General features: G+C 37.7%; 5 protein-coding genes and 1 long non-coding RNA gene across 26 annotated transcripts in view; 2 read left to right on the top strand and 4 right to left on the bottom strand.

Moving 5' to 3' along the window:
* Positions 1 to 28,094, bottom strand: part of ASPH (aspartate beta-hydroxylase) — a 117,953-nt gene extending 89,859 nt beyond the window's left edge. For 6 of the 11 annotated variants that reach the window (XM_064507481.1, XM_064507486.1, XM_064507482.1 and 3 more), the window contains exons 1-4: positions 27,840 to 28,093; positions 10,240 to 10,389; positions 9,346 to 9,390; positions 7,931 to 7,999 (exon numbers count right to left, since the gene is read on the bottom strand). In XM_064507481.1, the coding sequence (XP_064363551.1) occupies positions 7,931 to 7,999; positions 9,346 to 9,390; positions 10,240 to 10,389; positions 27,840 to 27,900 (325 nt within the window). In that variant the 5' untranslated portion in view covers positions 27,901 to 28,093. Of the gene's footprint in view, positions 1 to 7,930; positions 8,000 to 9,345; positions 9,391 to 10,239; positions 10,390 to 14,079; positions 14,368 to 27,839 lie in introns of those variants that run through there. The other 5 variants (XM_064507490.1, XM_064507483.1, XM_064507485.1 and 2 more) reach the window with 5 other exon arrangements.
* A 50,148-nt stretch (positions 28,095 to 78,242) lies between these two features.
* On the bottom strand, positions 78,243 to 94,342 carry LOC112986700 (uncharacterized). Of its 2 annotated transcripts, XR_010387957.1 has the most exons (4): positions 94,251 to 94,315; positions 93,207 to 93,356; positions 88,585 to 89,365; positions 78,243 to 88,185 (listed from the first exon to the last, which is right to left on the bottom strand). It is a non-coding gene; the product is annotated as an uncharacterized LOC112986700 (long non-coding RNA). The 2 variants fall into 2 exon arrangements; XR_010387956.1 differs by having other exon boundaries at positions 78,243 to 89,365; positions 94,251 to 94,342.
* Positions 94,343 to 94,387: 45 nt separating this feature from the next.
* NKAIN3 (sodium/potassium transporting ATPase interacting 3) lies at positions 94,388 to 455,294 on the top strand. 8 transcript variants are annotated; one of them, XM_064507474.1, is made up of 9 exons: positions 94,408 to 94,512; positions 140,761 to 140,815; positions 267,710 to 267,847; positions 277,513 to 277,593; positions 282,115 to 282,198; positions 364,139 to 364,336; positions 429,758 to 429,818; positions 448,827 to 448,910; positions 452,393 to 455,294. In XM_064507474.1, the coding sequence occupies exons 2-9, from the start codon at positions 140,801 to 140,803 to the stop codon at positions 452,404 to 452,406; spliced, it is 675 nt and encodes a 224-aa protein (XP_064363544.1). In that variant the 5' UTR covers positions 94,408 to 94,512; positions 140,761 to 140,800; the 3' UTR covers positions 452,407 to 455,294. The 8 variants fall into 8 exon arrangements, with proteins under 8 accessions (XP_064363543.1, XP_064363545.1, XP_064363546.1 ...); XM_064507473.1 differs by lacking the exon at positions 140,761 to 140,815 and having other exon boundaries at positions 94,388 to 94,512; XM_064507475.1 differs by lacking the exons at positions 140,761 to 140,815; positions 282,115 to 282,198 and having other exon boundaries at positions 94,388 to 94,512.
* Positions 455,295 to 474,129: 18,835 nt separating this feature from the next.
* On the bottom strand, positions 474,130 to 490,981 carry GGH (gamma-glutamyl hydrolase). The gene is made up of 9 exons (XM_026106098.2): positions 490,772 to 490,981; positions 489,796 to 489,910; positions 487,524 to 487,574; positions 484,191 to 484,275; positions 480,855 to 480,993; positions 479,855 to 479,961; positions 479,661 to 479,751; positions 478,359 to 478,496; positions 474,130 to 476,234 (listed from the first exon to the last, which is right to left on the bottom strand). Exons 1-9 carry the CDS (start codon positions 490,896 to 490,898, stop codon positions 476,113 to 476,115), a joined length of 975 nt encoding a protein of 324 aa, XP_025961883.1. The 5' UTR covers positions 490,899 to 490,981; the 3' UTR covers positions 474,130 to 476,112.
* TTPA (alpha tocopherol transfer protein) lies at positions 490,335 to 508,571 on the bottom strand. 3 transcript variants are annotated; one of them, XR_010387955.1, is made up of 5 exons: positions 508,305 to 508,571; positions 500,788 to 500,941; positions 499,281 to 499,474; positions 491,305 to 491,416; positions 490,335 to 490,529 (listed from the first exon to the last, which is right to left on the bottom strand). XR_010387955.1 is itself a non-coding variant. In XM_026106090.2 (5 exons), exons 1-5 carry the CDS (start codon positions 508,497 to 508,499, stop codon positions 494,813 to 494,815), a joined length of 831 nt encoding a protein of 276 aa, XP_025961875.2. In that variant the 5' UTR covers positions 508,500 to 508,571; the 3' UTR covers positions 492,167 to 494,812. The 3 variants fall into 3 exon arrangements, 2 of the variants coding, with proteins under 2 accessions (XP_025961875.2, XP_064363542.1); XM_026106090.2 differs by lacking the exons at positions 490,335 to 490,529; positions 491,305 to 491,416 and adding exons at positions 492,167 to 494,989; positions 496,519 to 496,629; XM_064507472.1 differs by lacking the exons at positions 490,335 to 490,529; positions 491,305 to 491,416 and adding an exon at positions 492,167 to 494,989.
* A 26,582-nt stretch (positions 508,572 to 535,153) lies between these two features.
* YTHDF3 (YTH N6-methyladenosine RNA binding protein F3) lies at positions 535,154 to 557,387 on the top strand. The gene is made up of 5 exons (XM_026106093.2): positions 535,154 to 535,555; positions 537,582 to 537,606; positions 542,924 to 543,009; positions 544,332 to 545,924; positions 556,408 to 557,387. Exons 1-5 carry the CDS (start codon positions 535,532 to 535,534, stop codon positions 556,429 to 556,431), a joined length of 1,752 nt encoding a protein of 583 aa, XP_025961878.1. The 5' UTR covers positions 535,154 to 535,531; the 3' UTR covers positions 556,432 to 557,387.
* Positions 557,388 to 563,346: the final 5,959 nt, after the last annotated feature.

Raw genomic sequence — 563,346 nt, 5'->3', positions numbered from 1 at the left:
TTCTCAATTATGTTCCACAAACCTACTAGCACACGCACACACACACACACACACACACATATATATATATTTTACAATATATGTATTTTTTTTCTTTATCTTCTGCCTCATATCTCCCAGACTAAGAAACATGCAAGGTATGTGTTATTAACTTTGTTGTATCATAATCATCAAATAGTTGAAAGAAAATGTGACTGATGTTGCTGTGGCTCAAATATTAATCTTAAGAAGCACTTCTGATACACATATACCATAACAGTTTGGGGTTTTTGTTTTCTGGGTTTTTTTTTTAAGATTGGGTAGGACCATCTTCTATTTGAATTAATTTTTTTTGAACATGCATGTTAAATTGCTTTAAAATTGCCATGCCAAAACAAGTAAAAAAAATTTAATTTAAAACAGATTAAAATATCAGCCTGCATCCAATAGCATTAAAACTTAAAATAAGCCTTATATGGGAAACAGATACAAACCTAAGCAAAATTAGCAGGCATCATTATAAAAGATTTTGTATAATTTTAAATAATGAACAGTTTGAATACAGTATTCATGCATTAAAATGACAGCTCAGAGCTTTTGGGACTCAAAACAAATTGAAGCACACAATTATAAACTACCCTTTCTATGACAGTAACTTTATGATAGCAGACAAAAAACACCAAAATATTTTTGGAACAACTTTTCCAAAACAGTTTTACAGAAAAAGAATTAAACCTTGCAAAACTGCATTAAGTTTTTGAATTTAGGAAGAAATAGACAACATTAAATTCTAATTTCTATTTAATCTTTAATATTCAGCATTACATAAGAAACACATAATCACAGCTTCTCACTTTCATAAAAGGCCCATCTTAAAAATTGAAACAAAATCAGAACAGCCCTTGTGGTGTGTGTTTTTTTATATAAAAAGATATGACTGAAAACTTATTCTGAAAACAGACAAATCAGTGGGAATAAACCATATAATGACATACTATCTTCTGAATACAACGAATGTTGGCTAACTTAAAAATATTTTTTTTTGTAAAATTTTCAAGCACTTTTCAATGAAGTGCTTTTATTTGAACTGGTAAAAAGCATCTATCTGAGAAATCAGTGAATCACAAAATAAGTTATTTATTAAAATTATATATCATAGGAGAATTATCATTATCATGTCTATAATTAAGGATTAACATATAAATATATATTTACATAATGCAGTCATGCCAGAATACTTTACAATCAAGGCGGTTACAAAATGCTTCAGTTAATGTTTGCTAGAAAGACAAAGGTTACGTTGTTAACAGTAGAGGTTATTACACTTAGTTTTGTAAGTTTTGTGCACCAAATGCACAAATTGAAGCAAAAACATACAGAAACCAACTACACAACTGCAGATACACTTTTTATTCTACATATTTACACAACTGTGTGGTATTTGTCTTCCTGTCACTAAAATGGAAGAGTCACTGAAAGGCTTTCAACTAGTGATACTACATTACATGGCTGATTTTAGTTCAATGTTTAAAGCATCCGTTTAGAAGTTTCCTCTCAACGCCATAAATTCCTGCCATATTAAGACTGATGACTTCATGGACATTTTTAAAAGCCAATCGAATTAGTCTCTCAGTCATTGGTTCTGTAAATCCAAAATAACACAAGTCTTTTTTCCCTGAACCCCTTCATTCTGTGACGTACCATCAACATCATCTGCAGCTTCGCTCTCTTCTTCTTCTAGTATTTCAAAAGGAGTCAATACATCATAGAGAAATGAGAGAAAGCCATAAAACCAATCAGAGCTTTCCTCTGCTAAAATATTAAGGACTTCCTCAAGGGAATCAATATTTTCGTTACTGCCATCTTTGGTCAGGCCTACACAAGAATAGAGAGGAAAGAGAAAGAGAAAAAAAAAAAAAAGGACAGCAGTTAGGTGGAAAGAGAAAACTGTAAAAGGAGGATCTGTGAAAGACATTTCATGTCACAGACAGCAGTCTTTACAGGAAAGCTAATTAAGAAATAGAGAGATGTTAAAAAAGTTTCATTCTGCAAAGTACAGACTATAATTTGGACAATAAACATGCACAATATTTTGCTGGTATTTTAAAGAAGGCAGTTTTGGTTTCTCTTTTATTCTTTCTAATCCTAAAACAATTTCATTTATATTCAGTTATCTTCTTGTGGCATTTACTTATTAAAAAACTCTGTTTTAAAGTAAGACTTTAAAATCCTCCACTACTTAAAATTATCCAATTTGACTCTTTTTTTTAAACCATCATGTTCAAATTTGAGAGCTTGTAATTAACAGCTGAGAATAACATTTAAAAGGAAACCGTTTTTAAACAAAACATGGCACGGACATACTATTAATGGTAATATATCTTTTATCATGCAGAATTTTGATTTTGCTTAGAAGTGAGGACTCTGTTGTCTTTGTTTTGGGGTTTGCTTGCCTGTTTGTTTTTTTGAACATGCTTACAAGTCATCATTTCTATGATATATATTCTACATGATGTACTTGATGCTCAGGAGTTAATTCCAAAGTAAAAAGAGATAAGCATTTATTTTTATTATCCTTATGTACGGCTACATAGAAAATCTTAAACAGAGATGGCCGAGGCAGAGATGGCCAGAACAGTGAAGAAAGAGCTTATCACATCCGAACTCTTTGAGACCAGGACTTAGTATCTGGGCTAAGAGATACACTGATCTCACTGTTGTTTAAAATACAAACAAGCCATTGTTAATGATCTCTCTTATCTTTTTTGGTAGTAAAATCCACAATTTTACAGTTATTACTAAATAACTAACACTTCAGCTTTTCCATTCTGCACAAGGTATAACAGAATGATCAAGCAATGACAAACGAGCTTTAAAGAGGAAGAGGGAGGAATATCCCCCACTTCTAACCAGAACAAACCTGTGTTTATATTGGAAGAAGAAGCAGAAAAGTGGGCTAAGGGTGAAGACAGGTTGTTGAGACAAAAAATCAAGTGAACGTGTTGCACATGCAGACTACAAAACAATATTAGGTGCAGGTTAATGAAACATTCAAGATAGGAGTCTACAGCAGAGACACTTAACACATTTCACCACATTTTTCTTACAGCACATAGTGAAAGTATCAATGACAATTCTGAGGAAACTTCCAAGTCCATGATGTTCCACATCCTTGTACCTGGATGTCCAGAACCTCTACTTGAGTGACCAGCCATTCTCTTTAATTTTTCACTGGATAGCCCAAAGGTTTAAAAATGACAGACTGAATCCAGGAGGCAATCAAGGTATTTTAAATATCCCTCTCCAACTTCTTCCATGGCTTAGTTCTATAAAAATTAAATTTTACAGACTTAACTTTTTGCAGGGTCGTGAATCATCATTCTAATTGCTTTACAAACTCTGGACCAAATAAGATGGAAAGACAGAAACCAAAATAAGTACATTTACTGAAGAATGAAATCTGAATTTAAGAATGAAAACCTGAATCTAAGAGAAAGCTCAAAGAGTTATAAACACAGAATTATAAATATTTGTATAATTCTCTTCTATCTGAACTTGGCTTTAAAAAGAGAATGCATCTACACAGCCTTTAGACAGCATTTCTGTAAACATGTGAAGCGCACAGAGGCTCCTATCCCCATACTAACTCAAGAATTGGACTCCTAGGCAATTATTTCTACAAAATGTAACATGGAATATAACAGCATATTTTCCTTGCAAAGGTTAGGACACCAAAGAGAACTGTAGAAACTGGAGAATATGTCTTACAGTCTTTACCAAAAAAAAAAAAAAGCAACAACAAATCTTCCTAACAATTCTTTACAAGAACTATCTAAGATGAATCCTACACTTTTTAAATCTAAGAGTAAAAGAAGTTTTAGCCTTAGCAACAGAAAGCTAAAGTAACACATAGTTTTACAAATTCATCTGACTTTTTTTAGAAAGAGCTAAACTAGGAAAAAAAACAGGAATAAAGCACAAATAAACACTGAACATTTTTTGTCTTCAATCAAGACAGCAAACTTCTGTCAGATAGGCTAGACACTGTCCACATTTTTCATCACCATCATCCAGAAGAACTGCTTTTCAAAGTCAAACTCATGTACTGGCAAATGTACACAAGCATGGTAAGAAGTAAAAGTACCTAAAATTGTCTGGTGACAAAAAGGGAACTGCCTCAGCAGGCAGCCACATTATGCCAAATCAGTGACTTCACAGAAATACCTGCTTTATTTCAGGAGAAGTCTAAAAATTGCCACTTGTCTCAAACACAGACCTAAGGAGCCACAGTCCTTACCTACACAAGTGTTACTGCAGCCATGGTGGAGTGGGGGTGATCTTATAACTAATTAAAAAAAGAAAAAAGCCTTTCTTTTCTTGCAAACACCTCTGAAGAAAATCAGCTTATGTGAGCCTTTAATACTTGGAGATGCTACCGTAGAATATGAAAAAAATGGAAAACAAATATCCTAAACAGCTGAGCTGTGCATAATCACTTTTAATTTCTACTAATAGCTGAGCTGCAAAGAGAAAAAATTGTTGATTTAGAGAGTTCGGATTCTACTGTTTACTGCTTTTTGAGTGTTCACTAAATATATCATGGTTTGGGGTCTTTTTTTTCATTTTTTATTAGAAAAGACTGGAGTGTACAAATGGCTCCAAGGGCTCTATTGCAACAGACATTGGTGCTTACTCTATAAGCATTTTTTGAAATGCTGCTAAAGCCACTGCTTCTCTGTCCTTAGCTAAAAGGAGCACAGATGTTTGACACTCCCACTGCCTGGAGAATTTAACTTTTTTGAAGTGTGAAAGACAGCACTGTCTTCTCTAGTTAAGATAATAATTTATTTCAAAGAACAATCAAAATGAGGTGGAAAGAAAGTGGGAAAGGAAACGACTGGCTACAGAAGCTTTTGGAGGAGCAGATTAAGATGCCTCTGGTCCAATCATCAAAAAGAGTTTGGTAAACAGAAAGAACTAGCAAGGAATAAAAACTGGCACAAGAAGAGCTCTTAGTAACTGTCTTCCAACAACTGCAATGAGAATGTCAGTCAGGCAGCCAGAGTAATAAATTAAAGAAACAAGAAGCAAATGTAAAAGCTTCCTTCTGTTAAAGCGGCACAGGAGTGTAGAAAAAGAAAAGGATGAGAAGCAGCATACATTTTCTACCACTGATAATTTTGTTCAAAAGATAGTTTGTCAATGTTTAACCAACTTGATGAAAAAAAACAAATAAAATAAAGAAATAAAAGCAATACAACATGGAGGCCCAAATTCTCACATATACCCATGAAAAACACAATCTGTGAGACAACCCTATACTAGCTTCAATAAACTTTTACCATAACACCTGTAGGTATTGCTGACATAAGTATATGCGGTATATGCACATCCATAATGGTATATGCACAGTATATGCACTTCCATAACGGATAATTTTAAAAAAAAAGATATAAAACTAATCCAACACATGTTCAGGCTTGGCTGGCTAGCTAGGCTTTTCTTTCTTCTTCCTCTCTCTTGCATCTTTTTGGTGGGGTGTGGAGGAGGGAGGATTTCTTCATAAATGCTTACCTCAAAATTACACAAATGTCTAAAGAGAACTTAAACATCAAACCTCCTCTGATTTCAGCAAATAAAAAGAACACATCCTATAATATCTGATACAATAAATAAATACATTAAATTTAAATCCTTCTGTTTTGAGTTATTAGCTACTATACCAACTTTTGAAATGAAATATAAAGTCATGTTGGTAAAAGTATTTCTCACAATGAACTTTAGAATACATTTATTATTAAAATACAAATCAAATATTTAAATTCTTAGTGAAAACTAAAGCTTATGGAAGTAGACATTAAACCACTGGAGATGCCAGAGATTTTAATGTACATCGGTTTAATAATAGTAAAGAAGGGAAAAGAATGAAGTATATAACTTACTAGCATATACACCAAACTGTAATAACTCTTTTTTAAGTCAATCTTAAATCAGCAGAGAAACCACTTGTAATGGTAGTCTCACTCACAGAAAAATTCCAGAAGGTAACAAGTTTTCAAACATAGCATATATACTAACAAAAACTCCACAAACGAAAATCATAAAGGAGCTATGCATTCAATTACTTAGAAAGTTATCCTCATGCAGCTGAATACAGGCTTACTACAATACATGTTTTTCTTTATTAACTTCAAAGACTTAATATTGGAATACGACTCCCTCAAGTGAGAATCTAGTCTTTTAATTTCTGTATACATAAAATAATTTTACTGTGCATAAATAATACAACTTTATAAATTCATTTTTAAATAGGAACCAGCACAATAAATTGCTGTGAACTTCAACTAAATGGATTATAGACTTGTTACTAGAAAAAAATTGTGAATATTAAAATACAATTTATCAATGTCCAGTAACTTTCTTAAACTGACCATTTCCATTATACCGCAGAAAATATTCTTGAATTTAAATGAGAAAAAAATCACATTTCTAAGCAATTTTTCAAAAATAAAAAATAACTTTTGATCTGCGACCTTTTAATGTCACGTTTAAAGTATCATGCTTAAATACACGATAAGATGAGCTTATAATAGAAACACTGTCATGCACTGGCAGAATCACCAGCTATATCATGTTCCATAAAACAGAGATATAACACAGCAGCAGCGTGTTTCTGGCTATCAGCTTGGCAGTCTGAGTGAGACTAATATGAACCACAAGAGAGTATAATATCCACTTTCCATATACTATGTAATTATTTGGGAGAAATAGATTGAAAGATTAGGATTATAACCACACAAAATATTATCTTATTCAAGATTTATCATTAGTGCCCAATTTGTAGCTCTGAAATCATTCAGAGCACTGGAGATTCTTTGGAGTGCCTCCCTCATTCACATCACTGGAAACTGGTTGAGTAAGTTTGATTGCAGGGGTTTTTGTTAACCATGAGTGGACTAAATAAATGACCCTCCCCACCACAAAAGACTTGCTCATTTCTGCAAATATAAATGGGGAAAAATAAACTGCCAATAAATTGATTTTTAAGGAGTACAAGTCTTAAATAGCATGTAATAATGTCCTAATTTACTGTGGATAACTTCTACCAGCTTGAGACATTCCACTCTGCCCTCAACTCAAGCTATTTACTATGTTAGGAGTTTTTGTTTGTTTTGTTTTTACTTACTAGGTTTGTGTATTCAGAATAGGTTTACATTTGAAAAAATCAATTAAAAAAGAATAAACTTTCTAACATCAGTTATGTAAGAAGTATCTGTCCAAAGCTTGATCATTTCCTCGTAAACTTCATGGTAGTGCTTAACTGTTAGAGGATGTAGGTAGAAGGGCACTGTTATGAACTATGCCTACTGTTTAGATTTCTCTGAGGAATCACAGCGAGCAGAAAGACATATTCCGTAGTAATACAGGGAACAATATGCCTAAGATCAGCTTTTCAATGTCAAAGAAGAAAAATTCACATTATGTAGGATTTCTGAAGGGCAGAGAAATTGAACAAACTTGTGGAGAATTCAGAATAGAGGCAAAATACAATTAAAAAATGCTAAACAAATACAGTTATATAAGAAGAAACGCCTGTTACAACACATGTTAAAATGGGCGTGACTTAACATGTTTGCATGAACAATGTTTCAACTTGAAGCATCTTAAGTCCTGTCTCCGATTAATTTACTAATAATCACAATGATCTTGCAATAGTTGATACAGTAACATCAATCACCAAACTTCAAGATCAACCTGTAAGTACTGCATACTTTCCACTTACATTGGCATATTAAGGAAAAAAAAAGAGTTCCTACAACTTGCATTAAGAAAAGAATTGATTTAAATTATTCAATTAGAAAAAAATACATTGTTGTAACATTAAATGAAACCCCAAAATGAACTATCACAACTAAAATATACAGATTATTCCACCTGTGTTTGTACTTGCCTAGCAAAACTTTAGCATCTTCTACATCAAAATCTCCATCTCCATCAGCATCATAAATACCAAGCTTGCCTAAAAATGCAGAGAGAGGAGGAGGAGGGAATTAGGAATTCAAAAAAATTCAAAAACCTGTTTGCAATACAGTGTTTTGATATGCAATCATTGACTATCAATGCTATGCTTTTTCCTTTTTTTTTTTTTTTTTGATGATTTAGATTTTCTTGCTTAACCACAGTTTAAATTTCCTGGAAAAAATTAGAAAATATTTTAAGTTCCTTTCTGCACTTCCTAGACTTTAAACCGAATACAGGTTAATATTTTTCAGCACATTTCTTCTGGTGCTTGCAGACTGTAAAACAAATACATAATTCAATGATGCACTTTATCTGAATGTGCTTAGCTCAGAATAAAATTTAACTTTACAAGAAACATTCCACAAGTTCAAGCAGGGAAAAAATAATTAAAAGAAGAATCAATCAAATTATCATCACTTGTTTGCAGTTTATATGCTGCTTGACATTCCACACTCTCAGAAAAAAATTATAGCTATATTGTTTCAGTTTCAGTGCTATGCTAATAGAATAGAAGCAACCTACTTCTTGGACAAAGAAATAATATTCCTAATTTTGTCAGCGACTATATGACATTTAATGCAGCCAAAAAAGTTATCCCTTTAAACCTGTGCCTTTAAAGTATAATCAAAAGAAGATTTTTATAAGTGACTGAGACATCAGATGCCTCATTTTTCTTCTGTTTTTGAAACTGCAGCTCTACCAGCCTTGGATGTAAGCAAAAGGAGAACCCAGTTTCTCGCCAAAAAGAAATTTTAGCATAGGATTGTGATATCGAGCATTAGGTGTATCTTGGGATCAGCAAGTGAGTAGCAGTCTAATTAGCGTTGATAAAATTCAAGCTTAACTTTTAATAGGACTGTAACTCCGCATACTGCTTGCAGAAGGACTCTGTAGGACCTTCCAGTTCGTCAGTTAGTTATTAAATTTCTCATCATCTTTAAATGGAGGCAGAACCTGACTTCTATTAAAATACATGAAAAATAAATAAAATAATAATATGGTACTTATAGAATTTAGAAATCAGTTTTGTGGGAAAAAAAAAATCAGACTTGGGTCTAGAATAGACAAAAGTAAGGTCATCACCATCGTAATGAAGCAATCAATTAAAAAGGACCTTTATTGGTCCGCGATTAAACACTATAGACAGAATAAATGTAATACTCTAGGAATAAGAATTGTATCAAGATAGGAAGAACAACTAGAAAGAAAAGAAATGGCTGAGTTTTTCACGTCATTGTAGAAGAACAGTAACTTTTCTTTTTTTTTTCAAAATAAAAACATGAAAAGCAAAACAAAGTTTCTAGCCACAGACAGTAAAGCAAGTTTATTTCTCCAGTATCCTACCTTGTAGTACCTCTGACAAGTTATAACGGAAATCCTTTGCTTTGGCTGCATGCATGGTAGAAATACAGAAACCATTATTCACACCACTAGACCCAACTAAGTTTCCAACCAGAAGCTTTTCTTAAAATTAGTACAGATCAAAAATCATGTACCAACATGTACTAAAACCGTAAAGCTTGTTGAAGCCTGCAAGATCAGAGATAGCAGTTCTACCTATGGACATACATCTTCATATCTGAGACATGAAACCTACTGTTATTTTCGCCCTTGGATATTAACAACAGTATCTTAATACAGTCATGTCATGATATAAGAGTCAGTGTTCTATGTTATACTCAGCTGAAAAATGAGGTCATTCTACTGCTGATTCACAAGAAGATGCCTGACCAGTCATCTTTAACATATAGTAAACACTGTCCATCAAAGGGGCAGTAATGTTAGCTACCCAGTTTTAACCCACTGCAGCATGTTTCTCAGAGCTTAAACTGAAACAAAGCATCTGTATCAAAAATTTCAAACGAACTACTGCATACATTTTACAAACAGATGAAAAATCTATCCTTGGAAGATTTCTTAATTCTTTAGTAAATGCAGTATTTCAATAGAGTGGGTTTTCCATTTTTATTAGAGCTCCATTTTAACATCAACTTAGAGTCCAGCACTAAAATGCACCTTTTGAAGCAGCTTGCCTATTCTTAATTTTATCCTGTAGGTCATCTCCAAACATGGCAGTAGTCAATTGACCTAGCCAGTCATGTGCTGCTCTGCAGCATCTAAACTAAAGTTTGATATTTCTGTTTGTTTTTTGAAATGTAAAATGGCCTCTACTGAATGCATATCATTCAAATTATTGGAAGGATCTTAGTATATTGTATTAAGATATAAAATTCTTACCTAGAACTTCTTCATAATCTACAAGTTCAAACCAAACAACTGCTACTGACGTCCAAACTCCCAGCAAAGCAATTACCATAAACCAGGTGAAAAATGAGCTTCCAGAGAGACCTTCTTTCTTTCCATTCTTGCTTCCTCCATGCTTAGTCTCTGTCAAAATAAGATTCACAAATACAGAAAATGGATTTGGATAAGAAGTTATAAAATTGTTACGATTGAGCATATAATTAGAATTTGGTCTTTGAGTAACTTCTTTACATCACCTCTGCTACTTGCTTTTTATATTACTGTAAATTACAGTGGAGAGCTCAATGATTATTTAAGTGGTAAAAGTCCTTATAATGAACCAAACACGCCCCCAAAATTAATTTGTTTTAATTACTTTATTGGAAATCCCTTCTTCTCCCCTATTACCAAATATTTATAAAAGTTTAACACTTCTGACATATTTTGCATTTGTGTGAACACTGCTCAGACTGCCACCAGAGGGCAATACAACCAGCACAGTTCTTAAGAATAGCATTTCTTCACAAGCAATGAAGAGTTTCAAAGCCAGTTATTGCAGCGAGTTAGCTCATGAAATCCACACGAAAATTCCAATAGCCTAAAAAGACTCTAAAATTTAAACTATATTAATGGTAAGACCCCAAATTCAGATGCTCTACCAAATAAAAGTATCTTCTCTGGTGTTTCGAATCAAGCAAAGAGATCCACTACATGCTGAGTACTTTTAGACTTTTGTTCCTTGACTTGGAATGAACAGATAAAAGGATGATATATACACTGAATGCAAACCACAACTTCATTTACAATAGCACATGTGGAAAGTAAGTATATATAAAAACACAGTAGTTATAAACAAAATGCTTAGGGGAAAAAAAAAAAAAAAAAAAAAGGCCTCAACCTAGCATGTGGGTTGGGGGTTTCAGATCTGTACCACCACTAGAGGAGGTGTAAATTGCTTCAGATGGTTTAGATTCATTTGAAGTAAAGATGGGTACACCTAGTAAATGTATATCCAAAAATGACATCCATGGCCTTTCTCAGTCTATTCTGCTGCCTCCAGATACTTACCACTGCAAGGCAGGCACTTGGCCACATTTCAGGTCTACCAGCCTATTCCATTTCATTCCTTCTAAGCATTGGCCTTTGCCCAACCAGCCACATTCAATCCTACTGCTAGGGCAAACTGGATCCACCAATCCATTTTTAAGTTGCAAACAGACTGCAAAAAATAACCATAACGATTTACTTACTCTCCAAAGAAAGCAAAAGAAATCCCCTGACCTATGCCATTTTGACCACAGAGGAAATTTTATTTTTCACTCTGTAAATGATGATCAGATATCCTGTTATAGGTAGAAAAATAAATGCCCTCAAATAAACATTAGTAAAAGTGGGAAATGTTAAAAGAAGCTGCGCATAAGTAAGAAAATAGAAATGCCAGTATTAAGTAGAAAGACAGAAGACCATGCCAGCATGTCTCAAACCCAGAGATACAATTATTTGAAGTAGCATTTATCATCAACACCTTTAAAACAATCTATAATCCATCCAAAGCTCAAAATTCACTATTACTCTTAATGTTTTACAGATAATTTCTTAAACCTTCAGAAGATCGCTTAGCCCTCCCAAAATTAAAACAATGTAATTAGAAGCAACTAATAACTATTCTGATCTGAATCACATGCATATGCTTCAAAATCACTGCAGAGTAAAAATACATTTATATATGGTTACTATAGTAATTATGAATAATTATCTAACACATCTTGTTTGAGTGTTGCCTCATTTCCTCAAAGGGGCCAGAAAACAGCTGAAAACCAATAATTCAGGCTAGCTTGGAATAAATAATGGAGACTATTTTCTTACCTATGTTGAAATATTTGAGAAAAATCTAATTGTTGTGAGTATTTTGACACGATAATAAGAGAGCTGATTTTACCATACTAATTGCAGATAATAATATATTTATCAACACCGATCATAGAAAAAGAAATTCCCTGAACATCTAAGAATCAACACGATTGTACTTTAGAATAAAATGGAGTAACTCTACAAGAAGAGTAGTGTAGAGATTGATGACTTAATTTGCCAATTTCTGTAACAGAAATTATAGAGAAGGGCTTTCAGACTCTGCTTTTCAACAGAATTGCAGCTGTTCTAAACTAACCTTTTATTACATTCATTGTGCTATATATTGAGTTCAGACCAAAACAAAAAATAAGGCTTAGCTCAGCCCTTAATGATATAATGTATTAGTGAAAACATATTTCTTCATTAAGATTACTCATCACTAAGACTGCATATCAAACATTTAGTTTCTTTTCTCTTTTAAACACAATGTTTCCTTGGTACAGACCTTCCAATAGCATTTAAAGAGAAACCAAGACACCTTAAGCTTTCATCAGCATATATGTATCACTACTGCACAATACCCGAGTCATATGTTTGTGCAAAGTTATAATGAGATGTGGGAAAGATGTGCAAGTAACTTGAAAATATGGGCAAAGGAAAGCAGTGTGTGATAACACCTTCAGAAATATGATCAACTGTATACAGAAAGCATTTAAAACACTATTGAATTGAAAATTTTAGTATTCAGAAATACATAACTATGCTATATAACAGCAGAACTTCACTGCACCTGTGTTCCAGTGCAGTCTATAGTCAATGAAAACTTTACACATACATATAATATTTAACAAGAAATTTTTAGGCTAAAGATTCTAGGATACAACTTTGTTCTAGAGCAAATTATGTATTAAAAGAGGCAAATAGGAAAGAGAATCTTATTGGATTTCATACGTCTTCATTTACCTTACTGTTGTTGCTTTATTACTATTTGTCTCTGGAGGAAAGGCTTTACATAGGAGAACAACAGAACAGGAAAATGAAAAAAAAATACAATTATTTAAGTAATCAAGCATAACTGCTCTGTATTTTTTCCAATCTAGAAGACTGCTCCAGGCAATTCCTTCAAAAGCAGATTCTGCTATAAAGATATCCTTCACGGCAGTTGCAAAGTTACATTTTTATGCTGTGGCTTCCTAGCTTACAGGAAAAACTGTTTCAAAATTCTTGAAAAATTCTACTAAGAATTTAACCACAGCAGCTTTATCAGGTAACACTTCAGTATAAACAGAAGTTATGTAATGCAGACTTCATCTATGATCTGAACAGACAACCATACACACAGAGTCAGGACAAAAAACTGCAAGCCATTATGGAATACTGACTCTGGATTTGAACTCATTCCAGATAGTTAATTCTAAATTCAAGTCCTTTCTCTGCACATACTGCCAGCTATGTCAAAAGTAGGTCACCTTCCATATCTGGTAAGCCTCTGCTTACACCACCAGATGTCTTTATGCAGACATCACAAAGTCTTAAATTGTGCTACATTCCTCAATGGCAATTTTTTTTTAAGTCCTATATCTCACCCTCCCCCAAATTAAGAATCATGCACAAATGAAAAATGTATGAAAAAGTTTTTCCATTTACTTTAGTTTACCTTAAAAATTCTCAGTAACTTGGTATACTTCAAAAATAACTTTTAAGTCAGATATTTGAAGGCAAAATAAAAATGCCTCTTATTTTAATGCGTGCTACTCAGTTGCAATTCACCACCTGCCATAGACTCATGAAATACCCCTACTTCAGAAATCATTTAATCAAAGAAAACAGAGGCAGCCTGTGATGCAGACTAAAACAGTTAACTAGCTAGAAAACAACAACATATCACAGTAAGCTAGTTGTTTTGCCAATTACAAAGACAGACATAGCCAATATATGCAACTATGTGCTTTTCATTTGTTCCCCAAAAGGTTAGAATTATACCTGTGTCGTCAGCCATAACATTAATGCTTGATTTCCATAGGTAAAATAAGTGTACTGGTATCCAAAAATCAATGTCGAAGGTGGAAGAAGAAATGATTTATCTTCTCTCTAGTCTTGCAACAGGAGCAAAAGTTTCCTAAAGCTAGCTCAGCTGGAACCTGAAACTGGACCTAACCGAAAACTCTCCTCCTAATCTATTTTTAGAGCAATCATTCCCATGAGCCAAATGCTTTTCAGAACTCATATGGCAATCTGGTGACGCTCACATTCACTCGCTCCTCTTAACAGAGCATGCTGGGTAGTGGACTCTTTCTCCTCCCCTTTATGCTCAAACGTTAAACATAGCAGCGAAATGGAACTGAACGAATTGTAGTACAGAATTTTTGCTGCAATATATGCCTCAGTGCTCAAGTTCTAAAACCCAAACAGCCTGAGTTACACTGACACTAAACCTGTCAGCATAAACTGAATCACGAGTCTGGACACAAAGCTTGTCTGACTGCATTTGTTAAGTTGGCCCTTATCCAGGAAACTTTCTCCATGTTGGCACTCCCCTACCAAGCTTCTCTAGTATGCTGTACAGACTGCTTGTCTGAAATTTGTTAACTACATTTGCAATAAAAGACAGCTAATTTCAAGGAATGTAGTTTTGAGTCTTCCAAGAGATACTTGAAATTGATTACATGCATTCTTACCACAGATTTTTCAGGTCAGAACCATTCCCCTAGTATACCTCAAGTTTGCCCCAGCAGACCCAAAAGAGAGCTACCGGCAATTTTGTCAAAGGACATCAGAATACAGCCTGCTTCCCGACAGTGCTGTATACCACAAGCCATAAGGGTAGAACAAGCAAAAATTCTATTCTTTATTTGTTAAAGGGAGCAGTGGGGTTTATTTTGCTTTGTTTCCTTCCTTTCCAAAGATGGTTTTAACACTAATTCATATCACCCCTGCTTTAAATTCTGACAATATGCATGCTACCTTTACCATTTAAAGCTAAAACAAATGATCAATGATCAATATACTCTCTTTTTCTTAAGAGAAAGAAAAGGAGGGAAAAAAACACACAGTAATACACTATGCGACATTTTTACATCTTATATTTCAGCAAACTATTTTCTTCCACTGCCTTTCAATCAAAAGCCAACTGTTTTTTTTTCCTTTAAAAACATGAACTCATTAGCAGTAGTCCCACGGAAAGCTTTAGTACCTAGCACTCAACCCTTCCCCCCACAAACACATACCCTTTTTTAAATAACATAGCCATCAGGGAGATGGAGAAAACAGCAACCTGTTACAACTACTTTGGAAAACAACATAGACCTCATATAATTTTAAGAATCTAGGAACTTGTCCCAAAATACAATTCCCAATAGCTCAGGGAAGAATAAAAGAAAGAATCCTCAAAAGAGTTTCAAGACTTGTCTAATGGATGTAAAGAAACTAAGGGTAATTGATTCTGTAATCAGTGAATCTTTTAACTATTCTTTAAAGCCATGTGAATACGGAACAAAACAGATGTTTTGAGAAAGGGTTTGTAACCAGCACGTTTCAGCAACGTATGCAAGGCACAACTGATTTATAATAAAATAGATGGAAAATTTGAACAGTGGGGAAAAGCCACCAAATACATGGAAAAAGCAACAGCTTGTTAAGGGGAACCACTTAAAGTGCAGTAACATGTAGTCTATTGCATATAAAACCAATAATGTTTTGACAGATATTACATTAGATGATTTGTTACAACTTCATTTTGGCTACATCTACATTTGCAGATACTGCATCTTAGTACAAGTGGACTCCTAGAGCAAGCACACAATGCTGAGAACCTATTTCTGGGGATTTGCTTCAAACTAACTTTAGTCTGGCTGAATGTCCACGAACAGTTGAAGCATATCTTTCCACTTCATTTCATTTCATTCAAAACTAACTCAATATATGCCGAGCCCACTCCACAATGAACAAAAGCAGAGTTAGTGGAGACAGTCAAGAAATTCATTTCAAATACGCACTCCTGATCTGAACACACACTAACACATATATAGACCTTTAACCAAGTGCCCACAGCTTTAGCTTGTGCTATTTAGAGTGAACTGATTACAAGAACATGTATTTCCAAGAAGTTTTGTGAAAGATGCGAGTTTAAATTGAATACATAGGTATTTAAAATAAAATTCAAGATTAGGATTGCCTAGGAGGACAGATGTCTCATGAGGTCTTCCACAGTGTTCAAATGCTTTGACTAATGATCTGTTTGTTGGTTCTTCTTTGTATAACTTCAACTCAAATTGCTCCAATGACATTCAAAATTAGTATTATTCACATTACTTGTGTAGATGTTTTGAGTTTGAAAATTATTTTCAAGTTGATTTTGCTATAAAAATGAACTTCATGCTACTTGATTTTATTTCAAAAAAGCATAATTGACAGTTAAGATTTCAAAAACAGCAGTAGTCAATTCTACCCGTGTATCACTAGTAAAGTACAAGTAAAGACGCTCAGACAAAAACATGTCAGCTATGAACACAAAAATAAAGGCAGGCTTCAAAGCACCAAGCTAAGCTGTTCTAATGTACATAATTATTTCTCAGAAAGGTGTATTAGGAAGTGATATACAAGCAAGAATGGATTATCACATAAAGAGAAGGCTGCATACCAGCATGGAGTTACCAGAAATTAGAAAAACATAGTAAAAGGAAAAATAACAAAGCACTAATCTAAGTAGAAAAATATCTAAAAATAGCACTTCAGCAATAAAAACTATACAGCAGCTAGCTGAGAGGGAAACTATAGAATAAGTTTGTTTTAAAAGCAAAATTCAGAATTATATAAAACAGATATGGGAAAGAAATTAAAAGAACTAAAATAAGTTTCAATAAAACTGTCCTACCCTTAATAATGCTGAATTAGTAGTAATGGAAAGGTAGAAAACACTCTCTCATGTGAACATGGCCTAACACTGCTTGTCATTTGTGTCAAATGATCTTTTTAAATATTATGAACAGATAAAACAACTGTAGCAAACAACTTCCAGTAATAAAACTGCAGCCAAGTATCTTGCTCATTTTTTTCATGAGGGGGTTCTTGGGGAGGTCAGTAAAAAATATTTTGAGTAAAATAGCTACTAAAGAGAAGTTGAGAACAGTCTCTGCTGAGACTGTTCTCTGTCTTTGTAGAGACTGTCTCTATTTTCCCCTGTCTTATTAAAAGAAGAGCTATTTTTTTCCTTAGTAACACAGCCTTGCTGTTGTTTTTAATCTCATGATTGGAGAAGGCCTCTGAAACATGACAAAATGATAATCCTTGCTACTGTGAGAAAAGCTTTACATAAAAAAAAAGATACACATACTTTTTTGTAAATATTTTTATTTTAAAGCTTATACTGCATAAAGTGGTATTTGGGATGGTTCCACTCAGAACTCTGCACATAACACTGATTGTAAGTGCCAGGCTGAGGTAAAACAGACTTTCACCTTTAATTTTGGCTCAGTGCATCAAAGGTGAAATAAAACACTTTTAATGGTAAAATCTGAGTTTTTATGTCCTTTTACAAAACGTATTTCAGCAAATTGGGGAAGGGGTGGTGTTTTGTCTCCAGTTACTTTACAGATAGAAGGCAGATATTTATTAAAATGCTGATGGTATCACTTAGAAAATATACCGATCTTCAATTTCCACAAATATCCACACTCAGAGTTCAGTTTTAATATGTTGAAAGTTTTACAAAAAATTACAGTAAGGTCTTTACAGATAAGCTCCAACATTTATGATAAAAGTTTATTTTTAATAAATGAAATACAAATTCTTTGTGATATAAGATTTATTTTTCTTCAAGGTATTTAAGAAATCTTCCTCAGCATTGCAACCTTAAAAAGAAATTAGAAAAAAAAGAAGTTGTGTTTTACAGGTTTCTCATAAAAAACCTAGATTTCTATGCTGCACTTCATATAATCTAGCCTATATGGTTAGAAAGATATCTGTGCAAATTATCCAAGGACTTTAATATGCTAAATTAAAAATTAGTTAAGAACAGAGAAATGTATTGAAAAGAAAGAGGTATGGTTCAGAGAAAACAGAGACCAAGATCTAAAGCTGAAATACCAAATTAGCCAACTGGATTGCAATTTTACCCCTCCTACTCCCAGACTTTTCCTGACGTGGAATAATGAAAAGTTCCTCAAACAATTATAATCAATGCTCATATAAATCTTGAGGGACCTTAATTTGCAATCCCTGCAACACTTTCAATTATAAAATATCCTACTATAACAAGTCAAAGAAAAACACAAATAAATACTGAAAAAGGAGCAAAGTCATAAATTCAGGATTCAACGAATCAGCAGGCTGATCAGGCCCAGGGTGGCCAATAAAAAATAAATAAATAAATAAATAAGAGGTATCACAAAGTACGTAAAAGACTCTAGGATCCTAAGTGCCCTGCTGAACTGCAGGGAAGCTCCTCCCTTCACTTGGAAGTGACCTCACTGAACTGTCTCCTATAATTCAGCACTTAACCAGGATGTAAAAGATTGAAGATTCAGTTCTCTCTTCCGCATTGCGGAACAGTGTTCAAATTTCTTCAGAGGTTGTCCTAAAACAGGTTATTAAGTATACCTCAGGATATAAGAACAAAGTTGCCCTACTCCTTCCTGATGAAGCTGTCTGTTCTTGCACAGCTAAATATCAGCTGACCTGAGTGACAGTTTGTAAGAGAGGAGCTCTGTAGAACAGGGACTAAAACCTGGGTGGTTCCCTCCTTTCTAATCAAGAGAGGGGACTCTAGACATAACTGGCCTAGCATCATGCTCACATTGGACTGGAACATATTCAACAACAAGAATTAAGAGGTATACACTCTCACTCAAGTATATCCCATAAATAGCAGCTGTAACACTGAGAGTCAACCAAAATTTCTTCAAGAAGAAAACGGAATTAAATCTTTTTCTCCCCTACCATGGGTGAGAGCTCCTATCGCACAGAAGGAAGAAACCACTCTCTCTAGCCCTGTTCTATGCAGAATCAGATCTGTAATCCTATTATCAGAAAATATGCTTCAAGTAAAATAGAGATGCATCTGATATTTTTCTTTTCCTTTTCATATTGAGTGTAGGTATGAAGAGGGCCAATTGGCTCAGCATTGTCTAAACTAACACTTCTCTTTATGTGAAAAACAAAATTTCAGGCAGGTAAACTATACATCCAATCACCTCCAGGATCAGATAGCACTGGATGCATGTTTGGGATGCTAAACATACACACTTTCACCTCTTTCTGCACATGAGTACCTTACTCCTGTAAAAGTTTTAAATCACATTCATCTATTATTTTGCATGCTTTATTTCTGCCCTGTATACAAGTGAAGTAGTAGAGATAGCTGGAGACAGACAGGGCATCAAGACTAGGATAAACTGGAAGGATAGAAGAAGGAAGAGAGACAAGAAACAACAGTGGGCATTATTCCAGAAAAATTTCAAATACAAAACAAGACTCTGATTATCTTCTGGTTGACTGAAGTCAAGCCTCATTCCTAGCTTTTTTTTTTTTTAATTATTTATTTACATTTATCCTGACTATAGATAGCAAGCAAATCCTGATTGTTTTCCATTTAAGTGATTTCTTCTAAAATATAGAACTCAAAAATCAGAAAATTCACTCAGAAAGAAATCTAATAATTAGAGAAACATCACGAGAAAGATTAGCTTATCTTTTGCTTTTTCAATAACAGAAGATTTTTGTCAAGAGGCAAGTAGTCATTAAAGACAAAAAGTAACTTAGTGGGAAATTATATCATATGATGTTGTACAGTTTTGTAAGACTTGTTGTAGAGACTTTATTTAAATTTTGCACAACAGTGAATTCTACTTCCACTACTAGCTCCGTACTTTTCAACATGGTTTGGGGAGACCAGTTGCCTGCCACCATGAGAGCATCTGCTGTTAACATTTTCCTTTAGAGTTCTATTCATCCAAGCATAACTGCTGAAGTCAGAGGAGGTAAAAGTGAGTGCAGAGATGTATGTTAATAAGAAAAAAAGACGGATTCTGCATCTGCTTCCTTTCTAAAAGTGCTAGAAAGATTAACACTTTTAAAGGCTAGACAAATTTTGTCCAAGCCATGTGACATTTTTTTTGGTATTCAGACAACCAACATTTTTTTTGGAACAGTTCTTCAGTCAAGGTATAGCGTAAAGAAAAATACATACACATGTACACATACTTTAAGTGACCGACAATGACACTGCTTACCACTTTAAAGATTTTATTAGTAGCTACCAACAAGGAGCCATTTAAAGAAATATTAAACGTGTCCATCACCTACCATGTGAGCAATTTGGATTACTTATTCTTTTAAACCTTTTCTTCAGAATTATGACAAGTTATAGATAGTACAATAACAGGCTTAGAGAGTTAACACTTCAGGAAAAAAACTGTATTGTAAAGACAGAACAAAAATATTTTGTATTATCTCTTTACATAACCTAGACAGATTTCAATGAAAAAATAAACCTTCCTACATGCTATGGTATTTTCTATAAAGACATCAGTGATTTTCTTAAATTTTGTTTTTATACATGTACACACACACACACCTCTAATATAACTAATATCCAAAATTGAAGTTATAACTTTCCTCTTCTAATCTTGCTGGATTCAAGCTAAGTTTTCAGACCCCTTCCTACTCTCTCCCCCTCTTTCCAGCCCCACCACTCCCCCCATTCTAACTTTTAGATCATAAAGGTCAAGCCAAAAAATTGAAAGTTAAGGCTATGAGCTTAAGAAGAAATTTTAGCTAGTCTCTTGATACAAGGCCAACATATCTGAGCTTTATTTATACCATTGATAAGGAGATAAAATTAAGTAATCTTCAAAATTAAAAACAGATTTAAAGATTTTTAATGTCTGCTATTTTGCCTATTCAGCTCTCTTCCACAGAAAAATTAAAATTAAGAAAATTTAAAATTACACAGTCTACCTATCTTGTATTTGAATGATTTAACCTAGTCAATAGTCCCACATAATTATTATGTTAATTAAATATCTGGTTGTATTAAGACCATAGCAGAGTGCAGGAAAGGTAATGCGTAGAGGAAATAAAAGAAATATTTAAGCATAGAATATACAAACCCTGCTGGTGGTGACCTTTAAAAAAAGTTTCTATTATATAAAGTTTGAAATTCTCAATTTTGCGTATAGCATGCTGGCATTAATTTTAGGGTATTTTTTCCTTGCTCCATTTTCCTATTCTGTAACGTGGGTCACATCAATACTTTTCAACAGCAAGTCCCAATTACAACACAGAGAAAAGAAACCAGATGATGCAGTTTCACTTCTTTCAATTTCTCCCATGGTTTGAAGGAGTTTCATATATAACCGAATGCAACTCTAGTTGACAAACAAGTACATACAACTCTGCTATTCATTGATTTCTGCTGACAGAAAAATATAGAACATCTTAGAATTCTTTTTTAATGGCTAAATCTTGTCAAGTTTTAATTCGGATATTAAATCAGTTTAATTTGTTTCTTGGAAGTGCTATGCATCTGCAGTTCCTACAGAGTTCAAAAGAACTTGTAGGTGTCTCATAAATGTTATTCATCATGTAGTTTTGGATCTATATATAGTTTTAAAAGTATGTTGTTAGAAGATCTCAACTGCAAAAGTATCACTCTTTTCACAACTTACTTGTTCCAAGAAAAGATATTGTTTCCTCCAGTTACTATGGGCAGAAGTACTTCCACATTTACAAACTCATGTCTAAAACATTTTTTATAATATTAAAAAAAAAACTAAAAATCTACTAAAAAAAGGATGAATTGAGATATGGTACATTAGTAATTAACTGTTGATTATCAGTTAACCAGAAAATTTGTTAAACAGGAAAACTTCTGTTCAATAGTTATAAAAACCTTAGCTATAAATTATTTTTTAAAAAAACCTGTCAAACAACTTTGCAGCATTTGTTACACTGGGTAAGTACATTCATGGTAACAGTGCAGCTGCATATGAAGGAAAGACAAAGATTTGTTTCACTGAAAAAGTTTTGGCAAAACTGAACGATACACATACTACAGTCTGCTTAAACTCAATATATACATATCCACATACTTCATTTCCAGTGTTTTTTAAAGAAGTTTAATAGAGTTATGATTTTTCACTTCAAAGCACATCCCAAAAATCTTTTCCATGCAAAGAGTTATAGCCTATAGGATGCAGTTAGGAAAAAGATTGCTGCAGGCTATCACACAGGTTACCAGTTTGTCATCTTCATCAGGAAAGAACCACTTGGGGTGAATCAGAACTTCATTGCACAAGTTTTCTACAATGAAGAATTAACATAAAAATTAGCACAGGAACAGTTTTTACATGTTTCAAAGTGATTCAGAAAGGTTCAGCTGAAAATGATTTTTTTTCCTTTTCATACAGATGACCAATAAAAGTGTTATCAGTTTAAAGAAACAGCAATATTTAAATCTCACTCCTTTATGCACTTTGTGATTAGAAATATGCTTAACAGATATGCCTTTTAGTGCAAATAATTTTGTTGCCTTTACTGCAGCACTTAAATATTCAGCAATCACTTTAGCAGATCCAACCAAACTCTTCACCTTTCACATTCACGCCACTGCTCCACAATGACGTAATTGAATATAAAACTGCAGATTCAACTTTGCCCTCTCCCAGTGCCCAGCCATTCATTATCATCTCTCCCCTTCTGCCCAAACTACTTTTCATAAAGCTGTGCACTGAACCAGACTGGGAAAAGATGGAAAGTCAACTTGCAGCTTGATCAGTTCCCTTATTGGGTTCATCTAGCATCTCTGTAGCTGGTAGTGCAAGCATAAAGAAGGGGAATCGAAAAGAGGAAGACTGCAGAGCAACCTCACGCTAGACTGAGCTGGATGTGTAACTATAGCACTCAACTCTCAAGAGATTCAACTCCATCATCCCAATATGATATGCATCTGATATCTGAGCTGAGTCTAGCTACCAGCCTCAACAGGGAATTTATTCTGAATTTTTAAAAACTAAAATCTGAAAGTTGCCAATGTGCTTCACCCTGATTAGACACCCATTGCCTGACTAACGGCAAAATGAATAGAAAACTTATACACAGACAGTCTTTGCTGCTTTTCATAGTTACAGTATCAACAAGATTTCAGAAGTTATACAGATGCATATTCCACATTCACAAGCAGATTTTAATTCCACTGTAAGATTAAATCCATTTTTGCCAGGACAGGGTAGATGAGGAAAAAATACCCTGTAGTTTTTTACTTTACACAAAGAAATAGGCACAACTACTCTACAAATTCAAAGTACAACCCACATATTTTAATTAAAGTATTATGCATATGATTCAAAACAAGCAGGTTCTAAACAAGAAGTCCAAGATGCTACACACTACAATGCAGAAAACACTAGTAATCTGTATACTAGATAGTACAACTCAGATTAACAACCATCTGCTTTCCCATGCCTCCTTTTCTACTAAGGACGGCTTTTTGCCTACAAACTTGTAATTTTGACTCGCTTTGTCCTGGTACGCTTAGGAATCAATCCTTAAGACTCAAAGCAATACCTTCTTGAGAGAAGGAGAATGAGAGAAATCCAAATATCAAACACTATGAAAGAGCATGTCATAGGAGCATATACTGTGTTCAAATTGATTCTTTTTCCTTGAGGAGTTCTTACTGGCCCTGGCAGTCAGTTACTGTACCATTCAGCAGCTAATAGCATATAGCAAATTTCATACAGATAGACCTAAAAGTTGTCTTTTCAGCATTTACTGCTCATTTTATTCAAGTTCCAGACAAATGAATGAAGAGGTATACCAAGGACTCACTATTCCAATGCAAATCTGCTTCTCCATGCACAGACCTTATACAGAAAGCAATAATTAAAACAGAATTTCTTGGAAATACCTAACTGTTTAAGCAATCTTAAGAATTTTATTGACATCACTTTCATTTAACCCAAGATAAGAAAACTGATCTGTATGAAAAGAATTACTGCCTCAAGTTCTGTTTTAGTTCAAAAACTAAAGAGGCTAAAGATCAGGAAATGACTGAAAAGGGATTAGATTAAGGGACCTTCGAAAGTCTAAAGGATGAGTTAAATTAAATGCTTGGCAATACATGTACTTTTTGGAGATATAAGGAAATTACACAGTTAAAATATGAAAAAGTGAAATCAAATGTGTTCTGGGAGCTTACAAAAAAAAAAAGAAAGAAAGAAAGAAAGAAAGAAAGAATTGGGTATGTCAGAAGATAATCTCAATCACTATTATGGAGATCAAGGAAAAATTATCCAAGCACCAGCGGAATCATTTAACTTCAAGCTGTGTAATGCATAGCTTCAGAAGTAACAGAGGTAGGTAAAATAATTTTATACAAAATACACTTGTCTGTAAAAAACATTTTCACTCTATTAGCTAGAGGAATTTAAACAATTTGGACCAGTGATGCCTTGTGTCAGAAATGAGATTTCATACAGGGCCTAGATTAGTGGAGAACTAGTCTCTCAACTGGGATTTCTAGTTGTTATCACAATAAACTCCTACAGGTCTTGTAGACCTTCTACAAAGAATATAAACTCTCCATGCTTCAGAACTTAAATAGCATGAGCCAGAAGGATGTTTCTCAGTTGATAACAAAACTGCCATAAGGAACTTTTTCTCACCTTTTTCTTGAGACACCTCTAAACAGTCACTATAGAAACTTGATACTAAAACTATGGTAAAGGAACTAAGTTTAGGAAGCATCTGGAAGATATTTGAAAAGGATTCAAGGACTTCTGTTTGCATGCACATATATGGTGCATGTTTCTGTTCAAACATTCAGCAGGCCTGTTACACGTAAATACATTCTACAAACTGTTTAAAGAGAAAAGCGTAAAACTCTTAATAAGCCATTATCTAAACTAGTATCACAGAAGCAAGATATCAGACACCTGAAATTGCTTTTTCAGTTTTAAAGTCAAACAAACCTCCCTCCATTCCAGTGCATCATTAGAACTACTAAGAAAACAGACAGAAAGTATTGCACAATCATACAATCACTGAGAATTGTTTGATTTTAAGTCCTCACTTGGGTAGTATAAAATGAATGACATTCACACAGAAACATGAAGATAGATGCCTAACCATCAGCACTCTTACTGCTGCAAGCTATCATGTCTTATAAACTCATTTATATTTTTTAATCCATCTGCATTTTATAAGCAGTTAGGCTGCTAACCCTCACTCTTACTGGAGAGCTTCTCCAGAGCCACCTGTGAATGCTCCAGACATTTCCAGATTTCCTGCCCCATGGAAGTTATTCATGACCAGCTTACACACACTTTTTCCTATACCAAAACTGTCCTTCATCTCATGAAGTTTTAAGTAATATCCAATGCAAGTATCCAATCCAAGCTTCATTTAGCTGTCTGAAACTCATTTTCTTCCTTTTGAGAAGCCACAGTTTTTATAATGGGTTCTGTAGGCTAGTGACAGGAAGCCAGACTTTCTGGTAAAGATACTAATGAACACAGGCTTTCCTGCTCTAAGTACTCCAAAACTGTCAAATTTTCACCTGTTTTTTTGCTTCTGTACTCCAGATTAAATCACTGGCACATACATACAATTTTGTAAATGCCACTTTCAAAGAAAATTCCACTACTAGCAGTAAAAAGCTCAAATGCAAAAAGAAATTTTTGTACTAGGACTGTCTTATATTAGGACAGTTTTTAATATATGACTTTTTAAAGTAAGAGGTAGAGTTCCATTTCTAAAGGATGTTCAATTCCACTTATGTCATTTCAATGAATCTAAAAACAGTTATATAAACACTATAATTAGTACTAGTTCAGATTTATTCTATATTTGTAAGATTAACATCAACATTTTCTAATATGGATACCTAAAAGCAGATTACTAAATTCACATTCAGGCACTTCCTTAGGTGCTGAGATTTTCAGATGCACTGTCATCTTCATTGGTTTCACAGTCATGAGCAATGCTTTGGCAAGAACCCAAGTCCTCTCCAATGAACTGCTGTAAAAGTGAATACTACAATACTATCAGGAACTGCCTCGAACTTGAGGTTTGCATGCTTCACAATCTTAATTACTAGACATCTCAAAATTATTTCCTCATTTTATGTTCACATCTCTCAACTGTGGAGTGCTTACTGGCTGCTGTGAAGACTCACTGCTCCTCTAGCTGTTCTTTATTCACACAGGACTCATCATCCATTACCTCTTTCTGCAGCTGCATGGTATTCTTAAGCAACTATGAAAACACCATCAGCTTCATCTCATAATTTCTACAGCTGTCCAAGGGATTTTAACTAGGAGTAGCTGAAACCAACAAAATAATGGTCTTAATTTACTAGGTTACATCTTGGGATTGTGCCCAACACCGAGACACACACTGCTTTATACCTCTATATATAACAACAAATAATGCACCTCCTGTGCAACTACGCAAACTAGGTATCTTAATACAAAGAGATATGATTTTACTCATGCTGAATATAAAAAGCTACATAATGCTTTTACACTTAGTCAGAGACTTAGATTCCTGATAAATTTGTTTTTCAAACGCTGACTAAGCTTTGAAGTGATACTTAAAATATTACTAACAGTACAATGTTTGAATCATCTGCAGTATTCAAAATTGTACAAGGGATACATGTTCTTAATACATTCTTATTGGAAATCTGTATTTGGCATAGTGCTTAATACTGGATGATGATCATTTGCCTCATGAATGTCAAAGAGTACCCTCAGTCTAGAAAAAAAGTGTAATATATACTCTACAGCATAAGTTGAAAAGAAGGACATACTAGTTTATTAGTAGTCAGATTGGCTAACCTGTTCTTTATTCAGGTGGGGGGGGCGGGGAAAACTATCACAAAATCCCTTTTCTTTGCATTTTTCCAAGATTACTCCTACATGCTTTTGCACCGAAGTGAACCATCAGGTTAGATGCTACATCTACGACAGATCCAATAAGCTTAGACTAGAGTATGTCCCGCATCCGAGTTTAAACACAAAAATAACGACTGCTTCACTAGTATCGGAGATACTGGGCATCCAGGTTCTATTCCAGGCCTCTGGAAGAAAAGATCGGAGTGCCCTTCCCTGCAGACCTGGGACACCTACAGCTGCTGAGGCACTCTCAGGGGGACGACCCCGCCCATGACTCATCCTGACCGTTCTGGGGGGAGTTTTCGAGCGGTGCGCCTCCACCCCCTCGGCCAGACCAAGCAAGTTTCTGCTCCACTTAAATTCCCGAGAAGGGGGACGGCCGAAATCCGAGTAACAGATCTAAACCATCTGTCCCCGCTCCGTGCTGCCCCCAGGAGCTGACACGCAGCGCGCAAGGAAGACCGAGGGCGCGCGGGGCCGGCGTAGCCCCCCGGCCCGGCCCCTCCTCCTCCTCCCGGGCGGCCGTCCCCTCGCAGGCCCGGCCGAGCAGCCGCGGCCCGCAGCATCCCGCGGGCAAGGCCGGCGAGCGCTGCCGGAGGGCAGGGGTGGGGAAGGCTCCACCGCTTGGAGAGGGCAAGCGAAGGCGGGTACGGGCGGCATCAGCCCCGCTCGCCGTACAGCCCCCCCCCGCCCGGCGCGCTGCAGCCGTCGCCTCGGCCCGGCGCCGCCCTTCCCCGAGGCACTGCCCTACTTCTCGGCGGAAACCCGCTCCCCGTCCCGGCTCGGCCCGTCCCGGGAAGCTCCCCGCGATGCTACGGCCCCGCTTCTCTTCCCCGCGGCGCCGCTCACCTCTCTTGGAGCCGGGGCTGGCGTTGCCACCAGCGCCTTTGGAGCCCTTACGCGAGGCCATGGCACCTCCTGTCAGGTAGCGAGAGGCGGCGGTTGCGGTTGCGCGCGCGCGGCGGGGGCGGGGCGAGCGGGGCCACAGCGAAAATGAGTCAGTAACCACCGCCGCTACCTGAGCGCTGCGTGCGGGAAACCCTGCGACCGCCGCCAGCACCGCCCCGTCCTCCCGCCCTCCGCCGGCCGCCGCAGCGCGCCACCCAATCGCTGAGCGCCCGCGGGAAGGAGGCGGGGCGCTGCTCGCCTCCGATTGGCGGCGGCAGCGGGCGGGGGCGGTGCTCGGCCCCGGGTGCGCGTGTCCGCCACGCTCCCCTCGCCGGCGGCTTTGAACGTGGCAAAATGGAAGCGAGCGGCGGCCTCTCGCGAGCGTTGGGGCGCGCGGCCGGGCCGCGCCGCGGGGGCGCGCGCGTTCCGCGCCGCGGGCGGATCAGCCCGTGCCGCTGGGGTCCGGTGCCGCCCTCTGCAGCGGCCTGGTTCCCCGCGCCGGGGGGGAGTCGTGCTGACCCGCTGCCTTTCAGAAGGGGCCTGGCGCCTCCCGTGTGCCGCCTACGCACGCCCTGGGGGGCCCAGATGGGCGGGCAGAGCGCGGCGGCGGCTCGTGGCCGTTAGTCCCCGCCGCGTGTGGGCTCGCGGGCAACCGTTACAGGCGCGCCGTTGCGGCCTCGGTGTCTTGTGGCTCTGAGGGAAGGGGAAAATCGGCGGTGCTGAGGGGGGGAGGCTTTTTCGCTGATCGCGTATTCGGTATATGGGAGCCTGTGGGCCTGCGTGGGCCACAGCCCGTCTCCGCGGGGCGGCACAGCGGCTTTGCGGTGCCGGGAATAGGAGACTTGCAAAAAAACAAAGCTGACTAAATAGGGGTCTATTACTTATGTGCTTGAGACTCTGCTTAAAACATCTTGTCCTGTTTCTTAAACTTCCGCTTTATTCAAATGTTAGTAATTCATCCGTGCCCGGTTTATGTGAAATAGCTCAACTCTTTCAAGTAGCACTTTTTCAACCAACATGGTAGAACAGTGTAAAGTATGTTACATTAACAGATAAACTCTCAAAAATGCTTTTCACATCTAAAAATATTTCAAATAACCTGTGACAAAATCAGTGGCTTCTTTGTTTTGGGTTTTTCTTTTTAACAGAAATTCTGAATTCTTGTTACTTAGTGACCTGGGATGCAAGCTTGCTTTGATAGCAGTGTGGCATAACAGCAAAATACTTTCTAAACAATAACAACAACTAAAAAGCTCACTTTTGAGTCCTGAACATAACTACAGTGTTTCAGATAAAAAGAAACAATTTGACACTGAAAAAATTGAGAATTAGAGCTTTTGAAAACATGTTGTGAGAGAATGCTTTCCCCAAAACAATTGGTTTTGAACTGAGGAACACAATGGATCTGATTGAAAATAATCATTTACTGAAGAGCATTAGTTTTTAAGGAGATTTGAACTCAAATAAGTAACAGGATGGCAATGCTGGTACTATAACCAGAAGAGATGAAAGCAACTAGTTCTATGAACATCAAAACTAACAAAGCTTACTTCTTGGTATCTGTTTCTCATGTGAATTAATTATGTCCAATATAGGCGAGTATCTGAACTTTTCATTTGCTTATGGTCCTCTGCCAAAACCTTTTGTTCATGCTGTGTTTAAGGACTTCATATCTTTGAGTCCTTTTGTATAGCAAGGCAAAAACTGGCCAACAAGTTCCAGAGTTGTTAGGGAGGAGCAGACGTGCTTGTAAACATACGAAATTTGTCACAGGAATGCTGATAGAATGAATTATTAGCATTTGAGCAGATTGGGAGATACAATTTAAGAAACACAGTGTTTTAAGAATGCAATTCAAAATAGTCTAATTCAGATAATTTGTACCTGGATTTATTGAAAATACATAATTAATAGAAAATAAGTGTGTGGCCATTTTCTATGAATACTTCATACGAGTAAGATTACAATGTTTTTTGGTTAATGAGGGGTACAGTTTCCTGAAGCTGTACAATGAGAAGGGGCTGTTTGAAAGAAAAGAGACATTAAGAGCATTTAAGCAACCGGGTGAAGAGTGACACTTAGAAAAAGAAGGCTATTGTTAATGATTTACTGTGTACCAAACTTGTGACCGTAAACAGACTGTAAAATTACTTGTTCTGTTTTCATTGGCACTCAACTGCCAGCATTCCATATTTGGTGTATTCTATGCTTTCTTGTACACTCTTCCATCAAAGTAGATGCTCTTGCAAGAGTAGAGCATGTACACAGATACAAGCGCTTATAACAATATTGAATGTTTGTTTATTACTACCTTTCTGCGTGAAGGCAATGAATATAATGAAATCTTATGGTTCAGTCGTCTGTAGATAGGAATAGGTCTTTTCTTCCTCCCAGTGCACAGATAACTCCAGACAACTGGAGAAGAATATTAGATATGATGAGCTACTGTCTTATGGTAGTTAGAGAATCTTTTTCCTATATTCCTGCCTCATATCTCTGCTCATGTACTCAAAACCTGATCATCAGATATGGTTTTGGAATAAACAGCCTTTCAGATTAAGTTAACAAAGTTTTAGGCCTGGTTTATCTACTGGGATTGTCTGAAGACGACTCAGGTACAGGCTATGTGACCCATTTTGTGACACTGAAGGACCTTGGGATGGCTAGGTGTGTCTTATTCTTGAGAATTCTTAGTTTAGTTAAATTTGCTGGGCTACTCTTGAGACAGCGAGAAGCAACTTAATAGTGTAACATGTAGCAAGCAATCTGATGATCCCTTCTGATCTGAAATTTAATGAAAATTGAAGACAACTTTAAAAGTGTCATTTTGGAAAAGAATGGCGAGAAAAGAGAACAGAATGTGGGTAGGTGTGTATTATGGGAAAGCTTATTTCTTTTTTTTAATCAGCTGAATTCTTTTACTAATAAATATTTGCTACATTGTAACCATAAGCAATAAGCCACAAGAAGATAAAAATCATTGTGTTTATAGGAGGAAAAGGAGCAAGGCAGGAAAAGGAATGTAACAATGAGGAACAAGCAAAACTGCAGAGCAAAGGTAAAGCAGATAGCAATAGGAAAAAAAAACAGAAAAACTAGAAAGAATAAAAAATGTTACATAATGATGGCAGGGAGTGAGACAGAGCCCACTGCAGTCAGTTGGAGCCTCACCACTTACTTAGATTAGGTTCATTTAAAACAAAAGATTAAAAAGTTCTCCCTGTTGGCCAAAACCCCATTTGCCCCTACACCAGAATATCCTAATTGCTAGTTGACACTACAGATAAGTTTAATTTAAATCATACTGCATTATGTAAACCATATATTAGAAGACTGTCACCAAATAATGAGCCTTGCTTGGAAAATAGATGCTTTGTTTTTACTGCGCAATACTTTTTTCCATAAATACTTCTGCATTACTGCAGTTGCAGCTGTTTGGCTGGCCTGATTCATTCAATAGCACAGTGACTCTGCTGTCTGACAGAAAGAATCACATCCAAGGTGATAAGCAGAAGCAGCATTGAAATAATTATACAAGAAGAGGATTCTATCTGTAGTCTCTTAATTTCCAAAGCAAACATAAATATATGACCTGCCTGTAGCAGGGTGAAAAGATGGTGAATATGAGAAGGAATGTTAATATAGAGAGAGACAGGAAGAAAAAAAAAAAAAGAGTGACACCTACTTAAAGCAACTATGAATTTAGCCCTGTTTTGTACTTCTTATATGGCAGTTGAATAAGCTATTTGAATTTTTTTTGTCTTTGCTAAATTCAGTGCTATGATTTTATGTTGTGTGTTCTATTGATGGATTTATTTTCATTCATGATTTATATCTGAATTTGTCATAAAGTCATCCATTATACTTCCACTAGGCCATAATGTGTCTTCTGTGAAGGTGTAAACAAGTCTAATCAAAGGCGTAGGAGCTAATCTTTATTCTGTTGGTGTTCCTGAGCAATTTTTTTCAGACATTTATTATTCTAGCTGAATTACAGTTGTCCATTAGATTATGCACATTTCTTATGAATAAATAAGTTTCAACTGATCATTAAGGGAAAGTCAGTCCTCAAACTAGAAGGTGGTTTTATGACTTAATGCATTGCAATGAAAAGAATTTGGGAATCTTCAGGATATGTTAAAAATTAATGTGTTAAAGATTGTCTGATAGTCTAAAATTTTCAATAGAAAACTTTGGCATTTATAATTTTAAGTTTTTGAGTGTCCAGATGATACTACTTCTGGGATGTTTATCCAGGAGGTGAGTGAATTAAGCACCTTGCTAACCAATTGAAAAATGTGTTGTCACCAGCAGACTTTGTTAAAAATATGTCTTGGGTTTGGAACTTAGGGCAGAGAGGATTGTGCAGATTGTGGTGTTCTCTGGATTACCAAGTTGGGACTTGAACTGCTGAGCAGCTTTCTGGTTTCTAATGGCGGACTACTGAGAATCAGCATCCAGACATCTGCATTCAACTACCAGAATTCACTAACTGCTTACAGAAAACCAGAGTTAGATATTTGGGGAAGACAGGGGAAGAGCGAGAAGGTAAAGAGTATCTCAGTTCCCCAAACCTAAATAACTATATTAAAGTTAACTGTATTATGTAGTTCCACTTAAAGCTAGTATTATTTGATGATGCTAGTTGGTAGAAAATAGATACAAAAACCTGCAGGCAAAGGAAGATATGTTTGAAATCAGTTACTCTCAAGGAAGAATTCTCTCTCACTTTTGATTTTTGTTTGTTTTACAATATTTTCATAGTCGTAAACACCTGTTCTTAGATTTGTATGCTGTAATATAATCTTAGAACATTTTCTAAATAGTTGATGATAGTAACAAATAGAAAGTGGCCATCTGTTGGAGGGGAATTGAGAAGGATGTACTTACCTGGAATGTAAGGGGGAAAAAAGCACTTGAGTGAGATGAAGCAATTCTAGTTCAGGCAAAGGTAAAGTTGAAGGAAGTTTGATTTAAAATTGGTAGGGTAAAACAGAGGCTATCTCTTATAAAGTCTAGGTCAAAAGCCTATTCTTGCTCTCAGCTGATTTGTCTTGACCTCTCAGATGAGTAAGTCGATTAGACTTTGACCTTTGAGCCAGTAGAATGGCCTAGTAGTTTAGAATATGTTATGGCATTGCTTGGCTTCTGAGTGTCTTACTGCAGATTTTGCCAGGCATGATTCAGTTCAGCTAAATTGATCCCTGTGAGTATAATTACAGCTGAGAATGTAGCAAACTTCTCAGAACAAGATTTTGCAGCTGGTGATTGGATTTTGCATAAACTGTGAAGATTGAGATTTAAGTGAGGCCTTCTGTCATGTCACTATGCACCAGCACAGGAATGTGTGAATTTATCTCCTATAGCACAAGAGATTCAAGCAAAGAGGGCAAAAGGTTCTTTGTGCACTTACAACGGTTACTTGTAACATGTATTCTCGCAAGAACAATTAGAAGCTAGCCTTGAAAGATCTTTAAACTAGAAGTATTACCTTTCAGATGGATTGTGCTCAACTGATGGAGCTAAAATAGTGCGAAATACAGGTTGGCTACAGATAAAGACTAAGACAAACCAGGTTCAGTATTTCAACAATCCTGGATAAAATCCTCATTAGAATGGCAATAAGGGAATGAGGCTTAGCTATTCCCAGCGCTTGCTATAGAACCTAGTAATGAAATCAGCAAGAAAAACAAGCAGAGGAAGATATTTTGCTACCCGTGTACTGCCTACTCTTGTCCCAAGGCTTAACATTTTAGTAGTATGGGGGAAAGCATTAAAGTGTATAACTGCATTTGGTAAAATTGCTGTACAGACTGCAGCAAAAGCAGTTGTATTAAATGGGTTATCTGAACTGAAAGAACTGCTGATCAGAAGCTTTAGACCTCTAGAGAAGTCAAAAAAAAAAAAAAAAAAAAAAAAAAGCCTGCATTGATCATAAATTAGGATGTTCTAAAGCTGAGAGGATGTGCAGATATGAACAAAAATAGTGGTGAGTTAGGTTGTCCTGCTTGATCGTCCTTTGCTGGGAGTGACTTAGCAGCTTTTCAGAATGAACCTGGAGTGTTCTTATCAAATCAGCTTAGCCAGCATCCATAGCTACCTACCCCAATACCACATGTGAACTAGCCTTGCTTTACATTCACACTTTCTAATATGATTCTGTTCTGAATATGCCAGGTTAGAAAAGAGAACAAATTGTCCCAGGAGCAGCAGAATATATAATGCCTAATTTCCTAAAGATTTTTTTCTTTTGTCTTCCAAACCCCTCTTTCACCTCTGCTACAATAGCCTCCCATTTTCCTCTGAATACTGTAATATGCCTGTGGGAGGAGAACCTGTACAGTCTGGTTAGTGCAAAGCTGTAAGGCTGGCATGTTCTGGCATGGCTGGCCAGCACATGCTTGCTGATTAGTCAATCTGTTGGCAAACAAAAGATATGAGTCCTCCCTAATGATCTTTGTATCTTCAGCTATAAATAAATAGCTCAACTAACATGTGAAAAACACTGCAGCCTTCAGAAGCTTTTACATACTCCATGATTTCAGGAATAGAGAAGCTTCATTAACTGTGTTTAAGATAATAACTGAAAGCATGTACAGGAAATAGCTAAACAATAGCTAGTACTGTTAACAAGCTATAAATACTACAGCTTTCCCTGTAGGAGTTCTTTTCAGTATAGAGAACTTGCTCATGTATCCCTAACAGCCAGTTTCAGGCTGGCTGTTCTACAGCCAGAGCAAGGCAGCAAATAAGATGAGTAGGATTCTCATCAGAATTACACGTTTTGTGACACCAGAACTGATCAGATGCCACAATTCACTCATGCTCATGTCTTTGCAAGTTTTCCTGGGGTCACAGCCTACAATACTAACTCTCACACCTCCAGAGACATTTTCCCAACATCTGAAGTCTATTTCTGCCAATGACAAGAGGAAACATGAAAAAGATGAAGACCTCTTAGTATGGAAACAAATTCTTGGATACACCAGATAATGCTAGCCTTTCCACACCAGTTCTTCATTTCACAGGTGAGAGAGTATCACTTAATCTTACTGTTTGCATTACTTAAAACTTTATTTCTATTTTCTCTAAGCCTGTTTCATTTTTCGTTGATATATGTAGCAGTTGAAGAAACTAACTTAATCATAGGATCTTGTCACAGCTACTGCCCTATATTCATTAGGCAAGTGAATTTCAGAGTAGAATTATTTGTGATGCTTCATCCATTAGTCTCTCTGAAGCTTCATGCTACAAGTAGGACATGGACAGATCTGAGTGGAGTTGGCCTAAAATTCTCTGTATGCCTCTTTCGAGATCTGGTTGTAGGTAATGAATGCTTTCCAGTGTTTTCTTCTGTCTGGTTAGGTCTTTTTGGTAAAAAATATCATCGTAAATAGTACATTTGAATACTTCTTTTTTAAGTTATGGATTTCTAAAATGTTCTGTAATAGGTATTTTCCACAAGGCATATCCTTTCCTTAGATCTCCCCAATTTCCCACAGGTATGTCTTTCCCTCCTATTAGAGCAAAACACTTTCAAGACTGGTTCATTTTACTGCATGTTTAAATAACCCTTAGGGTTTATGATGATGATGTGTAATTCATTGTAATAGTCTCAGAAATTTTGATTAAAAAACCAATACTGAATGGATAAGATTTATAGCTGGTTGTACTTATCAAAAAGTAAAGCCTGATTTCTTGCCAAACTTTTCAAACTGAAAGAGCAATTGCTTCACTTATTTCAAGTAGTTAAGCAAGCTAACTCTTGTTTAGGTGGAGACAAACTCATATAAACACAGGACTTTACTGAAGTTTCAGTGCAATATCATACGTGTATAGACCTACTGTACTGTAATCTTGCTCCCTCAATGAGGGGGCAGGAGTACATGTTTGGCAATCAGAAGAATAAAATCTGTGAAATAGGATTGTGTGATATCTTTTGTTGGGCATGACACAGCAAAAGCAAGTGCAGCTGACAGATTTTCCCCAGAAATACAGATGCTTTATTTATCTGTTATTCTTTGTAATAATGTTTCCAGAGAAGGCAGTTATTGCCCTGTCAAAACCTGAAAAAAAACTGGATGGTTTTGGCAAAATGCATACAATTAATATTTGCTGTGATGAAGTATGTAGGTATGAGAGGTATTACTGGAGTGTGTATTAGGAGGTCTGAGCTGGGAAGGAGGAAGGGTGAAGGCCAAAACACAGCAGAGGTGGGGAATGGAAGCCAGAGATGTTTGATCTGAATGGAATGAAATCAGGAAGCCAGAATATGTATGTTTGATAAGAGCTTCTTTGCACAAAGTCTTTCTGGAGCATTGAGTTGCCAGCTGTCAGGTCCATCTGGCAGATATAAGTAAGTACCCTCCTCCAGGGAGCAGGTAGTAGTAATTCACCTTACAATTTGGGTATCCTGTAGGTGTGGCAGCCATGATAGTGTTTCCTGTGAATTATAAGGAGAGATTTTGCTTTGCGGTGGAAGTGTACCATCATCTTCAATGAAAAGTTTTCTGTTTTGTGGATAAAGATTGTATTGAAGGTTTTTCATTCACTCTTAATAATGAACTTCAACAGTGCTCCTTTTCTATCATATTAGTCAAGCTGGTCAAGTTTAAAAGTAAGTCCAGAAAGACTGAAATTTAAAATGGCAAGTTAAAAAAAAGAGAGAGAGTGAGAGAGAGAGACTTCAGGCAGAATCTGCTAACACTGCTCGTGCTAAAGTTAGTTCATTTTCAAACACCTTCAGATTCCCTCCCCTTGCTTTGTGTGGGATGGAGGCAGGCTGCCCAATTATGTATACTACACAGTTAAGAATAGAAGAATGGTATTCTGAGCACAAGAGGGCCCTGGCTCCACAAACTGACATATGCCTATCTTCTATCTGATATCTGACTTTCCATGTCAGGATTGCTTCTCATCAGTGAAGATGTTGACTTTCTTTTCCTTTATGTTAAAATTTAAAATAAGCAGCAGTGTGCTTTCTTCCATACTCTCCTTCCTTCTTCACATTCCACCTTAAAAATCTGTGTGCCTGAAAAAAACTGAAGCCATGGTTAGAGGATTGATACAGTGCGACTAATAAGATTAATACTGTTTCCTTATACTCCCATGATGATCTGTATGTGGTCCCGAATGTTGTCTTATTGCTTGCTCCTTTGGGCTGGAGACCATATTTTTTTTGCGGCTATGTATAGTTACTGTTTTTCTTAGCTGCTACAGCAGCACAGTAAAAGGTAAATCTGAATGGAATAACGCCAGTGAGTGGCAAAATCTGGCCTCTGGTTTTGATCTTTTTTATATATGAGATTTGTAAGTGTAGTTCCTGTAGTGACTCTAAGATTGTTCAAAGAATGGCATGTACAACTGGATCATATGAACTGTTCTAACTTTCTTGATTTCAGTAAACTTTACTCATTTACATCTGTAAAGTGTCTGTTTTTTACTCTTCAGATTATATTAGTTAATTTGGAATGTACTGTCCTGTGGAGTCTAAGAGAAAACTATCATTAAAGCTTCCTTTAGAGTAAAGACATACAATTCTTATGCTCTTTCCTCAGAGTTCTTATTGTGCATTTAATGCAAACTGTGGTGTGTGTTTGTGGTAAAATCTCCTATGACTTCAATTTGCGAAGTCATGCTTTATAATTCTGATTTTCTCAGATCATTACTTTCTTTGTGGTGTTTTACAAAATGTGCCTTTATCTACTGCCCATAGTTGGAGAGTGATTTTGTGAAGACCCAATTATACTGCACTGTGAGACTGTTAAATGCAGATGTACAGAAAAGATGGTAATATGAACCTACAACACCTATCACAACATATTAACTGAACTAGCCAAGTGTTAAACCTGATGCTGAAAAGAAGATATCTTATTTCAAGAACCTGTTTGCTTTACTCATGAATGGGTAATAAAATGGCATGAATGTTAATTTAAAAAAACAGCCTGTGAACCCTAAATACTGTACATGCTGGTACAGTCGGAACAAAATATTTTATTAATGTAATGGTATTTGGACTTCGGGATGGAGCAGAGGAGGATGGGGATGCAGGGAAAGAACAGGCAAAGAAAGGCAAAAAGGATAGAATTAGGGAGTTTTATGTGCTTATGTGGATGAACATGATCCAAATAAAATTTTATTTGCTCAAAATTAAATCAAACCCCAAGATATGTTACTAAAGAGTTTTAATTGTTATTAGTTACATTTACAAAATCTAAGGGTAACTTGGAATGTGGGCATCATGTGGAAGACGCCAGAAGACACAGTCAGAAACAGTTCCAAACTCCAAGAACTTAGTCTGTGTAGGGAGGACATATGATAACGAAGAAGAGGTAAAACATACCCACACCCAAGATGAATGTGATGCCAGCAAATGTGTGTACTACAGAATATTGGGGAGAGTTGGTTGTTGTTTGAAAGGGGAAAAATTGATACATTAAAGGGAGTATGGGGGTCATTGAAAGAAATGGCTTGTGACAAGTCTGTATGCAATGAGGCTGAGGAGAAAGTTAGATTGATGGCACTTTGCTTAGGCACTTTGCAGGGTATTAATAGGCAGTTATTGTTCTATTAGACAAATAGGCCCATCAATCCTGTCAGTGACCTGTCTAGCAAACAATGACCTGTTTGCTATGACAAAACAGTAAGACAGGTATTTTTCTGCCTATTCCAGAAGTCTGTGGTGGTTTCCATCATATTTACACCTCACAAATTAGGGCAAGTTACAGGTGGTGGTTAACCCCAGAAATAGAGCTGAGTTCATGTTTTGAATGCCTGCTTATGTACGTCTTCAACCTGCAATATCTGATTATAGGAGACTTGAGGCTGTTTCTCTTCATAGTAGGCTGCCATTTTCATTTGGATTAGCTAAGAACAAAAGAAAAGGGCAGAGCAGCATGGTGATAATGCTGCGATGGGAATGGGCTAAGAGATGCTACAGAGGAGGATGTGGGGTCTCACTCTCTATGAAGGCAGATAAATCTTTGAAGTTTTATTTCTGAGACAAGAAAAGTGATGTTTGCCTCTCCATCTGGAAGACCATTCATGTTAAACTACAGCCAACGTTCCGGTCTTGCCCTATGGGGAGAAACTGCCCAGAGGTCATGCCAAACTAAAAAAAAACTCCTTTCCATGTCTACTGTGTCTTCTTTCAGTGAGTCTGTCCACTTTTAGCTTTGTTTTATCCCAGGATCCTGTGGTGAAGCAGAGAGATCTTAAAGCACAGTAAACCTCACCTTCAGGGATCAAGCACTTAATGATTCCCAGCATTTTGAAAGTGAGTCTTTTCTGCTGCCACCTCCACATCTTCCCACACTCCAGCACACTCGGCTCCCACTTGTCTTTCACCACTTTCTTGCCTGAGTTTTATAAAATCTTTGTTATTACAAGATGTAGCTACTCTTCTGCTAAATAGGCAAACAGAAGGTGGCTGACACAGTTTAAATGAATCAGCTTATTTGTCACTTAACCTGTGTGGCTGATACCTGTCTGAGCCAAGTTAATTGTTAAAGAAACTGATATATTTAAACTGTATCAACTGTCTTTTGTTTGCCTGCTTAGTGAATGAAAGCTTGCCTTTGTAGAGCCCCTGTCTTGTTACTCGTAAGTAATGTTGCCTTCCCAAGCAAGTGATTAACTTTTAGCCCTGTTACAAGAGTAACAATATACCTGCTGGGAGGACTCTGTGATAGTGCCTTGTCCTTTCTCTTCCTTCCTCTAATTTTAATGTTTTTCTGTTTGTAAGAATCTTCCTTTTCCACTACCAAAATTGATACATCTATTAGTGCTGGTCACTTATCTCTTCCCAGAACAGGGTTTGTGTATGTTTTTTTTACTGAGGGAAATGCTAGCCTATACCAGCAAAGGAGGAACTTGATTTAAAGCATTATTGGAATAAAAAGAGAAAGTGATAGGTAAGGTCCATGAGCATCTTTGGATTTTTTTTTCTTCATTTTGAGATCAGTAAAATGTCTCAATATTCGTCACTGAATGCAAGGCTTGACTTTCTCCTCTCTCTTGCCTCAAGACTGAGAGAAGCTGGGTTTTTCATAGAAGTTGGCAGTGGTGGTACAGAAGCTATGGGGCATAGGACGGACTGTTTAATTCATGTTGTCAGCGAATAATCCAATTTGGTCTAAGGAGGGCTTATCATCTTGTTTATATATTATGGGTAGTTTTAAAAAGTGCCTACAGCACTGAAGGGTGCCCTTTAAATCATGCTATCTAGTAGGTAAAATGCAATTAAATTACATAACAAATATATACATAGCAAGTTGTAATTGAGAAAGTCTTTCTTTTTTTATATATTTGACTAACTTTATGATGCTAAGCTTATTTGCATGACTGTAGAGCTATGCGTTTTTATTTTGTATAATGTACTCATTTATAGTGTGCGGTAGACCATGAAAATAAATTGGAGGCAAAAAATATAATGTAAATGTAATAACCTTGAAATGTATTCGTATATGTAAGTGTATAATAAGAGTGTTTTATTTTCTCAAGGACACCAAATAAGGATATAATAGTAAGAAGATAACAGAATAGGGTTCAAGATACAGAATCAGATCTATTGTGTACCTAATCTAGAAGTGCCGATAAACTTCTACTCAAGGAAAAGGTTGAAGAGCAAGTATTAAGATCTGAGATACACAGAGCTGGTTGCTCAGGGCTACACATGTGAGGAACATTCCTTCCTAATCATTGTATGTAATCAGTTTATGCCCTGACATGGGACCCTGCAATGCTCATATTACCTTATGCTGGCTCAGCAGTGAATGTTCTTGAGTGGCTGTCTAATCATCCAGCCCATTTAAAAAATCTTGCAATCATAGGGGGTATAAATTCATGTTGTAGGGAATGTAATGTTAGTATTATAAAATAAATCTGTCTGTGGTAAATTGGATGGCCTTTAAAAATGTGATCCATTACTTTTCTATTTCCACAAAATAGAAGAAAGCTTTCATTAGGAACTTCAGAAATTTCTGGAAACATGTAACTTTTTTTTTCCGCTCCCAGCTAAAGAATTTGAAGGATCATTATTCTTTATCATAGGAAAATCTTGGTATTCCACTGGCTTTATTTTTGGTCTTTGTTCCTTTCAAATATTTGCTTACATTAAGCTGAAATAACCAGAAGAACACTAAATGTTTTCAATAAGCTTATATATTAATATGTTTAATCCTTCTAGACAGAAACATCAGAGCTGTAAGGGAAGATTAGCTATTTGGCACCAAAGGCAATGAGAAGAAATCTACTGCGTCTAACAGTTTACATAAATTATTGTGTTATTTATTCCTAGTTCCACACAGTACTGTTGTTTTTATTTTTATTTTATCTTGCTGTACATGATCTGTCTAGGTTAATATTTTGTACTAAGGAGAGGTGATTGTTTGCTATGTTTAAGGGTTAGAGAGTCATCATAACTTAGTAGGGAGGGAATTCTGAAATAAGAATGGTGTTTAAGTTGAACAGGGTGACCTCCAAAGCTCACAGAATCAGAATCACAGAATGGTTGAGGTTGGAAGGAACCTCTGGAGATCATCTAGTCCAACCCCCCTGCTCAAGCAGAGTCACCTAGAGCACGTTGCCCAGGATTGTGTCCAGACGGTTTTTGAATATCTCCAAGGAAGGAGATTCCATAACCTCTCTGGGCAACCTGTTCCAGTGCTCAGTAACCCTCACAGTAAAGAAGTTTTGCCTTATGTTCAGATGAAGCTTTCCTGTGATTCAGTCCTATCGCTGGGCACCACTGAAAATAGTCTGGCCCCATCCTCTTTACACCCTCCCTTCTAGATACTTATATACATTGATAAGATCCCTCCTCAGTCTTCTCCTCTCCAGGCTGAACAGTCCCAGCTCTCTCGGCCTTTCCTCACAAGAGAAATGCTCCAGTCCCTTCATCATCTTCGTAGTCCTTTGCTGGACTTGCTCCGGTAGCTCCATGTCTCTCTTGTTTCGGGGAGCCCAGAACGGTACATAGTACTCCAGATGTGACCTCACCAGAGTAGAGAGGGAGGATCACCTCCCTTGACCTGCTGGCAATGCTCTGCCTAATGCAACCCAGAATACCATTAGCCTTCTTTGCCACAAGGGCACATTGCTGGCTCATGATCAAGTTGTTGTCCACCAGGACTCCCTAGTCCTTCTCCACAGAGCTGCTTTCCAGCAGGTCATCCCCCAACCTGTACTGGTGCATGGGGTTATTCCTCCCTAGGTGCAGGACCCTGCATCTGCCCTTGTTGAACTTCATGAGGTTCATCTCCACCCAACTCTCCAGCCTGTCTGGATCTCTCTGAATGGCAACACCACTACCTGGTGTATCAGCCACTTCTCCCAGTTTTGTATCATCAGCAAACTTGCTGAGGAGGCACTCTGTCCCTCCATCCAGGTCATTCATGAAGAGGTTGAACATGACTGGACCCAGTATTGACCCCTGGGGCACACTGCTAGCTACAGACCTCCAACTAGACTCCACACAGCTGATCACAACCCTCTGAGCTCTGCCTTTCAGGCAGTTCTGAATCCACCTCACTGTCCGCTCATCTAGCCCACACTTCCTGAGCTTACCTATGAGAATATTACAGGAGATAGTGTCAAAAACCTCGCCGAAGTCAAGGTAGACAACATCCACCCTCATCTACCCAGTGAGTCATTCAATCATAGAAGGCTATCAGGTTTGTTAAGCATGATTTCCCCTTTGTGAATCCACACTGCCTACTCCTGATCACCTTCTTATCCTTTGTATGCTTGGAGATGGTGTCCAGGATGAGCTGCTCCACCACCTTTGCAGGGATCAAGGTGAGGCTGACTGGCCTGTAGCTCCCTGGGTCCTCCTTCTTGCCCTTTTTGAAGACCGGAGTGATATTTGCTTTCTTCCAGTCCTTAGGCACCTCTTCATGTCCTTTCAAAGATGATTGAGAGTGGGCTAGCAATGACATCAGCCAGCTCTCAGCATTCATGGGTGCTTTCCATCAGGGCCCATGAACTTGTGCATGTCGAGTTTGCTTATGTGCTCCCAGACCCGATCCTCCTCTACCAAAAGAAAGTCTTCCTTTATCCAGACCCGGATAAAGGAAGACTATCTAGGGCTATGGGATTCCTGAGGGCCGATCTTAGCAGTAAAGACTGAAGCAAAGCAGCCATTCAGTATCTCGACCTTTTCTGTATGTTTTGTCACCAGTGCCCTTGCCCCATTCAGCAGTACTCCAACATACATTCTTCTATGATTTTGAGAGAAGGATAAGGAATCATGTCCAAGAAACCATGGAAGCCTCTCTGAATAAGTAAGAGCAATTGAGTGGTAGCAGTCTAGCAGTCCTCTTGTTATGGATCCTTCATCTGCAAGGTAGAGATGATGGTCTATGGACCTGTAGGATCTGTGTTTGTCCATGGGTCCAAATGTGATTGGACTGGCACAGGGCCAAAGCAAACTAGTGGTAGCTATTGCAGCACTGAAGAGACTTTTATAGACAGGCTCAAAAAGGTGAATTGCAGTTGCCCAGTAATAATACAAAGCTGATTTGCAGAAAGGGTAGTCTAAAGTGTAGCTGTGCAGCAGTGCAAACAGAGTGATTTTCTTGACCCAGAGTGGCAGTACCAAGCTGAACAGACCAGATGGCAATGGCAGAGTTTGTGTCACAGAAATTAATCACGTCAGAGCACATTGGAGTAGAACTTTGTGATACATTTTTTTGCTGAACTGGAGCAGATGTGCAAAAAAGAGCCAACTTGAGCTAACAACTCAGTGGACCCCTGGGTGCAACTCTCTTGAATTGTAGCTCAGTAAACCAGGTAACATTAGAAAGGTGTTATGGCTATACTTATGTTACACAGTCAGATTTGCTCCTTTTATTGAGTGTATGGCTCATAAATGTGCACATTTAATAGAAATGTGATTGTGTGTCTTCTTTTCTCCTCTTTTTCCCACGTGCTGCCAACTCTCAATTTTCTGAGGGATGGATAAGGCAAAAGCATGTTAGATGTGAATAATACATAAGCTAACCCAGCAAAACGTAATGCAAGATATGACTGGGAAAAGGAGGAAAATTCATTGCTGTGGAGTGCAGAGATTCTCCAGCTGACCTAAATTGGTATGTTTAAAAAGTGCTAGACAATGAAAATATGGTTGTATTGCTTTTAGACCAAAGCTGGCTCACCTAAGACAGTTCAGATGACTGCATCCAGAACATGATTAATCTGCAACCTAGATAAAGTCACCAGAGGCATTATTAACAGCTGATTATCAAGCAAATCCATGTTCCCAAAGATTCTCAGGGTTTATAAGTAAGGAAGAGGTGAACAGGGTGATGTTTTAATTCCTCTAATCCAGAAGCACAGTTCTGAATGGGGACTCCAGTCATTTTTCTTTTGGAAAAGGACCTCTAGCAGATTGTACCACATCCTTATTGTGCTAATAAACACTTGTATTAACTATATTTATATTCTATATCTTTGATTGACATAAGTATCTTGTTTGCATTTTTAATTGCTGTTGTGCTATTGCTATAGATGGAGGAGTTTCTGGAAGAAGCTTTTAATATATATTGCATGTGGATTAAAGTAGTATTGTGATAACATTTATGATCTTTTGGGTGCAGACTTTCAGTGAGCTTCAGGTATATTCTGTTTCTTCCCCTGAAAGATAGAGAGCAGATCACTGTGTAAGATGTGATATAAGGAACATGTAATCCAAATAGCCAAGCAAGACAGACTTCTCTTTCTTAAGTAACATGTGACCATAGGACCTATAAAAACAGAGAGTTATTCCAGAGAGAGAGTTATTGCAGCAGCACAGGGATTTGGGCAGCATTGGGGCTGCTCAGTGCTGTAAAAGCAGCCTATAGGTGATACTCAGAAGGCTGTCCTAAATGAGAACAGTTCTTAGCTGACTGTCAGTGTAACTAGGTACCAAATAACGATCTATGGTTTTGTGTCAGAATAAAGCAGATACAGACTCTGATCACACAAATGTATGTGAAATGTCTATGAAAGATACCAATTTCACAGAAGATCAACAAAATCATGCCAGCAAATATCTCTGCACACTCAGCCATGGCATTTAAAATGTCTCATCTCTTCCGAGAACCTATACCAGTAATAGGTACTATCCTAGTCACACATTTTGTATTGGTAGAAAGGTTTTAAGCTGGAGCCTTATACGTACATGTACAGGTATATATACATATAGGGATAAAAGGTCAGATTCTTTTCTGAAGTATATCTATTGATGCTTAGCTCTGAAGTATTTTGCACTTCCTCAGAACTTGGCTGAGATCAGAGAGGACACGCCATACCAGGAAATGGCATAAAGTGCAGAGATATAGAGTCCGACCTAGTAGGTCCACAAGCATAATTCAGCATTTCAGAGACTTAGCCACTCAGTTTTGAAGATGGTGTACATATAAACAAGCTTTGCACAGTTCCTGAGCTAATAACCTCTGATTCTTGCTGCTGCACAATAGCTTGGGCACTGAACTGCATTAATGCAGCTTTGTTGCTATGTGGACTGGAGCTGGCTCATCGTTCTCAGATTTCTATGCAGAATGCTTGCCTGCCCCCCACTTTTAACACAGTCAGAGCAAGTTTAGGTCTGTCTGCACCCATCAGTGCAGTATGATTCAGGAGTTTGTTTTTGGTGTGCTTTGCATCAGCCCCAGATGAGGTCCGATTGTTCTATTCTTTAGAACTCCTTTAGTAATTTTTGGACAATAACTGGAGTGTTCTTCAGGCTTCTGATTTATTAGGGTTTGATAAAGAATAAAATTGCTTTGTTCTTCAGTAATTTTGAGTTGAAGAAACCTTGCTGGATTCTAAAACAGTGACAAAAGCTAGTTTAAACTAGTTAATTAGTTTATTTTTTCTTTCATCTCTATTATCAGGTGTGTGAATGTGCCATTTTGGCAAGGTATCATTTTCCAGTTCATTGCTTTGGAATGCTATGTAAGAAATGTGCCTTTGCACTGCAACCTGCTTTTATGGGTAACTGGTAAGTGCAATTTAATAAGAGAAATGATTTTTTTTTAAATCAATGTTTATGTAATTCATCTGTCAAGAAATTGCCCAATGCTATAGCATAACATTAAGGGAGAAAAATAAAATAATGGGATGAATAAATTATCAAATACTGAACTTTTATATTAAATATTCTTTTTCTTCTTTCTGGTCATGGCTGTCAGCAACGCTTTTGCAAGGAAAGGAAATTATGATGGAACAAATGATTGTTTAACAGATTGAATTTCATTTGCTTTTAGTCTAGATTTTGACAATGGCTAGTTTGTTAGGAATGGCTAAGTTATCTCTTCTCTATGATTCAGAGCTCTGGATACTCAGATACACAACTCCTGCTGTACACAGCTTGATCCAAAACAAAGAGTCCTGAAGAGTTCTCTTGTGGCTACAAGGTGTTCGCGGTGAGCTGGTAAGTTCAGGTTTCTGCTAAAGAATGATCCTGACAGTTCTCCAAAGAAGCATGGAAAATATTCTTGGACTTCTGGAGGTTAGAAAAAGGAGGAGCTTGGATTCATTTGGGTGATCTAACTGTGGTGATCTGGGTTGCTTACACTCAACTGTCAGAAGGCAGAAAATTTTATATGAGATGATGATGACTGGAGCTGCCTGTCTCCACAGACTGGCAATGGAGAGAGCTTACAGGAGGGTAATTGTCAGTCTATGTGATTATTTCTGGTTCTAAAAGTTAGAAGATATCTTACATTTTCATTTGATCCTAAGATCAAATTGACTACTGTTAACTCACCTCTTTTCCTAAAGCAATGTTTCTAGAATTGTTTCTGGCTTTGTAATGGCTCTCCTGGCCACTGCATTGGGATTTGAAGCAGGAATATCTAAATGGAAGAGTGTGAACCAAGTAGCCAGCTTTCATACCTTACAAATGGTATCAGACCTGTATCTATTGCTGGCTGAAAGCAGAGGGAGTTCTGCAGTGACTGATGTGCTACCCCACTATACAGGAGACTGTTTAAAGCGCACAGATTGCATCCTAGAACTCTAATCTAGGGTGAAACTGTCCTTTGTGTGACTACTGATGCTAAGGTAGCATTTCCCAAAGCTAATACCATGAATTTTTATTCTGAGCTTAGATAAGGTCTAAGTAGCTAAGAGCTCTAACAGATTGCATGTATTCTTTACATAGTAGGCACTGAGATCCATAAGTTGGGTTTGCATTCACAGAAGATGCATAATGCTTGTATTTTAAGAAATCTTAAAGCACTTAATTAGATATTCTTAACAAAACTGTTAATTTGATTAATTTAAGAGAGAAAATATTGCAATATAGACTGCAAAGAATGTATGTGTGTTTACATTTCAGGACACCTACATAGCCGTGCTTACTTCTTTAATAAGGGTAGGCTCCAAATGTTATTTATTTTAGATAAAGAAAAATATTTCATTCAAAAATATTAATCAAGAGCATATTTAATATATTAATATAAATGTCTTTAGAACTGAATAGCAAACTGGATAACTTTTACTGCTCACAAAATGTGGAGCTTTAGAGAAATACATTAAAACATTACATTGCTATTGAACAGTCTCTGAAAACAAAAGGGAAATTAACTATTTTGTTTTTCACAGTCTATTTGGAGAAATGACAAAACACCCTAATACAATTTCTTTCTCTGTTCAAAGCTATTATTTGTAGCAAAGGCAGAACTGTTTTTTGCTATTTTCAAAAATATATTAGAAGTTATTATCCTATTTGCATCCTAATTATTAGGTATGTTATACATAGCCAACATTTCTGTTGTGTTAATTTGTGTAGTTTATACCAGTTACTTGACTTGGAAGTTTTTGAAAGTAATTATAACCATGGAGTTTTCTGTAATGAGTATATTCTTTTGCCTCTAAGGAAGAGAAAAAAAATAATTCGATTTGAATAAGTTGTACATTTGCAACTATAATTTTATAAAACCACTCCTGCATTTCCCTTCCAAGCTATTCCAGAGTAGGGGATAGAAAACTTTTTGAAGTTTCTCTGAAAAGGTTTTTACATAATGCTGATATTAAATTTGAGGTTGAGGAGAGGCCTGATTCTGTTTTCATCAGTTTAAGCTCCTGCTGAGCACAGCTGGGTTGCAGGTTTGCTAGCTCCCAAAGTCTGACTCCAGAGGCATAAACTTGATTCAGATCCTGCCCAGGTTCAGTGACTACGTGCAGGAAGGTTCCTGCCACCGTAGGGAAGGAAGCAAACCCTACAACTAAGTTTTGCTGATGTCTGGCTGTTAAAGTACAGAGACCATAACACAAAAAGGACTGCTGCTAAGGAAAGCATTAATCTTAGTGATCAGTTCTGATAGAAATCTCCAGGTCTTCCTGCCTTTCCCAAGCAAAGGCAGGGAAAAAGGGTGCCTCTATCTCCTGCTGAGTGATTCAGCTTTTTTTCAGTATCTGTCCTCAGTCCTATGGTAGGCAGAGAGCTTCTTAACACTTGTTTTTGTGGTGGTGTTTTCACAGTAGTATAAGACAGGTGCTTCTTCCTCCATGACTTTTGTCAATCCTCAGTCTATGCTAAGGCCCCATCAATAGGGGAAATTATTATGCAGTGACATAGCAAAATTAAAACTCAACAGTAACTCTGGACTAATACTACTGTTAGGACTGTTTACTTCAGAATACAAATACATTCTCCAATTCAGTGTAATTTTCTTAAAAAGAGAGCATATGGAGCTATTCTAGACTAGCTGTTGTGAAATGGCTTTTAACACAGCATCTGGTTTTGGTCAAGTCCAGAGGGACTGTGGCCATAGTAGTGCTCACATTTCCAGGCCTCTGTGACGAGGTGCAGCTTTACCTTTGTTGCACAATATTTTCTGTGGAAGTTCATAGCACTCAACTGACCTTGCCATTCATTTGTGCCATTACTTCTCTATCCCTTCTTAAAAGCAATGTCTTGTTTTACTAACTATTCTCCATATATTTTGAAAAATATAATGTCCTCCATTGAATTTCTGATGGAAGTTGAAACTGTTAAAGCTTTTTTTTCTTTCCTTTTTTTTTAATACTATGTATGTCATTATTGTCACACATGAAGACAGCAATTTAGGAAATAGCTTGTAGTAATTTTCAGGTATATTGTATTCTTCCTGGGGATCGAATTGCTCAGATTTGAGAAAGAGAGATTTTGTATAAGTCCCAGTCTACAAAGGATTAGACCTAGTGAAATTCTCCTTACTGCTAGCACTCTGGATGAAAGGATTTGGGAGTCCTGGGGGGATGCCCACAATAAGACAAACATTGTCAGTCATTGGATATAGGAACTTGTTTGGGACATGAAAACATCTCTGCTTTATTCTCACTCTTACATGGAGGTTCTCTCAGTATCACGTAAGGATAATTGCACAGTGTAGAAATATGATAACCTTAATAGACTGCTTGAAGGTGGGAGGACTATAATTAGGAGGCCTGTTCATCTAGACATTTTTATAAGACTGGCAAATAATACAATAATAACTATGTTGTAAACTAGGATGAGAGATAAACAGCTAAAACATTAATACAATTGAAATGTGTTTAAAATAAATGAATATTAAAATTGAAAACATATGAACCATCTGACATCTTTTTAAAATGTAATATTTTGAAAATGTAATACTGTTTTTAATGTCATGTGCTCGACACATTACACAGTATTCCCCAGGAGTGAAATTCATAAAGAGTCAAGCACATACCAAGGGAGATGTGTGAGAGACTATTTTAACACTGTGCTATTTTTATAATATACTGTAAAGCTTCTTTACAAACACATATATTTAATTATATTAGCATGAGGTTTACAAGTCTGATTCTGGGAGCACTCTGGACTTTGAGTGTCATATCCTATATCTGTAAATTTGGCCCTAATCTACTGGTATCTTAGAAATTTTATCAATTCACAGATGTTAAATATCATCTCCCAATTGTATTATATGTTCCCCTGGAAAGGAGCTTCTTAGGAAGATTATATCTAATGCACTGACAGGAGAAGAGCTCTGTAGTAAGAATAACCTAGGAATCCAACCAGCAAATCTTGCAAGCATTCCTACCGACTGAAAGGATAAACATATACAAGGAAGAGTTTGTATTAATACCATATTTCTCCATAAAAAGGTGAAGAGGAAAAGAAATGTATTCAGGCAATATACTTACTGCTCATTAGAGGTCAGTATTGAAGCATGACACAAAGAAATAGTTGAGCATTTCTTTAGAGAACTCAGTTCTCTTGTGTTCAAGTGCTTCTGTTGTATTTGAGACAAGATTATATTGAACACAAACCTAGTCTCCAAAAGTGGAATTTAAATACTTTCTCTTAAAAGGGGCTTACAGTTAAAATGCAGTAAGATATAGTTTCTGAACATTGTATTCAATATAAAAACAATTAATTCCTTGCTAATTATTTTATGTTATAGAAATAGTCATTGCTTGAATATAAGACAGATGATTTTGCAGGCAGTGTAAAACAATTAAGCAAAACCAACATTTAAATTACAAATTAAAAGTGTAATAATTATCTCAGTATACACACAGAGGTAAACTGCATGAGAGGAAGTCACGCTACTGCCTTAAGGATGGGGCTTAAGGACCATCATCTTCAGTTCTGTCAGATCAGTGCTACAGCCAGAGGTATGGTAAATACAATATGTTTTTAAGTTTTAGATTTTATAATTGCTGTTGTTTTTTAATGTGAATGTCAAAAGAACAGATATGTGCAGTATGGAGCTAACTCTCTTGGTCATCAGTGTCCCAAACTGCACATCTGATCTTTCTGTTTCAAAATATATTGTCAAGATCTATCTTCTTTAAGGCATATTATGGCCCCAGTCCAAACCTCACCATCATTAAGACTAAACTGACTCTTACTAGCTTTTAATCAAGACCCTAAAATAATAGTCCACAAGGGATGAACAGTTCATGTGAGTGGAAATGTTGAAGCACTTTAACAATTTAAAAATAGTGCTTTTCAATGTTCTTGAATAATTTACATAATCTGAAAAAATGAATTCCTCTATAGACATCTAATTCTAAAGTGAAGAATCACTGCAGTTTTCATTTATGTCTTAGGAACAGAATTATTAATGTACTAAATCAAGTAAATTAGGTATCATGCAAAACTGGGTTATTTTTCAGGATTTAATAATGCAAAATCAGTAGAAGCATTTACTATTTTCTGGCACTTTCTGGACCTGGGCTGAAACAGTTTTTTAGCACACAGAATACTGTGAACTACTGCCAAGAAGGTTCCTCCTAGGCAGGAAATGCTCTCGAAGTCCTGAATTGTTTAGCATCCTCTCCACCTTACTTTGGGTTTTGTCTGAGGTTCTAACTGAACATTTCAGCCTTTCTATATAAGAGTAAAAATGACATTCAGTTAGTAAAAACACATGCCTCTCTCTTACGAAGGTTCAGTACCTCATTTTATTTTTTAAAAGTTTCTATTAATTTTGAAGGAAAGAAAGAGATGGTGCCCTTAAGAATCCAAAACTCTAGTCCTTGCCTTCTCCACCCTGTTCTATAAGCTTTACAAGGAGCTGGGCTCCATCGTACTGAAATCAAATAAAGCCTTTTACTGGCTTTGCTGGAAATTAGAATAACCTCTAAAAATGGAATAGCCCTTAAATCAGTATCAGGGACGTGTACTCATCTCCACTGTCATGCTCATTGTCTGGCTGCCATCATGTTACTCTCAAGAGCTAGTAAAATTAATAGAATACCTTATTGTTATTTTTATTTTAAGTATGGCGTATGGCTTATGTTAAATATGTTACATGAAGTATATAAAGAAATTAACCACTGAGAATCAAATCTTGCTCTGACAGGCAGAATAAGGTTAACTGCTTGCTTATATTCAAGTACCAGAAAACCTATTAGCAAATTCTGCTTACCATTCTGACAGGAGATGGTTTTGTTTAGCAGTCTCAAGGACATCAACCTTTTTAAGGTGAGGTGGTAAATGTAAATGGGGCGAGTTGATATGAATCATATTCTTGAAAGAATCGCAAGGAGTGTTTGGGTATATTAATATCCTAGAGCTGATACTGTCCAGTGGAAGAAAAATAAGATTGAAGATCTTATTGTGTAAGCATTCTGGCAGGTAGCTAGCTAAATAAAACAGAGAAAAATATTTGGGACTTGATCCAAAGTTTAGTTAGCTCTGAGCACTGCTTTTAAAAATGTCTAATGCCTCTCTTAAACTGTGAAAGTAAGTTAAACTACTGAAACAAAATCCTAGAAAAGATAGAACAGTTTGTAATTTTCACAAGTATGAGTGGGCTGAATTAGACTGTGAAGGGACAAGCACTCCAACCCAGCCTGCTGGCTTCTGTGGAAGCTACAAACCGTTGTATCTTCCTTAGCAAATTGTGTCAACTTAGCTGTCTTGACTTAGGAATTGTGAAAAATTAGAATTGTGAACATTCAGAATTGTGAAAATATCTAAAATCAATTTGACAGATTTTCTGAAATCACCTACATAGGTTTAAAACTCTCTTTTTAGTTATTTAACACATTAGCGTTGCATAAGATACCTGTTCCTTTCAAGTTTCCACAAACACATTACTTCATCTTGACCATCCCTTCTAGATGGAATGAACCAAAAATTACTTTTTGTCCTCACTAATGTATTCTAAATCCTCACATTTGTTTTCAGAGAGAAAAAGACCAGGTTGGTCTTTCATGCCAAATGCCCCTGACTCTGCACTGTTGTACAAACAATGCTTTGTCTCTTACACATTGAATCATAGACAGTGCTTCTGAGCAAATGTATCTTCTGGGGCTTCCTCTCTCTAAATGGATCCTTTTGATGATATGAAAGGTCTCTACTCCTCTTTAGCAGAAATGAAGTATGAACTGGCAGAAAAGAGTGCTTTTGCTAGTAAGGTTTTCAACAGTGAAACAGGTTGTAGTGTCAAAGTAATTATTTTCACAGTACAACTGTGTTTGCTTTGGGACTTATGCCAGCATAGCTGTATCAGGAATTTAAGATTTCTGAAAACAGGCTTGCTTTTCTTAGACTGTGGCTGCAGAGCAGCTTTACCTAATCTAAATTATGGCTATTATGTTCACATCCTTCCTACCATCCTGGCTTTGCCCTCTTAGCCACTTTGTCTTAGCACCAGATTCTACAACCATATCCAGATCTGGGCCTGACAGTTCTCTTCTATTGACTTCAGCGAAGTTGTCTTAATCTGCAACAACTTCAAAGAAGATCCAGATCTTAGGCGCACAATGTCAAACAGTTGCACTGGTACTACACATGAAGACTGAGTACATTAGCACAACAAATACATTACTTGAAAGTTACTACTTGAAAAACATTATCTTGAAAATTACAGGTATGTTTCCTGATCTGAAGATAATGAATGCCCTCTCAGCCTTTAGCATCAAAGTGCTTAGTCTTGAATGATAAAAAACTTCTTGGCCAGTAGAAGCAAAAGGAATTCTTGCTGTTAACACTGAGAGAATTACAAAGTGTTAGTCCAATCAGTTCAAACCTCAAAGGTACTGTATGACAGACAGAAAGTTAAAAGAAGTACTCTGCACAAGATGGACCTGAAAATCCTCATGTCCATGGAATGCAACTGGGAAACATTATCCAAATATGAATGTGAAAATAGGGTGCAGAAGGAGAAATAGTAAAGTTATTTTCAAGGGGGAGGAGGTCTGATTTTGTAAGCATCCCAAACTCAGTTGGGAATTTTGTATGCAGAATGGTTGAAAGATTGGGACTGAAAGAAAATAAGCTGGAGAGGGGGCAGCAGCTGCTACTCTGAGAAGAAAACAGAAGAAGGGCAAATGTCTTCAGTTTCCAATACATATAAGACCAAGTTTTCTGTGCTTTTGTAGAATTTAATCTGTTCTTAAAAGTCCTTTGGGCTGATTGTTCTGTTTCAGTTAATCAACATTCAATTAAAAGCAGTGAAATAGCAGAGGTATTCAGAGTTGGGAAGTGTACTTTGGTTACAAAACAAAGCAGAAGTTGGAAATGTTGTCTTACAAAGTGATGCACCAGCCAAATCCCTCTAAGTGATTCCTTTCCTGATTCTGTTTTTAGTGTTGTTACTAGGAAAGCCTTGAGAGATACTCCATCCTCCCCAACAATATAACTACTGCTTATTGTCTTTTGCATCACTTTAATCTGAACTAATGAAAAATAGTTGCCCCTTTTGTTCCATTGGTCTCTACCAGCAGTGGTCAGAGTGGTCACTGTTGGCAACTTGGTGACCTAAATGGAATGGGAAGATAGTCATAGGTGGTAGCATCTCCAATATCCCTGCCACATTTGCTTGTCGGGGAGTGAACTGATTAGGAAATGAGGGACAGATGCCTTTATCCAGCCAGGGATGCTATTCTATCCCAAGTTGTCTTAATATGTACAGCTGGATGGAGCAGCTTGTTCCTATCATTCCCCTGAAGTCCTCTCGGTGATCTCCCTCTGCTCTTCAGGCTGCTGTCTAGAAAAGTGGTAGAACATGTTCTTCAACTCCAAGTTATTCGAAAGGAAGTAGAGTGGGGCACATGTGGAGAGATCAGTTTTTATGCAAATACATAAATGGATTAGCAACGCTGTAGGTTAGAAGTGATACACAAATATGATTAGAATTACAATAATGGGTCTCAGAGGTAGGAAATAGCTGTGCATATATGATTTTACTGTAAGTACAGACTCCTCAGGAAAAGCTTCTAGAATAAAATGCCTTACTTTTCTACTGTATATAATGCAGTTATAATATATATTCTGAGGCAGGAGGAAAGAAACACTACCCTTTTAGTTATCATGTCACTTTTTCTTCCCTCCTCTCATTCTCTCTTCCTTTCAGATGGATACAGGCACAGTTGCTAGACTTCGGTGGACTTTGCCTAACTAGGTCATTCCTGAACTGTATAATATGGTTGAAATGCACTTAGATATTGAAAGGACTTAATATGTACTTGTGAAAACAGCCTCCCCGTACATTTGGACACAAATGATGTCATATAGGTATCTAAATACCTGATTGTCAACAGCCTGCCTCTGATTTTGTGGGCAGAACCTTTACGCAGGACCTGAGAGGAATGACCAGGCATGACCTTCTGATTCAAGGCTGCTTTAGTTACACATCAAACCTTTGCAGGTTAGTTGAGCAAATATAGGGCCAGATTACCTGATTCACTAAATGCAATTTGCATAGCCAGCTATATTTTGAATGTTTTGAATTAGCATTTGGAGTCCCCATGTCCAGGGGAAGAGAACAGATAACAGCAGGCATAGCAGGGGAGGTGTTTCTTTCTGTTCACCAGTGGCCTTGAATGGCTCCTTTTTTTTTTTTCCTTTTTCTTTTTTCTTTTTTTTTTTAATTAAAACTTAGAAGAAAGAGCAGAAAGGCACAATGATGGTTGAATACAATTCTCCAGCCCTTTATCATGTCATGTTTCTATTGCACACACAAGTGACTACAGCATACTGTAAAGTTTTCTGATATATCTTTAATCTAGCTAATAAGGGCACTCTTAGCGATTAGCTGTAGCAGCATGGAGTCATATTCATTTAAATAGTGTTCAATATCCACCTTCATTTCCTAGTTTGAAGCATGGGGAAAAAATTCTTCTACACTAGATTTCGACATTCAGCATTTACAATATTGTTTGCTCTTTTATCCTTATTTCTCTTTAGCAAAGCAGCAGGGAAAACATGCCAGTCTGCCAGAAAATTTTAACTGTCTTTCAGGTACTGCAGGTTGCACTAAAAATCACTCTGGCTTCACTGGCCAGCTGTGTTAGACTCAGTGCCAGTGTGCTGCCATTCTCTCTATGAAATGTTCCAGTCATGGTCTAACACAGTAAGCATCTAACAGACCTAACTCTTCCTTGCCTTGTACTTTGCAAGCACTTTCATTTATGCAAAATGATGTAAAACATGCCAGTGTGTTGAAAATCCTAATGTGAAAACAGTCTATACCTATGACAGGTTAACTTTATCCTGAATGATTGCACAATGTATGAACCAGGTGCAAACCAAACCTCACGCAGAAGAGAGAGAAGGAAACCAGAAAGTCTATTTAGGTATTTCCTTATTTGCATTATCATATAAATGTCTGTCATGAGATAAAACATCTGAATGAAAGATTGTTCAACTTTTTTTCCTCTTTCCATATTCTTGCCTGAATACTTTTTTTAATATTTTCAGCACCACATTCTGCATATCTTACAGGAAAACTAGAATCCTCAGTGGTTGAGGCTTTGGAAAACACTAAAAGTTTAACTATTGTTTTGGTTACTCGTTATACTTCTATAAACCTTTTGCCACTTCTCCATCTGTATTCAGGGAGGAAGAGAATCAGGATTGTAATACAACTGAATATATCCACATAGGTAAAATATTTATTGCATGAACACTTTCATCTTGAAGTAACTCTACTGAACACAAAGGGAACATTTCCCTTGTGTAGTAGCCAGACAATATAGCAGGCTCATAGCACACTCAGCAAGTGCATGTTGGGGAATAAGACACCTTTGCCAAATTATAGTAGAATTTGTTCCACCAATTATTTCAATAACTTCAAAAAAAAAAATCACTATTTTTTGAATGTGCCTGATGTTTCACTTCTGAAGAGTGACAGTTTGGTCAAATGATACTAAATTAACACTGTTACTTGTCAATTATCTTCATAGTAACCCCTAAAGAGTTTTTCTTTAGGCATCTATTATGTAATCTGTGAAGCAGAACATTTACCTTAGTCACCAAGATTTGCCTTAGGATCAGCATCAGCATCTTACAGCATAATGACTGCTGAATGGTCAGACCCTAGATGTAGGCCAAATTTCCTTGCTCTAAATCTCTGAAAAAGAGTTCTGCTCCTGGAGTCTTTACTGTGGGATTAGGGGACAAAGGCCTTTTGAAAGTGAAACTTTGGAGTGTTGAGAACACATACGTTAGCCAGAAATACAGAGCAGTGAAAGGCAAGCAGTAGTTTTGGTTCAAAATCCTTTTTTTAGAAAACAAGCAGGACAATGTTAAAAAGAAAAGTCAGATGGTATGTCATAACCTGGAATGGAACAACATTGCAGGTTTTCTTTTGCAAAATTTAGAACGGATAATAATTGTGAAGGATTTTTGGGCATAGTTATTTTTAGTTAACAAGCTAATGAAAAAAAGTTTTATGTTCAGACGGACTTTTGTGAATGAAGATTGCCATATCAGGCTTTTGTTTCAAGTGAATGCAGCATAAAGCACAAACCTTGAGAAGTTTATAACTGATTACTTGCATTCTAAACAGCCAAGGTGATTGTAAGTGTACCTTCGTGTCCTAGCACAGGCACAGTAATAACCCCACCCTCCATAGTTTCAAAATGGATCATATTTTTCATTTGTTGTTTAATTCAAAGATTAATTCCAGAAAGATCAGAAAAGTGATTCTCAGCCATCTTACTGGTTTCTGCAAAGCCAAAGCAGCTGGAGCACTATTACCACATAATTCATCAAGAGTGCCATTACCATTAGTCACACTAATGTCCAATCGCACCATTAGCTTCAGCGAACTCTCTATCAGCATCCGTTTAATTTTTCTTTCATGAATGATTGTTTCTGTGAAACAGAAACAGCCAGGTGACGGGCTCTAGCCCTGACACAAGTCCAAGAGGGTTCTCCTTCCCCATTTATGATTGTTACAGTATTAGAAGACATTCAGCATATTGTGATTAGTAGAAGAGACAGGTTTTACAAAAGTGGGGGAGAAAACTAGCATCTTCAATAATAGCTTGAAAATTACAAGTAATCAACAAGAAATTACTGTGGGCTATACTGTGTGTATGCCCCATTTAGCAGCAGGCCCATATTTTCCCCTAGCATTACTTTTTCTGCTGGTATACCTGTAGAAGCCTTTCAATCCCTCACCAGATTCTACTCCAGATGGGCTTTAGCTTTCCTAACCCTACCCCTGCATGCTCAAACAGCTTTTCTATATTCCTCCTGGGTCATTTGTCCCTACTTCCACCTCTTGAATGATTCTTTTTTGTGTCCGACTTTAGTCAGGAGCTTCTTTTTCATCCATGTAGACTTCCTGACACCTTTGCAGGATTCCCTGCTTGTTGAAAAGGAGCATTCTTGAGCTCAGAAGAGGTGATCCTTGAATATCTCACAGGATTCTTTCAACCAGATCCCTGAAGTCCTGTTTTCCTGAAGCCCAGGTTTGTGATCCTGCTATTCACCCTTCTCCCTCCTCCCAGGATCCTGAACTACACCATCCTGTAGTCACTGCAGTCAAGGCTGCCCCTGACCAGCCGTTCCTTGTTTGTAAGTATGAGGTCCAGCAGAGCATCTCCCCCTGTCAGCTCCTTGATCACCTGTGTCAGCAAGTTGTCATCAATGCACTCCAGAAAGTTCCTGGGTTGCTGGAGCCCTACTGTGTTATTCCTCCAGTAGATATTGGGGTGGTCAGAGTCCTCCATGAAGACCAGGGCCTGCAAATGTGAAGCTTCTCCCAGTTATCTGAAGAAGGCCTAATCTACTTCTTCCTGATCAGGCAGCCTATAGCAGACAAGCACTACAACATCATCCATGTTGGTCTGCGCACTTAGCCTGATCAGTAAGCTCTCAGCTGGCTCCTCCCCCATCTCCAGGCAGAGCTGCTGGCATTCCAGCTGCTCTTTCACATAAAGGGCAACGCTCCGTCCTCACCTTTTGGCCTGTCTTTCCCCAAAAGCCAGGATCCATCCACCACAGCACTTCAGTCATGTGGGCTATCCCACCATGTCTCCATGATCCCAGTGAGATTGTAGCCCTGTAACTATACACAGACTAATTCCTCATGTTTGGTCCCCATGCTGCATTAGTGTACAGGCCCTTGAGAGGTACTCAGGCATGCAGATTTCCCAGAAAGGACATGAAAGCTTCCCCCATAATACTGACCCATGGGCACTTCCTTATTCACACGCATGTGCTTAGGGTTGTGCCACTTCAGCCCTGTTTTGTTGATTACCGTGTCTCTTCTGTTTATATCACCACAGACCCTTTGCTTATCAACTCTGTCTGCTACTTCCTCACTTGATTGTTGGTCATCATGTCTCTCCCCCATCTTCCCTCATTTAAAGCTCTACAGGTTGGCCAAACTATCGCCAAAGATACTTCTGCCCCAATTAGTCAAGTGGATCCCATGTCATCCAAGCAGTTGTTGATCCTCAAAGAGGGACTCATGGTCACAGAAATTAAAACTCCATTGCCAACACCAGATATGCAAACACTTGTTGACCCACAGGATCTGTCCAATCCTCCACAGACCCTTCCCCCACACTGGCAGGATTAATATCACCACCTCAGTCTCCATGCCCTTCCCCATCATCCCCAGAGCCATGTAGTTATTCTTGATATTTTCCATGCCTCCTCCAGCCCTCTCATTAGGGTCCATATGGAAGAGCAGCAGGGGGTAATAATCCAAATGCTGGATGAGCCTCAGAAGTGCCTCCACATTGTCCCAAATGCGAGCCTCCAGTGAGCAGCAAACCTCCCTAGATGACAGATCAGGTCAGCAAATAGAAGTCTCTGTCCCCCACGCCAGTGTGTCTCGCACTACCGACAATTACTGCTTCTTTCTAATGCTCCTGCATAGCTCAGGCTAAGCCAGCACTGTTGCTCCATTTGACAGTGCTCTCAGCTCCTCATCAACTAAGAGGGCAGTGAACCTATTCCATGCTTGCAAGTCTTCAGGTAGGATAGGAGCCCTCCACCTGGTGCCAAGAGTCACCAGCTTCCAATCTTCACCATCATATGAGTTTGTACTTACCAACTCAATATACGTAGACTCTGCCTCTCTGCTACAGCTGAGGGTTCAGGCTCTTGGAGCTGCAAGGTCTCAAAAAAAAATCTAGTCAACTGTTTTCTCATCCTCCCTGATACTGTGCAGTATGCTGACTTTCTCCCACAGCTCCTTCTCTTGGTGGCACAGCTCCTTAGCAAACACATACTGCCTGCAGCCTAGAACCACACCTACCCCAATCTCGGCAAGAGGCCCCAGGTACTTCCCTGCAGCCAAAGACCTGCATAATCCTTCTGAAGTTCCATCAGAGTCAAATGCTCCTATGTTGTGGGGACAGTTGCTCCAGCAGCAGTTAGGGACTGTGCCCTGCAGCACATCACCACCGTAACTAAGGACAAATATACTGCTCTGAGAAGATTTGCTGGCATCTCCACTGTACCCTGCCATACAAGCTGCTTTATCTGTTAACTGTACTCTAGGGCTGCCTCTTATATAGGCCTCTCCCAAGCATCAGCTAAAAGAGTGTTTGACCCTCCCTAATCAGGAATCAGCTGGAGCAAAGGCCCCAGGCACTGTTCAATCAAAGACAGTTGACAGCCTTTTTAGAGGCTGCTAGAGCTCGCTAGCAGCTTGCCAGAGGTCAAAGCCTCCTGTGGCTATCCTTACCTGGCAGCAGCAGGCACCCTCAGGTTCCTCAGAGAGTTCCCAGGAGTGCCCTGATGGTCCCAAAAGTTCCCCAAAGGTCTAGACAATCTTAAAGCAGAACCAGAAAACTGCTGTGGAAACTGATGCATCAGTTGGCTACATCTGTTAACTGTGCTCTCTGAATCCTCGCACAGATCAAAAATTGTCATGTATATCTAAGTGAATTTTTTTAAATAGTTTGTTTGGGGATGCACAACCAAACTGTTAACCAGCAAGCCAGATAGGGTCAACTCCTGACACGTTCTGGGTGGAGGTAGTTGTTGGGTAATGTGGTAGTTTCCACAATGTAAATAAAAACAGCATTTGACTCATCAAGCAGGGATAACTGAAATGATATTACCACCAAGCTGTGATGGTGCCACAACCCAGATGTATTGGAACATCCAACAACAGCCCATGTATGAGGTGCAGCAGTTGGAAATCTTCTGAGCTGCCCCTCTTGAAGAACTTTATTTTCCTCTGGAAAAGGATTTTTCTGTGGTTGCATAAGAATGAAGTGGTGTTAACATTTCCAAATGCAAAATTGCACCCTTGGAGGGAGATTATTTTGGATCTTGGAGGATCACAATGTCTTAGGATCATAAATAGAAAGTTTAAACACATTATAGCAGTACTAAGGTGACTTAAATACTGTCATGTGAACAAGATCATTCTATTAAGACAAGTTATACATGAATGTAGAATGACTCATAGAAGGCAGAGTTGGAACAGGCCTTTAGAAGTCATTTAGTCCTTTTTTTTCCCTCAAGGCAGAATCACCTATTATACTTAGCCCAATTCTGAGAGACATTTGTCCAGCCTCTTCCAAAAGTCTTTCAGTGACAGTAATATCACAAATCCATCAATAAATCTGCTTTGGTTCTTACCTATCCTGACCATTGTGTATATACACAAAAATTTGGAAAACTAGTTAAGAAAGTTATCAGCCACACCAAGATAAAGAAAGTATGTATATCGCCTTCGGTTATGTGAGGGCATTAGATGCCAGTTTGTGAGGTTCAATCTCCCTTAAACCAAGTTTCCTTCAATGGTCCTGGCAAAGTTTTAGTTCTCAGCTCTGCAGTATAGTTTTCTGCATCTGTCAGTTGTACTCTAAACTTTTTTGAAAACAAGGATAACTGATGCAGCATCCTTAAAGTCACTTAGAGCTTTTACCTTGATTACTGATACTGATATTTCTGTGAATGTGACCTAACCCTTTCCTTTGGGAATCCTTTACCCCTCCCACAATAAGGAGCCCTCTTAAAAGAAATTTTCTATGTTAAAATAATATCTGTTGTGAAGTAGATCTTGAAACAAAATTTGGAATGTTTTTTCTTGTTTGGGCTCTGGGCTTGCATCCAAGTAGTCAAAAACTGGATTGGCTCTGCTTCTTGTTAAGAGATGCTTATTAAAACAGTTAAGAGGGAAAAAATTTTCAAGTCAGAATTAATTTACCTTTCATAATCTTCATAATAAATTTCTAGAAAAAAGACAAGCTTTTTTTTTCAATCTCATTTTTATGCTCTGTGATTTCATTACTGGCTATAGAACTCTTTCAAGTTCAGGAAGGTAACAGATGACTGGTTACTCAATGATGCAGCAGAATAAATCTGTCGTAACCATAATTAAAGAGCAAATGTGTTTCATGCTGCCCATGCAGTGGGTGTTAAATGTGTTACACATGGGAAACGGACACCTTATTGATTACTAACAGTTCCCTGATAAATTGAGGTAATTAATTTCAGCTGAACATCTCATATAAATGTAAGTTTAAACTTGTTAAAAAAATTTTTAGAGTTCAACAGAAATTGCTAATTTCTGTCATTAACTTCTTCAAGTTAACAAGTACTCCCAGAACTTGTTTTTCTCTCCAGCTCTTGGAAATAAAGTTACTGGGCTGTGCTACTAGGACAGCTTGCTTAGCCCCTGCAGTTCCTACACAGGGAATGCATGACTTCATGCTGAGGTAGACTATAGACTCTGCGGTTGTTCTATTATTTTGGTGGACTCCTGCTGCTGGCAGCAGTGGATAATATGAGCATTTTTCATCCTGATTTTAATTTGTTTTTCCTCTTAGCTATAGGAACCCAGATCCATGGAGGAGAATCTGTGTTCAGTGGTAAAGGGCCCTGGGGAGAGAGGTACTGTGACCGCGTGAGGTAGCTGTTTACCTTTGTGCAAGAGAGATGAGCTCCATACAGCTCCAGAACATAAGACTTTCTTCTCCTCTCATCGTTTTTAGTATTATCACCATTAAACATCTGGCAGATAGATTTTATGTCCCCAAGCTTCTTTGCACTGGGATATTTTAATAGCTGCTTTGACTTTTGTGTCTAGAACAGCTTCTTTGAACTTAGTGCAACTATCCTTTCCAACACTGTTCCTCCAACCATATTTAAATCATGATCCCTACAGTAAATTAGACAGCTAATTAATAAAATAAGTTTATTTCGAATAAATATTGTCAAGTCAGCCGAAAATAAATATTTACATATATATGTGTACATACATATATATGTATTCAAAGCATATAACTTACAAATTTAATAGTATATTTGGCTCCTTTATTTTCCCTATATATTTGTTGCAATATTCTACAGGTTTGCCGTTTGTGCTGCACACTATGTTTGATCATAAAATATGCTCAAATCAGTAAAACCACAGCAGTGAGAATGTGTGTATAGAAGTACGTTTATCTATAGAACTTTTATTGATGGGAATGAATTCACTGCTATAAAACTTTCTATACCTTTGTTTAGCAATATAGCTGTTACGTGCAAGCACTCAGGGATTTGTCATTGCATCATCTTCTGAGAAAGTTTCTTTGGTAAAAATGAAATTGAAAAATTCCCATGTTGGAAGAAAGTTTTGGTTCTGAAGGAGAACTGATGTCAGGTCCATATGGCCTCTGCTCTTTTGGCACTTTACCAAATTACTGACAGTGCTCTAAACATCTCTGGAGCATCTCAGAGGGATATCCAAGAGATCATAGTGAATGCCACTGGGCTTGTTCAAAACTTAACTCCAGTCTGCAGAAAAATTTATAATTTTGCCCCTTAGAATGAATGTTTGTAGTTTTCTAAGTCAAGAAATCCAGCCTTCAGTCATCTTCCAGAAAGCTAACTTTCAGATTATCATTCAGTTTGTGGAAAATTTGGTATTTGGCCTGCACTTACTAAAAATTGTCCATTGCTGGACATAAAACACCATCAGTCATGAAGTCCATTTTGAGACACTTTTTTATTCTCTGAGGCTGAACACCAGTAGAGCAGAGGACCTTGAAGATGAAGCAGAGAGAGTAAGATAAAACCATGAGCTTTTAGTGTAATTACAGTAACAAAGCATATCTATAGAATATGTAGAACTAAAAGCGCCAGACTTTGGTTAACCATCAGTTGCAATTACTGCTTGGAATTATTTGCTTTCCTAACTTGCTGACCTGAAAAATGATTCAGAGAGATTTTCCCACACCCTTCTGGAGATACTACTGACTTGGCTTTGAAGAGAATTTAACACCTTCTGAGCATCATCTCAGAATTCTTGTATGATCTTTACTTCCCTTTTTGAATTTACTTCTTGGGAAAGTATAAACATGCAAACACTGCAACAGGATAAGCTAGTGCGTTGACTTTTAAAAGTCTACTTCACATTAGTTTCTTTTGTGTACTTTGAAGCCAGAAGGATTGGGTTGTTTGCATCCAGCAGTGGCACCTGAGATACTCCATAAAACTGGGCCTTGTTGTGGTAGGTACTATATCGACACAGTACAGTCCCATCTCAGAGCTCAGAGAACAAGATGCACTGAGTGGACCAGACAGATAACCAGGTCAGAGTTGGGTTTAAAGAGAAAGGATGACCAGTAAGTATTTTAATGTATTTGAATAAATTTATTTATACAAATAAACTTTATTTCCTGATTTTTCTGTATTTGAGATATTAGTTTGTATTAAAAATGTTTTGCTGTATTTTTTGTTACTTGAATTTTCTTGGTCTGTTGCATTTTGCGGGGCTATAAGATACTTGTTGCTAACACTAGGTGTCACACTAAGAATGGTTTTCTTTCCGGACAGAACCGAAAAACTTTGCCACTGGATTAGGATATGCTCTTCCCAGAATGTCCTTCTCTCAGTCCTGACTTTTGAAGTGCGCAGGAGTTTTTCCACTGATTTAAGCGCAGATGGATTTGTGCCCTTGATACTTGTTTTGTTTCACTCTTTGTAGAATTACAAGGAATGGACACAAATTGCCAAGTTGGCAGCCATTTGAATTTGGTGTCCTCATTCAGATATCGAGGAAATGACATTTGCTTCCAAATGTTGCCCAGACTTTTGGAAGATTTCGATATGGGGTTTGTCAGGTTTTCAAATATGACATTCCAGCTACATAAATAAAAATACAATTGAGCTGATCTCAAAATAATATTCTACAGTATATATTCTGTCCAGATTAGCGTGGTGTAAAAACTAAAGTCAATAAATGGCTTCCCTGAATTTGGCTAAAGAGTTTGCATTATTCCAGTCTTCATTCAGATCCTCCAAATCCCACTGTAAACCTACAGTCACTGCCTTTTACTTTGCAGTGGCTTTCTTGAGGGCATATCTACAGCAGTGCTCATTTGCAGGTGTGCATGTATGTGTCTGTAGGAGGGTGGTGGAAGAAGTAGCTCGGTGGTAGGAGGATGGATTACTGTACAATACAGCAGAGCTTTCCTCAAAGTTCAGAGAATAACAGAGTTTAAAGCTTTGAAATGTTTTGCCCAGAGCTTCTCTGTATATAGCTATCTAATTTAAAGCCTGTTGAAGTTAAAAAAACCTCTACATTGATGGCACTGGACTTTGTTTTAGGCACTTGGTGCACACATGAAAAGAGACAAGTCTGTGTCTGAAATGTCTGTAATTATGAACAGAGGAAGTAGACAGAAAGATGGATGCAACAGAGAACTTTAAATCTTTGTATTTATTTTTCATTTGAGCTTGTCCTATTTTAGTGAGCAATTTGTTCACCAGGTATCTCGTGCCAGCTCATACTGATAAATGCAAGAACTTTGTTTTAGAAGGCTCTGAAAGCTTTTAGAAATAAAACCTTTATTTGTTCTTTCAGCCCAATATTCTGAGAAAAGCGTTTAAATCCTGAACACTTGCAGCAACATGCAGTAGACTCAAGTTGAAAGCTCTATAAAACTTGTTTACAAGGACTCACAGAGTGAAAAATTGTTGTGTTTTAAATAGTGCAGAGGAAGTAGGAGCTGACAACTCTAGAGCCTGATGTTTTGCTCCCTTATAGCTGGAATAATGCACCAACATGGAAATTCCTACCGCCTCAGAAAGCCCTTAAACTAGCTGTGCGCCTGTGGGATAGATAATGTAAGTGAGATACATGGCAATGTAGAATACTAATTCCTTTCTATTTACCTTCTTCTTCCTGAGTTTTATGATTTGACACATTACAATGAAAGGTCTGCACTAGTTCTTTTCCCCTTACTACTTATATCAATGACAGTAAGAACAAGAGCAGAACAGACCAGGCTATGTTCTGTATTTCTCCTCCCAAGATAAGATGGGAAGGGATGGGCCTCATAGGTCTTTTAGTATTGTGGGGCTGAGATAAGTGTTTGCTTTGTTTTTCCTCCCTGATATAAGAAGAAACTGGAAAAGCTCTTGTATGGGAAAGTGCGGAAGAATGTCGAGGAGATAGACGATGGAAGCTAGCCAGACCATTCTGTGGGAAAAGGAGCATCAACAGGGCGTGTTGACCCATAGTCACGTAGTTGAGCCTGTGCCAGGGTGGCGCTGCACCTGGGCTTTGAATCGGGAATAACAATGAGCTCAACATGCTTACTGCGCATGTGTATGGTACATAAAAACTTCATCTAGTGCCCCGCCCCGGTGTTCCTCACCCTGGACCGACACTCAGTGGTGCCAGGGATCCCCCGCTCCATTATTGCCTCGGTCAGGAAAAGGCCGGGGAACCCCCATTCAGACACAGAGGTAATAAATTCTCCGTATCGACTATCGTATGCCTTGTGTTTGTGTATCTGTCCCTGCTGGGAGTCCAGGCGGTGCCCCCGCCTCACCCTTACAGGTCTTGATGGTGGAAAATGTTCAAGAGCAGGTTGAAGATTTTGTGTTCCAGAGAAACCTGAATCATACTTGCAATACACAGTACCTGTTCTTAAAATAGTCTTCAGAATATTTTTGAGTCTAATGTAATGAACCATCTAGCTCTGTCAGTAAATGTTTTAGATGGGACTGCATTTAAATGAAATTAAAATCTAAGATGCCCTCAGATATGATGGCATAGATTCATTCCTTGTATGTATTCCTTATACAACTTAATTTAAGGGGAGATTTTGAAAATATTTAGTATAGACCTAACTCTCAATCTTCCTTTTTCTTAAATGATCAAGATATTAGAACAATAAAAAAATATGTCGGAAATTCTTGATGCTTTTCTGCCCTAGGGTTAGTGGGCATAAATTTGGTCTGTGAACTGTGTTAACACCAGCACAGAATAGATAAATAGGTTCTACAGAGCAAAGCCTTCACAGCAACAGGTACAACACGGTGGCAGTTCTCATGTTCTGGGATCAAGGTTTGCTGTCACACCCATTAGGCCAAACTTTGGTTGCATGTATAATAAAAACTAGAATAATTCAGACTAATGTTCTGAAGCCTGGCTCTGCCCTTGTGTATTAGCATTCTGCCACTGCCTTACACAGAATCAGACCTAATTTGCATTCTGGTTACAGAATCAGTAAACATTAGTTTCAGTGTTTTGCATCCCAAGCATTGCAGGATAATGCCGAAGTGTGAGAGTTAGAATCTCACAAATACTGAAGTGAAAAGAAAACCTTTCACTGTCAAGTTTTGGCCTGCTCCACGTGTGACACAAAATGAATGTATACAACAGACTTACTTGCATACTTGCAAGTAATGCAGATATCGTAAACTTTAGCATGGTCAACATACTCTGTTTCAAATAATGTAGGAGAAATGCAGGGTGCTGCATAAAACTTAACAACTGCAAGCTGAAGTGAGGAAGGATAAGAAGTCTTTAAGAGAGTCTGAGGACAGTATTGGTAACAATTCTCTCTACTGTTTTTGGTTTTTTAAGTTTGGGGGGGAGTGGGAGTGCATGTTTTTCTTGCCAGCGCAGACTCAAAAGCAGTGAGATGGGAAGCAGAAAAGTGATGTGGTTTTCTCCTCAGCAGATAACACTATACTTGGTAAGTGAGCACAGCAATTCCCATGGGCCATTTGGAGGTTTAAGATCATGATTCAGCTGGAGGGACTGTGACAGAGTTGCCAGTGCGTAATATAAGATGGGATATCTGATGCCTGGTAGTCTTGTGAACTGACTATGCTGTGTCCTACTCTGAATGAAGAATAAAAAAATAAACACACAGAGTAGTATTACGCATTTAAAACTGTTTTAATTTAAGTTCTGCAGTTTTAATAACTGTGCAGACCTTATTTTGCTTTAGGATATGTTAGATGTATTCTCTGCTCCATTACACCTTCTGTGTCCTATGCTAGCTTCACTGACCAACACAATTATGGTTCATGCCATTCATCAGTTGTCCTCCCCATCCCAAATTTCTAAGCCTCTGAAATCCACTGATGTCATACTGTGATGAAGTGGAGGATCATTATTATAAACATGATCATATGCCTTTGGAAAAGGAGGAACCTCATTAAAGAAAACAATGCTTTGTGTATGTCTGAGAACTTGCTTCCTTGTTCAGTTCACTTCTTCCACATGTATGAGCACTGCATACCCCCTGGACAGTTGTACAAAATGCATCACAGACCAGTTTCTTCCTGATGATTTGGTTTTCTTCTAGTAGTCGTCCAGGGGCAAGTGCTTCCCAAACTACTGAGTCTGAACAAAAACCCTACAACATCGGAGCAATTTGGATTCAAAATGTTTGGCCTGGATCCACTCCTGTATTTCACTTTAGTGCCCTGCGTCTTCATTAATACAGAATTAGCTGTAATGTTTTCCCTGTGCTGCTTCTCGTACCTACTCTCTCCTACACCAAAGCTCTAAGAAATTGAATGATACACTCATGATTGAATGAACATCACTATTGCAACTAGTTCAGAGTGAAATCCCTAGCAGGGCTGGTAAACACAGACAGACTCTTTCTGCTGATCAACTCTCTCTGCTTTTAGTCTGTGTTCTGAGGTGTTGAAATTTCCTCATTTTAGGAGGGAAGCAGCAAAATTAAATGTTATCTAAGGTGCATTGCCTGGGAGCAGCTCTGAGTTCCTGAAAACAATCTTTACCAACAGTTTAAATCATCAGTGCAGTGGGTGATGAAAGCCAAACATGGTATGCTCTGCTGTGGCTCTCAGCAGAACTGACTCAGAACTGGGTTTCTCTGTTTTTTAATCTACTGGCATGATTCCAGTATTAATTATTTTGTTAGTGGCCAACGCTGCAGGTCCTTGTTACTTATATCACTTAGTATGCTTTGGACTTAATGTAAGCATTGTAAAACTATTCAAACTCATGAATTTAAGTGTCTCCACAGAACACTTAAAAGCAATAAACAGAGTTCATGATCGTCATATAGTGGATTGAGACAACTAGGCTTCTGTTTTCTATCACACTTCCAGATTATTTCCATTATATGAAGAAAAGAGAGTAATCTGATAATAAATACAATTCTGTCATGTCTGTTTCCTTGGATGGCTCTACAGGACAGACCTATAAATCTTACTTACCTACTACTGTGTTGTTTTACTGCAGACTGATCTGCACTGCCAAGTGAAGGACTGTTTGGCAAAATTAGTACATCAACTTCATTCCATCTGCTTCATATTCTGTAACATGTCTGTTAAGTCCTGTAAAGTGTGTGGTGGTTTTACATGGACATATCCATGTTCCACGAAGGTGAGGACTCTATCGGATATCTGTATGTATAGGACAATAGATAATGCTGAGGGACCACAACTTTAAGTTTTATACTGGATGTAAAAAATAAAAGGAGAGGTAAGGGAACATTTTCAGAACGTATTAAATTTTAATTTACTGCTAACTATGAAACCACAACTGTTATCTCCCTAAGAAAATGTTTGGGTGAGATACACCTCAACACAGAGCATAATAAGCAACTTATGACAGATGGATCAGGCACAATATTCCAAATACATAAAAATCTGATGGTTGGTAAGCATCCAACCCTGGATTGCTGTATAAACATTCAAATTAATTTGGGGGTTAATTTTCTGGTTAGAATGCAAGGGCAAAAAGCAGAGAAAATGATCCTGACATAAACATTTTTCCCAAAGATCACTTAATTCCATCTGCAGATGCCTTGCAATGCCTTGAGTTTAAAACAACAACAAAACAACAACAAAAATAATCTCTGGTGGATTGTTATTTTATCCTCTCTGACTCTTTCTTCTCTTTTTTTTTAGCTATATGGCTCTGTTTCTTACCATAACTCTTCTTTTCCAGCAGGACTTCCTTTCTGCTGCTTATAGCCCCAGTAATTTCCCCATCCACTATTTCCTTCTGCTCTCTGCCCCAATGAGAACCCTTTTTGCTCCTCATTTAGCTGTAAAGTCATCCTTCAATATAGTCATGCTTCAAGATAGTTCAATATAGTTTGGCCAGACAGTTTTGTGGTGACCTACTGCCTGTTATATTGTAAGCAGCATATTAGAAATGCACTTGTGTTTTGATCACCTGAGAAATGTTCAGAACTATGCTTGGTCTTTAGAAACACGTTGATGTGTGGGTACGTGAATATTTTCCCTTCTGTCTTGGAATGTTTCCAGACTGCCAGTTTTTAAAATACTCAACAAACCAGTTGGAAGAAACAGATGATCTTTTTTACCATTAACTTTCTTCTGTGATTTGGCAGTGTTACCATCAATAAAATGGAAATGTAGGAACGAGAGGACAGATTGCATCCATTTGAGAGTCCCAGGATTGTGGCTTAAGAAAACATCAACTGCAATCTTCTTGTCTCTTTTATTATTTCTCCTCCCTCTACTTAAGAGTTCCTGGAAGAGTGTTCCCATTTTGGTGTCTTTCACAATCTTTTCTAATTAGTCACATAAGTGCCCATAAAACCCCTCTACAAAACCCAAAGCACAGAGCAGCACTTTTATGTAACCCTACTGCTGGATGGCAAGCTGCCACCTCCTGCCCCCACTCATCTCCACTGACTGATCATCTTGGCACTGCCTTACTTTGACATAAGACTTACTTACTCAAAACACATTTTGGTTTTTGGAGTTAAATTTTCTCTGATTATAGCTCTTCTACAGATGCTTCATTAGACATTGCTTAAGATGCTTAGGATGTATGCTATTAATGTGTGTATCTGTTATTTATTGGTTGGCATAATGCTGTTTCTTTTACTGGCAGTGCGTGTTGTGTGTAGTTGTTCAGCTGCTTTGACCTTGAAGTTTGGCATTTCAGAGGCTTGCAGATGCCACTTCACTGCATACTAAATAGAAATCTGTGGATGCCTCACAGCATTTTTGTGTCCAGTTCTGCTATGGCAAGATTTATGCAAACAAATCCTATTGCATAGGTGCAGGAATACAGCCATTTCAAAGACCTAGCCCTGAATTACATGTTGTTGTAATCTTATGCTATTCTTGAAAGAAAAGAGAAGAAAGGTTTTGCAGGTGGCAGCACTCTAGAATACTTCTTTGATACCCAAGATCATTGGAAGCTGCACCTAATCTGTAAGCATGCCTACTTTGGTGTCCTTGAGGCCACACTATCTGGCCATCCATACTGATGTATCCGGAATGCCAGAAGAGAAGCCAGAGGACTACCTTGTCTTCAGAGGATCCACTGCTGTCTCCATTCAGGCACTCTGGATGTCCATCCTTTGGGAGTGCCCATACTCAGAGTATCCCCAGGAAACATGGCAAAGTCAGCATCAGTGCACTTCTTCCTCTGTGACATGACTTGGTGTACACAGCTTTCTTCAGTATTAGTTTACTGCATAGCCACACAGAAATGGTGTGCCAGGCAGGAGATTTTTTCTCTGTCTCCCAAAACAATCGTACGTGAAACTCTTGCTAAAGAGCCTGCCTCATTTCCTCTGCCTCTTCCTCTGTAGGTCAGCATGGAACCAATACCCCTCCAGACCTTTGACTTTCCAAGGCAACATAACACCCTTTCCTATATTTGCATCCACTCCTATATTTACATCTTTGACCTCATCTACACTATAAAAATCATTCAGAGAAGATACTCCATTTCTGAGCTGGAGGGTACACATATATATGAATTTTGTTATTGACAGATATGAAGACTGATATTACATATTTATTTGTCTAATGGGTGCAGCATAAACATGCATGTTTAGTAGTGTTTGAAATGTCGTGCAGCTGGAGGGACCATCTCTAGACTTGATAAGGTAGTTTACTCACAGCATCTTTGCAATTGCCTGTTAATGGATTAGCACAATGCAGTTTTGTGTTTTCAGCTACTAATTAGATTTAGTTCTGTGTCTAGTATAGGAGCAATGGATGTTGTTACAGGTGAAGCAAAACTAAACACATATCCAGGCCTTAGTTGTCTAAGTATATAGGTTTACATGCAATACTCTAGTGTCTGCCTGATTTGTTTTTACTTTGAGTGATACCGGATGCTTAAGTTTTCAATGAAAGCAGTTCTTGCCACTGTACATTGAAATTGTGGAGCTATTTTTTCTAATGTACTTAGAAAATGACTGTAAGTCCAACTCCAGTTTTCATACTGTTAAATACCTACCTATTCCCCAGATACTTTAGCTTCAATTAGTTGTATTGATTCCAGTTTTTTATTTTACATGAACACAATACTCTGTTAGATGCAACTCAAAATCTAAAGTTGGCTTGTTGAAATTATATTTGTTTTAATGAGGATTTCAACAAGTAGATTCCTATGCTATCAGTTTATATGCATGGGTGAATCCAATAGATTTATATATGGCTTGAGATAACAATAAATGAAGTTTGTATTTATTTTCTTTTGAACCTTCCAGTTTATGAGTGTGATGAATATTGTATATATTGCTTCCATCTCCAAAGTGTGTGTTAGGATCTCGAACATCACATATTTCAAGCGCATTTAGTTCTTTAATCCTTCAGATGATAAGGTTTTTGTATTTTACCTTTACAGAGGTAAGTTACACCTCTGAAAATTTAGCAGGTTATGCTACCTTTCATTGCATTTTTCCACAAATTCAGCTGATGCTTAAATAGTTGCCTGATTTTAGTCACCTTGGCTTTTCCAGCAGTATTAATTGGTTAAATATTATAAAGTGCCTTGCTGAATCAAAATCTTTCTTTAGAGGGTTCATATTTACAGCTCATAATGCCTTTGCCAGTACCATATTAGGAAGGAATCACCCAACATTACTAAGTCCAAGGCCAGTAGCAAGAAGAATAATAATGGAATGCTCAAGAAAGGACCTACAAGAAGGTAAGCTCATAGGAACATAATATGAGGATGTGACCAAAAAGCAGAGGAGTCAGACAAGAAGTCCAGCTAGCCTCATGTCCTGCTTCCAACAGTAAGCAGTAGCAGAAGCCAAGAGTGTAAGAACAGGGTAAGTGTGTTCTTTCCTTATATGACCTCCCAGCCTCCAATATGGATCATGGAAATGTACTGACTCAGAGGTGTATCTTTGTGTTTAATAGCTTTCACATATTTTTCCTCCATGAACTAGCCTAATCTTTTTGAGCCCGTGGAAATTTTTGGTATCCATGATGTCCTATAACAAGAATTTGAACTATACATAATGTCCAAAAGTCTCTCCCTTGGGTTTTGTGGGTTTTTTTTTTAATTCTCCTTGTCTATGCCTCTTAGGATTTTATAGAGCTCTGTCATAGTTCCCTCAGTTTTCTTCTTTCCAGTTTGAAGAATACAGGTTGATTTAATTGTTCCTTGCCCGAGAGCCATTGCATAATTCTTGTCATCCATGTTGCCAATGATCCCTCTTTTTCAGTTCTATTATACTCTCTTTGGGATTAGGATTACTTGCAGACACACAGGTGCCAGGCAGTGCATCATGACATCTTTTTGTTTTGTTCTCTATCCTTTCCTAACAATTGATAATTTTGTTTTATTTTTGTTTTTTACGACTACCAACCACTGAGTTGACATTTTCATAGAACTGTTTATTATAACTCTGAGATTCCATTCCTAAGTAGTAATAGCTAGCTGAGGGCTTCTCATTCTCTTAATAAAGTTAGAATTGTTCTTTTTTTGCTTGTATTACTACACATTTGTCTTTATTGAATTTCATTTGGCATTTTATTGCACAATACAGTGAAGTCCTTCTGGAACTCCTCTTACTCAGCTTTCATTTTTACTACTCTGAATGATTTAAAACTGTTAACAAATTTTGTCACATAGATATTCATAATCATTTAGGAATATGTCAACTGACATAGGCCTGAGCATATATCCCTTATGGGGATGCCACTGGTGACTCCTCTCTTTTGTAAAAACTGACCATTTACTGCTCCCTTTACTCAGTCAGTCGGCCATGTGAAGACTTTCCCCCTTATGCAAAAGCAGCTTAGTTTCTCGAAGAGCTCTTCAGGGGGCTCTTCTGAACGTCTTCTGGAGATCCAAATAGTTATATCCACCAGATTCACACATCTGTCTTTGACTCCTTCCCGGGACTGGAAGAGATTCGTGAAGCATTACTTCCCTTCATGAAACTCCCATTGACTCTTCCCAAATACATCATAGTATTGGCTCCCAAGCATGATCAGTACATCGGGTCCTGAGTACCAAAGAACTCCAAAGAATTGATTTTAAAAGAATTCTACAGAAATAAAACAAAAGTACTGAAAGTAATATAATGCAAATATCCTGACAATATATAAATAATATAATGTTTATAGCATTAACATAAAGGAAGGAATGTTATTACTAATTTAAAATGTTAAGAAATCATAAAGTGTGGCCAGTGCTAAATCTTACTCAGGAATCAGAGGTAAAGTTGCAAAGAAATGAGGCTTTCTTTTCTGCAGATGGGAACCTCAGCATGAATAGAAGTTCAGAGCTAGAGGAATGCTGCCTGGGGCCAGAGACCCTCTTTTATTATATCTAATCAGCAGTATAAGACTAGTAGCTCTATCCCGTAGTGTGACAATCTGCCAAGCAGTAATAGATGTCCAAGCCTCTTATTCAGTTTCCCAGTGAAGAGAGAATCCATGATGCAAATATACAGTTACTTACATGTGTAATTCATACCTGAAAGCTGGCCAAGTGACTTGGAAGCTGATCGCTCTTTCTAGACACTGCTAAAAATTTGTATCTCATCTGCATGAAGGAACTCAGCAACAAGCATTTGCCATTTTACTTCAGGTGCAAATGCACTGGAAGAGGGATTTACTTTGACTGTATATGTGTACAGCAGCTATCATAGCAGGCTCCTGATTTATGGCTGACATGATTAGGTACTGTCGTAGGCTAAATAATAACATAAATAGTGTATTGTATCAGGAACCATGGCAGGAGGCATTCACAGCTGCTTGTATAATTTCCTCCACTTATGACCATGCATAACTAAAAAGAACAAGCAAGAACAGTAAGATAGAAGGCTTGCTCACAAGTTAAAGAAAATAAGTTGGAATACTGTATACCTTCTGGTCACAGCTGCTTCACCACTAACTCATGACATTTCTCTTTTCCATATCTGTACTTACTTTCATTTTTTAGTCCACCTTGAAACGCGCCAACGATTATGTACAGCAAATTCTACTAGCTCTCTAGACTGACAGATGTAATACTAGTAAACTAGTACTTTCATAGCTCCATGTTGCTGCCAACAACAAAAATCCATGTTCTGGTTTCCAGAGATCTTTTGCATTCCAACAATATGGTAGAGCAAACTATAGCCTGATCTGATTTTTAGTCTCTACACCTGCTTTTTTTTTCCTGACAGCTAGCAAGGGATAGAAGTGAGAAATGATCCTGATTTGAAAACAGATCCCATCAACAGAATTTTTTGCTGGTTAAATACTGGTACATTTACCTAAATGAGAAAATGTTCCCATCAGTTGCCAATTTCAGAGCCAATATGTACTGAGATTCTACAATCTAACATAGAAGAATAACTATTTTATAGTTACCGCAGCTTGTCATGATTTTCACTGTTCTCGTAATCTATAGAAGGATTTTGTTACCTGCCCAAGAGAAAATGGTGAGCCATTACTCAAGATGCTGCATGTGCAATGGGGAAAGGGAGTTGAATAAGTAAATAATCAGCTTTTAAGGAAGCTGCTGAAACCAAAGAGAAGAAAGAATTGAGGATGTTGTATAGAAAATCATTTTGCTGAGACTAAAAGTAGTTTGTCCCTTAAAAAAGGGCAATGGGGACAAGATAAGAACCTAATTATGCAAAGATTAAATTTGCTACTCTGCAAAACAACTCATATAAATATGATTTTTCAGGTATCATATAGAAGTGTTTTGAATGTTTTAAATTCACGCAACTTAGATTGCTGCATTAATTTAGTAAATATTGACCTGTTTTCTATGTCATCTTGGCATTCTTTATTAGAGAAACCACTCATTTTTATCAGGAAATATTTTTTGTTTCTCCACTGCCCCCTAATACTGACTCTTTTTCTAGCTGAATGCAAGTATCAGCTTGGCAAATTTGAACAGTTATGGCTCAAGGAATTCCCCCTCGTTTGTCCATACAAATCTTGACAACTTTTAATTAAATGTGTTTGTGTATCAGCTAGCATAGTGGACCTCTGATACATGATTGGAGCCCCTTGGTACTGTCATAATAAACTAAGGAGTATTTGACAGGGTTTAATGATTTCAGGAGATACAATATAACAATTGCTAGAGTGCACTGTGGCCTGTCCCCTGCCTTGCCCATGCTTAGCATGGCTTGAAGATCTGTTGGCTTTCTCTACCTCCTTCCTACAAATATGGGAGAATGCTGTATCTTGTACTGGCTCCCAGCACAGTTTATGAAAGATTAAGATGCTGTAGTATGGACCAGTGAAACCTTTAGGAACTGATGCACCCATTAAGCAGGAGTGTGTGCTCATCTTTTCCTGACAGTAGTGGAAGCAGAGCTACACAGCCAGTTTCACATCTCCTCAGCTATCCCTGTACACTGAGTTGTGACCAGTTTGGATACTCCTAGAGTGTCAATGGCTCTACAAGAACGCAGGCTCTCACTCAGTGTAGTTATGTCACTGTCAAAAATCCGTCACTTTATCTACTTCTGCTAACGGGGCAATTGGGCACTGATTCAAGGAATTGCCATTTTGCACAAGTTCTATGTTCTTTATTTAGAATGAAACTCTAATCACGAATTGCAGGTAGAGGCTCTGGTCTGGCAGTGGAGCTGCTACTTACCTCCTTGCTGAAAAAGAAAAGAGTATAACAGTGCTGTGCAACTTTTATGCTTGCAATTTTATCATATGCAATTTATGTGTGAAGCAAACCCATAGTGCAGTCACTGATACACATCCTCCATGTTGCAGTCCTATGGCCCTAGGCTTGCACGCAGCTTAGTTTGCAGATGTAATGGCCAAGCACAAACCATTATGAATACTGATACCCCTGGTAAATGTACCAGGGAAAGTTCTGTAAAGAATAGAAAAGGTAGGACTAAATGTATTCATTCATATTTAAGAGGGGGCAGTAGTACCAAGTTCATTGAATGTACCAAGCAGAGAGCACTTGCAGGTAAATAGAAAGCTATGGGGGACATAAAAATTGCCTTTTTACTTCAAATACTTTATTTTCATTGCTATACAAAGTGATATTGTCATTGTTATTTATCATTATTCAAGTCTGTCAGTGAAAGAGAACAAGAATCATATCAAATTTAAAAGGACCAAAATGACACTTTAAAGATTTGAAAATATGCATGTTAGGAAGTGAAGATGGAGGTATGGAAACACAGATAATGCATACGCTTTTAATCATCAAAAAGAGGAACACAATATTAGAAATTACAGTCTAGGTGCAACTTGCAGCTCAAAAATCCCTCAATTAGTTGATGATTATCTGGAATAGTCCCAGGGGATGCAATGCTCTCTATGTTCCCTGTTCCTTACAGACTGCTGAATCAGCTAATCAGTGATCCAGAGATGGATCACTGGGTTAACATGGACCTTTGGCATGGTCCAGTATGGTAGTTCTCAGGCTCTTATTTTTCATAAGAAAGGGAACACAAATACGAGCTGAAATATATGTGCTCCTAAGAGCCCTAGCAGCTCTTAAATGAAAAAGAAAGGAGATATAGTAATGAAATTACTGAGGACACATGGATTCTTTATATTAAAATGTGAACAGCGATTTTACCATTTCAGTAATTTCAGTAGAACTGGTATGAATGAATGAGATCTGCTCTTCCTTGCTGCTGCTTGTCTGTTTTGTGTTATCATTCACTATATTACTATGCCACTATGTGATGTTTCTGGTTATGACTTACATGTCTTAAGACAAGAAGGAAAAAAGAAGAGAGATGGAGTAGCCATAGAGCTATTCTAATTTGTTGCTCTTTGAAAGCAGATTATATATGCAGGGCTTTATGGAAAAATCCCACTTTTTAGTATGATACTCTAGTGTTCTGAGAAATATTTTAAGAGATATTTTGTGTGTCAAAATGCACTTCCAGGAAATGTTTGTGCCCACGTTACAGTTGTAATGTAGCAGATGTCCGCTTTTAGCTAGGCAAAGTTCAAGTCTAAAGCTTAGTGTAATTTATCATCCCAGCACTGCAACAACCTAATAACCCAGTTGAATCACTACAGTTCCTTCTCCAGACCCTTCATTCTTCTCTGTGTGCCTTTTGTTTTGTATCTTTTTGTTTTTAAATTAGTCTCCCATTTCTTGTTGCAGCAGTACCTTTTTCCTCATTCATATATATATTTCTTCCTTCTGTCAAACCTACTTCTTCCATGAATAACTCCTCTCCTCAACTGTCATCTCTCTTCATCCATCTACACCAGATCCAGTCTGTCTTGTGCAGGGACTTATCCATCTTAGATCATGAAGTGATCCGTTAGTGATGGAAAGATCTCACTTAGTTCAGAGTTAGTTAAGGTCCCTCTCACACAAGTGATTCTGTATAAATTGATAATAATACATGACTGTTGATCATATAGTAAACTCAAGTATACAAAAAAGAGATAAACTTGATGATCAATAGGCTTTTTATATCTCTAACTTTCATTAATGAACCCTAAAAAAATGCACTGCTCATTTATGTCATTTCTTAATCATGCCAGTGTCACTAAACAGAAAACGTATATGCTCCATCTGGATTATTACAGAATGCAAGGGAAGGCTAAATAAATTCTACATTTAATTCACTCTTTTCTTTAACACAGTAAAGCAAATTAAAATCAATGATTGATTGTCTTTGGGAACATTATCATCAGGGCTGAATACATAAACAATGCACCAAATGAAAAGCTATTTAATCACATTCTTTCCTGTGTGTGTCTCAGTCAATACATCATGAGCCAACAAAGCCATTTATTTTATTCAAAAGAGGAAAAGAAATGCATTTTATGCAGATAATTGACTGTTTCTCCCACATCAGAAACCCTTGATTTTCTTTGAAGTTCTGTATTTAAGAAAATGTACAACAAATATTTAAAAATCTTTAAAAACATCTGGCATTATATGCAACTTTTAGCAGTATCTTAACAAGGCTTAGGTGCAGTCTGGGGCACCTGTCTTCACACAATAAAACATAAGAGTCCTGATGAATCTGAAATACTCTTCCTCAATGCATAACAATGTGCAACTAATTAATCCTTCCATCAGATGCTTGGGACTGTTTTGTGTTCTTTTCAGCTGCAATAGGAATTCCCTTTGACTGTTGTTTCAAAATGTTTTAGACTACTTTGTCTTTTATTAATGCTGTGTGTTAGTCCCTTTATAGTAGTTATGCCAAGGCTCTCTGGTCACGTGTGTCTTATGCTATTCTTCATTAAACTGTCTTCACACTGCATAGGTTTACATGCCTATCAGTGGCTCACAGTAGTGCAAAATTGAGGAGTGGGGTATAACTGGCATGAAATGCTATCACCCCTGTGTTCTTTAGGAAATTTGATATATTGATTTTTGTATGCCTACTTCAGAGTGTAATTCAAATAAAAATCATATCTGCATTACAAAATTGTACAGAAGAGATGATTTACTGTCAAAGTGATTTGGGAAAGGAGAAGTAAATTTCGTGGGGGTAATCTTGGTCAAGTTGATTTTAACTTTATTGATTTAGGAAAAATACCTTTCATAAAGCAGACATTTACTGGTATGAAGGTCAGAGTTTTAAGCATTTATCCTTAGCCACAAACTAGTACTGAATCCACTCCTAAATTTGATAGTAGGATGCATCCATCAATGTTCAGTTTGTTTCTTTTCATATCTAGCAGTAGAAAGGTAACTGTATGTTAACTTTGAGTAGTATGGGAAAGGGACTCCAAGGGCTTAAATGGCATTCACAAAGCTCTGGTCATTCATCTTTATTGTCTCTCCAAACATAAACAGAGAGGATTTGGAACCACTGAAATTTCCACAGTTCGGTGCCATTTGTGCATTTGAGATTTCAATGATTACTAACTGACCAACCACCACTTTTCCCCCTTTAATCACATTGCTTCTTCTCTGTGTGAGGAGGCAAGTTGAGTCTTCTCTGGTTAAAAACCTGTTAGGCTAACTTTCTTTTCCTGACATCTCTTAAGTGGCACACAGACTGTACAGTCAGGTCAGGTTGCAGATCCAGTTGAGGATTTGGTCCACTGTGGCTGCCTCTACATAGAATCCTGGTTTGCAGAAAGAACCTTTTTTTTTTTTTTTTTTTTTTTTTTTTTTTTTTTTTAATTTTACCATTGGCCATGTTACATAATATCCAATTGAATTCCTGTGGTTCTCTTCTCCCCATGCTTCTTAGCCAAATATAATCTCCCATAGAGACCACAAATTTGGCATACTGTCTGTTACTAGAGAATTCTTAACAGTTAGTTATCAGTCTGAACAGTACTCCATCATGCTATCAGCTCAGTGAGGTGAAAGGCTTTGGCAGTTAAAAGGCATGGAAACTAAACTTTTGATATCTCTAGAAGTGCATAGAGCTGAGAATTCCCCCACCCTTCCTTTTTACAAATACAGACTATGGAAAAAGTAAGATAACTGACTGATGGGTGTCGTGGCACAAAATGACTTGAAAGGACTGGAAGCTAAATGTCATTCAGTACGAAGTGTTTCTAGGGAAAAAAAAAAATCAGATAGATAGTAGGCAAGTGGGAATACTGTCTTTATTAACTCAAAACCAACTAGAATTTATCTTCGATGGAGTGTTTGGACCTGTATGAAATGAACTGTTCTTACTTTTTTTGAGTTGCTTGATGCTTTTGGGGGCAGTACAAGGGACATACTCCAACACGATTTCAGAGGCTGATCTGGACCTGCAGCTGTGTCTTTACTGAAGCTGGAAAATTTGCCTGGTTCTTTTCAGTTGGGATATATTATGGCAAATGAATATATTGTGGAAGAGGTGATACATAAGGAAAGGAGGGATAGGAAGGAGATGGAGTCAGGCACTGGAACTAGCGTAAGTTTAACTAATAAGCAATGTTTTAACTAAGTAAGTTTTGACTAATTGTCCTATGTTTGACATGTGGTGGTTTTGCAGAACTTTAATATCCTATATTGCAGCTTACATTACAGAATCTCAAAACATTTTCCACTGTGATGTTATATATGATGAATGGTTATCCGCAACAGCCCTTCAATGCAAATAAGAGCAGTCTAAAATGTTCTCTTTTGCTCTGCAGTCGCATCTGACTTCAGTTCTCTCAAGATACGGGGTGGAAGGAAGCAGAAAAGTGGTTTAAATTGTTCTTCCTTTCCAACTGTTCATCTCACAGCTGACAATACATTTTTGAGCATGTTGTCTCCTAGTACTGTGCACATAAAGTTGGGTTCCTGGGATTTCAAACATCCGTAATTATGCACTTAAAATGTATTGTTTCCAGATGGTAATGCAACCAGTTATTTCAAACAATGAAAAATCCAGTGATTTAATTGTTTTTGACAGATAGTGTAGGAAAGCTGAAGGAACAGAAACATGTAAAAAGAATACCGTATAAGGCCACTGGTAAATTTTAAATACAAAGAATGTATTTGGTCAGAAATGTGGATCCCTAGCCTTAGAAAAGCCTTGCCTGCAAATATAGGTTTGAGAAAATCAAGAGGTAAACATCTGGAATATTTTAAAAGACCTGTCATGTGCACAGATATGATTAAAAGTCGTCTAAGCAAATGGAAACTGCACGTTTTTTGCCTTGAGTGCAGAATTTGATTCTAAGGCTGGAAAAGGAAATGAGCAGAAGTTTTTCAGTTTCGTTATTACCTGCAGCACGTTGATTACAGCGAGAGCACCTTGAACTTCCTATGTATCTCATGAACCCAGGATCACCATCAGTATTAACAAATATATAGAGAGCACATCTCTTTATCAGTTCCTGTCAGTAAATTCTTTTGACAAAGTGTGACAGTTCAGTAATATGATTTTACCAATGTAAAGAATGCTGCTTAGCTCTACAGATCAATGGCTGACTGCATCCTTATGATCAAAGTGTTTAGATGCTCCATGTACAAGAAATATCTTTATTTTAACATCTGGGACCTAGATGCAAGCAATGGTAATTAAAATAATAAAGTCATCCTGCATTTTGTATTTTTGTCCATGCTCTTCACTTGGGAAGCATTTGCAAGCACCTTTATAAATTCTTACTTTTCCCTAATGCTGGTCACCCACAGCTGCCCTGGCAGTCAGAACAGTTCACCAGTCTCAGTCCTTCTCTCTTCTTCTCCCTTTCCACTGGTGAATCCTGAAGGTCACATCTTCTTGCAAGCCTGAGACCCTTCACGCATGTCACCACAGTGGTGTTATTCCCTTTGCAATGGTATGGCCCCTGCCAGGGCCCTGGTTCACATGACCCTCCCTCACAGGTGAATGCAAATCCAGCACCATGACTGAGCGCACAACATACTCTCCATCACGCGATCACTGTACTCTTGGCTGAAAGAGAATCTGCCACCTAATAGGGATGGACTGGTTTTTGATTGCGTCATATATACATTCTATTCCTGGAAATGGACAGGGTAATTGTGTGTTTTAAATGTCTCCATAATAAGCTATGTGGCCTCACCTGCCCACAGAGCTCTACACAAACCAGCTGTAGGAAGTGAACTTTTTATACATTGTAATATTATCAGATAGCTATCAAGTGCTTTGTATATTCCAAATTACAGGTCATTTTTCATTTCCATCAAAGACATGTTTTAACTGATCACTTAGTGAGTGTTCCAATAGCCATAAGGAATGAAGAGGATCTTTTTCATGCATTGAAAAGTATTTATTTTCCTTAGTTTTCTTTGTTAGTGGGCATGTCTGTGAAACAGGAAAAATCATACAGCCAAACAGTGTACAGCTCACTTTGAGGAGCAGCAGCCTGGAGGTGTGTGCATTTACTCCTATTCTGTTCTTATGGTAATTTTAAATGAGATATACTGATTCCGGCTTGTACCAACAACTAATGGCTCCTGGGACAGTTTAGACAGTCACAGATCAGGAATGATCTGGCCACACTCCCTTCCCAGGCAGACATATACCAGCTGCCAGGAGAGCAATGGCATAAGAGATGCTATGCCAGTCCCCTGCATTCATCGTCTAGCCCAGCTTTAGAGCTGCTTTGTGTCAGCAATGTAGCGCTAACCAGCTGCAGCACAAATCTGGATTTGGTCTCAACATCTCTTCACAAAAGCTGTGCTACTGATTGCAATACTGTTGGCTTTTAAACTGTCTTTAACTACTTGAGACCTCATTACCAGTGAACACTCCAGCCACTGTAACAGCACAGTTTTTGATTGTCTTGTCCAAATCTCTCACTCCATGTAGCTTTATCTACATTGGTTCTGTCAGTATAAGCAGAAATAGCCTAATACAGCTGGGGTGGGATGTTTTAACACTGCAATTCCATAAGCAGTATAGCACTGCTGCCAGAAAGAGTGGCCTTGCCCTTTCTCTGTTGCAAGCTGCTTGTTCTTGTCCCCTTGTTGCTGCCAGCCTGCTGCCAGTACAAGTATTTGCATGGCCAAACAGTGAACCAAATGGAGGAATGGGACCAGTTCACAGCTAACTTGAGAGAAAAATAGTAATGATTAATTTTACTCCAGATTTGTTCAAACTGGTTTGCTGTTCAGCTATGAGAATGCTTGTGTTAGTCTAATTAAAGGAGCAGCTGAGAGGGCAACAGCTTGTATTTAGAGGCAGAGGAAGGACAAGACTGCTATTCTTGGCTTACACTTTTCATAGAGCTATATAGTATAAATGTGCTCCTTTTCTCAAAAGCCCTTAAAAAGACACTGTTATTCTTTTCTTCCTCATTTGAGATCTTTTTGAAAGTGTTCATTAAAAAGTGATTTTCTTCGCTCTTGTCATCTGAAGTTTAGCCTGGACTATGAAGCCAGGTTCTTCCTGACTTGATCATACCAATATCCAACAGCTGGAACAAGTTTACTGATAATACATAACCAGAAAACACACTTTTCATGGGACTGGCTTTTCAGTGGAATAAATACAGCATAAACTCCTTTGGATCCTTAAGAACAGTTTTTGCATATGCACAATGATACTGGTTTCCCGGCAAGTGTGTACTCGCCAAAATGCAAGGACCACTCCTTCTATTTTGGCTCCCAGAGATGCATCGAGTCAAAAAGGACATTGTATTACTGGAATGAGGAAGAAGGGAGATATGCAGACATGAAAAAAAACTGCACAATTCTACTACCAGATTTTAGGTATTCTACCTCAAAACCCCATCCAACAAGAAGACTAATGAGCATAATCCCACATCCAGAGGAATGGAACGTGTTGAATGAAAAGATGCTATCTTTGCACAGCTGCTTCTCTCCTACCACTTTCTTAATAATGCTTCTTTTTCTGCTACAAAAGAGCTGATCAAACATGGTAACATGTCTGCATAACAGCAAACATTTCATCTTAAATTATTCATTTCTTTCAAGTTTCAATATTTACCATAACATTTGAACCAAAAGAGTTCCCTCACAGCCAGAGAGCGGCGCAACTGCTTGTTCCTATGTCACTATGTGTCCCCAGCCTAGCTCAAATTACCTTTCTGCTCCTTGGGGCTAACAAAACTCTTCATAGGTATGAAGAATGAACCACAGGTAGGTCAAATTCATATCTACAAGTTCACTGCAGTTTCATTATGATATTGTTAAGTTCCTTGTTCCTGCTGAAAAGATGACATTTTCTATCGAATAGTGACATTTGAAAATATAAAACGAACATATTACACTTCTGAATTAGTTGATTCAGCAAAGAGGTGACAGACACTAGAAAACAAGTGACTGACACAGATATTTCTGGTTTCATTCGCTTTTGTGGAAACATTATACAGGTTGTTATTTGCTCCCAAGTTTTAACCCCATTTTTCCTTTGCATAAGCAAGTGGATAAAAAACAGAATTATGAACTGTTTAAGATGAAAGTACAAAACCTTTTTTATATATACCCTGGCAACATTCTTAGGCTGTGACATTAATTGAGCGCCACACAGAGAAGAGTTAGCAAAACACACAGTCTCTGCTGTAAAGGTTTATATAAATACATCAAGACATATTAGAAAACTTTGTTAAGGATAAATAGATATGACCTCTGATACTAGAAATGTAAATGCTAACATAGTCCTTATTTCATAGTACCAACATTTTAAAACATTATATGAATTCACTGCCAAAAGCAATCTCAGACAAAAGCACTTGTACATTTTAATATCCACAGCAAGCACTGCAGTATCTGTGTACAGCTGTGTTAACCATAGTATTAAAAATGAGCCGGAGTTAAAAGTCACAGCACTGTAAATTGTTGTAGTGCGTTAGAGAATCTGGCCCAGTGTGTGTCATAGTTGTTTAATTCATCTAAGGTTGGCAGGGTTGCTTTTTTACATAAATGTATTCACACCCATGCAAGCTGTCAAATTGGAGTTACACTTAAGGGCTTAGGGAGGGGAGCTGCAGCTGCAGCAGTGAAGGGGGCAGGGCGAGGGAGGGCTTGCACCACTCCCTCTCATGCTGCCCAGGTCCAGAAAGGAGGCCCCCTTACCTGTTAGCCTGGTCCTGCCTTCCCTGAAGGCTGGTTCAAGGTCTGCTTCACCTGGCTTTGGCTAGGACACTACATTTTATGTAATCTTAAAGGACTTACAGACATCATTTTCATTTTGCAATGGGTAAAGATCATATACTGAAGAGTATACTTAGAACATGACAAAGATCTCATCCATCATTACAGCCCTATTCTGTCTGCTGCTGGAGCAAACTCTGTTCATTAGAGCTAGGAAAATTATTTGCAATAAAGAATTTATTCAGGGAATTTAACCTATTCTTTTTGGCTTTTTTTCCTATTGAAATTTACCAGCAAACAATCCAATTTTTATGTGCTGGTCCATTATTCAGTTATTCAATGAGTTCTTTATGCAGTTGTATTGGAGTTTATGGACTACTCCTGAATTACTCACTCTGGCCGTTATTTTCAAGTACGAGCCAGTCATAAATTTGCTATTTGTTCAAGGGAACATTCAAATAAGTCTCCTCACGTTGCTTTCACTGTCTTCTCGGCATCCTGGAGAAATGTCTAACTCAGGACAGGACCTGTTGCCCAGAGGCATCCACGCTGTCCCAAATCTTTGTAAAACTATCCCTGATGACACAATGGCTTTCTTCTCTTCAGTCCTCATACTATCGTTATGTTAGAATTTTTGATGGCTTTCTATAATTCAAAGGGACTTTCTGGTATCCTATAGAGTCCTGGTATTGCAGGTATGTTTCTTGTTCCTTTCATTAATTTGTCAACTCTACCTCAAAATTAATTAGCTTTATTTTTTTTCTCCCAGTAGCTCCTACGGAAAGATGTTCTAGAATCTCATTCCTTTGTTGGCTAGAATCCTCCTAATTCCCAGCACAAATTCATCATCAAAATACTGTCTGCTACATTCATTTCTGAACCCTGAGCAGAGGAATTTTTTTCTTTAAGAGCCCCTTTAAAGTGTATATGGAGCTTGACATGGTAACAGAAATCTCCAACAATGTATTTAACTTTAAGCATAGCTGTATAACTTTTATGAATGTCAGATGAATGCAAAAATACACCTACATTATTTATTTTAAAATTATTAGCTGTTATCCAACTTCTCAGACATCATTGTTCAATCGAACTGAAAATTCACCAGTGCTACGTTCTTGATCAGCATATAAGAAGAAGAATTATGTTTAACAACAGGAGTGTGTGCTGTCAGACTCTGGAACTGATTCAACTTCCATTCAATTGACATTTATTATTGCCAGCCTTACACATTTCACAGCTCTATTTTGTCATGGAGAGGACTTGATTTATTTCTCTTAATGCAAACTAAGTTCCCTGTGTAACCACTTGACTCCTGGAGTTGAGCTTATACAACTAACAAATATTAGCAAACATAATGAAATCATTGTAATGTGCGTTGCCAATATGTACGGAGATTGAACAGCAGGCTTACCACTGGCAATTCTGAGCCCATGACAGAATTATTAGATTAGGGAAATATGTCTACCGTGAGTTGGAACCTGACAGAGAAAACAAAAAAGGAGTGTATTCACTTCGCTAGGCCTGGATCATTATCGTATAATCTCATGAATTCTGAACGGTCTGTGAAGAACTGTTAAAATCCCTAGTCAATAACGTCATAGGCTAGTCTCAAACTAACAGTGAGTCCAAAAAAGGAGGTTCATCTTGGAGGCTGGGGGATACTTATATTGCACACTTTAGGTTACTCCAGGCATCGAATTTGGATATAATTCACAGAACCAAGGTTAGTAGTTTAAGTTCTCCACATGAGAAGGGGAAAAATCTTCATAGGAACAAGTCTCCTATGTTAATTGTTTAATAGACTAAACAACTAGACTGGAGAGTGATTCTTACCTTCCTCCCTCCCCCAAGCTTCTAGAGAAAGATCATTTTTCAATGCTCTCAAGGCTTGCTCTCCCTGAAGGTAATCCAGCAAGTATAACAAAGAAGATCCTGTCTGCAAATTCCACGTAAATTTCCATATATGAAAGTAGAATACTGTCTTTTTGTTATTAATTCAGATATTCAGAGGCTAAATTATGTTCCAATGAACTCAGTTATGGAAACTGAAAGCTGAAAATGTATTTATTTCAGAGTGACACATAATTATATACTTCTAGTTTGCCCTGTCTACTTTAAATTACTTTATGCAAATCTCATTTTCAAGGATTATGTATAGAGTGAAATTAGATGAGCCTTTAAACAGCTAATATAATATAATTGTGGAATTATTGTATATGTGCATAGTGTGCACATATGATCCAGATGTTAATTAGTAAATCAGGTTGATTTAGCAAACAGAAATTTGTTCTGTTTAAGAAAAATTGAATGGAGAGACAATTACTTCCTGGAAAGTTATTGTTTGTACTATGAGCTCCTCGAAAGGGAAAAATTAACATAAAAAAAACTTTCATAAAAAAAGAAAACACTAATGAAATTGTATAAGCAGGAATTCATTGCTCCCAGCATCTAGTCTGATGGCACTTTGGAAAACGGCATGAGATTGTTTACAATGAGTGTCATTGCATTTCAGCTGGAAACAAAGGAGTTAGGGCAGTTTGCATCAGGTGCAGATCTAGTTCCTTAGCCCTTCTTTTGAGGGATACAACTGGTTTCACGTGGCTATTGCTCACATTCTGCAAAGGGGGCTAAAACTTCATTCAGAGGGTGCACACTGCTTCCCTGAACCAGGATTCTTCCTGTGTGCATCTCCGGGGATGGATGCTGTTCATCAGCTTTATCCAAATGGCAACCTTGCACATTGTGGAAAAAGAAAACTGAAGTTAAAATATTTCAGCTCTGTAAACATAACAAAAGAAGAATTTTTAAACTACAAATATAATAACTGTAATTTAGGTCAATTTTGTTATTTGGCATCAAGCAGACAAGTCAGTATTGCCTTTCCTATGAAAAGCTGACATTTCATGTCTGAAAATAGCCGGAAAATGAGTGTGAATTACTCTGAGAAAAACATTACCTCTACTAAAGCTGACAACAGAAATTTTAAAACAAGCGTGTGCAACAACCTGCCAACTCAGCCTCCAAGTCCTATCCAGGCCTAGCGCTGTGTTCTTTCCTTGCCCAAACTTTCATTGCTTTCACTGGGAGTCGCAAATGTATCCAGAATAGGAGATATTGCCCACATTTCTTACTGTGGCAAAATGGGTGCTGTGCTCTGTGATGGTTTATCACTGGCATCTGGATCCAAAGTCTCATTCACCAGGTCACAAAAGCTGAGCAGACCATAAGTGCAGCAAGTGCCATAAGAACATCTCAGACCATGTTTGCTTCTAAAATCCTTTGCCTGTTAATAACACAGCTGGTATCAGTGCCATGTTTTAAAAATGTAATGCAAGAGCAACACCAAGCAAAGGAAAACAATCCATTCTGTGCTCTTTTTCGGATTATATAAATTCAGCTTTGCCTTTTGAAGAAAAATCCTCCAAGTTTTGCTACATAAACATGTACCTAGTGAGAGAGCACAAATACTTCTAAACAATAATGAATAAATCATTGAGAGTGTTTGCCATCACACATTTGCAGTTGGACACCTAATAATATTTTTATGGTTTTAGTGGGAAAAAAATGCATGTTCTATTAGGGGTTAAGGAGTTTCCATTTAGTCTGGCAAAGAAAATTTCAGTCAAAAAACATTCAAAGTGTATATTCTGCATTCATCTAAGAAATACTTCATCAGAGAAGTATCTTCTTTTCGCCAAAAGAGCACTCTGAGGGTAGCCAAGCTTGGCTTATTGTGTAAATATCCTTTATCTTTTGTGTACTTAACTATCTTTCAGTGGTTGCTGGTTTACAACAAGCTTTGTTACTGTACCTCCACTCAAGCTTCTCCATGTTGAGAAATCTCCCACAAAAAAGGGGGATTGCAGCAACGTTTACTTACACTGAATCATCCAAAATGAATCATTTATTGACCTGCAAACAAGAAAAAAAGCCATGTTACTTGTCAGCTGGCCCTGGTTATTATGACATGGTAGCCTGCATTATACAAAAAAGGAAAAAAAAAGAAAAGAAAAGGGTAAAGACAGAAAATACCAAGACAAAAGCTGGATAGTCTACCGTTGGCAAGCAGGAAAGCATTGCAGGGAGTTAGGCTGTGTACTTAAAGCAGTCCCGTATTTCAAAGCTTGTTTCACACCGGCAGGGCCTTGAGTGTGCTGTTGTCCCTGCCCACCCCCCAGGCCTCCCCCAGCCCCAGCCCCAGCCCCAGCCCATCTCAGCCCAGCCGCTGAGGGCTGGGGCTGCCCCCGGGGCTGCCCTGGGGCAGGGGGACGGGCCCTGGTGGCAAGACCCGGCCCGGCCCGGCCGGGAGCCCCCTGACACCGGCACTGGGGAGCCCCCGGCCGCATGGGGCTCAGGCACACTTCTCGTCTTAGATTTCAAGTGAAAATAAGTTTGTGGGCTCATCCCAGTGTGTTGGTCAAATCACACCGCTTGGCCCAAGGAACTTGTGAGCTAGGGAAGCCAAGAATAAAAGGGGTTACAGATCAAGCTTAGAAGGTAAAGGCAGAAAATCAGCACAACTGACAACTCATGCCATTTCTTGCTCCAGTCAGTAACATCACTAGCATGAAATTCACTCGTAATATCACTTAAAACAGTGTTTTTAAAAACTAATAAAAAAAAATCTTTCATAATGAACATATATTTCCATTCCAGAAAGTACTCACATTTTAATGAAGAATATAGTTTCCTAGCAGCAGAGGTTAACATCAAAATGAAAAATTAGATTGTTATACTGTATATTTACCTTCAGAAGGATAAATTGAAAATAGGATTTACTAAAAACACTGATAATATCTTCAAACACTCATTTGTCTTAAAAAGGATATTAAATTTCATGGGGTTTCTTGTCTGCTTGAGGTATTTCAAGACCGCTTGGAGAGTCCACAGCGGAATGTTTTCCTCAGCTACTACAATTGTACGTCTGCTAAAGTGCGACCTATTGATAGATAGCAGGAGAAGTATTTTCATCCCTGTAACCCCTTTCGTTCTGGGACAGTTTAGAAATTAATTACAAAGCTTCCGGTTTCCAGCTTTTTTTTTTTTTTTTGCATTATATGCCTAAAAGTCTATTTTTAAGCTCTGCATGAATATGCTGCCGAATCTTGAATATGCTTACCTAACTTTCTGCACAGTACCTAGGGCTACCCTCAAAGCTTGAAATTAAGTGCACAAATCTTTGTAGGATTAGGGTTACCTTCTGACACTCTTACTCATTGTTATCAGTAAGTTCCTCTAAAGTATATTAATGACTAAAGATGGCAAAACCAATCTATAAAGGAAGGATTTCTTCCATCTTCTGTCATTATTGTTGCTGTCCAATGGATGTAGTTAACAAAATGCATCTCCTTAAGTCTGAGTAGATGATGAGATAAATCTGAAGCAGGTTGAGGAAAAGCTCCAGTGCAGGCAGATGATTAAATAAACAGGTTATTAGATGAATGATATACATGGTTAAAGAGGTACAAGGATAACCAGATATTATGCATTTTATTTTGATCTGTTAATATGACTTTTCTACTGATTTAGTTATTGAAAAATAAAATTTTCACATCTTTGTTTCTGAAGAATATAATCCATCAGTGAATAAAACTATTGGAAACAGAAGTTTCTACTGTATGCTATACAGTTGTCATGTTTCTTATAGATAAGTTTGATGATATTTTTCTATACCTGTAAACAGTCTAGGTTTTCTGTTTTGAATGAGGGGGAGATTAAAAGCACAGGCTCTAAAGGACTATAATTATAGTTCTAGCATAAAGAATCATATAATTATGTCAGAGTATGGCCATGGCCACATGAACATATCATAAAGCTTTTTAGTACACTCTTTCTTTTCAAACACACTTCAATTTGCATCCATGCAGTGCAGCTTGTTAGGCATTAAGCTAGTCCACCGGGCTTTTCAGTGCTTACACCAATTTCTTACCTACTTGGCATGCACAGTGCTATATTAGGACTGTCTTCATTGTGAAACCAGAAATGAGTTTCTATGGTTATTTGACTATCAGCTTCTCAACCCAATTCATGAGTACAGAATAGTACAAAATACAGACCTTCCTATTTATTCTTTTCTTTGTACACTACATTGTTTTTATATTGAATTCTCTGATGTGTTCTAGAAATCCTATGCCTGCTAGGAATTGCACTTGATTTTTAACAACCTCCTGACACAGGTTATCTCTCCTGTTTATGCCTATTAGCTTTCAGCTGTACAGCAATTGCATCCTAACAGCTCAGTTACTTGTGCTCATGTGGGATTCATGTTTTACAGCATTCTCATGTTATTTAACATTTTTTTTTTACTCCTTGACTAACCAGGTAAGATTTTTTTGTTTGTGGAACCTTATACTCCAGAAAAATCTGCTTTACAAAACTCTCCTTTTCAATTTAGGATCAGTTTTGAATAGTTAGATGCCAGAAATTGCAAAATATTTCAGGAATATGAGCAGACAAACAGCAAAATGCTAAGAGATTAGTAGAGCTCTATAAAACTTCTCAAAGTGAAGTTGAGAATTGCATCATTTATAAAGATGAGCAAGGATGGAGATGGTTTAGAGAAGAGATTTTCTTTTTCTTTAGATTTCACTTCTGAGACTTTTACATGCCCTGAAAGTCATCAGCTCTGGAATTCAAGTTTAGTATCAGAGACTTGAAATTGTAAAGGTGGGTGAGTTAAACTGTCTATGCAGAAATAACCACCAACAGCTTGAAAATAAACACTGATTATCTCTAAAACAGCAATATCCATTTGGTTCTGGAGGCTGCTAAAAAAAGTAGCTTGGAGAGGTGAGTACTGCCCTGTGTAGATGTGTCCTTATATTCACATCTTCAGACAGTTCTGCCTTAACCAAGAGCACATGGGTTAATGCCGGCTCCTATCCTAGTACCAGGAGGTATCTGCTTTCTTCTGAGAAGGAAAAATAAGTATTTAGCTACTTCCAAGAAGAGCACTACCCCTGGAGAAGAGACCGGGGAAGAAGAGTTATGGTCCTCACCTCACTGATGTATAAACAGAGGCTGAATATGGTGAGTACAAATAATATCTTTTCAACACTAGCTTTTGTCACTTCCTTTATCTGGTTCCCTACTCCTTGTAATTCTTATCATTAATCTCTGTATTATTAGGTTTAACTAAAAACATCTGGTAGTGTATTAAACACTTGACCAAAGTCCAGACACTTAGTCTAACCCCTTTGGATAGAAAATCAATCATCCATAAAATTCATCAATTTAGGCTAGCACAATATATTTTTGGCATTCAAGGCTGTATTATCACCTTTTCAATTTACTTCCATATCTTAAGTATTCGTCCTCCAAAATATACTTGTTCTCCGAATACATACACTTTCGTATAGTTTAGGCCTAGGTAGAATTATGTCTTAAAAGCCCATACATAAGAAATAAAAAACCTCTGAAGCTATTTTATTGAGGTTTTGTACTTGCAAAATGAGAGTTATGCTTTGAACTCCTCACACACATAACCACTCAAATACATACTCTGGATGAGCAGAATCTGCTTCCTGCTTGTCTTTGTTTTGTTCCTTCAGTTTGGTATATAAAACTATTTTAATGCTTTCCCACTTAAAATGAAAGGGACAAAGAAAGCAGCTCTCCACATCTGAGACAATACTATTTTGGGGTAATCCTGTGATTACTGACTCTCATCACTATCATTTAATGCATAAATTAAAAACTATCAGTGATTTGGGGATATAATACTGTGTATTTCACAGACACATTGGTCAGATACCTCGCTAAAACGTGTCACAGAAGATAGGTTTCTCACAGTGCAAGCTTCAGTCTTGTTTGGGGGAACTTTGTGTATCACAGGGCAGCAGCTAGTAACGGAGCGTAGGAAAGCAGCATTTGGGAGTGGAACATGGCACTTTTGTGTTACCGCCTATAAAAAAACCGTTTGATTTATGCATACTCTGTTGGAGAAAAAGCATGGGGTAGCTGACACTCTATCCACGTGTAAAAATACTTTTAAAAGACAGAGGGCATATGTATTCTCACTTCCTTCCCATTACTAACCCAAGACCCAAGTGTGTAGATGTAGGGACTGTAATACTACCTCCACCGGTCCTGTGTCTCTCGGCTGCCCGTAACAAGGCTCTCGCAGAGAAGCGGTCACTCGTCTTTCCCCTTTCACGCAGGGACTCCGCAGCCCCCCGCGCCCGCACGCCCCGCCCGGCCCGGCCCGGCCCGGCCCGCACCGCGGAGCGCGCCTCGACGCCCCCGCTGCCCCGCGCAGCCCGGCTCCCTCCGCGGCCGCGCAACGCCGGGGAGCGAAGAAACGCGCCCTCCGAAGCAGTGCCCGGCGCCAGCCCGACGTCCCCCAACGGACACCCGGGGACGCGATGCCTCCGGAGGCGCCGGGCACCGGCCGTGTGCTGGGCGCGCTGGCGGAGGGGGGCTCCCCCGCGGCCCTCTCCCGGGCCCGGGCGCCGCTGCCGCCCGCCCCTCGGCCCGTGCCCGCCACGGCCGCCCAAGCGCCGTGAACTTTCGCCGGGCGCCGCCGCCCCCTCCAGCGCCTTCCCCCGCGGAGCCGCCAGTGCCCCGCGCCCCGGCACGGCCTCCTGGGGGGCGCCCTCGCCCCGCTCCCCACCCTACCGCAGCCCCTCGCCCGCCCGCCGCTCCCCGCTAGCACGCCCCCCCCGCCCGACCCAGGCACACGCCCACCCGGCCCCGGCCCCGACCCCGGCCCCGGCCCCAGCCCCGGCCCCGGAGCCAGACCGCGCCGCGCAGCCCCCCGCCGCCGCCGGCTCCGCTCCCCGCGCGGGGCTGCGCTGACCTCGGCCCGCTGCCTCCCGCGGCCCGGGAAAACCCTCCAACAAAGGAGAGGGAGCCGCCGAAGCCGGGGGAAGGGGCGGCGGCGGCGGAGGGAGGGACGGGCGGGCTGTCCGGATGCGGTGAGCCCCCCGCTTCGCCGCCGGGGCTGCGCTAGCGCGGGCGGGAAGAAGACGAGGAGCGGCGGCTCTCCGGCGGGGCCAGCCGCCACCATGGGCTGCTGCACGGGGCGCTGCACGCTCATCTTCCTCTGCGCGCTGCAGCTGGTGAGTGCCGCCCGCCCGCCCCGGGCCGCGGCCGCGCTTGGGGGGAAGGGGCGACCGGCCGGCCCCAGCGGGCGGGGGGACGGGGCTGCCCTGCCGCCGGGCTGCCCGCGCCTCGGCACCCCGCGCCCGCCTCCCCCCGCGCCGCCCCGCGGCCCGTAAGTTTTGCGGTGCGACGTGAAGAGGATTTTGCGCGGGGGGTTGCGGGGGGAGAAGGCGCCGCCGCCGTCGGGCCGGGCTGGGGCAGCGGCGCCCCGGCCCCCGCCGCCGCGCCCGCGGGGAGGCTCCCGGCCCGGGAGCCGCTCCGAGGCGATGCCGCTGCCCGCCGGGGCGAAGCGTAGCCTTCCGCAGCGGTGCCGAGCGGACGGGGGGGAGAGGGGAGAGCAAACCCGCCGGGGTCCCCCGCGGCTGCCGGGCGCGGCGGGGCGCTGCGCCCCGTCGGGGCCGCGGGTCGGAGGGCGCGGAGCTCCCTTGCGGGGTCCTTGCGGAGACCGTCGGCGCCACCCTGCCCCTTCCCCGTTCTTTTTCCGAAAGGCAAAATCTGCCCATCCTCTTCTGTGAGTTTTCTTGGGGTTTCTTTTCTCTGATTAAATATTCCTGAGCGTGTAACTGAAACAACAGGAAAAAAATCATTTTCGTTTCTTTGCTTACTGAAGTTGGCACATTTCTTTCGGAGGAAAGAGTTGCACAGACAAAACAACAGCAAACAGTAATAATTCTTCCTCTGGCTCATTAGCAGGATGATAAAATAATGCTCTTCTTTTAACAGTTAGTCCTGATCCCAAGAGTATTTTAAAAGATTTTCTCTTTTCTACTGACTCAGAGTCATCATTTTGCCACATGATCTTTCTTTAGATGAGTGCTATTCCTTGTGTATGTCTGCAAAGAAAAAAAGTGGGATGCAGCTACTGTGTTTTTAATCCTTTGCTAATCTTTCTAGTTTTCTCTTGCAGCAATCTGAAATGGCTTCTGTTTAAGGGGTGATATTAATATATGCTTAAATGTGATAAATATAATTACGTATTTGAAGCACCTTAGTCTTTTTGAAGGCTTTATGTCAGACACACCGGCTTACACAGGCTGAGAATCTCCATTGTTTTCAGTGTGGGTCTGGACCTTGTTTAGACCTGCCTGAATGTGATGGAGCTAACAGTGGTATAAAAACTTGAAACAGTCTTACCAAAAAGCAAAGAATACATCACTTGTGCTTTTAGTTTTAGGAAAGCTTTTTTAACACATTTCTGGCCTGGTTTTTCTTCTTTTGCACCAGTTTTGCAGATACTGTGCTATTGACTGCAGGAGAATTACTCCTGATTCACTTCAATGCATGTGGGAGGAGAGAGAAACCAGTCTTCAGAAATCTCTCTGTCCCACAGCTATGAAGGTTGTAATAACTGTGTTTACTATCCTGTAGAATTACCTGGAGGCTATAGAAATTGAAGTAAAGTGTGAGTAGCCACCATAACCTATAGGGAAATGCATATAAAATCTTTGAGAAAAAAGATCATGTTTTATAAAAGACTTACTAGATGATCTAACAACTTTCAAAAAATGACTGTAATATGTAGTCTTTTTTTGCTGTGCTTACCTGTTTGATAATAACAGTCCACTGTCATATCCTTATCTTTTAGGCACTGCTAAATGACTATATGGCAAAATGCTTTCTCTTCAGTTTATTTTCGTTTAAAAAACAAAAGCCATGTTTTAGATATAAGATATAATCTAGCAGATATGAACTCAAAGCTCAGGTACTTGCCGTGATCTCAGTGGTGGTAGCGTTGAATTTATGTCTGCAGAGGTTGTCACCACAGGCGGTTTTAGATCTTTTTCTAACATCTCAGAGGTCATGAGTATAAAACATGCCCAGCAAAACTGCATCCCCAGACATTACTGTCATTAAGCAAGATTTATTTTACCTTGCATCCATTTATGGAGAGGTGAAAGACATATTACTAACTGTGGACAACATTTAGACTAAATACTACAAAAGCCAAAGCACTTGTAGTGCTAATTTGTAGCATTTCAAAAGTACAGATGATTTATATGGCTTGAGAAAAACTTTCAAAAAGGAGAAAGATGGCCATGTATTTAAAAAAAAAGCCAGGAAGTTGTTCACCTTGGTCATATTCTAGTCATGTCAGAAAAGGGTTCTGTGAACAGTTCAGGCTTAACCTTTAGACTAACCTTTAGATATCACCTAAGGTTAAGCATATATTATACAATACAGTTGGCAACACCTTTTATAGTAGACATGTGCCATGTAGCTTCTCTTCGTTATAAAATGATATGAAATAGTCAATTCCCTGGAAGCATGTTCATATCAAAGTTTTGGTTCTCAGTAGTTCTAAAGATATAAGCAATATTTAGTGGCCTCATAGTGCTGCTTCTTGGTTTCTTCAGAACAGTCTTCTCTAACTTTTGCCTGTTGTGCATGTTTATGGAAATATGTTGTCAGGATGAAGATCACAATTACTAGGTAAAGAGAGCAACAGTTACTGTGTGACAGTCTATAAAGTTTCCTTTCTCTAGTGATGATGCAGTAAGCATATTAACTTCAAGAAGATTTGTTCATGTCTGTTGGGGGGATTTCAACATAGCTGAAAAGTGATATTACTGTTGTTTTAATGTTTTGATCCATGAAAATGTTTATTACTGAGTTACTACTTTTATCCTTTATAATAAATACATTTTACCGCTGAATTCATTAATCTCAAGCACATTCTGTAGTTAATGTTACATAGCTTAATTATAATCTCATTCTTAAATGTCAGTCCCTATCATCATGTGTGATACAGATTTCTGGAAACAGTCACAGAGAGAGTGTGCTGGGGGCACCTGTTTGGCAAAAGCTGTTGAACACATGGGTTCCTGAGTGGTTAGCTTACATCGCTGCAGGCTGAGGGCTGGGTCTGCCTCTGAAAACCAAGGGAGTTCTGCTCAAGGAAGGAAAACAATATTGTGTCCCCCCTCCACACACACCTTTTTTAATCCTATGATCTCTTTGACTGTTTTGTTCTTACTGATTAAGCATTGCAATATACCTTTTGCAAAGTTGCCAAGCTAAGATCTTAAAGGTATGTGTGTATCTTTCTGTGCATAAATCTGTCATTAACACTATTAGGGGCTATGTATACATCAGCAAAATACATCTTAAGGATCTATGAATCCTTCGGATTATAGCCATAATTCTTACTAGTGCCATCAGGAGTCACAGATGTTGGCCTTGTCTGTACTAGAAAATTAAAGCAGCTGCCAGAGATGGTGCCTGTGCTGGAGTAGCCACCATGCCATAAAATATTGCAGCATGAAAATGTTTGGAAAATAAAGCAATTGCAAAAAATATTAAATTCTGGAAGGGGTAAATCGACAAAGAATTGCACAGAGATTTAGCTGTGTGAATCCAATTGTTGTTAATATGTGTCACACAGTGAAAACCTTCACGCTGCTTTGAAAATGTATTTCTGAGTAACTACCATTGCAGGATAATTTTGTTTTAACATTTACATTAAGTGGAAGTTTTTGGTACCAAGAAGTATACAGATATGCAAGCACAAAGAACTGTAAATAATAGAGATCACACATGAGATTTTCAAACCAGTGAATGGAAGATTAATCAAAGTTACATAGCTGAGTTCCTGTCATAACTTTGAAAATCTTATAGCATATTTTTATCTTTGGACTTTGCTGCACTCTTTTCATTGTATAGACCTTGATTTAGAAGTATAATCTTTTGTGGTATAGTTAGTATAAAATGATCTGTTCCCTCTTTACCCTGTTACTTTCCAAATAATTTGTCAGCAGACCACAAGGAGAAATAATTCTCATGGAAATCCAGCTTCTGCGTATTGATATTTTGACTAAGAGATTGTTTAGTGAGTGATGTTGGTCATTTTAACAAACTAATTCTTCTCTTGATATTCAGAAGATTTATGTTTGTTATTCCCATTAACATTAATTATACCAGTGTATGTAAATCCATACACTTGGAGATAAGACTGTATCCGTTAGACTAAAAGATAAGATTTCACTATTTATTACTATACATAATGCGATTCCAGTAGTTATGTCAGGAAGCGATATATACCATGCATAGATTTTCATCTCGTTTTAAAATGCTTTATAAAGCTGGAAACTATAACTTCTGCTAAAATGCACTTTATGAAATCTTCTGATTTTGGCTATCTGTGCTTATATGTTAGAAATGACATATTGCAGTTGCTCAGTTAACAGCTTAAGGATTCAAGAGATTTGATAAATTTGAGAAAGTAAAATCTTTCAACTGATAAATCACTGCATCTTTTTATGTTGGTAAAAGAATCACCGGCCCATTGATCTGGAGATGAAGCATCTGTCCACTGGTAGAGGAGGAGGAGGAAGGAAGAGGGGGTGCGTATTGTACTAACTTGGGTTTTAGTGCTGAACAACATACTGACTACGGTATGTTTTCCTTTTTGTTAAGGAAACTCATGTGAGATTGGTAATTTGCTCAGGTAACTCAAGTGGCATCCCCAAAACATACAACTGGTTCTAGGGACTGTGCCTAACAGGTTGATATTCTTGTTCTGCAGATGTATGAGTGCGCTTAAAGTTAAGGATTGGAATAATACACTGCATTCAGTAGAACAAGTTGAGTTAAATCTTTGCAAGCTGACATTCAAAAAATGCATGAGATTATAGCATTTGCAAGATCTCTATCATCAAGAATACAAGAGTAACAGCTAGCACTAAGGGATTTTTCACTATGTGTCTTTTGTTTATTTTACAAAACTGCTGGGAGATGTCTGTTATTAAAATACACATTTCCGATGTAGCGTTTAACCACTCCATACACCCGCAATTCAACCTCAATAGTGAAATACCCTCCTCCTAAAACTCCACATAATGTTTTTTTCAGTTCAGTGATTCAAAATTGGGAATTCAAGACCTGAGGAACCTTTTAGAGAGCAGAGGTCCCTAAAGGTACTGAACTAGGTGAATTTCTTAAAGAAGCAATACAACTGTTTTTTTTAGTTTTAGGCTCTGTTCACTTCAACATGCTATCCTTCTGCAATTCCTTCCTCTTCTGTCACTGGCAGTCAGTGGTCATATAGAAACATAATTAGTTTTTTTTTTTATATATAATGATGAAGTGCAAGAGTTAAGATTTTAACAGTCATAATAGGAATTAATTCATTGAGAAGTGTGAGTTATATAGACATCCTTTCTGTGTATAAGATCAGTAGTTTTGGGGAGTCAATTATTTTAGGAGTACTGGAATCTGTTGATGATTTGCTCCTGTTCCAAGATGTGCTACATTCTGCCAAAACAAAATTCTTGGGACAGTTTGCTTTTTTGAAAATCGTTGAAATTCAGTAGGAAGACCCTGTTGGATCCAAGCGGAGTTTGGCTAGGACTTGCCGCACTTGAATGTGGAGTAAGGTTTATGCTTAGAGATTGAATGAGAGCAGCACTGGCAGTTGATTAGATGCTGTTTAAACCTTGCTGATTTTGTGAGGTTTGGATCTAAAGTAAAAGAGAAATTTGTAAGATTAGATCGTCTTACATCATGTCTTTCAATATGTTTGTATCTTACGTGCATGTTAAAGGCATAAAGTAGACCCTTTTAGTTTTGTAGCCAGTCTGACAAGTTTAGAAATAAGGAATGATATCATAATTCTTTATTTTTTTAAGTAAAAGCTTTACATTTTGGCTCATCTATGCAAATTACTTTCACACATAAATTAATAAATTTAATTGATTAAATGAGCAAAGAGAGTCAAACAAGTCACACAGATCCTTGGTCTTGATCTTGCACGGACAAATCAGTGGAGGTTTTGTCCTTCACTTGAATAGGAGCACAATCAAGTCACACGCTCAGTCCAGATATTGGTAAGACAGTCTCTTCTTAGATGATCTCAGGGAAAGAAGGAGAGGCAATGGACACAAGATACAACAAGGGGGAAATTCAGGTTAAATATTTAGAACAAAAAAAAAAAATCACTGTGAGAGTAGTCAAACAGTGGAGCAGGTTTTCTGGAGGGGTTGTGAAATCTCCATCCTTGAAATTCAAAACCCAGCTGAATATGGCTCTCAGCAACCTGGTCTAACTTTGAAGTGTATCTGACTTTGTGTTTGGCCCGGCTTTCAGTGAGGGTTTTACCAGATGGCCTGCAGAGGTCCTTTTCAGCTTAGATTATGGTTCATGATGATCTCATGATTCTATGGTCTCACCTAAGTTTGAAGAAAAAGGTCTTTCGAGTTCTGTCTCAGGAGGGTATTTAAAATGCACAGTAATATAGGTTGTTTTGAGAGAATTAATTTCTTAATGTTTTTTGGCATAATGCTGTGGAAATGAGCTTTAAATGGCCATAACAATTCTAGTATCCAGTTTCATCTCTTGCTCTCAAACTTCAGGGTTAAATTAAATGAGAACAAGGAACTACGGGGAACTTGTCATTTATTATTTCACAAACAATATTTTTGTGATACAGTATGGTATGTCAGATCTTTTAGGTTTGTTAGTGTTAGAGCAAAATAGATTTTATTCATTCAGTCTAGTAATTAATTGTTAAACAAACTGCAGTCATTTTGGGGCTGAGAGCCTGTTTTTTTGTCTGCACATTTTTGGTTCTAGATGAGTAGTATAAAAGAACAGTAATAAGGAACTGCATAGTTGAGAAGACTGATAATATGACACAGAGCTTTTCACCTCTAGGTCACTGTTCAAAATTTACTGCAAGTTAGGTGAGGGCGAAAGTTGTCATGGTCCGTAAGAAGTAAGGTGGTGTCTTGATGTAGTGTCCATATAGAAATGTTATTTCCATATTTGTCCTCATTCCACCCTTTATGTTATACTAGAAGGATCAGGAGATGGCCAAGGTAGTATGAAAACCAAAACAATCATTTATGCCCATTTTTCCTCAGGTCAGCTTTTGAGCAGTGTTGGCAGGACAGTGTTATGAAGTTTTCACTGCATTTGCTGAAAGTGGACATGGCATCCTTGCTAGGAACGTCAGTGTAGGGAGGTGCTCGTAAGACTTAGAATCACATCAAAATAAAAAATAATGTTAGAAAGAAATTGCATGGGTCTTGTATAGATTTCAGTTTTGTCATAGGTCAGGAAGAAGGTTATTTTTATTTCTGCTTTTTATTTAGAACATTTGGACTGGAAAATATAATTCGGGTATTAGCAAATGGAAGATGCCTCAGTTTGAATCTTGAAGTAGCTCTGAATCACATCAGATGAAACAGTATCTCCTCATCTATCAAGAGAAGTTAATGCATATCTTCCTACTGCTACGTTCAGTGTGAATTGCAACTCCCTGACAGAGAGGTGCCAGCAACACTATCACAGGTTTTGGTATATCATAAGCTTTTTTCTCTGTGTGTGACCAGTGAAATCTTTGTGATCTCAGTAAGGATCTGTGCCTTTGGCAGGTCTGTAAAAGACAGCGGTAAGCTGGGCTTAATCATTGCTCTCTGATCTCAGGAACATACAGAGCACTTAAGACCTGGTAATAAAAGGTAGTAAAAGATTTTATTTTAGTCTTTTTATTTTTTACTATACTTTCTTATCATCTTGTCTTTCTTAACACACAGCCATACTTTGCATGTTACCGCAGCTCAGATCTTTTTTTTTTTAATGCTGCAGTGATTTGGGACTTGTTCTTACAAGTGGCTGAATGCCCTCCAGCTCTTATTAAAGTCCCTGAAAGTCATTCTTTTCCATGTAGGCTCTTTACAGTGATACGTTGAAACAAAAGTGGCAACGAGCTCCTTCCAGCTAATGAAGGTCAGCATTACAGTAAAAGGAAAGGAAAACAAAAGTTTTCGACTTAAGGCAACAACCAATTCCTGGCAGACAAATATACCTTACAGAAATTAATGTCAAGAAGAAATACAGTGGAAAATCATGTGGAATACAAGAGATAACTGAAAAACAATTATTTGTGTTGAGGATGACTCTCTTCTTGAACCATCCTTGTTTCTTCCACAGGTGTCTCCAAAGGGAGACACCTGCATTTCTGCTGCAAAGTACATATGATGAACAGGAAAAGGAGACATTGGAGGACAGAAATATGTTTTTTGGTTTCATCAATACAAAAGTTTTAGCTGAAAGTAATGTGAGGGTACTCTGATCAAAAGTAGAAATATATATAAAGAACATATGGCTGAGAATTGGGCCAAATGGAACTTCCCTGTGGAGAATTTTGTCATACACCAAAGAATCTGCAACTAAAGGAAGAGGAATAATTAAGAGATGAACCATGAACAGAAAGATCCTGATATGCTTTTATAGTGAGGGCAATGACGCAGGCGAATGGAAGGAAAAGTGCAGAGAAGGGCATTTAGATCAAGATGAACAGGAAGAGACATGGAACAGTCCATTTTTCAGTGGAAAATGAAAGGTAACTGTGCATGGGAGGAATGCACAGTTCCTGTGGAAGCTTGTGTGTGCAGTGTACCTACAAATGCAGAAGACAATTACACACAATTTTTTAGATGGATTCTGTGCTGGAGAAAGGAGCTCATAATATGTCTAAACATGTTTTTAAAATGGGATTCTGTTAAAATGGAATGATAGAGAAAATCTTTTAGGAAGCTTAGTCTCCACCACTCAGAGAATAAAAAGCTGAAGAAATCTAAAGCTGGAAAACATAATGCATTATAGTGCAGAAATAACATCACAGGTTATCCATCTCAGTTCTGCCTCTGCTTATGAGCTATTTATTCTTCCTGCTAAAAGCTTACTGTATCTTTCTACTCCACAGTGAATAGTGTTTCACTTCACTAATGTGTATTTTTTTCGTGAATTAGGTAGACATCATCAAGGTAAGTGTGTTTAGAAGATTTTAGCTGTAAAAGAAACCTTGCTGTTCCTACAGATTGTCTGAATTATTTACATCTTAGAAACCTCAAAGCCTCTCTGCCTTCTGATCCAGAAGGAGCTACTGTACTCAGAACACTGAAGAGAGATGGTGTCCTCCTGAAAATCCCCTGAGCTATTCAAGATTATTTAATCAGTCCATAGCCAGCCAACCATGCATTTGTAAAGTACCCATTTGAGTGTACCCCACTGACATACACATCCAAGAAACTTTAAAATGTCCACATGTGGAAGATAGCTTAGCCATTTCCCACTGTCTCCTGTTATGTCTTCTGTTCGTGACAGTTGCTGGTTGGTGCTTAGCCTCAGCTTTCTTCTGATTAAACAATTTCTGTTCTGATCAACAGAAAATTCTTGGCTGTAATGCTTAACTGTGCAATGATATTGTGCTATTTCCATTCTTTCTCAGAGCCTGCTCCTATTTTTTCTTGAGCCAAGCAACTGCTTCTCAACTGTCCTCTCAACTATTTCAGAACAAGTTCCAGATTCTGATATTCATCTATTTTATTAAAGTAGGATTCAGACCTGTACCCCCAACCGCAAACAATTCAAGGATATTAATATGTACTTGTAGCTGGTTATTGGCCTGATGAACGTCTGGTTTCAGGTTCTCCCCATCCTGAAAATCTCTTCCATGCTTGTGGCTGAGTTGTTTCATAAAGACACCTTTGGCTACCAATATTGTTGCCTTCTAGAGAATTGGCAGAAATGGCAAAGGTGTTTGTAGTTGCAAATCAGACATAGAATTCCTTGGTTAAAACAGGAAAGTGAATAATGCTGCTTAGGAGAGCACTTTCAAACACCAGGGTGAAACTCCAGTCTCGAAGATCCATACCTGTATTTCTCTAACTTCACTTCCAGTGTTATAAAGAAAAAGCAAAGATATGCAGAAACACAATAACGGTACTGTGACCTGTTTTCCTTCACTTGTAGAAAAACCAAGTATGTTGTTATCTGTTCGATTTTACAGATGTGCAACATGAATGGGATTTCATTCAGTCTAATCCACAGTTAGCTGTGATTCTTCACATCGTGTTGGTTGCACTGCATTATAAAAAGGGCTGATTAGTTTAGAAAAGAAGGCAATGTGAACAATGGCTAATGAGTGATGCGTGATGAATGAGTTAGTTATGTCATTTACTGTAATGCTGTTGTCAGAGGATTTTCAACAGGAGTGTTAGAATGAAATAGGAAAAGTTCTCCCAAGTCAGAATTTATGATAAAAAATTAGAAATGCAAATGACAGTAACCTAAATCCAAATTTCATTCAAATGTCATCAATGAGTTTAAGTATATTGAAGTGTTTTAAATTTAGTCATGGATGTCATGAATGGCTTTAAGTTGTATTACTAATGTATAGTTTAATCATAGCAGTTTGATGAAAGCCAAACCTGACTGTGTTGTACCAGAAGTAACCACAAAGTGCCAAACTTGATTTAAATTGGTTTAACGTGATCAAGCCCTAAGTTTGGATCAGCTGAATGTACTGATGACTCTCAAAATGTAGCTGGTGCAGCTGAGAAGCAGTGTGTCTTCTTGCACAGCAGTAATTCAGGGTACCTGGAGCGTTGTCTTTAACTGCAGTGTGGAGCAGCCACACTGAGATGTTATTGCATCACTAACCATAGGATTGTGCACCTTGCTGCTTGTTGTTCTGTTGTGGGACAAGAGGTGGGACAGGGACTAAACCTATCAGGGTCAGGAAGAGATGCCCTGATCTGCTGAAATTTTCTACATACCCAGGCTTTTGAAAAAGTGCATCGCGTTACCACTGGAGAACAATACTACCTATATCCTTTTTTGGTCATATTTAACAGACTTGGATCATCTAGAAAGAGTATGGGGAGAAACTGGAATGAAATAATTTGATTGCATTTCTGTACCTATGAAAGGTTCCAGGCTCTAGTGGTGAACAAGTGAAATTTATTTACATTAAAAGCTGAAGAGCTGTTTATGCATAGACTTGTGGCTGAAAGAATATCAAGGTTAATCCGAGATTTTACTGAGCAGCAGAGATTCTGGTCTTTCCTTTTTACAGATAACTATTTCAGCATTTGTTATTCACCTTTCCTGAATACTTGACCTTTCTTGGCCTTTATGACCTGTGAAATTCTGGGCCATGTGGATCTCTTAGTTTCCTATGAGATTTATACACTGAGCTGTAGTTGGTATAGCATGTGCCAGAGTGCTCCAATGCTGCTAGGGTTTCACTCTGCTTATTCATCTGTTGAGGAGCCTTGCCTCAAATCTGGTGCTGGGTTTGCACTTTTAAGATCATTTGAAGTACATTACAGCTAAAGTTGGCCATGTACTAGAATGTGTACCTGAGGTACATGTTGCCTCAAATGCTTGCAAACCAAAACAGGCAATGCAGTCAGAAAAGGGAGCATGCAAATCTTAAATGACTTATGTTACGCCCCACAGAAAGTCTCTGAAGTCCTAGATTACTTTTTTGCTTGGCGTCTGCTCATGTTTCTGCATACAGTTACCATAATTCCTTTGTTATATTGGCCACATGTGACTATGAGTACATTTCCATTTTGATAAGCAAATTTTCCATATTTGAGTGGGCTCATAATTTGAAAAACAATTCTTTTTAATTGTGTGCTGTTTGCAGAATGTATAGAGGTGCAAGAAGTTCATTGCAAGGACAGAAATGTCTTTCTGTTTGAGTAGGAATGTGGTAACTACAAATTATCTTTTGGAAAGATTATTTTCAGGTGTTGACAGATTTGAGTAGATCTTGACATGATCAGCTGGAATTTTCTGCTGCAGAATGACACTTGCAAACATTTAGACAGCCTCTACTGACTGTATGGTTAGTTGGGGATTTCCCCTCAGATTGTCACCTCTGGACACAAATTATTAAAGAAGACAGGAACCAGTTTCTTAACGGTGTCCTGGAGAATGAGAAAATAAGCAAGTGTCCCCAAAATGCTGAAACTGGCCATCTGTATACAGGAAAGGGAAAATCTTGAGGGGGGGGGGGGGAAGAATTCTTTCTCCTGATAGATAGAAGCACTGATTAATTTGCATTCAAAGAACTGGGAATTCATGATTTTCTTGGTATGTTACCTTCATTGGTCCATCTGTTCAATTCAGTTTTTGATAACTGGACTTGGCTAAGATATTATAGCATATTCATTGCAATAGGAAGAAGAAATTCTAATCTCTTGGGAAGCAAAGCTTTATTTTTTTGTATGTAGCTCTTTTTATCTGAATTACAGCAGCACATCTGACAGTGGATCCCAAATATCTAGACAGAAGAATAATTTCCAAAGCAGCCCATTCACAATAAATTCTCTTCTGCTAAAAATGAGGCAATAAAAGATCATGGTGTGTAAGGATAATCTCTGGGCCTTTAAAGAATATAAACTGTCAGAGGCCTAGCAACCTGATTGTGCTAAGTGTGGAGCACCTCTTTTACGGGAGAGGGTAACCTTATCTCGCACTGAGAGCAGCGGGAGTTACGGACACCCACTGCCTTCCGCTCAGGCGTTCAGTACCTTGAGGGATCAAGCTGTAACCGAGGCAGCTGTGCCACTGACTGGGCTCTGTAAGTGCAGGCACTATTAGAGGGTGCAATTAGATGAAATCATTGAACCATTAGGAAGGCTGCAAAAATTAGTACCCGTTTTCTGATCTAAAAAGTGTTGTGGTTAAGAATATACCCATAGGACATCCTCAAGGGAAGATATCTTTCACACATACTGACTCTCTCAGTGTTACCAGCCAGCACTTCACTAGCATGAGACTTAGCTTTGTAACATTTCACGGATTCGTACATCACACAGAGTAGTGCTTGTCATCTATTATTTACATGCTGGCATTTTTTGCTTGACTAAAAGTATCTTCTTGTTATACATTTTCTTATTAAATCTTCCATTACTTTAAGATGCCTTCAGGATCCACTCTACTCTCATTTTATTAGTTGGGAACAAAGGCTTTTCAACTGTCAGAAGTTTATATGTGCTGATTTCTGGATAAGTAAAGAAATACCTCAGATTTTGAGGTCATTTTATTATATAATGAAGTCTTCAAGCCTCATACACAGTTATTATAAAAATATTTGCCTTTGTTGTATTTCAGTGCATATCTGTACACAATTTTACTTGGTCATTAGAAATACCAGCCATACGGCAAGATGAGACTTTCTCCTGTTGTCATTGCTGGTTAGTATTTTGTACATATACAGTATTGCATCCTAAGAACTTTGAGTTAAGGAAGTGACATTGTTTGTCTATGCAAACTGATGGGAACAGTTGCATGTTTGATCTGCTTTAAGATGGCCAGAGGCGAGCCAGTTCCCATCTGGGAACCATGGAGCTCCCGTCTTTGCACAGTGCTGTGCCTTGGTTAATAAACCTGCTGAGGGCATCTTAGCTAAGGCATGGTACTGTGCTAATGCATCGACAAGGCTTCTGGACAGAAGCTAGCCTCCATTTGGACAGGCTGGAGTACAGGCAACACAGTCATGCCTTTCTGGAAGATATATGCATGTCAGTTAAATTAATACTTTTGGATTAATACTTATTCTTTAAAGAGGTGTTATTATCTGAGTTTGTCAGCATGGACATTGTGACATCTCATGTTAATTCCAATGAAGGAAATGTTGCCAGAGAGCCAAAGGTGTTGAGATGATCCTGTCACTGAACAGCATCGAATAAAGTGTGGACTCCAGTGATCTGTCTTCTGAGTCCCCTGTCAAGGTGACTAACCAATCAAGTCAGAGATTGGAAAGTTACTGATTATGAAATAGAAGAGAAAAAAAAAGAGTAAGCAAGAAATTTTAAGCATTTTGAAACCGAGTGGTTACACCACAGGTAATTATTTGACCTATTGTAAATGTCCTGTGAGCACAAAAAGCTTGCTTGATTCTCTCAGAATTTGCCCAAAGTAAGGGGTGGCTGTATTCTGTAGTATAGGCTGGATTCCAGCCCAGCCTGTTGACCAGATCAGAAATGTATGTAATGTATACACACCATATGTCCCTTCTTGGCCTACATGCTTCATTCCTTTCTGATGGGGGAAGGGAGAGGTGATGGGTAACAGAGCCTTTGTCCTTGCATGGGTCTGGGTAATAATCAGGATGTTCACCTGAACATGGGAGCTGGGTCAGCTGTCTTCTGTCAACCAGCCTGATTAAGATTTTTGCACTGATGAAGATAATAATAATGGTTACTTACCCTATTTGAGATAAACTGGCATAGAAAGAGGAGACTTAGAAAAATGTGAGGAAACAAAGTTCATTGACATACTCAGGATGTAAGGCAGCTATTGCAAATAGATGCTTTATGTGGGAAGGCTGGGTCCGACAGTTATTACTTTGCTGGATGCCAGCTCGTCCCCTTGGTAAGAACACCATTTGTTCAGCCCAGTGAGGTTTTTCTCTTTCGTTGGTTATTCTTGGGCTTAGCGGAGTGGAATGGACCATCTCAATCCATAATACTGTTGTGATGTGTTTAGGATTAGGTGAAAGGTAAGAATTAAGAGCAGTATTATCATAGAAGAGAAGTATAACAGCAAGATCTCAGAAGTGTTGGATTAATATCCTGCTGATGATGGTCAGATTCATCTTAAGCGTTTTTGTCTCTGTCCTTTGGCTCAGCAGAGAGGGCAGAATCTCTGAACCAAGTCTGAAATCTTATTATGCTTTCCAGAGTTCCCCTGGAAATTTCTTTTGCTATTTTGATTTCTGAAGTTTTATTTTCTAAAACTCCACCACGGAGTTGGTGAAAAAAAACTTTACTTTCATTATTTTGTAGAATTGATGAATTTTAAGTGCATCAGTTTTGCTCTGTTAATTTCTAGATTCATTCTCACTTTCCTGGTCATAACCCCAACGCAAACATTGAATTATATCAATAACCCTCCCTATTTAGTTGATCTAGTCTCTCCATCCTCTTTGCAGGTTATTTTTAATCTTTTGGGAATCTATTCCCAAAATGCTATTGAGTTAATCTATTTCCCACAGCTATCCTCAAAATCAAGACTCGATCTGTAATCTTTTATTGCCATTGCCCCTAATAGGAGACCCTGCTTGGTGCCATAGGAAAGTTGTGAGAAAGCCAGGAAAAAAACCCAGACCTTATGACTCCCAGGCTCATGTCTTAGGCACAAGATTGTCATTTGTCTTTTCTAAGCCTTTCTTGTCTAGTGCTTTCAGATTCTCAGAAAAATTAGCCTTGAGGTTGAAGTGTTCGTGCTTTTTCATCACACAAAAATAGATTTTCCTTGGGAAAGTTTGGTCATGTCATGCTTGTCTGTTTATGAGCAACAGGGTTGCAGTGATGATATGACTGAGATCATTATCACCTGCTTTTTCTGTTATTAGATCACTCAAAACTCACTTTCCCTGGCTCTCTAGCCACTGTAAATCTATTGTCAGTTGGAGCTCTGGTCATTTATATTTGCTTAGTATATGTTTTTAAGAGATGACAGATGAATACAGCCCTTGATGGTAAGCATTCTTCACATATTTGAAAAACTTGCTTTGACAATAAATTTATGTATTCAAATTTCCTTCCACTAAATTTTAACAAAATGCTAAATAGATTTTGAGAGTATAGTGGTGTCACTGTGGTTTGAAATATATGTATTCCAGTAATTGCTCATTTCAGTACCTTCATAAGGTACTGTTTTGGAAAGCATAAAGATTGTAAATGCATCAGGACCCCCACGGTTTTTAGCAGAAAGCTGTTTTTACAGAGAAGACTCAGAATGGTCCTGTAACTTCTGTCCTTTCTAGCACAGATTTTTATGTCTGTTTAGAAGTAGCATGGTGGGATGATCATGGTAAGGAAGTTGAAGACATGGCCGGCAGAAGCACAGATATGTTCATCACCATTTATATTTGTGTGTGTGAGAGAAGTGCCTATAGTTAATGCTTCTAGCCATGGGCAAGTAGATCTGTCGTGGAGCAGGTGACCATTGAACGCCTGTGTCCCTGTCAAATTCTTTCAGGGCAAGCCCCATTTACAATGCTTGGGTGTTGACATGGGGTGGTCTTAAGACCAGAGTGACTCAGTTAACTAGTATTTCTGAATAAACTTGTATTTATGTACCGCTAAGTATTTATGTACCACTGGGAGTGGCCTGTGGCTGAATATGATTGGTCAAGATTGAAGGCAAAGTGCAACATCGGCTTTGTCAAGAGTACAAGTCTGTATTTACAGATGTCCACAATTTGGCCTATTTTAATTACAAGGTTGTTATTATATGAGAAATGAAGAAATTATACACAATGTAACAGCTACAACTTTATAACCATCTAACATACAGCTGGCATCCACAGAAAACTGATTTAGCTATTTATAAGTTCTTTCTAATATTTTTACCTATTCCGTCTGCATGCAGCAATCCCTCCAGGACATGTGGCAGAGTTCTCAGAGAGCAGGTTCAATTTATAATAATCCCCTCAATTCACTTCCAGGGCACATTTGCACTCAGTGTGTGAAGATGCTGTAGCAAAAAAATGGGGAAGTGTAAAGGGGAGGGAGCAAATTTTGCCATTTACTTGTATCACAATGCTTTGCTTTGAACAAGTTAGGATGTGACCCAAAACCTCATGAAAATCAGTGGAACAAATCTCACTGATTTCAGTAGGTTTTGGATTTTTCCCTGAACGTAGTTTTCTGCAAAGTTTTTTTGTGAGGGTTTTTTTTTTTTATTTTTTTCAGAAGCTTAAGTGCACTTCATTAGAATCGCTGTGAGAGACATAATTTAGGACTCTCTCACTGTGGCTTATTGAAAATCTCAACCATAACGTGTATTAACAGAATTCTTCACATTTACCACTCTTATTTGACAGGCTAGAAACTCACTGTTGTCTGGACTCGTTATCTAAAGACCTTTCCAGAAGTGTCAGGAGAGGCATTATAAATGCATTCTTAACCTTTCAGGAGAAAGCAAGAGCTATGAGCCAAATCTGCAGCTCAGGGCCGGAACCAATACGTTCCACAGCAATATGATCAAATATTGGAAGAAACTGAGAAACCATAGTAAATAGGCACTTTTCTAAAAATATAAGACAAGATTTTTGAGATACACCTCATCTCAGTTCTTTCCTCAAGGTGTGGTAAGAACTGAGGCGGGGGAATATCAAAAAGGAAGGCAAAATCTGCTCAGTTTTAGTGGTCTTTTCAGATAAAGCTGAACTTTTCTGTTCATGCAAGTAAAAAAAAGTGCTGCTTTCCTTGTCCTCCTTTGGAAAATAGGAGAGATATTCTCATTGAATTTCATGGGAGAAGGGTTATGATTCTGGATCGGACAGCGCACATTGTGAGTGCTGTCCTGCCCCATTCAAGAATTATTTTTGTTTGTGAAATATATTATATGGGTTAAACACTTCTCCATCTTTATTTTTCATGAAAACAGTTAGTTTTGCAGGGTTTAGGGGTTCCCTTAAAGGGATGTTTGATCAAGAACAAGTTGTTTGTACAGCTGATTTTGTCTTCAGGCAGATGACCTCTTGTGGCTGCCTCTGACCCTGATTTCAGAAACAGCTAACAGGAGCAGACAAAAACACTTAACCTCTTCTAATATTATTTTAGGTACAAAGATCACATAATAAAGACTCTGGAACATGTAGCTATTGCAGTAATAGCTGTTGCTTATGTTTTGGCTGTATTACAGGCTGCAGTCTTAGCAATACTGGCCTAGCTTCTTTAGAAGAGCCTTTTAGTGCAGAAGTGTCGTATGCCAACAGGATTTTTTTTTCCCTGCAGGCTGTTATACCACCTCTTCAAATGTATAAGCTAAGCTGAGACAGCTCTTCTCTGCTAATGCAGCATTGTTCGTATCAAGGGTTTTGCCATCCTAGACTAGCTAGCTAGCTGTGGTAGCGAAAGTTTTCATACCCTGAGCTAATAAATGTACAGGGCAGTTATGCACAACTTTGTGATAGACAATACATGCCTATGCAGAAGTCAGGTACATATTCAGCTGCTCTCAGTTGCACCAATGAATATGGAAGATGTCTGTGCTACTCCTGTTCCATGCAAGGTTAAGAGGCAAAACTTTTTCCTTTTAAAATAATGAATGAAATGGTATGTTTTGAAGAGTGAGAACCTCTATAATGGTAAGCAGAAAATTGTGCATACCATTTGGACATTGATAATCAGAAGGACATTTTGTTAGTTATGAATTAGATCAGATATGTTTGTCATATACATGTTTTGCGTTGCTTTAAAAAGTAATTATCAAGAGTTTCAATGATAACAGAAAATCAACAACCAAACGGATGGGAGGGAGGAGGGGAAAAGGAGGTAAAAGGAATATAAGGTATGCTTTTGCATGTGAGAGTCTTTTCTGTTAATATTCTATACCATTTCATTAAAGCCTTATTCTTCTAAAGTATTATCTGACCTCTTGTAGTGCGATTGATTCCAGTGGCACTCCTTGTAGCACAGAATTCTAAATAAAGCAAGTAAGTCTGCTGGGTTCAGGTTCTCTGCTTCTGTATTTCTGTTTCTTTAGTCTGAAGAACCCACAGTTTCTCACAGATGTGTCAAAAGATGTCTGGCAGTGACTTAGAAACCCGTTTTCTGAGTCTTGGATGTTATAGTAGCTTTCTTCCACATACATGTTGTTGTGTTGTTATCTACTGAACGTACAAGGATAGCCATGCTTTATGCTACCCAAAGCCAATTATTGAGTGCATATTTTTCATAAGGAATCATGAAAACTCTTTCGAGGAACTGTCAAGATTTAAGTAAGCCATTCCTGTTATCACAAGGTAGTATCGACCATAGTTTTGTCTAACCTAGTCATAAAAAACACCCAGTTAGAAAAATCCTGTCATTCTACTGCTTAAGTTTCCTTACTACTAGACTCATTCAGTTTGTAAACCGCAATCTGTTTCTTCAGAGCTGCCAAGTAGCCAGCTGTTTCAAATCTGGTATTTATGAATATACTTATTTATACTGTATTCTTACCTACTTACCATACTGCATTGCATTCTTCACAGAATCACAGAATGGCTGGGGCTGGAAGGGACCTCTGGAGATCATCTAGTCCAACCCCTCTGTGCAAGCAGGTTCACCTAGAGCACGCTGCCCAGGATTGTGTCCAGACAGCTTTTGAATATCTCCAAGGAAGGAACTTCCACAACCTCTCTGGGCAACCTGTTCCAGTGCTCAGTAACCCTCAGTAAAGAAGTTTTTCCTCATGTTCAGATGGAGCTTCCTATGTTTCAGTTTGTGCTTGTTGCCTCATGTCCTATCACTGGGCATTGTTGAAAAGAGTCTTGCCCCTTCTTCTTTACACTGTCCCTTCAGATACTTATACACACTGATAAGATGCCCCCTGAGCCTTCTCTTCCCCAGGTTGAACAGTCCCAGCTCTCTCAGCTTTTCCTCGTATGAGAGATGGCTGAGAAAGCCAGCACTGTTCAGGTTGGAGAAACCTTCCTCTTAGACCATTTCCCCATTTCATTAAAATCATTTTGAATAATATCTTGACTTCTAACTTGACCAGAATGGCTCCTGCCTTCACATTTTCCACTAACTTAGTAAGGATATATTTTATTCCATCCTCCAAATGATTAATGACTCTGTGAGATGATTTGCTCTATGGAACCAGGACAAACCCTCCAGCAAAAGTTCAGTTATTTCAACTGTTGTTGAACCATTAGTCAGGGTTCTCAGAATACAGATATTTAGCCAGTTTTGCATCTCATGACTCTTGCACTTACACCATAGTTTCCTAGCTTACCTTAAGCTAATAAAATGGGAAATAGTGTCAAAAATCTCTTTGAAGTCAAAATGCATGGCACATCTTATTCCCTCTACGCTAGTTCCCCAGCTGCAGTAAGAACTTAGACTGGTTTCACAAGGTTTGTTTGTGATGAATCCATGTAGGCTGATAATCATTTATTTTTTATCCTCTAGGCGCTTAGACATTTTTTCTTTGATAACTTGAATTTCCAGGAATTACAGGTACAAATAAAGCTGGACCTACTTTTTCTTTGGTCAAAAAAAATGTAACACAAATATCAGATGTACTCTTGGTGCTCTGATATCCCATGTAGTCAATACATTTGTTGCATAGTTAATCATTTTGTACTTTTGCTTTTCTGAATTTCGTCTCTACAAATTTATGATATTCTTTTGTACTTGTGTAATTTGATCCTCTTGTCTGTTTTTTTAATGGAAAAGAGGGTTTTGAGGGTTTAATTTTACAGCCTGATCCATCGCTCTTTGCGTACTCCCCAAATGATTCATTTTTTGCCTCAGACTTCCTTGTTTCTTCCTTTTGAACATAATTTGGTCAACCAGTTTGGCAGCTCAGATGGTATCTTAGTTAACCTTCCCACAGTAAAGTTCCATTTCACCTTATGGCCAGGATTTCGAAGTCCAGTGAATGTCAGGTACTGTTGAGTGCTGTGGCTGATGTGTAGACAAAGCAGCAGTTTCTCATTTATCACAGCAGCACTGGAACTACCTTCAACTTGAAATGTGCATCAAGACAGCACTATGGTATTGCTAAAATGGCTGCCCCTAGCATGTTGAAGGCTTTGACCCACTTTGGCACAGATGGAGTATCAGCGGGAAGACACGACCATCCAGGTCTTGGGCTACAGGGATTTTGTGCTGCCAGTCCCTGCAGCTGGAGGCAACAGCAGCATCAGTAGTGGGAAGCATGCTTTGTTCAGAGTGCTGAGTCTGTAGCTAAAGGAGTTGCGAGAGAAAATGAGCAGACTGCTTAACATCAGAAAGGGCAAAAAGGTGATTGACAGGGCTTTTGCAGAGACTTTACAGAGGCAAGAACACAAAGCTGTCATTGCATGGAAACAGGGACAGCTAGAGAGTATGCTAAAGTGATTGGTGGGTGGAGATTCTCAAGGTGGGGATGATGGATGCTAATGTCTGTTGGCAACAGGAGAAAGGCTCTTTCTCTGCCTCTAGATGCACAGTTACAGAACAGGTGTAAAGCCCAAGTTCTTTCAGAGGAAGCATTAGAGCCAGCTGAACTGGAACCATGAGCCAGTACCAAGGTACCAAAGTACCAAAGGAACCAGTACCAAGGAACCAGTACCAAAGGGTAATAAATGGTTGAAGAAGCCCTTCTGTGGGGGATGGTGGTACGCCTCTGCTTACCTGACTTGCTTTTCTTGGGAGGTTTGTTACTGCTCAGATCTATGATATGAGTCATTGTAGGGAGCCTGCTGAGGCTCCTCTGACCCTCAGGCTCCTTACTGCTTGTCCACACAGGCACCAATAAGGGAGAATGGCTGTGGTCTCTGGGGACTAGGGCAGAAAATATGGAAGTTCAGGCCATGGTCTCCTTGATATTGCTGGTGAAGGAGAAAGGCTCAAATAGGTGCAGAGACAGCCAGCAGGTCAATATGTGGTTGTGCAGCTATTACTACAGATAAGGCTTTGGCTTTTACAACTTCTTTAAGGAAACATTCTGCTGATGTATCCTGAGACACAATCCAGCTGACAAAATGTGGCAAAAACATCTTTGCCAACATCTTAGCTAACCTAGCAAGTGAGGCTTTAGATTAGATTCACTGGGAGGCTGTGGTGAAAGACTGGAGAGAAGTACAGATGTGGGGGACTGTAAGGAAGTGCCTGGTGGACAGCATGACATTTCAGGTGCCTGTAAGGGAAGGCAGTCTTTGCACCAGTGGCCATGAGACTGGAGTTTAAAGTCCAAAGAGAAGTGAACAAGATTTGCAGATTTAAATAGAGCAGATTCTGGCTTGTTCAGGGATCTGCTTGGCGGGATTCTATGGGAGCTAGCTCTGAAAAGCAAAGTGCCTGGCAGAGCTTGTTGATCTTCAAGGACAACGAAAGCGGGGAGAGGTCATTATGCTGGAGGGCAAGGCTGCCATTCAGAGGCACCTCAACAGGCTGAAGAAATGGGATGACAGAAACCTCTTGACAGTCAGTAAAAGTAAATGCAAAATGTTTTGCCTGTGACAGAATAACCTCATGCAACAGTACAGGCTGAGGACCAGCTAACTGGAAAGCAGCTTTGCAGAGAAGGACCTTGGTACTCTTGGACAAGTCAGCAGTGTGCCCTTGCAGCAAAGAAGGCAAACCACATGCTAGTCTTCACTGGCAATGCTGTAGCCAGTAGATCTAGAGAAGTCATCATTCCCCTCAATTTGGCATTTGTGAAACTGACTCTAGAGTGCTGTTTCCTTTTTGAGCTCTCTGCTACGAGACAGACATTGATGTACTGGAGCGAGTCCAGTGGAGGGCCACTGTGATGGTCAGGGGGTTGGAGCAGATGATGTGCAAGGGGAGACTGAGAGAACACAATCTCTCCCACTCGGAGAAGAGAAGCCTAAGATATCTTAATGCTGTCTGCAGCTGTGAGAAGATGTAGAGAAGACAGAGCCAGACTCCTGGGTTCACAGCGAAGGGACAAAAAGCAAGAGATACAAGTTAAAACAAATTATATTACAATCAGATGTTGGGAAAAATTTTCATCCTGAGGATACTGAAATACTGGAACAGGCTGTCCAGATAGGTGGCGGAATCTCCATCATTGGAGATGTTCAGAACTGAATATGACCGTGAACAACTTGATTTAACTTTGAAGTTGACCCTGCTGTAAGTGTGTGTGTGGGTGGAGGGATCAGACTAGATGACCTCCACAGGCCCATTCCTACCTAAATTATTCTGTGATTCTATGATTAACCCCAAGTGTAAATGTTATGTACAGTGTAAAACTTGGCAAACCACTAGCTTTTATTCCAACTCAGGCATATGTGGAAAAAAATCACTTTCACAATAAAAACATAAAATGTCATAGTCCTGCCATAAACACCATGTGAGTAATAAGCCATGTAGATTTAATTACATAAGTAAAAATTATTTTTTGATTAAAGCTACTGACTTCTTTCACAACTTCTGCCTAATTTTCAGAAAGAAAGAAACTGTTTCTTCTCCCTTTTTTATTTTTTAGGCTGATGAAGGCAGGTTTATGACTACAAGTACATTTTATAGGAAAGAAGTTATTTAGCAGCTCTGCTTCTGCGGTCCACAAGTAATTTGGTACATAAGAAGGCTGGAAGATGTTTTAGAAGAACAGTGAAGTGCTCAGTATGGATATTGCCAGTGGAAAAGCTTGTGTATTTGAAGTTGCAATTTAGACTTTATTATCTGCAGTGTCATTCATTTCCTTCCTTTAGACTGTTAACTAAATATTTCTGTTATCTCACAATTAATAACAAATGTCTTTTCTTGATGGCTATGTGAATGTCTGCTAAGGAAATCCTCAAGGAACTCAGTTATAAAGTAATTTTGAGGCGAGAGCTTTCCCTTGGATGGAATTTGGCCACGAACATTAGTGGTGAGATACCACATTAATATGGGGCGCAAATATGGTAAGACTTGTCCTTGCTTAGTATAAGTTTCTAGAGGAAAATCTTGGCACTAGTGGACTTAAAGAACATTTTCCTAGATGTTTTTTTTCCCTAACTCCCCATTCTAATTTTTGAGAATTTTACTTACACAGTTTACTCAGTTTGAAAACTGTTGTATCTGCCACATGGCGATCTTCGGGGTGCACTAGGTTTATCTTCTACATATTGAGCATAGCATTTTGATATTGCTTTCTACTGTTTGTGGTTCTTTGAAGGCTTAAAGCTCAGTTAAGTTTCAAAATAAATTTCTGGTAAGGACTTATTTTTAATTATCATGATTATTTCTTTTCTTCAGGTTGTGTTTGGTATTTTTCAAACAAATAAAGAGAGCAGCATCTTGTTAATGACTTCAAGGTCAGCACGTCACCCAGAATCCACTCCCTGTGTGCCTGACAAAGCAAACAGCGATGTTGTTTCAAAGAATGTCACAAGCACCAAGTTAAATAGACTTGGAACTTGAGGTTCATTGGGATCAAAGGTTCGTACATGATCCTATTTCTTTCCTGACTGGTGGAAAAAGAATCATGAAGACAAATGATCAAAGGGACAAATGAATACAGATACTGTTTTTATTATCCCAGTTATTTAGATCATTCTGTTCGATCACTGGAGTTCAAAGACCTCAGTTTCAGATAACTGGCAGTTTACTGCTTACATGCTAATCTCTTTACAAGAAGGATGACCTCTAGGTTTGTAAAGCATCATGAGGCTAGAGCACTGAGACACATCCATTATCAAATTTGTAATATTTTCTACACTGTGTAGAGTATAATATATGAAATATATAAATATATAATGCATGCAATATTATACTATGTTCAGTATTAGCAAAAGTAAAGTGGAAGGATCAAACTCTATACATTGACTTATGGAGTATCTCCATTAAAACATTGTTTTAAGTAAAAACTACCCTAGTAGTTGCCTATCTCTAACAGTCAGTAAGATCTATTCCCTGTGGGAGAGATTCCATATTAATGATAGTTGATTACTCTGCCAGTTGTTTTAACAGCTAGAAAAGCAGCATGATTTTTGGTAGCGGCTGTTAACAGATCCATCGATATTTTTTTTTTCATCTTCTTTTCAATGCACACTCTAAGACTTTTGATACGGTTGCCATATGGAATGAAGCATTACATATTCCTCGACAATATAATCATATTGTTTTCTTAAAAAGATCAGAACTAGTAAAGAAACAGAAGAAAAGAAAAACATGTTTTTAATATGGAAAAACACTTCCAGTGAGAAATTTTTGGCTGAAAACCGTATCTTTATATTCATGAATTCTACCTTTGTGCCTCTCTGTGAGAACGGACACTTCTTGACCTACTCACTTTCTGTCTTCTCTGTGGATATCTAGATGACTTCTGCTTTGCGTGAAGTAACATACTTTCTTCTGTTGTTATATGGTAAGAATCTCCAGCCTTAATGTGTCATGAAGGGTACAACACAGGTGAAGAGTGCATAGAAGAAAGGAGAAAGAAAGAGCTGTGCAAAAATTGCCAAGAGGCATCAAAAAGCACTGCCAAATTCAGTTTGTTTGGACTGTAAATAGAGTATTTTTAACTGAAAACTCAGAAAGCACATATCTAATATGAAAATTGTAAGTTATTTTAAAGTGGGTCTGTGGTCTAACAGCTACTACAGAAAAACTTCAGTGAGCCCTGTAAAAAATATTGGTATATGCAGAACAGGAGAATGGAAAGAAATGTATCAGAAAAACATCACTGAAGTTGAATAAGCTACAGTGTATGTGCACTTGTGTGTATGTATGTGTAAACACAGTTTTCCCCTTGCTCTTTGCTGCCTCTTGGGACTGCCGATTTCTAAGGGAAGTGGTCCTTGAGGAGCTGCTCAGTCAATCCAGACAAGCAACTGCCTGAGAAACTGGGGGCAGTGGGGGTGTCTGGACTTGTAGGATTCCTACTTGTTTTGCTTCTGACAAGATTTAAACAATTAAGGAATTTCGTGAAATAATTTTATTACCGTTGAATCAATATTTTCAGATAAAGTCTTCCACTGTAAGATTTTTTGATCAGTTTATTATTCATGTGCAACGTTTAGATTGCCTTACTGCAACTCCTCCCTGATAATTCCTTAACAATCAGCATATACTTAAGCAGAAGCCTGTGAACAGTCTTTTAATAATAATGAATTAAAAGTTCAAATATGAATTTCACCTATCATTGCATAGGCTATTCTTAATTTCAAATCAGTTCAGACATTTGGAAAGAGTGTATAGGGATAAGATTCCTGTCCTGAAAACCAAACTATTTTTTGTTATTTCGTGTAGATTGACAGACACCAAATTCAATAGATTCCTGTAGCTGTAGTTAAATGAATGCATGAGTATATCTAATGCTGGACCTTCAGCTACAAATAATTGTGCCATGCCAATTTCTTTTTTTTTTTTTTTGGTATAAAATTGTATTTTTCCTGAAAGGGATTGATAAGCGAATTGGGAATGTGACATAAGGGCTAAATAGTGAAACCTCTTCATACTTAATGTATCAATCTTATCATAAATTGTCTGGAGACTCTAGTGTCTGGAGGAAAATTGCAGTAGGCTCCAAAAAAGCTGGCAATTGCATTTTCAAATTTATTGATAGAAATAAAAAATAAGTAATTGTTGGAATTCTGTGTTGTGTAAAATATACTTGCATAGGCTTCCTTTTCTTTGTGCAAAGGGATTTATTTATAAGTATATGAAAAAAGACAATTTTTGTGCGTTTGAGCTCATAGACATTTTTTCATACACCACTTATTCCTTAATGTTTTCTTTAGGGCTTGCAAATATTTACTTTTAAGAGGTTTCATAGATTATTCTCAACTATATGTGGCTCTTATTCCTTCTGTCTCCTGTTAAATGCAATATGGAAGGTCAGACTCTCAGGTTATAGCAATAGCGAGTAGATGTGTTTCAGTCAGTGTTGGATGTAGTTTCTTTCTGATGCGAATGTGATTTACTAGGTTTCAGATATCGCATAAAATAACTCATGACAGCTAAATGCTAAACCAGATAGCTTTTCTTCCTTCCATAAACCTTTGACTTGGCTGTTCTGTCTACTGCCTTTCAGTAAATAGAAAATTTGTGCCAGCTCTCGCCAAATAGATGTTCAGAAACTATGTTTTAAATATGGCAGAGACTTGTGAAAACATTTTCAGGAATCAGTTGACTCCAAGAGGTGTTCATTCTGGCAGAGATGAAGATTATTTATCAGAGGTTTTGTTCCATCTGGGGGCAGGACCAGTAGTGTTTCAGTACAGCTGGTCCAAAGTGTTTCCCCACCTTTTCTTTTTTTTTTTAAATCAGAGGACTGTGCATCCTTTCTGAAGAGGCCTGAAGGTGTAGAGTGTAACTGCAATCGGTGGAGATTTGCATGTAATTCAAAACTATTCTGAATATGGAGTATTTTTGTTAAAAAAAATCCTCTTTCTCCCAGTTTTGCTCGTTTGTGTGCTTTTTTTGTTGTTTGCCTATAGGAACCTGTGTATATGATTATATATATATTTCTTTTCTTTTCTTTTCTTAGTTATTTCCTAGATAATTTTCTGATGCCTTTTTAGAACCACCAGCTACCTAATACATCTGTGGATCACGTCAGGGTTCTAACAGAGCAAAAATGTTCACACTGGACAGAAAAAAAATGGTGAACTCTACTAGCAATAACAGGGTTTAAACATAGCTGATTTTAACTGTACACTACATTACAATGAAGTTTCCAGAGTAGCCAGGTATAAGCATATTAGGAGATTAGAGTTAGTTAGATTAGAGGAGTGTTAGGAGATTACAGGCTAGGAACTGTGAATAAGGTAAAAACAGAGATTGGAAAGTATATACTGAGTACATTTATGAAGCTGGAACTATTCAGAAAATCCCAAACAAATTGGATTTCCCTTGCTATGAAGTGTGATGGAATCTCAGCTTGCATTTTCATTTGTGGGAACTGTGGAAACATGGAGACTACAAATGCAACATATATCCTGTTTAGTGAGAGAAGAATTGAATGAACAATGCATGACTTAGTCGAACATGAGGACAAAGTGGAGACAGCACATATGGGTTTGCCTTGCAAACCTGCCTTCTCTGTAATACTTTGTTCTAAAGCACCCTCCAGAAATTATTAGTTAATGCCTTGTTCTTTCTGGTTTAGTTATGGACAGGCAAAGGGACAATTTTTCGGGGAACATTTGTGATAGGCATAAAACTGCAGATGTTTCTGGTCCTGATTGTTTCACAATAAATCGGGTTTATCCACGATTACACCGATAGTTTGGATACTGCTGGTTTAATAGCTTCCTCCTGAAGACAAGACAAGTTACTTGTGCAGTAGTGTAGGAAAGGCATGTGTTGTGTGTTGTACTTTGGTAAGTAGCTTCACTGCAGTAGAACCAGAAGAATTCAGAAATATATTAATTAGAACTAACAGGCAAAGATTTACTGTAATGGTTAAAAATTTGAAGATATGAAAGGGGCTAGAGCTGAATTCAGGCCTCATAATGTTTTGTCAGTGTGTGAATTCAGTCTTCACTAGTGTTACCTCTGATTTACAGCTGTGTCATGGGACCAATGCTGCGTGCATGATGACCTAACTGTGCAACATAAAGGCCAAATTCTGTTCACTTGCAAAAGAATTTAAATGAGTGATCTTTATAGTGACAAGTGTTATCTTTTCCCACTAATTTCAGTAATATGCATCTGCTGTTTGCCTATTAATTATGCATTTCTGATCTACTGGCATAGTCCATTAGTTTAAGCTTGTTTCTTGGTAATTTGAAGTTATTTGTACAGTCCAGGTAATGCTAAAATGGATTACATATTTTTTGACAAAGCACATATTCTTGCTTTTGCTGAAACTTTTCTTTAAAAATATTTTTTAAAATTGAAAGATCAAAAGCTGATTTTCCCTGTTTTCCATTTTTTTCAAACTGAGAACAGCAGAGTTAGTAATTGGCTATCATTCTGATATTGTGCTGGAGTTCTGTTCGTCAGGCAGAAATACTGTATCTTTGTGAAAGTGGGATGATAGAATATGAATTACTTCATAAACACATTTTTCTTAATTAATAACAATTCTAAGTGCATTTCTTACCTAAGTTGATTTTACTCAAGTGAATAAGATAGATATGCTTTTTTCTCTTTAGTTATTTCCTACTCTTTTCTGACAAATATATATGTATACACACACACACACACACACAAATACTCAAACATATATACTCAAACATATATATGCATATGTATTTATTTACTTTCTGGCTCATAGTGTTATTTGCTGGTATGTAGATGTTAGGTAGTATATTCAGAATTGCTTGTTAATTTGTTCCTGTTAGTTTGGTAGTGCCTAACTAATTGGGAACATGTGGACAATGTAGAAAGTTAATGTACCCTCTCTAAATGCCAGCCTATTTGGAGTTATAATTTTTGGTAGTATACTTATTTTGAAAGGGTATTAATTTTTGTGTCTGGATCAAGCTCATAGGATCAGATCCTGAAACAGTTACAGTATGCTTATTATCATGAAAAATACTGATAATGCTAATTGGACAGCACTGCGCAGTCGGCATCACACTTGACAGTAAGTGCTTCAATTAATAGGTGAATGGTGGTATTTTGTTGTCCTTGTCGTAGTGTCTGTTGGTTTGTTTGTTTGAGGTTTGTATGCCCTTTCTGAAACTCTGGCTCTGAGATTCTATGCAATGACTCGTGAGATATCCTCACTCTCCAGAGCTTAAGTGGCAACTTCTTAAAACAACAGAAAAGTGCAAGTGAACCATTTTTTTTTCATTTGCATGATAAATGACATGTTCCATTGCTTTCTGTCCTTAGGCATGTCTGCATTTTTCCATGACATAGTGTTAGATCTGGAATATTTTAAAAGTTTGGAAAGTAAGACAAATATTCTGAAATAATAACAATCACAACATGTTTATTCTCTTGTATAACATGCTTCACTGACTCACTGTGTTTTGCTTTCACATGTCAAATATTGGTGGGATGTACTTCCTTAAAGGGTTTGAAACTTCTCCTTATCATGAAGTGATGAGTATTTGAAGATCTGAGTGCACTGGATAGAGATATTCATGAATATACCTCTCTATTATTCCCCCACATTAGTCTGCTGTAAACTTTTTAGGAAATTCAGTATACCAATGGACTGTAGTCTGGCAGGCCAACCTGCAGGCTCTGGAACATGTGCAAATATTGCTGAACTCCCAGGCTGCTGAAGTTAGGAATGTTTTGGGCTGAACATCCAGGCATTCACTTAAAAGAGCATAAATATGGATGCTTAGTCAAGGGGATCTCCAAAATATGGAAAAGGAGATGGAAAAGGGGAGTGTTTATATGAATAAGAACTTTTTATTTTTTGGCAAGGGTATGAAGGTACCTGTCTGTAATCTTCTGTGGCTCTCCAACTGCGACTTTCTGTTGCTTCTTACCACCTTAATGTGACTTAGGCAGAAAGTAGTTGAGTTATAGGGTGATGCATAAGCGAAAATGTTATCTATTAGATTTTGTTTCTTTTTAAAGCATTGCATATGAATATCTTCAGTGTCTCCTTTTATGCATTTATAGTGTCAATGCAGAGAAGTGGAACAAATGTGAGCAAGAACAGATTTCATTTGATATTTCTCTCAATTATCCTGTTAGTACTTTATTAATACTTACTGAAAACCTATCTTAAACTAATGGTATGGTTCTGATTAAGAGCAAAGATGTGATTAATGGCAGGGTTTTGATCTTTTTTCTGTTGTAATGGGGGAATGGTAACTTAAAGCAGAAGTTATGTCATTTGCCTTGCTTGCTGGGATTGTAACCTAAGTAGCGTGGAAAATGCCTGCTGTTTGCAGTAGAGCTGATGATATTACTTATTAGATATATTTTCTTCCAGTGGATGGAAGCAAATTCTACACACAGAGATCTCAGTTTTTACATATGTATGCATTATTTAGGATTAGTGATTAAACAGTTTATGTGGATGTATTTCAGGCTCTTGGCTGATTGAAAACCAGCCCTGTTTATTCTGATAGGTATCAGAACTAGATGTTTAGTTTTCTAAATCAGGCAAGATTATCTCTATTCATTTCCCAAGTGGAGGATTACTTGCTGATCATGTAACAGTGATAAGCTGACATGATATGGACAACATTGTCCTTTCCTTTTCCTGTCAACCACTCTCTGAACTTTACAATTTCCTGTGGCAGTGAACAGCTCTGGCTAGGGCAGCATTGCTGTAGGTGCTTTGGGAAGTTTCTCCTTAAGCCTGCTGAAGAAGTCACTCTGAATTGAGCCATTCACTGTGCTGGAGAGTTGCCAAGAAGTGCATAAAGGTACATGATCCTGTCATTTGTAAATGAGGCTATTAACACTGGAAAGGATTTTGAAAGTGTTTTCAGGCCTGCTTACGCATTTCAGTAATTGCTCAAATACAGCAGTCATCTTGGAGCAGAGCCTAAGCCCCAGGTGATCTGACTAAGCTCTGAACCATGGATTTATGTTCTTCTCTGTCCTCTGCAAACTATGAATGAAACAGATATTCCTACTTCCCTATTCTCTTCTAATCATTCTTTTCCTCACCATTCATATGAACGAACTCATAAACCCACAGTCACACTGGACCACAGCCTAGTGTATAAGAGTTATGGGTTTGAATTGCCTTACTCTGATGAATTTGAGCCTATCTCCCATAACCTGGCCAAGTGCTCTCACTATTTTGAAGAGGAGCCAGGGAGCAGGGCATTCCTCAAGATGTTTTTTAAAAGCTGGTTATTGATGCCACTTGAACTCCCACTATATTTAAGTAATGTTGGAACATAAAAGAGACCATACCAGATCAGACTGGAGGTTCTTTCAGCCCACTATCGTGTTTTTGACAATTGCCAGGATAAGAATATAAGAACATGAGAAGATGACAAGCATCCTTCCAATCTCTAGCCACCTGCAGCTCAGAGACTTCCATTTTGCAGGGAATTTGATTCTACTGGTAAAATTAATGGTACCGTGAGAACATCTGCTGAACTACATCCCACAAGGAGTATATGAGGAGAGTGCCTAAGGCAGGATTCTTCTTAGCTACTGTTAGGCACCCAAAAACTAGAAGTCTAAATCTCAGCTAGTCACCTTAGGTTCCCTTTGTAGCCAGTGGAGAGAAATGGGCATCTCCAGAGGAGAATTATTCTGACTTGTCTTAAACACTTACTTACGTTTTGTCTAGTTATGCCTGTTGTCTTTACTGACTAGTCAATGACCATACTCATTGACTCTGGAAAGTGTGTATGCTCCAGTGTGAACACTCAACTTCAAAGTGCCTAATTTGGGATGTTCAGAGCCCCTTCTTAGTTTCTGGATACAAACTGGTTTAGGCATGAACTGGATGCCAAACACTTCATCCCTCTTTAAGAAAATTTGATATGAAGCAAGAAGGTGTGTTTAGAAAGCCTAGGCAGATCTTAGGAAGCAACTGTGGCTCACACTGAGGTTAGATGCCTCCCAGAGTAGTTAATGGCCATGCAGGAGTTATCAGATTCAGAGTTAGTTAGGCATCAGCATCCCCCTGACACTTTTAGACTGTAATCTTAGAATTGCTGATCCAGCTGGTTTCTTATTCTTAAGATGTTTTCTTTGAAGTCAGCGAGTGTATCTTTGGTTTCATAATGCAGGGCCTATACAAGATTAACAATTCATGAAATTAGTTTATTTAAATCAGTTGTCACATTAAATATTTTCACAATGCTCACAGAAGGGGGGGGGAAAGCTTATCAACAGAAATATCACAAGAGCAATGAAAAGGCAGTGCAAACATGACAGAATGGAAAGGTAGTTCAGAATGTGAGGAAAGAACTGTGGGTGTTTTTGCTTCTCGGTCTATGCAAGCTTATCTTGGGATCCCCTCCAGTACTTTTAACTTGTGCTCTCTGATATATATGTGCCTTTCCCCATCCTTCACCTGTCGTTTCTGGAGTGCCTTTTCATAACGTATCCAACATCCTTACATCATCCCATCAGAAACTCCAGTTGGCTTAAGAAAACCCAATATGAGCCTTAACTTACTTATTACCTACTAGGATGTAGTGCATGTATAGTGTAAGCAGTTCAGAAATTATGTCTTTCCCTTCCTTTCTTGATGCTCATCATAGGCCTACTTGTCCAATGGACCCACTGCTTAATTCTTGATCCTTAAAAAGCATGTAAACTATTTTACTAAAGTCCATGGTACACTTATATGTGCAATTACTTATATGCCTTATATGCATAAGCAATATCCATGTCCAGCTGCTTACATGCCAAAGTGTTTACAAAGAACAGGGCCAGCAATTCTTTGCTCCTTTACAGCTGTTTCCTGTGGTATGCCTGCTACGTTTATGGGCTGGATAAAATAATATGGAAATATAATATCAAAGCAGAATTAAATGCCCCAGTTTTCTGCTGCAGCTCCTAGATTATCTGCTTGGTTGTTCACAATGTCTTTGTGGTCCATACATGCCATCAGGTAAAAATGTACATATAGGCTGAGGGTAAGAATTTTTCTTCTTCTTTGCTACATGATTTAACATATTTACATGTGGATCTCTATATATTTTAGATATTCTAAGAAGGGCAGAAAAGAATAAAGGAAGTTTTTTTCATGGTTTTTAAATAACCAGTGCATAGACCTCCAGCCATCCCAAGTTGGTATTACTGTCTGGCTTAATCCCTGTGGTCTATCTGAAGTATATTAGTGATGCTTTTCAAGACAAAGGTTATTGATTATCATGGTGCTCTCAGAGCACCATTACTGTCTTTCCAGCACAGGTGTCTGTAACCTTTTGAGGACTGACTTCTGTTTAGATGAATTGTCATCTATCTGATCTCCAAAGAGCTGCGAGAGGATTAGAGGTGACATGGAGATTGCACTTTTTTGACATACTGCTTTTCACTGAGCTGAAATGCATGTTGTTGTGCCATTAATTATTCAAGATACACTTAAAAAATGGAAAAGCAAAAAGAGATGAGGGAAATCTGAACAAGCTATTAATCACCCCAAAGCAAGAACAAAACCAGAGCAAATAGAAGAGACAAAGTCTCCTGATAAACATTGTAACAAAGACAGCACAGTTAAACAAGTGCTGTAAATTGTAACTGTTATTTGTTCTCAGAGAGCTATAGGAAGCCTAGTTTGATATAAAATACTCAAACAATTTAGACGACAATTTATTTGCCTAATAGCATGGATTGCGTAAGTGATGCTATTTAGGAAGCATTGCAGTGTGAAAGCTCCACCTCAGGCCACCTGGATATCCCTGCACAAGTTTTCTGCACCCTCACTTAGTGTCCTAATTATTAAGCTTTAGTACATGAGACATTATGAATTCCAGTCCTCTGTGAAGGGTGTCTAAAGCCACTTAACTGAGCCCTTTGTTTCCATATTGTCTTTGATTTTATTAACAAACAAATTAAAAAGGGCCAAAATTTAACCTATGTATTTTTTCATTCACTAAAGAACTGGAGCAATTTTGTTTTTATATTGATCTGCAATAATAATTAGCATATGTGTTTATCAGTTTATTAGTAAGGTAAAGTAATATTTTTTCTCATTTGTCATCACAACTCCTTTCTGAAGTGTAAATAGAATAATTTCAATTTAGAAATAGAGAAGGTTAGGGAGAAGTAAATTTTGTAAAGATGAAGAACTCAAGTTTGTAATATAAACTTGAATTATAAAAGTTTGATTAAAAACAGGTTAATGTAAATTTCACTGACAGCATACAATACTGAAAGCTTTAGCATTATCTGTTTTATATCTACATTAGGTAAAAGTACCAAAGCCAAACAATAGCAAGTGCTTTTTGTTTTTTCAAGGATAAAATACTTTAGAATTATTTGTAAGCATAGTTGATACTAAGACTTCAGTTTTAAAAACAGTAAATATCTAACAAATGTTTTTGCAACAAAGACGATACCATCTCTTGTTTTAAAATCCACTGTTTTCAGAGGTTAAGTTCCTTCTTTGAGTCTACAGTAAAGCACCATTTATTGAAAATGTCTTGAAAACACACATACACACAGGCACACGCGCACACATGCACACACACGCGCACACACACACACACACACACACACACATATACACACAAGAATATTAATAAATTTGCAGCTTTGGGACATGGTTAAAAGCTTTTTTTGCATCACTCTGTCCTTTGATCTCAGTATCTGAAATGCACACAGAGTGTATCCAAGTACCATGGTAAGAACAAACCCTGTCACAAAAATGTGTTTATGCCACTCTCTTGGGAGACAGCGGTTATGTTAGATAGAGTCAAGGTGTTTTTTGTAGTTTGGCAGAAGTTTACTTCTTCCTGTTACAAACACAAATTTATTGCTTGGAACACAACGTGTGAGAAGCCTGTAAAGAAAATAATTTGATTTTTTCCATTTTTATTTTTGCATGTTTGCAACTGTTACTAAGCTCTTTTTTTCTAGCTTTGTGGAAAGTTAATAGCCATTTAATGTCCTGAACATTATCTATGAATAGAAACTTCATCTTAAATGTGTAGTAAATGATGCATGTCAGGTTTTAAACTACATAAAGAGAATTAGCTCTCCATGTTGGAAGAATGTTTTCTATAAATAAGAAATCCATGTAACCTTCAGAAAAGACACCACTTCAGTTTTCTGAAGTATAAAGAAACTATCTTTATTTTTGTGCCCTGTTTCAAGCACTCATTGAAATCAATCAGAATTTGCATGCAGAAGAAATACAGAGCACTTACATACTGATTTAAGTATATAGGACACATGTATTACTTCCTCATATGTGTTTAAGAACTCCAGTTAAGTAGCTTAAATGAATTTAGTTGAGTTGTTATGGAAGCAAAACTGATGCTATTGAATGCACATGATCTGTATGACATGGAGGGTGTTTTTTCAGGGTTATGAGCAGGTCATTTGCATTTTGCGATATTTTTAAAAGAAAAGACTTCTGACCAGGAACACACATCCTTGCTGTTCACTTTGGTGCAGGTGTCATTTTCTGAGCATTGAAAAGTAATATGGACAGTTATCTTCTGAAAACAGGATAATGGAGACTTTCAGAAGTCTGGGCTGGACTGTAGCCCAGATGACAAGAAACCAAACTCAGTATTACATGATTTTGTTATCTTCCTGGTAATCAAAAGAGTCCCTGGTCTTGGTTGAATTTTTAGGATATCCAAATAATACAGTGGTGTGATGAAGAGCACCCTAGATCATTACGAGTGAAGGTGTGTAAATGTGATCAAGAACTGATCTCAGTTTGAGTCAGTTGTTGGGATCTCAGCACTTCTGAGAAATGGAAAATTTACCTATAGGGGTCTAAGGATTTAGGAACCTCGTTCCAGTCACATGCTTGTGAAGCCTGTGAATGTAATATAGCTTCTAAAGAATAGTGAAGCTATGAATCAACCCCAAGAAAGAAAAGGGCTGAAGCATAATGCCTATATGCAATAGAATCAAATTAAGATTGTTTAGGTGACCACAAATCTAAAATTTCCTGTTTAAGTGCAGTATTCAACAGCTGAAATTGAATGTATTTGAGTATTACATTACATTAAATTTTTAACTTTTTAAAATAGATTAAATTTATTTTTCATTTTATTTCCATTTGTCTTTTAAGGAAAATATAAAAGCAAATTCCGTAATCCAGGATGTCTTATCATTTGTGTTTGAAATATGGTGTATGCAGCAGTACAGCACAACATTTGTACATGTGCTACTAATGTTTGATTTATGAGGCTAAGTAAAATAGTTGCTTCCAGCAGAAAGCTCCCCCTAAATAACCTGCACTTTGCTCAGTGCTTGATTGAAAGGGACCTACTCACTTTTCCAACTCCTAAATACACTGAAAAATCTTTTGATGCTTGTGGTGAGGGGATACTGGGGCTACATGGAAAGTCAGAGGTTCAGATGGCCAGAGATGAATCAGTGGGCACTCTCTTTTGTCTCCTTCTACCTCTTTTGTCCTTCCACTCTTTGGTTGAATCAGAAATGTGTGCAAGAGTAGAGGAATATAAGGTATGAATTTCCTGAGACAGCATCCGTCTGCCACCCACCCCAGCTTGCTTCTGCAATTTAATGACAGCAGTGAATGAAAGAGGTTTACAGCTTCTAAACAAAGTCTATAGGAATAATTTATATTAGGAGAAATAGGTACTATAAATAAAGTTATTAAGAAAGTTTAAATTTTCCCAAGTCTGACTCTCTTGTCGTTGCTTTGGTAGGTGCAAATAGTCATTTTATCCATAAGGAGAATGCATCTACCTCCTTTGAATTTACATTCAGGTTTGACTTTATTTGGGTTTGAATCTGAGTAGGACCATGCATTTTAAAACTGAGCAATTTGCAGTGTAATTCATTACCAAATGAATTTAGTCTATCAGTTCAGAAAATTTCAAAAAAGTTCATGTTTATTCCATATTCCATGTTCCTCATTTTTCACATTCCACGATTTCTCTCCATTTACTTCTTTTGCATGTATGCACAGTTCAATATTATCTTTTTTATGGCGTTGATTTTTATTTCAAGTAAGTTGGAGAACACTCTATGTAGTACCTAAATGAATAGGACATGTAAGCACTTGTACGGCTAATATGTGGGCGTGTCAATTTAAAGTGCTGTTTGTACAAATGCAATGGAAATTCTCATAATAAAACCTGATCTCACAAATATTTATAGAAATTATACACAAGAAAGTGGGAGCATTACATAAAGACTTGATATATAAAACTGAGCAAACTTTTTCAGGATATCTCTTATTACTTTTCTTCCTGTGAATTCTCTTAAATTTAAAATTACTCTCCTTTAATTTAAAGAGAACCAAATAGAAACATAGCCCTGGTTAATACAGAAAAATGTATTGTGGAATTTTAGTGGGCATAGCAAAAATAATTAAAATATTACTTAGCAAAGCAGCTCCAAGTATATTTTGTATTTTATACTTTATAAAACACCATTACATATGCATCTTGACGTAGCCACATTTTTTTATGGTATACAAGACAAGACATTTAATGTCTAAGCACAATTAAACACAAAGCTGTTTTGGAGGTTCGAACCCAAGAGCCAGACTTGTCTCCTAAATGATCTAAGGGCAATTCCCTTTTACAAACAAAAATGGTTGCAACTGCTGTGGTAAGTGACTCTTGGGAAGGCCTGTACCTTCTGCCGCGCTGTCATCTGCTTTGAGTTTTTGTAGTTAGGACGCAATGGAGAGGGAGCTCTTTGTTAGGAAAAAAGAAAAAAAAATCCATTCTTAGCAGGCCATCTCCCTTAATTGACTCGACATTTCTGTCAAGCGGAGGTTTTTAGTGTGATGGGGTGATGAGGCTGAGGAGCTGTCAAACATTGTGTTTTACAGTAAATGGATTCATGATAGATTAGCTCCGTGTTTCTCACATGGAGGCTAAGACAGGCCCAGATACCATGAACTGAGGTAGCCTGCCCCTCTTCAAGCAGTTCAGAGTCCCAATGAGGCTGACTGTGATATGATCGACATATATTGCTCTTCAAGGCATGAATTCAGAATTGAAAACCTAGTCCCCTGGACAATATTGTCCTTTACAGTATACTTCAACACAAATGAACTTTATTTTATCATTAGTGCTCACAAATGAGGATGACTTGGCCTGAAGACTTTGTTTCCCCTCTAGACAGATATCAGTATTTCTCTGAACTTGCTTACTGCTGGCAAATTTTAAAATCCCAGTCATATTGCTGTCTGTCTTCCAATATGTCTGCATCTTTTATTCAGCAGAGCCATTTGATACTGCTAATTTGTGGTACATTAACTGTGGGCTCTTTTATTGTAATGATACTCAGAAGAACAATAACCTCATAACATTTTACAGGAACCCAGTATGATGTGCTGAAGTGGTTTCGTTGCAAAACTCATGCTTTTTCATATGATTTTGCCTTTGTTTGTATTTAAATATGTATAAACGGTATAGTAGTTTATAAGTGTTATATCCTACAAATCAAGTAACAAAATTACCTTATCTGTCTAGTGTATGGAACACTATTTAGTGAAGAAGAACACATTTTAACTGCTCTGGCCTTGACATTAGCATGCCGTATAGTTAGAAGCTCTCGTTTTCGTATTCTGTCTTTTTTTATTTTTAAACAAAGATTTTAAAATTAAGTCTTTCAGTCTCTTAATACAGCCTTTTGAGCTTCATCTTCATGAGGTTTCATACACCTATCTCATTAATTGTTTCTGTGTGGCACAGGAAGCAGCTTTGGTTTCTAAGCAGACCCTTTGTCAACTCTCTTATTCTTATAAGGGGCTGGTATTGGTGTTGCTTTTAAAGTTAGGCTGTCTAGGCACAATTCTCCATAAGCTTCTACTACCAAAACAGAGGTGAATATCCCTTCAGGTCAGCCATTATTTTATTGTTGATGCTGATGCTCCATGCTGATCCTTTCCAAGAAGCTATGTCAGGTTTCTTGGCATGATGTGAAGGTCTTCCGTTATGTGAATCTGCACAAGTCTAACATTTGTGAGTTTTTTGTTTTTCACAAGTTAAACACAGATTGACATCTCCCTATGTTTTGGACCATGGAAGTTAAACTTTTCTCATCCAGGTCCAAAGGAAGGGCATCCAATGAGCACTTGTATGCTAGAGCAAACCACTCTGTGAGGTGATTTAAATGGACGGGCTACTTTCTGACGTGAGGCACTCACATCAGCTGTGTAAAATATCATTTTCCAGCTCAGTGTGAAGAAAGCCCTTCCAATACTACTTATAAGACCTTGTCTATTGTTTTACAAAGTGCTGGGTTAGACTACTAGTGTTGCCCAGATTTTGTGTCCCTCAAAGAAAAACACTTCCATTCAGGATGCCAGGAGATTCTAACTGTATTTGTATCATGGATATAAAGTATTTACACATTAAATTTTTTTTTTGTTGTTGTTGTTTGTCGTGTGTTATATTCATACATTTCTACAAAATATTTAGATTTATGATATTTTTATTTTTTGCCTTCATCTGGATTTATTAAGATGTGTTATGTTTTAGGTAACCTATTCTTTGTGCCATAACATTAAAATCAGTTAGGACAAAATAGTTACTATTAATACTATTATTTGGGAGGCAAAGAATTGCTTTTCAGCATCTGCAAGACATTTGAGAAAGCAAAATGGTAACGGTGGATTCCTTTTTTGGATGAGATACTGCTAAAACTTTTGCCAATAGTTTGGTAGTAAGGGGATACTAGCTGCCATCAGAACACTGACAGATATCAAGTCATTAATTAAGGCTTATTAATTCAAGCTCTGGGAAGAATGAATGGAAGTCAGTGTCATGAAAGTTTAACAGATTCATTATAATACATGCAGAGTAATGCACAGTGAAAGGAATAATTTGATATGCCTTGGATCCAAGTTCTTTGTATGCATACAATTAGATATTTCTAACAACCTGACTTCTTTTTATCTCAAGGATACTCTGTGTCCCTTGGTTTTCTAGAACTAATACCATCACACTGTCTCCTTCCAGCTTCTGCTTAGACTACTCAGCAAATCTTGGCCTGGTCCCTTATCAAAAAGGCAGCCTCTCAGAGGAGACACTTCATAGGCAGGATTATTTGGGAGCTCGGATGGGAGGGATGGCCCTTTAGGAAGCACAGCGGAGCCTGTGATTCTTACACAGTAAATACCCTCAGTGCAAAGTCTGTAGCAGTGGACTCAGGACCCCTAATTTAATTCCTTCACTTACCAGCTATTTCTTTAAAAAATACTGGCCAAATCTGGAGACACACTGAGCCAGCTACCAGAAACTTAGGAGCTGTGATCGACAAGGCTCGTTATCTTAACATTAGTAGCTCTGTTGCATAACTAGGTTACTGTGTCGCTAAAACAGACAGGATGGCCACAAGTCAGCATCCGTCAGCTGCATTAAAGGGAATTTAATAGTGAACTATTATACAAAAGAAACAGAAGTTCCCAGAGAAAGCATCTCTGGACAAAGGCTGGCAGCAATATTTACCCAGGGAGATCAGTACTCAGGTGGTCAGGAACAGGGATGGCTGGTTTTAATTAGTCCTCTGAGACATGAGAAACATGTGGCAAGCGACTTATTGTTCATTTTGGATAAGCAGACAATAGTGAATGCCCAGCAGTACACTTGAGGCTGTAATTAAGGGTTACCATTTTTCATGTTGCTGTTTACTTAGCCACTAATTGGCACGGCCATGTGTTTTGATCTGAGTGAGGTTCCTTTATCTAGCTATTATTAAAGTTTCTGGTTTTCAGTTTAGACAGCAATAAATTAAAACCATGGAAAAATCAGAGAGGTTTTACATTTTTTTTTTTTTTTTTTTTTTTTTACCTTCCTCAGTCATTCTGGTACTACTAGAGAGCAATTCAGGGCTGGTGACCTGAAGCATTCCCTTATGATTAGTTAAAAATCTGTGTCCAAATGGAGTTTTACAGCCCCACATTAAGTTGCTTCCATCTTCCTCCTCACTCCCCTTTCATCATCAACAGAACCCTAGGAATTATTTTTTAAAAATAGCCAAGATTATGTTGATGGCTTTCTCTTATGTGTGCTTGTCCAATATTAACCAGGTTATTCTAACTTTGAGACCAGCTCCTATCTAAAATAAAGTTTTGCTATGTAGGGAGTTTTACTCTCAAGACCCAGAGGCAGAATGTTCAGAACTGAAGTGGGATAAAATCATGATATCTGATGTGGTGACTAATTTAATATCATGCCACCTATGAGTTTTTCTCACTGTAAATTCCATGTTTCCTCAGAATTCTCTAGCAAGAAAAAAGTGTAGCATGGCTATATGAGTTTATTCTTGGAAAAATGATCATTGTTGAAATGTGAAATAATCTGCTACAGATTTACTATAGATTTTGTTTTAGAAATCCGTGTATTGCTTCCTCATGAGACGGTATGTAATCTTCAGTACAGCTATTGTATCTTTAATATTGCATCCTTATAACGTGTATAATAACTAAGGAATGGATTTGTATGAACTAAAAGATGTTAATGTTAATAGATGCACTGCCAGGGAAACCACAAGTGTGCTGGAGTATGCTGTCGGAAATTAATGACGTGGAAACTTACTCCTGTGACCTGTGCAATGTCTCATGGTACTGTCTCATTGGCAGCTAGATTGCAACTGATCTTGTACTGGGTGCAAAGAAGCCTAGACATCCTTTGTTCATGTGCTGCAAAAAGGGGTACGTCTCTCTTTCTTGAGCCCTCAGGGAAACATTAGCAATGCAGAAAGGAAGCAAGCATAATACATCCTCTTTATCAAAGCTGGTATAGGTTTGTTTCCCCAGTCTACATATGGAATCGGTAACCTGAGGAGGGATGACAGCACACTGAGGTGCAGTTCCTTTTTTGATACTACTTAATTAGACGACCGTACTCACATCTAATGTGATACTAAAATGCCTTTAAACTTTTGTTTTCATTTTCTCTTGGAGAAAGTCCTGAAGTTCTCTTCTCCATCCATCCCTTTTCTCCATCAGAGAAATGGCTCTTCCCTGAGAAATGTTGCTTTTGTCATCCATTAGACATTTTAGTTACCTGTTCTGGATTTTCTGCTCTTAGGTCTTCAAGTGCCTAACTTGGGAGAAAATTAGACATAGATCTATCCCTCCTTAATCCCTAGAAGATTCCTAAATTGCTCACAGCAGGAATAACCACTGCAGATGCACTCTTGATTCCAATATTGGTGAAGTATGTATAGGAAAGTATATGGAGATGCTGTTCTTTGAAGTAAAATCAGTCATTCTAAAAAGTCTAAAACTAGTTTGCATGAATTTGCAATAGCTCCACAGTCGGGATGTTGCCGTATTTGCCTTATATTTCTATCAAATGAAATCTGAGGAGGTAGGTAGGTCAGGTCAAGAAAGACATAAGTTGTTATTTGGTTGGAGACTCAGAGGAAAGAATGTCTAGGAGAAGCTTAAAAGACATAGCGTATGCAGAACTTTGGCCCTTTCTGTAGCTATTTGCTAGTTGTAATATGACCATGGTGTAAATATATATATTTTTTCAAACATAACAGTAATAACAATTTTTTATTTCAGCATCAATATTTCCCTGAAATTTATTTGCCATTGTGGATTAAATGTTAAAGTTGATTCTTTTCCTTCAAGATTATGTCAGAAACTGTTTGAGTTTCTTCACTGACAAGGAACAAAAAATCCTTTTTTTTTTTTTGCCCTTTCTGCAATTGTATCTACTACCAACTATAGCTGGTAAGAAAATAGACAGATTTCCTGATAGAGAAAAATGCTTCAGAGTAGCTGGGACATTATTGCTGTTTTTTTTTTTTTCTTAATTTTCACTTGAATTCTTTTCACAAGGTCTAGGAGCTTTTAGAAACTAGAAAAAATAATAAAGTTTAATTTTAAGGAGGACACTGAGGAACTTGAAATGAAGCGTTGTCCATTTACAGTTTATACTCAGTCCTTTATACATCTATTTCCTTTGCTTGTGTAAATCTGACGTTTTGGAATTCTGCTTTGTCTGTATTGATACCTGTGCTACTGAAGAAGATTTGTGTATGCATCCAATTTCTCTATTACAGTTTCCATTCCAGCCACTTGTCCCCCAGTATGTCCTGCCAGCAGAATTGCAGAAGAGCACTCGTGGCACAACAATGACGTCTCCCACTACAACCTTCTGCACCTGCTGTTGTATAAGGCAAGACAGCTACCAGCAGGTGTTGGAAAGCTACCAAATTTACATATGTGCAGAAGCACAAATTGAGGAATGGATTTTGTCATTTCCTCCTTCCATAGTAGTTTCCTATGTTTTCCTGGTCCTGGTGTGGTGCCATTCAACAAGCAAGCATAGATGAGTTGACTATATGGATTTTTTTTTTTTTTTTTTTGAGTTAATGGAGCTTTTCATGTGTACATGAACAAGGTCACAGATTATGACAATATTTATGCACTTGACTCAGAGGCACAACATAGAGTCTGTCAGGACAGGAACCTATAAAATAAAACTATGATGGAATCATGTCTCTACACACTTTTTTTGCCAGGCTGTTTTTTTCTTCCTGTGTATTTGTTATGTATTGTAGTCTTACTTGTAATTGTTGTTTCCACTGTGGTGCCATACAGTGCTTCTCTCTTTAAGAATACATTACAATCTGTCACGTTTACATTGCATTTTACTTTCTCAGAGAACTGTGAGAATGTGTATGAGATTATTTCTGGAAGAAATAAGGTAAGATAAGAAATAAGATCTGGAAGATCATTGTAAAACCTTTGTTTCCGTCATATCCCTGGTTGTTCTCTGCCTGTGGATGCTCACCAGGCTGTTTTATTGGACCTGGACCATGACTTTTAAGATTACTGAATGTGAGGGGTATTCAGAAACTGTCCTCATATATGGACTTTGGGATACTGAACTTTCTTGAGGTGTGGAGCTGTGAGATCTGAGTGCCTTATGACCTAAGATCAATGCTGAAATGTCAGTTCCTCTTTGGTGATCATACACCTAACCCCTCCAAAACTCTGTGCTCTGGAACATGCTGCATTACTATTTCACCTTGGAAGGATCTTATGACGGTGTAAACCATATACACTCTATCATACATAAAGAACAAGAGATATCGAAAAATCATAGGTGTCTACCCACAAAGTCTTCTTCATTTGGCTTCCTGAGTGCCTGTTCAGGGTTACTCAGTGTATTCTACAAAGACCATTCCCCTCTTCCCTGCTCAGCCTTGCTTTTGGTTCCAGGCAGATGCTGTTTTTCGGTACTTCTTTATGGTATTTTTGCATTCTCCAGTCTTTAGTGAATTAGAGTGATTAGAAAAGCAATAGCCCAGGGCTGGTAGTGTCAGTTGTGCTACTAGGACAAGGTTGTGCTACTAGGACAAGATCAGTCAACTGCTGATGGTTCTTTCAGGGACAGGCAAAGTGAAAGACATAGTAAGTATGTAAGGCAAGCCATTCCAGGGAGATCATAAACTGGAATTCATAATTTAAGTAGATGGATTTCTACGTAGTCATAGTTGTGATGCATTTTTAAGATGCCATAGGCTAAAGTTGTATTATAAATGTGTTATAAATGTATTATAAAATAATTTGTTGGAAAAATATATTCAAATATATTTTATCCAGTTGTTGATTTAATGTTTCCCTTGAAAGAAGCTATAGTCTTTGGTGACTAATTCTCTGATAATTAAAATGAAATGTGTAAAAGCTCTGAATTATCTCTGTGTCAGCACAATAAAACTGGACATACTTGCTAGTGTGAGTAGATCTTTTCCTCCTCATTTGCTAAGGTTATCACAAGCATCTTGAAATATAGCCTATTTGTGCAGGTCCAATTTCTAACCTACTGAACCCCTGCTTCATGTTTTTTTAATATGTTTTTCACAAAAAAATAAATTAGGTATTTGGAAGGAACTCACTATATTTCAAAATACCCAAGCGAGCCTTTTGCTGCAGGGATCATGCTATTTAATTGCAGATAATATTGCTTCAAAACTGTGGCTTTTTTCAGTATTTATAGTTTAATGTGTTCAGAAGGCATGGGCCCATAACTTAATAAAACAAAATGGATGGCTGCAGATAACTAACCTTTCAGTGCCATGTTTTACTGATTCTCTCTAGTTTGGATGGGAATTAAACAAATGCAATGGCATTTTGCTGTTCCACATACTGCATGTAGATGGTAGAGAAGACAGGGATGATTTAAAATCTACAGGCAAATTCTGTTTTCAGTGACTTGTGGCCATGCTTGAACACTTCAGTGTTTCTTTTGCATCTTCCCTTTCCCACCTGTTGGTTAAATATAGATGTTGTATGTTGGTTAAATATAGATGTTGTATATTGTCTTAGTAAGCTTGTTGGTAAAGGTACGGTGTCATTGCTGATTGTTTGGATAATGCCTACTGTGAGGGAACCCCTGTTTTCCAGGAGCTTCTTCAGTAAAGTACTAAATTTACACCGTATATGGACAGTAACCTCTATTTACAAGAAAACTGAAAAATGGTTTCTGAAGAAGAGTGTTGATAATGTATATTTTAATTGGCTTCCGATTTGTAAAGTATAAACCAAATAAAATGAAGTCCAGTTTCCAAATGTGAATTCTACTTCAAATTAGGTAATCTGGATCTGCAGACTATGCTGCTTTGGGCTTGGATATTCACAGGCTGGGATAAACAAAAGATAACACAAAAGCATATAATACATTTAACTTTTGGGGTTTTTTTTTGATACCAGAAGACTACTGCTCTAGAATAAGGAAATTTAAAAACAAAAGGGAATGGAGAATACTATGACACGATGTCTTTTGCCTCTCCTTTATTACTGAGCCAGGCCCATTTTTTAAAGATAATTCTATTAACAGTGTTGGCAATCACATCGCAAAATCTGCAACTTATTGGCTTCAAGATGGTTTTTAAAGTGCAAAATTAGATTTGAAAATAGGGTGACCAGGTGAAAATAAGCATATCGGGGAAGAGAGAAAACTGAGTGCTGAAATCTGCTTTTCAAAACTAACTGAAGTAATGCAGTTGTATGGATGTCATCAAAGACAATGTTCGGTCACTGCTGAAGGTGTTAGCAGGGACAATTATTGGAAAGTTATCAAGATGCATTTCACTTTAAATTTGTTTTCTGGTAAAGTAACAGTAGAACTTAGTCATTCGTGACATTAACTAAAACCTAGAATTTGTGGAGCTTGCATAGATGGGGTGGTATTGACTTTGTTAAGGTGTAGCAAGAGCTGAGGCTGATGTTGACATGTCAAAATTCAGGGTAGATGAGTAGTCTTAAGAGTTAAGCGTCGTGTAACATAGCACATATTTGATTCTGCCAAAGCAGTGGTCACTTCGCACAAGAAAAATAGTCTCTGTTTTTTCTGAAAGACAATTAACTGGAACAGACATTTTCATACTTAAATGTGCATAAGTAAAATAAAGTGCAAACCTATTTTATAAATACTTAAGCAGTCATCTGAATATGTGAGGAAGTTTTCCTGATGGCAATTAAACACTTATTTGCAGGGGCTGTGTGCTTATTTGCAACAGGAGATGAATACAATGTATGTTCAGCAGCTGGGTAAGTATAGCAGCCAACTGTCATTAAAGTGGAGATAAATGGAAATTGGGAGAATATGCAACCCAGGTTTAACAGAGATAGATTGTGGCAGATATATTTCTTTAATAGGAAAACTGATTTCTAGACCAGGAACCTATGTTAGCTTAATCTGCTAGGACTGCATTTGATATGACCCCGCATAGGAAATTTTTTATTAAAATGTAGATTATGGTGATTAGTCTGAACAGTGTGAGTTCACTAGGAACTAATGAAAGAGGAGATGGCAACTTCTTTTCAGTATGGAACTGCTGATCTAGAGTGAGGATGCTAGTCCGGTGCCTTAAAGACTAGTTTGGGAACTAATCTTTCTTAGCATTTGCAAGCTGCAGATACATCACTGCATGATGACCTTGCACAAGAAGTGGAGCTTGTGAGATTTGCTGATGAATGAAGCTAGGGAGCTTTGCCAAAATGAAGGCAGAGTGACTGGGTGTAGAGAAACAGATTGAAATTAAACATTACAAAATACAAGACATTGCATTTAGAGAGTAATATTGGCATTTACTGCTTTTAGCCCAGAGCTACTCAGTTACAAATAGCTGAGGAACAGAAAGACATTGTTTTATCAATTGCTAAAAAGTGTCTATGAGCAGTAAGGAAAAACATATACAGTAGCAGCAGGCTGCATCTGATGACCTAAGAAGTCCCTTCATATGTCCCTATGCATATTGCCAATTTAACAAATACTCATATTGTTTGAAAACAACAGTAAATACAGAAACATTTATTGAATACCCAATGTCTTTTATATGATGTGTATACTATTATAAGCAGTATTTTGAATAAACTAGCATGTACTTCATGATGGAATATATTGGCACTTATAATTTGTTATTTCTTTTAACTTAATTCAGTATTTCAAAATAGAGTATTATCATGATAATATTCAGATGATTAATTTTTTTTGCATACTTGCATGCTAGAAAATGCAGGTAAAACTTAAAAACTGCTTTGGAGATGACTGCAGCTTGTAATTGAGAGACATCAAGCTTCAGGGAAGTTAACATAAAAAAAAGAAAAAAACCATGCAAACAGACACTCACACACAAAACCATACAACTTTGGATTAGCAAGTGGAATGTGATAGGCTACCCTCCTGCCTGGAGCTTATTGTCTATGCTTCTATATTGACAGAAGTACCTTAATTTTGTATTCTGTCTCAGTAGCACAACTGTGCATTATAAAATCCAGTACGGCAACTCAGAGAAAGAGAGATATTCTAATTAAATGATTTTTTTTAAGCAAGTGTTTAATGATACATGTTTGTGTGATTACTTGGGCCTATAACTTAGTTTGGACCTGCAGCAAATGGAGCACAAGATAATTTATATCATATAGTGGTTTCATACAGAGTATCGCAAAATGATTCAGAAGGAAGTGAATTTTAAACAACAACAAACAAAAAGCTTTTAAGGTGTGATTTAAGGAGAGAAACTTTGTGGCTGAGAACGGAGGAGAGGATTGAATTACAAACAAATGAGAGAGAGGAAGCAAAAGCATGACTTTCCCAGCTGGGGAGAGGGGCAAGGACACCAAAATGGATGAGTGGGATGCCAAGACACAGGGAGGTAAGTGAATATGAGATCAGAGAGTTCAGGGAAGAAAGTCAGTGTGGAGTTTTATAGTAAAGAAATATGCTTTTGAAAACAAAGAATATAGCCCTTTTTTCTTTTGGATTCAGAGACAGCTAAGTTGAAAGTGGGAGATGCATCCTCTTGCTTTACAGAGCAAGACATTTAGCTAAGGCATTTTTGGTGTTTTTAAAGTCGGGGGTAGAGAGGCAGGAAGAAAATAAAAAAAGAATAGTGGTCAGTCTGGGTTGTGTTAAGCAAGACAGTCCTACAAACCACTGCTTCCTTCCATGTGTAGTCTCTAAAGTAAGACACATCCCATCTCCGGGTATTATATGTAGGTTTTTTTTGTTGTTGTTTTAATCTCAGGGAGCAAAAGATGTAATACACCTCTGCTGTTTTGCCATGCTTATGTTTATTGCATAAGTATTGAATTGTGTGGATCTGGAAATATGTCCCATAGCTATGTCTTAGATTTAGATGCATTTGCACTTTTGCCACCAGTTTGAAAGGAGATCCTTGTGAGAACCTGGTGGCTGCTATAATTTAGTCTTTAATACATACCATATAACCTCCTTTTTCCTTAATCATCTATAGAACATTATTTTTCAATAGTTATTTTTCAAAGCAATTATATTTCTGAAGAATTTATAATTCCACATGTTGCAATATGCTTTGGAAATCAGATAATGTCATTATCAGAGGATTATTTTGACATGACACATTTTAAATGATGCAATTTTACATCTGTTCACCTTAAATAGTGAACAGCATTTTCTGTAATATCTGTAATTTTTTTATGTGATAGTCATCTTTGTGTTGTCTGCTTTAAGCAAGTTATAGCTCTCGGAACGGTGGAATTTAATGAAGTAGAATGCTGTGCTTCTTCCTTACTTTTATAATGATCTCTCTTGAAACAGTGTCATCATGAAGAGCCTGGCACGTAAGTATATACTTTCTGTATCTTGTGGAATTTATAATTTGCCTAGGAAACATGTATTGTTGTGGTTTTAATATAATTTAAATAACAATCAAGCATATATAGAGGATAAACTATACATCTGTAAATTCTGTCACCTGATCTAGCCCACTGAATAACAATTCAATTTAGATTTACTATTCAGGGGAGCTCATATAACTTTTACTGCTGTAAGAAGATCCCTTGAGTTAACTTCCTTACATTCTTTGGGAGTGTGGGCTATTCAACAAAAAAATATTTAGGATCCTTTTGTGTGACCAAGTGTTACAGCTAATGGTAAAATATCTATGTATGAATTTGTTTTGAAATCTAGAATACTCCAACCCTTGAATAGAAACATAAACAGGTATCCTAAGGTCCACCAGTGTCTGTACTGGATGCTGAAAAAGAATTTTATTATTAAAATAATTCATCAGTTAACTTTTGTTCTCTGAACTCAGAGTTTCAGGTTGTGTGGGCAGTATAGTAAATCATGCTGGTTAAATCATTTTATTCAAGTCAAATTGCAGATTTATAAATACAGAATAATTTTTGTTTAATACTGAGCTTTATATGCCTCTCCTGAAAAGTTCAGAAAAATTTTGCTGTTCAGCTATATTGCTGTTGAAACTCAGCTGACACTTAAGCAGTATTGTGTAGTTTTATTCACAACTGTGTTGTAAGACAAGAGTTTCTTTCTAGTTAGGAAAGTATGTGCTCAAGGGCATGTGTAGCAGCAATTTCACGAGAATTCTTATTAATTACTAGCAGCTCAAGGGTGAAAAAATAGATCTCAGTGGGAATCATAGATAGGAAAAGCTGAAAAAAGATGTTTTCTACCTATATTCCTTCTAATAAGAAGAACAACAGACTTTATACAGTGGTATCTGAGCTACAGTCTTTTTGTCCGTTGTCTTTGTCAAGTATAGCAAAAGCTCTGGTCGCTGCAAATGTATTTGAGTTCTTCTATGAAAATGCACAAAATCATTCAGTTGTTTCAGACCTGTTAAAAACCCAGGGTTTTATTCTAATGCCCTCTTAGCTTTTTAAGACAGTGAAGAAAAGCAAGTGTAGAACATGCTGTGATGGAACTTGAATTTTCTGTGCTGTCTCTGCATGACAAATAAAGACGAGTCTGTCTGTTTCATGTGATTTATATCAAAAAAATAAAAATGAAATGCTACTGGCCATCAGTTTTGCAAAACTGTAGATATCTGCAGGTAAACAAAATAGCTGGCGGAATTTAACAAAAAAGGTGAACTTGTGTTTGACTGAAGACTCCAAATGTCTTTGAAACCGTGAAACTTTGGAAACTTTCCCTGAGCTAACTTAGGCTCTTTCCTATATAATTCCATCTTACTTTCTTGTCATTCATTTTTGTCTTTTTGCTCACGCCCTCGGTTGCACATGGGAAGTTTTGTAGTGAATGTGACATACCGTTGCAGTTCCAGTGCGACTCCTGTGTGGGCTGGGCAACAAGCAGTGTTCTGCGCTTTAGCTGCTATTTACAGCCAGGAGACTTGCTTCATTGGTCATTGATGGATTTTTCCATTGTTCGTTTTCAGTCTTCTGTTAGAAGAATCGAAAGGTGGAGCAAAATGTTAAATTGCAGGGATGATGCTTCCAGAGAGAGGTGTAACAGATCACTGTGGATCACAAAATGGATAGTATAGCCTAGTCAAATAGTACAGGCTGACGGAACTGTAATCACATTATTGAATGAATTTACATGAACATTGCTTTGCTACCTCCAGTAGTTTTTCTTGAGACAAAAGACAAGCAGTTTGTAGAAAGGCTTATGGAAGGAAAGGACCAGAAGAAGGATTCAAACCCAGTGTCCTAGAACTAGTCAAACCATATCTGGGAAAAATGGAAATTTCAAGTTTGGCTCTAGAACTAGGCCATTTAGTGGGTCTGATTACATTTTCAAACTAATTTGGTGTAGCATATGCTGACTCTTATGAAAAGGGCTGCATGGGCAGTGTATGTGCAGGGTTTTAGAGATGAGAAGCTGCATCTGCTGGCCTGTTTACAAAGGCTAATAGGAATGAAACCAACCATGTGTGCTTGCCATTTCCATGTACAGCCATATTCAACTTTCTCTTCCTGTGTTGAAAAGTACAATGAGAAACACTGAGAAAAAAAGATTTAATGAAGGTAGTGATTCTGTGGATGTCAGAGAGCTGTTAGGTATATTCCCTCTGCCACAACAAAGGACAAATCCAGGGAAGGACTTCTGCCCAGTTGTGTCTCATTCCTTTCTTGTATGCCAACTTCGCGCATAGCTCAACTTTTTTGTTTAAAAAAATCTAGATGGTGAGCTATATTGCATACTTTTGGTGACCCTGGATAGTACATTCAGATCACAAATCCTCAAAGCAGTTAATAAAATCACTGCAACAGACCCCCCACTGAATCCTGCTGGGGCTCCTGAGAAAAATAATTAATCTCAAACCTACTTATTTCAACATTGTTCACTCACTGAGCAAACGGGTGGAAAAAAAAGACCTTCCTGAAATAATTACCTAGTTCACAGATTGTGGTTCTCACTGAGAAAAGTACTTAACCATAATGGAGACACCAGGCCACTTTTCTTATCATTTTCTCAGTGGAAATTCCCTGAAGAGTTAATTTTTATGCTGATGTCACTAAAGAAATATATTATTATTGGTATTGGTATTTTTTAATTATTATTGGTACTAGTATTTTTTATAGTGATATTTAGGAGCTTTTAGAAATCAGGCTCCCACTTTGCTAAGCATTATATATGCAAATTGTGAATAGATTGGTTCTTCTCTCATAGGGCTTACATCATAAATAATGAGATGAGGAGTCCAACAAACTAATGAGCAGCTGGGTTCTCTTTTCAAAAAGATAAACATTGTTGTAGTACTTTGTCTGGATTGTTTTTCCTAATTTTGAAATCTGCAATTTTTCAGTTGTTTTTGCAAAACTTTGGGAAGTAGAGTTCGGTCTTCTCTTGCAAATTTGCAGGAGAATATGAAAATCTTGGCTTGTGAAGGGTTGAAATTATGTGGAAAGGATCTTTCATGGCCCTAGCAATTCCTTTTCCTACAATAAAGATGGCATGATTAGAAAAAGGAACATGAGACCAGCTCTGGTTTTGGGCAAGCTGTGGGCTAGTTTGTGGCCAACCCTGTAAATCTCTGGGGAAGGATGTCGAGCAACCTCTGCAAAGTGGTTGTATTTCTGGTCTGCACATGTGAACAAAAGCTGGAAAAAAGGAGAAAACAGGCAGAACCTTGGCTTTATGGTTGTCACTGTAGGAAGTGCATAAGAAACACCTTGCACAAAGATTTTCGGAATGCATAACTCTTGTCTCATTGTGCAAGATAACCCGGTAACCTGGTCTTGCATCAACTGTAAGATGATAAGGTATTGCTTTCCTTACATGTGGTCATGTCAAATCCAGTATTAAGCATTTGGTACTTGGAGGCTGTTGTTCATTTTTAGTTTCTTATCATTCTGTTCTCATTTCTTGCTATACTGCCTTTTAAAAACAAAGCAGCAGTAATGGCCTGGGTTCTCAGCATGCCCATGTGTATTATTTCTCTTTAATATCTACCTTTTCTGTGGCTTGTGGTTTGATTTTTGAGTTGGAGCATCTATTTCAAGAGCAATGCCTCTGTAGTGAAGGGCTGTACACCCTGTTCTGAAGGAGCCGTACACCCTGCTCTGAAGGAGCCAGTTGGATGGTTTACTTCACTTTAAATTTCTCTAGGATTTGATTTTGCTCTGATCTAAAGAATGGCAGGTAATTCTTACTGTGCCAGGGAAGTCTGTAAGGAGGCTTAAAATCCCAGACTAGACAACAGCGTAGCAGAGCAGATTTAAAACCATCATGAAGTGCTTATTCACTCAGCAGCAGGAGCTTTGAAGATTAACAGTGTGATAAGTGACAGTACCGCACTGGTACAAGTACAGTGCCACACTGCTGTGCTGATGTACAGAGCAGCAAAGTGACTCTAGTGGTTGCAGTCTTAGGTGCTTTGGCCTGTATTTGTGTCCTTAGTTTGGCTACAAACATCATAACTGAAGGTAATTCTTCTTTTAACAGGTTTAGCTATTCTATAAGCAAACTGGACAATGCCATGGAAAACATTTCATTTGGAAATACTTATTTGCAGGCAACTGATGTGTGAAAATATGAATCTCTTGACAAACCCTCTGCTGTTGTAAAAAAGCTGATGTTACACCAGGCAATTTCTTTCTGGGTTCTGTTCTTTCATGAGAATGGAAAAAAGCAGGAAACATTCAGTCCGTCTCTAAAGCACTGCACTAATGATCTTTTTGCAAGTTTACATCTGATCCAGGAGCAACTTCATTTATGTTTGCAAATGTTTTCTTCCTCTTGCTAAATAAGCCCTAGCAGTAAATCATCAGAAGTTTAACAGGAGACTTGTAGCGGCATACAAAAAAAAATAGCTATTAATTCAGAGAATCATTTTCTGAATCTTATAATTCAAAACAATTTACTTAATAATGATTTTTCATATTTGTTCCATCCTCAACACATGAACTGTTCATTACATCCTTGCATTGTGCATTGATCCATCTACTATACCAGTTTATTCCTTTCTTATGCTTATCAATTGTACCCATGAGCCTGAATTTATTGGAACAGTTAAATGACATTTAATGCACTGTAGCTGGGAAACAGAGCCAGTAGACAAACCTTTTGTTATGCTGATGGAGTTTCTTGAATTACATCTCAGTAAGCTCAGCATTATCTTCCATGATGTTTTCAAACCCAGCAACAGGTAGGATGGTTTAATATCTTCTGAACTGTGTACAGTTCTGATGTGTTTGCTTAATGAGCCCACAGTTTCAGACATTGTTTTCCTTTATTTCTAAATAAGCTTAAATGTTTAAAACAGTCATAAAGCAATCAAGCAGCAAAATACTTCTGGAATCTGGAGGTAGTTTTCCTCTCAGAAATCTGAGGAAGCAGCACTGTAGTGTTCCTATTCCTAAATTAGAATAAAATTAGGAGGAAAAATCCTTCTAGAAACATAAAACAATACAGGTATAAAAGAGAGTGACTCACCCCATTTCTGTGGAATTGAGCAGTTAAAAATCAGACTCCTAAATAATTTTCCAGGTGGAAATACAGTCTGTAGGCCACATCATTATTTTTCAAAAGGACTCAAAGTCTCGAGATCAGTTATAATCTATGATAGCTCTGAGACCTAATCATAGCTCTAATACCACCCTTCAGTATATGATGTGCAAACAGTGCTATTGCAGCTAACCATGGTCTAACAATACATGCAAGAAAAGTCTGTGAGAAGAGGTAAGTTTTCTTACTACATCAATTGATGTATTTTGAAAAAATAATCAAGCTTTCAGACACATAGATCATCCTTCAAAAATACTAAAGAAATCCACAGTATGATCTGGAGAACTTGGGCCCCGAGCCATGGGGGGTAAGTGTCAGTAGAGAAACTTTGCCATCTGAGAATCTAAGACAATCATGGTTATTACAGTCTGTGTTTCAGACAGGGGATCCAAAACGTCAGTAAACCTCTCCAAAAAAATTATATGCTGATACTTGACCTACAGTTAAAATAAGGAGAAATGTAATGTTAATCTAGGGGAAGATAACAAATCCTATGTAAAGTTTGCCTGCCTTCTTACTACTAGAACAGAAGTTTGCTTGTTTGTTTTGGTTTGGTTGTGGTGCTAACAGGGCTAAACTCAGCAGAAGGCAAGGGGGTATGAAATAACAGTGCGATGCATCACAGCTGGAGCATGCCCGCGTGCCCAGCCCAGTGTCCATGCAGTGTCGCTTGGTCGGTAGTGGTTCCATCTCAAAGCTAAGCCCAGAGCTCCCAGTATGAGTCCTTTACCCATCTGAACATTAAACAGGGCACCTAAAAGTAGAGAATGGTGGCTCTGACCTTCTGCACGGAGGAGCCTGTGCCTGGGAAGAGGGCTGGTGTAGCCCCTACACGTGAGGGGATGCTGCATCCACTGCATGCCTAGATTGCCAAGAGAGTAGCCTTGAAAGTAAATGAACTCTTATCAGAGAGAAAAGTAGCAAAGAGAAGAGGCGGTATTAAACAATCTCGTCTCTCTGCAAAGCACAGCTTGACTTCTCTTGAAGATGTCCTGGATTTATGTTGTTTGGGGGGTTGGAGAATTAGGTTTGAAATTTGTAAAGGAAAGCAAGAACAAAACCCACAGCCTCTAAATCATCACCTTAGAAATTATTCATGTAAAGAAATAAACAGCAGTTCCCTTATTTATGTATACATATTTTTTGTAGTACCAAAGCTAAAAATAAGGTCTTAAATCACACAAGTAACAAGGGATTTTAGAAGGGATGTAGGAAATCATAACTACTTCAGTAATGAGAAAAAAGACAGCCACTCAATTCAGAGTTAAACTAACTTCTTCTAGGTATAATGTGGGTGGACTTAGTAACATGGAAAGTAGAAAGGATTTGTATTTGTTACATGAAACTCTACCTCTAACTTTACATAATATAAGTATATGATAAGGTTTTAAGAAACTATTTATTTCCAAATTTCAGCACACATCTTTATCAGGGTTTTTTTTCCTTCTTTCAAAAGACATGAAAAAAGGTTCTAGGAAAATCTGGGCAATTAAACAACTTTATTGGGAGCATTGCCACACTAAATTTACGTTGAGGTCAAGAAATAGTTTTTATCCAAAAAGTGGAAAAAAAGAAAGAGGAAAATTAAATCAATATTTATTATGCATATTCATTATTCCATTAGGCCAGTTACAAGGGGTTGGGGAATTAAGACAGAAATTATTTGTGGATCATTTATGATATGGGACTGACAAATCTCTCTTTGTAGTATATCAGGGAAAAATGAAGATACTCATCCTAGCTGAGAATAATTGATGAATACTGCACCTACACATTAGCACTATTTTTTGTGAACACCAGTCTTATAGTGCTGTACACTGTTTGGTTTGTAGAATGTACCTCCAGAAGAACTGCATATATTTTATAGTCTACAATAATGTATATATAATGTATATATAAAGCTATAATTTATAGTGCTTCTATATGGATGAGCAATCTGTATCTCCTAGATGTAGGTAGAATAATTTGAAGGAAAACTTCACAGAAAGATAAATTTTTGGGACCACTCTACAATAAAATTGCATTCATTTATTCAAAAAGTTTTATTCAAAAAAGAGAAAAAATAGGAAGATACTTTATAAGTGTTTCATTTCAAGTTTTCATTGGTTTTGTTTCAAAACTGAATTAGTTTTGAAAAAGTCTGAAAAAATCTTCGTAAGTTTTGAAAATGTTAACAAGCCCTGCAACTTAAAAATACTGTTATTCAATTTTTTAATAGGAGAAGGGGTTTAGTTTATTACATTCGAGTCACATGCTAAGTCTTACAGCAGTGATGAGGGCTGAAAACTTATTTTTCTTAAGTTCTAAGTTGAGATTCTCACCCTTTTTCACTGGATTCCAGGAACTAGTGCTTGAAGAGAAGTATCAAACATCATCTGAATTTCCTCTCAATGGCTAAACTATCATCCCAGTCAATTTTTGTGGTGCTGTTTCAAAATTTCTTTTACCATCCATCAATTAATGAATATTTGTACTCTTACTTTCACAATCAAGAATAAATTTCATAATAGAAGAAAAGTGAGGGATTTTTTTTTTTGATAGTTAGCAAGGAAATTGATATCAGAAGTTTATGTCTTTTTTTTTTCCCTGCCATGTACCAGATATCCCTGATTGTCCTCCTAAAGGACGTTAAGCTGTGACAGACAGGACAGAGCAAAACCATGATTTGATACTATTGCTCAGACACTTTGCATGAGACTTTGAGCTGGTGGTACTATGTAGGGCAGTCAAAGTAATTTTGACACAATAGCTTTGGTTTATTTATCATAAAATCTAGATAAGATTGATAAGTATCTATCATGATACTTAATTTATATTTTTTTGTAGTTAATATTATGAAGTTCTTTAGCTTATACACAAGTAAATCAGAAACAACCCTACTGAAGACAGCAAAGTGACTTCCAGGAGAAGACTCAGACACACTGCCTTTGTATTTATTCAAATTGTCAAAGTCTGCGCTGTAGCCAGCAGGGTTTTTGAGAGCTGCAGCACAGTTTTGTTTGGGATTCACATTACAAATAGCTTGTGGTCCTTGTTATCCAATCCAATTTTACATATGAAGGGCAACAGAGAGAATGGTAGTTCATATGTGGGAAGAACTTTTATTTTTATCTGGTACAGAATAGCGTATATCACCTATTTTCACGTTAAATGCTCATAAAACAAAATTGTTCTGAGAACCATATAAATATTGTCTTAAATTTACAAGACTACAGATGTTGCAGGTGGGAACACCCCCCCCCCCCCATCCTGGAGGTCCTTCTTGTATATTTGTTGATGAATAAAAATAAATCCTTTAATGTGAATTACAGGTTGAGCCGCAATATCTGATCACAGATATTCCTGAATTAAATTGCTGACAATTACCTTCAGCTAGGACTTCTTACAAAATTGAAAGAGATTAAACAAACCCCAGTCCAGCAAGTCTTTTCCACTTCAGATAATTCCTTTTCTTTTCTTCTCATGGAATTTGACTGGCATTCCTAATCAAGAATTTCTTGCCACTCCACCTCCTGAGGGGTGCAAGGCAATATTCATGCTTTTCCACTGATTCTCCTGTAGATAAACAAATATACAGTGACCGACCTTGTTTTGTCCAACAAACAAACACGCAAAAGCTGCCAGTCAGCAGAAGATGAGGAAAACTAATTCCTTTGCGGTTGTGTAACTCATTTCGTGTTCTCTGGGCCCGTGAGTGGTATGGTACCTTGTAAGCCTTGTTTTTTAGCTATTGGAATAGATGATGGACTGTTTTTAATGCCCACCTTATTCTTGGCAATATCGATAAGAAAATAAATCACAGCTTTTTGGGGACAACAGGAATTCTACTTGTAAATATAGTAGATATAATATTGGCTTAATTATCGCTGGTCAGACTGAGGTAGTCATGCAATCAGTGTCTGCTTCTGAGGCCTGACCTATCACACTGTTGTTAGTGAAGTCCAGAGCAGAAGTGACAAAAGCTCTCCTGAACATGAGATATCCACGCAGCCTTGATGCTCTTCCTCTGTAAAAAGCTTTTTCTTCTCTTCCTCTCCACATTCATTAAAACAGTTTGAATATCTCTGTCTCACATGTGGCCTGGCACACGGCTGCCTCACTGGTGTTCGAGTGGGGAGACTTCTGGACCAAGGAACTCCCAGAGCTTTTGATTTTCATGGTCTCGTGGCGCAGGGTTACTCGGCTCCCCTTGCCTTGATGAGCTGAATAATGAAAGAGGGGTTATTGCAACAGCCACAGCCTGTGTGGCACAGCCTGCCTCCATCCTTCGTCACAGGCCCTGAAAAGAATCTGTTACTGGAGTCAACAGTTGTCTTAGGCTGTCAATCTGCAGCCTGTTTCCAGCGAGTTCAGGCTGGAGATTCCCCTTTTCCATCCCCCCCTCCCCCCAGACTTTGCTCACTAGGAGTATTCTACAGAGGTGTCGGGGGAGCCACAAGCAATGTTAGAAAACAAACAGGAGACCCCACTTAAGATTCAGCATTGAGCTGAGTGAGACTACAGAGCTTTGATCAGTACCTTTCTGAAAATCAGATCAATGTACTCCATGTATCATATGTCATTCGGAAAGAGAATACACCTGTCCATGACAGAAATAGTGGTTTTTGTCTTTCAAAAAATCTGTTATTTTTACTTCTGCAATTGTTTCCATTCCTGTCACATACTTTTTGCTGAAATATCACATCTGCCCTCCCGGTAATAATTCCCATGAAGGCATTCAACAAGCCCTTAATATCTGAGTCCTTAGTATGAATTGTCAAGGATCTTTTAAGGAATTTACTCATATGGGGCTTAGAAGTGACCATCCAAAAGAGGTTTTACAGGAATAGAGAAAGCCATTCTTTGTATAAGCTATCTCAAATTATCATTATTGGTAACTTGACAGATATTAATAATGTATTATCTTTCCCATCATCACCTATGCTAACTGCATTTGAATGTGCAAAGCTGCTTTTCCTTAATGGAAAGCTAAGTATCATCTGTGTGGATACGTTTTGGGTTTGCATTCACTATTACTTTCAGTTCAGGTATCACCAAATGGGTTTACAAGAGCAAATATCCTTTCCATAGTCTGTCAAGAGCAGTATCACTTAATGTCAGGAGTATTTAGATATGTTTATCGATGGTATGATTCTGATTTTTATTTAAGTAAGAAAATCCCACTGGAATTTACATAGAATTCCAATGTAGTCCAGGACTGGAGGACATCTAATATCAGATGACTTACCTAGTAAGGACCTTATACAGCTATCTCAGCTTTGTAAAAGAACAGAGCAGATTTTAATAGGAGGAAAAGCCGCTTTATGTTTTTTTTTTCCCACTTTAAATTGTTGTCATTCCTGGTCTCCATTTTTTTTTACAACTTTAATTTCTATACAGTTAATGCCACTGGGAACTATTGGTGAGTCAAAAAAATCAGAATGGTTTATCTGTGATGTTGAAGGTGGCTTTTTTAAAAAAAAGTTGAAAAACTATCTGGCGATCAGCGTAAATCTGTGTAAAATTAGAAAATAATTTTCAATACAAGGAACTTGGCAGGAGTTTGACCTAAATTATTCGAATGCAGCCTTGATGATAACAAACACAAATATTAATCCATGAGTTGGCTGAATTATTTGTTATGAAGTGTTTTAAACATATTTTTTTCTTTTAATGGACAGTTTACCAGCAGACCAAGCACAGCTTATCTATTCTATTTGCTTTTCACACCTGTTTGATGTATACTTCATTCCTTTCAATGTATAGACTTTTTTCAAACTGTCTTTGATGACAGTGCATTTCTCCAGTTTGCTCTAAAGTACCCGGCACAGTTTCCCTTCCCAGGTTAGATGGCTCCTGATTTAAGAAAAATAAGAAAAAATCGCCAATAGGAACAACAGAAAGAACAGACTTGGGGTGTTTATGGTATTTGTTGTTCATGACGGCATTGATTCCACAGTTTGTGGGTATCATCTAAGTAGTATTGAGGAAACTGTTTTTACTGACTTCATTATTAATACTCATTGTTTTTTGGTGAAATCAGTGAATGCTTAAGGTAATGCTTGGCCATAACTGAGAGAGAATGAGATGTCAGACATTTGTTGGCTGTTCAGTAGATGCTATAATTGGCGTTCTCTTTTCACATTAGCACAAAGTAATTGTGTTTGGATTTGCATATATAGTGCCATTTGTGAATGGTGAATAGGGTCATTTGTCTTTGTCTTTGTTTTTTGATTAATTGCCTGAGCACCAGGGCTGTGCCCAGGACTTTTCAGGTAGTTCTTGTGTATTCCCTGATTGGCATATCTGCCAAATTCAGAAATTAAATTAAATTGCATGGTGCTACCTGTGTGATCACTTGTTATTGTTTGTCTTATTTGCTTAACTATCTTTCTTTCAAAGCTCAAAATGTGGACTAGAGAGCTGCTAAGTGTTTCATAAGGTGATATTTATGTATCTGCCTATGAAGCTTACTAAACTGTCAGTCTTTCACTGCCATCGTTACTCACTGCTTCCTTCACCCCCATCATGAACCCATCCACCATACTCTGAATGTGGAAAGTGTGATTCACACTTTCCAAATGAGGCTCTTTCTGCTATAGATTTATGCCTTTCATCAGATAACTCTGTGTTTCCCTTTCTGCCCTCCTGCTGAAGTGGCATTTAGACTTTTTTTTTCTGAGAAAGCTATTGATTTTGTAAAACTCTCTCTAACTTTTTATCGCCATCACTTCCACACATAAATGGGCCAGTCAGTGTAGGATAGTCAATGATTACTTAAATTACATATATAAGAAAAGCCATGTGAGCAATTCTTCATCTTTATTCTGCAGTTTTACCCTTAAAAAAGCAAAGGTGGTCAAGGGTATGCCCTGGGGAATGACTTAAAGTAATATGAGATGTCATAGTGTAAGTCTCATTAGTTTATTTGTTGTAGTTGGATCCTCTATTTCAGCCCTATGATCTGTACAAACTTCAGCTAATTTTTCAGAATAGGAAAGGTGTTATTACTTATGTCTCATTCATATCTGAAAGTGATCCTAGATATATGTTTAACAGGGACATGCCTGAGGTTAATAAGTACTTCAGAATAAGGCAGGTTGAGTTCCCACGTTAGGGCAAATTTTCCCATTCCCATATTATGGAAATTTTCCCATTGGGGAAAATAACTAGAGAGTGCAAGGCAGTTGAACATGAAGATTTTGTTTTTGCTTGCTTTTTTTAATTTAAATTTTGATTTTACATTTTTGGAAACAGACACGCAAATTTGGAATAAATAATTCTGTAAAGCAGATATAGATACATCTCCATTTCAAAAGGACTATATTGCTTTTGGTGACATTAGCTTTGTTTTTTTTTTAACTGCTGTGCTTCAGGTTTGACTTGCCTATCTGTTTTCACACCTTCTGTGCAGTACCCATTCTGTGTTTCTAGCTTGTGCTGAATGCTGTATGGATGTCATCCCATACTAGTTGTAAAACACTATAGTTTTAGCTTGGTCTCAGGCTAAGGTCCAGGACTTTCTTGTTGTCTTTTATTCCAGCTGTAAGGAGTCAATGGGATGCCAAACATCACATTGTTCACATCAAATCATCAAATAAGCTAGCTTTTTCATAGTTTTGGTATGATCTTGGTCTACAATATAGCAAAAGAATTTTAACAGATTTATGAAAATACCAGAGACAATAGTAGAACCACTCTGTTGCAATGTCCCCCCGCTACCGTCCTTACGTGGCACTGCTATTGCTGCTTTGCAAAGCACCAGGCTATGTGACTACTTAATTGTATTACTGTATTAATGTCCATGAGGAATATGGCACTCTGTGCTTTGAGCATGCTGCACGTTAAGAATGGTGGTGACTCTCACTTCTTACAAGTTAAGATGTAACAGGAGAGGGATCATGGGGGTCTCACCCAGATTCCAGAGGCTGAAGGGAGATGCATCAAAAATTACCACAGGTAATAACAGGAACTCCATAATTTGCAGTTATGGTGCTGAGTTTTGCCCTTAGTGTTTCTGATGAAACAGATTGTATTTGCTTGGAAAAATTATAGCTTTGTGTGGATGCAACAGAAGAGAAATACATGATGCAGATAAAACAAAACTGTGTGGATGCACAGTTTGTAGAACAGCTATTCCTGATTAATCTAAATAGAAGATTATAATGCAAAATATATTTCAAGTAACATATGCTCCAATGTTAATATCAGTCTGAATGTCCTAAAGTGTGCTGTTGGAATGCATTAATATGCTTCTGGGCTTTTTTAGTACTCCAAAGATATGAAGTTAGTACTTTGACAATTAGAGTGTTCTTCATATTTAGAAAAAAGTGGAGGTGGTTAGAAACACTGAGGCATCATGCAGGTCAATTGTGCATCATTATTTAAGGCATTATTTACTGCATTTTAATGGTAGGTGATTAGATACAAAGTATGTTGTAAGCCAAAAGTAGTGATTCTCTTCCATTATCCATTAAATCTGTCCATTAAATAAATAGATTTACTTTTTTTATTTTGGTTAAAAGAAGCTGAAACCCTTCATATGGTGCTAAAATGTGTTACTGTGTGAGACATGACTACTGCTGGTAGCAGCATCTCCTAATGTCTAGGTGCTTTAGGTCTTTCATGAATGAATTGTCATTTTGTACTTCATAACAGGGAGAAAAGGAAAGGTGATGCTTAACAACTCATTCATGTGAAGGTTTCATGTTGTTGTCATACCCTGTGGACCTGCCTCTGCAAGTATTAGTCACCTTTGCTCATATTTGCTTGAATTTTCTGAAAAGGGACCACTTCTGTGGATTTAACTGTGGATCACGTTCTGGCCACTTTGTGTCATTCCAGCAGAATAAAATAGTTACAGGCCTAGCAGGAAAAGCCCTAAGAAGGATTTTCTTGCAAAAAAAGTGAAAAGCAGCCATGTTCTGGCAACCAATCTAGGGAGAACAAATAGTTAAGTCAGGGTGTTCAGTGCATCCTTGGTTGTCCATAGTTAAAGTGGACAGTTTTCCAGCATTGATGTAAGCTGTGTAATCTTGGATTTTTGGCTGAAAAGAAAGTAGTGCTACACAGTGGTGACCAGCATTACAGAAAGCTGAGTTCCTTAATTTAATAGGCATAAGTTGAGCTGCCTTTGTCATTTGCTGTCTACTCCCTGTTCCATCTTCATTGCCGCCAAAGAAGTATTCAGCTCTCTGAGGTATTTGTCAAGTAGAGCTTTGATACAATCTTCCGTTAAATATATCTTATAGGATAGTCAAGTTCTACCAACAAAGTTTCAGAAATTTCAAAATTTCAACAACAAAAAATTCAGAATGGTTTGTGTGTTTCTTGTTCCGGACTTGAGTTTTTGGAAGTGTTGGATGCTAACCCCCTGAAAATCAAACCTTTTAAGTATCTCAAGAAAGGAAAACATTAGAAACCTTAGAAATGGATGCAGTAAGAATAACCCAGTCTTTTGGAAAATGTTGACAAAGATTTTTATGCCAGTGTCTTGTACCTCCCTGCCTCCCACCAATTTTAGCAATTTTTCCTTAGTATCAGCCTGTCTCCAAGTTCTTAGAGCTTATAATGTGTGTCTCTCAAAAATGCTATGTTGCAAATCATTATGGGAAGTGGAAAGGATAACAAATTCTCCTTGGTTGCTCTGGTGTTTTTGCTGTTTTTGAGGAGGAATGAAAACTGATTCTGACCTATTCTGAAAACAGCAGCTTGCTAAGGAGAGAGAGACCTCCAGCCCTAGGGATATCATGATGCAGAAGCAAAGAAGAATTGCTTCCAATGTCAAATTGTTCAGCCTTTAGAAGCAGGTCCCCTTTGGGTAGGTTTTTAATTTAAACTGCTGCACAGGAACCTCCACACACTGGGGAAATAGGACATGCATAGACTGTCTTTGAGCAGAATTCATTCCTCCAAGGGCCTTTTTGGTGCATGTAACAAGGAGAAGCTCTTACAGGCTAGTGACAAAGATGAGAGAAAAGGAATGAAAAGATTCTGGTCCTGATCCGAGTGCCCTCTATACTTGCGGAGGGTACTTAATGGAAAAGATTGTGTTGTTTGGACCTACAATATAAGACTTGTGTGCATTGTACATTCACAGTCAAGTTTCCAGGCTGTGTGCTAGTGATCTTTTATCTTCCTACAGGTGTTTATTTGTTGGCATCATACTTAAGTGTTGTGAGAAGATTTGCGGTTCACTTCCTCATCCAGGTTCGGTTACGTGTGAATGGAATAAGAAATTTCTCACTTATATCTTTGACAGTTTGGTTAATGCAAGAAACAAATTGTTCTCTGCATAGAACAAATGAGAACATATGATCCCAGAATATCTGTGAAGACTAGAAACAGAAGCAGTCTGAACGGCATTTATTTCCCTCCTTTGCATCACATGCAGACATTCTTTGCACTATGTTGTAGCTAGGGCTGCATTTGTATTGTGGTTGAATGAAGAAAGGATGGGTAATGGGGAAACAGTTGACAGATATGTCTCGAAGGGAAGTCAGTGAATTGGAGCTAATGCAAACCCTTCTACCACCACATCTGATCAATTTTTGTTGTGTGGATACTAACCCTTTCTGATGGTATGCAGCTGAGACCAAGCTATCAATGGGAATGTAGTGTTCGGTAACTATTTAGCTTGAGGGGAGAAATAACTGGAAGTCCAAAAATGGTGACAGTAGAACAGAAAGTGCTCATTTTCAGTAGCTGAAAGTGAATATGTTTCTTGAGATTGGCGTCTTATGTAAAACCAATATGGAGTCCCAGGTCAATATCATATAAACACAGATTTCAGTTTTCAGTTGTGTTGTCTTACACCTATCATAAGCAACTTCTAGTAAAATAAAGAAACATTCCTAAGAGCATTTATAAGTGGATTTTTTTTTCTTTTTTCCTGAAATGGAAGACTTCTGCTATTTTTCAAAAAATGAAAAAATGACTAAAAGCTTTCACCTTTATCCCCCTGTTTGCAGCTGCAATGAAGGGAAAGACCATGGAGCGGTGCTGGATGTTGTAACATTTTTCCCTCTTTTCTCCTTCCTCCTTGATTTTTTTGAGGATTCTTAGCTTTTTAAATTTTATTTATTCATATATTTATCTATTTTTTGGTGAAACATGTTGACTTAATGGTCAACCTAGAGCATCATGCTTAGGCTTGTGTTGAGTAGTTTACAAGTCATGGAACAATAAACCTGTGATTTTTAAAATATTTTCACTGCGATATTTATTGTTGAAATTATTTGCTAATTAATTTTGGGGAACAGCTTAGGATCACTGGTTAGTTTGGAAATAGCTTATGTTGACATTACAGAAATTTGGCAGATTTTATGAGTTTATATCTATAACTATTTGCATATCTATCTTTATGTCTGTCAATAAGTATTTCCATTTTGACTGAAAAAAATTAAATCAAAAGTACAAGTGGTACTTGTGATATGTCAATAAGAGATGGTATCTGGCATCTCTAGTTATGCTGAAAATAATTATTATAAGCAGAGAGCTCAACAGAAGTTGCCAGTACCCACAATGCTTAATTTCAGGCCATTCTTTTCAATATACCTGGTTTGAAATAATTATGGTAAACTTTGTGCTAGTTATCTGGTTTAAGGATTTTAAAATCGTGATCCTGCAATGAGCTTTGCATAAAGAAAGCCAGGGAGATCGCTGTAGTTTTTTGGACTAAAATATTAATTGTAATGTTGGATTAGTCTAAAGGAAAAAGGTAGCAATGGAGATGGTCAAGAATATACTAAACTTGGTACTACTGCTTGCAAAATGTTTTGTATGTCATAAGATCTGTACAGATGTTTAAATATGCAAATTTAGAATAAATTCATAGATCTCGTTCAGTTATTTTTACCTTTATAACCTATCTCAGTACTTCTGTATTATTTTTGTGTTCTCAGTGCTATGCGCAATTCTCTTAAAATTTAATGTCATAACTGTGTGAGTAACTATGTTGGTGCAGCAATAAAAGTCTAATCAGACCATGAAAAGATGTTATCTCTTCTTTCAAAGACAAAGACCAACAAGAGCCAACAAGCTTCAAAGAGCCACCAACAAGAATACAAACTGCTGTGAGTTCAGCTTGTGCTCTTCGATTTCCAGTCATTAATATGCTTTAGTATGCAGGAGGAGGGTATATAAGGACAAATATTCTTGTTCTTACAGTGTTTATAGGGGAGGTGTTAAATATGAAGGCCTGAGCTGATGGGTTTTTTTGGAAAATGTATACAGAAAAAGTTCCTGGCCAAGCCTGTGAGGTTTTTACAAGACACTTTGAATATTGATTACATGGCTGCTTTAGTGCTTTTCTATTTTAACTTATGGTTTAATGGAACCACACCTGGAGTCAAATCCCCACAAACACAAGAGAAATGTATGAGGGAGAGAGTACCCTCTTCTTCTGTGCGGTGTGCATTTCACATAGGACAGCTCCACAGACAGAGATGCTGTACAGCATAGGGAAGTAGCTGTGACTATTTCTTTTCTGTCATTCCAGATTCTTTACTACTAGCACACGTAAACTAAAGATGATTCCCTTGTCTAAATAGAAAGAAACACATTCATTGAATCTGTCATCTCTAGTATATTCAGTCATGTGTTTAATCAGGTTCTAACCTTCTATCTTGCTTTTTTCAGCCCGACTGAAGCAGCAGAAAGCATTCAGTGATGTACATAATGTAGAATTGATGCCTGTTGGATTGGTGTCTCACCTTCATTCTTCTCAGTTTGACAGTTCATTTCATTTCTTTTCTCATTCTTTCCTGCATGTATGTACCATCCATCTTTCTCTCTTCCATATACATGCCCTTCTTACCTAAACCCAGAAGAAGAGCATGTACAGTGAATATGTAGATGAATTAATAATTCCTATATGTGCTGTATTTTGTGCTCATTAAGTGAGAGCATTAAAACAAATTAGAGCATTACTTAATGTGGTGTAAAATGATTACCATATGAACAGTCAATTAACAAGATAAAATTTGCAATAATGCCTTAAAGGTGAAATGTGAGAGCTTTTAATAAAAAAAGAAAATGAAAAAAAAATCCTTCCTGGCACTCAAATCATTATTAAAGTATACAGACAAACAACCATGACAAGTACATTTTGTTCTAGATGCCTTAAAGATCGTTTCCTTCATTACTGCTGTATCAAGGCCCCATTGTATGTCCATCCTCACTGGCGCTGTTAAAGCTCATGCAGCAAAGACAGCTTGGGGGGGAGAGGGGGCGAAGGTTTAGGAGGGCCCGGTTCCATCAATTGGTGCGCTTTGAAAACCCACCTTGAAACCTACCTTGTGTATTTGGGCACTGGTAATGCTCAATGTAAGGTATTGAATGCCAGGTAATCCAGCTAGTAAGCCTGAAGTCATGCCAGCAGTGGTCCTCTCCTTATTTACTTGTTTATAGTTTACTGTAAATATAGCTGATACCATAGTTCCAAAGGTTGTTTTCACAGACTGCTTTGCTACAAAATGCTGCGTAGTAGATAGAATTGAATATAATCTGAACAATCTAGCAGTTTATATCTAAACAATGTGCACAACACACCAAATGTACACACAGACTATGCTGTCTTGATTTTTACTCTGCCTGACTTATGATAGAATTTAGCAGAAGCCCAGCCAGGAAAAAGACCAGGTAGAGAATTCATTATTTTTATTTTATCTTGACATCCTGTAGTATTTAATATGATCTCAGTAAAAACTGTTCTTGAGTCATTTGGTAGTGTATATATAAACTTGACATATATAAACTTGACTGTTTTTTCCAAAACTCACAGTTTTTAATGCTGCTGCCACAGAATGTCCCACATACAGAAGCCACAGGATTTCAATGAATTAATTCTTTTTTTCTAAGTCCAGTAGGTTTGACTAAATCAGAGCATGTTTCTTAGAATATCATTTGAGGAGCTGTAAAGAAAAGTGTTTTGTTCTATGTACTTTGTTGTTGTATATGTATGAAGTCCTTTATTCCTATATATGTTCTGTACACCAACGTGCACACAAGCTTTTGTTCTAAGTTGACTACTGTTGCCTTTCTGATGCAGGCTTCTAGTATTCGGTGAAGATTTTGTTCCTTATGAATAAATTCAAGTCATAAAGACAGAGTGCCTGTTTAAGTGTACACTTAACTTAAAAACAGCAACTTCTTTCCCTTGGACGGAATAATCTTGCCAAATTTTTATTGTAAAATAGGTGTACAGAGGTAGGGGTAAGCCCAAACCTTTGCTAATATCTTGTCTGCTCAGTTTACTGTTTATTCCAAGCACAAGTCCAAAATGTGCTAGAATGTGCTTGAAGAAGCTTAAAACCTAAATAGAAGACATACAGATAAGACATGGATCTCAACAAATGCAAAGTAAATCAACAATATAGTTTAGTTTGTGTCTCACTGGACTTAAAAATGAGAGAAGAACTTTCTGATGTTTTTGTCACAGGTTCAGTGAAGGGAAAAAGCTGAGGTATTGCAGTGGTAGCAAATGTGTGTGTGTATTTAAAGGAATAGTTGTACAAATACTCTCCTACAAAACCAATAGATTTCTTTTGACATTGATAATAATTTTCTGAACATCTGGCACGTTGCCTTTCCTTTGCAAATGAGGTTTCAAATTAAAAATGTATTACCTAGATTGACAGGAAAAGTGCTTCCTGATCATAAGACCTACAGGCCAGTAATGTATGATTGCTGTACTGCTTCGACCTGTACAGGAAATCAACAGAATCTGCCCTACGAGGAAAAAGGTTTGGACTACAAGGCACTAGGTATGCATATTTATTTAATATCTGACATTTTTATAATGACTCCTCTTGTGGCAGCATCTGCTGTAGAGGTGCATGCTGGTAAGCCTATTTGCAGATGTCACTGTATGCATTATGCGGGATGCCCTATTTGATGTAGTATGCTTTGTGGTACCACTTCTCTTCACAGACATCTTTGTCTGAAGGGTTTGATTGAATGAGTTGTCATATCAGGAAACTCAGTAAGTCAATTTGTTATGCTGATCTTCCTGTAAAATACATGAGGACTGAGCCAAGAGCTCCTGTGTTCCAAGAGTTGTTTCAACAGTCCTGTCTGATAAATCAGATTGAATCACATTCAGTAAATGCTGTAGCTTGAATTTCCTTCCACTCTGAATTTAGCTAAACTATGACAGCAGAGGCATACAAAATCCAATCACAAACAGCATGCCTTGAGCTGTGAGGAAGAGACTGAGTAAGAAAATGAAAAGGAAAGAGACAGAAGAAGAGGTGGATTTATTTGATAGTTATCACTTATGCAGTCCTTGGTCCCATGTATCTTTGAAGAGTGTATGTGACCAAGAAAACTGCTTAGTGAGTAGCAGGAATTATGTACAAAATTCTGTACAAATTCTGAATGGAAACAGCAGTACCTACTGAGATATGCTTAATTATTGCCAGATACCTAAAAGTTTCATTCCTTTCCACCATGAAGAAGTACCACACCACAAGTAGAAGAAACAGGTTGCTGTACCATGTGAGGTTATTTTAAAAATAACAGACCATACCTCATAAGGATATCATTAAATGGACTTTCTACATCATCTTCATCATCTACATCTTTCTACATCAGTCTACATTATCCTGTACTCTTAGGGTCTGGAACACAGAACAGCACCAAAAGATGTGCTTTATTCCATCTCCAACTCAGAATCGTAGGTCAGAATTTTGTGAATAAGATGAGCCCATTTGCAAATTCCTGAGCAACAGATAGTTTTAAAGTTTGCTGACCCAAGAGAAAGCCCCTGAGTCTTGGCCTAGAAATAGGAAGAGGCTTAGTTTACAAACCCTCTGAATAGCATGAAACCTCTTTCTATGTCTGCATTGGGCCCTTCCTTTCTTCCCAGTGCTCATTAGAGAAAGATCATCTTAACGAGGGAAAATGTAGTTATGCAGAGGATTCTGTATCCATTTAATTCCTGTCTTCTCCAATGACAATTCCAACACTGCTGCCAAGTGTGAGTTAGATTTCCTTCCATTATCAAGAATAAAGCAATCATCATTACATCAGTATCAGGTCATCAAACGGCTGCCAGATAGAAAGTACACTGGGCTTTACCATCCAGGCTTGTTGCAGTATAGTGACCCAAAAGCAAAATGGTTTGTTTTACTATAAAACCACTCAGCTTCTCCTGTTTGCTTTTCAATTCTAGTGAATAAAATTCATGGACAGCACTTAGAGCTCATCTCTATTGATCACATCATTGTCCCCAGGCAGCCACTGTTTGTAAAACTATAGTGCAGTAAATTGTTCCTCAGCTTTAAAGCTGCAACCAAGAGCTTCTGTGTTAGAGGGAGTTCTGTTATAGTCTGAATAGGGAGGCAGGCAGGAGCAGGTAAGGGAGTTGCTGTGGTCCCTTGACCCTGCTCTCCAGGTGTGCGTTGAAGAAGAAGGATTCCTAAGAATTCTCTCAAAAAAAGAGAAGGCGTTAGAATAAATATAGACTACTGAATGGTTGTCAGAGAGGCAGGAATGCAGCAAGGAGTGTGAGTGGGCCCCAAACAGCAAGTCACAAATGTCTCTCCAGTGGATCACTTAGATCATTTCTGCCTAAATCATCGGGGTAATGGATTTTTTTGTTAATCCTTGCCTGTGGAATTGCTTTCAAGTGAAGTATAAGGAAGGTATGTGGGCACAGGTAATACCTTCTCCTTTCAATTTCTTATTCTTGTTTCTTACAACATAGCGTCTGGAGGAGATCAGAGAAAAATATGACTTCCTATGCCATTAGTTTTCACTGGAACCTCTAACCTGTAGAGACACAATATATTGCAGTCCTCCAGCGCTTGACGCTAGTATAAACTTTTACTGTTTCCTTTCTCTTTTCTACCCTATCTTTCTGGTTTCTGCTGGAGATATATAGACAGTATTTCTAAGGACTGTCAGATACCCACTGAAGAAGTAATGTGAATGAAAATGCTTTATTGGTGATCATTCCATTACTTTCAGTGGGCTTTGAAAAGATATACGGTATTTTTATTTTACTAATGTGTCCTTTCTTCATTCTTTTAGCTGGGCCTCCCTGTGAGTTTTCTTCTGCTTTTCAGCATTATCCCTTTACCTTCACCCTTTCCCTACTCTGGGTTCTTTAGTACTTTTCAGAATTTGTCCCGCCTTCTCCTCCCCTGCCACCCCCACAGCCTTCTATAGTAACTCACTGGAGTTATTTCTTTGAAAACAGATAATTCAGAAAAGTAGCTATTAGCGATTGTTTGAAGAGGCAGGTAGTTGCCTCTGACTTTGCTCTGCCGCATGATAACTTTGGGTTGGGAAATCTCTCTCCCAGACCCTGAATTGGGGCAAGAGATGTCCTTTCATCATAAGCAGACAATAGAAGGATTGGTTGCTTCTACCGCTCTTGCATCTCCTCTGGGAGTTGCTTGCAGTGCTACAGGAATAGGAGAAAGAGAAACCTTTGTAGCAGAAACCTTTGTTTAGTGATAGCTGTTAGTGCTGGTTTGGAAAACCAATATATTCTGCTTTCTTTTAGGTTTTTGGTTTGGAGCATCCTCTCTCTTCCTTAGTCTGCCCAACCACTTGGCCTTTAAAACACCTTTCTTCTATCTACATATTGAAAATTGTTTCCCTTATTCTTGGTACTGCCTCTGAAGATTTTTTCATGTATGATGGCCTCTTATTTCCTGTCTTTTTAATCTGTACTATAAAATTCTAGGTGAGTGTTGAGTTTGTCCTCCCTGGTACTAGAATAAGATGAGAGGAGCTTTTTTTTTTTTTTTTAATTGATCTTTTAAATAACACTTTTTCTCCTGACCATGCAGCTCAGCTGATCAATGATATGGCACAACAGCTATAACGTGTGAGTTTGTAAGAAGAACGTGTGCTATAAATGGTTTGTCTATCTTATTCACAAGACTATTATGCATAATCTCTTATGAGATAATCCACAAAATACCAGTAAAGTATGAATGTAATTGACTTTAATTCTTCTGCACCTTAACAGGTTAAACACACAGCTATTTATTTAGCTCACACAACATATTTTATTACAAAATAGTGATACCCTCTAAATAGCAATGACAAAAGTCTTGCAGAAAATATATGGATTCCCCCATCATTTGCAGGATGAAATTCTAATCTGTACTGAAGTCGGGGAAGGGCCTGGTCTCATCTTCAGTATCATGAAGGGTTTGCTTGCAAGGTATATTTTCAGTGCAGTGCTAAGGCATGCATAGTCATTATAGCCCTGAAGGCTGAACTCCTGATCTTAATTTTGAAAATACAGCCTTCATTTAAGAGTGTATTAGTGATCAGCTTTTTAAGAAGTAATGCCATAAGATAAAGGACCCTTTTCAGGCAAATGCCATCCCTGAAAATTACCTCTAGTACAGTTTTATATTCAAGGTGAGAGTCTTCCAAAAGACTGAATCAAACTAATTAGCTCTAGCTATGTAGCACTGCTTCTGTCTTGCTGAACTGACAGCTGAAGTGAAAGGTGCACTCAGACTCCACAGCACTGCTACATTATTCTGCACCTCTGGAGAAGTCTCAAGGGTCTAAACCAAAGAAGTCTGTCTCAGCTGTCTTAGTAAAAAAATGGGCAGAATTTGCTGCTTTCTTAAAGTTCATAATGTCATTTTGCCCTCTGACCCATGAGAGAGGCAAGTTGTTAAGGGATACAGGCTTAGATATATTCTGCTGCAGTTTTAACATTATTGCTGCCCTTATACAGAGAATAATCAAAGTCATGGTGAATAGGAAGGACAGTGTGGAAACTGGCTTCTTGGGCACTGGCTTCTGAAAAATGCCGCTATCAGCTTCAATGAATAGCTCCTTTCTACCCACTGTCAATTTAATTGCTGCATACTGTCTTCAGAGCTACCCTAGTGTTGAGTGTGTGGGAATATATTTCACTCACAAATACCAAATATATGGGTGGTGCACTTGCTAATGCCAGGTCGCAGACTGAAGTGCTTGCTCAGCCAGGGCTCTCAATATGTGTTGGAACAGGCAAGAAATGACGCAGAGGGCATTGGAAATTCCTTCATGAGTGATGGGACAGCCTGTGTGATGTTGTGTTGTTGTGTTTTTGTCTAACTCAGGATAGGATGTCTTTAGCGTGACAGGAATTTCTCTTTAAGCTTAAAGCACGTGGGGAAGAAAAGTCTCTTCATATGGAAGGGACATAGCTAAGAGTGAAGGATTCCAAACTTCCTTAGTTTTGTAGAATCAAGGTATCAATTTCAAATGAATTTGCCTGTTGTAATACTCTAAATAGATATATTTATATATATTATAGGTATTACAGATGTATCTCTCCACATACAGATACAGAGAAATTATAGAAGTTCTAATTTCAAAATTGCTTAATTTTAGACAGCCTGTGATCTTTTCAGTGTTTAAAAAAGGAAAAAAAAGAGGAAAAAAAGAAAAAAAAAACCCAACGCCTTAAAACCCCAAACCCAACCTAGATTAGAAAAGTTTATTCATTGCTTTCCTTTTAGTAATGGTGCCGCATGTTAAATCCTGGCAGTATCTAAACAACACATGACAGTATTCACTATTGCTGATTCTTACAGTCCACATAATAGACCTGTGTCTTTATCAAAAAGTCTTGATTCCTAGCTCAAAGATGGGTGGCCTCTGAGAAACACTGTGAAAAGAAAAAAAATTATGAGGTGTCAGTCACATAGGATGCAAAGTTTTCTAGTGGCAGAAAGCAGGAAACAGAGAATGTTGCAAAATTAAAATAAAAGTTGAAAAATTACTTATGGTTCAGTTTTGAAAGATACACACACATTTTCCACTTTCTGCATGCTTTTATGTATGGACACCTCAATATCAATGCATTCAGAGATTATATGGTGTCAGTGATCTTAGCCATTATGCAAGTCCCATAAGACAAATAAAGTTTTTCTGTGACAGTCACTTCTGCACTCAGATCTCACACAGAATGCATTTTAAATGCCCTTTCTGTACTTCTTGAATGGTTACAACACAGAACAGAAAAGGTTAGGAGAAAAAGGGAACTAGAAAATGTCTAGACTGATATAATGATCCCATTCAGGAAGATGCGGTATAGTTCTGAGGTGACCTATTTTGGATACGGTTATGTGGTTTAGTTTTTTTTTTTAACCATTGATAAGCCTTCAGATTTTTGTCATTTATTTTTAAATAAATAAGAACAGAATAGCTCTAGAAAAGTCGTATTCAAAATTTCTTCATCAAGTGCAAAAGCCAAACAATAAACAGGGCAAATGTCTGCATTGCGAAGTACAGCACAGGATGGATCATGAACAGAGCAGTGAAAACACAGAGATAATACAGAGAAAGGCATGGTTCCCTTTCCTTTGGCCAGAGCAGCTTCTGAATGGCAGAATACCAGTCCTTCATTTCATCAGGGGCACTGAAGGAAAGGGAAGAATGACTTAGACAAACAGAGTTCTGGGGCAATATATTGCTTCCTCACAACACCTTGATAGTCAAGGGTAATATTAATCAGAATATTAAGCTATGCATCGCAAACGTATAGCTTAAACACTTAATAAGATTTGACTCGCTCTTTACCTGCTGAGCACAACTGTGGAATTATTGGACTTGGATAGGAACTGAGCACTTAATTAATTAATTTTTCAAGTCAAAAGGAAGAGAGTTAATGGCAGATTAGAGCTGATAACACTTCTCAAAATTTATTCCAGTGGGACTTATTTTTGAGTAAAACCTAGGAATCATTTTTTTCCCCCCAAGCATCATGTAATAATAAAGGCTTGGCAAGAATAACCTGAAGAAATCACCTGATATTCACATTTATCTGGCCCTTACATAGCGTTTTGGAATTCTGCAACACACAAAGGCAGCCCTGTTAATAGACTGATAATTCCTATATTACTTTTGGAGTCTTTTAAATAATACATGGCTGTCTTACTGGCAGACACCTTAAGCCCCATTTGCCAGGAAACCTTTAAAATACCTTCAAAAGACAAGCCTGAAATTCATGGACTCTGTACAAAGTTTGCTTTTTGGCACAGACAATTTTCCCATGGCCTTCTCACACAGAAGCTGAAGTGCTTTTGTGTTCCACACTTGATAATTACCTTTCTCTTTCTTCTAAGACAAACTTCTTATCTGTCTCCTTGCTAGATTTTCTCTGCTCCGTAGATGCCATCCATACTCTTCTCTCAGTCAGTTGTCCAAATGATTAACAAAACCAAGTTAAACTCAACCCAACCTGTGTTCCCAGCCTGTGTTTAGCTTGAGGGTTATTTTGGGTTGGAAGGGGTGATGCTCTTTCCAAAATCCTTTTTGTTTGTTTGTTTGTTTTAAATTTAGTTATAACTATATCCATTGCTTTCCTTTGGTTGTATTTTTTTATTTTTGTTTTTCTTTTTTTTTTAAATAGCTTTATATCACTATTCCTCATTTCACGGCCTGTAAAGATGTAAGATTAGAGGTAGTGATGTGCCTTGAAAGCATAAGATCCTCTTCCTCTGAGCACTGCTTGGAGTTATTGTTGAGGTTGTTAAGAGTTTATAATGACTAATTAGCAGTACAGCAACTCAGCCATTACAAAGAATCACTGTTGTGGTCTTTAGAGCTACAAATATACTTATTGAGTGAGGTCTTGTATTTCTTCTGGGCAAAGAACAGGGAGAACAGTTTTTAAATGTCTGTGGTTGAAAAAAAATTATCACTTCTCCCAGCCAAACTGTCTGCTTATGTGAAGATGAGCAAACAACAAGAGTTTTAGAACAGTCACATCAGTAATTAACCTCCTTTTTGCCTCTCCTATTGACACAGATTAAAACTAGTCTTCTTGTCCCTATTTTTTCATAATTACTTGTCTTTCAAATATGTTTCTGTTACAGTAGTATCGCAATACAGTAAGACCACAGTCCTATTGTATTAAAAGCAGCACAAAGTAGTACTGGGACAGTCCCTGACCCGAAGTTCTGATAATTTAAATGGAAACTGTATCAAAGTCTACTAATTGTACTAGTGGAATGTAAACTGATATAGAAAAAATCTTTTTGGTTAGAGTAGTGATTTCAATTAGAAACAGATGAAGTGGACTGATAGAGCTTCATTTACGCATGCTTAAGTTCTGTACAGATAGATGACTTTTTGCACTGATGGAGCAATATATCTTAAATTGCAGATTTAATTAGAAGAACACAGTGTTGTATTTAATCAAGTCCTGTGATGCTTATGTAATATGTGACATTGGTAAGAATGAGTAACCCCAAGGAAGAATATAGAAGAGGAGGGAAAAGAGAGACTGGAGCAAAAATGTAGTGGCTGGTTGAACTTGCTTTCTACAAGCTAGTGGTTATTTCCAAATCCATTTTTTTGACATATACACATACAAATGATGCTTCTAATTGTGTTAGCTGCCTGCTCAGTCAGTCTGTGTTTGTCTTCCCAAGTGCTTCTCTTTGGTGTTACTGCGATGAACTAGCATTCAGTTATTTGTGCTAATTTGGGGCACAACTCATCTTCTAGATGATTCTTCGTGCCACAGGGGTTGAAGTGGTTCCTTTTGTTTAGCAAAATAAAACTGAATTCTAATGAGAAAGTTAATGTATTGGAAAATGACTCCAAATGGAATAAAATCACATTTTACTAACTAATTAAATTTATTTTTTATCCTTTAACATAAGAAAATATGGTCATTTCCAGAGTCTGGTATTTCTGTGCTTTCAAGGCCTTCAGGGGATGCATTGGCATTCTCTCTGTCTTGCTACTTGTCCATTCAAAAGAATGTTTCAAATACAGATCCATTTTCTCTGTCCTAAGGATTCCTGTACTTCCCTTTCTATTGCCTGGTTTGGTTTTTTTGAAGACTTTTGCTGTCCTTTGTGATCTTTAGTGCTTGTGTGTTACAGATCTTCGTTCCTTCATCACAGTTAGCGAATATAATTTCAGTTGAATCAGTCACTATTAAACATTTAACTCCAGTTTTCTGTGATTTTGTTTGAGTTGCTGTGTCAGTTGGAATCCTGAAGATTTCAACATTTTTCTTAAATTTATTCTAACTTACCATGAGTTTTGATTTCATGTATGTGTCCCGATCCAATATCGGGGGGGTTTCGTTACAATCCCAAGGACGAAATTAAGATGCTAAAACCAGTCAAATATCGTACAACCTTTTAACTATATTTTCCATGGAGTGGGGAGAAAAGGTGGGGAAAGGCGAAGGGGAGGAGAGAGAGAAAAAGAGAGAGAGAGAGAGAGAGAGAGAGAGAGAAAGGGATATCACTACCCGTGGATCCAGCGGCGTCTTGTTGGTCCTCTTCACCCTGGGTGTAAATTTTAGCGAAGCGCGTGCAGTAATTACAACTCGAGCAGGGTCCGACCCTAGGTTCCCGCTGAAAAGTTCGAAGCCAAATCAAGGCAAATTAAATAAATAAATTGTAATGACACGCGTGCAGTAGTTACAGCTCAAGTTGGGTGCCTCCAAAGAGGGACCCCGAACAAAGAAATCCCTGGGCAATTATACTTTCCAATCTTAAACTCTCCACCCTTCACGCAGTAGTTTGGACCAATAGTAATATTTAGGTCTAGGGTCTCCTGCTCCTTATTGGGTCCCTAGGTAGGTTGTTTACTGTTGTGGTTTCTGCTGACAGATGCGTTTTCATTCTTCGGGTCCTGCCCTTATCTCTCAAGGCCCTGACAAATTATTACTTCCCCAGCAGTGACGGTAGGTGTTAGCTATTTCCCAAGGTCCAGACAAAGGGAATATGATCTGGACCCCAAGATAGCCCAGACCCCCCCCTAATCGGCACTGTTTCAGCAGCGAGAGGAGTCCCTGCTCCCCAGGGTCCCGGTGCCCAAGCAGGCCTCACTTCAATGCCTTGACATCCTTCCTCCCAGAGTGTGAAGCATGGGAATGCAAACTGCTGGTAACCCCCTTGTCTTCCCTGCCTGCACCAGCTCTGGGGCCCTTTCTCACTGAACTAGGGAGTGCGGCCTAAGGCTTCAGCAAATTTAGCTACTCATGCTAAGCAAGTTTTATAGAAGTTGTGCTAAGCAGCAATAATTTACAGTCCAGGTCCCAAAGTCTCTGCCCGATCGTGGTCTGGTTCAGCGCAGGCTCAGTGTGTCCTGAATCGTCACAGGGAGACCATTTCAGGGGTCGCAGCAGCTCAGTCCTGTTCCTGCCGGGAACAGATGGCTTGTTCGGGGTTATGGTTTGCTTGCACCTTATGTACCAAGAAATGTTTAAGGCAAAAGTTCACTCATCTGTCCGCCACAGTATGTCACCTTCTAGTCTAAAGGTAAGTGAGATTTGGCAGTGCTCTTGCTGGGCCAGAAAGGTAGCCAGTAAAACTCAGAAATATGCCTACTTTTTCCTTACTACATTGCAGAGCAGTCATGAGAAAGTGTCTGAAAAAATTCAGTGCTTTGATTCACCTTAACATCCTGAAATTTGGATACCTACTCAGTCACTGGGGTGAAAACTTACCTGGCAGTCTTGTAAACACAGGCTTTCTGTAAAATACTCCTTGTCTCACCTTTGTTACAAGTGTTGCAGTAAACAAATAAGTTCTTTTCATTGTATTTCATTTTCTGATAGCCTTCAAATTTGTTCAGGGGTTGGAATATCAGAGAGAGTTTTTTTTTTTTTTTTTTAAACCAACCAAAACTATAAAAACAAAAAGAAATATAGGTCAGTGGTGCTTTGAACATAGGCTACTATTTGAGCAGGTGACATAATGTTGCTGAATGCTAATGCATCAGTGTTTGGAGATGTCTGAGTTGAAGGCATCTTTGACCATCTGCTATTCAGAGCATGGGGTTCTTGTTATCTGTAAATCCAAATAAAAAATAGGAGCTAGAGTCAAGATTTATCTGTAGGTACCGTGCTAATATATTTCTATTAATAGCTTAGAAAACCGGGCTCTGGCAGATGAAAATTAAAGGAAGTCTGCATCTAGTGTCAAGGACACTAGTGCTGAAGTCCTAATCTTTGGAAATTCCTTGGTGTTCTCACTTAGCTTGATGAATATGTAGCTTGACAGTCAGAAGTGCTGAACTATTGACTCATGACTTGCCCTCAAGGGGAGCTGTGAAGCACCCTGAACACCCATGTGTGTGCCTACATCAGTTAGGAATCTTTTCATGCTTTTTCCTGTTTTATGCTCTGGCACTGTGAAGTTAAGGAATGCAAACTATTGTGAGTCAACACAAGGCAGTTTGGGGCCTCCAGGCTGGTTTCATGGGCTTTCTGACATATGAGAGCAGATGGGACCCAAATCCTAGAACCTGGCAGGGCTGAAGTCTTCCAGGTTCCCATCAAGAATGACATCACGGAAGGACTTTCCTTGAGCTGCGATTCCAAGGCCTCCATATGGTTGGCCTTGTACAGTTTCATGACAGAGGGGCCTGTCAGAAACTGCTAATTTGGTTCCAGCATTTCAACCTCCTGGCTCTTTGCAGGCAGGCCTAGAAGTCATGGGAGCCTCCAGGACAGTAAGGTTACCAGCTCCAGAGCAGGGATGATAAAAGTTGAAAGTATTGAACTGGGATTCTCAGCACTTCCAGGCTCCCTTCTGATCTCCCCGGGAAATCCAGGTTAAGATGAACATCTCTGCGCTTTGCAAATCTGTCAAAAAATTTCAGGACTTCCTAACACTTGAGTTGGTCATGTATGTCAGTGGAAGAGCCACTGACAGGATTTCTGCCTCTGCTTTCCTTTCCTTTCTCCGAACACCTTTCTTATTTTTCAGATTATACCACCTAAAGCAAAATGAACAGTGCTGTCAATCCCGGCAAAAGTCAGTATTCTGTAGTGGGAGTAGAGAAAAGAGAAAGGATTGTCTCTTACTTAAGCTCTAGGGGTGGTAATGTGGTATTATAGGCTGACATCTGTAGGTTGTTTTACTTATAGTGACATGGGACAGGTATCAATTAGAGAAAATTTCCATAACATAATTAAAAGATAACACTTTGCTGCCCTCATTTTTTTCTTTCACTTTAAAATTCTCCATTGATTTTAATTAAGCTTGTCTTGGACTCATGACCATAATCAATGTGATTTTTTTCCCATTTAACAGCTAGCTTTGCTCATCAAGGAACTTTTCCCAGGTGTAACATGCTCTAGTTATGAAGCTTCCTTCTGTGCTAATTCAACTACTAATTCCTAGAATGACTTATAAATACCCTTAGAATATAAAGCTACAGCTAATTTTCCAAATTAGTAAGTGCATTTCATTTAAATGACATATTCTCTCATTTCAGTGTGAAAGCTTTGTCTTTCCACCAAAGGCAGATACTTTATATACTATATACCTATTGGAAAACACCTTAAAATACCTTTTTCCTGTATCATCTTATTAACAGAAAAGGAGAGAGAGACACTTCCTAAAATCTTACTTGTAAATTTGAATAATCATGGCAATTTTTGTCAAAGCAATTTGAATGATTTACTTGACTGTTTTTGGAATCGTCATACAGATTTCTAATCTACCATATTATTTGCGATAACCCTGTCAAAGGAACCATTCTGGAAAGTTAAACCAAATTGCACATGCTTGAATGCTGAGAAAAGTATTTCCTTTATAAGGGATTTTTGAGTTCTCGGTGGATGAATTTACTAAGACTCAGAACCTGATGCCTACTTCTGTAGTATCAGTTCTATAGTAGGATGTAACACCTACTACCACTGACTTTCAATAGTTTCCTTTTCTTAGTTGCTCGGGGAATTTAAAGCAGTGACCTGTAATATGGGCTCATGTCCTTCATGTCTGATTAAGTTTAGCTAAGAGACAAAGGATCCACTAAATGTGCAGATAGTCAACAACTTTGTAATGGAGGGCAGCATGCTAATAATGTCCTCACACAAGTACTGTTCCTCAGTTCCTTTGAATATGTGGTTATTAATTTCCTCATGGAAGTACTCAGGAGCACTTAGCTGCTTAATTAGTGCCCCACAAACATTAACTAATTTATTTCACAAAACTTTGGTCGGAGTTATTTTTCCAAGTAACTCAACTTTCTAATGTTTTATTTTTTCAGAGTAGATTTTTCATCACTTTGGAACTTTTTAATCATTTTAAAAAATTAGTTCCTGGGAGTCTCTGATCTGAGTATCAAACACAGGGAGTATAGCATAAGTGGTTACCTTGAAACGTTTAGATGAAGTTGCTTCCAAGAATATCCTTTAATTCAAGCACTTTTAAACTTCTGAATATTTGCAACATTCATTCATAATATCTAGTGACTGAAAGTTCCTTATTTTCATGGACTGAATATTAGCATAATTTTTACGGTATATAGTTTAATAGCACTGTGAAATAAGGAAGTAAATCTACACCCATTTTACAGACTGTGATGTATGAGATGCTCATCTAATGGAGTTATGTGCCTTTGGGACCTGAGCTCCTAGCTCTGCTTGGTACTCTGTTGAGCCATACCCTAAATCTAGTCCAGTCTAACTTTAAGCACCTTGTTGAAGTGAGAAAAGCCTAATCTTACTCTATGCTCAGTGTGATAATAATTAGAGATCTCTATATGGAACAATTTATTATATTTAAGGTGTGAGGTAAATTTAAAGTACTGTAATGTAAATGTAAGTACTTACTTTTTGCCATTGATTGCAGAGGGAGACTATGCTCTTCCATTAGATTTAGCTAAGTTTAATACCTGAACTGCCTCAGCAAGTAATCTAAAGGCAGTAAGGGAAGACTGTGAGGAGCAGAGACTGAGTTTCTACACTAGCATTCAAAAAGAGATCTATCTATTTACACAAGGTAGAAGATAAATCCCTGTGACCCTGACATACTTTGTACAGGCCCCGGAGACCCTTAGATGAAGTAAAACTGTCACCTACTGGTGTTATCTTTTCACTTTCATTTTACTCATTAATCTTTGGTACTGCTAGCAATAAGACATATTTAATGAGTATGGTACATACTTGCAGCCCTTTATCTGTAGATTGCTGGCTCCTCTCCAGCTGCTGTAAAAGTGGTTAAAACATGTTATCATCTTACAGCCTCTCAGTGGCCAAGATGGTCCCAGTCATACACCAGTGTATAAATGCCCACATCAGCTAGGCTTGAATGAGTCTTTATCCAGATTCTCCTGAATTCTGAGTCTGGCCCAGAAATATATGGCAAAAGCCAGTGACGCTGTGTGCATCAGCTTATATTCCCATGCCTGTTCTGTATCTACTCTGTGGCTGAGTGGAGCTCTCTGGTCTTCAAGCCTTCCAGTCAAGGAACTTTTATGGACTGAATGATGCCTAATAATAATTATTGCAAATAAGGTAAACTTGACTTTTACCTTTTAACAGCTAGGGATGATATCTCAGAAAGTTAAATTTCATCTTGGTCCTGCAGCTCTGGAGGTTTTGTTCACAGTGTAGGGTGCAAAGAGCTGCCTCATGGAGCTTTCACAAGGACGTGTCCCTTGTGCAGTCATTTCTGTGGGAGCTACTGTGAGATCAGAGATTTGAGGCTTCTACTGCAAAGCTAGATGTTCATGTATTGGCTGTATCCTGGTTGCTGGCTCTTAGAAGGATACCACTTGAATCAAAGCTTTGCAACAGGAAGGCTAGAGGCACAATGAGCCTCTAGTTAAATTGATGTTTTTAGAGTTTCCAGGTTGCCTACCATGGATTTCAGAGCACAGTCTAGGGAGCTTTCAAAAAGGCCTGGCTACCTTAACAAACAGGCTTGACACACTAGGCTTGAGTTAAGAACTCTGAATTTTTAAATTTCTTGATGTGAACCTGGGGGTCTGGATGCTTATTTTTGTAGAGAAAAAACATTGAAATTTCCATTTTGATGTTAATAGGAAAGAAACATTCTCTGAAATGTCAGAATTTTGTGTGAAGAGGAGATACCAACTTTTGAATAGCTGTAATTACCTATTCATCAGCTTCTCAGCCAGTTGTAAACTGACCAAGGTATGGCCTTTTTCATCAAGGTTTAGATGTTAAAGTTACTTTTGCTTCATTTTATTCTGTCTTGGTTCTTAAAAGTGTAGTAGTAGTCTAGTTTTGACTTTAAGTTTTTAAATTTCTCTTTTGGTTTCACCTAAGGGAGGATGTGCCTCTGCACATATCATAGTAGTTCAGGTAGAAGGAAACTGAATATGAACTGTCTGAATGCAGAAAGTATTAATTAAGAATATATATTATAAATACACTTTATTCCAGAATGCCACAAAAGTGGTTGGCTGAAGCAAATGGTTGTGAAGATACAAGGAATGTAGAGTTTAATCCTCAAAGTGGTGCAGTATTAACTGTAATCCCAAAACTATCAGAGTCATGAAATGAAGAATCCGTTCTTTGAAGAGAATGAATGGCTCCTGGAAAGAGGGAGTGCAATTTGAGTATGCCAGTAAGAGGCTGAAAAAGAATGGCTTCATCATCTCTTAAGAAAGACTTTGCATCTCCCAGGATTAGACTCCTTATTCTTATTAAGAATATACATCTTCAAGAGTGAATTTGAATTCAGATATGGCATGGCTGGGAGCAGGTAATATATTCATAGGTCTGTTGAAAGTCATAAAACTTTGTTTAAAATAATTTAGATAAGGTTTTATTAATAAAGAAAAAGTTGAAATGTTTATAAGGTTTACAGAAACCTTTTGTATATTAAGTTAAATAAGTGACTTTGCTTACTGAACCTCTTGATTATGCAAAGAAAAGGACCGATGTATTATATTCATTGAACCATTAAATGGGAGTCCAGCAAGTGATTAAAATTAATAGGTCAGCATGAAACTTTGGTGGATGCAGAGGAAAAAGCTCAGGGTGATTAGCTGTCAAATTTTTGCATCTGTTTGTCAAGATGAATGGCATAGTCAAAATTTTTTATAGCACTCTTCCTATTTAATCTTTATTATAACTCATTTGTGCTTGTTATCTTTGAAGTCTTAGATTAGAACTAAATGAGAACTGTATAACCATCCTTGGTAACAATATACAATGGAATATATTTCTAGTTAACTTCTGAAAAATTGATTTTATATTCAGTGCTGTTAGTACCTTCGACTACAGCATAATAGCTAAGTTACCATTGCATTACCGTTGCATGAGACCTACGCAGATGTTTGTTGTAGGTTTGCTAGCTTGAAAGCTGTAGAATAGATTGTAGAGCAAAAGGAAACATATAGAAGAGAAGAAAAGGGCATAGCTGAATGTATGCTGCACCTGGCAGAAATGAATGAAATGAAATTGTGATCACAGTTCCCAATGCTATTTGAATAGACTTTTTTTGATGAATTAAAACAATTGTTAAAATTAACAACTTTAATTTTGAAAAATTAACACCAGACAAGAGGATGTAGTGGGTTGCTGCTCATTTTATACTTTTTTTTCTGAGAAGAATGGCGGAGCTTCTGAGTAGAAAGAGGTTTTAACCCATTTGCTGCTGAATAATGACAAATGTGTCTATTAGATAGCACTGTGCTGCGTCACTGATTCCTAGCAGCCCACTCACTGCTTTTGATGGGACACTAAGGGAACATCTGCAGCACAGCAGGGAGTGTGCTGGATCTGCAGTGAAAAGATGAGACTTTGCTGCAAGTCCTAATACTTATTAATTTTTGGAGCCTTAGCTCATTTACTTTTCTCATTTATGATAGCAGACAGCTTTCCCATTTCTATTATACCTTGTTGTGGCTGAGTCTTACACATATGATGTTGCTAACTCTCTCTGTATCTCTTCAGTGTCCAGAGGGCCTCAATTAAACTTTTATTTTGAATAATAAGTATATTTTGAATTAAATTGAAAGAACACTATATAGACACTGAGCATTTTTATATCATGTTCGAAGTTGGCAATCTGAAACAGACACTAAATTGTGAAATGCCTGACATAGTTTAATCCTCTGATTAAGAAAAAAAAAAAAAAAAAAAGAGAGAGAGACCTTGCACAGTTGCATGCCCAGTTTTGACCAAATTCAAACCACAGGATTGGCTTCTCATCACAGTTAAGGAAGTACGAATCTGAAATAACTTTGCTGACAATGTTACTGTGGATTTACAGTAGTGTAGGAGAACTGAATATAGATTTTCAACTTAAATCCTTCTCAACTATCACTTAAAGTGTAATTTACCTGAGCCTTTTGAGATATGCTGGACCAGTTCTTAAGTCTGGACAGCTAACACTGAGTCCAAGATTCATTTGAGTGACAGCAGTAATACTAACTGCAAAATGAGCAATAGTACCAGCATGTTTACAGATATGGTTAGTACTAATTTAACTCATGTTTAAGCATTTTTTGAACACATCTGCAGTATGCCTTGACTGCTTTGAGCCACCATAGCATTTATTTCTAGTGCAGTGAGCTGCCTGCCATTTAAATCGTGTAAATTCTCTCCGATAGCAAACCACAAAATGTTGGTGTTTGTTAACAGGGTAGACGGTGATGCATTGATTATTGGTTTGACCTAATTAAGTTCATGATGTTAAAGAATAATCAATCAGTGGCAGAAATAGCTCAAAAGTCTGCCTTTATTAATGAAAGTCATCAGCTCCAGCAACTTTAAAATGGTATTTTCCTCCTGATGTGTATTTTGCACTACATTTTTATAGGAATTATATTTTTAAGTGGAGAAGTACAGCCACGAAATGAAACTGGTTCTTTAGCTGCGATAACGTATTGTATAGAAAGGCAGATATGCATGCTAAAGCACAGAAATTAAAAGGAAAACCAATAATTTCTATCATCATAGACTTCCTCTATACACATATTGAAATGAAGGGGCTGCATAAGTACAGCTGGAGCAATTGTAGTAAGGACTTGACCCAGAACACCAGAAAATTGTGAGATTTTCCCATTTGTTTAAATGAGAACTCAATAAAATCCACAGAGATGAATTTTCTTCCTGGAATTGGATTTGCCATAACAAGCTCCATATTTCTTGATGGTTCATGTTTGTCAAAAATAGAATCAATGGCTACTTCAGGTTACAATTTCAACTGAAAAATCCTAATATCAACACACAGCCATCACTAAAAAAGAGCCAATATTTCAGTGGGCTCCATAGCAAATAAAGAACTATTTACTAAATACTGGCTACTTTAAAAGCAATTTGATCAAGGCTAGGAATAGAACTGGGAGGTCCCTTCACCACTGCTATATAATTCCTTGTCACGCTGAATTTGTCTAGCTGATGCAGTCCTCAGAGTCCAGATCCGATTCCCTCCTATCTGTCTCTTCCTTAGTCAGCTGCTTGCATTTCACAAACCAAAACTCTGTCATCTTTGCCACTCCTTTCCATTTTCCCTGACTCTCTTCACTGTCCTATATTAGAAGCTATCATCTTTTTTCTGTGCAATAGTTTCTGCATCTTCGCTACATTGAGCATGATTCCTTGCATATTATAGCTTTTCATGCAAGTGCATCTCTGAACCTGAGATACCACATTGCACTGCTGATAGGAACTGGATAGTCCTCCCTTGAAGCAAAAGTCCTGAAGCTTTCCCTTTGCCCTAGACAGGTGTTGTAATGGCAGAAATGGTGTTCTAGCGTACAAGAAGAAAGGCCGTGTGGTGCTTTGGGGTGAACAGCTGTACCTGATCTAATCTTGCACACCACTTCATGCAAGCCCATTGCAAAACCCTGCAGCCATGCAGGAGTAAGAAGGCAGAATTTATTTCAGGAAATTCAGCCCTTTTATTGGTCAGAGTATTTCCCTCCTGGGAAAAGGGAGAGATTTCAGTGCAGCTGTGGAGCTGCCTCAGCTGAAGTAATCTTTGCAGGATGATTTTATGGTCAGAGCTACTTTTGTCAAAATACTTGGCATGGGAATTGGGAATGAAGAATTTGGCCCTTTGTGGCATGGGAATTGGGAATGAAGAATTTGGCCCTTTGTCAATATTTAGGTTGCATGTGATATTGTCTAGTTGATTCATGCATGCATATATGTATATATATAAAATATATATTTATACGCATACACACACACACACACACACACACACAAATGTTAATGAGCTCATTAAAAGGCCAGCTTTCCCCCACCTTTTTGAGTTAGTGTGCGGTTTATTTTTGGAAATATCTTCTCTTCTGTACAATTGCTCCTTTCTTTCCCACCTTTGTAAATTCCAGCTTTGTAAGTCAACTGGGAAGGTACAATATTATCACTTTATCAATTTAGCTCAGTTGAAGTCCAGTGTACTATAGATGGGCACAAAAATCTATCCGAGCTGAGCCTTTCAGGTGTGCATCAGCCTCAGAGGAGACTTAACAAAGTAAGGGTTTGTTGGGAAGAGGTAAAGGAAATAGGAAGAAGAGAATTATCTGTGACTTGCAAAGGAAGCTGCATAACTTTCTCACCTTTCTACAGATTCAGAACTGCAAAATAAAATGTGGCTTTTGAAATAGAATAATTTTCTCACTGGGAACATTATGCTTCTCTCAAAAATAATAAACATGTAGATTATGTTTCCATACAGTCTGGGATTTATTAATGGTAAAAATAATACTGTGTAATTGTGTAGTGCATTTTGAATAGAAACCACAAAATGTTTTGCAAAAGTGACTTTTTACATTTTTCAAAATGGAAAATTACAGGACAGAGAGGTTAAAGACCTGAATTTTTAAACTGTGGAGCATTTATAATTCCACTTGAGGTCATAGTGAATTGTAAATGCTCAGCATCTCTGAATACCAACCGAGTCTGAATAGTTATTTAACCACTGATAAAATTGGGATTAGAATTCAGATGTCTTCAATCTCTCATCTATACTTAATCCCTTGGACCATGTGTATTTTCTAATACATATTTAATTAACAAAATAATATTTACAAATCCATATGGTAATTGGTTTTAGTTCTCTTTGATGTGAATTGCACAGAATTATGGGTAGGTGCCAAGTGTCTTGGGAGGTCATGGATGGTCTCACAGAGGGGGTGTCACCATGGCAACTGATGGATGCAAAATTTCCAAGCAATGGATTTACAAAGGAGAGGGAAAAAGAGGGCTCTCATGTGTTATGCAGACTGTCAATATCTATTCAAACACAGGGAATACAGATGGAATCCTTCTTAAAAAAGTTATCATTACCGTATTGCCTCAACATAATAATGACACACTAAAAACTATTGATTAGCAGCTGAAAGCTAAAAGTAAAGTAAAAACTGTGGCTGTGTAACTCTCAGCAATATCCTAATTTTCTTTATAAATGTCATTCCATCTGTCTTGTGACTGCTGTAGTGTGCCTGTGCAGCTAGAGAGAAACATGATATTAGAAAAGTCTTCAGGTGGCAGGACCGTACCTTCTATTGTGATGGTTAACCGTGTTTAGAGATGGGCAGGAACTTTCTGACAGAGTCTTAGTCTTCAAAGATTATTACAGCTGGTTTATTGAAGCCCAAATATTTACATGTTTTTTATGGCTTTCCAGCAAGATGCAAGCCTGAGAACCCTCTGGGCTTTCTCATTTCCAGGAGCTGTGCTATACTCAGTGCCTCAGAGGTCGGTGACTTCAAGACTTCTAGTCTGCCCAGTGTGAGCTGGGAAGGTGGTGCTGAGGGAGCCTAAGCTCCAAGGAGGGCTTGGAGATTCAGCTCTGGCTTTGAGGCTGGAAGCTCCAAATTCCCTCCCTGACAAGGGTCTCAGGTTACTGATCTGCAGCGCTGCAGCTCCATGACAGAGGAGCCACAGTAATCCAGCCTGTGTAGTTTCCAGACCTGCTTGATTTTTGCTCTTTGCTGCAGGGTGCTGCAAAAGCTGGGAGTCCTCCCTGTTATTTAGATATTGTGGCTTGACTAGAATAAATGATATTTTTTGTTCTCCCCTAAGAAGTTTCAAAAAGGCTAGATTTCCTTTTGTTTTGAAATGAAGTTGTCACAGTTCTACATGCAGATGTCTCATTTTGCACTGAGCGAGGTTTCTTTGTTCTCTCTTGCACATTGTCTGCTCTGAGGCAGAGAGAGAAGGGGAGGAAACAAGGAGAACAACAGTTTCATGTTTGTAGGTGGGCAAATCCCACATCGCAGTGAACGGCAGTTCGGAAAAAGAAATTAAACACTGAAACGGACAAGTATGGTAGGAAGCAGATCCACCATTTGCTGCTTTCGAATTTGGAGTTTCCCTGTGCTGAAGAGCAAGTGTAAGCTCCAGCCGTAAAGCACAAGAAAAAACTCCACTGTCACTGCAGAACATGTGCTGAGCTTTCCCTTTCCTTAATATATTCACTCATCCAAAGCTACACTTGTCAATCTGCAATGCGTAGTTTTTGTTATTCTTAATCTAAATGGTGGCTATAATGTTTCCTGTGTTGTCGTTTTGTTTCTGCTGCTTTAGCTTTCATTGCTTTTATACTGAGTTCTCTTTATATCTCTATAGCCCCAGCAAAGAACTGTTTATTTGACATCCACTATTATAATGTACAATTTTAAAAAGCACATTATATTTAGAGATATTTGGACCAGTGATTATCTGCACATTAAAATCATAAAGGAAGAAAATGAAGAGAGAAACACTGCAGGAGGTATATAAATGGAAACTTAAAACCTTTAAAATGGTCTTTCTTTCTTTCATATTCATATTTGTATTTCTTAGCACTTTGAAACTTACACCTGTCAAAACATTTTGTGACAATTGTTTTGCCAAGAAATTAAACCCATCTTACCCTCTGACCAGGACTCTGAATCTAGCAAAGATAAGTCCTTAGAAAGCATATATGCCAGAGCAAAGATTTTGTTGTTTCTTTTTGCTTCTGTGTACAAAGCTAGCCTTTCCACTCCTTGTGTGTTCTTTAAAATCCAATTGCAAAAGTACTATTGGTACAGGGTTATTTTTTTTTTCCAGTAAAATCTTACGGTATCACATATAATTGAATGTTCTAATCCTGTCATCCTCTGAATCTGTGCATTGGTTAGAAATAGTGTTATTGTTAGTCTCATGTCCTTTGTGGAACAGTGAACTGTAGGTCTTTGACATAGCTGCTATAGATACTTGGGTTTTGAAAAAAACTCCACATGAATTCATGGAATCAGGAAAAAGAAGACAGAAAGGGATGTGAGAGATCCTCCAGTTTCTCTCTTGGGCCTGAAACAGGACCAGATAGGCTTACCCCACTCTTGATAGATATTTGACTAACGTGCTCTGACAATGTCCTCATACAGTCTGCCTTAGCACCTGACTCTCCTTGCTATAAGAAAACTGGCTTTCCCCCTCTCGTGCCTTTTCTGCTATTTAAGCCATTACCTCTTCCATTCTCAGAGTGGTTATGGAGAATAAAATATTGTCTTTCTTTTTACAAGAAAGACTTCCTTATTTGTTTGCCTTTAAAAATAAATAAAAGGCAGAATTCTTTGTCTCTTATACATTTGAAGGCTGTTGTCCTGTCTCCTGTCAGTCTTCTCTAAGCTAAACATTCCTTATTTTGCTTCGGGTCAGGTTTTGTAGATCAGATCATTCTTGCTGTTTGCTTTCAAACTCCTTTTGGTTGGTTCACATCTTTCCTGAAGTACAATGCTCAAAACTGCACAATGCTCCTGGCCAGATTTTACCCACGGACAGATAAGCAGAAGTTAACTTTGTGTATCTCACAGGTGCTATGCCTGTTTTGTACATTCTAGGTACTATGAAACTCTTGGTGGCAGGAGACAGGAAAGAGAAGTCTTTAAAGGCCAAATGTCTTTCACCTTGCTGAAATGAATGGTCCATCAGACAGCGTTGGACTATAATCACATAAGTAGGACATGGAGGATTCTGACTTCAATAAATGCTATCATTTTATGTCATCTTGACATTTTAAAATACATTGAAGGAGTTTTAGTGCATTTTCCTATCTGATTTTAATTTAATATAGTTTCACATCTGTCTAAGTTGAGATAAGTTTGCTGCTTACTTCAAAGTTTACAAAGTTGCTAGGTCAGTATTTCGCAACCAAGATTTTAATAGTCAACATAACATCAGAACTCTAGCAAAATGGAATTTGTTACTATCGTCCATGGAGATCCATATTAGCATTTCTGCATTGCTAATTCTGACAATGGTAACATACCTCAATTTGATAAGGATTTCATTAATGCAACACAAGCCCCTGTCCTAGTTTCACATTGCTTTAATATTAATGACAACATGCCTGAGACTAGATCACATATAAATGTCAGTAGAATTGGTGGGTGGACCAAGATGAGAATAAATTATTCACATACAAACAAGTGCATTAATGATTTTCTGTAAGGCTTTTAACTTTTGGGAATGGCACTTGTATACCTGACGAGAAGCACTAAATATTTCTGGCAGGAGAAAACTGCAGTATGGCTGAATTTTTTTGCCAGTCCACAGGAGTAACAGATGTCTATTTAGCTTTCTTATATAAAGGAATAAGTTAAATGTAACCTCAGACTGTAAATATCAAAGACATTTAAAACAAAACAGGCTTTTTTAAATCAATTCAGGGAAAGGTCACCTATAAATATTGCATTAGCCAAATTCATTAATTTCAATTACCCATAGACTGAATCTAATACAATTGCTCTTCATCTCAACTACAATTAAAATATAAGATGGGCTGAATCCACTCTGGGATATTTGAAGCTGACAATTAATAAAATAATATTTCAAATGAATTTTACTGTGAAGTGTTGCTGTTTATATGAACTACATTGAAATTAATAAGGACAGGCCAATTTATTTCCTACTCAAGCTTGTTAGTCTTGAAAAGTAAAGATAGGTTTGGCCTGAATACAAAGTTTGGCCCAGTTTCTTCACAGGTCCTTTTGATGTAATCATGTACAATATGCAAAGAGAAAAGCAAAAGAATGACAAAAAGTTTTCTGCACTAGAAAATCTAACACAGGAGATGAAATACCAAAGATGTGTGAATGAAAGACATGACAGGCTTCTTTCTTGTACTCCTTCCAGCCCCCTCTTCCTCTATTTTTTGTCTGAATGAGTTATTAGTTTCTCCCTGAGCTCCCTTCATGTGAGTGACATGCTATATGTGTAAGATATCAGGAATGTGAAGCAAAATGTAGAATTAGCCTCTAGAAATTATGTATCTGTGTTGGGTTTTTTTTCCATGTTCAGATTTCATGTTTAGATTTTTGTATATATAGCTGGCACTGATATAGCTGGCAACTGAATTTTCATTTATCATTGTCTGGATAAGTGTTTTATTAAATCTCTATACTCAAGAGAGTGGAAATTTCAAATATAGTTTTGAGAGGACCAGATCTATAGTGTAGATACTTCCCAAAAATGCTCAAGTGAGGGCTGCAGTGACAATGTGCTAGAAATCATCTATTTTAAAAAGAAAGAGATCATTCCTTTTCAAGCATATTAAATGTAATACATATTTTCCTCATATATTGCTCAAAACAGTATTGCACAGCTGGTGGGCTTATGAAAAGCCTGATACAGAATGCATTGAAATCAATGGGAGTCTTTCTGTTGGTTTCAGATCAGACCTTCAATAAGAATGTTCTTTTCTGTCATGTAGCAAATCTCAGCCTGTCACTGAAGAGCCAGTTATGGTGGGACTGATACTCTGGTGGCTGGAGATGATGTGCAGCTGCATCAGAAGACCAGATTTTATAAAACCTTCCTGCTCCACAAATATGTTGTGGCTCTCGTGATTCCTTACAGGGATAATACACACATAATTATATAACAAATGTATGTGAATGACATCAGTCATCCACTTACAAGACAAAAGTAGTGCTGAATTTCATATAGTATGTACAGATGTATTTCTTGGACAAGATGCACCTCTGTTTTCAGTGCCTGCATTGTAACTGATGAAGTGGGAGACACCAGTTGCGTCACGTGTTTCCAGTCTCTCTGGGACCAGTAGGGCACTCCAGACAAGGCTTACGGGCTGCCTGGAAATGAGGTGGGTGGAGGATGGTCAGGGTGTGCTCTGCACTGAGATGGTTGGATTTGCATATTTCTTTCAGGGCTCCAGCTGGAATTAAGACTCCTCATACAGTTGTTAGGGAGCTCCTCTATCACTGTTACTCTCACCTTTATTCAGATGTTTGTCTGTTGCTTGTAAAATGAAGCCTCCATTGTCTTTTCAGACATCGGCTTTGACAGAAGCACGTAAGTCTGATAGGAAAGTGGTGCTGTAAAGACAACTTCAATGGGGCTTCTTTTATTTATGAGGTCTGAGTGGCAAATGTGTTCTTGTACTCAATTACTTTTCTTGCTAGATTCCAAAATATCTGTAGAGAATGAAACCAATTCTCTTCTATCTTAATGTATTGATTAGTTATGCACGCATAAAAGTAGCAAGATATTCATTAAACACATGTTGGTTGTGACATTAATTTGTCATTAAAATGTTGATTATTCAATCTTTCACAGAGGAAAAAAGCCTCAAAACATTCAGTTCAGCCACAAAAAGACTTCAGTAGCTCTATATTAGTGTTGCACTAGTCTTGCTTCAGCCAGCAAGGTATAAAAAGTAAATGTGCTATGCTATAAGAAGTAAATTAAATTATAAAAACCAGTTTAAATATTCCAGAATGAGATTAGTACAGGGAAGAAGTCTTTTAAATATGATTATAATCTAGCTGCAATGAGTTATTTACTTGATTTGGGATGTTGAGGAGAGGAGAAGGTGATATTAATCTTTAATGTAATTTAAATGTTGGGGGAGGAGGTGAATTAGTTACAGCACTATTGGTTGTTCTGAAGAGTGTAGAAAAGGCCTTTATCCAATACGTAAGTCTAAAAACATGCTTAGCATAGGTTACCACCTCTGCAATTATTTTTATAAAATACTGCATGAAAGAAAGCTGAGTGAAAGACTCTCAGTCATTAGCCTAATGCTGCAGTAGTGGATTCCCTCATGACAGTTATTTTTCCATAGCTAAAGTTTTTCAATGTTTGTTCTTATTGGTTTAAAAAATCTGCTTTTTTTAAAAGCTTACTGATGTAGTGAAAGGTGTAAGATCTCAATTACATGTCTTAAGTGTAGAAGAAGACTGGTATCTGCATAGTGTCTTTGTCTACAAACATAAGCTAACATTGTGTTTGCCTTTAGTCTAGAGATATCAACACTTGAGATGACTGAAGATGTTAATTGTTTCAGTTAGAAGTCTAGATTTAAGACTAAGGAAACATAATTTTCTTATCATGGATGATCATGGTAAGAAAATTATATGTCCTTAACTGTGTTGTTGACTTTGTTACTTGCATAATTGAAGATTCCAGCTCCAGAAAAGGAAAAGCTCTACCCTGGCATAGATATCATAGATAAATATTTGCTGATAACCCAGCCTGGTTCATGAGTTCATGAACCACATGAATATAACTTGAAAGACAGGGTGTTTTGGACACAGTCTGAAATCAAGAATGGCCTGAGCTGTCTCAGGTGACAGAACTAAGATGTAACAAGGTCATCTGCAGTTATAGGATTTCTTTTCTTCTGAATGAAACTTCTGTCTGCATAGATCACATTTAATGGACAATTATTCTTTAGAAATTACTTAATGATCAAAAATTGCAGACAAACTGACAGTAAATATCCTTTGGGCTGAGTTCTTGACTGACTGAGATGCCATGTCCAGCTCAGTAGATTTCGGAATCCAGCTTATTATGGAAATCTAGCATATTTTAGTCTTTAATCTTAGGTACATCTTCAACTGAGCACAGAAAGTTCTGAGAACTTTACTGATGTTTTGCTAAAACACCAGCATATTAAATAAACATGCCTCCTTCTTCCCCCTCCGTTCAAACTTAAGTCACTCTTTAATAGAAATATTTCAGTTAAATGAGCCAGTGAGAAACATCAAGATGAGAATAATGAATCCAATAACGGACACTGATTTTCAGAAGTTGCTGACACTGTCCATCTAAGAGATCCACCTATTTTTTAAGGTGATAGTCTTTGTTATAAAGTGGTTAAGCTTGAATATTTCCATATAGTGTAAATAATGACTAGCATAAAAAGTTAGTGATTTTGAAACTGTAGTTCCTCTAAAAGTGTCTAAAAGACAGTATTGAGGGCTAAATAAACTAATCTATCTGGTCAGGGATGCTCATTTAATTAGGTATTGACTTGAACTGCAATGTTGAGCTTGTTCCCAATACTGAGTATCACTTTTATGTATAAGGGGCTATTATTGCTTCATTATGGCACGGTTTCTAGCCTGCTGGTTAAAGTACTCTTGGGGGAACAATGTGACTGGGATTTGTGTAAATTGAATAGCTTTTCCTGTTCTGGACACCGTTTTGAATCAAATGATGCCCACTGGTGTGTTTTTGTGTGCAGAACCTAATGAAGAATCTGCAGAATGTGTGGTAGAACAGTCTGTGCATTCAGTAAGCACATTCTTTTAAGTGGGACATATGGGATATATGCAAGGAAGATCCCTTGTGCACAGTTCATGTTCAAGGACTGACAAAAGACTGGGGCACATTTATGCCAGAAGAGAGCTTTAGCCATCTGAGGAATTTTACTAGCAAAAACTTAGACAGTAAGTATTTGGGGAATCTAACACTTGGATCTCATCACCAAAGTTTTGTAAAAGAACAGAAAAGTTGTTTATGCTATTCACTCATCAGGTTTTTATTCCTAGTTTTGATCAAACTGTGCCTAATGAAGCAGCCAAGGTAGAATAAAGTGAGAGATATGGATCCTAGCAGCCTGAAGAGGTTTCAAATGACATTTCAGGTGAGTAACCAACTATTGGTTCTGGGGTATTATTTAACCAGATGATATCTGTGCTGGTAATGGTCTTTTGAAGGTAGACAGAAGGAAGACTGAAGAATACCCTTCTCCTGTTCAAGCTGCATCATTGTGCATCAAGTAATTTGTTAGTGGATCAGAAGGAAAGCATTGATGCTTGCTCAGGACGGGGGAGAGCTGGAGCTGTAGACCTGATTCTCTGATGTACATGTGTGTTGCGGCTAATAGCCGAAATAGCCTGGGGAGAGAGATGATGTTTTCATAGCCTTGATCAGCACAATTTCTTTCGGCCTACACTACAAAATTTTGCTGGTATAAGAAGCTGGCGAGTTAGATCATTATACATAATACATAATAAAAAATACATATACATAAGAGCAGCCAATAGATTTTGACTCTTGTCAATGATGAAGTGTCCCCCAGCTTATCTTATGGCAGTTCCAGTGCACAAAGTAATTTTAGGGATATTACTTCAACGCAAAGTGTGTGACTGGATGATGCCACATGTTTCTTGTAGGACTGTCTGAAGAGACAGCGTTATCCTGCTCCCACATTTTCGTATGAATTACATTTCACTAGAGCATCATTTCCCTGCTTGCATAAAGTGGCTGGTGGATTTATAACCTCTGCCTTGTGACTGCAGTACAGTCGTTGAAATCGGATGATAGAGGACTGGCCTGGCTCTGAATAAAGGCAAAGTAGGCATGCTGCTTGTGGAGGAGAAAACAAGCAGAGTGCTCTGCTTAGTCTGGATCCCTGGAAAGTCAGGTTGGCAGCTATTGCCACTATTACTTTCAAGTAATGTATGAGTGAGGTCTTAGCTTCTGCTGAAGCAGGGAGAAAGGTCCTCACAGAGGCTGCTTCAGATACCTTTTGTGTGTATCCTGTGGTATCTCTGCCTCTTCTCCCTCCTATCCTTTCCCTACAACAATTTACCAGAAAGGAGTGGTCCAGTCCTTGCCTGGCTCCTCAGGCTTCTTCCCCTGGCATGGCAAAGTTCATGTTGCTTATGTATCTGGGAAGCCTTGAGCTGGCTTGAGGTAAAAAGAAAGTAGCACGCTTTTGTATCCCAGGCTTACCACGTGTGACAGTTTCACTATTTATTATATTAATAGCAATGACAAATCATTCCTGCTTCAGAGTCACTTTGTCTTTAATTTGGTATAACCTGGTTGAAAATATCACTTGGATTATAGGGACCAGATTTACAGATGCTGGTCTCAAATAGTCCAGGAAAAAACATTGTCTTTTCACTATTCACAATACACTACTCACAACCTAAGTCATTATGCCTGCCACTAGATCTCAAAGGTGATCAAGGAAGGGATTTATATGGGTGCAGAGATATATGGTGGCATAATTAATGTGCACAACCAATTTCTAACATAAGTTTGTACTCACACGTTTGCACTTTTGATTTTGCAAAAGGCTGATTAATCTTCTAAATTTGTCACAACAGATTCCTTTTTCCTCAGATCCACTACTGTAGCAGAAGTCTCTTGTCAGTATATCACTTATTCTACGATCACTATTAGCCCCAGATTTAGGTATCACTGGAGCTATGATTGTCTCTTCGTAGCTAGTAATGAACCACTTGGATGTTTCTCCCTGTCAATTTATATGCTGGTGCAGAATGATTCTCAGTACATAGAGTTATGTGCTGATGGCTGAACACTGCCCTACCAGTCAGTCAGGTAAATGCTTTGTTTATTAGTTGCGTTAAGGACTGGGGAAGTCATTAGCATGTTCTGTTTATGGTCTGGCCAGGAGATGGCTCTGCCTAGCCATGCCCAAGAGATATTTATATTTCTAAAGTTGGGTAGGGGTCAACTGATTGTCCTGGGAGAGGAATATGAAAACTTGACATTGTGATTAATTATCAAGTTTATGAATCGTAGGAAGTCTTTGGGAAAGTGTGAATATGAGAAGAAATCCCTGGGTGAAAATGGGTATGTGCCTATACATCTCTTCTAGGATCTGGATCCATACTCAGTTAAAGTGATGCATGGGATAAAGATCATAGCTGAGAATCCAACTACCCAAGCGTCCCTGCAGTTCATTTCCTTGACAAAGGAAAAACAAGGACCGTGAGAAGTACTCAGTGGGAGTACTCATGTAAAAGGAAGTGCATATGCAAATATTCTTGGGATCAGGATCCTTCTTAGCACGAAAGCTGTCAAAGACAGCAGCAACAGAAATGGATGCGAGGAGAATTGACAGTCTCTTTTGCTATGCATCTCTGAGTTTGAAGGTATTGGCAACACAACTTACACCGAATGACAGTTAACTTTTTAACAACAACTCCTTTTTGTGAAATGACTGTATCCTTCAAACACAGTGTTGATCGCTCACTCACTCAAAGAATGGATAATGAAGACAATTTATTTTTCTCATTTTGATAATAAAGTTCTAATTTCTGACATGCCTACAGCCTTTTTCATATTTTACAAATATCTGAAAGGAAAATTTGATGGATATGTCTACAGGCTAATATAAATATATTTTTATGATCAGTTGTCCATTTTAAGAACACTTTGACATAAAAGGAGCAGGTAGAGAATACAGAGGAACAAAACAGAATGGCGAAAGAATCCATGACTTTAATATAAACTGTCTCAAGTTCTCAAAATAGCATCACAGTTATATAAACATTTTAATAACACTGCTCTTTTTCTGTCATCACTTTATTCTTTTTGATGTCTCAGGCTCATTCAGAGCAAATTTCAGTACAAACTCTTGATCACTTAGCAGTAACACACATGTCATACTGGAGATCATGAGTTTGCATTTGTGCCTGTGGCAGGGGCAGGAATCCAATGGCTGAATGCAAGTACAAATTCTTTTTTCAGACACTTTCAAGATTTTGAAAGATATCTCATGACATTGTCTGTGTTTTTCCTCACTGTAGTCTTCTATTTGAAATCATTATTTGCTTGTGTTACATGGTTCAATTTTCCTGTATTTTCTATCAGCCATAATATTTTATGTATTCAGGTTACTTGACAGTAGGATCTGGTTTATTTTCTGCTAACTGTTGTTGGTGATTACTACGGAGACTGATGGTAGCGGTGGTTTAAAGATCTAATTATCTCACTTTTTAGAGATTCAAAAAATATTTGAAACAACTGCTAATAAAAAGGAGTGAATTAACTTTTTATGCAAAATAAAAGTTTTCCAATAAAGGTATAGTTAATACATAATTTGCTTAGATGATAGGAGAAACTCTAATACTATTGTGTGACTGTAGTAACAAATAGAAGCAGATAAATTCAATACTGGAGGAAGTACAAAAGGTTTTCTTAATGGCAAACACCACATGATGATAGATTTATTTCAACTCTTTGACTATATCTTGGTTGGACAGGCTATTTGTCAAAATTGGTGCTTGGAATAGAGTGCTGTTTGGAGGGAAAAATTAATCATTCTTGAAAGACCACAGATATTATTCACATGATAAATCAGAGGTACAGTAGCTTCAGCAGCCCACAGAAAGATGAACACTTATTGTCTGTACATGATATGTCAGGAACTTATGCATTCACAGAGAGTGTACATCACTCTCTAAGAACAAAGTCCAGTTGAGAACTTTCATCTAGTTCAAGTTTTCTAGTATGACCTCTTCTTCCCAGAAGACCTTGTCTCTGTAAGAGTCTCTACTCAAGCCAGCAAAACTTGAAGAGGAATTTTCAAAGCATAAGTCTTACCAGGATTACTTTCCTATATCTGTACAAATAATTTTAATGAACTGCTTCTATGTCAAAAGAAAATGATGCCATGCCTTTTAATTTAGTGACCCAGAAAACTCTGTGATGTTGATGTGACCTAGGGGCTTGTGCATTAAAATTAATCTGTGATGGACACTGCATATTAACATGATATTTGATGCCTTGTCACACTAGCTTTAGACTTTATATATTTCATGCTGTCTCTGATCCTTTCTAGAGGGCAGAGTTCATGACTGGAACTAGCACCCTTAAAGAAAATGCAAGTGTGCAGCATGCATGTTGCAGACCTAGACAAAATTGCTTTTATTTCTTTAAAATTGCATACTTCCTTGGCTGGAATTACAGAATGGCTGACCCTAAAGATGGATGAGTGTCAGCTCCAGATGATTGACCTGTACCTGGAGTTCAGAGTGTTTAATGAGACACAGATAAGCAGGATGCTGTTGCTTACAAGTTTACCTCCTCTTGTAATCATCTATCTGTTTGTTCTTAAATTAGGCTTTCCTGTATCCTTCAGTTAAACTGGCCTCCATTTGCATTGCTGTGTTTGGTTTCCTACCTCCACCTGACTCAACATCTACATTTAGGCATAGGTGCCTTTCCCTCCATTAATGTATCATTGGCCTATGAGATGGATGAACTAAACAAAGGTGAACAGAATTTACCGTCTTCTAGTTAGGCCAACACAGAATTTTGCCTGCTTCTCATCTGGTAGTCTGTGCTATGTGAATGTGATTGCCATTGCCCCAACTGCATGATCCAGTTCCCTTCTTTTTTTTTTGCCTTATGCTGGCAGTTTTCTCATCCAACAGTAAACTAGTTCAGCTCACTGATATGGTGGAAAATTAACTGCACAGAACACAAAATGCTAGTTTTATGCCAGCTCATGGGGCTGAATGGGCTCATAATGAGCCAAATCACTATCAGTCAGTAACACAGGAAAAGGACTTAGTGCATCTTAGATTCCTGTGCAACCACAGCCTAAAGCTAGTCCTACATGATAACCCCATAATCATAGTCATTATTATTGTGGCATTAGTTGTGATTCTGCAGATCTCAGCAGTTGTGTAAGTATTGGCTTGATTATTCAAGATGCAGGAAGTTTCATGGTGCCATCACGTGAAAGAAAATTAAAATGGTAGTGGAGACCATTTTGATACTAAACCTTATAATCTTTTCATGCCTCTTTCTTATGTGTAGGGGCTCCAAATATTGTAAAACTATATGCCTGCCCTCTTTATGTTCTGACTCTGTCTACACAGACAATGTATTTGCATGCTGTACTCACATGGACCAAAGAAAATTGTTGCAACAGGTCCCACATGAAGCAGCAAGCTCCCTTTACCTGTGAAGACAACTTGGATACTGGTTTCTGACCTTTGGTAACACCTTATGCTTTGGGAAAGAACCCAGTTCCTCATGTTCTACTAGGATTTGTGGTGGCCATGTCAAAGGTTGAAGTTAGAGGGCATACTGCCATGCTGTTGTGTGGTGTATTATTCTATATGAAATTTGAGCTTAACCATTATCGGCATTGTCAAAGTTACTCCCAACACTGCTTGATATTTATGCTGTTTTTTCATTAAGTGACACACAAAAATGCCACCATATTAACTAATAGTAGCAGAATAGGGATTTCACTTGGGAGTATTAGCTTTATTTATTTTATCACCAGTTTTCTTTTCTGCTTTTGAAAAATCCTCTCATGAAAGAATTTAAGGATCTTTGTTTATTTTTATCATCACAGGGGGCCTTTGGAAGTGGTTTCCAGATGAAAGCTTATAGTGGCCTCAGCTGTGGTATTAAAGTCAAAATACAGCTGAGTAACCATATTTTTACGTGGTTGTCATGTGTAAAGTCCTTCTGAGAAATGGTGGTTTGGGGGATATATGATATTAGAAAAACAGTGGTGTCTTACCTGTGTGTTATTTGTGTGTGGAAAGGGATGATTGCTTAAAATGATGGAAACAGCATTCTGATTACTCAAATTACTCTGTAGATCTTATAATATAGCATTGTCACCTGTGAAGATGATCTTCATGGTGAACAAAGTTACAATACGGACTTTGCCCTTAGGGAAGTACTATGAAACAGAATACAGGATTGCCTGTTTTCATTAGTGAATTAAAAACAAAAACGCTAGTTATGGGACAGAAAATTTGTTTTGCTTTTTAGATTAAATTTCCCCAGGCCAGGAAAATGTATAACAGATATTAAATTTAGTACTTAGTGGATTTTTTTGTACACAGTCTTTATTTACTTTTGTTAAAATGATGAGATTGGAACACTGAACTTTCATCAGTAGATTCTGTGTCTGTTAGCTGCATCTCCAGAATTGGATGTCAGAAGAAATTTTGTGCACGAAAGGCCTAGGACTTGATGAATTAGTTAGATGAATTGATGAGTTCTGTGTCCAAATGGAGACATGGAGACTCTGGAGAAGCATGTAGAGTCATGTTTTAATGCAAAAAAGAATAGATAAGGATGACTTTTTTCAAAGTTTCTATACAATCCAAGTCCAAGACTTAAATTACAGGATGGAATTTCCCTGGATCCAAACTAAAGGAACAGTTCACAAAAACCTCTAGAAAGTAAGCCATATTCATTCACATATTGGTGCGTTGTGTTTCCATCTTTAACTATAAATACGTGAGATCATATACCTAAGATCTAGTGTAGGAAAAGGGGTGAATCAGGTATCAGCAGTAAAACATATCTAAACATCATAATTAATCAGTATTAATCAGTCCAGCAAGCTGCTGAAAGTGCTCCTTTGGCTATGTTCTGACAATTGTAATTCAGGAGAGTGGTTTTCTCTAAGTTATATTTGATCTAATTTAATTTTATTAATTATTATACAATTAGTACATGAAGAAATACTAAGTTCTTGCCCCAAGCATCTTCCATTCAAAAAGCCTGACCTGTTCCTACTCAGATTAATAGAAAGGCTACGACTGGTTTTGATTTAATTTATTTGAGATTTGAAGACACTATTTCTAGCATTATCAGAAAGAAAAGATGGTAAAATGGAGAGCTGGCAAGTTTTTCAGGCTTCTTAAGAGGCAGGAGGATGGGAATGCCAACAGCAAGCAAATGGAGTGGGTGAGACAGTTCTTCAGTGCCAGGTTCAGTAATGCCTCTGATTATATTTGTCAATACATTAATATGCAATACATACGTTAACATTTTCTTCCTTAACCTTTGAAACATGCTCAGACTGATATTTTATATTAGAGAAGAACAATTTTCATTATATGACTGCACGTAATTAGCTACAAGAAAACTACACTTAACTTGGTACATTCTTCCTTATGATTCTCCTGTTTCTGTGTTTCACCTTCCTTTTGTCTGTTATTACCTATGATTGTGTCCGAAAATATTGCAATAAGAATGTGCTTTTTCAGATCCTACCTTTTCCCAATGAGACCTGAAGATGATAAGAATATCCAGAACATTATCCATGAATATTTTTATAAATAGAAACAGTAAAATCCATTCAATGAGTTTCCAAATGCTGCATTTAGTCAATGTTCATAAATGTTTGAATGGATGAAGAGTCATTTGAATTTATTAAAATATTTATGAACCTTGACTAAGTTAACATGAAAGTATGGGGTTCCTTTCATAAATGAAGAGGCACTTGTTTATATGTGAATACTAATTTGCTTGTCCAGTAATGTGTCCATGCTGAAATATGTAACAGATACAATTAGTCATCCTGTCAGGAAACACAATGCTATTACTTTAATGAATAATCCAAAAGCACAAATAGGAAATATAAAGAGGAAGAACATTGTAAGGAATAAGATTTAAATGTAACCATAAGATGTAAATATCTGTAATATTTTCACATAAAGGGTACACTGCACTAATTCAGTTTAGGAATTAATTTGTAAAATTATATGTATTCTCCACAAACAGAAAAAAAATCTGAATTTAATGAATAAATTGATATTTGTTAATAAACTTCTTTACTATCCAGATATTTGTAAAAGATGTAGCATTACCATGACTATATAGGTAAATGGATCCTACACTGAAATGTTTAAGGAGATCTTATTTTTAAAAAACTTTTAAACGTTGCTGTCTCCATACTAAAAATTAGGACTAGTGACACACCATTACACAGAGAAAATGTCGCCTGGAATGTCTGGCACACTTATGGTAGACCTGATTCTTCAATTATTATTTGTCTGATGAAGCAAAAGATTCAAATAATATTGTTGCCTCCACATTTTATACTCCATGTGCTTATAGTGATTACTTCAGATTAAAAGTTTCCATTTTCACACACCTTTATGTTCCTCCATCCATATAAACTCAAAGATCTTTTTTCAAATTTATATGTTGGTAACGGCAATCTCTTGTTTGTTTGTTTGTTTGTTTTCCTCACCTGTTATATCTTCCTGATTAGATGCTGAATTAGATCTCTAGAGTGGATAAGAATGGGAAGCAGGGTGGCAAACTATCCTTTTCTCAAAGGTGTGTAAGATCTTAAGAATTTCCAAGGTTGAGCTTTTCTTGATTTGGGAAAACATAATTACCCTTTAATTGATTTACTGGAGCATTTTTATGTACCTCCTTTACTGAATACCAAAAGGGCTCAGAAAATCATATTAATTAATTATTTTTTCTGATTGTATGACTTATTTTAGTTGAATAAAAGCATTTAATATTCTTCAGGTTATTATTAAAACAGACATACAAACAAAGAATCAAAGAGCCAGGCAAAACAAAACTGATCTTCATACGTTTCAGCATTTGGAAGAAAACTTAAAGCCTAGTGACCTCATCTTCATTTCAAGTCCACTTCTTACTGATGTGCATGGGAGATGAAACTGCTGAGTACTTCTGAAAATTAGTCCACATGTTAGTAGTTGTAGAAATGGGATTGGCTTGACAGACACTTTTTGTGTGTTGAGTATTCTCTAACAAATCTTCAAGCTTTTCTTTCAAGTGTTTCTTCTACCTTGAGTGAGTCATCACAGCTCTTCAGGGAAAGGAGCACATCCGTCCTGCTTACAACTAGCAGCGTAGCTGCATAAGCACCTACTGGAGATAGGGGACTCAAAAAAATACCTGCCCATTGGAATATTACCCAGTCGGAAGCATCTCTTTTGGGTTCTACCACACAAAGTTCTTTATTTTTGTATCAATAATCAAATATTGAATAAAACAAGGAACTAAGACACAGATTTCTCCCATAAATACCCAGACCTGCATTTTTTTCTCATCTCTATCTTTAGCTGGAACATTTTGATTTTACTCTTAAAGTATGTTAAGACAGGCACCATGGTCCAGGCGGTATCACACTTAGCAGGGATGTGGGTACATTAAGCTACATTTCTACCCTAGTGAATAGCTAATTAATTATACAAACTGGAACAGGTCAGCCCACCTAGAATAACCACTAACCAGATGGTAAATACATTCCCTAGGGTCTTGAAAACTGGTTGAAAAATCTGTGACCTATATCAGGCAAATTTTCATTTTCAGGAGGAGTAATTCTAATGTTGATTATAATGGCTGTATGGGGTTATTTGTCTCTGACCAAAACTTCTGCTGTGGACAAGAACACAAATACTCCTTAACAAAACTGAATTGAATATGAATATGAAAATTTGTATTTCTGCAGACAGTTTTATTTTCATCAGATTGGCTTCTTTCTGGAAAAATGTCTCCCTGGAAATCTTTCAGAAAGCAAGTACTTGTTGACGTGAACCAGTGAATTCGGTTTTATTTATGAAGGGAAATAGACCTGTGCAATAGACTGGGCTTTACATGCATCTCGCCAGCCAAAGGAGAGAGGCTTACACCTTCTGAGGGGTGTGTGCAGATCACTGAGCAATAATAGATGGAATTTTGAGAGAGAAGTGCTCTGCAAAGGCTTAGCAGGTGGTGAGATGTGAACCCAGCCAGTGACACTAACTATAATTGTTTCACATGCACCTTGTGCTGCCCCACAGGTTTTTGTATACCTCCATCTGTTACTCCCCCCACTACATGTAGATTGCTCTCTCCTTGGGGAAGTGATTACCTTTTCACAATATGTACACAGTGTTTCATACTGAAGGGCTGAGACCCTGATGGTGACTTTTACATGCATCTGGAAAATAAATAATTCAACTCTAACAGTAAAAAGTATTTTCTGCTGGGACTATTTGCTGGTGATACAAGAAATCTTGTTAGAGAAAGAGCTGAAAGAGCTCTTCTATTTATGTCTCTATTTTCTGTCTATACATCTTTCCTTCCACACGTTCTTTTGGAATATGGTTCTCATCTCAAATGCACGGGATGGTGAAGTGACTTGTTGCTATTTGTACAAGCCAAAGAGAAAACATGAGAAGTAAAAAGCAGGTTTCTTGGTTCCCAAGGAAATGCCTTCATTTTACATATCGCTCTTCATGACTTCTCTTCTTTTCCCTTCTTTAGATACTCTTTCTCTCATGCAGCTTAGCTCAACTGACCTTTCTTCTCTCCTATTTCATAGGGTTAGGACACCTATTAAAACTGAAAAGGGGGCACAGAATTACCTGAACTCCTCTTTTGGCAACATGGTTCTGGTTACAGGATTTTTAGAAGTGAATAGACTGTTCTTTTTCTGTATAAAAGGTATAGTAATTTGCCACTTTAAAGTATGACTCACATTGTAGAGTAAGGCTGCTTTACTATTTAGAGTGATTTGTGATTCTCTGATAAGATTTTATTGTTTCCCTGCTTCCTTCTTCAAATTTTGTTTTGTATTTTGCCTTAAGCCCTAACTTTATTTTGCTTCTTACTCCACGTTTCACTGTCAAATAAAAATAATAAGAATATTCATCCCTCTGTACCTTAGTTGCTATTAGGGCTTTCAGGTGGGTTGGGCAGATAAATCAAGAGAGTCTGTATTTGTTTTAACATATCTGTTATTGAACAAAGTGATCGCAGAAGAAGCATAGACAAGCCATCCCTTTACAAATTTTATCTTACTTGCACATGATCATTAGTAAAACCCAACTCTGTTCTAAATTAACTCAAATCAGTGCAGAGAACAAATTCTCTTGTGATTTGTTATATCCTCTTTCTTCTAAAACTCCGTCCCAAAACAGGCAGAGGATTTCACACTGCTTAGAAGCTAAGAGGGAGAACCCGTAAGACTATGTGCAACACCGTCGAGTGGGAAATTGCATGTGAATTTTAACTTCAGAGTTTTGATTAGAATCATTTTTAAGTTCTCTTAGCTTGCCTCTCCTTTTCCAGACTAGCTAAACATGACTTTGTTATGTCTTGCTAACAAATGGCTTCAAGATGTTCAAATCAAATTGATATAAAAAATCAAAGACATTGTTTAACACTTGTCCTGAGAGGCTTTATGTTGTAGGCCTTTGCCATGCGTTGCCTGTGGTTTGTATTATAGGCCGACTTTTAGAACAATGAAATATAAATAGGAGCTTGAAAAATCAGCTTGACAATATTGTGTGAAAACAAAACAGATGTAGCCCAGTATTCAGTCAGGATAATAGACCTGGATGAGCAGTGATATCATATGGGTTGTATCAAATGAAATCTAGTTCTGCAAGGGTTCGGTTGTTCATTTTAATAACCATGTGCAAAGTCAGGTACTGTGGTGACAACACGGTCAAAATAGCTAATACTGTGCTATTCTGGGACAGAGTACTTCTTGGCAACAGTGTTCTTGTATAGCTTTCCTTTAAATAGTGGGAATTTCCAAATAGTGCAAGTATACTTAGAGAAGTGGGAAAGTGCATTTCCCATTTGTACCTGGTGCATTTTAGAGTTTATTATGCAAGAGATGACATTGTGTTCATAATCACAACTGTGAAGCAATGCTCATTTGTTATGTGAAGTCAGGTTTATTTTTGTTCTATCATTATGAATGATAGATGTAAATTGGATGCAGTCTGATGTCTTGATTTTTCTTTCTACATGAAAAAGAAAATTAAATTTTTAATATAATTTCCACAATAAGATGAGTAATAAAGTGACATGGGAAGCAGAGACCAAAGAACTGCCATATGAAAGGAAATTTTATTTAGTCAAGTTATGATCTAATTTTACATCTAATCAATGATGACAAAATCTCTGAGGAGAGGCAAAAAGCTAGAGTGAAAGAAGAAATTTCTTATATACTAAACTCTCTTTCAACTGGCAGACAGCTGGAAGAGTGCCAAGTCATACGAATGCCCAGTCGTATGAACAAAACCAGACAGTTCTGCATTTGTAAAAGGTACAGTGCAGGTATGGAAAATCAAAACAAATTACTTCTAGCATTGCAGAGAAAATGCTTGGGGATGGATGGATGAGCACGCTGGACAAGGCCACTACTGCTAGGGACCATGCTGTATGAAGGGTAGCTGGAAGCCGCTGCGACAGTGTCTGGGTGCATTCTGCCTGCAGATGACATACAGCAGGCAGGATGTCTCCGGGACTAAAGAGGGGATGCACAGACAGAGCATCACAGCTACTCACGCTGCAGAAGATAGTCTTCCTGACTTCATGATCGGTTCAGTAAGGCAAGTGGGTGGGGAAGATACAAGGGAAAGAGATGATCATGTTTCTGCCCCCTTGGACATCCAAGCCTCCTGTAGCAAGATTTACTCTCTCTGCCTCTTCTGGTTTCTTCTACCTTTTTCCCTTCATGGGAGTGATTTCGACAAGAGTCTAGACAAAAGCACAGGGGAAGAGGGTTCTCTTGTACCCATGTTTAAGTCCTGGAGAGCAGCAGGTACACAGCAGGGTCATCACATAGCATTCAGCATGTGGGCTAGCATTCTGGCTGCTCTGGCCGTGCCATAGATACCCCATGCTTCTTTTTGCTTTTTACTCTGCAAACTATTTAGGACTGCCCTTGTCTCTTAATGACTATATATATGAATTCTCTATATGAGCTCATGGTAAATGCCATTGTTTGTGTTAACTCTGGACAAGCTGACAAATTAAATTCTTAACCTGAACTATTGAAAATCTAAATGAAGACAGAAAGGCAGGGTGCACTGAGAAGCCTGAGAAAGGATTTCTCTTGGAATTTAGTATGTGTTATGGTTTTCTTCTTTGGAGTATCACAGAAAAATTAATCTTCAGGAGGGACTTGAGTATGAAGAGATTGGCAAATAAGGACAACAAGAACATTTGACATGTAAGGTAGAATGAATAAGAGGAAATGACAAAAAAGGAGAAGAACTTATTGAAGCTTAGCTCATTGGCAGGGTAAAGGTTGCTTGTGAAGGGGAGGTAGAGAAGGAAATATGATGGACTCTGATGCTCAACATGTATTACTGTGTGTATGTGAACTTACATGTTTTCTTCTTCCCAACATAATGCATAATTCAGATATTCCATTTTATGCTGATAAGGATTCAAATTTATGATAGTTTTAATTTCTAATCTGTTGTGCCTGTTATTCCTATTATGCCCATTATGTCTATCTTAGAGAAAAGCCCTTTCTTGCCAAGCAGATGACCATACGCTGTTCATGGCTTGCAGGCAGAATATCTATTGATATGATTAGGAAATACAGTTTCCAGCACCAAACTAAAAACCTCTGGATCATTCTGATGCTTAATGCCTGAAAGTTCAGCACTCAGACTGATGCAGCATATGACCCTGAAAGCTTTAAATGACCTAGTAAGTATTCAATGCAACACCATCAAGTAATGGATGGAAATTGGCTGAATGGCCTTTTTCACCATTTGCTAGTAAAATTAGCTCTTTTTAACATTGGGAGCAAAAGTAAAACAATATTCTAGTATTGCTATTCAGTTTATCAAATATTATTGTACAATTTAGATTCTTTCTATCTCCCCAGTACTACCTTTTGGAGCCATAGGGTCCCAGTTTTCTTGTATATTTGGGCAGTAGGGAGTCTTTCCTATGGCTTTATTCAGGGACCCATTTAAGATGGCATAAAGTTAAAAGGGAATCCTGCATGTGTAATAAGAATGAAGGACCTTTGGATAGGTGCACATTTTTGTGAGTATACATGTTGCACTCCCCTCTGAGTGACTAGCTTCAAATATTGAAAGAGAAATAATTATGCACAATTTTTCATGATCTCATGATCTCTTGGTCTGTACCCGGCTTAAAAAGATAAGAGATAAGGCTTTTAAACGTGACTATTGTAAATGAAATGATGTATGGAGTTCAAAAACTCAAACATATTACTCTGACATTCTGGAATTCTAATGGAATTCAATACAGCTATGTGCAATTTAAGGAATTTAAAATTTTGAGCATAAAACTGCATAGACATAAAGGAATAATTTGTATAAGCTGTCAGTCAGAGTGGAAATACATGTTTCACAAATTTTTCCATTTGTCATGACCAAAGAAAAAGAGGAGAGACATCAAAGCATGCTTTTGGAAATGTGGTTTATTTTAAGGGCAGGATAAATGAGTTATGACTCACAGGTTTGGTAATGAAGAAAAGAGTCTTTCACCTCAAAGTTCTTGATTTAAATCCCAAACCAGGTTACTATAGCTTAAGTCTGCAGTGGATCTTTGTGATTTGGCACTTGGACACTGGTACGTAATGATAGGATGCCCTGGTGTTCAGTGTGAGGTAGCTAATATAGGAAGATAGGCAAGTGGCTAGATGTAGAGACTTTGTTACTTTCTGATGTTCTGTAGTAAACTAAAACTCTTTGGGTATCACGGTGATAGTTCTCCAATATCTATTTTGCTTGTCCAGTCTTTATCTAGACTTCTGCGTCATAATCTTTGCCATAATAATTGTGAGCCTGGAGGTCATCCAAAAGTGTATATGTTTAATACCATGAGAGAGAGTATATACCCAGTACCTGCTGCAGATCATTTAGAGCCAAACACTGTAATACAGACTGGCTTCTTTCGCTTTCTTGGGCATGGTATAAAGAAGATTGTCACAAGCAAACATCATGTTTCTTTTCTGCTATCTAAGATTTGGATTCATGGGTTTGAGGCTGCCCAAAAGGCCAGCTGAGTCCCAAAGCTCTGTTTATTTAAGATACAGCTGAAAATTGCAGTTTGCTAGGCATGTTTCTGTCTTTATGAACTGCTTCTCCAGTCAGCTTGCTATATTCTGATTTCTTTCTATGTTTGACTGGAAGCATTAACAAATGGTGAAGACATAAAATATTTAAAGCCTATAAGGCAATACAAAGATCAAAATGATCTATTTCACATGTGTGACATTACACTGGGTCTTTTAGGGCAATGCTTGCAGTTTGTTAGCTATAACCAGAACTGCTGTTCTCTTATATTTCACTAAAACCCATCGTTGAAGTAATAGTAAACTTTGGGATATACTTTAAAATCCTAATCTTTCTTTCTCACTTGCTTTTGGATTTTGCATATTGGATTCCGAAAGAGCGAGAGAATAAGAGATTTACTGCATTGCTTAGTGAGTGACTGAATGTGGTTGTACTGGAAGTGGAAAAGCTCTAAATCCCTCCACTCATTTGGATCTTGCTGTTTCAGTATCTTGTTCAGCTGTCTGCATGAGCTGAAATATTTTTATTTGACTTAAGAAGAGAGTATGTCACCTTAAAGTTATGAAACTTGCATTAGGGCCTGAAGGAAACTCATTAATGTCCACAGCGTGTGGTCTTCTCATGCTAAGCCTGCTGGACTGCCATCTGTCATCAGCTGAGCCTGAAAGCTTTGACTAAAAACAACGTGTGGGAGGGTACATATATAAATTACCGACTCAAAGAATATCACTGTCTCTCTGGGAGGTATGGAGAACATTTGAATCAAAATGTCATTTAGGCTTCCCCTACCCACTGCCTAGTTAAAGCATATTTAGTATTTTGTAGCTTTTTTTTCCCTTATCTGCACACTCTTCAGAGTTCAGAGAACAGAAAAAAGTAGTGGCTTAAAGTGCAGAAGAACCTAATAATGAAAAGTGAAGAAGAATTAAACAGGATTGTAATAAGACCCACTAAACTGGTGAAGTCCCCTCTTAATAAATCAGAAGAGCAAAGGATTCAATAATGAATCAAAATACATGTCTGTGTCATTACTAATAACACTTGCTTGAAGGAAGGCTTTTTGTAGTAGAAAGCATTGTTAATAAAGAAGGCTCGTTGTGGCTATTGGGATTTTTTTGTTAATAACAGTGGTGTCAGTTGGCAATGGGTTTCCTAGGTAATTTTCTACATTTCTAATTAAGTAATATTTTGAAGCTACTGCAGGGACATATACACTCAGGTTTTTGTTGCTGTTGTTTTTCCAATTACCCTCTTCAATGCAAGAGGTCAAAGGATAAATATTTGACTTAATAGAATCTCTTGTGGGTCCACAGTGGAAGTTCCAGCTCGTTTTGTACCGGAAATTTGTCAAGGAAGGCTCTTAGCACAGTTGCCAGAATGCATGTGGGTGCAGTGCACAGGCAGGATTTTGTGGCTACTTCAGCACAGGAGTTTGCATGGGAGAGGTTTCTTCCACCCATTTCACAGATCATTCTACAGCCTATAGGTCAGCTGCTAGATCAGGCTTTCAGCAGGTGTAAAACAGCATTACTCCAGTGATACTGTGGAGATACAATGACAGGTGCTAGCTGAGACTCTTGCACCCTTAACATCAATATATATGTGTGAGCAGGAAAACAGAGAGTGCAGGGCTGATAGACCCACAGGCTCCAGCTGACATGTCTGTTATTGCTGAGAGCTTTATCATACTACACCTATTCTTACAGATATCTTATAGCTTCAGTCCTTGCATTTCTGCTCTGTACTGTGAGGTATTTTGCCTCCTTTCTGTTCCACAAAGAAATTTATGCTATCACAGTTACAGGTGTAACCTGATGTGTCCTTGTTTTCCTCTAACATAGGTCCTGACTGTAGGTATCAGAAAACTCTGCTGAAACTTTGTTGTAATGGCCAGTAGCTGGTTTGTCAAAATTCAGACTGTTCTGACTGCAGGTTATCTAATTTCCTTTCAATTTGCTCAGCGGGTCCAGAGCACTTCACTCAAAGTCTACCTTTAAGTTGAAAGTTTCAGTGCTTCCAGGCTGTTTGGCCCATGCCAGTCCACTAGACAGGCAGTCTCATAGTCGAGAGTGCAAGGGATTATGTTGGTAAATATATACATAAGCTAAACGTGGAATTATAGAATTATAGAAAAAATAGTTTGGAAGAGATCTGCAGAGGTCTGCTTTGAGCTTTCTGCTCAAAGCAGGGCCAATTTCAAAGTTAGATCAGGTTGCTCATGGCCTTTTCCAGTCAAGATGGAGATTTCACAACATTTCTGTCTAACCTGTTCCAGTATTTGGTCACCTTCATGGTGAAAATTCTCCATATGTCCAATCAGAATTTTCCTTTCTGAAACTTGTGTCCATTCCTTGTCACAGTGCACCTCCAGGAACTGTCTGGCTCCATCTTCTTTATACACCCATTAGGTAGTGGAAGACAGCAATTATATGCCTACTATCTTTTTCTTCCCCTGATGAAACAAACCCAGCTCTCTCAGCCTCTCTACCTCATGCTCTGGACTCCCCATCTTCTTGGCTGCTCTACCCTGAGACTGAACTTTCTCCAGTTTGCCAATATATTCCTTGGAGCGAAGGAGGCCCAGGACTGGATGCAGAATGGCAGATACGGCCTCACGAGTGCCAAGTGGTGGGGAGCACCTCCCCTTTTCTGTGTCCTTTGTCTTTAGATCCCCTGCCCCACTCAATGGCTGGCTCACATTTTGCTTGGTCTTCATTTTGCTGCTGACATATCTATAGAGGCCCTTCTTGTTGCTCTTCACATCCATCACCAATTTCAACCCCATCTCAGCTTTCACTTTCCTAACTCCATACCTGCCCAGTAGGCAGCATGTCTGAACCCACCACTCTGTTGTTCAGGAGAAGAGAATTTGTGCATGGATGCTATACTATCTTTCCTCAGGCCAGAAAAAAAGGCTTGCACTTTTTTTTCTCGTACAGTTGTAGCCTTAAGATCTGATCTTCTAGTCCTTTTGTGCAAATCATCAAAATGAGAGGGAGTGAGAATTATTCCAAATGGAATGGAAACCAAAATTCAAAATATAAAAATCTTCTGAGATTGACTTTTCTCTGTAATTAATTTTCTCCAGTCTTACCTAATACTATACCTACAGACATAAGGGTTCACTTCAATCAAAGGTTATTAATCTATTACTTCAGTTGTGTTGAATCCTAACACTACTTTCTGAAAGAAAATAAACAGTTGTTCTGCATGTCGTGGCTGCACTAATTTATACAACTATCAGCAGACTTTTCTACTTACAGCAGTAGAATCTGAAGTGAAAGTAAACTGAGATTGAAGATCTTTTATTTCATGTTAAAATTAGTATTCATCCCTATAAGGAAGTGTACAGGGATAGATATTTCTAGCAGCTTGACCCTTTCTACTGTTAAAGAGAATACTGTCTTTTTATTTCCTAACTACCTGAGAAGATGAGGACTAACCAAACACGAGAAGTGAAAGGAAGAGAGCACGAGCCAGTCCTTTTGTCTGCAAAAAAGCTTGTTCTCAGAATTTCTAGTTCACTGGAAATTTTAGAAAAGAATGCTTCAATTTGGATTGAAAACAAATTTTGAAAAAATACAAATGTTCTCGGCTGAGAACATAAAATCCTGCTTCTTAGCTAGCTTTGTTGTGAGTAATACCAGTCTTTCAAGACATAATCATTTGAATCATAATTTTTATGTGTTGCAGGTAAAAGCTAAATCATCTATTGAGTTACACCTTCTATAATTGAGTTAATTGACTTCAGTGATATTGCAGAGGGCACAAATCAAAGCATGTTGTGAGCACTTCAAAACTACTGTTTAAATTGTTCATTCACTCTACTGAATAGTGCAGTTCAAGCAGAAAAGCAGGAACAAGCTTCTGTTTTCTTCTACATGCTATACATTTGGACGTTGATCTCTGGCACAGAAACATCTGAATATTTAAACATCAGAAGAGGATGTTTAATATCTTTTCTGATGAAACTTTTTTGCTTTTATATTTCTGTCCTGTTTAATTGCATTTCTTCTTGCAAGGAAATTTTCTTTTCAGCATGCTTCATAGGGTGAGGAAGAAGAAGAGGCATGACAGTTTATTCACTTTACAACATTTCCTGGCGTGATTTTCAAATATGAAGAATAAACATTTTTGATTGTATAATTTAATTGCCAGTATCTTTAGACTTATCTGAGTATGAGGTACAATATGCCTAGTTACCTACCTTCATATTTCAACACTGTATAATCTCTACGTGATAATTATTTAAGCCTAGATTCTTCAATGGTAATAAATTGTATCTTACTCTAAAAGTAGCCCCATTCAGCGGAATACCTTATTGTATGGGAAAGGGATCTGTAACATGACCCAAAATGATTGTGGAGTGAGTCAGGACAGAACCACGGTCTTATTATGCCAAATGGCTTGTCAGGAAGACGTCAGGAAGACAAATTATGATTTACAGTTATTCCTCTTGAAAAATAACTAAAGAAAATTTACTATGCATAGAAATAGTTGGGATCCAGCTACATTTTGGGTAATCCCGTTTATGCAACATTTATTGAATAGTCTTACCAATGCTCATATTTCATAGTCAGATCCATTTTTGGCTAAAAATAATACCTATATATAGTATGCATGACTCTGTATATACAAAGATGGACCGGAGTGCAAGACTTCTTTCATCTGCCTAGGTATAAGACTTAAATAGTGCATTCTTTCTCATAAAAATCTCATTCTCCTTATTGCTATCAATTCATTGTTCCCTATACTATGTGTAATTAATATGACAACTGCAAGAGGAATTTATCAGATTGTTACTTTTACCAAGGAATTGCAGTGTATTTAAGACAAAGAAATATTTAAAACATAGCGGATTACCTTGTATTTCAAGTTGATTTGTCTCACTATTAGCATCAAAATTTGTCCTTTGCTCATCTAGGTAGCACTTACTAGTGTCTTGTTATTTCTGTATGTTAGACAAATGTCCAGAAATCACCCAAGCAGCTACAGTTTTTTCTCTATTGATTACATAATGATTTTCTGTCTCCTTTGTTTGGGTTGTAACTCTACAAGAGCTTCAGAAATAAACAGCATATCATTTAGTCCATGTCTAGCCATAAGAAACAAAAATACTGGCAGTACAGTGGGTAAAAAGGATTAGATGATTAAATGTCAGTCTATCTGTGCATTTGAATTTGTCTGTTATCATTAATCTTTGCTGTTCTGCCCATTAAATGTTGCCAGTGGAAAAACACATTTTTATCTTTTCTGCTCATTAGTGCCATTTTTATATGTCATTCACTAAATTTAGATTTCAGAGAAAAAAATGGAAAACCAGAAAAATTAGAGGGTGCTGATGTCAGGGAACTGATAAATATCAGTATTTGTAAGGTGCAAGGGTGCAGAGATATGGAATTCTGCTGTGTATCTGGATGTCTCTCTTCAATTTTCTGTTGATATCTCCTCACATGCTTTTTCACCAGCCATGATCATCTTGTAGAAGTGGACAAAAGCAAGTTTCACATGGCACCCTGATCTGAGAAAACAGCTGATATGGGTATTACTGATGTTTTCATTTTCTGTACTATTTGTTTTGTCTAAATGTTCTTTATACATTTGATTACAGATTCAAACTTACTCTGTGTAAAATGTGTATGTTTATGTGTAAAATCCTTACTGAACAATGGGTTTCTTGTAGAATTACATCAGCCCTCATTATTAGGTGGCTCGGCATCTCTATTGATAGAAGGAACACAACTATTGTTGTAAGAACTTTATCGCATTTTATATCTTCAGTATTTTGACTTATTTTGACTTATTTAAAAGGAGTCTGAACATGTTAATAGTGACATGCTACATTTTTACTATTTAACATGGTTCCTTGAAAAAGGTTTGAAAATACTCAAAAAATATACATTAGGGCATGTCTTTGTGGGTACATACATGAACACGTATCTTTGGAATTTCCCATTTTTAAAATTATCTGCTGAAAAGAAATGCTCTGTTATGACAAGAAAAAAAGTGATTGGTTAACTTCCCATCTTCATATTACTTAATTGCAAAATACACCAAGGTCCTCTAAACTTAGAAACAATACATTAGTTCTGGGAAATGTTATTTTCACAGGGTTTTTGCTTACCTCTTTTATATATTTTTTTTTATTTCATCAACTGCTCACCAAGTCTTTTATCCCAATCATGTTGAAGTGTTCTTTATAAGTAGTCATTTTTACTGCTTCTCTACTAAGAAACTATACCCAGTGTGACGGATGATGAGAGAAGATGGTGCTACAAAAACAGAAAAGAAGATTTAACAGGATAGAGGGAGGAATAAGGGTATCTTTGAAGGCTGTAGGCCCAATCTAAATCTTGCTAATGACTGAAATCTCTTTCCATTAGTTGTGTGATGGGTAGTCAGCATGAGAAATGAGTTAACAATCCACCCTTGATAACAAGTCTATTTATGTCACTTTGCCAAAAAACCAAAAACTTCATGATTGCTTGAAAACACACTAGGATGGCTACATAAGAAGAGGCAATATGCAAAAAGTTCTGCATATCTGTTGCTTATGCTATATCTTGTCATTAATAGTAAGAAGTGATAGAACTCATTTGTTGCTCATTTGACTGCTTCTATTTTTAAAAAGATGTTCATTTTTTTTTTTCAGAATTCCCCTCATAGAGTATTCTACGAGGAAAGTCTTTGATGTTTTCTGGATATTATAATTTATTGCTACCCTGTGCACTGTCTCTGAAGGATACCTCCTCTATTTTCTTGGGATTATTTGTGAAAGAATGTGTTACCCTTTCTGAGCAAGGATGATAGATAAGGATATATGTAGCAGAGAGAGAAATGCAGATGAAACCTTTTCTCCCAAATATTTTTAGTCTGAATTTAACTTAAGTCAGACCAATCAGACATGTACTGAAGACCCAAATTAAAGTGATATTGTCTGGAGCTGCAATCAAGTTACCAGTATGCGGGGAGAATCCATGAAAATCAGGGTGGGACATTACAGAGAGCTGAGAAGGAGTAGGATAAGCAGCAGAGATGGGTGATAAGGAAAGCTCATGGAATGAAGAGAGATGTTTCTCAAAGCCAGGATGAGAACTGTAAGCAAGCAAGGCGTAGATTAGAAAAGAAGCTAAAGGAGATATGCAGAAAGTGGACTGGCTTGTTGGTTATGAATATACTAAAATCAATTTAAAAAAAGCAAACAAATTACTTATAAATCATAGAATCATAGGTTAGTTGAGTTTGGAAGGGACCTCTAGAAACTGTCTAGTGCAACCCCCCTGCTCAAAACAGGGTCTGCCAGAGCAGGTTCCCCAGGACTGTGTCCAACAGTTGGGTTTTGAATATCTCCAGGGATGGAGACTCCACAACCTCTTTGGCAACCTGTGTTTATTGATAAGATCCCCTCTGAACCTCCAGCCTAAAAAAATCCCAGCTCTCTCAGCCTCTCCCTATACGAGGGAAGGTCCAGTCTCTTAAGCATGTTCGTGGCCCTTTGCTGGACTCACTCTAGTATGTCCATGTCCCTGGGAGACCCAGAGTCACACCCAGCACTCCAGATGTGTCTCAGTAGTGTTGAGAATAGGGGAAGGATCACCTTATGGCAATACTCTGCCTAATTCAGCCCAGGATTAGCCTTCTGTTATCATCCATGCACTCCAGAAAGCTCTTGGATTGCTTGTGTCCTTCTGTGTTGTCCATTTAGCAGATATTGAGATGGTAAAGCATCATTATTTACTTTTTATCATTAAGTATTGTGGCAGACCTTGTGGCTATACTGAATATTGGATAAGCACGTATCACAGAGTTGATTTGTGTCTAAAGGATAAGGGAAAGTTTATGGACATGGAGAGAAAACTTGCAAGGAGAACTCTTTGAGCTGACTATTTATTGAAGCAAGGCTGGAACCATCAACAAAATATTGCCTACTGTTGAATTCAGAGAAACAAGTCTTTGTATAGCCTTTGTCAGGAAGCAGGAACACATTTAACACACTAGACCCACTATTAATGTCTACTCAAAATGGAAACATTTTATAGAGCTCTGAAATTTGACTAACATCCAAAGGCAAAAAAGGGATAAGAATACCCTTTGCTATATTCTTTGGTGTTTCTCTTCAAAACTGCTAATTGGTATTTTGACTGTTACTAAGCAATACACTGGATAAGTAACACATGGGGCAAATTTATCTTTGATGTAACTCTATTAGAATAGCCTGATTACAGTGAAGTAGTTTAAGGGGTACACTTGGCTAATAGAATTTAAATGCTGTCTCACAAGGATTTGATGTTTTTCAGGCTATGTAGTTGGAAATCAAATGATTACTACAACAGGTAAACAACTGTCTATTCCATGAAGCGCAAATCATATTGTTAGAGAAACTATAGGTGATTTTCCACAGTGCTTCTGAGATTAAGCAAGATCACAGAATATGAAAAGCTAGAAAAGCTTGTGGTGTCTTCCTTATCTTTGCAAATGTAATTTCACCATGTATTTTAGCACAGTAATTTTAAATGTATTTTTTCTTGCTAGTTTCATTTTCAAAGTATATTAGAGAATCTGTTCTTGCAAGGTTGGTTGCTGCTGAAACAGAATATATGGCTCTCCTAGTGAAAGGAGAATCTTATGAGATGTTTTTAAATCTTCTAACTGCACATTTTCAGCAGTGCATTCAGTGCATTCTCATACCTTAGTAGTCTTATCCCACTCCAGGCTATAGGAAAATCCCAGGTAGGAGGACAGACTTCTCATGAACCTGGAAGAATTCTCTTCTTTTCAATCTGTCCTCTCAAAAATAGGATAAATTCACTCATGACAAAACTCAGTATATGTCAATAGACTGCCACCAGGGAGAAATGTTTCTATACATTTTCATTCTGAGGGAATTTCTTCAAGATAAGCAAGTATTTTATACTTCTGTAGCTATATTATTGAAAAGTGAAAAATCAAGGATTTTTGTAACAACTGTAAACGATAAATTAAAATAGGAAGAATCAGGAAATAAATGGTAAGAAAAAAGGAATATATTAGAATGGCACAAATATTTATTGTTTTTCTACAGAAAAATACACAGATATCTAACAAACAGCAGGAAGGATAATGCTTTAATTGACTACTGAGTTTCACTGTTCAACTGTCATTTCAGGCCCTTATTTCTGACTAAGAAATGCAAGGTAGTAAATTACATCCAAGGTTTGAAACTGAAGCTGAAAGACCTGTCTGGGGTGTAGCTTAGATTTTCAGAAAGGCAATTTTCCAAAAAAATTTGCCAAATCAGCTCTTACCTTGTTTTAAAAATACCTGGTCTCCTGTTACTTTTCTTATCTTGACTTCCCACCCATTTCTGAATTTTGTTCTGAAAAATTGGGGGTTTTTTTGTACAGAAATGTAGCATGATTTTTGATTAACAGGAGGAGTTTTACATGTGAAGGTGTTAAGTTGAAATTGGGTTACCTATGATGCATGAAATCCTGAAGTTGTGTATTTTGGTTACGCAGGAAATAAACAGCATTTTTTTTTCATTTCTAACATAAGAAACTAAAGCCTAGAGATCAGAGGGTAGGTAACAAGAGCAGATGGCTATAAAGATTATACTATCAGTGTGAAAGCAAAAGATCAGTGTGTGGTAATAAAAGTGATTATTATTTAACAGTATATAATGATTTTAATAAAAAGTTCTATGTACTTTCTTGTGATTATCCAAACACAACAGAAAATATTTTCCAAAAACCTCCTCAAAAGTACATAAATATATTCCTATCAGCCAGATGATACCTAGTTTAACCTGCTGAATAGTTCTAAGTTAATTCTTGCTGAATCCGTTCTTCACATGAAAAACTTTAAATTTGAATGGTCCAAAGCTGATGCTGTTATTTCCTAGAGACACATACCAGCTAAACAGGTGAGTCAGGGTAAATTTTGGGTAAATGAGTATCTCCCAAAAAAGTAGGTAACTATTTCTCATATTGATCATGTCACAAAGAGTCCTGTTGGAGAATAATCAAGGTAAATTCACCTCATGCTAATAATTGTTGTGGATTTTGTTTCACAATGTAGAGTAACATTTGTTGGTGTGGCACTACTGTAACGCACCATACAGACCCCAACAATTAAACACCCAACACAGAATTTAAACAATGTTTCCTACATGATTTGCATAGGAACTAGCATGCAAAATACTTGCCCAGTTAGAGCATAGTGTTCTGGCAAGAGCAGATACGTAATAATACTTCTCATCTAATTTATTATACACACAAATTTGCACTTGCCTTTTCTAAAGTGTAACCATTTTTAGGTGAGCAGATAACACACACACACAAAAAAGGATTGCCTGACTCTTCCATTTAAGATAAATTTCAATGGTCCCAGATACTTATTTAATGAAAATTTTTACATGTGTAAAAATACATGAGTCCATTTTCCCTGAACAATCGAAGACATTAATCAGTAGTCCCTGTACTAGGGGCAGTCCAGGATAAGGAGTAATGTGAATCCATAACCAGAGAGCGATGCCTGAAGTAGAATGTCAAGAAAACTCTAATTCACACTGTGTCAGTATTTCTGGACATTGTGATATCCAGCTCATAACTATATTCTCTTTTGCAAAATTCCTGTGGAGTAAGTTTATTCTTATATTTTTATAATAAAAGGAAGGAATAATATTTTCCCAGTAGCATATTGGATCTCTTGTTGGTATTTTAAAAGACACAGTAAAAGCTTATTTAAACTAAACATGAAAACATTGTGGATGTAAGATGATAACACTGATGATTACCAAATAAGAGTCTATATCAGTTGGATCAATTTTTGAGTTGTGCCAACATTTGCTCAAATTCTGATAAGTTCATTGCAGTACACATTATCTCAAAAACTGGGATTCACAACACTGAAAAGGTCTTTTCTATCAGTATTACACTGTAGAAGATGAATCCTCCATTAAACATTCAACATTTTGCATACAAAGACCCTTATATTTTACTTAATCACGGAATTGATTCAAAACTTGCTCTTTACACATGGCTGATTGCCTCAATAGATTGTAAGATATTAAATGTGTGAAACAGTCTATAAAACAGCTCCAGCCAATTAATCCTAATTTCACAGTGGAGTTTGGAAAGTAGCTACATCTACTTTAGTAGCAACCTTTCAGATATATGTACTCTACCTGCCAATACCATTTAATGCTACTGCTATTTAATTCCTCTTTTATTCAAATTGAATACTTTCCAGTCATTCAAAAACTGAATTATGTTGCTTCTTTTTGCAGTTGCCACACTAGTTAATTAGTTCTTGGCATGCCTGAGTGTCTGAAGAAATTGGGAAAATGATTTGTAATTGTTCACCGAAGTGCAGAGGCACTTAAAATAAATAAAGCCACACAAGTGCAGAAGAATAAATGTGTATTTCAACCTAATTTAGGCAGACATTCTATTTCGTCAGCAAAAAGATAGTAAGGCTCATTTATTTTATATACAAGCTATGTGCTCACCACCTCTGCCTTTACCTGAGCTTAGCAAGGTTATAAAACATGACAAAAACAATGAAAAAGAAAAAAATGGGATTTTATAGAAGCAAACTGGCAAATAAAATTTTAAAAGGTTCCTCCTGCCTAACCTCTATTAAAAACTCCATCTATTAAATTGTTTCTTATTGCGAGTTTACCTTGTAAGTGTGTTAATCTGGATGTATTTAAATATTAGCAGCTGATATGTCAAGATCTGTGAAACCCTAAGGTGCTAGCGCAAGTCTGTGGGTCCTTTTGAGGTAACTTTATGAGTCTTCTTTGGCACTAATCAGCATTAAAACTAACCAAGTTATCAGAAGAGAATTTCCCTATAACCTTCCCTCTGCTAGTTATAGGATTTGAGAAATAGGAATATATAGGCAAATGTCTTATCTTTTCTCAGTCTTCCTATGAGTGAGTGCACAGGGAAGACCCAGCAAGCTTTCAGTGAATCTCGGTGAGGGATTTTGCTCTTCCTGTTGCCCAGGGGAGGACAAGGCTTATGTTATCACTGCAAACAGTGTCATGTTTGTGAGGCCTGTGTCTTCTTGTCAGCTGATACACAACCAAAGTTGATTTAGCTAAATCAGGAGGATTATGTTGGTGCAGACATGGTTCAGTTCAGTGTGATGACTTTCCTCTGCAGGAAATCTCAAAGCGCATCAGTTTTGAAGGGTGGTTTACTCCAGCTGCTTATTAGGCAGCTTGTTTTTCCTTTCATGTGCAGCAGGCACCATGTGCATGGGGAGAAGGGTAGCGTGTATGCGCCAAGAGAGGAATAGAGCTGAGGTTCTAGGAACTTCAGAAGTGCTGCTGTTTGGTAGCTTGTTTTCTACCAAATGTTCAGTCTCCCAAGGAGTCACATAACTACAGGCGAGGTTGCCAAGTGCCTTGTTAATGCAGAATTTGACATACTGCGACAATGGTGTCAGATAATCAGCTTGACAGACCAGTAGATTTTCCAATAAAACTGATAGTTTAAGTCATTTTTTTTTATTATTTAGATCACGCATTGCAGCCTTTCAATGAAATTAAAATCAATCCAGAAAGAAAGCCTCATAGTTTGAAGGTGTGCTTGTAATTTTGGTCACCTTGTCTAAGAATTGTCTCCGTCTCATTTCCTGTCAGTGGTCCCCCCTCACTGCAATTCAAATTTCTTTGAGAAAAATAAGCTATTAATCATTCATTAATACTCTTAATTTGATCAAGAAAGGCAATGCAGTATGGAAAATGAATTTTCAAAAACAGTAGTGATTTCAAATACCTTTGCAGTATTTTACAGTTTAAATTTTTCAGCTAACGAACTGTCTTGTCTCTTCTAACTCCCTAAGTTTTATTCACTCCTACTCTATTTACCACTCTTTCCTGAACAGAATGTATGAAAGTATGGCAAAAATACTTATAATTTGCACTGTCTATGCTTCAAAGTGTATTACATCTCACTAAAGCATGTATTGAAGTTGTTGGAGATCCATTGTACTGCAGTTGGACTGCAGTGCTCTAGTCCAGATGCACAGGGAGCCATGGTCTCTGCAGGGCTTTCTGTGCAAGGCCTGGATTCTCTGTGCTTTCTGCCCTTCTGAGGTACATCTCAAGAGCCAACTCATTTTAGTCAAGTGATAGGAAAAAGCCAGTTATATTAAAAATATATATATAAACTGAGTATTTAGCATTGACAGGTACATAATTAAGTAGAGATACAAATGGCAACAAGTGACATTTGTTCCCCATTATCTCATCAGCATTCTTTTTTCTTCTCGATGGCATACTGCATCTTCTGTAGTAGAATACTGTAGTGAGTTGCTTTTCTAGAGGCATGTTTGTATGGTTTGTGCAGAGACACCAGTGGTCCAGCTGGCTAAACACCAGGACCCAGGACTGGAAGTTTGGCGGGGTGTTATTGCAGAGCATGGTTTTGCAGAAGCTATGGCAAGTCCGGAAGTATTGCTCCATTCAATGGTACTAAGAAGTGTTACCAAGAGGCTATGGAAATGCCAGTACCTTGGCATTGAAGCTGATGGTGTGTACTTAACCAACTTACAGTGGAGGTAGTCCAAAATCTGTGCACCACTCTCTGTATGCAGTATGGACATGCCCCAAGTTGCTTGTAAAAAGCTCTAAGGTTCTTTAGCTCATACAAGAGCTTCTTACACAAGGAGGAGGGAAGTAATGAGGCTCAGTAAGCAAAGAAGGCAGAGAAAGCTGATACCGGAAGCAGAAACAAAACTCAAAACTTTGTCATGTTTGATCCATCTTATTCCAAGAAAAAGTTTTTTCTGTTGACTTGAATGGATGAAATCATATGCATTTAAACTTTTACTCTGCTTCTGGTACCTGTAGGCACAATGCATTAGTAAGTGGTTGTATGACAGTGAGCTAGTAATAACCCCAGACCACTTTTAAGTTGTTATTTTGACATAAAATTGTTGTGAATTAACTAGAGTTTAGGCTGGATGTTTAAATAATTGAAATATATTATGTGGAACTTTTCAATCAAATAGATTTAAGATACAAATGGAGTGGGACAAAGTGCTTTGGAAAGAAATGTGGGCAGATCACCATGTGGCTAGTGAAAATGAAGACATCCCTTTAGAATACCTGCTGGAGCTGGTGGGAGGAGAGTGGAGGGAGCATGGTAACAGGTGTCCTTAGTAGAACTGGCTTAGAGAAAAATAACCTGCAGACAATTTTTATTTGAATTACATCTCCCAGAACAGCTTTACTCTGTGTTTCCTCTCAGCATTATTTCTGGGGCTAAGCAGTTTTTGGTAGCATGTCTGCACCACCACTGTGACTTGAAGCATGGTGCAGAAAGGGGAATAATTCTCTAAGAAGGAAGCGCTGGCTTCCTCTCCCTGGCAGACTTTCTGTGCAGTTGGTGCGAACTTTGCCTAACTAGATAAAGCAGAGGCTCTGCAGAACTTATCTCTCAAACTTATTGCTCTCCTTGCTTTGTCTCCTCATCTTTCTTTTTCCTATCTATTTCTTTCTCTGAGATTGCACATCATGTACTTTTTTCCCTGTTGCATTCTAACAGGGTCGCAGACACTTTAAAATGCATTGCCACACCAATACAGGAGAATATGAGAGACAAGGGAGCACACTATGACTGAAGGATGAAATGAAATGTAGTTTGGCTACCACTGCAGAGACAGCTTTGATTGAAGTGAAATACAGGAAAGGCATAAGAGCAATCACAGGAAACTATTATAGATCTCCAAGGGCAGAATGAAAAGGCAGACAAGGAAATGTTTATGCAGATTGAGGAAGCAGCTTGTGGAAAGACTAGGACACCAGTCATGGAGGATATATTCAGCACTCCTTTGAGTCAGAATTGTAGTGTCCCTTGTAGGATTTCAGTGGGAACAATTTCAGCAAGGTTCTTCATGGACTGCAGGAGAGCTTTAAGGCATTACTGATATAAATGAGTTGGCATTACTGATATAAATGAGTTAGATGTGTTATTCTTCCATTAATAGTCAAAGAAGTTTGTTAGCAGGGGTGATAAGCAAGGCTAGAACAAAGCAAATAGCTTTTCTGATGAGTACAAATGGACCAGTATATGCCCATCAGGGCATAACCATGAAAGCTGCTTTTGCTAGATACAGCTGCTTCATTATTCTGCCCTTGCTGCAAGTCCTTAAGTATTGCCAGTACCTTTGGCAGGGTCATGGAGCCTTGAACCCAACAACCTCCTCTTTTAAGCAAGTAATTCCAGCCCGCAACTCCTTTACAGCTGCTGTACATTCATATAACTGCATTTGTAAAATCTACTTCTGCTAAGAATCCACCCCATTTACTACAAAATATCTGACGAGCAATTTCTTATGCCGTTAATATTGCAAGGGACAGTAGTTAATGCCTGGAGCAAGTATATGAGGGAAAGAAGAGAAATAAATGTTAAAATGTCTGAGGCAGTAGTGTGTTTATAAAGAATGTTTGTGGAAGAAATAAAGATGGATAAGAAGTCAGCCTTGCTGAAGCTTCTTCATATGTTTTCAATAATCCAGAATGAACTGTTATGTTTGGCAGAGAGCCATAGAAATCAGAGGGTATAATCTTATAACTAGGAAATTAGGAACTATAAAATGTTTTAAGTACACCAGAGGGAATAAACATATGTAATAGATTACTGTTCAGATGAGGAAAATTAGCAAGACAGTTGATGGGCAGAGGGTGAGAAGGAGGAGGAAAATGGAAACTAACTGAATCTCTGCATTTCACATAGAATTTTCTGAACCACACTCTTCTGAGTATTTTGAAAACCAGGGCTTGGACAGCTTAAAAAAATATCACCTATCTAAATTGTTTCTCAGCTATTTACATGATCTGTTTCACTGCAGTCTCTGTTGAACCAGTCCAGATTAAAAAAAATAACAGTTTATGGAGATTTAAGGATAGAGTCTATATTTATCATCTCATTGATGTAATTGAGATGAGATACAACATAACTGCAGTGCAGATGGCAGGGTTACATGTATATCTTTTATGACAGAGGATGCCATGACCATGGAAAATCTTCTTATTTCTTGTACAAAGGTGATTAGCAAGTGAACACTTCCAGTGCATGAATGCGTAGTTTAGTCTGATGGATACTGAAAATAATGTAAAATGGGAAATGGAAATATTCTGAGGATGCCTGTTAATGCATGCACCAATCTAGGCAGGGTGGAATATAGGCTTAATGTCTCTGCATTTCTTCTGCCACCCAGGCCCTTCAGTGAGCTGTTCCTCTGTGTGTGACTGAGGTCAAATACGTCAGATCTACCCATTTTTAGGAGGAACTCATCAGAGTGGTATTATCAACCACAGTTTGACTAAGGCTTTTTGAAATGCTGAAGTCAGAACAGAACAGCATCGTCATTATTTTAAAATGAAAAGTGGCATAACAACCGAAAAAAATTACAGTATGGTCATTGTCTATCTCTTTCTAGTAGACCAGATTCCTAAATTGTATTAGCTTTCATATTAAATCTTAAGTTAGGTTTGGAATGAGATGGTTAAAGATACTCGATGTAAATTTTTCTGAAACAGAGCTATTTCCATCTTGATAATTGAAGGCAAAAAATTCTTAAAGTCCTCTTTTTTTTCTCTCTCTGAGATTTGAGATTATCACTATTTCCACCTATTTCTTTTTATCACTTCTGGTCTAATGACTTCTCTAAGTTGTGCAGCTCAAGAAGTACTTTCCCTTTTTGTGATGCATGTGAGAGTTGAAATAATGTTTTAAAGCACTGATTTCAGTGTAAATCTAGGTGAATAAGATTTATTGGGAATTACTGACTGTGTGAACACTATTTTATGTTTAAATACAATCAAAGGAGAAGAAGAAAATTTGAGTTCATCTATACTTTTCACATGCTTTACGTTAAGCATCTGGTTAATGCTTGGCTAAATCAAGGCTAGAGCATCCAAGTGTGTTGGGCATCCCTCTGTTTATTATATGCTTATTGGTTAAATAAATATGTGGACTAGATACAATTACATTTTAAGGGGAAGCTAACTTCCGTAAAACCGTATGATAACCATTATCACAAATATAAATGCCCATTTCAGTGATAAACAAGATGTACTTTTTAAAAATTGTCCAATACTGTGAATTCTGAGAGCCTGATAATATTAGCCTTATAATAAAGATGATGCTATTAAGCTGTGTTGATGTTGCATCTTGTGAACTTGTCCTTTACTTTTTTAACCAGCTTCTGTGTTAAACCCAAGAGTTTCATCTAAGCATTTTATAGTGTTTAATATGTTCCAAATTATGTATGGAGTAGGAGGGAGGAAGTAAGACAGTAAATCAGAGATGACTGGTGTCTTACATAAGAAAACTTTATAGTGAGAGCGTTAGCAGGATGGATTAAGTAGTTAAAGAATAACTCGCTGCCTAGAAAAGCACACTTTAATTTTTTTGACTAACGGACCATGGTCAGCCTTCATAATTTTTCAACACATTGCTCATAGTCATGTGAAGTTGATAAGTTTATGAATGATGGTGTTTAATATAGTTCTACAAACTCACAGTGAACTACTTACTCATGAGCTGGGACCACAGTCTGGAAATCATTGGTCTTTTCTGTTCTATGTTAATAATTCAGTCTACAAGTTCAAGAACTGATGCTATTTAAATTGAAACTGAAATTGAAAATGCCCCAAAGCCATGAATTTGGAGTAGAAGATGATAGTAGAACTTTACTGAAGTGTTTATTTTTCTTATAAATTAGAAGTATTCTATATAAGGGGATTTTTTTCCTTAAATTTGTATAACATGAAATCATGTCTATTTCTGGATTTATCTAAATGAGTGTATCACTAGAGTGTCAAAAGCCATCTAAACACAAAAAAGCGTGTACTATTTTAGCAATATAATATTTCTTTAAAGCTGGGAAAATATACCTTAATGAAATTTGTCCTGATGCTTAGGAAGATATACATGGTTTTTTTTATAACACTTTAGTGGTTTTTTTACCCCTTACTAGACTAAAAACAAAATATATCAAAGTACTCAGTTCAACAAAACAGCATATTTTGGATTTGCATATGCATGTTTTTACATTAAAAGATCTTTCTATGCAACTTCTGTCCAGTTTTCAGAGTATATTATATGTGACCGCTCTGATCAATTGCAGCATAACTCAGTCAGTGAGTAATAACTATGAAATATTAGCACATAACTGTTCCAATCAACTTACTCATTAAACAACTTCATGCATAAACACTGAATACTCTATACATTTAAGAAAATAACAATATCCTGGCATATGTGCCAGGTTAAACTTCTCTAATAATGTAATCACTCTGAATTATTTGCTCCATTCTTCTCATTGTACAATGGTTCTGATTGAATTTTCTGTTGCATAATACATGTTCCATCTTTCTTTATATATTATGGCAGTTAGTTTAGCTCTCTTGAGAGAAACAAAAATTGATATTTATTTATATTCTGACTTCTAAAGAGGCAGAAAGAAGCTGCCTAAGCCAGCTTCTAAACTAATTCTCTCTGATGAATTGAAATGTAAGTAGACTTGCAGAAAATGAAGATTTAGCTCAGCTCAATGCAGTGACTTGTACTGTTGTACTCCAGTGGCAACCACGGGGGAGTAGGGTGTCAAAATCCTTCTTGAAAGGTTTAGGTTAAAAAATCACGATTTAAAAAAATGAGACCTCCCCAAAGAGACTTGAAATATTCTACAGCTGCAGCAAATGCAAGTGGGGCAAGACAGAAACTTGATTAAAAAAATTGCAGAAAATGAAGGATGAAATGGTGAAATTTACATATAAAAGAGGGGAGGCAAAACACATGTGCTGAGTGATGGTGTTGTAGCCAAAGCTCAGACCTCCCCATTTGGTCAGAAATACTATCATTACCATGTGTTAGGAGAGTTTCAGCAGCAGAGAGAGTCCAAGAAGTAAAAATGTATAGTAGAGGCATCACATTACATTGAGAGAGGAAATCAAAATAGATATTCATAGTTTCAAGGCATGAGCACTGTCTTGAAACTTTTGATCAATCGCGTTGTGTTGTTCATCACAGCTTGGCTTCAGAAGCCATCAGATGCGTCTGTTCCGAGTGAATTCATGAATTACATTTGAGCTGAGAAAGAGAGACAGAAAATCAGACTTTATAGGGCATTTGGCAGAGCAAAATCTAATATCCTTCGCTGCAGTTTTAAACCAGTGTATAGTCCATGAAATAATTCTTAGCTACTGTACAGTGATAAAATTAAGCACCAGTTCATGCAGAAAATACCAGCTTGTCTTGATTGCAGGAAGGAGACAAAGAGGGATGGATCAGCCTAATCAGCACCTACAACTCCTGAAATATATTTTTCCCAGGGTGTTTATTTAACCCCTTACTCCGAGGCAGAAATGGCTTAGAGATCAAAGGGTTGCAGCAGTGCCACAAACTATCCGGTGCCTGTCTTTGGTAGTAACCTAGCAGCTGTTTCCCTGGTTCTCTATGCCACCCTCCCTACAGCTTCCCTCTTTATTTCCCCCATCCCTTGCAGCCAACATGGCATGCTCGTGCTGTGCACATCTGGCTGAAGTAGCAACCCCTCCGCATCAGACTGGCACAGCTGCTGCTTCTAAAGGGGAGCTGGCCAGGCAACTGCTCCCAATGATTCCCCTGACAGCTCTTTTCCACTTACTGCTCCAGCTTTTCGTGCTCACTACCTGCTTGATTTCCCTTCCCCAAACACCCTGTCTGCTCATACCCACACTCCGAATCCTCTGTTCCCAGGAGCCTGCACGCTGAAACACTGCTAATGCCCTTCTCCCCTTGCTGGTTTCCTACCTCTCCAGCTCAACAGCTACCACTGCTATCATCCTTGAATTTAAAATAGCGCACCAAGAAAGATTAGTTCTCTTGCTCCCTATTTTGCTATATTTTGCTATCTGATTCAGATCATATGTCTGCAGATTAATACTAGAAACTGGCCAACCCGGTGCTGAAGTTCTGAGCTACCTAAAACAGCTTGGGAAATGGGGCTTTGAGCTGATTCTTAGGCAACCACTATCTCTTATCTAATGAAAAAGATAATTCTCGTAGTTGTGCCCTTTCACTTGTGTTGTGATGGCGGCTCTCAGATAGGTACAGTTGGTCTTGTTATAGTTCATTTGCATAGTAATGAACTTGGGCAGCAAAACTATTAAACACTGCATCAACTACCTTCCCACTTTCTGAGACTTAAATGTGATGCAGGATTTGCTTTGGAAATTCTTCTCCAGTTACTATCTAACTGCAGATCATGACTAGTCAGGAATTTTATGACAATTGTTTTCCATTTTGGTGGGAATTGCTTTCCCTTTTGATTTCATTTTGACATGAAATTGTGTTCCAGACTGAAGTTTTTCTCAAAACCAGAGAAACACAAAAAGTACCTGGAGGTTGGAAAATTCACCCAGAATATAGGGAAACCTGAGTTCAGTGATAAATTCTGAGTCAGGCTAGGAAAGTGAGCATCAGTATTCTGTATGAAGTCCATATCACTCCAGATTGAAAAAAATTAGGCTTACCTTTTGAATCTTTTTCACTTTAAAGTAGTAAGAAAATAATTACTGGGCTAGAGCAAGAATGTGATGGATAACATCACTGTTAGGACAACTCCCTGGGATGCAGGGAAGGTCTAGGCACAGCAAAGAAAGGTTTAGTGAAGTACAGCAAGGTCTAATTCTTCAGTCTGAATTGGACCATATTCAAATACCCTTTCAACTAGATTTTTCTGTTACCCAAGCAAACCCCATGATTACTACAGGGCGGCCACTAGTGTGGCATATGCCTTCGCTGGGTTTTTCCACAATGTTGGGGTGATCATAAGTCCTTCCAATACAGATAATGAGCATTTTTTTGAAATGTCAAAAGAAAAAAAAATTGGATGAAAAATAAACACTTTCTTAACACTACGGCATATGGTCTTTCTGCCTGTGCTTTTTGTGTACCCATTCAAAACCCTGAATGGCCAATAACCTTTTCTAACTGCACTAGTTGACTTAAACTGACTAGAATTCAGATTAATATAGGCTAGCTTGTATAGCTCATTCTCCAAAATATAACATAATGTAACATTATAGCCTGTTAAAGCCATCTTGGTGCAGTGAAGTAGGAACTCCAATACGGTTGAAGGGATCAATCACTGGTTCAGAAATCATTATAGAGGATAAAGTAGGGACACAGAAGCTCTGGCAGAAGAACATTTGGCTTTTTCCTGGTTGCCTGCCTGGGGACTTGTTTTCATTTCCCGCAATACAATACTTCAAGCTTTCTTTGATCAGGTTGCATTTCACAGAAGACCCCAAAGTTTTAGGCCTGAAGTACTGCATGTACCACTCCTTGCTAACTGATGTCTTTACTGTTATCTGTAGAATATCATATTTTATATATTTAATAACATTGCACTTTAAGCAAGCCAAGAAGGAGAGAGGTACACGGAAGATGGGATATGAATTCCATTTTCCTATTGGGTTTTAAAAACTGCTATAGCCAATAATAGGAGAACCAAATACAAAAAAAGTTGGATACAATCTCTGTGAATGCTGTCAATGTAATCAAAGAGCAGGTAGAGTGTTACAGCCTCCTATGCTTCTTAAAACTGATTTTGAGCATGTTGGTGTTAGTAGAAAAACTCTTTGAATGGGCCTTGGTTTGGGTAGAGGAAAAGTTTTGCTGAGCAGTCCCTTGGAATATCATGTGGATTTCCCAGCTCCCCAAAACAGTTGCCTTCAGAACAGTATAACTGAGTTCGGAAAAGCATGTTGCTTACGTTTACTTTAGGCTGTGACTGTGATGTGGATCCTTTTGAGGGCAAGAAACGGTAGAAAGAATAGGGAGTACTGTGTGGAAATATACAGAGAGCAGAAGGACTGGTATGATTTTCTTCAAAGCAACCTTTGTTGATACCATGAAATGTGACTCAAATGAGTAGACTTAATTCTCACATCTCCTGATTTTCAGTTCCACTGTTTTCCCATCATTTTAGTGAAATTAGTTTCTTAGCAGGGAATGTTTCAATTTTCTTTCCCTCATTCCCACCACTGTAATGATTCTTTAGCATCTTAATAAGTACAATGAATGTGCTCCATTAATGGACAGGGGCATTAGAGAATAATGTCATTTCTGAAAACGCTTAATACATTTCACAATTAAGAAGGCATTGATTCAAGGTCTTTCTCAAAGAGGAAAACCCAAATCATTTCCCTAGAGACATTTATTGCCCTATGAGAAGTGGATGTTCTAGTAAGAATGTTTCTTTGATTTTTCAGCTGTTGGTTCATTTGGATAAATTGGCTTTGCCTGATCTAAGAACCTGTCTGAGATGCTCTTCTACAAATAGCAAATGGTTGTTCAAATTGGTTTTTTTTCCCCAAATTGTGAATGCCAACCCAAGAGGTATAGAGAAAAAATGTAAATGCAACTGATTGTGTTTTTACATATGTGAAAAATAGACCTAATGCTATTAAGTTTTTGAAGCAGTAATTATTCTGTGTCAAAAACTTGCTCTTTGTTCCGTAGCTTCCCCTGCTTTTTATCTTAGTAGATGGATTGCTTGTAGATCCTCAGCTGTGCTTAAGGTAAGAACATAAAAACATCCATTCAATGAAGCATTGTCCCTTTGACAGTGAAGGACATGTTTATCCAGTCGAGTTCAGACAGTCACGGATGGCATAGGAAGCCAGTGAAACATGAACCAGTTGTAGTGCTAAATTCATGTAAACACATCAGCATGTGATTTGGCATTGTGTTATAAGCTCTGCCTTTCAGGAGGCTTCATGCTCAGGGAACTCAGCTTGGCTAGACATACCCCAAAGGCTTTGCTGAAATGACAACAAGAAATAGTCCCACTGAAGTCAATCTGTGGGGACTTGCATGCATAAAAATAAACATTTTAATACTTGCAGTACTGGAGCCTAAAAGTTTCAGGTTCCATTTTTAGGACCTAATTCAATCTTAATGGGAATACAAAGCTTCTGATCAAATACGTATTATGCTTCTTTATTTTTTTCATTGAAAATAAAATGTGTGGGTGCATTTATATTAGAATTAGCATTAGTTTGGATCAGGAGTGTGCTTCGGAAGGGAATCTCCTGATTGTCACCACTTACTGAGCTTTGATTTGCATCATAGAGTAGTCTCAGAGTGCATGAACTAGTCTTCCTTCAAATGAAAATAGAACAGAATGTGCTCTTCAGGAGCATTAAATACCTATGACCAGATGAGTTCAGAGTAAGCACCTCCAAATGATTATATGCTGGATTTTTTTTTTATCTGCTTCTATTACGCAACATTGTTTGCAGTATTGCTTCGCTTGCACACACTAGCTTATGTGGTCTAGTGATGAGTTTGAATGGACAAGATGATAAATGGATTTTTTTCAAATATTCCTCTTTACAAGGAACAAAAGTCATTCATTTCTAGTCTCGACTAGAGACTAGCTCCATGTGATTTTCAGACCATTTGATGTCTCTAAGTAGCTTTGGTTATATTTCTTGTGATACTGCCAGCTGCGGCTGATTGATAGTTTATTCCTGGGAAATGTGGCATGGGCTAGAAACTTATTAGATGCCCACAGGACTGCCTTTAACTTACCTAAAATTGTCAGCACGTGCACCTCCTAATATGGTGGTTCATAATACGCATAATCTATAGTCAAGCAGGCTAAATCCCTTCTTATAAACTATGATAATTCCTGTAAATTCTGTACATTCTGCACTGTAATGGGCTGCGTGCTGAGCACTTGTTCTCCAAGGTACGGTGTACTGGCAGTGTTCTCTATGAACGGCTGTCTTTCCCTCTCTTTTACTTTAGCTAATACTACAGCAGAGGTTAACAGTTTAATTAATCTCTCATTATTTCTTGTCACAGTTGAAGCATCATCAGAGGACTGATAGCATCAGGAAGATAGATAACTGTTGATTTATGTGATGAGAAAGACCAACATTTACTAATGTGGGACATCACTCACAGCAACAGACCATTTAACTCTGTGAATAGTTAAGATAAAAACTAGCCATCTGGAATATTCTTTGGCCAATTTCCTTCAAACTCATTAGCAAGACAAACCCTGTGCTGGTGGTTTTCCCCACCTCCTTTCCATATGATTTAGGCTGATGATATGCAATGGGTCAGGATACATTGCGCATGTGTGCACTTCATTTGTTTTGTCATTGTGTAAAATGAGAAGGTAACAAGAAAGTATTCCATATAGTCCTGTTTTTGTTCTTCATGGTTAGTATGGATTAAATTAGTTATTTATCTAGAATTGTAGAGTGTTAAATTCATAACTCATTACACACGAGAAACTGGAGCTTTCTATACTGAAAGCTAATGAGAATAACTGTTTCATTTAACCATGGGAGACCCTCAGAAGATTTTTCTGTTCTAGAAGATGGCCTCATGGATGAATTAAAAACATATTCCCTAAGTGGAAAAGCATTGGTGTTAGGTGGATATTTAATACAATTCAGAAAAAAATGACATTTATCATAATTTGAAATAATAAGTAGATTGATTTAAAGTTTTATTTTCACATATCAGAATTTGCTGTGGATTCTGCTTAGATCTGTATGCTTTATATTGCTTTGATTTTCCTCTGCTGTTAGGTTTTAGTAGTCCACCCATAAATGATCTTCGGATTCAGGGCCCATACGTGATGGTCTTTGGGATCAGAGTTCTTCTGAGTGTCTAGGTAATGTCTGAGAGTCATATGAACATTATTGTCAGTTATTCTGACAATATTGCTATGGGGTAGTTAGGAAAGTGTAGTGGTCCCCATGTAATGTGTCTAGAGTTGAGATACAGGGTGGTTAAATGACTCAAGGTTATGGAAGAACACAGTAGCAGAGCTCAGGGAAAAACATGGTTTTTTTTGAGTTTAGGTCAAGCTGAACTAAAATATTATCGGTAGGACTGGCATTTTTCACTTCTGGATAATATCTCTGGATTACAGATTTCCTCTGTTTCCCTCTCTGTCTCCTTTTATATCATTTCTGGTCTATTATGCCCTGCTTTTAAACTTTGAGTTAAGGTTTCCCCCGATACTAATTACTTTGCTCTGCTGATTTCATCTACTAATAGGAAGAGAAAAGAAAAGTGTATCTTGTCTCTTTCAGCTTGCTATACCCTATTCCAGCTGTACTTATTCCTAAAATTTTGGATCTTTTTTCATATGTCCAGTTTCATAAAAATTGGCACATGAAATCTGAATTCATGTGAACATGTGCAAAAGTCCTTTAACAGATGTGAAAAACTCTTCCAGCTGAATGGTTTATTCTGCAGTACACTATGTGGCACTGCGTACTGTTAAAACAGATGTACCATCAAAATAGTTTAGTGCTCCAGTGATTTATCATCTGCAGCTCTCCCACAGAAAGTCACTTTCTATTAGAATGTTATCTAACAGCAGAAGTGCTCAAAATTCTCTTCTGAAATGCCTATTATGTTCAATGACTAAACTACTCAGAGGAGGCAGATCCCTTGTAAGATATCATTGAGAAGCTTAATTATTATAGACTGTATGTAAATGAGCATACTCCCAAGAAGTCCCAAGAAGTGCACAACCCTTGTTAGAGAATCATCAAAATACAGTGTTTTAAAGATTTGAGCCTTTTGTCAGGTGATAGTGAGATCTCTCGTCCCATCTCTCATTGAATGAATTTCTCCTAAATTGTGCAGAGGTCTTGTAAAATAGCTTAGACCTTTTACCTAAGCATTTTTATCTCCTTTACATCTCATAGTCTCACTCTCCCTACATAGGCATCTTGCAAAATGACTTCGACTTCCTGGATGCTGTCAATAAATATTCTGTTCCCTCAACGCTTTATTGCCTTTCCTCAAACTTCCCTGAAGTTTCTGGGGTAAGAGAGGGAGACGGTGTGAGACCCCTGCATTATGCCTATCTCTAACTGAGAGAAGTACGGATGAGATCTTGAACCCCACATGAATCTCAGGATGTAAATTTCACCAAGGAGTTTGCATGCACCTATGCAAAGATAGTACATCACATTGCTACAATTTCATTTCAGACCTGCACCAGCTTAAGTCAATTGGAGCTCCCTGGATTCTAAGTTTTATGTTCACAGTATCCAAGTTAACACAGTCAACCTGTAGACAAGGACATGCCCTTTGGCTATGTTGATAAATATTTATTTGATCTCACTAGGCCTAATTGGTCCCAGGTAGAGCTGGTCTGAGTGCTTTGCCTTCTGCTGGATGATTATGTAGTATTTCGTTTCCTTCTTTTCCTTTTTCCTGATGCCGACGAAAGTTTTGAGTTTGGGGTTATCTTTGAAGAGTGGGGGTTGGACTTGGCATTGAAGCCTATGTATCTTCTTATGTATACTAATACATTCAGCTTTGGGTGAGTTTTCTGTGGACATCATCTTATGTTCACTAGTTTGGTTCCAGGAAGTTAAAGTTACATTCTTCCCTCAGTGGGGGACAACAAAGCTGAAATTGCTTTTATTCTGATTTTTATGGGTGAGGACTTGTGGAAGACATCAAAAAGATGGGCCTCTCACTTCTTTGTCCCTTCTGGTGCTAAAGTGCTGCTGCTTTCCCCACAGATGGTCCAAATGTGTCAGCAGATTAAAAGCCTTTTCTTGGTGAGATTTGTGAGAAAGCAGACATCTGACTTGAGGCAGCCCATTGCAAATGCCAGCAAGAGAGCAGCAAGCCTGTAGAAAAGATACACACACACACACACATACACAAGAAAAAGTGAGAGAGAGAGAGATGGAAAGGGAGAAGGAGGAGGAGAAAGAATGAGGAATGAGTGTTATGGGACCTCTGGAGAGACACTGGCTGGCGACTGTTGGTGACTGTTACTGCCAGATTTTTTCTTTTTCTTTAATGGCATAAACATTGCAAAAGAAGATTCTTCTAATGTCTGAAAGAAACTGTCATAGATGACAGGTCTGACAGTTACAATGTCTGAGAACTGGTCTTATGAAGAGCACAGTTATGAACTGGCATTGCAGAGAAGTAATTCCTTCTCCTTCTTCCTTGGATGATCATTTGAAGATCTAGATCAGGAACTGAGTTGAAACTGCTTGTATTAAAATTTCAGAAAACTCACAGGAGGCTCAGGAATGCTTTGAGCCCTCTTTTCTCTATAAAGCAGTTGTATTTTCCCCTTTACTTTCTTTCATTCCGTTTCTGTCACCTTCCTGCCCTTGTCATTATTAAGAAGTAGCTCTTATGATGAGCAGTGGTTTTGCCTTCTTTCTCCAAGTGAAACTGCTAGTTCTGATAATGAACTGGACTTGGAGTCTCCCATTGGACTTCAAATAGAGATCTATACCCTTTTAAACCTGTCCTTATGTGTCTCTATTCTGGTCAATATGAAATATTTGGTTCTTCTACTAGATCTACTGAGCACATATGTGATACCGACTTCCACATAGCGTTTTGACCCAGCACCTATGAAGCTCTTAAGTAGGGCTCAGCCACCTGCTCCCAAACAACCTTTTCTGGCACTAATTGGCTAAAGAGGAGAGAAAGCATGGAAGAAAAAATGGTTTCTTTCCTCTGCTAACTTGAACTTCTCTAAGTAGGGCTGCTCCCTCCTCACACCTCTTTAAAATCAGGGTTCACAGGGTGTGGGGAAGATGTGGTCAAAGGGCTGAAGAGGAGGGGGGGAGTAATAAGAGGAAGAAAGAAAGAAGACAACACAGCAAGAGATTCAGGCAAGGGGGATTATTTTAAGGGTCAAGTTTTAGAAAGAAAGGATGCTAATTTCTGAGAAAAAGTGAATGCTTTAATGCATTTGGTACTCTCACATTTATGGTCATCTTCACACCTCCTGCAACCTATGGTTATGTCTGCCCTCACAAGACTGTTGAGTATTTTAGACTGGTATTCAAGGATGCCAGACCTTGGCTCCCTGCTGTGGTCAATGGAGAGAAGTAGTCATAATACCTTAGATCAGGCACCTGCAATAAAAAAGTTTTTTATTTGTCTTGATCAGCTAGTTATATACCTTGCTGATCATTGTAACTGAACTTTTATTACACCATACACTGCTACAGTAACCATTGATACATTCACCATGAAAGTGGTGCTCTAATTTAAAAAAAATAATGACTTCAGTGTTCACTATCGTTACATTTCTCACTGCTGATAATTTTAGGAGATACTCAGGGACTATTGTGGGAGTTTCACTGAAGTACTATCAGAACATTTCTTCCTTCAAGTATATCTGTGTCCTGCATAGCCAAATACCATAAAACTGGTGCTTTACTGTATTGATATGTACATCACAATATATCAAGGACATACATTCTGAAGAAGGTTACTCTTCAGAAGGTATATGTCCTTAACAAGGGCATATTTTCTCCTTTCATTCCAACTTCAGAGTCACACTGCCTGAAGTAGATGAATCACTTGTTGCATTTTTGCCCTGGAGTGGACTATTGAACCAGCACATATATATTAGAGCTCCTTCTTCAACTACCTAACAGAGTGTTTATATTTGAGCAGCCGCAGAGCCCCTTGGCTGCTACTTGTGCTGAGTGGTCTCTGGATACATTTTACAATCCTAAACCGATGGACAAAGATGGGAGCAAAAGAAATTGTACTACCCATATTTCATGTATAAGGGAGACAGAGAAGTGAATGTCCAGATGTTTAGAGGTGGCTGGGCTGCTTAGTAAGTGGAGTTTGGGCTGCTTAGTAAGTGGAGTTTAAGCGACTGCCTGAAGTCACATAGGAAGTCTGTGACAAGGATAGAAATGAGCCACAGTTTATTCTGATGTTTATAATAAAATTTCATTCTAGCCTAAATGTTTGAAAAAGAATTAAAAAAAAATTGCCTCGTATCCTTCTGCTTTTTACTCCTGTTGGTGTCTTTTGGATCTATTGGCCATATTTAAGAGAAGAGGGAGACAGACTCAGCTGGGGTTGCCAGGTGAGGGGCTTTCTGTCAGATCTGTCACTTCTCTAGGCATTATAGAATCCAGCCACAAGCTACACCCAGGTTTCCTTCTTTCCTTACTCAGAGAACTGGTATCTATTGTGCTTTGCTTTACTGACCTCATAGGTATTCCAGTAATCAATAGCCTTCTTGCTGTGCTGCATATATACATTATCGCAATTTTACAACTGAGTCAGCTCATGCTGCCAGTGTTCCTAACCTGCTTTCTGCAGATTCTCCTGTTTATGTCTTTAGTACATCACCATTCAAAATTTTTGGTCTGTTTTGCAGACAGAATGTGTTAAGTCTCCCCAGAAATACCTTTGCACAGTAAAAACACTCAAATTTAATTCCCATTCATCCAGTGCTGATGATGGCTGTTGTGCTGATGTCCCAGTCCACTCTGTGCTGCAGGGAGAGCTGGCTGGAGTGTGCTCTGACTCTCCTGGTCCTAGGAAAATGTACACACTAGAGGAGGCAGGGAGTGAGAAGGGAAAGGCAGGGTATGCTAGTGCATGCCTGGGTTTCAGCCCAGCATAGAGTCAGATATCAGTCAGAGTATGCATTGAACCTGGGAGCTCAGAAATGTCCTCATGTTTAGACATAAGCCTGAAGTTTAGATATAGCCAGTACAAGCTGATGAAAATGCAAATGAAGAGCTCATTCCTCTTGATCTCTTACCCCCAAGATATCAGCCTAGGAGTATGCTGCTGTATATCACTCTTCTTTTGCCATTTTAAAAGTTCTTGGTCTAATGACCAAGATTTACCATATTTTAAATACTAAATGTCTGTAATACAAGGAAAAAATGTTTGTGTTGCAAGGACACTATCTGGTATTAGCAAACTCCTTTCTGTTAATCAGCAGATATGATGTGTGAGCATGACATATTCTGTTGATTTATATAGAATTGCCTTACACTGTTTTCCTGAACTTCTGTGTAACACTTTATAGAATAAACATATGACAGATTTCTGTCTTTTGAGGATTTTATAGAAAACATTAAATAGACTAAACATTACAACTGAGGTAAAGTCCTGAATATAGCTCTTCATATAGTTCTTCACCAGCTGTAAGTAAAGCATGCCTTGCATTTCCTTGTGAATTTTGTGAATAAAAAAATTTGCAAATGATATTTAGAATTCACTTAAATCACTTTAAACAAAAGATATTAGTAAGTCAAATGGTGTGCCTTCAGTTCCAAATTGTTGCTGTTACAATATTCTGTTTCATTTTAATATGTATATTTCAGTATGTTAGTACTCATAAACACATTATCCTCTAATCTTCTTTCAGAGATAATTGTTCAGTATATGTAGTAATGTAGCATGATCATAATGTACAATATCTGCTACTTGATTTTTTTTAGAGCTGGAAATAATGCAGGCATCTCAATCTCTTTCCTGACTCTCCAACTTCTTTTCAGTAAAACTCTGAGCATACTGAAAGGGGAATTTTTGTCCACACACTGGCGTGTACTGATAACTTTCTAATGAAATATGAAATTTGTAGCCCACAGAGATATTGAAACTAGCAAATAAAATATCAATACCCTCTCTCTGTTTTGCACATGTGAAGATCCAATTTTCTCTGTGATTGAAGTTAAATAAGGATCTTAAAATCCACACCTCATTAGTTCACTATGATAAAATTTCACCTTATTATTCCTAATCGCTGTTCAGCTGATGTTAATTAAAGTGGTTAGCATTTCCTTAAGTTTTTTTCTAAAGACCTTTTAGCCTATGGGAAGGAGAAAGGTTCCACTGTTGGTATTTTTGCTGTAGAGGTACCATAACGTAGACTATACATTAGACCAGCGGAGGTATGTGTTAAAGCTAGAAAAATACCCACTTCCATTCAAAGAGGTCCAGAGAGTGGAGCCCAACAAAGAAAGAACCATCATCTCTTGGGCTGGAGCCAGGCGGTGCTTCAGCTCGCAAACTTGTCTTTAGCCCGCAGGACTTTCATCCTTCTCCCTGCACACAGATTCAGTTCTGACTGTCCTAGGTCGGAGACAGCGGTATTTGGTGTACGTTCAAGCAATGGACTAAACTTAGTGACCACAGCTCCCTGCAGGCTGAGCTAGCGGAGCTGCCTTGCCTTTTCTGCACAGACTCTGGGGCACAGTTTGTGGCTTTCTCTTTCTCCAGACTTCGTAAAGAGTTTTATGGGCTCTGGAGAGAGAGATACCTACTTTTCTGCAGATATTTCTTCTGGTTAATTGACTTTGGTGTAAGCTTCCATGTAAGCTCTGGCTGGTGTCTTACCAAATGTGACCGTCTGTTGTAACCTCCCCTGTAAGACATCTCTTTTCTCCTGTCTTCTTGAAATGAGTAAAAAATGCCATCTTTGAGATGTCTGCTCCTTTGTCAACTGTGTCCAGTTGAAATAGGCCAAAGAAAGGGGGAACAGCGTTAGCAGACAGACACAGAAACACACTCACGGATAAGGTTATTATATATGTCTCATGTTTCTAGTAAGCCATGCTAAAAATTAGAAGCTAAAGTGTAGAGTTTATTTATGCAAAGTGTTACAGTTGTGCTTTTCTTATAACAGTGTCCATTTATGGTATTTTTTAGCCTAGAAGCTTAGTACATTTTTTTAACTTAAAATAATACCTTAAATTTTATTTTGAATAGCATTTGTTTAGGGGAAACCATGGACTGTTTGGCCAATATGTGTACATATATATTGTCTGTGTTCTTGAAGCAGACTTGAACATAGTTTCTAGTTTTGTTTGTATGCATGAGAGGCATTCTTGGCAAAACAAAACAGGTCATGTGAATAGCAAGGATGGCTGCTGGTCTGCTCCATCAGAATGATTTCTAATCATTTTCTGTGTATATACGTGTACTAGATTTTTATGCCACTGGAATAGTAATAGCAATTCTTAACACAGAGTACCTTATTTGAGTGTTTAGGCTGGTTTCAGAAATAATTTTCTTGTCAGACTCATCACTGTAAACCTCTCCGATATGTCTGTACTGCCGTATGTTGCTTTATATAAAGCATTTCCCATTCGTGGTGAAAATAACCCAAATGGAGAGGCCTTAGCAATAAGCCTCACTTAAGATCCTAAAATAGAACTTAAGTGCTACACAGATGCTTCCACAATTTGTCTGCACTGAAATGGATTTCAGCTACAATCGAAATAGTAATAAAGATCTCTTCTGCAACTTCTTAGGCAAATAGACGGGATATATGCCTACTCTGTATCTGGTCCCATCTGATTATACTGACATTTTGACATCGCAGTTTTTCGGCATGTGTCTTTCTTTGAAAAGCATAACCATTTCTTTTAAGACTATGCTATCATGGCTGTGAAAAATGCTTGTTTCATGGGACACACACAATATATGGTGATGACTCTTTCAACAGGCTGGCATTTCTTTCTAATCATACCATAAAAGAATATGTGTCAATGCAAGAAAAATCAAAGGAGCGGAGGAATAAAAAGTAAACACACTGTTACAGTCAGCTAGAATTATGGATTTTACAATATTCTTTGATATTTTTTCTTGTTATGTTAATGATTCCTTCTCTATTTTTCACTTGCTATTAAAAAGTTGAATGTAAGTAAATATTGATCCAGATAGAGAATCTGTGTCTTTCAGACATTACTAAAAGGAAAAAAAAAAAAAAAAGGGTCTATTACTTTTTCATTTTCAGTGGAATAATTTAATATATGTTTTCTTGTAGTTTGTCAGTAGAATTAGTCAAATTATGTTGTTGCAGCAGTCTTTAGTTAAAACGTTATGAAGTGGCAGAACTCAGAGCTGCTGTTATTTTTATACTTTGTTGCAAATAGATAAGTGCACTTTGTATGAAACCATTAATGTAATAGGAAAAGATATTATCAAGTTCATTACAGTTGTAAGAGTCTTAAATTCTTTATTAAACAGCAAAAAGAAATGACCTCTTGTATCAAGTTATTATTAAAAAGAAGAAAAAATTGTTTAGCAACATTGTCTAGAGACCTCTACTTGGAATGATGTTTCCATTGGTCAAAGAGTTTTAGAGGTATGCAATAAAAAATAATCATAGTTGAATGAAATTCACTCCTAAAAAGAGGGCTAGAACAAAGTTGCGCTTCAGTACATACTTAAGCCTTCTTTTGAAGGGTTAAATTGAAGAGTTAAATTGGAATTTAATGATGCAGAAGCTGTTCCCACTGGCTTGTTGTGGAGGAAAGGATTTGAGCTCCCCAGGGAATATCACAGAACCACCACGGCTGATTATTTCATCTGGGAAAGGGCCACAGACCACAAATGAGGCACTGACAAATAGTCCATAAATATGAAACATAACTGGTATATTGAATGAGACGCCAACAAGTGAATGCACAGAAGATTTGAAATTAGCTGAAACCAGGCATTTTCTATGTGTTGATTAAATCCTGTAATTAATGAAGACAAATCAAACCCAGCACAGTTTATAATACAACAGTAGTATACAATACTTGTGACTTTTTTCCAAAGTCTAGTCCAAGGCAGACTTCACAATAAAAGATTTAAGAAGGGTCCAGGATACTAAATATGGGATGAGTTCCCTGGCGTCAGTGACATCACTGAACCTTCACAGTGCCATGGGGGAGGGGAAACAGCCTCAGGTCCTAATATTCTTATTATAGCTGGGAAACCTAATCTAAATCAAGGGAAGGGAATCTCTTCACTTTTTGGCCATATTATGTTATCTAGTTAGCAAAAATTCAAGTTTCAGAATTGCCTCTAGAAATTTACAGTTATTGTGCAAAGCCACTTGAAGTGATGTCCTATAAAGGTGTGCAGATTCTTAAACATGCAGACAGCTGCTTTTGGAAATCCTGCAGGATGCCTGAATGCATGCTCGGGCATTAAATCATTATGAACCACTGCTGAAACACCAAACCTAGATTTTTATGATCACCTTTATGCCCTTCTGCTACTCAGCTATGGTGGGCAGAGTCATGACAATCATTTTTAAACTCTATCCAGTGCTTTAGTACAGCTGTGGATGTGCTCACATCCTGCTTCTGTTCTAGAGTATGAAGAACAGAGTTTACAAGAAAATTTTGGCCATGTTATCAGCCAGTGTTCAAGATCTAGCAAGCAATAAATGTGAAGTGTTTTAAGATCACAGAGTAGTGCTGCCCTTTAGATTCCTTCAGTAAATAACTTTTACTGATTAGCTTTCATGGGAAACAAGCCGATCAATCGTGTACTTGTATGATAAACAGTGTTCTAGTATTTGAATGGTATGTTTTGCTGAAATATTGTCCGGCCTTAGACTGAAACAAATATTCTGAAACTTCCCTTGGCTTGAAACAGTTATCTAGTGTTTGCAATGCACATGTTTCTGGACATTATTCAGATAAAATTTCCTTGACTTGGGACTTAACACTCAAGATGGCCTACAAGATAACAACCCTGAGAAACTGAAATGAGACTGAATTCAGTTTGAATCCTAATTAGCTGAAATGGCCAGTCTGTCAGCAAAGCCTGTGTTGAGGAGCTGCACTGTCAAAACAAGTTCCATGTAATGCCCATGGAATTTAAAGCAAATCAGACATGCTGATAATAAAATAAACAAAGAATGAACAAAAATATGTGGTTTTAACTCAGGCATGGTTCATGCAAGATTCATTGTGAGAGTCAGAAGAGGGAAAAGATTATTTTCTGACAGATGATGAACCTGTGTAGGCAATCTAATTTCACTTGAAAGGCTAAACTTACAGAAGCATCCTTTATATGTTTCAAAGAATGAGACAAAGAAGTCTTTTCTGAGATTGTTTCCTGACAGGAAGAAATAATTTCAAAAATATACCTGAACTCTGAACAGATCAGGAATAGAGTTTGAGCTGTAGGGAGCAATAGAAAGGATGCTGGAGAGAGACTATTTCTGAATCTTCCTTCCCCCTCTTACTCTTTTGCCCTCCACATATCTTCCTTTAGAGCATCTAATTCCCTAAATCAAATGTTAGTAAAAGAGCAGAATATTTTAAAAGGTTTTTTTTAGTAGTAATTACCCTCAAAAAATGAAATGCATAAGATATGATTTGTTTATATTATGGGGGAAAAGAAACATAGAAGCAAATCCTCATTCGTAGTGGATTATCATAACACAATTGACTTAACAGAGCTATGATATTTACACCAGGCGAGGATCTGTCTCCTGGGATTTAATTCTTCTCTCATTTATGTTGTTTTAAGCATGCCTAACTACTTTGCATTTCAAGGAGTTATTAAGAATTTGCCACAGTGTTAGAGTAAAATCAGGGTGACCTTTTCATTGCTGCAGTGGAAAGACGTTTGTTTTCTAATACTGCCACCGAATAATCACAGGAAATGGAAGACTTACTATTCAGCTTTTCCAAAGTTAAAAATGTAGGCTATCTTTAAAGTAAGACTTGTGCAGTATGTAACACTTCTGTGAGAGACAAATGAGCCTGATATTTCTGAGCCCTAGAAGAGTGTTCACTTTTAATGTCTTGTACAGCTGGCCCTATATAAATCTCAGACCAGCTGTTCTCCTTTATTTTAGCTTGTTTCTGTGACTCAGATTTTGCTTACAAACCTTTCTTTCTAAAGTTATGCAGTTCCCTAAATAGTACACTTAACTCACAGTAGTCTTATAATCTCCAAAGGGAAATGTACATTAAAGTTTATAAAAGAAGTCTTCCTGCCTTACATATGCCATCCTTCCCATAGTTTCCAGCTATTGATCCATCTTTATATAGATAGATATTTATATATATACAAACCCTCCCACCCTCAGTTTTTCATTTATCACAGGCATTTCAAAGAGCAACATTAACACATTAACACATTCCCTACACACACATCCAACTACAGATTTTAGTTCAACTGCCTATTATTATGTAGATGCCATCAAAATTTGGATTTTCAAAGACTGGTTGGAAATTTTCTGATGTTGCTGAAACAAAAATGAAAAAGAACTGTTGAATGGGTCAGTTTGGAGAGATTCCCACAGAACTCTAAGAAGTTTCCATTAGAAACATGAGATAACTGCTGCCTACCTGCCTCTGTGCCCATCCAGTCCCTTTCCTGCCTTTTCAGAGTGTCAGTTGTTGAGGAATTGGGGAGCCAGAACAGCTTCCAACTTGGAAGGAACAGGGGAGCAGATTTATGGAGACTCTTACGGTGTTTCAAAAAGAAAGAAAGAAAAAAAAGAAAGTCATACTTCAGAAATAAGATTCAACTTTGTATTTTTCTCTGTCTCTAGACTCATACATGGAAATCAGATGCTTGCTCCATTCCTTCCCTTACTAATTTTCGGCAACAGTCAGACATGCATGCTTCGTTTTGTCTTCCACTGACACTCTAGAAACCATTCAGCTAATATTTTAGTCTGAAGGAGAGGATCACCCGTTTTCCCTAGCAAAGGTGCAGAACGACTCTGAAAGCTGAGACTAACGAGACTATGGGACAGGAAACCTTGTTCAATTTCAAACCCGACCACTTGTGCGCCTCAGGATTACCTTCGAAAAACTGTGTTTTTTAAGCGCGGTCTTGAGCAAACACTGGTATGTAAATTGCATCAACCTCCGAACAGCCCTGGGAGGCACTGTGCCTCCTACCACTAGTCACATAATTGCTTATCAGCTTCCTCTTGCTCTCAGGGCATAATAATCAGCTGCTTATCTCTGTCTGTAGTAAACTATGAAACATCAGTATAGAAAACCTAACATAAATGCACACTTGCTCATTTGCTTTGTTTAGCTGTTAAATCTTTCACGTCACTCACTCCTTATTTGATCCATAGCATGCAAGTCCTCACTTGCTTGTGGTGTGTTTGGACTCATTATCTCCCAAAGGCATGCAAAGATTTAATTTTTATCTCCTTGCACAAATATGAAATTCAAGTAAAAATATAGCTCATAATTGTTGTCTGCCTGATTGTTTTCTCACATTTGTGGAATGGGGATAGTAAAGCTTACTCACATTTCTAAAACACTTAAGAATCACTGATTCTAAACTGTATGTGTAGAAAATGTCTGTATTTATGCATTGTGTTTATATTATAATGCTGTAAAAGTTTAAAGCATCCTCTATTGTACATGATACTCAATAAGAATAATGTTCAGTGATTTTTTCATGTGAAAAGGATAGAACTCCCTAATGCACTATTGGAAGATAAGATGCTAAGAACTCAATGTAGGTAAAAGCTTGTGTCACTCCATGACATAAAATTGGATATTTTATCCATGAAACATTACAGGCATATACAAAACCCTTTTCTAATTTTGCATGGAAACATACCTACTGTGTTAGTAACTCGTTTTGAAATTTCTGGTGTCAGTTAAGAGGCATTTCCTTTTTGGATTCCTACCCCCATTTGATTCAATTTGGAGTTAATTATTGGTTGACTGAAGAAGTAATTCACTAATAATACTGGCATAATAGGGTTTACTAATTTCTTGAATGTGACCCAGTAGGAGTCATTTAAGAAGCAGGACCAAAAAAAAAAAAAAAAAAGAAAAAGAAAAAAAAAGAAAGAAAACATGATTAACCTTCAACTTCAGTGGTTCTTTTTTTTTTTACCTCTGAAGATTTTAGTTAACCCATGCAGCATTAGGTAATTGTAACAGTGTTAAATCTCCCTGTAGCATGTGGCATTTCCACAGCTTGCCAAAATAGGCCTTGAGGATTTCTCAGGTTGTTTTGCTTTCCTTTTAAAGGCTTTCAGCATAACAACTGTGATATTTATACTCTTTTATTCTAAAGAGCATTTTTCACATTCTGTATGAAGCTCAGAATGCTACATGCTTGCTCCCAAGCACATCTTGACATTTTGAAAATGAACACAGGTCCCTTGAGGACACACACTGTACTCAGATTTAACAGCTGTTCAAGTTAACGATGTATACAGTCATATTAAAATGCATTAATTGCACATCAGGATTAATATAGACTTAAAGTTCTCTGAAATCAGAGCCCACACAATAGCAATTCTTTACCCTGTCACCTCCACCTTCACTGAGACCATTACATGAAAAAGATAAACGAGCCCATATTAATTTCTTCAACCAGTACCGGCTTTGTAATTCTGGCTACAAGCTGAAAAACAGTTAGCTATAATGAAGAGCAGTATGCTGAGAATTATGCCACAGATCCTTGTAATGAATGTTGGTTATTTTAAAAGTTGCTTATTGATGAAAGCGTTCTTACATGTGAATTATAGATATGCCAAAGTTGGTATGAATAAATACTGAGGCAAAAAAGGGGCAAAACCCAACAATTCACAACACTTGGGTAGCGAATACAAAATGTGTATTTCATTTTCCAGACGGATCCTGTGCAGCGTCTGTAAATTCCCTTTTCTTCATCACATTCATCATCACTCCACATACTTATTTCTACACATGAGAAATATTGCTAAGGGTAGTGTTGACTTACTTGTGAGTGGGGAGGGGACTTAGTTCATTTTGGTTGATATTGCTGTCTGAGAATGGTTTTACTCTGAGGTTTCGCTCTTCCCAGCTGACAAAACTTTCTTATTTGGGTCAAAGTAAGTTATGAAAAAAAAAATAATTTGTTTATCGTTAACCATAATTATCCTATTTGAAAACCAGTGGATTCAATCTGAGTTTGGTGAGTGCAAACAGATTATCGTACAGCTAGTTAGTAGTGGAGCCTGCTGGAATTTAATTTCTTATTGCTTATGCAGTTTATATCTTTCTACAAAAGCAAGTCTTTCACTAACTGAAATACACTGTGCCTTAACCTTTGGATAAATAGGTTTTGCCACTTCCTGATGAAAAATGAGCTGGGTCCGAATGCAGACCTTTGCATAGTCTGGGTCTCTGGAATAAATGTTTTACCTTGATCTCATCACTAGCCTTGGTTTCACTCATAACATAGTGACAGGACTACTCATTTGCATATATTTTTACAGATACTAGACCAAATGCAAAGTCCTGCAACTTTTTCGTAATTCATTTAAGGTGAAGAATAATACCTCTGAAATGCAGGCCTTTGACTGTAACATATTTCTTTCAGCTCATGTGTTCTCTTTCTAAAATATGGGCATCTTGATTCAGATAGTTGATTAGTAAATATCACCTGACATTTTAAGGCATTTCCAAGGAAATAGTAGCAAAAAATTGAAGCAGTAACATTTAGAAATATGGCCCTGAAACCTGTCATTTTACATCTTGTTGTATTAAATATGTTTTTCTTAACAGCAGCTATTTATTATTCACCCTGTCTGTCCTTTTCTACATTCACATACCTATATTCCACAGAGATTTTGTAGTAGTTGTAGTTTTTCCCCATGGCTATGTAATGAGGACCATAAGAAAAATATAAGACCAGATTTATTTCTGGCTTAAAGCAGTTTGGATCAACCAAAATCCCGGTTCACGACTGATTAGTAATTGGTATACTGATGTAGCCATTTCATTTATATGGAAATAAAGGAAACTATCAGCAAGGAAGAGGAAACAATATCTGTGTATAAGGCGATATTTTCAGTCCATCTTTTCCTTTTTTACTTAGCTCAAAAGGCACAATAGGATAATAATGAGGAAAGATCAAAGCATGGCAACTCATGGTTGCTCTTAGGGCTATTTTGTAAAAGCATAGAGTAGAATAATTTTTTTAAGAATTCTACAAACATTAGTCATTTATGTAAAATAGTCCAGAAACTGAATTTATGATATACTGCAATGAACAAGACTCTGGGTCTAGAAATGACCAAAGTTTTCTTTTTCATCCTTTTTTTGTACTTGTGCACCATATAAAAGTATCAGCTATATAGTGGCCACATTATACAGCTTACTGGGATTTCAGCTAAACCACAGAACAAGAATTTCTTTTCCCTTTAATTTTCCATAAAGCATAGGAAATGAAGATCATTTAGTAAGACAAAACCCACTTCATTTAGCTTTAGGCTAGTACAGAAAATATTAAATCTAATGTAATAAATGATAGCATTTAAGTATACGTCCTTGAAAAGAAAGTGCAAGTACATCAGGAAAAAGGGATATCAGTATTAAGGAATATAAATCTGAAGCTAGGACTGTCAAGCAAATTGGTAAGATCGTCAAAAGAGCACAAGGAATGGATCAGTGGCAATGGAAACAGTCACATGAAAATGATTATTAACATGTATTTGGAGCAAAAAGAATGATAACAGTGGTGTGGGTCTCTTGACCAGTGATAGAATTGTCAAATTGCTTAAAAATGTAGAAGTGACAGAATTGGTCAGTCAATATTTCTTCTGTGTTCTTAGGGAAAAAAATCCAAACAAGTAGATGATAGAGGTGTTTGAAATGGTGCTGATGATAAAACATCCTGCAATGATTTGAGAGGATATCTAGAAGTAAATATTAAAATGATAGACATTTTGAAATGTGCATGTCCATGTATCTTTAGATACATGCATTCAGAAGTTTTGAAAGAATTAGCCAAAGAATTCTCTGATTTGATGTTTCATCTGAATTTGATGATTCATCTGTTTGATGTTCTCAGGATTTCATGTTGCTTTTCACCACATTTTGGAATACCAAGGACGTTCCAGAAGAGAGCTAATGTTATGTAATATTTCTAAAGGTCTCATAAGTAAATTATATACTAATATACTCCGTGTTTAGTAATGCTTATTACTAAACACTAAGTGTTTAGTAGTAGTTTCATTTGGTACCTTATGACATTTTGAGCAAGAAATTAAAGTGTTATGAAAGTAATGTTACATAAATTAATTGGTCTAAATATTGATTAACTCTATTTCTCAAAATATAACTATTTTCTCAGGGTTTTTTTCAAGAATATTTTTTTTAAAGGCCATACTCCTAACTGCTTTATAGGTGTTTTGGGAACTATGCTACTAAACATGTAAGGAATGATCAAATAAAAAACATAAAATCCTAATGTATAAGATTTGCAGGGGTTACAAAAGTAGGGAAGCGGTAAATAATGAAGATAAATGATTCTTTCCTGCAATCTCTCCACCACAAATTTTTTAGAATTCTATAAGTATTAGATGAGGATTGTTCTGTTATTTTGGAGTCCCTTATTTTTTTTTTTTAACAACCTGAGTCTGATCCAAGACTTTTTCTTGTCTCTTAAGAAAGCAGAAGCAGTAGCTTTTAAAACAGGTAAATCTGGGGAAAGAACTCTAACATATTATGTCTGGCATACTTTTGGCCAAAATGAGCTTTATTTTGTAACATGAGGCTACTTGCAATGTTTTAGTCATTCAGATAAAACATTCTTGGAGAAAAGTTACATGGCAGAGTAGTACTTGCCTTGTGTTCTCAGGATATCATTGTGTCTGAAGAATCAAAAGAACTTCCCATTTAACTAAATATTTCCTCACACCAAAGTAGATGGGTAAGTTCTTTGAAAACACTATGTTAACAATAAAATATCTTGTTCCCTGAATAGTCAACACTGCATCCTAATTTAATCACTGAATGATAACTTTTCCTTTGGAGGAGAGAGATCATATAAAGTTTCTGACTTTCAGAATAATTTTTTATTTCTAATACAGGATTTTGAATTGAGAGCTTTCTTCAGTCAGACAATATTGAACTTTACCAAATATGAGTCAAAATGCAATTTATACAATGTCTCTAAGCATGTAGATATAAGATAAAAGCAGACACACAAACCTAAAATATACTGAAGAAAGAAAATTATCAGATACCTACAGAGTTGCATTTTATGTAACATGGTTTAAGAATTTTGGTGTATAGACAGGACTCTGGCCACTTCTTACTGATTACACTAACAATCTCAGAGCAACTGAAATACGAATCTCCACAGGGTTCAAATATGCAATACCAACCCACATATAAACTGTTTCTTTCACTAGCAAGGGTCTATTTTTATGTCTGATTTCTTGGAAAGTTTTGGCTAGTTCTGCTAAGGCGCTTGGAGCTTAGTTATTGAAATGTGAGCTGAGTGATATTATTTGTTAAACCAAACAGCTCAAGCCAGCATCTTCAGAACCTACTGGACAGGTACCCATATCAAAGTTCAATCTAAATGTAGTATTTTTTTTCTGAATTCTGAGAAGGATTTTAGTAGATGAATGAATTTGGATAAATAACCCTTTTCTACTTTTAGCAGGGATATAACTGCTTACCCAATAACCAGAAAGTTTCTTTCTTGAGCATGTTCTAGCCATTCTTTTTCATGAATATTTATTCCTATGCAAAAATAAAATAAAATAAAATCTGTTTGTATTACTTCATTGCATCAGTGCTTAAGTGTTAGAGTTTACAACAGTATTATTGTAATGACAGTAATGTCACATGACAGTTGTTAATATTATATTTTGATGAAATGGCTAACATGAAGGGAACAGGAAAGTAGGAGAGAAGACCACTGAAAGAAACAGTTTTGTGCGGTCTGCTTTCTTCTTTCTAGTGTTGCCTAAAGATCAAAATTGTTCCTTTTGGGTTGCACTCGAGCAGAGCAGATGCACATGGCACAGTCAGAGAGTTCTTGTCCTTCAGCTGTTCAGCCCGAGGACCTGGCAGGTGCAGCCTGTGGCTCCCTCAGGCCTTCACACCTGTTTTTTCCTCACATGGAACCAAGAAACAGAGGAGGATGGCATAGGAAATTGCTCGGAGTTGCGAGTAGCTGTGATCAGCCCTTATCTTGGTGTTTGCTTGGTCTGTTTTTGGGGAGGTGGTGACGGTCTGAACAACCAGAATGGGCTGCCCCAACAGCTGATCTCCACCTCCCTCCCATGCCAATTCCCTGTCCTGCTGCTAGGGCGAGCTCCAAGGATCCCATGGGATGCCAGCTTTTCTTCCTTGTGAATGAGAAGCCACAAGCCATTTCTCCCAGAGGAACAGGAATTTCACAACCGGTGACTCGATTCAGTGCTGGATGTGGGACCAGTGTAGATTAGCTGTGTGACATAGGATACCGCAAGTGCTGGCATGGTACAGGGTCTGGTACCTCAGACCTAGTCCTGCAATTCTCACACATGCCATTTTCCATTGTATCTAGCAGTTTTCCTTGGGGAAGAGCTTTGTGATGTGCCACCAGAGGATCCTTTCAGATTCTGGGGTTAGTTGTACTGAACTCAAGAGATCACCATTTGTTAGGTGTGAGACTTTATTAGAGCTAAGAGCTTGTAACAAAGCTAACAGTATAGCAAAGCTAGAAATATAACACAACTGAGATTATATGTCCATATCAGAGCGCTACAGTTCAATCACAGGTGCACGATACAACGACCACTTTCGCCCTTTCCTCCAGGGTCACCCCTCCAGGATAATTTTCCCTGGATTCTCAAGCAACGGGTGCACAGCGCAGTGACTGCTCTTGCCCTTTATGGGCCACCCCTCCAGTATAGTTTTCCCTGTTTTTTCCTCACAACACTGTTGATGTGAGGGGCATCCCTGCTGACAGGTGGGTCCTTGGGTCTGCAGGCCAGCTGACCATGGGTCCAAGTCCACAACAAACATATGTGGCTTACTCCCTTTTATACCCAGTCAGAACAACGCCAGCTCACAGCCATACCAAGGCCACATGGCTGTAGTCAATACCAGTGTGCACGACCTCGTGCTCAGCCCACAGCCCTGCTTCATGGCTAACAACACCCCCATTAGCAGGTTCTGTGAGGAATGGCTCCACAGCCCGAGATGTCTATGGTGTGGGTCTGTGGAGTCACTTCTCCTTTGTCTGGACTTGTCAGTCACGGGGTCATTAGAGAGTGCACCCCCAGGCTACAGCAACCCCACAGCGTGGTGGCGCTGGCTGTGATGCACCCGGGGTTTGTTAGCTCTGGGGGAGCACCCTAGAGCAAACCCCTCTTCCACGGGCTGCACCATTCAGAGTCCCGTGCTTGCCTGTGTGGTGCCTGTCAATTTTAGGATCAGATTACTTCCCTATTAATTCAATATTAAAATTTTCTTACTCATACTATTGATAAAGTTTCCATTGTTCAGGAATGTTAACAATTCTGAATCTAGACATACTGTGTGCATGATAAGGTCAGATTTTCAGAATGAGTCTTATGCAATTATTTATATATATACATAATCCAAAGAATTAGGGATCCTGAGTGAATTTTATATACATATATATGCTTATGAACTAGCTCCTAAGACCCTGTATATCTGGATATTTGTATGCACACATATGACTTGCCTTCATGTCTCATGCTAACTTTCTCAAACAAATCACACACAAATTTATGGGGAGAATAGGCCTATTGTAAGCCTCTCCTTTGTTTTAAAAAGACTATTCCTTAATCAGAAAAAAACAGGTTTGGATACTTTGAGCTATAGCATAAGGAAAATTTAGAATTATAAATCAAAGAACTCTTCTGATTCCAGCTCTGCAATAGACTTTATTGAATGACTTTAGTGAAACATGTTCTGATAAGTAATATATTCCTATTTCCCTAGCTTCTATTCTGTATAAGACCCCCAACAAGCTTTGGATGGGAAATGCAAAATGATAATTTATAATACCATGGAAAAATGAGAATAAATACTGAACATGGCTAAGAATGTAATGCAGCAACATTAACTACTTGCATATACTTTGCAAACAGTAAAAAATTACATTCATGAGTTAGTGTTCCCAGTAGACAGACTCAGCATTTTTCATTGACTTTTTTGATTAAAATCTTGGCCCTGTAATACTATGTTTGTGTAATGGGACTAAATCCTCACTAAAAACAGACTCAAAGAGCTTTATTCCCTGAGAGATCCATAAAAGGGACAGAAACATGGTATGTGAAGAGAAAAGGAAGACAGAAAGGTGATGGTTCCATGTATGTTCCTGGAGCCATATAACAACTCCAGGGTTTCAGTACAAAGACACTACTTTAATTTACGGTTGAGCTTGGAGACATCTTTATAGCTCTAAATCCTTTTTTGTGAGAAATACAAAGAACTTATCTGAACAAATACATTTTTTAAACCACAGGGCACTTTAGGGTATATACTCTGAATTCAGAAGTAGGAACTGAATTTACATGAAGTAGGAACTGAATTTACATTTAGGGAATATATACCTTAAGTTGGATCATTATGAGTCAGAATAGAGATAAGTTTAAAGGTATACTTGAGGATATATATATCTTGCACATTATCCCTGCCTCAAATTCCTACCCATTCTTCACTTGAAGAAAAGAAATTGCCACGGCAGTGGAGGAAGATAAAAAGAAGATGGGTATCTTAACTGATTAGAAAGGTGTTTGTTGAAGAATACACATAATTTCCTTTCCCCTTTGAAAACTGGTAAGAACCTGATAAGAATAAGATAAAGACTAAGTTCATATCTTGTAAGTTCTGATAAGAACTTGACACATTATGAACATCACTGAAAACAAAGAACAATGTTAGTAATAAAACTACAATCAATGCTTATGTATCTGGTATTAGAAACTTAGAATTTGAAAGTAGAAAACATAGCAAAAGGCCCTGCAAGTGCCAAATGAAATAAAACACAGGATGCCAAATAAAGAAGGTGAAGGGGTCCAGTGGGGTTCTCTGTGGTACCTCTGTGCTGCTAAGGTGTAACTGCTGTTATTGTGCGTGAGTTTCTTCTGTTCCAAGAGTCTGAATAAAAGGTGAAATCTATGTTGCAGCCCATCAGAGCCATTTGTACAATGAAAAACAAAGGGAATATGTATATGTTGCCCACCAGTGCTGGGGGGAAAGACATGAGGGTGTGTGAAAGTGCTTGAAAATGGAAAGCCTCCTGGGATAATGCTTGGAGGACTGTGCAGAGCAGGGGGAGGCAAGCAGGGGAAGGAAATCCAGTCTTGTGCATGTTGTTTTTCACATAGGGCCTGGAAGGTAGCTGTCATTTGTATCTTGTCAGGTACTCTCCTGGAGAGAATAGCTGAGGCTGCCAAAAGCAGCCACGCAGTGTGGACAGTCAGGGCACCAGTGCTGTATGCACTCCCTGGCCCTTTTATGTTTAACAATGTAGTGTTCACACAACTAATGAAGCAATCCAAAAGCAAGATAAACTCCATTTGAGAAAGTGAACTCAGATACTGTCTTTATCCTATTGATATAGGGAAAGCTGCTTATTTTCCGGATAAATATTTTTTTGTGCTTCCAGGCTTTCATCTGAGGGTAAAAGGTATTGCACCTGGAAGAGCAGTCTCCTGACTTTTATAGAAGGACACATTATAATAAAGAAAGTAAATGGGTTTAGGGTAGAGAGTGAAAGTGGTGATGACAGGCCTTCCCACTGTGTTCTGTAGGTAGTCATAAAATGGAGATAAAGGTTTGTACTTCATTCATCTCACTGAGTTGCAATAGCCTTGAAAGCACTAATAAATTGCAATAAACTACTCTGAAGAATTCAAGACCTTTTAAAAAACATAAGAGTGGCCATATTGGATCAGAGCAAATAGTTAGGTAGTCCACTTTCCTGTATCTAACAGTGGTCATATTTTTAGGAAGAGGATGTAAGAACAAGGCAAACATACAGGGAACTTTTGCAGATTCTGACAGTCAGGGACTTCATGAAAAAGTAGTGTAAAGTAATCACAAATGACTATTAACTCATTTGACCAAAGAATTACAGTAGGAAAAATTTCATCCCCCCCTCGCACACTGTGCAGACTACTGAGCTCTTCAGCATGAGAGAGCTTCTTGTTCTCCAGCTTCTCTCCTGTAAGGAATAAGGAATGAAGAGGTGGCAGAGTGCAAAGCAGGCACAAAGAGCAATGTAAACTGCATCTCTCACCAATGTGCTATGGTTCTTCAGGGAAAGCAGAGCATGCCATTAAGTACATTATTTGTCAACAACAATTATTCATTGCTGTTTGTCCACAAAGTAGCCCCTAGAGCAGAAGAGGTAGACATCAACCCTTGATTAAGACCAAGCATAAAGGCTTTGTAAGATATAAATTTAATGGTGAAGCTATCTGTGTAGTGACATACTTCTGACTAAATATTCTGTCACCTTTTTGAACGTTCAGAATTTACATGATGTATTTTCTGTGTGTTTTGTAATCTAAGCCAGTGCACAAACATAAAGCAACCAACAGTTTAAGGTACATACTTAAAAGCTGCAGATATAGTGGGCAGCATGTCCCAGAAAAGAAGTGGGAGTGCGCAGAGAAGAAAAGTAAGAGGTCATTATGGCAGACTGAGCAAAGTTACATGACCACTCAGAAGGAGGCAGGAGTAAACATATTTGAAGCCTCTCCAACTCTAAAGTGATAAAGGATGAAACAACAGATGTATGTGGGGAAGCCCCATATAGAGAACTATGGTAGGTTTATCCTTGTATCTGCTTTCTGCATATTACCCCCATCTGTTGAATCACTGGATTAAAGAGGCTCCTCTTCTGATGGTGGAGATTTCTGGGAGCTCCTGCCAGATAATGAATGTTTATCATTTCTTGACATGGCATCAGATAAAGTGGGCTCGATGACAGTGCCTTGTCTTTATGCCTGTTCCAGCAATGATAAGAATAGAGATTACAGTGTGCCTTCCCTGGAGTCTGAAAACTCTGTGTCACTGACTGATTACTTATCCCTGCTGGAAACAGGTGTCTCTCACCAGGGAAATGAAGCTGGAGTAAATATCCCTACAGTGGCTGAAACCCACTGGATGTATAAACATGTGATCACTTAACGTGGTTACTGGTACATAGTGATACTTAGCATTGCATTTTCTCTCCAGAGTCTTCCCTTTCTGAACTTGCACAGTAAAATTAAATGAGGCAGAAGGTCTGAAGCAGGTCTTTTTCTTGGGATTAAAGGCTTCCCTTTGCATTTAGTCCTAATCCAGCTATTTTTGGTGGATAAAATGTGAGTAAGAAAGGAAGGCAAATAACGTACTTATCAGCTCAGTCCTTTGAAAAATTCTTTTTACTAGATTTCAAGAATGATTTTCATACCAGTAAGACCTTCAAACAAATATTACACTAAAGATGAAACTTGCCTACTTGATGGTCATAATTTTCCTCATCACATTATCTCATCATTGATAGTATTACTTTTCAAATAAGAGTTTGGAATCTCTGATTCATCTCTTTTTCTTTCTTTTTTTTTTTTTTTTTTCTGAATCCTGAAATCAAGTCATAACACTGAAATTTAAAGACCACAACCCTCCTGCCACCAGGAAGCAGATTACTGTACCACAGTCACCAAAATCTGCTCTCAGATAAATGGTAAAAGTTCTTGAAAGTGTTGAAGTACATGGAGTTTATTAAAGTTCGGTTTGGTACATATATTGTCTCCAGCCTTCCAGTTGTTGGGCTGGGCAGAATATTTTCTAGAACTGCGAACAGGCAAACTGTCTCTTTTATAGAAAACTAGGCCAAGTAAACATTCTAAGGCATGCCTAATTTTCTATTCATAGATATTGCTACGTTACAATGCCCTTGAGGACTTGAGCAACATGACAGTATTTCAACCACATGCTATCATTAACATGAACTTCAACAGTTAAGCACAGTAAATATCTCTAGGTGATATCATCCCAAAGTCCCATTGTAGCCTAAAGTCTGAATAGTAGCCTTCTGGCATAGTGAATACTAGATATTTCTGGTAGGAACTGCTTTTCCCAAGTGTAATTTTTTTAAAATCATGGAGCCAGAAATACTTTCTGCTTCTACAGATCCTTTAGGGATATTTACTTCTCAATTCTTGTGTTCAGTTCACTGATCAGTTGATTGGTTGGTCTTGCACATTTCTTCATTGCAAGTATCTCTAATCAGATTCTGATTCACCTGGCATTCATTTCAGTTAAGCTAACACCATGATTTTATAAAAAAAATTACATAAGGCTGCAATGAACTAGTGAGATTATCAAAAAGGTCTTCTTTTGCCTAGTTCACCTCTTAGGAGCGAGCTTGGCAATTCTTCCCTTTTAGCACACTTACTATTAATTTATGTGATCCTGTACCTCATATGTGTCTGAACCTCATTAACCTCACTGGGATTGCTCCTGAGAACGAGGATGTCAGATTCTGGCCCTGATGTGACTTCCCTTAGTTTTTCCAGGCTTTTGCTATAAATTCGTCCTAGCTTTTTATTCAAAAGAAAACATTGTTTTGTCCCCTTTTCCCTATATGAAATACTAACTAGCTCAAGTTCATAGCTTTGATCCTGATTTAGTCCTATCAGCTCTGCCACAGTAATAATAATGACATGCTTTGATGGCAGAAAAATGCCTTGGAGCCTCTTGTATTTGCAGTTACCCCTTTTCCACAGCTACTTTCACAGTTCATCTTCTGAATTCACTAGAAATCATATACTGAGGGTTGCTGAAAATATCTGAATGGAAGAACTCAACTTTACCATGTATATCTGAAAGTATGGATGTGTAATTCCAGAAGACTTTGAAATTGCTGGCATCTGTGAACAGACACATTTCCCCTTCTAGCTCTCAAGTGGGATCTATGCACTGACTTTGGCACTAGTCTTCTGTAAAATCATCTCATCTCTTTATGTTTCTGTGGAGCAGTGTGTACAGTTTCAGATGATATCCAAGAGGTTTTTGCACAGCATCTGTCACAGTAAGGATCATGTCTGAAGGTGACTGTACGGTGTCTTTTACATAGCACCCTGGCTCTAGTATTGTTTGCTATCTGTAAATGGCCTGTGCAATGCATATCATCTGCACAACACAGTATTTTACTCCAGCTCAGAAAAGAGGCTGCACAGAAGTGACAAGTTTTACAGCTAATTAAGGCCATTGCATTCTTACCTCAGGTATATACGAGCACAACGCATGTAGTGTTTACACAGACATCCCCTTCTGGTGATGCACTGACAAGTGTTTGGGGAATTCTGCAAATGTTTGAGGTCTGTACCCCGAAATCCAAGGAAGAACCCTTGTACCATGGACATCTATCATATTGCCTGTCTTCAGAACAGTCTCTTCCTGTTGGCCTGTGGTAATTAGGTATACTTACCTCTAGCCTTTGAACAGTGTTGGTGTATTTCATGAAATTATGGTAGGCCCCCTGCTTTCCTTAACTAGCTTGTGATGTTCCAATCCTTTTGAGAGACAATTGACACGTTTGGTTATTTCTATTTGCTGGCTGAGCTTAGAAATGGACAAAAGAGCTGCTGGATAAGATTTGACTGATGGGATAAATAGAGAGAACACTGCTGAGATAAATTAAGAGCTCCCCTAAATCTCACTAGCTATCTTCTTTTTGTACTGTATACTAATGGAGAGCAGCTGGAATTGTGAGGGTAAAGGGAGATAATTGCTACATCTGTGGCTTGCAGAGACAAGGCTAGATAAACTTTTTAGAAATACCACAGTCCCACTGATAAATCTGTGGTGATTGTCAAGGAGAGGTCATTCGAGGGAGAAAAAGCAGAAGCTGGAGGATTAGATGAAAATAACAAAACAAATGGCCATAAGTCATTGAGAGATGAATTAAGACCTGTTAAACGTAGGCTAGAAAAATTAAGATTAAACAATTAGAACATTTATACTTATTTTATGAAACAGTTTCAAATGTGCCACATATGAAGAACTTTTGCATGTCTTTATATATACTCTGAGTTTCAAAATGGCCCGAAAAGGTGACATCACTATTTCTAAATGCTAGTTTTTAGTTAGGTCATTATTCAGCCCTCTCTCTTTTATGAACTATGGATTATCAGTTAATGCCAAACAAATATTGAGATATTTTTATTTGATATTAAATGAAAATAGACTGGAAAAAATGCAAGTAAGAATTATCTGGACAGCAAGAACTGTTTTTTTCAAAAATGTTCAAGAAAGATGAATTCAAGCTGAAGCAGATGCAGTGTATCATTATTTGAAAGATATGTTATTTTGGAATGATATATCCAGAAAGCTTAGTGGGAGCAAGCTAGTTTAAATATAACCTGAAAAATTCTTAAAAGGAGTAGTAGAGCAAGGTTGCTCTTGATATCAGTGAACTGGATTAGATGACCATAAGGTATCCCTCAGTCACTGTAGCTCTATCACAGTCAATCCTGCAGTGTTTTTGGGAAAGAGTCAACTTTAACAAAGTCCCGCACTCAACACAGGATGCCATCCTTGTGGCAGGACACTCTTGTATTCAGGACCTAGTTCTGTGTGATATACATAGTGCTCCATGCTCCTATCAGTGACTTTCTAGTAAAACCATATCCATCATTTATATATACTTCCAAAATCTCAGAATTCTCCATTCAGTGAGGATGCTACAAAATCACAGAATTGAATGGGAATTTAGGGTTTTACTTCTACAAGAGAATGGCCAGTCTTAGAATGTATGTCAGAGAGTAGGACTTTACAGTAGGATATTGCTGCTTTGTTCCTCACCTCTAATTCTAGTTTTGTTCTTCCATGTTTGAGAACAGCCTCAGACCCCCCGTTATTTTTAAAAAGAATGCTCATACGAGCCATAAATGCCCTTTTAGCATATCTATATGCTAGGTACATCCCACTCCCTATTTGGAGGAAACTGGTTCTGTTCATAGGTAATTGTGCTTACTTCCCCACCTTATGAATACATCGAATTGGCCCACTGAACAGCACCTTTACAGCCAGATTTTATAAAACCCTGCTTTTTACATTCACTTTAAGTGCTCTTTAGCATTATTATTTCTAAAGTAGCAAAGTAACAGGATTAAAATGTCGGACACAGGCACTAATTTGGTCATTAACACAGTACCTTTCTCTTACCACTTCTCCAGTAAACTTATAATTGATATTTCAGTGAAATCAGTACTCATCCTCACCTTTCTCATTCTTTTCCTCACAGAATTATCTGCAGAAGGCTTTATAAAATATAGCCCTATATTTTCTTATAGCCCTTCCCTATAGGAAGGCATTCATATGATAAACTTTGATGATAAATGATTTTAGATAAAATACTCAGTCAAAATAATTTGTTGTGCTGCTATTCAGTCCTATCCTTTTCTTTCACATAGTAGAAGAGGTTAAAAAAAGAAAAGAAAACACTTGTCCTACTTTTTGTTGATAGCAGCTGGTATGAGGATGCCCATGGGATGCTGTATATGTGTCCAAGCTGCAAGATCAGATATTTTATATTAAAAAATGGTACTTGGAAAGAAGGAAAAAAAAAAAAGATATAGTGCAAAGGACATGCCACAAAGAATCACTGATGTCTCACATGCAGACTGTTGCCTGGATCCATAAAGATTAGGAGATGCAACTTGATGCAAACCGGTCCAAATCCTGCATTATGCTTTGGGAGTTTACGGGATTTCAACAGATGGCAGGCTAAACTGCTGGAAGCATTAAATATTCTTGATTATACAGAAGAATGAACAAAGAGCAGTTTCATGTTTGCTATTTTTCAAACAATGGGCCTGGGCAGCTGCTCTGAATGCTGCTGCCTTAGGTCCAGTTATTTCAGTTTACCTTTTAAAAAACTGTAAATTGACTTGGTCAACTATACTGTCATGAACAATCTCATTTGACTTGTTCTTTCCTGGTGCGAGCTGGAGTGCCGTATTATTTCAAAGGGGTGAGCTGGGCTGCCTATGAAGGTGAGACAGCTCTAGAGGAAGAAAAAAGGCAATGATAAAGAATGCTATTGAAGAGACTCATGTGAATCTGCTACTCCCTTCATCTTTTCCTCTCATCCAAGAAAAGAAAAGGCAACAGCCTCTTCAGCATGTGGAAGCGGGTGGTGCATCTTCTGCCCTTACTACATCTCCTGTTGGCCAAATAATTCATGAGGTTGAAGATTATTGTTGCTGTACTGTAAATAGGAAGGACTTTTGTCTATTTTATGCGGCAACATGAAATGATCTAGTGTCAGAGAGTTTTGAATGAATGAATGAACTGCAATGAGGGCACTGAAATCTTTAGACACATCTTTTGACTTCTGAGCCTGTACTAATCAGCTCTTCTTTCGCTTGTGCATCTGGAGAACCTAAGCAGCTGCAATCTCTATTTCTGCATAGCTGGAACTCCAGAGAGGCACTAGAAAGAAGTTTCTGGGGAAGAAAAGGAAAGTTATTCATGCAGGAGTGAGAACTCCTCACTGCTGTGGGAGGAGGCTCTATTCTATGGCTCAGATTAGGGATAACAGGGAGGACATGATTTTTATTACTTTGCTACCTGGTTTAATTCTTTGGTTTTGCCTGAAGAGAGCTTGTTGATTTAAAATGGAATATACAGTCTCTTTGGAACCACAGACCTAAATCATAGCAGAAGATTCACTATCCTGTGGGAAACCATATGTTTCACAAGACCTGTCACGAGCCATTCTGTGCCATTTGATGTTTTATGCCAAAGCTCATATCAAACAATTTGGATCAGTTAAACTCAGACCTTGAATGAACTGACCTCTGTCAGACTCCTACTGAATTCTGAACACACGTCTTCCTTAGTCATGTAAATAGAGCTCCATCTGGTTTAATTTGTGTCTTCTTTAGGAGAATACGTTAAAACCCAAGGGTTTATAGGACATTAAAGACTCCTTGATGTATTTCATAAGACTAGAGGTTTGTTCTTTGGCCAAAAGGAGCATGATTCATTCTCTGTTCATCTCCTAACAGCTCTAAATACAGTTTTATCCACCTTACACAGATTTCAATTTGGCTTACGCATTGCAGTCTGGGTGCCCTTCCCACAGCCTCTGTCTTTGCACACTCACAATCTGCCTGTCTGTTCATGTCAGGAGTGTGTTGGGTACTGATCCTGCAGTAAGCATTCTCAGCTTTTAGTTTTTCTTTTTGTTTTTCTTTTCTTCTTTTTTTGGCTGGGTACCATCATCATTAGAATCTAGGCTGGATCTAGGACTGAAGGCATCACTGCTATCCAGTGCCATCATCACCAGTTACATCCTCCATGCCTTACTACCTCAAAGTAACAGTAAACATTTCAGTTTCTCACCAATGTTAGTTCCTCAGTAACTGCTTTGCCTCACCATTCCTTAAGTACTGATTGAGGAAGCCTGTAAAGCTTAAAAGTTTTCCTGAATGTGTTAGAATGTGCAAATAAATGACTAAAATTATTATTATAAGAGATTAGGAGTAAAGATATGAAGGGGTACAATGGTACAAGAGATAAAAGCATTCTTTTGGATTAAAGTCATGGCATGTGTAACTTGTTATAACAACAAACAAGACATATCTTAAATTGCTTTCCCCCTTTTTCTGGTATCTTTTCACGTAAACTTTATTATTCATAATAAGATAGAAATCTTTAAAGGTCTTTAACCTATAACCATCTCTTATGCTGTCTTTTGTTGTACATGTGCTGGCATTTGAATAAAACAACCAAGGGAGTCCTAAATGCCATTATAAGCATGTTCATTCCACCTGTTTGTAGGATTGTACAGGTCGACCAGCCAAGGGACTTGACTTTATTTAGTGTTTTGGGATTGGTTACAGCTTCATTGGAGGATGGAAATTCAATCTTAAATCACTGTGCTGTAACGAATTGGTGCTACGGGGTTTTATTACAATAGTTGGCCTCTTCCCTATCTTGGCTACCCATGGACTATAACTGCATTTTTATAGCGTCTGTTTGATACAGATGTAGCAGTTAGCCTGGGGTATAGCGTACTGGCATCCGTAGTGTTCTGGGAAGCGGGAATATTTGATGCAGCCTTTTATATCACTGAAGTCAGGGGACCCTGCAGAAAAAATATTAACAGATTCTCCCTTCCATGCTGATGAGATTCCTAAATAATTCACTCTCTCCATTCTGAGCCAGGTCCTGCAGTCTTGCCTCAATCACAGCTGTTGTTGATTTCACTGGGACTCTTGTCCGAGCCGAGACTGGAGGCTCAGGCCCAATTTGCTGAATGCACATAACACCCTTGTATCAGACCCATCACTCTAAAGCTTCCTGCACATCACTGGTGTAGCTACAAGGCTTTTGTAGTACACATGATTTGGAGAACATTTAACCTTTAATAATTAACTTCGTTTTGTGCCTGTCTGATAATATGTTAAATAGTGCTATTAAAAACAAATTAATATGTGTTAAGATGTGGAGAAAAATGTGTGCTAAGGAAGAGAATCCTTTCAGTATCTTATACTTACTTTTATTGATTTCTAAGATTTGGCATTTACTAGCTCCCCTTACTACACTCTGGACCAAATTCTCAGGTGAGATCATTTTATGCTAGTCATTTAGTAATGCGTGATTCTAAGACACTAATACAGTGTGTTGACTTTCAAAAACAACTGAATATATACTGCTCGCTACTCACACGTCTTTTTCCTTAAGATATCTTTTTCTCAAAGAACTGATAATAGGGCATATATGAGTGACATTTTTTTTTCCTCCAGAAAAGTATTTGAAACTCTTTTGCCCAAATGATGTCTTCAGTAATATTGGATGCTATCACTGCCATCCTCCTTAAATGAACTCATTCACTAAAGCACTTACAAGAATAGTGGAAGGACCACTACCTAGTACTTAATATTTTCAATTGAATAGTTGATAAATAAGAATAATGTTTGTTGATGAAAGGCAATACAAACTCCCTTAAAAAGGACTGTTCTTGTTTCATATCTGCCCTTCTTTTCTTTGTTTCTATTCTCTGGCCTTCACTTACCTTTGCTACAACTCTTCGTACTGAGCTCTTTCAGCAATGATGCCATATATTTCCTTTGCATTATATTTCATCCAGTTTCGCAGCTACCCAACTGACAGCCAATTACCTGTCTGACCAATACTGCAAAGGCACTTTTGATATTACACCATCACTTTTTTTCTTTGACAATTACTTGTCAGAAAGCTAGCAGTTTCTCTTTTGTCCCATGAAACTGAACTTACTATAAACATTAGTGATTTACTCAGAACCTTCTTTGAAATTCAATAACCTTCATGCCACATAATCTTATAAATGTATTTAGTGAGCTATTATAAGGGATTACCATCTTAAAATCACCCCAGAGCTAGTATTTCACATAGACAAGTGAATTCAGATGATTAAAATTCTAATGGGAATCTCCTCTGTGCTAAGATGAATGCTTTAACTGTCACTGAAGGTGTAAAGAAGTGATTTGAGTAAAATTTTAACATTGCATTGGAACATAGACTGCACTTATCTTCAGTTATGAAGCTTCTGTTGGAAGATGGTAACTCACAGGTAAGGAAGCTATAACCTTTAGCAGAGGGACAGTAACTTCCTAAATAGCGTAATTCAATCAAGAGTGATCATCTGACACTACCCTTCCACTCCTCTGTTATAAACCTGACATTTCTTTCATGTTACATCTTATGTTCCTTCTTACTGAAGTCAAGCACGTCAGTAAAATTCTGAAGCTATACTGAAAGTATGGAATCCTTATAAAAGCATTTTATGCTTTATTGCTCAATCTTTGACTCAAGTAATTATTTTTTCCCTACTTTTTGCTTCAGCTGTTAGTCCTTTGTTAGAAATTCTGGATTTCAGCATTTGATAAGTCAATATTTTACTTTACAATAGTGGGTTTTTAGCCAGACTAGTTTGGGAGATTTTTGATGATTTTGTTTCGCTTGAATTAGAAAGTGCTTATTCTCCAAAATAATTCAAAAGAAGGATCTGAACATTGTGGATTTTCCCAAAGGTTTTACAAAAATGTTTTCTTAATGAAACATCCATCAAGAAAAAGCAAATCTTATCCTCAGAACCATTAGTTAGTATATATGGTGAGCTGGGCCTTAGACCTTCTCCTCTGATAGTTTTTAGTATTATCAGCCAAAATGGAGTCTTACATGGATAATTCAATTGTTTTAGATAATTCCTGATCTGAACTTAAAATATGAGTCCTCTAGACTATAATATTTGGATTTACCATTTTTTGTATACAACTTCCTTCCTTTTTGAAAGTTGGGAAAACACATAGTTGATGTAGGAATTCCTATTAATTGTGGGGGAGTTTAATAGATCTCAAAGTTGTTTTTATTTCAAAAAAAATTTTCAAAGCTATGCAGTTACACAACTAGGAAGCTGTAAATGTTTAATTTGTTACTGTTATTATTTATTACTGTTGATTACTGTTAGAATAGTTGAATAGAATTTTGCTAGATACAGAATGGACATTTTACCAGTTGTTATAATTGCTTATACTTATTACTTATAATTACTTAATATAATTACTATTACTTAATGTCTTGCTTGACAAACTGAAGCAAAATTTTAAAATGAAATGTAGAGGAGATTATGCTTTCCCAGTCTTGTAAAATCAGTAACTTATACGGTATCAGATTTACAGATATTTCTATATGCCATTAACCTTTTATTTTTATATGAAGCCATTTTATATTTTTATATTTATTTTAAGCCTTTTAAAAGTATTTCCTTGTATAAAATAATCTTTTACATACATAAACTTTTTTTGTGATCTGGTAGCTCTTTCTCCTATGAAGGATGTAGATCTACTTATTCCTCTAAAACTAATGTCTCCTTTACACAAAAGCTTTTCTATTAAAACATAAAACTGAATGTTTTCTGTGAGGTTTCTGACAGGAGAGGGAATTAAGTTTTTACACTCATTTTGAAAGGTTGACTTCCTAACTCTGCCATGGTGGCACATCACCCAGACAGCTTCTAATATGTATTGCAAAAGTATAATAGCACCTGAGCATTTATAAGAGGGTTTTGTTCCCTAGGGGCTATTGGTTGGAACTTGCCCTTAATAATATCTTTGATCTCTCTGTTCACTATTCTATTCACCAGGAATATCTTGACAATTTCTTTCTGCAGAGCATTGCTGTCTGCTGCCTCACCCTTTATTTTGTTACTACTTCACCATTAGCAGTATATGGGGCAATAAGGCTTCAGCAGTCATATTTCTGTTCAAGATTTCCCAGATGTGCAGTACAGATGATCTGGTTATCTACCTAAAGTGAAGAAGCTCAAAATTCAGACAGGTTAGCTGACCTCAACTTCTTGCTCTTAACACAAAAAGGTTTGGCTGTGGCCAGATGAGAAAGTTCAGTCTAGATGTGCAACTTTAAGGCAGCCCAGTGTTGCTGTTTCTCAGTACCCTTTCCTTGTACTCTACTGAACGAGGGACACAGGGAATGTCTGATAGACTCAGTGAACCAAAGAGGTAAAATAACATGAAAAATGCAGCACATCTTCATTAAGTGGTCTGACACAGTGCCACTAGAGCATTTCACTGCTAGTACCAGTCTCCTGCGTTGTGCTCTTTACAATGTAGGATTGCTGACGCTGATGATGACTAACAAGGCACTGTATAACTTCCTTGGCAGCACTGATAAGAAATATTATTTCTCCTTTTCCAAGCATTGTTATGATATGAAAATGTTATTTCCTATCAATCAACTTTGACTTTTTTTATAAGCTTTCATGCTGACAGCGTTTTCACTAAAAACAAACTCCAATATTTAGTTTTCAGACACGAGACCCTCTTATTTGCAAGAGAGGTCTGGGTACTTTTTCCCCTTTTATGTTAATCATTAAATAACAACATCAAACAACAATTTATGAGAGAAATTCCTAACATTTCTTGGCTTGGATGCCACTGGCACTGGAGCTTTTACCAGCACATGTGCCTGCTAAGAAAGGCAAGTGGCTTCTTTGCCTCCTTCTGCCAAACAGTAAACCCTCCACAGTACCTCAGTTGCCTCAGACATTCCCCATCTCACCAACCTCGTGCTCCTTCTGCCCTACTAACTTGTAGTGTGCCTCTTATATCCATGGAGTGAGCCAGCTAATTTTGGAAACTTCTACCTTGCCTGCAGGTTTAGTTATTCTGGCTTTTCTCACAAGAATCTAAAAATGGCGAAGAAAAGAGAAATTCTTTTGGGAAAAAATTGTATTTGGGAAAAACAGTCTCTTTATTATCAAAATGTTTTTGGAAAACATTTCAAAGCACTCACAGACACATAGCTCCAAGTTCTTTCTTGAAACTATTTTTATCATGATGTCTGCTCCTTTCCAATTGCACCACATGGCATAAGCTCCTCTAATAGCTGCTTGTGGCTATGGAGATTCTGGATCTATGCAAAAACAGGTTACGGGCTCTTCATGTCTGTGTAAAGACAGTCTGTTACTGTGCACAGCAGCCTATGTCCATCCCATTCTGTTTATTTCTGTGCAATAAAGTATCTAAATGATAGACTGGGTTAGAGACTGCTTTTATTCACTTGCACAAAGCTAAAAGGTCTGTGGCTTTGACCTCTGTTTGGGGATTCCTTTGGGTAAAACAACAGAAATAAGAACAGAAGCACTTATATTATCTCTATTTAGTGCATATTCCTCATGGTATAAAGAACCCAGAACTAAATACGTTTCCTTTGTAATTATCATGAATTATTCGTTTTTTAACTTCTATCTGCAGTGTCTGCAAGAAGGTTGTATAATTTAGAATAGAACAGGAATTTGAGCAGGATAGACATGCCTCCTACCTCTCTCTTTTCTTTAAGTTTTTTTCTCCACTAATGTATTCTATGGGCTTCAGGGATGAAACAAATTACTCTGTGTTGGCGACAAGAACAAAATAAATGAGACTTAGCTTCATAAGAAAGTCTTACTGCATAGCCCAATGGTGAAAGCACTTGTCAGTGGGAAAGGAATGGTGCTATCTGTTTGGCTTCCCAGGAATCTTTCTGTATTTTACATGCTGTCACTGTATATAAAAATAAAAAAAGAGCCCTGCAGGCAAGAAATAGTAGCAGCTCTCTGAATCCCAGATAAGACCCCTAAGGAATAGGCTATAGACTCACTTTTTTGCTTGTACTCTCTTTTTTCTTTTTTTTTCTTAGTGGCACAGCTTCAAGTAGAAGCTGTCCCCTTTGGTGCCCTAGGGTACTTCCTCAGTAGGTAGCAGTAGACGAAATTGAACCTCATTCCTCTGTGTTTGAAATGGGTGCCTTTGCCACAGTAACCCATAAAAGGGCTAGTTTTTGTTTTATATGTGTATGTATACATATGGAGTATATACACATTTGTATATTTGGGAAGAAACTTGCGGCCACCTTTTTATTTTGTGGGAGTACAGTCCTGTTTGGTGTTCTCTGAGCTTGCTTGGCAGAAGTCAGGGAGATGCACATGAAAGCAAACCTTGTTTCTGATCCAAGTTAGTCATGAGCTGAGTACTAGGCCCATTAACATTGGTCTGTTGGAAAAGTGCAGTGGCTGTTTGTTGGCATTGCAGTAATATGTCTTTCAGGCGTTAAAGCACTTTAAAGTCATACAGGTCAAGCCAGATCTACATAGCTCTGAGAGATGGTTCCTAAGGACCAGATTAAGGAGGGATGCACACTACATAGCTTCACTCATATCTGTACTGCAGACTTTTGTCTTTCAGACTGCTGTAGGTGTTTCAACACTGCATAAAATGTCTAAGAGCAGCCATCTCTTGCAGCAAACCATCTGTGTGAAATGACTTTCCTCAACTCCCGCTCTGGCAGAGCCATATGCTCTCTACTCAAGCAAATTCAAGTGTGCCTGGGGAAGCAGTCAAGCAGTGGCATGCTATTGTGCGTGCTTAGGATGTTCCCTCATGTTAACTGGGCACATTCTAACCAGCAGTCTCCTGAAATGGTTCCCCAAGGTCCAGGGACGATTTTGAGCAGGTAGTTTGCACACAGCCACCCTGTTTCAGAGGCAAGAACACTTCACTAGAGGGCAGGGTGGCAACTCCAAGCCAGCTGGCTCCAGTGTCTGGGAGTATTCCAGGGCACACTCAATTTATTGGTGTGGGAGAAGACATAGTGTTGGCTACATGGGAGTCTCAGTGAATGACAGGGCAGAGGGGGCTGATAAGCAGATTCTAGGCTGATTTGGCAACTCCATCCTCAGCTCATTTGATAATGTCAGGGCTGCAGGAAGGAAAGGAGGAGACACATTTTCTCTAAAAGATGGTGGCCCATGGATGATGTAGTGCTGTCCTGACCCCAGAAGATCTCCACTTGCAGTTGTAGGAATGAAACAGGCTCTGGCCCTGGCCATGGATGTGATAAATGAGCTTCCTAGGTGATATAGGACATAGGAATCTTAGTACCTTGAGTATCTGAAACTCTCTGCCATATCATGCATGGGATATGGGGCACCGTTGTACCACACTGTGTGATGTATCCTGTGTTTTAGGGAAGCTACACAGGTATTTGCAAATGTTAGATCATCTAAATTGTCTGAGGGATCCCATTTGGAGGGTGATTCTGAGGGTTCCCTGGTGAAGTCCCAACTAGGCCATTACTGTGGTGCTCCTGAACCTGCTGTAAGGTGAAGACAGCATGAAAATGACACTAGAGTCATTGCTTTTGTGTACCAGTTAGGAAGCCCATGTACTTTTAGATGAGGTAATGACTGAGTGTGGTTCCCAGGAGAGCACCATTAGGCACTGAAATTCCACAGAGGCCCATGTAAATATGTCACTTTCTGATTTTGGCTGTTAACGTCTGTATTTCTTTTCTGTCTGACTAAGGAAAACAATTAATTGTTGACTGAGATGGTACAGGGCCATGAGTTAAGGAGAAGAGAGGGCAGAGTATGAAGTAAACAAATGCAGGATAGAAAGCTAATGCCACATGAGTCAACAACTTCACTCACGTGGGAATGCTGTTCCCTTTGAGATTCTCCTTCACCTACAGCATCAAAAAGATTAAGATTGTTTCTCTTAAGAAAGTAGAATCTTTTATGGCCAAAAGGCTAACATCCTTTTAATATTAATAGTCTACTGTGTGATGATTCATTTAGTAGTTTAGATTTATCGTATTTATTAGCCTCAGCATAGAGACTAAGATTTTCATTACAGATGTATGGAATGACTTTTGTACAGAAAGGATGGATTCTGCTGTCGGCTACAGCTAGCCACATCTTGTAAGTGAGGAATGAATCTGGCCATTATGTGTAAAATGAAATGTTTTCTGAAATACCCGCATGTGATAATAGTTTGGTTGGTATTCATAGAGCCATGCATACTCCATCTGTCTTGGTTATAAATATTTTAAGTGCATATTTCAGTAAAGTTTAAAGTCTGTAACAATGTAGTAAAATCAAGTAGAAGTGTAATAAATTCTGGCAGGAATAGAAACTCAGTTGTTGCTCAGTAGGATTCTGTTTAGCTGCTCAAAAACGTCTTGCCAGAGAAAGAAAAATATTGAACCAAGTTTAAACTTCAACAGGTGTGCTGCAAGGAAAGCTGATCCCAGTGTTTTTAGAGCAATAGGCTGGATGATCAAAAATGAGTAGAAAATGGGTTTGCAGAAAAATCATAATGCTGCCATTGATGCGGAGGTGTTTAGAAACTGTCCTAAGGGATGGGCAAGAGGAGAATTTTAATTGCAGAACCACCTGCTGATGCAATGGGGAGGCTGCTGCCTCTTACCTCCCTCCCCTTCAACACCCAAATAAATCCACCTCCAAAGTACAAAGGTAGGGAGCAGGAGGGAGCAAGCCATTAAACCACCACTGTGTCTTTCTGATGTGCAGTACCCTAACCACCTCTTGGCAGCCTGCAGATACCTCTCAGGCTGGCAGTTTTGGAGCACCTTACTTCAACTTTCTTCCAACTTTCTACAGCATTGTGCACCTTTCATTCTCTGATCCTGCTTCCATGCCTAAATTAGTGAGGAGTTTCCAGCAGTCTTCCTCAATTCCTGTAGTAGGGAATTCCCGCAAACATACCCACATAGCTAGATCTGGGATTCTGCTGAGCTTTCTCTGCTCTTTTTTGGCCAAAATATCTGCCTTCTAGGAAGAGAAATTGCAGTCAGTCTGACTGAGACTTAATATAAGAAAATGAAGACATGGAGAAGGAAGGAGCATGATGATAATTCAGTAACTATAGCAAGGTTCACATGAATTTGCTCTAACTAAGCGAGTCTCTGTTTTAGGCACATTTTGTATTTAAATGAATATTTTTAAGCCTCGCAGTTTCCAACATACCAGGATAAAAGAAAACCTGCCAATGTTTGTTTTTGAGGTGGTTTTATATTACTTGAAGGTTTTACAAATATTTTCTTGAATTAAAGTTTCTCTCAGTGCTTTATCACAATGTACTTGAAACACTGACAAAGAATACACCCAACAACCATAGTTTCCAGAATTTTGCCATACTCCAGTCCGGTGAAGCCTGGTGCAGATAATAAAAAGACTGACTAGTATTCTGACTTACCCATAATTAAAAAGTGGATGTTCTGTTTATGTGTTTTCTTACAGCTGGCAGCATTAGAGAGACAGATCTTTGACTTCCTTGGTTTCCAGTGGGCTCCTATCCTTGGCAATTTCCTACAAATAATAGTTGTCATTTTGGGTTTGTTTGGAACCATCCAGTTTAGGCCTCGGTATATAGTCGTGGTAAGTCTCCTTCATTATCTATTATATTTATAATTGGTTTTAAAGCCTGTCACATTGCAAAGCAGAATTTTCTTAGGCTTGAAGACACCCACTGGTCCTTTCTGTAAAAACTTTTGAGGTCTCTACATCTTTTTGCAAATTTAGGAATACTGAGTGACATTTCTGAGATCTTGGAAGCTATCAAGAATGGGTGATCTAGAGGAAGTTCTGCCAAGCGTTTAACTGTGATACAAGTTCTTTTGTTCTTATTTGTGATACCATTAAGATTACTAAAAGAGACGGATCATGGGAACATCTACAATTAGACTAAACATAAATTAAATGAAGAAAAGAGATACAAATTGTTGTTCTTTTTTCTACAGAAAAATCCAGAATCCATGGCCATTTGAAAAAATTTTTTATTATGATTACGTCAAGTCTAGTTACATCTTCATCAATTTGAGAGAAGCAATTATTGTAGAAATTCCTATGGTCCTGGGACCAAAGAGTTCCAAAAAAATCTCCCTCTTACTTATGTCTAACTTCACTAAGACCTATATTTATAGCCTTGACCCTGTAAATTGTCTCTGATGTTTGCAACTTGAAGCTCCACAGATTTCTTCCTGTTTTCAAAATAGCCAAGAAAAAAAATCTTTCAAAGCTATAAGGAGAGCTGCCATCAGAAATATCCATGTTCCTCCCCTACTATCTCTCCTTAATATATGATTATTACATCTTTACCTGGCAGTGCCTGTATTTGGACATTTCAGTTATGTTGTTAGTAATGGATTTTAAGTGGCTAAAGTATTTTTTTCCTCACAGAAGAGTGAAATAAATGTCTCCTAGGGAAAACTCATTAAACAAACGCTTAAAAAGCTTCATCTTTTCTGTTCAAACCTGGAATCCTGTAATTTTTTGTCATGTCTTAAAAGAAAAAGTGAACAAAAAGTGCATCCAAGGTAATACTGAGGTTCTCAATACTCATATTATCTAAGCTTCACAAGCGGACTATAAATAATTGAAAATAGATTGATGAAAATAATAGCATTTTTATCTAATACCTATCATTGGAGACCTGGGCAGCAGGGTACCTACATCCATATATTGATGACTCACCCTTCTGCTTCATGTTTTCCATTTTATATAAAAGACAGTTCAGGCAAATGAGGGTAAGTACCTGTAAAATTACATTAGAAATTGGTGTCTGAAGTGCAACAACCCAAAACTTCTTGCCCATCAGGTGCAGCTCTGCCATTCAGCAGTGGAAGCTCTATTTTTGTTTTCCGTAAGAAATGCAACGGATGTTGACTGTTTCTATGTCTTTTCCAATATAAATGATCGTTTTAGAATATATTAAGGTAGTTTTAGAATAAAGGCACAGAACACTATAATTAAAGAAACACGCCAACATGACATTCTATTCTTGTATTTAACGGAACTCACAATCTGATCTTAACTTTAAACATATATGTAGGTGCTAAATGCTATACTAGGTGTGAATACTCACTACTCAACTACTTTAGAGCAGCTTGTATCCTGACTAATGTAAGGCTCCCAGTGAAGTAGCGATAGATTGAGCCAAACCTGAAATCTGAAGAGTGAACATACACAAGTTATCTGGAACGAGTCTCATGGCTTAGCACCAGCAGAAGGGATATCTTCCACGCTTCCTTGTGCTTCCCCAATCTTCCTCTCTCTGGCTAAATATTTCTTCAAATCCCTCTCTAGCAATTCTGGTGGTAGTCTACTCGACCCTTTGGTAAGTCAGTTCAGGTCCTAAGCTGTCAGAAAACCAACCTAGCAAAAAGTGGAGAATTTTTTGCTAGGCTGGTGAGTTGAATCCAGTCTGGGGGGTTTCAGATGAGTACCTGGGCCAGCATAAGGCAGGGGCTGGGATGGCACGGTGTCACAGACAGCAATGTGGAGGCAGAGGGGAAAGGAGGAGATGCAAGAAGGCCCATGTCAGTGGCTACAAACCTGGCAGTGCAGCCTTGTGTTTAGATTTACCCTCAGGCTGAATTCAGTGAATACCTCATGGCAGCCTAACAATTTTACTCAGCTGCTGCTTTCAGTCTCTCTACTGTTCCTTCTTTTGCACCAGCACAAGTGTTCATGCAGCCACTTGATAAATTGGCAAACAAGGAACAGATCCAGCTGAAAAGCAGCTGTTTTCTTTTGCTTTGTTAATTTGCGTGCAGGTCGGCTCCCTGACATTTTTTACTACATGGTTTGTTCCAGCATAAGGGGGGAAGTGAGAGAGGGGAAATGGGAACAAGCAGCCAGAGGAAGGGGGAAAGTGCACTGATTCTTTCTGCAGCGGTGCAGGCTTATGCCAGCTTAAAGTGCTCATTGAGCTATAGCCTGAGGATCCTCCAATAACACATGCTCCCCCAGAAGCTGTGCTTCCTAGGGCTCTGCCAGCTGCATCTGGGCTCTGCCAGCAGCAACTGTCCTCAGAAGCCCTAAGGAAGTCTGTGGTACAAACAGCAAAGACCCCTTTCCAGTGGCAGCTCCAGGCTCTCTTCATCAAGGGAAAAGGGAATCTGGAGGTGTTTCTCCCAAGGAAGGACAGAGTGCCTCCCTGATTCCAAAATCATATTCTACTTGTTATAGAGGTAAATTTTTACTAATGGTTTCAAACATAAAATTTGTTTAATGCAAATTTTAGTAGAGTCCTGAATTTCAATATTACTTAGAGACAATAGGCAGAGAGATTTTCTGCCTGGGCTCTCAGTAATGAATTAGGCTCCAAATTATTTGAGAAGCTTCGTGGCTTTCCAAGTCCATATCTTCATCTTCAGTCACATCTAATAGTCTGCTTCTGGTTCCTGTTCCATATTTGAGTGAGAAATCAGTTTGCTTTGGCAAAAGAAATGTGTTGAAGCATGCTTTTATGTAGTCCAATTGCTACAGCTTCTGTCTTAGATTTACTTAAATCCAGTTTAATTGGAAGAGTAACCAAATACTTCAGGAAAAGTATGCTAAGTATCCCTTATATTTTCCTTAAGACTTCCCCTGAAATTAGCTTTGCTAGTGCATATGATCCTGTCTGAATGCAAAAGAAATGAACTAATGAAAGAATCATGTCATATACGATGGTTTACTTTGATAGGTCAGTGCCTACAGACAAGTGATCTTTTGTGTGTGTGTGTAATTTGTCCCTATGATATTTTAGCCTACTGTGGTGGAGACCTTGACTAGGGCTGGTCAGCTCCAGAGGCCTGCTTTGACCTCAACAGACCTTTAATGTATTGTATAGGTGAGGAAAGCTGTGACTGGAGGTTTCTTTCACTAGAAACAGAAGCTTTCACTCTGCCATCCTATGCTGCCATGTCACTTTAACATGCAGCAGGGATGGGAAGGAAATGAATAAATATGTTACATGTGTGGCCTCAGCTCAAGGTAGTTCAGAGTTAACAATGAATCTGTTAAAACCCTCAAGGTAAATGTGATTGCATGTTACTCAGCTTTTTTTATGTAGCAATGTTGTTGCCACTACATGCATAGCTCTCCTCTCTCCTTTCCTGTGTCAGAACTGATGCTCATACAAGATTGGCTTCATGTAGTGCCATAACGTGAAGCATATGTACACTGCAGTCAGATATGAGGCTGTAGTTCTGCAGAAAGGACTGAGCATGCTTTTGGTGCAGGTACCTGGAGCCATGGAGCACAGGGTGGTCAGTGTGATAGAAGGTGGATAAAGATGGTTCTGAACTCCTTCATTGTCATTAAACCCAAGCTAGCTAGTTTACACCAGCATTTAATGTCTACATAAGTTGCAGTCATTTATTTGAGTGCAGCACAAGCATAACCATTGTAAAAGAAAAATCTGAGGAAAGAAACGAGTTTTGCTTCATGGCTTAAGTGATACAAAATTCAGACTGAGAACTTTCTGCCAAATAAATGCCCCAGTCCCTAAAAGCTGCAACGCAATGGCTGACTCAGGAAGCATCTCTGTCAACTACAACCATCATTCCAGGTAGTGTCATTCAAAGGTAGTGTCTGAGGTTCTCAGTCTACAGTCCTACAGATCTAGGAGTATGAGGATGGTGATTCTGAAATCCATCTGGAACTGTACTTGTACAATTTACAAACATAAAATTCTGAGTCCTCAGAGAAGCTTAGAAAACACAGAGAGAGAGAGAAAGAGCAAGAGTCTTAACCCCAAATGTCCTGATTAGTTAAATCCAATAATTATTTTAAGTTTTTGTATTTATTTCTAATTTAAATCAATTTTCTTGAACAATTTGTCCTGTCACTACGCAGATGTGTTATTTTCAATACCTGAGTATTTTGTGGCTGAATTAAATCAGTCCAAAGTTCCCAGGGGACATTGAAGTGCAAAGCTGATTCCTAATTTTCTGTTATTAGCTCATTTGAAGCTTACACAAACATTTGCAAAGAAGAAAGAACAGCTAAACCTGAGTTCTAATTGCGGTGTAACATACCAGTCACACAGCTCCAGAGTTATACTGTGATCCATTTCTTCCCTGTGCATGCTTTTCCTTTCTTGGCAGAACTTGCCATCAATGGCAAGATTTTCAGGCTGTTAAAATTGATTAAAGATGATGACAGAATACTTTTTAAAGTGTTTTTTTGTTTTTTTTCCCCCTTCTCCTACTTCTGATGTAGAACTTCAAAAGCCTTCTGAATGATGAGTCATAAAACTAAGATTACACAAACCTGTCCCAAAGCTGAACATAAATGTATTAATGAACAGTGAGAAACGAAAATAAGATGATTAAGTAGGGGGGATCTAAAGTGGAGATCTCTGCTTTGCTTAGCTTAATTTATTCCATTAAATAATATGATATATAGGCTGTTTCATACTGTGGCAATGTGTACACCTGAAATGCCAGAAGGCAATTTCTTAAAAAAAAGAAAAAAAAAAAAAAGAAAACAGGACTACTTTATACAGTATTCACGCAAATGCTGTGCAAACATTCTTGCCATTTGAAAACACACATGAAATATTTAAGCATCCAAAACTACTCCTTGAATATCCTTCCTGGTAAGTCCTGAACTGTTACTGTTCCATCATGTTATTTCATGCTACTTTCCTTGTCATCTTTCACAAATGGGATGAAGTAGGTCTCTGTAAGTACTGATGCCTCTAAGGCACACCCAGGTGTTACAGGAAGAAGTTGTGAGGACTCACTAGTTGCTGGTTTTCCCTTGAAGTATTACTGAGACCACATTTGTCCTAATGCCAAGACACCGTTTAAGAGGAGGTGCTGAATTTCCAACTAAATATACAGTTGAGATAGTTTAGTTATTAAAGCTAAACTTATACCACAATCCTTGTAATGCAACTTCCTTTTTTCCTTCAAACTTCCTTTTTTCTCAAACTTTTCTCTTACCTTTCAATTCAACAGAATAACCTTGTGACATTGTGCCCATCCAACAGCAATCATTTCATTCTACAAGTGGCTGTATTCCACTGGTACACAAAAAGTATTTCTGTGGCAGTTTCAATATGCAAATGAACTGCAGAGTCAAAAGAATTATAAAAACGTCATTATTGTAGAGAGGCCGAAATTAAGAAAGGGGATCTGAAAGTGACGTCCTGGTTTATGCAATAATTTAATAGACATTTTACCTGTAATGTCTAGGGAGTATCCTCTTCACATACCAAGGCACCAAATGCTTCTTCAACCCATTCAATATGCAATCCTTAGTACAAAAGACCAAAGGCTGGAAATTCTGCAGTACATCATGGGGAGAAAGCAGCAAATATTATCACCAGTGTCATAGGTTCTTTCAGTAGAAGGAATTTGTTAGGTGAAAATATCCAGATGATTTTTGAGAAGTAGTGCATGATGTGTGCTATGGAAAAAAAAAAAAAAAAAAAAAAAGTCTTGGACCTGTGTGGAAAATTCCTTCTTCATGCCAGATCTGGGGTTTCAATGCTGAGCATGAGACTAGATGAGCCAGGGAGGGACGGAACATAGCTGACCAAAGAACTAGGGCTGCAGTCACTGAAAGCAGGTGGGATAAAAGTGTGCAGGTACAGCAGGACCACCAAGGTAGTGTTCAGGACATGGCACAGAGGTTGAATTACCCAGGAATGGGGTTGGGACAGAGAGGTGCTGATGGAGGTCAGATCACAAAACGGATTAGGTGAGGACCCTTGGGAGGGAAATGAACACTGCGAATCAGTGTGGACCTGACATTCCTGACTATAAATATTCCTCCATTGACAGCAGACATCTGACAGCATGTATAACATGTTCTCCTTCCTCTTGTCTCCTCACTTGGAGGACAACAGGCCAGTACTGCAGTCCATTACTTTGCTTGCCCAAACGAGACTCTTTGTGATGGATGTAAAATCTATGCCTCTCTTAGCGACCCAAGCAAATGTTAATGTGATGCCACAAAATGAAATATTGTTACAATTTGTTTTTTAAACTAGTAAATTATATGAATATAAATTTACACATATACACATGATGTTCAAAAAGCATTATCAATTTTCAGGAACAAGCACTCAAAAATTAGGAAAATATAATATTAAAGATTGCCTGTGCAATCTTAATTTGAGCCTTTTCTATATTTGCAGCTTTGAATTGCGTGGATGCATGCCAATATTTTTTATAGAGGATACCTCGCTTAGAATTGGCAGAATAGACATTCATTGGTTTTTTTGGTGATAGAAGCTATAGAATCCAAAGTTGATTTGGCAAAAATCAAAAAGAATGAGGCATGTGACTACAGGATAGGAGGATATAAGAGGAAATAAAAGGATTGCTTTTTTTGTGCAGACAGTCAAAGGCTGTGCTAGGTAGCTGAATTTGATCTCTGCTCTCAGCCACTGAAACCTGTTTGGTTTAAACTTAAACCAAACTTCTCACCTGCTTTCAGTAACTGTTTCTTCCTTGTGTTCTGGGTTCTTGACTTGAGAGCTTGTAATCTGATTTGCACAAGCACTGAATGCTCAGCCACTGGGTACTGAACTGAGCTGATAAAGTGCTATATAAGCCTGAGCATTCTGAAAAATGAAGCCTTAAGCATCTCAAGTTGGGTGCCCATAATGTATGAATACTTCTGAATGCAATCTCTGCAAGTATCAGAACATCATTTGCATTCTGAAGGCTGTATCATTACCTTATAACATAAAATAAATTAGTTAATGTTTGTGGTGGTCTCACACATTACAGTGATGAGCATCTTAGAAAATCTCATAAGGAAATTAATATTCTGTCTTCAGAGCAGGATCTGATTGACAAAGAGAAATGAACTAGTGAATTAACTGCTCATAAAGTGTACTGAGTGAACTGCCGTCCTTTAGAATAAAAATTTACTTATGATGATTTAATTAAATATTGTACTATATTGCATATCCGCAAAGGGGGAAATTAAGATCACATATATAACCAGAATTCTGACATTTCCTAATTTTGATTTCTTGCTTTTGCTGTCTTATTTATTTTTTTTAATGCAGTCTTCTGTAAGTACCTATGATGCTATACAAGGGGAAAAGATGCTACTTGTGTAATCAAAAAGGCATGTTTCCAAATGTGGAGAATAACACTCACTTTCAAAATTCATGTAGTGCTAATTGCTAAATATGTAATTATTATGTTCTTAAATAAAATGGAGCCTATTTATAGTCCTACAGTTCAGTGAGACAGTAGGAAGATCCTCTCTCTTGTGCAATAGCTGGGATTCAAGATGCCTTTCTGCTTCACATCTGCACTTCTGCTTCAGTAGCTGTCACAATGGATAAGTAACTGAACTAACTGATCCTGACTTTGTAAAACATAGTGACTCGGCCTGGAAAAGCACTCTGGGATGGTTTTTGCCCACATGGGTCAGAGGTGTCTTTGGTACCCGTGGAACAGAATGAAGCCCTTAAGGATTTGGCTTGGCCTGGCAGATCAAGTACGTTTGCCTTTATTGCAATGCAAAATTTCATTTGAGGACAGATGAATGAAAATTTCCTTTTTAAAAGGTGGAATTCTCCCAAGCTTTCTGAAATCTGATTTTTATGAACAGCTATGTCTAACTATGCCTAAAGTCCTAGCAGCTGGCGTGTGTGTTACGCATTCATTAGTTTTGGACACTGCACCTGAGGTTCTTTGGACATATATTGGAAAATCTAGGGCTTATGATGAGTTACTACAAAGTCAGCAAATGTAATAAAAATGTGATATCCTCTTATATGGTAATCATATTAATAGTACAGACCTTATACAGCTCTCAGACCACAGTAGCTTTGTCTATTTTATAATAACCCAGCCTTCATTTGCCACACAGCCCTTCTCTGTAAACCAGAAGAAATGGACCAGGACTGTTACTCTTATTTTGTGTATTAATTACCTGCTTCTTATGCAATGGACACCTCCAAGCATCCTAAGTACCTCATAAGAAATTAAATTAAACCAGCTAACCCATTTTGCGTGCAGAAACTGCTGAAGTGCAAGGGCACATAGCATGTGGGGGTAATCAAAGTGTGCAAAAGATCAACCCTCTTCAACTGAACCTTTTCATTATAAACTATAGGGAGGGCAAGGAAGAGGGAAAAATAATTGAAAGCTGCACAACAAAGTCAAACTGACAGCACCCGTGGAATGGAAATGGGATCTGGCATATTGTAGATTAGGGTGTTGAGTTTTACTGGGTATATTGAAGCAAAACAATAGCATATTAGTCTGACCTGTTCACAGCTAATTAGACTTGCAAAGCCACTTAGCAGCAGTTCTCCACTGTGAAGGTTATAAGCATATAAATGTAAAGTGGCACCACCATAGTAGCCTCTCATTACATCTTTTAGGTGGGTGTAGCTCCAGCATTGCTGAGCATGCACTTAGCTAGTCAGACATAAATGATCCTGATCTGTTATTTGAACAGCTAATTGTGCATAGTTTTACAGTCATATACAGGTAAAGAGTGCATCAATAAGGAAGTAGTACCAGTTAGTTATGCTGACAATTAAAATATAAACGATGATTTATAGTAGACCAATTAATCTCCCATTCACACAGCCGGTGGAATATGAGTCCATTCTTGCACTCATGTAAAACACTGAAGATCCCAGAAGAGATTTGGACACGTCTGTCTGTTAAGGGTGCCTTTTAGGATCATGCTCATGGCCGCAAGGGGTGGAGAACTAATGAGCCAGACACAGTCAGCTGAAATAATAATCTAATTAAAATACCTTTTACAGAAAGACCCTTAAGAGACCAGACTTGACTTTAATTTTATCTGTTCATTGTCAGACAAGTTCCAGATATCAGATCAATAGGGCTTCTCTTTAACTTGGTGTTTTTTTCATATGCCTTTCTTCATAATATTTTGTAGGATATAGTGCATTTGAATTAGAATATCCATTACCAGAGCTAAATTGTGATTTACAAATGACTTACAGTTGTCCCCAAAACTATGTTTAGGTCAGCATTCTGGAATTAATTATTATCAGTAGAATAGTATAAAACTGTAAAGAATAAATCTACTTTATTGGTATGTATTTAGAGCAGCAAAGCATATTGGATTTGTAATTTCCTATGGTTCTCAGGGGACTTCTGCAGGGAGAACTCCTTTTCTGAACTCTCTCTGCTTGACTGTTCCCAGAAGAAAAATACTTATTGATATCAGTTTTTTTATTATTGATTTGCTCAGTATAAAGTCCTTTCATCTTCACATTTTATTTTTCTGTCTTTTTTGCTTTCATCCGGCTTTGTGTTTAGTACACGGTGTGGACTGCCCTGTGGGTCACCTGGAATGTTTTCATTATCTGCTTCTATTTGGAAGTAGGCGGACTTTCTAAGGTAGGTCACTTATCGTTCTTTAGGTTTATGGGAGGGTGTTTTAATATCAGAACTCTTAGATTTTAAAAGCCCAGAACCACAGAGGAAAAATGTGGTTGTTTGAATATATAATCTAAACTTCGGAGCTCCCCTCCAAAGAGAACTTCAGTATTTGAACTTCTCTATAATAGTAAATAGCCGTATTTCTGAAGTACATAAATGCAATGAATCTGAATAACAGTTGCTTTCTGAAGTACCATCTGAAGGAAAAAGGTGTTCAGAGGAAAATTTAAGGTGCTTTTTGATTGTTGAAAAACAGACTGTGTCATTTTGGGTGAAGTTTCAAGTGTGTATGAAAAATACATCTGAATTTGTCAGACTGCTTTGAAAGCAGCTAAAGAAAATTACTAAGAAGGTTAATGTAATAAATTGTTGAATAATTTGGTCTCATAGTGAGAACGTTAATTCTTTATAAAAAAGAACAAATGGCAAAGGATGACTTTTTTCACATCTGAATAAAGCTTTTCATTACTTAGCACTCAATGCTTTAGGTCCCTGATTCCTTATTCAAACTCCTGATTAGAGCAGAAGTGCTTGCTGGAAGTATCAAGTTACATGTTACAATCATCCAAGGTAGCACTTATGTTTAGCATAGGTTATATTTAGCATTGTATCCACAGTGAGTTCCATACAATAGCTGCTGATTTTCATCCTACTGTCAGAAATACGTGTTATTGATCTTTGTTTACTATGATCACATTTAAATAATTTCAGGCACAGTATGCCAGTAGCACAAGCAGATACCAGTATTATTACTAGAATAAATGTTGTAGAATTACTAGAATTAATAGTCATAGACTTAGCAATATTAATTACATTAATGTTGATTCATGTAATGCTTTTAGAGAGTTGTTAGCGTGACTTAATTAAGATGGCAAAATTTGTGATGTACATCCTTTATTGAGATCACCATTAAACCTCCTAGCTTTTGGATAACAACCAACAAAAATCTGGTGAAACCCATTTAATGAGATATAAAACTTAATTTGCTCAGATGGTAAATATTTCATTAAAATTAAAGCTTTTAGTGATAGCTTCCTTTGGTTATAAAAATTCCTAATGAAAAAATACAACTGTTTATTTTTTCTCAAAGTATGATGTTGCTCACCAGAAGTCATGGGCTTGATGAGAAAATTAGTGCACTTCATAGATCAGAGTAAATGATAATGCTGACATGTTCTTATTTGAAAATCTATTAGATGAACAGAAGGGCAACACACAAAAGTGATGAATGCCCAAAGCAATTGTTCTTTTTTTTCAATTTACGTTAAACATTGAGTTTGTTTTTTAACTCCGTTACATGATGACCTTCCCTACTATTTTTATCCAATTGCCTGGTAAGTGAAACTTGCAGTCTGACCCTTAAGTTAGTGAAAACCGGAGTAGAAAATCAAACCCTTTCCATTGATAAGCAGGTTATAAAACAACATATATGACCTGAAATCCTCCAACTTCCAGCTCCACCACTGTGTTTCACTTTTAGGTCTTTTTATTTATCACAAATGACAAGTCATAAGGCAAACAAACAGTATCACAGGTATAAGTCAACAGTTAAGAAAAATCCCTGTTTTTATTATTTATTTATGTTGACCCTAGAATTTTGGTGGAACTTGCATCTTGTGGTCTATAGTTACAACATTTTGAAAAGCAGTTTCTCTACCAGCTGATACACACAAAATTATCTCCATGGAAGTTAACTGGTCTTGTACAGTGGACTTCAAAGGCATCCGTATCAGGGCCAAACTAGCAATAGCAGAATCAAGAATTTTGTTAAGTGAACTACAGAATTTGGAATCCATTTAATGCCATCTGTGAAAATTATTCTAGAGATTATGTGGCCATTAACAGATAGCAGTCTTTTAGTGCTGTATTCATAAAAACCTGGCTATTTACAAGTTTATGGGTATTTGACACTCACTTAATTGGGACTCACATTTTACCAAGCATGTTAGCTTAAACATTTCCTCATTGCTTCCCATGAATATGTTCCTGTGTTGTTAGATGTGTCAGAAATGTTGCTATTAGCAAGACATGTTAATGTAGTTCATAAAACAAACCCTATCAAAGGCTTTTCAAAGATGGCTATTTACTCGCTTTGGTAATCTCAGCAGGCAATGTTCACCTCTTCTCATGTGATTATTCTATATTTCCATTAAAAAAAGGGTTTTGTTTCTGCAATTAATGCACATTGATTATAAATTTTTACTTCTGTTGACATACTTTCAGGAAAAATAATAACAGTGTCTGGCGGCTGACTGAATTTTTGTTTTTTAAGCACTATTATGTGTATTTGCCCTGAATAGAATTAAAGTTAGCTTTACCTGGAGTTCAGTGAATTTATTAGGTCTTCCATCATTAATACCATCAGAAAATATAACTTGTCACAATAATAAATGGTAATTTTAATAAAATGTCTTCATGTGGAGTAGACATACAATACAGACAGACTACACTTTTCAGACGTGCTAATAGATACCCCCCAGCAGCTGAAATTTTTCTCAGATCTTATTCTTGCAGCTGAAAGGAAGATCTTGCAGCTGAAAGGAAGATTTTTTTGAATACTCTCTGTTTGAATTATGCCAAGAAGTCCCATTAAAATTGGTGGAAAATTTGAATGAGAATAAGAACAACATGGGTAATTTAGGTCTTTCTTTGTTGTGAGGGTCTGAAGGAAACATTTTTCCTTTGACTATAATGCATAATGCCCAGATTTGCCTGGTAAATTGATTTTTTTAAGGTACTCCTTGACTTCTATTTTAAGGCTTATGAGTTTAGTACACCAAAGTCTTTAAGCTTTTCTTGATGAGGAACAAAGAAGAGCAAAGAAAACTGATGCCACCCACCCTCACAGGGTCAAACATAGCATATGTGACTTGATCCTTTACATCCTTTCAGAAAAGTATGGCCTTTTTTTGGTAAGAGTGACATGAAAAACCTTTATACTTTCAGTTGAAAACACATTTCATGTTTTAAAATCCTTTGCCAAAAACAGTTTCATACATTCTCAAATATTCTGACTCAAATGCCCACCAAAGTTTCTATTTTTAATAATCTGGAGGACTGAACTGATAAAACTGAGGGGAGGAAGTCAGTGGGAAGTGGTTGGCTGGGAACAGAAAGAATATAAATATGGCTGTAGGCTTGTGGTGAGGAAATTCTCTTAGGTTGCTGTTCCTGCTCCAATTAAGATCATATTATTTCATGTAATGTGGAATAGTTTCACAGAAGAAACTGAAAACAGCCCACCCCAGAGTAACTATAGTATGTTAATTCAGGCAGGCTCCTGAGAAATGGGTGATATAGATTCAAGTCTTTTCAGGCAGGCAAGGAAATAAACCTGGCCCTCCCACAACCTGGGTGTTATAAGCAAAAGGCTGAGTAAAAGATTCTTCCTTACTTATTTTATAGACAATGTTTAAGGCAAGCTGCTTTTTAACTTTCATTATAAATGTGAAAATATAATTTTACTGCTTTTTCAGGACTAAAGAAATTGTATCTCTTCAGAAATTTTTTAAAATACCCTTTTTTTGGTTAACTTAGTTTTTTCAATTCTTTTTTTTCTTTTTCTTTTCTTTTAGCAGTACAACTCCACGAGATCACTATTTGTCTAGTACTAGAAAAAGTGCCTGTATGAGGAAGGAAATTTGCCTATATTTTTCATTTTCTACTGTCATAAAACTGAAAGTGTAATTTCAAGTGTTAACTACCCTGTGGGACAGAGATGAAACTATAATTACATGTCCTTTTAATCCTCCACTGCAGAATGACAGATTGCAACATCTGTATACCTTTTAGCTGTTGGGCTCGTTAGTTGTTTGGATCTTACTCTGTGTCTCAAAAGGAAAATGTGTTCTAATTGCCACTTTCAAGAGTATGGACAAAATTTAGGTGTATAAACATAAGCACAAATCTCAAGGACTAAGAGATGATAAAGAAAATGTTAAGAATTCTATGAAACATGTTTGAAAATATTGTTTGACTAGATCCTATCTGAAACAATACCAGAAACTTTGCCAGAGGCTGTCATTCTTAAGGTTTGGATAGTCTTCTTAAATGTCACTCACAGAACTTCTAACCTGCATAAGCCAGTCCTCCATCCCCAGCAATACACTATTTACTGTACTTTTTACTTTACAAAAGGGATTTCATTCATATAGTGTGTGCAGTTAGTATTTCTACCACTTATGTCGCTATTTCACATCTACATTGAAAATAGTCATGTGTATTTGTATTATAATTTGCTCTGCCCATTGATACTTTTTGATAGATCATTTTTCTATTAATTGTTTTATTGTGAGTTACTGTCACATTGGCTTTTGTGCTTTATTGCCCTTTATCTAAGTAAATGTATATTGGCATATTTTCCTGCAGAATATTACATCAGAGTCAAGTGCTATTGAGACACAAGGATTTTTGGAGGTTTTCCACTTCCTCCTGTTAAACAGAAAATAACTATTCTCTGTACCATTTTCTCTCCCAAAGTACCTCATCACCTTGGGTAGTTCAGTAGTCTGCACTCCTTCTCTACTGTTTTACATAACATACTTAAACAGCTGTGCAAGATTGGTGAGTTCATTTCCTATTCTGTGATGTTTCTGTTTGCTTTGCCCATTTTTCTCTGTGGCATGCTTCTTGAGTACGAACTTTTGCATTTTGTATATGTTAATTAGCAAAAAGAATCTTTTTTACATATTATTTCTTGTAAAATTTACTTTTATCAATGGAAGTTCGAAGTCTCTGAGACTCCTGGCCAGCTTTAAAAAGCTGGAGACAGAACTATAGACTAAATTGTGATCCAGGTCTGTAGTTGGTGCATTGAAATTTATTCCATTGGAAGACAAAAACAGATTAATAAATTACTTACCACAAAATCTGTGGGAATGGAGAAATAATAGTTTTTTTCTAAACACTATATTATACATTAGAATGGGGAGTGATCATGTGGACTATGCCCTGGCTACTTCTGGAATCCAATTCATTCCATGTGGTGCACGTTATTCTGTCCTTAATTATTGTGCAATTTTATCTAATCATCTCAGATGGAGTAAGTTAAGCTCAAAACCCATGCTATTTTGTAATTAGAAAAGATGCAAAAGGTATATTCTTGGATTCATGTCCTTTTTTTTTAATGTGTAATGAGGATATGAACATTGCTTGAATTTAGGATAACAATGTGAAAGAAAAGGTGATTGTCATTCTGACTGGCGCTGATATAATTGAGAAAATGGAGACAATTGTTTTGGCATAATTAGCATCAGAGTTCTCCTCACTGGGGTAGCCCACTGAAGGAAACAAACTTGGCGGCATTCGTAGGAGAGGGACAAAAAGTAATAAGCTTAGAAAATAAAACCTATAAGGAAAATGGAGAGGAGAAAAAGGATTTCTACAGTCCAAACAGAAGTCTGGAGGTGAGGCGTAATAGATTACCCATATTCAAGCACTTCATATGTGGATGAAAGTGCTCAGCTTTTTTCATATCCATGGGGGAGAAGGGCAAGAAATAATTTGATGAGCACATGGCAAAGAAATTTTGGTTGGATTTTTAGGAGAAGCTTTCTAATAATAAAGGCACTAAATAGGATCTGTAGCTGTTAAAAAAAACTCATAACTGGATATTTTGAAGAACAAAGTAAATAAATATCTATATGGTATGATCTCAGTAACTCTTCTTTGCTGCTATTTTTAATCTATACCAATAAGCTGCAGTCAGGGTAAAATCCCAAGTTACTGTCCATGAATAGCTTAGGGTAGAAGTGTTTAAAATGAAAAAACTCAACGGCTTAAATCTTATTAACTCCAGGAGGCTGACATTCTGCCTTGGGATCTTAGGATAGCCCTACCTTTTCTCTTCATGCAGTGAATAGCGACACAGAAAAACAGGAGGCTCTGAGAAGGCTGATAGCTGCTGTTGAGTGTGCGCAAGTGGTGGCTGGTGTTCAGGCCCAGGACACCAAGGATGAGGCAACGTGGACATTTCTATTCATTCTTGGTACAGATTAGGCATCTCTTACAGATAAGATTCGTCTTATTTCTTTTCTGTTGGTGGATTATTAAGTGAATACATTTGTATTCCCACGTACAGCAACACATCTGTCACAGAGGAGAATGTGACAGTGATAATAGTGTATTTCTTTGCTATTAGACAGGGTACACATATTCATGTCCAGCTTAGCAGAGAATTTCTTCCCACACACCTCTGAATAATATTAGTTGCTTTTGGCTGGCATGTCTCTTGGGCCTTGAGAGACTACATAAGCATTATCTTCTTATTCTCCACACCTCTTCTCTATGTCCGTGTGCTTTGGCTGATGCTATCAACTGCTGCTGACTGTGATATGCACAATAACAAATCACACCAAAGCAACGGATGTAGCTCTAGGCATTCGGCAGTTTCTAGACATTACAAATGACTAGTTTTATAGCAGTAGTTAAATATACTCTCTTCCTAGTATGCTCTAATAAAGCTCAATTTGCAGAAAATAAAATGGATGAGAGGATAGTGTTTATTTTCTTGAAGTTTGGACCCTCTTGCTTTCTCCCCTTCCTGACTTTGTTATTCCAGGAGGGTTTAAAGAATTGTTGTTTTAAGAGTAATGTTCCAGAGTCTTCTTTGACATGGAGAAATGAGCAATATTAATTAAAAGCTGCTTAATTAAAGAGAGTTAAAATAGTGTAAAAAATAAAGAGAACCAGGCCCAGTATAAGTTTCATTACATTCCTGATGCAATCCATTTCATCCCTTGGCCTTCATTCTTTCTTTGAATCAGCTCTCATAAGGACAAATTAAAAAAAAAAAAGTTTAGAACCATTGTCTCTTCTTTATTCTTTTACCTTTTCCTACAGGAGAGGTTCCACTGAGTGTTTTTCCTAAAATATAAAGCTCTAATATGACCTTCCTTATGCAAGTTACTCCTCCCATCCTGCTGCTCTCTCACAATAAAGAGAAATAATATTCAGGTTCACTTGTATTTAATATTCTTCCATAATGTTCTGTTCAAACAACAACCTTTTGAATTTTTAACTACACTGGCAATAAACCTAGAATCCAATTTACTGCTAGGTTATGCAGTGCAATGTTGAACAGCAACAACATTTCAGAGCTTCAAAATAATAACTCTGGCCTTGACTGGTATTAGGTACTGTTAATCATAAATTCAGTGTGTTGGCGGTGTGCCTTTCAATGGTATTTACAACAGTATTTTCTGATGTTGTGTTAGACCATCATTAGTAAATGTATCAAGAGAAGCTGCATGCAGTAGTTTCTGTTCAGAATACAATGCCTGTTTCCATTAAAAGTTAGAAAACTATTAGCCAAGAATTGTGAATTCATAACTGTGATGCTATGGAAAAGTGCATTGCCTTTTTATTTTTTTATTTTTTTATTTTTTATTTTTTGCCAAAAAAGGGAATAACTACACAATGAGGAATTAGAGAATGGAAGAATATGAATCACTTAGAACTCTTGTATTGAAATCAGTGAAGATTCCTTCAATTCAAAATTTTGAACTGTGAACTGGCCTCAAAGACTTCTAGGTGAAGTGACTTCGTGGAAGTTTTTATTTGTTTGCTTTCTTGATGTTCCAGATTTCACATAATGAGTCATTTGTTATTCAGACTGTTTCACCCTACTGTGTAGAGTTGTTACACCATGTAAGTTATAATGAAATATACGCTTCTTGTTGTAAGGAGAGTTAACATGCAGCTAGCTTGGTGGTACGACTTGAACATAAGGTCATTCTGGGGAAAAAAAAAATCATGTGGAACAAATGGGACACCGATAAATGCTGCCAAAACTGCAAAATGTGTCATTCTGATGTTAATTAGTTTGTTTAGGAGATATGATCACATTGCTGAACAACTTAATCAGGAGTACATTCCAGATGGTGCAAAAAATTGAAGTCCGTATCTTTTCAGGTGACATTTACCATGGTTCATAAAATTATGTACAATCATAGTTCTCTAAGGAGAATTAATGTCCTTTTATACTCCTTCAGGTTAAGTTTTAAGACTGATATTTCCAGTAGGCCGCCATCATTGTCATTGGTTTACATGGAGATGATGCATCTCTGTGGCTTCTTTATTTAATAAGCTGTTGAACATGCATGGTTGGTTGGCTTTAGAAATGATGGGTCTGATATATATATGATACGGTTGGTTAACTGGCTACAAAGATAAATTTATTAATACAAGCATCACACTCATATTTGTTTGATTTCATTAGCTTAACTTCCCAGATACTTCTAGGATCTTGATTTTTTTTTTAATTTTTCAGATCCTAAAAAAAGAAAGCTAAAATATATACAGTCTCACATGGAGGCAGTAAATAGGTAAAGTAGCTTGCAAAATCTCTCCAAAAACACCTTGGATATGAAAAAGAAAGAAGGATGCAGTCCCAGTCCGATGTGATTCAGGAGTGCATGCAGCACCAGCTTGTGATGCTGGAGAATTTAAAGCACTGAGTACCTGTATTATATCTGCCTGAAGACCATAGCAAGCTTTGAAAAGTGTATTTAGATGTAGAATGAGAACATGCAGAATTAGGAGTCAAAGCATATAAGGGTAGAGAGGGCCATCCAGTCATCTACTCTAACCTCTTGTGTATGAAAAATCATTGCATTCTTTTTCATTTTCTCTGTGTTCAGATTAATTTTAATCTGTGTTTAGTTAAAACATATTTTTCAGAAACATGACAAATCCATGATGTTGCTTGATAATTCATTTGTGTGACTAATCAGCTTTACACTTAAAAGTATTGTATTTATTATTTGTAAACATTTTTTCCTGCTCTTAGATATACAACACTTACCTTATGAAAGGATTTAAACACTATGGTGAAATCATATTTCAATCAATAATTATTCATTAGATGAGAAACTTGAACTTTAGTATCCCAAATCTCTAGCACATGCTGTAATTTTTGCATTATTAAGTGTCTGTCTGTCACTTTTTCACTCCTCTTCTCCCAGTTCACTCATAAGGGGAGTGATGAATAGCTGTTTCTGAGTACCTACCATGGAAGAAGGTGGATATTTCTTTTCAGTAAAAGATGCACAACGATGACAGATTGATTTCATTACTTTATTCATTGAGAGAGAAAGAGAAATTTTTCTGAGCCGTGGTTCAGTTGTAAGCAAGTATGGCAAATCTGTCTGCAGACAAGGGTGAACTTAGGTTCAGTTGCTCAGGGTGTTATTTCATGTACTTACTGACAATTTGATCTAGTTTGCATTGATTTTTATGCTTAATTGTAGGAAAAGGGAAGACTGTTGTAGGGATTTTTTTATTCATTTTCTAAATGCAGCATCCTTCTGGCAAAACTGCAATGGAAGATATTTTGATTATTTCTTTAATCATGTTCTTGATTAGACATTGGATCGACCACATCTGCTGTCTGTCCAACAACTTCACTACTGGACATAACTGACTGGTGCTTACAGATTTTAAACCCTAAGTAAGCCAGTATACTTAGTGTGATGCTCATGCTGGCTCTATTTATAGCCTGCTTAGTTCAATTTTATGGATTTTGCTAATATTTTCATAAGCTATTTTTCAGTTGTATTATATGTTTTGCAATTTCAATTTGGAGTTCTTCCTCTTCACCGGAGAGCCTGTCATTTCACCTGTCTTCTTGTAAATATTTTCATTCAATCAATGTCCAGTTTTAAGACAGTTTTATTGTTTTGAAGTGATTTTTGCACTACTTCAGCAGTTTGGTTTTTTTTTTTTCAGTTGGAGATAATGCTTGTTTGGCAAAAAATATAATTTTTTTTTTTTTAATAATTTATATATAAGACAGTCTTAGACCTTGATGAACCGCTGAGGAGCTATTGGTCATAGTAGAAACTGAAAAAGGTTTTCTTGGAAGTGCTGATAGTGAAACATATGGGAGTTTTAAGCATGCCAAATAGGTCTTAGGACTTGATAATAGTGAAACTTCAGGGTATTGCTTAGGTAGATGTGTTGACATGGGCTTATTTTTGGACTGGAAAAGAAATATAGGAAGCAGGACATTGTTCATCATCTCCAGATACTGTCCAGTGGACTGCCCTTGCATCCTTTGGGGTTCAGGAACTTTGCTTAGTTTAGGGGAAGGGCAAAGGATGGTTCAAGTTTGTTTTATTTTCCTTGGATCTGCATTCAACAACCTAATTGTAGTTCATTTAATAGTGTACCTTGGGTAAACCTCAAACGTATTTCTAAGGTGTCTGTTTTGACAGCCTTTTCTTTTGTTGAATGCTTAATGTTTATGTTATGTTTATCTGTCTGAATTAGAAGAAGGCTTTTTGTTCATGTAGGTCATAGGAAGTAGTGTCTTAATCTTTGCGGTTTTAATCTTGGACCAAATTTATCTCCTGCATTTTATTATGATGTAATAATTTATTTAGTCTCTGTAAGCGGGTTTTTAGAACCCACTTTCCAGGCACAAGGGAGCTGGAGGCATTGTTCCTTGCCTAGATTATTATAGTCTCTTTCTACTGCAGAATCACCTTTCTGGCTTTTCTTTTCATTTTCAGCTGTCCTTCAGGGAAATTCTTCACACATATTGATGATGTGACTTAGTTTATTATTCATGAGAATAATGACTGAATATCATACTCCTTTGAGCAGACTTATTCAGCTTGGATTAATGGGGAAAGAGCGATAGAATCCTGTTGAGGATTTGGCCGATCTCCTGCCCTTTGCTTTGCAAGGAGGTTTATTGTCAGAGTGGCTTTAGTGCACTAGGAATAATGCTGGATCTGTTTGACCTATTCAGTCAAATGGGCAAGGCAGAAACGTTGGAGGAGAGGTTACAGCATTGGAAACAGTGCTTGCCTTAGGCTGTCTTCCAAGGGCAACTGCTATTTATGAATAATTTGATTGTCTCTGTATTATAGCAGCATTGCATTCTGTATATTTACATTCCCTCTCCGTAAATATCATTACAGAGCATGTAGAAGCCCTTTTAAGATGTTGTTTTGGAAGTGCTTTTCCTTTGCAGGGGAAAAATATATTATACCTGCTTATTGAGAACAGTCAGGCTTTTGCTGTTCTGTTACTGCTATGGATCTTATTTCTGCATGCTTGGAAGCAGCTGTTTTGTTTTTTGGTGTGTTTTTTTGGCTTTGGAAGATCAAGAGATTCAGTTTTGATTTGTGAGTGTTTGCTGAAGAATTTCCTTGTTTATCTCAAAGTTGTTTGAAGGGTTGGACATCTTTTTATACTGAGACTGCTCAAATTTTCTGAGCTGCCTACTGAACCCTCTATCTAGCTCTGCTGCAAGGGGCATAGATATTATTTCTAAGATGCAGTTTACCTCCCTGCAGCAGATATAACATAATCAATTGATTTTACCTCTGTTTTCTATGAATTATGGGGGATATCTTCTCTTTTCTCCTGTATTTTCACTACATTCTCTAGGTTTCCCAGGCTTGATCAGAAGTGATCGACCTACTGGCCAGCTTTCTCATGATATTGCCAGGGCAGAGAGTTCTCTTTCTGAGCCATCCTACTCTGACTAAATTAACATTTCTTTTTCTTTACCTGTCGCTGAGGCATTCACAAGTGCCTCTTGGTTGTTCCACCTCAAAGATGGGCTATTGGATAAACTACTACAACCAACGAGGAAAAAAACTATATATGTGTTCAACTGTGAAGAAACTGATTTCCACTAGATATTCGCCCCAAATATACTTGTACATTTTTTTACTTCAGAGCTGTTCCTGCTGTATTGGGGCATTTTTCATATGGTTTGTGTCTGCCCTGAGTTGGAGCTGTGTTTTGCTTCAGAGTGTCTTCCATTCTCATGTCTTTTCTCATGAGATAGTATTTTTATTGTTAAATGTTGTATGCTTGTAGACATTGTGTAAATCCTGCAAGCATTAGCACAGCCATGACAATAGTTATTTTGAAAAAAAACAGTGATATAAATTTCTAATAATTGCTTTTTAATTTTTATTTATTGTTTTTTAGCTATTTTATGTTTACCATGTATATATTTTATGGATCAATTCATCTGATAATTAGTTAAAAATATACTTTAGAATCATATATTTAAAACTATAAAAATTTAAAATCAAAGTAAATTTCTTTTTTTCTCTGTGTGTTTCCTCTAGTGTTACCAATTTTTTTGAAAACTTCTCTTTCCACTCCAATGCAATACAGGAATATTTGTGGAAATACTTACCTCATAAAATATATGTGGGACACTAATTTACATAGTTTTCAGATATCAAATGACCAAATGGTTTTAAAAGATTGTTAGAGAGTTTTTAAATGTTCTTAGATGTTAGGAATGCCATCGGTGTCATAGGACTTCTCCAATCCTAACTATCTAGGTAAAATCACTTTTTATATCTGTAAGTAGGCAACTGGCTTCAGCATTCTAGCATTATATTAACTTTTTTTCCAAACATTTTCTTTTCTAGGTTGCAATTTCCAGTTCTGTTGCATGTCTTATATTTCCTGCCTCTAGGCTCTATTACTTTGTACTTATCTATACTTTAATAAATTTTGTTTCACTGAATCCAGCTTACCAAGTAGTCCAGATGGCCTTGTACAGCTGCCTGCCTTTTCATTATTTACCATTCTCTCTCTCTCTTTGTGTCTTTTGCAAGTATACCCACTATCAGCAGAGATTTTTTATTTACTTCTAGATCACTGATGAAAATGTTGAATAACATCAGGGCTTACATGAATCACAGTGGAGTCCCACTAGAAACAGTCCCATTCAGCTACGATTTTCCATTGAAAACCATGTTAATTAGCCAGTTTTCAATCTGTTTAATTTTAAATCTACTAAAAGTGTTCTGCCATTCTATTTTTTGTGATAATAATGTTTTGTGAATGCCCTATAGAAGTCTAAGTAAACTATATTCTTGCAGCTGCTAATATCAACTAAACATTTAACCTCTTGAAGTAAAGAAATCAAGTTTGATTTAACAAGTCCTAATGTATCATGAAATCTTATTGACTGGCATCAGTTCCTTAGCATCGGTTTTTATGTTGTCTTTCCCTCAGTTTCACTGGGATTGGTGCTAGACTAACTATCCTTGAACTATTGCCTGGGCATGTTTGAAACCTTGCCACAGCTTTAAAATTCTCCAATCTCCTGAAGTTCCCAACATTTTTTTTTAAATTAACTTATCTACATTCCACATCCAACACTTGTAAGACACATTTTAAGTATGGTTGCAAGCTGTCCAGGCCTGAAGATATAAAATCATTTATGAATTAGTAGATCATTTATTAATGGTTTGGAAATTACTTCTGCTACTTCTTCTCATTCTACTCTTTACTAAATAAAGAACATCATAAATATTTATTAAAGACATCTGCCTTTTCTGCCTCATAAAAAAATTTAGTCTTCATCTACCAATAGGTCTGTATCATCTCTATAATTTTTGTTCCTAATCAGCTTAATGAACTCCCTCTTAGTGCCTTTAACCTTGCTAGCATGGATTTTACCTGACATATTTTTCTTCCACAATTAATTTTCTCCACTGTATATCCTCTAATATATATTGACTGAAATCTTTTCTCCATTTTTATTCTGGTTTCTTGAGGAACAGGCCAATGCACTCATAGTGTGTGTGCATGTAGCTACATGTAACTGTGTGTGTGTGTTCGCGGGTTGATGAATGCTTTTGAACCCATTGTTAACAAATTTTCACAGAACAGATCTTTATGGTTGAATTCTTGTATATGTGTGCTATTACAAATGAGAAAAGGTAGCCAGAAGAGGGAAGAGAGGAGATTGTGTGGTGCCCCTACAGGAAGAAAAGTTGCTGCAACCTCCTGTTAGAAACTTAGTGCTTCGTTGCTTTTATCCAACTGGCAAGTATGGAGCTAAATAAGACTTCCTTAGTTCCACTTTTCAGAAAATGAATGCTATTTTTGCTATATATTGCCCTGTTTCAAAATTCTGCCTTCAGTTTACACTAAACCAGAGAGCCACCACAGTGGAGGAGAAGGGAAAGAGATCCTTCTAGATTTCTTCCCACCTTGTCTCCTTCTCTCCAAAGTACTCCAGCTCTGAACCTAGAATCCCTACCTAATTAACCCTTGAAATGCTATATGCCAGTCACCTAAAGCCCCTCCAACCCTTTTACTCACTTACTCAACATCTTGGAATTTTACCGAGTCTTGACTTTTTCTGACACCCTCAAAACAGTGTTGAAAAAATCCTTTTTTCCCTTGTTGAGATGTGTTTTCTGTGTTCTTAGTGTGCATAACCTCTACATCTATTTCAGAAAAGTGAAAAGAGTAACACACACCAAAGGGCTGCTATAACCAAAAATGCCGGAGTCCTGGGTGCAAATTACAGTGATTGTTGTCCTACAAAATGCATGGATTAATGGGTCTGTACAAACAGAATCTATCAAAGCTGTTGTAATTGAAACAAGTCTGCTGTTAAAAAAATAAAAGAAAATTGGATGAGATGTTTAATCAAATTAAAAAATCAGTATATTAAAAACCCTTCCACCTTTGACAAATTATCTCCTAAGTATTTAGTGGATGGTCTGTTTTCTAATCTTTTTGATGCCATTAAATGTAAAATTTTTCAATGTGCAGACTTAGGAGAAAATACCTCTCTATAACACTGTTTTCCAGCTGCTTAGAAGTTTTCTATATGTTTTTTCTGCAGCTCTAGTTCAGTGGTAAACGTGATTTACTTTAAATGCCCAAGTAGTCTCATTAAACTCAATAAAATTACTCACTTTATTATGTGTTTAAGTTGTTTACTGAAACAGAACTAAAATAAGGGGCATAGTCATCTCCATTTGTCATATATTAAGTTTTAGAAGGGGAGGAAGCTTTAATATAAAAGCTAGAAAGCTAATTATTTTTCAGGTACAAAATTCTTCTTTTATGCAATAAAATTGAAATGCAAAGATTTGATATGTTATATAAAAACATATTAAATAAATGCTGATGTATGGATTTATCCATAATATTCTATGTTTTTATACAAAGCTCATTGCAATAGTACCTAATAGTATCTCTTAACTGCATTTTCAAGTCATCTGCATTGCATTTACTTGTATTGACCTTGTATATATTACTGTGGCACCTATTCTTATGTTCTTGTGCTTTATAAATTCCTCCAATAGATAATATTAGGTGAAAGAAATTCAATGAATTGGAGTCAAAAAGAAAGGTGGGGAAGGATGTGTTGAGGTATGAAATTTGTGTTAATGTTTCCTTTTTTAAGCAATCATCTACCTTAGCTTGCTATTTTAGTGTATCTTTGAAACATTCAATGCTTTAAAAACCACAGAGTTATGGTCCTTATAAAGAAAAAAACAGTCACTCAAAATTAAAGCCACTCTTAGGACCCAGATAGGATTCAGAGCCAAAAAAAAAGCATTAAGTCTGTGTGTAAAAGACGGCACAATCTGTGCATCGCCAAGACTCTGAATAGTGTAATAAATAACCTGTCTGATATTGCTTGTCTTTTAATTTAGTGTTTGCATTTTTAGTTCCTATATTTGCATGGAAATATAGATGTGATCCTGTATTTAAGTGTTTTGCCATCAGTAACACAAGTCTGTGCATCAAATAAGTATGATTTAATAGTTCATGGGATTCTGCTCTGCCTTTCTTGCAGAATTATCACTCCTTTTTACTTGTAATTGCACTTGCCTTAATAGATCATTTTGTCAGTCCATTGAGTGGGTACTTAATTCAGGTTGTACTGTAGATGAAAAGAAGAAACACAGAAGCTTATGAGTTACACTGTGAACAAGAGAAGGCATTACGTAGTAACTATACACAGTACTGAAAACAGTATAGTATTTCAACAGCTGCAGCATTTTCTGTTCCATATGTATGGACAAATGCCATTTTTGGGAGGAGATTTAGGATTTCCTGTTTGGAACATTTCATTTTGTGAAATTTTGTGAGAATTTCAAAGTTGTTTGCTTTCTGTTGAGCTGGTGTAAACTGACATAACTACAACAAAAGGTATTGAAGCTCTAATCATACAGATTAGATAAAATTTTAACCTTGTTGGTTCAGGTATCCCTTTAAAGAAAACGAAGACACTTGTGTGCAAAATAAACTAAACTTAAAGGAGAGGTGGAGTTTTGGAAAGCTACTGGTCAGTCTCTTTGATCATCTAGGGGGGTGTAGAAGGATGCTGAAATTTATGAAAAAGTGTGCCTTGATTGGCTTTGCTCCTTTGCCGCTCAGGCAGAAGCTTCAGCAACCTCTTCTGTCCACTCCAACAAAAGTTGTTTCCTTTTCTGAGAAGGAAGAAAGCCTGGACAGTGGTAATGTAAAGCTAACTTAACAGCCATGATGCATTTTTAGGGATGCAGTCAAAGGTTCACACAGGGCTCTCATAGGCTGAGATGGAATTTCTGCCTTGAAGGCTCATCCTCAGTGGCATTGTTGGGAAAGAAAGAATTGCTCTGTGAAGTCTTGCTACAAGTTGACCATACCAATCAATACCCATCAGTGAAGGAAGGACTCTGCAGTCCCACCTCGTTCAGCTACCAGGCTAAAAGGAACTTTGCTGCCATATCCTTTTTGCATAAAACACTGTCCACCAGCTCATGCCATTCTTCTTTTTGGCCCTGAGGTGTATAGCTGTCTTTTATGTATTTCCTTCATCCTTTGCTTTCCAGGCAGCTGTTGTTTAGGTATTTGAATCATAGAAGACAACCATAGTTTTTTTCCCTCAACCTCACTGTGTTTTATATGTGACGTGGGTGCTGTAGCATTCTGGAATACCGGAATGGTATCTCTTCTGTTGTGAAGACCAGTAGCCCTGAGGTATTGTTCCTGAAGTACTAAACAAAGACAGCCTAAAACATTGCTTGTAGTTGCTGGGTGTTTGATCAAATTGGCCACTTAACAATTGATGAGTGAGTCCTAAAATGTATTATAGATCTTTGGTAACTGGATACACTTTCAATCTTACATTTGAGAAGTAAAAGTCAAGTAAAAGATGCATATTTATCTAGTTAAAAAAAGCAGACTACAGGTTCCCGAAATCAATGACTCTCAGAATTGCCAAAACATTGAATGATATGCATGAATAATTTAAGACTGTTTTGTTAAATGTGCAAAAGTCAAGTTATTCTTGCAGTGAGACTCATTGTAAATCGCCAGCAATTTACTGTGTTTCTGAAAATCACTGCAGCAATTTACGGAAAAGATTAGACCTGTTACTATACACATGTGACATTTTCTTGATTTAAACTGTCATTCTGAAAAGCTGTTAAATGACAGCCAGAGTTTAGGATGAGGTTATAAAGTTTAGTGAAGGACTCCTTTCAACTGAGTTTGAGCAATATTTCTGCTTGGGTAGAGAAAGAACACGTAGACCTCCTACCGCAACTGAAGTATGCATGCATGCAAATTAGCATTTTCAAGGGAAATTGCATGATCTTTTTAGACATTCATGTTCTGCAGTGGTATATGGTGCTGTGCTGACATTTTACATCTCATAAACACAGTAATATATTTCTGAAATACCTTCTTTCTCCTGAGGTATGTCAGAAATTTTGACTATAAATGCTACAGATGGCTGGCAGTATAGCAATATGCATCAATTTCATCCTTTCGTCTAGTCTCTATAACTGAAGTTTATCAGAGTTGTTCCTGAAGATGATCTGTTGGGTTCCAGAATATCATGGTGAGGTGAAGGGGGAAATATTAATGTCTTAATTTACATTTTTTAAAATATCAACTAAACTGGAAGTCTTCATACCTCAGTTTCCATTGTATTTTCATGCCATGTAGTTGTGCAAATCTTGCCCTAAGGAATACATCACTCTCTTAACTACCTTCTCTTTGACAACATGGGAGCTATTTCAGTATAAGTGACAAGAGCAATCACCTTCTCTGTCTTTCGCTAGTGACCTTCAGAAATGAGAATGCATTCACACTTGCAATTACTCAGAAATCCTGTGTTCTCCAGAACTTATTTTTGACATACAATAACTCCTGCTCAGATTCCTTGTCTTTTCAAATAGTCGCAAAACACTTTCTTGTAATTTCTCATTCAAAAACTGCCCAGTTCTGCAGGCTGGGTATATCTTTGGTATAAACAAATCATCGTACTTAGGGAATGATCCAGGAGTCAACAAAATACAAAAAGAGAACTTTTAGTTTTCTTTTGCTAAAAGCCTATCTTGCAAGGTATGCTCCACAGCTACTACAATTCTTTTCCAAATTTTTCAATCTGAAACTCCCTTGTTTGTTTTGAGGAAATATCAGGGATAAGACATCACTAGAACTTGCATAAAAGATTTTGCATAAAAGCTTAAGAAAAGCATAAGAGCTTAAGAAAGCTCTGCTTTCAATAACTCTCTGAGAAGGGAGAAAGACAGCCAGCCTAAAATTGCAGTGCCTGGCATATTGTGCATGCGTGCCAAGTGAGTAAAATAAGAGAGAGAATCTGCTTCCCCATTACCCTGTTAGTACACCAGATTCTTAGCAGATAGGCATGAAGAGGAATGATTCATAGTGCTGCTCATCTGTAAAACTGTTCGACCAGTATTGCTTAAGGAGGGGAAACTGCTGAAGTATAATGTGACCATAAACACTGGAGAACCTTTTAAAAGGCCACTGTGAGGAGATGCGCTTCAGAGCTCGACGTTTCATGAAGAAGTTTTTGGGAAAAGAGTCTGAGACAGTACCATGCATAAAAGAAGACAAAGCAAAAGACCCAGGCCACCAGGATCTGAATTATGTACAAGAACACTTTGGAAGAAAAGGTTGTCTCAGGAAGGCTGGAAGCAGTCATGTTCAGCTGCATAAGCCAAGGATACTGTGAGCTGAAGAGCATTTGTGTTAGAGCCATTGGGAATAAGAGACAACGAAAATGTGTGGCAGTCCTAATGCAGGTTGGAATGAAGTAAGAATGGACTACTGTAAATTAGGCAAGCTACAATTGCCGTGAACAGGTTCAGTCTTCTGGGAACTAGGTGAACTTTCAGCCATTGCCACACTTAGAATAGCCAAATTGGTGAAAAGTTTCAGCCAGCATGCATCTCAACTAGCAAATCTCAGCATCAGACAACAGATCCAAGTTTGTTTATGTATGTGGAGTGAATGGACACAGTCACTGTATTAAAGCAGTGAATTAAATGTATTCACAGTACTAAACATGTGGGTTAGGTGCTAGCCTGGGATATCTGTACTTTGTTCAGTCATACCAGGTAGAGCTGCCTTTGGAAAATTCTGCTTTCAGGAAGTACTTGATGAGAAAAAAACAAGTAAAAGAAAAGAGACAGACGGCAGAGAGGCAAACCAGCAAGTGTCAAGGAAGAAATCAGTTCTCTTTCCTCTTACAATTGAGCTTCTGCTCAGGAAGAATACACTAAACCTGTAAGGTTGTGAACAGAGTAGCAGATACTAGGATATTTTGTTACAAATAGCCTCTTAAGAGTATTCAGTAAAAAAAAAAGAAAACAACAGAATGAACTGAATTATCCTTCAGTCTGGCTTCAGAAAAACCTGGATTATTCATCATATTGGACTATTCAGAGTGCTTAAAAATAATATTAGTTAAAATTTCCTTTCGGATCTAGGTATCCATGGCAGAATGATATTTTAGTCACTTTCCTACTAGTATATAGTCCCTAATCTCTGATTCATTTAAAAGACAAAACCTTATAGCAAAACATCTTACTGTGACATTTTACTATGTATCTTTGATTTACAATTCAGTCCCTGTGCCCAAATATTGGAGCCAAATAATAAAGGATTGCAAGGATCTTCCAAACAGGTAAATACATACATGCATGCACACACAAAGGTTCCTTTTGCAAACTCTCTTTATTAAAAGCTCCCCTTTTAGTTCCTGTAAGGTGAATTTATTGTCCAAAAAGTTCTGTTTCCTTTGACAGAACATTAGTTTGTCTTACTCCACAAAATCTTGCGGCAATGTGAAGTGGTATAGGCCATGATACTAATGATCTGGCCAGTGCTGCTGTTACGAGATCTCATGCCTGGAATGCAAGTGCATCAATGTAAGTCGCCCAGCGGAGTGCTAATACGAGTTATGCAGTCTCCCAGGGAACCCAGCAATGCTGTTTTGTGCATAAGCCCCAAAATAAGCAAGTCAAAAGGAAACTCTGACCTAAAGCTTTTCTAGAATCAATTTTTCTTCCTTATGTTTCAAATTAGCCTTCTCCAAATTACTCTCTGCTTTCATCTTTGATGCTTTATTTTAATCCCAACTCTCACACATTTTTTCTCAAAAAGGAAAGCTGTGACAGTTCTTTAATAAATTATGAGTTTTCTTTCCCCTTTCAACTTTCATGGACAAAAATAGAAAATGTTGGAACTTCATCACAGGAGTTAAAAACTGAGGTGGTCAGTGAATACAGATTAATTAGTCTAGTCTAGCCCATTAGTCTAGCGTTTTCTGAGTTATTTAATAAGTAGGATAAATAGCACACAAGCTAGTTCCAAGTGGCCTGTGAAATCTTTTCTCAGTTTTTGATTCTCCAAAAGTGCAAAAGTCAGCTCTAAATTGGGGCAGCAATAGAAATTATTTTGCCAGCCAGACCTCAAGCATGAAAGAAATGGGGTGCATGTTGTTCACAAGCTCATATGATCTGACCTGATAACAAGAGCATTACTTTGAAATCTGTGGAAGAAATACAGTGCCTTCTCTGATAGTCTCTTCTTTTAAAAACAATTCTTTATAAGGCTAAAAATGCAATGTGCTAAATGGCTAAATGCAAGTTTCTAGTTCTTTTGCACCATGATAAACAAGCTCTGTTTCCAGGGTTAAACCTAAATAAAGTATGCTGCCAAATTCATTATCCAAATTATTTTTAAAATTAGTATTAAATACTTTTTTTCCATGTGCATGCTCATTTACTTCCTCTCTCTCTCTGATGCCCTCCAGCTACAGAACCATCCCGGGGCTATTTGCTGCTTGTCTCCCTCTGATCTTACACCTGGTGTTGTTCTTGGCCACCTGACCTCAAACAAACAAAAGGCCTTTAAATAGATATGTGAAAGTACCAAATAGCACCACAAAAGAACAATGAGCAGGAAACAATCTTAAATTACTACCACACATATTGCCCTGACTCAAATATAAATATTTGGTTTATCAGAACAGTCTGATTAATACCTGTTGGTTTAAAAGACTTGGTTTTAAAAAAACCAGCTGATTCTAGCATTGTTGTGAAATATATCTTAACAATACAGCTGGTGATTCTTTCATAACGCTCAGTCTGTGCATGAACTGTATCTGATTTTGCTCTGAGGAAGATGCTGTTAACTTCTAACATACATTTAATCAGCTTTTAAAATAACTCGGATCTCCCAGCCCCAAAGTGTTCTGTAAGAAAAATAATCCTGCAAAGAAACCTCATGTTGCTATTAGTTTCAGTACCATTTTAAATCAAATTATGATGATAATAAATCCAGATAGTGAAAGTTTAATAATTAGTGAGTAGTTTGAGGATCCCTGCCTTGCTGGATGCAATTAAGAAACCAAGTAACATTTCATGGTATTCTCTATCAGCAGAATGTCTAAATCATGTTTCAAGATGATCTGGAGCACATAGTTTGTAATTTGTTGTTACTGTCAGTTTCTGACTCTTTGGAGTTGCTTCATCTCTGTTTTTTCCATTTTTTTCCACAAAAAGAGCAGTAATGGAACAAGGGACCTTACAGCAAATTCAGCTTAGCAGAAAAACACCTGTTGCTATCTGTGGATTAGTGTTTGAGTGTGTCACACAACATCTTCTCATAAAATCCCTGTGTGCTCTCAGTGCTGTTATTTTATCATCATTTTTTATATTGGAAAATGTAAGCTTCTTTGATATCTACCTGTCATGAATTTTTGAGAGCCATGAATCATCAGGGTTCAATTTGCTCGGGGAAAATGTACTCTGATGAACAATGAAGATATAAAACTGATGAAAAAGATACACGCATATTCTTAATCTAACTTCTTTGGGATTACCAGAAGATCTTGAAGAGAACAACCAAAGTAGTTTGTGGTGAATTTATTGAGTATGTCGTAACGAACTAGTTAGGTGGTGTGAAGTAGTGAACTCCACAGGGAGTTCAGTGTACAAGCAGTCCCTGTACAGATGTCTGCTTTGGAGAGTTGTCCCTTTTGTGCCTTTCAAAGAGGGATAAAGAAAATGGTTGGGGGTTTTGCTGTTGTTTTTGCTTTTATATCTGTAATTATCTCCAAGTACTTAAACTCCCTCCTCTCAATGGGGAAATAACTTCAGTTTCAGAATTCCAAGTGCTAGTATCTAATATGTGATTATTTTCTTTACCAAAAGCTTTAATAACTTTACTTTCCTGATCCACACATCTCAATTTGAATTATGGCTTTAACATTAGTTGCCATTCAGTCCAGCTATATGTATCCTTTGTATTAGGAAGTGTATAAACCATGTAAAGTCTTTCCTAGGGCATACTGAGAAGCAGCCCTACTGCTGCTGTGGCTGGAAGAGGTTGAAAAATATCGTTTTAATTTTCTCCATTTGTATCTCAGAACTCATAAAGCCTGCTCACTTCCCAGCCTTCAAGCTGCCAACACACCTTTCCATAATGAGGGAGGATGTTAATAGTCCCATTAATATATCAAACACTGGTATTAGAAAGGCTGACATTTCCATACGTTTTTTGGTCATTGATTAAAGTAATGAGACGTGCCAGTTAGTCATTTGAGAACCACAAGGTACATCAAAAACTGAAAGGTCAGGTAAATTAAGGGAAAATGTAGGGCTGGCTCAGAATGCGGTGAGGCTGGGCATTAATTCCAGCTAGTTTCCTAGTATTGATCACTCAGATTGTGAGTGCTCATTTGTGGGCCAGAAGGCAGCTACATCTTTTTGCAGGCCATTTGTCTCCTCCTGTTTCTTAATTAATATAACAGGTTTGAAAACTTGTGGTAATGAAATTAGCCTGTTAATTAGACTAGTCTTTAGCAGTAAGGTTTTGATATCTTCTTTTTTTTTTCCTTGTGCAGTTAACTACGGTTTTGTTAAAATTATGTCCGTTTTCCTTTGCAAAGTTGTCCATAATTGACATAATTATACTGATGTGAGAAATAAACACATTTTCAGTTTGGGAACTATTTTAGCATCAAGTTTAAGAGAAAACCACTGATTTTAAAATCTCAGTTTTTCTTTGGCCATCTTTACACTGCTTTTTACAATTATATTACTCTTTTTTAATATCTTGCATGGTAAAATGTTGGCAGAATATTTTCTTTATCTGGAACATCTAACAATATTTTATTTGATGCATAATATTATATCTGAATATTTTAATGTGGCTTTCTTTGGTACAGTCAGTTTTCTCTAATGATTGTACAAGTATTTTCCAGAACAATAGAATAGATGTTTTCTTTATTTTTAAAAGTAAGAAAAACTTTAGCTAAATCATAAAAATGAGAAGATGAGGGTACTGAAGAAATATATAGTCAGACTTCTTACTGAAGTGCTTCATGCTGTTGATGGTCCCTTTGGTGTAAATTAATTTTCTGATTTGATTTTTACTTGCAATTTGAAGAGAGTATTTTTTTTTATTTCTGATGGATTTCAACTTCATGTTAAAAAGTAAATAGTATGCATTTCCTCAATGTTTTTCCATGTTAAACCATGAAGTAATTATCAATAGAAATCAATAATGAAATTCCATCTGTGTTGACACCTCACTGTGTCCTGCATGAAACCCTTGCATTTCACAGGTCTACTCCCATAAGCTTTCATAACCTACTTATATTTTTAACATTTAGGTCACTCAAATGAATATTGTTTTATTATAGCACATTGTTATCAGAGTAAAATATACTTATGTTCAACAGATGAGAAAGAAGTGCAAAAGTCAGAAAACAGGCATGGACTTGTTAGGAGGGTAAGTGATCCCTTCTTACTATTAACATCAGGACATATGATGCATTTTCATATCATGAAATATAATTGCTCATTTCAGAGTTCCCCTGGAAGATGGATATAGAGAGGTGCAGTAAGCAGAAGTGTTCATAATGCACACAAGAGAAGCATCTTTAAAATGAATACTTACATTGTCCCAGTTTTTCCTCTGTGTTCCATTATGACCTTCCTTTAGGGTAGGAAGCACTTTTCTACTCATTTAGGAAATGTCCAAGACACTGTGTTGTTTTATGGTAATCAAAAGAGGTAGAAAATAATGTTGGAACCTGAACACCTTCTAAAGAAATTAGACAAAGGAATTTGTTAGAAAATTCTTCTGTGCATTTTGTGAATAATTTATCAGAACATAAGACCTTATGTATCCCAAAAGGTAAATCTTACATATATCAGCTAGAGTCATGAAATAAGCTACTTAATCTTTTCTTTAATAACTAAAGAATAGATTGATGTGCTTTGCTCATATTTTCCAAAAAACTTCACAAGTAAGAAGAAAGACTGAAAATATCAGTTCTCACAAACCTGCGATTTAAATTGTTTTTAAAATGCTATAGTAGAAATTGCACACTAGTTTTAACTACAGTGATATCTGCTTCTCTACTGTATGTTTTACCTAACTTTTTCCATGTGTTGAAACCAAACAGCAGAAATCAGAAAACTTTAATAATATCTTATACTTGGCTGCTGAAGTAACTTTGCTAATTGAAAATTTCATCTCAGTGCATTTCTCTTGCCATTTTTAATAAATCTTGGCAGATATCACAGTTCCTGCTTTTGCTTTACTATCTTTTCCTCAGGGTTTCCTGAAGATGTTCTTTCCCTTTTCAAACTGACTATAATATAACAGGGCTGTTGGATAAATCCAGCAAATCAATCGCTTGCAGCCCACACCACATGAGTTTGTATTTCCCAGACCAACCAAGTGAAGCAAATATCTCAAAGCAGAAAAGTCCAGGAGGAATTAGTGTCTAGGTCTGCATCCTGTTAAGCGTAGTTCCATTTTCTGAGCTGACAGAGTAAAATGGGGCAGGATTAAGAAAAATGGAAGAAACTTACTTAGTCGCCATGTGCTGTCCTTTGTATAACCAATAGTCCTGTAATATAATCTTTATCATAAGCTAATCAAGTTCCACCTATCATTTATTACAGATCATATGATTATATGATCCATAGCATTGTTTTATTTTGCAATATCACATTGGATTTTGTGTTCCACATACCACATAAACATTTGCAGTTGTAAATTCAGGATTTGCTGGAGAACATGGTGGACTTCTCTTGACATTAAACATTCTGTATAATCTTAAGAAAACCCTTTATCTATCTTTCTCTTTTTTTTTTCTCTTTCTCTCTACCTATCAGCTTTGTAGCTGCATTCCTTAGGTAGAGACTCTCCCCTAAGACTGCTGCTTTATAAAAAGTCAGGACACCATCTCATCTAGCATAGGAGAAAAGTAAGGGTGGTTTTGAACTATTTCTCTTATACTGAGAATTTCTATTTTCAGAGAAGAACCAACAGAAAACCACCTTAAACAGTTGAATCCTTGTTTTTTCCAAAAAGCAATTGGTCGCACCATGAGAAAAGCACCTGTAATGGCTGCCTGTCGTTCTTGTTTTTATATTTAGCTGCACAGAGGGTCTGTAGATAGATCTGATACAGTTTCAGCAGATTGGGAGTTATTATATACTTTTACAGACTGTTATAGTGTTATATTGCTGTAAAGTAAAACACTTCTATATTCAAAGGTAACCTAAAAAATAGGAAAAACGAAATTTATTTAGCACTTTCCATATGAAGTTAAAGCTGTTAATTAAAAGCAGTATCTTTGCTTGAATTGCACCAAATACATAACTTTTCTTCTTTTCCCTGATTTTTAGCCTTCTTTCATACTAAAACTATGGAAAGTTATGGCTGATCATTTTGGGTGTGAAAAATGAAAAACAAGTGGAATTGGCAAGTCAAAACATAGCATAAGTGATCTTCTGATGTCTGTTGAGGAAATATTAAATGTACTGTTCTCTGTCCTGTACTGTTGTTTGAAGTTCACAGGCAATGTGCTGCCTACAAGACTTTCCAGTTTCGCTTGCAGGCATAAGAAATTAAAAACATAAAAATGAAACTTAGACTTTCAGAGAAAGAAAAATATGATGGTGCCTACAGCACATTATGTGTCACTACTGTTGCCTATGGTCAAAGATGATTGGGACTGATGTTTCAAGCTATACCTCAAAGCGAAGTTGTGATTCATCTAGCACATTCTAGGTTACAGCTCTATCTATGACCTCGTTGAAAAAAGGGTAAATGTAGAAAATGAGAATAGTGTTTCCTACTATTTCACCATTTTTATCATCAAAATGACTGTTTCACATTGATTTGAGGCAGTATTTGTAGAAGTTTAGTGGTCCAGTATGGGTAGCTCACACAACATTTTTAAAGCGCAGTATTTGTTATCATAGGTGCATCTCTCTATGCTGGTGCGAAGCTCTGCAGACAGACACAGCCAGTAAGAATATTATTCAGAAAGCATTTAAAATTTTCATGAAAAATAAAAAGACTGAACATTTTTACCTGAAATCAGACTGTTCTGACCAGAACTGCTGCTGCAGCATTTCACAGTAGTTACAGCCTCATGTCTCTAATTCTGACTACATTTCCCACAGTGAACTGTGTTCTCCATTCTTGCTGAACCACCATGGAGTTATGATCTGCAGTGTGTTGAAAGGGGTATGAGCAAGAAACAGGTAAATTATATTTCCCCTTAACATCGAGATGACATTTGAGAATCGTTTCTTTTCCACTCCAAGCACAAAGCTCTCAGTTTTGGAGGGCTGATTGTGTTTCATTGCATAAATTACACCTAAGACATCAGTAACAGCAGGTATTTTTCACTCCCCAAGAGCACTGAACAGAGATGAAAATAATTTTAGCAAAATAATTTTAGAAAAATAATTTTGACAGCAGCACATCTGAGCGGTTCTGTAGTTTGATCTAGTTTTAGGTTTCTCAGCTTCAACGTATTTTTACCCAAACTGCTAGATAAAGATGAAGTATTAAACAATCTATTTATTTAAGTTCTATTGACCAGCATCAGCTTATAGAGGTAGAACTAGGTACAGAGAATCACTGTTGCTGGAACAGAGCCCAGCCATTAGGAAGTGATTTTTACTCCTGGCCAAGAACTCACAGACTGCATTTTAAAGTGTCCTTTTTCAAACGCAGTAACTGGCACCATTCCCACTGCTGACACTAGAAAAAAAATCTTTAAAAATGTACGCAAAACCTGTCCTCTATCCACACACACAGACTGCCAAGACACTAATATAGCAGCATTGTGTTAATACTCTTTGTTAGGTGGGGTGAGGGGGCTGATGCAAGAATAAGATGTGATAAGGATTTTAGCAGCATTTTCTGCTATATAGTGCCACTTCTCAGGAAATAAAGGCAGTGCTTGTGCACTACTCTCATCAGGAAAGGTCTGAAGTGCATTAGGAAGGTGTGGGCTGTGCATTGTGCAGCCAGATAAGACTGGCTTAGTGTCAGAAAGGGTATATTCTGCACCCTAAAGGGAGGTTGAAAAGACAAGTACTGTAGGGAATCCTGAGGCCTCATTTTTCCCCCAACATACAACTGAAGAAAACCATCAAGTAGCAAGAGTGACCCAAACACCCCAAATAGTTTCAGTGTTCTGTTTTGGAGAGATTTTTTTTCCCCCATTCTAGATTAGCTGAGTGAAAATGGTGATGGTACTGTCTGCTTTTTCCCAGCGACTGGGGTTAGAGCATTTGGCCATGATGTGGGAGAGATTGGTTCACTTTCGAAACAGCTCGTGCATAGACAGCACTGACTAAGGCACCGGGGGGGTTGTCTGCAGCAAGGCAAAACATGAGAAGAAATACCTGAAAATTTGTGACATTTACTAGTCACTGCTGCTAGTGAAGAGGCTCTGAGCAAAAAATCAGATTCAGTGTGAGCAAGAGGCTGTTCTAGGCAAATTGGTCTGGGAACTAATGGCATAGCGACTTCACTTTCCCAATGTTACTGCTGAGGAGACACTCCTGTGCTATCTTTTTAAGTTTTAGGCCTGCTCTGGACAGGATACATTTAAGTGCTAATATTTTCTCTGTTTTGGAGCCCAGATGCTCTCTTCTGCTAAGCAAAATAAAGATGTAGTTTCTTTCTCCAGAGCGCTTAAAATCTGGTTTTAACCTCTTGTATCCATTTTCATACCAAAGTTATTCTCTCCAACTTTTTAGTATATTCCTGTTTTAAGATTGATTTTGCTGCTCAAAGTGAAAAAAGAGAAGGAGAATTATTTTCAATAGTTTTTTGAATTTATTTTCCCTAAATGAAAATTGTCAACAAAGGTCTCTCTTAAATACCTGACTCCACATTTTCTATAAAAAGTTAATAAAAGTCATCCGGGTTTCCATATTTAAGCTGTTTATATAGGCTTTTAATGGATGTTGCAACTAAACAGCTGTTATTGACAGACACTTAATAGTGTCTTGTAATCTACCCTATGTTTTCTCTGAACGGTGTCCCAGTACTTTTGGACACCAGCATAGCCTTAAATTTGTATGTGATTTTTCTGGTAGGGAGGTGCTATATACAGAACTGAGACACAAGAATATGGTTTAGAAAGGGGAAGGTATTTGTACTTGCTTGTTTCTAAATTAGGCACTGTTTGCAGCTGTAACCGAACCATCCTCTTGTCGTGATATGTACGACAGGCACATGTAAATAGAAAGTGGATTATCTGGGAAAAAATTAAGTTAAGTTGCTCTTTTCCTGTAAATCAGGCCTGAACCAGCCAGTGTTTGGCATGATGCCAGGAGGCACAGTGCTGCTAAAGCTGCCATCTTTTAAAACTCTAGCTTTGGCCATTTGTAGTCATTAAAGATACTCTGGCACAGTTAGCTGGTGTAAAAGTAGAGCACTCCGGTTCCTAAATCTGCATCCACCACAGTGCTTCAATATGATGAGGTGGTTTTTACCAGCGTTAAATAAAAGCGCTGTGTTGCTACGCAAGAGATTGCTGAAATAATTCTAATACAGATGTTCCAGTTACTTGCTGGGTTATATTTTAGTAACAATATCTATAAAGAGTCTGAAAGCACTAATTAAAAAGGCAGCAGTTAAATACAAACCATTGTTGCTTTCCTACTCCAGAGAATTTATACCCACTTGCAAAAAAATATTCCAGGCTTTAACATACACAAATGCTATGTAACAACTTGCACAGAGAGCTGCCCTCTTCCTAGAAGCTGATACATATGCAGGATTTCTGAAGAAAAGAATTGCTGCTGCAGTGGACTGCTTGCTTTAGTATGCTTTGAAAAGGATATATTAGATGTCAAGCACCCTAGACATTGAGCAGCCATTTAGTGGTCTGGCAACAGCGGATTATGTTGTGCCATACCTGCACTATATGTCAGAAGAAGATGGTCTCGTGTATTATCCAGTCAGTAAGATCTGTCTCCGAGGGAGCAGAGGGTGAGGGCACTATCTTTCCACTCTCATGAATGAGAGGAGAGAGAAGAGAAGATTGTAGGAGATCACATCTTTCATTCTTGTTATAGATTAAGTGCCACCGGTCATATGCCTTGCAGGCTCCTTTCTCAAGCTCAGTTCAACAATTGTTTTGTTCTTTGCTAGCTGTATTATATCCTTTCACAACTGCAGCACTAAATAAATAGATAAGGATGCCAATTGCATTTAGTACCTCATTTTTAAGAGCAAGCCGAAAGGGAAGGAAAAAAGATTTTCCACATTGCTCCTGAATATCCATGTGGGATAATGAATTAAAAAAGAGGAAAGCAGACTGGGTATGAGAAAGAAGACTAATGCAGTTGGTGCAACATAGTTTTGTCTTTTGACAAAAAGGCTAGGCTTCAGCTGCCTCCTTATGAGAACAAGAGAATCTTTCGTACTTTGACAGCTCCTGCGAAACATAGCTTTCCCTTACAGTTAATATGAGTTTTATCGAATATTGACATCATTACGCTATTATATTTTTAAAAGAAGGTGAGGGTTGTTGCAATAACGCTGTGCTAACTATATGGGTCATTTGCCTTAAGTAGCTACAAGCCAGGAGCTATATTTTTCTTAGGCTGTAGATGTGAAGAACTCAGAAATGCCTATACTTATCAGTTAAAATCTATAGAAACCCAAGTGTAGGATGGAGATATCAATAGTGTTTAATTAAACAGAGATCTTTCAAACTTGGAGGAAATGTTTACTTTTTACTTCAGTTTGGAAGACAGTGGCCAGCACGCATGACAACGTGCTTACCACATCTCAACAAACATATTGGCAAGGGGAAGCTAATGCCATCTACTAGAAATATGGAGGAAGGGAAGCCAGTTAGTGATTTCTCATTAATCATAAGTCAATAACACTGCAGTACCAAGTTCCAAATCTTGAATTCCCTTTGATCTATGTTCAACACAGGCTTGTTTATATATAATATAAATTTACACTTGTGAACTTGTATAGATAAAGTGTTTCTGACCCCATGGGAGTGGTTCACACAGTCGTGCAAAAAGCACACCTCAGGTCAAGTTTTCTCTGTAAATGATCGCAGCTCTAGAAGGTGAGCTTTCAAACTCCCCGCGAACCAGCTGCAGCATCTTACACCTACTGTGGCACTCCTGGGCACATAAAATGTGTGAATTAGTTCAGGTCATGTAACTACATGCTGATACTCACACCAATAGTTAAACAAAACTAGCTAGTATGCCACCGTCTACCTTGTTTTGGAGCACTTTGGAGCCTAAAATAGGCATGTAGTCCAAGTCCTTCAGCTTTTGCTAAATAGGTGAATTAGAAGAAACATTTCTCTGTGTTCAACAACTTTGCCTTGAGACTGAGTTATTAAGTAGTCCTAAAGCTCAGGTCTGCTTTCCTGAATATCAGTTTCCTGCAGAGCCACTACAAACCAACACAGAAGTAAATGCACTATTAGGCATTAGTGGGTTGCTGATGAATTTTTGTTAACATGAGCTAGCATTTTTCAGTTAATCTCTCAGCTGCAAAGATATGTTAAAGAGGATGAGTGCAGTTTGCATTCTACAATACTAAGCTTACTCACCAGCTCTTGTTAAAGAAATCTGACTTCCTGGGGATGGCTTTATGTTAGAAAAATCAAAGCCATTATAAACATTAACACCTTTAGTTCCTACAGAACAGTTTCTGTGAATGTCTTGGTTTCTGGAACCTTTTCTATTGCAAGTGACCAAACTAAACACTGTGGTAGCCTAGGTCTGTGTAAAAACTTTTGCCTTTATCCCAGAGAAATTAAGTGTTGAAGAAAGAGAAACTGGCATAGTTGAAAGGGCTCTGAATACTGTTCTTCCTATTCTCCCGCCTGTCTTCCATCTCTTCTAGATATTGTGAGGACATGGCAGGCATCTGTCATGCATGATATTTACTCCTATGATGGAGGTAATGATTTTCTGTCAAATGATCTATATGGAGTCCCAGTTTGAACTGGAAGTAGTAGAAGACTCTGAGATTATTCCAGACTTTTGACAGACTTTTTCCAGACCCGGATGAAAAACGCCCTGATCAAGCCGGTCTGATCTCATAGCTGATCCTGGTTGGAGCAGGAGGTTGGACTACAGACACCATAAGGTCCTCTCAATCTGAATTATCCTATGATCCTAAGACTAATCTGATATTAGGGTTTCTCTTCTTGCATTGTGGTTATTAAACTTTGTAAGTTGTTCATCTATGGGGCTTCATATTGTCCCTGCTTTTTCAATAATTTGGAGCTAGGGAACAGTATTAATTACCAAATTTAGGTGGATGCCTTCTGCAGATCCATTTTTATCAGCTGGACTTTCTGGGACTCTGTTGTGCAAATTTTTCTGTAGCATGGGGGAATGGATCCATCTGTGGTTTTAAGCTTTCTCTTGCTAGGCTAAAAATGCTCCCAGGAAAAAGAAAGCAAGCAAGGCCTGCAAGATTTCTCTTACAGCAATGTGAAATTATAGGAAAATCATCTCCCAATGGTATAGACACATCTATGTGAAGCCTTTTTTCATTTCTTTTGATTAAAGCTTCAAATCAATTTCTTGGTTTGTGGGTTGGTTTGTCTCTCAGCAATTGAGAATGAAATGTGTTCTTCAGTTTCTCATTAGGCTAGTTCTCACAAAATTGTAACAACTCAGCTGCTACACTTTCTGTTGTGACTGAGCAGGCAGAAATGATGCAGGATAATGTGCAAGTGTCTCCTGCCCGGATTGAACAATTATTGTACAAAAACTCTTCTTGGCCCAAGGACTAAAATCTTTCCACTAAAGAATATGGGTTAGAATGTGGCATCAGACCTTCCTGCTTCTCACAAATTGACATGCCAACTTAGCAAGGCCATCCTCATAGCTGAATGTCAAGAGCCACTTGTTAGTCAGACCATGGGAAACTGCTTGTGTCTTTCCTTTAAAATGGCATGAAACAGCTTATCCATAACCCTTTATCCTAACAACTGTGGTTCAGCAGAAACAAGCCTCAGCAAGGACATCCCCCCAAACATGTATAGGTTTGGCTGTGGCTTACACGTGAGCCAGTTCCCAGTGGTCATTGAGGTGGTGCTGTCCCGTTCCCATGAACGTCCTAGTTCTGCTGATTTTTTCAAAAGCAGAAAATAGTCCAGATACCCTAAACAGTATTGGTCTTAATCTTTCTGAGCTGCTCTTGCTTCTGCAAAATGGGGACAATAATGCCTCTTCATCTCACAGGGAAGGTGTGGAGGCAAATTTAGAGACTGTTCCACCCCAAGCAATAACCAGTATAATTAAGCAGATCATTTGCAATAAAGATTTAGGATTATGCATTGAAGAACAGAAGTAAAAAGAAATAGTAATAATTAAGCAAATACTTATTATAATTACCAGTAATTCTAACAGAAAAAAAAACCAACTACAACAACAACGTGTTCATGAAACTAAAGCCTCTATCAAATTGTAAACGTACAAAGGAGCCAAGTTAAGACTTCATGGACGGTTTTAATTCTTGCACTTAATAACTTTTGAGTGCTTTATTTTGTGAAATTCACATGTTTTCTTTGGACTTCCATAGAGGAGTTTGCTAAAATGACTTTGTAAATTAGGTTTCTCACCAGTGAAAATCAGAAGGAACTAGTCTCTTTAAAAAATAACACCAGTAAATAATACACTTTGATATTTTGGGGCTTATGAAGCATTAATGAGATTTGTAGGAGCAATTGTTATTTTTAAAAAAATCACAGCAATTTATTGTTGCTAATTACTCTCTTGGCACTGCATGAATTTAAGATTAATTGGAATGTCTGTACTCAGTAATGAGGTCTCATGTAGTTTACACTGACTGACAACATCTTCCTTTATCTGAAAAATTACCATACTGGAAAATGTGTAAACAAGTGGTAGCTATTGGCTATCAGATTTTGAAAAGTTCTACATGGTACTGTAGCTATTGCGTTACAATAAAATGATCAGACAAGTCCAGTGAAGTTAATAATAAAAAAGACCTACTGGAATTTTGTCATGAAGGTGTAACTTACACACACAGAAATGGATGTTTGATTCCTAAGTAGTCAGACTTAGCATTCAGACAGGGACCCCATTTCTCATTATGATACAGCATCATGAATTAAGAACTGAGCCATTTCTCAAAGATATATTTTTATCATTACTTTGCTACTGTAAATTTAGTCATCTAAGCATGGACATCGGAAGAGCAATCCTTTCATCTCCATCTTGAAAAGCTGTGAATAAATAATAGCAGGTGTTGATGACAGAGAGGATAATGTGTGCTACAGGATTTTTTTTCTGAAATGCTTTGTTTGTGTATACATTATATGCATGTTTGTGCATTTAAATAGCTCTTTGTCAGCTGGCCTGTTTCTGTAGCCCATTTAAAAATGGGAACTTTGTGTTACTCTTTCTTGTGTGCATTTATCAGATGGGGCTGTTGATAAAGAATCACATTTTGCCGACTTCCTCATCAAACAGTAAGAAATCACTGCAAGTGATAGAATTCATTATTAATGGAACGGGAAACTTAGTATTCCCAGCCACAGGCACATTTTTGGTGTTGGAGACAAACTAATAAAAAATAAAATAAAACAAAACCCATAACCATGTTCACTCTTGCATCACGAAGTTGCATCCACACTGAGCAACCCTGTCATAAAAATAACTGGTTTTTGTGAGCTCCTGATCTTCATATAAAATTCCTGAGGTATCAAAAAGGTCTTTTTGCAGAAGCTACAGGGATGAAAATTTTCAAACAGGCTTTGGAAAATTCATACATCAACCATTTATTCTGGGCATTTTCAATTTCCAGATATTGCATATTGAAAATACTGTGTAAGATTTCAGTTAGAATTGTCCAATCAATTGGAATTATCTTGAACATTTCTTAGGTGAGCTGTCAAAGGAAGATAACAAAGTTGTAACATCAGTTACCAACAGAGGAAAATGCTTTGTTGTCTGAATCTTTTTTTTTCAGTGTTTAACTTGATAATTTGTCATAGGCTCACTTCTACTCAATGGGTGATAAGATGAATTGTTAGCATGAAAGTTATAGCAAAATTAGCAGATATATTGCAAGCTGTATCTGCTTAGAGCCCTGTGTATCCAAATATTATTTCTGATGCTTGTATTAATTTGGAATTGCTTTTAAAATGGGAAAAGCCCAGGTACCTACACTGGTGTTTAATGAGACTGAATTAGTCTCAGCCTATGATACTTCTGTATTGATTTTTTTAAGGGAATGAAGAAGAGATGAGGTCTTGACTCTTCTGGTGATTAGTTACACATCTTCAAAGCATTTCATAACTAAACTGTGCATAGAGCAATCTGTGCTGGTATGCATTAATTCTGAGTGATTCTGCCCAAAAGAGGTAGCAGCACTCATGCTCCTTTTCCGTTGGCCAATGCTCCAACATCAGTCTGGAGAATGCTGAAATCACAGTTCTCATTTCCAGGGCACTTCTAGGGGAATCTGCACCTCAGGGGTTGGTAAAAGGAAGAGTCTTTTCCTTCTCCAAAGCTTGTCTTTGTCCAGAGGGTTCAAAAAGAGCAAAACTCCTCATATGCTTCCTTATAGCCCTGTGCATCTGGGCAATGACCAGGGAAAGTCTGTTTCTTGATTAACGGCATTGATTATTATATGCCAGAAGTTTCTTTTCTCTTTGGTAGCAATGCTCTGACCTTGCTAAGTGACTCAGAAGGAATGAAACTGGAGGGGCTTTGTGACTTTGCGCACAGTGACTAGGCATGGTCAGGTGCTTATCCATGCTGGCAGCTCCCAGTATGGGCAGCCAGAGGAATCAATGAGAGGAACAGCTTCCACATAGGTCACTCTTGTCACTGATTTTGTCACTATGTAATCTCAAAAGCTGGCTGCAGGCACCAGATCTGTAGAAGACCAAGATCTCTCTATATCCATGTTTTAATTTTGCATATAGATTTTTAAAACAATAAAATACAATGGCAAAAATGGAGATAATAACTAGATGAAAACACTGCTTGATCCTTCTGTATTTCTAATGCATCTAGGTCAAAGCTGGCACCACATTTCTTTTTAGCTGTATGTGTCTCCTACAGGCTTTTTCAGTGACTGTTGAGTGCTGCACAGGACTGTTGCAGACCCTGAAATACTTCATTTAAAATGAGCTATTCAAACTCAGAGATTTCACTCCAGGAAAAATTTGGAAATGCTTGAGTTCCTTAGCCCAGAGGTCTTTTAGGGATCTGGCTCAGTAGCCAGAAATTTTAAAAGCTGCCCAGTGGCTTGTGAAAAAAATGGTCAGAAAACCCAAAAAGTTCTTAGCAGAGACCTCTGTGTTTTATCAAAACAAGTACATTATGGTAAGTAATATCTTTTGTTTCAACCATTTTGTAAGATAATTCCTGACCTGGTCCACTCTGTCATTGTGCAATGTGAAACAGCTGTGCAGCTGTGAAACAAGTGGAGCCTGACAGTACTGCCATTATTTTATATTGCAAAGAACGCAATGATATTTAGAGAGCGGCAATTTATTTAGATATTTTTTGTACACATTTGAAAAGAATTGAGTCCAGCACTATCTCATAATTATTGGTAAGTTCAAGTATTGTTAACCCAGACAATCAAAAATAATGAATCAAGGCCAGAAAAATAATGAGATTTCAAAATAAAAAATGATTATTTTTAATTTGCCTTCAGATGTCTCAGATCTCTAGGGTATTTTCAAAATGTCCTCCATAATAATAAAGGCTAAAACCTTACATTTTGAACAAGGTGCAATTCTTCAATAACCACTCTTTTGCTGGAATGGTAGCTTAGCATATTAACTCAATAAATATTGCAAATCTTGATTAAAATTATGGTAAATGGCTACAGAGTGGGTTAGAATAAGTAGATCTATGAAAGCTAAAATGAAGAAGAGATTCAAGTTATCTAGCAGAGGGTATGTTATGACTGCTCAATCTCAAGGTGCATGGGAAGTGAGTCAGGTGATGTCTCATATTTGATTTGGCAGTAGAGCTCTGTCTACATTAACCATTGACAGAGACAGATCACCAGGGAAAGACCATAGATCAGCCATCAAACATTTTTACCCCACAGATAGCTCAAAGGCTCCAATGATCTGTAACACAGCACTAAATTTAAAGGTATAGAAGCATTACTGTCAGCTGTGAAATCTATAGGAAACTATCCAGCTACAGAAGCCTTCTTTGTAAATGTCAAAATCTATTAACAGAGCTGCCTGTCAGGCCTTTTTAGTAGAGAAGGTGTTCCCAGATTAATAGATGAGCAATATCAGGTTTATTGAAGTTGCAATAAGGAAGTTTCTGGTTTGTAGTAATGAAATAAATGCATCATTAACTTAGGTGTGCATGCTTCCACTGAGAGATATTAGAAAACCATTGGCAAGCTGCACTTCTGGAGCTTTAAATTTTAGAATTTCTTGTCAACACCTTGATTTTAATATCACCTCACAGAAATGTCCAGTTTTTAACTCAGAGGAAAATCAAAGCAAGTGTAGCAACACCTTTAAGGGGAGCTAATAACACAGCACATGCTTAATCCTGCATCCTTTGAGATATATAAAGATTGCCTCCTAGTGGCTTTTAGTAATAGGATTTGAAAAAAAAATCATACTAGAAATGTCTGGTTTTCAGGTCCAAACTTGTGCCAGTGATTCATGTTTTATGAATTCTTAATTCTTTTTGCTTCTTTCCCAGTATCTAATCTCCTGATTAGATTTTTAACTACATTTGCATTTGACTGATACGTTGTGTGCTTGTGTATTCAAAATTATCAAATCTAGAGAACTGAATTTTTGAGTTAATTTTGCAATGTAGAGAAATCTGTGACTGGTTTACACTCTTAAATGAACATCATCTTAATTGCTTAAGGGGCTTATTAGCCCCTTTCAAAGTTTTCATCTGAAAATTTTCCCACTGTAGGCTGACAGCTTCATTAGTACCAGTCCCCAAACCAATCAAGCTGAGCTAGGTTACTCAAAAATAGTGAGATTGTCTCTTTATTTATCTGAAGTATTCCTTCTCCTTTCCACGTTATATTAGTCTTTCCTACAATTAGCACCTCTTTTTATGCAGGGTGATTTTGAAAGCTGAAAAGGTAATGTTATTAACATTATTTAAAGGAGATTCAGATTTGGGCATTTTATGTAAAATGGTGATACTTCACCCATTGTTGCCTCCTTGAGGTCTCCCAGTAGTTCAATTTAACCCATGGAGGATAATTTGAATCATGTGAAACTCTATATGTGGCTACATTATAAAAGAAGGTAATGTTGCCCTTTCAGGCATTTCTTTTGAGAGCTCCTTAAAAATGAGGAAATCACTGAAAGATGTGTTCATTACTATTATGATCTTAAATTAACAAGTCTACTCTTTTTATAGGCCAGAAAAGTAGATAAAGTGATGTTTGATAAATATGCCTGTAGCTGTTCAGTTGCTTGTTTTCTTTATGTTATTTTACAATTCTTCAGCCTTGTAGAAGTGTTTTATGTTATTCCAAATAGGAAGGAAAATACCACCTATATGCCATAGACTTCTCCTATAACTCAATCTCTTTTTGACCATCACAGATTAGCAGGTCCCATAGCTGCTTACCAAAAATCTGCTGTTATGAGAAAGAGTGGATGCCCTAATAGCCGGAGGGGGGGAGGGAAGGGGGCAACTTTTTAGTCCAAAAGAATGAATACTTTATTGCTATTCCATGAACATCTTGTAGAAATCAGGAGGATTCTTTTTTCCTGTGCTTGGAGTTAAAAATAAAAACAAAACAAAGCAAGCAGCCCCAAAAGACCATTTCCTTCTTAAAGCAATCATCTGAGAAAAGACTCATTGTCTGCTTTGTCTCCCCCAACATTTGAAATAAAATAGGTAGCCTTGCAGCAGTTCTACCTTCTTATACTTCTAAAACAGATTTTGCACCATTTGCAGCTCTTGCACTTGTATTAATACTACCTTGTTCCTTACATTTTATCTGGCCATTTTGTTCTGTAGTGGAACTAGCAGCTGTAAAATGCATCAATTATCTGACGTAGGTTGGGTGCTCTCTTGATGAGGCAGCCAGTTGTGTAAATGAAAGCTGCAGCTTGTTCACATCTCCGCAGCTGTGTTCAGTCACCCCATTCCTCATAATTCACTTGGGGATATGGATTCCACTGTTATGCTTTTCTTTTATAAACTTGTTATGGTGTTTGCACCTTTACTCTCTGGAACCAAATAAAGTGCCTCTGAAGTGAGACATTGTTAATGCTGTGGGGATCTCCTGTTTCAGGAAACATTTGTCTTTCACTTTTTTGTTTAACACACAAGTTGCAAATTAAGCTGGAAAGCCTTCTGTAAAAGTGGCTTTAGGGCCATCTTTCTGTATATTTGCCATGAGGATGAAGCACAGTCTTTGTGAACAGACATAACAGTTCAGAAGCATCTATACATAAGCTTTAGGATTAGAAGGGAACTTTACTCCATCTGCCCTATTATACAACAAGGTAAGTGTAATTGGGAATCTTTTAGTCTCTAAAATTTCAAATGCAGGCCACTCTTGGAAACAGGAGGATACTGGAACTGACCAGTACATACCCAGACTTTGAATATCAGATCTTCCATACCTCATAATGTAGAAGGTGGCAAGAGCTCAGTGATATGATCCATCAGGTGATCATCCTTGGATGATCAATCTATCACAGTTTAATACATCACTGTACATCCTCTGAGTTGCAGTAGCTGACTGTTTAGCTGCTCTTACTCATCTGTCTTGCAGATTAGGTAAATTGTGTTAGTTCAAGTCACCTGCCTCCCTCGTTTCTGTGGAAATTTAATTTTATTTCCAGTGGAAAATTGAAAAGGAAAACTAGCTAGGCTTCTTTTAATGCACAAGACTCAAAATTTTTGAAGCTGCTAAACTTGCTTATGTTTTTTTGTTTTAATTGGTGAATGACACCAAAGAGTATACTACACACATTGAGCAAAAGCTCACAGTTGGATTACACTTGTACATTAATTTATTCTTTCCTCTTGAAATAAGGTATCAACATTCCCATTTTAACATTCTATTTTTATATATTAATATGTATTTCTTCAAGAAAATCTGCTTTAATTCTTGTTTTCCCCCAGTTAAATTGCTAACGAGTTCACTCAGTGATCATTTAAGTAACCATTTAAAGAATCAGAGATTCCATGATGAAGCTCAAATTCATGTTTCTCATCCCCTTAAACATGTTTTATGTAGATAACTAGTACCTCTATGTAGATTCCACTGTTATACTTCTCCTTTCTAAATTTGTTATGGTATTTGTACCTTAGTTCTCTGGAACCAAATTCTACTTTACGTGTAGTCCATTTTGACTCTCTGCTGAGAAACTAGGAAGATATCCACAAAGACAAAATTTTTGCTCCTACATCTTTAGTGTTATTTTCTGGCACATGGACTGTATCGTGGCAAAAGAAGGGCAAAGCATAGGAATGTATGTGTGAATGGCCACTTTGCCAACTCTTGTATGGTATATATTTATGCCAGAACCGGTGCACCAGTGCACCTCTGCAGAGGAAAAAAAATCCAGATATTTAATGCCATGGGTCATCTCAGCTGAAACTCACTGCCTAGTATTGCTAGTTTCAATACTTTGTTGACTCTGACTGCCATGTAAATGGCAATATAAGTATCAAGTTGGATAGGCAGTAAACCAGAAAATAGATGTAAGGGCAGATATTTTATTATTTCTCACAGTACGAACCTTCTTTCAGGCAGATGCTTAAATGTATTTCTGACTTTGAGTTATTCCCTGCAAAATCCAGCATATCCCTAAATGCCTTGATGAATGATGACCTCAGCAATGCACAGTACCAGAATATACCACAGGCAAGTGAGATGACAAAGCATTTGACCCACAGGGGCATATCCTAAAGTAGTGGTCCCTAACTGTTATGGAAATTAGGCTTGTCGGCCACCATAACAGGGCCCAACCCTAGGTTCCCGCAGAAAAGTTCAGAGCCAAATCAAAGCAAATTAAATAATTAAATTTTAATGACAAGCGTGCAGTAATTACAGCTCGAGCAGGGTGCCTCCGAAGAGGGACCCTGAACAAAAAAATCCCTGGGCAATTATAGCTTTTTCAAATTACATTTCCTACCCCTCACACAGTAGTTCAGACCAATAGCCATTTTAGGTCTGGGGTGTCCTGCTCCTTATTGGGTCTCATCGTTGTTCCTAGGCAGACTTTTTCTCCCTTAACTTTATCCTTGCGGTTTCTGCTAATGGTTGTACCTTTGTTTCTTGTTGGGTCTTTCTGCTGTCTCTCAAGGTCCTGAGGAGGAGGAGGAGGTGATTCTAAATCATAACAATTAACACCGTCCCAGCAGTGAGCTGAGGCTTTGTCCCTCAAGGTCCTAATGACCTGCACTGGTCTTATTTCAAAGCCTTGACGTCCTCCCTTTCGGAGTGTGAGACGCAGGAATGCAGACCGCTTGTAACTTCGTTATCTTCCCAGCTTGAACCAGTTCTGAGGCCCTTTTCTTATTGGACTAAGTAAAAGTTCATTATTTTATCTAAGTGCTGCCTAAGGCTTCAGCAAATTTAGCTACTCATGCTAAGAAAGTTTTGTATAAGTTGTGCTAAGCAGCTACCTCTAGACAGTTTCAGTTCGCTATTCTTTAACACTAACTTTTGCTGGCCCATAACCAGTAAGACCAGTAAAGTAGTGCAGCAAGCATCATGTTTTCCTCTTTCTGTGGGACTCGGTTTTCATTTTTTAATCTCCTCACTCATGAAATACATCAGAGGGTTTCCCAGGCAACATACTCTGTGCAATCCCTAAACTGAGAACCACCACCAGAAGGCTTATTTTTGCTAGAAAGATTATACTTCGCTCAATGAGTGAATATAATTTCACTCTTACTGTAGATCAGGACAAACGGTCTTCACCTGCAATCTTTTTTTCACTGGCGCCAAATACTGCTTTTCCCTATCTACCTTTGCAAGTAAGTTCTGAGCTTTGCCGATTTAACTGTAACTGTTGCTGGGGCCTGTTTTGGGGAGCAGTCATTTTCGTTTCCAAGATAAGCGCTTATTCCTCCTGGCATTTACTATTTTGTATATATGTGCACAGGCAGTGTAGCTCAAGGTCATTGAATTTTACCGAGTATATTGTTTCACTCCTCCTGTTCTTGCAGAAGTGGTAATTATCACATGCCATTTCACCATAGCAGGAGGCCTCCGAGTCATGAAGCACAGATGAGCACAGCCAGTTTACATTAAACCTAGGTTTGAGCAATTAAAAATTACCCAGTCTTTCCTCCCTAGTTGAAAACACACTGTAGGAGTGCTGCTGGAGTGTATTAAACCAATGTATTAAAGTAAGTCCAAATATCTCCACTCTGGGATAGCTTTACTTTTCACAGACACCACACTGAGTGTTTCACAGGAATTTGTATGTAATCTACCTACTAAAACACAAGCTATTCATCATCATAGGGACGGATGCACTAGCTATGCTCCATAACAAGTTCAGTAATGCAAATTTTTAATTTAAAGCCCAAAAGCAAGGTATAAAATCTATACTTTTTGGCTGCTTTTAATTTATGTTGGTGTCCAGGATGCATCTACGATTCTATGGTGTTATCAGGAATAAGTAATCATAACAGTAAAAAGTAAAGGTTAAACTAATAGTAATGGTAAGTGAAAGGAATTCAAGTATAAATTAAAGCATTCTATGGGAATAGTAGAAGTCCATAAATGATTTAACAAACAAGCCAACAATGATAACTGATAAAACCTTTAAAGAGAGAAAGCAGTGAGTTTAAGTCTCTGCTCACATTTGTCACTTCTGGCTTCTTCTTTTAGATATTCATTATAAACCTCTTTGAAAACATTTTACATGTAGCAGTCACTAAAGTGACTTTTTCAGCAAATACTCCTGTTTTTTTGCAATGCACTAGCATTTTTTGTCATCAATGCAGCATTTGGGTCATATGCATAATAGTATTTTGACTCCCGTATACATACATGCACATATAGATATGTATGTGCACGTGCATCTCTCTATCTATAAAAAGATATACATGTATAGATATACATATAGATATATTTGTATATGTTTTTATAAGCACACACCATAAAATCTGTGAACAGAAGAAGAAGAAAAGGAAAATATCTGCCCTGATTCAGGTACCCTCAAAATGTACAGAGAAGCTACTTTGCAGGTTCAGAAGCTTAAATATGGAAGCTGTAGTGATGAGTACTACTGAAAAACAGATCAGTCAGGAGCTACAGATGGCCATTCAAAAGCCAGCATTTAAGACATGTAGCATTCATATTTGTGTTTCTTGTTTTTCCAGTTCACATAAAGTATGGCTTAATACATATAACCTCTATGAATTATTTTTGCTACACTTAGGAGTAATAACCACTGGACTTTGTGAAAGAAAGATGGTCAGTCCTGCTAGTGGTAATGGTGCTGATAAAAAAATGTTGAAGTTGTTTATGCAAGTAAAATTTTTTTCCCATAATTCTCCAGTTATTCTTAATTCAAATCAGCAAGTAAGAACTGACAATTGGAGAATCCAAATCAGTTGAAAAATATTTTAGTCAGATATAGCTCAGCAGAAAATAAATCTTCAAACAGAGTAACAACTGTGCCTGAATGGAGAGCAATGACATTGCTCCTTAATTAATCTATTCTAGTGCCCAAGCAAATAGCACATCAAACAAATCTCATAACTCCATAAACAGTGACACTAATAGAAAAATAACTTGCTCCAGGAGCAAAAACAAATATTTTAAGAACAATAATAAACAAAACACATCAGAGTGATAAACGTGAATGAAAACAGAAGTAAAATTCTAAATACATCATTCTTAAAATTCTTTTCCTGCGATAAATCAGTTTAAGCATCATCTAATGTAAGAGCTAAAAATATAAATACAATTGAAAGAAATAAATTCAAAACATTTAGTACTGGAGATACAGCATAGAGTCCCAGAAGACTTGACTTTCGCTTACATTAGCTTGTCTTATGGTTTTTGTCAGCACACAAGAGACCTTGGGAAGCGAATGGAAATTTTAATGAAGTTCCAACGTGTTAGCTAAAAGGATACTCAGGGCGGCATTTGTTTCAGCGCAGTGCAGGAGATCACTAAGTGGTCCCTCAGGCTGGACCTCCTGCCGTAGCTTCCCTGTAAAGGCAGCGCATGCTCTGCTGTAGGTCACCATGGCACAGGAAGATACTCTAGTGAACGTTGCTGCTCGGTGCTCTTGCACTATTCAGCTCTGCTTAGTGACAACAGATGAGGAGCCCTCAGCTCACCACTCCCTGAGCATTTTCCTCATGGTCAAAATTTAAATTTCCCCAAGGAAAACCAGGGGCCTGAAATGTGGCTCATATGCCACATTTCAGGGGCTTCTGTTTCAGGAAGGTTTTGATAAAGAGCAGTCTCTTAGATGGAGATGGTGGCTGAAAGGCACGGGAGAAAGGGAACACTGTTGCTGAATGGGCAGAGTTGCTCTCATTCCCTTATTTGACAGAAAAGGTTTTTATCTTTGGGGATTTTTTTTTACATGGGAGTTGTTCATTATCCTGACTGACAGGAGGCCATACCCTCTACTGTCCCCTGCCATCCTTTGCTTTTTTATGGCTATGGCATTACTTTGAGTAATCCACTGCCCCGTAAATGCCTTAACACAAACACTTACAGGATGCTGAGGGCACCGGTGTAAGCGCTGGGCTCTGTGATGTGCCAGAGTAGGTGCTGGAAGACTTAGGATGCTTCAGGAGAGGCGTCTTCCAGATATGATCACCACACAGGCTCGATTTGCCTGACAGCGACTCTTTCAGGTGAGGCTGCGTCTGTGCTCAGCTGCAGCAGCCGGGTGCAGTGGAAACACTAGGGAGCTTGCACACCCAGCTGACCCAAGGTGGGCTCCAGCGAGACAGGAGAGATACAGGCAGTGATCATGGCAAAAGGGTGCGGATGGGGAAAAAGTGCCTTGTCCGTATTGTTTCAAGAGTTCTTAATTGTTTCAGGATTTTTTTTCTTCTTTGTTAATAGAATGGTTGATCTCGTGCCTCCTCCTCTCTCCTGCCCAGTGCCAGGCATTCTCAGTGAAGAAAAATAGTCTGGTATCTGTGTGACTGATCTTTTTGGATAGTCACCAATGCTTGTAATCACTTGGTGCCAGAATTTTATTGATTTCTCATATCTAGGGCAGTAGTTTGAGTGGCATGTTTGCAGTACATATAGTTTCAAATATTGGATGTGCAATGTGTGCCCAGGACATGTTGATGATTATTTCTGTCTCTGTGTACATTTGTTTATTCATCATTCATGGAAGAGTGTTTGAAAATAAAGATTTCTCTGGCTTAGCTATAGGAATGATGTCAGCTGTACTAGACCTTTCTTTTAAATTGACAGTCTTTGCTCTCCATAGAAAGAAAAGGCTTCTATTAGAAGAGCCTTTTCTTAGTCTCTTCTCTTTGTCTTAATTGAGTCTTTGAACTGCAGTCAGTAAAGGCTCACAGTAAATAGGGTATCCAATCAGATGTATATTTTTAAATTAATCTACATTTGAATACCTTCCCTGATTTCCCACCAGCACCTGCAAAAGAAAAAAAAAAGGGGGAAAAAAAAAGGAAAAATGTTTGAAAAGAAAGGGAATACATTTGCAAGTTTAATTTCCCTAGGGAGCAGCGGCTTTTCAGAGCAACTTTGATATGTTTCTTTCTTCTTTGTGTAACCTGTAGTCTAATTTTTATTCACATTTTTGCATTCATATTTGTATGATAAAAGAGGCTGCACTTTTTTCTTAAGACTTTTGTGGAAAGTCAAAATTATTCATAAGAGAAAACTAGGAATAAAATAAAAAAATTTAAATTGTCTCCCTTTTCAGTAATTTGTATAATCCTCTAAGATTTACCATGCTTTATCTGATATCAGAAGACTGCTGTGCTTTTCAGAAGGGTGCATGAAATATTGTCTTACTGTTTTCATGGTGATTCTGTAACTTGAGACTGCATTTTTTCATGAAAGGAATCACCCTAAAGACGAACTTTTTGGTTTTCAGTGTTGAAGGGATTTTCAGCGAATTTTCTGCAGACCCAAGCAGATGTTTGGACTGCTTAGCCTCTCTTCTAAAAGCCTCTTTCATGCCATCCATCCTGCTGCTGAGGTGACTGTGAAGCTGTGAGTAAAAAGTTCTGAAAGGATATAGAAAGTCTTTGAAGCAGAGCAGGAAATTTCTCCTATCTGTATTTCCTTAAGAAAAGAGCTGGACACTTCTGGCTTATTTCCCTTTCAGGCATGTTTTTATGCAGGAATTCCGTAATTTGCTCTTGACCAATGACGAAGCAAAAGCAGCACTACATAGTAACACATACATGTGAGTTGAGATGCTTATTGAACATACAGGATTTGCATTTCACTTTCCTATGGTATACCTGCCATGTGGTGGTAAGTGTAACTTAGTCTGGGGACCTCTGCTTTAATATTGTCTTTTCATATGATATCTACCCCTCCTGCTAGGTTCCTCAACCTTTTCAGGTGCAACAGAATTGTCAGGCAGGCAGCACAGCAAGCTATGAAGCAAAAACTACAATTTATGTTATAGCTCAGGAGTCAACAGCACAAAGAAATGCAAAAACACAGTTTATACTGTAGCTCAGAAAGCTGTAGCACAAAGAAACACAGCTGTTCAGAGCTAGAAATCCAACATTTACTGATTAAATCTTCTCTGTACAGTGTTCCAGTACTCTGTTCCAGTGCATTATGTAACTATCTTCAAAACATAGTTACATACTTCATGTGCACAGATACGTGTGCATGTCTTCTGCCCCTGAATTTGGCCTGCATATTCCTGCCATGTTTGGAGTAGCTCCAGCTTGCAAGTGTCCTTTTGAAGAAGGTGGCATATATACGGGTACTCGCAAGCCCAGCTCCATCTGAAATATGGGCCCCTTGCATCCTTTAGCCTGCCAGCGCAAGTATTACCCAACATTATTCAGCATTACACAGCCCCACACTGGGTCCTGCAGTAGCTGCCAGCTTCTATCCTAATTATCAACTAAAACATTATAGTTATCCAAACCTGCATCATAAATTTGTTAACATCCTCATCTACAGTAATATAGTTTTTATAGAGCATAATTATTTGCATATTACCTGTCAGGATGGTGATGCAAATAATCTGAATCCTGTTTAGATTCTTATGTGGTATAAAAACAAGACAGTACCTAGGCAGCTCGTGGGTATTTCATGAGTAATAAGTGGAGAGACCCTTTTCTCTTTCCTTTCTCAGTCTGGCTGAAAGAGAAATAACTTGGATAACGCAGACATTTTGCTTGCTTATACTTTTTACTGAGTAAAGGTAGAGGGATAGGTGAGTGAGTGAGTGTGTGTGTGAGTGTGTGTGTGTGTGTGTGTGTGTAGAAGCTGTCCAGGGAGACTTGTGGAAGTGGCAAGTTCTGCAAATGTTCTTATTTTTGGAGCTATCTCATTTCCTGCTTGGTCCAGATCATACGCAGGTTTTAGGCTTTCTCTTTAGAGAGTGGTTTTGTTTGTTTGTTTGTTTGTTTTTTACTCCCCCAGTTTAAACTTTTAAGCTACTCTTCAATTTAACAATTTCTAAGTGTACATCACAATTGGCTCTGGATATCATCAGAGAGATCTTGATCAGGGGTCAAAGAGTAAAGAGTAGGTTCGAAGGGACCGGTTATATCCAGCAGAGAATCTAATGTGTTTACTGTCTGATGATACTACTTAATCCATACAATTTTTTTACCAGTAGCAGTCAAGCCCAGATGTCACATGTGCAAGAATCTTTTGTTTCTGCTCTGCATCTAATTGTGTCACGTGAATTCTTCTCTCTGTGTTTTTCTGATTTTGGACATTCAAGAACATTGGCTACTTGACATTCAAAAGCAGCTCACAGGGGTCTCAGTGCTTCAGACACATGTAGATGGAGGTCCTGTCCCTGATGGGGGTTGTTGTAAAGGAATCACACTCTTCAAAGAAGTTTTTTATTTCAGGCAACCCTTCACTTCACTATATTGCTAAAAAACAATATCCCTTCAGGAGTTTTCTTTGGTCATAAAGAAAACTAAGAGATATGTAGTTTGCTTTTATAGAAGAGTCCTGACATGTGTGGGGGTTTTTGTTTTTCAGTTTTACAAACCAGCCTGTGTTATATCAGAGTGCCTTGACAGCTGCATGAAATAACAGAGGAAAAAGATGATCCATTTGGCTCTTGCAGAAAAGTGTTTGATGTAGACAAAGAATTGCCAGTAGGGATTCAGTTTGAGTGATATGAGCCATTTAAAGGTTGTTCTCAAACATCCTTGCAGCTTCTTCAAGAGAGGACAGATATACTTGGTGTCTGTCAGTAGTTAATAACAGAGTTCCGGAGACTAAAGTGAATATTGTTTCCTTAGTGGTCTGTAACACAGGATTTGGATCAAGCCTTAAACATGACCCAGAAAATGAAATGCCAACATACACTCCTAGTTTGCAAATAAGCTTGAGGGTAAGCCAGAGAACATATACTGCATGTGACTTATGACATTGCTTGAAGCATGAGACTTTCACAGCCCCTGTTAACAAGGGCCCGAAATGTTCTTTCTCTTTGAGAAGGTCAGGGTCAGAGCTACAGGTGATGGCCCTGATTGCATCAAATGCTACCACTGTGCTGCTTTGAGAGAAGATGGGGTCTTTTTTGGTCCTGTTTTGGATGGGGGAAGGGTTGTTTTTGTTTTGTTTCATTTTTTTCCTGATGGCTGTTAGGCCATTAAGGATGATGATTTTGTGTTGCTCTTCAGTCACTCCTTTTGTGCTACTATAGTGTGCAACAGCAATTTACCTTGGGCCAAGAACCTTGCTTCTTTTTCAATAGGCTTTGTCCTTGAACAGCACTGATCACAGTCACCCTTCCCACTGTAAATTTCACACACATCTTGCAGACAGTGAATCTTACAGGCTTACACCAGGTATGCACAAAATATTTAAATGTGGAAAATGTATAAACTTTTTTATGGCCTAGTGTGTCCCTGGAAGAAGAAGATTTTTGCATTAATTATTTTCCACCTCAAGTCTTATATCCTATTTTATTAAATCAATGGTTCTATCCTCTCTGAAAGTGAGATTGAAAGTCTATTTTTTGTTCCGGAAGTTGAAAAATAAAATAATTATTGTTCACACATTTCTTCACTTTCTGTTTGTTGGATGGTTGTTTCCAACATGTCCTCATTAGTTATAAATTTTAGAAAGTCAGGATTTTCAGCATATTTATATTGTCCCATATTTTAAATTCAAAATTTACTGCATGAATAACTGTTACAAAATAGCAAGACTGACCGGGATGTGAGAAAAGGTGATCTGGGATAGAAACCCTCATACATAACTTTAAATAATTTTTCTAGCTGCTATTTTTTTTCTTAATTTTCTTACTGATATATGTACATTTGCCCTCAGAACGAAAACCAAGGCTTCATAATAAGATCACAAGAAACATCTCTTTTCATAAGAAACAATTCGTATATTCTGATATTATCTTTAATATTTTCCTTCTTTTAAATTATTGTTCTACCTAAAGCCTTCCTCTTCATTCATTACTATAATAAATACAGTAAATACACTTCTTCCAATTTTTCTATCCACAGCCCTTCAAATGCCAGAAGCCATTAAAATCAGGTCAGCTGCAGTCATTCCCTATTTCCTTTTGCTTTTCCTGTTTCCATTGTAAAAGCATTGTCCACTTTGCCTTAATAAATAAGAAGGTTCAAATATTTATTTAAATCCAAATATCACTTAGTTTGGTGATTTAGTTTAGTACAATTAATAATAGGAAAATGGCCTGTAATTTTTCCCATATTAGACAATCTATCATGACCTTTCTCCTGTCTACCCTCCTCTTAAACATCCTCCAAAAGCATTTTTGTTAATCTGTTCTGGAACTGGATAGTTTTATTATTCATATAAACATCTCTTGCTTCAGTATTCAGTATTGCATCAATAGTACACAGTTTCCTTATCTAGTGGAAAAGTATTTTATTAACAAAAAAGTGAGGTCTAGTTTAAGTATGATGCTTCAATTTGTAAAATAATCTGCACCTAGTGGGACTAGGATTAAATTCTAATCACTGGTGGTTTATCGTTTAATAAGGGTCCTGTTGCAATTTCACACAGCTTACTTTGTAGTTCCACTTCTTACCAGTTTTACAGGGAAAAAAAATGGGATAGGTTAATTCTTTTGTTTTCATGGTGCTATGTTTGGTAAGAAAGAAGAGCAAATTGGTCTGCACTCTCAACCAGCAAAGGTTGCAAGTTCCAGGTTCATCCTGTCAAAGAGGAGGTACAGAAAGAAAAACATACTGTTAGGTAGAAATCCGAGCCAAAATGGGGTGGGGACATGACACAAGCAAACCATAGTGATATCTTCAATATTAAACATTTCTTCTTTGGAGATCTTTTCTCCCAAGAGAAACACATCCCAATTCCCATGAAAATAGACTCAACTGTTCCCAGGAAATATATACGTTTTTTCTGTTAAAATCAGGTTTGACAAGAAATTTATGTTTGGCTGTAATAAATCTGCTGAAATATTAGAAGCAAAGTACATTACTTGGGTAGAAAAGAAATGAAAGTTAGCTAATGACATTAAGCACTACTGGCATTTTGTAGCTATTCTCTGATGATTGTGTGCAAGGAAACTTGCTGGGGGGGCAAGTTTTCCTTCATTTTATTTTCTTAACAGCGGGATGATTGGGTTAATTTGACTAAATGATCCATTGCAACACAGATTTCTTTCCTTACAGTCATAAACAGCTTCACTATATGAAAGGGATATTGTGGTATGGTCTGCTGGAGAAAATGAGGAACAGTGCCCTCCCAAAGCCATCACAAATGATTTATTCAGTGCTTAGTACTTTCTGATCCAGATTTAACAGTACGTTTTGATCACATATAGGTAGGATTCTTTCTGGTTGATTAAGTGAAAGTTTTTGTTCTTAGGTGCATTCAAGCAAAAGTCTATGCTTTCACCGAGTGATTGCACTGTGTGCAAAAACTCCTTTTCTGTCCATGGGGTGTGATTGGGAAATGTCAGTTCAATGCAGCAAGGGCTTAATGCATAAGTTAACATTTGGCTAAGGGTTTTTAAATGACTGAAAATACCAGCTATGTGACAGCGTGGAAATGTGTTAATGGTAATTGGTTTCAAGGTGTTGATCATTCCGGTCCAGCCTGGGAAAGCAACTCATTAGTCCCACTAAAACTGAATTTAGTACATTTGAGCCCTTTGTCTGTGATTCACAGTTATTTTAAATAAAAGTGCTGATTTGTTTTTTAGCTATTTATGCTGATCATTTCCAGCATTGTTTGAATTATCTTTAATTTGAATTATTTCTGGAAAGTTCTAGATAGGTGATTCAGACACAAATAAAGGTGTTTAAGAAACATAGGCTGTTTTGGAATATTGAAAAAGCCTTCTCAAGAACTTCTAAAGTTCTTTGGAAAAAGAAATTTAAAACTTGATGTGGCCTGTGGAAAGAGAGAGAAAGCATGGTTATTTCTATGTTGGACATGTTTCTTTTGCTATACTGATGAACTCTTTAAAAAAAAAAAAAAAAAAAAAAAAAAGCAAAGATCTAAGACTTCCAAAAAAAAGGTCATTTTTCACTTATTTAGTAGAAACTTGTTTGAATTGGATAGGTATTTACATGAAAAATTCTGCTCTGCTGGGTGTGCTTTATCTCAGGGTTTTTGCAACTTGTCCATTCTGTCACTGCTAAATGCAAGAACTGAGCTCAGAGGGTTTCTGTAATCTGTGTATTTTCCTACTACTGGCACTTGGAGAATATAGCAGAGAACACTACCTGCTTGCATTAAAAAGGACTTTCAGGGTGAAAACAATAAAATGGGTTATGGAGCCTATACTGGGATAGTCTGACTAAATTGTGAAGGAGACTAAAGCTGCAAGGAAACTGAGACAGAAATTAGTGGAAGCATGCAAACATGGATTGACTCAGGAGCTAGGGAAATGACAAGAGATAATGGCTGGTCTGTGGTGGTGAGACCGTGAAGAGAAAGCTAGGGCTGGACTGAAGGTTTGGGCTTCAGACAAAAAGCTCGGAGGAGGAAACGAGGACCACTGTGAGTAGAGGAAGGCTGAGGATCACACTGAGTGCAGATGGACATAGTGAAAGGAGGGGGACTGAGATGCAGGGACTGGGGAGCAGTGTCCTACTAAGCAGAGAAATCAGGGAAAAACATCAGGCTGCAGGAAAGGCAGGCAGGGTGGGATAAGGGAAAAAAACTTGAGGAGGAAATAAAGGTCTGTCTTCTCCAGAGTTTGCAAAAGAACTTAAAAAGACTTTCCCCTTCTTGCAATCAGTAGTCCTGTTCCTTATCGACCTTCCAACAGCTACAGCAAATAACACGAGATACCTCCAGGGCTCCCATGGGAGCAGGTGGAGAAATATTGTGAGAAATATTCATCCCTGGTTCAGAATCAGAAGAGACTGGAGCTCCTTCTTTACTCCACTACTTTGATTTTCCCCTCAGTGAGGCTGTAAAGAATATAGGCCCAAATTTGAGTAGGTCTGGAGGAAACTTCAGTCATAAGCAAAATTATTCCAATAAAATGTTAAGTCATCTTCGGTCAAAAGCCATTAGCACAGGTTATGCAGTTTTCTTACTAATCTCCCAATTCTTTGTTTGGAAGAAATTTTAAGCAGTATGGAGAACACTTAAGTACTTGCAAGGAAGATAATAGTGTTTAGAACGTGCTAATTAGTTATTTTATATAGAAATGACTTTTCTCAAGTGCATTTCTAATATCAAGAGTTGAATGAACATACTGAATGAACATACTGTGTTGTTGGGACATGGGGTGGGGAGTGAAAGGAACAAGAGGGAGAAGACACAACTGTACAACCCCTCTTGTACAAGGTGCAACTAATGTGGCTGTAATGCCTCCAGTCGTTCTTGTCCTTTTGTCATTTTTACCTTCACCTTTCAATTCTGAAAGCCAAATTTTCCTCATAAACCCTGCTTCACATGTCTCTGAAAGAATATCTGAGCTAACCTTGTGAAAACAAGATCATTTTGTTATGTTACTTCTCTCCATGATTATTCCAGCCCAGTCCAGTAAAGTGTTTTTGTATATGCTTAACTTTTCAGAGTAAATAGTTCTGGAATACCCTTGTGCTCTTTATCTATCATACATGAAGAAACCTAAGGTTTTTCCACTGCAAAAGGAACAACTCAGCACTGACTTTCAAAAATTTTTAAGTTTCTCCAACTGAGCTATCCACTGCAAAATTGTAAAGAGTACGCAGGAGGCATAAAGCTGGGACTGAGTAATACAGTTGTGGTTATCCTTCCCTGAGTACCACACAGCAAAGGTAGAAGTGCTGTAGTGGCACATTTAATCTTAGTGCAAAATAGATTCTGCGGATGTTAACCTTCCACTTTGTTCACTTATTTTATTCATTTGTAAGTTGTGTTAATTTTTTGTCTAAACCTGAAGAAATACTGATTTAGTCTGAGCCTCGCCTTCAAGCTGACCATTGCTTTGTTCTGTTTTAATAAATATATCAATATTACAGTGAATTTGCTCATTATATACATGTTAATATGTGTATTTGCTTGCTTAGACTTTTAAATGGAATTCATTAAAAGTACACAGAGCTAGTGTATTCCATTATCTTTAATACAGCGTATGATCGCAAAAGCCACAGGTGACATCAGATTATAACTTTACAAGTTACTTTCCTATGCTTCTAGATATATTTTCAAGTCCTTCACAGGGGCCACGTGCCTTGGTTGTATAAAACTTCTGCATGCTTTCAACAAAACAGATCTTTAACATGACAAAGTTCTGTCATGCTTTTTCTGAGACCTAATAGAAGATTATGTTCCCTGGCACTCTCCTGCAGTCGTTCTTTCATGTTTCTCCTGTATCCTATCTGAACTAAAGTGAACTTCCTCATTTCCTTTGCTTTCGTGAATGGTATCTAAATCTAATACTTCACTTCTATTGCTTGCTTTTTTAAAGATTTCTGAAAAGCAATGGAAATATTTTCTTTAGGGTCAAATGAAAAAATCAAAACATTGTTATTGTTACTTTTAAGTGAAAAAAACTCTACAAAAATGATTTTGGCTTGGCCTGACATTTTTTTTTTCTAGGTCATCTACTGAACAAAAACAAAATAATTATGCATGCAGCCCTCTGCATCCAACTGTTGGGCCAGAGACCAAAATCTAGCTGCTTGTATTCATTTAGTTTTCTGTCAGTCCTGCTTAACCCTATTTTTTTTATTGTTATCTCTTTTTGGATGAGAAAGTCAATGCAATGTTCACCTTAATGTCTCTACTATAGAAATAAAAACTGCAAGAATAGAAAATAAATTAACTGGAAGCAGAATGAGAAATAGAAAGGTTTCCAAGAAATGCCAGAGCATCCAGAGATTTTATATTATGCTTTCACTGCCTTCTTTCATTTGACTGCTTAGAGCAACCATTATTTTGCATCCATTTGGTTGGTACAGTTATATGGAAGGAGCGGTGCTATGATGGATGGAGCTGTCTTACATCCTGCCAAGCTGGGTATTTAACTATTGGGCCAGTACATTACATTTGCTAACTGCTGTACCGTGGGGAGTCATGGCTGCCCTCCCCTCCTGTTTCCAAACTAAGGAAACAGAATATAGGGGAAAAACCTATATAGATTCAAAAGTAATTTAAGATGGTATTTTTTGTTCCTGTGCAGGCTAAGCATATCAGAGAGATGATTTCACAAAGGTTCTGTCCTCAGAGATTTTCACTCAAAAGTGAATAGTGCCCTTCTAACCTAAGCACAGATCGAAGGTGCGCACGTCCATGACAGTATCACATATTTACTGGATGAAATTCAGAGACCAAGTCTTAAGACTGTGAATACTTTAATAGAAAGCAAAAAGGAGTGTCCTGAAAGGACAAAACAATAATACTTCCTGTTTTATGGATTCTCTCCTACTTCCTCCTCCTAAATCATATCACTTTGACATTTCAAATTAAAATACTAGGTGCTTTACCTTTAAATAACTTCTCTCAGTCTTTCATTGTTTCTCTATTCAGGGAAAGCTGCAATTGCATATTCTGTATGACTTCTGAGTGAAATATTTTAACTTTATTTGAAATATCATGAGTCTTTCTTCCACAATGAAGAGCAGGAACTTCTGTAGATTTGTTTCTGGAACTGATTGCCTTCAAGAAATTCATATTGACCATCTACCTCCAAAATGACATTTAAAGTCTATTATTCAAAATATGTAGATCATTAAAATAATTACTTTTAATATAGAATTAAGCAATTAGAAATAAAAAATAATAACCTACCCTTCTTTCACTGATCTTCTGATAATCTTTGGAACCTGGGATGTATATAACTTACAAACAAGTCTTCAAAGCTGCGTTCAGTTGTAATGGCCTCATTCTATTGATGGTGAGGATTAAAATTAATTTCCTATAGCTGGCTGTTTGAGGAAGGCACAAAAGAAGTGATGTAGTTGCCAGAGACACTGAATACCCACAGCTTGCACTTATTCCAGTGAGCTTCATGTGCATCTCCCATAGATCCTAGATTTTTGGCTTCTGAACCTAATTCTGATCCTAATAAATATTAACAAAAGGCCACACATTGGTTGGTGTCAAAGATAGGAATGAATTCCTGCTCGTATGATTCCAGGACTAATCAGAGTCACGCATAACACACAAAGCTTCTCTACATTTATTTAAAAAAGAGAAAACAAAGGAAGGTCTGCATCTGGCTTAAGAAATTTTAAGCAGACTTAGTAGAAACACAGGAGGAAGAAGAGGAGGAACTTCCTTGCTCATTGATAGTTCATCTGGCATCAAATTCCTTTTAAAATGAGTTCTGTTCTGTTGCCCCCATGCTCCCAGTTATGGCCTTTTATGAACTACATAGCCTAATGATTAGTTTCCAGTTGTTAAATGTGTTCAAGCTCAGTTGTATCCACCAGTGTGTGTCCCGGGTGCCAGGGCCTGGAGTGCCCCACCAGGCTCTGCAGCCCCCTGCCTCCTTCTAGGGGCCCAGCTGCCCGGTGCAAAGGCAGCTCTGGCACGGCAGGGCTCCTCTCACTGTATAATTCCAGATTCCCCTGAGCAGTCCTGCAAATCTTCTTTGCAACTGTTCCAGCTTCGGTCCATGTTTTCTGAACTTAGGTGATCCAAACTGCACATAGGTTAGTTGATCCAGCAGAGGTCTCACCAGGGCTTTGTGAAGGAACCTTCTTTCTCCAGGAGCTATCTCCTGTGGAGCGTATTTGCCTTTTCTTTTGCTACAGTGGCATTGCTCAGCCTTTCCAAGATATCCTAGCATGTCTAATCCTGGTTAAACTCAACCGTTCCTAACTGATCATTTTATAATATTTTATCAATCTTTAAGTGAAAGACCTTTGAACTATTGAATTTCATCTGCTAATAACTCTTCAAATTCATTTGGTAAATACCCTTTATTATTATTCTGATTCTCTCTCTCTTTTCTCTCTCTCTCTCTCTTTTTTAATTGGTGATACCTTCTACTTTTTGTGTGTCCCAGAGAGTATATTTTAGCAGAACCATCCTACTTTTTCTACCGGATGTCTATGTATCCATAAACATCTATTAATAGTGTGACACTTGTTTTCATAAACTTTGCTATCCTGGTTATGCTTCTATACGATGTTATTTTGTTGCAACAGCATAAAAATTTTACATACAAAATGGTCAGCAGAAAGAGTATTCTCTTTCATGATACTTTCACTTCATGAAACAGAAATGAATTATGGGAACCTTCTTGAGTCTTACCCATACCTGGTAGAAAGGAAGGTCATGCAGTTTCTTGGCATCCACTTTGAAAGTTGTGTGCGGTAGGACTAGTCTTACATCAGGATCACATAGAAGACTCACTCCAGCACTACCATACACATCTTCTGGTTGTCACCATTGAAATGTGACAGGTCAGGTGTCCTGGGCATGCATTGATAATAACCAGAGAGCGTTAACACCAGTTGAAAACTTTTTAGCCAGAATCCATAGACTCCAGAAGTGAAGTACTCACCTATTGTTTCTCTAAACTTGTCCTTTTGTTTCCATTAGGAAATAATGATCAGTGTATCAGTGAAAATAGTGCTAACTGCCTTGTTCTTTATCAATAGCTATTTTACACCCAACTTCTGCCTTTTTTTTTTCTTTTTTTGCTTTTTGCTAAATCAAATATCTGCCTGGGAATCAGCTTCCTGTGTTCTTGTGGTAAGGATAATTTTTATGAAGTTCCTTCCTTTCTCTGAGAACAAATCTTGGGAGGCAGTCAATATCTAAAGTGATATTAACTGTCCAAACTTTCAAAGTTATAAAAATTTCACCTACGAAAACCCAGGAACCCCCAAGAAAGCAAGCTGTCTACGTGTATATGCATATGTGTACATCTGTATATGTATATGCTCATACAAATGTATCATCTGCAGTTTGCCTAGAGATGAATGTGTGTATGTCAATAGTTAGTGACAATCAAAACACAGAGCTTTAAAACACCTCTGCATTAAATAATGTGCAGCTGACACAGCCAAGGCTTAAAGAAACAGTGTAAGCAATAGTCCTCAAAATATCATACAACAAAGATATTATTTTGTCTGAAAATGTAGTTTATTACTTTTGAAACTTTTAGTTTAAGAGAGGATCTTATTTCCCTTGGATCCAATTAAACTTTGTTCTCCGAATTAGAAACAAGAATTGGATCTCTGAAACAGTTGCTATTGTGGCAGCCACAAATTACATTGTGGTGCTGCTAATTCCTTGCGGAATATAGTCCATTTGCAGCCTCCTTTTTTTATTGATTCTTTCTGTTAGTCTGTACTGAGCCCTACCATAGAGCTACAATATTTACAATATAATTTCCAGCGGTATTATCATTATCAATATTACTATTTTAATAGACTTTATAATGTGACATTTGAAGATGCAATATTGCCAGATAAAACTGAAATAAATATATTTTTCAGCTATCAGTAATGCTCTGTTTTCCTCAGTTATTTTTCTGTGAGGTTTAAAGCAGCAATCGGTGACCAAGCAATTCCCGGTGTTCCCTCCACCTTTGTTGTGAGGGCCTTTAGTTCCATATGATTTAAAATATTGTCTTGCATGCCCTTCTGTCATCTTTGATCCTATGGAAGTAATATGGTTCTTGGCCATAGAGTTATGGAAGAACAAAATATGTGAAATCTCAAAGCTTACAATGAAAAAGTCAAACTGTAATTTGTGAAGGATCATCAACTCAGCCTCCGCATTTAGACCTACAGGTCTTCCTGAATCAACGATTACACCACAAAAGCTCCCAAGTGCATGTAGATACGTTCATAGCAATGGAATAGATTCCTTCCTTCCAATTTTTAACATGCAAATGAAATTTCTACATACAACTTTTTTTTTTTTTTTTTAATATAGATTGTGGACCCAAAACTGCAGGAGTAGGAAGTCACAAAAATTATACAGGGAGTGAAGAACCCTATTAGCAAAAGCGACTTTAGTTCTCTTAGTCTACCTTAATCTTTAATAGTGTATTTTCTAGTGATTTGTCCTCTTCTTTTATAAGGTATCTTAAGCAACAGGGGTTTCTCAGTTTTCCTTAAGAGTCTGCAAGGCTTTTTACAAGAAGCATTTCACTCCTTTACTTCTGTTTTACTCCTTTTCCTCAGCCAGTCATTGTATAAATTTTTTTTAAGGTCTGTAAATTATTATTCTCTCTCTATGCGCTTAGACTGTGTAAGTGCATATGGGAAGAGAAACTCTTTGCTTCAAATTCATATAAGATATTAAATCTTATTATACATATCTGGTCTTTGCTTTCTGCTTTTTTTTTTCACTTTCTCTCCTTTCTATACTATATAATGTAGTTTCCTTTTAATAATTATTTTCCAGAGTTTTCTATTTATACCACATCATTCTCCATTTTTAATGTCCATGATGGTATTTTTCTCTAGTCTCTTCCTTTTTGAGAGGGAATTCTTGTTCTCAGCTTTGTATTCAGCATCTTCCTCCCTCGCCCAATTGGATTTTCCCATGGGAGATTGGGTTTTTTTGAGGTATTTAGTCTTGCATTTCTTTTCTTACCTCTCTGTTGTATTCCTCCCTTTACTGTTAAGTCTTTGTCCTTATCTTTTTCTTCCCCTTCCCCCCTTTATTTTTACTACTACTCTAGCTGGTAGAGTAAAGGAAACTGCTAGAAATTGTCACCAAGCTCCAGCAGGTGACAATGGAACGATGGTGGACACTGTCTTCTGGTTTTCCTTCTTTTGGAGATCGGCTTCTCACAACGTTACATGGACTTTCTGCCTAGTGCTTGGGGTCAAGGAGGAGAGGGAGAAGGGCTGGCTTACATCTGCAGGAGGTGAGCAGAGGCGCTCCGTCAGCCTGGACCAGAAATGGCACTAACTGGAGACTAGGTCTGAGGCACAAGCAGTGGGAAGGATGGAAACCAAATTAGTTTTTTGGTTTTTGTTTTTACTTTCTCCTCTTAACTATTGGTAGTGTGGAGTGGGAAGCAGGGTGCTGATCTAATACTGAATATATTTACGTTTATTTTATTACATGGTGGGTGCAAAGGCTGCAGTGGGGACCCCCTGCAGTTACAAGGATGAAGGGGGGAAGTGAGTGGTCATTTTATTGTCATGTCATCAGGTCTGGGAGGAGACCACAGACTCTTTGCTCTCACTCCTGAACAGTAAATCCCACTCTGGTACTGTCAGCATGAAATGGCAATCTCCGCACTACTCATGTACAGCCTCCCCCCATCCCTCCCGAAATAGAAAAAACAAAACAAAACAGAAACAAGAACAAAAACAGAAACATCCTGAAAAATTGGAATGGTATCTGCTGCATGCAACCTGCTGTGTAACTGCAGAGGGCTCCTTTATGGGAGCCACCACAACAGCCCTGTTCCCCCCTTGACTCGACTTTGGGTGCCCAAGGGAGTAGCTTGGCAATGAATCCGAATTGTGCAGCTGACTAACAGCTGGCCAAAAATTTCTGACAAAGCACTTTTCTACCAGAAAATATTCAATCCAAAGAATTAAATTTCAGGAGTGTATGGTTTTCAACTTTCATTTAAGTGAGATTCTTCTAAAAACATTATATTTTGGTTCAATCAGGAAGTCTCACTTCCACTTTATTCAGGTTTTATATTACTCTTATATGACACTGTTTTGCATAAATAAAGAAATGGAAAGAAATGCTTAAAGCTAATCCAGGTTGTTTTGAGGTTACTAAATGCAAACTATTTAAAATGTCATTATATGTTTTGAAATGTAGGTTGTTGTTTGTTCCACTTGAGAGAAAAGGAAATTTTGGGGTGCCAATTTTTTTAATAAAACAGAAAATAGAAATTTTATATTTGGTTAATGGACTTTGTTGTATTTCTGAGGCATGTTTTTGTGTGTGTAATAATATTAATGTGAGGGTCATTACTTAGATTGGAGCTTTCAGGTCCATGTCATAGACCCCTGTCACTGCAACTGATAGAACATGACTAGAAAAAGTGGTTTGTCCTCTTCGTGAATCAAACTAGGGTGGCACTTTGCCCATGGATTTTGTGGGAGAATAGCAGATTTTGGACTCTGTAAGAGATGGATGTGCTTCAGGAAGCACAGACCTTTGGGGAGGTGAAGTGCTAGCCACTTTCTGCTCTGTCCTCCCCAACCTGTGTCAGTGCCTCCTCCTTCCTCCTTTGTGATCTCTCCTCCTTTGTGATCCCTCCTCCTCACTTGTAAGTCCCACTCCAGCACTCTCGAACATTATCCTCCACTTACTTTGTATTCCTCACTCTAAACACCTTTTCTGATGCCTCTGTCTTTTCCTGATTCCTTTCTTCTTTCCTCCTTCCTGCATTTCTATCAAGACTGATAGTCCCACCCCACCCTCCCTCCCATTTACTGTACCCTTCCCAGCTGTTTCCAGCCCTCCAGCTGCACATTCATGCATTTCCTACGCTACTGTTTGAAACATCTTCTAGTTTGGCATCTTACATGAACTTTATCGTTGTTAACAAACTCTCTCTTCCAGATCATCAATGAACACACGAAGTACTACAGAGACAGATTACATTACATGTGATTGGCAAGAAAGGTATTTTGAGGGTTTTCCCTTATATGCTTCTTGGCTTTAGAAGATCTGGAAAAAATAAAATTAAATATAATTTTACAATATCTCAGCAGTGAGTCAAGAAGATAGTATTAAAAGCTCAAGTTTGGATCAATCTGACCTTAACAATTGCAATTCCATATTATTTCCAAAAATACTAAGAAGTGACAGTAAAATTTTTATGGGCATTGGCAAATAAAGGTTTGCACAAAATGTCACAGAAGAGTCTGCAGCACAGTCAGGAAATGGAGAGACTAGAACAGAGGAGAAAGAAATGAATGTGCTAGCAAATGAATTTTAAGTACCTTTTTGCTAATGGCTCATCTAAGTAATGTAATTTCATAAAGAGATGAGCATGTATCAGAGAACATAGAAAAGTGATTCTGTGGTTGGCAGGATGCATGGTTGTCAAGGTCTGTGTAGCTTCAAGGGGATGTTTTTCATCAGTGTGAGCATGGCAAGTAAGTGAGCTTTTTTATAATTGGACCTGCTTTCCCAGATCTATTTTTGCCTGCAGCGTTCTCTCTCCTCTGTCCACCTCTTTCTGTCTTCAAATACCTTTTATCTTTTTCTTCCTTTGGCTTTTTTCTGTTCTTTTTTGCTACTACTACTTTCTTATATTTGCTACTCCCCTCTCTTTCTGCTCTGGTCTACTTTCTGTCCTTTCCTCCTCTGTATCTGACTTTTCTCCTGTCCCATATGCCTTCTACTAGCTTCCTTCTTCTTCTCCCCCACTATTTCAACTTATTTATTTCACTCCAGATCTAATCTGATTCTGTTACTATGCAGTGAGAAGAGGAGAGGCAGACATTGGTGTTCTTCTCTTTTACAGTTAACTTTTCCCATTCCTCCTCCCTTTCTTTCTGACTTAGCTGTGCTTTTAGAACAGCTTTAGCTTTTTTTATTGGAGCTATTAAAAATACTTTTTTCCACACCCAGCACCAAACATTAGCGATGTCTATTTGTTATTCCATCTATCTTTTGTAGTGCACGCAGAGAAGACTTTAGGATTTGGAGGAAGGCCAGAGTGAGAAGCCTTTGTAATACTCCCAGATTATTTGACTCAATTCACATGAAAGGGAATTGGAATGTCTTCATGCTGTTTCCAAAGCAGAATTATACTGAGATCCACAGTTGTCTGAATGAGGTAAAGAAACAATTTCAGATCTTGATACTTCAGCAGCAAACATGAATGGCTAAAAGAGGAAAGTGAAAATAATCTCTTCCCTTGTTCTACCAACCATCTGAAAGAGTGGCATTTCAGGAAGGGTCAGAGCCAGGGGGACAAGTATGTGACCATGACATTTGGCAGGTATGAATATACATAAATGAGATAAAGCTGAGATGCTCAAAATCTTTCCCAGATGAGGTTCACACTGTCAGCCTGCCAGGAGCCCAGCTGGAAGTTCATAATATATAAAATAAAATAGATTGCCCTTGGCCTTGTAGTTTATCCTTCCCAAACGGAGTCCTACGCACTGGATTTGAGACCTCAGCTATGTTTTAGAGATGGGAGGCATGGTAGAGACACAGCTTTGATCCCTTCTTTGTTTGTGCAAACCTAGATGCAAACTGTTTTCCCCAAAGAAGTGTAAGAAAAGAAAAAGGAATAACTGAGCTGGAAAAATGTTGACTGTGTCATCTATTGCACCATAAAGGATGCTCTGATAATGCAGTACTGGGTTAGTTGCGGGGGGGAGGGGACTTCTAGAGAAAAAAGAGCATCAGATGGCATTGTAGAACTCGTAATTTTGATTTAAGAAATCATCCATGAAAACAGAAGATGTAGAGGGCTGAACACAAGCAAACTTCTTGAAGCAGATCTATACGATCAATCAGTCTGGTGTCTTGATGAACATAGAGTGACTAAGTTAACTTTTTTGCAGTTTTTGATATTTTGTACTGCAGGTCTTAGAAGGGTGTGAGAAGGGTTTTATGGATAGATATGGGCATAGGTGGAATGATTATTCTATGGACTTTTCTGAACTAAAAAACTATTAGATAGCAGCCCATGGTTGTAGAGAACTGGTCTGGACAGCTCCAGTGTCCCCTCCAAAAGTCCTTTCTGGGTTCTTTTGGAAGTGGAGTACAAGATTAAACAGTTTGGGAAGCTCTCCTCTGTGATTTTTCTTGTGTGGAACATATGCTTTATCATCCTGACCCTGGTAGCAATCTCTGTAACTAAAATTGCTGAAGTAACTCTTCGCTCATATTAAAGGGATTTTCCTCAGAATATTGTTTGGTGAACCTGTAGCATGTCTTTGTAATTCGGAGGGTTGGTTTGGGAGAATTTTTAGAACATCGATTATGACTCTTTTCTTAATTTGGAAAGAACATCAGGGATATAGGGAGGGAATTCGAATGACTTAAAAATAATGTTTTCTTCAGCTGGTCAGCCAAATATTTTAGTGTTTCAGAATGCGAAAAAAGGAGTTATTTAGTCTTCAGAGAGAGTTAGTGGTGAAAGCCTGTGAAAAATTTTTAAATTTTTGCTTCCCACCTATTTCCCTGTGTCTATAAGACATTTCACATATAGCTCCATCATAATATTCTTAGGTGGTCACAATGATAGTAAACGTCGTAGCCTGGCAGTAACACCTGAATCTGATTTCCCTCATTGTGCATAAATGTTATTTCATGTTAGCAGTAGCACTGTGGGACTGCACTCCTTACTTGCTCTTTGTGGGAGATTAAATGATTTACTCTTTGGCCTTACATCTGACATCACCACTGAGGTGATTTTCTAATTATGCAGTCTCATTCTCTGTCAACTCTCATTTTTCTATACAATGATGTAACATCTTAGTAATTATACTGTAAAAACTGATGACACAGTACCTTGAGTAGTTCATAATTATCTTTTTTTTTTTGATAATTGATCACTAAAGAACTGGGTCATTTCAAATGTGGTTGACAAATGTTCTGTAGAAACAGTTAATTAGTTAGGATGTATATAGCATTTCTTACAGAATTATTAAAGTTTTCATTTTATGTTTATGCATGCTTTAAAAAATAAAGTGGACAAGGAAAATACCTTCAACATTTTAAATTACAGCCATAATTCCTCTGAAATTTAGTTCTGCAGTTACTTACTGTGATATCCCATATAGAAACTGAAGTCACATAAATGTCATTTTTGCCAGTGCAGATTATACAAAGATACTCTGTGAACTCCAAAGTATGCCTGACAGTTTTGAATATAATATCCTCCATCATCTTACATTTATGGATATAAAAACACAAATCTGCTGGCAGAACACTACAGGCAGGGTACGCCTACAGTCCTTTATCATCCACAAGCAAGCGACCATTACTTATATGGAGATAAAGGACATGTCAGTTGAGGTTTGATGTTTGAGTTTCTTTTTCCTTATATGAAGTTTTCTGCTGGTGCAAGAAAAGTCATACAAAATCTTTTGTTCAAAATAGGCATTTTCCTTTTCCAGTTAACTAGCAATAATCATTCTGTTATCATCTGCAAGGCAAAGAGACGATGTTCTTTATGGATTTTGTACAAAGTTAAATGTGATGCCTGGCAACAGAGTGCAAGTTTTGCAGATTTTTTAAAATGTAGCCAGTTGGTCAAATTCTCACCCTAAGCATAATCATAGAAAAGCTCCAGCCGGCCTTCCTGAAAGAGGATTTCCTGTTTTGTTTTTTGCTTCATCTACAGTCAGTCAAGAAAGAGGTAATATATAAGAGCACCTAAAGTACAACTTATTGTTCTTCTATTTTCACCGTAAACTCATTGAAGAATTTAGTTTTCATAGAGGTACTAGGTTGATTAGTGCCTCTTTATCAAACATAACATGGGATGAACACATGACATTGCTGCCAGGAAAGGCCAGTTACCTGGAATGTATTATACACAACAGACTAGAGTGTGTCTACTATTATGAACCAGGAATGCTTTTTTATTTTTATTTTTTATTTTAAAAAAATTAATTGGCAAAATTGTTAGGATTTTGATGTATTTAAATTAACCCTAGGAGGAAGGCACCAAATTTGCTTCTGCTTTTGTCCTGTGTCTGGATTCCAGTGTAGTGCAGAAATCGAATACCATGTTGCTCTGTGCCTATGTCATTTAATCTTAGCAATTTCATAGCTGTTACATTTCAATTTCATACCTATGAGCTGGATTCAATAGACTAAACATAACTTTTCATCACACTTTTCTCTTCAGATATGCATAAGTAGGAAAACTTTTTTCAGAACTTTCTTGAAACTTGCATCTTTGAAAGAATAAATCAGTTGCCTTAGTGTAACTTCTTTTAACATTTACTCTCCTTTGGCAACTATTTCCATGAGGAAAAATGTTGGTGGTAGCCTCTTTTTTCTAGGAGAAAGTGGCTACGTACTGCAAGAGAGGAGCCATTCTGCAAGATTCATGTCTATATCTTTTCCTGTACAGATAAGGCTGGATGCTGTTCAGAGAACACTGAAACAAGTTTGACTTGGTTTTGCAGATATTTGAGTATTTTTAAATACACTGGTGTCCATGTTTGATTATTGGACAACCTAGCTTTGCTAGACCATTTTGTTTTTAAATTACATTGGATAGAAAGAAATACTTTTCTTTAAAAAAATACTATTTTCCTTAATTGTATTGGATTTAAGAAATCTTAAATGAGAAATGGATGAAAAGCTAGTGAAGAAATGTAGGGGATTATTGAATCACTTACTTTCTTGCTATTTTTAAAGGAGTATTTGAATTTTTTCCCTGTCATGTACTCATCTCTTGTGTCTAATACTATGAAGTCAAATTTCTCTGTGGACTTGAAGTCAACAGTCATTGATATTCCTTAGCTGAACTCTGTTCATTAAGAAAAATGCCGACACTTAGATATAACGTATTATTTAGTTTTGGATCTTCATGTTTAACACAATTCTATAACCAGCACTAAGTGTAGAATTCAGCCACTGAACTTGTTGCAAGAGTAACTGCAGCTATTAAAAAAGACCCACTCACAAAATATTGTCTGGGGGAGACTTTAGTTCTTTTCACTCTTATGGAGATTAATGGTATGATTTCTATGCCTGGGAACCAAACAAGAAGGAAATGTAGGAAATAACTTCTTTAAAGTGGTCAGATTGTTTTTCTGGAGAAAATTGGAAAGCAATATTTTTGCAGATTTGGCTTAAACCCTACATATTGTGGTCTGCAGAATTTTACACAGAGGTAAGGTTACGGCTAAATCTAGTTCATTATAATGCAAGGAGCAGGAAGGATTATGCACCCCTGAGGAAAGGATCTTTTCACTTTGATAAATGCAGTGTAAGTTACTCACTACAAAATGCCAAGTCATTCTAACACTATAGCAATTTTTGTGCTCCTGTCTTCTTTAAAAGTGCAAATTACTTAAAGATATCATTTTTATTTTTGGAAGAAATCAAATAATTATGAAATAGATATTTCATAGATATTGATAAATTATGAATACACAAAATCTGCTTTTTTTCCTCAAGTGTAGTGCATATATAAATGTATCAAGTTATGAAGTAAGTATTCGTCCATTTCCAGAAAGTTTTTCTGGGAAGAGTGGAAATTGTGTATTATATAATGTCTCTTACATCAGGAAAAGTAAAGCCTCTACCTAAAGTAACAGAGATCGAGTTAGACAGAAGTGGTGGTCTGATGGAGCAGTCTGAAAGCAACAGGACTTTTAGTGTTGGACCAAATCTAATCTGCAAGCCAGAGATTTGTGGAAAATCCACACAGAAGGAAGACAAAGCCACAATACCATGTATTTTAGGGCCTCCGAGTCTTAATTGCCCTTTCTGTGCAAGTGTGGATTATAAAGTTTGTTTTAGAAAGAAGGCCTGAAGAACAGGACATTTCCATGTTTATTTCAGATTTTAGTCCTCTGAGAATGAGATAATCCCGTCACCAGGGATTTTTGTTCAGAGCAATGTGGCTAGAGTGGTTGCAGCCTTTGGGAGCTGCAAGTGGGCAGTCCTTAGCCATGACCCCAGACATCTGGCAGTTTTCTTGATACCCCATTATACCCTTGCAAAATGTCCAAATCCAGTTTATTCACTTGAAGATACTGTCATGGTTTGGAGTACATCCTGCAGTCCCATCCCAAGCTCTTCCCCACTCCCCTCCTCTGCCTTGTGGAGCCGCAGCAGCTGCTTCCTGGAGAAGGGGAGTCACATGGTGAAGACCGTGATGAGGTTGTCTGTTTGTGTTGGGGGAGGAAGAGAAAAAGTTTGCCTGGAAGAGAGGACAGCGAGGAGCAACTATGTACTGGGAGTAAGGAGAGGGGTATCGCTGCGCATTGGAGTGTGCGGTGGGTGCCCACCCAGCAGGCTCAGGAGAGGTGGCCACCAGCATGGCCCTTTAAGAGGTCTGGAGCTCATGGGGTGATGGACAGAGGCGGTGTGTGAGGGAGGGAGTGAATCTATTCCAAGCTCTATCCAGCCTCATTATTCAGGAGCTGTAATCCTTTTTCAGACTGAACTGAGAAGAGGAAAGTACAGATCATTTTTTCCTAGTAATTCTCCAGACAGCTTTCTTTCTCACTGGCGTTTACACCTTTCAACATACTTATAGATGGTTATGATATCTTTCCTGTAGTCATTGTCTGGCAAAGTTAAAGATCATTAATCCTGTTGACCTTTCCTCATAAATCAGCCTTTTCAGTTTCTTAATCATTTTATTTCACTTCTGCTTTAGCCCTTATTTGTCAACATCTTTCAAAAACTGAGGAGCTCAGAATAATGTTATTTATAGCTGGAAACTGGATTAGATTTTCACCATTGAAATGAAAAGATAGAAATGTCAGTCTGGAGCTGAGTATTTTATTCACGGAAAAACTTATTACTAATAATTACTAATATGATTTATTAGTATGATTACTACATTTAAAGAAAACCAAGCTGCTGTCTGGTAAGTTACATGTGTTCTGAATACAAAATGCTCCATAGAGAGAAACAACATTGCACTTAAGGTATTTTTTAAAGACAAATAATTCCTGAGAAAACCATTGGGCTTAAGGGTAATAGTACTATAAATACTATTTGCTAATGCTTTGTTTATAGAAAACAAATTAATATTTTTTTCTCTCTTAAATCATTATATTTTAACAATCATGTGTACTATTTAGAGATGTGAAGTAGTTACATGATTATATACCATCCTCCAGGATATGAATTAACTTACACATATAAATATATTAGCCTCATCAGTACTTCTAAATGATGAAAAAAAATCATTTATTAAATAGATGCATCTAGCAGGGGTCTTGCCTGCTAGATTTAAAGTCTTGATTTACACTTTGAAAATGGAGAATTAATCATCTCAGACTAGTTTAGGATGGTTATATGGACTCTCTCTGCCCTCAGTGGAAAAAGGGAGAAACCTCTCTCAGAGGTATCATGTCCATTTTAGATACCTATTGTAGGAACAGCTGCCCATTATAGGTCCAGCTCTCTATTGACTGGAAGGAGGGATAGACAATTAGGTAAAGATGAGGTACTTAACTTTTAGACTTTTCAGACCTACTGAAGACAGATGAGATTGATTACCTTCTCTTGAGATTCCTATCATTAGTTTCCTTTTGATATGTTGAAAAGCATTCCTAGAAATTTCTATTCCATTCCTAAAATTTCAAATTCCATTGAAATACTTCCATGTGGTCCGATAAATTAGATTCATGTAATGAGTAGTAGGAATTGGTAAAGTTAGACATAAGCTTTAACTAATTAACTGATAGAGAGAGCTAGAACTCTCTTTTTATTGTTCTTGTCTGTCAGATTCCTAAGATTCTTTCTTTATTCTTCTCCTTACTATTGATACAGAAATTATTATTCTCCATATAAATCTCCCTCTGTTTTCCTTATTTAAAGAAAAAGGTTATTATCAAGGGAAAATATTGGAACACTATATCAGTTCACCCTTCCACTTAAATATTAATTGGGTTCTTAAAAATGACTATTTGTTTGATATATGGTAATTGAAGAGTCAAAGTTTCAGTCAGAGCTGGACTGTTAAAGAGTAACGCTAGATATCACTTGCCTGCTGTCACTAGCTTTGGTACCCTGGGGAGACCTTCTAATTGCAGAAGGCTAACTTATTATACCAGCTGATTATTTTTGTGACAAGTCATATTAAGAAAAGTGCACACCGTACTCCCAGGTCACTGACTGGAATAGCACTTTCTGTTTTATTCATTTTCATTATCTTTATAGTCCTCTGAACTAAGTGAAACAGCTTTAACAATCAGTAATTTTTTTTCCTCAGGTCCACTGCCATAATCCAGTCTTTGGCAGTTAACAAACAATAATCTTTTAGTCCCAGCCAATATCAACACCACTTTTATTTTCCTTCAGATAAGTGAGTTAAACGATGCTGATATATTTTTTTTCCTTTCTTGCACTTTCAACTGATGGTAGCTTTTGTTTGTCTTTGCTTTTTGCTTTTTGTGTTTTTTCCTATAAAGAATGGATTTTATCTGTATTTATGGTCACATAGATATTCAAGCCTCTCCTGTAAGATTTTAAGGAAATGATAGTGTAACCTAAGAAAAATAACAGCTGATTGAGAGGCCACAGGGATCACAAAACTAGCGTAAGAGAAAGATGTCAAATCTATAAGAAAAAATATGTGCATGCACTGTGTGCACATGCTGGACTTTCACCAGGACAAAAGGTATATGAATAAAGACACTGAATGCCTTTGAGCTGCCCTGAACAGCCTTGTTAGCAAACCTGAGCCCATGAAGATTCTCTAGAGATGTACTCTGGTACAGCTTGCTGTCAGGACACTCCTGACTTTTAAGCCATGCATGGGGCTGGTGGGCCCAGGTTCAGGCCACCCGAGAGGTTAGGGTTAGGGTTAGGGTTAAGAGACAGATAAAGGTGAAAGTGCCAGGTGGAGTGGGGCTGCAAAGGGCATGCCACAGGAAATGTGAGGCTGCACCAAGTCTGCACCTTTGCAAATAAAAGAGCTCTTTCACTGATATTGAAGCATTAGCCACGTTCTGGAATACTGAATGTTCAAGCTTTTCCTATGGCATCAAAGTGATGCAGCAGGAGTAATACACTTGATTGTTGATGCTACTGATGATATCTTCCTGCCTCTTACTACTTCACCAATCTATCTTACAACATCTTATGCTTCAGGGGAAAAAGTCCTGCCTAAACTGAGGAGGGAATTGTTAATGATGACAGCCTCCAGCATTTTGTTTATGACAACATGCTTCTGGTGGTCCGATCATTACAGATGGTGTCTATCCAGTTTCACTTTTAGATATTTCTGATGAATTGGAGGAGGAACAGACAGAGGGTGGGACAGATACCACCCTGCATAGCACTCCTTTGGAAGACTCTTGAAAAGAAAGTGCAAATAATTCTGCTTTACATAAGTGGGTGTGAATTTCCTTCAAGTTTAGAGAATCTTTTATCATACATCTATACCACCTGTTTGCAACACTGAGCCTGTAGAAAAAAATAACTGAGAGGAAACTCATTATGTACAGCTGATCCCATTGACAGGGATCATTTAACTGGTGCAATATGGAGGAAAAAAAATGCTGCTCTGATTTAGCCTGAAGCCAAGACTTAGCAGAGGCATAGGGGTGACTTGGAGCTATTTTTCCCCTTTCTTAGACAGGCAAGGGTGGAGGTAAAAACTGAGCATAAGAAATTCATAATAAGAATGGATGAAGAAGGCCCACAATGACCTTGGACTAACTAATCAACATTCTGAAGGAAGTACAATGCCAACTTTGATACACTATGCAGTTTATAAAATTAAGTATTGAAATAGAATAACTACTTAAGATATTTGCAATTTCATAATTTCAACTAATTTTAACTGCAAATATTAGTGAAAATACTTCTCTAAATCCACGCCAAATATCTTAACAGCAAGAAAATATAGGAAAACAGACTACCATGAAAAATGACAGGAATGAAGTACTAACAAGTTAATGTTAGCACCGCAGTATCTTTCCAGTCAGAACTCTGGTATTATTCAAGGGAATAGACAATGTTATAAAATATGATGGTGGTAGTTATATCATTGTAAGTCTAATGTGCAACAATAAACCTCGGTCACAGGAGGTTTTAAAACCTTTAATAATTACTCTCTGGCTGTAAATGATGATGGCATTAATATCTAGAATGTTGCTGTCGCAGAAAGTCTAATCATCCAAGTAATGCTGTCAGTATTCAGGACTGTTGGTGTCTCTTACTTAATATGGGCTTTTCCATGCTAGAATCTAATGCTTAATTTCTGTTGTCCCATGACTACCACTTTCCTAAGACCAAATTCTTTAGTAGGCTGAGTATTCTTAGCTGCATTGGCTTTAGTGCAGGTACACCAATCTGTTTCATTACCCATTTTCATCTGTGGAGGATCTTAACTTTGGTTGGAAAGACAGGAAGTAAGAATTTGTGTAAGAATTTGTTTTATACCTCCATATTTCTTTTATTTCCCCTACTTATGAAATGTTTGTACTTTGTCATCTCAAATTTAAGTCATATACTCTTTAGTCTAGCAACTGCTGTTTACTGGTTTTAGAGAGAGGCTCTGGCTACTTACCTTTCCCTCCTTCCCCACCTCATTTCAATTTTGTGAGGGGTTGCAGTCAACTTTTTTCAGTTTCCTATTCTCTCTTCCTTAGATCACCAGTTTCTATCTGGTTGCTTATTTACCACCTTTATTTCTTCTGTTTTTTTAAGCTTCCATATAAACTGCAGGTCGGACACTTGTTTCTCCCACATCGCTTCAGGGATTAATAAGGGAATGAAAAACTACACATCTGACACCTGTTTCCTTTAAAACCTCCCTCATCTTTTTTTCATGACACCTTCCTTCACTCTTTTTGGGAGCATTCCTCAACCTAGTCTTCAAACATCCTTCTCTGCCAATAAAACTCAATGACAACAGGCTTTTTTGCTGCTTGTCCTTATTGCAACAACCAAGACTGGCCAAGAGGTCAGACTTCCTTTCATGGCCTTCACTCAATCTATAGCCATTTCTATGCTTTTAAACCTCTTGCCTCATGCGAGATGGCTGTCTTGTTTCCACTTATGTACCTCTTCCAGGAACTTCTTGCATGTCCTGCCTTTCTTTCTGCCTGAATATAGCGGTCAAGAAAAAAATCAGTTTTTGCCTCTTGGCTTTTTTTTTTTTTTTTTAAACAGGTACCCAACATATCCTGACACTCTGAAAATAGGTCACAATTTCTGATGGCTATTTTTCCAAAAATGTAGAAATTTCATTGTTATCAACATTCAGACATAGCATTGCTGAAATGCTAGTAAATATGCTCTATAGAATTAGGTGGCTCTGTGAGCAGTAGAAGTAATGAAGCCTCATTTTCTATTTGTGTTATGACATTGAACTCCCTTATGGATTCTCTGATTTCAAAAAAGGCAATCATTCCCGAGGGTCCTTCTCCTTTTCCTGATTTCTTATTTTAATGAAATCTTTAGGAGCATTAATATCCTTGAGACCTTTCCTCATTTGCAAATGTGTTAAAATATGCTGAGGGGATTGAGAGACAGACATATATACATGCTGAGGTGCTATTAGCTTCCTTTATTTAGGAAACAAAGCTAAAATCAGACAGCATCAGGCTAAAAAAGTTATCTGATAAATTATACACCTGAGCACCGGACAGTCAAGACTGGTAGGTCCAACGTTTCTCACCGGAATGTGTTGCAGACACTCAACTGAGCTACACACATGCCGCACAGCAGATGCTCCGCATGAGTTGCTCCCTGCATGAACTGTGATCGTTTGCTCAGGATTTCCAGAAGCGTGGTAGCGCACTATCAAAACTTAGCAGATTAACACTCAAAGCAATAGTTTATCCATCCATACTGGTGAAGTTGTTAGGTACAGGCCAAATAGGCTTTCTCCCTTCCTGAAAAGTGTCTCTAAGGCTCTTACACAAGAACATTTTTCTGCGGACGTTGAGTCACACCAGCAGGGAACGGCCAGTTGCCAACTGTAATTTTATTAGGGCCCTTTGTATGACATATTCAGGGTAATTTAATCCTCTATAGACCATTTTACAGTTTAAAGGAAGCAGGGGCTAAACAGCAATACTACTACAGGAGTTAAGGGTGAAATTTTAGTTTTAATTAAGTTATTAAAATGGTATAGTCACCACTGCGGTCATTATTATGCTTTATATTATAAAAGTGCCCTATACCATTACAGTTTATTTTCCATCCTGTACCACAATAAGATATACTTTTAAAATGCCTTTATAACATTATAATTGTTTTTATGATGTGGTAGAAGTCATGCCAATTTAATTATATCAATTTAGTTGAAATACTACCACTCTGTGACCAGGCTTTGGATATGGCAGTCTGTGTGATTTACCTTATTCATGTCATGTTAATACAAATTTTGTTTGTTTGTTTGTTCTGTCTGGGGTAGGGGGGTGATTTGGGTTTTTTTGTTTGTTTGTTTGTTTTGGCTTTTCATTTCCTGTGTTAGCACAATCTACAGCTTTTAAAAATTAAAGAATGTCCAAAAAGTCTGCTCATTTTAAGTGAGCAGGAACAAATCTACCTTATTTTAGGGAATGATTTTCTCTGTCTTTCTTTTGTTTTTCAACAAAAAGAGGATTTCAAAGAAGTCATTCTACAGAGAGGATTCATATATAAATTTTGTCCATTTTTTATGATTTTTATTTCAAAGAAAATATAAATTATTTGCTTTTGTAGAAATTAGGTGCTTTATGGAAGGCTGTCTTTTTCTCTTTTCTCACTTTCTTTGCAGGTCTTTGAGATGTATACCTTGGAATTCAAAATATTGTGAGTCTAAATTGTGTATGGGAGGTGCTTGTTCTAGTTTTAAAAGTACCTTCCACAGAGGTAATCAATTAAGCTAGTCATAGCTATTGAAACATGCTTTTGCCGACAAGTCCATTTGTATTACCTTATCGATATAATCATAATAACTTTCTTATCTTATCACAGTATTATGGACTGAAAGGTCAGGCTAACACAAATTTTGAAAAGCATAGATATTTTGCAGTAATCATAGGAATTGAATTTTAATGAAGCCATGCACTAATATAGGGGGAAAAAAGATAGTATTATACCTCCAAGAATCATAATGTCAGCATTAACAGTTGCCCTCATTTGTACCAGTATTTCGAATATTTTCTTCTCATTGTATAGCATCATTAGAATTTGCTGCACTCAAAAAAAATTTGAGGATATTTATGCCTTTTTTTGGGTCATATGGGGGTATTGTTCCATGACAGCACCTTTCAGGTTAACAGCTTCCTTTCTGCCAGACATGACTTAAAAGTATTTAAGTGAAAAAATACCCGTTAATGCCATAATCTATTTATAACATTCTTCAGACATTGTTTTCTACATGTGTCATCTCTTGCCACAGAATTTTTAAAGTTGAATCTGGAATAGTAACCTACATTTTAAAAAATAGTTAGTTCAAATAACTATGAAGTCTCACTTTTGACTTGGGAAGTTAATGGAGACCTTAGAAGACAGTTCTGTCTCTCAGCCACTTCTACTGTTCCACATCCTGCTGTCAAAAAGGAAAAGTAGTGCTGCCCTATGTGGTTATATAAAATGTGTTTTGGAGAACTTAAATCAGCAGAATTATTTCTGTTTAGGCCAACAAAATATAAAATCAGCTGTCCTGTTTCTGAAGAGGAAAGCTGAGTTGTGTGGTTGATTATGGGATTAGGATTTCTTTTCGCAGGTTTCTTTGTTTAGTTACTTCTAGCACTCAGCAGCCCATAGTATCTCCTAGACTGAATATTTGTTGGAAAGTGCTGGGCAACTGCAGAGTTACAAATCTGTACTGCCTCCCACAGATTTTACCCCTCTAAATACAGTGTAGCCAAGTTAGCGTTATTTTACCCTTTCTGAATTAAACCAGTAAAAATAATTAAAACATATTTATTTCTCCCATATAAAAGCTGGATTTGATCAAGTATAACAAGTTGATTGTAAAGTTTTTGGAGTCGCCTGAAAACCAGTAGCTTTCATTGATGAGATTTTTTTTTAAAATGAACTGTAACTAAACAACCAAATTTAGTCTAGAGAATTCAGTAAAATTATGTGAAGAGGCATTCTTGAAGGTGACATTTTGAACATTTCCTTTTGTTTCAGATTTGGATCCACTTGAGTTTAACATTACAATCATGAAACAATTGTCATGTATCTATTATTCTTTAAGAAATAGACCAATAGCAGAATTGTACAGTAACATATTCTAGATGATGTTTAAAGCTGTGGAATTAGATGAGAAATCTCATTAGAAATCCTCATTTTCATGAGCTGCTAACTAGGCCACATTCTTTGTTCAGAGATAAACCTTGAGACATATGGTCTTTTTATTACTGGTTTTTACTATTCTTACTACGGAAGTATGTTTTCAGCTGAAAAATTGCTTCCTTCCCAAGATATTTAAAATGAAACATAATGTGAATATTCAATTTTTTCCCCCCATTAGTATATTTTAAAGGACCATATTTGGGTCATGAGTCTTTACTGTGAAATATTCACTTTTCCTGTTGACAAGAGAAAAAAAAATCAGAAAAAGTAATTTCCATTTTAAAAAGGATTGCCAGCTTCAGATGACTGCAAACGTTCACGTTATTTTCTAACTTGCAAAATTAAGTACTCCAGTACCTCAACGCAATGTAAAATCCACAAGCGCTGTGCAAAATATATACCTGATTATGTCACTGAATGTCCCATTTTTGTTTCCACAAGTAATTATATTTTAAAAGACAGAATATAAAGTAAGCAAAATCTAGTTTGATTCCAAATGGGTAAGCAAAGTTCAGTGGAGAGCAGTGAAGGCATATCTATCTTCTTAAGTAGGCTTGTCTATGTATCCTTATAGCTATTCATCTACAGCCATCCTGTCATCTCAAATTCTTCTATTTTAGAAAGAAGTGGTGTGTCCTTCTCTACCATAGAGTTAGGTTTTAAGAGATCTAGTTCAAAGCTGATTAAAGTTCATGAGTGTCTTTCTAATGCCAAAGGCCTGTAGATCATATCCCTACTGGACAACTTAGATTTAAAACTGAATCAATGAACCTGTAGATGTTAAGACTTGCAAAGCTGCGCATGTAAAGAGATAAGAATTATCTAGAAATACCTAGGGCAGTGGTTTGATGAGATTTTTCATACCGTATTTCCTGGATCACAGTCCTATTAGGTAACATCCAAATGCACTACACTGAGGTTGGACACCCACTTTTTTAGGCAGGGCTAGTTCCTGTTCTTCACCATCATTGCTGTCACTTAAGTTAATGCTGCTTTGATGACCACAGAAATGCATCCTGTGCCCAGGCAGCAAGCAAAGCTGAACCATATCATCCAGCCAACTCTCAATAGTCTTTTAAGCAGCAGAGTTGTCATTCAGTCTTTGGTACTGAGTGCCAGTTACTGAAACAATGGGAGTGGGGAATCCTGCCAGGGCCAGTGGAAGAAATTTCGTCCCATCCTGCTTAACATCTCCACATCTCGAAATTTCCCTGCTTTATCTCTCCAGATATACTTAACTCTGATCATGTCCATGTCTTTGCTAATTAGCACACAGACATTAACTGACCACGAGTGACATGAACATCCACTATAGTTATCTGTGGAGTTTCCGCAGGCTGAACTAGAATTTTAGAGCAAAATTTGCTATGTGCTTGTTCAAGGAAATCTTCTTCTTTGTGCATCATTGTGCCGCAGAAATCTATGTAGGATATGCCAAAATAAATTCTGCATTACCTCTAAGACGTATACAGTTAGGCTAGTAAGAATATACTCGTGTGTTCTTATCTTTTTCACCCTTTCTTCTCATATTCCCTGTTTCTTCTTTTTCCTGTAGACAGTAATCCAGCAGATGTATGTAGATCTCTCATGTCAATGGGATGCTTGTTGAAATTAAGTAATATGCATACATATTTGTCAGTTCAATAGCTTTGTAGGCTTTTCAGACTTTCAGCTGCATTCTGAAGTCACACTGACATTTTCATACCTATGATTTTAAATACAGTAGTAAAAATAACAATACTTACAAAGTGAAAATGATAGTGGTAATAATTATTATTATTATTTATAATAAAGATGAATGATCTTTAAACTGGAATTTGTAGTTATTTATCAGTTTACAGCAACAGACCTCATACTGGCAATGTCATCTTTCTCAGACAAAATGAAAATTCCTTTTCTGTCTCTTAGGTCTCAGGAGGCTGTTTACGTAATAGTCGTGATTTTTTACTTTCAGTAAATATACAAAACAATGTTAATACTACTTGTCCTTTTACACTTGGGTCATGATGCCATTCACAACTCCCCTCTCTGCCTATCTAATATCTCATTATTGTTTTTCCCTTTGTTAATATTATTTCAGGCTTGACAGTGAAATGAAACTATCATTTCAAACATCAATATGCTCTTATATCTTTGCAGTAGTCTCATTTCATTTTTATTTATTAGACCAGGGTATATTAAAAATGGCCTGATAATGCGTTACAGATAAGTTTGTGATGTTAGAGAGTGTATGCATCATTAGGCTTCTCTGCAGCTTTATTACTTCATTAAAGTGACCAGATTTATATAACAGCTGTTAACAGGACCATTAAGTAATCAGCCTAGATTTGAAGTTTGTAATAGAGCTTTATAAATTTTCTTCTTGGACTGAAAATATTAAAAATGCATTCCTTGAGGACATATTAGACCACATTTTATTAGAATTTTTGTGAGAAATTTCTTTGCAGTGAAAAAAAAGAGTAAAAAAAATCTCACTTACCATCTTTGGTGTGATAATCATGAAATTACCCAAAAGTTTCTGGACACCATGAAATCTTCCAGATTAATCTCATGAAATGAATTTTTGAAGGTTTGATTATGAGTGTAACCCTGTTGTAGAGGGCATATGTTAGAGGAAAAGGCGCCATTGTTCCTGAAATAATCTCCTGAAAATCTGAAAACGGCTGGACAGCACAAACAAAAACTGTCTTCTGTATGAATGTCTGTGAGAATTACTGAGATTTGGAAGTGGATTAGGCTGCAAACTGGAGTCATCTGACCAAGGCCAGGGTACAATGCACTGTTGAAGGAGATTGTTAATGCTGCCTTCTTTGACCACAGTTGCCATATCTTCTCTGGCATTGGTAGGTCATTAATTTATGGAGGTAAGTGTAAATATATGTATATTCATATACATAAATTTATATATTTACATAAGTATATAAAATGTTTCAAGGAACCTAAAACTTGGACTGGCTTATAGTCAATTTGAAATGAATTATTACATGAAGCATATTAACTGAGCTCTGCTACTGAAGATTCTGTTTTCCATAATCATTGTCAGTGCTTCACTTCATCTGTTGGCAAAAAGAGGACTTTAAATTTGATCCTCTGCACTTAAAGTTCCCATACGGACTCTCTTTGCTTTTTTAAAAATATGTATCAAAATCATTTCGGAGATTGTCATTGCTCCAGTAGAGCGCAAGTGAGGCCTCTGATAAAAGGATTGCTGTATTAAAGCCAAGGTCACTGGCAAGTATCACTGCAAGATTTGGGAGACTAGTAAAAATATGAAAGGCTAATATCACAGACAAGGAAGAGAAAAGTGTCATGAGGACACTCACAGGTGTGTTTCCTAGAGCAGAAAAAAATATTACATCTTATGCTTCATTTAAATAATAATATGAAGAAAACAGACTCCCTGTAGTTCAACGTGCTTCTGCTGCTTATTTCTTATCTCATTTTGTATCTTGACTCTTTCGGAGACCTTCAGCCGTGCAGGTGCTCACCTCTTGAGAATCTGTTAGTGGCAGACAGTTTTATTCAATGAGCGGTGTACTAGTCTGCTCAAAAGATGCAGTGAATTAATACGTCTTCTGGTTGCCCTTTGCATGCGCTTGCATGCCTTGCCTCTTATGCGCATGCATAAGAAGTAGGCATCTGTGAAGCAGAAAGCAGCCCTGTACATCTCATAAACATGCTTCAGACTGCTTGGAATTATGAAAATGGCTTAAAACTAATGATTTTTTTTTAAAGGCATTTTACTTCTTAACTATTAGGATTCTGATAAAGTATTCCAGCATCCTGACGGAATTTCAATAAATCATGCAGTTTGATTAAAATATGAATAAAAGTGAGTGTTTCTTATGACTTTTTACTCTTAGGCTTTAGGGCACTTGAGTCACCGAGTCATTCTCTTTAATCAAGCAGTAAAAAGCAGTTGGTTCCTCTCCTGCACAGTAAAGGAGAAGGGACTCCATAGTTGTCCAAGGTGGAGGACTGTAGCGCATGGTGATCTACATAGCGGTGATCTGAAATGAGTGATGCAGTCCTTCATATCTGGATTCCAGGAGCTAGCTTTAAGAAAAGCAGCAAATAATCTCAGTTACAGCACAGACTCCAAGTGCCTTAGCAGTAGGGCTCATGGTTTTTGAAGCTTTTGCTCGTATACGCGCTTTCTTACAACAAGCCAAACCTCTTATGTAATCTCATGTCCTTGTGAATGGAGGCTTTAACATAAGTGCTGAACATAACCAGACTTGCCATAAAATAACAAGAGTTGGCAATATCATGAGCAATTGCATTGCTTCGAGCAAGCTATGCAGCGAACACAACAGCAGTTGCTTAAACTGGCCTATTAATCTTCAGAAGTGTTGCCGGATGCAGGTAGGAACATTCTGGTTAGTCTCAAGAGAAGGAATTATTTTTCTACTCACAAATTTTAACATTCAAGCTGATTTTTCAAAAGTCTTTTTATGGGGCTTTTTCACTTCATTGGGTTCTGATGCAGACCCTTAAAATTAAGACCCACTCCCTCGGGCATTTATTTCCTGCTTAGCATTTATCTCCTATATAGCAGAGGAAGTTACGGTATTTTGAACAGAGAGAGAGAGAGAGAACACAGAACCCACCAGAAATCAAGGAAATTATTAAAATTAACTGTAGTATTATTACAACATTGTATAACATCATGCTTTGTCTTTGTTCACAACCACTGTGTGCAAAACACAGTTATTTAGATAATAACAAAGTTGAATCCTGTTTTGGCTAGAGGCTAGATTACATCTGTTTGTTACATTGAATTGCACAGGGTTTTGGCACAAATTGTGTCTCCTGTTTGCATATATTTCCTAGTAACTACCATCCCATCAAAAGGATCAGTTTTGCTGGGTTTGTCACACTAGGATGTCCATGGTATGAAAGACAGAACTACAGAACAGCAAGCAATTTTAGCATAATCAAGCATCATCAGACGTGTCTGTATTAAGCCCAGAAATCCAGTTCCCATTAACATTGCAAGAGTCCTCTCAATACATATGTACTTCCTTAACTGAACAATGTATTCATAGAGTGCTTAGAGACTGTGGTGAGATACTCAGGCACATGAGTCTGGTCCCTTCTGCTGTGTTATCAATAAATAATATATTGCCAAACAGTGTGGGAGCAGCTTTTTTATAGTAACTTGAGACAGTTAATCTTTCAAGGAAGGTATGATGGTTACAAACTTTAACTTTATGATAATAGAAATGTATATATAAAATCCATAGGGATCTCAGCAATTTTGTTTACAGATCAGACAAAAAAAAAAAAAAAAAAAAAAAAAAAAGATGGATTACAGTGTTCTTGCCAAGACTAAAAATTGCTTTGTGTTACCAACTCCGTTTCCAAATGTTCAAAACTTTATGAACCTTTTGGGCTGAAAATTTTTATGGCCAGTAATTGGAATTTTATCACCTATTTTTTGTATACCAACACTTTTTCAAGTCTTTTTGTACTTTTCCTGGCCATCCGCCCTGAGAACTTTTCCTATCAGCACTGTGTATAAGGCCTGCCACTGCTGTCCCCAGTTCTGCACTCTTACAGATTTAAGTCTCTCCTTGAGTGTCTGTTTTGTTCAGAATCACATACAGCTTGACTGAGGGACACACCAGTCTGCTTTGACTTTGCACAAGTCCTCATCCTATTTCCAATTTTCAAAACAGAAAGCCGTGCTTACAGTTTGCCACCACTCCAAAGCTGTTTTGTCTCATAGCTCTGTCTGGATCATCAGTCATCAGAGGGAATAGGTGAGAGCAATTTTCTGACTAAGTGCTCAGCTTAATCACACGCTGGGTAGCCCACGGGAGCACAGCAGGTTTCCTGGGCCGCCGTGACTTCTGCGTGCTCATTTTGCACTTCGGATGAGAAGTGCTGAGTAGGGCTCATATTGATCCAGTCACCCTGTCTCCTGCCCTTTTTTCATTTGTCTTGAAGCTTATTTTTCTGATACTGTATTACATCTTCAGGCTGTTTATCAGACACAGAGACTGCCAATAAAGTGAGCTAGACCTGAGAAAAGTTATGAGCCATAAAGCTGAATGTGGATCTGAATATTGCCAAAGATCACAACTCATCTTTAAGGGCAAAAAGCTTCAGAAAACAAGCCACTGTTACTTGTTCTTGTAACTAATACTAACAGTACATGAAAAAGAGACAGCAGTCTGCTTTTCTTGTTAAGTTCTTGCCCTCTGGCTTTCTAAAGACACTCCACTTGGCTATTAAGTTCTGTAAAATCTAATTTTAAAAGTGCTTGTGTTGCAAGACAGGAAACAGATTCCTGAGCGTATGGCAAATCAAATAACACAAAGGAATCATTTTTATCATTTTCGTAGATCATCTGTCTGTTTTTCAAATAAGCCTCCAAAAGTTTTTTTGCTTGCTTTTAAAAAACGAAATAAAACCTGACAACATTGTAAGTAGCCCAAGGAATAAGAGAACAAAAACATAGTCTTGCCTAACTCTTTGGCCTTCCCCCTCCCACCTGCCACCCCTTCTCCTCTGGGCATATAGTCCATTGGTTAAAAAGTGTAAAAGGTATAAATTTTTACCCTAGATTGATTTAAAAAAGACAGATAAAATCTACATCAATCATAACAACTATTCGAAAGGTACGCAGAAAACCTTTACTTTAGCCATAGTCTGGTGTTATAGTTAGAGTTTGCCCTGTCCATGAACCTCTGATCTTGGTGAGCGAGAGCCATGGGCCTCTAATCCACCATCCAAAGGTGGCTTTGCCTCTTTATCCCTCTTTGCCATTCTCAGCCCGTGGTACTGGGGCTACCTCGCGGGCTGTATTGACTCTATTACATTTTCAGCAGCTGCCTCACCCTAGAAAGCTTGCCCTAAAGCTGCATGGTTCATCATTTCTTTGCAGTAACAGGAACATCACAATTATTTAATGGGCTATCTATCTTTAGCTCACAAGCAAGTAAAAACTATCTGTGTAACACAGAAGGCTGCATGGTTCATCATTTCTTTGCAGTAACAGGAGCATCACAATTATTTAATGGGCTATCTATCTTTAGCTCACAAGCAGGTAAAAACTGTCTGTGTAACACAGAAGTAAAAGTTTAGATTAAAAATAAACATAAAAAACTGAGTTTTATACAAAAACGATCATCCATAGAAAGCATCACTGCTAATGCACAATCGAGACAGCATGGGTGCCAGTGACAGAAGTTCCCCCTATTTTTCGAGTGACTTTTTCAGCGTTATCTGCCCTGGGCTTCCAAATCACTCCGTTCGGCACTAGTGAGGAGAGACAGCAAATTCACAAACACAGACTGAGCCGGGATCAAACCTGTGGTTTCTGGAAGGAACTGAGTGGAAAACTAAGGTTATGCTGCTGACTGGGGAACCTCAGCTTAGAGCTGATGGTCATCCTCCAGGTTAGTCTTATAGCTAGAGCAGGTTTCATTAACAATGCAAGACCTCATCTGCATCTAATGAGGATTAATGACTCCTTGAAATTAAGTACTAGAGAGCGTGTGTACTCCTTGTCCATTTCAACACCATTGCATCATAACTACACACTTAACTGAGTGTAGGGAATTACAAGGAGATGTGTTTTCCTATAATTATGTGTATTATCTTTTATTACTTATTGATCAGGTGTTTGAATGAAAGTCTTTTCTCCTCCCTGGTAAGAACAAAACCTGGGTAGCAAGTCAAAACTAGAGCATCTTTGTTCCTTTTAGAAAATGTGATGGGAACATTTATTTCTTCGGCCTAATTAATGTTCATTTATAATAAGCATTATAGTCTGTATCAACAAAACAGAAAAGTCAACAGGAAGGGCTAGGTACCGTACAGGCAAAAATGAAGGCAAGATCTCTACTGTATCACTTTGCTGGGTCCATGCTCTAGCATCTTTCTGTAAAATTTCAAGTGTTGACTGCTGTCTTCTGAAGGAAGAATTGCTTCTCCTCCATCCAACTCAATGTGCTATTGTCTTTGTTACAGTTTTCCCAAGAGCATATTTTCAGATATTAACAAGAAATGAAAGAAGTCTAACATAGCATGTAATAAAGCAAAAGCATGCAGTGAAGATTTCTGCAATGCCTAATTGTGTCACAGCATAGAATTTGCATATTATGCAAGGCAGTTATACTATTTTTTTTCTGGAGTTTTTTATCTTTTTCTCTTGACCTCCAATTACTTTAACCATACATACTTGATGGGGGTATTTTTGCTATAAGCACCATACATAAAGTATATACAAACAAATACAAGGAGCATAATAATTATTATTACTGTTTAAACTAAACCATGTTACGTTATTATCTGATAATATTTATGTAGAGTTACCACCTAAAAATAGGAAATATCCACTTAAAACCACATGTAGAACTTCATGGACAAAATGAAATTAAATCTAATCTCCAAACACTTTAAAAACAGTATTATTGAGACATTAAGGCATTACATTTCACCTAAAAGAAAGTTCCTGCCATTGCAATGATTTCCAATAATAATCAAAATTAATCCCTGGGTTGACAGCAAACACAAATCCTATACATAGTTTAACAGCTTAAAAAAAGGGTATAAAGCCAATTGGGATGCCCCGTCAGCAGAAGCATGGATGTTCTACTGATCCTGTGCTAAGAGGAAAACTTCTTACCACTGGCATGTTGCAACGGTACTGACCACAAAGAAGAGGAGTACAACATAGGAATTCTCAGGATTTTCCTGGAAGTACTATTATCCATGTTCTGCCTTCTCTTACTTTATGGTATATGTCTAAGAGCTTAATTAAGGTGAATTAAGGTCAAGTTATGTGTTAGGAATCTGAAGCTCAGAAGGACAACAATTTTCAATCAGTGATTGAAATTTCAGTTGTTAAATTTGTGGCTTCGTCAAAGACACTGCCTGACGTCTGTAGTACGTAAAGTCTGAAATGCACGCACATAGTGAGCACTTACTCACTACAAAACAGCAGCATTCTTCTACAAGAAAAAAGCATTTTATATTAATATCCCATGCTGAAGATTAAGCATTTTACAAATATTTGCTTAATGATTGCTTGCAACATTGGAAAATTGTATGTATTATCTATTGAAAGATTTCAAGCACCTGCCTGTAGTTTCTGAAAGAACTCTTCAACTTTTATTAAACATGAGATTAAGAAAAAGCCACCTGTGCAGCAGCTTTTCCACCCATGCACAAGGTTTCCAAACATCTCTCTACTGAAACACTTTAAGAATTACACTGATACTTAAAACTTATACATCCAAGGAATCAGTTTTTGAATTTTATATATTTCTGTAAATGACAGTAAAGATATAGGATAATTTTTAAAGCTTGGCTCATCTGACTCACTTTATGGATTAAGAATTTCCAAGAAACTAGAGAGGAGCATGTTTTGACTGCATGATTGATTTTTTTCAGTCTTTCATTTATTGATTGGCAGCTTAACATTTATCATCTCAAACAGCTTACCGTTGCCATTTTGTGAAGTGGTTTTTAGAGGTCAAGCTAATGTGCCAGGTGGTTCTGTCTGCATTTAGAAAACTGATCTTTGCTGGGCCATCATTATTCTCTTTTACCTGCTTCGGACTCAGGATACAATGTACACTGTGAAAAGTAATTATGAAAAGCTCTTCTCACAGGCTTTGTCCATCATTCCTTAATAATAATAAAAAGGTAACAAATGTTGTGACGACATCTCTTTTGTTGTTGAATCAAAGAAAAACAACTATATTGCTGTTTCTTCTCTCACTGCATCATTAGCGTATGAAATATGAAAGAATCCATGGATGTCTCATGTTCAGCAATTTGTTAGTAAACAAACTCTGATAATGGTCAGGAAACTCAGAGGGACTTGTATAAACTTATAGACATCACTATTTTATTCGCACAGTTGTGAAGACAAAATATTAGCCTACAACATTTGGTATAGGCACAAGCCACATAGTACATTCATAAACCTACTCAACTCCTACTTTCTGAAATAGATACGAGTGAGCGTGTGTGCGCACTGCTTGACAAATGACATTTTCTTACTATTGGCAATTGTTAAAAGCACTTGAGACCACTGGCATTGCTATACTGAGAAAGCTTTGGATACCGCCTATGCTTTTTATTTATAATTGCATTTTAGTTAAGTTGAATTGTCTCTCAAGTTCTGATTTTGCAAGTCATTTTCACACTGCATCTGAAAATTTTCTAATACAACATTTAGGAATAACATGTAATGTCAAAAGACAAAGGCCTCATCCACTTTAAATAATGATCCAATAAGTTTATATTTTAAGGGTGAAGAAATTACAGGGAGCAAAAAAGCAAATTACAAAGACAGAATTTTTACTCTTTATTATCAGTAATAAAAGTTAGCAAGTCGTAATTCACCTGTAATTTTTCAAGTGTGGACAGAATAAAGGAAGTTAACAGAAGAAAGCAACAAAAAGACTCCTTGCATTGGAAAATAGGTTAAACCTTACACTGTGTTTATTGTTGGTCAGTATGAAAGTAAGCTTCCACAGAGGGGCTTACAGGAAAAATTTTTCAGAGTGGGATGCAAAAAGTATCACAGTGCAGTAGCACAATACTTGCAACACATAAAACTGGCACATATGCAAAACAGTGATTTTTTGTAGGACAAACAATTTTGTAAAGCAAACAATTTTGTGCCCATGATTAGAACTACCTCGGAGTTTGCTGACATGGGGAAACTTGGAAAACTAAATTTGAATTAATTATTTAAGGTATTCATTTAACTAATCTTACATTAATCTCCAGTGAGGAGGTTACTTTTGGCATTAATATGGCCTTCATTCAGCTTCAGTGTATTTTACTGCAGCAGGACCTAAACACATAAATCTATTGTTAATTCAGGTGAATTTTCCTGATGGGACTTTGCAGGTAAGCTGTTAGAAAATATTTAACATGTTTTCCAGTTTCATTGCTGAAAGTGGAAGTGAGTTGATGTCAGTTGAAATGCACACTATACTGTGTGAGTTACAATACGTAACGTTATGAAGGGTTTAGGGCCTGATCAGACAAGCTGTGGCTGAGGCTGAAGCTGATCTGAGGCTGAAGCTGATCTGAGTAAAGAAGTTCTCACTTATATTTTTAGCCCAGATCAGTTCACAGAAGTGGATTTCTTAGCTAAACTGAGAGGATGATAACTTTGATGAGAAGCAGGGGGGAGAGGAGAAAGCAGAGCTCAGCGTCATGGAGGCAAACAACCTTTGATTTGAATCAGCAGCAGCTGCAACGGTCTGCCCGACTGTGGCCTTGCTTATAATAGATTATTCCACTATAGTTATTGCCTTAAATACATATTGTGTATGTTTGTTTTAGATTGTCTCCAGTATCATATTGTCTATCCAAAAAATTAATCCTGTAGTTACGTTTTAATCAAGTAGCAATGAAATTGCTTTTCAGGCTAGACGTCCTTAGAGGCATAGGCTACAGTTTTGTACGGTACCTAGTAGGATGGACCTTCTACCTGAGAGAAGCTCCTGTGCACAGTTGCAGAATAAATGATAAATGTTTGCAATTTCCTCTCTCCTTTTTAACAATCTGGTTTCACATACAAATATGAGGGGTGGGGGGAAGAGTTATTTAGCTTGTTTCCCTTTTAATAATCAAAACTATCTTTTAACTTCCCTTTCTTTACCTTACATGATGCAGAGTGAGAGAAATTCATTCTTTTTCTCTCCCTGTCTCCTAGGAAACTGATCTCATGACCTTTAACATCTCAATGCACCGATCGTGGTGGCGGGAACATGGGCCTGGCTGCATACGAAGGGTGGTGCGTCCTTCTGCTCCTGGCATCCTAGATGATTACTCCTACGTCTCTGTGACAGGCTGCATAATTGATTTCCAGTACCTAGAGGTCATTCACAGCGCTATCCAAATATTGCTCTCTGTAAGTTCCAATTTCAGGTTATGCTCAGATTCCTGCAGTCCTTTCTTATTCAGTCTTCTGCTGTTGTGTTTCTCTTTCCTGACCGGATGATTTAAATAGTTGATTGGTAGCAGCACCAATTTTGAATGGTATTGTATTTTGAATTAGGGAATGGCATCTGCAACATTAAAATGTACACTAGTCTCCTCTTTGCCTCTATTCCGTAAAGCTCCATACAGGTGACAAAGCAGTGCAGGCCCCATTCTGGCCTTTGCCAGGACAGGTGAAGGCTAACTCTAATTCTTGACTGTCATTCATTAAACTATGTACAGAAAAGGAGAGCAGACATGGTTGAAATTAATTTGCCTAAAGATTTCAAAAGTTCACAGTGAACAACAGCATGTATTCAACCCTGAATATTAATCCATTTTACATGATACCCAGCTAAGTTGCTTCCTAAGTGAGATATGAATGTAACACTTGAAAAAGATAAGGGAAATAATAGGAATTAGAATACTCATTTATATTTAACAGTTTTATCTATTCTTTCCTGGGATTCTGGAGCATCAGAATATTCTACCTTAGTGAGCCAATTTTTATAGTTCCCATACCGGTTTAAACTGCAAGCATTACAGGTCATTATAAAAAGTCTGCTGTCTAATGCATGGCTCTGCAGCTGCTGGCTATCGACATGCCTACAGGGGAGGTAGGAAAGTGCCAGAGGCTGGATGAGTTGCTTTGGGAGCAGCAGCCCAGTCTTGGCCAGAGTCTTTCCTCAACCCTGATGGCTTTTCCTCCTTGTGCTCAGAGGGTCATTTAGATCTGGCTTCATATGTTCTTCTAGGAGCGGTAGCCGTGTGTGGTATGTAGTGACTGGCCCACCCCAAGTGGTGCAGACAGGTGTGCTCCATCCTAGAAATCTGGACCTTTTCTGAGAACACAAATGCTCATGGTTCGCAGTCTTAAACATGTTGTCACATCGTGGGAGAAGAGCTGCCATCTGTAGTCCCCACCTGTTAGTCACATGAACTACAGGGTCTCATCAGCTGGAAAGATTGGATATTCCATACCTATTCAGGACTCCAAGCTGTTTTACCAGCTGACTTGTAAATACTGCCACTAGCAAAGTGAAAGGGAACTGGAGGACAGGTCTCACCTATTAGTTTAAAATTATTTTCAAATTTTAATATTTACTTTTTTGGTCAAAATACTGACATTTCTATGTTGAATGAAAAAAAAATGAGTGAACACAATTACACCAATCATCCTGCCCAGCTGTCTAGAATGAACTAGAATAAAAGTTCAAGATAAGTTCTCTGCACTACTAAATGCCCTCTGTAAGAAGCTGAGTGGTTTTTCCTTACCACTGCTTTTAATTGGAATTTGAGTATAACCCACATCTCACAGTAGTGGTTAGTGAACTTCCACTTGTAAGTTCAGGTCTGAATTAGTGCATTTGTTCAAAAGACTCTTGGTCAGCTGGGAAGGAAAGACTTTGAGTGAGGACCTTTTCCAGTGCAGACAAAAGTATTCCTCTAGGGGCCCAGGCTTGCATATGACAATATCCATATTAAAACTACTATGAAATCAGGCCATAAAGAAGAATTTTTTTCACAGCATGAGCACAGCTTAATTGAACGCACCTTTTTTACTCATGTGAGGGCCTGATACTCAAACCAAGTCTCTTCTCCCAAGAGAAGCAAGCTTGCATCTGCAGCAAATTCCCTTCACAATTAGTACCATTCATTTTGCTTCAGTGAGCCTATGCAAAGGAAACCGAAGTATGGTTGATTTACAAGGAGAAAAAAAATTAAATATTTCCAATACTTCCCTCACTTCTATAAGAAAAAAATGTATTGTGTTAGTCATAAATTTTTATAGAAATTTTGTAGTTAAAAACTAATTCAGAGCTCTATGGAAAGACAGCAAGCTGTTGAAATCAGGAGCTATTTTGTTCTTTGTTTATGTAGTAGAGTTCTGGTCAAAATTAACCAAACGACTGGAACAAACAGCAATATTATAATAATAGGAGAGAAAATTATAAACATAATAAAATGTGCATATAGGAAAATATAAAAATGGTTTAATAGTTTATATGGTGCTATGCAAAGCATAAGATGTTACAGATTTTCCCTTTCTTGTAGAGTGAATGATTGCTTGGAGCAATCATGAATAAATTCTGGATACAATTCATTGTAAGTTCAAAATGTTCCAGAAACTCGTAAGGCTTGACTGTGAATTAAACCACTGCCAGTTTCAGAAATTGCTTTTGACTGATATAGACAATATTGAAATTAAAATCCCATATGCAAAGTAAGGTTTTGCTCCCATCTTATTATCTTTCTATCCCGTACGTGGTGTGTTATGATCAGCACACCATGAAACTGTTCTGCAGTTTCCATTCATAATTTAGGCTTGCTTGATTTACTGTCCTGCAGGACAGAAGTCAGCACCTAGCTCATCAGACTTGTTGCAGTTTCCTCTCATTTTCTGAGCAGTGTTGACCTGAGTAAGTTTCCATTCATTTCAGAGGCATAACTGCTTTCCTAATTGGGATATCAATTTCAGTTGTTAGTTAAAAGGTCATTTAGGTTGTCTTTTTACAATACTGAAAAATTGCTGGATGGTTGGCCATGTAGATCAGAAGATCTTTCTTCTTTTCTTTTTCCTAGTAGGAAGTCTTAAAAGTAGACTATTCCTTTCTGGAGCTTACAGTCTCCTTAATTTTCACAACATTTTTATGTAGCAATAGTAGCGTAACAAACCATTTTACAGTGTAACAAAAACTTTATTGGCATAACAAATCATTTTATCATGCTAACTCTTGTCCAAATGACTAGGAAGGTGAACACTTTCATTTGATAGGGAGTTAGAGCCTCTCTGTAAGAAGAAAACCCTCCAGGGGTAAATATTAGATACCTGCCCAGGTATATAAATCACTAGCAGCAGATCTCCATTTTTGAAAGGTGACTTTTTATTGATTTTTTTTTAACAGTTGTAAAAAATTTTATATGCACAGAATGTTGCAGCTCTGACTGCTTTAGGCCCTGCTTCAGGAAATAGGCTACATAGTCACTTATTTAAATAACACACTAAGGCTCTTCCTGTAGTTGCACTATAGTTGTCTCCAAGAAAAGTATCTTTTACAAGTAAAATAGTAACTGTCTATCTGGTCCTGATTTTGAGGAGGATATTGAAGTGAATGGGAGTTGGAGTTGTTAAGCATTTCTTTAGATGAGGAAAAACTCAGAGAAATAAGAGAGAATGTGATGCAATTAACAGTAAAAAGAAATATACTTAAATTGTGTGTTTAAAATATACTTTTATTTGATGTGTAGGTACCCAGTATGTATTCTTTTGATGAATAAATCCTTCTGCACAGCACCTTTAATTTTAAAATACAAGATATGTTACCTTTGTTAAAACCAGAATTTTCAGAGAACAAATGGATATTACTGTCAAATTGACGACAGCTTAGCAACTTTGAGAGATGCCCTTCATACAACCTTTATTTTGTCATTTGAAAATAGATAATGCATACCGAGAAAGTTTAATGAAAGGTGGGCACTGGATTTAATAGACTGAGCTTTGGATCAGACCCTGAGCCTAATATCACGGTAAGTTTGCCCAAAGCTGCATTGAAGCAGCGATGCCCAAACTAAGGCTCACTGAGATAGCTCAGGAATTAGAAGCAGTATAACTTCATCAGTGCTGAAAAACCAAACTGATTAGTTTTGGCAGAGTGTCACACTGACACAACTAGACTGCTGCTGGGGACGGGAGCTACTATCTTTGCAACACTGCACTGCACAATGTGAGGTTAATTTCCCACCAGGGTCTTGTCACACTACTCATCAATCTATAGCACAGCCATGCCTAAAATCCACATACAGCTCTGTTAAAACAAAACAAAATGATACCAGAAAAAAAAGAAAAAAAAGCTGGGGGGAGAGGGAACACCTAAAGCATTCAAAGCATTCAGGCTGTTTGGCATATTGATGCAGACCAAATACAGGCTACTCTGAAGGAAAGCACGTTTGCTTAGCAGAGATCCATACAATGTCTCTCATAGTGTCAGTTCATATAGCTTCTAGGTGAGGGCCAATCATACGTATGGGGAACACTCACGAAAAACCTAGAGTTACCTGGTTCTCACTACACTAGAATAAAACCAGGCAAAGATGTGATGTAGGGAGCTAAAGAGCATTGAATATCTTCCATAGTGGAGATTAAAAGCAGTGAACATACCTGCCTAAGGTAAAGTCAGGGACTAATCAGCATATTATAACCTATCACTAACACTATCTAGCAGAAAACATAGCCAGAAAAATATATCACACTTTCTATAATATATTGTATGTAATGAAGTTGCAGTATCATGAGTATGATAAAAAGCACTCCTGGCAGCCAAAACAGGACTCAGATACTGTAGTCCCTGAGAGTTGAAAGAGTCTCCTGAAAGACAGGCAGACTAAATCTATACAAGTAAATTAAATGTGTCCAGGAAATTGAGTGCTATGGCCAACTGGCTGAGAACAGCTCACATCTATGCTAATGATCTTGGCCTCCAAAATAGGGTGCCTGCATTCAAGCCACTTAATGGGAATAATCCCTGGATTGTTCTGACAGCTGAAATTGTGCCTGGGAACTGGTGGGGGGCGAGGGGGGATGCTAGCCGGAACACACCAAATTCATGCCTGTGTCCCTACATGGGTGACTGCATCCCAGTGCCTGGCCCACTCCCAGGCATGTGGGATTTCTGCATATTGATTCAGCCATAGCGGACAAACGTCCAGCTGCGATTTGTTTCTCTGCATGAGTCTTGGCAGGAGCTGGCAAGAAATTGCTAGATAGCCTGTTTAGCTAGAAGGGTGTAGAAGTCAGTGATTCATACCGAAATTATATTTTTTAAATCTCTGCCAGAGAAACTAATTGCCTATCTTTTTGACTGGGTAGAGAAAGGTATGTTTTCCCATGACACCTAGTGGTTCCAGTGGCATTTTATGACAATATGCAGTGTCAGGTAATCACTATTGAACTGATCTCATGAATTCTTATTCTTGTTAATATCCCTTTTTGTGGTTAGCTAATTTTACAAATGATGAAACTAGAAATGATGATGGATATTAATTCAAGGGCATTCTGTTCTCTAAAACTCTTCTACTATCCTCAACCCTAGAATGTGTGAGTATCTCCAGCTGTGCATCAAGCAACACACATCTGTCATATATCATTTGTTCAGCCATCCTCTTCCCGGAAGGAGAGCTGTATGCAGAACTGAGGCTTCCTCTGGATAAGGATTGCTGTTTCTGTGCCATTTCTGAATGTTGTTTTGAACATGATGTATAGGCAGAAAGCAATACTGAAAAGACCTTGAACTTTAGGTACAAATCTGTGAGGCTTGTAATGGTCTTTATTTACTGTGGGAATTCATTTCATTTATATTTGGCCTTATTTCAGGCCCTAAGAAAGATCTGTTTCCTGTGTGAACAAGCTTAATTGCGGAAGCGAAGATAGTGTCAAAAGTAGCAGGGCTGCTGACCTCAGTTTTAGTCTGAAACAGTTTCTCTGGTGCTCTGGAGACTTTTGGGGCCCAAACGATTACTAAGAGTCTGAAGATAAAGAAGATGGTCTTTAGTCAGTATGTGTTGCTGAGGAGAGCTGGAGCCCATGTTCAGCCTGGTACAGGGACGCATCCTGTATGGGTAGAGGAGCATGACAGCGCCAAGACAGCTTACATCACTGTATGGTGGTGAGAGGCAGATGAATCCATCTCTGAGTATATTTATCTATAGCACTGAGTGCAACAGGTGACAAAACCACATAAAACTGATCACTGTCTTCCACAATTTGGATTAGACAATAAGAGAAAATGTTACCATTAAAATACCTGTCCTGAAAGTTTGTGTTGTCAATGTATGTTTCAATTCCTGAATTTATAAATATTGTACACTTTCTTTCATGGACTTTCCCATAGGCAATAATCTTCTAAAACAGCTTTTAATACAGTGCATAAGTGTTTGGTGACATGTCTCCCACTGCAACATTTGTATGTTACTCTAAAAAAAAAGAAGATATTTCTAGCACTTACGTTGCTTTCTGTAAAATTAGTACTTACCCGCTCAAAAAATTCTTAATTACTGATGTAAGTTGATACTGAACACTTCTAGAAATCATTAATCTTTAATATTCCTAGGCATGCAATCCTTACACCTGCAGGTTTTCCCTGTTTTGATTAACCAGATACGATGATTTCAAATATTTTGAAATTTCATTATTATTATCACAATTCATAGTAAAGCAATCACCCCTTCCATAAAGACAGTTACTTCCTTTTACTTCTTTTTGTGGAATTAATTCATTTTCTTTTTTCCCCACAATTCCCTGATGTCCTAAATGCGTATTCTTCTTCCCAGAACATACAGCATCACTTCTATAAGAAACTGATAAACAATGTGATCTGATTACATTATTTCTGGAAATCGGTTACCAGTCAGTGCCTCATACTAACCCCATGCAGTTGCCTCACTTTGTGAATTATTTCTGCCCTTCTGTTTTCAAAGAATCTTCCAAATGCTGATTATTTAATACCAAAATGAATTATGACATTTGGTAGAGTTAAATGCTTTTTTCTCATCAGAGAAAAATAGAATTTAATTAGCAACCATATTTAGTAGAACAGACATTAAAATGGTAGCTATGAGTCTCGTGTAAATAATTAATCAAGAGAAGTATTGTGACTATTGAGAAATTAAAAGCAAGAAAGTAAACGTTATTAGGGCGGTGCCGAAGTGACTTAGTGAAGTTCAGATCATTGACCAAGCTTTTACTATTGAGCCATAAGTTTGAATCTTTGTAGATTAAGTTGAATGGCTCTTCATATGTTCCCAATATTAAGAAGCCTTCTCTAAGCCATTTTAAAAGCTCCAGGAGCAGTCCTGAAAAAGGCTGTAAAGCAGCTTTTGCACCTCCCTTTAGGCAGCCAGAGCTGCAGTTCAGTTCTTATTCATTCAGATGTAACAAAAAAGCTAATGATATCAATATATAATGTGGTTCCTCCAGGGCACTGCAGCAGCCTCTTTTTTCCCATTAGTTATGGCCCTGTTATTTTTATAATTGGACAGAAAAGCATGCTAGGAAGCACATCATGTGCACTGCTCTCCAAAGAAAATCCCTGTAGGGGCTGACACCAGTGCTCAGCCAGGTTCCTTGGTCTCTTTCCATTTCCCCAAGTGACTTGTGATTGATTAAGAAAGCCAATCAACATCAGCATGTGATAGCAAAAGATGGTGCAATTTAATGTTAAGAGCTACAGGAATGATACATGGGTAAAATATACTAGTCCTAAAGGTATTACATCTCTTCTTGAATTTTTGCTTGCAACTTTTGTCACCTTTAGTGTCCAGGAGACAGTCACCATGTCACTTTTTGGCAATAAAAAATTGTACAGGTAGCATAGAAAAGTAATTTCATGGTGTCTGCACAGCTGAAAATCAACATTATTCCAAAAGAGTGTACGAAAGAAGTGCTTATATCTAATAATAGTAGCTAGAAAAGGTAGTGGCTTCGCTGTCTTTTAGCCATGTGAATAGCTGATTCAGGTGGTCTGTTGGTTTCTCAAAGATCCATTAGTAAGTATAGAGTGTGCAGCAGATGATTATTAAAAAATTGCAAAACCTTTTTCAGCATGAGCAGTTTAACAGAAGAGCTATAGGTCTCTGGGACAGACTGCAGATAAGATGGCATGTGCCACCCTGCAGCTTTTGAAGTTACCCCCAGTGATAGATAATACTTGTCTCACTGTATTTTTATTGGACTCTGCGCCTTGTGCAATTCCTCCAATGTTTGTAGAGTTAGATCAGCCCGTTTCACCTATGCCTGGTATTAAGCCTTCAGTGTTTCAAAACAAAATCTCCCCAAAAGCAAAATTAGTGAGAGAGAGACTGCATCTGCCCCTACATTCTAAAAATGACCTTGTCCTTTAGTATTATAATTACTTAGGTCCCATTGTAGTAGTACATAGGTAGGAGAAAATGTAAGTGTATTTGTCTAATTATTGGTCCAGGTGAACAAAGCAACTGCATGAAACAGAATCAAGAAAATTCTGCACTTTTTTCCATCTGGGTTACCCTTTCCTGCATGATCCTGCTTTTTCAAGCATCTCATTTAAAAGGGACTGAAACCACAGACACATGTAGTTATTTGCATCCTTCTTTATTCAATAACTGTTATGACATGAATTTGTGAAAAAGAGTTAGGTTACTTCTACAGCAGAGCTGGCTAAAGGTAGGGTGGTAGGGGACAGCAATTTAACTACTAGCAATACAGTAGTGCCATCACGTTGTCAGCTAATCAATATGAGAACTAAATTGTTCTAGACATTTTGCAATACTTGATATAGATCTGTTTTCCATTTTACATGAAAATTATAATGGCTCCTTTCCAAAATTTTAAATATAAATTTCAATTAAATTGTCTTGCAAGTGCTATAGAATATTTTCATCTACATGAAAAACATTTACAGTAAAAATAAGTCCATTGCTAATTTTAATTTTTTAAGTTCATAAATATTTCAATAAAAATGGTACAGAAACATTGGAGATAAATGGAGTATTTGGAAAATATCAACCTTTTTTCCTTCAGCTTTTGCTTTAAGTTACTTCCCCCATAACAGAATCAACATAATGGACTATGTGTCTGCATCTTAGTCACTGTAATTCTCAGTCAGGTATTTTAGCTCAGATCCATTTCCAAGGGGTTTGAAACTAAGACTGAACAGGGAACTGCAGTGGCCAAATAAACAGTAAGCACGGTGGTCTGCTGATTCAAATATGAGGCAGTATCTCCTGCAGATAAGCAGGAGAGGTAGTGGAAGAAGTAAAGATATCTTAAAGAAAACTTGTATTCCTATATGCTTTCTTTAGACAGGAGCAGAATACTGAATTTATATTACATAGGAATTTGGAAATTATATGGGAAAGTACTGTTCTGCACTGGAACAAAGATTAGCAATTTGAATATTTTGAGGTAAAGTAGGAATCCAATATTTTTCATTTAGATAAATTGAGGCAATATTTCCTTTAGACTTTTATCAGTTCTATTGACTAGATTGTCTGAAGCTCTGCTACCTGCTTGATGGGCTACCAAGAAGCCAAATGTCCTGGAAATTCTTGTCTAAACCAGGGCGTAGTGCTCCCAAGGAAATTTGTCTTCCTGTCTCTCAAGACAGCACCAAAATTTTCAGGAACTTCTGTGGCAGTCAGTGAATGATAGTTTCTCTGGAAGGTGGAATCAGATTCATACCTTCCTGCCAAGCTGCCGTTCGATACAAACAGCTCTGCTTTGTCTCTAGCAGCATGTCGTATTAGGATTGCTCCATTTGCAGACTTGATAAGCCATGCAAGAAAATGGAGCTCCTTCTGTAGGCTAAGAGTGTTCATGTGGTGATTGGCAGCTATGGCTCAGCTGATTAAAAATCAGAAAAACAGGTTTGCTTTTTTTTTTTAAATCCAGAAAACACAGCTGTGATTGATTTTTACATATAGACAGGCTTTTAAATAACGAAAAGGTATTTTACCAAGCTGGGCTGATTCCTGAAGCCGAGCCTGCACATTTAGTGTAAACAATGCAGGCAAATCATAGGCGAGCCGCATGCTGCAACCTTGTTGATCCTAAGAGCAATAGGTTCGTGCTCACTAATACTCCTCAGAATGATTCCTTCTGCCTACTGTAGTTGATAACCATGTGACCAGACTTTCTTATGTGGGGGAAAATATCCACTGATTAAAGCCTTTCTCTGTGTGAGCTTCCACTGACAGGACATTTTTCTTTTAATCACGTATCGAATTCACAGCCTAGCTCTTCCACTAAAATTTGTTGCCCGAGTGTGACCTGACTGCAGAAGGAATTCTTTCTTTTCTCTTGAATAAAGTCCCAGATGATTTGCAACACTCTGTATTTTATGCTAGGGAAATATGAGAACAGAGAGCAGGGATTTCACTAAACAAGCAGTGAAGCAGCTCCGGCTTCTCAAGATTTGATGAAATGGTTTTGTTTTCACTGAGGAAGAAAGTCTATATGTATACACACTTCTCTCAGAACAACTCACAGAAAGACAGACAAGTTTTTCTGGAAAAATATTTTTTTGATTGAGGAAGATTACAATCCAGAATAGACGTTACAAGGCCTGTGTTCTGTAGATGCTGGCTCCGTGAGCTTTTGTAGTTAATGCTTCTGGCCCAAATTCTGTACTATATCTGTGTGTCTTTGTTCACTGCAGAAACCGGTGTAAAACTTGATTTAATTATTTGTTTTATATGTCCACAAGATGGGGCATGAAATTAGAGCAGCACATGAGAGTTGTAGCATGGGGCATATTTCCCAGGCACCAGCTGCACTAGGCAGGTTGGACACAGAGCACGGTGGATTCACTAGGGGCTCTTGCATTCTCCACTATTGATGTTTGCTTACCTCAGATAAGCTGTCCCTTGGAAGATGCTGAGCATATTAACAGCCTGGTTTGTGCAAAATTGTCTGAAACAGAGTATAGCAAAAAAAATCGAGTGGCAGTAGTGGTGCGAAACTTATTCTTTTGCTACTTCATTACCTGTCAGAGGAGGTGGCTACCACAACGCTCTTCATTCACAAATTTGGCATGTGTGTGGCTGCCTGGGGAGGAAGGCAGGAGGAGATTATAATCCACAACGCTCATTCACATAGGTAGAAGCCTTCAGAGTTGAATGACACTGTAAGTATAATGAGACAATAATAAATGGTGTATGAGCACAGTGACGCAGGTTAATAAGTGCCTAAAAAGCAGTGCTTTGCTATATCACAGTAGTATGTTAAGTAGGGATTCCTGATGAATTTGCCTTTAACTTGGATTCATTTTTCAGTAGTTGTCAGGATTGTCTAAGCTTTTAATAAGCTTTTATAAAGATAAAGAAATGAGTCTCGTGTCATGAAAAGAAAACTGGCAAGGTCTGGGAGAATGTAGATCAGAAGGATGGTGTTTGAGGTTATGGCCAGGTGTGAGTACATATAAGGATTTTCACACTCTCCGAACATTCAGAATAGATTGAGATTGAGTGAAATTGATGCTTGAGTGATTTTTTTGATGTAGTTTGATTATGATTTGAACAGTGAAGACTGCTAGTGATTTTGAAAGGGAGATTGATAGGAATCACTTTCAGCTTCTACGTTTTTGTCAGATCTCAGTAGCTATTCTGAGAGAACAAGATCTGATCTATCACCCTAATGTAGAAGCCTGAACAGCAAATTTCATTTCTCCTGGCCCTTGTAGCATGTGCAGAAGACTGCAGCTGGAATAATTGCCCGTGTGGAAAGGACAAAAATTATGAAGTTAATCTGAACAAAAATGATAATCTAATAAATCAGATGCTGTGAAAAATACAGCCGCTAGATCTCTGTTTCACATCTATTTGATGCATAAAGATTTTTCAAGAAATTATTCCCGGTGATGTGGAACATCTAACTTAACTTTCCATGAATTTCTATGTAAATTTCTGCTATGTAGATTAATTGATAATCATTATGAATGACAATAAAAGTGTTAGATAATTAAACAGCCTCTTAAAAGAACATTACCATTTCCATTTTTATTTGTGATTATTTTAATTTATTTTTATCTTGTTTATTAACTTATAATGCATGATATATTTGCATATATGCATGTGGAGTCAAATAAACAATTAAAATATGAAGATCAACATAGAAAACTAAGGCTGCGTTCTGAACACTTATCCATGTGGAGCCTGAGTGTTTACTGAAGTAAAGCACAAATTTCCAGAAAGAGTTTTCCAGAGGGAGATCTTGCATAGTGAGTATTTGAAATACCCTCTCCATCACCCGTAGGCTTGTCTTACAAATTCTATCTTCCTCATAGCTGTTCTTTTAATTCAATTACTGAAGATTTGCCAGAAGGAAAAATAGCTTGGTGGTTAGGCCACTGATACACTCTTCAGGTGACTCAGTATCAGTTCCCTGTTCTACCTATCTCAAACTTTTATGGTGACCTAGAACAAAGTGCTTTGTCTCTCTGTATCTTAGCTCTCCATCTGTAAAATGAAATAGCTGTTCATGCTTACCTGTATAGTGCTTGTCTTCAGTGTTCCCAAAGGGCAAGTCCTTCCAAGTTTGTGAGGTACAGATGGGGACCACATAAGTATCATCGATACAGTGGATTTTAGTCTGTACCTAAAAATGACATGGAACAAGACTGTGCACAATTCTATTTGTGTGCGCAGCAGTCTTGGGAAGCCTTGCTGTGCCATACTAGGGTTTTCTTGTTTCACAAAGAAGTGTCAGCACCAGAAAGAGAAGCTATATTTTCTGTCGCTGCTGCTATTTCCTGCCTTCTTTTGTGTGTGTTTATCCTCTGAAAGGAATCTAGCTCAGACTTTAATAGTAACAACAGCCACCCCAGACTGTTTCACCTAACCTAACTTTGCTTTAGAAAGCAACTTTAATACTAAACCTTTCCGACTGGGAAGAAGGAGACTAGTTATTAAAAAACAACAACAAGAACACGAGTTTACTGAGATAATTTACTTTAGCTCCCCACTAGCCATCCCCTAAAGCTCCCTCCCACCACCAAAATACTGAACAACACCTGGGCATACAGATGTGTCACACTCCATAACTATCTTCCTGCAGCCCCCTACTCCACCAGGCTGCTCTGCTCTAGCAGCACCGTGGGGCAGAAGGGTACCACTGTCATGTGACTTGACTTGGCACATTCCCTGTCATGAGCTGGAAAGTTCAGTGTGGGCCACTTGACTCATTGCATTAAGGCTCAGCTCTTCACTCTCTCCCGAGCTGGAGGGAAAGAAATACAGGATTTTTCTTTTTTTTTAATTCAAATTCTTCTATCTTACATTTGAAGTGGTTTAAGTTTCTCTTCTGTATTGCCAACTCAATGCTAAAAAAGATATACAAAGAGATGGGGTTTACAGTGAAAATAAGCCAGTGTTAACTTGATGCAAAACCCCAGCTGAGACTTAAGTATTTTATAATGATAAGCAAGGATTTTGTTAACATCCTACCCCTTATTAGGTTCAAAATACCCCTTTTTTAAATGTGACAGCATTTATAGATACTTGTTAATACTCAGTTTCTTATTTCCACAAGATGTAAGAATGATTTTGAAATCAGTTCCGTAACCCAGCTGATATCAGCCCAAAACACAGTGACTCTTCTTGTATAGGAGAATAAGACCCAAGATCAATATTAATTGTGTGGGGGCATCTCTATGAATCGTTGCTGGTACTGCTTGCCCTGATTATTTTATTTATTTATTTTGTGAACAGGGGAGATTTTAAGTAATATTTTAGGGTTTGAAGTTTTCATTTTCCCTCCATTTTTGCATTTTTATCAAAATGTATTCCTATAAAACTAGCACAGAAGTTTTTCTTAATACTTTGTCTACTTGAAAGCTTTTAAGTACTAGTCTGTGACAGATTAGGTTGTTCTATTGCTTTTATCCAAAACTCAGCCCACCAACTCTACTACAGTTGAGAATAAAAGAAATATCTCCAAAAACTTCATAGGCATTGATATCAGCCAGATTCAGCAGACAGATAAGACTTCCAGTATATTCTGGAAGGCAGTGAATTTAAAGTCCATGTGAGCAGAAAATGAGCCATCAAGATATCTCTTGACCCAAACTAAACTATAAAAGAAGAAAAAACACTCTGTGCTCCATTTGTTCTTTCCAGAGAACACTGGAAGCCAGCTTTAATTCATTTTTGGACTCAAGCCACAGCCTCACTTAAATACATTTCTGTCTTTAGTTATGAAAGTCCCATTATCTGTGCCATGGGTTGTTCGCTGGTAATGTGGATAGTGTCTGCCTCATGCCACCAGGTTTTAACAAATGATGCAAAATGGTGGGTAATACAATCATCTATCAATATACAAGCTGGGACATGCTCTTCCAACTGGAAAGCTTAATAGATGTAATATGATCAGCAAACTTAGTGACTATCTTGAAAAATTTACCTATCACAAGGTTCTTTTAGACTGTAACGATTTAATTTTCTTGTGCAAGTCCTAAATAAATGCTGTGAAGATGGGACTTTAATAAGGTCCTGTTGTACCAGACAGCCTGTCTGATTTTTCTAACCATGGAAATTTTCCTAATAGGAATTATACTATTCATATAATATTATACTGATATATTGTAATGTATTATTATATGATTATGATCATATGTTGAATACTAACAACAACAACAATAATAATGATAATAATAATAATAATATTTCTCCCTAGCTGTCCTGCCTGAATATAATACGGTCCAAGTAATTAGAGGCCAAGGAAAAAGCACAGAAGACTTCAAGATCTTCTAATCTCCTCATATTTCCTTAGTCAGCTAAAGTAGGATATGAAAGGAATAAGAGAATTCACTGTTCCCCTTCAATGCTCTATTTTCTGTAATTGTCCTACTTATAGATGTGATAGCCTGATGTGTCCAACATACTTGGTGTGAATTGCAGGATTTCAGTAGCTGTTTCTAGACTAATAAACTGAACAGGATCAGAAAATGGGTTTGAGCACCATTCTCCAATCAGCCATTGCATGAAAATGTTAGCATATACCCCTGGCATGGTTTTGGCCATTTCAGCTACCAATACTGGAACAGTGCAAGGCAGTGACTATGCCCATGAGCTAGGATGGATGCATCCACCCTGTTTGGGCAGTGTAGGGAGGGAGACAGAGGAGAATTTAGCTGCCTAGTCACCAACCGCGCCAGCCACAGCATTTGCCGCAGGGGGCCAGGGAAGGTACCTTGGCCTGTCTTGTTCACTGGTGCCCATGAAAGCAAAAATGCTATGGAGTTTCTTTTCTTGTGTTTTACCCTTGCAATTCATCAGTGAGAATGTGGCGTTTCCACTGTGTTTGTTCCTGATGCAATAACAAAAACCGTTCAGGGTTTGGGGCCATCTTTTTATTTTCCTGTTTCCATACGCTAGACAATTTCTGCACCTGCATGTCTGGTTTTCATTAGTATGGGCAGGCTGTATTGGACAGTTACAAGGTTAGATGCAGCTCAACATTAGCAAGAATTCATACTTCACCTCTGGGAATTCTTGAGGAAAATATACTCACTTTCACAGGAATGTGGCTCATTGGTACTGTGTAAGTTTATTATTTCATACAAGAGCATTCTTCAGCTCCTATAAATGCATGCTAAATGCATGTGGAGGAGTCCAAATTATTATTGTTATAGAGTGGCTGAAAGTGTCATGTGTTTGCTTTTGGTTTTAAACCTTTCAGAAGTTCTTCCTGTTTTACTGATTTGGGGATTTTTTCACTGGCTGAAGGATGCGGGGTTCTTAAGGAGTCACAACATACCTCCGTAGGAGGTCTGTAGACAAAAGCAGAAATAACATTGAAATTTCCCAGTTGTTTTTTTTTCACGATGTTACGTTGGCAGATTCTCATATCTCCAGGCTAAAACTGTTTTACAGCCACTGGTGTTGGCAGCTTTGGTGTGTTAGTTTCAGTGTATGGGCACCACTTGGAAATACCTTATTAGGGATCTCTCTTTCTCATTGCAGAGTCATTTTTATTAAAATATTGTAAACTAACACCACTGTAAACCAGAAATAAATTCCAGTGAAATAAATGGAAATACACAGTTGTAAAACTGATCCAAGTGAAGAATAAGCCCCTAGGTGATCATTGATAAAGAATTTTTGTAGAAAGCAAAGAGAAAGCAGGTGATTGCATAGATCTTGTAGTTTCCAGGAATTTCTCCTATTTCCTAGCAGCATTATTGTTCCTAGGGTGCTGATTACAGTAAATGGAGTGTTTCTGGACACTCATTTCTTTGTAAGGTTTTACTGAGGAGGTTGGTAGTGTATTCCTTCTTTTGGCAGGAATGAATGAATCCACAGGTTTGCTACATAGGCCTAGCTTGCTTCCAGATACAGGACCCCACTACTAATAGCTGCTTCATGAAAGACTGGAGGAGTAACACCAGGGTATAATTTTTTCAAACTACTAGCCGTGCTACATGTCAAGCCATCTGAGGGAGTAATGTTGCCTAGAAGGAGGCTTTACTCATTAAAGATCTCCTTACTTGCATTTATTTTTGCATTCAAAGTGCTTTGAGCAAAAATAACATTGAAATGCTCTTCATCGATAAACCTTTCCAAACCAACCATTTCATGTTAATGTTATCAACCTTTTCAGGGGTGGGGGGGAGGGGGGAAGACTTTCATTGGTAGATGTACACATGGAAACTGTATTTTGGGAGATCTTCTTTAGAGGTAGAACAGAGATCAGTTCCAATAGAATAGGAAATGGAGAGAGCTGGTATATGAAGAAGCACCAGACTTGTTCTACCCCCTAGCTACAGCCTGTTACCCGGGAACTTTTTGTCAATGAAGGAATTTTACAATTGCTGTTGTTTCTTCTCTTCTTTGGACAAGCCGCTCCAGGCACCACACAGACCCACAGAGCCTGAGAGCTAGGTGATAAAAAAAAAAATCAAGGATTTACTCTCAGTTCCATTTTTCCAGGCTCAGGGACCAGAAAAGACAAAAAAGTCCTGGGACTAGGAGTCTGACCTTGCTTTTATTGACACCCGCATTGCAGCCTGAGTGACAATGACAGTCACGTGCATCAGAAACAATTGCGCTCCTCTTGCTGCTCCTTCTTCAACATCAGCACCTGCTCCACAGATTAGGGGCCCGCTGATCTGTAGAGGAAGAATTTTTGAGCGTGGTAGAGATTGATGACTTCCATCCACTGAGAAATTGAAGCACTTTATCATGTAAAATAAGGCAAACACACACACACTAAATAGAAATATCCTGCCTGAGTTAGGAGCTTCATAACTTACCCTTGGTGCAGACAAGCTGGATTTTTGAGGGATCTTGTACAGAAGCTTTTCAGAGAATGAAGTATGAGCTTTGATTTTGCTTTTACTTGAGCAAAATTAAAAATTCAAACAAAGCAAGTGGGATATGGGATTATCTGTGCAGCTTTGAAGTAGCAGTTGGAGCACATCCATTCTTATGAGTCAAGATACTCAAAAAAATAAAGATAAAAGTAATGCTTTACATGGAACATCATCTGTGCCTTTAGCGTATGCAAAGACCTTAAAAAGTTTTGCATATTTCTGTAGTGAATTAAACCCTTTTTTTGTTGGAATTCCTTTCATTTGAGGAAACAGACTCGTGAGAATGAAAATGCATCTGTCTGTGTGTACAGCGCAGACTTACTTTCCCACTCCTTTCATCTCCCTTATTTTTTAGTTTCTACTTTGTTGCTGAAATCAGCATTTCAGTCTATGGCTCAGATTATGATTTTTTGATAAAAGAGAACTCTTTCAACAGGAAATAAATGGAATACTACGCAAGAACCGGAATAAATACATAAAGACAAGATACGTTTAGGGTTCAACCTGAACAGAACCTGAACCTTACACCTCTCAGAAATAGTAGACTTTGCCAATTGCCCCAATTTTGAATATTTTATGTCAAAATTCACATCCTACATCTGGATCATGTGTCTTCCTTTTCATTTTGAATATAAAATAAGGTAGTAAAAAGCAAATGTAGTATTCTTTTCTTGAATCTGTAGAGTTAAATTGTTTTTGTGGTTTTGCTTTAATTGGTGGTAGAATTTCCTACCAGGAGCAAAAATATAGGAATGTAAGTATATAATATATTGACTTGTCTTGCAGAACACATTTATGTGAGTATAAATTATATAGTATATCATTTTGTCCTTGCAGAATACATGTAATTCTAATCTGTAAGATGCCAAGCCCCTGAACAATAACAGTTCTGTATTGCCAAGCTCAAATTCTAGGTGCGTCAAGGAGCTGGAGCAGAAATTTAAAAACAAAAACCTATTTTGTTATTGTATTCTGTCAGATAGACTATATAAATATAGGAGCTGGGCTGGTTTACGTCAGAATTCATTTGGTTATTCAGTACACAATGGACTGAATAATCCTATAAATATTTATGAGTAAACCACAGAGGCTTTACTCTTTCTTCCAGCACGTGGAGATTTTAAAATGTGCACCACGTTAGTTCAAAATGAAAGCTAAAGTTTGTTTACTCCTTAATACATTTAACAGCGTGGCTCTGCATCATATATGCATGCTATTTAGATGGGGACTCATAGAAAATATTCTCTGGGGTAATTTGAGAGGAACTAGCCTGTGATCACCTAATCCCCCAAAACACTACAGACAGCATATTCTGGAGTTGAAGGAGTAATAAGGTAGGAGCTGCTTTGCACTTTGACCTGAGGCAGCATGACTTGGGTTCTGTAGATCACTGGCTTTAAATTAGTAGTTCAGGGTGAGCAATAATCCTAGTGGAAAAGAATGGAGACAAATAATAAAAACAGGAAAATCAAATTAGACTTTATTGGTTGGCTTTAAGAATGCTACTGTCAACTCAGTGATCCTTATGCTCTGCAAAGGTGCCCTTTTCCTAAAATGGGTGACTACTTTGTTGCCTGACACTATCACATGAACAAGTCTACACTCAGTTCAAATTTAACATTAATGTCTTTCAGCTGAGAGTAATTTCCACACTTCCCCCATCTACCTCTTCCGTGATTCTCCTTTAGTCATAAAATAAAGCGCAATGTACTCTTTCTGTGAAGCAAGAGCTGTGCTCCCTTCCCACTTACCTGTCAACTTTTGGACTTTTCTTCAGTTGTTGGTTGTTCTAAGGTCACCTAGGTGACATGTTCTGTTTTGACATTTGTCTCTGCTCCTGATCAATCATGCTCAGTTACATTCCACTGTGTAGAGTGTATCAGTAGATACAGGCAAACACCATTAAGCCAAGTTTCTGTTGAACCCAGAATCAGAATCTGTTGAAATCAAAACCTCTAATTCTGAGCATGAGAGATGCCAGGGGAGCCCCTGTGCAAGCAACTGGAAGATTAAGGTGTCCACAACCCATGGGAGCAGGCTAACGTTTGATGGCTACACTTGCCAGAGTGCTTGTGATACTGTCATTAGTACTGATAAGGTGCATATATATTAATGTTTCAGTTCAGATGAGAGTGCACTTTTGTAGCACCTCTCTCAGCCATGCCAGCTTTCTCTGCTGTGGTTCACATCGTGAAGAGATCTTCAAACACATGAACTAGATATCTTCTGCATGAAACCGAGCTGTGAAGAGGCTGTGACAAAAGGGGAGGAGAAATCCTCCCTTTTTAACATTATATACTCTTTGAGGCAGTCTAAGCTGACTCTAAACAGTACATTCACATCCTGTGTGAAAGCACAAATGCTTTATTTCTTGTACGCATTTTCTTCTCCTTCACAGTCAGTGTTAAGCACCTTTCCATATCAGTACCTGTAGTATTGTGCATGTCTAATCCAGCCTGACATTTCTGGGTTGAGTAATATCTACAGTTATTAGTATATCTGAACACAAGTGAAAGAGCATTACTAATTAAGTACCAACTTTGAAAAACCCTAGTTCTCTTAAATTTATTCTTCCATGCATTTATGTAGACAGTAATTGACACTGGGTTATTTCATACCTGTTCTTACTGGGACTAATTGCTGCCTGCTCTTTTTCAAGAGAAAAAGGATATAAAGGCTCAGAACAATTCCTAGTTACTACTCAGGTGAGGTGTAGTGTAAAGTCTAAAGGAAATTACACTCCTGTATCTTCATCATTTTTTTCCTTTGTAGTGTTTATAGTATGGTATAGTATAGCTTTTCCATTTCGTCTCTCTGATCTTGAAAAATTGCTGCAGACTGTCAGAAGGTGCTGCACACCTATTCACATATTCAAACTCTTTAATGTAATTGTTTTGGCTTAGTGATTCTGTTTGTGCTTGTCCACATAAGGTAGGCACAATGACAGTGCTTAACAAACAGAAACACCGTCATCTGCCATAGGGTAAAAGAAGGCAATCCAGGAAGAAGGGTGCTCTGCAGAGCAGTCATCAGCTCCTGGTATGCACTACACATGCGATACCATAAGGCTGTTATTTTCCATGTTTTCTATCTCCTTCTCTGTGGTTTCTCTGTGGTGCGGAATTGTTTGGAAGCTATGCCTAGATTTTATCTAGTGGTACATATCTGAAAACAAATCATCTGTTTAAGAGATATTGGTTCTTAAAATCACCAGTCTGTTCACCTGACTTCAGGCTACTGCCATACAGGCACGAAAAGTTTGTCTGAGTCATATTGAGAAAATTTCCAGAACTTCTTCAGGATAATTTAAAAAGCCAAAAAAAAAAAAGCTGTTTTATACAGAGATAGACTAATTTGTTTTATAAGTTGCTGTCCTGAACCAACAGGAACACATTGCATCATACTGTCATTTGCTAATTGGCATTCTGAGTTTCTCAGAACATCCACTCACTCAGGTCTGAGCAGTGTCTTGTCTGTGAATTATGATTTGCAGCGATCCACAGGGAGACATATGGGACTAAGCAAGCAAAACACTGATGCCTGTCACATAAGCGTGTGCTAATTCTTTTTAACTACAAGGCAAAGATTTAAATGAGCAAGGAGCCTTTAAAGAAAGCACCAATTTCAGTAAGCAGGGGGGAAAAAACAAAAACAAAAACAAAAAAAACCCACCTGTCACTAACACCTTTCAAGTGAGCAGAGATACTCAATGAAATGTTGAAGATTCTGAGACTGGACAGGTACAAAACATCAAGGTAATGCAGAGACATTGTAGGAATTCCTCACAGCCCTTTTTTGGGAAGCACATTAGAAAAAGAGAGGACAACAATACTCAGCTAGAGAAGAAAATTGTCTAGTTCTTTCCTATCATTAAACATGTGCTTATGCAGTCAGCCTGGGTCTCTTAATTTTGACAGAATATTGAGAGGGGCAAGCTACTAGCAGCAAATAATTATGAATATATTTTTTCCTACATTCATTCATGAATTTTATGTGAATAAACTTTAATTTTTCTGGCTTTGTTACAGAAAGTTATGCATAAAAACTTCCATGCAAATAATTTTTAGGCAGTCTGTTGCCTGCACAATTTCTTGATTGTATTAATTATAAATAATTATCATCTGGTAAAGGATCATTCAGCTGTGTGCTTTGGGTTCTGTTCTCTAGTTACATGAACATGACTGTATTAGAGAAAAGGAATAATAAGATCAAGTGGTGGAACCTTTGTTTCTCTAAGGGAGTAAATAGGAATTGTTCTTGTGGGGCTGGGGATGAACCAGATTTCTTATTGGTGAACTAGAACTAACTTTCTTTCATAAGTCATTTTTGTATCTGTGTACCGTCCATCGTCTTAATGTGCATCTTCCTTTGAAACTGCTGGCTTACTATACTTATTAGCGAGCCTAGATTCCTCCTCACCCTAGAACAAGTGATGAGTGACACGCAACAACCATGCACTCTCACAGCATCCCACTGCCCTTGGCTGAGCTACATGTGCTGCCAGCACCTGCTCTGTAGTCCTCTGTTGTAGCTTGGTAGGTGTGCAGAAACTTATGTGTCATCTGATATTTTGATTGCTGATACCAGTCCACTCTGGAGTGAGTCCTGGCCCTTCTGGGTGATTGAGAATAAGCTAGCAGGTCTGCAAGCGGAATAAGAAAGCTGAGACAAAAAGAAGTGACACAGGAAAGCAAAGCAAGGCTTGAGCAGTGCTAGCAAAACAATAGAGCTTCTCAAACTTCCAGGAGGAGCTATGAGATGGCTGTTGGAGGCCCAAAGATGAGAGGAGATTATATTCAGTCAGCACAGAGTGATGTTAGTATGAATGTAAAAAGGCTGAGAGTGTTGATTTGTGAGCACAATATCACCACCATTCGAATTTTCTTTCTGTCCTCCTCAGCTTTCAATCTCCTTTTTCCTCCTCCTTCCACCATCTACTGCTCAAAATAGGAAAGTTATTAAAAAATATACAATACCTAGACTTCCCCCTCCCTAATATGCAATACACAACCATTGCTTCACACTTGGTAATGTCTGCTTCCCCCCCTACATAGTGTTTATTATTTTGGTCCTTCCTTGTCTCCATGTCCAAGATGAGAGCATCTCATGGGCTGACAAAGATCATGTTCTGAGAAAACAGAGCATCTACGGCAACAGTCAGAAAAGAAAAATTAACAAAGTCATTTTTTTGTCTTGTGGTTGCATTTAACATCTCCATCTTGAGCTGATGTGAAATATTAAAAGATAAGTTGTCCAGCTTATGCTACTAACGTATTTCCAAAGAAGAGAGATTTTTAAGATATTTTGAAGAATTCACCCTTCCTTCGTTACCTGTAGAATTTTGTATTTAGTCTGAAGTACACCATGTGGTGGCTTGCAGGTGTCTAACTGAGCACTGTATAGTCTCTCTATATCCAGTACAGGCACTGGAGTGCTGTGCAGCTCTCCTGGCATTGCCGGTGATGCTTGCTCCAGAGCTAGTGCAGGAGAGGAAGGTAGACAGAAACATCAGCAAGACATCATTCTCTGGTTTTCCTATTATCTTTCTGAAAAGAGTCTTTTTCAAAGACATCTCCACTGAAAGAACAACTTTGAGACATGCACAAGCAATTATTTGCTGGGTACATGCACAAACAATTATTTGCTGGGTTTTGATCTTATCCACAACCAGCATCAATCCTTGCAGCAGCAGTTAGCAAAAGCATATAGGCAGTTACTAGCACCTGCCTTATCTAACCATTTTCTTTAGCACCTACAGGCCATAAGGAATTCCTTAATTCTTTCATCCTGTTTTCAAAAGAACCACACACACACACTCTGCCTATAACTTGGTTTGACATTGGCTTATTATCCTTTTTCTATGTTTTTCCTATGAAATAGAGGTCTGCATGGTTAATTTACTGTAGACATAGCTGCTGGGGATAATACGTAAGCAAACAACTAGCCTGGACACATGGCCTTGGAAACACAAACCTGCCCTCAGTTTATCCTTTTTTTTAGTCTTTAATGTTAATTAATAAGACTCAGCATTACATCTGCTTATTAAAAAATCTACTGCTTATAATATTTAGTTTAGTGAATATATTATGTCTTTATTAAGGCATCACTGAATATGCGTTTTTTTAATTATGGTGCTGAGTTTTGAACAGTTCCCTTATCTGCCTAGTATCTCTGTCATAAAATCTCTAACATCAGAGAAATGGAAAGCTCCATGGGATCTCAAGAGATCATCAGTTCTCACTTTCTGCACTGAGGCAAGATCAAGTAATCCTTACCATCTTTTACAGATGTTTGCATGACCTCTCTTGCAAAGTCTGACCATGCAGGCAATTATAGTTTCTTAGTTATCTATTCCCATAGTTAGAAAGTTTTCCAACCTAAATATTCTTTGCTGAAAATTAGGAGATTTTTTTCTCATCTTTTATTCAGTAAATACAGAAAACAATCAATTACATTTCTTTTTAGATTTTTTTCACATCTTTGAAAACTATTATCATACATCCTGCTAATTACCATAGTCTTTTCTTCTCAAGATTAGACAGTCCCAATTCTTGCAGTCGTGCCTTTAGGTCATACTTCCCAAGCCCATGGTCATGGTCATTGTACTCAGGACTCTCTCCAGTGTTTTTGAAATGTGGTGCCCAAAATAAAACACGATACCTAGTGAAGCCTCTACCCACTGATGCCATCCCATCTCAAAATTTGAGCTGAATTCCAAAAAGGCATCATTGCAGAAGTTACACTTAAAATGCAATATTCATAAAAACAATTTCAGCAGAGATCCTCATTAAGATCTGAGATAAAATGACCTTCTTTCTTCCTGTTTTTTTTTTTTTTTTTTTTTTATTCTCAAACTATGGCCAGAGTGCCTCACTAAGCCTGCCAATCATCTGTCTTGCTAGTCTAAACTTTGATTGAATGATAGGTAGCTTCACTCACACTGTAGAAGATAAGAGATGCATTTAAATGAAAAGAGAAGTTTCTTATTCTTCTTGTTGTTGTATTTTTTTAGCAAAATCTTCTTTTTGGAGCTTGTAAAAAGGGCTCCATTGCCAGGTATGCTCTGTGAACACTGAAGGAACACTTCGCTGGGGAAGCAGAGATTGTAGTTCAGCTTCCATGATCATTCAGGCTCATATTTTATCACAAGATCATCCTCTACTAGAGAAGCAGGACCAGACCAGTGCTTTAGGACTCTGATCTTCTCTGCCATTCAAACAAGTGTCCCTTTTAATAGCAGCAGAAGATAAAAATCCAAGTTTTCTTTTCCTTAATAGGAAAGGAGCACTGTCACTGGGGTCAAAAGAAGTGGGATCAATTCCAGAGAGACTGCTTTTAAGTCAGTAATCCTAGAAAATGCCATTTTCCCTTATTCTACATAGTAGCCAGAGGCAAAGTGATTTCTGAATTATTATTGCTGTAAATGAAATATTCAGAAGGTATAGATTCTCTCTTAAGGAGATCACTGTGGGAATAGAAACAGCTGCAAGCCAATAACAAATATGTTGATACTACTACACTAGTCATTCCATACTAAATATTTGTGCAAAATGTATCATGCTAACTGTCCAATGTAGCCTGAAAGTACATTCAGAATTAGAAGCAGGAATATTCCTACCAAATACTGCCTGTGGTTTGCCCAATACCTTGATTATTCTGGAAGGCCCTATTTTGCCACCTGTGCAGCACCTCACTTCATAGGAAAGCTCATTAAAGTCAGTAAAGTAGTTGCACAACAAACGTATTAACAAATGTGAGAAAAGATAACACAGTCTCACTCACGGTTCTCTTGGGAATTTCTCTTCTTTCACAAGACACTGCCACTCTCATAACTTCCCCAGTGCTAGCTTCTGCAGCTATGACTTTATTATTAAACAATTTAGTCCTATGACCTCTTCCTATTCTGTTTTGACAAATACTTGTCACAGAGTGTACTACAGTACTCACACTATTAGTCATGGCTCAGTCTTTTCTCTGGCTCAGTGCTGAATTATAGTCAATCGCAAGACAGGTAGAAATTAAAAGCAAAGCCAGAGAGCAATGAGGTTGATAGTGAACAAAGGTAGGATGTGAGTCAGAGGCATCAGACTCACAGGTTTGCCTCATAGAAGCTATCAGTCTCTGATTTTGTAAAATTGATGTTCCCTTTCCACACAAGTGCTTCAGAGAAACATTTAGTGAAAAAAAAGTTCAGAACATAAAGGCAACCTGGAAACTTGCAGCTGGGTACAGCAGCTTGCAACCTTACAAAGCAGCTTCTTATGAATAGCTAAGACAGTTGTGAGCACGTTAAGGAAATCAAATCAAGCTGTCCATTTCTGTTATGAGAGTTAAGCATAGTGCCAGGGACATAGCACCACCGATCAACTGAAGGCAACAAAGCTGTGCTGATGTTATTGCCTAGACCACCAGCTGTTTTTCTATAGAGGCTCTTCAAGCCCAGGGGTGCCTGGGAGAGGCCCATCGTAAGCTGAGTGGTGTTTCTCCTCTTTTTCCCCCTAAGTTACATGACAGGAAATGAACTACTTCAACACTGTTTCTATGCTGGACGTGAGATGAGAGGTAGGTGACCTGGAAATGCTTGGGAATGGGAAACTAGCTATTCCAATTCTGGGGTGAAAATGCTTTCCGCAACACGTAAAAGTCTGGGAGCTCTTTTCACAGTTAACATGAGAGTGGCGACAGTCCTACTTCTAAGTCCTTAATGTGACTATTACTGAAAGAAAGGAGAAAGTGGGAGCCCTGCTGGTAGAGCCTTTGACACTGTTTGTTACAACAAGGCATTGCAACAGCAGTGTCTAAGGTGGTAGGCGAGCCGTTTCACTCAGGAGCTGCTCAGCCTCTGCTTTTGCATTTAAGCTGACTCACCATTATAACAGTTCTGCACTAATGAGTGCTTTACAGGCTTAAGCACAGACCATCTTGTATAATTTAATAGGTTTCATAAAAATGTCTAACTGAGCAGCCACATTCTTCAAGTGACCCTGTGGGGACCACTGTCTGAGGAAGACCTTCAGGTTGGAGTGAGCCCGGGAAATGATCCCCATTTGAAATATTCTCATTATATTGGTGCTGTCTTAAAGTGTGAGTCACACGCATGCAGGCAGTTTTCCTGCATACCTATGTCTTTTCTGCCTGATTACCTTGTTGTAAAATGCCTTTTCAAGCAGAAAAAAACCAGAGGGGTATTGCACCTTGCTGACCTGTATCTTAGCTTCATTATGTCTAAAATACTCATAGGACTATACAGTCTGTGTGTGAATTGCAAGTTGATGTTTATCTTCAATAATGAAGAAACAATGTAAATAAATGAAGATTTGATAGAAGAAGCTAATTGCATTGGAATTTTACATTCATAATTATATCTTCCTTAGAAAAGCAGGCTTTTGCAGGAATGTTGCTGTTACAATCTGTCACCTTTTCTTACAATCTTTTCTCACCGCATAATCTAAATATGCTCCGTGGGCTAATGGCTTCCAAAAAATTTAAAGATAAAACATATAATTTGATCCCAAACCTCAATGGGATCAGACTTTGGGCACCTAGAAAAATTTTCAGAGTATTTCTTTTTAATATACATATGTTGTCAGCAATTCTAGTATTTCCTTTCTGTCTGTGCTTTGTTTTTAATGTTGAATTATACAGATCTGGGCCTTTAGGACGATACGTATAATATATGTCAGTATATATGTAATTAAGTAGGAATTACAGGATTGTCAAAAAGTATTAAAAAGTGTTATCATCTTTTTCCAAAAATCGATTAAAATTGTGCTTCCCAATAGTAGAAAGTAATCACACTATAATTATGTTTTCTGCTACAGAGCATAATCTGGCTTTGTTGACTAACTCTGGCTCCTTTTTTTCCCAAAGTAAATATTTTGAACTGATTGTGACCTGTAGTTTTCAAGTAGGGTTGGTTTGTAAAATGGAGAAAATTCTTATGTTAATAAAAATAATGATTCTGTAATTTTATTTTCAAAGTTCTTGTATTCATTTTAATTGATTAATATCTGTTCTTTAGATGAGAAATAGTTTAAAGGTTTGGAGGGGTCATTAGCTTAATTCTTAGTGAGGTTTTTTTTTTTAATCACTTTGTAAAATAGCTTTCTTGGGGAAAAAAAAGATACATGATAAAATATGTTCTACTTAAAAAAAAAAACCACATTTTTAGTGTGTATAATTCCTCTTGAATAATCACCAAACGTATTTGAAAGGATTTTTTTCCTTCTTCAAATTACATCAAGATACACTGCATAGTAGCAGCAGCAGCATCTGCTGCTAAATTTGCACATCTCTGAAACTTGTGATACATTGGCTTAAAAAGTGAAACTCTTCTTCATTTTGCTCAGTTTGATAAAAAGAAATGCTATTTTCACCTAAGAAAACAAACAAACAAACAAAGTAAAATTCTTATACTAGAGCCTTGTTTCTTTGTCATTACTGACCGAGATCATGAGAGATATTTGACAGTACATTGAAAATGGGCTGGTGTTGTATCCAAGTTCAACTGTGTGCTTTCTCCATCATCCCCCTGCCTCCAGTAGCCTTTGTTGGCATGCTTGGCATCTCCTGTTATCAGACGTTTCCATCCTTTGACTTGCTATCAGATATGTTCCTATGCTCACTTTTCATTTTGCCCGTCTTTCTGAAGGGTGGCCGCCTTCTCGTGCGGGGTTCAGCCCCTCCAAGCGCTGGCAGCTCTGTGTCACTTTGCTGCACCCCTGCACGCACCCTCTCCCAACCCCTCTCAGGGACTGACAGCGTAATGCTGCTCTTTGCAATGTCTCCAGCCTCCTCCTTTGTGTCCTCAAGACAAAAAGAAATCCATTGTTTTATTCACTTGGTATTGCCATTTCCCTACACTGCTTCAGAAGTTAAAGGACAGTAGTCATGAGGTTGCAAAGAAAGAAAATGGGCAAGCGCCAAAGGATTCTCATTGCCAAAATCCCCCAAAGTAACTTAATGGGTGCACAGATGAATCCTGGCAATGTATTGCGGTGAAATTTTAGAGGTTACTGCCTAAAATTAATTGCCAAAGGAATTACTTGGAGGAACTTTTTGGGTAGAGACCCACTTAAACACCATGGAGACAGAGGGAGAAAGATACCCCCTAAGTACTAATCTGCATGTTTATGCACTTCTGTATTCTTACAACACTGCTCTCACTTTAATAAGACATCTTTTTGATAAGATCTTTCATTTATTTCTCACAAGACTTCTTTTTCCCAGTTGAACATCTTTTTTAGAAGCAGAGCAATAAAAAGTATCAAATTCAAAATGTGATGGCCTTGAAATCTACTAGAATTGCATTTAGCAAAACCTTTGAAGTGACCCTTGCTTCAGGCTTTTTAGGGGTAGGTCTCTGATCAGCTAATTAGTTTGCCTCAAAAGTCATTACTATGAACAAAAACTCCAGAAGGAGTCAAGGAAGAAATGAAATATCTGTTCTTCTCATTACAAATCTGCTCTTATTTCTTCCAGATATTAAGCAGTATTTTTTTTTTTTTTGGTAATTATCCAAGACTCAGAAATATTTATATAAGGTAGATTCTCCACTTGGCACAAATTTTTGCCATTAATATTAAACTCTGTATATGCTAGGTTTTAATCAGACATTTTTTTCCCCAGCATTTTTGACTGGTGAACTTTGCCTGGTTGTCTTCTTTTTTAATACAAAAAAGAAGAAACAATAAAGAACCAGGGAACTGTTTGCAAATATTTTCCATGTTGTCCTAATGAATCCAATGCATTGTTCTTAAGTCAAACAGCTGGTTAAAGACATCTGACATTTTGTTCAGAACGAGACTGTAAATTGTAGCCAATCTCAGAGCTTTAGCAAAGAGAGATGTTTTAGGAAACAAGAGGACTCGCTGACTCACTTTTCTTTAGAATGACTGATCAGAAGAAATTTAAACTCTCAGAAAATACTAAGCATCCCTAATTTCTCTGTGTGACCTTACTGATTTTAAGGCAGAAAAAGGTGATTGTGCCCAATTTGTAGCCCTGCCTCTTGCACTGAGTCATTACAAAGAGCCTTCCTGCACTCTTTTTGTCAATGCTCTGTTTTCTTCCCCAAAAAGGTAAAAATTAATAAATCCATTTAAATCACAGATGAGGCAATAAGTTGTGCACAACCCACCCTTTTCCAAATGTTTCTATAGAATGAAATTTGCTGTCTTCTTGTTAAGTTATATGCATATTTTTTTTCTGTAAAGCTCCAAAATTGATTCCTGGAATTTTATTAAGTTCTTCCAATTTCACTGGAACACTGTTCCAGTCTAGGAACACTGGGTTTTTTTCTCAGGCTTTGAAAGTAAGATGCCGAACCACATGGTTATCACTATTTTAAACTTATTGTTAACACTTTGACTATTTATTAATGAATAAATATTTGCTTAAAGTACCATTCGCACAGACAAGTGTTTGAGGGAAAGATTCCATTTTCTTCTCAACTACCTGTTGGTTTAATTTCTGTAAAGTAACAGGCAAAACCTAGAGCATGTAAAATATTCTGGATATCTCTTCTAAATTAATAGAGATGGTCCAGGAAAGGCTGCTACAGCTCCAAGAAGAGCAAAATATGACCATTTGCTCAGAACATACTGAAGCACAAAAAGTTTAATGAAATACTATCTATTCCCTATTTTTATATCTTTGAGTATAATCCTTTTCTTTCTTTCTTCAGATTTGTATCTCCTGAAATATTTATTCTCTTGCTTCAGCACTTCACCTAAGCAATGCCTAATTGCCAAAACCTAAACAATAAATTTTTTTAAAAAAAAGGAAAGTGGTTTAACTGCCAAATTTAAATCATCAATACACTATTTTTTCCTAATTAAGTAGGTTTACCTTAAAGGTGTTATTGTCATGAATAACAAGTACCTTTTAAGTAAATTATACGTAAAGGTATCAAACCATGAATGCAGGAGTCCAGTGTTACATTCCCATTTTTAGTGTCTCTGCTTTTTCATTATTTTCATCTTCCCACATGATAAAATTCCATTTCTCATATACATACATTTATTTATTTTTCTCAAAATTTCCCTGTTTGTTGACATCTTCTGGTACTGAGAAGGATGATTCCAGATGTGGCCATATCAGTGCTTTTTAAAAAGGGGCTATCAGTATTCTAGCATGTACTGTTTATGCATATCCAGCTCAAATCATACTGGCTTCATTGGTTTCCCAGTACAGATTCATTTTCAATTTATTACCCAGTATCTCCCTTTGGTCTGTCCCAACATTATGGCTTTCCAAGTGTTTCCATCAGAAAAGTTATATTTTAGATTATTATTTCCAGAATGCTCTGACCTGATTTTTTGCCACTTTGAATCTCAAGTTCATATTTCAGGGCTCATTGCTACTTTGTTCCATGTTACCTTATTTTCTCTGTTTGTGGCTTTTCCTAATTTAGCATAATGTGTATATTTGGGAAATTATGTATCTATTTTTCCACATCACTGATAAAGCTGTGTAAATTAATGCAATTTTTCCTCTGAATAAAATGTTAGCCACAGCACAGATTGAACTGGGTGGCTGCTGCTCTGGGGAGTTCTTTGAGCATTACTCTAATTTTCTTCCCATATTTGAAGCCACAGAGTAAGAGTAAAATTATGACTTCATATAAGAGTAGACCATTTTATAAATAGGTCCAGGGCTTGCAGTTCAATTAATTGAACTTCTGAACATGCAAAAATATTCATCTCCCTCCCCTCCCCTTAAGGCCATTTAGAAGAGTAAGCCAAGGTCAATTTACTTATTATGATATGTTTAATTTATGGAATTGTGCCGTATGTGTAGAATAATTCTTCTGCTAGTTGAGACGTGAATAAAATAATTAACTAATACACATATACATTTATTTTACTAATTAATGTGTTTATTATATGCATTTGCCCCGTCGTATGTATTTTACTTCACAATACCAAGCATATTGAATAAAAGTTTTTGGTTTAGAAAATATAAATCAATGGTATTGTGATGTGCAAAGGACTATAAATAATCTTACAGGTAGTCATAACATGGTGTCAAAATATTAATGAATTCATATTAATTTAATTCATAACCTTGCTCAATTAATCTTAAGTGACATAATGCTAACAGGTTCACAAGGATAAAGTCTGCATAGATACTGCCAACAGAATAAATAAAGAGAAGTGCACACTCCATTTGTTCAACAGAGCTGTATAGCTGAAAGCTCCCTCTGGACAGGAGAGAATAAAAGGTTTAATTCTCTACCTCTAAAAGACATTTTCTCTTCATGGAGAGCTGAAGAATCTACCCGTCTCTATTCATCACTGCTTCAAGACTTAGTTAATATCTATTTTCTGAGGAAGTCCCAGCTAATAGAAAAAAGCTTAGACTGTGTTAGTACCATATTAGAAACACTGCATGTAAGGAATTAGCATGCATCTTTAATGAGCGAGGTCTTGTTTCAGTCTTGTGCAAGACCTGTGACAGATTTCAGTCTCATATGAGCATGCATTGCCCTTTCAGATGCTGGCCGCTGGTTCTGTAGCTATGAATAAGTTTGTAAGTTCAGTTCTGGAAGCAAAAAAGTCCAGGAAAGCTTTTTTTTTTTTTTTTTTTTTAAAGATGGTTTGTTGATCTGATAAAACACAAGGATAAAAGAAAACTATAGACATATCATGGTTTTAGACAACAGCAGAGGACAACAGAGGAATTCAGAACAGTTATAAAGGGAGGAGTAAGAAGATTAGTGTGTGCGCTAGAATACTGGTAGGAACATAAAGAGAAGGAAAGGGAAACTAATCAAAACCAACTGTAATACTTTATATCAAAAACTGAAACAATACGGTGTTTGAAAAAGGAAACAGAAGAAAGCTTGTGAAGAAAGGGTGCAACAGTTTTGCTTTTGGAAGTATGGGAACATTTGTGAACAGAGAGGAGGGAGGTATAAAATAATGTGAGCTGCACCATGGCTGAATAGACGCGTTTGAGAGCCATCAGCATAGACAGTGCACAAGAGACTGCAGGAGCTGAGAAGGACAAGTAACAAAATGAAAAATATAGGGACTAGGAAAAACCTTGCAACAGCCAAGAGAAGCGAGGCAACAGCAGTATGGGTAACACTGAGACGCTGACATGGGCACCAAGAAGCCAGCAGTATCAGGAGCGCAGGGTTGGCGAAACAAGCAGTGGCTGAGCACAGAGCTGAGAGCAGAGAGAGAACGCATTTTGAGAGGAAAAGAAATGGATAGCCTTATGAGAGGTGAAGGGACAAAGGAAAGAAAGTGTGCCCTGTCTCTGTTTTCAAAATTCACCAGAAACTCTTTAGCAACTCACTGTGTGACTAAACTATAGAGAAAAGTGAGTAGGTTTGCAGCAGTAGGTTATGTGAGGTCCGCTTCACAAGAGTAGGATGAAACAATAGCCTATGATGCTTAGAGTCCCCACCTCTAGGCAGAGAAATACAATATTCATTTTAGTGCAGCCAGAAGTGTCTATGATGTTTCTCTTCTTGCATCTTGCCTCTGAAGAGTGACATTTTAAACTCTCTTACTTTAGCAATACTGAACTATGGCAACCGCATTGTAATCATTTGGACAGAAACTGTATCCCAGAATTTCTCCGAGAGTTAAATAGTCCATGACTGAAGAAAGAAATGATGAAGAATACACTTTTTGGCCCTAGCTTGGGATACGTGTTAGGCACATACAAACTCAGGGTTTCTCAAAATAAGTCTAATTACGATGGGAGGTATGAGGCAGAATTGAGGACCTGGAGGCGCAATCCTAGTTAACCTTGGCCATGTAAATAATCCTTACCTGCTTTCAGAGACTTAGCAGCTTCAATTATCTGGCTCTAGTTACCAGGGAAATGTTTGTAAGAGAAAAAAAAATGGAGGTTGGAAATCTTAGAACCATATCTGGACAGCTAAATTTCCCAGTGTGTGAATGGAGATTATGCCCACCGGTAGTCCTGAAACTGATTTGGGATGAGTGCAGTTGTTTTTTGTCTTTTTACATGCTTACATTCTTCCTTTGGGCTTTTAAATGGAGAACCCGTGCTAAAGGAGCTCCTTAGGACCTACTGGATGCTTAACTGCTGAACACACAGAGTTGTAATATTCTCATTAGAAATGGTCAGTTAGCCTTCAGGGATAGTTTATTTAGCCAGACTCAGTGGTAATGGTGATCTATATCCACTGATATAAATTATTAGCATCTGCTAAAAGCCCTTGATAAAAATTGACAAGCTAGAATCCTGCTTAAGCCGTAAGATACAGAGCTAGGCATAGGATAGCTGCAAAATGATTTAAAACATCTTAAATACAGAATGAAGATGCAGATGGAAAAAGAACCATTTTGCTTGTCTTTTTCAGTAGGTATTGCTGAATCCCTTTCCTTTCTCTCATTATTCAGTATAGTGGTTGTGAAAAATCTGGCCTTTTTATTACATACATATTTAAAGGACACAGTTTTGAAAAATTAGTCTTTATTTCTGTCTGTGTGGTTTCATGCTCATGGTTAATTGGGGATATATTTTTCTCCTGTGTACAAAGCAGCACATTCAGAATGAAGTACAGGATTGATTTTATTTTCAACACAGGCTTTGCTTATTTAATTCAAATGTGGTCAATCAATATAAATGTATTTTAGCACAACAAAAGCAAAAAGTGGAGATGTGGAGAACTGCAAGCATTAAATGTATACATTATAAGGGGGAGGAGCTGACAAAAACATCTTCTAAACTTAGCTGTCTATGCACTTTAGTCCACTCCAGTTAACGTATTCTGTTCATGATAGGTAGTAATACTAGAAGAACTACTTTCATAAAAGAAACTTGAAGTAAAAGAAAATTTGGAACAGGTGTGTGAAGATTTGCGGACATTATCATACTGAGAGCTATGACTATGAAAAGTGGTCCAACAATCACAGCTGAAGAAATAAGAAGACAGAAACTTAGAGAATTGAATAACACCATGAGGATATGCAGGATGGTGAAGTCCATGGCTAGCAGATGAAACAAGTATTGCAAGCATTAATTGTTTCTGCTCAGCTCTTCTCCCTTCATACATCAAGATAGATACACTGCAAGTTGTTTGAGTAGAAAAAAATAGCATGGATAAAATTCAGAGTTTGAATGAATACTTGAAATTGCTATTTAGCAACCCATACTTTCTGCTTACTGTAATAATAAGTGTAACATGCAATGCCTCTTGTTGACTTCTGGAAACTTTGTATTCTCTTCCTAGTGTAAGAGAGCACTACAGGCTCACCTTTCTCTATATGTGTTGGACATCTGCAAAATAATCACAGGAAATTACAGGCTAAGATGGTGATGACTCATAACACTTCAGGACTGAGAATAGCATGAAAATACAGCTCTTTTTGATGTTTGTGTACACTCAGTTTGAACATCGGTATATGGAGGTCACATAGAACAGAAACAGTAAATTGCAATATGTCCCTACCTACAACACTGTTAATGTTTCATTTAAAAGCAAGTTATAATTTATAATTAATAAGAAGTAAAAGTCAGGAATGCCAATTTTATGTGACATAGTTCACCAGTAAAAATGGAGTGCACATTGGCAGCACAGAGCAGCAAAGATATCTGAGCTTAATCAGTAGGATTCCACTAAATCCTAGGCAAACTCTTTTTTCTTGTAAATCAATCATTAAAAATACTGGGATGGATTTATCAAAGGAAAATGGGTACTGCGCAAGGGTTTTTTTATTATTATTAATATTATTATATGACAGAAAGGAATCTTTTTATATGATATTCAGACACAATGGCTAATGGTCAAATTTTGATATGTCCCAAAAACAGAGGCACATGAGTATACAGAACAGTGCAAATTGGTGCTTTTTTAAAGTACTAAAAGTGGCATTCTTAAAACAAAACCCTTATACATGTTCTTTGCTCTATTTTTCTCATATACTACTCTTGCTATCTCCTTTTCTAGCTAAGTACATTTGAAAAGCATGTATTAGTCTTTTTAGAAAATGTCAGCCTTTGCCATTAAATTCTAGTGTCCATCTTTTCTCTCATGAAAAATACATATCTCTATGGCTCTTTATGCGCTCATTTATTTATGGTGTAGGGAAGCTCTTACTCCCTAGGCCATGACCGAACACGTTATTTGTGACTCTCCATTTGGCTTGTTTCTGGAGCACCATATTCAGGTTTTCTTTTTTTGTTTGTTTGTTTTTTAAACAAATGAAGCACAATGAGAGGAGTGGTTAAAAGGAAGCAGAAAGATGATCTGATTGCCTGCTTTTTCATTTCCTCTTTTTATTCTTCTTTGGCTGGCTTTCACTGCTAAATGTCTAGCCAGTGACTTCTCACCTCTTCAAGAACTTTGGAGAGTCAGAAATGAAGAGTACGCTGTACTCTTACATTGCACTCTCTCTTCTAGTGCACCCTGGCTTCTGACAAACATTTGTACGTGTCCGTAAGATTCATTGCTGCTAATGCTAACTGACCTGAATTTCTTATAAACCTAATTGACCAGAGTAAAGTAAAACTGAATGGAGCCTTAGTGGAATGTGGGCTATAATAGTCTGTTATGCTTGTTTTCTTTTTCAAAGAGATAGTTTGCAGTAAAATGTTCCGCTTAATGTGTCATTTTGCACAGCCATAAATATCTTGTCCTGCTGACTGCTGTATTTTAATCTTGAAACATTTTTCTGGCCAGTTTTTTTTCTGTTCTGTATACTTCCAAGATTTTTGCTTGGTTATATAAGGAAGGTGCTAGCATTCAAATAAAAGATATTGAATGTCCGTCAGCAGCAACTGAATATTTCCTCTGGCTATTAGGGTATGAGAGAGACAGCTATCTGTATCTTTTGGAATTGTTCCAAGTTGCTGGCTTTCTAAGCCACTGCAAGTAACTCTGTAAGTCAGATAGTTAATGAAAATAGCAATTATCCCTTACTATGTCTTTCAAGAGTACATAGCAAACCAATCCCTACTCTAAAGTGTCACTCTGCATTAATATGCGTTCCTTTATTGTGTGCCAGGCAATACACTTTGTGTCCTTGGCAGAGATTAGTGTCTTTGGTTCTGAGAGAACAGTACATACTACATCTTGGAAGAAAAAAAGCTATGCCAAAAGGAGAGTCTGGTCTTAATTCTCATTTCACACTTATTTTACACTGTTTTATTTCCACTGCTGTTAGTTGAGCAGCCTTTGATTTACAATAGCTTAAGCAAGATTAAAACCAAGCTTTCTATATCAACTGTTGGCTTTATGTACCTTTTTGTTATTTGTACAGAAATGAAAACCCATAGAACTGGATCATTTTGACAGAGAACTCCTTCCTGTGGACAAATTAAGGGGCTATATAATTAGTACCCCAACGTAATTTGTTTACTTTGTAGCCACATATGGATTACCTTTCTTAAAACTGTTTGCCTTATTTTTTTCTATTTATATATGTATATATATATAAGCATTTATAACAAATGGAGATTAGTGAAGTCAGTCCAAAAAGGAAAGATGCCAGTGACTTACGTCATGGTCTACCTCGTTAGCACAATCATCTGGTATTTTTTAGTGCATTCTGATTTTGTAGATAAAGCCTATCTCCATCCATACGGTGTGTTTTATTATATTTATCTTGGACAGAACTGTAATAGACATATTTTCTAGCTTTAAGACTGTCATACGTTTGCAACATTGTGAAGAATAAATCTGCTTTTTTATGGAACTTAGGCAATTCTGAGCTTTCTTACATTTGCTATTAACAACAGAAAAATATGTAAATGAATGAAGGAATAAAATTGGGTTGATTTGTAAAGACGTGATATAAAGAAGCTGATATAAAAGGTCTTTTATCTAGTGTAATGTAGCGCTTGTGAAACAAATTGAACCTTTCAGTCACCATATGGCACTTTTAGAGCTCTATTATTGTCCTTGTATCTGAGACCTCCTCTCTAACCAACCAAATTCCACCTCTCATAGTGCCTTATTTACCTCATTATGTGCCATTCACATTTCCATTTGACCACTCGTTCTGATTGGAAGAGAGAAAACGGTTCATCCCACAAGAACAAATGAGAACGCTGGCGGAGACGAGCACAGTAAAACTAAGCAGCTGTCTGCTGCCTTTTTTTTTTTTTTTTTTTTTTGACTAAGAAAAAATCCCAGATGAGTTTTTTCCTGCATATAAAACTAGAAGGAAGAATAATCTGCTACCTTGCAGAGGCACCATGTTCATTCTAAATGTACGCAACCTGAGTTAGTAAGAAATAAGTACAGCATAAATCTACTGGATTAAAACTAGTCATAATGGGTATCATAATATAAGTATATTATAGAATACATAATTAGAGAATTGAAGATGACGGAAGGCAAATAATGCCTTATCCAGGGAACTTTTAAGTAAGTGTGAGTTTTTCCATCTACTTGAAAATAGACTTTCAATCAAAGCTATAAGGATATGACTTCTGAAAGCATTTTCATTACCTCAATATCTGTTGGAAAACACTGTCATTTATTTCCTGGGAAAATTTCACACTCATTCAAAATGATGATAAAAGAGCATCAGAGGAAAATGCAATTCTGATCCATATTTTAATAAATAAAAAGAGAGAAAAAGAAACCCTGAAGATGGAAGACAATCTGAGATCTTAGGTCATTTATTTATAAGGAAAGTTCTATTAAGTTAAAGAGAGTAGATAAAGTACCCTTTATATAAGGCCTTTTAAAGATTCTGTGTTCCTTCTGCAAGTTATTGACTCAAAGTAAAAGTACTTAGGTTTCTATATCCCATAGGATATTTTCTCAACAGATTAATGATGAACATGAGAAGTAGTGGGAGAGAAAATGGTTCTATACCTTTTGTACATATATTACGGATTCTAAAATAACGAGAAAAAAATCAAGCATCAAAAACTGTCTGAAGCTGAATTCACTCTGCATGAATTTAGTGAGTATCTGCCTTTCAGAAACAACAATATAGGGTCATGAATAATAAAAACATAAAGTGAAAATTTGAAATGGGTGCTTTACACCACTAATCACCGCTTGCACAGTGTAGAGTAGGAACATTACTGTTTACAAGCCAGAAGTATTCCAGTGGTAAAAATGCCTCTGGACATAGTGACACTAATATTATTTTAGAGCAAAAATGCCAGTTTCTGACAACTATGTTCCGACTTAGCATGCTGCAATTCCCTGTTTCTTTACTGATGCGAATTCTTGTGTTGGTACACTTTAAATCTTTTTTTTTGCTTGTTTTTTGTTTTTAAGCTTTTTTTTCTTTTTTACCTTTTTCAAAAGCTTGATCTGGTTTACAGCCTACATGTACAAATAGTGTCAGCAGTGTAACTGAAAGAACAGTAGATTGTGCTGCAGGGATAGGAGCAAACAGGCAATGCAAAGCAAAAGTCAGGGTGAGGAATCCACTTCACTGAATGAAAATGCATGTGCAACTTCAACATCAGTTACCAAAGATCCTGGCAAATGCAAAATGCATAGCAGGAATCTGACACAAGTTAGGACTGTGGATGAAATCCTGGCAATCAATTTCTGTTGCAATTAGACACACAGCTCCCACTGACTTAAACGGGAATGGGATTTTTTCTCCTTTGTATACAGATTTTATCATACATATAAAATACATTCCCCAATGTCATTCAAAAATGAAAGAATGATGAGAATTTAGGTACTAACTGTAGATTAGACCAGCTATAACAGCAACTAGCGAAAAGGAAATAACACACCAACCATCCTCCTGTAAAGTTTCAGGTACTTTTTCCTTACAACAACAATAATAGCCATAATAATAATGAAAGGGAGAGAAGCTCTTCATTGAGCTCTTCACATCTTGCTGCTGTTGGGAGCATGGCAATCTTTATAGAATACCGTATTCTACTAGCTTTCAACCTAATTTTTCTGTCTCACAGAGTTTCTTGTGTTCTTCCCATAACACAGAGTACTTTCTATCCCTTTTGTACATGTTCTTTGGCTATCCATCCTCCTACCACAGCCAACTTCACTGAGGCCACACAAAGTCTGAAAACAAGTTTTCGCACCATATGGACTGCAGAAGCTTCTCATCAGAGAAGGCAATGTTTATCACATGGATTTCAGACTCTATAAAATATACATAAATCCTTTTAAATATATAAATAATTATTTGCTCAATTTGCCTTCCTCTCCAAGTATTTAAAGGCATTTGCCAAAATCTCTGGAGAGAGATGAGTTGCCAGTCCGAATCAGTGTTGAAACACAACAAGACAAACTAATTCAGAAAAGTGGTCAGAACCCCCCTTAAAATTTTGACCTTCTGTATCCCCAGATATGAAGCTTGAATACTTTGTTCCAGATTTCCCTGGCTAAGTTTGCATGTTAAATAACATATTGTTTAATTCCGTTTCAGTGAAGCTGTGAGGAGTGAAAATATGAAAACAGGCTTTATTATAGGAAAACAGTTTCAATCTTTAAAGTTAGAGACTAATCCCTTCATACAAACACAGTATTTAACAGTATTCGGAAAAACTAATCACTAATTCAGTAAACATTTGTGAAATAGTCTTTAGAAAAAAATATTTAAAAGAAAGCGAGAGTGTTAAAAACCACAATGATACCTGGGCTAAAAAGGGAAAGTATTGTTGAAAGTGTGGGGATTTTGAAGAAAAGCCTAGATTTGCCTAGTATTGAGTTTTGAAGCCTTCAACCACTTACAAATGCTAAGTGAAAACTGTTACTTTTATATATTTCTCTACCGTGTTTCCTTCTCAGATCATCTTTCATTGAATAAGGAGGGTGGAAACCAGGGAAATGATAGAAGGACATTAGAAAGGAAAGGAAGGAGAATTCTACCATGTGGCTGGCTAAGTAGTTAATTACAGCAGCTTGGGGAGGCTTTTTGTGTTACTCTGAATTATGATTTAGGGTCTCTAAATGCAGAGGCAGTCAACAGTGAATCTGTATATTTGTGCAGTAATTTGTTTTACAAAGGGGGTACTGATTTCTTAGAACACCTTCAGAAATTGTCCCTGTGCAAAGTGATCTTTAGCTTTTTGCTCTTCTACCCCTTAAAAAATAGCCTCTCTGGCAGCAGAATTTATTACAGTATAGTTCTCCTGTTCTCTTACCCTTTAATTTGACCTTTATAGACGTACTCCAATAATTTTCTGTCCTAAAACATTAATTAAGAATTGAACATTTCCACCTGTTCAGGCAATAACGCATGTGTTTTAGGGTTTTTTTTTTTTTTTTTGGTTCTTGATTTTTTTGCTAGAACATGTAAATAATGTCATTAATTGAGATAATAATTGTCAAGACATGCAATCCCTCATTTTGTACTGAATGAGATTTACCTGTGAGAGCAATAGGCTATGACCTGACATGGGAGATGTGGACTCCAGTAATGAGAGAACTTGTTATTAATCACCCTCCCTGTAAGGCAGGGGAGAGCCACAGCAGCAACAATTAGCTGCAGACAGGAGATGTTTTGCAAGGCTGTGTCACCTATAACAATGCTATTAGGGACTTTGGTACAACCAGCCAGTTCATCTGGCAAATACTGCCCATGTGACGCATCCTTTCCTGCAGAGGAATACAGCGTTGTAGTAGCCTGAACCCCTGCACTGAGCGGCTTTTCCTCTGCAGAGCGAGGCATAGCTGGGTAGGTGGTAAGGTAGTGCAGAATAGCCTTGGATGATCCTCCAGAAATCCACAGAAACACTATTAGACACTTTGGGTGTGACTGTTTTTTTAACACGCTTTTCAGAACAGCATGAGCCTGAACTGAATTGCACTTCTGGGAGCAGCTGGGAGATACAGAGCTTTTCAAAGCCTTGTGTAATGGGTTGCCACATCCCTAAGGAAGAGGTGCATGCTTTCACTCTGTTTTACAGATGCAGTAGGTGAGACGCGGAGGACACTATGGCCTCAGCAGGATGATTTAACAGATCTGGGAGAAGCCAGATTGCTTTAGTGTCAGATCTGCTTCTTATTCACTATACCACAGTGCCTCTCAGAAACACTGCTTAAAGTGTGTTTATTGGTCATGGGATTTGATTCTCTTCTGCCTTGCCTTGGAAAAATTCTTTGCAAAGTACCATCAGAAGTATTTTGTAGATAATAAATAGAAATAAGGATGGGTTATAGACCTGATTTGCGTGCTGTCGTGTTTCTATTATTAAGACATTTTGTATATTGGCTAGAATATGTAACAAGATCAGGATTTAGGCTTCCCTTCATCTTCAAGGCTTGGGTAAAATTCCAGTATCTAACTCTTTCTTTTTTTTTTTTTTTTTTTAAATCTTGTTTGTTCTCCTTATCTCTTTGGGCCTTAGTCATAAAACTGTAAAATATGTCCACATACATGTATCTGCTAAAGGCTTATAAGCCTGCTAAAAAGCTTTATAAGATCAAGCTGAAAAATGTTAATATCAGAGTTATCATTTGACCTGATACCTTTAAGAAATGAGACAAGGAAAGTTTGCTGATGGAAATCTGTAAGCTGATAAGCCCTGGTCCTTATCCTTCTGTGTGATGGTGGTGGTGGTGGGGAACCTGTAAATAAGCCTCTGTTTCCATACCATTAAAAGAAAATACTAATATGTAGCTATCTACCTCATATAAGGACTAATTAGCAATGTCTGCACTTGTGTAGGTAAGTGTAATTTTTGCGTTTCAGGGGAGTGGCTAATATCTATTCTGTTCTCATTCTAGGTTGAATAGCTTCTGTATATTGCAAAACAGGAACAGTCATTTGTCAGATTCTGTCAACAGTGGAATGCTAGAAATAACAATTAGTGTGATCTTTCTGTATAGACAGGACCTGCACTAAGTGAGAAAATACCTGCATGCTAATCCTTTACGTATTTACCTTTCTTTTTAAGATTTTAAGTCTCCGCTACATTTGTTCAGCAAGGATGTTAAAATAAAAAGCAGCTTCCTCTGATAGAAGTGTTGTCCCGATCCAATATCGGGAGGGTTTCGTTACGATCCCAAAGATGAGATTAAGACGCTAAAACCAGTCAAATATCGTACAACCTTTTAACTTTATTTTCCACAAAGTGGGGAGAAAAGGTGGGGAAAGGCGAAGGGGAGATGAAGGGAAGAAGGGAACAAGGGTAAGGGGAAAGATAAAGTTGGAAAAGGAGAGAAGAAGCTAGCTACCACCACTCTGAGTCCGATGATGTTCTGCCAACTCCGTTCAAATTACAGCTCAGGCTGGGTGCCTCCGAAGAGCGACCCTGAACAAAGAAATCCCTGGGCAATTATACTTTCCAATCTTAAGCTCTCCACCCTTCACACAGTAGTTTGGACCAATAGTAATATTTAGGTCTGGGGTCTCCTGCTCCTTATTGGGTCCCTAGGTAGGTTGTTTACTGTTGTGGTTTCTGCTGACAGATGCGTTTTCATTCTTCGGGTCTTGCCCTTATCTCTCAAAGCCCTGACAATTTATTACTTCCCCAGCAGTGACGGTAGGTGTTATTTCCCAAGGTCCAGACAAAGGGAATATGATCTGGACCCCAAGATAGCCCAGACCCCCCAATCAGCATTGTTTCCGCAGCGAGAGGAGGCCGTGCTCCCCAGGGTCCCAGTGCCCAAGCAGGCCTCACTTCAATGCCTTGACATCCTTCCTCCCGGAGTGTGAAGCATGGAAATGCAAACTGCTGGTAACCCCCTTGTCTTTCCTGCCTGCACCAGCTCTGGGGCCCTTTCTCACTGAACTAGGGAGTGCGGCCTAAGGCTTCAGCAAATTTAGCTACTCATGCTAAGCAGGCTTTATAGAAGTTGTGCTAAGCAGCAGTAATTTATAGTCCAGGTCCCAAAGTGTCTGCCCGATCGTGGTCTGGTTCAGCGCAGGCTCGGTGTGTCCTGGGTGGTCGCAGGGAGACCATTTCGGGGGTCGCAGCAGCTCAGTCCTGTTCCTGCCGGGAACAGATGGCTTGTTTGGGGTTATGGTTTGCTTGCACCTTATGTACCAAGAAATATTTAAGGCAAAAGTTCACTCATCTGTCCGCCACAAGTGTCTCATTCTTGGGTACAGTTACGTTGCTTTAATATGCTCCTTTTACCTTCTGCCCAAATTCAATCCACTCAGGCATTCTCTCGATGTTCATAACTGCTGCCGCCACTATTCAGATATCTTCATCAGTCTCTTCATGATTGTTCCTAAGGATTTTTTCTTCAGAGGATCCAGCTTGTTCAAAGCCCATCAGTCTGTTAAAAGTCTGATTAAACTTTCAGTATGTCTGACAGGCCTAGCTGTGGGGATTCCAGATTAACCATCTGGAATCATTTGATCTTAAACAATATTAAAATAATGTTTCAATAAAACCATGTTTGAATGCTACCATGTTTATAATGCAATAAATGCTATCTCAATATCAGCTTTTATTCACTGAAGATATGAATTCTTTCTGAGCAGCCTCAGCTGCAATATCTGGTCAATTTTTGAAGGGTTTTTAAAGATTTTACATGCTTAGATGTCTTCTCTATAAAAGTGTGTATTTATTAGTTGAGTGTTAGCTTAAAATATGCTATGAAACTACTTTGACATTTCAGACAAGGTTATTCTAAGGGCTTGTAACCTCTCTACAGAGCTATATTTTAGGAAAAAAAAACTTTTCCGGTACCACGTCAAAAAAGATTCTATAGCAACATATTCTACTGTTAATAATTAATCAATTATTAGGGCAGTCTGACTGGATTCAGATGAAATCAGTAGTTCTCCGTCAGGGGCAAAGTGGTCCCAAGTATGCCTTTCCTAAGATTTACCAAACTGATCTACAGCTGGAGTCAGATCTACAGGTGTCTTTATAATGTAGAGAAACTGCTTTCCAGGAGCACTTTTGTTTAAATTTAGTTGAACTTTGACTTCTGGAAGGCTTTAGATATATAAATCCTAAAACCTGAGTTCTGTCTACTTTTCTTGATCTTGACTTGCTGCTCTGTGAATACAGGTTAGCTTCAGGAAAGCCAGGAACAGAAAACAGTGAAGCACCTCAGTGGATGTTCTTAAGCTCTGCAACTGGAAAGACTTAATATCCAAAGCATGCAATCTATATACAATACCAATAAGTAACTTCCAGTTAAATAAATTCCAGTAGATCCTCATTTGAAGGGGAAAATAGACAGGGCAATAGCAATGAAAAGAACAGTTAGTCTGAAATCCCAGCTAAGCTGTAGATTATATATAACTATTTCCACAGCCTTCTGTGGAGTCGCTGGCCAACTGCAAACAAGCAATGATAAAATATACGCTTAAGGAAGGACTTTATTCTAGTTCAGCCAGTCCTCTTTCCCATGCAACCTCTAGTTCACTTTTAATATCTCTTTCTTGCTCTTAACTCTACTTTCTGACAATTTTTATCATGTACATAAAAACATTAGGAAGCAAGGTAAGATAAGGCTAGCTAATCCTGACCTATCCTAAAATAAGATATCCTTTTAATGATAATTGTTACTGTCTGTTGTCTATTATTCATGCTAAACTAGCATGTAAGGCAGAAGACAAACATAAAGCTGCAGTCACTTATCTAGGAGAAGATAACATACTCATATATTGCTCTAAATGAAATTCTTTATTCTTGCTAGTCCTTCGTATCAAAAAAGACAAATATTTTAAATAGATGAAGCTGGCTGGGTCTATAAAGCACTTTTTCTGGACAAAAATACATCTACAGATAAGATATTATAGAAAATATGGAAAATGCAGAGTAGAGGAGTTGTTTATACAACTGTCTACTGATGTAGCTGTCAATAGCTTTTTTCCCTTTTTGACTGTAACTCAGTACTTAAAGTGTCATTAACACACATTAAATCTTTATTTGAATGAATTAGTTTCCACAGGTAGCATTTCTACTACAGTAGAATGAAATTTTTATATAACACAGATTTTTTTTTCTGAATAACTCTTCTAAAGAAGTTTGCCAGATTAAGTAAACATTTTTAGAAAGTATTTGGGATGTGTTTAATACTACAGCTAACAGTAAAAGAAACTAGAAATGCCAGACAAAATACCTAATTTCCCAGGGTTCTATATGGACAAATAAGAAGAGAAAATTCTTCCTGCCCAGATTATTCACTTTCTGTAATACAGATAAGAGATGACAAGATGAAAAGAAACAAATAAGAAAATGAGCAATGAATGAAGCTAATGAAAGCTAAACTTCCTTTGTGATATAAAAAGATAAAACAGGGTAGGGTCTTTGCCAGTGTAGCCTCTTGATCCATCTCAAAAATCTGGGATGGATACAGCTTTCAGGAATTTTTGTGTTGAAGTGATACAATTATAAAGTATTTTCATTCTATATACTACTACCAGTTTTTTTAGTGTGATAAATGGTCCTGCTTATATAGTACTTTTTAGTCAAATGCATCTTAAGAAAGTTATACAAATGTCATTAATAGAAGTTTCCACAGCTGGGACTGCTACTACCCAGTACTATTTAGCAGAACTGTGCGGTGGAGAAAGAGAAGTTTTAGCAAGGAGCCAGCCAACCAGGCACTTCTCCATTTACTGTAGCTGTCAGTACTATTATTCAGCATCTTTGTCTGCTTTCTAGCAGACAGTCAGACTACATCCTGAGATAGCCTAAGGTAAGTTTTTATTGTTGCAGTCATTCAATTTGGAGAAAAAGGTCTGACCTTCTAAGCAAGAATAATTCCTGAAGCTTTATGGTTTTATTATTTAACCAAGCCTGGAAGCACATGTTTTTAATTTTGCATACCCTTACAAAATGGCAACTAGATATGCATTGATGCAAGAGTAGGGCATGTTGTTAAATCCTGTCTTTGACATATACCTTTTGTTGTATAACTCTTCTTCTCCAACTCTATAACCAATAAGCACTGAGAATCATACACTTCTTGCAAACAAAGTAATTGCAAAGTTATTGGTTGCATACAGCCAGGCACTTCAGCTTTCCTTTCAGTTTCCTTTACCTCCTTCTCTGGAAATCTGGCAACTCTTGCTCTGCCCTCGTGCTACTTTTTGTGGATGATGTTGAGAAAGAAGATGCATGGAAAACAAGAAAGGATGTAAAAATGGTCCCCTGCCACTCCAGACCAAAGAGAAACATACTGCCTGAGTGCTATTGTCATTTTTCTAAATTTAAGGCATAAACCAAAATATAATAACTGTCCTATTCCTAAATGTATTACCTTGAAATCAAGTAGAAAAGGAAGCTAGTCACTCCTGATTTTTAGAACAGATTAAGACTGTTTGCCTTCTTAACTAGCTAAACATCTATGTAGGTACAGCCAGGAGAGGGAAAACTTCTAGTTCAGTCTTTGGCTTAACATGTTATTTTTTCAGAGTTCAGAGGGCCATTCTCCATAGACTGCAGAATATTTTTAGTACATTTCATAATGTTTATCTCTTCCACTTAGTTTTCATCTAAGATTTGTAAGCATTTCTTAGTCTCTTTGACACAAACCCACATCTTTTGAAAGAAAATCCTTCTTTTGCGCACTGTGGACTGCAGTTCTAGGTTCCTGGGTTTCTCTGGCTCCTCTAGGAAGAAGACTTTGATCCCCAACCTGCACCTGATTCAATTTCTCTTTATAAGTTCAAGGTGTATTACGTATACCAAAAGAACATCAAGGAAGTATTTTGTACAGTTTAACTGTACAAAACATAGCCACATTTGGGTCAATCTAAGTTAGATAAAATCTCACAGTGAAGAAAAACTTTCTAGACCATTTTCTATTCTTCCCACACTGGGAAATACCTGGTCTTCTGAGAGTAAGTGTTTGGTGTCACTGTTGGCACATTGATTATCCCACCAAGTTTCTAGCTGACTGTTTAGATGCCTAAGCATATTCAAGACATCTGCATATGGTGGGTAGGTGTGACGTAGGACCTATGAGGTATCCACACCTGGAGTGGCAGCAGGAAGCTTGGGAGAGTACTGTATGGTGCCTAAAATAACTTTATATGTCTATGTTTGCACATCTATTCATCTTTTGACTGTCAGCCTATATGGACATCTTCTTCTGGCTGGCAATGTCTCAAAGGTACTCCCTAGAGAGAACTATGGAGTTATTCTCATGTACGGCCCAGGGTCCATCAGTAGCTTATGGTTCATTTAATCTTGAAGATGTTTATTATTTCATGGCGATGATTAGTTTAGCATATCAGGAAGATAGTATCTGGTCTTGAACAGGGTCCCTTCACCATCAGAGGATAATATCCTCCTCCCCCTTGGTTCTCTTTTCAGCTTTGGATAGATTTCCTATGTGTCATATTTCCTAAATAATAATGAAATCTTGCCTGTACAGTAGCCAGCCCAAAAGCCTTAATCAGATTCTGCTTTGTGTCATCTGTTCTTGTGATAGATGCTAGGCAAAGTTATACCCTGCTTACATTTATACCTACTTTAGTGATCTTTTTCATGTATTGGCCTTTAAAAAAGATACTTTGCCTTTCTTAAGATTTCCCTCTTATGATAGGGATTCCACAAGAAGTATGAATCATTACTGACACACACAAAATAATCTGTCATGCTGTCCTAAACTACTAAGGTGAAAACCTTTGAGTCTTTTGATATTAGTAGTTGTTTCATGCTGTAAGTGAATCTGAAAAGCTCTGTTAAGATTTTTATCTTCTGACAGCAATTTATTCTTTTTTGTTAATAAAATTGCTTGATATGTAGTTTAGATGGCAACAGTCTGAAGAAGCTCTTTGCACTTAAACTTTGTATGAATGATGTGAGTTAACCACTTAGCATACATACACAGTCTCACAGAGCCAGAAGTTTTAAAGTGTGTAATTTGTTGTAAATGCAAGCTTTCCTTAGAGGTCATGTTTTCTAAATGTTGGATCATCCATATCATTCTCATCTGGACTTTCTCCATCTCGTTCACATCTTTCTTGAAGGGAAATCCCCAAAATACACACAGTCTGTCAGCTGGTGTCATATTGGTACTGAGTACTAGGGCACTGCTGATTCACCTTGAAATTCAGTTTTGCTTTCCAGTATGACATCTGAATATTCCACAAATGTATGACATTCTCAAGTCGTAGTCAGGGTGTGATTCACTACTTCTATGGAACTGTTGTGTAGCCTGTTGTTCACCCTACTCTGTCTCTGAGTACTGTTATTCCAACTTAAGTACAGTAATTTGCACTTGGCCTTACTGAATTGCATCTTGTTTTTTTCAGACCATTTATCAGTTTATCAAGATTATTTGAATTCTAATCTTGTCCTCCACAGGGCTTGCAGCCTCTTCCAGCTTGCTTCCATCTGGAAATGTAAAAAGCATAATATCTATTCAAATAACCAAGTCATTAATGAAAATACTGGATAGTACTGGACCAGGATGGAATACTACAGAGCCCAATTGGTTATCATCTTTTAATATGACAGTGAAAAATGGGTAGCTATTTTTGAGTGCAGTTTTCAAGCCAGTGGTTCAATCTGTATAACAGTAGTTGGGTCTAAACAATATTTTCATAGTTTGCTTGTAAGAATGCCAAGCAGTGCAAAATGCTTACTAAAATCAAGATATATCACATCTGTTGCTTCTTCCCTAACCACAGAGCCCGTTACCTCTCCTAGAAAGCTTCTTTTAATATGATTCAGTTTCTGACAAATCTATGTTGACTATTAGTTATCACCTTACCTTCTTTTTTTTTTTTTTTTTTTTTTTTTTTTACAAATAAATAATTTGATTCTTTGTTTCAATAAGTTTTTGGTAATTGGAGTTAGGAATATAATCCTGTGGGTTCTGCTTCCCTTTCCTTTTCTTATTTCTGTTTAAAGATAGGGACAACCTTTGGCTTTCTAATCTTCTTGAGCCTCTCCTGTTTTAAACAAATTCTCATGAGAAGGTTCTAACATATTTGAGATTTCTTCAGACAATCCCTTACCTACTTTGAGGTAAATTTCATTAGGGCTAGTAAATCAGAATTTCTTCAGATTTCTAATTTATATAACTGATGTCTAACATGTTCTTTCCTTACTCTCACTTGAGTCTGTCGTACCTTGTGTCAGTTGTATTATTTGCTTGACCACAGTTAATCTTTCTACCGAAGATGGAAATGAAAAGACTTTTAATTCTTCAGCCATCTCAAGGCCATATTCATTATTTATTATTTCTTTCCAAAGGAAATCTAATTCCTTTCATAGGATTTTCTGCATGAAAATGAATGAGATCATATACATTTTCCAAATTCCTTAGTAACAGTTCCTGCCTTTAAAGCAAAATAAAGAATACCTAAATTTCTTTTTTCACAGTGATGCAAATTTTTTAGAGAGATATCATATAGAAGCCAAAATGACTGTTGTTTTAAAACAAATACTAGTATTTATATTAGAATATTAGAAGTTTATAAAAAACATGAACAATGGTGAGGTTTCCATTGGGTGCGCCAAATTGATTAGAGTTTAATAAGAATTCCACAAGCCCTATGCTAAAATTGTGTATGTTCCTTTTCTATATAGAATGATATTGCCTACTCCCTGAAAATGAATAATAGCTATGTAGACAGTAATTGTATGTTATAGTATTATGTCACCTTATTTACACTGGTTTGTAATGACTCACTTTCTATCTTTAAAAGTAGTTGGTCAGAAATATTTCCAAATATAAAAGAGATTAATGACATTTTAGCATTATGTTTTAAAATAATTTATAATCCATCAAAAGGTGTGATATACAGTTTCTCCTTACCTTAAATTAATACATCAAAGATCTGAAAATAAAGTTATTGAACATTTGTATTTAAAATTTTTCTCCAGGTAAAATGCATTAGCTATATTTGTCTTAAAAGGAATATGTGAAAATGATTTCTTTCTTCAGATTAATTGGGGGAATTGTACTCCACTATTTTGTTTAATGCACTGTTAATCCATTCTGAAACATTCCCTTTAAGGTATCACTTTGAACGTGGAGCCAAGTGGCTTGTAATTGTCTTTGTTAATTGTGCTGTGTTCATGATTCATGTTGCAATCTGAGAGGACAGCTTATTCTATAAAGTTGTTATGGATTCTGTTAAAACATTTAGCAAATAAATATATACTTAAACAAGGAGATCATTAAGATAACTTATTACAATTCAGCTAATGGAAAGGACAGAACACATGATCAAATCAAGGTTACAATTAAGACTGAGTCAATGAACCAGTGAGCTAAGTTTCTCACTCCATCCAGCTATTATACTACTAGATAATCAGATTGAATGATAGTACTGCCACTGGAAAGAATTACTTGCTATTTCTTTAAAAAGACATTTTCTTTCCTGCTTAACACTATACTAGTAATCAATGAAGTCTTAGCCTAAGCATGGGAAAGACATAAGGAGCCATAGGTAAGACTTAAGTATTGGAGCTTTGACTATTGAGCTTTGGCTATTAGGTATTTCCCAGTACAGAGGAGTCCCTTGGCTCTGTCACAGTGAACCTATTATTTTACCATTTCTTTCTTAAAACTAATTGTTACCAAATATTTTTGGCTTACTGTTCTGTTTCTCCTTTTGTGTAATAGCATAAAATCTTTCTACTAAATTAAAAGAGATAATGATCAGGTTCAGCTTAATAGCTGTTTCTGGGTGATAATTATTTTTAACTCTAAATATTTAATGCATACATAAGTTAGAGGCCTTAAGTCTTTGATGTTTAATGCTGCGGACCCGGGGGATTGTCATTCTGTAACCACAAACATTTTCACATGCACACATGTAAAGTATGATCCATATCCCTAAGCAAAGCAGAGAAAAATTAAGAAAGAACGAGTCCTACTGAAGTTTAAATCACACGATTGTGAATATCACTATACAGGGAATAGGAGTATACCTAATGAAAAGGAAAATTTTCAGGTTTTAGCAAACTTACCAAGCTTCGCTACCTAAATCCTCAGTTCATTTTTTCCTGGAGAACCTACATGGAGAAAAGAAGGGGATTGAAATCTGCGGGCCAATCTATCAGAAAATAAGTGTGATAACAAAAGAACAGTTTTCTCCTAAGTACTTGCATTTGAGGATGATTTCCTCAGGTAAATTCTCAAGACCAAACAGAAGGTATTCTGGATAATGCATACAAATCAGCTCTCTCACACTGCACAACCTTTAATCCTTTAATCAAAGAGGAAATTTGCTCCTGTGCATAACTTTTGATTTCAGCATAGCTGCTACATTGACTATGGATGAAGTAATTTTCCAAAAAATTGAAAAATACAAATGAGTCATAGATACAGTCTTTACTTGGAGACTGATGTCAGTTTTTGAGATAGGGCAATGAATATGAGTCCCACAGTCAGCAGAAATAGTGTTTTAAAAATGTAATGATTAATCTAATACATCCTTTCTTTCATTTAAGAGGCTGCTTTTTTTTTTTTTTTTTTCCTCTTTGACAGCTGTTTAAATTCTTAAGTATTAACAATTATTTACCAACAAAGATTGGTGGACTAGTGTGAGTTTGTGACTTTTTAATGACTTTAGAACCAAATCCATACAGAATTTTGACTTTTTTAATAGCCTATTTACTCATAAGTAAATAATACAAGCTTTTCTGGCTCCAACTCAGATTGTAAGCCATGTTTCCTCACAATGAATAAAGCCACAAGGAAATCCTGGATTATGAACTGCTGAAAGTAATCCTAGTAAACAAGCATGATATCAGAGACATCACTCATATCTGTTCTCAATATTTTATCTGTAACCACCTAACATTTTGTCTTCTATTTCTTCTGGAATAATGAACACACCTAACTGGATCATTTCATATAAATTCCAAAACCAGTTGGGGCCAATATTCAACTAATACATTTCAATTCAACAAGTATTGCATTGAAATTATAGTACATACATTAAGCCTAGAGCTAAAATTTTCAACTCTTTCCCAAAATGGAAGTCAGAGTTTCATCCTTCTATTTTTCCAGTTATGTGACTCACTGTTGAATTTAGCAAATGTAAATAACAATAAATTGGTGTGTTTAATGCAGGAAATATGGGCACTTAACAGCTTCTGGTAATATCAAAGGCATACAGAATTCCCAGGACAAGTCTGTTATAGCTGCAGTCTTATTTTTCAAAGCCTTTGATGAACATTTTTCCCCAAAAGTGTCTTATTGGCCTTTGATCCATTTATACTTCTCACCTCTCCATCATCCTGTAGCATTGGGTTCACAGTTTAACCATGATTTGTGTGGAAAATGTACTTCTTTTGGCCTGTTTTGAAAAGTGCTCCATTTAGTCTGTGATCTGATACTTCATTTTTAGTTTCCATTGCTGTTATACAGCAAGAAGTGGATTAATTATTTTGTATTCATCTTTTCCAAGCCATTCATGATTTTTTTATATACTTCTGGCATCAGTCATCTCCTTTCCAGGGTGAAGGGTGAAATTGTTCAATCTCTCTTCATTCTGAAGCGATCCATATCTTTGATTATCTATGACACCTTTCTATGTTCTTTTTCTGATTCAGCTACTTACTTTCTGAGATGAGTAGGAACAAGAATTGTATGTAGTGCTGGAGATGCATGGCACAAGGGATTTATACAGTGGCATAATGATGTATTCTACTTCCTTCGCTATTGCTCTCCTACTATTTGATTCTCCTTTCTGATGGTTGCTGAGCTCTGAGCTGATGTTTTCAATGAGCTGTTCACCAGGTCTCTGAGAAATAATAACAAATTTAGAGCCTATTACTGTATATGTGTAGTTATGGTTGTTTTTCCCCATGTGCATTACTTCACATTTACTGACATTGAATTTCAACTCTAACTTTATCATCCAATCACTCAATGTCATGAGATCCATCAGCAATAGCTCACAGTCAGCTTTCATTTTTACTGCCCTAAGTAATTTTGCATTGTCATCAAAGTTTATTGATGTCCACGACCCAGTTTCTAGATCATTCAGGAGTACTTCGAAATGCATAGGACTAAGCATGGTTCCTTACAAGGCACTATAGGTAATTTCCGTCATTACGCATCATGGGATAAAAGGGATTAACCTGTTAATTTCATAGATCAGTAAATGGCCAAAATATAGTAATCTATGAACAATGTAGGAGCTGATCAGCAGCTATATAACAGCATATAGTTCTTAAGAAGCTCTGATTAGGGATCTAGTCAACAACTTTTTGGAAATCCAAATGCACTTTATCGATTGGATCATTTATTCCTCCAAAAGGCTTTTATATGGGACAAAGCTTTCCCCTTCTATCATCATTCATTGTTCCCCCTTCTATCACCATGTTTGTTCCTGTGTCTTTACAATGAATTATTACTGTTTTTGACAGTTCACTTACTACAAGAGCCAGACCGCCTGTCCTCTCTTTTCCTTTTTAATGAAAACTGGCATTTATAACTATTGACATTACAAAGAACAGTGAGAGATATCTATAAAACAGACCTACCTGAGTTTCCTTTAAATGAGCTAGCTCTCCTACTGCTCACAATGTTAGGGAACTATAACAGCAGGGCAAAGAGTGCCATAAAGTTTAACCTCCAAAATATTTATTCAGTTATTCTTTGCGGTATCCCATGGTTTAGTTGGCTTAAAATTGCTTGTACCTGCACTTGGGAGAGGAAGAGGGTTGGAGCAAGCAGCCAGTCCAATGGAGGCAGACAAACCCTAGAAAAGTTCTCAGATGTCCAGAGTTTCCAGTTTTGGTGATGCCTCAGACCTCCTGTTTATGTTAAGGTTTCCTGCAAGCACACACAGTGAGGATCCTTCTTGTCAAAGACCTGCCCCCATCCTGGATGCTAGGAGAAGGAGCTGGCCTACATTTTCTCTTTGCCTGCCTTCCTGTACTTCAGGTTCTGGCTGCATGCAAGGAGAAGACCGAAAGAAGCACCATCTCCTATGTCCTACAGGGAAACCTGGATCTCTACATGCTGTAGCCAAATGCTCAGTCTAGGTGATCCAGAGTGAAGGACTGCAAAGGCAAGTTTCAGACAATACCTGCCTATAGTCAAGACATATTCTCAGGGCCACAATTTCCGGTTTGGCTCCTTTTGCAATTGCTCCTACCAGGAGCGGACTCCCTTGCAGCATCTGCATTTCTATACAGTGGTATCCTCAAGGTGGGAGTTGAGGCTAAATTTGCCTCCTGTTTGCTAAAACATCCTGAAGGTTGACTCCATGGCAATTCAGCAGCTGCCATTGGTAGCCCCAACACATGAGGGCATGCCTACCAGCCCCATAGGGATGCTCAAATCTGTTTTTGTATTGATATTTGTAGACAAAGTCCTTTCTAGAATGGTTCCAGTATTGCTTGTTGCAAAGTGAGATTGTAAACTGCCTGATTGCAGCCTGAGCTTTGGCTTCTTGGAAAAGTACTGTGGATTTTGGGTGCACCCTGGGCTTCAGGCTCCAGAAGCAGATCCAGATAAAGATAAAGATCAAGAGTACAGTGGAATGCAGTATCAAGTGAGAGCCATTGGTAGGGAACAGGAGAGAATAGGGTATGAAGCCACAACTCACTTAAGGGAATCCTATACTGCAAGTGTATAAATTGTGCCAGGGAGAGCCAGTATAAGTGATCCTACTAGGTCAGATATGACTGGAGAAGCAGCTTCGGAAATTCATTAGGCAGTGCAGCCTGATGGAAAGCAGGGCTTCACTGCAGTTCTTGATAGCTTTTCTGCCCAGTGGGAATCCAGCACAGAAGTCTTTTGACACACAGTTTAACTGGGAATACCCGAGCAAACTGATAACATTTCTGTTTTTAGGGTAGCCTTGCTTCTCATATCTCACAGCAGGCCACTTCACAAAGCATTATAGGCACTTGTGTGTGTGTGTGTGTGTGTACCTCCAACTGCACATTTGGGTAGCAGCTGGAAGGAATTAAACAATACCTATCCTACTGAGAAAAACTACAATTGGAAGGCTGGCCAAAAAAGAAAACAAACTATCATACAAGAGTTTTTCAAAATTACCTGGATTAAAACTGTAGAATACTTGTGTTGCACAATTTTAGACCTTACAGCAGAGTGAAGAGGTTGCTATGTTACCTGCCAAGCACATAAATCCAGCCACATTTTTGATGATAGTATTGTTTCTTCCAAAGAGCAAAACCAGCCCCAACTGTGGCTCAAAATAGAATCATTTATGTTTTGAATATGGCAAACAGACATATTCACAGACAATGAAAGCACACATGGCAGATCATCTGATAAACATCCCATCAGATGCTAATTGATTAGAAAAATCAGAATGATAATCTAGGAGTTTCTTATCTTTACCTATCTTTTGTGTGATATACTACTGTTCATAAGTCCCCCAGAGACTTTGCTATTGTTTTGCTATTAAAAACTCATTCATGCTGCCTTATATGAATTTCTACACTCTTGTGAATTTAAACCAGATATTGGTTGTTATTCAAGCCTATTTTTAATGTGATTTAATTAGTGCCAGGTCTAAGCTGGTGTGAGTCTTTAAGGAGCTTACTTTTGAAGTACAATTCTGCATTTACAGCACCTGAAAATCCTATCTGAGTGTTCCTCAGGGTGTGGGGGGATAAGAGCAGCCTGGTAAATGCGGAGATTAAGTCTTACTATGAGTTCATTATATCATAGAACATTTCCTAACATGAGCTAATATGTTGGCTTGGGTTTTATCTGAGAGTTGCATTCTGTTGTTCTTTTTTTCCCTGAGGTATACTCCGACATAACTGTCGGTAGGGAAAGATTTTCATTTTTATCGTATAATTTGCAAGCCATGTTTGTGGATTAACATGAGCTAGAATAGTAATATCTTTACTCTTAGCTAATACTAGCTAGGTATTTAAGACGTATCTGTAAAGGAGGTTAGAGAATAGTAGGAATCAGGGTGTAATAATTCTATTCTTACCATTACAATCACTTCACTGAGATCTTAAGCTAGTCATTTGTATTCCCATGCCGTAGTTTGCCTGTCTTTAAATGGGTACTGTCTTATGGTGGTGTAGTAAGTTGATCCAGCTATTGTTTATCTTGTACATGAAGAGTAAGAAAAGATTCAGTGGGAAATAAATAATTCTTATAGATTACAATGCCTCATTAGGATTAAAATGCATTTTTTGTGCCTATTGCTACAAATAAGTGGAAATAATACTATCATTATGCACCTTTTAATCTAATAAGGAGGGGAAAAATTACCTTTTGGTGTCCTATTAGCAACTGACAGCTTCCATAATTGCCATATAAGCAATTGAAAATTTTTAAAATGAGTGTTCAGATAAAACATATCCAAGACTTGCAATATACTGTACCTCTGAAAGCAGTATACTTTGGTATCTTTTATGTACATAATCAGTTTCCCTGGGATTCAGAAATCTTCCCCAGCAGCTCATCACACACTAAAGAGATTTCACAACTCATTGGCAGACTTTTCTTTCATCCTTTCTTCTAATTTCGTTATCAGCTTCTGAAGTGGTACATGCAGCCTAGTGGAGAAGTCTTTACCCTATGGATTCCTTCAAGAAATACCCTGGGTTACAAGACACCATCAAACATGAATTTGAATTTGCTTTATTGAAAAGTGTGAAATTCCTTGTCATCTACAAGTAACTGAAATCATCCTTAGCACTGACAAATTAAGGTAAAAATGAATAAAAGTATTTATTTATAAAATATAAAAAATAACACAAAGTCAGATTCACAGAAATAAAGGTCAGTCACCTCTCTATCTGCTTCTTGTAAGATCAGACATAAAAGGCTTTTTCATTCCGTGTTATTCAAGTGACAAGTGGATAAATCAAAATATGAGACCTTTGACCCCATTCTTAAGAGAATTTTTATGTTCTTTAATCACTGCAAAACTAGATCTAGAGAGTCTTGCTTTTATATCCAAGTCTGTTTTTTTTCTTAGATTTTTTACTTAGATGTAGTTCTCCCTCCTCTCCTTTTTCCTTACCACCCTCATCCTCTCCCTCTCCTTCATTCTGTTCTTGAACTTTTGATTAAGAGGTTGCCTCTATTTTACACTATTGAGTTCCACAGTGCTCGCTTAAATCACTAAAAAGTGATTGATATATTGCAAGGTAAAACACTATATTCTAGCCACCATGCTTAAATACTATGTTCGACCTTTTTACATATGGAGGCTTTCATTCCACTCAAAACATAGAACCTACCCATCACACAACAGTCAATCAAATAAATGGGATTAATACATGGGACTTTTTTCTTGCTTTTGCATGAGTGAAAAACAGTAATTGATCCTTTCTGAGGAAGCAACTCATCTGGAGTACTTGTCCCCCCAACCTAGTCTGTGAGGGATGCTCTGACAATTGCCTTGTTGTGCTACTAGAGTATCTAGTTGATATTCTGTGACCTGAGTTATAGAGGAGGCTGAATTAAACAGTTTAAGCCAAATCCTTCAGCTTTATGTTCTAAGAAAATATGATATTTTTTTTCTAAAGGTCCCCCCCCCCAAAAAAAAAAAAAAAAGTAGGGACAATAAGCAGTAACTAAGCTTTGCACATGAGAGGGAGAGAGAGAAGATGCAATGTTCCCACCTCTTTTTCTCAGCCCTAACGAAGCTGGAACACATCTTGGTATCGTAAAACCACATTCCTCCCTCTTAACTGGTAGGAAACAGGGAGATGCATCGTGGCAAAGTCTGTTTAGCCAACTAGACGCTAAGACCTTCCTAAAGGACAATTATATGTTTGCTCTATTGGAGAAACAAATTTCTCCACCAAGCACAGGTAACAATGTTTCTGCTTTTGGCTTGGGAAAATTAGATTGTCCAATACAGCTTTTAATGTAAAGAAGAAGGGACACTACTGAGAGTAGGACTTGAAAAAGCAGACAAAAGGCGGAACTTTAAAAAAAACAGTGCCTAACTGGTGCAGTCTTTTTCAACATGCTGTTCTTGCCTCCCAGCACTAGATAGATAGTATTCAAGAGGAATTGTCTCCTGCAGTATTGGCCCATGGCAAACTCTCTGTATATTTTAAGAATATAAATTTATTTTAGTATCTGTGCTCACTTGCTTCTCCCCTACCAATATAAAACAAAAGCACCCATAAGTTCCTGTCATTGCTTTTAAAGTACTCGTTCCTTAGTCCATTTCAAGGCCTGAGTTGTAGCCCATGGGGAGCTCTTTACTACAGCTTCAATGGCACAGCTAGACCAGACTGACTCTGAGTCATGCTACTGAAACAGGTAGGCAACGGCCCTAAAGCCTGACTTTAATTCAAGTCAAATCCAATAGATTTTAGGAAGATGAAGGAAAGAAAAAATATTTCAACAACATAATGTACTTGAGAAGTTGCTGCTACCCTATCCTGCTACGTTTTCTCGACAGTTTTTCTAATCGTTCATCTGCTTTTATGTTTTAGATTGCTAAGTACTTCAAGGTTGGGGCTTCTGCTGCTACCACTGCAAAATTTTGTGAATTTCATCATTCAGTTCTAGAAAATGATCACATACTTTTGACATTATCTCTTAATTCCTTTTAATTCAAAAATTATATTCTGCTTTGAAATTGTATATAATTATATACAGTTTTATAATATTTTTCTGATGTAATGTGTCATGCAGCCATAGCACATAATTATTTACAGTTACTTTTGATACTGTCTCCTTCCCTCCAGATTGCATTTTTGTTTATCCATTGTCATTATCTTGAAATACATGTAGTAATAATTTGTTCTTGCCTGATAATCTTGGTCATAGTTCTATTTTGTTGACTCATTAATTGATACATATTTACACAGAGATCCTAGGATAATATCCTATTTCTCATATATATCCCATTCTGGTTTACTTTAAGGCTTTAAGGCCTTTAGGTGAAGAAAAAGGCATCACAATTCTCTCTGAGGAGCATTCAAAGTGTTAGTAGCAAATCAGTTTCTAGGAAGATGAACTAGTCAAGCCAAATTCTTTCCTCAGAATTTGTTAGCTCTCCTGAAAACACTAGTCAGGAGATAGTGAGGATGATTTGTAATTTAATGCATTTTTACCTTCTTACTACAGTAAATTAACTCTTGCTACATACTTTTCATTATAGAAGTTTCATTAAAGATGTCTTGCCAGGCTGTGTACCTTACACCCTGTTTACATATAAGCATCCTATTTTAGAATTTTCTTCTCCTTTCTTACTTTCTTAAGGTTTGTAGGAAATTTGATAATAGTGAATTATTTCACAGAAAGCAAGAGCTGTGTTTTCCAGGTTGCACTTCTCAAGTACTACAGATATAGATGAGAAATAAATATTCTTCAGCTGTCATCAGCAAAAAAGAAGTCAAGGAAAACCCGTGTTCAACGAGATGGCAAACTGGGTGGACTGGGGCTGTACAAGAACATGAAGCACAGTCAGTCATATCTTTTTGATCTGAGGAATCTTGCAAATCTAGCTTTACTATAACATTGTATACTTGCTCTGACAGCCAAGTCCACTGAGAGTTTATTATTTAGTTTATTTGGACAGTCCTATGTTCTTGTAATGACACCTACAAAACTCTGTGTAGTAGCTTAACAGTAATAAATGTCCTATTGTACAGCTGATCTTGAAGATTAAGCCAATAGCCTAGGACACAGTTTTGTGTAATCTTAAATACCCAGTACACACTGACATATCTCCTTTGAACCAGCCTCATGTATTACAGTGCATGAAGCAGATAGGAGAGCAATCATGTACTATAAGAATGAATTTTAAGGCCATAGCTGATGATGATAAAACCAAGTAGACTGAATTAAATCAAAATTATTTAAATCATCAATTTCAATCAAAAATATTTCAGTCTGCAGACAATAACCTTGATTTAAATAATCATTTTTAATTTATTTTGCATTTGTCCTCATTTTCCTAAGAAAAGGTTAATCCATGTTATCTGGTAACAATTAAAATACATTAATTTGCAAGTAAATATATATTTTGTACTCAGATTGGTTCTTTTTTAATAGGGTAGATTATAGTAGTATTCATTTATAAAGCAATCATATGGCAGAGCATATATTTGCTCAGATGATTAGTTTTTAAAATTTCTTACAAGTTTTCACAGTTTCTAACCACTTAATGGTGGACAATTATATAATCTAATTTCACTTCTATTAAACTAAGCATTTATATTTCAAGCAGATGTCCATATCTTAAGCCTCGAGATTCTAGTTAGACTAAAGCATTTAGGTCCTCTAGAGGCTATTCTGTCTGCATAGGGAGAAAATAATAGAGCCCAAAATTTCACCTCTACCTAAGGCTATCAGCAGAAAATAGATTATTCAATAAGTCTTGATAATAACTTCATATAAATGTACCCATGTTCCACTAATAAGAAATCCCTTGTACAGTCCACATCAGAGTCCCTACCAATTTGATCTAGGTGACAATAGTTTCCCAGACCCTGAGACTGCTAATCAGTGTGATTTGGGGAATGTGAGCAATGTTTATCAGCTAGTCATCTAAGAAACAAGGTTTTTGGTGCCAAAACACTGGTGGTTCCCCAGGAACTGTCGGTATCTTGTATCCAGCCATGGCCAATGTTCGATGTTTCTGAGATTTATTCCATTTTCTAGGCTAAGTCTGTTTCACTTTCCTTTTGCTGGACTAGAAAGATTAATTAGAGACTCTCCTGAGAGGGGAGTACAGTCCTTGTTGTGGCAAATATTTGAGTATTTTATATTTTATTTATCCATCCCGGAGCAGGATGTGTACTGTACCACTGTGCAGCTGGACAAAAGCAGGGGACACCAGCATCTTCCCACCTCTTCTGACCTCATTTTCTTCAGAAAAGCAGAAAAGTGTCTTCTGAGGAAGTTTACTAGACTAGACTCTGCAGACAAGACAGGCAGTCCCATGAACAGTGGAGGGATCCCAGAAGGCTTTTATGTCTTGAAACTCAACATTGCCAAGACAAGCCCACTTTGGCATATGAATTCTTCTCTGGATCAAGCCAAAGGTTCTCATCGGCTCCGCTAGGTGCTAAAGGACTTTGATGTCCCGCACATCCCATTCCAACCAGCTCAATAGTCCCTCTGAATGCTTACTGAAAACCAAGATGAGCAAATTAAATATCTTCCAGGTCATTTGCCTCATGTTTTCTTTAGTTATCTGGGAACAACAGATTTCAGTCTATCACTTGGTGCCAGGCCAATAGCCAACATTTCCAATATCAAAAAACCAGGCAGTACACATCAACCAGCTCACTGCAAATTGGCAATTAACATGATGGCTGGATGGGTTCACAAGAGCATAACATTATTAATTAAACAGCAGCTGCGTTAATCAAGATAGCAAAAGTAATTTGTTGGAATAAATATTTTATTAGTGTGTCCATCAATAAAGCAATAGAAGAAGTTTTAATTAATTCATTTATAAAATTATTCACACTGTGGTGGCTGTAACTCTATTTAAAGATCTGGAGACAAGTCTAGTCTGCAGAAGGGTGTATTCCCACTTTATCACTTCCTGTTAATTGTACTGTAGTTATCAGTTACCCGGCTGTAATTGCTAGTATGTTGGTTACAAGCTAAACATTACTGTCCATCAGTGAACAGCTATACCTGACAATAGATGTTAAAGTGCTCTTTTCCTCTTTGTTGCTTTATTCTTTTAAAAATATGCATTCTCCCATTTAACCACAGAAAGATATTCATAGAGGAACAGGGGTTATGAAGCTTTCTAGCATGATTAGATATCTGGTCTTCCCTTCTCCCCACAAAAGACTGCATAACTGAGACTGGGCAAATATGTATTTTTATTTCTGCTGCTTTTAATAAATAATCAGTCAAGGGAGAAATGGTGTGTTTTAAATACGTATTTGCCATAAACATGACATGTAGCTGTGATTTCTACCTGATTGATTGAGGAATGTTTATCTGCTAATGCTGAGAATTATAAAGAAAAACTGTGAAGCAGAGAGAGTCTGCTGATTTTGAAGAAAGAAGATCATAAATTAGGCAAAGACATCACAACAAAGTATGTGTCAAACACTAAAGTGAGTGCAAAAAGATTTACTTTAAGGTGAAGATCTGAGCAAGACGTAAGCTGTTATGACTGTTAAAAAAAATCAGGCTTGCCAAGCCCCATACTTTCTTGGAGAGAAGTTCTCTTATTTTAGATTATTTTTCCCTGTCACTTTCTTCATTGTGTCAAGTAGACTGTTACATACTAGAGTGGAAATCTCTTTCTATAATGGGAGGATGGGGGCTGGTGGGAACAAGCTAACGTTCTCACTAACTGTGAGCATTATGCATCTCCTTAATGAATAGAAACTGCATTGTGGAAATAATCTGTACTCTGTGTGTGTTCCCATGCAGGTCAGTATCAAACCTGAAAAATTCTGACCCCCAAAAGTACTTTACTCTGCTTATAGATTTTCAGCTAACATCTCACTTGTCATCTTTATTCATCATGTGAGATAGCATGGCATATGTGACATGTGAGAGAAACATGCGAGAAGCACTTATGAGTAGATATTTTATATAAAATGCATGTATATGGAGTACATATGCACGTATGTAGGGGAAAGAAAGAAAGAAAGAAGGGAATGCATTTATAAAAGTAAAGTTAATTTAATACAGAATGTTAATAAGAAAAAAAATCACAAAATACAAAATTGGAAAATGGTAAATAAGTCTAAATGCCTGAGCATTTTCCCCAACACATACCTGTTACACCTACCTCTAATGCTCCATCTGTACCATCATTGCTTTGCTACGTCAGGAAGAAGAGGTAATGTTTTCAGAGCACTCTGAAGCTCAGTACATATGGGATTTACTGCAAAAGTGGAGTATAAGGACACCCAAGCATGAGCCTCATCTAGCCTAGGTCATGGAGCGGCCAGACAGCAAAGGGTGGTCAGCACTTCCCTATTTGCCACAAAGGAAAATCTGGTCGTTTCTACAGTCAGAGTTGAGATATTGTTATGGGAATGGTGGAGCAGGGCTAAGGTTGAAGCCTACCTCATGAATGGCATCAGCACAGGTTATATAGAATAAAAATAACATGTTTCCAACAATATGTTCCACCAGTCAACAGGCAACAGTGCTAGGCTGCTGGGCAATGCTGCTAGGAAGCTGGTGGCAGTTACAATTCCTTTCACATCCTGTCTCTGAAGAGGAATGAACTCTATTTAATTATAGTCTGTGGTCTTCTAATGTTGTACCATATAAATAGCATTCCACTAACCTGATCAAGAAGTGAAAAAGTCAGAGAGAATTACTAGAACAGGTCCATGTAGAACTGCCTCATGTGCTTTACTGCTATTTCATCATATTGTTTTTTGACATTGCATAATCACAACTTATCTGTGAAAATGCTTATGGGTTTTCTGTGGGTGATTATTTCCCTGGAAAACTGTACTACAAATCCACTTTGTTTATGTATTTATTATTTACTCAGTTTTACTCTTCAAAATATATCAGTCACATATTTAGGGAGAAGAAAAAATCCCAGTTGACCTATATGGTCAAATAACACAATGCACAATGGTGAACAAGAAATAGTGTAAATGAAGAGCTGACATTCACTCTTGAGAAGCCATCTATTTTCTGGTATTCGTATAGTACTTAATGCAATAATTTAATCTACGTGTATGTCTATATGTTAAGGGGGCACACATAACATGCCTCAAGTAGGATTGATTTTTTGATCCCTGAAAGCCTTTTTATCATATTGCTTCAGATGCCTCATAAGAAAGACGCTTTATACCATGAAGTTTAGGAAAAGAGCATGCTTAATCTGTCAAGGAGTCTGTAAACCAGCACTAGTCCTGGAGGGCCCAGGCAGCAGAACCATAAGATTGCATTTTTGATAATAGCAGGAGGCTGGATTCCTCTTAAAACCTTACACAGTCTTTTGCAGTTAAGCATTAACGCGCACTGAGCTAGCTGGCTGTGGCAGAGCTCTAGATATCCCCTAGCCACAGTTACTGTGACCCTGTGCATATGCCAGCAAGCTCTGCTTAGTGGGAGTTATTAACCCAAGCATGGCTCTGCCCTAACTGTGGTTATTCAGTGTTTGTTTCAGAGTTGGTTTGCATTTAGCCAGCTCAGAGCAGTGAAGTAATGTCCACCTGAAAAAGACTATGCAATGCTATTTGAAAAAAAAATGCCAAGGAAGCTGCCAATACTTCAGCCAGCTGAAAGCAAAGGAAAAGTTAGATTAAACTCACAAGCTCACTTTCTGAAAGCACCAGTGAGGTGGGCATCCAAGAGAGGAAGCTGTGACAGGACTGTGCCACAGCAGCGTGACAACTTTCATTTATATGTAACTTGGCTTTAGTGTACTGTAGCTTAATTCTCCATGTGGAAGATTAATCCCTTGGAGGAGGATTAAGCTACAGTGAACTAAGGCCACTTTATTTCTGAATGGAAAAGGACACACAGGGATTTAATATACTTTATCTTACGTGCATTGATTTTACAGCTTTAGTTAATTCATCTTAACTTCCCTGAATTCCCTTGTGTAGACAAGCTTTTTGTCTGTAGAGAGGCTTTTGGAAGTGCTTTCTGCCTGGCGTAGCCCAGCCAGAAAGCAGGCTGGAATGATCTTGGTGCCTCCCAAGGAGCTTACACCTGTCTAGATACTATTAAATCACCTGTTTCTCAGACGGCAGATCTGTGACACTCTTAAAAGAACTATTTTATTTAGATTTTTTGAATGGACATAACCAAAAGGATTTTAAAAAAAACCAAACTAATCTCTGGGTTATTTTAGAAATCTCTCATGAACAATCTTTTCAAGGCTTTCAGATAGCATGAATTGAGTACAGCTGCATGAACAGTATTTTCTCAAGCATGGATGTGTCTAAGGCAGTGCAGTTTAATAGGTTTTCCTTGCCCAGTGGAATTTTCTCCTTCTTGGTGACAGTCATAAGGAAACATTCTATTTACATGGAAAACAAAAGAGCAAAATTTCTATTACCCTTTCCAGAGAATCTTAATCCCTTCTTCTCAGTGGCATAAGCCATGCAGAAACAGGTTGAGGAGGATCTTTTTCTGGGAGCTGCTGTTAAAATACTAGCACGATTTTTCTGGTATTGTCCTTTGGAGAAATGAGTCTGTTCATTTCTTTCATAGTGAATGTGATTTACCAATAGGCTTTGCTGATAAGGTGTTTCCTGCTTTACGTGCTTTACAGTTTAGCTGCATCATGACATTTCACATACCAAATTAAACTTTTGCCATGCAGTTTTTCACAGAGACACTATATGTAACACAAATTGACAGTCTTGTGAATTCTGTAATAACTTGACTATGACTTAATTCCTGAGCAGTCAGTAAATATTTTAACTTTTTAATATGTAAATTAGGTGCTGAGGGGGCAAGCATTCATATGGATAAAATCATGTGAGCACAAGGAGTCCTGAACAAACAGAGGAATGTAAATAATAGCTGAACATCAAGATCCAAGTGCCTTCAAACAGTATTACTCAAAATACTATGTATGTTCTCAGTAGGGCTGGAAAAGAGGGAAAGGTTTTAGAATATCATGCAACATGAGCAAAGGAGAGTCTGTTTAGTTTAGCTTTTTGTGATCATATGCACTGAAATTTACATATAAATTCAGGAAACAGAAGCAAATCTTTTCTAAATACCCTTGTGACACCTGTATTTATATAGCATTGCAGTAGAAGCTTAATAAGTGTTCAAAGTATCTAATGATTGCTTTTCCTCTTCTTTTATGCAGCTGATCGGATTTGTGTACGCCTGCTACGTGATCAGTATTTTCATGGAGGAAGAGGACAGCTGTAAGTACTGATACACTCCTATCCATCTCTGGAGCCACATTATCTGGGGTGAGACTTAGTCTTGCATTAATTACCAAGATGAAGAGCAAAATCTGAAAAACTGGAGGATGTGGCATTCATGTACATGACTAATTTTTTTCAAATACATGCTCGTTTAGGTACTACAGATGTCAGGATCATACTTATTAAACCTCTTGATAGGGGTCTGTGAACTGATCGCATGAGTCAGAGTCATACTGCTCACAAGGATGGTGCATACACATAAATTTTTATGTGCATTTAAATTTGAATCAAAGCTCATCCAAACAGTCTGGTATTTTTTTTAAAATGATCATTTTTTCAACCCTAAACTTAATGAAGATGACAGATCTAACCATCTACAGTGTTCAGTACCACTTTCATTGACAGTTAGATAGACATGTTCAACACTTAAAATTAACTAGATTGTGTATCTGAACTGCTGACTTCGTGTTCTCATACTGCCTTTATCAAGAAAACCCATATATATATATATATATATATATAAATCCATTTTTGAAAAAGTTTGAAAGTGTTAACACCTTTAAAAAGTGTTTATTGAAAGTCCTTAAAAGAGCATCTCAAAAACCTGAATGTGTTGAATGTTTAACTAGGCTGCTGTGTGCAAAGAGATAATGACGACTGCCTAACAAACTTGCCAGACCCACAGGATTGTCATAGGGAATTGTAAGCAGAACTGAGATTAGGATGATACTGGCTGACCAAAGAGGAGCAAATGTGAAAACAAGCCTGTTAAAAAAAGGGAGAACGGGTGATCATGTCAACTACTCCCTCTCATATATATGTAGTTATGCAGTATATCTATCTCTAGAGAAAAAAATGGAGCAAATGCCAAGAAGAAAATTCCTTTTACAGCTGTAGGATAAATAGTATACAATACAATATTTATTCATAAACATTTATTCATAAAACTTAATATAATTGTTTGGTTTTTTCATAGAATTAGCACTAGTGGCTGAAATGAAAGAAAATTAATTTAAATTACTTCAGATCTGAAGAAAGCATTTGGTAATATCTTGAAAATCTTATTGAAAGTATAATTCAAGTAATTCATGGCGCTGATGGAAAAACAGACTTTTTGACTGAAAACAGTATGAAGAACCATAAACAAAATATTTTTTTCAAGTGCTGCAAACTATACTATGTTCAGCTCTCCATCATAATGCAGCAGCCATTGTTGTCCAATCGATTTTAACACTTTCATTTGGGTTTCTATTAGGAAGAAAATATATCAAAGAAACTCTCAGATAATACTAAGTGGGAAGGAGTCATAAGGATTCTGTGCACATAGTATAGTAAGAAACAGGCCAAGAAACCTGGGTGAAAACTGGTGCAATGCGTGAAAGATATGAACAGTTGGAGAAGCAACCTGAAATGCAGGTCTTAAGGTGGAGGAAAAGCCTAAACATCACTTCCACAGAAAGCTAGGAATCACTGATTAGTCAGGAATGGGTGACAGGGTAACAGCATAGGATAGGGTGGAAGCAACACAGCCCTCTAGTTTAAGATGTATAACAGGGTCTTTTGTTAGTGAAATCAAGAGACAACTGCCCTTTTTGTATGGCTCTGGTGAGTCAGGGCTCCATATTGATATCTGGAAACTTAATTTATGAGACAATTGCTAACAAAATTCACAGAGCATTGGGTCATCATTAAATGATTAGGAAGATTGGAAGATTCATTAGGAAGATAAAGATTTCACTATGTTTAGTTAGCCGAATAATTATGTGTGGCCATGCACATACACATGCAGACACAGATATGTGTGTACCTGGGAAGTCAGACCATTTACTTTTTATGTAAGTGTGTCTATATTACTTTTGTTTATGTTTAGTTCTTAAGGGTGTGCTTCACACATCAGTGTTTTAGAGATGTGTGAAAGAAATAGAAAAATCCCACCAAAGAGTGTAACACTTTCTTGGCAATTACAGTCACCTGCTAGAGAGTACATGCAGTTTATGTTCAAGCTCTCACAAGAGTGTTGTTGTCAAGTTAATGGCCTTGTTCACTTAGAAAATGTGTGTACTTCAGAAGAGCCAGGGCAAGGTCTGTCTTTGGCATCCAAGGCCCTATCCACTTTCCTCTGACTGCTTGCCGATCTTACCATCTTTTGAGAGTTTCATCCTGTATGATACCGATGGAAATTTAATTCACTGTGAATGGAGAACAGTTGACATATTTACTAAACAATGGAATACATCAAGTGCTTGGGTGATCCACTACCCAGAATCAAGCCAGTGCTCATTCTCTGTACCAGATATCTACATTTAATTTCTGCTTGTCTGCACTAACTACCAATGGCAAGCCTGAGTACCGTATTTTGTTACATATGTGTGAAAATCACTTTACTCATCTCAAAAAGTACAATCTAACTCTGTCTATATATTCTTCATTATGATTGGGCCACTTTAGCATTTTCACTTCTGCCTTTATGTATCATCTTCCAGATTCCTGTGGGAATAGATTTTTTTAGTTACCAGAGGATCATGTGGCGCAGGGGGCCAGAGTGGGGTGCTGGAAGGGGAGCAAAGAGCAGAAATGCATACACCTGGCAGGTTTTAGGACCAGTAGAGTGAAATAATTTCTTGTTTGTTATTTTTTTTATGTAAACTCCTGAAGTCAATCAAAAGCAACTAAATAGCCCTTTAGTGTCTCACTTTGTGCTAATTTGTATCTTAATCCCTATTTATGCCTTAGTATCCTAGTGTATGTTACAATAGTCTATCATTATATCAAGAACTATCATTATATCAATGAAGAAACATTCATGCAAGACATGGTGGGGAAATGATTTGGTTTAGTAATTAGCTGAGAAGAGGAGCTATTCTGGAATTTCTGACATTGTTAACTTGCAGCATAATGAACTAAATTTTATTTAAGAGAGAAGTACAGTGGTGTTTCAGAACAGTCAGGTTAAAAATAGACAGTGATTACATTAGGATAAAAATTGGAGACTCTACGATGAAAGACCAGTTGTATGTATTTTAATATGATGCAGCAGATTCTTTTTGTAGGTAAATGCAACTATTCTATAATAGCGTTGCAGTGGTTTGCACAGAATAAATCCTCAGCCATCTTAGAGTCACAGTCTCCCTGATTAAATATATTCTGCAATATTCAGTGCATCAAGTTAACCCCAGTTCTTGGTCTGAAACCTGTCAGGCAGACTTAAAAATTAATAATAATTGCCTGTTTAGCCTTTGTGCAGTGCTTAAATGGATTTTGAGGCTGACATTTTGGCTGATGGACACTTTTCTGAACAGTTATAATGCTTGAGGAAACATTTATTTCCAGCTATTGCTCACCTTACTTACATTTCAGACTGTAGTTAACTTTACTTAGAAGGAAGATGATAGCAGGTCAAAAGGAATAAAGAAGAAGACACGTAAAAGGCACACTGCTGTAGTGGGGTTAATACCTTCCATCATTCATCCTAATGAAAAAGTCTATTTATATCTCTTCCTTTCGTTTTTTCATTTCTTTCTTTGTAGATCTATCAATCTATATAAGCCCTTTTGAAGGAACAGAATATGTGAGATCTGTAATCATAAAAGTCTGCCACTATCCTGTTTGTGAATCATTTTCTCCTAAAAATGAACTCAGAAGCTTGGTACCACCTTGTCAGTGTTACTAAATGGTTTTAATAAAGTGGAATCTGGAGACTAAGCAAAATATATTGTTATACATTGTTAATACATTATTAAATTTTATAAATATTTTCTGACTTACTTTGAGAAACGATTGATAGCACTATTGCTATTAAACACTGGATTATAAACATGACATTGGCACATGTCGAAAATGATAGTCCTGTATTGTATGTGAATTTGTGAAGTGAAAGCTGAGTTGCATACAAATTGTATAAGGAAAAAGAAATGAAAACACAGGAAAGAAAACAAGCATTCAATTGTGATTTCAGGATTTATGAAAAGGACAAGATTGGAACACCAAACGGCCATCCCAAGGAAGCTCAAACCTTTTTTGTACATGAGCAAGAATAAAGGAAAGGGCTTTCATTCATCATAAAGGGAAAGTTTTATCCAGCAAAAGACATCACAAAAGCAAAATTAATAAACAAGAAATGGAAATTTTTTGTCTCTCACCTATGTCAATTGTATTCAGAGCTCAGGGATTTCCAGAGTGGAGAGAAAGATGAATTTTCTTTTTGAAAAAGGAAGAGTTCCCCCATACTGTCATATCTTAGGAGACAACCACTTGCTATTATTAGACAAATATTCATTAAAATATACTCTTTCCCAAGTTGAAAAAACTACTGCATTGTTTTATCTGATATACAGCATTACATTTTTACACTCCACTGAGCATCTGTTGTCACCAGTCAAAGGAGAGAGAAAGGATTTTCCTTCACATTTAATTTAATTTAATATTTGCAGTTACATATTAGGTCCAGCAGTGATAAACTTTTTATAAATATGCTATGCTTTTGCAGAAAGAATGTGAATTAGCAATAGCAGATAACAGCAACAGACCCATCTATATCTATAACTATATTTTTATATATAATAAATATATGTTTAACTAAACAGTTCTTGGGATCTTGCTACTTAACATCTTTACATCAATGGTAATTTCCCATATGCTTGAGTCCATTTACCTCTTAGAAAAGAGAATTTTTGACATAAAATAGTTAATACAAAAAAAAAAAAAGACCCAGGATGAAGATACTGCACTGTGTAGGGCATTACACGACTCAGACATCCTCAGACATGACTACCCAAATGATCTAACTGAAAATTAAGACTTCTGAAACTTTCCAAACTATAGCCAGCAGTACAGCTAATCGCCGGGCTTTTACACTCACTCTGAGGCTGTAATGACTGCGGACGCTGAAACACAATGTGCTGTTAATGACGAGTGCTTGAATATGCTTGACACAGACTTTTAAAATGATAATAAGTTTTACTGCCTGACATGGAAACAGCATTGTAGCTGCCAGGTTCGCAGTATTCTCCTGGCTTTGGCATCTCTATAAAATGGCAGTGACCATCAGTATCTCTGGAAGGCCTGAAAAGAAATTTGTATCTTTCTGTTCATCTGGAACAGCAACCCAAAAACCCAGAATTTTGATAAAACAACAGAATCAGTGTATCTCTAGGCACAGAACTGAAATGGATCCATAACCAAGAGGCATTCTGTGTGTCCATTAAACTGAACAGTCTTCTGGAAATGGGCAAAGGTGGATTCTTATAGAGATGATGCAATGGGCCTCAGATGAGGTCTGTGATACCTGGGAGCCCGGGGAGCCCAGCAAGTGTTATAGCAGATCTGGCCGATGACAGAGGGTCCCTCCTGCTCCTTGTAGCAAAGTGCTGCACTACGTTTCAGGGGTTAATAACGCCAAGGGACCATCAGCATTCCCTGTTAGCACCAGCTGTCATTGCCTTGCAGACACACACTATGAACCAGAGGAGAAGTTGAAGTACTATCGGAAATGTCAGAAATATAAAGGGTAAACCTGTTAGTCTAATGACATTGTATGGTCTTACGATCCCATTGGTGCCCTCCTACTTATCATTAGCCTTAATGTGTGAATTAACAGAAAATGCAAGCTCACTCCTACACTGAACTGACACAATGAATTCTGAAGTATTTAATGAAGGAACGAATACAGCAGAGATGTTATACTATTTAAATTACCTCTACTTTTTTTTTTTTACAGTAAAATATACAATTGTCTGAACAAGCATTTATCCTAGTTTCTATGGAAACAGGTGCATGGATAGAATTTGAATAACCAAACCTCTGGTGTGATATAAAATGAAAGTAGTTAAACAATAGAAATACTAAAGACCAGAAGAATCTTGATCCTGGTTAAATCAATGGCAAAAAATTGCAGTAGAGGCATGATTCCCCCCTTCTTTTTTTCTGCTTAAAATGATAGACAAATAATCAGTCACAGGAAAACAACTAAGAAAAAAATACTCATTCCACCCTCTGCTTTGACCTTCTCCAGACAAAATGTACAAGATAGTCTTCATTTCCAGTTGTAATCCCCATGGACAGTTAAAGAACACCTGGTTCTGTCTGAGTGTTTGTCTTTAAATAATAGATAGTGCATACCATTTCAAAGGGAAATCTTGATTCTGGAATATTTCTACCAGTAGAAGAAATTATCTGCCTGAAAGTACCATACATTTAATGCAGAATGCAACATTTATTTTGTATCCATTTAGAGTGTGAACAAAGTGCAAGTGAACAGCATCATCTAAAAGACCAATATATGCTAATTCCAGTTTCTTGTTGATAAATCATAGCCTACAGTGAGGTGTGAATCAAATAACTTGAAGAAATGCGCCCTGAATATGTGGGCCACTTGAGTAAAATGTTTGAGTGTACCTTCAGTAAGAACTCATTTCTTACTGTAGAGTTGCCTCAGATTTCTTCTTCCTGCACCAAGTTTAATTATTCTTTAAACCCAGACTAATTTGTCTGGCCATAGGTATAATAGTCTTGATGCCATTTTCATGCAGGCTAGCAGATCTTTTATTTTCCGTTAAAGAACAAAGTAAATCGCTCAAATTATGAGAGTTCTCCAGTGCCTTCCCACAGTTCCTCCAATAAACAGAAGACAGAGAATTTTTCCTGAAATTCAGTGGGAAAGACTTGCAGAGTACCTCAGTTACTTTAGCACAAAGACTTACTGTATATTCACCAAAACTTCTAGGAGATGGCAGCAGAAGTGAGCACACAGGATGGCTTTGCAATGTGCTCATGTGGGTGCAACAAACCAGGTACCTAGATCCAGCTGCCTGGCACTACAGATAGCTCTGTAGAAGAGATATAACCGTATTTCGATCAAGTTGGAGTTATCTGCTCATTACTTTTTAAAAAAGTTGAGGATGCTACAGAAAAATTTGGTAATGTAGAATATAATATTTTTTGAGAATGTATGAGCTTTTCAATACAGAATGATACAAAGTTACAGTCACTAGCTTCCGTCCACAGTCATGGATTCTGACTGTAGAAGCATGCACATATATACAGTGGTTTAAATGGGACTTCAGGAGTGCAGGTCAAGAAATTAAAAATATCTGTTGGAAAGAAAAATATTGTAATCGTATTATTTGCAGAATCTACCAATATATTTCTCCCACAGTTCAGAACAGTATTATGTCATATGTTGGACATTTCCTACCTGTTCAGATAAATACATACATAAATACACACATACATGCATACATTATATATATGTTATTACAAATGTAGGCAGATACAGAGTCTCCTTAGCTTTAAGTTGATATCCAGACTGATAACTAGAAAGGAGAGATTAAAGGCTACTTTATTACTACCTCATAAATTCATGCTTTGCAAATGTAATTCATGTTAGGCTTTTCTGCTATTGATTCTGTATATTATATGCTATATTTCATATACATATATATATATATAAAGAAAATTCACTTAAGATAGAAATATAATTGTAATTGTATAATTATTCTTAAACTGTAGGTCATTCCTTCTATAATAAATAATATCTTACTAACATGAAAGTGTAATTCTAAATAGAAGCAATATATTTTTTGTTGAGAGTTCCTTGACATTTCTTAGGCCCATGCATTGCTTCCATACTCCCACATATGCCCAGTATGCCCTTTTTTTTTCTTTTTAACTAGCTGATTTAATTCACGCTTCTACTTAGTTAATTTAATATTGATTTTATTCTAGGCTCCACCTTCCACCTCCTTGGCCTTTCTGTTTAAATTAAATCTGCTTTTAAATGGATGCTTTTCCAACCCCCAGTTGCCAGCACCTTAGCCTTTTCACTTAAATTGCATCTATTGTTAAATCAATCTCACTCCAGCATCCAGCTTCCCTCTCCTGAGCTTTCCACTTGACATAACATACAGGCCTAAGTGGTGCCTGTTCCTGTCCCTAGCTTTCACCCAGCTTCTCCATTTAAATTAAGTCTCTTTTCAAATCCATTTTCCACTTCCATTCCCAATCTTCTTACTTTTTTATTTCTAAATGGCAACAGCTTTGTGCCTGTTTTAATTTGTGGAACTTGAAAAGAAATTTTTCAGACTCTCAGTCTTCTATGTAACTACTGTCTCCCCCAAGTTTTAAGTTTTATGCAAATGGGTTCTTCTCATTTCTCGGCCCCAGCTTAAATAACATCTATTTCATTCTTACTGTTGCTTGAGTGATAATTTCCATTATCCCAGCTAGTGCATCAAACTTAAGAGGTCAATCTTATAATAACTTCCAGTGCTGCTTTTGGTGTGGGACACATGAGCGTGGACTGAATGGTGGGTCCGTGTTGTAAGATGGCGTGCTGAGCTGAAGAGGGCCATTAACTGAGAATTAATCAGGTTCTACACCTGCAGTGAGCTGACCATAAATTATCTTGATTATATGCTGGGAAGGAATCTTGGGATTCAGTGAGCTGAACGGTTGCAATTGAGACAAATATTCCCACTGTTTTCTGTTATAAATATCTCAGCATGTCTGACACACTCAAAAGACTTATGCATGAATTAGCAATTTAGTGATCTGAGCTCTCAGTGCCTTTTGCTTTATGTCCTGTGTGAGAAAGCAAGAACATTAGAGCAAATCTAAAGTTTCATTTTATAAGAAAGAAGTTCCTTGCCTTTTTCATTATAGAATATAACCTGAAGAATGAAAATGGATCTACACAGATCAGTTGAGCTGAGAGACTGTCATTGAGTTTTTCTGAAGACAAGGTTTATTCACAGTTCCTTTCTAGCAATACTAAGATTTGAGATACAGTAGTAAGAAAGCCAAAGCCTCTGATTTCTTGTTTTAAAAGAATATCCTAGAGAAAAATCATACATTATAGGTCCCAAAGCCTTCCAAACAACTCAACTACTTTGCAAAGCAGGTAATGTATAAATTCAAGGAGAGATGGCTCAGCAGCACAAGAGTCAGTGAAGCATATTGAACCAAGCTATGAATTTCAGGTCATACTAAGGTAATTTTGGAATATTATTTTATTTAGTAATATTGGAAGATGGTTGTTTTTGGTAAGGTACCCTGTCAAAATGTAGCAAAATCAAATATCCTAAATGAAAATTTATTATCCTGATTTTTAGCCAACTTTGAAAATCTCAGCTCTAAATTTCATAAATCTAAAGGGAGCCAACACGTTCCACCAAGAAAAGTAGCCAGCTTGGTTTGGAAAAAGAAGCAATAACAATATGTTGTTTATTTATGAAACCAAATCAAGAGAAAGACTCGCACAAAGAAGATATCGCAAAGCCACAATCAATGGATAAGAGAAAGGACATTCAAATATTAAAAATAATTTAAGCTTTTGATAACCCCTTTTCTTTATCCAGTTGACTTTTTCCCATAATCATTTCTTTGGTTCTCTACTCTGTCTCTGATATCATCATACCTTCAAGCCTTCATAAAATAATCTTTCTAAATTCCTCCTATTTGTAAACCTGGTATTGCTATCTACATGCTGTACTTTTCAGATTTTCTGATTATAGTCTTTTAATAGCCCTAATGATTTCAAGATATAAAAGAAGGAAGTTTTACAGCAAGAGGTGTAATCTCTTATTAAATCAGTTGATCTAGCTGATACAGTTTTCCATCTGGGTCAGTTGGTCAAATAAAATATATTACCTCTTCCTCAAAACTTATTTTTCAAAGATTCTACATTATATTTATTGTATCTAGTCTGTGTTGATTATCTACTTTGTTAGCTCTTTATCGTGAGAAGTCTTTCTCTTACCATTGCTTTCTGACCTAGGTCATAGCTGGACTCTCAGACTTCATTTTACATCCTTATGCCTTATTGAATCAATAAATATATGGTTGGTTTTGCAAGTAGAAATTTAATCTCAGTATGTGTGGGGGGTTTTTTTTGTTGTTGTTTTTGTTTTCTCTCTGAACTCTTTTACAGTTCAGATTTTTAGGTGCAGCCAAGCTAAGCCAAGTAATACTGTGTGACTCTCACTATTCATATGATGACTCTTATTCCTTGGCGTTGTTTTCCACAGATTTTCTTTTCCTCCTTAAACCTTCCATTAATTAGGACAATGTGTTATTTTGAAGGACTGTAATTAGAGTTCAAACAAAGTTTTCATAAAAATGTATTTTTTACTTTATCTATCTTCAGGAGAGTATTTTATACTCATGAGGTCAGTATTGCATTATCTTTATCACTAACAGATTGATTCACTGACGGCTTCAAAATGAATGCTAATTCTGTTACAGACTCTATTCCCCTTTTGCATATTCATCTTTCTCATAATATAAAATAATATAGACTTTCTAGCAATGAGAAAAACCTTTCCTAACCGTTGTATTTGTTGACACATATTTTTCACTCCCTCATATATGAGAAGACTACTGGCCATTATAAGCTCCAAATTTTACGTGTTCTAAGTTTTTAGCTCCATTTCCATAGCTAAGATAGTCATATTATATTTTGGGTTTTTGAAGGCTTATTTGAGCTGGTGAGGAAGATGGCAGTGCCAGAAGAAATCTTAAGAGATCAGCTAGTCAATTTGAAGGTGAAGATCGAGCAGGACAGAAGTAAGGTGCATTAGGTTTCCCCATTAACAGAGAAGCACTCACAGAGGCAAACTAGTGTTCATTGCTGCACTTGGGTGCGATTAATCAGTGGACTTACTGGATGTTTCTGCAAAGGCTCTGAAATACTAGATGATCAGATGTCCTCGGGAAGACTGAGGCCACCACAGAAGGATTGACAGTGCATTTACTGGGGCTAGGGAAGGCTGGCATGACAGTGATCAACAGATGGGTTATTTTGCTGGCTTCTCCATCTTGAAAAAACTATAGGTAAAAACAAAAGGAAGATTAGAGCTTTCTGGTTTGTGCTAGTCCAGAAAGATAAAATTTGAAAGATGACTGAGAATCTGTAGATCACAGGAGTTAATCTACTTATATTTCTGATCTGTACGCCTGAATTCAAAGAAGGCACAGTAAGACCTCACAGCTTACCTGTTGATTAATCAAAGAGGAGAACCGCTGGCCAGAGGCAAAGTCTGGAAGTTCCTGCTGGGATGAATAGAGGAAGGCTCCACCAAAGGAGGCAGCATGGTCTGCCTAACAGAGGGAAAAATAATAGTTTGGAGTTTAGAGATGTGGAAACCCTGGAAGATGTATGGTGCAAAGCCAGCTCCCCAAGGTCTGAGGCAGGCCACCACAAAGTTTGGTGTAGCTGTCAGCAGGAGCTGCAGAGGAAGGGAAATGCATATGATGCCCCACGATGAGGAGCGATGTTATATGATGAAGCAGGACTTCTGCAAAAGATTTCAGTGAAGGTTATGGGGGGAAAGGCAGGATGATAAATGAGAAGGAGGATTTGGAAATGGAAATTGTCTCATCTGAAGTGGAAAACAATGTTAAAAGCATGATGTACTTGGTATCAGAAAGTGGAGGCGAAATGAGATCACTAGATCAGAATCCTCCTGGGAAAGCTGGTACCTGGCATCTCAGGCTTCTGGAAGTAAATCTTTTAGCCTGTATGTCAAGTTAAAAATGGTAGTCTATACCTGCACCCTAGCGAAGTCAGCTGCTAATAAAAGAAAGAAGGGCCAGGGAGGAATAAGACTCAAAATGACTGACATCAGAAGGACAGAGACATTAAGCAGATTTTTAAAGGAAAGAATCAAAAGTAGGGACATGAAAGAAAGACAAGAAAAATTGCAACACAGGCTGAATGTGACAGAACTTAAATCAGCCACAGCTTTGAAGTGGATATGCATAGACCTTTTCATAGTGAACTCCCAAAGCATATCACAACACTGAATTCAAAAAAGTCAGAATTAAGTGGATTATAAACTCACACACTTCTTAAACAGATATCTCAAAGTTATGTATCATAGAAAATAGAAATGAGAGGCTTGTAGCATCTCCTCCTTTGTCTGTATCCGAGCGGTAGGAGAACCACACTTCCATTCTGAGTTTTGGCCAGCTTGCTGGCTTTTTTCATTGCAACAAACTCTGCTTGGTCTCCCCAGTCCTTAGCAGCACCCTCCTTCCTCTCTGCGAAGGCTTGCCGTGCCGCTGGGTCACTCTTCCCCTCAGCAGCCCCTGCCTGACTGTGAACTTCCAGTTCTTTGAGGTGCCTCTCTCCCTTGTGTCCTGCACCATTGCCCACACGCAGAAACACTCCTTCCCTAAACGTGCTTGGTTAATTCCTGGGGCAGAAGTGGACTCACTCTCATTCCAGATCCATTTACTCTTTGTAAAAGAACTAAAGATGCAAACACATGAAGCAAATATCACGTCACAGAGGATATTAGCAGCAAAGTTCAGGGGCAGTCTTCATCCCTGGGAAGGTGGGAACAAAAAACACAGAATCATTCAATGATACAAAGGATCCTTCAAGTGCCATATCCCACATTTTTAAAATGATGTTAATGTTCTTCTGCTGTGGATGGAAGATATGAACTTTCTTCTTTGTATGGAAATCCTTTACTCTGAATGGCACAAGTGTTCTGAAAGACATGGCTTTATCTCATGTATTTGCTCCTGTAAATGTATTGCTCAAGGAAATTTATGCTTAATTATTCCATAGAGCTGAACAGGATCTTCATTATATAAAGAGAAATAAATTTCACGTGAGGCATCCATATCATGTAGTTAAGGTAAGAAACAGCAGTTGATATATCCTTGGATATATAATAATGAGACAGATAGAGAGACTGAAAAGCTGTCTTAAAAATAGATAATTGTCTCATACTGACAAATAACTGAAGCAAAAGTATTGTTATGGATACAAAGAACAAAAGGCCAAAAATAGAGCCCTGTGGGATTCATCTGATGAGGGAAAAAAAAAATCTGAAAGAACAAAATACCTAACTTGCAAATTAGCAATGACCTGTAAGTGGGAGAGATCAATTCCAGTTGGTCCTAGCATCTACACTAAACATTTTTAAAAGAACACTGTAGTTTATGGCATAAAACTCAGCAGAAATAAAAAGGCACACTAATACATAACACATATCCCTGAATCAGGCTACAAGAAAAGATCAAAGCATACCTTCGAAAAGCTGATTCAGAGTTCTGCCTCTTCTGAAGCCAGCGTGGACACATTTATCATGAAGATCATTTTTTCTGAGGCATGACTGGAGCCTTTATGTACAGTAACAGTCTTTGTTCCTGACTACCCGAGCTGCCATTTTAGTGGATTGACTAGACGTGTTGCAAGAGTTTGATGGCGTTGTTTCTTCCTTGGTAAGAAATGTAGTCAATAGTTGTCATTTCTGGGTGTTAAACATTCTGTACCCACAGATGATTTTTCCTGCACTAACTTAATTTGTGCATTGGCAGTAACTTAATGGTAAGAAAAAGAAGGAATCACAGAGCATTCTGCACCAAGCGGGATTAGAAGGTGAAGGAAGCTAGAGGGCAGAAAAGTCAATAATTAGGGAAAACAATGTGAGCTAAAATTTTTCACCTTTTTAATCTTCTTACTGGATAAAAATGACCTAGTAAGATGTATTTGGGCCTATTTCTAATTCACTTTGGTCACAGGCACAAAGCAGCCTACCAGTCATTTTATTTCAAACAATCTTGTTTTAGAATTAGCAGTAGTATCTTTAAATACATGCCTTGGGAAAAAAAAGCTTTCTTTATTTGAAGTGATTATAAATATAATTTCCATATGCTTTTTTTCCATAAATAAATGACAAGTCCTTTAGTTATGAGTAACTAGGCAAGTATTTTAGTCATCAAGATGAAAATTAAGGGAAAAGAATGGTAGTGTTATCATTAAAATGAGGGACAGAATAGGTAACTATATAGGAAGAAAATATGCAATCAGAAATATTTCGTTATGACAACGTTGCAGATGAATAACGTAAGTCAGAGCCAACCTTGCTGAGATGCAAGGGATGTTGGTGCCCAGCCTGAGCTGCTTTCCTAAAAAAGATGAGGCTCTGAAAGGTATTTAGAGAGAGTATGATATATTTTAAACCTGTTCTCATTAATTTAAATTTTGAATATGGGTTTTGCAGACAGCAGAGTGTCAAGAAAAAAATGGATATTTCCTTAAGCTTAAAGAAAAGAATTCCTGTATATTTACAACTTCAAGTACATTAGTGATAATAAACTTCTGATAAGTGTATTTTTCTATAGACTTCATGTGCAATGATCATACTCTGCTAGGGACTTTACCAGGCAAGGGCTAGGAGACCTTAATGACTTGAAAGCAGTTGGGAATACTTCCTTTAAAATAACAAATGTTGTAGTCGGGCAGCCTGTCTCCTGGCTTTGGTAAAGGGATGGCATGGTTGTCAACAGCTTTCTAAGACACGGCATAGAGAACATTTTGGAAAGATGTTTTCAGATTCAGAACAGCCAGGGAGATCTGGGATGGGAAGGTCTGAGCCACTTTCACTTGCTAACACCTTTGATATTCCTTTTATCTCTTTCATCTTACTGGGCAGCAATATCCTTAGAGAATAAAAACCTCTGTGTGCCTGATGTGAATATGTTGGACATCAGAGAACTGACAAAATGAGGAGAGAGTTCAGCAGCAAAGATCATCAGTTAAAATTTCCATGCCAGTGCCATTTTAAGTCAACCTGAGAAAGGGTGCTTCTTTCAGCACAGTCCTGCAAAAAAGTGTGGTGATCAGAATAGTATTCACGTTACAATGCGGGGTGGTTTTTAAAATAAAGATATATCTCACTGGGTGAACACTAAAGAGAAAATGCAATGCCAAATTGGATAAAATTACTGCAGAACCCTGAAATATCCCCCTTCCAGCCTCTAGTAATAAAAGTTCGTGTAAATGTTTGCCTTCTAGTAATTTTCTGCCACTTTTTCCTGTCTTACCCTGATTGCTGTCAGTTAGTACTTTATAGAAACAGAAACAGAGCCACATATTATTATTCATGTCACTTCTTCCTTTCTTAATTGTCTTGCATGCATCTTCCCTCCTGTAGTCATCTACATAAATAAGAATCTATTATTTGGGGGATCCTGCAAAGAAATGTAGGATCCTTTTGCTACATGATTTGAGGCTCAGGTGCTTAGACTTCATATGAAGGGGGAAGAATAGATAGTATTGGCTCCTGACAGGTAACTGGATGGATATGTCTAGTTCAGTGAAGGATATAAGAACAGAATGGAAGGCAACAGAAAAAAATTGAAACCCTGGAAATGAACCATGCTTATCTGGAAAGTTTATATAAGCTACAAATTCAAACACTGGAAAGTCCAAAGTAAGTTTGGACTTTATACAGAACATCTAATACTGACTTATCAATTCTCCATTTTTGCTTTCTCTTTCTTGTTGACTTTGTCTCCTTTTCATACTGCCTGTCACTTAAACTGGTTGCACCCTCCACCACTCACCAACCTTTTCTTAATGAAAGTAATTGCATTATATTATATTGTTGCTGTTCAAAAAATCTCATCAGAGTACGAATAATACAATGCAAAATAGTATTTGGAACCCCATAGGTTAAGAAAAACTACTGTACATAAAAGCGTTCAAGCAAGCAGCTGCTAGCCTGTCTTCTCTGTTGGAAAAAGGCCAGCTGAAGGTGCTGACTATTCAAGCCACCGGTTTGGGGACTTGCTTACCTTCACATATAAAAAGGAGAGGCAAGCATAAGGAAGATCTGAGGTATACCAGGCCAAGAGACTTTCCAGAGGCTGCTCTTGCAGGACTTACTAAGAACTGTGTTGTCCTCATACCACTGTTCTGTTCATACCCTGCACCTCCAGACATGCTTAGACTTTGCCCACTTTGAAAGGAGAAATTAGTAATATACCAATGGGCTGACAAGCTCTGGCAGCTGTGTGCACAGGGCCTGCCAACAGGTCAGTAGGATATTGCCAGGGAAGCTGAATTTCAGATGAAAGGGTGGGGAAGGAAAAATGATTTCTTTTTCAGATCTCTGATTCTTCTGTGCAACTGTCAAAGGAAAGGAAATTTTAACCAGCGTATAGATGAATGCGTTGTATTAATAGCAATAAGGCATAGCTAAATGTCAGCTGTCTAAAAAAGAATAACCCCCCAAATTACTGATGACAGTGAATACACCTTCTTCAGCCAGCAGCGTCTCGCGCTTTTCTCACTCGAGCAGATTATGACAACTGTTCCTCTGATATGACCCATGAGTGAATGAACATCATGTTAATGGACTACCCGCAGTGGACAGCCAGTGCAGATTTGCACTTCCAAGCCCAGCAGGTAGTGAACTCTGAAAGAACATTTCACACTGCCCATTAAGCATCCAGCATGACCACAGAACTGAGGTGACACAAGGAGGAAGCAATTCCCTGGGAATATGGATCATGTTTTGCAGCCAGCTGCAGATAAAATAACTAGTTTCTGCTGTAACCTGCTATTATCTGTGCGGTGCTAAAAAAATCCTCTCCCTAGGATTTTAAGTTTCTCTCTGCATGACTGTAGATAATGACTGGACTCCATGGGGTGCTCCTTTTCTAGTGACTGAATATCCCTGCTGCTAATGTCATAGGTTTTTTGGGGGGCAGGGGGGTTATTTTAATGAACAAAATTATAGAAGTATAGGAAATGATTTTTTTTTCATTGAACTTTATTCCAGGCATATGCAGCTTTCCAAAGTTAATTGTTGTAGTCCTATGAATTTATGGCAGTTATCATACATAATCCATTAACCAGGCCAGAAATAAACAAAATCAATTATTCAGTATCAATCACCCTTAAACTAATGTTTTCCTCTTGGAAACCTATACAAATGTTACAGCTGTTTACTCTTGCCCATTTAAACAGAGGAATGTATGTATGCATCCTAAAGTTCACTAAATGTAAAGCTTTATTTGATCAAAGTTGGATGTCTCAGATGCCTGTTTGAACTGAAAGGTACATAGTAATATCTCCACACAGAATGAGGATAAAAATTCAAATCTCTATACTTAATGGCTGCCATTCCCTTGTGGTCTCAGTCCTGGGAGTCTAGCAGACATAAGTGGGGAAAACATCAGGTAAAATCAGTCTGAATTTTTTAAATGAAAACTAATTTGAAATTTAAATAACTGACAATGAATTTTCATATTCAAGATTTATCAGCTATCTCTCCATGAAACAGAATGTATGCAGAAAATGGCACATCCCATTGTCTTGTGTGATAGAGCTGCTTCTTGCCTTGAGAATTGTCTCAGCATGAAGTCTAAGTCAAACTTCAGCTTTAGCTGAATGGAGCACGTATCTTGGAAAGCAAAAGAGGAAGCTCCATCTACATGGATGTGAGTGCCTGAGCTCTGAACCTTTTTGATGGTGTTGTTAAATATATTTTCTTTGCCAGAAAAAAACATGTCTATATTGCCAGTCATTAACACATATTAACTTCATTTGTTTCTCCAAAAGATTTGGTGGCAGCAGAGCTAGTTACTTTAAACTCTCTTCCTGCTTACAGAAGCAGGAAGACTGTGTTTGTTATTGGTGAGAGAGGAGTTATGAGTGGTTCTGAAGTGGTGAATCATCTCAAAAATGTACTTGCTAACTCCTTCTATCACATGCCCGAAGTAAAAAATAATCCTATTCAGAGAGCAGAGAAAACTACAGTACATAACCACACAACCAGATTCTATTACTATGGACATGATTTCTTCTGAAAAATGAATCAGTAGCTATGAATCATATTAGACAATCAGATATTTGAAAAGCTAGCTTTTCTAAAAATACGTCTGCAAATACATCTCTTTTTAAGGGTTGGGTCCCATTCGTGCTTAGGTCAGTTTTCATGTATGGTGTTTTATTTTGTTATAGTTTTGTGAAAGAGGGTTGCAACATGAAAGAAAGTGTAATAGAGGAGATGCATATCAGCTAGGGCTGACATTCAATTGTTCGCCATTATGTCCTGCTAACAGAGTTTTAAGAAAATGTCCTTGCAGCTAAGGTGATGGTCCATAACTGAAATGAATCGAATTCAGTTTTCAGCTAAGCAACCCCTTTTTGAACTCAAGACGAAAGGCGATTAAACACAACAGGTGCATTTCCATGAATTTCAGAGGGTATTTCATCAGTTCTTCAATCTCTAAGCCTCACTTCTCCATCCTCTCATCCTGGACAAGCACTCTTTCTTCCTGTGTTTACCTAGTAAATACATTGTTTGGAAAGGGGCTGTTTCTTATTAAGTGCTCATATAGTGATTAGCACAATAAGGATGTAATTTAATTTAGGACCTAAATATATTCTTGCAATGCAAATAATGGCAATTGCTTTCCATGTGACGAAAGATTCCTAATGTGCTGTAAATTTGTCAGATCTATACTGGGACTGTAAAAGCCCTTCTAAATCAACATGACCATAGAAGGAACTAAAAATTTCTTAAAAGCTCGTATCTCCACATTATTTCTGATATGGGAATCCTAAGACAAAGTGGGGAAGGATTCTGAAAAGATTTCCTGTCCCCAAAAGTTCATTCACAGAAGATTCTGCTGCTTTTTCACATACAGTCTTCACGAGTTTATTCTCAAACACTTTTGGTTTTCATTGCCTTGTTACATTGCCATGACTCCATTGATTTGTAAAACTCCAGGTGAAATTGGTTCACAGAGACGAAGTTCTCTATTGTTTCCACAGGCTAAATTTCTAAATGCTTCAAAAGGAATTTGATCTGAATTAATTATACTGAATTAAATATGAAATATATACTGAGAGTACTGTAAAAAGAAGATGCTACGTTATCTTACAGTGGTTACTATTTACTTACACTGCAGATTTGTAAATGTTCCTTTTGCAAGCACACTAAGAGCAGCATGCCTGTCTGGTCACTTAGTTGATAGACTATCTTGCCAGGCACAGTGCTAAATAGACCCCAAAGAAGACAGAGCATAGAGCCTCTCTAAGCCTGTTTTGCACTATTTTTACCTACTTGTTTATTTCTGGTATGCAAACTGCACATGTGCTTAATATTTTTTCTTTTTTTGAATATAATTTGTCCATATTTATTTTTAAGTTGACATATTTTCATTTCCATTTGTTCATTTCTGGAACTGTTGTATTTTCAGTTGATTTCATAGGTGGACTTGACACATACTCCTACCGACAACCCCCCCAGGAACATGTTGAATTAAAGCCTGTAAAGCCCGTAGGTAAGGTTCTGGTCCCATGGACCACATTAATCCTTCTAACTGGAATGAAACCTAACCCTCTCCTGAAATAATTTTGGCATGAGGTTACTAATAATTTAATTATATTTTAATTATAACCTAATTAAAAATTAATCCACATAAAACATGTTAGTGAGTACCATTGAGTGTCATTGGTGGCATATCTGCTAAAGCAAGGATTAGTAGATATCACCATGTCCACCATGCTGTGCCTCATCTTAATGCAAGGAGAGGCTATCAGTGAAGGATGGAGTCGCTTCCCTGCTGACTTCTTAGCAAGAACAGGGGTGGTGTATGGCTGCTACTGCATAATAATCACTTAACACACTTATGGAAAAGCAGAAGCTCCTATGTTTGTCTAGCTACTGAAAGAAAAATGTTCGCTGAAAAACTACTAGTCAGCTTAAAATCCATCTGTACATTTTCACTGGAACTTCATTATCTTTTTTTCCTCGGTTATTGTCTCCCACGCTTAAAGCACAATTTTCATAGTCTCTGCCTACAAAATATTCTCCACTACCTAATGGAACATTTTAGATGCATACCATTTCATTTTATTTGGAATAAATTAAAGTACAGGAAGATATTAGCAGTACATATATTTTGGCAGAAGCTCAGATAACTTCAGATAGATGATACTTCAAAGGACATTGGTGAAATGGAAGATGTTCATTTGAAAATGTCAACAATGTCTTGTTAGGTGCTTGTAAGTTGTTGTTGCCTTCAGATTTACCTTTGGGCCTTTCATGCATCTTAAATGTAACATGAAACCCAAGTGTAGCTGACTGACTGAACTTGATGTAATGACCTACTATGTTTTACTTATTAGCCAAGAGAATTAAAATGGGACTGAAGGTTTTTTTCCTTGTGTATGCATGTGTGTACATGCTGGGAGTTTTAACTTAAAGATCAAAACAGTTGCTAAAAAAGTATTTTGGGCTGGAAATTTGACACCCTGCTTGGGACTTTATTACTTTTTGTGTGTTTTTTTAAATACATTTTATTCATGCTGCAGCTTCCAGTTTGTAGAAATAAATGCGGACAAAACATTATCCAATTTTAGTAAGTAAATATTGTGGGATTATGAAAGCCTGAAAAGAAAAAAAAAAAAAAAAACCTATCTCCATATAACAATGTATGTTAGAGCAGGAAGAAATATCACATTAAGACACTAAAATAAACAATAATGAATGGTTTGGCATGGCATTAGCTACATTGGATGTAGTAGTTTCCCTATACTGGAACCTGCATTTTCATGAATGTTTCATGAAATACTGTTTTTGCTGCATTTTGTGTGGGAAAGATGACAGTAGAATGGAGTTTTGACCGTTCTAATTGAGATGCTGGAGACTAAAAAAGTGAAATAAGTATCCAGGAAAAAAGAAAGTCACAGCTTTTACACCTCTCCATAAAAGATTTTAATCTCTAGAGCTGCACTGAGGCTAATTTGAAAGCATTAGGTGAATACATGTTTAGTGCTTTCTTAATAAATTCACTATTACTAAAGGAGAGAAAACACTGACATTTTCAGAAAATATTTTTAAATATATATCTGTTTCTGCAAAATCTGTTCTGTTTGTTTTACAGTAGAGAACTTCTTGTTCTTTGATTAACTTAGTTAAGTAGCTCAAAGGAGAAAAATAATATCCGTGATCTAAGTCTGAATTAAAAGCCAAATTATGGAAACGATTTGAATAGTCAGTGGATTGTGCTAGCCACCAATTTGCAGATGCTTTTCTGTCTGCAGCACATCTGTCTGCTTGACTTCTTTCAATAAGTTAATTGCTATCAGTACCAGTTATATACAGTCTGAGAATCCAGAGGGTCTCCCTAAGAAATCTGACTTCTAGTATCCAGGCTCTTAAAAACTCCGTTTCTATTCATTTGGAGGTGAACATGAAAAATCCTTGTTAAATATATTAAGTGCCTTAATAAATGTTACAAATCTTTTTCCATCTTCACCACTCTACTCATGGGAAAAAATTAGTGTGATGCTTTTTATAGATGATAATTTGGCTGTATATCCATTTTCCTCATCTCATCCATTTTCTTATTTCATGCATGAATTAACTAAACAGCGCATTAAAAATACAAGGTTCTGTGGCCTCATCAAACTATGCAGAAGGCATTCACAGTGTTTATTGAGTACTCATATTCAGTATAATATCTGCTTAGTGCTGCCATAATTATTAATGATTAGCAAGTCTAAGAATAGTTCTTTTCACCCATGGGAAGAGGTTAAACTTGAACATGTTCTCACACAGAACATTTCTTAATGCAAATATTAACAATCATAGCTTGTTTGATTGCTGTTGGTTCTTCCTGTAACTTCAGTAGGCTACAGGACAAGCAAAAGCAGAATCCCTGTCCTGTACTGTGTAGTTTAAATTAAGATGTGGGGAAGGGAGGACACAAGGGAGCGGAGGAAAAGTCATCCTGTTCCCTTTGGGACTAAAGCACATGAACTATAAAGAAGCCTATTGTGTCTTCACGTTTCAAGCACAACATCAACAGCCAGGTCACTTGGTGGTAGTGAGAATTGCTTGATGTGCTGCTTGATGGAAGAGAGAAACAAGGGGATTAGAAGAAAAAAAACAACATTGCATTTTGGTTTACATTGTCTTTTTTAAAAATTTATTTATTTTCATGACTTCCAGAGGTTAAAATTTCTTGCCTACCATTCCCGTTTGCATGACTAGATCAGATCCACTGTTATTATAGCCCTGGGCTATCCTGTCTGGAGAGACACTGAATCCCTAATTCCCCAGGAGAAATAGCATTTCTAAGGACAATACTGGCTTCTGCTCATGGAACCAATGGAGTGGCTGAGAAACTCGGCCAGTGGAGTGGTTACCACCCTGCAATGGGTCGGTGTGATCCTGTCCTGTTTGTATGTTCTCCTACACTCTACCACTATGAAATCACTCTGAAAGAAGGTTTTTTTCTAGGTTACACAAGTAAACGTGCTTTTCAGGCAGGTATGTGAGAATGCACAGATTATGTGGGCATGTGATTGTGGTGAGGACTATAAATAGTGTGAATCCTGTTCAGATGTATGTGTTTGTAACCGGGTCATGTGAGAATTTTATAACCTGGTGAACAGAAACCTTTTACTGTTAAAACACATTATGCTGAAAAGGATCTATTATTATGAGAACTTCAAGCACGGTTTACCACCTGTGGTATTTTTCTTCAAATGTTTTTTGCCTTTGTGGTGCACCTGATCTTAAACCAAACCAAAATACAAAGCTACTGCTCCATATCCAGGCATTTATCCTTGACCTTATTTGTGTCTCTTAGAGCTGAGGAAATTAATGTCCAGAGGTTTTTGTATCTGCTTGTTCATTTGTTGCTAACCTGTTAGCTGGCATGAGTTTACATCTCACAAACTAAAAGATAGATAAGATAGAACAGAAGATATGGAAATTTTCATTTGTAAGTAATTCATATGTTCTGCTTTTTAGGTCGAAATAAGTAATCAACATTTACTCAAGACTTCTGCTGTCACTGAAGAAACAGATATTAGAAGAAAAGACTAACTTCATGACTCATTGTTCTGGAAGAAACACATCATCCGTTCCTCACGGCATGTGGATTATTCTTCCCACAGGCCCAGTGTCATTATCAGCATTGTTATTTGGTAGCTCCCTGTAGATGATCTTGAATTTTTCGATAATTTACTTATATGAACACTTGTAAATTGTAAATTTTTCTTTTTTAATTTCAAGATTTTTACAATGTTTAGTGTTAAGGCATGAAAACAAAGCAGCCAGTGAAAACTATAAGGCTATGTCTTTCTCAAGGAAGTCAGTATTTCTTGATTGATGGAATCATACTGTGCCTAGTCAAGATTGTGTCAGTAAACCATAATTTTGACCTCAAAATATGCATCAGGAGTCAAATATTAACAGTGTAAAAGAGATCATTTTCAATGCTATATGTAAAATTTACAGTGTCCACTCCTTGCATTGTTTGAACTACTGTATGCAGTAGGAATTGATCTATGACTCTTCTCGGCCAGATGTTCCAGCACTAAAATACTCATCTAATTATTCCAGTTCATATATGGATCCTTCTCCATCTTTAATCTCTTTTGCCCTGAGCCCACCAATAGTAGTTTTCTGCGATCTGAAGGGAAGTAAAGTGGCAATTCTCTATGGATGCCACTATCTAGGAACCCTTAAATGCAGAGCTCTTTGGATGTCTGTGATTTGCGCATTTTTAAACCCTTCCTCCCTTTTCCCAGGAAGAAGCCACACATGAATGTAAAGTATAGGCATCAACTGAGCCTTAGGAGCTTCTGGGGACTTTTTGTAATTTTGCTCTTAACTTAAAAGTAAACAAGAAGACCTAGAAATGTGTATAAAAGTTTGTAAAGTTGTTTGTAAATACTTCTAGACAAAAAATGTATGTAACTCTGTGGTATTTTCTGTCATCACTAGTATAAAGTGATACACAAAAGCTGTTTTCTTTGGGGAACTGGCAGTCTTTTTAACATAACTCCTTTCTCTCTTCTTAATTAATATTTAAAATATTGTGCACAGTCATATATCCACAAGGCCTACATGCCTTAGCATTCAGCGGGAATTTCATTAGGGCTTTGGGCCTGTTTCCCTCTTTATTTCTTCTCTGTTTGTGGCTTCTTTGGCGAGGCTGTCAGGAAGGACATTTCTTCTGATATGTATATCTCACCTCCCCACTCGAAGCTGAACAGAGGTCCACTAAGTTCCTTCATAAATACACTAAGCAGTCTTTGGCTGGTAATCAACATTCAGAACATGAATTTGCTGTCTTCTGTTGAAGCATGCCTCGCTTGCATTTTCAAATCTGTGCAGATTAGACCTAGATGAAAGCTTGTCTTGATTCTTTCCCTTTTAAAGTTTATTTGTGTTATTTGTCAATGAAAATGTTAACAAATATAATGAAGGCAGAGTCTGTCATTTTTAGGAGATAATGAAGAGCCTTGTGCTGCTTTCATCTGTTTCCCAGTTAGTTGAACCAAGACCTCACTGTCTTTGGAGAAAACACAGTCTGAACATAGGTTAACCTTCCCTGAAGCCAAATACGAAGCAAGTGTTAAGACAAAGTCGACAGAAATGACAATTGAATGAAACCTTTTATTAGTATTCCTAGGATTAGATATACCTCAGACAGTACGTATTTTTTGTGTGAAGTCAGACTGTGCAAAAAAGAGGAATGCTTTATATGCAGATAATGTCCTTGTGTATTTGTGTGTTCACTCATACACTATTTCCCCACATATTTTAGAATACTACCAAGTAAGTGGTTTCTCCCATCCTGAAGTCCTCATCTTTACACTAAAAAGTAGATAGTTTGTCACAAAACTAATATGAATAATATCATTTTTGAGGCATCATGAACATTGCAGTGTGAATTGCTTTATATCTGTAATATTTGAATAAGGTGATAACATTCCTATCTACTCCTGCAATGTTTTACTTGCCCTTAGCACGAATGATTATTTTGTTTCTTTACATGATGCCTTACACGATGATGATGTCTATCTAGCCATTGCGTGCAGCCTTCTGTGTGTATGATGACTCCAGATTTTCAGAGGCCGGGATACCCAACTGCTGCTCAGAGTCTGACAGTTTGCAGAAGCTGACCTGTCTCAACTCTCTCGATTACAGACAGAGTCCAGGATGTGGGCATTTAGCACAGATTCCTATGATCAACACAATTTTATTTTGAGCTTTCCATTCCAGTATTAATTTCCTGGCTTTAATTATTATAACTGGCAGATTGAAGGCTGGGGGCCTTGAACCCTAGTACTGTGCTCAGGATCAGAGAAGAGGAAAAGCAAGGGGTGCTACATTCCTTTCAGTTGCACAGATTCTCCTCCAGAACTGAATAAACTCTGTTCTGGCAGAGCTTTGAAAGCGTATATTTAATTTTCTGCAAAGACAGAAACATCTGCTGTACCATGTTTTACAAATTCATCTGAGTGTATTTATTCCCTGCCTTTCTGTGGAACCTTCAGATTTTCAGCTTACTAATAGAGAACTGTGTATATATCGCAAAAATTCTGTAAAGGTAGAGTCTGACATCTCTTCCTTGTGAAATATTGATCATTTTTTAGCTGGGGAACACAAACTAGTATACCCTAAATAAGCGTAAAATCCCGGAATCCTTACCAATACAGCAAGGCTGCCATCTGTCTCACTTAATGAACAGAACGCTCCTGATTGAGAGGAATTTGTCTTCATTAGAGCAAGCTAAAATGCACACTGCAATACTGAGGAAAACTGTCATTCTTTTCTAAATTGAGACATAAAAAATAGTACCAATGAATCTGTACATGCTGGAAAAGAAATCTTAAGAATAATAAATGGATTTGAATGTTAATTGCTGTGTCCTCCAATACAGTAGAATATATGGGCTAACATTTTTATGGGAAGCCTTGAGCAACAATTCCTTTATTTTTGCAACACATACATTCAGTAACGTGTTAGGTGAGTCACAGATCAGTCAGCTACACAGGAAGTGACTGTTGGCTTTCTGAATAAACTCAGATAGTTTTGTTAAGATTAACTGTAACATGGAGTTTCAGGAAATGACTAGGTTTATACCGCAAAACAGAATTTGCTGACAATCCTAAAATCTCAGAGCAGGTTATCAGTTGGTATAAACTGTCCTGGGCTGCATTATTAAGTCATGCTGTAACAATTTATAGGAGCTGAAGATCTCTCCTTCAGACTTTCAAATCTTTTTCCCTTCTCCAAGTTTCTGCTTAATTCAAGTTTTACAGAGAATCAGATTTGCAACAGTACTTTGATAGCGAAACTGGAGATGTGACAGCAGGAATATGTCCATATACACTCACTAAGGACTGTGTTAGGTACCACTAGTTCCATAAAAGAGCAGGCAACATTTTCAGGACCTGAAAACAGGAGATTGAGAAGTGTTTATGAATATGTTTTTGCATGGTACAATGACATAGAGTGATCATATATTAAAATTTCTGATGTTGCGGGAGGTATTATTGGTTGGGCTGATGTCCCACTCTCTCTTATCCATAGAGATTTTTGACACAAAAAATTGAAATAATTAAATGCTTTGAAATTCAATTATGAGCCTGAAGAACTCTATAAAGTGGAACAGCTCATAGCCTGGATTTAGTAAAGGGTCTTTTTAGTGCTAGGATACAACGTTCACTACTAAAAATAATTTCCAATAGAGCTATATAAGTTAAAACCATGGGAATTTTGCCTGCTAGCTTTCATCTAACACCTGCCTTCTTTCGGTGGTGCAGTTGACACTATTAAAAAGATGGTATTTACCATATATTAATGAGAATATTCAAGTTTGAAGCTAGGGAAATAGGAACTGAATAACATGTGACATGTCTAACTTTTCCTGTCTAAAACCTCTGACAAAAAAATTGGGTCACTCCAAAAGATATAGTCCTGCCCCAAAACACCCTTTAATGAATTGTTTCTTCGCATGCAGCTGTCACGCAGTGATTTGCTCCATGTTTCGATCTGGGATTTCACCTCTCCATCCAGCTGCCCACAGCTCAGATGGAGTGAAACCTTAGTCACCTCAAAGCCCTGTGTTGGCAGGTGCTGCCTCTTTTCTTAATGGAAACTGCTGTATGCTTCTCTGCACCGGGCTCTCTGCCTGTCTTTCTTGTAAGGATTATCGCATTAGAAAAGCCAGCTAGCAATCTATCAAATTCCTTTAACAGACTTTGACAGTGGCAAACAAAAAATGACATTCCAAACTAATTGGCCTGCCTCCTTCTGGAATCGGCCTCATCTAGTTTAATTATAACAAATTCCAACCTGGAAGCTGTTTAAAACACTGAAAAAGTTTTCTTTCAAGGTGGTAAAATGTTCCTTCCACATACAGCTCCCATGTCTGCAGGCCCTGGTTTCTTACAAGCAAATTCAGCTCCTTACCCACTATATTAAACATCTTGAGAGAAACCTGTTCTTTATTCCAAATTGTCATTATTTAGCTATTTGAGGCCTGCTCTCTCAAACTCAGGTCAATGGAGTGAAGATACATTCCAGGATCAGGCCCTGACTCATCCTCTTCTCAATTTCCCTCATTTCCATGTATTTTATTTATGTTTCCCCTGCCAACAGCCTCTGCCCCGACCCAGTTGCTCACTGGCCCTAGGCCAAGCGGCTCGCCCTGCTCAGGGCTCCTGGAGAGGGGCCTGGCCACTTTGACGCTCCCAGCAATACTCAGTCCCTTATTCCTAAAGCACAGTCATTTCTTTTGGTGGCATTTCAGTCTAAAGCACCTGTAGTAGTGATTGGACCATGTCACTGTCTGCCAGAATAGCGCTTTTATGGCTGGGTTACACCGTCAGGTGGTGTCGGAGACTTGGTGGGTTAGTGCTGTACAGGGTGAAGGGTACCCTCACGCATAAAGCCTCAAAGCAGTGGTCTCTAGAGCTGACTATCCTATGAAAAATACCTGAGGTTCAACCTGGAAGAGATTAGTTAATTTGCAGCAAAACAGAGTTCAGAAGCAAGCTAATATATACGTTATGGAGAATCAGGGGATTCAGATCTGTGAAAATGGGCACATAAGAAAGATATTTCATATGAAGACAATGCTGTAGGATTTGCTTCTTAGAGCTATGCCTGCACTGCATTCTAGGGGTATGTTCACAGCGTGCCAGAGCACCCTTGATCACCCTGGGCTACAGGTATCAGTGTGCTTCACTGTAAGGGGGCACGAGGCTGTCCAGCAGTCTAAAAACTTACTTGGCAGGCAAAGACACAGATCTAGCCTGTACTGCTTGTTTTTTGACAGCTATGTGTCAGATGTGCTTTTTTCCCCGAGTTGAGATGCAACTGCTGATAAACAATGGGCTTTTTGGCCATAATTTCTGTTTCCTTCATATAGGTCATAATTTGAGTGTTTTTCTTTGATTTTAAACAAATTAAACAGCTGGATTTAATTCCTGCCTCCACTTGAGTCCCCGCTGGTCAGTCCCACCACACAGTCCTCCTGTGCGTGACAGCTCTGTGGAACAGCTGCTATTGCATGGTCTGTTGCCTTTCAAAACCAGCAACGGACCTGGAAGACCATCTCACTAAGCAACAGCCATGCATAAATACTACTGGGAAGGCAAAAAAGATTCTCCCTGTTTTGCTTATTCCCCTGGGACCTAGTGACACATCTTAGCCTTCTGTCCCAGTTCCCTATTTATCTCACACCAGCCAGATGCAGCCATGCTTTCAAAACACACTGATGTAAGTCGGTGCCCAGCAGATTCACTGAAGCTGAATTATAAATTGGCTGCATGTGATTCCAAGAGTAATCTAATTTCTTTTTTTCCACAAGATTGCCTACCTGCCCAATTACTAGAGCATCATGCACAAAGAAGGGTTACAGCATTTCCTAGCTTGTGACATATCTGGAATGAAAAGTGTGTTATACATGAGCAAAAAAAATCAGCTCCCCAGGTTTGCCCATACTCTTCAATAAAATGCCACTAGAGTGTACTTACACTGCTTTATCCATGTAACCAGAACCAGAATGGCAAGCAGGTATTCAGTCTCACACACGGGGACAAATGAAAGCCAACAACTTGTTTAAACAACCTTACTCTGATATTAATAACTAACACTGCAATATGTTGTTTTTCTCGATAAGTAAAACTGCCTGGCTTCTAGGTTGCAGCCAGATATTCAGGTGTGTGATAACTGATATTTCCCAGAGGTAGAGGCTGAAGTCCTGCAATGCCACTCTTACACACATATATTCACACTTATGTTTCAGTTTATAAGGGCCTCTAATATAAATAAGTCTGAGGTTTAGACTGGTGGCTGGATCTAGGGCGCTGGAGGGAGTGTTCCTTGGAGTGTTTTTGAGACCAAAGTAACTGCTGTGGAGACCATTGCCTGCTCATAAGAGCCCCCTCATGACCTGACCTCCTGTCAGCAACTGCTGAAGTCCTGGAGGAAGCCCCCAGGAGCTCAGTGCTTGGAGCTCGGAGAGAAGCAGGGTGCTTCCTGCAGCCCCGGCAGGGCCCAGCTGGTCCAAACCCACCTGTGCTGATAATACCAGACAGACCCAGCAACATCAAGCAGCGCTTCCCCGGACGCCTTCCTAGAATGATTTAAATCATCGCATCGAGAGCAGAGCGGATTTGTCAGCAGCCTGATCTCAGCCTCTCAGCATGCCCATGCCTGGTCACAGACCTTGCTACCTTGACATCCCGGCCCAACCTTGGACCTGCCTCGTCACTACGGACTTGCCTGGTGATCTCTGGACCACAGATGACCCTGGCTGCTGTCCCCGGCCCAGCCCTGCTCACCCCTTGGGGCACTGGGGGATGGCGCCCTGGGGTGCAGGGTCTGCCCGGCCCCTCGGTCCGGGCTCGCCTCCCCACAGCGGCAGCTCCCTCCACTGCTTGCAGATGGAGGCACACATGACACCCTGTGCTCTGGCCCTGTCTTTTCTGTCATGTAGCCCGTTTCCTGATTTAAGGCTTGTCAGGGAGTTTTCCAGATTTGCCAGAAGTCCTTGAGTGCTAGATTTTATTTGGGATTAGAGAAGCTTCAGTCTTCTTTACTCAAGCAAATAGGAAAAGCTGCTCAAGAAATAAGTTTCTGATGACTTTCTGATGATGAAATATTAAATTCATGCTCTCTGATAAAGATGCTTCTATCTGAATTAAGACTCCAACTGGCTAAGGTGAACCATGTTTTTGGGAAAGTATCAAACTTACATGTTAGATGTGTTAATTACATATCTATCTGATCTAAAAGATATGCTTACAGACCTGTCCAGTTAGTAAAAAATTGAACTTGTGGCTGTTCATATCCCATGAAATGGTTTATTCTATTACAGATTACAAGAAACCAAAATCAAAACCAAGCCTTAAGAAGCTGGCCCTGTGAAGGAAGAGATACACAGGGAAAGAGATAAATCAGACTCACAAAAGGCAGCATGTTAAAAGCAAAACCAGAGTGTGGAACTCAAAACTGCAAAAGAAAAAAGGGAAATAATTTCAATCATTTATAACATCATCAGATAGTAGTGTGCTCAAAATGATTGCTTGCTAGAATTAAAAGCACTAAAACACACACGCACAAAGATATGTATCTTTGTCATCGCTTTTGTGACGGTGTACAGTTTCTAAAACCTTGAATTGTAAAACCTAATAGCTGGTCTTTCACCATTAAAATATAATGTGCAAAGGAATAGTAAAAGGAAGGTTTGATTGCTGTTCTGCTATGCACAGTATGCCACCTCATGGCTCATGGCAGAAATACCCACTTAAGTGTGCTGTTTCAAAAACGTAGCAGAGGAGGAAAAAAGGTAGCGTATCTTATTTATTTGCACACATTATTGAAATGTCACAAGTCAGATTGGGATCAGTGTAGAGTGCTAAGATGAAGTCTTTGAATTTGTTTTGCCAGTTTAAGGAAGAAACACATCAAAACACACCCCCTTTAAAAGCTGGACTTGCTCAGTTTTACTGCAAATATATTGCTAATGCAACATATAATCCAAATCTGAATTGGTACTGTCCCATAAACAGCTCCTTCTGTGGAGTAACATTCCCATGTTTATCTTGCTTTGGTAGGTTACCATTAACTGGAAGTACACAGTATTATCAGCTCCAGGAAGTATCATTTCTTTGCTTCTTTCACTTCAGTAACAGGAAACACTTATAGTTGGATAATTAAGATGAAATTCCTATCCTGGGTGTGTATAATATGTACCTAATTATCAGACTTGAATTTTAAAATGCCTTAAAATTTAGTTAAAGTTAAAAAGTTTAAAAAAAAAAAGCAAAAACCCAGGAGAATAGAAATTTCACTGTGAATGCTGGACTACACTAATTAATCTCTCGGTACCACACTCCTCTGTGAAATGAGGATGATACTAGCTACGAAGCACTTGCCCACAGAAACAGGTTTTTACTCATATTTGTCTTCTTCTTTTTAGTGTAATGCAATGCTAATGCAAAATATTATGTTTGCATGGCACCCATATTAGTAATTTCCTGTACACCTTCTAAGGTTCAATTTCTGTTGACTCTAGATGAGAATAATCATGTGTGCAGTTGCACTGACAAAATTGTTGGCAAAGGACTGAGACTGTCCCTCCTTCAGGAGGCAACCTGTGCTCTCCACCTACCCAGCACCGACCTCTGTCTCCCTTCCCCACCGTCCCCCTGAGTCTAGTCTGGTGGGAAGGGGCCAGGAGTCTGCCCACCGCTATGTTCAAGTCCAAGGGTAAGGCACAGCAGCTGCTCAGGGATGTATGGGCTGGTGAACCAAAGCAGAATGGGACCTTGGGCACCAACCCACCACCTCACAGTGTCCCCCGAAATCCGATTTCTGCAGCCTGGACAGAGAGGACGTGGAGATACTCTGTGCACGGAGGTGATTTTTAGGTCTTGGCTACAGTTGAGGTCAGTGAGGGTGGAAAGCTCACAGGCCATAAGGTCTACTGTGCCTTCTCTTGAGCACTTCATTCTCTTCACTTTATAGATGTGGACATCAGGGGAAGAATTAGAATAAAGTGGGAGATGGGGCGTGAGGAAAGGAGCTCCTGGCATGGGTACATTTACAAAGAAAAGAAGTAGGGAAAGGAAGGCCACAACCATGCTGTGAATCATTCCATCTAGCTGAGGAGTTATAAAAGCTCCATTTCTTTTAAACAAAGACCAAGGCACGGACAAAAAAGGAGGGAATGATATAGAATTGGACACAAATAAAGGAAAACAATACAAAAGACATGGATTTTGAAAGGTGTGTCAAAAAAGAGTATTTCAAACATGAGAAGGAAGTTTTCAGTTGGAAGAAGTAATTTGGAAAAATTACAGAGAGATGAACGTCAAGGGCTGTGTGAGAAGCAAAAGACAACAGAAAAGAAAGAGCTGTGCAGAGAACAGAGAGGGTGGGATTCTTGCATGACACTTAGGTTTCTGACTTTTTTCAAGGTATGTTATGAGGGTAGCAGTTTAACAGGGAGGCTGCTCACTTTTCTTCTATAAAAAAAGAGGAAAATATTTTTTCCTTTTAATAAATGTGAGGGTATAAAGGGATTGTTCCACTTTCTTCACATATAAATTTAATGGGAGTTCTTTACAGATAAATCAAAGGACTTGGGCTATCAGGAGCTACACATTTGAGGATGTCATGGCGGGGTCAGTAATTTTTTTATTATTATTCAGACGGATAAACTAACTAAACATGGCTAAGTTCAAGAACTAAAAACAAATGGTGGTCTTTTATAGGACTGTTTTCTTCTTTTTTTCTGTGTCTCTCTTTCCCTCAGGTGAAAAGTGAGAGAAGTTAAAAAAAAACTCCGTGGAACAGGTGAAGAGAAGTGAATAGAAATATATTATTTTTTATTTGTAGGTGAAAGTGCTACTGAACACCGCAAGCAGTTTAGAAACATGGTCATGAAATCTGACAGGGTCTCCAGATAGTGCTTCCACTTTGGCACTCAGTTAGAAAGTAACTGAGTAATGTAATCAATGTACCTGCTGGTGTTAACACTACATAAGCTCCCCTTGCCCTCATCAAAACTCAGTGCTATGTTGGTTTGCCACAGCTATTTTTGCAAAACCAAACAAATCCAGAAAGACATCATTAAACAATTTGCTAAAGCAGACAAAAAGCACTGAACTAAAACTGCATTAAAATAAAGAGCTGTAGTAAAAATACACAGTACAAGGGCTAATATAGTACAACAGAATTAGACTGACGGGGATCCTTTGTGTAGGGCTAAAGTGTGGACAGATTTCATGGATGTGTCTGTTCTCCTCATCCAGAAAGCATATCTGTTTGGCATCATTCGGGATCATCATCTGAGGACTTGGGATATTTCCTTGATTTCTAGTAGTCCCATAACCTTTTTGGTGGTTTGGCTTGTAGTGAGCAATAGCTTTGATCTGGCTGTAATCAAACAACATTTGGCTTGCTCAGTATGCCTACACAGACTGCTAATACAGTAAATCCAGTGCCCTTGGGACATGCCATGTGTGCACCTTGGACATATTGTGTTTATGTCATATGGCACGTGCCTACTTGGGTGATCCTGCAGACAAGCATAGGAAGTTCTCTGTCTTTGAAACTGACCTCAGGGACAGTAATAAAGATCATTACCAATGATCATAGCCACAGCAGGAGCTGAGTTTAATGCCCACTGAAGTGACAGGCAACCTATCACTTCAGTATACTCAATGAGCTTGTCCTGGGTGGCACTGAATTAAATCTCTGTCAAGTCCTGGAAGAGACCATCATAAACTGAAGTGCTTATTTGCTCATGTGCCAGACACTCTATACGTGCAGTCCTGTTGGTTTAATATCTGCATTCTGCTTATTAAGTGCATAAGGTAGGACCATAATGATTTGCCATTTTATCCATTTCTTCTTTTCATGCTCTGCTGCATAGGAGATTAAAGTGTCATTAGTAGCAGAGAGACATGAAATAAAATGAAATACACTGAAGCTACTCCTTCTCCTGCTGACACTTCTTTCTTAGTTTGTAGTGGGGCTGTGACACTCTGTGCAGTGAACTTCAGTCCATGCAGTCAAATACTGGAACTCAAAGGGAAGTGGCAGTTGTGCAATCAGTATCTTACATAATTTTTTAACCTCATTACACACTTGTGCGGGATGTATGATGGGAAGGAGGACAAGGTGGAGGGAGGGTTTTACAAAACACAGATGGCAAAAGGGAGAAGCATGAGGAAGATACGAGTATATAAAATATACCTGGACCCAGCAAGACCCCTGTTTGCACAGCTGTTCTTTTGCATACATCAGCTTCTACAACTGCTGACCCACCTCTTCAAATGTGTCTAGCTGACTCTACTCTATGCCACTACATTGAGTTTTGGCTACTCCTGTCTTGTGAATGGGAACTGTTGGTGAAGCTATAGGTAAAGAGCAGGCATGTCCTGTAGGGATTGACCTGAAAATTGTTTGAATGTTTCACAACTGAAAAAAATCATGTTTCAATCTCACTTTTTTCCGGAAGGAGATTAAATCTTTGCTATGTGGCGCCAATGACTCCTCTTCAGTGCTGGCTGTGTGACTGATGGGGCGGGGGGGGGGGGGGGGGGGGGGCTGTATAATACCATGTTCACATGCTTATGTGCATAGAGTCAACTACCACCTTCAAATACATTTATGCCGTGCGATGAGGCCTGGTACAGCAAAACAGTGTCTTATTGGTCAGAGTGGTAGCTTCCCCCACAGTTTTCCCCCTCAGAGGACCTGAAGAGGCCCTCAGAATTGCCACCAGGTAGCAGACTCCCTGCAGTATGGGTGTGAGGGACTATTCCTTTTGTGTCTGGCTTTCTCATGGCATTTTGCTGGTAGAAGCCGATTATCAGAATTGATGGGCAAATGGCACATGCCTACTGAGTGCTGGGATTTCATCCCTGTCCTGATTTGTAAGGCTGAGAAGAAATCATCAGTAAGGATTTAAATATTTTAGATGCTGCACCTGGCAAGCAGTCAAATGACTGAAACCAACAAGTATTTGTTCAAATCAACAAAAATAAGTCAGCCAGTAAGTCAAAAACCCAAAGTAACTCACTGTATTAACTGACTGCAACTGTCAGGTCTTGCTTCAGCTTGCATCCAGTACCTAAGGGCTAGTTTCTTTTCTGGCACTGATGTATTTCTTTTCATTTCCGTATGTTTGCTGAATTAAAGCAGCTGTCCTAGCAAATCCCAGCATGCTTGTTACTGTACAAATGTATAACAGCTTCCAGTAGACAGAAGGCAAAGTAGGTAGAAAGGCAAAATGAGGTAGAGAAAGGAGAAGCAGCTCACTAGCAGCTGTGTGGCAGATGAGCGGATTTGGCTGAAGCTGATCCAGGCTGGGATTCTCCTGACTTAACCTTACAACTGCGCTTTTGCAAGACTTGCTGTGGGTTGTCCTTACCGCGAAGAAAGAGGAAAGTGCTAAGGCATGGTTCAGCTATTTGATTTTAGATGTCTACTTCAGCATGCGAGAGGGTATAAAGTAAGGTGTGAGGATGACCAGCTCAGGTGTTTACTCAGATGAATCTCTCCCTGGGTTGCCTGATTTCCAAGTCAGCAGACATTGCTGTTTCCTTATGTTGTCATCCTCTCCCACTTACCCTGGCAATGTTAGAAGATGATGTACACCATACAGCTCTTTAGGCTCCAAGCTGTTCTACAGTTTACCAGTTGAGCAAGGGCCCCATCTCTGGGTGGAGACTTCTGCAACGCACTGAGAAAATAAATGTTAAATGGCCCAGACATGAGGAGAAGGACCTGGCCCTGTTGCTGTGACTAGATCAATTATCACACCATAGCAATCTGGAACTTAAATGCAATGACCAAAGTAGAGCTGCTGCAGATGAAAGAGAAAAGAAGATTGGGCCATAATCAGGAATGTCTAGAAAGCATGAGCTTATCCTACTAGAAAATTTCATAAGCAAATTTCCATAGTTAATGGCATCAAATGAAAATGCTTTGCAGATGCATAATATAGCAAGGCTCAGTGAATCTGTGAACAAGAGATGGCTTATATACATCTGAGGAGTTTTTTAATATTAAACAAATAAATGAAGATTGGAGAGGAGTGTCACTCACGCATCTTGTTGGATGTTTAATCAGGCAGATGAGACATCCCAAATTTTAATTACCTCAATTTTTTAGTACTCCAATCTAATTTCAAATTGCCTAAATGAAGTTCTTCAGTTTTTCTTGTCAGATTTGAAGTCTTGGTATCTAGATGATAATTTATCAATAAGTTCTACAGGACACAAAGAGTAAGACAACTACCAAAAATCCTGGTACTCATTAAACTATGAGATCATGTTTCATTTTAATTACTTCTCATATAATTAACCATCCATCTGTCTGGATTATATTCTTCAATACGATAGTCATGAGTTAAAAAACATGCAATGAATTCATAGTAATCTGAGCAAGAGATAAGCTATGATAGAAGAACAAAAATTGTTTCTTAGTGATTTAGAGGCTTCAGGAAAGTCCATAAGAAAAATGTCAGTTTACTCCTCATTTACTATACAGGGTCATCTGTCTTGTACCTTTGTGCTGAACAAAACCATCAAGTTCTGTTCTGAAGACTTCTTTTTTTCCAGGATGTTTTTTTTTTTTCTCATGGTATGCCCCAGCCCTTATGGCATTGTATAAACATGCTCTCACTCTTCAGCCTGGGCACAACTGATCCCAGGAGGGGTCTGCTTAGCGCCATACGCAGCACCAAATAGGTAGATACCTGGGAATTCAAAATGTACACAGGCTTTGTTAGCAGTGCCACTTCATGGATGAATATTCACTTTCAGTGAAACGCACAGAGGTTTGTTTTTATCGCCATCATCCTTCTTTGAATGTACAGTTGTAGCACAGCAGTAGCACAACACAGGCACGCCTGGTATGGAGAGCCACATCGGAAAGGATGAGTCTGATGTCACACTGCAAGACTGGCTGTTTGCTTCTTTACAGATCATGAGAGTATGGGCAGCAAACTGGGAAGGGGAGTAGGAAGGGGCCAAGAGCTCTGGACAAAGTTTAGCTTCCCTGACAAAGTCCCAGGCTGCAGGAGAGAAAAAAAAATCCATTTATTTGGACAAGGTGTAATTTCTAATTAGAAATCATTTAATTTTGCTACATAGGTGTTATCTTCTATGAAAACAGGAGGAATACAGGACATCATTTGGCACTTTATGACCTTTCTGAATATCACTTTAAGTCATTTGTGGATGATACAGAGAAATATATGGCATATTCTGTGTACCTCTCTATACATGCTAGTATAGGACTGTAGCACACAAGTAGGCCAGTTGGGCTTGGGGTGCTGTTTTTAGAAAAGTGAAACGCTCTTAAATTGTTTAAGCATGAATGATACTTGACAGATTAGGTCTGATTTGTGAAACCCTGACTTGTCACTTGTATTTTACACCCTGTGTAAATTCTGTGGTCTTACTGTCACAAACAACCAAATGACAGAATTAAGCATCACTGGATTTATCACAAAAGTATTGTCCAGGCACGTAGAGAGTTATACTCACTTTCTAGTCCCTGCATCTGTCAGAGAGGTGTCACTAGTCTGCTCCATCAAAGGGAGCCAGGCCCACCTTTTCCAGAGCCCAGGCAGCTACAGACTCCACTGTTTGCAAAGGAAGTTATAACCTTTTGCTGCAGAACTGTCTCTCTCAGGATGTAAATGCACACTATCATCATAGAAGTTACTCAGATCTTGCAAGAAAAACAAAATTCTTGCACACGGGTCATTCCAGCATTTTGACCATGCACTAGGTGGTAAGCAGAACTGATCCAAGAAAATACATGCATGAAGCATAGAAAGAGTTCAAAGTAGTTCGGGGAAAAAAAAGTTAAACTTGATATTCTCTTTGTATTGCAAAAAGGAACAATTAAAAGTTATAGAGAGGATGTAGAGTAGGAATGAAATTCCCAGCACGTCTGAAATAGCTGACAATAACTTGTTGAAGGTTTCTTCTTCCTTGTCTCTTGCCCTTGCCAGTTAATTCAAATCTACAAAGATGATGCTGAGATAAGAAAAAAATTAGGCTGAGCAGCTGGCAACATTTCCTAGCTCCACAGCTGAGAAAATTGTGAGATAATCTAACAAAGGTGGTCAAAGAAGTCACATTGCTTCAGTAATTTAAAATAGGATTTGACTGCACACTTTAATGCATTGTATTCTGACACTGCATTTGCCTGTAAATTGGTAACCTGAAAACGGTTACCAATTACGAAGCCAGCAGATAGAACCAGTCTCAATTTTCCAAACTCAAGAGAATAAATTGGTTTGTTGTCTGTGCTGCAGATCTCTTCCTTTGCCAGTTACACCATCCTGCAGACCGCAGTGAGACCTGCCTGGCAGTAACTCGGTGTGACTGACACAGCCTGGCAGGAATTTTGAGCTCAGTTGCTGTCGTTTTACAGGCCACCTCCTTCAGCTAGGAGTGGCTGATACTCTAACCTCTACAAAAACGGTTTAGTTTTTTGATTTTCTTTCTCATCCTGTGCTTTTATGAGTGGTGGTCTGTTGGCATAATCTGGAGAGTCAAAGAGAACAAATCTCATAATAGCCAGCACAGCACTGTAAACACATCTTTGAATCTGATGTCCCAAACAAGAAATGGTATGGAAAAACAAGACCGGCAAAACTGCTTCTCTCCTTTGAACCTAGAGCATTAAAAATCCAGCCATGGGGGGTGGTCCCACCTCTCCTCCTGCACGCAGGGCAGAAGGCAGCCTTCACCCTGCGCCCCAGCTGTGCACAGACCGGGGAAGGACAGCCTAGAGCAACAGGAGGTACTGGGTACTGCAGGGCAGCAGAGAGATCTCTGGGGAAGAGGAGACCTCAGCAACTACAACTTTGTCCTATCTTGCTTTCAAAGATTGATGAGGATTCGTTCTTTCACTTCTTACTGGTCAGACGCACTGAGCAGACTAGTTTTAGAAACATAAAAGAAACCAGTGAGGGCCAAAACCAGACCTTACCCTCAACCCGCATAAATGGGGAGGTGAACTAAAAAATACCTCTGGTCATCAGTGGCTGGACTTTGCATTTGAACCATACAGCGCGTTGTGGAGGTGACACGTGCTCAGTGATATCCCCACCGCCACGGGCTGGGCTCTTGGCATGGAGGTCTGGCAGGCAGCGAGGGCCAGCCTGAGCGGCTGAGGTGCCCCAGCACTGCGTGGGGTGAGGAGGGGACACCCCGGGTGACTCGCACCATCTACGCCAAGCCTTTGCAGAAATGGTTTCTAACAGGATGAAGGTTTATAAACTGGCCTAAACTCCCTTATCAAAATTCTCAAGTGAGAAATTTGTAAAAACAAAAGATTCCCAATAAGCCCTGCTGTTTGAACAGGTGTTATTTTCTGGATTGGTATCCCCTGAGCTGATGTTATGAGATTCAGTTTCTTTCCAAAGTATCTTTATGCATAAAGATACACCTGCCTTACACCTGTACTACTTATAACTTTCCCTCCCTCACTGCACTTAGCGCAGTGAGGCTAAAAGCCGTAGTATACCCATAGTGCAAGTTTCAATTCTCTTTCAGCTAAAACACACTAATTTCCAAAAGGAAATTAGTCTAGATTCAGTCCTTTCGCATGTCTCAGGCCCTCTGGGTGTGGGAAACCTCATCATAAAGAGGAACTAGCTGACTGATTCTGAATGGGTTTCTTAGGGGAGCCTTACAAATGTATCTAAAAGAGGGAAAGATAATTGACAGTTAGGAATAAAAGGCCATCAATGAAATTTATGTTAAAGTATTGGTTGTCTAACCATACCATAGGTTATGATGGCTTGAGTTACAAATTCAGCTGGTACAGGCTGCTGCTTCTGCTGCTTGCTCCTTCCTTTCCAGGATACTCATCCAGAGCAGTGCTGTAGGCTGAGCTTCAGCTGATATATTCAGTAGCATTTCTGGCTGGGAGGTGAAGGGGCTACATAAGCATTTAGTGCATTCATGCACACAGTTCTCTAGTTTGCAAGCATTTGAAGTGGAATGGTCTGTCTTACATTACTTTAAAAGATTTCTCTGCATAGAAGTAATTTGGGAAGATTATGGTAGCAGTTGCTGAAAGAAGGAGTGACTTTGCTGGCTGGAAGTTATGACGCAGTAACTAGATTCCCTAAGTAGCTGCAAAGTAGCATGGGCGGCAAGAATCCAAATGGGAAAAACTACAAGGATGAGTTTGAACATAAAGGAAGGATGAGAAACCTGGAGTAAAGCTTTAGAGCCTAGGGATGAAGGTCAAACCAGCTTCTCTTTCTAGTAACAGGATAACAGTTTGGTTGCATTAGATCCATGCCCATTTTGTTTGCTTTTTTCCTCTATGATCTAACTCCAGAGACAAAAGGTTTACTTGTACTCTTGGTTGAATGGGCAGACTGAGACGCTTCTCGTAAATGTTAATGAGAAATAATTAGCACAAATTCTGAATATTGAAGCAAAGGAGATAATGAGGTGGTTCAATTTCTCTCTTTTGCAGTGGAAGTGTAGCATATCCTGGTTAGACTTGCTTTATGAGGCTGCAAATGGCTACAAAATGGTTCAGAGGTATAAACCCTAGTGATGAATTTGGGAGCTTAGAAGGATTGCAAGGACTAGCTCCATTCAAGATCAGAATAGGTCTGGCCAAAGTCTTCGAAGCACTTTCATTCTGCTGGAGGCTCTTTGGAGAGTCTCAGAGATTGTCTGTAAATCGTGCTTTTACTTTGTCTCTTCCATAACACTTCTGCTCTGAATAAGTCTCAGTATCTTTTGAAAAAGCAAGCCCTTAGGGGTTACATAGAGTCATAGCTGCTGAGTTAATCCCAACGAACTATAGGTTTGTGAAATTTAAATTTCCCCATCTGAAGCTGAATTCTAGGGCTGAAGAAGGTGACTACAGAGGGAGGCCACGGGGAGGAACTAATTTCCTAATGAAGTGCTAGCTAGAAAATTGTAATTTTAAGTTTTGTGCTGTTGGTGGTGCTGATCTTCTCTTTAGGAAAATGGTAAGCAATTGCACATGCACACACACATATGTACATATTTATAACATGAGCTCTATACTATAACTCCAAAACCACAATGATATATTGTACAGCCTAGATCATCAAAAGCAGCTTTCTATTACACTTGGGAGTTACATATTCCAGTACTCAATCCAATTGCTTTTAACGATCTAAACCTACAATTCCTGGAATTTACTCTGTTTAACCTTTTGTTTGGTTTGCTTTCCGCTTTTCATTTACAGAAAGCTTGATACTGAGCAGTGTTTGTTCACTATATTCCTGAGAATCCCAAATAAGGGAATTTGGGCTTTTTAGCTCAGTTTGGATCAACTGCCTGGTTCAGACAGCTCTTTCGAATAGTGACAGCTATTTTCAGATAATCTTTGGAAATCTAATTTTTGGATGAAAGGCTTTGGAAATTTCTGGTTATATAAGAATTTACAAAGAAAATTGGTTCTTAAAACATACTGCCTATATTATGAAACAGTTGCAAACATTATCAGGAAGTGGAGAAAGTTAGAATAGTACCCCAGTAAATGGGTGGCAGGATATTCTTTGCTATTTGCCCAATAAACAAGCGCTGGCAGAGGGAAAAGGCCTACTCTCGAGGAAGGACGTAAGGCCAACAAAAAATGAGCACTCCACATTGCATCTTCAAATGTTTCAAATGATGCTCGTTTAAGTGGAAGGCACAATCAGCTGTGTAAGCTGGAGGGATTCTAACCAATCTCCTCACAGTATTTATCCATCTCTCTTCCATATACGTACTCAAACCAAAGTAATTTGGACAGGCATTTAGAAACCTTATTGGGACCTGAATGCTACCCAACTTGCGTAGGTGCTTTTGAAAGCCGCACCCACCACATACATGTAAGTGAATTCCACAGAAAAAAAGCACACATGAAATATATATATGAAAAAGAAGTCATTTGCTAAAATAAAGATGACTTAAGTCATCTTGTGTATACCCTCTCTCCTCAAAGGATTTACACACTCTTGAGTATAAACTAGTATATAGTCTTGAGTTGTGAGATCACGTGCTATTTCTCTCCCCTCAGGTGTCTTGTCTCACGAAGCCAATTCAGGGATAACATGCAATTAATTGAGAAGGGATCAAATAAATTCTCAAATTAACTGAGAATTATTGTTCTTTCTGGTTGTTCAGAAAGGCTCCGTACTTTCCTCACTGTTCCAAGGAATGAACAACCACATCCCTACTCAGCAACTAATTTCTCTTTGCTGAGTGACATCCACAGCAATGAATAGGACTGCAAGGACAAAGTGAGAAAGGTAGCCTAAAAGCTAGTCAGCGTTAGAGTGGGAACACAGTCATGGCCTGCTCCTCTATGGACTTGAACACTAATCTCTGCTTTGAATTCACCACTTCGCTAGGAAATCTGGCATCTCTGGTCAATCCAGAAGGGTTTTTTTCACAAAGCAGCTTGTGGGTTAGGCTCTTCTTTTTACTTTGTATCTCAATATTTAGGGCACTTCCTCAGGATGTAATTCTTATAATTTCTTCCTTGCCTGAAGAGAATCAAATTGTTTTTCCTTACATCCCAGGCAAAGGTTTTCTGAGCTCAGGTTCTCAGTCCTTCCTGTCTAAGCTTTCCTATTTTGCATGAACTAATTTCATATTTATAGAAAAAGGAATCAAGACAGATTTTATAGCTGTAGGGTAGGAACAATCACCTGAAATTAGGGACCCTATTCCAGTCACCAGCAATTAATGCTCAAATGTTTCAAATATTCACTGGATTCACAAGTTGATCCCAGTTTGGTTAATTCTATTCTTGTTCCCACTCTCTCAATTTCTCTCCTGCTGTCCTACCAATCTGGCCAGCCATGCCAGTAAGCCTTCACAGTCTTGTTCTGTGTCCTCCCTTCTTCTTGCCTCACAGCCCCAATATCCTGGTGCATATTAAATACCACAATACAATGAATATCCTATTCAACCTGACACAACACTAAACTTTTGATACAACAACAAAGCACATTAAGAAATTGCAAATGCAAAACTGGTTCTTGTAGGCCATCTAGTGGTAAAAATAGAATAGTACAAAGAGAAAACCATTTCAAACTTTCTCTACTGAAAGGTGTCTGAATATATATAAATATTTTATATATATTATATATATAAAAAACTATATAAAATCTTAATATAACCTGCAGAACACATGCAGTTACTTTACTGGTCAATGGATCTTTTCCCTCAGAGAGTAGCAAGCTAAGTGATTAGGCTCTTCAGCTATACTCTGAATAAGCTGAGAGTATGGCCATAGGCTCCTTTCCTTCTTTCTCCAGCATTAATTCTGAAAACTACCAGTTACATATATAAATTGTGAGTTCTATCTTACCCGAGCAATGAGAAACCATGTTGTAAGCCACTCAGGATAGACAGGAGGTCTTTTATTGAAGCTTCTTAAAAATAACTTTTTTAACCCATTTCTGGGTGAGCTCTCACCAACTCTGGGTTCCTATGGGTAATGTTTCTGACTGGACACCAAGAATTATAAGGAATGAACAGAAGCTCTCATTTCCCTGAACACCGCAGACAGCACTTGTGTTGCTTACAGCTCCGGAGTGCCCTGAGTGCACCACCAGGCTCTGCAGCCCCCTCCCTCCTTCCTAGAGGCCTGGCTGCCTGTGTGCAAGGGCAGCTCTGGCACCGTGCAGCTCCACGACCTGGAGCCAGATCGCTGTGAGAAGAGCTGTGTGAGGAAGAGCTGTGAGCAGCCTTGTTGGAGCCCTGCCCCTTGACTCAAGAGCTACATTAAAGTCAGGCCCTGGGCCTTGGCCCTTGCCTGAGCTGCACTGTCAGTACACCTGTGCTTGACCATGGACTTCTCTGACCCTGACTTGCTGACTTGACTTTCTGGCTTGACCCTGACCTGCCTCATCACCACAGATTTGTCTGGCTACTTCTGGACTGTGGCTGACCCTTGTTACTGTCACTGAACCTGTTCTGCTCTTCTTACTCAAGTACTGGGGGACTGCTCCCCTTGTAAGGCCATGGCCCTGCTGGCTGGGCTGTCATCCTCAGCTCCCAGCTCGCCTTCCCTTGCAGAGCAGCCCCATTCCTGCTGCTCCCCAACACAGAGCTCCTAAGGCAACGATCTCCATCTCATCAGCTGTCTTAGATCACAGGAACAACTGCCTGTGTCTTATCCTGCTTCTCACAGACACCAACCCTCACAAACCTATTTCAATCACTTGCATTTCCCCTCAGACCTCATGGCTCATCCTGCTCTATCAGCCTTTCTTTGTTTGCCTCTAAACTGCCTACCATCCAGTTACCACTAAAAGAAAGTGCAATCCACTGGACTGAGTTAGCCATCACACCCGCCAGCTTTCTGACGGTCTATAGATCAGTTTCAGCTTACAGCGTATGAGCATTAGAACTAAAATGACTTTGAAAATTAAGTAGGTAAGCAGGCAAATATTCTGATCCTGTGTTCTACCTACCGTGCTGAGTGCCAAAACAGAGCAGAGACTGATAACTGCACCCTTATTGGACTAAGTCAGCATAGACAACTCCCTCACTCTCCCCATCAGGACAGAGCAATGGTTCCCAACACCAAGCCAAGCAGATGCAGGTTACAGCAGCCTCCTGATCTGAGTGTTACACCTGGGGGGAGGAGGAGGGCAGGAAGCAAGGAATGTTAATATGTTATCCATGGAATCTAAAAGAGAAGAAAAATATATGTATGTTTGAATAAACTTTATTTCAAGTATCACAGAAAATCACCAATACCATCAAACAGGGCTTTACAAAATAAAGGATACCAAGGAAAGATGCAAACAAATTCATGAAATATGGACTAGCACGGATAAGCACTGTTCTCTGGTCACATTACACACCTCATAGTTGTGAACTGTTCACACCTGTGAACTGATTACTACCACTGCAATTAGCAGACATTTCACGTGCAAGATTGGTCCCTGTTATTAAGGTTAATTCCTGCACTCCTTACTCAGGCAAACTCTTCAGAGAGATTCTGATGAACTTAACCTGAGTAAGAAATGCAAGACTGGCCTTGGTTCGTAAGTATCTCAGCTGCTATATCTATATGTAACTAGAGACCATGATCCTCTTTCTACACTGGTTCTACACAGGAACCAGCTAACAATACAATACAATAAAGTCACTTATATTAAAAAGAGTTCCATTTACTGAATTTGGCTGATGAGGCAAATGCAGAAATTTGTAATATCGCATGTCTAAGTTTGTCATCACCCAACAGTGTCTTTTCAGTAGTTACAGTTATTTTTCCTTATACTATTTTATACTTACACTATTTTAATTAATGCATTTCACATTCACTTTGTCGTTGCAGCTGTTTGGTTATGAAGAATAAGTTAGAGAATCCTTCACTTAAATGACCTGAGAAATGTACCAGCTTTATTCAGATGTGGTACTTCAGAGTGCAAGGTACTGCCAAACACAGAGCTGAGGTACAAACTGAATTCTTCGTAAACTCCAAATTCCCACTGATGTTAACAGAGTTTGGAAGCTGTGCAATACAGAAAAATTATATTCAATTGTCTCATCTTAGCTCCCTTTTGGACCCCACACAAAACCACTGAACAAAACTGTCACTAAGCATGTAGAAGAGCAAAAAAATAAGGGCACCACAGTGTACTGAATGTAACTGCTATTATCACATTATGTCAACATTAATAGATTTTTCAGATACATTCATCTGCTGTTTGAACTCCAGCTGCATTAAACTCTATGATGAAAGAGAAAGAACCTATTGGCTCCACTAAGTCAATGGCAAACTCCCCCCGACTCAACCAAAGTGAGAATTCCATCCAGTAACTGCAGAGTACAAATGATGAAACAGCTGAAAGTTAGGTTGACGTTCTTTTAAATACGCACAAATGGAGGTCTTCATCTCATATCTGTCTGCTGACTCCAGCTATTCTCAAACAGATTCTTGGAGGATTCATGAAACTGAATTTGAGAAGAGTATAAAGTGGAATCAGCACTTAATTACGCCTTCCAAATTTATTTTAGCTGGTATTTGCAATGAGTAATCTACACTGCATTCTCGTGCTCATGTAGACCTCACAAGATATAAGCTCTCCAAAAACAGACACTGAATGTACAGTAGAAAGTTTCATGAATGGGATATAACATGTCCTTTTTATGTCTGTTTGCTATAATGCTTCCTTGCCATCTTATCATTTTTTCAAATGACAAACTAGTCCCTGTCAAGACTTGGTTACATACATATTTACAACAAGCCCAAGATCAGAAGTCTCTTGCATTACATAGTTTTAAGAGAACAGAATAGTACTAAGCAGTATATCAAAACCACTAGTGCTATCATAGTCTACAACCCTTTACAGAGATAAACCCCGTATTTTGAAATACATGAATAGAATATTTTTCCTTTTACTAAACCTGATTGTTTTCCAATTTTTTATTGGAAAGTATATATAAGCATAATCAAAATTCCTTCCCTGGAGAAAAAAAAAATCATTTTTCTGTGGCTTGTATGTAAGTGTGATCCAGGACAACTATTATCTTACCAAATGTAAATTTTTAGATTAATGATCCAATAGTGCAGAAGAAACACAGGATAAATCATTGTAAGCTGCAGTGTAATATATCAGCTTAATTATGAAATCCCAGCAGATAATTCCTTTTACAAATAGCAATGCTGCACCTTTGAACAGATATTCAATCAAAAAAATAGACTTGTTGAAATGAAGAAAATGGTCCTGTGTAAGTCGGAGTATAATTATAAATCAACTCTTTTGTTTCCTCATCTTCAGTGGGAAAGCTGTGCAGGTTCTTCCGGGCTGTAAAATATTTTAAAAGTACAGATCACTTTTCTGTTATCATTGTTGATAATTTCTTTCTTGGCAAAGTAAGTTATGCTGTATAGCATGACAGCAAACAGAATTACAGTAACTATTATGTGGAGAACTAGGAAGACAGACATTCAGAAAGCTAGTTACAGCAGTATTTTATTACTGGAGATGGAGAAATTTAAAAATTAAATTAAAGTCAAGACTATACAAAAGGATTTATTTGTGAGATACTGGCAGCTCTCACAGTACCATAAGAAATGCATCAGAATACTAGTCTCCTGAAAGCTGCACTGTTGGCACAGACTGATTTGGTGAGGACATCAAAAACTGAAATCCTGGTTTGGTTTGTCATGTGTGCAACCCTACACAAGTTAAAATTAACAGCAGATGGATATGAGAATGCTATTTCAACAGAATGGTTTAGTTAGTAAAGGATCATAGCTACTGAGTATATATCTGTCAGCTGAAACCAGTTTGTGTTTCCTCACACTGCAGTTTATTTTCAATCCTAAGGAAGGCACTCTGCCTTACATTAGCTAAAGAAAAAAAAATCCATCAGTTATTGCAACATTATGATATGAAATAGTCTGTAGGACTACTTGTCCACTGGTTGGGGAAGGGAATAGCTAACAAAGAACACCTTGTGAATTAGCATATGAGATGGGGGATATACACACATAAGCTGACTGACATAGGTTTGCTCTACTACAATTCAAGCACAACAGATGCAAAAACTGGTGACCACATCAGTGTGGTATTAAGCACAAGCTCACTATGTGTGTCTGCATGTGAGCATGTATTTTTTTAAACTATATATATAGGCACAAATTCATACATATACTATGTCTCAACATGACTTACTACCACAGAGTTGGCACTTGTTTTGCCACATTGATTTACTTGGATAATGGCCAGAACAAGCTTACTTCTGCCTGTAGTGAACAGTGCAGACAGATACTAGAGAACATACTGCATCCTCGTATTACTCTCCAAAAGAACACAGACTAATCTTACACATTCTCCAGTTTTCCTCTTTATTTTTGTCTCCCCTAAGTACCCTATCCAAATTTCAAAAAATACAAGTAGTTTACTGATACTGGCAACAAGGAATTTCACCCAATTTTCCTACCTTTTTGCAAAGCAGAGCAAGACTGCAGCACACAAAAAAGAGCCTTGAACTTGTATAAAGCACAGCCTTTATTTCTACACTCTCTCTGACCAGGTCAGCACAAGTTGCACTGCTTTAAACTACCGTCTGCTTTCTCTATGTCATTCTTTTGATTACAGATAAATCTATAGACTAAACTCAATTAGGTTATTGATTATGGACTTTATAGTCTTATTCAATTAGTTAAGACAATTTCAAAGACAGTCAATTTAAAAGATGGCAGTGACTGGAATAAAATAAGCTTGATCACTTCAGATACTTCTGTATTTATACTTATAGTACTTATTTATACTTTTTAACTTATTTATAGCAAATGGATAAAGTTTTCACAAACTATCAAAATTTTATAGACTAGTTGGTTCCTGCTTCTTAGGGTACAAGCAAATAACTTAGAAGCTCAGCAAAACTCAAAAGTATCTTGCGCTGCCCAGGAGCTATATACTGTGGATGCTATTTGGCACCCCTTTGACATATCTCTGTACTTAGCCCAAGCAGCATCTATAATCTTGGTGCTATTGTTTGGTAAGCAAAGCTAAGAATATATTCAATGTCTGAAACTCAAATCAGAAGCCTCTGGAAACTACAAATGGGGCATTTTTTCTCATTTCATTATCTTTGAGCAAGGCAGACTAAGATGCTACAAAGATCCTTCAAAATGGTAGACAGTCATGGCACAGACAAGGCTTTTACTCCTACTGAAACGAGTTTGCCTGTTTCCCCTAGAATGCCTGGCCTTTCAATGTCATTTTTACTAAGCCATTCTATTTCTAGGACCTCCTATTTTTTATAAGCCTATAAAGCTTGTAGAGTAAGCTTCTCACAAAGCAATAAGAGGTACTGAACTTTGACAGCAGAAAAACAAGTCTTTTTTCTTCAAGGATTTTTCCTTCACTCACTTGAGCTTCGCTCAAGAAACTGACATTTATGGATCATAGAGTTTTTACCTTCATTAGTGAAGAAGTCAGCCATGTAATATGCTGCTCTTATAGCCAATGGGGAATGTGGAATTCCTGAGGAGTTCTTCCATTCATAAGCATTTTTCTCTGGATGCCACTGGACACCATAAATTGGGTATTTGTATGCTGAAACAAACACATTTTTCATCAAAGCACATAAGGAAGATCTATGCCTTAAGATACACTTAATCTTAGTGCAAAAAGAATTCAAAGTATAAGTTACAGAAAAATTGCATTTATAATCAGTAGCTTCACAAAAACTTAAATAGCAAATTGAAACTCTTACAAAGTCACAGTAAAACTGAATCAAAAAATGGACATCATAAAATGAGAGTTTCATTCCACGCAAAAAGATTTTTGTGGATCAGTTGCTTTGGTTACTCGAGTTGCATAATTAAAAAGAATTCTGGATCCAAGTCTTGAGATCTACTTGAAGGCCCAGTCAATCCAGTGGCAGCTCCCATCTGCTCTGTGACTGGCCTAATACACACAGGGGGAAGCCAGTCCTTAACCCTCTTACAGAGGATAGCAGCGCAGCAGCCAATGACTGCTCTGTGATAAACCACTTGCAGGAAAAGGAGGTGTCTGTCATTAGGCTAATCGGATTTTCTGATCAAACAACTATTCTCCTCTTCTGGAGGACAGTCAACATGCCATACAGAAGACTCCCACGGGCTGGCAGCTGAACTTTACTGTAGAGCTGCTAGCAATACACTAATTAAAACCCACATTCCCTAACAAATGGACATGTTTCTTGAGCTGAGCAAGCCTAGTGCAGGTATATGTAATGCAAAAGGCTTTTCAAGGAGGGCGATTAGCAGTATTACTGCCAAAGTAATGAGGGAAATTGCTCTTATCTCAATACTATGAACTGTTCTCCTTGTACAACAAATGAGAGATAGAGCATCATAGGAGAGCCAGCATCAGCAAACAGACAGCAAGATGCAATGGAGACACAATGCACTGTGAGGGATTAAACGACAAAAAGAGGAGTACTGTACATCTCCCTTTGTGGCACTGAAAAACACAAGTGCTGAAGTGCAACAGCATATTTGGGAGGGGAACAACAGGTAAGAGAAGTAAGTAATTATGCTCACAGATATGTACTCTAAAGATAAACTGCCTCTGCAAACACAGTATGTTTCTCACAGCCAGAGTGCAGACAGGACCAGGATTCACCTGTGCTATGTTAAAAGTAAGCTTTCATTACAAATTAGTATCACTGCCACTACACCTCTAGAGAAGAACTGCTTTGTTACAGTCACACTTTACATAAATTCATTTCCTTACCTTCCATGGTAGATATAAACTCCAGTTCGTCAGCTGTATTAGTGGTCAGAACATTATAGAAATTACGTAGCTTCTCATTCTTTGTGAAATTCTGTGACAAGGAGGAAATAAAAAAGGATGTGTTATTTGCTCATTCATTTCTAGTTTTAACAGAGCAAATGTATTTGTGCTCATGAAAAAAAATGATTGAATACCTGCATGGAGAGGCTCCACATATGAAAGTTGGATGTCAATGGCTCAGTAGCAAATGCATGTAATATATCATCAGGGAAATTCTTGAATAACCTACTGTTTTTTGCAGCTTTTACGAAGAAAAAAGAAAAAAGGATATTCTCAATTACCCAATCTGCTAACAGATGGACTGCTACTGAACAGGAGACAAATTTACCAAAACACTGCATTGCTTCTATAACATAAGATCATGATTTAACATGCTGCAAGGAAGATCAGTGAAATAACTCAAATGGGTTACCAGCACACAGTTACCAGCTGACATCACTGTCCTCCAGTCTTGACCCAAAAAGGACCCAACTTTGCCACCTTAGTTCTCACTGAGCATGGTTTTTTTGTCACCCATTTCAGTGACCTGTCCATTCACAATGGCAACAAATAGCAGAATTTGTGAAAACTACATGGTCCACTGACTGATTACTCACAAATTCCAGGATAAAGCCATAGAAAATATCAGTAGGGGCCACATTCTGACAGTGTTGCTGAGTGGTACTCCTCCCTCTGTAAGCAATATCTCTGATTTCAGTACTTGACGCTGTGCAACTAGGAGAGCAGTGCTAATATCCACTCTTAGGTAAGATGCAAGTTGGAAAATTAAAATTTGCTCTCTGAGTTCGACAGGTTTTGTACCTGGGTATTTTGTTCAGTTCACTAAGGAAAAGGGACCTAAACCCACATTATTTATATAAATTCAAATTATCATATAGCTTAAAGAGCCACAGCTGTGGCTTGTGCTGACTGCTATTGGTAGCTCATGCTAACCTTTCTTCTTTAAAAGCCATGGAACTGCACTGACTTTGTAAAAACAGTCATAGCAACTTAATAAGAAAGAAGTTAATAAGAAAGAAGTTGGTAAGATAATAAAGGAAAACCTCCCAAATATTCAGCCCTGCTTATTCATCAGGAATAAAATACAACACCTCTCAGCAAAATTCAGACATGAGATGCAATGGAATTCTTCACCTGAAGTAAAGTTCAGAGGGAATGCGAAACCATCTGTGTTGGTATTAACAAGTAAAATTTCACCACTTGTGAGATATGTCAGCTCTTCGTGTCCAAGACACGTTCCCCATACTGGAAAATAATCTCCTTTATCATTAGCCTTCAAAATAAAAAGCAAGAAAATAAACACAGTATTAAAGATTTACAGAAAGATAACAGAATAGAACTTGCTACTGCTTTTTTCTTTCTCTGGCGTAGCTGAGAAATAAAACTACTACAGATAAAGGAACCGTAACAGTTCAAGAACAACTACAATTGAAATAAACATACTGACTCCCTTAGTTTTTCTTTAAATAAATATGTGAGCTAGAGGATATACAGATGTCCCCCAACAGTAACCTGGGCCTATGTTAGTATTAATTCAACTGTTCTATTCTGTAAGTAAGTAATGTTGAGAGCAGTCTAAACAGAAACCACAAAACGGCAACATCTCTGTAAAATAAGAGAAGGGACACAGAACAATCTGTCATCATTTTGAGGGAGAGCCGATTCATTACTATTCATAGTTTTATACGAAGCACTACGATTTCATAGCAAAGATCCTTTGCAATGCCTGTGTCCATCCATCTGTATTAAGAAAATGTAAATTTTATTATTATCATGGCTGTGATCTTAGTGTCATGTCATGACACTTAGTGTTTGTTTAACTAGCAATTTTGGACCTGTGTTCCAGGAAGATAAACTGTGAGTTTAAACAACATGAAATAAAAATGATAGTCATTTTAAAAAGAATAAAAATTGTAAGGTAAGTGCAAAAACTGCTGAAGAAAGGAAAAAGGAGAGAAGGGAAGCAAGAAGAGAACACAACTAGCTTTCTATCATATAACTAAGCACATGTGATGCTGCACACACACAGTGGAAATTTGCATTTTTGCCCTATTTATTACTGACAGTAAGCACACTTTAAAAGCTGGGATGTTTCAGATCTCATGTATTTCTGTGAAATTTGAGTATTCTTTTTTATTTTTTTCTAAAACTTGTTTTAATTATGACCCCTTTGAAGAGCTGCTGCTCAAAAAACATTTTGAAAAAAGCTGAAATTACAGGCTTAGAATAGAAATGTCTTCTGACTGCATTACTGATAGGGTGGTAATAAAAGCCCACATAATTACTACATACAACTACTAAAGAAAAAAACAAAAACAAACAACAACAAAAAACTAGAATATAGTTTAAGAACAATTACAACTGAACCACGAACATTTTGAGTCTCTTAGTTCATCTTTGAATAAATACCAGCCTGGCAGCTAAACACATGTTAAAAACACCAAAGATGCCATATTTTAAAAACTAATTTAAAAGCTGGAAAAAAATAATTTCAGTTAAGCTTTTGCCTAACAGAAGACAATAGTAAAACTCTATTGACTTGAATGAGATTAGCATTTCACATAATCCATTCATGTTAAAACAGAGTTGGATCAAATATTTTCTCACTGTGAACACTGGAAAACAAAGAGAAAAAGAAATTTTGTACATCTAAAAAACCCATAAAATTCAGTTAACTGCGTACCTGCTAATATACTTGTGACTTTTGCAACTCACCTTATATTAGTAAATCTACCAATAATTTATAGTGGTAATTAAATCTCAAAAGATTAAAATCAAAACTCACAACTATTAAGATTAGGAATTAGCAATTATCAGCAATAGAAAAGAAATACATGTTAGTGAGGTTACCTATGATGAACTGAAAATTATTTTTCACCTTTCAATCATCTTAAGTACACATATCACATCTTTAATGAGCCTGCCTCTCCGGTTATACAATTATGACATATGCAATTTACTTAATCATTGTGAAATGTCAATAGAATTTCCTAGTAAGTACTGCAAACACTAACGGTAAAACAAGAAACCCTCACCCCACTACTGAATACCAATACACACGATGCACTTCACACGGTGAGCGGGTCCACAGAGACACATGAGATTACTTGCCTTACATAAAGGTGAGCTAGTCTTTGCAGGATTCAGGTTTAAGGTAGCAGACTATCACAATGAACAAAGATGGAGACAGCTATATAGGTAAGAATAAGACCATTGGTGTCATGGGGACTGAACATTAGGAAATGCAAGCAACGCACTGCAGCAGCTGACAGTCCTGTGCATGACACTGCCTAAGTTTTCCCTGCCTGCTATAGGAAAGTCTGCAGCAAGAGAAGGCAGGAATTCTTCACTGCCAACCAGTGCCTCCTGTTGTGATTATAGTTTAAGAACTACTCATAACTGGCACTAGAATTGGGCAAAATTTCCAAACTATTATTTTTGTGGCACCATTTTTAATAATCTTCAGCTGAAAATAAAGCAGGGAAGGGAGGAAAAAGGGAAGAAAATTCTCATTTTTATTCAATCTGGATACAGAAAGTCCCTAACAAATCATAGAGATTGTGTGAAAAGCTCAGTGAAAACCCATTCCTTTCCACAAGGCATTTTCAAGATAAAATTTTACTTCAAAATCAATCGATTAATATTTGAAAAAACCTCTTATGCTTGGAGAAAGAGGATTAAATCTTCAGTAAGGATTCACAGCCTTCCTGGCATTCTTTGAAAGAAACAGCTTTTCCACAAAGTCAATCGTATTAATAATGCTAATAATTAAATCATAACAAATGATTGCCCGTACCTCCATTTGCATTATACATTAAGCTAGTGTTTACTCTAAAAATCTGCTATGTTTACATTTACCAATTGAATGCAATTATGTAAAACGGTGTAACTTATGCAAATGTAGATCCTTCATTTGCACCTCCAAAGATATATTTAAATCTATTTACAGATAAGCAAGAATAAAGATATTTCAGTGGCTGTAATGTACACGTTAAGGAAGACCATAACATTATATTATTTAAACTGGATTATTTGAGAATCTCTCTCTAGAATCCCTCCTGAGGAATTCAAATTTTACATTTAGACTAAGACTTTTACATTTATTATATGTGTGTGTATTTTCATTCAACATTTAATGTCAATGGATACCCACTGCTTTTGGAAGGCATAACTGTTATTTTATTGCAAGTTGCAAACAGAGACAAAGCCCCAGGTGTAATGAATGAATGAGACTGTTCCCACCCCAAGAACTTGATGTTTAGGACAATGACAACATATAATGGGAGAAGGTGTTTGGAGTCTTAATCTTAAACTATGAATGATTTTTTTATGCAGAAGCCAGCAATGAATTTCTTATTGACGGGTTTACAGTTAACACATTGGACTCTAGCAGGACACTGGGAAAATACGAGCTCCTGGCATTTCATCTCTGACCAGTGACAGTAACAAGAACTGTTCCTTAGTAATCACCTCTAATGCCTTCTGGTAAAAGATCTTAGCAACCTTGGCATATTTTGAAGTCCTAAGATCCACACCACCTCCTGGAAAAAGTACCCTGCAAGGCAAAAATCCAAATTATCTGATTAGCAACAATGAATAACTGATCAATCAAACTAAAACCTGGGCAATGTATACAGAAAGAGCTGGTTGTGGTTTTAAGGGTATGATGTGCTTCTGGACATCCACATTTCAGAAGTCTATAGATAGACATCTAAGCTCCCATTATAGACAGCAGAGATTTAGTCAGAAAAGCCAATGGCATCTAGAATATACAGCCTAAAGCAGCAGAAAACTTACAGGTTGGTTGGCTGAACAGCCCTGTAGGCTGCACTGGCTGTGCTGACTAGCTCTCCATTGATTATGGGAGTTTAGACAACTCAGACAGATAAATTTGGGTATCTTAATCTTGAACTAAATCCCATCCTAAATCTTAATGTTCTTTTACTGAGGAAGGTTTATTAACACAAAGTAGTGACCAAGCCTAGTGCAGTGTAAGGAAGAGCTGAGTAAACAGAAATATAAGTAACATAAAAACTTCAGCTGGTAACCAAAAGGGTTGCTTGCTATGACTGTCAAATCCCACTCCGACTTCTAGCTGGCTCTCCCTACTGCTTTAAAGTCCTGGATCCAATTTTCATCCCCTCGGCTCAATTTCAGTTAAAAATAACTGTGACCCTGGCAGAACCATCTTCATAGGACAAGGAAGTTCAAAAAGTTCATTTAGAAAGGGGGAAAAAAAGGTACTCCTGATTGCAGAGAATCTAATATAGCCAAAAGAGCAATCTCAGAGACAGAATTGAAGAAATATTGCACAATGGTTTTCCATCACCAAAATCATTTCAACAGTGGCAGTGGTAGGTTTGCCTGCCCAAAACCAAACACCAAAAAACCTCCAAACAAATAAACAAAAATACTCAGTACAGTTTAACAGACATTTCACATCTACAAATGATGATCTGGAAAGTAATCGTGTACTACTATGACAGCCAATAACTTAAAATAATAAAAATCTATTTGGCCTGTAACTGGAACAGCACCTGTAGAACTCAACGTGTGAGCTCTCCCTAACCCACCCCAGGAGGACTTCAGCAAGATTTACTCAAGTCACCTTTATCAGCTGCTGACTTTTTACCAAAAAGGCTAAAGGATTTCCACTATCTTTCTGTGCTCTGGAAACGGTAACCTGTATCAGTGAGATGCTAACAAGCAGCTAACGATAAGCAAGATTCTCAAATCATCCCAAGCATCTGCAAAGTGAGCATGTGTCTAAACACTCAGGATTATTTTAATGTTTACAATGCACAGGGCTATGCAAAAGCCACCAAGAATTTGGTGGAAAAGTAGAGCACTACTCACAAACATACAAATCAGATTACTAATATAGAAAATGATTACAGCTGAAAGTATTCTGAGAATAGACAAATAAGATAATCAGACATAAGAGGAATAAGAGAATTAGACGAATAAGGTGATCCTTATCTAGAAGTGGTGAAAATTTCAATTCATCTGGTCCTTTCATTCAAACTGTCATGAACTGACCAACATTATTAGGAGAAAAAAACTGTCTCATTTCTTCAGGTGCAAAAAGAAGTAACCTATTAAGTAACGATGATAACGGCTTGACAGTGCAATAAGTAGACTGAAATGCAACTACATGTATTCCAAAATCTCTAGCTGATTAGTGCTGATGAATAAGTTCATTGTGAATTTCAAAGGTAATTTCAGAAGTACATTGCTATATTCATAAAATTGCTGTCTTCACTGTACTACATTCGAGGTTTTAAGAAACCATTTTATAACAAATAAAGATAGTTCTGGACCATAAAGAACCTGGAGCTGAAGTCTTACAACATGAAAGATCAATATATATCTTGTTATCCTAAATTTCCACAGCATGGAAAAACCTTCCCTACAGAGGTCTTTTTTGCTATTTACATAGAGATACATTGTGAAAGCCATTAGCTGACAGCAGAGGGCAACAAGAGGAAATGTACACCATCCTATCCACCTATATAGCACAGACCCAGTTCTTAAGTCACAGGAAAGACAGAGGAATAATGGAACTGGTTCCCTACCACCCTCCTCGGCATGCAAGCAGGTGGCAAGGCAGAAAGAATGGGAGATTCCACTGGATACAGTCCTTTTAACCAAGGACAGATTTGCAGCCATGAAAAAGGGATGAAATAACTCATTCTGTCTCCAATGTGAGACTCCTCACAGGGGAGAAAATATCACTTTCTTAACCCTGCAAAGCTGTAGAGACTTGCATAATAGTGTATAGGGCATCCTCTGGAGCATAAAAGATGATTCTTTCCCCAGGCAGCCACAGTTCTAAATCTGCAAGTTTTACACATGTTGTTTAACACACTGGTATATGAATACACTAAATGAAAATATTCACAGTGTAAGATGCTCATCTCATGACTACAAATAGCCCAATCACATGCTAAGGGCTCACACATAATCAAGCCTCTGAACGGTAGCATTAGCTGATTTAATTCTTTAGTTTTAGCACAAGGCAAGTGTAAAAAGTTTTGACTTTGCTTAGTCCACAGTTAGAGTGTGTTAAACTAGATCATATCATCTCACATTTAAAAGAACATAAGAACAAAGAGCATATGGGTGTACTAAGAACGTATGGGTGGACTGTTGCCATAGGTCAGCTGACAAGTCAGAGTATGTTTGTCTAACAAAGCCCCAAGCCACAGAATCACAGTAGGCAAGAGAGGCCATGCAAGAAGCAAGAGAGAAAGAGCACAAAGAGAAAGGAGTAGAAACAAGAGTAGAGATTGGAAATCAGAAACCTTTGTGATAGAGGAAATATGAAGAGGACTGGAGGAGAACAGAAGAAAAGGCTATGAAAGGATGGTAAGAGCAGGGAAGTCTAAGAGTGGTTATGCACCCAGCAAATGTTATTAAACATCAAAATGAAGGTGATCACTCAAATGAGGAAGAGAAAATAAATTAGTGAAGAGGAAATGGGCTATTTCACTTGTAAAGTATAAGCCAATTGTTATCCACCACAATGCTACTTCTATTTGCCTGCAGACAAGCATAAGAGAATGCCAAGATGAGTCTTGGCATTGATACAGATTATCCGACATGCTCCTAAAGAAGGGAAAGGGAATGGACTGACATTGAATGAAATGGTGATCTCTCTGTCTTACAACAGGTTTATATCTGTACTGTGCTCACCACGGCCTTTCAAGAGAGTAGAAGGAGAGTGGCCCTGAGAATATGGGAGAAGAGTTCAAATCCATAAGTATAACACATTTCAGTAGAAAACCAATGCTCAGAACTTACCCATTAATAGAGTAGAATAGTTTATCATACTCTTCGTCTGAAAGATTTAATCTGAAACACCAAGAAAATAGTTACAGGAGAGGTCTGAAATATATATATTTTACCATAAAAGTACCATATTTGTTGAGCAGAAACAAAGGGCACACAAAATATGTAGAAAGCATGTATTAAACATTTAGAAGAAAATAGTGCTAAACCATTACAAGAAATGTTCTGAAGCTTTTACACTACTACTTTATTCTTTGGTGGTCTCACTGGACCAGTTTATTCACCCAAGAGTTGCTCATTGCTAGAATCCTCTCAGTGAAGACTTCGCTTTTCTCATATAAATGGCTTAGCCACCTTTCTGACTAATTCCCCACCTGTGATGCTTAAAGAACTGGGGAACGGTGGCCAAGATCTCCGAACCACTGTGAGTCATGCTAGCTCTCAAATCACCATCAGCACACCCTTGCCAGTAAAGCACTCACTGTACTGCTCCCAGTCCAAAGTCAGAACCACCAAACAGTGCTGTTGCTCAATGCCATGCTGGCCTACCAGATTTCCTGAAGCTGGGCTGAGGACCTCTCTGTTCGACAATATAAACACGTCACCAAAGCAACCGAGGCTTCTGGAGCAACCTGTCACCCCATGCTAGAAACATCCTATGAATCTACCCTGCAAACTAATGCAGCAGCAACAAGAGTCATCTCGCCTGAGCTGGTACAGAAACAAAGGTTGCCATGTAGACAGCCTTGCCTTCCCAAGAGTCTGCCAGGACCTTAGTCTATCTGACTTTGAACAAGGGGTCTTCACAAATTCCCACAGACAGATCGGAGGCAAATGCCTGAAAGAAAATCCTCATCTGAAACACTGTCCCTCACTTTCCAAAATAAGAGAAAGGTTTGGTCACTCATTTCAAGATAAAAAGCTTATGAAATATTAACAAATATAAATAAGGACACAAATAAGTGTTTTAACAGTTACCACCAATAGATCTGCCTTCTTTGTGACTCCATCGCAGAGTATGTTGCTGGCAACACTTTAAACATAGAAAACCTGGATACATTCTCACAGTAATTTTACACAAGAAAACTTTATTGACCTGAGTGAAAAGTCAGTCAGGATTTCCTGATTTATACCTAGGTACACGAATGAGGTTTCTTTCAAAAAATACTGTTTCACCAAACCCTAACTGTTTCACTTGAACCATCTCAGCAGAGACTGACGATGCACAGGACTGAAAATAGGACCCTGGCAGCTACAGTTCAGGATTAGGTGCCTGGAGACCCCTCTGCAGCTATTTGTTAAATATAACATTTAAATGAATGGTATGGCTATTATTTCCTGCAGACTGGCAACTCCGGTTTCTGGCTGACTCCAGAAAGGGCAGAGCTGCAAACAGTGGGTCACACCCATCCTTCAGCAAAGATCCAGTTGAGAGGTGGAAAGATGAGAAAGACCTCAGCATCAGCAAAACATCAACAAAATACTGACTACGACAGCTAAACTCCTGCAGGATTGATGCACTGGGTGTATTCAAAGCATCCAGCTTTGCCACATCTAATTCAGATGTCAGAATTAGACGCCTCAGTTTCATCAGTGAAGTTTCTAGTCAGCAATCATCTGAAAGCCCCAGCAACTACATGAAGAACGCTGGGTTCGAATTCAGACACTTCACTGGTGCCTTTATTGGACCTATTGCGATTTTCTGCAGCAGTATTAGTATCATTTAATTTCTTACAATAGTGCATTTAGCATTTTATAGCTACCTGTTGGCTATGAAATATCCTTAGTTCTGTTATGTACTCTGCTACCTTTTACCCAACAGCCAAGATATTACCAAACATGGAGTGGCCACAGTATGGGCAGAACTGGATTTTGGTTTCTTCAAGGATAGTCTTCCTCTTTTACTTGAATTCTAGGAGTACGGATTGTAACAAAAGATATTATCTATCTAGAGATGCATGTTTGTGGGGCAATATACATTAGACTCATTACACATAACTTTAAAAACAACAGGTTAAAATTACCTTATATAGTTTGTAAGTTAAAAAAGAAACATTAAATACGTTGAAAATCAAAATAAGGACTATTATAAAAAGAAATATTAAACGTGGCATGCCTTCTTTGATTCTGGTCTCCAGAAAGATCTTGCAAATCACAGCATCTTCTAGTAGTGTGTGAGAGGTTCAAAACTCTCAAAAAATCAGCACAGCTGCTATCTGTGCCTCTAAGATGACACCCTTCTACTAAACAATTAATACCCTTTTGTAAGTGTATAAAAATCTACCTTATTGGCACAACTCGGGCACCAGCAGATTCCAAAAACTTAACATATGAAGCAGCAATATACGAACTTCCAAACTTGTGGAACTTCTTAAAGTGGCATTCCTGTGACAAAATACCTAGAAGGTCCAAGAAAGAAAATCAGTATTATACAAACAGCAAGTGCTACACTTCGAAAGAAAAATTAAACTGCAATTTCCTATATGGCATGTTATAATATTATATTTAGTGCCTGAAAGTATTATGAACACCGAGAAAATTGAGATGTCAGTTGTGATGCCTAGCTACAAGGTACCAAACATACATCAGACTAAGACTTGACTTCCCTGCTTTATTTAAATACTTAGTGCTACAGCTTCTCTTGAATAAATGATCTATATTACAGAGTTTTTTAAACAAAAGTTATTTATAATAGCTTCACTGTGGACAGGTCTCAGTAGCAAACACTTTGCCATTTAATGTTCTGACCATGTAATCCGATATACGTTTTGGGAGATCTTTCACTCCACACAGAAATCAACAACAGTTTCAGAAGTCACCTCAAGAGGATCAAAACACAGCAGTATTATATGCATGCTTGTATGCACGTTTATCCAAACCGATGAAAAAGCAACACTGAGCCAGTCTAATGAGCTATTCTGTGACGACAATAAGCATTTTGCAATTCTTGCTTTTCTTATTTTTCCTGGCCATGTGTATATTTCAGATGACAAAGTCTTCTAAAATGTTCAGATCACACTGTAGAAAAAAGGAGAGGAGAAAGAAAGGAGAGGAGAAAGAAAGGAGAGAAGGAAAAGAAAGCCAGTGGTGCCTGGTCAGAACCCAGGCTATCGCTATTTCAGCCCCGTTCCTCTGACCGCCTCCCGCTCAGCACCCCTCCACCTCGTCCTTGCAGCCACGGCGACCTTCGCGCCGTGACACCAGCTCCGCTCCGGGCCGCGGCGCCGCAGCCCCCTCCCCGCCCGCCGGCCGCCTCTCACCGATGATGGGTCTCTCGTTGCCCCCCTTCACGCTGCCGCGCAGCGCGGCCGAGGAGACGGTCCCGCAGCGCAGGAGCAGCAGGAGGGCGGCGCCCAGGAGCGCAGAGACCCCCGCGCGGCGCCGCATGGCCCCGCCGCCCCCGGGAGCGAGCCGAGCCGAGCCGAGCCCACGGCGCCCCGCCCCCGGCCACGCCGTCCCCGGTCGTGCCACCTCCCCGCGAGGCACGCTGGGAAATGTAGTTCCGGCACTGAGACTCTGGATTAGGCTCCCCCGGAGGAGCTCGGGAGGGCACCAGCCCTCAAGGGACGGTCAGCAAGAGCCCCTTCGGCCTACGAGGCGTGCCAGCAGGCAGCCTGAGGTCTTTTTTACTGAGGCCAAGGAAGGAAGTTAAGGTGGCTGTAGGCTCTGCACCAGCAAAATCCCCCTCCGAGGCCTGCTGCAGCCGAGCCACCTGCCCCACAGAGGCCTGTCCCCCCCAGCCCTCCGCCGCCCCAAGTGCCACCGAGCCACCTGCCCCGCCAAGCTTGCCTACCTCTGCTTTCCTTCTGCTTTCCTGTCTGCTTTGGCTCTGACAGCTTCACGTTTGCCCCCTCTTATCCCACCTTTGATAATATTCCCCATTCAACAACATCATGTTCCGTAATCTGTTAGAAAAAGATAGACATAAGGGAATTAAATACCTACTCTTTATTTAATTGTTTTGTTTTTAAACATGCAGATGAAAATCGTCGAAGCTTGCAGGATTGTTGTAGAAGGTTGGACGGAGGGTCACTGAAGAGGCAGATCACCTCTGCCGCCACATCCCCCAGCTGGAAATCACTGGAGGCTAGGAAGCCCCCCGGCGAGACGTGACGGGCACCTCCGCTGCGGCTGCCGGCGCTCTTCCCCTGGCACGCAGGCTGCCCTTTGCGCAGCGTGCTTGGGGGATGGCCTCTGAAACAGGACAGCTATTCTAGGAACTATGGCTTGCTTCCAAAGTACAACAATTAGTGGTCTTTATTATTAATCATTAAATTACAATCCTAATAATGCCTAATCCTTAGCAGCTCTTACGCTCATTATGTTTTCCCTAAGCCAGAGACAGTAAAAGATTGTCATAGGTTTTACTGAGGTCCCTCTGGCCCAATCTGCTGTCTCTGAGAATGCAAAGATTGGCTTCTTTCATTATGCCTTTTGAGCATATGGGAGACAAACAGCCTACAAGTCAAAGATGAAAATACCTCCCAATACTAAACAGCTTTCCAGTTACCTATTTCCTGAGAGCTGTACAAAGTAACACACTTCTATGGCTAATATTGCAAGCAAAGGTTAGAAAGAGGTAACACTTAGAAAAAGTAACACTTACACTATTATAAAATAATTCTGGGCTCTTAAAGACAGACAAGACTTGCTGGTTCATCTACAAAAGGTTTATTTATAATAATGATGTTAATATGTACAAAATTATAAAACATAGTGCATTACAGTGTGCTTATAGTCAATAGTAAATTATATTTGCATCAGCATTTAACAGCAAGTTTCTTTTTTAAAGGCACTCCTGGTTTTATTACAGAAGAATAACGCACTTGCAGATTTTTGTTCTGTTTGTTTACCTTACAGTTCAAAGCTAACATATCTCCACCCATCATACTAATACCTCTTCTACTCATTATGCAAAATATCCTGATTATCTTATGTCATTATTATTAGCAGCAACTCAAGTTGGTCCTTATATACAGCACTCCTAATTTCTACATTAATGTGTAAACATTAAAAGCTAATTAAGAGTTCATGAAAAAAAAATAATTGCACTAAGTGCTCTAACTGAAGTAGCCTAACTGAAGTAGTTTGTATTTTGTGTCTTCTAGGTAAAACAGCTACAATTAAGACTCTTGTTCTGTAAGAAAAGTTTGAATTTTCCTGTTAATTGAAACATGTTTCATTCCTTTTATGTGGCACATATTCACGGATTAAAACTGAAGGAGCATAAAATTAAGACACTGTCTTCCAGTTCTCCAGTTTTAAATAATTTAAAACTTCAGTTATACACTTGCAGAACTGACAGATGCCTGAATACTTAGTCTGGTTTTTTTATAAAGAAGAATAAACAATCCTGAACTTATCTACTTAAGGAGTTTTTATCATATCATTGGTTCACTTAGGGAAAAGATGATGATATGAAATATAAGACTATATGAAAATGCATCTGAAAATTGTTTCTTTAAATTTAGGCTCTGTATCACAGATATCCTGAAAGAGCAGAAAGAAAATGTACTAAAGGTGAGGGAATTGAAAAAAATATATATTTGTCAGTTTTGAAATTTTTGAATGAATTTTGTGTTTGGCATTGACATTATTACTGCAGAGGAAACTACACCAAGTACTGTATGTGCCTTTCATAGGTGTTCCTCCTGCTAATAAAGAATAGCTTCAAATGTCTATTGCAATAATGCAATATCAATGATAATCTAAAATATGATATTTCTGATTTAATAAGATAATCTCATTTCTTATTTCTCTCCCCTAAACATTAATTAATATTATATTCAGATCTACTAAGGGTACCAAAATAACTGATATAAGCATTTCTGTCTATCTGAGAAACATTTGCTGAAGATTGATATGGAATACTCCAATTTATAATACTTAAATTAATATTAATTTAAATAAGTAATTAAGTATTATTTAAATTTATAACAAGTTTATAAATTCAAGACCCCTGACTTGTTACCAAACCAAGATGAATTAGGGGATAAATGAACTCTAGAATTTGGTGTACTAACAAATCTTAGCAGAAAGCAGAGTGGAAAGTAAATTAACCTTTTAGATTATTAAATCTTGGGGAATGTAAGATGATATTGCTATGTAATGTGAATGGCAGCTTTTACACATACTGTGTTTGTATCTGAATTGTGCCCTTTGGGAAAAAAAATCTGTTTTTAATAAGTATAGACAGATTTTTTCTCCATCACCCTTACAGAAAAAGAAAAGATGGCTCTACCGAAAATAAAAAACAATTCTTCCAGTGCCCAACAGAAGATATACGTTAGCAAGTTGCCAGTTACCTTTCCGAAAATAAAATGGAGATACTCAGCATCTCCTGGGTGGTCCGAAGTGACCTACGAAGCATCATTAAATCACACAACCCATTTCTAAAGTTCAGGTCCATAAAGGATAATCTACTTTACCCTCCAAAACAGACAAACTGATACTGCAAACAGCTCTCTTGACCTCACCTCTATAGTGTTTCACAGTAGGAATTAAAGATGTTCATAATCTGAGTTGCTTATAGCTTTTCCATAGAGAGCGTCTCTTTGAAGAAACAAAGTCAGAAATTTCAAAGTTGTGTTCCTCCTGATTCACACTGTCTTTTAAAGAATGTGTACATCGTGTTTTCCCTATTATCCTCTATAAAATTGGCAGATTGTGTTAATTAATGCAGCTTCCCTTTTTGTGCTAAGCAGCACAAAGATGACAGAAATGTTTCACTGTTGCTGACTAATCTTCAATTTGACTGTGCAATCTCAGCAGTGCAAACTAACAGAACAGCCATTTCCCTGAGAATTAGTCCAAAAAGCAGCTGCTTTTCACTCCTTGTGCAATTACACCTGCAACAATACTTCCACAACAAACTAATCTACCCTATTCACATTCTGCACTTCTCTTAAATCATTTGGCTTTGTATCCTATCATCTTGACAAGCCAAGATACAAGAGATAAGCATAAGGTTCTGTATTGCATTATTACAGGTTAGTGGTGTCCAAAGACTTAACAGGAGCAACATCAATCTGATAGCCAGCACATAGGACTATTCAGCTTTTTGGCACAAAAAATAATCAATCACAAACAGTATTGCAAACATACAGAATCCATTAATCCCTTCCGATGTACATACTTATATACTCCAGTTAGTATAAAAGTGCAGTCAAGATGATATTCTGTATCCTGCAAAGACATACTGGTTTTATTTACAATAATTTCAAGTTCATGTGAAAGATTTCAGATTAAACTTTGCTCCACTTCCAGTCATCAAGAATTGCTATAATATTGTAGTACAGTTATTACTGGGCAACCAGAGAAATACTCTGAAGATAATCTGCAGATGACATTATGAAGTTAGTCCATTCTTCAGCAAGTACCTCAATGGAGACTTCCTCCCCACCATATTCCTGTGGAAGAATGCTGACTGGGAAGTGTTCAGTCAGACTCTGCATGTAATTATTTCCATGCATATACACCTAAGACAAAATATGGAAAGCATTTACTTCAGTATTAGTGCTACACTCTTGGGTGAAAACAGACAGCAAAGAGACTCAATGCAAGAGCTGAAGCGCCAGCTTGGTTCCACTGAACAAGACATTACCATGTACTCATTTATAATGAGCTCCTTAAATGAGGGAGAAAGTACTATGTAAGTAAGTTTCTTGTAGGCACTCAAACTCTGTCCTGTTCAGTATTTGAGTGAGCATGGATTACAACCTATGTGCTGCATTTTACAGAGCTGTGGCCACAGGAACCAAGACTGACTCTATATACTTGTTTTTGATTGGTTTAGCTCTGCTGATTACGGTACACAGCTAAAATTATCTAAACCATGGGAAAAACTTTGGCCTTGTCATGCAAGATACCACATACTTGCTTTCAGCCATTTCAATGAAATGAAAAGTTTGGCACCTGGCCACTACTGTCTGGTCCTGCTATATATTTAAGAACATTACTTCAGACAGGTGCAAAGGATGATATTCAGAAGAATCTGTATCTCAGTCCTACATTTCAGTGCTTACTTTTCAGCTTTAACTGAAATTAGATTCAGGACTGCTCCCCCACTTTAACCCTTCTAACAAGGTAGTTTTGGTTGTTCTCCTATTGCATTATTATAGGTATTTTGAAGCCTTGTTCATTACTTCCAAACAAAAACTTTTCTAGGCTATCTATTAACACTTGACGAGGATTTTCTGCAATTAATATATGACACAAAGACTTCAAAAATATGCACTGAAAAGGCAGTTAGCTGCCTTTTGTCCAACACATCCTCTTCAGAACCTCAGATAATTAGAGAATAGCAGTTACTCCTAGGAAGATAAAGGGAACAGAGAGGGCTGCTTCTTTTGCACCTTAGTTCTGATGTTAACATTTCACAGTATCCCCTCTTCTGCCAGCTGATACCTCCAAAATTCCTCCTATACTGCAATGAATGCTTTCAGAATTCTTGGCATGCTTTTGCATCCAAATACAAACAGGGTTTTCAGGTTTAAAACTACAAATTAATATCAAACAACTAAGAAACTATTTGGAAAGCAAGTTGGAACTTTAGCCTGGCCTATTTAGCTATGCATAAATGCCTCTGCATGTTCTTTGGAGCTAGAAAATTGTCTTCTACTGTCTTTGTATGGCTTGGAGCATAACAACATTGTTCAGTGACAATTTCTCATCATCATTTATAGGCAGTGTGTAGGGAGATCTGGCACCTGTTCCTTTCTAGTTCAGCGGAAGATCTTCTGTGTGACCTTAAACAAATTATTTAACCTCTCTGTGAAACAGTGGTTTTTATCTTTAGTGTGGTGGTAATAGCAACCAACCACTTGCAACTCTCATATTATTGATGCCTGCAAATGCTCTGCAATTAGATTCCTGTGGCCTATACAGTAATAAAACATAAAAATGATTTATTCTTTTCAGTGCTCAGAAATAACAAATCCTAAGTGAAGCGCTAGAGATTGTCATGTATGGGTATTGTGACGGAAAGAAATATTTTGTGTGCACTCACCCGTTCTTTTATTTTTTCAGTGAGAAAAGGCTTAATTAGAGTGAAGACTGGGTGGAAGAATAAAGGCTCATTAATCAAGTGGATACCTCGAACTTTCAGTGGAAAGGAATCCTGACAACATATATGAGAAACAGCATGAGAAAAAGAAATTATTAAAATGATGCTATTGTTAAGGACAAGTCTTGGAAAACTAGCTAGTCCATAGGTTACAGCACTCCCCTTGACTTTGCTAATTCCTGCACTTTGGAGTTTACCTAGTTTCCACTGTCCCTCACAAAGCTAAGAAAAACATGTCTTATTCCTCCCATTAGAAGGAATGCATTTCAGTATAAGTAACGTACACAAAGCTTGTGTTCAGCCTTTTCTCAGAAGTCCAGTTCTTCACAGCAGAGATCTTGCTACTAACTTACCAAAAAAGCCAGCTAGCCATGTGCTTTTATCGGCAATTGTACAGCATGAAAGACGGTATGTACAGAGAGAGTCTGTTGGTATTGAACCAAAGATTTGCCAAGAAATAATGAAGCCTGCTAGCTGTTTATTTTAAATAAATACTACATCATGCTACAAATTATATTTTTAAAGTTATTTGGGGGAAAAATATTAAGATATAGCAAAATATTTATAGTCAAATATAAAGCATTAAAACTACTTACTTTAAGTTAAATTAATATTTATAACTTAGAGACGAGATCTGAAATTAGTGGGACTTTTGCCCAAGCCAGAAGTTCAGCTTTACAGGAAGATCATTTTTCTTTACTGTTGTAATGAAAATAAAAAATATTCTGCTATATAGCCTTTATAATATGAAATATTACTAATTAGATTCAGAATTCATTCAAATGTGCCACAACTTCAAAAGAAAATATGGCAATACTCAAAGACAGCATTAAGTATGGGGGAAAGAATAGCTTCCATTCATATTCCACCTAACCGATACTACCTCTGTTACCAGAGTTTTACCACTTATAGAAACCGTACTTCTCAGAAACAGTTCTCCCAAATACTACAGCAGCCTTCTTCACATTATTTCACACATTCTTCTATGGGTAAGGAAAATAAACACACACACACAATTTTTGAAGTACAAACTCCTTTTAGATTTTAATGTAGGATAAAGACTTTAAAACTATCAGATTATATGTTTACTGCATGTTATTATGTATTATTATATGTTTAAATTCTATTATCATGTGTTTCACAAAATACTTTGGTTTTGCCTGGTGTAACAGATTTTTCAAGATGATATTACTTATTGATATTACTTTTTGATGTTACTTTGCATTTCATTTCTTTTTGTACATTTCCTTTCTATTTACTCCTATTTCTCCACATAAGATAATGATTTGCAAGAAAGACAACACTCAAGAGAAAAAATAGGGCTGAAACTAAGGTTCCTAAATTTTTACTTATAAGCATATATTGAGCAACACTAAAACAATTTCTGGGTGAAAGATATGAACCCAATTTAAATGATGAAAGGAAGCTGAAAAAGAAAGAGCGAAGCTTATTTCACTTTAAGAAAACAACACTGGAAACACAATCTTTTTCTCTCGTTTTCAATAGCTATAACATTTAGAAGCTTGAAAAACATGGAAAAAATGGAAATAGGTCAAGAAAGAAGCATCACATTCAAAGAATTTCCTGGTTGCAGACACAGATTTAAACCTTCAGATTTAATTGTGAATCCTCTTCCTCCTTTCCTCTCACTATTTGAGGGTTATAAAACTACTAGCAACTTGTCCACTGCCTCAGAAAGCTACACTCTCATAGGAATTCATGAGATCTGGCTTAAGATCATCAAGATTTCTCTTATTCTAGATAGGAAAAGTTGGAAACATCTGCTGGTTTCATTGAAGTTTCATGGTAGATATCAAAAAAGGAAGAACAGCTGAAGCTCCTATGCTATTAGTCCAATTACTCAAACTCAGAGATGAGCCTCAGCAGATGAGAGCAAGAGATTATCTCCCTGGGTCATTGCTACATCACAGGTTAACAGTTTTATTATCACTGATTTTCAGCTTAACTTCTGAAGGAAAAAAGGCTTACAGGACTACACCATAGTTCACCTGTCAATTCTCTGTCCTTCCTGCTTTTTTTTTCAAGCAACTTTTGAGTCCACTGGCAAAGTTCTACCGAATTTACAGAAAGAAAAATATCTTAAAGACAGTCAGTGTCTGTAAGTTTTGTGAAAACGAGAGGTGAAGTAGCAGTGAGTTGCACAAAACAATGCTCATGTCAGGAAAAGCAAGCAGAACATAAGCATTATACACTCTGTTGGTAGCAGAGGGATGGTCACTTAACACCATCCATTCTGGCCAACAAGTTAGTACCGTCTTGCTCTTGACTGCTCTTAGCACATGCTATCTTCTCTGAGTATCAGGCAAAAAAAGTCTTTGAACGTAGAATTTATGCACAAAAGAATGGAACAGAGGAAATGAAATGGAATAACTAACACAGATCCGTACAAAATCAGGCTTCATCTGTTTTTATGCTCATGGAATTCTTATGCTGTAACAGATGGATGGAGTTCTAATAAAACATCAGGGGTTAGAGGGCATTTGCTGCTATACAAGAACATACTTTAAGTCAAATCAAGCATGGCTTATACCCAAGTTCTCTGATTTTGAACAGATTTAAGATTTTGTTCTTTCAAGCTGCATGACCTCTACAAAGACGTAAGGAAGGAAAGCTTGCCATAAGTTAGAACAGAAAAATTTGGAGGCATAGCAGTGAAGTAACTTAAAACAGCATGTCATACTTACTGTGAGCACAGCAGCAATTTTCTTGGCCACTGATGGACTGATTTGAAATGCATGAGCAAATCGCCACCCTTCCAGATCAAAGATAACCTTGACTCCATTTCGCTGAGTCTCGATCTCCTTTACAATGAGTTCAGATGTGATAAGACTTACCCGAAACACATCATATGCTGTAAACAACTTGGGATCCCATTGTCCTGAAGAACAGCAGATTGCACTGTATTACCACAAGGATATCATATACACCTCTACTTCCACTTGCTACTGCTTCTAATGTGCTTCTCAGGAACAAGAAGTAATGAGCAATATCAAAGGTTTTTAAATAACTGCTCTAGTGGCAAATCTGTTTATTTTCTATGCCTGCTCTGTCACTCATTTTTCACACTTACTTTGTGGCTGATACCAGAGAAGCTACCTAATATAGTATTTTCCAGTTACAGCTGTGGCCTCCAATACCAGGGTTTGACAGGAAGAGCTTAAGCCAGGTTAGCAGAAACCAAATGGAAGCATGGCATAGCTCAAACGGGATAATCACTGGCCACAGGCTTCAGGAACTCCCGAAGGAAGCCACAGATCATCAATTCATAGCCTATGAATTTTTCTTAGTACAGTAATTCTGCCAAGATTCAGTTAATCCCATTTTTTTCTGAGGCCTGAGCAAAGAATCGCATGGGAGGAGTCTTAACCCTAGCTGTGATCTTTGGAAAGCACAACTTTATAGGGAGATGTAATACCTTCTACTAGACCAGCTGGTATTAAAAAAAGTCTTTGAAAGCTGGCAAAATCATTTCTCTGTACAAAACAAAGAAACAGCTAATGTGTAATCATTTAGTCACAACATTTTTTTAAAAGACTGTTGAGATTGCGTCAAACAAACCAAGGATCTTCAGATTGTTGCTTATACAGGGCACTTTGGCTACATCTAAACAGTGAAAATCAAGTGAACTTCTCACCTCAGGCCCATATTTCATCCACTTCTAGACTGAAAGTTGGTACATAACCAGGTTTGCACCCTTTTTGCTATTCTCTTTTTCCCCACTATGCCACATCTGCACCACAGTGTCAGCATATGACTTTAAATATCCCCATGGAAACCAATTACCATTTGGACTCTCAGGCCCAAATAACTACATATACCTAGAAGTTTTAAATGTTTAACCTTACAACCTTTTTGATCCAGACATAAATATCACTGAGAAGGAAATCAGTTCTTCATAAAACATTGTACAGCTTTAGCCATACTAGTGTATCGGTCAAATGATGTAACTCCTTTTCACCTCAGTAAACCCTTTATATTAATGTTAATATATTTCTAACAATACATGCATATTACAAAAGGGAACAGAAATATGTTATCCTTCTAGTTAAGACATTCTGAGATAATTTTCAAATTTACCAACCCCTGGGGTTGTAGCCATAAAAGAATTTTTCCACTGAAACTTTGACAGTCAAAAAAAATATCAGTGCAAGAGCCAAGTGTGAAACAGGTTCAAGAAGTTTTGTCACTCACCAATTCTGTATATTATAACTTTGCTTCCACGTGGTTCCCTTGATCTCAGGACTCCATGGTAGCCAGCCCGCAAAAGACCAAGAATGGAAGATGGTCGTAAATCTGCACTTATTTCTGGGCATTCAATTCTCCACTTCTGATAATTCTTCAATAACTAGGGGGAAAAAGAAAAAAAGAAGTCTGGAGGTCAGATGAACAGTGAGGTAAGCGAGGTGAAAAGTACAGTTAAAAAAAAATGTGTTTTCAACATGCGGGCACAGTCATAGGTTTAATTTATTAAATTGGCTATCATTTCAATGTGTATTTTAAGCAAATCACTCCTAAAAGCAGAGAGTTGATATACAAATAAGTGAGCAGTCTCAAGTTCTGTCCATCCTACTTTATTCAGCACAAAGTATGTTTTTTTTTCCTTTGGTTTCCACTGGACACTGAGCAGAAACTTTTATTTGGTAAACCATAACACTGAGATATTTTACCACCTGGAGCTGTTATGATGAACTTAGAACCCTGTCAATTTATAAACAGACTGCAATCACCCTGTTGTGCCAGAAGAGAAACCTGGAGTATGTAGAAGATGCCAGTAATTTCTACATAAAATACAGGAAACAAAAGACAGGCTTCTTACTTGGGACATATTTAAGATTATTCAGTTTGATACTTCATTAGATTCATTCAGGGCTTGTAGAAGAGATACACAAAATCTTACGGAAGGAACATCTCCCACCTCCCAAAGTATGGTCCCATTTATTCACACAGACACATTATAAATTCATTAATACTTCCAGTTTACTCTCTGAAACAGATATGGTCCTCAGCATACCTAAAGCACATTTTCAAAGATAAGTCCCTCCTACCCCTCCAAAACAGCATAAAGTAATGCAGATCCATCTCTTTCATTACCCACTAGACAATTTTTCACCTCCCAGAGTGGAAACAATGAGAACCTGTTTTCTAAAACAGAGATCCTGCCTCTTGTCAGCAACATGATGACCCTTGTTCATAAGGCAGCATCATATACTAGTACTTCTGAAGGATAGGATGGGCTGTGTGTTGAAGGGTAATGGTTAATTCAAAGAACCAGTTAAAGGCATTCCTTTCTGAGGTAACATCTATATAGAGGAATTACAGATAATACTATGAAAAGTTATCTTAGAGACTGATCTTGAAAAATTAAGTTGGTGATGCAGTAATTCTAATTTCCAATCTAATTACAGTTTCCCTTTAAAGTAAAGAAATGAGATGGTGGTGGTGGTAGAGAAAAGGATCTGCTATGCCCTGTAACTGAAGTTTACTTCTGACATTTTGAATAGGTAAGTAGGAATGCAAGACTATCTTCTATAAAGCTTAGTCTCAATTAAGCAACTAAAATCTGCCTCTGCTGCATCTCCCCCACCAAGTTCCCTGGCACTGAATTTGGAGAGTTGAGGGACAGCCCAAGCAAATGATTTAAAGTTTGTATTAAATTTTCCTAAACAGCTACAGTTTAGGCTTCTACCCTGAGATTTTCTAAGGAGCTAAGGGAATCAGAAATTTTCAGTACCTTGTTTCACAAACTGAAGTGTAGGTTTAAACCTTAAAGGTAGCATGCATAGGCTAGCCTTTCAAATTGTTATTGTTTGTGCTGGTTTGATGAAATAAAATACAATCTGGTCCTCAGCACAGTTTCACATATTAAATATGTTCACTACAATGAAAGTATCAACCGACATTCTCTGAAGTCTCTTAAACTGTATTTATTAATTTCTAAATTACCCCATATTTCAAAACGAAAGCAATAGGGTTAAAAGAATTGTCAGCTCCAACTAGTAAAACACAACCTTAAATAAATTACAAATTTCTCATATCTACGCAACGATCTCCTGAGACAATCATTATTTTTGCCTTCTTCCTAGAACGAATGGTCGGAAGGAACTTCAATGGAAACTGATTTTATCCCTTAGAACATCACTGCATCAACTATGCCAAAGCTAATCCTCACTATCTTGTACCTCATAGCCCACTTATGTTAGATAATTAGTCCTAACTGTAATTTCTTAGTATTCCCTCTACTTTCAAGTTTCTTGTATCATATTATGCACACACATAATTTTTCATCATCTTAAAGCTCTTCTTTTCAGATGAAGATCCTGAATTATCTTGAAGGTCTCTCAAATGGATTGTCATGAGGAAGCTGTTTCATGAGCATTAGTGTTTGTCATCAGAATTTACTTGCAAATAGATGATATATAGATCAGCAATTATAGATATGCTTCATGGAAATATTACTTATAAATATGTATTGATCAATGAAGAAGCTCTTCAGCCACTCTAGAATCCTATTTGATTTGATATTGAGGAAGTTGATGAAAGCTAGATCCTAAACCATACACTGTAAATGGAAAAGTTGACCTGTTGGAAGAATTTTACTACAGAATTTTGTCCAGTTTTTGCATTCAATCAGTTCTGGTGTAGGCTAATTGGAGGAGAAAAAAAAAAAAAAAGGGGGGGGGGGAGCTAATTAATAGAATGAACTAAATAGGAGTCCACTGTGATTGTAAAAACAGACCAGATTAGATACTATGATTATCTCACTCTGTTAGTGCTTGACTCCTTACAAAGGGCACTGCTTGAGCAATCCTGATCATTCTGTGCCAGCCAGACAGCACTGTGGACATACTATTCTCTTTTCCTTTGTCCCTCCAATACAGACACTTAAATAGCAGCAAAAACACAAAAATACCCTCAAAATACTATCTGAACATCTGTAACTTCAGTATAGCTTTCTTTTCTCCTAAAATCAGCTGTACCCACAATTTAATGAACATAATTAACCGTTACATAATTATTTTAAAAAGCTCTTTGAAAGAGCTGCCTGCCAAAACCAAGATGAGAACAAAAGTGGTTCATTCATTCAATCCTCTAAGTAATCCTATCCCATCAGTATAGTTAGTTTCTCGCTTTCATGAATACTAACATTTTGCAAGAAGTTCTGGGGATGGGGAGAAGGAGAATGGGGTACACAGCTTATGACACACTAAAGGTCCTTATGAAAGGCATGAGTTACCTACTGGAAAGTACCTTAGCAGTTTTTATTAAATTAATTTATTCTTAGCAGCTGGGCGTACTAAAGTCACATAGAGTTATGTACATGAGTACTCCTTGAACATAGAACTGTGAATTCAGAAACTAGCAGTGGGCACCTACAATTTTCTTTTCTTTTATTTTGAAAATTTCTAGTTTAACATTGTTTAAATATTCACATAGATTTTTTTTAATTAGCAAACATTTCTTTCACTAAAGAGAACATGGAAATAAACAAACATTAGGTGTAATCATCAGTCTGGATGTAGAAGATTAAGCAACCTAAAATTATCAGGGACAACAGGAATGTCTATTACATTTTATAAAAAGTGGCTCATGCACTTACAATGCAAGGAAAACAACTCAATGTACAATTATCTCTGTTTACAACTGAATAACCTACTTAGCATCTGAAAATATGTGCAAGATAACTTGATAACTGGGGAAAGCTGGATGAAAAACTTCAGTTTCTGGAATTGGGCATTTAATTAAGAGAGTTTCCTGAGGTCTGTTGGGGATAGTTCCAGATTTCTGAACATCAAAGATGATAACGTTACAGATTAATCCAAGATTCATGTGCTACAAAGCAAAAAAAGTGAACTTAGTACTTCACCTAGAATTAAAAGAATTAGAAAACAATGTGTTTGTTACAGAAACCAATGTATATAAAATGAATTTTTGCTTCTTGTTTAATAATGAATTGTTCAAATTAAGAAAGGTGCTACACAGAATTTGGTCTCTACAGTGCCAGCTGTTGTACCAGTATATACAATTTTTCGGAAAACACCTGTTTTCTACTGACATTCTTTGGAGGAGAAACCAACATTGCAAACTCTACTGTGTGTGCGTGTGGGTGTATGGATATACAGAAACTTCCCTAATTGCACACACATTACCTCTTTGCCAGTTGGGAGAAGACTGGTGTACACATAAGTTTAGGCATTTAGCTTAGCATAAAAGGAAGACCAACTGTCTAATTTATGCTTCCTCAGGAGTCAGTTTGGAGAGCCTAATAGGGGCTCTTCCATCTTTCTGAGGAATCTCTCTGTATTGATCATTGAGGGAAGGTAAGAAAAACAGCCAACTATCTGATTTAAGCTTGATGTTTGAATTTGGATGGTGTGAAGATCCTCAGAGATAATGCCTGGAAGTCAGCGGTACCCTGGACACTGCGCAAAACAAGCTTTCTTTCGTATAATAGTTATTCTAAGCAATTATGTGCAGTACGACGTGCTATAAAGGCTTGATTCCTCCACAAGTCAAATGCTGCGCACAGAGAGTCTAGTTTTAGCTTTGTATCAACCAGAACTTCTAAAAGGGTCCTAGATATTTAGATGGTTCTGAGCCCCATAAAAACAATGCTTACAAAAGTTTAAGTAGCACGTTATGAAAACATCTCTTGATGTGTATTTTTACTAATGTAAATGTTTTTCAATACTGCAGTTTTACTGAATGTAAAAACTTTCATTCTTTTCCCCAGAGAATAATTTATTTCATGTACACAAAGGCGGTATCCTCAAGCCACTGAGAATTAGCTTGATACTCTCTTCTGTCATAGGATGCAATGCAAAGGACATAACAAAATGCACTAGGGAAAAAGAGTTGTGGAGGGAAGGAGGTGCCAGTTCTCCAGATTTCACTGAAGCTTTTTGACATACCATTACCGAAGCCAGGTGATAGTGTTTTCAATCACAATACAGTCAAACACATGCAATGTAGCTGTGTACGGGGGAGTGGGGGAAGGATGTAAATCCATTGCTTTAGCACAACTAATGGAGACCTATGGGCCTTGCTTCTCAGTTTGAAACATATATAGTAGGTAGGTCTATCTGTACAAACTAATGAGCAAACAACATGCTTAGCTCTTATATTCCAGACTGAAATTAATCCCCATGGCAGCATCTGATCCGTACCCATATCTCCCGCAGGGATTACAAAGGCACAGCTGAAAAATCCAGTTACAATATAAAACAGTTCCTTCTAAGCGTTATCTTTTTTGTTAGTAAGTACTGCCCAGAACTTTCACAGGACAAGGAAATTTCTTATTTACATGTTTGAGGTTTGTTGTGTTGTTTGTCAGTTATAGTTACTCTGTGTCAAAGGAATTTTCTGTTTATTCCAGGAGACAAATCTCTGCCAGTATTCCACACAGACTGACTTAACATTTTCTTACTGATAACATCCATATATTTAAAATCCTTCACAGGAAGCTAATTGCTACTTCTGGAGCCTGTATTCAAATGGTCAGGGTTCACGCCTACTTCTCCAGTCAGTTTCTAGGGTAAGGCATTTGGCCAGATTTAATTCTTCCCGCGATTCAAAATGCAGGAAAATAATTCTCCCTTTTAATTTGAGAATAAACTGTTATTGAGCTTAATCAAATATATCACTGGCTTTAAAAAAATAGACATTTCTGTCCTTCTTAGAGTTCTTCAGCTCCCGCTACCTATTTCAGTGGTGGATTTTCTTCTAGCATGAAATAGACCAGTAATTGAAAGCAAGTCTGGAATTGCCAGCAGAAAAATGTAAAAGTAGTATCTGATTTAGGATTTCTGTTCCAATGAGTTATCACAAGTGATTTAGACACAGAATGTCTTACCACAATCTATCTGATTATTCTTTTCTGAAACATTTCCAAATGTTGATAAACTGAAGTTTCTGACAAGGTCAAGAATCAGATACATCTGTGCCAAATACCAGCCAGGGAAGCATCAATAAACAGCCTCGTCAGTGGCCTAACTCTTATTCCATATTTAAGACTAAGTATAAGCCAATACTAAGAAAGATGCTTGACAATAGCTTGAAGGCCTTTGGTCGTTAGCACTGACATAGCCACAGACTTTTACCATCCCCCAGCTGCTCTCCAAGTACTGTGGAGCTTACTGCACAGAACCCCAGTGGGTGAAAGGGGCTGGGCTGGATCCGTCTGACCTACAATCTGAGAGGCGACATCTAACCAGGAAGGGAGGGTGCACCCACTGTCTAGACTAATGACAGCAGGGCTCTGTCTAGGGTAGTACAAACATAACCTCTGCATGAGATCAGATTTGGGCTAGCAGAAGATACATCTTATGACCACCACAGATCTTGCACAATAATTCTCTCGGACTTTTTAAGAATAGTGGTGGCAGATAAACACATTCCATTTTATTTATTTTTGTTATGTGCTTTTTGCCTTCTTGCCATGCTGTTTCCAAAGAGAAGTAATCTAGAAATCAGTGTTGGCTGGTAGATTAAGTAAAAGTAGCTACAGCATTTGGAGACCTGGAGTGCTAGATGCAAAGATTAAACTCTGGTGTTTTTTGAACATCAGAGTCTCTTAGTTCAAAGAAGGATTCAGACAAGAAATGTAAAACTTAGCACCCTACAGACCCAGAAATTCCAAAAGGAGTCTGAAAAGAATCTTCCAAAGTAGGTCCCCAGCCCTAGAGAGGTGAGGTGTCTGGAAGGATAGTAAAGGAGGTTACAGGGTCCCAGGCAAAAAGGAGGTTAAGTCTCAAGAGGGGCATAGGAAATTTTCTACTTTGTAGACTCCATCTCTCGATCTAGAACAATTCCACGTTCTTCAAGATTAGTGCTGTCTACAATATTGTCTCATGATTAATCACAAAAAAGTGCAGAAACCTATGGGTCAAATTCTGGAATGTCACTGCCCTGTCTACAGAATTCTCAACTTCCAATATTACAACATATGTAGGAGTGCCTATTATCTTCATTAAGTGCTACTTTTTGGACCAAGTAATATAGGAAGAATATTTGGCTTTTTTTGGGAAAGAAAAAGAAGCCACAGTCTTACAGTTCCTAGTGCACATATCTGATAATAAGCAATCTCAGGGCTTTCAAGCAAAGGTAAATTGCATAAAATAATCAAAGGAATGTGACTTGATTTGCTAGTTCTTCTGCTAAGGAGAAAGATTTGGATCTGTGACCCAAATCTCATGAGCCAACCGAAAAGAATGCAAAATACAATTTTTAAAGCTACTGATAATTAAGGACTTAATTCAATTTCTGTTAAGTTTGTTTAGCCATCCTGAGCTTGCAATATACCCGTATTTGAACAACCTTCTGTTATGATGACACTAAACTTGGAAAGTCTACAGCATACAGAAGTCAGAAAATAAAGATGAGGTTTGTTGTGCAATTCTGTCTCACCCACATCGAATTCTGTTAAAACAGTCTCTGCTTGATACAAGCGAATTCATGCTTTTGCCTCGGGAAAATTCAGAAACACTTTCTGTCCGAAACGGTTAGTGGTTATCTGCCTACCCGCGCCTTCCCCCCCGCCCCGTTTCTGAATCCACCAGCCTTCCCCGCACCTCCACCCCGCACCCTGCCCCGGGGCAGACCCAGCGCTCCCCGCCGCCCTCCCGGGCCGGGCACGGACGGTCCGCGGGCCCGCGCTGCCCACCGCCCTTCCTCCCCGCCCCGCGGGGCGCAGCGCCCCCGCGGCCCCTCACCCTCCAGGCCAGCTCCAGCTCGAAATCCCGGGCTCGCAGGAACCGCAGCAGGAAGGAGTCGCTGAGGGGCTGCGGCCAGCGCTGCCCGGGCTCCGCCTGCGCCCGGCGCCGCAGCTCGGCCAGGGCGCTGCGCCCCCGCGGAGAGTGCTCGGGCAGCTCGCCGGGGAGCCCGCCGCCCGTCCCCGCCTGCAACATGCCGCGGCCGCCGCTCGGCTCCCCCGCCCGCGGGAGCCCAGCGCCGGCGGAGCCCGGCCCGGGAGCCGCCGCGCCGCCCCCGCCCCCGCCCCCGCCCCCGCCCCCGGCGGCGCTTAACCCCCTCAGCGCCCCGCCGCGGGCGGGCGGTGTCCCTGCCCTCCGCCCGCGGCCCGAAGCAGGGTGGCGGTGCCGTGGCTGCCCCAGCGTCCCGCCGGACCCGACCTCCTCGCCTCCACGGATTACTTTTTTTCCCCTCGCGTTTAAGGAATTCGCCGCGTTTTGTGAGTTGTACGCTTTAAGCCGGTTGGTCTCGCAGGTTTTGCTTCTAGCTCCGGCCTCAGAGCGAATCTGTGCTTTTGCCACCCTGCAAGGACAGGGGCTGCGTGTTTGTCCTGCCCCCAGGGCTGCGGCGGGGCTGGCCCCCGCGCACGGAGGCTTTCTCCCTGCCTTCTCTCATGGTGCTGACCGGGGCCAGAAGGTGCCTGTACGAGCTGCCTGAAGCTGCTACATCCTGGGACTTTGAAAAACACTAAGAAAAGCAGCCTGCCTTTTAGGGGAAAAAAAAATCTTCAGATATTAAATGGCAAAAAGCAACAATCCCATTGCACGTGCAGCTGGGAACCTCTATATTAATGGGATCCCCATGCTGGTGGAAAACTGTCTTGGAGCACCTAATCGTTAACATGAATGTGCAGTAATAGAAATACATCTAGTCTGCCTGGAGGGAGACAGGATGGTGAAATTAAAATTAACTTTAGTCCAACTTTGTTGCCCAGCAGTAAGTTCCAGTTATCTAAGGTGAAGAGTTCACTGCTTCTATTAGTATTTTTATTATAACCATTTCCTTTGATTAGGCTTCCGTGGATATCTCTCTCTGAGCTACTTAGGCTAAAAGCCCTACCTCATTTAATGTACAATTTATAAGGCATACTTAGGCCTAAAAGGTCTACAAAAGTTCGTTCCAGATAATCTTCCTCCTTTCTGGCTTTCTTTATATCTCTCTATATATCTTACTAGTTGCTCTTAGGGTTAGTAGCAGTCTTACTATTCTGCGTTTGTAGACTGCCTCACCATGTCCATCTGGCTCCTACATGCTTCTCACACATCCACAGGTATCCCCTCGGTTTTATGAATGTAAGAGAAGCTATCTAGCTGAATGCAGACAGGTAAAGTAAGGGAGTAATGTGAATAATATTACCATACTAGAGCAGAAACTCGAGGGATAGGGAGGATAAGCCTGTAGGGAACAGTGTTAAGGCAGTAAAGGATAAAAATTACAAAAAGGGTGAGGATCAAGAGTGTGGTGGACATGCAGAATGGCAGGGAAAGTGGAAGGGAATATGGAGCTGCCACAGATCAAAAAAAGAAAAAGAAATCTGGAAAGAGAAGAACCACCAAGGGGAGCAGAATAAGGAGAGGACAATACCAGAGGGTCGTACTAAACTGTTTCTCTATAGAACTGGACAGAGCTTTCATGGGAAAAATTGTATGCGAACATGTAATCTAGCCATCAATGGCAGCACAAACACAAAGGGATATCACACCAAGGTAATGCAGTGCTTTTAAATGCTACTTCCTAATTTTTGAGCACTTAATATTGCGATCTCAGTGTTCTTACAACTTAACAACTCTTGTCTGTAAAACATTAAGGGGGAGAACATACAGATAATCATACACCACCTTTTATTACACCCTTCAGCTGAGCATCTCACAGCTTTAAGCTAGCTTTTCCTCAAAACTCAGATTGCAGTTTTGGCTTCATGCTTGACCAAAGTGAGATTTTAATAGCAGTTTCAGTCATTTCCCTCAAGACTGAGTTACAAAAATGGCTTTGTAAATTTAAAATTTCTATTTAAGAATCTGTGAATGAGACTGAATTTGTAATGCAAGTTCGAGCTCCTATCTCTGACACTGCATCATCAGGGCTTCACAGAGAAGAGTTCTGGGTCCCTATAATAACCCTGATGCCTTTCCAAAAAGTCAAACACTTGACCCTGAGTTAATTAAGACCTGAGTAATTAGACCTGTTGCAAGGCAAGGTTTGTAGACGAAGTTTTTGTTTTGTTTAATTACAGAGAGAACTCAAGTGTCTGAAAGCTTTTTTCCAAATAAAATATGCCTGTTTTTAAACCTTGCCTTGTCTGTATCCTTGGATCATCATGATTACAGTGCTACAGCAAAGACTTGGAACTGTAAGCAATCTCACTTAGATGTTCTATTTTGATGTATTCCTATGACAGACTTTTCTGAGATAGCTTCAACACATACTCCTTGAGAAGCTTTATTTCAGTGTAAAACCCACATTATAATTTTAACAGGTCTTCTGTGGCAAGTGTTGCGCAGACAACTATCTGTACACACATGCATACATATATACATACACATATAAAGGTGACAGGACCTTGATGGAGTTTAAAGAATTCACCTCTATCTGACCTTAAGCTGTTTTTCTTTAGCTGTCTTCACAGGTGAAGACTTTTGGTATGTCCACCAAACATTTATCCACTTGCCAACTTCACAAAAGATCCCTCAATTCCATTTGCAAAATGAGCAGAACAGCTTTGGATATATAGCGTAAGTGAGCACTTGGCCCAGAAATTAAGTCACAGATTGGTGTAGCAGGCTGATTTCAGGTGGTTCCAGTGGGCCCATGAACATAACTCAAAGTATTCTTCTAGTCAAAGCCATGGGAAAAGTATTTGCATATACTGTATCTCTAATAAATAATTATTTCACTGGAGAAACTGGCTACCTCAAGAACTTTTACAGATTACAGGGAGATGAGACTTAATAGATACTTTATGACATATGTATTGTCAAATGTCAATTACTTTTTTGAATTACACCACCTGAAATTGGGTTCTTCCTTCCAACTCAGTAATCTCCCTCCTCTTGCAGTGTATACAACAAGTATATATGTAGTATTACAAAGTTCATACTATTACATTATGTGATGTTTCTAAGACTGTAAAGTGTATCTGTAAGTTAAAAAATAAGTCCTTTCATTAAGTAAACTGAGAACAGAGAACAGGTTCCAAGGAGTCCAGCCCCACAGTATGCTGTCTGTAGGTGAAATCCTGTGAGTATTGAAAGGAATTCACTGTGCATATCCACAGTACTTAGTGCAAAGGAATCCTAGTAATTATACTGCCTAAAGTTCAGAGAGGTCACAAACAGGAGCTGTGAAAGTTAGTGGTACATCCAAAGCACAGCTTCTGAAGCTAGCAAGAAAGGAAAGATCAACACTGAGATCTTTTCCATAAGTAGAGGAGCATGGACTCATGCTCCTCTTTTTTTTTTTTTTTTTTTTTAAAACAGGATGCTATAAAAATCTTAAAGCAGTTTGTGTTTTAACCATACAGCTGTAGTTTTGTTTTTAATCATATGGTTAAATAGAAGAATAGGGAAATGTAAGGCCTTGTCTTTCACATGCTTGCATTTAAGCTGCACACATATAGCAAACAAATTTCAATTGGATTGAGATTGTTTAATTTTCATAGATGCTGAACACTTAACTTTGAATTTCAAGTTTAAGCAAGTTAACTAGAACTAATGTAGACAAAACCATCGTAGAATGTTTAATTTTCAGATCCTATTTCTTATGATTCTCTGATTCTTATGAGAATTCACATATTTTAAAGTATGAGTCCAGAGGTTTGAGTCAGGAAATCAGGACAAAAATTGGGAGAGCTGGAGAGCACCAGATGGCTTGCTTTTTCCTCTTGTCCTTCTCCTCAAGGAGATACACATAGCTAAAACAAAATAACCCTCCCCTCCCCAAAAATCCAAGTTTCAATTTTCTGTACTTTAAAGTTTATCACATCTTCCAGGATGGAGAGGCTTTGGTAAAAATTATGTCACCATTTATCAATTAGAGATAAATGAAACTATGTTACATACAAAAATATTTATCAACCTGTGTTTATTACATATAGTTAAACCACCAGCAAAGTCCTGTACGAATGCAAGCAGCTAGTGAAATCCTGAGCAGACAGTCAAATCAGTGGGATAGCCAGTTTGTCACATGAGTCTGTCCACAAAAAGCACTTTTGAATATTGCTGTTCAAATAAGGAAGGAATGAAAGTTTTTCAAGCTAAGCAAAACTGAATTAAGAACTCATTACTGCATTTGAAGGCTGACCATTTTGTACAGTAAAATGCAATAGATGTCATCCTTCTCTGAATCAATACTGTAGTAGTGCTTCATTAAGGGACATGGTGCTGAAGATGTCAGCCTTTCAACGCAACTTAAATCCAAGGGTGTAACAGCTCTAGTTGTTGCAGTAAATATTTTCTGATATTTCTTTGAATTTCTCCATCATCCATCCTTCTTGTAGCCTGCGTACTCAGAGCTGGGAGCATTATTCAAGACTTTGGCAAACCTTCTCCCATTGTTCTAGACCATAAAGCCTAGAGTAGGAGGTGGCAGGTGACTCAGCAGCTTGGCAATAGCCTTTCAAAATCCCCTTTGGTGATGCAGCTGGGCCATCTTAGCTGACAGTGGATGGTAGGTGGCAGAGAATTTGGCTTTGATTTTACACCACAAAAGATTATTTGCAAAACCATCTTCATATAAAAAGACCAGAAAAAGTGCTATAAGCACAGCCCAAGCCTCCAGTTGAATTAAACCTAGTTTAATGGTCCTGGTCTTTAGGACACCGCAATCCTTGGAGTGTGAAGAGATCATTCACAGCACTGTAACCCAAGGACAGTGATGAAGGGGAAAGACTTTGATCCCCCTGTCTTGCAAGAGTATGAATCACCAATGGCAAACAAGTTGCAGAACTGATGTGCTCCATCAGTTTATTTTTCCTGCAGATCTGCTGGCACTTCCATCACCTCACAGTCTGGGCATGCTAATGAGGCAATAAGGGCCAAACCACATGGCTGGGAGAATATGCACTGCACTAGTGTTTGAAGAGAGCAGAAAGGCCTTTGTAGGTTCCCTTGATCTTCTTGGCTGTTTCCTCCTTTCAAGTTAACCTGCCTATACACATAGGAAAGGATTTACCCATTAGCTGTGTACAGAATTAAAGACTTCAGGCTTTAAATCTCAACCGAAATGACTGACAGGTGGAAAACTGTAAAAGGTGAAATTAATAAGTTTCACTGTGCTTTCATTGAAGAGCTTCTGTAATGGGTGGTGAGGAAGAGGGTCCGTCCGTTCCCCCCCCCCCCCCAAAAAAAAAAAAATAGAAGGAAAAAACATCCAAACAGCAGCTCTTCAGCAAGTGCTGTGTTATTCCCTGCACCTGTGTTTCACAACTTCTGTTTATGGCTGTGTGTTTGGTCTGGCTGTCCTTACTGTCCCTCCCCAGGACCTATGTTCAGTATTCTCTGCTGCTTTTGCAGCTTGTCAGGATATCCACTGTATAAGCATACAAGCAACAAGAGATGCTAACTCAGGTTTACTGGAGCTGCAACCATTAAAAAAAACAAGCAAAATAAACAACAATAAAACACAAAATCAATAGGGGGAATATCTGTGTATTCACAAGCCTTGTCTCTTTCTGTGTGCATTTCAGGCATATAGTCATTGCCTTCAGTATAGCTGCAGCAACAGCAGTCTATTAGTTATGGTTTGCTGTAGCAAGTTCCACTTTAATTTACCTTTAATGCCAAGTACTCAATAAAACATGCTATTTCAAGGTGTGGTTCTTTGTTGCCTTGTACTCTACATTGTTTGCACTTGATTGCACTCTGCATTTACCTTGTCCTGTAGACTTTTCAGTCCTGTATGGGGAGCATGATATGCAGGGTAATAAATACACGTCCTTGGCACAGTAGCAGTGTGCAGTCACGCAACAAGTTAGTGCTGGGAAGAGTTAGGTTCTCCTAAATGGAAGCTTACTAGTCAGGGATTTACAGAAGATTGTCAGTAAAACATACTGAAGAGAAAGATGAGCCAGCCATAAGATCTAGAAATGAATGGCATTTGGTGTCTGACTCCAAGTTGTCTAGAGGTGCCTATCTCTATGTGAAACTCACAGCCTGAAGTCCTGTGCAGGAATTCTGCAATAAAATATGTCAAAAAGAGAGAGGGAGAAAGACACAGAAATCAACTTCTGTCATTGAAACATAGTCACCACAGGAGATGAAGGTGTTGTTTCATATTAATGCACATGTAACGCCTAGAACAATTCCCACAACTGAAGACCTCATGTTTGATTCTCCCCTCTCCCTGCAAATCCTTATCTCCATAAAGCATGTTTTAAATGCTAATAAAAACACTGCAAGAATACTCAGTTTCTTAGCTACAACACAGATCTTTTATTAGGAACCTTTAGGTCCTACTACATGAGAAGATGAGTCTGTCAAGGTAGCATAGAGGCTACTGAATAGTATATAAAAGTAGGGACTTGGTTTAGGATAGTGCTCCAAGAACTGTTTAGAAGTTTTACAAGAACTATACAGACATCCCAAAGAAGGGACTGCAGAGCAGTTCCCTTGATACTGAATAAATACTGCTGCTGACTTGTAAGCTATTATTATAGTCAAGGAAGCCTGAATTAAGTATAGAAGTTTCAAAAAAAGTCATTAAGTTTTTTTAAAAATGGGGGTATTTGGAGAAAAATAAAACATTTACAGTAGTTATTTGAAGCAATTGTTAGCAAAATATTACATTAAGAATAAGAAAGAAAGATATTAAATTTAGTTTAACACATAGAAGGTAATATGAGATACAAGTATAAAATGTTTACTTTTGAATAATGACACTGAATTCTATCTAGAGACAGAGTTGTACCTCTCACAAAGGTACTTGCATCTATTTTTGTATCTGAATGAATCTCTAAAATACAAAGAAAATAAAAATAAGATCAACACTGTTGACAGTAAACACAGAGGGAGACTACAGCCAATGAAGCTCAGCAGTGATTTATAACTAGAGATTCAGAGTAATAAGGCAGAAACTGAATAAACTTAAGTTATTCTAGTTCTAGGTAAGCTTTTTCTAGAGCAAAAGCTTAAAAATGAACACAATCTCTATATATTAGAAGCAGCCTCAGTAAGTTATATAAACACAGCAGATATATAGGTCTACAATAGGCAAGAGCTCAAATTGCCTAAAATCATAAGATTCTAAATATTGTAACTTCAACTAAAATACTCATTAGTTATAGAAAGCATTTTGAGAATTGAAATTAAACTATAATTTTAAGTTACTATTCATTTTTCTACTGTTCATTCTGAGAGAAACTATTTTACATAAAAGCATCTAGAATTTTCATCTTTTCTAAAGCAGACATTATAAAGAATGAAAAAAACCCCAAAGGCTGCCCCAGAAGTTTCCAGGGTTACCTTTTCTTTTATTTTTTCTCCAGACCTCCATCCAGATCAGACTCCCAGCACAAAGCAGGTTCTTCAGCTGGTTTATGAACCCAAGAGGGGAGGTATATACTGACTCACTCAGAGCCCCCCACATGGGACTACAAGGACCAGCTATTGGGATATAAATACCAAGTATCCACCTGATTCTTATCTAAGGCACTTGATGTCCTTTACTGATGTCCTGAAATACTGCACCTGCACATAATTCTCAAACAGTGGGGTTTATTTCTGCTCGCACTGAATCAGCAGGGTCAGGAAACAAGTTAACTGTTAGATGAACATTGCACTCTACCTTTCACCAGCTTTGAAATGTTCATAATCAGAATTTTATTTTCTCATCTTGTGAACACAAACCCTCTGTTGGGCACACTGCTAAATTTGCAAAGCATCTGAGGTATATTCCAGATAAATAGGGGAACTGGGAGAAGAAGAGTGAAGGGATTCCAGGAATGGAAAAAGTTGAGAACCACTGCTGTAGAAATTTAGTTCTTAAGAAATCAACCTCACTGCTATTCAGTTCTATGACCCCAAGAAAACTAATGTTTAATTCTATATCCTCAGCTCAACATGTTTGCATCGTGATCAGTGAATCCTGCTGATTACCAGTGCTTTGGAGATAAGGTTGACATTGATGAGATTTTCATTGATATGATCTGTTTGTAAACCAGATGAGTCAGTGAAAAAAATAATGTTAATTGCCAAGTAAGATGGTACTGCAAAGATTACTAACGGCAGTTTCCAGGTTATTGATTAGTACACAGTAAACTTTGCTCAGTGGAGGTTGTGAAGTTCTGCAGACATTCACCTCCCTCAGAAATCTGTGATGTTTAAAGATTCTGGGTAAAACAGCCAGCCAGACCTACTAGGTGCTTTTCGCTTGGTTATATATACCATTGATTCTGTGAGACTGGGAAAATCATTTACATGCTGAAGCCAGAAAATAAAACCTGAACAAAGAAAAAGGCACCTGCAAATACTGCAAAAATTTATCCAGGTGCACCATGAACACATTTGTGTATGCAGAAATAGAAAAAATATAAGCATGCATGGTATTTTATTAGGTTTTAGGTTTTTATTTGTCCTATGTTTTAAATAAACCACATCTCCTGATGAATTTATGCAGCTGTCATTCTGATTCTGAATGGCAGACAATCCAGTATAACATATTGTAAAGGATTTACAGAGACACACAATGCAATCATTCTTCCTAAGCATATGTGGAAGGCAGAGAGAGAGACAGAGAAAGAGAGGAAAGAAGAAGGTACTAGTAAAATCCATTTTATAATACATGCTAAGTAAGACTGACCTGAAATTCAGGGTTTAACAGTTTCTCAGAGAGATACTGCATACTGCTTGCTCTTTCCTTTGCCTGGTTATCCCAGAGATGAACTAAGGAAGCTGCAGGCCTGGGTTTAATTTCATATTGCCAGAGGCCATATTATTTTTCTTAGGTTATTATTGAAAAACACAGATAAACCTGTTTCAACCAGGGTCTGCTGCTACTGACCTTGTTGGACTTTTATACAAGAATATTCCTATACAGATCTGTTCTGATAACAAACAGATACTAAGGCCATTTAAATTATAACTGTTCCTTTTCCAACACAGAAGGTGCTGTATTGCAACTTGTAAAATAAGTTTAAAGGATTTATTTTATGAAACCCAGATTTATTTATTTATTTATCATGGTGTTAATGGATTCTATTAGCAGATATTTTAGACAAGCAATTCTAAGGTATGTCAGGTCAATTAGATGTTACTAAACCACCATCCTATTTGGAACAACTGGCATCTTCTTACCTAAACAAACTGCACTGCTAAAAGATAAGCACAATGAACAGGATAAGGCCATTATAACAAGCTGCTATGTAGAATCTATGCATTGTTTACATCATGCCTGGAAATAAGTATTTCCCAGTCCTCAGCCTTACAGCTAAACAGATTTGTGAGATAGAAAGGAATGTATTGCATCATTGCCTTTTACTCTAGGTATGCGAAAATAACTTTTCTCATGTAAAATTTACCTTAAAATGATTTAGATACTGAGATAAAAATCAGGCATCAATACATGCTGCACCTTTTCTGAAAAAAGAAATTGTTTGACTCCAAATAGGTATAGCACTGTCTTCAACTCTCTAAATACTCTATTGAGTAGGCAAGACAAAAAGCTACTCCTCTACCCTATTTATCCTTCCAGTCACTGGATTAAAAACTGGTCTATGCTGTCTCCAATTGGTACTGCCTTAACACAAAGCGAGAAATCTTTCAGAGGAGCAATTGATAGTCCAGTCTCATTTAACACCAGGTTCTCCTTTTCCAGCTGAAGGTCAGCCACGTCAACTGGGTTTGGTTAGGCATATAATAACATTGTTCACTGCCTTCTTGACATAAAGCTTCATGGCCTGGGCATTATTATTTTGCTTAAGGAAGAGCACGAGTGCCAAGTTTGAGCCAAGACCTGTGGATTCCTTCTTCCTGGTATAATACCTGCCCTGTTGGCTGATAATGTGAGATCACGATGACGCACGTAAACCTGGAGGCTGAGAAATATTATCCGGTGTGAACTAAAACTAGATGACAATGCACCTCCTGTTGGTGGCATGTCACAGAAGCAATTCAGGATCGGGCACCTGGTACCAGATAGCCACTGAAGTCACCTTTCAGTGCAGTTGCTGCCACAGGGACATGTGATTATTTTCCCTTTGTAGGAAGGCAAACCTGGGGAGGTCCAGAGAATAAATACTTGTAAAGAAATTCTGTTGATGCAGTTTCAGAGGAAATATACTGTTTTCAAGTGTATTTTTCAGAAATCGTATTGAAAAGCTACTATTCAGTGTTGGCTGTGGGAAGTTATTAAGGGTCAAGCTTGTCTCACAGTCTGACTGCTGAATACTCTAAGAGGTGTGAGATCACATGACAATTTATAACTCTAAACCGCTCACCTCCTTAGACTTCTTACTGCTCTTAAATCAAGTTTCTAAGTTTGTAGTTTGTACTGGAATTACTGTTTTCAGATTAGTGAAACTAATGAAGTCTATGGATTTGTGTTTCAAGTCCCTACACCAACATCAGCAGAATAGGACCAGCTCCAGTAGAGGTCATATCTCCACTCTGGCAGAGACAGTGGTGCTGTGGTAGTTTTGAGCTACACATGTGCTGACTGGTTAACCTGAGTGGACAAAAGAGAACTGAGTACAACTGAGCTCACCCTAAAGCCCTTGAGAGGAGGGAGAATGCGGTCTCTGTTCTGTCTCCAATTCTTTTGCTTCGTAAGAACTTAATACCTTTGGGCCCTTACCTTTCTGTCAAATGTAGTTGACACCAGCTGTCAGATTCAGAAATAATGAGGGAGAGAGGCTGATCAGAGGCTGACTGATTGACAGACAGATGGGCAGGCAATGTGGTCACATAAAGCTCATTTATTTCCTTGGGAAATCAGATCTAAAAGTCATATGTGAGAATGTGAGTTGTATATTGGTGGGTGGGTTTTTTAAAAGCTCCTAAGACCCAGAGCTCCAAATTTGATTTATGCATCTCATCTTAACTCAGAAAAAAGGAGAATTAGATACCTAAGTAACTTTAAAAATCCTGTTCTAAATGATTTTTAATAGGATTAGCTGTATAACTTAAGTAGTCTTAATCTCACTTGCTGTGTTTAAAGTGGTAGACAAGAGTTTTGCCACCAGCTTAAAAGAGTCTATCATTTTATAAAAGCTTACATAAAAGCCAAGATAATGCCTGCAAAGCTAGAAGATTTTAAAGTTTTCACACCAGATGTCTTAATTCACATGCATTGTCTTATAGGTAAAATAATATCCAGAAAACAGAGGCTTAGATTAATGCCAAATGTTCAAGACTGAAGCAGTGTTCCTACAAGTTTTTACTTTGATCCAAACAAATAATAAAAATATATGATAAGAGACCTCCCATTTTCTATGGCCAGTTAAAATACAGTGGATGGTGGAGAAGACAACCAGTGAAATGTTGCAAAGGCACAGTCAAGGCAAGTCTTCATTTGTTTTGCATTACTTCTACGTTTGGGAGAGTATAACAAAAAAGCATAAGCAATGATAGAGAGGCTGTCAAAACCTGTGAGCAAACTCAAACTGATAATAATGTTGCAAAAAAATTGCAGAGGAAAGTGGGCAGAGTGACTACAGTATAGGTCTGATTCCTGTGTCTGTTGGGGCATCTTGAAAATCAGACTGGTATGCACTAGTATAACAATTAATTTCTCCTAGGCAAATAGAAAGCAGATTCCATTAATAGGACCAATATGTCATCCTCAATATTTAAAATTTTCCAGTTACATTGGTTAAAGACTAAGTAGTTTTAAATTATTAATTTTTTTTAAACTGAGAACAAGGGCTTGTTTATATGCTTTTTAAATAGCCAACTTGATAGGATTGTAAATAAATCTTTTCAGAGGACACCCATCCATTTACTGCATTCTGAGATTACAAAATTTACTTTCATTTTATACTGTAAAGAAAAAGAAATAAACTGTGTGAGATGGGATTGTGTTAAAATATTTGGGTTTGGTTTTAAAGTGTCAGATTTATATGAAGATATCACACTCAATATGACTAGATAGTCAACATCAGATATTACAGGAAAAAAAAACTCAGTACAAACTGGTAGATCTCTGTGAAAACAAAAGCCTTTAAGTTTAAATAAGGAATATCTTCTGCAAAGAAATGGTTCTGTTTAGTTTTATTACAAAACCTAAACAAATGGCTTGATTTTCAGAAGTGCTTAAAGTGGCACCAAGTACCAAATGCAAATAAAGCACTTGTGAAAATGAGAATGTTTATTGAGAAGCTTTATTTCTAGGAAGTTATTAAAAAGTTGTTGAAAGTGTTATGTTAATTTACCTTTAAATTCATTTTGAATTACTCTTATACTGAAACACAGAAAACAATATATTGCAGAAGAGCTGTTTGCTTGCAGACATAAAGTGACTTTATGTTTTGTAGTTCATTAGATTCTATCAGTGGTTATTACATCATTTGTTTTTAGCAGATCATCAGGAAACAAATCAATCAAGCTTAGCAATCACTTATGGTTAATATCATTGGATGGAGACTAAGCACTGCAAATAGTTTGACTCTCTTAAGTTTTCAGCATGCTTACATATTTTATTTGTCCATCTTCCAAACAGTCAAACCAAAGCTAATAAATAACCACATTGCATCACCTTCCCTTGTTACCTTCAGAGAAATTCTGTTTACTCAGACCCTTGCCTGCCAAGTGAAACAATATTTGAGTTCATGAATGGCACACAAATTTTAATCCAGGTTGGCAATCACTGGGTATTTAATTGCTGACTAAACTGAGTTAATAACATTAGACATTTTTATTCTTGATTTTCTTTACCATTTCTTCAGTGAATTCAGCTTGAAAAAGAAGAATGCTGATGCTGTCTATATTGCCTATAATAATCATATTCAGGGTTTTTATAGCAGCACCAGTCCAGGAGACAGGTTAAATTACCAAATATTTTATCTCCATTTCTCTCTTATATCAACATTTTACTTTCTTTTACTGTGGGAAGGTAGCCAGAGGACAGAACTACCCATACAACCCTACTTAAATAATCCTTCCCAGTTATGTCCTTTCTGTTGTCCAAGAAGGGGAACTTGGTATGAGATCAGTGAAATAAAATGAAAGGCATGAGTGACAGAAAAGAGGAGGTCACTTTACAAAGCGGTTGAGCCAAAAAAGTGTTCGTGATTCTAATCAACATTTAAGATGAATAATATTATGTCTGCATTGGTGGTATTATTGCTATTATTGATGTTCCTGTATTATCCTGTTTTTCTAGGTTCTGTGCACACATAGAACGTAAAAATGGTCTCTGCCCCAGACAGCCTGCATCTGCATAAAAAAGAGACAAAAAGATGGAAGTAGACAGAGGATAAGAAAGCTGTGAGACTACCCTGGTCAAAACAACAGGCCCGAATTATTGCATGTCAGCTGCCTAGTTCTTGAGAAGCCTGAAAATGTCCCAGACAAGATTTTTAAGGAGGGACTGAAAGAAGAAAACTGAGGTCATTTATGCTTACATAGAGGTTTTCCTGAGAGCAAGGGCACATAGGGGCCTGCACTTAATCCTAACCCATTAGTAAAGAAAACCTGGTACCGTAGGTTAGAGGGTAACAGTAGAAAGTTCTCTGATGTGAAGGTAAGCAGCTTAGGTTTGATGTGACAGAAATGGAAGTATAAGGTTGCACATAGAGAGATAACACTTTTAGAGGTGAACAGAAAATGATCTTTACAGGAGCATCATGGATAGCTGTGAGTAGGGCAAGGCTGAATTTGACCAAACCAAAAAAAGGTCTCAGTACATGAGATGACCAGAACATGAATGAGAACTTCAGCTTTGTGAACAGACTGTAATAATTCTATATATAATCTCTCTCTCTCTCTCTACATATATATGTATATAATGTATATTCTATACATGTGTGCAGGGAGAATTAATAAAACAAAGGTATGAATTAGGTATGAAGATACAGAGAGGAATCTGATAGATGTTCAGCTATAGCCAAAATGACAGGCAGAGTGTTGGCATTGTCTAACATGGCATTGAAGAGGAGGTAGGGAGGGGGGTGAGATTGCTGGCTAATCATCCATGAGAGGAAACCAGAAAGACAAGTTTATATCTTAGTTCCTAACAGTGGGTGTAAGTAATTGCATGGAAATGGTATTTGTAATATATCTGAGAAGCCAATATAACCACAAAACAGACACATACTGTACTATATCTTAAAATCGTTATTAATCAACTCTGTCTTGTTGCAAAGGGGTAAGGTATCGCGTCTTTGACTCCTAATAAAGTTCTTTCCATCTCATATAAGCCTATTTTTAGAATAAGTGGGTAAAAGGTTTTGCTTCCAAACAAAAATAATATAGAAAAATAATATGGAAATGGACAAATAATATGGAAAAATGATACAGATCCATGGGATGACCTGTTCCTAATCTCCTTCTATTTGGAGAAGCAGCCATTCCCTCCAGCCTTTTTCTTTATATCACGTACTTAGCATTTAATTCATAGCAAAACCCATGATTATTCATCCTCCTTAATCATATTCATTGTGCGGGAAAGCCTGTTGAAAAGCTACATTAACTATAATTTTAGGTCATCTTTAGTGACTATTTCATTAACTTTTCAAAAGTCTGGAAGAAAAGCACTTTTTTTTTCTTTACAAAGCTTGTGTTGGTCTGTCTTTCTATCAAGTTCTGAAGTTCTGTCTTCAGACCAACTGCTCTTCGAAGTTTCCAATTTCTTTTTTTCAGATCGCCTCAAAAAATGTTTCTAAAACACTAATATTGCTCAGCTGTGTGGAGTGAATGAGCGCATTTGGCCTAGTTTAAAACTAATAGCAATTCCAGTACATGGCAAGGGGAAAAAAATCATTGATTAACCTAAACAATTTACTAGCTTGTATTGGAAAATTCACAAACTGAAGAAAACATCTCTTGTCCTACCTTAGCATTAAGTGCTAAAAAAGCCATATTTTCTTATCTTGATCTTGAACCTTATTTCTCTTAGTTCATTTTACAAGAATGACAAACTAACTAAACCACTTGTTTACACAAGTGAAAATTTACCTAGCCTTGTATCTTTGAAATATAAATTAACTTATTTCGTGCTGCCTAACTGAGATCCTACTAAGGCAAATAATATCTCTTCAGTGCTTTTTCAGCTCTTGGACTTGAATTCTCTCTCTTCAAATGACATTACAGCTGATAACAATAAGTGTGATGTTAAAGCACAGAGATCAGAGGAAGTTTCTTCCTAATCTGGATTTGGGGAAGCCTGGCCCAGAGAGCAGCTCCCTCCCTCTTCTAGGACCCATGCAGCCAAGGGCTTCCTCTCTGGCTCTCTGCTGAAATGTCTGCCTACAGTTTTGGCCCTGCCTGTGAGACAGACTCACATCTTCAGCAGGTGGTTCTTCTGGTGGCAATGACATAATCTGAACAAATATTTTTCCTCCTTAGTCATGAAAATGAAATAGAAGCTGTAAAATAAGAATTAGGTGATTAAATAAACTAATTAACAAATACATAAAATAATTAAACAATAAACTAAAATAAACTAATCCCATCAAGCCCAAATGTGATTTTTGGTTAAAGAGACTTTAACTTTGGCAGTATACAGTGTATTGCAAAATGAAGATACTCAGATATAAAATTAAAACTGGTATTAAGATTTGGCAGCAACAGCACACACTAAAGAAAGATAATAATATATATAAAACTTGTATATTCATCTGAGAAGCACAATAAAAAAGAAAAATAAAAGGAGGAACAGAAGACGTTGAACTATTAACTTAACATTAATTGCAGATAGCCTTAACACTTTTCTAACCTGGATATCAGCATTATTCCAAGAGACATTACAGATAATAATTGAGCCTGTCTGTTTTTTGTGCCTTATAAATTACCTTTGCACACAATGTCATCTGAGTTTATGATTAATTTCTTCTCTGTGTCTTTCCAATGACCTAAATCTTTTTTTTTTTTTTTTTTTTGAGTGAGATCAATATTCCTAGGCCAATTGTTTTGTTCACAGAAGATGTTTTAAATGTGAAAAAAACCCTAAACGGTGTAGGCATTCTAAGAGTGAGAGATTAGTTTCTCATGTACATAAACCTAATTTATATCTTATATCTTATGCTGCTTTCAAACTTTATGAAAAGAGCCTTTGTGCTTTGGCCATGAGCAAAATAGACTTTTCACTATACCTAAATGGCACATTCTGTTTGATCACAATGCACTTATCAATAAACAAATCTAAATTGTCTGTGTTCTTTTATGCATCCTTTATGGAGTTTTATAACAGATTATCTAGAGTCTATTCCACTGGCAATTCACAAATGCTTTTCCTTCATACCCTGCCTCAACATCAATTTTAAATATTTTTTTTCTCTGAATAGCTGAAGCCTGGCTTACTATAGATATGTCCTCTGTCTCTTAAAACCGCTCCACTATGGTAATTTCCAATTTCCTTCATGCTATATCCTCAGGGCTGCTAGTGATTCCTCCTCAGTCCTCAGTATTACCTTCAGTTTCCCGTGGTCTCCCCCACTGTAGCTCTCCAGCTCCCTCATCCCAAACTGAAGCCCTTCCAGGCCTGCCCTGGCCATCAGAGCCCTCTCAGGGCTCCTGCCTTTGCTGGCCTACTTCTTGCACAAGCAACAGTGTGGGCCAGTGCGACGTGGGTATGGACTGGGCAGCTGCCCTCTGCCACTTGTCTGCCACCTCAGCCCAACAAAAAGCAGAGCAACACATTTGGCTTGTTTCCTCCCTCTCCTTCTCTTTCTATTCCCCACTCTCCATATGGGCTAGAGGTGTTTGTCCTCCTGGAGTTTGCAAAGAATTGAGAAATGCCTTTCGAGAAGCATTTCTTTCGAAATCATATGCAGAGTGAAAGCTTGAATTTCCAGAATTTCACCTTTAGTTTCCTGAAGGAAGCCTGGGAGGAAATTGGAGCAGCTCAAGTGCTGAAGGTGTTGACAGCTTCTCCTGGCAGCTGGAGGAGCTCTGGAGAGTCCACTGGGGCACGGAACAGGTATCTGACAGAACTGAAACCCTCTTTGACTGTCAGATTGAAAGGTAGGGGAATTATCAAACAACTGAGCAGTGCATAGCAAATAGAGATGTCGGTAGTGGCTGTGATTTTTGCAAACCTATGAAGAAGTTAGTTTACACTGGGAAGAGTGCTTGCACAGCAAATGCCTAAGAATTATGTAAGAAAACAAGCCTTGGTCTCCACAAGGAATTTGGCAGAGTGTCCTTAATTTGCAGCTGCATAATTTGCCCTGCATGTCTTCCTGCCTCTTCCCACTATGCCTTGCACAGTAACATCACAGCAAACATCTTTCATTTCTTTTCTGGAAGTTGAAGTTCTTTCGGGGCTGATGAAGCACTATGATAATTGTCAAGCTTCATTTTTATGTATTTTAAAAGAAAAAGTTCTTGAAACTTCTTCAAATGTAAGAAACACTAAGGGGAAATAATCTAATTTGAGGGTGCTAGAGGTAAAGACAACACTGACATTTATAATGGAGACCAGTACATCTCTGTAACCATCAAAAACTAGTTATACTTTTGAAATAGAAAACATGTTTATGGAAGAAAAAAGAACCCATGCTCTTAGAGAGAAAACTTATTCCTGTTGCCAGTTATACTCCTGTTGGAGCTTTGACTAATGAATTATATATATAATATTTCATAGTCACAATAATATCCAGTTGTCCCTAGATTTCTGAGATGGGCCTGGCAGCAATGCTAAGCAGGTCACACTAGGGGGAGCTTATTTCAAGCACCACCCAGTGGATCTATTAAAAAAAAAAAAATAGTTATTAGCAAAATATCTTATTAACTTTTGAATGTAGGAATAGCAGCTGTCAGTTTCCCAACTCTAAATGTTGCTATTTGGTTGCTATTGTTAATAGCTAATCATAACTATCACGATCAACTCTGAACAGCACACTAAATTAATAGAGGTGAAAAAAAACACTAGAATCTGTTGAGATGCTCCATGCACCAAATTTGGCTCTTACTGGGCCTCAGAATATGACATTTTCTTCCCAACTCACTAGGCCCAAAACATTAAGCGAGATACATCATTGAATGATCAGAATTCCTGAAGTAAAAGAAAAATAAAGTTCTGCTTTTGAAATGAAAGTGAGTGAGAGAGAAGGATTGAGATGTTATGATGTTAAAAATGGAAAATAAAAAGAAGGTACTTTTAATCCTGTGTACGGGTCAAAATAAGTAAAATGTGGCTATATAGCATGAGTAGAGGAACTTGATAGGCTTATGATTTCAACAATTTCCTAGCAATATAATATGTAAATACAACATACAATATAAAATAATATAACATCAATCAATGCAGTAGGTTTCTTGAAATTTTTGTTGATTTTACTGGTTTACTTATGGAAGGATAGTTACTTATTTTAAATTTTGTGTTTCATCTGAACATTGTCTCATAAAGTATATCATTCATATATTGAATATTACATATCAAGGGCATTTTTAAGCAAGGCTTCAGAGTTACTGTGGCTAGTAACCAAGATTTGATTAAAAATATTTAAATACGGAGATTTTTAAAGAGATGGGTTGTCCACCTAAAGTAAACTGAGTTTGTCCTGACTCAGAGGACTGAGACCAAACCTTGTACATCTGAGTGTACACTTGTGTCTTGTCTAATTAGGCACTAGCCGGAACAGACGTTGTACCTAAGATCAGGGAATGGAGGTGGCCATGATCAGGCAACTAAAATATAAAACAAAAAGAATATCGTGGAGTGTCACTCTAAAATAATACAGAGGGTGCTATAATGCCAGAATCAGTGTAACTATTCATAAAATGTAAGTTAGTGATGGCTGAAACATAAAACAGTGGCAAACAGAAATTAGTGAAAGAACTGAGAGGAGAAACCAATGTTGCGAAAAAATAACCCCAAGCTCTCCACCTTGGAGAAAATTTTGAGTGGATCAGAATTAATGATGTTGATCCAGCAGCTAATCAGACATTTGATTATAGAGGTTAATGAGAAGCCTCAAAAAACTGGACAGCATCTCTGTCTGGAATGAAGTATAAGGATGATAGACATCCTTTTGATGAGGCTATAAAATTGGGTTACAAATAAAACTGAATTGTATAATAGCCAATGAGTTATGTGTTCCAGCATTCAATGAGTTGAGTCATCTTTATTTGATATTTATTTATCCAGTTAGCCTATATTTAGAAAAAAAATAGTTCTTGGTTCTAATTTTCGTATTGTGTATTGAAAGTATTTTTCACCCATTTTACACTAAAACCACAGTCTAGAGATGAATTTGTATTTTACAGTAAGCCATGACTGAAAATCATTTTTTTGTAAGGAATACAGAGCTACAAGTAGTGATAAAGAAAAGATATGTCATTAATGAAGAAACAAATTGTGACTTTTACTTGAATGAAGGAGAATGACCGTTACTATGTATCAATACTATTACTATGGCACTATTACTATGCACCAATAGACACCAATTTTATCTTTATTTTGAAATAATGGAAGCTATTTTGGTCTGTATGTGGTGCATTACAAGACATCTTTGCTTTGAAACAGAATTTAAGTTGCTCTTCCCACAAATAACAATCGGGAAATCATGCTTCGGTGCCCATTTGCTCATAGTATTCTTCTGTAAATATGTAGATATCAAAAATATAACTAACATTTATTTATTTAGTGCCTACTAATATGAATATCTTCATACTGGGAATGCTGTGTGGCTGGGCTGACAGGAAGATATGTTTAAGAATCACGTATTTCCAAAGAAAACAAAACTTTTTCTTACCCTAAATTAAATGTTTTAAAGTGACGCAAATACAAAATATCAAATGTTCTGATTCATAGGTCTTTCTCCCACATACTTTGGTCAAAGAGATAATCAAACAGAGAAATTAAATAAATTCTATTAGCCCTTGGTGATTAAGCCTTTTCATTATCCTACTGATAAAAGGGTGGATGGGTGGGTGGATTTTGTGCCTGCAGTGGTGAAACATAATGATGGTTTAGCGATGCAGAACTAATACGTAATATAAATCATAAAGCTTAGCTCTGAAGCTTCTACAATTTGAGGATCAAATTCAGCTTGGTGTCAATGGGCACAATTCCACTAACACTGTCCACCGATACCAGGGTTGAATTTAACCTCTTGTATTGCCCAGGGAGAATGTATGTACACCTCTTTTCCATTTTAAAGTTTAAATTTTGTTCAGCGAGAGGTCATGGCATCCAAACTACTTGAAGAAAAACACTGGCCTTTCTGCTCAGTAAGAACTGTGCTTCCAAGGACTCAGAAACTCTGGCTTTTATCCAGATCAGGATTTATTAACAAGCCTTCAGCATCCTAGAGAGTAGATGTTTTTAAGCGACTATGTCCAATATGCCATCCAAGGACAAAGAAATTTACTGTAGTCCACTGTAAAATGTTTGGTGATTATGGGCATTAAAATTTTTCTTAATTAAACAAGGGTGATTATATAGTCCACATTATAATGTATAAGGTGATGGGAGAAATATAAAATCAGTGTATAGCCTTACATATCAGAGGAACATGATAAAGATACAAAAAGGATAAGTAGTTGTGGATATTTTTATGGAAAATGACCCTCAAGAACACAATTTGTCACTCACTTATTGCGTTTGATGGATTTTGCCCACTTCACTTTCTGGGAAAAAAATGTAGGAAAATAACCCAAAATATAAAAGTATCACTGAAAAGTACTGCTTCTGGTAGTGAATATATAATATTGTTTTTAAATTTCAGCGAATTTTATGAATCTCAGTGAAGATTTAAATAGATGTTCTGGCTATTAAACACTTTTAAATAATGAATTTTAACAACATAAGTCTTAGTTCTATATAAACGTTAGAGCTAGTTATATACAAGTGGTTTAAGAACATTAACAGAGCACCTACTGTGAATATGTACCAGTATAAATAGGAGGGTCTAGGTACTGGGTATGGTTTGGGGAGAGGGATTACTATAACTTCCTAAGGAACAGTCAGAGCAAGCTAACTTGTAGCTACCATTGGGTATACCCTTCCAGTTCCTTTTACTCTGGTTAGCAGCTAACTATTTTACATGGCACATCTCATATAATGTTATGCTGTTTGACCTTTCAGTCTAACCACTAACAAACTACCCAGCAAAAAATACCTGGGGAAAATGGAAGCATTACTGACAGTAGGATTTTAGAAAGTAGTATAAGGTTATAAAACTGATAAAAGTTTTCCAAGTTTAGAAATCAGCTTAATGGAATGGGATGTGGAATGGATGTTGGGAATAGAGCCAAAATCACCATTCTACCAAAGAGCAAACTTGCAGGACTTCAAGGGCAGGGATGGAAAACACACCCTGTGAGAAAGATACTTGCTTCCCACATTTCTGAAAATAATTAACAAAATTTTAGGGAGGAGGAAGGAAAATAGGGTTGCCCTGTGACATGACAACCAAGCAGTAAAAATACTTCATTTATCTAATGAAAGACTGTGGAAGACAAAACACTGCTTTCACATTCATAACATGACTTCCGAAATGTTTATAGTGAAAAATGTTAATAAGGTAGTAGACTAGTGTATCCCTTCCGTAATCCCTGTAATCTTTTTTTTCCAAAATAAGCACCAAAGTAAACTTTTGGAATGGGTGACTGTCTCAGCAAATGCCCATTATGTCTGCTTTGATATAGTAAACTTTGTTTAAATTATAAGGATATTCCTGAATCTAAGGTCAGAGATGGGGAATTGCATAGTTTGCCTTTGAAATAATCATGGAATCCAGTTCATAGCATTTTTTCTTATACATCAGGAAAATCATAAACTTAAAGTTCATTGTGTGCAAAGAATAGCATATCAGTACATATTCTCATGGTTACCATGTATGGCTTAGCACCTAAAATGAGAGGTTCTGCCTAAAATAATAGGTTTGTCTATATTTATTTATTTGTCTATATTGTGCATCAAAGCCAAATCTTGATACAGGAATGAAACTGTAATTAGCTGTGCAAGAGTACAAATGTCACGGGCTAAATGGAACTAGAGAAGCACTTCTTAATACACGTCACCTAAAAACACCTGGACAAGTAGTAACGTATCTAAGCAATGTCTGTCCAATAGTTCCACTTTTTTTCTGGTCTGGCATATAAAATGACTTAAAACAGTGTGGGAACAGAACATGGCCTTCTGTCTACACTGCCCTTTTTGAAAAGAGGGTTGCTGCTTGCAGAGGTGGGAGGGGGAGCGGGGGAGATACGTCTGTGTGTGTGTGTGTGTAGGGGGATTTTAAAGCCACATGCATGCATTTTTGCCAAAAAAGTTGATTTTCCCAGATGTTATATTGTTTGCTGATGAGCTGGTGGAAGTGTCATCTTGAAAGTACTAAGGTGTGGGCCAGAAGCATGCTGCCTATCTATACTACACTACTATGGCTACTATTAGCCTCCTCTACCGTAGTGTTTGCTGGTTACCGTAGCTTCTAGGCTGTAGAGTCAGAATGATCACATAGCAAAGCTGCAAATATGCAGTTTTGGTGAGCAACATTTTATACATTTAACACATTTATACATTTATAAAAATATGAGAGAGATTTAGATACAGAAGTAGACTGATGGACAGAGAGGGATTCAGACAGAGAGAAACTGTAAGAAACAGAGGGGAATTTTAATTTTTTTTTTAAAAAAAGACTGTCTTCCATAAGGAGAACTACTGAGAGAAGCAGGATCTGTCAGCAACTAATCATTGTCTTGGACTCACTTGTGATGTGGGACCACATGCTCACTCAAATCAAACAGCACACAGTTAGCATACATACTAATGCTTTACATTAGTATGTACCTGGAAAAAAACTTGTCAATGTAGAAAGCTCCTATCTTACCTTGTGCTCCTACATAATGGAGCCCACCAAAAATAACACACTGGATAATAAAGGAAATATAAAATTGAAGTATTTAGGAGGTGAAATCATGTTTAAACACTAGAATCTCTTTTTAAAGTCAGGATACTTTAACTTAGCTGCAAAACTCTGTCATAGTATTAGGTATTAGCTACTAGCCATTAAATTCTGTTTAATTGTCCATCAATTGTAATTTTATTTGTACGACATATCTGCAGTCCTTTCAACGCTTTCTTCCAAACTCTTTCATAAGTGCAAAATTATATGTCCTCATTCCTAAGCACATCAGCAAGAATACTAAACTTCCTGGCATATTTTTCCTGTTGGTTTTAAGTTTCATTGACATATTTTACAACATTAACACTCTTCTATGGTCAGTATATTTTCTAGAATGCCTGTTCCACATTTTGAAATTCGCCTTTCCACGCATGCTTAATGTACTATTCAAACCTTGGAAAACAGTGCTTGGTGGAATCTGGCTTTCAGCATAGTAATGAATTTCATAAATGGAACAGAGCATGTAGCTGTTTAGTTACCACTCCCTCCTTTTCCATACATGGTACATGATAAATTCTCTGTAGACTCCTATTTTTAACAGGTCATAACTATCAAGTCTCATGCACAGAAGAAAACTTTTTAGTTATCTGTAGTTAAGGTCTGTTTTCCACTTGCAGCAGTGTTATGAGGACTTTCGCCTACAGTATGATCCTCCTTACTAGATGAAGACCACAGACCCAAGAGCAGAACTGCAATGCCAACGTGGAGCTGGAGGTGCGCCAGCGACAAGGAAACTCTGGAAGGCATGTTCCTCATCACTAAGCTTTGGTTTGGTTACATGAACTGTCCATAGACTTTCTCAATCACGCAGAATCATAGAAAGTTGGTAAGGAAGGACCATTGGTAAGGAAGAACCAAAAAAGGTTGGTAGGGATAGCTGGAGGTCACCTAGTCCAGCCTACCGCTTGAAAGAGTCTTTGCCAAAACTACATAATAATCCACTGATTTTTTTTTTCATATTTTAAGGCAGAAGAAACAAAACATTGGTTGTCTCTGTTTTCTAATTATTTTATTAGCATTTTCATAATCTTTTTTGTGATGCTAGGCTACACTGAGAAACACAGGCATCATGCTAGTTACAGATTGTCTGTTGTCTATCATTAGTTTACAAGATTCTTTGGGCCACTATCTGTAGCCAAGACTTTATATAGCACCTGTTTTATAATTCAGTGGGAGCCTCTGAGAAGTATTAGAAAACAATGATTATTTGGACTTAGTCTCTTTTTACATTTGGGTAAGAAAAGAATCTTTGCCACATTTTCTAAGAACTTGAGAATTTATGTCTTAAATCTCAATCATTTTCAAAGAAGGTATTGCCATTAAGTTTTTCTAATTTTTGAAATATTTTCTTCTCCTGGTTTTGCCCAGTAAGGCTGAAGAGAAAAATCTATTTCAAAAGGGCAAACTCATCCTTTTGCCCTTTAAGTTTGCCATTAAGTTGGCATAAACACTACTCTGAGAGCAGTAATAGAAAAATTCAAAAGGTTTTGTTGAGGGTCACACGGAAGGCTTTGACAAGGACCTACTGATTTCACAGTTAAAGAGAACTGTCCTTTTTCTGAGCTCCTTAGTAGTTTAGAGCTACATTTCTAGAAGGTCACAAGACCTTTTTGGGGTCATAAGCACATATCTGTTTGGTACACATGTCAAAAAACCATGGGCAATCAGAAGCGACTGTTACTGTTGGTTGGCACTGCCTGTCCAATTAAGTTAGAGAATTGTACGTATAGTGGCTTATCTGCACCAACTTTGCAAGTCATATATATGCATTATGCAAAACTTAGATACGGTAATGATGGCAAGAAGTGTTGGAATCAAACTATCATAGTGCATATCATAAGTGATTTTCCTAAACATAATAATTAGAAGATGGAAAATTAGAGTGAAAGAAGAGGCCAAAAAGCATTTTGAAAAATGAACCATATATATTTCCACAGTCTCCCGAGCCATGTAATACCAGAAGTTAAACTACACTATTACAGAACTAATTGCCACAGAGCATTCCAGTTGGTCCTCAGAGGCTTGTATTATTCCCCATCAAAAAGGCTCATTTGAGCCTAAGACTTTGTAAAGCTTGCAATGCAGACTGGAGTCCTGCTGAACTTCCACTCTCTTAAAGGATATTTTTCACTCTACCACATTCTTAATGGTCTAGAAAAGGAGGAATAATGTAGAAACACTTCCCAGTCCAGATTAGGATCTCTAAGATCAAAACTGGAATTTTCAATGCCATGCCCAATATTTAACTTTGTAGGATTCACCCATGGTCAGTAGTCCCTATGACCTAAAAAATGGCGAAATCCTCAGTGTCAAGAGATAAGAACCCACACTTCTAATCACCATGTCAAAAAGTCTTCCGGGGTTCAAGCTATTTCACTGTGGTTAAATGAAGACAGATGATGCCAAGAAAAAAAAAGCAGAAACAAAAGTGAATCTCTAGCCTACTAGTGAAAAGACTATCCAACAGATCAGAAATCCCTATGTCTGATTCTTCTTCCATCCCTCTTATATTTATTTCACAGTCCATTGAGCAGGGATCGAAATACGGAATGTCACTTTCTACCTGAGTGCCATACGCTCTGTTTAAGTTATTTTATTTTTCTTCTTTCTATTGAATCTTTATTTCTTGTATGCAAGCTAGAATAACTTCACCAAGAAATGTAAATCATCTCATACCAGAGCAGTCCACGGAGTAGGAAACCAGGAAGGAAAGGAAACATGTCCTTTTAAAGACTGAACCGAAAGGTCCCACTTGCTTTTTAACTATGGAGCTGCAGAGTTAGGGCTGTCTTTTACAGTTGATGCTGAACTTGTTTACACTGATTAAGGCCTCCATGCTTTATTAATGATAGAGGTGAAAGTAGCTACATGTGTGTGGATATATATACACAAATGGATTTGACTAAGTGAAGTGAGAAACCACTTTGGTCATTCACACACCAAGCCTGTAGCAAAGCACAAACTGTCAAATATAGGCTAGTTCAAATTTCCTTAGAGTTGCATGCAAAAAGATTACGAGCATGTAACATTCACAAGCACACCCTGGCGGAGGCTGCAGGTACTCCAACCTTGGGCAGAGTACAGCAACAGCAATTTCCACTAGGTCCTCACGTACGACCCCGAAGAGCGGTGCCGCCGGCGGGATAACTGCCCGGCCGCGGCCGGCTGGACAAAGGCGATGTCCCCCCGTGTGCAGGCCGCGGCGGCGGGCACGGCGGGAGGGACGGGAGAGCGGAGACAGGAGCCCTGCCGGAGTCCGGCCCGCGCCTCGCCGCAGGCGCAGCCCCACCACAAGCACTAACAGCCACTAAGGGCAGCCGGGCGGGGACCACTCACAGCGCTGCCGGGACCGGCCGCAGGGCAGCCAGCGGTTCCGCCCAGCAGCAGTGCGTGGATTAACAGGTTTCGAAGCCGCCTCCCTCCGTCGGAGCCTAGAGAAGCGCCCTGGGAAGACCGCGGCTCGGAAGCAAGAGCCTCCACCACCCTGCACAGCCCCTCAGCAGCGGCGAAAGCCCCAACCCACACCTCCCAACGCCTCCGACACGGCAGCCAAAGGCCGTGCACGCATGCGCGCCCTTCGCACACCCAGCCACTGCTACCCAGCGCATGCGCAGTGCAGAGATAATTAACGCTTTTCACCTCCCCCCGCCCGAGCACTCGTCAGCCGTCCCCTGTGAGCATGCGCAGTTCTTGCTCGCTGGAGGGGGAGGGAGCGAGCCTGCCGGCCCCTTCCGCCTGAGCCGAGTCGTGCGCATGCGCAATAGCCCCCGGCGCCACACCTCCCCCCCGCCTCTATTTGAGTCCCTGGCAGCGGGCGCGCGCGGGGCTGTCTCCATCCCCACGTGACATGGAGGCGGGGACGGGAAGGGAAAGGTCAGTGGCGACGCCGGCGGAGGGGGAGCGGAAGGTCAGGGCGCCGCGGAGCGGAAGTGGGAGCCGGAGCCCGTCCGCCATTGTGGGGAAGCGGAGCCCGGAGCAGGGGGGGGAAGCGGCGCTGCGTCCGTCCGTCCGGCTTCTTCCAGCGGGACCCCGATCGGCGGCGGCGGCGAGCCCAGGCGGCGGCGACAATCAGGCGGCGGGGAGGAGGCGGAGGCGAGTGGCGCGGCGGGCGAGCGAGCGGTCCCTGTGTGCGGAATCACTCGAGGCCCAGGCGGAGCGGAGGGAGAGGATCGCGGCTCCCCGTGAAGAATGTCAGCCACCAGCGTCGACCAGGTACCGCCGGGGCAGGCCGGGCGCCCGTCGCGCTCCCCGCCCTTCCCTCCTCCCTGGCCCGTCGCTAGCCCCGGCGGGGGGAGGGGGCCGCCGTGGCGGCGGCCACCTGCACCTTCCCTCGCCGCTGGGGCGGCGCGGTTTCGCGGCCTGCTCCCTGGCGCCCTGCCGCTGTGGGGAGCGGCGACCGGCCGCAGCCGGCGGCGCCCGGGATGGCGGGCTCCTTTCCCAGCCCCGGCAGCCCCTATTTATAACCGCTGATCCGCGCCAGATCCGCTCCGCCTCCCTGCCCGCAGGGCCCAGTTCCGCGCCTCCCTGCGCCTCCCGGCCCGCTGCTCCTCTGGCCCAGCCCCGCGGCAGGCGCCGTCGTGTCCCCTCGCCCCGCAAGCGAGCCTTCTGTGGCCGAGCCCTCCGGGGCTCTGCGTTCCCGCTCCGGGAGCGGTTTCGTGCTGGGCTCCCGCGGTCCCGTGTTGCCATTCCCTTCTCCCTTGAACACCCTTATTTTTTTCTGGCTCTTCCTTTCTCTTTTTGTCTTCACGCCCTTCCCTCCCCCTGCCCCCCTTTTCTCCCTTTGGGTCTCTCGTTTCTGTTCCTTGCCCTTCCCTGCGGCTTCCACTTCTTCCACCTGCCATCCTGTGTTTCTTCCCATGCTCTGTGCCGCACACAGAGCAATGCACACCCCTCTTGGTTCACCCATGGCTTAGGGTGTTTTTTTGATCTTGGTTGGGTTTCTGTTGTCCTTGTTTTCTTGCCGGATGCTGTTCTGTCTTGCTTTTTTGCTTCCTCGTTGGGCCTCTGCCACTCCCCAGAAGTTTTACCCCTGCAGCCTCCTTCCTTCTTTTATTTTCTACCCTATGCCTTTAATGTTTTGCTTCTTTTGTCTCTGTGTATATTCTCTAGTTTCCTTTTATGCACTTACTTCTAGTTCAGTAATCTCTCTGCTTTTCATTGCTCTTCTGTCTTCCATGGGGGCTTCTTCCCAACTTTCCCAGTTTCATGTCTCTTGTTGGTCTCTGCATGCTTTTGTATCTCGAGAGGTGAGGTGGTTGGGTTTTTTAAAGTTATGTAGATTTTTTTTCTATTTTAGGGGGAGGGAAGTGACTAACCAATGCAGCTTTAGATGAAGATGTGTTAAACCAGACACATAACAGACAGATGCGTGTAAAAGCAAGATGGTGGCAGATGAATCTCACCTACCTTAAACTTTTAAATTGCTGAATACAGAGTTTTCAGGACTAAAAATTGTTAGTGATCAAGCCAGGAGACCCACTTATGCTTAGTCAATTGTATGTGAGAAGATGAGTTTGATTCTTATGGACTAGCAATTGTTTATTTCTTTTTCTGAGCTATTTTATTTTGCTATAGAGGATTTAAGGATACTGGAACTTGTACTGTTGCAATATTTTGTAGTGCATGGCAGATTAACAGTGTTTTGTAATGACTAATCCTAAAAAAAAAAAATCCTCCTTAAGGTATTATTTCCCTGTGTGAAAGCTTCAGAGACTATATCATTTTCTTAGTATAATCACCTAGATGATGAATGCGTAACTCACAGTTCAGCTTGCAATATTACTGTATGTTCCTTTATATATCTGAAAAGCAAAACATTTTGGGTTATTCTGTGATAAGTACCCATCAGTCAGTTTAAAAGATGACATATGATAATAAAGTTCTAGCACTGACAATAATCTTAAGCTACTGAACTTTCTTTGTTCAGTTACTTTATGCTGTGTTTATTGCTTATGTTTCTCAAGGGGGACAGTCAAAACTCATTTGTTGTTCAGGCTTTCACCACCAGTTAAGCTTTGCATATTGTAAAATACTGTACATTATTTAAAAGGTTTTCAATTAAATTCATTGATTTTTGAATTCTGATGGATTTTTACTTAAGCATGGTTTTATAGTATTTTAAATTAATACTTAAGTTAAAAAGAACAGAACTGCAAATAAGTGGAATTATCCTGAAGTAAGCATTAGAGAGTTCTAACTGTACTTTTCTGTTTTGCTTTTTTCACTTTCCTATATACAGAGACCTAAAGGACAGGCGAATAAAGGTAAGTTGATTCCTTGTATTTTGTGTAAATCCCCAATCCTGCTATTTATGGAGGTTAATATGTCCTCAGACAATTGCACGAAGAAAATGTAGCTAGAGGATGTCTTTTCTTTCAGAGCAAGATGACAGGAAATTGCGTGGCAGATAATTATTTTTCAGCTTTTTTACTGTGGCACAATGGTACATCAATTTAAAATGCTTAATTTTGCAGGTTAAAATTAATGTCATGAGTGATCAACTGAGACGGTAACATAGCAATTTCTTTTCATCTGGCTTTCAGTGATATGTTTGCATGATGTCTTTTTAAGTACACCTTGAGCCTTTCTGTACAGTGAATAGGATCAGTGTACTAGAATCATCAGGAAGAATCTTTTGAACAGCTTCCTTAGCTTGAAAGACAACAACCACATGACTGTTTAGTTACTCATACCTGAGCAGAACACATCACCCTCTTTATTCTCTGAAATTTTGTTGGCTTTTCTGCTCATTTTAGCTTCAGTATAGAACATCTCTCTTAGCCTTTTAGGCCTTTTACTTTTCTTTTTCACTTTTCTGTCAACACCTTTCTTAGTTTTTAAATACCATACTCATTGGTTTCTTCTCTCCTGTAGAAACACTAAACAGATTAATATTCCTCCCCCTAAAATACTTGGCCAGTCTGGTCTAAATAGCATCTCAGATTATATCTTGCAATTTATGTCTGAAATTTCTCTTGTATATTGAAAAAAAAAATATTGGAATTCCTTTTGCCCACTCAGTACACTTGTGGACATTTATTTTCTAGGTGCTCAGCAAGCTGATCTATAAAGTAGCATGTACACAGCTACCTGCACTGTGTGTTCAATATGCTTATTATTGCTTCATGCAAATAAGAAAGATGTTCATTATCTGGAATTTATGTAGTCTTTGCACCACTTGTTCACTATCTGAATTAATCTAACTGTTCTCCATGAACTGGCGCTAATTTTATCCACAACTTGCTTATTCTGTTGCTCTGTGCAGATTGTTTCTAATTATATATCACTTATACCATGGTATATGGTTCCTAAATCTCGCTGGATTCAGCCTGTTTCTTTATCATTCCAGCAGGCATTTAGAGAAAAATGTACTTGTGTTTACTTCCTCAAGCCCTCTCTGCTTGGTCATTCTTTCTTAAATACTTGTTCTTTCATCTTCTAATACTTCTACTATATTTTTCTCAAACTGAAGTTTTTAACTGTTTGTCTTTAAAACTGCTTGTATTCATACCTTCCATGTTGCTCTTAAATGAGAACAAAATCAGATCCATTTAAGTGATTTGTGGCTTCACATTCTTTGTATTTTATCGTTTAAAAAATTTTAATGATGTTATTGAGCTGTACCTATTTGAGAATCGTACAAGTTGCTTTTGAACTATACTCCATATATTTGAAGTAGAACAAAAGTATTAAATATTTTGATTTGGGCATTGTGTTATGGTTTGTTTAATAATGAAAATGCATTAGTCAGCTTTACTTTTAACTTATTTATGTTAGCATATTTTTTGTGTGCTACAATTTGTAAATACTGCAGAATGTTTGGATTGAAACACATCTCTTAAGGTTTACTTAGTAAAGAGTTTTCTGCATTACTGAACTTGGATTTTTGTAGAGTGCGTCCTGTTAAATAATGGATGTTTACTAGGATACTAGGGAGAATAGGACTCCAAAAGAAACTGTAGTGAAACAATACAATTATCAGCTCAATTCTGCTGAAATAGACATATCAAATATTTCATTAAATTAGTTTGATTTAGTGTTAGATTCAAGAAGACTGAAGATTGTAACACTTTATTGCAGTTAGCACAGATAGTTGGCTTCAGGTTGCAGACTTGTTCAAGAATATAAATTAAGTCAGTATCAGCAATCCTTACTGCCCACGTCTTAGCAGACAGTAATCTTTCGGGCATCATGATATCATCCTAGCTTAAAAGGGCTTTGAGGGAGGATGTGATACTGAGTTGACAGACTAATCTGAGAAGTTCATTCTGTGCATAAGGGTGATAATGTGTAAGAGGATGGCAAAAGGGCTGCTGATCACATGTCTGATAGAGCATATGTGAGTAAGCAGTATAAGGGCTGTACGCAAGGAAGTATGGTATTTTTCACGCTGGAACAAGCATATGAAACTTGCAAATGATGTTGAGAGGTAGATGAATTGTGTTGTCTAGTACAACATTTTTGGTGCTTTATTCCAATTATAAATTGCTGTAAAATGTTGTTTTCCCTGACTATTTATTGTGGTATTGAAGTTCCAGGATGTAGAACAGTACTGTAATTCTGTTGTGCCACATATTAATTTCAGTATTTCAGAGACTTGAATGAGTAAATTATCCCATCTTGAAGGTTTTCTTGTTCTGTCAACTATACAGTTGACATAAGATGTCAGAACTGGTATCAATCAGAATGATGTCTTGTGGCAAAAAGGGCATCCCCAAACTCCTCCCTGCCCCCAGTCTTAAGTTTGGTGTGTGCATGTCACACGTATGATAGGAAAGTGCTGACTTGTTTGTGTCTTTCATTCATATATATGTGTGTGTGAGAAAAGAAAAAATGATGTAATTTTTTTCTTGCTTTTCTTATTGTAGGAAGCTTAAATGTAAGCATTAGGTTTAAAACAAGAATGAGATGTTATGGGTTTCTTTTAGTACTTATTTTCCAACTTAAGACATAATGGCATCTTTTAATGAAGATTTTATTCTTTTGCCTTTGGCCATTGTTTGTGTGTTTTGCAAGCGGTTATTCAAAGGATAGTAGCTATTAAAAGAACATAAGCTGTGAGTTCCTGTATTTGATGATTTGTGTTTTCCCAATATCTAATTACACTGTTTTCAAAGTATTTATGAAAGTGTACAGTATTTTCAGGATTGGATTGATACAGGTATTTTTAGTAACTGTAGATTAGTTTTAATTAGTATTCTTCATCACTGCCCTGTTCAACTGGAACACTTAATGTGAGATTTTTGAGAATGAGGCATACATCTTAATTTTGCTCTTGTTAAGTGTGAGAGGTGGGCCACATTCTTCATTATTAACACATTAGGTAAAGTTAGAATGAAAAGCCAAAGCAACATGCTTTCCATGATGCTATTTTCACTCAAATCTATGTATTTACTAGGAAAGATATGGCAGCGTAGAACTATTTTGGTGTCACTGACAGGTCTGAATACAGAATAAATAAGAAAGCAAACAAATTAACAGAAATATTCTGTGTTAGTTGTAATGGCTGACCAAAAATAATTCTGTTTTAAGTGATTTGATTTAACCTTTAGATGCCTCTGAAACAAACATTGCAGATGCATGTTTTATGAATACTAGTTGTCAGTATGAAGAGATTAATTTTGATAGCATTCTAGTCTTGACATGCAGCTGTTTATTCTTTTATTTGTGGTTGCATGCTTTTGCATGAACTTGTGTTCATTCATGTGCTTTTTTCATTATAGCTCAATTGTATCTGAGGATTTTTCTGTCTGTACTATTTGGTTAGGTCCAAGTGGTATTATTTTTAATTGGCATGGATAATAGACTTTGTGGATCATCCCCCTGTGTGACAGCCAAACATAAAAAGGAATGTAGTATTCCAGCTTGTTAGAATGTTCCCATTGTGTGCAAATTTAAAACCATTAAAGAACATAACTGCAACATCTTATTTATGGGGAAAAATTGATAGTAATTTAAATTTATTATTTAATTTAAAAGTATTTTTATATCAAGTTTTAAAACTTGTTGCCTTCACCATTTTCTTCCGATCATATTTGGCAGTAGCTAATAACACAAATATGTATTTGTGTTATTACACAAATGTTATCACCTGTATATAGAAGTTGAAGTGTCAGGTGTTCTGACCTTCAAAACCCCAGGAGAGTGTATAAAATACAGATTGCTCTATGCCTCCCCAGATATTTATTTTGGAATTGATCTTCTCTTGGTCTGTGTTAAATTATGAATTTTCAGCTCTTCTTACTGTGGTCTGAAATTAATTTTTCTTTTCCAGAATGTTGGTTATTTCTTCTGATTATATCTATTCCTTCATCATTTTTTTTCAATTAGTTACATTCTCTGAAGACATACTGTTCTAGAACTGTTCAAAATCAAATTGTGAATAAATTCTGAAGTGACTTGGTCTAGGCACCAGGTAGTTGCAGTGTGAGTTTTGTGTTTTATTTAAAAAAACCAAAAAACACCCAAGAAAACAAGCCATTCTTAAACACTAACTGTAATCAAGTTGAAGGTATAGTTACATGGTTGTATATAATTTTCAGAAGCTTTTGCCAAGAGGGAAAACAAAGTCAACTCTTAGCTCAAAGCAGCTCTAGCTGTCAGAAAAACTGTTTTGCTGGAAATTCTGCTTTCTTGGTTTCTTAGTGCATCTTATTTATCACTCTAAAATGTGTCCTTTTAGCCCATGTACTGATAAATAACCAAAAAAATGTATTCAGGAAAGCAGTCATTTATTTTTGAGAAGCAAAGTGCTCTATCTTTCAGTTGTATAATTTCAAATCACCTGTCTGCTAATTTGTGTCCTGCTTCTGCTTTTCCCATGGGAGAAAATGGAGCTTAGTGGAAACTTGTATAATTTGGCTTTGAATAATAGTTGGGTGGGGGTGGGAAGATGCTTCAGGTAATTTGGGCAGCCAGAAAATCCCAGGTAGGTGTAATGCCTTAGATGAAATTATTAGGTGGGAAGAGATTCCAATGTATAATGGCATATATGTGGAGAAAGGAGTGTATTCACCCTTGGGGACTTGAACTCTTGGTTTTATCTTTCTCTGTCCCCTCTGAGCTTCAAAGATGTCACTAATGCAGTGCAATATAATAATTATGTAGGAAACAGGGAATGAAGATAGCCAGAACAGTGATGTCCCCTGGCTATTTTGGTGGATACCTGACTTTTCCCCTGGCAGGAGAAAGCTGTCTGTTGCAACTTTCCCTGAACCTATTGAATGTGTATGATCTGGTTGGTCTGCACGCTTGCACTTAATCAGTACTTCTGGAAGTGCTGGATATACTGCCTCTCCAAAGAAGGTGTGCCTGTAGCTTTTATCCATCTGTTAAGTCTGGGAAAGAATAGTCAAGAATAGCCTCCTCCATTTGCCATCTTTCCAGATCTCTCCTGAGATCTAATTGGGGGACTTACAAATAGGATGATTCTTTAAATGTAACAAGGCGATGCTTAGTAGTAAGATGTGCAGTCTCAACAAAGCACGAGTATTTCAATGTACAAGTGATTAGAAACAGAGCTAGATTTAAACTATGCCATAGGGATTCCAGATAGTGTACCTAATACAGATTTACTTTTAGTTTCAGTACAAAACGGTTCGATTCATCAAAAGGATGCAGTAAATGATGATGATTTTGAGCCATATCTAAGTAGTCAGACAAATCAGGTAAGTGAACATTTACTATCTCAAAGATAATTTCAGAGTTCAATTAACTTCCTTACTTCTCTCATTTTTGGATTTTCTTAGTGTGTGTTTGTCTGAATACCCATTGAAATATAATTCAATAGTATATCATATTTTAAACAGATAAAGACTTTTTATTAATAATTTTAGAAAAGATTCAGTTAAAAAGCATGGTGATGTGTCTACTGCTCTTGTGCTTGTGCTCTGATTTCAGAAAGGTTTAGTTACAAGAAGTTTTTTAGAAAAAAAAAAAGCCAAAACCACACATCTTAAATTTACAATGAAGTCGTCATATATTGGATGCAGTTCAAAACAACAGTTTCATTGGCACTGAGAAAATATTAACTGCATGGCCATGATTTCCTTTGAAGTTGATAGGAGTACCTCATAGTAGAGGGCATAATAGATTGAAGCTTAATATTGCTAAAGCTTAGTATAACTCTTCTGCCAGAAAGTTAATGACTTATTTTCAGAACTATGAATTGTCTCTATAGTCAGAAGATAATATTCTTTAAGTTTGTAATCATACTGGTCTTGAGAGAGGAAGAAAGTACAAATTATTGAAAAGGCTTTGAGAATTTTTCCTTCCTTCCCATTTACTCTAGTAGTGCAACATTAAGGAGGCATGAGCTGGAGGATGATAATGTGCAATATTTTTTCAAAACAACATCAGAAGTCATATATGGGTAACCTTTCAAGTGTCTTGGAGCTTTATCTTCTAAAGTAGTAAATGCTGTGCTTTCCCAGGAGTCTTAGGAGTGGAAAATGAATTTAGCAAGCAGATTTTGTACTACTAGACCACAGATTGTACTTGATGTCCATTCTTGAATAGTATGAAAGTGTTATGGTTTAAGTGTTTTCCTGAAACAGACATCCTTCTGTCATCTTTGCCAAAATATTCTGGTAGTCATCTTCTATTACAAATGAGACTTGACCAAAACCAAGAATACCAAATCTAAAATCACAGTTGCAGCTATGTGTCTATACTTGCGAAACTACAGTAGTAGTGATTTTTTTAAAAAAAAAATATTTTTATACTGTTGACAGGGAGACATTTTAAAGCTAACTGAATATAAAGATAGTTTATTAAAAGATTGGAGCTCTGTAGTACTTTCAGAAGGTCCCTTGAGAAATAATTGCTGGGAGATCTTAGATACTTTGTTCATCTTTGTTACCTTGGGAAGAGTAGTGGAACTTAAAATTCATTCATCTAATCCTTGAAAATGTTTTGGGCTGTGTTGCAAAATTACTGTCCTGAGTGGATTTATATTTATAGTGCTGATTTTTGTTTTATTTTCTTGCAGAGTAACAGCTATCCACCAATGTCAGACCCATACATGCCTAGTTATTATGCTCCATCCATTGGATTTCCGTACTCTTTAGGTGAAGCAGCATGGTCAACTGCAGGTGACCCTCCAATGCCATACTTGACAACTTATGGACAGATGAGTAATGGTGAACACCATTACATACCTGATGGTGTATTTAGTCAACCTGGGGCATTAGGAAATACCCCTCCATTTCTTGGGCAGCATGGATTTAATTTTTTTCCTGGGAATGCAGACTTCTCTACGTGGGGGACAAGTGGATCTCAGGGACAATCAACACAAAGCTCTGCTTACAGCAGCAGCTATGGCTATCCACCTAGTTCTCTTGGGAGAGCCATAGCAGATGGACAGGCTGGATTTGGCAGTGATACTCTGAGCAAGGTGCCTGGGATTAGCAGCATTGAGCAAGGCATGACTGGACTGAAAATTGGTGGAGATATGACAGCTGCTGTAACAAAAACTGTAGGTTCAGCTCTGAGCAGTACAGGTATGACAAGCATTGCAGCAAACAGCGTGCCTGCAGTTAGCAGTTCAGCACCCAAACCAACCTCATGGGCTGCCATTGCAAGGAAGCCTGCTAAACCTCAGCCGAAACTCAAGCCTAAAGGTAACGTGGGTATTGGGGGCCCTGCTGTACCACCACCACCTATAAAACACAACATGAACATTGGAACTTGGGATGACAAAGGGTCAGTGGTAAAAGCACCCCCAGCCCAACCAGTACTGCCTCCTCAGACTATAATCCAGCAGCCTCAGCCATTAATTCAACCACCACCACTGGTGCAAAGCCAACTGCCTCAACAGCAGCCTCAGCCACAGCAACCACAGCAGCAACAAGGACCTCAGCAGCAGGCCCAGCCTCACCAGTTGCAGCAGCAACAGCTGCAAAACCGCTGGGTAGCTCCTCGTAACAGGGGTGTGGGCTTCAGCCAGAACAATGGAGCTGGTAGTGAAAACTTTGGTTTAGGTGTTGTATCCGTCAGCTCCTCACCTTCTGGTGTGGAAGTGCACCCAGTGCTGGAGAAACTAAAGGCCATAAACAACTACAATCCCAAAGACTTCGATTGGAATCTGAAGAATGGACGTGTGTTTATAATCAAAAGCTATTCAGAGGACGATATTCATCGCTCCATTAAGTACTCTATCTGGTGTAGTACTGAACATGGTAATAAACGCTTGGATGCTGCTTACCGTTCACTGAATGGAAAAGGCCCACTCTATTTACTCTTCAGTGTGAATGGCAGTGGACACTTTTGTGGAGTGGCTGAGATGAAGTCTGTTGTGGACTACAATGCATATGCTGGAGTCTGGTCTCAGGATAAGTGGAAGGGGAAGTTTGATGTTAAATGGATCTTTGTCAAAGACGTTCCCAATAACCAACTGCGGCATATTCGCTTGGAAAACAATGACAACAAACCGGTTACCAATTCGAGGGACACTCAAGAGGTACCCCTAGAAAAAGCCAAGCAAGTGCTTAAAATAATTGCTACTTTCAAGCATACCACCTCAATCTTTGATGACTTTGCACATTATGAAAAGCGTCAAGAGGAGGAGGAAGCCATGCGTAGGGTAAGGAATCAATATTGTTATAGTAGCTTTCCTTCTGTTTTTGGTAACCTTGTTTCATTCAGCAGTCTTTTGTATGTAAATGTTGAATCAAAAAGTCATGCTTTTTCCCCAAGGTGTCTGTACTTGATATAACTGGCTCTTAATGAAAAGATTGAAGTTCTTGTGACTATTTTGTTAACACAAGTATGTGTTTAACCACAATACTAACATAGGTTTGTGTAAGCTGACTTCTGAAATCTTTTACATTAAAGAGTAAACAAAAACTGAATTGAGCGTATTATCCATAAATGAAGTCATCTAGTTTAGATTTTTAGAGTTTCTGAATGTCACAGAAAAGGACATGAAATTACAGGAGAAACAAACATTATGTAAAATGTTTGAAATCAAATCAGTGGCTGGGTAGTGCCTTTTGAATGTCTTTTTCCTTCCTTTTTAAAAAATGTAGTGTGCCCTCAATATTGTTACTTTCATGCTATCTTGATGATGGTGGGGGGCACGTTCTTAACTGATACTTAGTGTAAGGAGAAAAATCTGACATTTTCAGGCTTTTAGTACAACTTCATTGTTTTTTGGTAATATTTCAGAAGGAATAAGATTACCATATTTCTCTGAAGCCTTCATGTTTTTCAGAACTTTTTTCCATTTTCAGGGCTTTAAGATGCTTCTAACTTGTTTGCTTACAAAATTAATACTTTTGTGAAAGAACTTATCAAACGAATCATAACTGAGACATACACTGGTAACTCGGGAAATAGTTTTGTGGTTTTGTTTCCTCTGTAGGAGGAGAAAAGTGTAAAATATAATAGGGGGAGCATGGATTGTTTGTGTTTATGCCTGCTAAACTTAAAATCCAAAGCACTAAATTCAGCATTTAATGTAGGACTCTATGCACATGATTGTAATTATGCATGTTTTATGTAATAAAGGAATGTTGCTATTGCCTTTATCCTCAGGGAATCAGTGTCTGTGACTCAAGTACTGAAATCTGCATTTCTCTTATTTAACAGTTACCTTTCTCAATACTGCTGAGATAGCTTATTTGTTATGATACTTACATAGTATGCATTGATTCTTCTACAGTACTGTACAAATTGGTTTTGTGACAAATTGTAAAACATTAGTGTAGAGCTGCATATCTAGGTGTGAGGGTTTTTTGTAGGTAGATTTGAGATGTGCCTTAAGCAATTTAATATGAATTTAAAATACAGGAAGTCCAGATTGAACTGTAATGCCAGCTACTGAGAGAGAACCTTTATCATTCTTGTATGCTTGAATGTTGATTTTAAATCTCTAGGTTTCTTGTTCTGTTGTCACACAGCATAAGAACAATCTATATTTAAACTGTGAATGTACAATTGTTAATTCCTTTATGATTGAAGAATAGTTCAGAATGCGATAATTAGTATCATAAACTCTAGCTTATGGTTAAGTAATCCCTTTTTACCTGGTGCCAGGTAGGTTTTTATGGGGTTGTATTTAAATTGGTGCACTACTTATCCAGTAGAACCATGTATTCTACATAAATTAAGTTCATGCCTATTGTCTGTGGCAGCTGTGGTGATCCCTTTGCTTCCAGTGTTTGTCATGAAAAATGTGGTTATTGCTGTTGATAAAATATTAACTACATTAAATGGCAGTAGTCACTTACATATTCCTTAAAGTTCAGTTAGTATTTTGTTGCATAAGTGATAACAAACTTTCTTAAAGCCAATGATCTAAACATAGAAAACACATGTGATTTATGGATTTAATTTACTTTTTAACCATTCATCATTCCAAATAACTTATTTTAAAATAATTCATTGTGAAAGTTTAATCTCAACAACTCAGGATGATCAATATTTAATTTCCAATATGATTTAGCATTATGTTTTATTTAAAACATGGCTAAATGCTTGTGAAAGTGCAGTGAGTAGGCTGTGATTAACATGAAACTTCAGTAACTTGTGCTTTTTTACAAATTACTGTTGCAAATTACTGTTAATAGTACTTTCAAGCATGAATACTACAACTTTTATGTCTACCATTATTTGATCTTATGGGTAAGGTATGTAAAGTTAGTTTTGGAAAGAAATTTGTACAATAATCATTCATGCTTTTCTTAAGTCTCAAGTTCCAGTGTCCTATTTTAAATGTGCGAGAGCTCTAGCCTTTCATCAGTGAAGCAATCAGCCATGTTTTTCATGTGTTCTGTCAGCAGTATGTTGAAGTAGTCTGAAACTGAAATAGTCTTTAGTTTGAACTACTGGCTAGTGTAAATGTGCACAAGTGTATGCAAATTATTTTTAAAAAATGAATAGTCTTTCAGAAAGTGTTAGCAATGAGATCTGCACAAATGGAACAGAAGTCTTAAGTCAGGACTTTTAAGAACACTTAATTACATTAGGAAAAGAAAGGTCTGGCCTTCAGTAAGTACATAGGTCAAAATGAAATGCAACTTTAATAAAAGGACAGTAACTGGAAGCTTACAAAAGTGTCTTCTGCTTACTTTAAAGATAATCATACTCAAACTTGGTGAACTCAATTTCAGAATTGGTTGGTATACTGTGTGTTTGATTTCTCCACCACTAGGTTGTGGCTTGTTAGCTTGTGGTATCTATTGTTAGGACCTTCTTGGCACTTTTTAGTGTGGAATTCTACTTTTTTTTGTACCATACAATGGGAAAAAAAAATGGTTCCAAGTAACCGTAAAACATAAAAATATTAACAATAGAAGTAGAGTGAAATAGTTCACAAAAATAATTACTTTTCATCTGTAGGGGAAGTAAGAAAAAAATCAGCATATTTGTGTTTATCTGATTTGGACTTTGTACTTTGTCAGGAAGTCTTTAAATGGCAGGTAAATGACCTTAAAATATTAGCTTCCTCTTATTGTACTGTGTCTTGTGACAGAAACTTTTAACTATATAAGGATTCTTAAATCTCAAAAGGAGAAATTTAATTTTTTCCTCAGTGTAAGATTAATGTAACTTCAGTTTCTCTGATAATAGGGTAACATCAGACTGCAGTATTAAACAGTATAACTCCTTTCCACTCCAGGGCATTTCTGTCTTGATGCTAGATTTGCTATCTATTATAAATATCTTAGAGAGAAGTGAGAAAACACCTTTTAAGAGAGAATTGTGAACTCTTTTTTTCCTTTTTTCTTTCTCTTCTCCAAACCTTGCAACTACTGTGGTACTGTGTCAAAGTCAGATACAGACACATTCACAGCACCTAAAGGCAAGTCAAACCAGGTTGCTGACCAGCATTTTTCGTGTAGCTAAATGCTAGTTATGTCAGCTTTTCAAGGTTGGGTAGTTATGTCTTAGAGGTTCAAAAGAGTAAATAAAACAGGTTAGCTGATATCTTTTAAGAAACTTCTGTGTTACGTATATGCTTTTGATGAGATTTCAAGGGCCATTATTTCTTAACTTGCTTGAACTTGACATAAATATCTTCAGTTTCATCTTTCTATATGAAAGTGATATTGCAGGTCTCTTCTGTTCTAAGAAAAAACAAAGTCAAACTAGAACCAGAAAACACATTTTGGCTCCCTTGATGTTCGTAGGATGAATATGTGCCCCTGGTCTTGGTAGGGGAGAATTGAACAAAGAGTACTTTTAGACATTGATCCAGAATTTTCGTTCCCTGATGGCATGCTTAGTTACCATATCTTCATTTGCTAATATATGCTCCTTAGTTATTTGGAAACACCTAAAAAATATCTGCTTGTTCCCTTGCTATATATGTATGGATTTCAAATGTGCACATTTTCTGTGCATTTGGCTTGAGACAACTGTTTCTGTTCAGGAAATAAAGATGGAGATAGTGTGGGTATATTAAAAGGAGCTGAAAGTATTGTTTTGAGTCATTATATAAGGACTTGAGAAGTGGCGATACCTTTCTGTAGTGAGGAAAAATACTGCAAAAGAGTGCAGCATTGGACTGCTGATTGAGAGAGATGGAATGTAATTAAGCTCATTGGTGGTCTTAGTAGTATTGAAAGAGACTTGCTTGGATCTTGTTGCACTTTTTTTTTAAAAAGTAGCCATAACTATTGTTCTCTTTGTCTTTGGTTTGAACTTCTTGCCTGAAGAATCAAGACAACAAACATTTAGAGTCCTTTTTACTGAGTGGAATTAAATTCTTTTATGTCAGTCTCAGATTAGAATGACCTATTTGTCCTGTAAAATAGGGACCCCAATGGAAGAATTAGGAATATCTCCCAAATGGTTTACCTTAATGCTTAGAGGCTGGTCATTGGAATCTAATTCTTGTGTTATTAAACACGAAGGTGAGTCCTTAAAACAAGATGTGATGCTTGAATTGGTCAGGATCTTTGCTAGCTGCACCTTTTCTAAATATTGCATCTTTAAGTTGTAGTAAAGGAGCAATTCTAGATCTCTCTTACAGAGCAGTAACAGAACCTTGAATATACATGAGTCACACAACAATATTAGTATGTTTTCTCCTTCCTGCTGCATGTCCTCAGATAATAGTACTCTATTGGGAACCAGTAGACTAGAATGCTAGTGCTTTTCCTGCAGTTTGTAGGAAGTGGGAAGAAATTTGTCTGCATAGGGAAATCACAGCCTATATGACTTTCTTCAATCTGTACCTCAGACTTGCTTCAAACTAATGTAGTTCAAATGATATATTACAATGATTCTTATCGGATGAACTGAATTCTTTGAGCCCAGTTCTGTGTGTGACCCGCTTCAGGGGTCTGGTGGTGTACATTATTTTATAATTGCACATCAGTATTATTGTTGTGCTTCTGTATTTAGGGTTATAGTCTGTTGTGAGAATGTAAACAAACTTTCTGGTTATTCTATGTTCTTATGAAATATAACAAGAAATCAAGGTAAAATTCATTCATGCTTCTTGGCAGATTGTAATTTGAATTCAAATTGCAACAAGTGTAAGTGGTGAGGTTTAAATTGTCTGAGGAAACTCTTTCCCAGCGTATTTTGGCCCTGCAAGGAATGTTATTTACTGTCAGGGCTACTCAAGATTCTGTAGAAGAGCAATTAAAGATTTTATTGTTTTGCCCTTAGCCTTATGAGTAGAAGTTACAAAGGTCATTCATCTTTCTGTTCCTTTCGCTGTGACAGTGACCATCAGTGAAGGCAGTTATAAGCTGTCTGTCAGTCTTTAAAAGCCAGTACTGTATTGTTAACATTTGGGAAGTTAACAGCAATGATGAGGAACTGGAAGCTTGATTTTTTTCATAAACTTGTTGAATTGGCTGACATGTATCTGTAATGTGTAACAGTGTACAGCACTGGAGGGAAATACTACTTTTAGTTAAATTGGTTAATCTGTCACTGAAAGTATCCATCTAGGGACACAAGACTGGAAGGGCTTTTTCTGGATCGTGGACTTCAGTTCTTGGTTTCCACAGAGCCTTGCTGTTTGAGAGGTATTTCATCACAGTATCATTAAACTAATTAGGTTTCTTTCCCCACCTGTGCCTTTTGAATGTTCATAGCCTGTTAGCTATGAAAATTCAGAAATGAATTAAGTTCTTGTTGTCTTTATCATTGCCATAATAAAATGATAGGGTCTGTGTTCCACTAACAATGCATACATCTGCTCAAACTTAGTTATTTACTGTTTTTACTGTAATCTGTTTACTGTTTTATTGTTACTAAGTATGTTTCAGAGGTTGAAATAATTAAAATGTCATCAAAATTAATATGAAGAATAAATAAATTAGTCTAGGTCTTGTAGTTTCAGACTTTATTTATATGCTAGAAAGCCTCATTTACTCTCTAGAGTTCAAATGATTTGCAACAGCAGGGTCTCTTGAGTAGTAATTCACAAGGCTTACCAGGAGAAGGAACTGTCTGGAGTTGTAAGACCTCTTGCTAGGCTTCCTGTGTTTAATTTATTGATTTTTAATCTGTGTCTTTTAATTTTCATCTTGAGATAAGGATGGAAGAATAATAAATGTTTGAGGAAGAGATAGCATCTGCCACAGGAAAAGCTTCCCAGATCTGTGTGAGGCTTCTAGAGATCCTTTCCATCTATTGTCTTCCCAGAACTCATCAGAGCTGCTTCTCAGAAAAATGTATTTGAGTATTTTTATTTGGCTTTGAAATAATCTGTCTTCAGTGGGAGATTTACCCTCTTTTGAAATTTGAGTGCGAAGTTAAAAAGGACTGTTACTTTAAATGATTTTAAAATTTCAGTAATATACTCTAGGTTAACCAATGAGATTCTTGCCATGGAGTAAATTATCTCTAGTATTTTTCAGTTTTTCTAATCTATTCTTCATTGTGGTTCTTCAGTACTAAGGTCAGTGTTTATGCTGTCATGTATAATGACACACTGGGGTGCAATAAATTGCAGATTATGGCTGATGTCAGTAAATGAGATTTCATGAACTTGGCTGTGGTTTCTTCTCACCACCTCTACAGCTGACTGTTCTGCTTCTGCCAGGTGTTTCTGCCCACACAGCAGAGTTGGTGGAGATGTGTGCCTGCACCTCACTTCACTGAATGCAGTCTGACATGTTAGCTTACACTACAGATGAACATGGCTTTTAAGATGAAGATTAAATTCAGGTCTGCACTGGAGCAACTAAGATAATGCTATACATTTGCTTCTGAAGCTGCTGTAAGAATGTTACCTCTTGATAGAGGGGTAAAGCAGAGAGCTGGCAGGAATATTTTAAATATTGCAGCAAGATGCAAAAATTTGGCAAAATTCTGGTTTTTGCACATATACCTCATTTTGCTGGAGATGGTTGTGGGGAAACTATCTGCAATTTGGTTGTATAAGTTAGCAATGCTGGATAACCTTCAAAATAGACATCTTGAAATGCTTGCATTTGCAACTGTTATTTTTTTAAAAAGTGAAAGTCCTAAAGTCCTTAGTTTCTACAGACCCTATACCCCCCCACCCCACCCCCAAGATCTGGTTTGTGGAATGTTGAGGGCAAAATATACAGTTGAGGAATGCAGCAGCTTTTTTGGTAGGCCACCAATCTAATGTGAATACTTCTTTGCTACTAAAAATCATCCGTTTTCATTTCCCTTTTTGGCAAAAAATTACAGAAAACATTGTATCTCAGTGCTTTATTTCAAAACCGATCAGATGTTTTTGTTATCTTGAGTTTTGAAATCTTGTAGAGATTTTGTGAATTTAGAGGATAAATTGTATCATAGCTACTTTTCAGCACAGGATCATTAGTTAATGCTTTGAATTTAGGGAACTGAAACTTTGAAGTAAGTCAACCTGGGAATTCAGACCAAGTTGTTATATTGTTAGTTCCATATCTTTGTTTCATCTAGATTGATGCATGCTTCTGAAGCCCAAGTGTTTTTAGTTTCCCCTTCATTTGATTTTTTTTGTGTAGAAAGCTGTTGGCATGTGTGAAATCTGCTCACCACATGGTGTATAGCTAGCAGTTACTGTTAACCAGCTGTTGCATTCCCACATAGCTGTAAGTCAAATGCTAATTACTTTCTATGATGTGGTCATAAACTCCCCCTAAAGCTAGGAAACTTCACTGTTTGTGACAAATTCTGAAGTGAAGCAGGCCGTGCTGGCCTTTAGCAGAGAACTTGAATTGACTGAAGATGCTTTTTATCCTAGAGTATTGGAAGACATTTGGCAAAGATTTTGCTCATCTGAATGTAAGAAGTAAATAAGAGGTGTTGGGAGAAAGGGAAATGTGGTAGAATGCAGATAGTACTCTGGAACTGTCCTGTGCTTTGGTGGAAAGGGGCCTGGGACAAATGTGCTCTGTCCTGTCTCAGAACCAAAGTGGTGTGTGTGTGTGCGTACGCTGTTCCCCTTTTGGTTGCCCCATCCTTTTGGGGATGGGAAAAGACAGTGGTAGAGAGTGAGGTCTGACTGCAGGCCGTGAGTGGGTTTGTTTTTGAGCATAGTATTGCTTCCTGCGTTTTGAGGAAATTGAGTTTTATCTCTGTCCATCTTGCTGTATGGCATGGCAAATACTACTGATACCAATAAATCTGAAGAACATACTGTTGGCTTATGTTGAAAGATGTCAGATTTATGTCTGATTTAAGTATTTAAATATGCATGTAGTATTGCACAACTTTGAGAAGACAGGAAAGGGGTCTTTTTGCTGCCCCCCCTTTGCCTTTTTGCCCCCTAGAATTCAAAATGGACTTGCAGCCCTCCTTTACTTCATCCACAGGGAACAGGTAGTCAGGATATCATTCCCTTTCTACTTTGAGTATTTATTTTTAAATGCATTTTGAGTTTGGGGACTACACAAAACATGGGGTTGGTTACTGCTTACTGTGTTGCAGTGTGCGTTGCAGAGAAAGGCTTTGCAGATAGCTTCTCTATGTGGTTACCTGTGTAATACTTGCAGATAGACAGGAATCATGATATTACTAATATATAGGTAGTATTTTAAAATAGTTACAATATCATATTTCATTAAGACAGCAGTTTTGTAGGCTTCCACTTAATACTGCAATAATGTGCTTCAGTACTTCATGCAGTTCTTTCAGTTGAAGTTTGCTAATAGACAGCAAAAAGCTGTGTCCAAGCAGGCTATTTTTGCATGCCTTACATGCCTAGTGAGGCATGAGGCCAATGATCATGTGTTTCCAGCTTAGGGTGTGCTATTAATGTATCAGTTTCTATTAATGTATTTCACATTACTAAAACAGTATCTTGCTATGCAAGTATTGGTCACCTATCTTTGCACTAGGAAAAATTGATTTTTAGTAGAATAGTGCAAATATTGCTCTCACTTTGAACATATTGAAGTTCTACCCTAGATAATGTAAAATCTTAGTTGTACAGCTTTCAGGACAGTGAGATTATTATAACGAACAAGAACTCGGTGCAAGCCTTACTTTTTTGGTGCTGGTCTTGAAGCAACTCAAAAGTTTATCTGGGAGATGAGACCATCAGCTGTATTCTAATAAGTAGAAATGTTATCTACCCTCCTCTTTCATTGTAGTGTCTTTTCAGCAGAATTTATTTGGGATCAGATGCTAATTTGTAACTTTTCTAAGTAATTTCTAGACAGTTTCAGGAAGGTATTGGAGGGGTTTTGGAATCATTCTTTAAATGCCTCGTGGTTTATTTTGGCTCCTTTGCTATGCTTATGTTCCATTTATAGCATACTGTGCAATGTAATGATAAAAAGTATTGGAAATGAGTCTTGTTTCCTTTTAAGTAGAGAAGGGAACCTACCTTTTCCAAGAAGGTATTTTAATACATTTATACAGCAGGTGTACATGTACTTATTTTAAGAAAGGAAAATGTCAAAGTTTCTTCATTTCTTAATCAGACCTCAGTGTCTTTTTACAACCTAATTAGAAGGTATGCAATGATGAGAAGAGAGTTTATTGGTCTGGTTTTCGGGGGGGGGGGGGGGTTGTTTGGTGTTTTTCCCCTCTCCCAGAGTTAGTCTTATTGTGTATTTTTATTGTATTTTTATCTGTAACAGAGAAAACAGCACTTGAAGAACACTGTTAAAGCACTGGAAAAGTTACTTCTCTGATAGCTCTGTAATATAGAGGAAAAGTTTGTTAATCTGTAGTAGAGATGCAGTGCATTTAGTAGTTCAGCCCCTAAACTTTTAGGAATGTTTTTCCAGTTTAGTTTTTTGTTTTGTTCTTTAGGTCATATGCAAATATGTTTGTCAGTGTTTGTATTACACAGATGGAGTTTGTGCATTTTGTTCCTTTATATTACATGCTAAGTCTCACAATACTGTAAAAACTTTGTAATGAATATGAGCTTAACTGCAATTCAGGCTTGCACTCGGGCATGTCTTTTGGGTTTTGGTTTTTGTTTTTTTTTCCCTGCCATTCCTACCTCACTGTTTTCGCATTTTCTTTTTAAAAATAAATTCTAAAATGTATGGGTGGCTTTTATTCTGTAGTTCTTGTCTGCCATTTGAGAGATGTGTTTGTATAGGGGAGATACTGGCCCAGATTGTTCCTTCACCTTTTGGTCACGCTAAAAACACTAATACATTTAGGCTTTGCACAAGATATGTGGGAATATGTTCTTTACTTGTTCAGGTATCTAACGGGTAGAGCGTAAAGTGTTTAAATCCATGTAGAACACTTTTTATTGTCAAGTTAAACAAAGGTTTTGGGTTCCTTGGTCTCCTTACTCAGTTCATTTTGTTGTTCAATGTATTTTATTGGAAGTGATTTAAAAGTAATGGCAGAAAACTTTCTTCTGATAGCTGGTTGTCATTTGAACATATTTGCCTTTTAATACCTTTATTTCTGTATGCTATTGTATTGCCCATACTATTAATACCTACACTTCCGTGTTTCTTGGTTATATTATGTTTAAAAAATTGTCTTGAAGTTGGCTTGATATTTCACATTCCTGAAAAAGAATGTTGAAGCTGTTTCCTTGAAAGCTTGCTGCTTCCTTTAGAGAAAGGCATGCCTAATTACAGGCAAAGTTACTGCTCTAAGGGAAAGGAGATAATATTGAACTGTGTGTATTAACACAATCTCCCTTTTTTTTTTTTTTTTTCCAGGAGAGAAATAGAAACAAACAATAACTATATGGAGATGTCCTGCTAGAATTACAACACTAATGATGTAGACTCTGGAAATGCCTAATATGTCTAAGAAGACGTTATTAAAGCTTTTTTCTGCTTAAGGTGACATCTTTGAACACTTTAACACAAAATTGACTCTTCTTGTAATGGTTCTCATCAGTGCATCTGCCCTTATACTCTCTCACCAAACACACTTGAGAACTGTACCTTCGTCAAGCACTTTCTGTCCTGAAGCTTTTACCAGTATCTGCTGTCTTTTGTATTTATGCATCCTAGCTAAGGCACGGGAGACCGAACGAATGCAAGGATTCATTAACTCTTTGAATTTGTTAAATACTAACAATTAACCATTAGAAGTGGTTCGATGATGTGAGATTCACATTGCTTCAACTTATTTTTTTTCTTTGTTGTAGTTTTTTTTAATTGTCAGTTTTTAGCTATTCAACAGATTAAAAGCAAATCATGCCATATTTAGTCCTGGAGTAAAACTCAAGTCTAAATGTTCATGTGAAAATTATTGTAGTAATCTTTTAATATGGCAAAGCAACTTTAAGCTGCAGTTTAGCCAAATGAAACGTAACATGAAATTATATTAGAATGACATTTCCCTTGTTTCAAACTGTTTGGTGTAAGAGAATATTAATATGCAGCTTGGTGGATACCACCAGTTAATGCACATTTCTTTATTTTTTTTTTCCTGTAACATGTATACTGAAAAAAGTGCATTTGTCTGAGGAACTGTTTGTTTGCTACCACTCAATGAATCTCAGTTTTGAGTAAATGTACCTCAGTCTAAATCAGACTTTTTATGACCTTTATAACTACATTTAAAATAATCTTTAATTCTTATTTCTGGGTGTTTGCAAGCCTGACAAGATTGCTATCATGGAAGTGAAAATTTACTCCTCTAGGTGATTCACTAGCTAAATAAACATAATTCTTGTTTAGCAAGCATATACTCTGGTTCTCAAATTTTTTTGTTTCACTGTCCCGTATTCAGGTGTTTTCCCCTATTCAGAATACTTCCAGGAAAGTACTTTGATCCATGGACATGACATATATAGCCATGTGTGCAAGTTTTTGATTAGAACCATGCAGGAAGGATTTTAGGATGAGTATTAAACTAGGTAATTATGTACTAGTTTTTAACTTGCAAAAACTATATCTTTTGTTTCAGTTTTATATAGCAACACATTCTATCTACTGGAAGAGAATATTAGAAAATGTCAAGCAGGTGTATTAACTGCACAAAATACTGAACAGCCTGTACCAAACTCCAGGGATAGCTTTCTCTTTTTAGAACGGCAATGTAGAAGGCAGATATCGTATAGCTTAAAATAGCAATACTGCATATTATTTGAATGTGTTTCATGTCTTACTGCCCAACACAGATGTTTACATTGTGTTTGGAGTCTTTCATTTACAGAGTCTGGCAATCAGAGTTCTGAAGCTTAAGTATTGGCATAGCTTTGTTTTGAATATAAACTATTTTGCTATATTTTACTTTCTCTCCCTTAAGCCCCTTGCATACACATAATGTTCTATACACACTATTTTTTACCCATTATTTAAAATATTGCTTGTGAAAAAGGAGTAGCAGATATGAATCTTAATTTTACTGTTGATTTTCTAGAAGATCAACAGGGAAGTCACTTCCATATTTTGGAGAAAAGAAGCAATCTTACTTATATGTTGCCCATCCGCATCTAGTGCGGAGGAGCAGGGATGGGGTAGGGTAATAGAGAGAGAGGTATGTATAGTATGAGGAGATGCTAGGAGACAAAGATTTCAAACTCCAAGTGTACTTTCCTCTGAAGCTTAGATTGAGCCCAAAGATGCCTGCTTCCATACAGTTCTCTGGTTTTGTAGCTGTTTGTTTCCCTCTGTTGGCTGGCCTATGGATTACTGCCTGTTAACTGCGACTGTCACTGATCAGCTGAAGGGGCAAAGATCAATGCTGTAAGTCCAAAGACTGCAGTCTTGCTGATGATTCTTCAAAGGATCAGAATGCTTCTAATTTCTTTGCTTCTACAAGATATAAGCAAATATGCAGATGTTTCCAGCTGAAAGAAGGCTAATGTTAGAGTCAAGCATTCAGGAATTCACTGCATAATGCAACTTTAGTTTGTTTCCCTCACAGTAAGCATATTTTTGGAGAGTTTATTAACATGTTTCCTGTGTTCCCTTGCCTCTTCTACTGTACAGCATGAGCATTGCCCTGTGATTGAATCAGATTTAGTATAAAATGGGTGCCTCATTTGTTGCAGATTTTGGAAGCCTGGAAAATGAGACAGGATTGTAAGAGGAGGTGATCACATTTAGAGAGCTGTTGACTGTTTTTATGCTGTTTCAGGATTATTAGTAAATCTACAAATGGAAGAGTTTCATTGTTGATGGTGTTAGCCATGTTTTGACTGATTTGCAGAGTTTAGCAGGTGCAGCTGAAATTAAGAGGAGTTTTATGTGCATATAAAGTGCTGTGAAAATACTATATACATTGTAAAATCAGTTATGAAGTGCTTTACCAGTTAATGGGCATGACAGTTCTAGCCTTCAGCTTCCTTATACATGAGTTCTTTTCCTCCGGAAAGAGATAAAGTGGTACTCAATATCTCAGATAACTGTAGAAATACTTGTTGATTGTTCGATTTTCAGTAAAGTGAGGTGGTTGTAATGGCTGCTAACTAATGAAGGGGTTGGTCATACTCCTGCTGCTGTCCCTGTGCTGCCTCCTTTGTGTCAGCGTTTGTTCTCCTTTGATCCATACTGAGCCAGTTCAAGAAGTTTTCTGCTGGTTTATCTGCCAGGTCAGCTCTCTGAGGTTAAGATGGCAGAGGGGAAGGAAGGAGGTTTGTCCTCTCAGCAGCAGGTAGTCATGATTAAATAGGCTTAGCTGGACTGTAAAGCTCTTGTGAGTTGAACTGCAGTATGGTGAAAACTGTGAAAGGCTCCACAAGGACAAAAGTTTAATTCTGTTTTCAGTTTGTTTGGGGTAGTGCGCAGTAAATGAGATGCTATTGTGCACATTCAGTTATGGCAGCAGGAGAGGAAATACTGAGTATTTTCCATTTTGAGTACTTTCTCCACTTTGAATGGACTTGAAGTCATACAGAAAACTGCTGAAAGGCTTATTCTAACCCACACAAGTGGGACAAATTAAAGTTAAATATAAAGCTAACCTTTGAGTGTATCTTGACTTTGTAACATCTTTAATGGGAGTTTTTTTGGTATGTGATGAGCATTCAACTGACAAGACTTCCCAAGTTGCTGGCTTAAGCAAAACATGGGTGCTGCTTTACTTCAAGGGACTTGGATTGGGGAAAAACTCAGTATTCACAACTAGACAAATTTCATGGCTTTGTCTTCTGTTTTTTAGGTTTATTTTATCAGATACTTGTTTCTGTACAAGCCTGCTCTTTTTATGGTAGTTTTTTTCTTCCTTTTGGATACTCAGTCACTTTCATAACATCAGTGTCTGCAATATTTAGACGCAAAAGCCCACTGCCAAAACAGTTCTCATCCCTGACAAATCTGTGGCAATAAACAGCAAATCATGTTGATTTCTTGGTCAAGTCCAAATAACTAAATATTAAAGAGATGTCTTAAATATTTTTCACCGTTTAGTCAAGTTCCCTTTTGAAGCCGCTTTCTTTTTAGTAGGAGAGTTTTCATACTTGAAAGATTAAAAAAAAAAAAAAAAAAAAGTATAGATGCTAGTATATCTTTCCTAGCTGATACTGATTTGGAATAAGTGTTTTGAATTCTGTAAGTAGCAGTAACCTTATTTTTGGCCCTCTCACAGCTAAACTTTCAAAATTATTGGTAAATTGTTTGGTATTTCAAAGTTATTTTCACCAGAAAGATTTAAATAATTCTCTAGATGTTTCTAGCACTATGAAAATCTAGATTGCCCTTAGTTTTCTGCAGCATGGATTTTTAAATGAATACTTTGAGGCATTCATATACTAAATCACTGTTTATGAAGGAATGGATTTTACATTGTTTCTTTTCAAAATATGTAAGCCATTTGAAATCATTTTTGCTGACATTTTTATGTTAAGGAAATACGCACCTGTTTTCAATGTCTTCTGTTTATTCTTTTGCCATGTAAAGATCCGTATTTACTGATAAGTTAAGGGAGAGATTAAGAGAACAATTCCATTCAGTTGCAGCAAAACCTGGTTTAAATTTTGTTTGCTGTTTTATGTGAATTAGAACTTGGTGCAAATTTTTTTGGTGTGAAAATTCACCATTTGGTCCTTCGTAATCCTTTGGAGAGTTTCAATAAAAAACTTCACATCCTTACCTACTTGAACTTTATTAGACTTCTAAAGTGTGATGTGTCCGTTATGTCCTCTGTTTTCAGCCTGACATGTCTATCAATGGTTAGCAGGGGAGACAAGAACTTTTTGCGAGTCAGAGGAATTTGAAGTATATAAGTTTGGCCTCACTTAACATTACAGTGTTAGTGGGCAGCCTACATGCTTTTATAAAAACAGATGTTCTATACTATTTTCCTTCATATGTTTTAAGAAAGTGCATTTTAATATGGTAAATATGGACCTTTCAGTTCACCAAGTTAAATTTGTACTGGTTCAGGCTTTTGAGAGTATTTCTGTTCCTATAATAATCCTGAAGCATTCTTATTAATGATTTACTCAGTGTCCAGGGATATTTAAGTCAAATATTAATCATAACAATTACTACTTAGTAATATAATGAATGCTTAATGTTTCCAATACTTGCTCTTTTTTGACTTTGTCCTTCCCCACAAATGGAAATCAAACACCAGTTGGATGTCCCCTCTAACCAACTTCCATACGTACTGCACAAGAAGCTCTTGTGCCACACTGGAAGCAAACAGGCGAGTCTTTAAGCATCTTCCTCCAGAAGTTGCCTACAAGATGGGCATCTGCTCTTAGTCAGATATTCAAGAGTGGGGATTTCTTTTACTTACACCCATCTAAGTAAGCATTTTCTCCCCCATTGCCCTTGGAAGGACTTCACTGTCATGTCTTTGCTTCTTCCTCTGGATGCCTCTGAGGGAAGCCTGGCATTGGATGTTGCTTTCACAATCCACAGAAAAGTTCCTGACTTCACTTATTTCTTTCTGTTGTTACAGGAAGTCTGCTGGCAGAGTTTACTTTGTCTCAGTCTGTATCAGTTTGCCACACTGGTTGGCAATACAAATAAAGAAGCATTGCTTTGACTTGGTTTCAGTCTCCTACAAGGTGCACACCAATCTTAACCCAACTCTGCAGTATTTTGTTTCTGAAGGTGGAGAGGGACATCATCTCTTTGGAATTTTAAAGAGCATATGGTTATTTAAATACAAAGATCCATTCTAGTTCTTCCTCTGAATCTTAGTTGTTATAACTGATGCATTAAGAGTAAGAGTTTATAAGCTGTTTGCATTTCCTCTGTGCATTCACACTTGTCATAGTATTGAATCAACTTCCTTTCCTATATGATTAGTTTGTAACACAGAAAATTTAAATTTTTAGTTTTGAATTTCAGAGATACTTTACCATTGTATCTGCCTGCAGACGTTTACGTACATCTTGAGAAAGATGATGTTCATGTAATATGAAACAAGGTACTCTAGATTGACAGCTGTATTTTAAGTTGAGCTTGTGGGCTTTCAAATGAACAAACTTGTCTCTATTTGTGCCCTCATATGTGAAGCATTGCATTTTAATCTTGACCTGTGAAATGTATGCATCTTTTATTTTGTGTTCTTTAAACATCTGAAAGAACTTCAGATGTTTAAAATAAAAAATAAAAATCCCACCCTCATTGCTTTATGCTTAGTCCAGGAATAAAAATTTCCAAACTAAGTATATGAACAAGCTTAAAGGAGGTTTAGCATTAGTTTGAGCTAAGCTATTGCATTTCAGCAAAAGGATAAAAGATTGTAATTATCTACTGTAATTGTATATCTACTGAAAAAAACAAAACATTATTTTGTAGACATTAACGTATGCAGCTGCTGTTCAGTATTATCCAAGAATCTTACAAGTATTTTCGTCAATTCAGAATAGCAGCTATGTAAAATAGAGGTGAAAGGATTGAGGTCTCTTCTTCCAAGGATATGAAATTGTTAAATTGATTAAAAATTCAGATGTTTGTGCTGTGACTGGAATACATTGAATGTTAAATTTATCCCTCTTCTGCTAGTCCTCTGGAAAATGTTGCTACTAAATTCTTATCATAATTTTTTTACTTAAGTTGGCTGCCAGTTTGTTTTATAACTGCTTAACTGGTTTGCAGCTTGTTTCTCATGAGATGCTTCATTGGGTCTTGTGAGTGTGGTGCTTCATTAGAAAATATGTAAAACTGTATTTAATTTCTTCAAGTTAATGTAACTTAATTGCTATTAACTTGAGCTGTATTTCCTCAACTTCATATTTTATAGTAATGCTTGGTCTTTCAGTTGTATTGATCTTTAATTTTGAGAATACCACATGCAGAACAATTCCAAGAAGTTTTTAGCTCTTGAAATTTATGCTTATTTTAAATGTTAATAAATAACTACCATATCTGCCTTTTGGGTTGCTAGTGAGTATTGATGATTTCTTGGAAAACTTAACAGTCAAAGGTGGAGACAGAAATACCTGTCCTGTGAAGTAGATGAAATTTCAGAGTACCAAGGAGAACCAAAAGCTATATGAGATATTAGAACCAAGCTATTATTTTGAGGTTGGTCCCTCACTCACACTGCAATATCACTTTTCAAATGCTGAAAAAATCTTTTGAGCAACAAATTAAAATAAGGATATGTGGATAGAGGTAACATTTCTAGCTCAACTCCTAATCTGGCCTGCTTGCTTTTTCATTTATCTTTTACATCTCTAACTTTTCTCTTAACGTGATTTTGCTCTTGGGTTTAGATGAGTTTACAACATTAGCGTTAAC

Source organism: Dromaius novaehollandiae, chromosome 2, assembly GCF_036370855.1.
Source record: "Dromaius novaehollandiae isolate bDroNov1 chromosome 2, bDroNov1.hap1, whole genome shotgun sequence".
Lineage (NCBI taxonomy): Eukaryota > Metazoa > Chordata > Aves > Casuariiformes > Dromaiidae > Dromaius > Dromaius novaehollandiae.
This window is presented reverse-complemented; position numbering and strand designations above follow the sequence as displayed.

What these genes read in the sequence shown, in the direction of transcription:
- NKAIN3 (XM_064507473.1), top strand. Translation starts at nt 94,459, where the DNA reads ATGGGCTGCTGCACGGGGCGCTGCACGCTCATCTTCCTCTGCGCGCTG. An exon ending in AAGTAGGCGGACTTTCTAAG is followed by an intron (nt 277,594 to 282,114) that starts GTAGGTCACTTA and finishes TCTCTCCCAAAG; the next exon opens with TACCTCATCACCTTGGGTAG. An exon ending in TAAACAGCTGTGCAAGATTG is followed by an intron (nt 282,199 to 364,138) that starts GTGAGTTCATTT and finishes CCTGTCTCCTAG; the next exon opens with GAAACTGATCTCATGACCTT.
- GGH (XM_026106098.2), bottom strand. Translation starts at nt 490,898, where the DNA reads ATGCGGCGCCGCGCGGGGGTCTCTGCGCTCCTGGGCGCCGCCCTCCTG. An exon ending in CAACGAGAGACCCATCATCG is followed by an intron (nt 489,911 to 490,771) that starts GTGAGAGGCGGC and finishes TGGACCTTCTAG; the next exon opens with GTATTTTGTCACAGGAATGC. An exon ending in TTTACCAGAAGGCATTAGAG is followed by an intron (nt 480,994 to 484,190) that starts GTGATTACTAAG and finishes TTTATTTTGAAG; the next exon opens with GCTAATGATAAAGGAGATTA.
- TTPA (XM_026106090.2), bottom strand. Translation starts at nt 508,499, where the DNA reads ATGTTGCAGGCGGGGACGGGCGGCGGGCTCCCCGGCGAGCTGCCCGAG. An exon ending in AGTTATAATATACAGAATTG is followed by an intron (nt 499,475 to 500,787) that starts GTGAGTGACAAA and finishes GCTGTTCTTCAG; the next exon opens with GACAATGGGATCCCAAGTTG. An exon ending in CTGAAAAAATAAAAGAACGG is followed by an intron (nt 494,990 to 496,518) that starts GTGAGTGCACAC and finishes ATTTTGTCTTAG; the next exon opens with GTGTATATGCATGGAAATAA.
- YTHDF3 (XM_026106093.2), top strand. Translation starts at nt 535,532, where the DNA reads ATGTCAGCCACCAGCGTCGACCAG. An exon ending in CAGCCACCAGCGTCGACCAG is followed by an intron (nt 535,556 to 537,581) that starts GTACCGCCGGGG and finishes TCCTATATACAG; the next exon opens with AGACCTAAAGGACAGGCGAA. An exon ending in TAAGTAGTCAGACAAATCAG is followed by an intron (nt 543,010 to 544,331) that starts GTAAGTGAACAT and finishes ATTTTCTTGCAG; the next exon opens with AGTAACAGCTATCCACCAAT.